Here is a 465,589-nt window from a genome sequence, read left to right on the forward strand (position 1 = left end):
GTTGGTTACTAAAATTGATTAAAAGATTTTCACGTGATTTGATTGGATTTCAGATATTTGTGTGTTTATGAGAAATTTGAAGAAGTAATAACGATATATGATATAAGTAAATTAATTAAAATCACCATATCCTGGCAAAACTATTTCTATACGACGAACTAATAATACCTATATCAGAATCAGTTTCAAAATTCCCCTCCGATATTCGTACGAGGATCCAGCGAGCAATAATAGCACAAACGCTTATTACAATTCTATTACACAACGGGAATTTCATGAGTGGGAGGGGAATACGACGAATCCTCGTGTACAAAATGTTAGAACGTTTCCACCTCGGATAGAGAGGAAGGAAGTTTCCGTTTGAAGCATCATCCAGATGGAGAAGGTCTGTCGTTTAATTAATACCTGAACGTTTACATTCCGTAATTAATATCAAGACGCTCTAGAAGGTGCACGGTCAATTCTCTATTCACCGATATTCCTCAAAGGGCCGGATGGAAACCAAACGATGGCGTGTTAATTAAATGAATAGGGCGGCACGATTCGAAAGGGATGAGAGCTGACGATCCAATTGTAGGCATTGACCGGTCTCTGGTATCGTAATACTATGATTAGGAATGGATCTGGCCAACTTGTGAATCCCAGTCGCGTTTGTGCGGGATTCAATTGATAAGGAACAGAATTCTAGCCGAGTTGTGAGTGTCCTGGTTACGCTTGTGAGATGCGAGCGACGAATGATTAATCAGTTGTTGGAACGAGAAGAATAGGGTCAGTTGAATACTATTGTACTTTTTTTTTTTTTTTTTTTATCTCGATATAATATTGATTGAGAGAAATGAGTTAAAGAGAAATATTAAATTTTATTAGTTAAAAGCGCCTTTTTAAATATATCGAGAAATGGATATGAAAGTTATTCGTTCGTGGATGTATTCATTATGTATTGCAATAAACACGTGACAGTTCAGAAAAGGAAACGTATGGAATAATCGATTATCGATAGATTGTGACACGTATGAAATTACTTCCACGAGTTGTAGAGACATCATAACTTGATATAACATTTATGGAGATTGGCCCGAATTCAACTTATAGAGGTAAAATTATAACACTTGAGCTGCAAATAAATCGAAGTAAGTTTATATTTATAGATGTTTTTAATAACTGTTTTTAAATTATAGAAGATCAAATTACAAAGTTCTCTGACCCCTCTCTTATTTTATCCCAACAATTACAATTTTGGATAAAACAAATCTACGTAATAATAAAAGTTTATTCCAAAATACAAGTTGAATTCAAATAAAACTGTTACATAAATTATTATTCTCAAATTGAAAGGAAGATAAGAATAACGATCGAAGGACAAGTTTTGAAAAATAGCGAGACGAAGATTGCCAATTTAGGAAAGCACCTTTGTCGATGAACTTTAGTTGCCACAAACGCTCTCGTCTGAAACGTTTCGATGAATTAATTCGTCAACGGGCAAAGATCCAAATGATTTTCGAGGTGTTGCTCGTGGACACGTATACTCGAATCGAAATAATTAACTGACCGTATGGCATTGTATCAAATAAGTGGTTTGGGCGGGTCCAAAAGGGAGCCAGCTCGGCATTAACCGCAAAATTTATGCTATGTCGATAACGACCGGTTAGAATTTTAAACAGGCCATTGTGCACCATTGAATTTTACATTGTCTTTTGAACGATCAAATTACGTATTTCATGGTTATAGATGTATAAATAGAAGTTAATAATAGATTTTTAAATTTTACATTATTATATTTGAAAATATAAAAATCTGGTGTTATCAAGGTTTTCAATGTGAATTTAAAAATGGATGAAGAGATATAATTTTCTAAATAAAAATATTTTTTTTAAAATATTCATGTACATGTAATATCTATACTTTTAATTTAACATAAAGTCATATTCACAAGTTTTAATTGAAATTAACGTAATATTTTCATTATAAATATTGTATTTGTTTTAAAACAAATTAAAGCCAAAAAAAATTTAGAATAATCGAGAGTACAATTAAATATTTTTTCCAAAGAGGATTTATAAATATTTTGGAAAATTTTGGAACAATGCTTTTCTTATAATTATCCTATATATATATACTGCATAGCAAAAGTAAAGTATCTCTGAAGCTAAATGTAAAGTATCTCCACGAATAACAAGGTAAAATTAGGAACGCTGCACGTCCATTCTAATTAACAAAATGCACTAACGAGATGCTTCAAAACGTAGAAATAATAGACGTAATTTTGTTAATTTTTAAGGTGAGCTCTGGAAAAAGAACTCGGTAGAAAATTTTCCATCCCTGTATCTCGGTGGAAAGTTAAACGTTGAAAACTACTTATAAATTGTGGAATTATGGCTCTGTGTCTATAATATTCAAGAAGATTTCCCATTTTCAAGGAAGAGATTTTTCCTTTCAAAAAAAAAAAAACGTGATACAGTGATGATGCAACGAACTTACAACTCAGCCTAGCCTAATCATATTACGTGAATTTTTTCCTCTTCTCGAGAATAATTGTTTATTTAAATGAATTTCTAGAATTTCTCTCTTTATTTGCATTTGACGCAACAATGATTGAAATTTTCAACCACCACAAAATATCATTTCGCAGTTTCATTAATCTTAAAAAAAATCCAACTTTCATACTCGTTCATATAAAAAACACGATGTGAAAAACACAAAACACGATGTGATGTACTTGTTTATTAAAAAAAAAAATTGGAAATTTCGAAGAATTTACATTCTTCTTCATAATGAACATTTCGAAAGAGCCATAGAAAACGGTCCAAACGTTTTTCAATGGATAAAAATCCTCGTGCACGCAATACTTTCGTGATTAATAAGTTAATTAAAACAGATTTTTCGAACGGATGAACGGAGAAATATAAATATTTTCAAACGAATTTTACAAACAAATTTTCTCCTGCCAAATCTACATCGAAATTAAACGACACATACCGCTCATACTACTCAAACATAACAACGTACGTATCCCCCCCGTTACGCAAAATTACTTCAATTTTCGCTCTCGAATTCCCCCAGATAATAGAGAATAAAAAATAAATAAAATAAAATCCATTCATAGTTCGAAAGAGAAATGCCCGACTACAAAAGATTGGTGACGCGAGCAGTAAAAGCCTATTCGATTCTTTGATCGTTTCCACGCGGACACGTGTTGTCGCGAGACCGTGGCAAAATTGCTCGTTCAAAAAAATCAACCAGAATCGAAAGGAAGGTTGACAGGCGGGGCCTTGAAAGAGAGAAAAAAAAAAAAAAAAAAAGAAAGAAAGAAAGAAAGGGAAACACGTGGGAGGAAGGGCGGCGTTTAGCGTTAATTTGTTCACCCCCGCAAATTCTCGCGGCCAAACACCGTGCACAACGCGGCTTGGAAAACAAACAAACGATCGCGAGCCTTTTATGGAAGCAATCTGCGCGAACCCGAGACCCATTTACTTAATGCAGCCTGCCCGCCCCGTGGTGACTCTCTAATTAATGTCATCCGAGATCTCCCTTCCAAAAGGCGGTGTTGGCCGGCTTTATATATCAGATCCAGAGGAATGTTGCCTCGTTTTCTGCAATTGGAATGCGAAAACGATAAGCGTTACGTGAAGTAGAAATTCATTGTACCTATCTGAGATAGTTTCTGGTCGAGTGCTCTCTGTCACGATTCGTGGTATTTTTAACGAAGTAAAGAATAACGTGGTTTCGTTATTCTTCCTCCCCTCCCTCCCTTTCTTCGCGTTTCGTCTCGATAGATGGCAAGGTTGACAAGAGAGGAGGGGATTCAAAAGGAGAGGGTGGTTTTTTAACTCGCCATATTTTATAGGATATGGCAATTTTGTAAAAGAATTATTAAGAAGAGATCAAGAAAAGCTCGATCTTTTATTTTTTTCTTCTTCTTCGAATCGTTCGTGCGAAAGTTGACACTTTATCCCTTATATCTTGAAGCAAACTCAAATTGCTCGTAACTTGAATGAATATAGCCTCGATATTTTTGATATTATTTTTCCCTTAGAATCGATCCTGAATGAAAAGGTATTCCACGAATATTTTATATCCAATTTAATTATTTAAGAATTTTTTTTCACTTCCCAATTTCATCTTAACTTCCAGATAAATTCGTTTGCCTTGAAATTTCTCACATCGCATATCGATCTTCTCGAGCTGTTTCCCTTCTCGATCGATAGGTACGTCGCTCTAAATAGGCGCAAACAACGCGTTATTAAGTCTCGCCTCGTTTTAACGACAGCCATTTCGCTCCACTCCTATGTTTCTCCCGCTGGAATATTTTACGATCGAAGGGAGGAGGAGCTAACCGTTGTCACAGTTTCTAAGATTTACGTATTGTTACGCATGTAGCCTGTTTCTGCTCGCTTCCAACCATAAGCTCGCCATTGGATCCATTGAACGAGGAGGAATCGTAGAGGGGGATGCTCTTTTTTATTAATTTCTATTCTTTTACCCTAAAAAATTGTCGATGATAAAGGAACGTTGTTTTTTTTTTTTTTCATCGTTTTATATGATGGAGTAATTTGAAATTTTACAACGATTATTAAGATAACGATTGCAGGAGACGTGTTAATTAATAGTAAGAAAGTTTCTTAATCTTTGGTTTTCGAGGATGAATTTATATCTTGTTTGAAATTTTATTATCGTAGGGATTTTTTGAAGAAAAAAAATTAATTGAATTTAGATCAGAGTTGTTCAAAGTTGAGGATAAGTCTATACGCTTTAACTTTTCCCTAATTAATATTCTGGGGATATGTTAATTTTGTTGAGTTGAAAGTTTTAATTTTCAATTTGAGAAGATTAAAAAAAAGAGAATTAATTTTTAAAATTATTCCTTTCCAGAGGAAAAAAGATACAATGTTTCTAAATATCTTCTTAACTATGTAAAGTTGAATTTAATGGGAAACTTAAGATGCTATACAGTTGCCTATAAAGTACACAAAGATTCTTCGTTACAACAAAGTTAACGTAATACTTATAATTCTATTATCCGGAGGAAATAAATAATTAATTATATCGTGTTACCGATATAATATATCAATAAATTGTTGAAAAAGCATATTAGAACAAAATTACAAAATTTTTGTATATTATCTTAAAAAATTCAGACTTTACAGACGAATTGCACGAGATAAATATTCAATTTAATCAGATCTCGTTTCGCGCAATTGGTAAAACTAGTGAATTTAAATGCGATAGATTTAATAAATTTTTCCAAAAGGAAGGAATGTTCAACGAAACGGACAATCCTGTTTGTATTAACGCAAATCGGATAAATTCGTGCAGACACCGAAATAATACGGCATTCTGTTAATATTGGCGCAAATATCAGAGAGACTAGGCTCACTTCTGACACTTGTGGTTTCCATTCGTTGCAAGGGTTATCTCTCATACGTGTAACTTTGAAAATTTCTAAAAGAATCGTTCCTGGAAAGAAAAATTCGTAAGAGATTCGTAATGTTTCGTGCAAGAAGAGTAATAGAAGTAAATAAATGTCACGATAAATTAGAAAAATTTGTTGGATATATGATATAATACAAATCTTTTTCTTGTATCTTACATCTCTTTTCAAGAGAAAAATTTAAATAATTTCGAAGAGATTTTTCAATTACTTCGTATATTTATTACTTATTATCAATTTGTAGCATAGATTTAAAATTGTATCACCAAGAAATCTCACTTATTGACATTAAGGGTTAACGAGGCACAACTGAATCTCCAATAACTTTAATGGAACAAATCAAAGCAGTTAATCGTACATTTGTACACATATAAAGTTAGCCTCTTGTCCAACTTAAATCATCGAATACTAAAAAACACGATGTTACAGATGAAATGAAAATCGTAATATTTATAATACGATTAAAAAAATATAAACACGTTGCAGAAATTTAATAAAAATTTCTTTGACGATCGAATAAAGTATAACTTATATATAAATACTTTCATCCTTTCCATGTATGTTATCGCAGTAAAAAAAAAAAAAAAAAAAAAAAAAAAGAATCAGCCATTATATCGATTTAAACTCGCGTTTAAAATTACTGGAAACGACTCGAGGGGGTGGAAACACGCACGCAAGACGTCCAAACGTCGTAACACGCGCACACTTGTACGAAACTTTGCTCGTTCCATTTCTGACACCGATCGATCCCCTTGAATACGCGATACGACACGGGCTTTTCGCGAGATTAACGCCGAGATAAATCCCATCGAAGCATTAGAATCTCTCCTCTAGGAGAAAGCGGCGTTAAACACGGTGGCGTTGAAACGCGCGAGTGGTTGTTGCACGCGTTGGAAAAGCGATTGGTGGTAAAGTGAGTCATCTCCCCGAAGGCGTTCCAAGATGCGTTACATAAAGATTACATGGGATACAGTTCGGTTCGACTGACACCGCCGCAATTTGCATAGATCGATAAGTTGAGATTACTCACGCTGGATGCGTTGCACCGACCCACTGACGTCTACGCTTTATAGTTCGTCGTCCCCGCTTTCGAGTTAACTCGATAAACTCGTCGAAGAAGTCGCGGAGCGTTATTAATTCAAATTTAAACAGAAACAAATCGGTTAATTTGGAGTTAATTTGGGTAAAAATTACGATTGCGATTGCGCGAATAACAGAGGATTTAATCAAGTCGAGGTAAAAATGTTAAGTAAGATGGAGATGATAAATTGAGAAAAGGGGTAGAGAAATGAAACAAAATTAATTTCGAAAGATCGATTCTGGACAAATGTGCAAAAGTATCGATCGATTAACTTATCAAGTTATTTAATATTATAAGTTATAATATTTATTATTATAATTATTATAATTATTATAATAGTTATTAAATATTATAAGTTATTAAATATTATAAAATTAATTTCGAAAGATCGATTCTGGACAAATGTGCAAAAATATCGATCGATTAACTTATCAAGTTATTTAATATAATAAGTTATAATATTTATTGTAATTATTATAATTATTATAATAGTTATTAAATATTATAAGTTATATAATATTTTACTAAATTATAAGCAATTGAAGTNCGAAAGATCGATTCTGGACAAACGTGCAAAAATATCGATCGATTAACTTATCAAGTTATTTAATATGATAAGTTATAATATTTATTGTAATTATTATAATTATTATAATAGTTATTAAATATTATAACTTATATAATATTTTACTAAATTATAAGCAATTGAAGTTAGAGATTTCTCTTAAGTCTATGACTTATAATATTTATTATAATTATTATAATTATTATAATAGTTATTAAATATTATAAGTTATATAATATTTTACTAAATTATAAGCAATTGAAGTTAGAGATTTCTCTTAAGTCTATGACTCAATGATTAATTGCATCTATTTATTGTTTGAATAATATTTAATTATTATAGTTAAGCAGATAAGAGTGAAGCAAAATAAGACGTGTTTAAAAATGTTTACAAGTATTTTTTTATAAAAAAAAAAACAATATTCCAATGGATAATCTTATTATAGAGCATTATAGAGCATTAGCCTTTATAACGTCCATTTCCATGAAACTTTCCCTGTTAAAACTTTATCGTCTCATTCGGCATCGACGCGGAGATCGCATTTCTCATTCCGTCATGCTAAAACTGGTTCCCTCTCCATCCAACTCGAACCACTTTAACATCGGTGCGGTCCATTTTCCCTGTGGCTGTGCCGCTACTTTTCTTTTCCTCCCAAAGATGTTTAAACGATCTTTCACGATTCGGGGAAATGAACAATTTAAAAACGTTTCGTCATCACTCGCGAAATATGGAATAACGTTTAACAACGTTTATTGTATTTCTGTAAAAATATAAGCCGCATAATATTCGTGTAATATGGAAAAGAGACGTGTTATCGACGTTATATCATAAAATATTAAAATATTCTCCTCGTTATTTTAATGAAATTGAAGTATATATTTTTTCTTTTGCATTATTCGCAAAAAAATTGTCTATATTTTCCAAAACCAAATATCATTATTAAGAATAATGGTGATGTATCAACCAGAGAGACTCTGATCATAAGTCGGATGATTGGATTGATAAAAAAATTCCAAAGTAAAATTAAAATTCGAAACATTCTTGGAGAGTTCTTACAAAGAGATTCTAATATCACTTCTACAATTTATGTATAACTATCTTCCTCTGATCTGTCATCCACGTCCAGTTATTTAAAACTATATAATGGATCTGCTAATTGACGTTACTAATGGATTTGCTAATAGACTCAGAATGGAACACTTTCTTCCTTTCCTTTCCTTTCGCATTAATAACATGATTCTTATTATTAATAATAAATAGATAGAATTATTTACAAGGATTCTCGATCAAGATTCCCTCAAAATTGAATATTTCAGGATAATTTTCTTCTCATGCCGATCAAATTATTTAAACTCCTCCAATATCGAAAAAAAATTATCCAATATCGAAAATTTAAAAAAACTTATTGATTGCAAGACTCTCTGCTTCACGCTCTATAAAATTTCCCAGACCCTCCTCAAGAACCACCCTAGAAAGAAAATTCACCTCCAAACGGAATAAACTCTCTCTCAAATGATAATCTCGAACAACAAGTTTATTGCGATTAATAAATCGTTTCCAGGAATAATATTCCAACCGTAACAAACATACACACGCAACAATTACGACGATATATACGTTTTACAAGCAAGCGATAAGCCAGCCTGCTTTGACAGAGTCAGGGAAAATTTACGATGCAAGTACGGGATTATGAGCGTCTCGTTTCAAGGTTGCTCTGAAGAAATATCTCAAAGCGTATTGTGCGATACGCTGGAGGAACTCTCTCCACTTTCTTGTCGAGTGCTGCACATTTTTTTTTTTTTTTTTCCTCTTTTGATGCGCATCACGAATTGCCGAATACAGGATAGGAGGGTGAAACTGGTAACCCCTTGCTCAGACGACAGATGCGCGAAACGACCATCGGCTATCGAGGAGGTCTTTCGAAAATGCTGTTGCAAACTGTTGCCTTGAATTACTGCCAATTACTTGACACGTTTGGTGGGGATGAATATTGTTGTGGATACTAATTAAGATATTAATTGCTTACTAATTAAGATATTAATTGAGAGGGAAGAGCGATCAGGGTTTGAAATTGAAATATCGAGGAAAAGTGTTTTGGAGAATTTGTTAAGATAAATGGAGTTTATTGAATTATTCTTCGCTCTGGGATTACATACATGGAATTTTGGAAATTTTTTTCTGTAACGTGAACCAAAGGATTCTTTCTTATTTTTCATATGAAAAAAAGAAAAATATGAGATGCTGTATCTTGTACAGAATGCACGGATAAATTATTCTCGACGTTTAAAGACGCGGAAATAACGAGGGAAACGTTATTTATTGATGAAGGCTACGCTGGAACATTGTGTATTTACCGAAAGTATCGTCGGATCGTGCGATAAATGAAATGCGAAATTTCAATTGGATAAAACGTATTAAATTTCTGTAGCATTAAAGCTTGGCGAAATTAATCAATTCCGCCGACACGGCCAGAAAAGTGTCCTGGTAACATCCGTGGATCCTCCAGAGAGAGAGAAATAAATTCCAAACAAATCCTTTTTAGCAAAATAGAAGGCGCACGGTTTTTAAAAATCACTTAAAAAAAAAAAAAAATTCCCTCTTGATCGAAGAATTAAAACGATCGAATATGAAATATAATGAAAATAATAATGAAAAATAAAATAATTTTCAAATCCTCGAAATATCCTTCGATTCGATTAATTTTTAATCGCAGTCGAATTTCGAATCGAATTGCTTTTCCAACCAATTATTAGACATCCGTGTATCGTTCCCGTGTATGCGTTTCACGTTTGGATCTAATCAACAGTTTTTATTCGAACAACAAAAAAAAAAAAAAAAAAAAAAGAAAAAAAGAAAAATATCAATAGAAAAAAAAACGTGAACGGATTGAAAAATTTTCTTTTCCAACGCGCTGTTACATCTCGCAGAAACGATATCCTCATATCACCATTCCGCGAATAAAATGTTTATATTTTCGACTCGTAGAATCGGCTATTTCGTTTCCATCTTTTTTCCGCCATCCGATATATCCATTTTCGTTGGACGCGCATCTCGCCGCTTTTTATTACGATTCGATTCGATCAACAGATTTTTAAACGTTCTCGAAATCGTAAAATTATATATCGCCGCTGTGAAATTATAATATTCGCCTGTGATATATCCACGACGGGCACAATTTGCATACATTATTTAACGGGATATTCTCTGTGCCGCCAATCAGGAGTTGATTGGCTCGTGCAATTTGTCCTTTATATATCCGGAACACGATCTCTCCCCTTTCCTTCCATTTTTTTTTTTTTTCCCCAGAACCGCGCGATTACACGGTTATTCGTCGACGTAAAATCGGTATTTCTCGTCTATATACAGGGTGTCTTGTTATCGAGGGATTAATGAGTTGAGGATTCATTTAGACGGATTGAATAACAAAATAATGTAACCAAAGATTTCATCATTTTTCTATGAACGTGTATATATTGTAAACGAGAGAACAGTTTAAATTTTGTGGATTTGGAACGATCAATTTTTTATTTTATAACTGTTTTCAAATTATTTCATTATTTCTTCGTTAATTATACGAGATAAATTAAAATAAAAGTAAATAATAATTATTAGAATTTATATAGAATTTATTCGTTTAACGTGTTTTATTATCAAGTACCTCGATTAAATATCATTTCTTTTTCACATCGTATATATGATTGAGAATTTTTAAATGGACATTTTTTAAACATTTTTTAAAAATAAATATATCTGTAGTTACAAGTGTCGAAGGATTTATACGCGGAAACGGTTTTTTTTCCCCTTTAGAACAGGGGATTTAGCAAGAAAGATTATACAGATAACCCGAATAGATGAATTACTGGGGCGATCTGAAAGATCCGAGTTTCAATTCCGGTCCAGCAATTCCGTTTATCAGCTCTATCTCTTCCTAGAATTCAACACATCATAGTTTCTGAACTGCGACAAATCGGAATACAATCTCATTTGATTTCGGCGAAAAGTAACGAATTATTTATTCCTTTTCTCTCGACACGTGATCATCATTAATACATGGATATTGTCCTAATTTTCTTCAACACGAAAATATTACACTAATCTTTAAATAATAATAATAATAATAATTTAATAATAATAATCTTTAAATAGTGAAACTAAATTGTATAATTTATTGCGTGAGATTTTTTTTTTTTTTTAATAAGAAATCTGTTTTAATTTTTGCTTGACGGATGCAAAGATATAAAGTCACACTGCTTAGTCGGCATATCACTTAGATCGCACGCGTAAAATCCCTTACGAAGCTTTTTTCCCTTTCATATTAGAAAATCGACAAAATCTAATATCGCGTCGCTTCCATCTTGAATAACTCTTGTAATTTTTAATAATGTGCAATTTAAAAACAAAAAATTATCGAAATATGGAATATCGACGCCAGAACACAACCAAATATTATATTATCAAAGCCAAAAATAAATATTAATATTAAACGTGATGTATAAACAATATAATTAAACATAATAATTAAATAATTAACACATGTCGATACTTTTTTACACCACATCCTTATACCGAATTCAAAATTTATATAACGTCACACTTGAAACTTATAAAATTATATATACAAAAACAAACTCAAAAATCGAAATCAACCTTCGTTAAAAATAACACCCCTATTTAATTAAATAATTAACACATGTCGATACTTTTTTACAGCACATTCTTATACCGAATTCGAAATTTATATAACACTTGAAACTTATAAAATTACATATACACATGAAAACTCAAAAATCGAAATCAACCTTCGTTAAAAATATCCTATATAACACCCCTGTTTAATTAAATAATTAACACATGTCGATACTTCTTTATAGATCCTTATATCGAATTCAATCGAAATTTATATAACATATCACACTTGAAACTTATAAAATTACATATACACATGAAAACTCAAAAATCGAAATCAACCTTTGTTAAAAATATCCCATATAACCTGTTTAACGTGTGTATATATATATATATATATATATATTTGCCAATCAAATCACTCGGTGATCTTTTACAACACCCTATATACACACACAAAACGAGCAATCGTTCGTTCATCCAGCATTCATTATCGTCGATTGAGCCTATCCAACCCGTCGTGTATCAGACAGAGATGGTCGAGATTATCTTTAAAAGCTGTTTCGTTCCATCCTCGCTCGTCCATCGTGTCGTTGGACAAAATCTGTGTGCCGTTTCGTCGTACGAAAACTCGAGTGCTTGTGCATACGTTTGCACAAGGGGAGAAACACGCGGGAAAAGGGCAGCCGCCAGGATTTTTCTCTTTCTTTTCCTTCCCCCCTTCCCCCTCCACCTTCCACATTACCTTTTATATTCCTCGGCACGTTTTATACTTTTGTATCCTCCTTGACGCTACTTCTCTCTCATTCTTCTAAATAGTTTTGTTTCTCCCCTGCGTTGTCATAATAGCCACTCGTGTATTCCGAATCTTCCCTCTCGACCATTTTACATTCTGCTCGCTTTCTTCTGTTTCAACTACGTATACTTAATAGATCTCTCTCTCTCTCTCTCTCTCTCTCTCTCTCTCTCTCTCTCTCTCTCTCTCTCTTTCCTTACGTTTTACGACTCTTTTTACCACCGAGATTATATGCGAGAGATTATATTCGTTATATTTTATCGAGGATATATCGTGTCTTGGATTTATTAGTCGATCGTTTCCTCGATGATAGATGGATTGTTCGTTGGAACGAAGGAGCGAGTTAGTTTTTAGAAATCATCTTTCTGTCTGTATCGAATTTCAAATTAAAACGAAACTTTGCTTTGTGACTTCCATATGTATTAGTCTAATCGTTTGAAAAAGAGTGAATCTTAAATCTGTTCAATTTGAGAAGAAATTTAAAAATAAAAAGAGTTATTCATTCATAGTCAAAAAACTATTTTCTACTATTTTAAATCGCGTAGGAAGGAAAACAATCGTAAGTTCGCTTTAAAACCGCGTTTCCTCAAATCTTTCTTCTATCCCTTTGTGCTTCTTCTGCTCTCGAAAAGCTGTAAGCGCCGCATAACTTTCCTCCCTCCTCGGGTATTTGCCCAACCTTTGTACTTACACCCTTCTTTAAACCTCGGCTCACCTTCTTTCAGCTAACTTGGACGCCCTTCCCCTCCGTTATTATTCACCTCCCTTCCTTTCTTCCGCGAAAATCACCACTTCCCCTCTTCCCCTCCCCTCCCTTTTCATCCAATTCGTTTCCTTCGAATATCGAGGATATTGTTCCTTCCTAACTAGGATCGAGCCTCGCGTTCAAATATTTGCCGGCCCTCGATGAACAGAATCGTGAAATTACCCTCTCATATTCGACATTTGCACGATGACCATACAATCGTGTTTCCCGATATTCCCATGATAAGATGGATCCAAGCAATCCAAAATTGCAATTCTTTAACAAAAAAAAAAAAAAAAAATAATAAACGAAATTCTATCTATCTCGAGTCAAGGAATAACGTTCAAAAATAGATCGAGCCCAACGTAATCTCATCAACATATTCAACATAATCTCATTAATTTTAATTTTAAGAGAATTGACTTGACGATTCTGTAAAACTTTAAGAAAAAAAAAAAAAATAGTAAATTTGTAATTAGAAAATAAAAACTTGTATTCCAATCTTATTTACCATCTTATCGTCTCATGGTGAAAATAAATTCATATATGTATGTGTGTACATCGATATATATATATGGGATAGGTATTGGAAATACTCGGGGAAAGTGGCAGCAAATCGAAAACGGGCGGAAGTATTTGCATACGGTGGAAAATTCGAAAGAAGCTCGGGGAATTCCGGGCGTCGCAACGGGACGGTTTAAAGTTTCGAAATTGGAAATTGGAAACTTTACATCGTCGGCCAATGGCGTGTGTATGTAGGTCGGTTAAAGGGACCGCTTTTCATTCGTCACCTCCTATCGTTCTTCCGCCCGACACGATCACCGTTGCCTTGAAATTTACGCGGGAAACCCTTTCCATTCCGTCCTTTTCCGATTCAATTGTCCGAATCTGGGTTGAAGAGTTGAGATTCGTTCCCAAACTCCCTCCCTCGGTCGTCGAACCATCGAATTCTCTTCCAGAGAAAAGGAAACAGATTCGACAGAGGTAAATACGTTTCATTGTTTTTCCCTTTTTTTTTTTTTTTTTTTTAAGTTTAATAATAATAATTCGTTGGTAAGATTCCATTTAATTATCTCCTAGTTCAAATTTTACGATTGATGATGCAATATTATAGTATTAAAGTATGCAATATATTAACGTTTCTTTATTTCGTAGATGTAAAGGAAGAATATATGATATAAAATTCAAGATCAAGAGAATCACGCATTCACAAATCCTTCCTATAACTATACATTTTATCCAAAAAAAAATCGTACAAATTTTAAAGCCGAATGAGAAAACTATCCCTCTGCAACAGGGTGCAGTTCGATGGAAAAAAGGTATTAATTTTTGAATTTCGCGCGATTATTTCTCCCCTCCCTCTTTCTTCCGTTTCTCTTCGTTTTTTCACTAATGCATCGCGATTATTAGAGTTCCTTTGTGCGGGATCGGCGAATTATCGTGGTAGCCGCATAGCGAAACGCTTTTCCGGTTCATTATCACGGGGATCTATTATTACGAAGCGGAACGAGGCCGCCGGGTGAAGCATTGCGCCCATACCGATAACAATCGATTCGCGAGAAATATTAGAATTGATTTGGACGTCGATTTACCCGACAACAATAGCCAGAACGTGCGCCACCGCCGGCACGGCTCGTTAAGCCTTCCTCTTTGCGCGCGGATCCCAAGCCTCTGTAACACGCGCCGTATATATATATATATACACGGAGCCTTTTAGGATTGTTGCAGATGTTGTATAATGAACCGAGAGCTCGGGTGTCTCTTCTCTTTCTTTATCGTTATTCATCTTCGAGTGTGTGTGTGTTTCGTCGAGAGAAGAACACCGAGTTTAGTTTATGGCACGGACACATAAGGGGAATGCTATTTTTGACGAAGTAATGAGAAATGTTATGTCAGGTCAAAACTGTCGGATTGATTAGTCGTTCATTTCTTGAATCGTGGAATGGTGCTTATTTATTGTTATCTCTGTATATAAATGTACTGTTTAATTTCTATTTGGAAAGATCACGTGATTATCGGTGACCCAGTCTACGGTATAAATGTAATCACGTTTCATTGCTCTTTGATAATATTGGAAAACGTTTGGTATTACGTAAATGATAATAATTTTATTCTCCCTTAGAAAATATAATGGTTACGTTAAAGAGAAGAAAATTTTCGAAATATCCACGAATAATTGTAATAGGAAGAAGAAACTTTTTCTATGGAGAAGATTATATTCGGTAAAATTAAGAATTTAGGGAGGAAATTGATTTTATTTTATTTTGTTCGATTATAAAAATTGGGAAAGAAAAGAAAGAAGGTAAGAAAGAAGATAATCCAAGTTTTATATTCTTATAACGTGTTTAAGAATGATTTTCTAAAAGTATCTATATGCGTTCAAGAATCCATTAACTTTTGACAAAAGATTGTCGTAAAAATTATCACAAATCAGGGAACTTAATAAGACATGTTCGTTTGAAATGATGTAAGATTCATTCTTTTAAATTAAAAGGCGAATCATTATAGACATTGTTCGTGGAAAAAAATAAATTTTCTGCGAGCCATTGTAAGCACACCTGACACTTGTATCCTCGGTAGCGAGAGGCATGTCGTAAACATTGGACACGGTAGTAAAATGTGAATACCGCTACTTTTCGTAGCCATGTTTAATCAAACTTCGTTAAAACAACTTGTCGAAAAGCCACGAGCCTCGCCAATTTTAAAGGAGAGCTTGAAACATGTTTCTTAAGAGTATTATTTTAAGTAAATGCCTCGTCTTCAAAACGAGTAGCGTGTAAACGACGTCTGCGGGACGATATACGAGATCTGACAATGAAATTACTATGTAATTTATTAATGAACGTTATTGTATTTACTCTCAAAAATATCCCCCTTAGAAAGCTGTAACACCATTCTTCCCTATCTATATTCGAAACAATTTTGAAAATAATTTTCTTTTTTTATTTAAATAGATTTTTATCAGATCTATTTCACATTTCCACGATTTTTCAAAACACTTTCAAATAAAAACTAGAAAGAAAGAAAAAAATATTTTATAGAAGAAAAATCAATCGGATTAATTCAAAATTAAAAATTATTGTATTGTAAAAATACTCAAAATTCATAGATTCACAAGTATCTAATAATCAGATAATAATAATAACTTTTCTGAATCAATTTTCTAATATCAATTTTCTTCGTTGGAACTTGAAATAAAATTAATTTATCACGATATCAAAATACTTATGTCTCTGAAAGTAAAGTATATTTTATTTTATATCGATATTTTCTACAAGGATCTGTACTTGGTAAGTGGTGGAAGCCAACATACAATGCAACCTGTTCTAGTCAACTTGATGCTCCTTTGTAGCTTATGCAGGCATTGTATACGTGCCTGGTCAATGGTCGTTCCGATTAATTAGCGCTCTAATTTACACGACGCGCGATATCGTACGGTACACGAATCGAATTCGTGTTTCCTTGTATTACGAACGTTGCAGGGGGTCGATTCAATTTAATTCAAAATTAGGAAAAAGAGAAGGAAGAAAAGTTAAGAAATAACGAGATTATCTATTTTTTCCTTGTTCATCTCGTTCGTCTTTTTCTTTTTTTCTTTTTTTTAATTTTTTAATTGAGAAATAAAACATTGAAATTTGTTAAAAATTCTATGAAAACGCGCACGTATGCTTTCGAGAACGATAGATTTTTGTTAAATATTAATTCAATGGTTAAATAATTGGAATAATTTAGAATTCTTAGATTTTACAACATTGGTTTGGAATTTAGAACGATCTTTATTTGTATTCTTATATTGTGTTGAAAAAAGAAAGAGAAAAGTCGCTCGATTAAGTGAATTGTTAATTTAGAAATTTTTCATCTTAGACTTGATGCTGATTTATATTTGTATATGTATATACTTATATAAATATTTCAAATTCTATTTCAATGAAAAATAGAATTGTGATGATCCTTTGATAATAATAAAAATAAGAAGAGGAAACTTTAAAATTGAGTTAGAATAGAAAAAAAAATTAAACGATTATATTACAAAATAATTGTATTCTTTTATTATTCCACGTATTCTATTATTGCTTGCCAAAATGAAATAATTGTAAAAATAATGAAATTTCGTAATGAAAACTCGGGAACAAATGTGCAAAAAATATAAAAATCAAATTTCTCGTACATTGTTCGACGTATATTTATATCTGTCACACAGATTCTGCGAAGAAAACAATCGTGCTAGTTTACATCTGAAAAATGTCGTCCTGCTTGTTGACGTGAATATTTCTACGCGGAATTCAAGCGAAACATTTAGAATCAAAGCAATATGTTGCTTTTTCCTGTTTCGCACATCTCATGTAACAATTTTACAGTCCGGCGTTCAACGTGAAATTTCTCCAAAAGGAGAAAAGGTAAATACCTACAGTAAAAGACAAATATGGATGGAGAATACGAAATAAGAAAAAGACTTCGAAAGAAAGTCTTTTTTACCGCGTTTAATTCTATTAAAATTTATTTAAATTCGTAAAAATTGCTTACATTTTATCAAGCAAATTCGAAGATATACTTTTTCAATCTTTTTTGATTCACAATCCATTAATGTAAGGAATATAATGTAAGGAAAATTTAAAAGATTGGTAGTTTTATTACTGCCTTTGAATTAAATAACGAGAGGATAATCTTTGTGGAATATGATGGAAAATTAATTATTATTAAAATAAATGAATGCCAAAAGTCATCGATTAAAAATGACAGTAAAGATCTCTTTGCGGATCATGATCCAAGGATTAAAAACCATTCAGTCCAGATAATTTGGAAGCATCTGAAACGTGAAACAAATGTCTTGTCTTAAAACTTTTTCAAATTTTCAATCAAAAAAAAAGAAAAATCTACTAACACATCCGCTTCGATAAAATCGACTGCTCGTTCGCGACGTTTGCAAAGGCTTCACGAATTTCTTTTCCATCGAATTTCGATAGAATTTCCAAGATCACTTGGCAATATTTCTTTAACATGTAAGAACTGTGCTTCTCGCTGCATTACAATTTGTAAATTTTTGGGATTCCTTCGAAAATTCTGTCTACTTGTTTTCTATCTTGAAATAATTTTAGAGAAACAGAATGGATGGACGCTTATAAAAATGCAAAACGGGGGAAACTGCACAACGTGATGAACGTTATATGATAAAAGTATTGTTGTAAACGATTTATAAAATAATATTGAATTAATTTTTTCATTAATAGGCAACATGTGTAATTTACAAAGAATAATCCTGTGATTTGAAAGTTATGAACATTTATTATTTAAAATTAAAATAAACAATAAGCAAAGAAAATTTAAATATAGAATTATTAATTATTAAGTTAATTATTTTCTGACTCGTTTGGAAAACTATTAAAACTCTAAAACTATGTAAACAAATGTAATATACATCGGTTAAAAGACTAAAAGAATTCTATATATATATATATTCTATTATATTAAAAAATAATATAATTCAATTACGATTTTCTATTTCATCCTAAAAAAAAAAAAAAAAAAAATATAATACAATAATTGAGCTAAAAATTAAAATTCAAATAAAATATAATATCCTATAATTATTCATCTTGCAAATCAAATGGAATCACAGAGGATTAACCATTGGGATTGGTTCAGGATCTTCGTCGTCTCTATCACGCTGCATTAATTCTGAAAAAGAAAAAGAAGTACGATAAAACGTACTTGAAGCGAAGTGAAAGAAGAAAAATAATAATTAAATCCTGATTTGTTTGTTTGAATAATTAATTCCTCGTACACCTGATAAATCTATCTCACGAAAGGGGCTGCTGAAACGTACCGGTGTTGAAAATAAAACGATACAGTATTTATTGGCTTTCGGAGAAGGGGATTTCGTGACAAATTACGAGCCATAATAAATCTACTCCAGACTGTTACTTATTATCGTTCGGGACGCGTTCCTGGTTGGAGTTACAGAACGAGAGCGAAGGAACTACTACTACTATCCAATAGTTACATTAAAATAGGAAGAAGAAGATACTCTGTCGCGTTTTTATATACAAGCAAGTAACTTCAAGCTTAAATTAACGCTTCACGTTTTTGCACGATGATCGAATTTGATATTTATGCGAGTATGAATTTTCTTAAAAAAAATATTTTGATTTATGAAAGAATAAATATTATTATACGATTTCTTTATTTGAATGATTAAATCATATTTGAACACTGCTTTATCTGTAAATAGAATTATTTATTAGATGTCTTATTATTATTACATATTGTGACAGTGTTTTTTTGAACGACAATTCAAATCAAAGGTATTTCAGTAGAAAAAATTATGATTTTAGAAAATGATTAAAAAAGTAGTTCCATTGAAGGAACATTAGTTGACTTATTAGTTGGACTAAGACATGGATTTAATATTCCATATGATTATATAAATCTAGTGTATAAAATCATAGATGAAAGTAAAAGTATTATAAAGAAGATCAATTTAAATATGAGATACCTAAATTAATTGAAAATAATAATAATAATAATTTTTACATTCCTTTATTCTTTTACTACAATAATTTATACAATGCTCCCATTATTTATCAATCAAAATATCATAGAAAATTATTCTACTATAATTTGATGACTAATAATTGCAAATTGAACGATATTAAACGAATTCTAAGCGATATTTAAAAAAAGAAAAAAAAAGAATGCTGTAAAAATACATAAACTTTCGATCCTTTCTTTTACACGATTCACGTTAACTTCAATTCGAAGGGTGGTGGAAACAAGATTTCTGCGAAAAGTCGAAACGAAAAGGCAAATCCATCTCGTTCTGTCCCAAAATGTTCATATACACGTTTCGACCGTGGATGAAACGGAACTCGAACTCTCCATTCCAACGAAACGAGATTGACTGTAAAAGTTGGCATTGTTGAGGGAAAGAAGAGAAGAACGAGAGCTCGAGTTCTGGAAAAGAGTCACGGGCCAACCGTGTGTGTGTGTGTACATACATAAGTGCTCACGTACAGGGTGTTTCATTTTGAACGTGAACATTGGATATTTGAACGATCAAAAATTTCCACACACACATACAGACATCCAATGTAAGATTCGAATAATAGAAAATGAAACGATGCTATCTATAATTCCACGTTTTGTTACAAATATTCGTTTTAAGTTACAAATATCAAGGTTTTTCCATCGATATCAGATGAAATTTAAAGCCGGTGCAATATTAAAAATACGCGGAAGAAATTTTATCTATATTTTAAAATGCTTTTTAACTTACTTAATTCAATTCATCGTATATTCCTTCCAGTATTTATAATCACATTATATTCGATTCACCATCGTTCTATATAATTTAGTAGCTGATTTATATTTCAATCTGTCCCTCCATGTAGAATTGCTTTCCGTAGGACAAATACTTCTTGCATCGCAGGATGAGGTCTCCTATTCTTCTTGCAAAATTCAGAAGATGGTGGACATTCTCTGTCCAAAAGAGAGGTCAAGATGGTCCTATTCTAATTCTAGAAATTTAATTTTAATGCATAAAATTAAAAAATCTTTCTCCGTAGAAATTATTGGAGTACGTAGATTTGATTTTATTTAGAAAAAAAATATAATAAATAATTTTATTCGACGTAATTCTTGGTTCGTTTAAATTTTACGTTTCTCTAGTATTAAATATTGATCTTTATTCGAGGTATAATGCATTCTATTCGTTTTCATTTAACTTTCAAGAACGTAATGTAATTTAAAAGGAGCTTTTTTTTAAATGGAATTTTATCGTTATGTAAGAAGAAGGTTTTAGTATTCAATTGTTCTATGCGTTGAATCACTTTATCGAATAATATGAAAGCAAACCAGGTTAAACGTCTAACGTGTTACAAAAGATAAAATGCACATATATTCTCAATTTTCAAAAATGGAGATAAGGATAAGTCGATTTATATTATCTTAGAATACGTCACACAAATTTAACACGTGAATTTCGAAACTGACACACTTTTATCGTAAAACGTATCGTAATTTTTCTAAATAATTTTGTAAATAATATTCTCAAAGTAGCCAATTAATAAGAAATTTATCCCATTCTTTATATTCTAAGATTGAAAGCATTAAAAAAAGAAAGTAAAATATTCAAAACAATCGTATCCACTAATAAATACCTTAAATATCCAACATGATTTAATCATAAATTCTACAAGTGTAAGCAAATTCCTCTCCAACGTCAAATTCGTCTTCGAAACAAGCCAATGGAACAAGCCTATACATAGATGCACGCATGCATGTACGTGCAAAGGTACAATTGCCTAGAGAGACCTTATCGAGCGAAACAAGTCGAGTTGGCAAAATTGCTTTCGTGGCGCGGGCGATTAACTCCCGAATGCTCATCGTCGAATCAGCGAACTATGGTTCATTAACGCTAGGCTGCCACCATCATCGAACTCCAACGAAACGAACTTTGCCCGTTAATCGTGTTTCACGAATTGCCCATAAAGAAGGCCGACGAATTTCTTCATCCTTCGCCCCACACTCGGCCAATACCCCATTGAAAACGATCTTGATTAAGAGGGATCGTTCCTTTTGGAGAAATAGCGTCGTAGATGGCGCGAGTGACTTATGATCGTAAGTTTTGTCCCTACAATTTTTTGGATGCGATCAAGTTGCATTTAGAATTTTTTTGAAGAGGTAGTGGAAGTTTGTTTTGAATAATTATTTAATAAAAGTAATTATTTTAAATTATGGAAGGAGAAAATACGGGTAAAATTGATTATTTGAGGGAATAAAGTTTGTTTTATAATTGAAAGTTTGTCTCTGAAATAGAATATTTTATCTACGTTCAATGTTACTTTCATAAATCGTTAAAAGAAATTTGTTATAGGAAATTTTATACAACAATGTGAAAAATGTATTGTACTTTTTTTTAAAATTTTTTTTAAAATAGAACGTGTCACAACATAAAAGTTGAATACATATCAAATATATATAAATAGGTACGTTTTTATTGCAAACAAATCTCGCGTTAATTGAATTAAACGAATTTTATTAAAATATATTCGAAATATTTATTAAACTTTATAATTAAGAGAAGTAATGGGGGCAAAATTAAAGTTAAAATTTTTAATTGAAAGAGATTAAAAAGTAATATGTTTATTTATCGAAAGCATAAAATTTCAACTCAAAAAAAGATGAAAGAATTTATTTTTTATTCCATGTTCAAATATAGATCTTTTACTCATATTCGCAATAATGTCTTGGAACACTATATAAAGGAATATGTTCTGCCTTTTACCTTGAAACTAAATCTGTCACAAAGTTTATGTCCGCTCTTTCCGTACTTTCAATACGTTTCTTTTAAAAAGAAAGGAAGAAACAATATCGATTTTGTGCTCATTGCAAAACTTCTTTCTTTTCTTTTCTTTTCTTTTTCTTTTTTTTCGATTTCAAATCCTTTTAAAGAAATTTCTCCCATTTCCCTTCTTCGTTTTGAAGAAATTTCATTCATCAAAAATATTTAAAACAAATGTTGAACGTATCCTCCCTCGTGTAAAGAACGTTTCCCTTTGTTAATTCTTGCGTAAAATTAATCCTTTGTTGCATTATAATGAGTAACGCAAATTATAATTAAATTACACAAATTATATACATCCCCTTTATTAGGATATTAGACAAATTTGTGAAGTGGACAAAGTGAATTATATTTTAATAAAGTGCCATATTTTAATAGTTACTAAAAAACCAACATCCTTAATTTCCAAAATTTTCCATCCTTATATCCACATAAAATAACAATAATCCTTCGTTGCAACGCCTCAAAATCTTCGATAAATTAAGCTCAAGCTTATGCTCGAAACTGTGAAGAATCCATCTTCCCCCTCTCTCCAAAAAGAAATCCAGAATTCTCGATATCTCGAACGTTACTTACGTTCAAAGAACACCGTTTCTCATTTTAACATAATACCTTTTCCATTTCAGGTGGGCTTACGTAACGCGGACGTAATAAATTATTATTCAACCCCCTTCGTTGCAAAACAACCCTCCGATCGGCCGCGTAAACTGGAAAACGAATCGAGGCCGAAGCGTTTCGGTAAGTAGTGGCCAGGGAGAAGAGGCAAACGAGATGCACATCCATCAGAGCCAGGGAGGAAATGGCGAGGGTGTAGGCGATCCTTTAGAAGCAACAGCTTTCGTTGCTTTGCAAGCTCGGAGGTCTTCCACGGTGAGTGCACTTTTTCGTCGCGGCGACCCTTCGTTTCCGAGACTAATGGTTTGCATTAACCCGTGACCCTCGACGTTCAACTAGAATCGCCGGATAATTCTCTCGGGGAGATTGAGGAGAGGCGTGGAAAAGAAGGCATTCCGATTGCCGCTGACCAAACGATTCTTTCTTTCTTTCTTTCCTTTTTTACGTCCCTTTATTGCGATGCCATGTTGATCTGGATTTGAATGGGGATTTTGGTGCATTTTTATTTGAAGAAATGAAAGGTGAAGGGTTATTGCATAAGATCTTAGATCTGAAAATTGGAAAATTGGAAATTTGGAAATTTGTTTCTAGTGTTTTGTGTTATTATAATATTTTTTTTTTAACTTTGAGATTAATAGGATATTGCAGTAATAAAAGTAATTTTTATAGGGATTTTGGAGGATTGTTACGGGTTTTTTTTTCTTTTGATGTTATTGAGAAGGAAGTTACAGTATTGGAGATATAATATTGGAAACGAGGTTAATTCCATTTTGAGAATTAGATTCAATCTACTTTTAATTAATTTATCATTCAAGAAATTCGTGCTATTAGTATGGCATAGTAAATTCACCTGGGAAGATTTGAATTTCGCGCCACTCTATCTAGATGGTAATATAATTATACATATATATATTGAATTGAATTAATGTGTAACAGTTTCTAAATATAATTTAAAAAGGAAAAATTATACATTAAAAATTGTTCAGTGACGGGGATAAAATAGATTCGATAATGAGAATTCTAGAAATCTAGAAAATATAGAGTCTCCTGGGACCAATCTTTCCATTCAATGAAAATTTACATATATTGAATCCCATTGGAACAATGCATTGATATATTTAAAAATAATAATTAGATTTTGTTGTGTGAAGTTTAATAACGATGCGATCTGGCAAATATTTGGCCATAATAAGATCTCATAACAATTCGATACATAATTTGAAATTTTAATTAGATAAAATACAAAAAAAAAAGGAAGATGAAGAATTATCTTACATAACTATTACAACAAATTCCATTTTTCCTCTATCTTTGATTTATTCATTGAAAAATTGACAGAAAAAACAATCTCATTGTTGAAAGACAATTTAATTAATTATTTTATAAATATTTTATAAATATTATAAATATTTAATTTTATATGTTTACAAAATTAAATATATAAATATATAAATATTCAATTTTATAAATATATAAATATTTAATTTTATAAATATAAAAAATTATAAATATTCAATATAAATATTCAATTTTATAAATATATAAAATTAAATATATAAATATATAAATATTTAATTTCATAAATATTTTTCAAATAAATTTTTGAATAAATTATATTAATAAAAAAAGTAATTTTTAATAAAGAATATTCGAAAATCATTATTTTATAATATCATATGTTATAAAACTTTTCACAATTTCGATTATTATTATTCTACGTTTATATTCTGTTACTTGTTCGAATGACATATACACTTCCTTCTTATCTCCAGAAAAACAAAGCCGCGTTAATCCACGAAAGTAAACACGATCGGGGAACGCCGAGAATTAAACGTCATTTGGTTATAAGAAACCAAACCGTGCAGACGTCGAAACAATCTTGGGATAATTCGATTTTCAACGCGCAAGTCTGCCGTATCGGAGGCTTTCCAGCTTCGTTCATCGACTTCCGGCACGCTGGACGCCGCGAACCGGACCCTCCTGCACGCCTGGATAACCTTTTCGTGGCTTTCGTGAGAGAAATTACGATCCCCAGCAACCGGGTGATCGTGATTTAATTACGGATGCCCTGGATGGGCGTTAAAAGAGACCTTCCCTCTTTTACGAGACGCCTCGTCCACGTGAGAAGTTGGGAAGATTGGCATCGCCGAGAAATCTCGCTTCACCCTTTCACGTAGCCGGTATTCAAGAACGCGGATAACTGTGGAAGGTAGGTGAGATTAAGGTGGAACGTTTGGAACGAGGTAAGTGGTTTTTGATTTTTACTTCGCAGTTGCGTGCGTGATGTAATGATTTCACGCGATGCCTGAAACGTTTTTTCTTTTTTTTTTTTTTTTTTTTTTTTTTTTTAAGAGTAGAGTAGAGAGAAGGTTAAAAATGATACGTTTGAAAGATAAAATTCGCTATTCGTTTTATCCAGCTTCGAGAAATATTCATATTGATTATTAAAAGTGAGAGGTGCTTTAAGATTTTGCACGTTAATTTCTTTCCATGTTTTGTGAGAAAGTGAACTAATAAAAAACTTGCTCGGTGACTTTTTATTTAAATTCGAAAGAAAAATCCCTCGAAATTGAAAAAAAGATGCGCGTGTCTAAATGTTAATATATCACAAACGATTGCATCGTATATCTTAGTTAATTATATTATAACAAGTTGATAGATTAATCTAAAAATTTAATATGACTTTCATATTTTACGGGAATCGGAATAAATTTGCGGTTAATTAATCTCTTCTTCGTGTGAACTTAACATTTTTTTTTTTTTTTTTTTTTTTTCAGGATAGAACTTTTCCCCCATTTTTATGACGAAAGTCACTTCTTCTAATACCTTAACCAGAACATAGAATTTTCTTCGGTTTAATTACGGGGTTTTGGTCGTTTTATGGAGGAATTGCAGAGTCGGCGAATCACCATCGTTAGGATTTCCTTTACGAGCTACTGTAACCTTTCATAAAACGTGAGGCAGGCATGATGGAACGGATGCTATCGGCTCGTTTTATTTTATCTCTTCTGAGGATCCTTCATGTTGGCATTAACGCTTTTATAATGATTTTTTACGTGTCTGCTCTTGAGCAGAAATTGAGATGAGGATTAATGGTTCAAATTAATTACTTTTTTATTTTTAACGTTTATTTATTTACGTATTTATTAGCTTTTTTTTTTTCATAATTTTAATTTTAACTTTTAGAACGATCATCTTAACGTAATTACATTTTCCAAATAGTGAAATCGATTAAAATTTTGAATTTTTATTTCAAAACCATAATATAATAAGAATAAGAATAAGAATAAGAATAAGAATAATAACAATAATAATAATAATAACTCTGCAAGTCATTTGGTCGTAAAATCTCTCTCGTAAATAAAAAAAACAAATGAATGATAAATAAAAATCTAATAAACAAAGATTAAAAAACGAGTAATAAATAAAAGATTTTTACTTAACACAGTGAAAAATTGAAATTGTTAAATATTTCACAAGCAAGCTCGTAGATTTTCACATTAATGAGAGAGAGAGAGAGAGAGAGAGAGAGAGAGAGAGAGAGAGAGANAAGAAAAGAATTTAAAAAGAAAGAGAAAGCGTTTCGATCGGTCAGAATTATTTATCATTTATTTGTAACCAGAATGTAAAGACACATTTTTCTCGCTTTTCGAGATAAAATTTTCTTCGGTTCATGTACTCTAGCGCGAAATATCTCCCGGAATGTGTTATATGGACCTTAAATACGGACAATTTATTTCTTCCGTTCTCGAGCAAAATAAAATACGTATCGTACGATGAATATACGCTTTTATAACATTTCGCCATGTTGGCAAGCGTAACAAGAGCTTTAAAACAGAAGACATTAAGGAACGAATTGCCGTCAAAGTTAATATTGCAACAAACGGTCAAGATTCTGAATGGAACATAACCTAATATAACGTAAACCTAACCTATTTATACTCGTAAAGAACGTTTCAATTATTTTATTTCCTTTCAAAAATAGAATTTCGTTCGAGTTTAAAGGAGAAAAACAAAAAATGTTATAAGTAAATCTATATAAATTCGAGAAAATTTTTAATTCGAAATGATGCACACGAAAAAATTGAGTAATTGTTTATCTCGTTTTCACGCTATTTTTGAGATAATAAAAAGCCGTTATAAAGAAAATATTAACAAAAGGGAAGACGCAATAAATAATATATTGGGGAATTCGTCTTTGTCCAAAGTTCAACTAACTTTGCTCAACGATCTATCTATAATTATCACGAAACGGGACACGTGTAACCTCATGCGCGTCAATTTGGATTTGCAAGGATCGATGTGGATACCGAAATGCATATGGTACGATGTTACATTACCTCGAAGTTGTAGAGTTTGAAGTTTACGTGGGATTTACGGCGTAGATCATCCAAGTTTTGAACACGATACGAAATTTCGAATTTGTAAAATTGTCCGTAAATCATTCTCGTTTTATCATACTAGTCGATTTAGAAAAAAAAAAACAAAAAAACAAAAATAGCGATACTACTTCAAAATTTTAGTTTAGTCGTTGGTTTTAAAAATACTTGATCCTTTTATTGGAATTATCCCAATAAAAATTTTTCCTTTTATTAGAAATTACTATTTTACAATTTTTGTAAATAATATATATATATATATTTAAAAAGTGGTACTTGTACGACTCTGCAATTCTCGAAACTCTTTCAACTGCTGAATTCGAAAGATCCATAATTCCTTGAAGACCCTTAAAACCCTTATTGTGATTCTTAGAAATCTAGAAGCTATTATATTGGAGATTTCTCAGAGACTCGGTTCAAATATTCTCAAACCTCGAAGACTTCGAAATTTCTTAAGATATTCAAGATTATATATATATATATATATATATATATCCTCTCAACATTTAATTCTTTGCTAATATCTAATTCCTCGATCTCATTCTCCCAATAAATTTTCATCTACGATTCAATTTCACATTTATAAATAATTACACGTGAAACGAGAATTATTCCTCTCCACGATTCTCGTTTATGTCGTAATTCAAATCTTACCTTTACCTTTTTTCTGACTCAAAAAAAAAAAAAAAAAAAAAAGTCTTCCATTTTACTCTGACAATTCGATCGATTTTACACGATTTTGAACTCGATCCCATCCCCCTGAATATGAATCGATAACAAGCTCGAGTACAACGTAAAGTAAACACGGTTTCGAAACAGAGGCCGAGTGTCGTGAACATTGATCCCGAAAACCGATTCGGCCGGCTTCGTGCCATCGTATCCGTGCGCGATACATCTTGTTAACGTTCTATTCATACCGTGTACCCACGATAACCACATTGCATCGGCCCTTTCGCGTACCGGAACACCGATAAAGGATTTTTATCCCGGTATCGACATCCCCCACGATTGTGTTCAAGAGGCATGACGAGCATGGACACTGGGTGGGATCTATATATATATATATACACATACGTGTAGTATCGTTAAAGGTAGACACACGTCGAATCCTCCGATTTCGATCTCGAGCCAGGCCCTAATGGACGCGCGTGACTAACCGTTTCCTAATGCGGCACGATGTCAAAGCGGTTGACGTGAATCGAAACCACGCGGATTCCTCCCCCATCCGTTTGTTACGGATTACACGATTCTGCGCTCTCGACTTGTTGCTGTCGATCTTCGATCGCCTTTCCACGAGTTCTTGAAAACTCGGGCGAATAAAATCGGGAAAAATTGGAATAAAGGGAAGAAAGAAAATGAATCTGCGTTTTCGATTTGTTGCTGTTGATCTTCGATCGAGTTCTTGAAAACTCGGGTGAATAAGATCGGGAAAAATAAAGGAAGGCAAGAAAATGAATCTGCGTTTTCGACTTGTTACTGATCTTCGATCGAGTTCTTGAAAATTTGAGCGAAAAAAATTGGGAAAAATTGGAATAAAGGGAAAAAAAATGAATCTGCGTTTTCGACTTGTTGCTGTTGATCTTCGATCGAGTTTTTGAAAACTAGTGTGAATAAGATTGGAATAAAGAGGAGGGAAGAAGACGACGAAATGAAAATAGCAGTTTTTGCGACGCGTAAATTATAATCGATTATTCGAAATCGTTTGAAGGAAACTGATTATCTATGGACGAAGAGGAGAATATATTTATAATTTAAAAGTTAATGATATTTCGCGTGTCGTATCACGATTTCGTATAATTGTGCAGGAAAGTAATTATGCGGCTGAAGACAAACTTAAGTTTGATTAGAAAATGGTGCTTGTATAAGTCGAATTGATTAAATGCCTCTTGGGATCGCGGTGTACACGGGTAAACAGGTGTTCACTAAATTCTGAGATTCAGCGTAGGATGGAAGGCTGTAGTTTGAGGAGCTTTGCTCGATACTGAAGTAGCGTGGGCCACTTCAAATAGCAAAACCTTCGATATTCATGATCACCGGATCGTGGAATCCACCTTGGATCCTTTCAAAGCAAGGATCAATAGTAAACTAAATTCAACAAAATTGTTAAAGCAAATTAAATCCGAATATTGTTGTAATCGATCATTGCCTCTTTTAGAAAAAAAGCTTCTTCTTCTTCTTACTTATATCCAATTAAACTTGATTCAATATAGAATTATATTAACGTAGATACATTTATTATTAGATACATTTATTACGAGTATAAGAAAACATTTACTGAAAACCTTGCAATAACTCATCCCCCACGTAACTTACTATTACACAAAATTCCCATAATAATAATAATTAATCAATTCTTAACAAACCCTAATCCATTTCCAATATAACAATCCCTAAAACGTGTATCCATCGTGAACGAAACGTATATGATAACTCCTCCATTGAAAGACTCCAACCCTTACGTTGAACCGTTAATGAATCTACGAGCTGGAAAGCTCTTCCCTGCAACCCAATTTCTCTCTCTCTCTCTCTCTCTCTCTCTCTCTCTCTCTCTCTCTCTCTTTTTCTCTCTCTCTCCATGACATCTAGATCGTTCTCGACTATCGTTTTCGGCCGAAAACGGAGTGAGGATCGAGTTGGGGCGAAAAGGTTGCAGTGTTCGAAAACGCATACGCGAAAAAAGGGGGAGAAGAGGGGGAGAAAACATGTGAAAGAGAGAAAAATCGCGCTAATGAGTTCATTACAATCGGCTCGTGATCGTACACACACGCGTGCCCCTCCGTTCGTGGCGAGCCGATCGATAACCAAGGCGCCAATCAAATGATAACGAGCAGGCAAAAGCGCCTGCTGGCTCCTCTCTACCACCACGGTATCATCGAGCAACGTGGGGGAAAAAAAAAAAAAAAAGCTGGTATACGCGGGCTTAATTGGGAGTGTGGAATTTCAGAGGCGTTAGCTAATTGCGAGACTCGCCCCCCTTCCCTCTTCCTCTCCCCCCCGGATTTCGATCGGATCGCCTCGCGCTTCGTGGTTAGATCGCGTTGTAGGGGGTGGATTTCGGTTTGTGGTTTATGTCTCTCTAAATGATTTTGCTTTCCTCCTCTCTTTTTTTTTTAATTTTAATTTTAATTTTAATTTTTTATTGTCTTCGAGGAAAAATTCGTCTGTTTTGGATTTTATTTATTTTTTTTTTTTTTGAAAAATTAGATCACCAGAGTGAAACGATGTAATGGAGTTTTTATCGGAGTATTCGTTCTTTTAATTGAATTTTCAGAAGTTATCTGTTTGGACGAGCGTGATTAATTGATATTCGTTGTAACAAGTAAAAAAAATATTCGGTGAACATGTATGTGGGAGCGTGAATTAAACGGATAATATAGGTGAAGATGAAATGTGCTGACAAAGATTTGGGATAAAAAATGTTTGATTATGGTAGGGAAGCTGACACAGCTTCAGAAATATATATACATATATTTCTCGATCGTGTAATTAATTTCTAATAAATTTAATTTTCCAAAAATTATGTTAATCATATTAAGAATTGTGCATATTAAAATAATCACGGGGAAATAAATCAATAGCGTTGAAAATTATAAATTCACAAGAAGAAATAATATATTTCGCTCATTATTTATCCGCCGAAAAGGTTTTCCAGTTTAAATTAACCATTATCGACGCGTTAACGCGCATTTACGCGATTTAATTGTGAACGAGGATTAATTAACGACCATTTCGTGAATTGATATTAAATCTGTGTGAATTGTTGATTCATAAACCCGTCATCCACCTATGCAATAACCATAAGGAAAATGATAAAAGATTAATTTCCTCATCAATACTTCGTAAAACGCGTAAACCGTGGACGATGGATTAATCGTAGAACGAATCAATGTTGTTTTATCGCGGTTTATAACGCGTATCGTTAATTGCATACTCGGATGAAGTTTCTCTTCAATTTGCATCGCTATAATTGGTCTGCTATAAACGAACCATCGAAGAAACTCGGGAATCTTCACGCATCATTTGCATCCATGAATGTCAAGCTCGATTGGTTCGTAACCGTGGACAATCGTGGCGCCAATCGAATCATTGTAAGAAGGCAAAACGACCATGTCAACATCTGCGAAGTTTATTAAGCGGTTGAAAAAAAAAAAAAGAAGAAGAAGAAGAAAAGAAAGAGAAGAAAAGGGAAGAAAGGAGCAAAGTAAATAAGTTGAGTCAGCTTCTATTAACGAACGATTCGTTAACATCTCGAAAGCAGCCTCTTGAAATGGAAATTTTCGTAGACAAAGACGTAGATGGATGAAAAAGAAAATAAAGAAAATCTTTATATAAAATCTCAGCCAAATTTCCATCGTACGAAATTACGTTATTCGATCTTTTTTTCTTTATATTTTTAATATTGTTTTCTTATTAACAATATCTTAATTATTATCGATGAATTACAAAATTGGTTGAATTACAAAATTAATAAAATATTATGTATTAATACTTTATTTAATTAACACGCGAAATATGCGAAAAGAGCAGACCAATCCTTAATAAGCTCTTTGATTTGATCGCGCAACGTCGAACTAAGACGTCGATGGAACGATAACGAAGAGTCAGAGCCGTCAACGCGAGCCGCCAATAAACGTCGACAACGTACCAACCATCGATCCGAAAGAAGAGAAAAAGCTGTGTAACGGGCAAATGAATAATCCTAACTATAGGAAACTCTGTGTGAATTCCAGTCATAGCAATTAGCGGGGCTGGCCACCATACGAAGCACTCATTAAGCACACGGTTCGAACCTTGGAATTAATCACGATAAACCAAATAAACCATCGCATAATTCCGCGTTTTCAATTAACCGCGAGATGATAAATTTGAGGCAGCAACTTTTGCCAATATTTGAAATATCTCGAGAGCGAGAAATAGTTCAATTATGCGCAATGACAATTTAGAATAGAATATAATTATCAAATTTATAATAATTGTCGATGTAACATTGTCGAGATTAAATATTACAAAAATTTCAATAATTCTCCGCAAAAAACAATATTAAAAATATAAAGAAAAAAGATCGAATAACGTAATTTCGTACGATGGAAATTTGGCTGAGATTCTTTAAAAATCTAAACTTTACAATAACAATACAATCGATATCTAATCCTTTGAATACATTACAAATTTAAGATATCCGATATCATAAAAATTCCAAACTCATTTTCCTGCGTAAAAAGCCCAAGATCCTCCTTTTAGACATCCTTTTTTCAAAAGCCAAAAATCTCCCCTCTTAAAGGGATATTGTTCGCGCGCGTTCGAGTTCGAGAAGGAAGAAAGAAATCTCCATCGAAAGCCATCGTTCAACTATGAAAGTTTGATCCGGCTATAGGGGGATGGATGATAGCTGGCGTTTCATTATCCGTCCAGGATTCGAGAGGGCGCGCGCCCTCTTCCTCCTCCCTTAATGAAACCGTAAAACGACACCTCTGGAAGATTAGTCACCGACCGAAACGTGCAACTAGTGCAGTTTCCTGCCGCTATTTATTCACGTGCCAGCCGTTGCGCGTATCCTACCATAGCGGGTAGTTGATGGCCGACTGAATCCTCTGCTACGCGAACAACGGTTTCCCATTTGGCAGCGTGAAACTGATCCACCGTGGCTGACCTTTTCTCTCTCTCTCTCTCTCATTCTCTTCCTCTCTTTCTCTCCGTCTCTTTCGTTCGTTCGCTGAATTTTTCACCCGATAAATTGGTCGTGGTGGCGCCACGTTTCGCGGAAGAACGGCGAATAAGTAATGGCGTTCGGGAGAAAAAGGGCGAAGGTGAAAGTGAAAGGGAGAAAGAAAAGGGAAGAGAGATTCCTCCCGTGTCGTTCTCTCTATCGGGGATGCCTTGCTTTTTACCAAATTAAAAGTTTAATCGCATTAACGTTGAAACGGGTGGAGGATGATGGAATTTTATTCGAACGAATCGAACTTAATTTTCGTCGAATTAAAGCCTCGAGTTAATCCTTGGAAGATTGATATATATATGTAAGAGAGATAGGTAAATTTGGTTTTAGAAATATCTGCATATGCATGTCTGCATAGTGCATGTAATAATTTAATTATCATAAATGAAGAGACAATATATACATTTGTATATTAATAGATTTTATACTTGAGAGTTGTATTTTATTATTACAATTGGATATTTCCTGTGTATTTTCCATATGATTTTATGGTTTAAGTTTGTGTAAATGAGTATATTTTGTTTTATCTATCGAAATGAAATTATCTAATATACTGGATTTCTAAAAAAATTGGAAGATTTGGAAATAAGAAGTCAAATTGTTAAATTAAAATAAATTTTTAAACAGTGTAAATAAGTTCATTTATCGAGGATAATGTAACAATGTAATAATTTATGCGTTTGGTGATGAGTGATAACAAGTATTCATCGAACAATTTATTAAAAATTTAATTGAAAGATGTAATCATTTAATGAATGATGTAACGATATTGATAACAATGCTCAATTATCTCAAATTTGAAAATTAATTCTACTAATAAAATATAACACGGTGCAATCAAAATTATAAATCTCTGTTAGAAGAATTATATAGTAAAAATATTACATAATTTTTTTTTTTTAAATCGCTCAACCATCTCCACAATTAATATCCATCAAATTAAAAGTAATAATTATAGCAAACTTTCATAAATTTCATCGCGCTATTTTCAAATTCTCGATTTAAACACAATGAAATGATGGTCTATCAAAATTCCAATTAAAGCAAATCATTTTTGAGAGAAAGAAATTAAATTTATACGTTGAAACAAAAATCGAGAAAACAGGGGATGAAAATCTTATCGTTTAGCCGCAATTTTCTTTCACATACCTCTTTGCGGTACACTTGTGTGCTGTACAAATAAATATATACATATACTACGAGAAACGTTTAAGAAACGCGCTTGAATCAAGTCTGTCACGGAGAATTGAATCTGTTTAAACAGCGATTCGTGGATTCCAATTTCCTGTGAAATTAAACTCCCAGATGGAATTTTCCAAATGAAGTAGCCGTTCGCCGCAACATCCTCAAACTTATCTAATAAGGAAGAAATTGTACGGATAAACTGATCGACTCTTTTTAAAAAAAAAAAAAAAAAAAAAAAAAAAAGAAGAAAAAGAAAAAAGAATTCATAATTTTTCCGCCAAAAAACAATTATTTATTTCCAATACAATCTCACGTTTCGATATCAATATCGATATCGATCGAAAGAAAAATTGGATATTATTTTTTTTTTTTTATTTCAGAAATTTAAATCGAACTGTATAAAATTTTGCAAAATTGTGCAATTTCAACGCTAATCAAATTGAAATGTTCTCGAGTTGCGAATACTGGTCAATGGTGGTGAGAACGTCTCTAAGAGGATAAGCAATTCGAGCTGTTGCTTTCCTGTTGTCTTTTTACGATAGAACGAAATGGACGGCTCGTAATACAAGACAAGCCGATTGGTACACTCTTTCTCTGTCCTGGTTGCTCGATGCACGGGAGAAACCATTTTGATCCGGCCATCGGTGATCCGTTCCGTTGAAATTTCTCCCCTTTTTTTCGAATTTTCATTGTCCAATTCGTTATTCTTTACCTCGATCCTCGATAACGCTGGATAACGTTGGAAGATCATCGAATAAATAAAAAAAAAAAAAAGAATTTGTTTTGACGTTTCAACCGTTGGTTGTAAAATTGACAGTAAGATAATAATAGAAGAAGGCATGTTTTGAAATAAAGAAAAAGAAAAAAAAATGAATAGCAAAAGATGAAGATGGATACTAATTTAGAAAATAATATCCAGTCACGAATAAAAATGCAATAAAATATACTTGTTTCTGCCTTTTGTAAAAGTGTATAATTTACATTAAAATATTTATACAAGAGACAAGTGCATAGGTTATGGATGATCTTTTATAGAAGTTGAATCATTAAGTTGGCCTAATTGCATAGTGATTAACACAGTGATCAACAAGCAATTCTATTCAATCTTTTTCCATAACTTCATAATGTAGGTCATATATATCATTATATACGTGACATGTACTTATAAATAATAAAAGAATCATTAATTTAATACGTATATTCCATTCTTTATAAGAATTTAATATTTGGTAATGAACGAGTAGTTTAATAAAACGTATATTGAATTAAAAGTTAGTATGTTATTGGTATCTATTCGTGATTATCAATCTTCTTTCAATTTTCGATATTTCCTATAATTCTTCGAACAGGAATACACGCAATTTTTACTTTTAAAATATTCAAGAATTTTCATGTTATATATTTTCTTTTTATATTAAAAATGATTATATTTTAAAAGTTATATGTCAAAAGTTTCATTAAAATGACGAAAGAAACAATTCTCAAAATTGAAGTTTCAAGTTTTGCAAGAATTCAAAAACCTAAAAGTTCTCTACGATGTCTGTAACTTCTCCACGAGATGAAAATAATAATTTCCAAACCTGTATCCCCAAACCAATTTCTCGATCAAATTCAGATTCAGCAGGAAAAAAAAGAGCATAAATAAGAATATCAAAATTAATGGGATAATAAAATTTTAACGAGTAACTATTAAAGACAACCGTTCGTGAATAGAGAAAGAAAAGAAATTATTGCCCATTATATCGCACATACGGAGCCGCCATCGCTTTACTGGAACACGTGACCCAGAAGGCGCGTAATTCAAAATCCAAAGGAATAAAAAGCGAATCGAACCGTTCGAATCGATTTTTCCAAGTTCAATTCGGTAATACGAATCCACGGATCGATGGCTGAGCATCAAGACTCATTCGACGTGACGAAGCAAGGTTTTCCAAAGCCGCACGAACTTTTGCACCGAGCGATACACGCCATTGGCACAATTCTATCGTATTACCGCGCGACCACGAAAGAGCACTCGGCCCACGCTCCCCCGTTTGAACGACGAGGATCTACCGGCTTAGAAAACCGACTACGTATTACATTGCACCGCTTATTATAACGGATATCTGCGGCTGGAGGAAACGGTGTGTGTGGTGTGTCCTCAGTCCTCGACCTTTGTTTGCCGATACGAATCGATGCGAGTCGTCTCCTCTCCATAACGACAGCTTTGCAAAACGTTTCGTCACGGTGGATTGTTAAACAACAAGGGGTCTAGAACGTATAAAGGAAAGTGTTTAAGCCTAAGGTATATATTGGACGACCACTGCTTTCGAGTATTATATGCCTTGTAACGTGTTACGTAAACTGTATGCACCAAGAGAATCGAAAACGAGAAAATAATAAGGTTGAAGTATGTGCATGCATAACGAAAGCTTTGTTGTTCGTATATTGGTATCTGGTTTCAGATATTCATGATTTGAAGATATGAAATAAAAAAAAAAAAAAAAAAAGAAGAAAGTTCTTGAATTTCTGCGTAATTATTAGAGTTTATATGTCAGGATATATCAATAATCGTATCATTAGCTTTATGGTTTGTATTTGTTACATTGTTTCATTTTATTTTATTTATATAATGATATATTGTTCGAAATCTCGAAGCCATCTTTGTTTTATATCTTTTATCGTGAAATAACCTTGTACAAGAAATTGTAATATTTGAACACACGATTTTCGGTGGGAATGAAAAAATATAGCATTATATAGTTTAAAAATGAAGGTGGCTTTGAAATCTTATATGAAGAAGAAATTATTGTATGGATATTCTCAATACCGTTCAATTTTTATAAATAAAATTCTTCTGTATCTCTAGAAATAGTGAAAATATTTAAAATTATTGCATCATCTTACATAAGATTTTTGCTACTATCCACAATTTTAGATATCCACTAAATATCTTTAGGAATTTATTTTTAGAAATACATACGTTTACTATTTTTCTCGAATCGAGAAAAATGGTGAGAGAATTAATCGAAGAGGAAAGATCTTTTTCTTTTTTTTCCAATAAGAAATGGAGAAGTAGTAAATGGGGCATAGAAAAGGGCAAAAGAATGAGGAAATGAATAATGAAATTATCGAGAAGAAAATGGGGAAACGAAGATCGAGAAATAACAAATGAAAGAAATAATGGCAAGAGGAAATAGACAAAAATGAAAAGGTTGAGATTAAAGAAAATTGAACGAATGGAAGTAGGAGAATGGAAAAAAAGAAGATGGGGAAAAATGAAAATTGAATATCACGAGATAAAAGAAGAAATCGTTTTCATATTAAAGATTTTATACACGATTATTTTCAATTTTATAAGTGGTAAGACTTCAAAGTCTTCAAAATAAAAGTTACTGAAATCAATGCACGCTTTTTTCCCAACGATATGAACACGAAATAATCTCGTTTAATATTGTTAACGAAGCGATTCTATTGCTTAAACAGCAAAAAGGACGGAAAGTTGGTTAAAATGGTTAGGAAAATACCTTTATTTCAGAGCAAAACGGAGCGCACAATGCTCGCTGTTGACAATGGCGTATAGCAATTCCATTGGCGTCTTTATAATGGGAGAGAATATAGATTTTTTTTAAGAAATGGTTTCACAAATATAATAGAAAAGCGGAAAGCATTATTTTCACGAAAGCTTGCAATGCTTTGTGTTACTTGTTCTTTTATAATAAATTGACTTTCAACGATGAAAATTTATATTTTAATAAGAATTATCAGAAATCGAAAAATTCATATATATTTAGAAATCATTTTTTAATCCATTCCATCTTATTTCTTAAGTAATAATAAAAAACAAAGTCAGCAAACAATATCAAATAAATTATTTTATTTCAAGATCTAAATTAATTTACGTTTTTAAAATCTAAATGCCTTACAAAAGCATCTTAAAATTGGAAAAGTATATTACAAATTTTCATTTTTAATCAATATTTAAATACTTTTCGCAATTCAATTAATAACAAAATACTAGAAATGTTTAAAAAAAAAAGAAGAAATTATAACTATTCCATTTACAAAGAAAAGCAAACCCAAATATTTTCCCATTCTATGGAAATCATTCTACAATATTGTGCATAATCAAATAATAAAAAAAAAACTAATCGTCGAACGAAAATCCGAACCGTGAAATTCCATTTACGAAGACGTCCCGGCCAGAAGCATAAGAAAAACGACTTCAAAGAGCGAGCGAGATGTTGGCCTGCCGCGATTCCGCTCGTTCCACGCGCACCATTTTCGTTTATACTTAACTCCGAATTTTATATGATGGCGCACTTGTCCTCCGGGTATGCGAATCGCAGACAAAGAAACTCTGGTTAGTTCAAAGCCGCGTGGATAAGTTTCTTGCTTTCTGTGTAAAAACTTTGGATGAATGCGAAACGATGTGGCCATTTACGAAAATGCAACGAAATCGGGATAAAGTTGCAATCAAACCCCTCTCTCTCTCTCTCTCTTTTTCTCTCTCTCTCTCTTTCTTTCTCTCTCTCATCACACATCTCTAACAATAACGAGACGATTGGAGCGCTGCGATCGCATAAAGAGAGATCGTAAGTAACCCTAACGCGATTTACGACGAGACTTCTGTGCAAAACGCGGCCATTTTGCTCCTCCTAACCTCAACTTCTTCCCATTGTTTCTTGTCTGAGGAGAGTGAGAGAGAGAGAGAGAAAGGTTAAATCGTTAAAGAGCGATTGTTATTGCAGTGGTTGGTAATTGACGTTTGATTAAACCTGGTGTGGAGTAATTGAGGTTGTACGCGTTAAATGAAAGATCGATCGAGTTTCTGGTTTTTAGTTAGTCGGTGGTGGAGGAGGAGACGGTTTGGGATTAAATGTGTTTTTGTAGTACGCGTGGGATGAGGATGATGGATTGTTCGTTTTCATTCGTGGAATGTGCTCGTTTCGCGTTTCGGAAACGTGGTTTTTTTTGTTTTTTTATTTATGAGATTGTTAAGGGGATACACGTGATGCGTGATGACATGGTTGTTGAGGTGTAAGAGGATAGAGTAAATTAATGGCGGGAAGTTTTTGGAATGGGCAATTTTTGAAGACTTATTGCGAAACTGGGATGATTATCAGGGATGAAATTTTTCATTCCTTTGTAAATAGGATTTTCATGAAAATATATAATTAATTTTTAAAATATTTATTATAATATTCGCGATTACGAATTCTAAATCATTACTACAAGTTGTAACTTCATTTGGCAATTTTGATGTTTTCATATTTAAAATGTATCAAATTAAATAAATGCTCTCAGAAATTTGATTGAATGTTATTAAATAAAATGGATATTTTAGTTTCTGACATATATTTTAGAAAATTAGTTAAATTATTCGAAATATATTTATATAAAATCACCTCGTCGTAATATTAAATCCTATTATCGCGTATGGTAAAATTAAATTTGAAAAATAACTAAAAGAAAATAATTTATTATTATTATTATTATTATTATTATTATTATGTAAATTTAAAATATAAAATATCATAAATCTTTGTACGTAACGTGAATTAATATATTTTATAGAAGATACGAAAAATCGTAAATATATTTCGATTATCTCATAATTTTTTATATAACTTTAAACAATTTTATTTCGTGAAAATTTTAATTTAATTTTTAAATATACTCGTTTCACTCCAACAAGATAAGACGTACCAAAAATATATTGTATCCACAAGTTTAATAAATTATTTATATTAAATTCTTATGTATGTCATCATGATATATGATATCCTCTTGTTTGAACATAATTGACATCCATTATCATATAAGTGTCTTAATAAAAATTTGATTGTACAAGGAAGTAATATGAACAAGATTTTCAAAAAGATTTTCAATTTCAGCAAGTTACAGAATTATTACTCGTAGAATTTCAAGTCTAAAACTAATCTGAAACTAAAAACTTCGTTGAGAAGAGGTTAGAAACTGTGAAAACGACGTCAAGAAGTCGAAAAGTTTTTCCCTATCTTCTTGATATGTTTTTCCAAAGTTGCACGAATCGTGGAATTTCAACTGCAAACATTTCTTATCAAAAATGAAGCCACGATGAATCGAGGCGTGTTGTCACTCGTTAATCTCCTTGTTAACACGAAAGAAGCTATCTTGAAGGATCTTCTGTACGATGGAAACACAGTTTTGACGTAGTTTGTGCCATTTTTCGATGATTCATGACGATTCAGATGAGGAATCCAGAGTTGCGAGAAAAAATAATTCGTAACAACGAGATAACGTGGTCAAAAACACAGAGAAAATAGAGTTGTTTAAAATTGATTTCCAAAAAAAAAAAAAGAAGGAAAGAAATTTGTACAATAAATTGGTATTGTTGAAGAAAATAATGGAAATGAGTGTATATTTCTTTTGTAATGCATTGAAAACATATGTGGTAATTTTTAATCAAATTCTTATCTCGAATGTTTATTATCAATTATTAATAGTTATATTCTATAATATTGTGCAACATTCGATTCGTAATATTTAAAATATCAATATTTACGATGGAAAATCAACATGGATGTTATGCTTTTGATACATATTTGTAGTCAATCATAATCAATTATTAATTAAATTAATGTGATTGTATTTTATACACCATAATTTGGAACGTTAATTAGTAAATAATGAAGTAAAGTTTGTTATCAAATAAACGAATTTGTAATCTATTTATTGCATAAAGTACGTTATCATTTATCAAATAAATTCTTCAAAGATAGAAAGATCGATGTTGATTTTCTGAAAAGATATAAATAATAATATATGTATTTTATATTATAATACTATTCCAAATTTCCAACATTTATAGTATCTACTTCGTTGATACAATAAAGGATCTTGAAGAGTGCAAATCCATTTGCGATAATTTCAAAGAAATTAAAAAAAAAAAAGAACTACTTAGAAAAATTATTACTTTGTCTCAACATTAAAAAGGGAAGGAATAATTAATTACTAAAAAAAATTAATCGATTAATTTTAAACACAATAAAACACAATTCATCCTCATCATCATCATCGTCAAATTTTATTAATCAAGTCTGATAAAGATAAATCGAAGTTCGAAATCTTCTACAACGACCTCCTCCTCGATCAAAATCAAATTTAATCTAAAAAAAAAAAAAAAACGCAATAAGTATCAAAATTTTAATCCCTTGGAGAATATTTCAATCACGGAAAATGCTAACCGTCAAATCCAACCGGCTCCCAAACACGGAATCATCTTTCATTAATCGAGTCGGATAGGGGCAAAAGCATGGTGGAACAAAGAATTCCGGGGGAACTTCTTCGACTTAATTTCGCCCGGTGGCCCCGCCATGAATTCCCTGAAGCCCGGCAAAGTTTATTATTCCCGGCGGCAAAGACCTTTAAGCCTTTTACATCGGTACTCGAGAAGTCGGCGTAACAAACGAGCGCTAGAGATCGTCGGACAGTGGTGGAACAAAAAAAAAGAAAAAAAAAAGAGAAAAAAGAAAAGAAAGGAAAGGAAAGGGGAGGGGGGAAAAAAAAATAAAGAGAGAAAGGAGTACATTCGCGGGAGCGGAGGCTTTATTTTTGCCGGTTTCATACATCGTTCGGACTCTTTTCACCCGTCCCATGCGTCTGCCCGGACAAATAGTCCGACATTAATTTCCACCAAATGAGAAAACTTCACCGAATTAGTAACCGTCCGCCGGCCTCTCTCACGGTCTTTGTATATTTACGCGGTAGGTGCTTTTACAAACTGTGTGTGTGAGAAAGGACTTCTCACGCGTGTTTTTTTTTTTTTTTTTTTTTTAAACGACGTGACGACGTGTACGGAATACATCCGTGGACGGCTCTTAAATACGGGGGAATACGTTTAAAAGTTACGTTGGAAGAATTGGGAATTTATTTGTTGTTGTTTTGGAAGGGGTTGAGATGATGATGTAAGCGGCGCGGTTCAATTTGAACGTTGCTTCATTTAGAATTAAGAAATGGTATATGAAAATATAGATAGGGAAAAATGTGATAAAAAAAGAAATAATTGACTAAGGAATTTTAAGTATTTAGAGACATTCGAGAGATTGAGGAGATGATTGATGAATAATTTTATACATTGTACAACTATGTTGATGCGATAAAATATCTTGAAAGGATAATTACAATGACGGCGTGGTTAATTTACGTGAATTAAAGCGCGTATTAATCATCGTGACGTGTTAATTATCATTAATCATTGTTAATGTAATTTTAATGGCATCGAGTTAAGTATTAAAGAGGCTGTGTAAACTGCTTCACCGAATGGAATACGCAAAAACGACTTATCATAAAGTAGAATGAAGATGTGGTTATGTTTCTAAACTGATAATAATAAGAAGAGGAATTTAAACGTTATATGAAATAAATCCATACTTTTTTAAGGATTATTCTTTTACGAAATGTTATTGGTTCAAATCTAATATTATACCAAATTTTTTTCTTTAAATTAAATATATTTTCCTCTGCATCAAACATTGATGTTTCAAACTTCGGAAATTTATAATTAAAAACAAAATCATTAAAATCTTTCGTGAATTTTTTTAAATTGTATTCTAATTGTAACTACTTGTAACTAATTATAAAATATTTAAAATTTTATTAATATTGATATTTGACAATTTTGAAATACTTTTTAAAAATTATACCTAACCTCAAAATCTAACCTCTCTATTCAATATAATTGCTACAAAAATGCATAACAATTTAACAACAATAAGAATTTCACCAAAAAGAAAAAGATATTCAATTATTCAAAATTCAAATTACTTAGACCCTTAAGAGTTAAAGAGCACACCTAACCTCAAAATCTAATCTTCCAGCTCAATCAGAACGTGACTTGCAGGCAATGTAAAGACGATTGGGCGTCGATCATGTATAAAGTAATTAATATCCATCCCGGTTGACAGTCGACGAGCAACAAGAAGGCTGATAACCGTGTCAGAGGCAGTAATTACCGATTTCGGAATGCTCCATAACCGATCACGAACGGTCATAACGGCTAGGCCCTTCATCACCCAGCGAGACGGGCATAATTAAGAAGCAGGATCGCACGCCATACAAATTACATACCGATTCAATTAATTTGCGATCCCAGTGTCGAGGTCATCCCTTCCACGCCTATCATTCTCTTCACACTCTCTTCCATTTTCACCTTCTTTTCTTTTTTTTTTTTTTTACAGCATCGACTCCCGTTTTAATTTCGACCGACCGGTAACCGAAGAATTACGAGCTATACCGACACCGTTTGACCCTATCTTCATCGATCTTCCGATAGACTGGTTGATTGATCCGTTTGCCTTCGTCGATCGAAATGAAATAATGGCGTCGCGGAAGTGTTTATCTGACAGTGTTATCTTTCTTCCTTTTTGCAACAGCTTTTTGGCGAGTTTGAATGTTTTATAAACGCGTGATGGACGCGTTTAATTTTTTATATTTTTTTTGTTCTTGCTTTTGCTTTTTAATGACGATTTTGGAACGATAGTTGTATTTATTATGGATTAGATTTGTTGATAGAGTTGATAGAGAAGTCATTCTTTGATTGATCATATAATGGAAAAATTTGGAGAATTTGAAAATTTGAATTTGGTAAAATTTTGTATTGGAAAAGATGAAATATATAAATAATTGAAATAAGTATAGTAGGAAGTAATATTCATATTTATTTATTTCAATAAATTCAATTGTATAAATTATAAATTTTTGCAAAGGTGGATATCATAAATTTCAGCTTGAATTATTACTTTTTGTTTCTAAACTTGATTTGATGCCAGCGATTTAACTATAATATCATCAGTATGCGTTCAAAGGTTATTCGTTGCACCGAAACGTGATTAGACTATAAATCCTGATGAGCATTAATCCACATTCGATAGCTATTGAATAATACTATATAAATCAATTTATTCAATCAAACTATCTCATAATCCTTGTTTATTTTCTCTCTTTATATATATATTAATTCCACCCATAGGATATTCTATTTTTGAATTAATAATTTCAATATCATTATATTATTTACTATAAAGAGAACTACGGTATCAAACAAGGCATTAATTTCGATCGTGAAAATAATAATAGCAAAAATCTTGAAACAATATATTCATTTATTAATATTTAAAATATTTATTGTTTCAATTTATAAAAAGTATAAAAATATAATTTTCGATTTTAATCTCTCGTTTCAATCTCGTATCCAATTATCAATAATTAAAAAGCAAACCCAAGGCAAACTTCTTTATTCTTATTATCTCATCAAACTCGAAGAATCATCCCTTAGATTTTTGCACACCTCCTTTGTATATACGTGATCGAAATCATACTCTTCTCCTAACTCTCTAGCTCAGTGGCTATTTTTTTTAATTTAAAATTACGAGAATGTTCCCATTGTCAAATTCAGAAATCCAAATCTCCAAACTCCAGAGTGGATTCCATTGTGCCTGCGCATCGACGAGGGCATCGTGGAACGAGATTAAAAAAAAAAAAAAAGAAAGAAAGAAACGCAAGGTTGGTTTAATCGACGAGTTAAAAGCTTGATCGCATTGAATTAGTCAGCCGAATTTAATTGATCGAATGATTCGTTCCCTATGCCACTCTCCTGTATCCTCTCTCCCTCCCTCCCTCCCTCTCTCCCTCTTCCTGCAGCTCGAAACGACCTCGATTTATCGTCGCCATTCAATTGCTAACGTTTTAATACTTTTTCGCAGTACACGATCGGCAGAAAAGACGGCCGATAAAAATTGCATTTAAATCGATCTCGAGCACATCCCTCTGTCGTAAATCGAAGGGGTATCGAAGGGGCGCTCGAGCCTGTCCTTTATTAAAACTTAGCCGATTAGCGTTCCGCCAACTTTGATCGACATTGTGAGCGAAGGAGGGCTTGAGGAGGAATTAAATACAATGGAAGTATGTATTTATGGAAGGTAGTATTGGCGTGTGGAAAATTTACGGTGGAATAAATTTCTTTCTTCTCCTTTTTGATGTTTTATTTGGAAGATATTTTCTTTTTTTTTTTTTTTTTAGAAACAAGTTAATTGATTGGGATTGAGATTGGATTTAAATTGTATGCTTTATGAAAGAAATATATTTTTAAGTATAATTCATTAATCGATTATAATTGATATTTTATAAAAAAGTATAAAGGCCAAAGATTTATTTACCAGGATGGAGAATGTTCATATTAGTAAATGATTGAGTAATAATTTTTCTGAGTAGGTCTAGATATTCTGTCTATTTGTAATAATATTACTGTACTAAAATTATGTACTTAAATTATTTTTATTTAAAGAAGTACAAATTTTAAATATATATGTGCTGTTCACATAGAACAAAAATTATATTGCCATAAATTCTTAAGCGGTTTATGGCATTTGATCATTAAATTCATATATTAATAATTTAAAGATTTCTATTTAAATTCTTGTTCGTTATTAGAAGTGATGAATATATTCGTCATACTGTTTTTTTTACATCCTGTTGTACTACATATTTTTATATGAAAAAAAAATCTTTTTAGATTTCATTCTCTCCCAATCAACCACCCCAAATTTCGAGCTGTACATGATCGTTTTACTAATACTTGTACTAAATACTCTTTCTAATTTCCTCCACGAGCTTAGGATCGTTATGAGGCGTTATAAGATGGAGAAATACCAGAAAGCCATTCTTACATCTCCGATCTCCGATTTCATTAAATTTCTTTTAAATCACCCTCAAGAGGTTGAATTCCCTTCTAGAATTAGTTTTCCTCGATTCTTGAAATATTTCTCGAAACCAGCCCAAGTCTCTCACATACCATGGATTGAATAACGCTTGAAAGTAACGCTGGGCTCATGATTAAAAGTAAAATAAGTCCAATAAATTCCTTTCCTTTTCCTATTCAAAAGGAATTGCATAACTTCTCCTTTTAATCGCTTATTTTCAATTTCTTTCTTTTTCAGATTTTCCAAGTTTATTGTTTCAGACAAATGAAATAAAAGAAAATTCCATTTCATATAATTTATTTAAAATTAGAATCAAATTATCAAAAAATAAAAGAATTATTCTTCTTTTAATTTTTGTAAAATTAACAAAGCATCATATGCCAAAATAATTTTCATATGAATTCACAAAAAACTTGAACATAGTGTTCCATTAGAAATTAGATTATTAATCTCGATAGAAATTTATGGTTCATGTATTAACAATTGACTTTCGTATCTTGTAGGAACGATTCTCTTAGACTCTCTTGGAACAATTCTAATAATTTCGTACACACGATTTTTCTAATAACAATGTTTTCACGTCATATTTCACGACAACGAAAACGCAAAATATATTTTCTCTTTGATACAAATACTCGTCATTGTCAGAAAGAAACATTTCCTTCCGAGGAGGAAATTTAAATTCTTGATAACTCCAACTTGATTACTCGTTGAAATATTTATATATAAGTCTTTGAAACATAGATTACGTAGACCATTGCGCTTTGTAAGAGTATACACCATTGTGAAATATTCAAATGACAGCTTTTTTTTTTCATGGATGAAAAGAAAGACAGAGTTTCTGGTAAGACTGGATTAAAAAAGTGTATATTTTTATATTTGTAATAAGTGTACATCTTTATATTTTATAATATCTGAAGGATATTATAAAATATAAAGATGTTGATATGGTAATTATTAAATGATGTTTTAATTTTTGATAATAAGGAACTCGATTAAAACATATCAAGTTTTATAAATTAAATTATATACAAACCGATATTATACGTATTATATTTAAAAGATCGATTATATTTTAAAATATTTTTCAACAAATCATTTCACTTTTCACACACTCGCAAAAAGAATAACAGAAACAGAATAAAATTGGCTGAAACGCGCATTGAAAGCGCGCAATGGCTCTCCTCCAAAAATTGTTCAACGAAACAAATATTCAAAATATATGAAGGAAATTGTTCAGACGACATAATGGCACATTGATTCGATGAATGGGTGGAAAACCGGTACTCGCGCAATTTATGTCCAGCGAAGAAGGAATTTCCGAAAATTCCATTAACCATTTAATTCCATGCAAAGTGAACATTAAAACGCGGACTAAATTCCTTTCGGCAAACAGACGGGCAACCTCTTTTCCCGGCTAAAACCGTAATCACGTTTATACGGCCGTGATCGTTCGCCTCACGTCTAAAACGAATTCTCTTGCCAAGTTTTTCTTTTTTTCTGTCTCTCTCTCTCTCCCTCCCTCCCTTCTTTTTTCCTCTCTCTCTCTCTCATTTTTCCTTTCCTTTTTTCTTTCTCTTCTCCTTCTTCTTCTTCCTCTTCTTCTCGTTCTTTTTTTCATCTCCCCTCGAAACACATGCAAATTAATCGCATTATCGATGAATCGAATAAACGAGCACGTTGTTCTCTCACTCTTCCCCTCTGTTTTCCGGAAACACATCGAGAAATTGAAAATTTTGTTACAGGTAACAAAGAAAGGTTATAAACCGGGATCTAGGATAATTTATGGAAAAGGCATTCCGCCAAGATTTAAGGGTGAGTTTCGTGTTGCATTTGTAAATCTTTTTACGTGTTATATTGTTTTACTAAACTTGGATCGATTTATGGGAAAGCATTTTCTGAAAATATCGAAATTAAGAAGATTAATATTCAGAGATTCTTATTTTACGTGTATTGTGTAAATTTTTTTATTTGTGTCATCATTGTATCTATCACTATATAATGAAAATTGTTTCGATTAAAAATTAATGGTTTCGAGAAAAGTAATATGATTATTTTTCGAATAGAATTACACGATTTTATATATATTACTTTACTATTTTCGTCTCATATATACATGTGACATCGTATATGAACAATCATTGGAATTAAAATTTAATTTTACGTTAAAATTTATCGATAATAAGTATTAATTAACAATAATTGATACTAACTACTAAGATTGGTCATACAATATCGTACAAAGGGCAAGTAGTACATATCAATCATATTATCAATCAGAGAGTAGTATAGATCGACTATAATATATCTTTAAATCTTGTAATATTAAAAATTCAATATTACAAAAAGATGGCAGCTTTTATCGTAAAAAATAAGATACAAAAGATAAGTGTCTTGTAAAATCTAGAATATTGTTAAAAAAACGATTCAAAAAAGTGATGTATATAATATTTTACGAACAATTTGTTCAAATTGATCATTGCAAAACTTCCAGAATGCGAATACAGGTATTACGTTACTGCTAAAAAAGTTTTTGTTAAGATAATCGTTATTCCTTTGCAAAATTATTAAAATATAAATCCATTTTAAGATTTCTTCAATCAACAAATATCAAAGAGAAAAAATATCAAAGATGAAATTGGTTAAATCACGCGGTATTCGATAATTCAACGTCTGCAAACGTCTGAGCTCGAGGCAAAATTTCTACGATCCCAAAAAAAGCTGCTCTTTTGCCTTTTAACAATCGTTCTTTCCATCCCCCCTCCTCCATCTCCCTTGTCATAAGATTTAATTTCATCCTGTGTTGCTTTTTCTTTTCGTTTTTAACGACCAGACGATACTCATTAGAAAACATTTTAGTTTTTACCTCGGTGCACGCAAACTCTCTTTTACTTTTAATATCAAAATTTTTTTTATTCCTTTTCTATTTTCTTCTTTCTATCTTTCTTTTTCTCTCTCTCTTTCTCTTTTTTAACAGAAATTCTACTAACAAAAAAAACGAGTCTTATCATTGGTCTGATGGGATTAAATATACTGGAAGAGAATTCGAATGTTGACAAATTGTATTCGAATCTTCTGATTTAATTTAATTTTTTTCCTTTATTATTCAGAAATTATGTTTATTGCTAATAATTCTTTGCAATTTTCTTGAATTTATTATAAGAACAACAAATATATTTATCTCTTACAATTACTTCTTATAACAAATTCAATTCATTCTGGTATCAAGGTACTTATAACTAAATTTTCAAAACTGATGAATATTAGAACTCATTTTGAGTGTCAAGTTATATTTTGCAAATATTAAAACAAAACTTACTTCTTAGCAATGAATATCAAATAAATATTTCATATTTATTACTTGAATTTATATTTAACAATTAAACTCGATCCCATCTAGCTACCATTTGGTCCTCGAATAAGAACGAAAACTAAAAAAAGTTTGAAATTGAAAAAGAGTCTGGGTGAAGGAGAAAAATAGAGAATGGAGAACAGTTGACGAGTGGCGACGAAACGAAAAAAAAAAAAAAAAAAAAAAAAAGAAAGAAAAGAAAAAAAGACTGGAATCACAACTTGAACATCGAATGACTGGAACTTGAAAAAGGAGGACAAAAAGCTGTATAGCCCTTTCAACGTATCGTTCCACGATTCCGTCGTCGAAAGCCTTTGCACGATCGTTTTTCCCGCGTTTTTTTCCCGCTCTCTCATTCCTTCTACTTTCTTCGACCCCGTATTACTCTTGTTTCGAGCATTAATTTCTCTCTCGCTCGTTTCTACCTCTCGACTAACCTTTTTTTTCTGTCTAATAGATGCCATCTACGAATAAAAGCTATTATCGATACGGAAAATGTGTGAGTACAGATCAACGAGGCGAAAATCAAGTAGCAATAAAATCAATAATAACAAAATTGCATTGGAGGATTGTTGAGTATAAGTAGAATCATTATTGTTAACTTATACTTGTATAAAAGGTAAGTAAGAAATTTTTATATTAATAAATAAATTAATGCAATAAATTAAGACGAAAAATAAACAGAAGGATACCTCGATTTTCGATTACTTCGTGTTAACCGTAAAGAATAGACTTCGACGATCGAGAATCCTCGATTACGAAAATCTCAGATCACAGATTAATTATTGGTCGTGGTTATATACATCACGATATATCCGTACGAATCAGAGAAAAATCGACGCTTGAATTTTGAAAGGAAAAATCGTGCCCACGTGGACACGTCTCGACTCGATTTTCTCGACAGGGCACGGAGGCGTTTCCACCGAACGGGCCTGTTTTCACGAAGACGATAAAGATCTTCGATAGTTGGGCCCATTACCTGTACACTTTGTGAAAGAGTGACATAACATAAGGAAAAGGAAACCGGCTGAATCGAATGTGGGAGTAATCCTTGCGCCGTGTAGGCCGATCCCAATTTCGTTCTTCTAATCGAATCACGTGACATCGATGTCCGTACGTCAATTTTTATATATATATATGTATATATATATATATTTCTTTAATCCTCTAATGTGTCTTCTCTTTTAAAGAGGGATCGTTGAAGAATTTATCGTGTACTTACTCGTTGTGGGATGAAAGTAATTACATTGAGGAGGAAATTTCCAAGAACGTAATTACGTGCTTGTTAGGTTTGATATTGTGTTACTGGAGAAAAGGACAGACTTGAATCTTTCGGTTAGTTATTTTTGGTTACGGATTCTTTCCTTCGTAAAATATTCTTTTATACGAGAAATTTCGTAAAAAGTACGAAGAAGTAACATTATACACGTCTTACGATTCTTTCCCTTTGAAACTTGGATCTCAACTTTTTATTTTTTTTTGTATTATATTTTCCTTAAAAAAAAAAAAAAACAACTTCCTTATTTTTTCCTCAAAACGCTTCCAAATTAGAACAATGTCGATCGTACTATATAAGATTACATAAGCTTCGTTTATCCCGATATTAGATACGAGAAAACATTGTTTTCACAGATTCCCCGACGTACGACACGGTTTAAATAGAAATCGGCGATCCGGAATGGATATCCGGAAACCGAGGATCGACCGTGGTCAAACGGGTGTAATAACGTTTAAACAAATTCCGCGGTCCGGTCAATAATCAATTTGTCAGGCGCATCGATGAATCTGGCCAATCCTCTCCCTTTTTCCTTCGCGCGTGCATGTGTGTGTGTGTGTAAGAGGGGGGGGTTATCGACAACCGCAAAATCGCACGCGCATCGCCGCCAATCGGATTTCGCGGTGGCCGCCCGTATTATTTGCATATCGGTTCCAGCGTTGGAAACAACGAGGCCGCCGACGGTGTTGCCGCCGACGAGATTGTGACGCGGAGAGGGAAGGAAAGGAGCGATGAATAAAATGAATGTGGAGCACGGGGAAAATAAAGCAGTCGGGTGTGTGTAGAGGCGCAGGTTTGGGGGAGGGATTAGAAGGAGGGGGTGGGTATGGATGAATTTACGATACGTTGGAAATACGGTGACGTATTTTTTTTTTTTTTTTTTTTTTTTGCCGAGTCGAGTATCAATTTGCATAATGCGTGTGCACTTCGGCCGATTAATGCGAGACGTGGCTCGAATATTTTTTTCTTTTTCTTTTTTTTTTTTTTTCTTTTTTTCGAACGTTAATTCGAATGTTCGTGCTTTTATGCCGGTGCTCGATTAATTTCGGCTAGGATAGGAAAAATTTAAAAATATATTAAGGGTATAATTGTATGATTATTATTTTCTTGGGATTTGATTTTTCGATTTGATCGTGTTCTTTCAGGTTTAGTGGAGTAAGGCGAAAGATAATTTCTGTATTCCTTCTATTCTTTTGGAGTTTGTTACATTTATCAATTCAAATTATGAAGCACATGTTTAAAGAGATGAATTAAAGTAAGGAGTAAATTGGTGATATATTTATGGAGAAATCGAAGAAGATAATTTTATTAAAATTTTCAAAACAAAATTGGAACAAATTTATGTACGTTGTACATATTGTAAACTTGTCAACGATTATTTTACAATTTTCCTCGAAATAGTTCGTTGCGCCGTTTATCACCGTGAAATAAATAGAGTACGAAAAATAATACCAACGAATTTCACGGTTCATAAAAACTATTTTCTATCTACCCAAAAATGTATTACATCCGCCCACTTTCTCCCCACGTGCCAAAGAATATACTCCATAGAGTATAAATCGATTTTCCAGAACTTTCATCACATCAGCAGAAAAACAAGCCAGCCATCGATGAATTTCACTCGTAAAAAATTCTACGCCCACCCTGCAGAGAGCTGCAATTACTTCCACATACGTTTATTTTTTCATCTACTCTTTGAAATAAACGTTCAAAGAAAAGGTAACTGACTTTCAAAACTTTGCGATTCATTGTTACAACTGCATATAATGTTTTCCCCGATGTTTTTTGAGCTCTTTTATAATACTCGAATAAACTTATAATTATACAGGGGATGTTATATGTGTATTTTTGGATTTCTAAAGATTTTTATTTATTAAAATCTTTCCGTCTCGCTTAATCGACATTTATTTTCTCTAAATTCTTCCAACGGTGGAACAATTTATATTATAATTTAAAATTTATCTCGCCTTATTAAAAACTTATAATTAAACTTTAAGAATCAATTTCCTCCTCCTCCTCAAAATACAATTAAAATCTTTTTTTTTCCAACAATTTATTAATAAAGTCCACATAAGATGATTGTTAAAAATTATTCCATCGTCGAATAAAAATATATTTCTTCCACAGATCGAGAAACATATTAACAAATGGTTGTTCAAAATTATTACATTTCTCGTATCTCGGCCAGATTCGATGAAAATTGCCGATTTGATTCGATCGAAGACAGGACATTGCCCGTTGTAATTTTCCTTTCCTCTTTCTTTATTTGAATTATGAGATACCGATACCTGGAAAAATGTCGTCTCGTCACGACAGGAAGAAGTCACTTTGCCGACTTTCCGCTCCGTGTCTAATAGACCGTTTGACGCGTACACATCGTATAAAGCAATCGGCGGTATCACGTGAAAGTCGGTGGAGTTAGCGACGGTAATGTATAGGCCGGTGTTTGATTAATGAACGTGCCGTAAATTGATATCTCGACACGTACGAGCGGCTATTTTCGCTAAACATTTAGTTAAACATTTATTTCACTTTGTTATCGATGTAATTTTATCGTGATCGGTTTCTTAACGATTCGACGGTTGGTCTCGGTTTTTATTCTTTCTTTCTTTTTTTTTTTTTTTTTTCCTGTTATTAAGTATAACGACTTAAACATGAGTTAAGCATGATGTGTGTGATACCGTCTAACGGGTGAAAATCTAATTGTATATTATAAATTTCGTTTCGACGTATCGAGAAATTATTTTTTTATTAATCATAAAAATAGTATAATAATTTTGAATAACGTCTAGTTATTTTAAATTTCATTTTGATAAATTAATTTTTGTTTATTGATAATATGAGAATCGATATTTAGATATCTATCAAATTCTAACAAATGAAAAATTATTATTATTAGGAGAAATTATTTTAACATTATATCTATATGCATATTATAACAGAAACAATTTTCCTTTCTGTTACGTGAATTTTATTCTTTAATTTTTCATTTGATGTAAAAATACAAATTTAAATAGCAATCTTTATGTGTATACATATTTATTTCCAGTATTTATATTATACATTTTGTAATCTTATCTTAGAATAAAACGAGTTCAATTGCTTGACGTCGAGATTCAATATTATTCAGGATAATTATAATTACAGAACGAAAAGGTAATGCCACGTTTCGAGTTGCTAAGGTGTTCATACGGAGATTAAACTACCGATCTCTTTTTAATTAATACAGTTAACGATTTATTGGTTTTCCATATAATAAAATATCTAACTTTAAATACCCTGTAAACTGAAAATTTTATGAAATCGTTATAAAATTTGCATTATTTCAGAAACAAAAAAAAAAAAAAAAGAAGAAGAAGAATGACGTGTCGTAATTGCAAACATCAGACTACCATAACAGCGTATAAAAATCCTGAAAAGAAATATAAATTTGAGAGAACACTATATGAAGCTCTTAAAAATATAACCAAGTGAATGCATAATCGGGGTAAATGCACGATGGAGAAAATGGCGAAATATATTTTTGAGGCGCTTTATTTTATTAAATTTTATTAAAGCGTTCCAAAATATTTTATCATTTTTTCTTTTCTTCTTTTTTTTTTTCACGCATCTATTCGCGAAAAACATCGATTTTATCGAAATTTTTAGCCCACATGGCATATTTAAAGTGCGGTATACGCGCAAATATCGTTACGTTAAAAGTAACTTTTCCGATAGATCGAAATTTCCATTAAATATTCATGGGGCTTTATACGCGGCCCAGTAATTGAAACTTCACATAATCGGGAAATGTCGTCGTCGTTGTAGTTAAATAAATTTAGCACCAAATCGAATAACGAATCGAGGAAGAGGTAGATTTTCGTTGATAGGGAATTTAATTTTTGGCAAAATTTTATTTTAACGAATTCGTTGGAAAAAACAGAAGCGTTAAGTTATTTCTGATTTTTTTTTTTGACACTCGATATCCATTACAATTTTACAATTTAATTTTGATAATTTAGTGATTGAAAAAATACTGAATATTTTATAATATTTTATAATCCAGAATAATCTTGATATCCGTCTGTTCGAGATGAGAGAGAGGAAATCGACAATATTGATCTTAAAAATTTTATATCCATCAAGAAAAAAACATGTGAATATTTTAAAAATGATAAAGTTGCCTTGTATAAGGTACAACGATATAATAATTCATCAATCCAGCAAGAAAAATGTGTTAATTGGAACTTGTTTGAATTAAAGTTTCAAAGATTCGTAAACAATACCAAAAAATTTAAAAATCACTGAATTCACGAATATTCTATAAATCCATGATCTCTAAAAAGAAGATCATTTCAAGATATCGATGATATTTTAATCTGGTCATTAATCAGGTTCAAAAAATTGAACCTAACCTGAATTTTTCGCGACATACAAGTTTCAATAATAATTTCAAAATTTCTTTCGATTTTCAGAAATTTCGACCTCTTTATTAATTACAGGTTTCGAGACAAGTCTCTCTATATACAGAGCATACTTAAGATATAAACAAACTTTCACAAAAATCTCTCCCGTCAACACGGGATATACACGTATACCACCATCATATATACAGGGTGATAACATATGTATGGAGCTAGATTCTTTCGAAGATCTCGAAAAAACTACTATATAAAACTACTATATAAACTATAATCAAAAGCTTATTCATCAAGTTAATCCAATTTTTCGCGAGAGGAAGCAAGCTCCATCCGTTTCTCTCCCCCCTATTATTTATTTATCAACTTTCGTGTTCGTTTTCCCCTCTCAGAATCATTCCTCTGCCTCTCAGAATCGAAAAAAAAAATTACGCATCGAAGATCGTGCATCACGATCCCATTAAACTTGTCCCTCCTTAAAGATGCCATCCGACGCACAGAGTGCGTCCATCCTCCACGACGATTTGAAAAATAAAAGCGGATGAATCGGATCACGCTACGCTCGATAATCGCGGGCCAATAAAGCTGTAGAGCCGCGTCGCATGCCGCAAAGGAATGTCGTTTCCGTGGGCCGTGATCCGTGGGTTTCGTGGTCTGCTCCGGTTATCGGCACGTGCATCTGTGTATTTCCGTCTGCCGTTTCGTCGACTCGTTTCAGAAGTCGAGGGGAGAAAAAGTCTGAAAAACCTGCGAGGCGGCTTTTGACGAATTCGTGACGCCGATTCAACGCTCGATTCGGCAAACCATTTTTGACGTTCGTAATATACAGTCGAATTATCGTGTTTACGGTCATTCGAAAATTAATTTTAATCCATTTTCCCTTGAGGGGATTGGAAGGAAAGTTTGATTATATAGGGAGGATGTAAAAGTGATTGTTTGCCTTAGGAATAATTGAAGTTAAAAGGAATTCAATGTTTTTTTTTTTTTTAGTGTGAATCATCTTTCGTGAAAATCGTTTGGAAATCTTGATTCAGAAATCGTCATATCTTAAATAGCATCTACAGAAATAATATCGTTGAATTTTATTAAGAAATGAGAAATAGGATTTATACATATGCGAATGTGATTGAATATTTATTGATTTAAAAAAAAAAAAAAATGCAATCTTTTTATATATATCACTTTTATTAAATGCTATAATAATCTGATCTAATAAAATCGCACAAATTTATCGAATTTTGAAATTATTCCAATCTCGATCCGATTATTAATTACGAAACAAATGAATCCTTATCGTTTATTCTTCGAAAATGATCGTATTGTTGCAACATTATTTTAATCATTCTTTTCGTGCATTGATTAAATTAACAATGATGTAATAATCAAAATAATCGGATGAAGATTAGGGAATTGAATGAAATCTCGAAACAGATATATAGAACATTATATATATAAAGGCGTATGTGTTCACATGATACAATGTTTTATGGAGGCAGTGTAATGCCACGGTTCGTGATGATATATCGTGTAAATACGGTGCACGATAAAGTATTACCGGAGGTGGGATCAACCAGGCATGGAACCAACGATAAAATATTTGGCCGATACTTGGTCGGTGCTGAAATTTTTTCGTTGATGGTAATTGATTACGCTTAATCAAGCTATCGAGCCCGTGCAATTTGCAATTTGCAATTGTGCACCAACGTTATGTACGGTATGGTAAGTTGGTCGTTGGATTATAGTTATTAACTTTTTTTTCTTTTTTTTTTATACCGTCTAGTATGATTGAACCCGATGATGGATAAATTTATTTACCAGTGTCTAGTGATATTAATCACGGAATTTTTGATTTATGCGATGAACGCACGTTATTATTTTTACGTAATTTTATTGGTTGAAATTAACAGTAATAAAATTAAAAATTAAAATTAAAATAAAATTAAAACCGAATCTTTTATTTCGTTTTTCTTCGTATCGAATCATTTTTTCATATAGGGATAAATAAGATTCTTTCTAGATTTCTTATAGGGATAAATAAGATTCTTACTAGATTTCTTACTAAATTTAGGATATTTTTTAAAAATGATAAATACGCAATTAATAATTGATCTTTGAAATAAATACGTTTGAATATTTATTAAAAAGATTTGTTTTTAATATTTCGTATTGATTTTTATTATTGAATGTCCTTATTCAATAATATCAGATAATAATTTGTAATTAATATCCGATCATCATATATAATCTATTTCGATTTTAATCAACCTGTTGTTACAATACAACGGAATAAAATAAAATGAGAATTCGCGTGCATCATTTGTTTATTAACAATTTCGAAAAAAAAAAACGTTAAACTTAAATTTAATAACAAGTCGAAACGATAATATTATTTAACAACACGCGTAAATTATTTTTGCTCATTCCCATTAAGCTACGTATCCACGTATCCAGCCAACGTCTAATTATAGGCGTATAGGATTAAATTAGGCAAGTTTCTACAACTGGTCGTGCACGATATTACCGATCCTTAACATATATGCGATGAAATGATGATGATCAAAATATAATATCGCGATTTCTACGACGAGTTCGAGCTTAACACTTTTAAACGAGAGCATAAATTAGTCGTGTTATTAGTGTCATTAAGTTGTTTCGCGTTCCTGGAGTGGCGTTCCTGTGCCCCCTCTTCGATGCCACACAGCTACCATTTCTCTTCGCCTCCGGTGCCGTAAATAAAGGTGCTCGTCAGAAAAAGGGCCGGTTATGCTCTCGAAACCGAAAGTGGCAAGGGAAGTGTCGAATACAGAAGCCCCACGCGAAATCTTCGTATATCAGTGTTTTTTTCTTTTATAATAGAGTTTTTGTATACATATATATAATTCTGATAATTTTTCGATAATTTTTGTTTTAATTTTCAGAAGTGAAAGATTCGAAGTGTAAGATTATTGTACGATAATATTAAAGAAATGATTTGAGATGAAAGTTGCATGGTTTCAAGGAGATTATATTTTAAAGTAATTTATTTTATTATACACCCATCTATGGAAGAAATAAATTACATTACATTCTATTCCCCTCGAAATTCCATTCTATTTTTATTCTGAAATGATCTTTTAACGTGTGAAATAACAAATGGGATATTCCAGATGATAAAGTTGGAAGCAATAAAATTAATTAATAATATTGTTTTTTAAAAAATGTTTAACGAATTATTTATCAATCTTCTCTCGTCGCAAAGGAATAATTTTGAATTGATATTTATAATATATATGTAAAATTTTATTTAGCAGATACATCAAATCGCAAATAAATTTCAAATCGAATTTTCTCACATCGTAAACCTTTATTCATTCAATCTACCATTCTAATACTGTGTTATAACAACATATAGAAACAACATATAGAAACAACATATAACATAGAAAGATTGAATTGAATATTGCTATAAAAGGATTGAAACCTCATATTCATTCGTCTGATGTTTGAGACCACGCATAATTCTAATATCTTTGATGTGAACAAAATATCATAACTAACGACAGAATCAGCTACGACGATCGTTACGACACACATGCACACACGACGCGCACACACAGAGAAATATTCGCAGCATAATTACAGGATCTCATTCACAGTAACATTTTCATTCTCCGCGAGATAATAAGTGTTAACAAGCGCGTGGCTTCTATTTCTATTAAAAATTTGTTTGTGAAACAAATGTATTCTACGTGTCCTCACCGATCTCTCAAAAAGCTCAAAAAGCTCGTTCGTAAACCACTTGCCACCGCATTCGATCCTTTGCAAAGAGAAAAAAGAAAAAAAGGAAAATTGAAGAAGAAGAAGAAGAAAGAAAGATTCGCTCCAACTCAAAGGAAACCGTTTTCTTTTTTCTTTTTCGACTCTTCTCGATCCCTCCTCTTTTTTTCCCTTCCCTCCTCGTTTCTTTTCTTTTCACACCTCGAACCGTGACAAGGGGAAAATAAAAGGAGGAGAAAAAGAAACTGTGGAGGTTTCGATCGGTGGAGAAATCTTTGAACCGCGTTTCAAAGCGGTAAAACGGGCGGCGAAACGTCGGAGCGAGAATCGAATGTTAAAGGAGAATCCATAAAATGGAGTCCGATTGACGGCGACCGCCAAGAAAGAAATGTACCACGAAGATGTTACGTCTGCCCGTAAAAATGGGAGGAGAGGAAATGGGGAGGGGGAGGGAGAGGCGATATTTCGAATCATGGTTGAAACTTGACGAGCTGGAAGTCGCGGAACACGTCCCTCTTCTATTCAACCGGATTTATCCGTGATGGGATCTGAGGCGGGAGAGAGTTGAACAATAGGTGAGTGGGACATTAATTCTTCTAAATTGTAGGCAGAAATCTTTACGAGGGAATAAAAAAAAGTAATTGGGAATTGGGATGGGAATGGAAATAAATACAGTGGAAGATTCCGCAAAGAATTTTAACGGTGTTGAAGTGGCGAAATTAAAACGAGATACAGAGATTTGAGTTTAGTAATACTCAACCATCGATAATACAGATTAATTACAATAGATATATTAATTTTTTCCAAAAGTGAGACGAAAATTTTTTTCGACAAATGTATTTTATAATAATTTTTTGAAGTAAGTATATCTCTTTCCTCTCGCTTGAGAATGATGCGCTTCCTCGCTAATCTCTTTTTTCTTTTTAATTCCAGAATGAATTTTTCCGGAAAAAAAGAAAAGAAGGAGGGAGGGAAAAAAAGGAAGCAAATCCCTCGTCAACACCGCTTACTTGTTTATTCTTTCTCGTACGGAAGGTCGTTAAAAAATGGGTCTATTAATTCGAAGGATGATTTAACGAGACGACAGCAGTCGTTCACCACAATCCTGTACGTATGTATATGTGTGTCCCTCTCTTTTTTTCGAGCCTCTCTTAATCCCATGACGTTTGGATAACTTAAGGTTGCCTCTCGCCCAACTCCTCCTGCGCTTTTCGACCCTCGTCCGCTAATAGCAACAAGTTACTTGTGACCCGTCAGCGGGACAGACCCTTGCGACGCCTCTATATTTAGTCCGGGTCGAACCACTAGAGAACGGCGAGAAAACACAAAAGAAAGCTGGAGAGCGGCGGCGAAACGAGTGCAAAGGGGACATCGTGATATCTCGCCACGAAGATTCTGCGGCTTCTGGCTCGCAGCTGCTACCATGTCGCGGTAAAAACAATGTACATAGATATGGCAGACGAGCTGAAAGGGCCGGCCTCGCCCTGCTGACGCGGCCAGTTTCAGGATATCCGCGAGATCTTGGATAAATTCAACCGAATTCTTTTGCTCTTCCGCGCATTAGAAGAAGGGAAACTCTTCCTTCTTCTTGGATTTCTGCATTTTGAAAAAGAATTGTTGGAAGGGATTTTATTTGAACGACAATATGAAAATTAGGAATACAGGGGATAATAGATAAAATAAAGTTATTTGATTATAAGTGTATTGAAAGTATTTTGATGATCTTATTTATTGCAAAGTAACAAAATATTTACTGATATAAAATATTTGAAAAATATTTCAGATGTATTGATATTGATTATGATACGATTGAAAGTTATATAATTTTTGTTGTTATATTATATCATTGCCTTTGAAGGCTAAAATGTTATTTAAAAAGTTTAAAATTATATTGAAATAATTAATTTCATATATGATGAATTTCTATAAGCACGAAATGAAAGCTTTAATGATATTGTTGTAAGAATAACTTGGGGATCGCAAAAATAGCTCTAAGAGCGGCTCTCGTGTCGTTGCAGTGTATAACTGGCAATTTGATGTCGATCCAGAGCAGTACTATATACCGAGCTATATACCATTACCATAATATAGCAGCAATGACTGATACGACGTTATATATGAAAGAAATGAATATTAACACGCATGATTTTCTCATACAGAATTACAATAAACGTAAGATTGTGATAAATAAGACTGATATCAAATAAGAAAATAATTAAATTTAACTTCTGTTGTAAATATATTGCAAGAAATATTTCATGTTTTATGAGACAAAAGTCACACTTATCTTCTATTGATTAATATTCTATGATTAATATCCATTATATGGATAATTGATAATTTTTTTTAAACTCTATTACAACTTCAATTAATAAATTTTAATTTTTACATCGTATACACAAATTGCATGAAATATGAGTAAATAAATTATGATTTATTTTTAATTAATATTTGATTCTGTATAAGGTGGAGATTTAATTTTATCTTCATCTCTTGATTTAAAATATCTCTCTAAAATTAATTGTAAGACCTTTATGACTTCAATTGTATCATAAAATCGATCGAAGAGAAGAAATTAAACTTCAACTCACAACTTCTTGTCTTAACGCTCGAAGTATCGTGTGTTTCGACGTCGAAACTAGGTTTTCGTGGAAACGTGTAAGAAAAAGAAAAAAATTGCACGAAATGACGAGAGAGGAAGAATGTTTCTTGCGCAAGTGTCGAGAGACAGGTCCCTCGTTGTGCTGTTTTGAAACTCATCAACATCGGTGAAACAAGACAATGATAGATCGTGGTTAAAAGATTCTTACTTTCAATTACTTCAATTTTATTTTCCCAAAAGATGAAAGAAAAAAAAGACGAAAGAATCGTGCAGCAATTAATTAATTATTCAAATCACATCCTCTATCATTTTAAATACTAAAAAAAAAAAAAAAGAAATTCACTATGAATAATAATCGTATCCTGTTCACAACGACTTGCATTTGTTTTATTATCTTAAACGAAACACGAATATATTTTAAAAAAAAAATATCTACATTTCTTTCAATCTAATCTCTCTCCATATAAACTTGTACAAATTTACTTCACCGGTTTCTTTTCAGGTGTTAACAATGAGGACTAACTTGACAAAGTGATTCGCCACAATTGAATTGCGCAAAAGCACGAAACAAAAAGAAAGTTGGCCACGTTGTTAAGCGCAATACGGTTATCAAGCGGAAGAGTTCGCGAGAAAGCACAAAGCTCACCACTATAAGCTGGTAATGAAGTTGGCAAGTAGAGATACCGTTCGTAATACCGCGCCAAAAAGGCGAGATCAAACCGCGAAACTCCGCCTTTTCTGCGTTTTAGGTCGACGATGGAAAAATCTATCGACGATTGTTTTAAAAACGATGGAAATTCCCCGTGCAACGATACCGTTACGATATTCGATGAATTTTTCAAGGCTCGTCGCTCAAAGACGATCAGAACACTTAAGCTAGGTCAAAACCTAAAGCCGGATCCACGCTTAAGGAAATTCTTTTTATTTCTATTTTTTAATTTGAGTATTTATTCCATTTCTACGTTTAATGTAAGTATAAATAAATATCTTTAACGCGCAATTCTAAATTCAGGGATAAAGCGAACGTTTTTTATATATACGTATTATATTTTTATAAAGATTTTTCTGTGCCACAATCTCATATAATTTGGAAATATTACAATTTTCTTCAAACTAAATCTTTTTAAATTTATGCAATCTATCTCTAATATATTCTTCGATATGATAATACATATCAAAGAATATCCAACTACTCTATTTGTAGTAAATACTTAAACTTTAAATTTACATTAATATTATTGAAACACATCTTTTCCTTAATTTATTATTCGTATAACAATTGTAATATTAATCACGTTATAACTATTGTAATATTAATCACGTTATAATTATTACATTTATTTGTATTAATATTTATATTTATTTATACACTTATATTTACACTATATATTATACACTATATATTATACACTATATATTATACACTATATATTTGTATTTATTTATACATTTATTCCCAGTGTAAATCTGGCTTAAGACGTCTGTTTCAAGAAACAGGCAACGGGCTGAATTTCCAACAATTTTCCCGTTGGATAATTTGCACATCGGAGGTACCTAGTGGTGGAAAATCGTCCGCTATAGGCCATTCTCTTTTCGTTTCCCGTCTATAAGCAGTTGTAGAAGGGGAAGCACAGAAACCAGAACGAATTCCTCGTAGAACGGAATTTCCGCGAACGGAGAAAAGATGGCGTGAACAGGCGAGGGAGAGACGAAGGTCTGATAGAGAGGCAGTTGCGTGTTCTCCCTTGTCTCGTAATAAAGCTCACGCGAACACGTTGTTGACAGAAAAATAAAAGCCTGGCTGTGTGTTCGTGACAGCTGTGCCTGTCGGGAGGGAAATATCGCGTATCCTTTCTCGATTATGCGTTTACACGAAAATACGGGCTGGCAAATATTTCACGCGTGCAGGACGAAAATTCCCGAAATTGTTAGACACGTGGCGCTTTTGCCACGTGAAAATATTTTCTGGAAATTCTATCTGTTTCTTCGTCGGTACACACATCCAATAATTGAATTTTCTTTTTATTCATTTAGGGGACAAAAGGGGAGGGGAGGGAAATATTGCGATTAATTATAATTTATTTCGTTACTGAGCTGAAGAATAGGTAGATTGGTTTGATGTAATGATATTGATGAAAGAAATTGTAAAAGTTGTAGATTTTGATGAAATTGTATAATTTTTTTTAATTCTTATGTTATTTGTGTTATTTTTTTTTTTTTTTTATTGTGTTTACTCTTTGATATCATTGTATAATATCATCGTTCATATCTTTCAGAAATTTATTGTCCAGAATTTTTATAATTGTATAGACACATGAATAATTTTATTTTTTTTAATTTTTAATTTTATTTTTGTAGAAGAAAAAATATAACATTAATAATTGTACGGATGTACAAATATATATATTATACGTTATACTGTTGACGTAGAATAAACACAATAATAAAACTACACGTTTATATAAAATATAGAATTCGAAGATAATAAAACACGGAAAACAAATAAAAATAACAAAAAGCATCTGGTGAAAAAAAATTTCTCAATAAATGCCAATAACTTTTACAATTTCTTTCATCAATATCATTACATCAAGCCAATCTACCTATTCTTCAGCTCAGTAACGAAATAAATTATAATTTTATTTTACAATTAAACTTCGCGGATCAAAGTTAATTCACGCTTTCACACATATATCATTAACAATTTGGAATAAAAAAGTTTCAATCAATCAAATACACTTCCAAAAAAAACTTAATATTATTTTTAATTTAAAAATTAAAAATATCATTACGAAACAATAAAACCATCATTTTGAATGGTAATAATAGTTATTGTTAACAAATCGTGAATTGTTGGATCGTAATTAGATTATTAATATTCGTTCGAAATATCAAATTTCACCAATCCTCGAAATGTTCAATCAAAAACAGCATTTGAACATTTCGCAGAATAACTGCGCGTGGCTCGTTCCCATGCAAACCAGCTCGAAATAATGTATAGAGCCATTATCGATGCTTCTCGACCGGCGCGAAGAATAAATATTTTAATGCTCCCGAAGTTAATCACCCGGGATTGGTAGCAATTAAATTCATCGACAGTGAAATCATCGGATCGGCATTGGATAACGAGCAGTCATTGCATCCGGTCTACGTCTTCCGCGATGAAAAATTAATGGATTTAAACTGCGGATTTTTCTACAAATATATTTTTCATGCAACATATGTTTTAATCATAAAATGTCTTTAATATTACATTTTAATCGATCACTAAATTATTACAGAGTAAAAGTAATTTTGTTTCTGATAGGATTAGGTGTTAAATTGTATTGCATTATATGTAAAAATTATGTAAGTAAAAAGATATTTTTTCATTATTATTAATTGATAAAAATTAATGTTTTTTATCAATTAAAAAGCTTCTAAAAGATTTGATTCTGAAAAAGTTTCAACATAATCAACAGATTTTTTAATAAATATTATAGTTTATTTGGTATTTTATTGAAAATTTACGATATATGGTTGAAATAAGTAAGTATTATTTTTTTAAAATGTGATTAATAAGAACGAACATGTAAGAAGATTTCATTTTATTTTTCAGAAATATTTACACAAAATGTAATATAAATTTTCCGATTCCGTTTCGTCAAGTAGTCAAATGCTGTGCAATATAAATATACGATAATGTAAATATAAATGTGTGATGACACAGTAATGTAGTATACGATACTGGACTAAAAATATGTATGTATATTTTAAATACATCTTGTGACGTAAAACGATCTTTTCTAATTTACAAATAATTTTTTTCAGATGAATGATATGAATTTATGAATTAGAAGAACTTAAAAAAATATTGTTACATTGTACATTTATGTATTTAAACATATGAAAATTCATATTCTACTTATAATATTCGCAAAGGAGAAAAATAAAATAAATGATAAATAACGATAAATGAGAGATTAAAGTTACAGAAAAGAAGAAAAAGTTTAAATAACTTAAGCACATGGATACGTGTTCATATCCGGAAGACACCGGATATTCCGTTGAAAATCAAGAAAATTTACCGGTAGATTCTTCTCTAAGAATCTTTCCTTTCATCCTATTTAAATATTTGCCTTCTTCCACAGATTCCGATATTTTGCATCGCAAGTATTGTATCTCCGGATCGATATTCATAATCCAACAATGTAGATGTAAAATGTATTCTTGTATAAGAATCTTACCTGATATAAAGGAAAGCAATCCGATCAAGAGAAGAAGATCCATAATCTTGCCTTCTTTTTCCTAGCTCTACTTTTGTGTCATCCTCCGTGTCGAAGACTCGTTTCCGGTAAATCCACTTGTCGATGTCGATTGCGGCTCTAGCCGTTTCTTCCTCACCGGATGACAGGTGATCGAAAGATCCCGTTGATATCGATCGAGACTTGCAATATTTTCCTTTCTTCTCGAAAGAGAAATTGATCAAATGATAACTGTCAGAAATCCACCAAAAACTGAGACTGGACGAGAGTGATTTCACGAAAATTTCACGAAAAAGGAAATATGACGGGAGTTAAACGAAAGAGAAAGAGAGAGAGACGAGTTTCCGCGAGAATTCCACGCGATTTCCGGAAGCTACGAAATACGAAAATAAGTCTCGCGAAGTATGAAGAGTCAGTCGACTACGAGAAACCGGTGAACGACGAGACGGTGTACGAGCGCAAGAGGTCCAGTGGACGAGAGACTCGACGAAGATGCGGAGCAACACGCGGTGTTGTTAACTAAGCTGCCGCTGTTCACAGGGCTGTGTGACACGCTGCATAGAGCGCGGTACGAGACCAGTTCGAAGACTGAGTACGAGTCCATATCCCGGAGGCTGACTTCTCTCGGCCCTACCAGGGTACGCCGTACAGTAATGCCCGTCCATTGCCCGCCTCTGGATAACGTTTCCTTCCACCATTAGGCAACACACGCGATACACGGTTCGCCGTGAGACACGCCGTGCTCTCCGTGTCCTCATGCGGGGGAATCGTTGCGGGATTATCGCGGATCTTTCGGAGGAGTCTCTCTTTCTCTCTTTCTCTTGCTCGCTCTCTTTCTCTCTTTCTTTCTTGGTTCCTTTCTGGTATGGAGACCTGGTCGTTGGAAATGAAACGATAAGATTCGAAGTTGGAATAATTCAAGGGCGAGTTTCTGAAAATAGATTGGTTCTTTATGCATTCAGTGGTTGAGAGTGGTATGATGTAGAATGAGAGTTGAAAATGGGTGAGTGAGGATGATGTGAAAATAAGATAACAAGTTTGAATAAGTCGATATCATTGGAATAATTATAATTTGTTTCTTTAGAATAATTTTGAAATAGATTAGTTTCTTCGTATTGGAATTTGAGAATTATTAATCATTACTTAATATTTTTAATAATAATAATTTTCATTCATTGATTCATAATTAAACGGATAGAGTGATTCCTATTTACAAACGAATTTGCGTAATTTAATTTATATTCATATAATTTATATTTAATTATTTAGATTTATATATGATAATTATAGATTTATATATGATTTCGTCAAATCAAAATTTTAATTTGACTCGTGTAAAAAATAATTGCATATTTTATTATAAACTAAAATATTTTCTTCGTGACACTGTGTATCGAGAAATTGGATTGTCAAAAAATTTTATAACAAAAAATGATAGAATAAAAAACAAGGGAAATAATTTAAAAAAAAAAGAAAAAAGAATTCATATAATCTTAAAGTAAGTCTTAAAAATTTTAACCGCAATTTCTAATCGATATATTATGTATACATAACATGATCAGAAAAAAAATATATTCTTTGTAAAAAAATTATAATTATTTAAATAATTAACGAAAGTATCATTTTCAAGATCAGACTTGAAACGAATTAATTAGAAAATTAATTAGAACGGAGATCTGAGAAATGACTTAACACGATTAAAGTGAAAAATAGTGTTTCGAATAATAATTAATGCCAGAAGAGTAATAAAAAATTTATTTCGCTTTGTCGTTTATTATGGTTAAGTTTTAATTGCAAATTGTATCATTTATATGATATACCCTGTTTTATTTATATATCTATATAAATTAATCGTGATCTTTGATTAAACTTGATAAAAGTAAAAAAAAAAATATTAAAAATATTAAAAATAAAATAATAAAATATGTAAATAGTAATTTAACAATTACTATATTTGTTATTGATTAAATTTATTGATCAAATTTAAAATATCAAACAATCTAAATATTACTATCTTGTATGATTCTAATCAAACAAGTTTTATTATTCTCCTATTATACAATTTTTTGCATTAGGTTAATTAAAAATAATATAACATAGATTAATATTAATATTAATTTTATAAATTATATGAAACTTCGTGTAAAGAAATGCAATAATTATTCAATTCTATTTTATAATATAATTACACATATATATCTTAGATATAGATAGAATAGATAGATAGATAGATATAGATAGAATACAGAAATTATCGTAAAACAAAAATCATTTGTCAAATGCAAAAATTATGAAAATTCAACTTTGAAAAACTGTTCCAACATTGCATATAATGATTCACAAATAAATATCGATTAAATTTATAACACACGAAAGAAAAAAATTAAAAATAGGGAATCATAAATAAAAGTTATTGAAATTATATAAATTAAGTTTTTGTATATGTATTAATTCCATGTAAACTATAAAAGAAACATGAAAAAATTATAAATTCACAAAATATATTTTTAATAATACCATTTATTTATCAGGATGTATCATTCACAGAATTATATTACATAAGCAACTATTATGAATAAAAGTAAAAAAATTTATTTCTATTTTTTTATTTTATATATTATCCATATTAAAACGAAATTCAATGTATGAAATCATCGACCACCTCGGAGACGAAGTACAAGGTGAAGAGTCGATTCTTTTTGAATATTATAATCAGAAAGTGTACGTCCATCTTCTAATTGTTTTCCAGCAAAGATCAATCTCTGTTGATCAGGAGGAATACCTTCTTTGTCTTGAATTTTTGCTTTTACATTTTCAATTGTATCGGAAGCTTCAACTTCAAGAGTAATAGTTTTACCCGTGAGAGTTTTGACAAAAATTTGCATTCCACCTCTCAAACGCAATACTAAATGTAGTGTTGACTCTTTTTGAATATTATAATCGGATAATGTACGTCCATCTTCCAGCTGTTTACCAGCAAAAATCAATCTTTGTTGATCAGGGGGAATACCTTCTTTGTCTTGAATTTTAGCCTTAACATTTTCAATGGTATCAGAAGCTTCAACTTCTAAAGTAATAGTTTTTCCTGTAAGAGTCTTGACGAAAATTTGCATACCACCACGAAGTCGCAAAACAAGATGAAGTGTAGATTCTTTTTGAATATTGTAATCGGAAAGAGTACGGCCATCTTCCAACTGTTTACCGGCAAAGATCAGTCTCTGTTGGTCAGGCGGAATACCTTCTTTGTCTTGAATTTTTGCTTTTACATTTTCAATGGTATCAGAAGCTTCAACTTCAAGAGTAATAGTTTTTCCTGTAAGAGTCTTGACGAAAATTTGCATACCACCACGAAGTCGCAAAACAAGATGAAGCGTAGATTCTTTTTGAATATTGTAATCGGAAAGAGTACGGCCATCTTCCAATTGTTTACCGGCAAAAATTAATCTTTGTTGATCAGGAGGAATACCTTCTTTGTCTTGAATTTTGGCTTTCACATTTTCAATGGTATCGGAAGCTTCAACTTCTAAAGTAATAGTTTTTCCTGTAAGAGTTTTGACGAAAATTTGCATTCCACCTCTCAAACGCAATACTAAATGTAGTGTTGATTCTTTTTGAATATTATAATCCGAAAGTGTACGACCATCTTCCAGCTGTTTACCAGCAAAAATCAATCTCTGTTGATCCGGAGGAATACCTTCCTTATCTTGAATTTTAGTTTTAACATTTTCAATTGTATCAGAAGCTTCAACTTCTAAAGTAATTGTTTTTCCAGTAAGAGTTTTTACAAATATTTGCATACCACCACGAAGTCGCAAAACAAGATGAAGAGTTGATTCTTTTTGAATATTATAATCGGAAAGTGTACGACCATCTTCCAATTGTTTTCCAGCAAAAATCAATCTTTGTTGATCGGGAGGAATACCTTCTTTATCCTGAATTTTAGTCTTAACATTTTCAATAGTATCGGATGCTTCAACCTCCAAAGTGATGGTTTTTCCCGTAAGAGTCTTAACGAAAATTTGCATACCACCACGAAGTCGTAGAACGAGATGGAGGGTTGATTCTTTTTGAATATTATAATCGGAAAGTGTACGACCATCTTCTAATTGTTTTCCAGCAAAGATCAATCTCTGTTGGTCAGGAGGAATACCTTCTTTGTCTTGAATCTTGGCTTTTACATTTTCAATAGTATCAGAAGCTTCAACTTCAAGAGTAATAGTCTTTCCAGTAAGGGTTTTGACGAAAATTTGCATACCACCACGAAGTCGCAAAACAAGATGAAGCGTAGATTCTTTTTGAATATTATAATCGGAAAGTGTACGACCATCTTCCAATTGTTTTCCAGCAAAAATCAATCTCTGTTGATCGGGAGGAATACCTTCTTTATCCTGAATTTTAGCTTTAACATTTTCAATGGTATCTGAAGCTTCAACTTCTAAAGTAATAGTTTTTCCAGTAAGTGTTTTGACAAAAATTTGCATTCCACCTCTCAAACGCAATACTAAATGTAGTGTTGACTCTTTTTGAATATTATAATCAGATAATGTACGTCCATCTTCTAGTTGTTTACCAGCAAAGATCAATCTTTGCTGATCTGGTGGAATTCCTTCCTTGTCTTGAATTTTCGCTTTTACATTTTCAATGGTGTCTGAGGCCTCTACCTCCAGAGTTATTGTTTTACCTGTCAATGTTTTGACAAAGATCTGCATGATTATCTGTAAAAAAAAATTATTTAATATATTAATTAAGATAAATATATTTAATGGCAAAATTTATTTCAAAATATGAAAGTTTATTTGACTTATATATATTCTATAATATAAGAATAAGAATATTATTTTTATACTGAAAAGTTATGTTTCAAGAAATATGATAGATATATGATAAATATGTATGCATAATTTAGAAGAATATATATATTTTTAACTTGTAAAATAATATAAGTAGTTAAAATAATATAAATAATTTTATAATTCATAAGAGCAAAAAAATATAAAAAAAATATTTCTTTATTATAACTATTTTTATTATAAATATTATAAATATTATATTTATTATAATATTAGTATAATATATACATATAATATTATACTTATTAGTTTTAGATTAGATTAGTGTGACTTTTATTTTTAAAAAATAAAAAATTGTTATTCATTTTGTATTTTTTAATACTCTCAAATAAAATTTAAAAATATATATTTTAAAATCTCACTAAATCTCAAATATTTTAAAATTATATTCATATTATAATATTCAGAAAAATTCATATTATAATATAAGTGCATGCTTTAATATTCTATTAATTTTGTTCATACTTTATCTATCTATTGATGAATTGAATAATGAGTGTAAAATATGCAACAAAAATGTAAAATAAATGATTTTGCGGTAATAAATCGAAACTTTTATTATTTCTATAGATAATTTCCATTGAATAGCACAATATATATATATTAAAAAAATAAACTTGCTTAATTGTAATCATAATTATATGCATTGGATTTTTAATAGCAAATAATTTTATAGAGGTGATTCCTATGTTACCGATCATCTTACACAATCAAAAATCTAATTATTATATTTTAAAATAATCAATATGAATTTTCTACCGACCTAAGTGTTACATATAATATGTATATTTAGAGATATTTTTTTATAAAATAATTTTTGATAAAATGATTTTGTAAACTCAATATTTATATTTTTAGATCTTCAAAATGAAGTTATCTTTTTAGTGTATATCTTTTTATATATTGCATTCATATACTGATTTATATATATATGAGTTAAAATTTCCTCAATTTAAATAATAATAATAATAATAATAATAATAATAATTATATATTTAAATTATCGTTACTTTCATCGATGAAATTAACATGAAGTTATCGAGTTATCATATATTAAATAGTTTTGCAATTTTCAAATTTATATTTAATTTTTTAAAATTTATATTAAATTTTTTAAAATCAATTCTTGTATTTTTATTTTTTCTTATATTTTAATCGTCAAATAGTATCAAAAGATATCAGAATTTGTCAAAAATTTTTTATATTCCGAAACGAAATTTATCTTATATTTTTCTTAAAATAATTTATTAATAATTTATTAAATAAATATTTCACTAAATTCGTTTGTTTTATATTTTGTTCACATTTATGATAAAACGTAAGATGAATTTCAATATGTGCGTGCTAAATGTCATAGTCATAATGGCGTCATGTGATGAATCAATAACCGCCATTTTGAGTACAGTTATTACGCAGTAAAAATGTGAAACATTAAAATAAGATTTTATTTTCGTGAAATTAATTTCATAATCATTTTTCTATATTATAATTTTATTATTCAAATATTATTACTAATTTACTGATATATAAAAAATATATATTATGAAATTATTTCAGCAATAAATTTTAAATTCAATACTTATAATCGATGCTTTCAAAGACATTATTTTGTCTTAATTATTATTTTATTCTTTTACAAAAAATGATTTAAATGTGTACAATCAATTTTAGAATAAATAAATTATTTAAAATGAAAAAATATGTGAATATAAATAAAATCAATAAAATCTTTAATTATCAAAAAAATATTAAAATTTAAAATAAATAAAATCGTAAATACAATAAAAATGGAAATTCTTACCTTCCTTGGAAGTAGTTTATGATGCAGCAAAAATTTCTATAAAATTTAAGAAGTCTCACGAAGTTCTTCCTCTAAAAGCACTCTGAAATACCTTGTAGAACTGAATAGAGGAAACGACAAACGTTCCTTTTATGTCAATGAGAGAAAACTGTACTGATCATGCGCAAACATGTCAGGAGATCTCTACAAAGATGCCTATTGGATTATATCTTGTATCGTCATGGAATCTCTGACGTTGCCACGTTCTATTGGTTTCTGAGACAAAGAGTATTTTTTATGTAATAAAATTTTGTTAAATTAATGTCGTTTATAAAATTATTTATAGTAAATTATTATTTTTAGAATAATGTATTTTCTTCAACCAAAAATTTTATTTATATGCACGTTTCTTTGAACTGTCACATTTTGACAGTAATAAACAGCTAGAGGGCGCCTGGAAAAATTGTTGAATAAAGAAAAGTGATGATTCATTGTTTTTATTACTAGCATTGCTTTTTCTAATAAATTTTTTATACAATTTATATTTAGCATAAATAACATTAATTTTAAGAATAAAAAAATATTTAAAATTCTATATGAATAAGAATATAGTTGAATAGGTTATATTAAATATCAAATATATAGATTCGATATTAAATATATTGTTATTGTTTTCAAATTCGATATTAATTTGTAAGAATTATTATATACATAAAATAATCATATCTATATATCAAAACATAGAACTGATGCAATCTTAAAATAAAATTGATAAAAATTAATAAAAAATGAAAACGTGATGCAAGTTAATATGCAAGTTAATATATATATAATATATAAATAATATATATTTAAATTAAGTGCTAAAATAGATATAATATATAAATCATAAAAATTCCAAAAAAATATAAATTATTTTTATATTATATTATATTTATTTGATATAATTAAAATGTATCATTAAAAAAATTTAATATTTTTGTAATTATTTGCACGATCATTTCATTCATATTACTTACCAAATATTTTTAGTGACACAGTGAAAAACAATATTTTATCTTGCATAATTATTCACTTTCATTGAAATTGATATTTCATAAAAAAAAAAAAAAAAAAAAAAAAAAGATCAATCATGATCATCAGACTAGATTAAAATTTTGTTTATAGCATGATTGTTTTACATGAAATACATGATAATTTCGAAAACAAGTATTTACTTACGATAACTATTTACATTTTTAATTTAATATTTCATTAATAACATCGAAATAATAAATTTTAGTTAACTATGTACGTTACTACTTATATAATTTAGCAATAATTACAACCAGTTATTAATATAAAAAAAGGACAAAAACAAAAACTCGCAGATTTTAAGCTAAATTCTAAAAACAATATAAATATTTACCTTTATTATCGAAACATGTTTATAATAAAACATGCAATTGTTTTTCACATGAAATTAATAAATCGCATATTATTCTTAAAAATAAAATATAATTAGAATGGCACAGTGAACATTAGATATGATCTTTATATATGAACAGAATATAACGTAATCTTCATATTAGTTTCGAAAAATTATCAAATTTTCAAGAAATTAGTTTGCATTATTTCGTTTGAAACATCAAGACTCTACACACGTTTTTGCAGGTTTTAATCATTTAATAAAAAATTGTTTGAATGAAAAGTTTGTAAATTTTTTTTGCAAAATACCTGCATGTAGAGCAGGTTTATTACGTTATATTATAATATTTGGTTGAAAAAATAATAAACTAATAATACACATATTATGTAATTTAAATATATACAAATATATACTTTAATACTGTAGAATAGGAAATGAAAATTACTTAATGCTTAATCTTATATTGATTCAAAGCATACGTCAGTTCAGTTTGATTAAAAAATTGTATACATTTATGAGAAATAGAAAAAATTGAAATTATAAGAGTCGATCATTGTCCACATTCTTATTTGAAGACTAGTTGTACCAAACAAAATCAATTATACATATAAAATTATATTCATAACTTATACACAAATTATATCCTTAAATTAAACGTAAAATTAAATTTTTTTTAATTCTATCTTCTGCTAATTTTATTAAAAAATTAATACAATATCAGTCTCAGTTCTACTCGGTGCCATCCAAAAATAAATTAACTTTCTTTGTATGTTAAGTGTTTCTTCTTGTAGAAAATTAACTAATTAATAATTATAATAGTAAAATCGAAGTGCTATTGTGTGTGTGGCCTTCTTATTAAAGAGAATAATTCTTATTAACTTATCTTATTGATAAAAGCTCTTATACAATATGTACTGTAATATGCAAAGGAATATGGAAGTGAAGAAAACTTTATATTTATCTCATGCATGTTCGATTTATTCAAAGAGGATTTGCATGTGTACAACAGAAGATTCATACACTGTGTCAGAAACAAAATTTATTACGTATGAACATTTTGAAATTATATTCGATTTCCTGTGAAATTTTTAAACAAACTATAGTAAAATATTAGGAATTCTTGACACGTGCACTTAACCCTCATTGGACAGCAAAGCATCTATTTTAATAATTGATTTTCAACTCTGCTTTCTTGGAATCTTCTGCGTGAATCAGTACACGCGGTGAGAACATACGGTGTTAGTTGTTTTGTGCAGGGAAACATTCTGCACTTCTTTACGACTACACACACAACATACACACGAATTCTCAATACAAACTAACCTACTCTTAACTTCAAAACTTATAAATGTTCAGTTTCTTGCCACCCTTTCTATTAAACTTCTTCATCATACATTGTGACTTTCAAATATAGCTAAATAAGTAATTCAGAACTAATAACGCATTCATCATTTTCTTTGACAAAATCCTAGTGCTGGAACTAATCGTACCAATTGCCTGTTTAGGAAAGATTATAAGTCTTTTCTCAAAAACCTTTAGTAAAATAGTTGCAAAGGTTTTCTTATATATCTTAAGAATAACATTATCCATATTTTGTAATAACACTAAAATCTAGTGTTTATACGTAAAATGAATTTAACAAATGAAATCTGAAATAATGTATTCCTTACTTTAAAGATGTTCAGAACTTACTAAAAAATTAAATTGCTTATAACAATCGAAGCAGTACATCAGTTTTTTATCATTAAAACAGAAAACTTAGTACTAGTAGTAACGCGATAATTCGACGATGTTATACGTTCAAAAACGAAGTCAAGGTACAATGATATAATCTGACCTAATAATTTCTTTCGTCATTAAAATCATGATTGCAAATTAAAACGATGCGCCATTGGTTGTCCAAAGGGAGACTACATTCTAAATAATCATAACACTATATTAATAGATCGTTAGTCTTGTTTTAATCTTTGATATCTTTCCAGTATAGAAACACCTCATTGAACAAGCAATTGACACGAGAAAATTTTATTTCTTATACTATATAAGTTACGAGTAAATCGATAAAGCAAATATTTTGGTAGATCTACTTGGAGTCTGTCTCCATTTTGATCTCCTCTGCTTTTTTATCTTTTTTCGAAGCCTCGCTATCTGTTCCTTCTCCGTTACTATTGTCACGTCTTCGTTTCCTACCATATCGGCCCTTATATTTAGGTGGTGGAAGTTGTTCCATACCCAAAACTTTATGAATTTGACGAAATGCAACCAACCGCAGAGCATGTTGTGCCGAAGCAGTTATATCTTCTCTTTGTTGAGCTGTCATATTGCCTATCGCATCAACTGGTTCTTTTTCACATGGATCAGATAATCCTACAGAAATATATTATTTGTAACCATTTATTTTTCTTAGAAATCATTTGTAAAATTTTATATAAATATATAAAGTCAGATTGCCAATCATCTATATAATATTGTGAAGAATACCATTAAGATACAAAAATCGAAATACTCGATTTTTAGAATCTGGATGGATTTCACAATATACTCAGTCTCGTCATCTGAATCATCATTTTATTTCAAAATATTTAAAAAAATCAAATATTTTTATTACTTATATTAATTTCGTTGCAAATTAATTATACCTGGACTGCCTGGAAGCAATATTCCTCCAGCAACACATTCCAAAAGTCTTCTTAAAGCTTCACCTGGACTAAGAGGTCCTCCAGCAGTGCTAATTACTTTCTCAGTTAACAGTTCTAGCGCCTGAAAATTTAATAATCTCTTATTTTTATTTCTTTGCTTTTTGAAGTGTTAAATATTTATTTTATTTTATTTTATTTCAAATAAATTAAACTAAGATATTTGCATAATAGAAAGTTATTCCATACTAACCCATGGGTTTAATGGTCCCCAAGTGGGTACACGGTTACAAAGATCACGCATTATGCGAATAACCATTACACAGCTCTGCAGTGAAGTTGCTCTAGCCTGTTAAATACGATTAGTATTTCAATATGATAACAATAATAACCACATTAAAGTCTCAATATCTTCTGGAGATGTGACGCCCTAAACTACTTTTAATTTGCTTTGTGTGGGCTTTAGCTATCCTCCCAGCCTCGTGCCTATAGCTCCTAAATATTAGCCCATATCAAAATTATCGGGTGTTTATATTAAGTATTTCCTGAACAATTAATACCTAACATAATATTTAAAAAAAAGTGCAATATATTAGAAAAATTGTACACTTGTTAAACTGCCAAATATAACTATTAAACTTATAACTAAAAAACACCCGATATACTTATGACACCACTGTGTGTTTGTGCTTGTCTGTCTTTTAATATATTAATTAAGTGCTCACAATGCACATTCTATAGAAAATATGAAATAAAGTACATATTTTTAAAGAATTATATACTAACTTTAAAAACTTCTAAGACAGACCTAGAACAGACTCAGTCTAGGCTACAATGCATTAAGATTAATCCAGAATAATGAATAAGCTTTAATCATAAGCATCATAAAGTAGTTCAGTGCATTATAAACAAAAATAAAACTACATCCTTTGAAGAGAAATTACGCAATTTTATAAGATTGTCTGCAAATAGTTTCCTATTATTCTGGATGTTGATGATTTGAAGTAAAGCAAATGTAAATGCTTTTGATGTGCATCAATATTTAAATGCTACAATTCACACTTACATAATGCTTAAACTTCTTGCCTGAAACTATCTGATTGCACATTCGATGTTTTTTGTTTTTGAAAGTATGCTATATATATATATATGTATATACATATATGTATTTTTTGCTTTCTTTTTTTTATTCAAATTTTGTTGATAATTACATATTGCCACTACCATCCACTTATAGTAACTAATATACAGATTATAAATTATAAACAATTGCTTTATAAAGATTTTCAACACTTCTTATAAAATATTAAATGGATAAAGTGGATTGGCAAATCTATAAAGTTAAAACATCAAACGTAATCAAATAAACGTTTCAGACAAAATCATATCAACAAGAAGATAGATGGTAATAAAAATAAAATTGTCACAAGGCTGGAAGTTCTAAGACTGCTCTTTTTTGCGGACAGAGAGAGAGGACAACTTGCACGCGTTCACGTATTAGGAAAAAATAACAGAAAAAGTCATTAGTGCCAACAATTTGACACTGACAATTCGAGATCTTGAACTGAGAGTTGATTGATTCAAACCTGAAACCACTTGGCATGCCTGAGTGCAGCTAAAGCCTCCAAACACTTAGCCTTGGGAAGTACATCTGGTGGATCTGGTTTCGTCACAGCGGGCGTCGCGGGCGTTGTTTGCGGTTGAGCAGCTCCCTGTTGCTGCTGTCCAGCATTATCTGAGATTCCAACAAAGAAAGCACAACACGCTTAGACAACACTTAGAGTGTTTGATCATGCCCAACTTGGGTTTTCCCTCTATATATAACTATATTTTAACTCAAGTACATTAAACTTGAGGGCATAGCCTAAAACATTCTTATTAAAACAAAAATAAACCTAATCGAATGTAGTACACGACAATGATACATTACTCCTATTCATGAACGTCCTTTCTTCGCATTATAAAAGAACGACCGATAATTCTTATTCATATTGACAGCATTACTTAAAAGTAAATGTTAAAGTAACACTATCAAAAGAATCATCGGTTATGAATTGGAGTTAACTGCGCATTGTGTATTATGCGTACAGCATTCGACAATAGAGGGTTTTCTTCAAAATTATTAATGCATGATCAAAAAGTCCATAGTTTTAAGATTGCCTCAGCGTTGTTTCCTCATACCAAAAGCGTGTCCACGTTCGTACTAACACATATTCTCTTCTTTATGGAGACTCCAGCTTAACTATCAATTAAACTAAGAGTATACAACTACAATTAACTTAAAAGGAAGAAAAGTGACGTCTAATCGTATCAAGTTTACGCTCTCTCTTTTCCGTTAAAAAATGGCTGATATATTTCTATGTACGCTCTTACATTTTTTTATATTCATACTTTTAAAAGTTTAAATGATACACAGTCGTGGACACACTAAAATGCAGCTGTATCGAAAAGAAAAGGAAATTTTGTATGTTAGAGCGTATATACACTGGCAACCGTTGAAGTCCTTGGCTGCCCCTGCATCATCCTGGTGCTTAAAAAAATTTACAAAGAAGCTTTTGGGCCATGAAAAGAACAAACAAAATTCATAAACCACATATTCAAGAAAATAGCATGAAAATAAAAAGATATTTTTTATAAAATCTCTAAAATTATCAGTTATCCTTTTCTTGGCCACTATCAAAATATAAAACGATCAAATCACCTGCAGCTACAGCTGGTTTAGGCGTTTCGCGCATTAAAGGACTGGTAAGAGTTACGCTAACAGTCACGCTGCCTCCTGAAACAGTTAATGCAGCTGATTCTGGATGCTTTCCAACATTGTAAGTATCTTCTGGAGCTACGATTTTCAATTGTGCTGGAAGAATTTCAGCAACTTTGTTTAACAATGATCTGTAAAAAGAAAAATATTTATAAGTCATTTTATAAAAAATATTTAATATATTTAAGTATAAAGATATACATTTTTTCCAACTGACCGTGTTGGTTTTTCTGCACACAGAACAACAAGGCATACATGATTATCACCAGATAATAAAAGTCCTTTTGCCAAATTGCCGACACGCATTACACCTCTTAATATTCTTGAATCTTCTTTTTCTTTTTGGAATGAAAACAAATTACCATCACTACCATCTTCTTTTTGTGGTGTTGTTGTTTTCTTCTTATCAGAATCTTCTTTAATTTTTACTGGATCTGCATTTTGTTGTTGTTGTGGTTGCTGTTGTTGTGATTGTTGCTGTGAAGTTGTAGTTGATGTTGTTGCTGAGGCATTAGTAGTTGGTGGTGCTGTTTTTTTGCCTATAATTATAAAGATATATATAATATAAATATAAAAATAATTATAAACGCATAACAAAAGATAATAAGATAATAGAAAAGATAATTACCAGCTTCTGCTAACGTATCAGATACAAATTTCAATGCTTTTTCAGTATGAGAAACGATTTTTTGAACTGCCAGCAGTTCTTGTTCTTTAGGATAAATAGTTGTATGATGAGCTAATACATGCTTATCATCAGAAGAATCCGGCCTTCTTTGAGGTCCAGGAAACATCATCATCGGAGGTGGTCCTGGGAAAGGTCGCGGTATCGGTGGAGCTCCAGGCCCGCGTCCATAACGTCGATACCATTCATAATATTCACATTCTTCTTCATAACGTCGTCTTTCTTCCCAATACATCATTTCTTCATCCATCATTGGACCCATAGGTCCTAATTGATTAATTTCTTCTCTACGGCGTAGATACTCATCTCGCATTTGTTGCCTACGTAATTTTTCTTCTAGCATTTTTCTTTGTTTCAGACTTGGTTTCATATCAACAACTAAATCTGGATTAACTTTTTTCTTATAAGCAAATCTATGCCGCCTTCCTTTCATATGCATATCTTTGGCATTAGGATCATTAAATCTGCATTCACAAAGCTTACAATTAAAACTTATAATTTTTCCATCTTCTGATTTATTTTCCTCTATATATTCTTGACCAACTGGTTGAATATCTTTTTCATCAACAGCTGTTTCTTCTACAGTTTCCTCTGTTGCAGTTTCTTCAGATTTAATTTCCGCAGTTTGATTTTGATTTACAGTTCCCAAATTTCCAGCTTTAAATATACATAATATTATTAATAATAAATTTTCAATTTGTTATAATATTTATATACAATTTAATTTAAAACTTTGTATTTATAAAAAAAATTACTTACAAGCAACAAAGTTAATTTTAGGAGTAGCTGTTACTGTCGGTTTCTTAGCTCCTGCTGTTTTAGCTGCTGCTGCTGGTTTTGGATTTAAGACAGTTGGATCTGCACTTGGTATTGGTTTTCCAAGTTTAGTATGTAACTTAACGACCTTTTGATGTTTTGCTCCTCTAATATGAGCAGCATATGCATCATTTCCAGTACAAGTAACATCACAAAGTTCACAACGCAGACTGTTGCCTGCTCCACGTGCCGGTGGTTGTTGTGGTACTTTCAGAGAAGCTTCCTTCTTCTTATGCTTCTGACCCTCCAGATGTTCACGATATGTTTGAGGTCCAGCACAGCTGATCTTACAGACATCGCAATAGTGTAGTTGTTGAGGCTTAGGAGGCTGCTTGGGCCGCATTGCCTTCATTCCTCCCCCTCCAGTGCCAAATCCCTTCCGTCCGTAGCCCTGCCAACCTCCAGTCTTCTGGTTAGTTGAATTGCTGTTTGCACTCTGTTGGGCTACATACATAGTCGCAGCGCTATATAGCGCTGCGTCGTAGCCGGAATACGTTGTACTCGCCGTTTCTAAGGGAAATGAAATTGAAACCTCAAACTTTGGAGGAGTCAATCCTTTATATTCATGAAACAATTCTACTAACTTGTATCCATCAAAATGAATTCATTCTTTTGATGAAATTATCAAGTATATTGTATAATAATCAAAAAATCTTTATACGATATTAATTTTATAATTTCAAAAAAATTCAATTTTGCTAAACTTTTAAACCACATTATGATTTAAAATGTTAGCAAAATTTTATATATCATCCATATGTACAATTTGAACAGCCAGAGGATCAATTTCATGTTATTAGTGCCTACGTCACGGTTAGCAGGACATTTACATAGGATTTTCAATTTTGGCGAAAAATATTAACATATATATACATATAATGATTTAATGAAAACTTACTATTTGTCGCTGTTGATGGTGTAGCAGCGGGTGTAGCAGGTGCTGTATATCCAGAAGAATATGTAGCACTTTGAGTAGGATTAGATTGTTGATAAGCTGTACTTGAAGCTTGGTATGTTTTAGCTTGTCCAGTAGTAGTAGCTTGTCTTGCTGTACCCGTGTAAGCACTAGTTGTACTATATGCAGGTTTTGCAGCTTGATAATGTGTCTCTGTAGTAGTATAAGTGGCTGCAGCAGCAGCAGGTTGTTGGTAGTAAGTTTTAGCTGCGTCGTATGTAGCTGCAGGAGCAGCACGTCCGTAACCGTAATCGTATGTTTGAGCCACAGTACCAGGATTAGCAGCTATAAAGAAAAACAGAATTAGATAGATTTTAAAATCCTTAACACATGAGAGTTGTATACTTAATAGAAAGAGAAGAAAAAAGAAAATAAAATTAATCAAAATAAACTTACCAGCGTATGTTGTCCCAGTAGCAGCTGCAGCAGCGGCTGCTTGATAGGTTTCGTAACCTGTAGCTGCAGCGGCAGCAGGTCGTTGAGTGTACGTGGCGGCAGTTGCCGCTGGAGTTACTGCGTATCCCGCTTGACCAGTCTGATAAGCGGCTGCGCTGGTCGCTCTGTTCAAAAGAACAATAGGTTTTCTTATATACAAGGAATAAAATGAGAAATGGAAACGGGCAAAACGAAAAAGACCTCTATCGGATCCGTGCCCGGGAGAGACGCTCGATGGACGCTCTACTCTCAGCAAGAAATGGCGGCCAAGCCGGCTGGGCTCTCGCGTGCACCGATTTTAACGAACAGTTATTACTCCCGCCAACGTAGTTACCGTCACGATTTTTCGAAAAACTTAACACTAACTACTTAATAATTATGGTATGCAATCGATTTCGTACCCATATTGCGTTCCGCCGTGAGTAAACCCAAAATAATTGTTCTGAGCCATCCTTCCTCGCAGAGAATCCCGGAAAGAAGGACAATGGAGGAAGTTGTAGGGCGTGCCACGAACTCGATAGAATGGCGGCGCTGCCGCGGCTCCTATTGGTTATTCTGTTGGAGCCGGGCGCAACAATTGCAAGAATGCCGCGCCCTCAGTGGCCGCTTCCACGAGAACCCTGCGTCGTCCTCCGACAAACTACCTCCGCGCAAATCAACGCGCTACCGTACTAGCCAGAGAAACTACCGCGAGAAAGTATTCACGAAGCGGACAGATGTATACGGTTAATTGAAACTTAACTTACTGCGTATTTCTCGTTATCTCCGTTTTCCGGGGTAGTATGTAGTTTGCGTAATTTTCGCGGCTGGTGCGTGTTGCGGCGAACGTCCGGCGTGCGCAAGAAAGGGCTAGTTTGCCGGCGACGCGTGCGTTCAACGAATTATTTTTGTCGCCCCCTAGTAGTAACTACACCTATCGTTTAGAATTGAAGCGCTCTCTAGTAGGTTTTATTATAATTCTAATGGAATTCTTTTCCATTCGCACAATAAATTTAAACTCAATATTCTCCTTCATTATATCAGCATATATTTGAAGTATTATTTTATTTAATCATACAAAAACAGGATACAACATGCCATCGCAATTAGCAACGAAAAAGCATGCTAAATATTTCCAGAGGTTATTACAAATAATGCCCAATTGTTCAGCAGAATTTGACTGTTCTAGACTTGCAGTAGCATTTTTTGCTATATCAGGATTAGATATATTAAATTGCTTAAATGATCTTAGCGAAGAAACAAAATTAGAAGCAATTAACTGGATCTATAGGCTTCAAGTAACTGGAGCTGGACCACGTTCAGGTTTTCAACCTTCTACAACAATACCAAAGGATGCTCCAAAATATCAATGTGGTCATTTAGCAATGACATATATTGGATTAGTTACTCTTTTAATTCTTGGTGATGATTTAAGTCGTGTTGATAAAAAATCCATTATTGAAGGAATGCGAGCTTGTCAAAATCCAGATGGATCATTTACAGCTATTATAACAGGATGTGAAAGTGATATGAGATTTCTTTATTGTGCTTGTTGTATATCTATAATTTTAAATGATTGGTCAGGCATTGATAAAACAAAAGCAATTGATTATATTTTAAAAAGCATTGTAAGTTTTTATCTTTTTGTTTTTATATTTTTACATATAAAGAGTATTAACAAAAATTGGCTTTGTCTACTTAATTTTATCATAGCACAATATCTCAACAATGATTATAGTCATATGATGGAGCAATGGGCCAAGGACCTGGTCTTGAATCACATGGAGGATCTACATATTGTGCTGTAGCTAGTCTATTCCTCATGAATGAACTTCATAATGTATTGACAAATGATCAATTAAATAGACTAAAAAGATGGTGTCTTATGAGACAAGATAGTGGCTTTCATGGACGACCTGGAAAGCCTTCTGATACTTGCTATAGTTTTTGGGTGGGTGCAACTCTACAAATGCTTGATATTAATAAATTATCAGATCCTGATAAGAATAGAGCATTCCTTCTTGAAACTCAAGACAGTATTGTTGGAGGATTTGGAAAGTTTGCTGATTGTTTGCCAGATCCTCTTCATACATACTTAGGTATGTAAAAAATAGAATATTTAAAATTTTACAATAAAAATAATATGAATATTTGGTGATTTTTAGGTTTTAGGTTTTTATGGATTTTTATAATTTTTAGGTTTATGTGGTTTAAGCCTTTTAGGAGAAACTGATTTATGTATAATGAATGCTGCTCTTAATATCTCTGATCGAGCATACAAACATTTATTAAAAATTCAAGAGGTATGGTAATATATTTAACAATCTATAAAATATTTGCAGCAACCAAATCTCATATCAAACGCACAGAGTTAAAGCAGGAAGGAAAAATAACATTTTTACATTTTATCATGAATTCTATTTGTAAAGTTCTCACAGATTCTCTGTGCTTAGAACCATTATTCTAAGAATGTCAATTAATAAAAATATTATGATTTTAAAATATGTTATTAACTATTCTGTTTTAATGAAGACACTTGGTAGATATATATCTAAAATATGTCATATTAAAAATAACAAAAGAATTAGTAGCAATTCAAATACATCTTAAATTGTCATTATATATAAATTTTAAAAATTCTAATAAAAACAAAAAAATATATATATAAATAGTTCTAATCTAATGCCTGTCATCATAATAAAAATGTGCAAAAATTATATATATTTTCACTTTTTATAGAACTAAAATTAACATTTAATGAATGTAGTATTTATTTAAAAAAAACATTTTACTACCGTTAAATTGAGAAGTTTTGTAGTCATATTTCTTCTTTTTCTCGTTCACAACAACCCCATCAACGAATGAACGCGTACTACGAAGAAAACTCCTTGACACTACGAAGTTGCCCGAGTGTAGCTGCCACATGCGCCCCACCTCGCGGAATGATGATTCCATGGTAACCGGGGTGGGTTCGCAGATCACAACAGACGACGTTCGTTCGTTCATTCGAAGAGACTGTGTAGTTCGAGAAAAGCGTGTTTTATTATTGCCGGTGTTTCTCGTTTTTTTTTGTGTATTTGTATATTGTGTTCAATTATCTTTCATTTGATAAAATATTTTAAAAGCTATCAGTGAAATTTTTTATGTATATGCAAACGAAGTGGAACGCAAACAAAATAGTAGAATAATATCTATCCTACGGTCGTTGGAAAAGAGAAACTTCATTGTCAAGTGTTGGGGTCGCAGTCGCGACCCAGACATCAACCGAGGTTAGTGCGCGCTCAAAATTTAAATTAATTTATTATGAACAAAACTATTTCTTCATCAAGAATGAAATCGCTAAATAATCTAAATTTAAAACAAATAAATTTACCGTCGGATAGATACGCATGATCGAAAAGAACTTGTTCAATGTAAAATTCGTAAAATGTTAAATGCTATTTTTAAATATTTCATTTTAATATTTTTTAATATAAATTAATATTATATAATATAATATATAATATTATAATAATATAATATTTATTTTCAAAATTTTATATTTCATTAATTCATTATGATATACTTTGTGATGATATCATATCCATCTTATCGAAGTAAACTAAACAAAAAAATATTCATAATACAATAATATATATACATATGAAATTGTTGAAAATATAATTAATATAAAATTCACAGAAATGAAAAAAGTAATAGTTTTTGTAACATCGCATACATATTCTTGACGTAATATCGAATCTCATAAAAAGGAAAGTATGTAATATAATGGAAACTTGAATTTCGCAAAAGCGACGAGTTCGTTTAATTGCGTCACTTAGTCATGGCCGAACGGATGTATGTAACTTAATTCCTTATATGTACGGTTGACACAATAAAAATGGTAGATATCAAAAATGTAATAAAGTAATATAAAAACTCCTCAATATATATATATATATATATATATATATATATATTTAGAATATAACAGCCAAAGTTCCAAGATATTGTGAATTAATCGATTATCAGCATGAAATTTTCCACAATACATGATTTTCATCCACGCGGCCGCGTATATCCAAAAACAAATAGAAAAAGAGAACACAAATATAAAAGCAATATTTTTTTTTATTTAATGTAAATCATATTTTCGTCATTTTATGAATTATGAATCCATATATAAATAGGTAATTTTTTGTATGAGTTACCGTACAATGAATGAAGTTGTTGTACAACGGGCATTTTCATACTGTATATACTATACTGTTTCTAATTACCAGACCATGATTCACATTTTTATCGATCATTTTTAACTCCGTGAATTCATCTCATACGTTCACCAATAATCGCGGCAACTACATTTGCGATACATAACGAGCTGATTCGCGTTACATCAATCAATCAACTTACTTGAATTATATGCTACATATAAATTCTATAGTTTCATTTCGCCGAAGCAATTCGAACTATGTGTTTAATATAGTAAAATTTTTAAGACAATTGTAAATGTTAAGAATAAAATAATTGTTTATGATGTTTTACAATATTTTTGAGACATTGTTGATATAATTTAAAATTTTATTATTATATCATGCTTACGATCTTCGGCCTTGAATAAGCTATATATTTAAAACAGATAGTAGCGACGAAAATATGTCCCTCCTATTGTTTTGAAGAATCCAATATAAATTTACTTTTTCTGTTTATTTTTTTTTATTTTATTTTATTTTATTATATAATAAAATATTTAAAGATTAAATATTTTTATATATTTTATTATATTTTTATTACATTCCATACGAGATCTCATTTGTACAATCATAGTATGAGAAATTAATATTCAAAAACGACCACTGTAGACGACCAAACAGGAATATTTTTTAAAAGTTGTATTTAAGAGGAACGTGTGACCTTTGTGGATAGAGCATAATCCATCTCGTAACTGTCGTGTGAGCACGTGCGCATCTCGTATTCGACATGTGCGTTTATACACACATAAAACTGAACACATCGATCGAAGGGCAGGTGGTGGGTATATTCTCAGACAAGATGCTCAGTTTAACAAGAAGGTTCGTGCCAGTTGCACAGCTGTCGGTGTGACAGCTGCATCTTTTGAAGTAAAAAGAAAAACGTTAAGGAAATCGAAAAGTGAAAAAAAGAAGGGAGTTTTTGATTTGAAGTCGTTTTGACAATTCGTTATTTTTAAAATATTAAAAAATATATTAAAGAAAATAAGTTAAAATAAAATTTGATTGATTTAATATATATATTGAATTTGAATATATAATATTTTGTGAAAAAATAAATATTTTCGTAAATTTATTTTTATAAATACACACACACACATACACACACACACACACACACACACAACAATGAAATATATAATTTATTATAAAAAGATAGGTTAGTTTCATTTTTAAATTATTTTATAATAATGATAAAAATTTAATACTTCGAATTATTGAAACATGATTGGGACATATAAATCAACATAGAATAGTTTATTTTTGCATGGCATTAAGACGAAAATTTTTTAGTTTCGTAAATTTAATGATACGTAATAAACCGCTATGAAGAAAGAATTAATTCCACTCTGAAATCGTTTGATAAAGATAACAATAATTAATTTTTCTAAATTATTAAATGAGTTAAAAAAACACAAATAATAAGAATTTCAATTCCTTTAAACTTATTAAGTTTATAGGATATATAATTGAATAATAATAATCGAATATTTTCTCTGATCTGTAATCTGATCATCGATATCTTAAATTACGAATGAATTATCAAGGTATGAAAAATAAAATTTTCATATTTCCTATTTTATAATTATAAAATTTATTTTAATCAAACTATTAAAATATTTTCGATAACAATGATATTAAACACAACTATATTTAAATATTTATTCATTTAATGATAAAATATTAATGATAATAATGATAAAATATAACTCATTATATTTTATTCATTAAATAAATTAATATATTATGATAAATATTATAATAAATATGATCTAAATTATATCATTTTAAGCAGAAAAATATAATAACATTTTCATATTTATATTTCAGTATTGAATTTTTCTTTATTTCTTTATTTCATTCAATATTTCTTATTCTAATCTGCTATATATTTAAAAAACGAATGAACTGAAGAGAATTGATAATCAATCATTTCTAATATATTTTTGTTGATAATAAATGCATACCGGATTTAAACTATGACTAATAAGCGAGAAGTATTGGAAATATTGACTTAATTGTATTACTAAAGAGGTTAGAAATTGAAAAATAATAATAAAAAATAAAAAAAAATTTTATCAATAACATATAAATAAATTATTTTTTTCGAATAAATATTAAAAAATCTTTGATTAATTTTTTTTACATGATTATTTTTAATTAATAAAATTTTTTAATTTTGCAGATTTGATCAATGACAAAAATTTTTCTAAATTCAAATACAATACAATTGCCTGCATTTTAAATTTCATTTTCAAACAAACAAAAGATAAATGTGATATGCAAATATGATGCGTATACATTCTTAACATTAAAAAATTATATATGTTAGAAAATATAAATTATTAGTTATATCTTTCAAAGTATTGCGATAATATAAAGTAAATAACTAATTATAGCAATGACAAATTTCCAATCTACTTTGACTATCTCTATTTTACCTATATTTTATAATTTTTTCATAAAATAGTTGTCTTTATTCTATATTAATTTACTTAGAAATAAAAATGTGAAAAAATTAATATTAAAAAAAAATATTTAAAAAAATTGTAATAATTATAATTTTTAAAAAATAGAATATAAAAATAATATATCATAAAATAATAATTTTATAAGTTTAATTTTAATAATGTTAATTATTTTAATTATTATATATTTAATTAAATTTTTTTTTATTAAGAATTATATAGTATTTGTTATTCTAAATAATCTCGATTATATGTCATATCATTAAATTAACAGTTCATATATACATTAGTCATTCGTGACTCATCATGTTCGATAGACGTAAGTTTATCGTATGTTTAATATTTAAGCGAAGCAAGAAAACGGAATTATAGAAAATCCACGGAATCATTAATTTCGTATAAATAAAGATCAAAATAGAATCTTTTGATCTGTTTTATAAATCTATTAGCAAAAGCTCTTTATTAAATTTCATTCGATATATTATATGTATTATTTCTTATTTTGTTTTATCGAATTTTCTTAGATTAGAGTAAAATTCAGATAAAAATATACATATTAATCAAAAATAATTTATAACAATATTTTGTTTATATATGTGTGTAAAATAAATGGAACTTGAAATCTGGAAAATTATTGCGAAGAATGTAGTTTCCTTTCCTTTCCAGGGCAACATTTAAATAAAAGAAAGTAGATCATTTTAGAAAATATATTTCAATTATAGAAATCTTGTAATAAAAACAAAATTAGTAATTTGTTATTGAAAAAATTATAAAATGATAGTTTGATTTATGGAAGACTATTTTGATTTTTAAAGATTGGACTATGAATTTGACTTGTAGAGATAAAATAGTACACTTAAATAACTAACTAGTAAATAATTCAGAAAATAAATTTATATTTCGATTTGTAAATATTTTTAAGTTTATAAAAATTTGTATAAATACAAAAAATTATAACATAATTTTTAAATTATTTATATTTTTTTTATTATTCTAATTGTTTTTTTTGTAATATTTTATATATATTTATATAATATTATTATAATAACTTTTTAATTTTAAAATTTTAGTAGATAAAAAAAATTGATTTGCTATAATACCATTTATTTATTTTTATTTTTTATATAATATATGAACGATCTCTATGAGATTGATCTAAATCTTTTTAATGATAAATCGAAACATTAGATTGAATTACGTGTAGAGATAATGATTTCACTGTTTCGATAAATCGAATGCGTTTAAAAGCGATTTTGACATACTAGTATAAGTGAATACTCTTTTTATAAGTTAAAATCTTTAGAAGTTTGATTCAAGATTAAATGAAGACTTTTTTAAATATTCAAATATTTGACTGATATTGACTGATATTGATATCAAGATTATTCCATCACGTACATTTATTTCATTTACAATATTACATCGACAAACGAGAATGAGAGTCTCTGGCTTGCCTTGACGCTCCTTACAAATCGATCCAACTTCCATATGGCTATACCTTTTCGATGTGTATATATGTGCGTTTGTATACATATATACGATTATGTCTTGCGACAACAAACTACAACGCACTTTACGTTCCATTTCCAGTGTATCGAGTTTGACCTCAGTTACTGACATAAATTGCACGAATGAGGGAGTATATGTGCTTCAACCTATTTAATCCTTCACCCGCCAATTTTTCTTACTTTCTTTTTTACATATATTCATATCAATTTTGTAATAATATAATTTATTCTGTAGTAAAGAAGTAGAGCTTAATAATGAAATTTTTAAAAATAATTTAAAAAATCTGGATACTTTGTTTATTTGAATAATTTTTATAATTGTTGAATTAAATTTAAACATCTTCATTTAATAATGAATATGTTAAAGATATTTTCAATTAATTTAAAATATAATTAATTATATTATTATATTTTATATTATATTTATTAAATAAATTGTATTATATTCAATTTAAATTCAAATTTAAAAATACATAAATTTTGAAATTTTAAAAATTTTTTAAATCATATTGTACATATATATATAATATTTAATCAGAAATATATAATTGCATTTAGTTCGCATTTTATTTTTATATTTAAATAAATAATTGAATCAGAAATGATAATAATATTTTTATAAGTCTTCTAATTTATGAAGTTTCATTTTTATTATTACTAATTAAAATTTTGCAATAAAAATAAGAATAATTTTAGCATTTATTATAAATCATTTTATTTGTAAATATAATTTTATTAATTAATTTAATTTTATTATCTTTATAATTTAATAAAGAATAAAATAATTTTTATATCATATTTTCTATATACTAATATATTAAATATATTTTTTCAGGTGGCGTGGGGTACGGCAGTAATGGAATTGCAGAGCTGGCTGCTCTATCATCTTGTAGCCGTAACCGACTGCAATCAAGGTACACAAATGTTAACTGTATGATGCTCTGATTCGTTCCCACGAATAAGAACACAAGCACGAACGCATTTGCACAACACGCAACATCATTCTATGTTGCTCATTTAATTTCTGAATATAATATTGTTTTATACATGTATATTTTGCATCAAATTATATTGATTCGTTTTACATCCTTGCTTATTTTAGTTACTTTTGCCTGAGTTTCGACTGTGCTCACAGAACACTTCTTTATTTCATTCATAATCCCGTTATCGCCTAGAGGAAACAGCGGTCTACCAATGTTTGATGGTAAGTTCTGATCACACGCACATTATATATACTATTATTTTCACAATATGTTGATATATCAATAAAATAAATCTTATTTTATATTACTTTAATCAAAATAAATATATTAAATATTTTAAAAAAAATTCTAAAATAATAAAAAATCTATAAATTAAAGTTTGTATTATAGATACATATATATATATTGATATATATTGTATACTAATATGAATGTGAACATTAATATAATTTTGTATCCTTTATTTTTTATGCATAATATCATATATATCATATATGAGGAAGTTCTTCTTTGAATTCCATATTATTAATCCTTGTAGAATTTTTTACCAATTTTTCTACAAATTTCCAATATTTATTAATTGCAAATTTATAATCTTATTTTATGATAATTATGAATAAATAATTTTTGACAAATCCATATGTATATAAAATCTTACGACTTTTTAAATACTTACATATTATATTCACAATTTTAAATACTTACATTATACTATTATAATATACATACAGAGAAATTAGCTTTGTTAACTTTTTTAATAATGTAATTGTATAAAATTTATTCAACAAAAGAACCATTATTCAACCCCATCTTGCCAAGCAGATGGTACAACACTTGTAATTTTTTTTTCAGTAATGCAGTCGGCGACTACATTGAACGGGGGATCTTATCCCGCCGGAGGCACCGGAAGTCGTGCTCGTGATTTAGGTCTCCGAGCACAAAAAAAACTTCTCGGTAGAGTCGTATCTACAGGAGCCGGAAGATCACTGTTGATAGATGATGCTACTACATCACTTCTCGATAATCTTTATAAACTTATGGAAAGAGCTGCAAAAACTAATCCTAGTTTAGACAAGAAGCAGCCTGAAAAGGTTTTAAAGAATATTGTTAAATTATCCATTAAAGTACGTGTTCTTCTCTCTATACTTATTGATATAAGTGCAATTGTGATTTTTTCAACAAGATTTTATCAATATGTCTATTTCATTTAATACATCCATTCTAGGTGGGTCTTCTACAGCGTAATCAACAATTAAACGTTACCGATGATGCAAAACTCGCCGAAATAAGAACTGCCCTTAGAGCTGTAGCCATGTCTGTGGTTTCATTTTATGAATTAGAATTCAGTTTCGATAGGGCGTATTTAATAAAATCATTAGAACGATGCAGAACTGCAATACAAACATTTATAAAACCACATCTTACAGATAAATCTCAAGATCGATGTGATCAAGTGTTCGATTTCTTAACGCATTCCGATTTTTTGGATTCCGTTTTTAGGCAAGATTCGGAACATAGACCTATCCTTGGAATGCTAGTTAGTGATATAAATAAGGCCTTAGATGCTGGGCATCTTTGATTTTTTTTAAAACGCGACTGAATTTTTGCAATCAATGGGGAGCATGAACGAAAATTATACTTATATTTGCTAAAAGATAATTAAGGGAAGATAATAACTTTCCTCCCTAATTATTTTTTGAAAAAAAAAAAAAAAAAAAAAAGAAAGAAAAAAAAATCAAAAAAAGAAATCCAATGTATGTGTGATATCAATTATTTACAGTCGCCTGTATAATAAAAAATAATGATAAATATGTTTTTGATATGAAAGGATTTTGAAATATGATGTTTTCCGTGAAAATCGATCGATTTCACAGTAGTGCTCACCAATTTATGCAATAATTGTGAAATACTCTATTTATTTTCAGAATGTATATTGTTATGATCAGTATATTTATTTACAATACTTATACGTTAGAATACCAATTGTCAATCTATACCAAAAAAAAAAAAGAAATGAGCTTATTTATACCCAAAAATGGGTTTATAGTAATTATGGTAGATTATGTTAATCTTAACAAAATAGCGTATCAAAAAAGCAATTTGTCATTACTGAGAATGCACTAAAAAATATGTGCTCTAAAATATTCTTTTTATTCGTCAAGCTATACTCTGACATATCGACGAGTAATTTATGAAGATAAATTTTCTCCTGTTACTATACGCCTCAATACATTTTCGACACGACATATCTAATATAGTGGCTAAGCCTCGATAATTGAATTGAAAAATATTTACATCACATGTATTACAAGTATGTCGCAGTGTTGCGTGTTTTGTATAAATTATACACTCTTTACACATTATTTGTGATGATTCTAAATGAAATAAAAATCTTGTATTGATATATATTAATAAATTATTTGTAATAAGAGGAATTACTTTTTCCCTGAATATTTATTTCTAATTCTTTTAAAGAAAAACTGATAAACACAATTGTAATTAATGATTTGATATATTTATTTACATGAATTATTTAACGCACACACTCGCACGCACATACATAAAATTAATGTAGTTTATTCATCTATCAAATAGCACTGCCTGTATGAAATATTTAATATTTTAAATATCAAATAAAAGTAAAGAAATAACATACATTTTATAATTGATTCTAGCGAAATATATATTTGCTTAAAATTGTTATAATACTTTAATTAAAAAACAGAAACAACGAAAATAATCTAATTGTAATTTATAAGAAATTTCTACATATACATATAAATTGCACTGGATATTTTTCTAACATTAAAGGATGTAATTTTTAAAACAAAATTTTAAATAAGTTTATAATCAATTTACATATTATTCGTATTATTCTTACATAAGTTATAAATAATTTTTGTTTTACTACAGATATAATAAAACATACTGAATTATATTCAACAAATCTAAATATATTCTTGTGATACAGAAAAAGAAATATGTGATACATATAAAACATCTTAGAAAAGATTGAAGAAAATTAAAAAAAATTATTAAAAGATAATTATTTTTAAATTACTCTAATATATTATATTTTTTTCACAAAATTTTTTTCATATGCTAAGCATAATACACGAAAAATATTTTCTGATGCAGCAATGCAGTAATTGTACCTGTATAAATTTTTTTTTATAACTTATATTTATAATTTATGTATAAAAATTATTTATGTATATTTTTTCTATTGCATTATTTGAGTTAAATTACATGATACTTAGATTTGTTTTGTTTAAATGATATTAGTATGAAAATTAGGACGTATTAATATGGACAATATTTGAAGTCATTTGAAAATTTTATATGGAAAAGAATGATTTTTGCGAGTTAAAATTAATAATTACTTTGAAAATGTATACTCTGAAATATATAAAATTATTGCATACATCAAAAAATAAAATTATGGATAGTTTGTAACATTGTATTATAATAGTAATGTTTGAAGTATTTATAGTAAAAGTACATGTAATAATTGTATTAAAATGTATTCAATGTATTCATTCATTATGCATGATCATATACATCGTACAATCTAATCATGAATTTATAAATACAACACACATTTTTATTCATTATGTAATGCAATGATATTATGAATAAATGTTAACAATTTATAATCTGTTAATATAAACAGAATATAATTTGTTATCAGATATACATGTATTCACTGAGATATACTAATAATTCAATTGTTTATTGTTTATATATCAACGATTTCTTGATCCATTAAAATGTTTTATTCTAAGTATTGAAAATGCACTTGCATTTTTTTATTATATCAACAGATTTCATACATAAAACAAATTGGTGAACTTACTTGATCATTTAAGTACACCAAAATTTAAAAATATCATTTATCTCAAAAATTAGACATAAATCTATTTAATTAAATATAAAATGATTCTGGACAATTAACATTATTACAATTCATTCATTGAAGATACATTTGCTGAATTATATATAAAAAAATTAATTTATCGCAGATTGTGTATATATAATGTTTTCTAATTGCAAATGTGCACAGCTGATTTCTTTTGATATTTCAATATCATAAAATTATATCATATATCATAATTAATTTCAATGAATTTATAATTTCATCTATTTATACTTATCTTTATACGTATCAAATACGAATTATTACAATTAATAAATTTAACATTATATATGTACAATGATATTAACGAAAAAAATTATTAAAAAAAATAATTAATTTAAATTGATAAACTGAATATATTTTTTAAATCTTCGATTTAACAAAACATTAACAATTGCTATGCACATTTATAAAATATTGTTTTATAATTCATGCATTGACTAAAATTATATATGTTTGACATTCTATATGATATATAGAAATACATTATAAAGATTTTAATAGATATTGTTTTCTTAAAATAAATTTTTTATAACAAATATTCATTGTGTATTGTTCTCTTAAGGCCAGTATTAAAATTTCAACTTGATAGATTGCATCTAAGAAACTTAATGTTCATTGCAGTGTCATTCGTTGATTAATTTTAAAAATTTTTATTTCTATTGTACAGATGTAGAAATGTACAATAAGAATTATAAACACTACACTGTATGCAGATGACAAAAATTTAAATAAGTAATCATAACTTGTAATAATGTGCTTTTTTTTTAAAATGCATTGATTTTCTATAAGAGATCTTTATTCAATAATTTGTTAGATTTCAAATATAATAAATAATACTAGAGCAAAATTTTATATTAAAAGGAATAGCTTAATAATTTTACAATAAGCTGATAATAAAGTTATAACATAAATCATGTCAATCATAAAATTATCATTCACCACATTAATTTTAAATATACAATAATGTATTAATACGTCAAATTTGGTTCTTTTCACATTGCATACAAACATGTTGATATAATTGATTAGTAATATGAAATTGTTCAATGAAAATCACTTTCAGAGTCAATATACAATTGAAATAATAAAAAATTGGATATATTTATTTGTATCACTTATTTTATCAGGCAGTTGAGATATATACACCTCTAATTATAAAATCTTTTCATCATTCGTTCTTCTTCATTTATTCATAAAGTATAAAAATCTTTGAAAAGTGTATATTATTATCTTAAAATTTTAATGCCTAAATAAAATTGTTTACATCTCACTTTCATATAATAAAATCGAAAGAAAATGAAATTATACAAACATGAATATACAAGATGACAATGACCAGAAAACGTTTCTTAAGTCTATGGTGTATATACCTCTTGAGATAAAATTTTAATAATATTTAGTTAAATGTACAATTTATAGTTACTTACGTAAAAATCGATGCGGATCTTTTATTGATTAAAATTAACTTTATTGCCATAATCCTGCATAATTACCATAAAGATTTACGGGAAGAGGTCCACCAGCGGTGAATAATCGAGTTCCTGATCCATCATAACAATGAGTATATATAGCAGGTGTATATTTTACATTTTGAAATCCGTCTATGTACTCTTCATCAGGAAACTGATATTATTATGAAAAAATATTATGATTAATATTAATATTAACTCAATCATATATATATAAAAAGAAAAAAAATTCTTAAATAAATTTTTAAACAATTTGGATAGTTTACTACACTTTTAATTTAAAAAAAAAAGGAATTTTAAAACATACCACATATCCTTTTGATGCTTTTAATACAACAATTCTGTTAGAATTAATTGATGATTCAAGATACTTTTGAGCTCTAACATCATAAAAGAACATCATTCCTAAGCCTGTTCCAATAGTTAAAACAGAACCTTGAAAACTAACAGATCGAATTCCACAACCGCTATATCTATAAAAAAAATATTATGATTGAATAAAAAAAAAAAAATCATAAGTTATAATAAATTTGAAGAAATTGAAATAATATTATATACCGTGAAGGTATTCTTTTTATAGGTTGCACAGTTCTTGCATCTAAAAGTAAAGTATATGAACGGCATCCTACAGCATAAACACCATCATCTTGTACAGCAAGACAAACATTTTCTTGACAAACTGGTAATTTTCTAGATATCTTTTGTCTAAAAGTCTCAGCAGACCAAATGTGAATGAAATTATTCAGAGTAATAGCAGCAATTTCTTTATATGTTCTATTGAAGACAAGAGCTCGTACTTTTTGTGCAGATCTACATTCCTTAACACACACAGGTTGAATCAACCTAATATAAAAAAAAATAATATACTTATAAAATATATTTGTTAATATGTTTGTTTATATTTTATATATTTTTATAATATTTTATAATATATAATACAAATATAATTTTTATTTTATATACCTATGCGTTGGCACATCTGCTTTATCAGGAGCTTCAGCAAGATCATTATCTATACGCCATAAAGCCATTTTGGTATCTCTAGAACCAGAAACTAAAAATTCATCATCTAACCAACACATATCAAAAATCCAATCTCTATGACCACCTTCTCCTACGCAAACTGGATCTAAAGTTGGTAGCCTATATATTGCTATTTCATTACTATTTCTTGCTCCAGTTGATAGGAGAGTTCTGCAAAATTATAAATTTTAATAATGCAATAATGAATTTTAAATTTAAATGAGAATTATTTTTTATTTAAATACCTAGAAGGATTAATTTGAACAGAATGTATACCACATTGCTGCTCAGGAACAGCACCACCTCCTGAATTAATTTGTCTTCCATGTAGAGATGGTATTTGATCTAATTTTTGTGTTGCTACATCATAAACCATCAATTTGTTGCATTTTGTACCAAATACTACTTGCCTATCACTTAACCATTGAGAACAAAAGACTTTATTCATGTTGTTTAAGCTAACTGAATATTCTTTAAATAAATCATGAGTTAATATGTGTCGAAATCCATATTCTTGATTAATTTTTCTCACTTCTCTTGTATTTGTTTCTCTTGCACGTACATAATCCACAAAATTAAATGAAGTTCTTAAAAATTGTTTTCCTTCACTTACAGTCTCTGCTTCATCATCACTTGATTCATAACATATAAAATCATCTGGTTTGTCCGACTTTCTATTTCTTTCCAATCTCAAAGCTAATCTAGAATCAAAAAGACTACTTCCTTATAATGGAAATTGTTTAAAATAGTACTTTATAAGAAAAGTAATAAAAATTATAAATGGTCTCTAATTTAACATTTTTTATATGGTTTACCTTCTAGCACGACGTTCTTCTAAACGAGTTCCACTAGCACAGGGAGGATGTCTACCATAAACAGTCATTCGCTGTGTTTCAGCCATTATGTTTAAATTTTATTATTTATTAATTAATATATATTAGAATATTTAAATGTTGTCGCATATAAAATTTATTTGATAACTTGTTGTAATTATCCTTACTTATATAATATGAGACTATTTTTAACAATATAGTCTCAAAAATATTTTAAATGTCTTTGATTACAATATCCCAATTAAATTGTTCTACCTAAATGGAACATAAATACATGTTCCTATCATTATAAGCAAAGCCAAACTTTCTTTGTTTGACCTCCAAAAAAAGGAACTATTAATTTAAAAAACTTGCTTATATTCATGCATTAATATAATCATTGTAATGATCTCTCAAACATTGTAGAAAAATCAAAGTATCCAAAATAAATATCCAACACTAATAAAGGAAATTTCAATCTCCTCTGGTGTAATATATTTATAAACGTGGTATGCAATGAAATAACAAGAAACTATCTTGGCAGCAATTCTTCTTTGACTGAAACAAAATCAAGCTTCAAATTCTTTTCTGGCTTTTTAAAATAATCAAAGCTTTTCGATCTCAAAGATTATCGAATACTTTTATAAACATTCAAGTTTTTTTAATTATTTATAAAATATAACAAACCTTAGTAAAACGGCAATTGCCGAATCTATCGTGATATCTAACCGAAATTTTTCAGATGAAATCTTTTCTTTTATCAGATGTACATCATAATTATATAACTTGCATACACTTATAGATGATAATATGAACATCAAGGTTTCGTATTTAAATTATTCAAAGAAATAGAAAGAAAATCCACAAAATTCATGATAAGTAAAGAGACCTTTGAAGCACTAAGCAACTAACCATCGCCATATTGAAACGAACAGCAAAACCATAGAAAATTTAACAAAGCACACTGAAATCTTCTTAACATATCGTTCAAAATTCTTCCAAAATAATTTTCAGGAGTTTTTGTATTTAATAATTACAATTGGCAAATAAATTTTTGGACAATTACAAAAATCAAAGGGAGCAACTTCCATCAATTGTCAACAGGAGAAGTTCATCCCCTCTACTGAATTTTATTACAGAATTACAGCTGACATTTTGAAAGAAATGGCGTCCTTCAAGAAAATAAATACTAAAGTATTTGCAAGATCAGGTTCTGAATTAACTCCAGATATTATATACTGGAAAAAATATAGTGTAAGTATATTAAAATAATAAAAACAATTTAATTTTGTTGCTATAGTAATTGTATCATTTAATTTATAATACACACGTGTATAGAACTTAACCTAAATAAACAATATTTAAGATTATGTTATTAAATTTATAAAAATGTTTTTATATAATTTATTTAACAGGCTCCTGTTTTAGTTAAGGAATTTGGACCAATTGATTATATTGATTTTTCACCAGTAGAACCTCATTATTTTGCAGTCACTTGTTCAGTAAGAGTACAAGTGTATAATCCAATTACAAAATTAGTAACAAAAAATCTTAGTAAATTTAAAGAAGCTGCTTATGGTGGATCTTTTCGTAGTGATGGCAAACTACTTTGTGCTGGTGGTGAAGAAGCTGTAATTAGACTCTTTGATGTCAATGCGAAAAGTCTTCTTAGACTTTTTTCTGGACACAAAGCTGCTGTACATAGAACTTTCTTTACTGCGGATAATGTTCATATTGCTTCATTTTCTGATGACAAAAGTGTTATTATTTGGGATATACCTAGTGAAACACAAATAATATCTTTCAATGAACATTCAGATTATATCAGAGCTGGAGCAGTTAGTCCCATTTCTAGTGACATATTATTATCTGGTGGTTATGATAAACATATATATATGTATGATATAAGAACAAGTAAAAAAATTTTCAGTGTTAGCCATGAAGCTCCTGTTGAAAGTTTATTATTTTTACCTTCTGGTGGAATATTTTTATCTGCTGGTATGAATGATAATGATATGAAATATTTTAAATAATATTTTTTTTACAACAATATTTCACATATTTTATTATATTTTTTATAATTATAAATAGGAGGAACAGAAATTAGAGTATGGGATGCACTTGCTGGTGGCAGATTACTTGCTAAAATTACTCAACATCATAAAACTGTAACATGCTTGAAAATAGCTTCAAATGGACGTAGAATTTTATCTGGTTCTCTAGATAGACATGTAAAAATTTATGATTCTGGAACATATAAGACTGTTCATTCTTTGGATTATCCAAATTCTGTTCTTAGTATAGGAATTAGTGTAAGAAAATATATTTTACATTTTTAATTATATATTAGAAATTAAAATAAAATATTACTAAACATTAAATTATATTTTATAAATTATTATCACATTACAAGAAACTATTATCACATATAATTTCTTGCAGTCAAATGATGAAACCATAGTAGCTGGTATGGTTGATGGTTTAATTTCTGTGAGAAGAAGAGAAGAAGATGTAAAAACTGAGAAACCACAACGTAAAAAAGTATCATATAGATATTCTGGAAAAAATTTACACATACATCAAGTCGATGTTATTGTACATGAAGAACTTAAAGAAATTATGTCCAAACATGATACTTATTTAAGAAAATTCGAATATTCAAAAGCTTTAGATTCTGTAATGGCAAGTTATATAGTAAATAAAACGCCGCATGTTACAGTTGCGCTCATGCAAGAGCTTATCAGAAGGCAGGGTTTAAAACAAGCTTTTAGTGGTAGAGATGGCAAGTCACTTGTAAATATTCTTAAGTTTTTAAACAAATATATAGGAAATATTCGATTTGGAAGGATACTACTACATGTAGCTAATATATTAATGGGTAGGCTATAATTTTTTATATCTAATTTTTATATTTTTATTATATCTAATTTTTTTTCAAAGAATTTATTTTTATATATTTATTATATAATTTAGATAAATATTTCGATTTTTTAATATAGATGTCTATGAAGATCATTTAGATGAACTTGCAGCGGAACCACGGAAAATGTTCAGTATTTTAGCAGCAAAATTAGAAGAAGAAGAAAATTTAATATTAGCATTATCAGAATTACAAGGAAAATTGCATATGATATTATCTGCCGCGGAAATTATACCTCCTACACCAGTAAAAGATATTCAAACTTTAGAACCTTCAAATGCTGCACAAAAAAATTTAATTTTAAGTATAGCATGAATATAATTTAATATAAACTTATTTATGTATAAAAAATCTGTACATACTTTTCATAAATATTTTTATAAAATTGAATTATGTTACATATTTTTAATTCTAAAAATGTTTATTATGGATATAAATATTTAAAATACAATAGACCAGAGAATTTCATTCTTCTTAATTTACATTACTTAAATGCATATAATACGTATTTCTATAGCATAAATAATTAAAAAATGTATATCAAATTTTATCTATTTTTATACTAGAATCTACAGATGTACATAATTACTTTATTTCACGTAATTTTTTTGAGACATTTTTGCCAGGCAGCTGAGGATGGTTTATCAGGCATTATCCATCCAATTGGTATTGCAAATGCATCATTATCTGAACTTATATATTTATCCCAAGCAGTTCTAGAAATAAAATAATTATTTACAAATTTTTATAATGTAAGAAAATTTATAATAATAATAATATTGTAACTACTCACCTTATGGAAACAAAATTATTTAAGTCTGAATTAAATTGATCAAATGTGATTTTTCTTCCAAATAATACTTTTTCCCATTCATCAAAAAGATTTTTCTTTTGTTTTTCAATTCTCTTTTCATTATCATTCTTTAACATTAATTTTAGACCTTGTTCTTCTGTAGAATATTCATGATCAAGCATTGACCATTGTTCTGTTAATTTTGCTGAATATAAAAACATAATTATTAAATATAATTAATATTAATTATTAAAATATTTATTATAAACTAATATTGAAAAATAGTAATACCAATAATATTATTAAATGCTTCATCAGCTGCTGAAGATAAATGTTCTCCTCTTGCTCTGGCAATATTAGCTTTAACATTACGCAAATTTCGTAATTCTTGTAACAATCCAAGATATTTCCTAGCATCAATTTTTTTCCCTCTAACATCAAATAAAACCATATCAGCATCTTTACGTAAATTTTCTTCTTGCTTTTCTTTATCTATTACGGCTTGTTCTTTCCTAATCCACAAATCAATCTGTGCATGCATTCTTACTCTTCTTTCCATTTTTATTATTTTTTCATTTTTCCATTTCTCCTTTTTAATTTTTTCTCTTAATCTTTTTTTCTTTCGTTTCTCTAAATCTTTTTTTAATTGATTTAATAAATTTTGTCCTCTAATAGGTTCTAATAATTGAACAATTTCTTCCTTTGCTGCATTACAAATATTTATTTTCTGTTGCCACTCATCTTCCATCAAATGTTGGCTATTCTTAAATTCTGCACAAATTATCTTTAATTTCTCATTTAATTTATATGCAGATGCTATAATATTTTTAATTATTGCAATTTTTGATTTTCTGCATATATTTCTCTGGTCATTTATATTATTAAATTGATCAATTTCTAAGAGAAAATTTTCAATATTTTTTTCATCTGCTTGTCGAATTCCTAAATTAATTACTGATGTAGCATTTTCATTTTCAAATGTACCAACTGGATAAATATAATTTTGATATATATTCACATTATAATTTGTATTATAAATATATTGATTCATTAGATGAGACATATTATAATTTGGATCCATATAATTTTGTGTAGGATCCTCTAAATTTTGATCATTAAACATAATTATTAAAGACTATTTAATTTGAAAAAATATAAAATATCTTAATACTATCACTTTCTTTATGCATTAAATGATTACTTTAACTTGTTTATAAATCTTATGTTATTTTAGATGAAAATATAGTTTTCTCAACTTTCCACAATATTTTAATAAAATTAGTAGGCTTTGTTTTTTTAACACATTTCCATAATTTCTCCTTCTTTAGGAAGTTGAGCTTCTGCTTCTTGTAATATTTTTTCTGCTTCAATATAATCTTCAATCTCTTTCAAATCTTGCTCTGTATCCAAAATTTTTTTAAGTTCTTCAAAAGCTTTTGCAAGACGTCGTTGACAATCTGGTACCATCATAAGAGATTCTTGAAGTACTTCTTCTTGTTTTTTTATATCATAACCATCTTTATCTGTAATAAAATTAAAGTGATATAAAAATTATTATATTTGAAAGAAATTAAAATAAGATGAATATTTAATTGTGATATTTTATATAAATAAATGTATAAGCATTATAATATAGCATATCAACTATTGAATCAAATAAAAATTTTGAAATATTAAAAATGAAAAATATACGAAAATATTTGCTAAATAACACAGCTATTGAAAGGATAAAAATAACAAAAATAACTAGCTTTTGATGGCATTTTTCAAAATATTTTTCTCACCCTGTTCCTTTAATTTTTGTATCCTTTCACGTTGCTGTGCTGCTTCTTTTTCATACGTGATTTTTTCTTTCGCGAGACGTTTCACTACTCCAGTCTTAATTTTTAAAATTCTTATACGAGGATCAGACATTGTTTTAATTGAAATATTTTACTTCGGATGCAGAAAATGAAGCGTTTACTGATTAAACAAGGTTTTCCTTATAAGGTAAGATGAATAGCTATAAATGAAATCAAGAAAAATTCTATAACATAAAGGTTATACCGATTGATCGTAAACTCATATTCTATGAACTTATTAAGAATGACGATCATTTTAATCGATTATTTAATTTATGTTTAATATTTTATAAATTTTAAATAAAATAATTTTTACATTGAAATTAATATAAAATTTGATTCAAACAAAATACGTCTGTTTTTCATTTTTTTAAAAAATATTTTTATATGTATTGATATATTTACTTACTTATTTTTGTATACAGAAAAATTATTTGAATTAGGTTAGGTTAAAATCGTAACAGTTATCGTTATATATGGCACTACTAATAGAATTCTATGATATAAAGGTTATACTGATTGATAAGACTCATTCCATTAACTTATATTCTTATAACATGAACTTGTCGAACTTGAGAATGTCGATCATTTCAATCGATTATTTAATTTGTATTTAATATTTTATAAATTTTAAATAAAATAATTTTTATATTGAAATTAATATAAAATTTGATTTAAACAAAATATGTTTGCAATTTTCATTTTTTTAAACAAATACTTTTACATATATTGACTTACTTATTCTTATATTTTTATATAGAAAAATTTGAGTTAGGTTAGGTTAAAATATTAATGGCATCACATTTTATCTTTAATTTTATTTGTATCATTTAAATAATAACATATCATTATAATATATCATTATGATATAAATATTCATATATATATATATATATATATATATATATATATATTATAATTAAATTATATTCATAAAAAATAAAAATCAAATATATTTATTTCTATGAATAATATAGATTTTATTTCTAGTATTTTTTATAATATATATATATATTAATGTTTTATTATATATATTAATGTATATACATTATATATACATTATATTTTACTATATACATATATTAACATATACATAATATGTATACATATAATAGAATATTAATAAATATGATTTCATAAAAAATGTTAAATATAAAATCTATATCATTTACATTTATTTAAAATAAATATATATATTGAAATAAAATAAAACAAATAAATATATTTGATTTTTATTTTTTATCAATATAATTCAATTAATAATTTCGCGCCATTTTATTTCGAACGTTCGAGACTTGCAGAAAACTTCAAAGAGTATCGTAGTATATCCCCCCACACTTCCGCAGAAAAACGCTACATCGTGTCTGCATTGAAAGGTGCAGTGAGAGAAACAGAAGGGTTAATTGTGTATCAGTTTATCCCTGATTTCCCAAGACATGTAACAAATAAAAGTGACAAGACTAAAATGCAAGACGATATTTTTCCGGCTGCAGAGAAAATTCTTTCCGACATCGAAAATGTGGTGAAGAAGAATCCGTCACTGTGAGTGTTTTCTTAGATACATTACGAGGGCGGAGTCTTTAAAAATATCTGTGAAATATACTCTAAATTCTTAGATTTGATACATTAGCATATTTATTATATAGACAATATCATGTTTCATATAATGTTTTATAATAGAATTAAATCATTATCGAATCATAACATTATCGTCGTACGTTTTAATCAAGCATGAGCACATACGACGCTTTATAAAAAGTTTACATAGTAAATATAATATCAGCAATGTTGGTATCTAGTATTTACAATAGAAAACTGGCGCTTTCGTTTTTTATTATTAAATCTTAATAATTATTTTTGAACATATCTTTTTCTTAATTTCTCTTTCTTTTTTTCTCATATACATATGTACATTAAATATATATGTAATATATTATATATATATATACGCAAATATAACATTATAATTGCATGCATCATTGATATCAATAATCGATGATAATATATGTCAAATTAAATATATTAAAAATATAATTTTATATTAATATTATATATGTCTAAAAGTTAGTATTTTATAGCTTTTTATAAATATTTTTTATTTTTTATATTATTATATAATTTATAATATTTTATGACATGATTTAAATATTTTTCAAATATTTCATATTTAAAATTTATTATTATAATTACTAATTTACATCTAATATTTAAAAAAAATATATATTTTGTTAAATTATATAAATTAAATTAGGAATGTTTATATTAAAAAAATCCTGTTTATTACGCGTTGATTCATTTTTAATTTCAGAAAAAGTTTTGAAATAATCCCTGCTGAAGACAATGAGAACAAATCACCAGTATTTCATCAGGAAGATTGTCTCGGATTGGCATCGTGGTGCGTGCAACCACTTTACTGTTATGCTTATCGTCGGCTCTTTGAACTTCGACAAAATAAACACAGACGTGAGGAACCTAGTACAATAGCAAGATGGTTATTGGGCGCATTATTATTAAATCCAGATGTTACGACATTTTGGAACATGCGACGGGAATTAGTAAGAAATCATAAGTTAGAAGCATCCGAAGAATTCTTTTTTTCACGATTGGTGCTTTATCATAAGCCAAAAAGTTTCGAGGCGTTCGCCTATCGACGATGGTTATTATCATATATATTGAACAGTAAAGACGGACATTATGATCCAGAATCGGTGGAATCGCCGCTTTGTAGGGAATTGGACATAGCAACTACGTGCGCGGAAAGATACGCAAGTAACTATCACGCTTGGAGTCATAGGCGTCATGTATTGACCCTTCGTGAATCACGTGGATTTACATATCCGAGTCTGGAAACAGAATGGAAGAATTCGCTCGCTTGGTGTCAACGGCATGTGTCGGATTATAGCGGGCTTTCCTATCGACAGTTCCTACTGAAAAAATTCATGTTTGAATTCAAGGAACTACCGAAGGAACTGTCTATGAAATACTCGGATGTCAGGGAGCAATGGAAAGAGGAACTATTCGTTTACATTAAGTCAAACATCAGTGAAAAAGGGAACACCCATCAATTGCAGAGGCTATTTAATGCTACAAACGCGGAATCTGAAGCAACTACTTCATCGAAAATGAAACAATATGCATATTTCCATGCTTTGTCATATTGGCTAGAAGAATGCCATGCGAATGATAGTGCTATTTTCTTGTACAACGATCACGAGGCTCTTTGGTGCCATCGTAGATTCCTCGCGTATCTTCTTGTGCATTTTATGGCATTGAAGCATTCTTACCACGAAGATGAGTACGATGTTGATAGCCGATCCATTGACAAATCGATTGAAAAAAAAAATGTTCAAAAAACATTAGCTACGTTAACGAACGATGATGTGATTTTGTGCCACGATTTTCTCGTGCAAGCATTCCATGCATGCACTAACAAAATTGCTGATCTCGCTACCAAACGAGATCAACACGAGAAGATGCTAGTTGAGAGATTTTTTAAATTTCTCCAGAGCATTGGATTTGAAATTAGATCGTGATCTCGTTGCGTCCAGGTTTTACATTGAAACGAAAGATAAAATATACGCAATAAGACAATTTTAATTGGGCATGGATCATATGCCATTGTAAAAATCATGCAATAACTTTTATGTTCTGTATTTCATACAGACATTATTCTTAGGCGTATATTCTATGTATGAATTATATTTCAATAGTGCTCTCTCGTTTGATCTGTTGCGCAGTGAACTCTGTGCACATAAATCAGTGCTGTCCACGAGAGGGATCTCTTATGCGACTTTGTTCCCTTTTACATGTCATAAGAGTAAAAAGAACTCAGAAATAGATCTAATATTTTAGATTTTCTTCTCTTTCTATCTTAAAACGAATGAACGTGAAAAAAATGAGAATATGAAAGATATTCTGAAACTGGACAGCACTGTCATAAATGATGTAGCATCGTTTATGATACAAGATCTAATGTACAATGTAAATGAAAATGGAATGAGTATCGATACTTATTTTTGAGACATTTACCGTATATTGTTTAAGAAAATTTTCAATAATTGAAGACGATATATATTGTATCGTAATTAACAGAAAAAAAAGGAGAAACCGGAAGTTGGATAACGTTTGATTTTTTAAACGTTATCCGATATACGAAAAAAATAAGTATACTATGATTGCGTGGTAAAGAAGAAAAAAAGTGTCTTTTGAGGCTATGGGGAAGTATTATTATGGGGTAAATGTGTATAGTGGAACGTTGACAAAGTATAAAATGAAAAAAGAAAAAAATGTTAGTTTTGTAATCATGTGTTTTTAGTCACCTTATTAGAATAGCAAAGGCCCGCGAATGCCGGCCATTTACATCGTCAAGCCAAATGTTTTGACGCCACTAGTACATATACGATATTGGCCACGTTGTCCTCCTTTGGCACGACAATCTGACCAAAAATAAATCTCTAGACTTTTGTCTGAATTTCTCGTCAGTCTACCGGGAACGGTCGTTAAATGCGTACGATTGTCAGATTTCTCGTCATCAAGTCCTATAACTTCCGTTTCATTGTTACATGTTAATAAAGTTCAGTGAACCTTGTCGACAACAAATTTTTGTTTTTTTTTTTCTTATATTATTTTACTGATGAAAATCTACCCTTGATGTATGCGTACGCATTTCCTCATAAAAAAAATTTGATCCTAATGCGATCTCTCAATTGTTTTAACCTTAATCCTTCAATATTCTTTTCTAATTCTAAAAATTAATATAGGAAAAAGAGCACAAAATCGCGGGAAATTTTTTTCATTATTATAGTTGCAAATGTGAAAATTTTGATACTTAAAATCATTAAAAAAGAAAATATTTTATTTTATTTTGATTATGTTATTGGCTCATAAAAAATATTATTAAACAAAAATGTTAATTAAAAATATCTTTATTAAGTACTATAAGATATTTAAAATTTTAGAAAAAGATAAAAGATAACAAAATGATAGTATACATATTATAGCATATATTCATAATATTAATCGATATATGATTTTAGTTGATCGATATAAGATATTATTCATCGATCAAGAAATCAATCGATAGTTCTCATTGCAAATACTTCATCTAGAGTGACAAAAATCTATATCTGTTTTAAATGTATTATTATCAATGGATTACTTTTAATATATTATCGAAACTTGCACGTGACATTTATCTATTACGTTCATTGGTCGATTAGTTCGATTGCCACAAGGTACGAGAAGTCGGTCGATAGGCATCCTCAGAAATTCTACTAGTACGATTATTTCAAGAAAGCAACGTGATGAAGTGTGCAGTGGCGGGTCGGACGAGTCATTTTCTCTTAATTAGTTTATTCGAAATCGAATAATTCAAAAGAATTGATGGCATCTGAAACCAGATCTATGATTCAAAATAACCTCGATAATTTTTTGAAGCAAGATCGGATGCGAACTGTTCAAAACAAAGGTAAGACAAATATTTTTCTATATTTATCATACTATTTATAATAACTAATTATTTTTTTATTGATTTCTATTTTTTTCTAATTTTTTTTAAAGATAATTTATTTTAATATTTTTATTGTTTACTTGATGAATGTAGATGCAATTTTTAATTTTTTGTTGACATTAAACGTCAACATATTATATTATCAAATAAATATTTGATTACTATTATATATATTTATATATATTTATATGATTATTATATATATAATTTAATATATTAAAATTTATGTGTATTTTGATGGTCTAGATATTTTTATTCCAAATATTAAATCATTTATATTTTTATTCTATATATAAATATATATATTATAAATATAAGTATATTTTTTTAATGAATTAATCATTATATGTATATTGTATGTGTATTAATATGTGTTGTTTTATATCGGATACTTATAGCATTATGAGTATATTTTAATTAAAAGCATTAGATGTAAAAGAAAATTTTAATTTCATAAATTCATTATATTTTATACATTTAAATATATAAATATAGAGTGTTTAATTATTTTTTTTCAATAAATTATTTTTATTATTGTTAAGTGTTAATATGATATTTTCGAAAACATTGCTCCATGAAGTTTTTAAATAAAAATATCTATAAAAATGTTTTTTCTATTATAATGAAAATAAATTTATCTTATTTTCTTACAGATTATCCAATATTATTAATAATACGATGATATTAATGCAACAACGAATGTTTTTTTTTAAATTATATTTGCTTTTAATAATTATTAATTAAAAATAAATTGCTAAATTAAATTATCAATTCAGTCAAAATAAATTATCAAAATCACTCTTACAAAATAATCCTTTACATAATGAAAAATTTTCAAATAAAATAATATTATAATTCAATGCATTTGTGATAAAAATTAGAAATAAAGATAGAGAATTATCGAACCTTGACCTATTGCCCAATTAACCATATATAGATTCACCCCTTCCTTTCTTGATCCTTTATTCATAGACTTTGCGGTATTTATGAGAAAGTTCAAAGCGACATCATGTTTCACTTAACGTCAAGAATGTGAAAATTTTATAATAATTCATGTGGTGAATAAATACACGTTTTGTCAAATCAATAAAAATTTCTTAAGAGAATTGATACATCAACAAGCAAGAGATCTGTGTAATGTTCGTAAGAAATACTTTGTTTAAGTACGTAAAATAATAAAAGCTTTTCAATTATATTTCATATTTCTATAATATTTTCTTAGATTATAAATAATTATAAATATAAATCCAACAATTGAGAGGCTAAGAATTTAAATAAGTAAAATTTATTTATTCATGTACATTTTATTTATGTACATTCTTTAAATTAAATCATGTGAATCACACAATATAAATATTTTTCAAGAAAAAAATATCTTTGAAAAGTGCAGAAAAATTAGAAATAATTGTTAGAAATAAAGTTGATGATTTATTATAAAATTTAGAAATTATTTTTAAAGATTGAAAAACAATATTAAAGAAATTTGATATATATATATAGAGCTTTAAATATTTATTTATGTATTATGTAAAAAAATAACTGTATAATTATTCAGTTATTTATCTTATGTTTAAATGTAGAATGAAAAATTAATATATTTAATAATAAATTTTTATAATCATGATATGATGATGAATTTAAAAGAAAATAATAATAGGATAATTTTATAGATATTTTATTTATATTTATGTGTAGCAATTTTAGTTTCTGTAAAATGATTTCTTATTATCGTTTTCATTACAGAAATTCTCCAGATATTACATGTTATCTATAATATTTTAAAAATATACACATTATCTTATTATCATTTTACAGACATTGTACAATTAGACGCATTCTCTTGAAAGAGAAAAAATACAAATACGTTTTGCACTGTATGTGAATATAGTACAGATAAAAGTTTCATATAGTATAATATCATTATTGTTAAACGAACTTTAACCCCACGATGATTGGCATCTATGCAACTGTATATACATATATGTTACATATAACATTTTACAAACAGGAATCATTTGTTTACTTTATGCATCAAAGCTTATACTAAGCGAAATAAATTTTTTTACACGAAAAAATTTATATATAAATAGAAATTCTTTATGTTTAATATTATTCTTTTTTATATTTATGCATATATAACAATATTATATTTTTATATATGTCCATATAATGAGCTTACATTGCTTATATAATAAGATGACATCAATAAAATAATATTTAGATTTTATAAATTAATAAAAGAGGGATTAAATAATGAATAATATTAAATTTTAAAAAAATATAATACTTAACAATTAATTTATAATACTTACTATTTACTTAATATATACTTAATATAATTTATTAAATTAATATCTAATATTAAAAAAGTTCTTCTATTAATATTATTCATTTATTTATTTTTATATTTATATATTTGTTCATTTGTGCTTAAATACGATATGATGCGAAAGAAAAATATATTCTTTATAAAATAAAAATAATTTTTATAACGTTTTTGGAATTAAGCAGAGGAAATAATTTTCCAATACATAATTTTTTTGTATTCTAACACGCTCATGTGTTGTTGCATAAATTTATTTTCACGTTTATCCCTCCAAGAAAATTGATTTAAATGTTAAATTGAATATAACACCGAATGAAATTTTATTTTTAGATCTATTTAATCTTGGCATAGTCATCGCAAACAAAGTGTAGAGTCCTTCGTGCAATGCATTTCATTATGATTATTGCGAACTACATTACATTTTATAATTCAAATAAACAAATATCATCTTTGTCACGAGTTTCTTGGCAAAAGAATGCGTTATTCTATTATTCTATTCATTGTATAATGACGAACGCAGATTCATGTTCCCATACGAATGAAAAAAATTAATGAAAAAAATTTAATGAAAAAAATCATTTCCGTATAAAGTACATACGTTCTCCTTGTCACGAAATATGTAACTCTGAATTCACGACCTTCTCCATAAAGAACGGACGTGCACATATGCGCTCACTTAATACTAATTGAGACCGAATTAACTGGCACATGGATAAAATGAAACTTGAACGTACTATCGGGAGCACTAACAATATTACGGTTATCACGATTCTCATGAATCCGCCATCGGTATTTTTTGTACTGAGCTCTTTTCTATTGTTAAATCTGTTTAATTCGCAACCTGTTTGTCTCTTTATTACGGGGTTTGTAAAGTTTTTCTTTGTTAATATTGATATTTATATATTTAATTAACGGATACAAAAATTTACAGAATTCAGTAATATAAAAAAAAAATTTCTTAATATTTAATCATCCTATTTTGTTTTTAGAAGCTAAGTTCTATCTAATAATTATTGCGTAGATATCTTTTATTAAGAAATAAAAAATGAATGAATTATTTATTCACTTTCATTCATATTTTATTAAAAAATGTATTCACATGGATTAAAACAAACAAAAGGAAAACTATTTGATTGTAATAAAATTTAATAAAGAAAATCTACATTAAAAAAGATGAAAAAAAAACTTTCTATTAACATTTCTTTAATATTCATAAAAATATGAATTTGTACAAACATAGTTTAGTAATGACATTGATATATAAAATCAAAATTGAAAAATTACAAAAAAAAATAAAATAAATCTTTGAGCGATTGAGATTGATTAAGCTCTGAGATGATCAAATATTATTTAAACAATATAAAATACATATTATTTTAATTTAGTAATTAAAATATTCTGAGAAAAAATTAAAATATTATAATAATTAAAGTATTTTAAATATTTGTATTTATAGTATTTTATAAATATTTGATATTTATCATTACCAGTTTTTATAATATTTGCAATTTTCTAATCTTAAAATTGTTAATCGTTTGCTTATTTTATAATCAAGAAAACATGATTTTTATCATGCATTATTAAAACTTACAGTGAAGCTTTTCAAAACATTGGTTGATAATCTATTTCTATCATATATTCTATTTATTATGTTTCTTTTAATATTTTAAAAATATTAAAAATTGTAAAGAAAAAATAAAATTTCAAATTAATGAAAAAACTTTCACGGAATCTTTTAAAATTTTATATATATATACAAATAAGTGATGTGTTCATTTAAAAAATTATTATTTCTTAATTGTGAGAATTTCATATTGTTATATCATCATGGAACTCCCTGTGAGCAATTCCGGAAATAATTGTGAATCAACTAAGATTCACATATATTACAAATATTTTCAAAGAAATGTAGCATTCCTGAGAAGGATACGCGGCTTTTTACCAAAAAGTGAAATCGTCCTTGTATTGTACTTAAGTGAGAAAATTTTCTTAATATTTCGTTGAAAATGTTGTAATACAATTTTTTTTTTTTAGATTGAAATTTTTTTAAAATAATTTTTTTTTGGCCATGAAAAATGTTTATACGACAAATCGTTAAATTTTTTATATTATCTTTTTTGACTTTTAAGCAATTTATTTAAGAAATTTCAGCATTCATTGTCAAAATTCGTTCTAATAGTTCTACAAATTAATAGAATGCGAAGTAAGCCAACTCGAATATGCAAAAGCGGATGGCATTGATTTGATTACAGGAGCATATCTATAATACGCTCACGTAACTTATGAGAAACTGAAGACATAGTATATTAATGCTAAAGCTGACGTGATGCAAGAGGGTTTTAAACGAATTAAAGCTGTGTCGCCAAGAATAGGCAAGAATCGCGTCTTTGTTAACAACACTACATGTGTTTCTTAAATATCAGTCGCCGTTTATTCAACGAACCTTCCGTTCGTGAATTACTTCTTTATCATTTATTGAGCTATCTTTTCACGTTCGTCTTTCATTAATGTTTCTTGTAAATAGATATGTGTACATCATATAACAATGTCGACACGAGGCTTCTCAGGTGATAAACGTTTACAATTTTCTAAACACTGAATATATTTGTGAAAAAAAATGAAAAGGATATCACGTTGATGACATATTAAATGTGTTTATAAATATCGGTTATCATGTCGGCTGGATGTCATTTGGCAATGGATTATTCTTTGTAATTTTATGATCTTTATTTCTAATAGTAGTCAAATTTATTTTTAACTCTAAAGTTGGACAATTTTGTCTTTTTTACTTTGAGAAATAAATAATTATTTTCTAATAAATTTGTGTATATATATTTCTTATAACATTAGAGGTTATATTAACAAGTTATATATTTTTTATAGCTGTATATTATTATACTATTTTTTAATAATTATATAGTATACAGTATTTTTTATTTGTATTTATTATATATTATTATTGTTTCTTTTAACAAAAATGTTAGAAGATAAATTTTTTCTTTTAGACAAATGTTATATTAATGAGATTTTTCTTGTTTCATTTTTAATATTAAAATCACTTTTTATGTTTTCATATTTTTATCAAATATATACATTTTTTCTTAAAAATAGTTAATACGATATTTTTTTCAGTTTTAAAAATATATATTATGTAAAAAAAATATATGAGATCATTAAAAACAATATTAATAAAAAAACCTTACAAAAAATAATATTCACATATTTGGTATTATATCAAATAATTCAATTTAAACTATGAAATTTAATTTCTATAATTTTAAATTATTATATTTTTAATTTCAAATAATGACTGAATTTATTTTACAGTTAATCAAAATGTTACCTATATTCATGTAGCTGATTGTGAAACTAACCTAAAGCTTAACCTAATAACCTAAAGAAACATATATAGTGCTTTGTGTTACATTGGTAAATACATATAATTCACAAAATTATATATTTTTGATATTTTTCTTTATTTTCTATTTTATTTACTTATATGTATGTTTTATTATATTTTTGTATATTTATTTACATATTCAATTTATTTCGTTACATCTTTCAATTATACGTTCCTTATTTGATTTAATTATTCATATACTTATCTATTTATTTCCGTTTATGACTTTTAGGTTATTTTCTATTGTTTATCAATTTTTATTAATATAATGCAATAATAAGAAACTTTTATATAAACATCATATATACTATCAGTGATATTTAATGTGTATAATAATTGATAAATTTATAATTATAATTTATAATTATTATATATAATATATATATATATAAAACAAATAATAATATATAATTTTTTATAATAATATATTTGTTTATGCTTTTGTGTAAATCAAAAATTTTAATTAAAACAATTTTGAAACACAAAAAATATAACCTAAATTACTTCTTTAATTATGAATATGAATTTTAATAAGTTAAATATTTGATTTAAAAATATATTTAATATAGATCACAAGAATTTTTTTTCAGACAGCGAACTAGAGCCACCGTTTCGACGAGCTACTTCTCTTAAGCTACCCAAATCATCGAATTCAAATACTATTGATCGCAATCGATTATATGTATCGACATATCATGGAAAATCATCGATGTCCATGACATGGACACCAGACAAAACCATACCAGTTTGTCCCGCCAGGCATTCCACACCTACGATTGACGCACCTGCGCCGGAATATCTTGCCCGAAATCTTCTTCAACTTGGTTGTCCTGTTGTGTCAATGCTCACGTAAGTTTCTTTAATCCATTATGTATCTTTAATCCACATTCTTAACAATTCAGTGTATCGGTCCGGATACGTACATGTCAGCAATATCCGTAATCAAACGTAATCCGTTTCCGCGTTTCCTCTCTTAGGAATACTGCGCATTTTGTTTAGGGAGGCTGATCATCGAGTGATGCATAGGTTGTGTTATTATAGATTAACTTTTCATGTGAATTGCGTGGACGTAAATTTTTTTTGAAATCGATTATTGTTAGAATAAGATGTGAATATAGAATAATAGTAAATCATATCTTATTTTTATACAATTAAATATTGTTATTTTTATTTTTGTTTATATTTGATAAATTCGATATAAATATTCATTTATTTTGGCTTTTTTGAATCTATATATGATTTTGAATTATTGAAAGAAAAATACATGTGTATATATGTATATCTTAAAAATTATAAACATAAAGCAACGAAGGAATGGTAAAGTTTTGACATTTCCGGACATATTTGTGATAAATTAAAAAATTTTGATGATTTGATAGGAATTAAAAGTTCGCTACGTTATTGTTAGTTACTGTGATATAGTAATGTACCGATAGTTCCTTAATGAGGAAGTTATTTTTATTTCGTCAACCTATAAGACAATTAAATGTATCGTAAATATGTAACAGTACAAAATTGCGCACGTGAATCCTTCTGTTTCATCCCTACTATTCAATTATCGTGTGACAAAGAGATGAAAAGAAAAAGATGAAAATAGATTGAGTTAGTCCAAGAAATAACATTGGCGATCAGCTGACCGACGATCCCTCTGTCGGCCGTTTTTCCGAGATATCAGTGAGTGAAGTGATGCGATTCCAATGATTTTGTATGAGTTACATATATACTTATGTGTGCATGTGCAAAGCAAGTCAGCTATACAGCTATACACTAGGTAGCGTGGTATTCGGTCAATAGCTGGCGAGACTGGCGCAGACGCGCCGAAACAGCTGAGTGTGCGTTCACGTACATCTAATGGTGTTGTACCATTGGTATACGCTGCAAAAGTGTCGTCGAGAAGTCTACTAGCACGACCGCGGCCTGCAGCACGTTCAACACACCGCATTGCCGTATTTTGACTGCAAACCTCTGTGAAACATACTATCTATTTTTTTCTTCAATCAAGAACAGACTGAAGATATTTTGCTTTTTAAATATTCGAATTGTGTTGAGATAAAAGAAATCGGTACATCATACTAGAAGAGAAAATCTTTCAAAAGTGAATCAAATTTATTGATTATCGTTTCTTAAACACAAGAGAAAAATAATCGAGAATAAAGAATTTACGAAAAAATAAATATTCTAACATTTGATAAAAGTTTCATTGATCTTCCGAGCTTTTTAGAGTGAAATGATGCTGCGACCGTATTGACCGAGTGAGCTGTCAGGTTCAAATATTTCCATGGGAAATTCAAAGTTCTCAATATTGTGTACAATGAAGACCGGAAGGAACATAAAGGAAGTTTCGAATAATTAAAAGGACGATTCGTGGGAAAGAATTTAATTTCTAGTCAGTTTTTGCATGTGACAGTGTAGTCGTAACGTGGGACAGTGGCGCCCCTCTACTGGACTGCTAGCTACGATAATACTCATCGCAGGTGTGACTTTCAAAATTCGTTTATCCTGTCATTTATTAAATTTTGAATTGTATAATAATATTTCGATATAATTTATTTCTAAACTTTATGGATTTGTCAATATATTTTATTATTTTAAAATTCTTTTATATTAAAAGTAAGAAAAAGTTTTCTTTTTTTTTATTTCTTATTCTTTGTCTACTTTATTTTAAAAAAATAAACAAATAAAATATTTAAGGTTAAGTTTAATCATTGATGCATATAAATTATTCTTTCCTGTTTTGTTGTAATGTATCTAATATAAAATCATATTTTATTTCTAATATCGAAAACAAGATTATTGTATCATTACATATTTTTAAAATTTTAATAAAATTTTTAAAATTAATAATAAAATTTATCGAAATATTAATTTAAGAATTATTTTTTTAGTTATAGTTTAGTAAATAATAAAAATTATAATAATCATGTGAAAAGTCACTGCGAATTATCAATTATTAAATCAGATTAAAATTATCGATAAATTGGATTTGCGTGAGTTTATCATCAAATTCGTTATTGAATAAGACATGACTGGAGATATATACATATATAAGATGTACAATATAAAAATTATAATATTAATATTATATAGAATATTTAATATGGAATTCAAAGAAAAATCGACATTAATGTACAATGTTTAAGATGATAATGGATAATTCAATTTAATATTTTGGAGCTATTATTTCTTTTCAGACCTCGTGGAGGAGTAGGGTCTGAACCTCCGCAGAGTAGCGATAGCGATGAATACTCGACAACGAATACTCAACATAGTCATGGACATGGATATGGTCAAGGACAGGTGGATATCTACAACGTGCCCAAAGTCCAGGTGTCGGGACCATCGAACAATGATGAATCCTCTTCCGTCATCAATGGGTAAGTTCAATATTTTTCTTTTTTTCTTATTTTTGATAATCTTTTAATGTTTATAATCGTCAATATAAAGGTCTATATATTTTAATAATGCATTATTAATATTTATATAATGTTTATAAAATATATATTAAAAATATGATACAAATTAATTCAAACTTTGTGTATACCAAAACTTTTCAAATTATATTTCTTGTAATAGTTTATTATATTTCTTAAAAATATGAAATATATACATATAACACAAACTTATAATTGATAAATGATATAGATTATATAAATTATATAAATATATATAAATATAAATTATTTTTATTTGATAAATATAAATTATTTGATAAATATATAATTTGAAAAATATTCTATATGGATATATTTTTATAATTTTTTCCAAATGAGATTTTTAAAACAATTTTATTTTGAAAAATATAATATACATTAGCTCATATAATTTGTTTAAATATTTGTATTTCAGAAAAAAATTATTAACAAAAATCTATCTATATTTATTAAGTAACATTTTTTTTCTATAATAAAATTAAAAATTATAAATTATATTGAGTTTTCTAAATAAAATCATAAAATTTTTTTTTATAATATTACACAATATATATATATATATATATATATAAATACATAACGAATAAATACAAACTAAAAATAAATTTAGAATAAATTAAAAAGATATTTTAAAGCCAAAGATAAAATTATATACAATTTGATATAATTTTATCAATATTTTATAATACTTACAATGATATAAAATATCATATCAAAATTTTTTCGTGTTTTAAAAAAAGATTTAATAATAATTTTTTATGATAACATTTCAACAATTTACACGAAAATTTACCTTCGGTAAATTTAGTCAATAGATTGATATCATACACATGTTAATTACTACATATACATTACATATTGTATGAATCTTAATTACTACGAAGTAGTATTCGATATGCAATATCGTTGATAGTATTACAGAATAAATACAAAATTACTACTACTTATTTTCGATATATCTTATCGTTTAATTCGTTGATTTAATTTTTTTTCTGCAACACAAGGCGAGTATTTTTAACAACAATGCTCGTTTGATATCGCTCGTTTGACATAAATAATTTTCTAGATAAGGAAAATGTCAGAATTCTTTTCTGATATATATATTATTTAGTTACATAATCCTTACATTAGTATTGAATTTTATCGAAATGTTTGCATTTCTCATGTAATGATTTACTTCTGAACTTTTGAAAATAATTTCTTTAAAATTTTTATTAGGTAAATTATGATAAAGATTTATTTAAAAAAATTTGATTTTTAGAAAAATATCGCGATTGTTATGGAAATTTTCGATCTGAGTTGCATCAATGTTGAATATAAAGCTGTGTTTTCATTGAAACGATTATGAAAACTTCTTATGAATTTTATGCTGAAAAAATTTTATTCTTATTATTGATTTTTTTACATTTCTGTTGTTGTCATAATGATTAATTAAAATCTTGTAATAAGAAAGGATCAGATTTATTTTTATCAGTTTTTGGATTATTAATTCAAATATATCTAAAAAAAAACTTGTACAAATTAAATTTCAATACAGATATTAATAATAATAATAAAGTTAAATTGTGCAATAAAACTATAGAAAATTCTAATTAATAAAATAATTATGTTTTATAATTATGCTAACAAAATGTAATTTATATTTTTTTAATATTTTAATGCAAATTTAGGAAATTCTCTAAATTTAAGAAATTCGCAAAAAAATGGAGTAAAGATTACCAATTAATTATTCTATAAAAATATATTAATATTTTTTTTTATATTAAGAAATTATTAATTTTTTTTAAAAATTCCTCCAAAGTTATTACAAATAAAAATTTTGAATTTGTTCCTCCATTTGCTGTAAGATTAATCATTACTTGTTTTTTGATTTATTTTGGTTAGTTTAGTTTCCATTCAATTGTGCTTGAATTGAATAAAAATCGTATGCGTTTCATTATCACATTTAGCTATGCATGTGTGCTACGCTAAAATGTTAAAAAGCATTGAAATTACCCTAATATTTCTTCGAAAGAGAGCATCGAGAGTATTGAAAAATACGCTTATTATCATACCTCTAGGTAGAAAATAATAGAAAAAGAAGGAACATCATCATGATGGGCTTTTTTTTAAAACAGTATCTGCGTGTACACCGTTATACACGTCAATGAACCGATTTTCCATTAGTAAATAAGCCGCAATGATTGGTCAATTATTTTTAGATTAACTTTTATACATCCAAGGTTGTGGCATCTGTCGATCTAAAAATATCCTCTTCAAGAAATTCCTTTTTATTCGATCTATCGATTCTCGCTTAAGCGATTCTTGTATAAATCTTTTAATGTCTATTGGCTTTTAATGCAAATGAAACAGCAATCATGAAAGATTGATGTATCATCCTTAGAGATTTTGAATTCCTGAAATATTTACACATTGAAATCTTATACGTACTTTTACATAAATATTCGTTTTTGAAATATTCGAGAAAATATTTTTAATCTTTGTTATAAAATAAATAATTATTGAGAATGATAAATTAACAAGAATAATGGTTGTACAAATTTAATTCTTATATTTATTACTAGATATATATCTTAATTTTGACGAATTATCGTTTATTGTTGCAATATTCTTGATCCATTATTTATCAACAGCCATCAAATGAGGATAAATAATATTTTTTAAGAGCATTTTTTTTCAACTGTTATATCGTAAGATAAGAAAAATAGAATGAAAAATATCAAGTTTCGTTATCACATACTTATAGTTATATAATTATTTTCCAATTTTTTTTTATACCACACAGAAAAAATTTTAATTTCCTGTGATATCACTTAAATTTCCAAATTTCACTCGAATCTCTCATTTTTGGAATAAATATTCTTTAAATGAAAGATTTTTTCTTCTATCCTTGTAACTGAAAAAAAGATGTAAAATGGATGTTTCTTTTGTTTTGAAAAACAGTTTGCAAGAATTGGAATTATCTCTTATCGCTTTTTAATGAGCTTTTCATAAACGGGAAGAAAAAATTGGAAAAGCACGAGGGACAAGAGGCTGCTCGAGATTCTTTCATGCACGCGTTTTTCATGGCGCGATAGAGTGCAGAAAAAAACAGCAAAGGAGCAAGTCGACAAGATTTATTGTATTATTGTGTATAAAACAATGTTTCCCAATTGTTTTACGAGTTGCAACTCTCTTTTTATTTATTTTACTTATAGCTAAATATCTTTATTTTTTTAAAAAATGAATCAAAGACTATAGTGATAAAAATTTTAAAAATATTCTTATTGTAGCCAAAAGGCAAATATTTAATATTTGAAATAATAGGGAAGAATTATTCTTTAATTAACTATTCTTTAAAGATAATAATACAATTTTTCTATCTTTTTAAACCATGATATAGATGATAGTATCTGTCATGAAAAACTAATCAAATATAAGATGAAACTGTTAGAATTAAATGAAATTTGTCCGCATTTTTTTAGTTTTTATCCGTCTGGATATATTCATTTGGATAAGAATGACATCGTAAATGTACAGTTGAACAAAATTATTTAATGTTTCCATTTTATCAAAATTTTTCTCAAGATAATAAATCTTCATTATATAATATAAAATTCATTATATCATTACATGTTTAATAATATAGTTTCATTTTTAAAAAATTAGATCTTTAAAAAATAAATTTGTCTTTTATATTTTATTAAATATCAAATTATATTTACATTATTATCATTATTATCATATTTATCAGTTATGAGTTATATATTATCTATCACTATCAATTAAGCTATGTCTACATTACGTGCATTATACATATATTAACAATGAATATTATATAATATATTAATATAAATAATTTCATATTAGTAAAATTAAAGAAAGCTAAAAATAATAATTAAAATAGTATTTTTTTAATAAGTTATATCATTTTTTTTTTAATAAGTTATATTATTTTTTTTTTAATAAGTTATATTATTTTATTTTTATCATTAAGTGATATCACATTATTTTGTTATTCATTTTGATATTTTTGCTATATCTTTTTCAAACACGTGAATAATACTTGGGATATTTCCTTAATGAAAGAACGATAACATATAACGACTACTTATCATGATAATATTCAATCCTTGTCGAGCGTGCATCGACTCTGTAGCTGAAATTGTTCTCTTTATTGAAGATATTCATCGAGCAGTTTCATGTATGCATTTCGTTACACGTGCATGAAAAAAAATCTAGTCTGTTGAATAAAAAAATTTTTATGAATTCTTGGTCTATTGAAAATTATTTGTTTTTATTACAAATTCAATGTTCAATCAAAAAATTTTATCTGCGATTTTTTATATTGTGTAAAAAATAAGGAAAAAAGAAGACAAATATCCATAGAACAAAAATAAGGCAAATTTCTTCATTTTTGTAACAATGATCAGTTTTCTATCTCGAACAAAAGAACATTCTAAGGTTTCTTGATGGAAGCTTTTGATATTAAGGTTAATCTCTGATCCAGTTTTAACTAGCATGCTGGTTATTGCGATTTTAGCTTATATCTGATATTCTTATTAAAATCATTTAAGTTGAATAGATTTTAGAAATGAAAAACATTAAAAATTTATATTCAAATACAAAAGATTCAAATTTATCAATTTCCATTAATTATTTCGATGGTTTCAATTGTTTTAAGATTTTTTGTCGATTAGAATTCCTGAAATTTATAACAAAACTTTATGATATATTGTATTATATTGTATTATGTCTTATCGAAAATTTTTATAAAAATCGCGAATATTTTAGATAAGTTTTAACATTTTAGATAAGTAATCAAAATAAAAATATTTATCTCTTGTACATGATTCTTTGATAAATGTAAAACTTTGGCAAATATTGTTCTTATATACTTTCATTTTAATATTACTTTTCCTTTTTTTCCTTCTATCATATTTAAAAAATTTTTAAGGAAAACAACTTAGTCTCGATATATGTATGCATAAATTGATAAGATAATTTCTTATATCGTATCGCTAACGACACAATATGGAATAAATTTTTCAATTTTATATTTTTGGTTTGATTAAGTCGATATTCATTATATGTGTAAGATAAACGTGAAAAGTTATTAATTTATTAATAATTCTTCAAAGAGTTGATTATAGTATCTAAAAATATGTCTTCTATAGATATTTCTAGTCAAGTTTACAATATTGATATGATATTTTATTTTTATGAAATATCTAATTTATATAATATAATGAAATCTTTAAAATATAATATATTTCTTTTTAATTTTTGACATAATAATTTTGGTTTCATAATAACGCTTTTATTTTTCAAAATATTTATTTATAATAAAATCATCTTAGATTAAAATGTTTTTGATGTTCTTTATAAAAGTTTATTTTTATGATCATAATATCGACCAACTTTTATTAATTATTTTACTAGAAAATTAATCTAAATATGTCATTTTAAGTATTTCGCATAAATTTTCATGAATTATTTATTGAATTAAATAAATATTTTATCAGAGAATTTAAACTTATATGTATATTTTTACAGAAAATAAAATAATTTATTTTATAATCTAACGATAATTCAATAATAATAATTTTAAATATAATAGATATAAATTTAATCCCGATTTAATTCAAAAAATAGTTATGTAATGTAATGTTAGGCAATGCTTACCCGATCTTCCATTATCACATTTCAACTTTCTTTCTTTTCTAACCTATCACTTCACGTATTGAAAATATTATAAATATACGTATTATTTGATTAATACGTATTTTTCCATTAGATTAATTCGATCATTCAAAACAATTTCCATTTGTAGGTTTCTCCAAATGAATGCAAGTCGTCTTAGTTTAGATTCGATCGATGGAAATATGATAGGAAGCCAATTCTATGTGACGTAAATCTATGTCGGTTGTTATATGAGGCTTCACCATGAACACGCGTTGTCTATCGGATTAATTACAAACTTTTTGATTCGAAGTTAATCTTATCTTCGATGTCATTTCTAATTTCTTATAATCGATGCTTTTTCTCATGAAAACATGACGGTTAAACTTTTAGAACTTTAACGATGCTTTTCTTTATCGTCACACGTGCATACCGAAAAGCTGCATGCGCACCTGTTCTGTGCTTTCGCGCGCGCAATGACTTCATTTTTCGCACGACATGATGCCGGAAAGTCAATTAAAACGCTGTTCGATCAGGATTTCCGGAAATAGCCTTGTTATCCGTGGATTATCGACACGGATAACAAGATACTTTGTATTGTTCACTAATTCATACAGTGATATATTACATTTCATACTTAACAATTGTATTGGATATGGAAATTATTAGATTAAAACACGTTTTTTTTATTTAATATACGTAAATATATAATGAATATTTCATATTTAATTTCAAACATATGATCTTTCATTTCTTTTTTTATATTTCCTTTTCAAATAATTAAGATTTTTCATCTTTATCATTAGAAATTAAAGATCGTTTACTAAGAATATGTATCATCATAGTATTTAACGAAAAAGTTAAGCAATTAAATATGAATAATTACTTATTCTATATTAAATTTTAATTTATACGAATCATATTTTATTTTCTATCATTCTCGCTCATTCCATGATAGCATGTTATCTACAATATTATTAATTATTTCATAAGGATTTGTTATTTTAATAATTTTAAACAGATTACTCTTAATGCTACGAAGTTGAAACATTAACGTCAATGTTATCGGCATTTGCTTTCTTATTCACACGGTTTCTCTCCCATATTAGACGGAGAAACGACCCCAGAAAATTATCTCCGCTTGTATGAAACGGTTGATTTATGATGTTCGTACGTGAACGTACGACCTCCATTTCCTCTCTCATCGTTAGATATGACACGAGAATACAACGCAAATATTATCAGAATTTTTGCATGAAACATACTTATCTCTCAATGGTCAGTCTCTCGTTCGAGAGAGATAATTTATCGATTCAAGATTCGATATTTCAAAAGAATCGCTTCCTCGAACGGTAGCAAAACGATCTTTTACACGTAAGTGCACACGTTCTTCTTTCTTCTGTTGATGTTCTGTGAAAAATTCGATGTTCCAAACGTGTATTACATGGAAAAATTGTTTAATGGATTTGTATTGGCTTTATAGGGACAGGTAAACAGATATTTTTATCATATTTGTATTTATTCCTTTTTTGATGTGATTTATTATAACAATTTCATGTATTGACTTAAAATGTACTTCAAATATAAAATTGTATTTCTTAGATAATTGAGAATTAAATATCGAGAGCTATTAAAGCTTCTGAGCTATGGAGTATCCAATTACTGGTTTAACAAGTCATTTTAATTGATTTAATTAGTTGGTTTGAAAAAAATATTTCAGACATAAAATATTTCAGAATTAAAGCGATGATAAAAAAATTGAAATCAATCTTTAAAATATAAATTGAGTATAAAAATAAATAAAAGATTCGTATGAAAATATTAAAAATATGCAAAATTAAAATTTAAATCAGATTTTAAGAAGGTTTTAATATTTATTTTTATATTTAATAATCAATTTAAAGAATTTATTTTTTTTAACTGAGAAAGTTTAAAAATTAACAATAAAATTTTAACAGAATAACTTAAAAGAAATAATGCTTACTTTATTAGTTTTTAAATAAAAACGAATAAATATTTCTTGAATTAAACACGCAAATATAATTTTTACATTCTTATAAATAAAGATAATATTTTATAATAATATTTCTTATAAAAAAATTTAATTAAATACATTATAAATTCGAAAAAAAAATGAAACTTTATCATATAATTCAGACATATTACAATAATATATTAATCAGATTATATGTATAATTGAAAACAAGCATGCATAATATGTACTGATAAAATATTGCATATAAAATATAGCATGTTGTGAGTATGAAAGTGTTTTTATTATAAATATGTAATTTTTTTTCTTCATTAATATGTGGATACTAAAGTATCACAACAAAAATACTGATAAGTTATTAATATAATATCAAAGGAAATGAGATATTGTGCAAAAATGGTATAATTATAAACCAATGATAAACAATTGGTTATCATTATTTTTTCATTTAAGAAAATATGATAATAAAAAAGTATTTAAGCGGATCAAAATAAAAAATCAAATGCATATTTATTTAAATTCTTTGATGCGTTAGAAGTAAATTATCTCATGATAAGCATAAAATATGACAGACATAACATACTGACAAACATATAAGTACTATATTTAAAGTGGTATTTTAGTAAATAGCTTTTGTTTCCTTAGTTATTCCTCGCATATTTGCATCTTAAAAGAATTACAGTCATTGTTTCATTTGTCATTGACTGGCGTTAAATTTTATCTCTATATAAGTTATAAGCAATGAAGAAATAGTTGACATTTTATCTTTTATTTGCAATTTTATTCTTTATTAACGAAAAAAATTTTTTTTCGATTAAAGATAAAAGAGAATAAAATCTGGAATAAATATGTAAAAATAGAAAAAATTGGTTATCTAAGTTTGTTTAATGTTATCATAGTTTAATAATTGATAGGAATGGAAATCAAGTTTTGTAAAGAAAAAACTTTTCATTTTCTAACCATAAAATTTTAAATGCCGATAAAACACTCTTATCTGAACAATAATGATATATTGGAAATTGGGGCACAAACATAAAATTGCACACGAATTATATACAGTCGTAAATCGATATCGATATGTTATAAAAAAAAGATAGCAGTAAATATATATTTGTTTTTGATCAATATATAATTGACAACGAAAATGAAAGAGATAAAGATTTTAGCATGTAAAAGTCTATCAATTAGATGCGAATTAAATTATGATAGATACAAATTAAGTTATATTTATATAATATTATTTAGATATATTGATATCGATCACATAAATTCGAAGCTGTTCAACATTGTTTATTATAATAAATGATGCAATGCAATAAATTGATAAACATTTACTAATTGTGATATAAGAAAAACTATGACGAAATGATAAGGATAAAAACGTAATTCTTACACGCTGATCGATGAGATATCTAAAATAGTCCTACCACTCTTTCTTTTCCCCTTCTCATAGACCGTTTTGTTCTTCCTTTTCTGCTTTCTCTTTTTCTATCTCCGTTTTCTCTCTTTCTATCAGCGTTACCTCCTCCCTATTCCCTCTCCACACTCTTTCTGTTCTTTCTTCAGTTCGCCGCTCTCTATTTCTCAGCGTTGCGATCATTGCCTTTAGTTGTCGGTTCTATGCGCTCTTCCGTTTCTCGTATTCAAATCCGACTCGCATTAAAAACCGATTGTACGATTTGTCCTCAACCCCTCACAAGTAACGAACCTATGGCGAAGACATTCATGCAATATGCAGGAGAAGGGAGAGTTAAGACGAAGATAGTATAGGTGAGAAGGCAGGATACATATCGAGCGTGAACAACACGAGTGAGCGCTGCCGGCATAGAAAGAGGAACGCCGCGGATCGACAGTGCCAGTGTCGGACAGAGACACGTTTCGACTGTGTCGTGTCTTCTTTCGTATCACGCGAATGCGTTCTCTCCTTCATCGTTTCAAAACTACACATGCCATAGTTGCAAGAGATAGATAGGTTAGAATCGCGTGCGTGATCGCACAATGTTTAGCTATGCTGTATGTGTCAACGGTCACCTCGCATGCGCCATCTTGATCGTCGGAGTCAGTGCACCGTTCGAGTAGTCAGACGATCGTTTCGATTGATCGACGCGGCTGCGATATATCGTGTTTGCCAGTGAACGATCCCGCCACATTTTTTTCGCGCGCGTTTTTATGCGAAATATATTCCTGATCATGTTATGTTTCACGCACAGTGTGTGCACGGCAAGTTTTCAAAACGGGAAATCAGAATTGTGAAAGTTGTTCGATGAGATATATATGTGCAATTATTATACATTATAACGATTTATTTATGTGAATTATGATTTACAATCGATGATACGATATTCTCCCACTATTAAACACTCATGAAATTATCACTACTGTTCCAATTCTTTTGTTTACAAAGTGAGAAGGAAGGGAAGCTGTTGCAATTGAATGATATCGCAATGCTCATACGATTATTTTTCATCAATGGAGATTCAACAATTTGATTTGGAAACACAATCGTGGGTTGTTACTTATTATATATTAACAAATGTTATTGCATTAACAATTAAGATAAATTTATTTCATCTTAAAAGATTTTAAAATAAGAACTTATAAATCAATGTCAAAAAAAATTATTTTATCAAATCAATTTGCAATCAAATCAATATTTGCTATGTGAACATGTATTCATTATTAGATTTTATATTATTGTGCTATCGTTAATACAAATCAAAATACAGTTTGAAAGAATAACAACATGAGAAAAAGTGTAAGTGAACAATTAGTAGAAAAATCTGGAAAAAATCGATAAACAGCTAGTCTCATATTCTTCTTTCAGTGGTAAAAACACAACAGAGAGTTTTGTTTTCTCTTTATATCGTGTTTGTTGGCTTGGCAACCGTATGGGCGATACCTTAAGGGCTGTATCGCAACCCTTAACGACAATGCCTGGCAATGCAAGGCGATTTGAGCGTTTTTCACACGACTGTCGATGCAGTCGTTCAATTATGTGAAGAACGATTCTACTGATATTGCAATTAATAATGACGATAAGCATTTGTGAACTTGAAAGTTTTTAATAGTTAATATAAAATGCATAAAATGAGATTGGATTGACATCGCGATCATGCAGACCTATGCACAACGAATATTTAATTAGTGCCTTCAGTGACGTGCCATGGATAATAAAAATTACATATTAAATATAGAAAACTAAATACTTATTTACGTCGTTCGTGGCCTTATCTGTGGAATCAGTAAAAATTCATAGAAATTTTGTTGGAAAATAATATTACATACATCGAAAGTGCATGGGGGAAGTTGCAGCTCCCCTTAAAAAACCTATAATGCTTTGCTTCGTACAAGGATTTTATTCGCGGGAGGATTCAAAATTTCGTCGTCTAAAAAGGTAATAGAATATTTTTTTCAATCTTTATTTTTTATTTATTTCTGTAAAAGTCATTTCAAATTTTAGTAAAATTTCTAATCTAGTTCATTTTATTAATTAATAAATTATTATATTACAAGATATATTAATCAATTATATTGAATATTTTTTTACAATTACAAAATGAATAAATTTTTTACAAAATGAAAAATTAAATACTGAATTTAAAGAATTTTTTTTTAAAACATTGTATTTATTGAATGCCTCATTTTGATCGCTTTCGACAATAGCTTCCGATAAAATTAATAAAAAAGATTTGAAAGATAAAAAGTTCTTTATTCTCATAGATAGTATTTTGAAATTGAGATAAAATTTGTGAGGTTAGGATCTAAAGTTTTAAAATTCTTGATATGTTGTTAAATGGATTATTTATTTTTCTTTTTTTCTTCTTTTTTATATTAAGATGGTATCAATATTTTCTATTTTTCATTTGATCGTTATTCTTAATTGATCTAATTTTAGTACATCTTATTTTATTTCTTTTCTAGCTAAAAATTTAACAAAATTATATCTGCATATTTTTAAGAAATAATTATGTGATATAAAAAAAAAATTATAGTTAAACTTATAGTTAAAAGAAGAAATTACAATTTTGTGATTTAAAATTATTAATGTCTTTAGTTTAAAAAAAATAATAGAAAAATAAACATAGATTCAAAAATTGCATGAAACATTAAAGTTTCAAAATATAAAAAAAGTTTATATCGCGAAAGACAACATTCACGATTGAATGAAAACTATATAACGGAAGTATATGTATCTTTTTTAATATTTAAAAATATTTTTATCTCAGTGTCAGTTTTGCAAATCATTATTTGAAATTAAATACATCGTTAACAAAATTAACATAATACCAGAAACTATCTACCGATTCACTATATGTAAACGTTTTTAACCTCATCTTTATTTAAAACTTAATCACATTAAGGCCATATGTGACCAGAAAAATTTATCAAATCTATTTTACATTTTATAATTTTGATTTATTATATCTATTTTTATTATTTTCACAATTTTATACATTTTTATCACTAGCAGTTTAGTACTATTTAGAATAAAAAATATATATATATTAAGATATTTATATATAAGACAGAGATGGATAGATAATTATTTTTTTATTTATTTTTAAATTATAAATCAGTTTCTTTTAATAATTTTAAAACACTGAGCTTAGATTTTCTAAGACATTTAAAAATATAAATAAAAATACATTGAATTTTATAATTTCTTTTGAAATAAAATTAGAAATTGAAAACAAAAATTACTGAAATATATATGAATGTACATAGAAATGAGATCAAATGAAATATATATTCCTATCAATTTTTGTTATTTGTATATACGTATCAAAATTCATTCTTGTTATTTTCATTATATATCCAGTATATCCGGTTTAATCAAGTTCTCTCGAAATCGCAATTTTTCGTTGATAAAAAAATAAAAGCGTGACCAGTTTTTCCGCTTCTTTTTCGTTTTTACTTTTTTTTTTTTGGCGTTTAAATGGAGCTCACCGATAAGTTAGAAAAGAAAAGATCGAAAAGCGTGGCTTATCACACGTTTGAATAGAGTTCGACAAGCGGTTTTTTCTTTCGAGCTTTCGTTTCATCCAGCACAACGTTTCTCTTATTTAGGTCACCAAGCCGCATCATTACAGGGTACAAAACATATATGCATACACATACGCGATGTGTAGCTGATGAGTGGCTGTTGGAGGTCGCCAGCTACCGGTACAAACATCTTGTTCATTTTATATTTGCAACACTTTTTGTTTGCGGTGGATCTTGTCTTTCTTGATAAGTTGAAATTAATGACAAATTCTAGTCGAAGGACTTTCCTAAGAGCTTTTTGTATGTTACTGAATTTGATTCAATTTTTATTTTTTTAATCGTTTCGCGATTCAATGAATTTTGTCAAATGGAGAAAAATAAAGATTAGGTCATATTGAAATATATTTTAACATATAATTTTAATATAAGTATTATTTATATAACTTTTCATCAAGATATATAAATAAAATATTTTTGAAATTTTTTTACGATTTATTACTTTCTTAATTTTTATGAAAAATGAGATTATGATAAATTTGATTTATCATATGCGTAATATTTTGTATAATTATATGCAATGATTTGTTATTATTATTTTTATTTTTAATATAATTTTATTTGAAGAACTTAAAAGTTTAAAAATTTTATTAATTTTAATTATAACAATCTTTTTAATAAATGTATTATTTTTAATAACAATCATATTAATATATTCATAATCATTTATATATATTCATATTCATATATTCATATTCACTCATAATCATATTATTGAGAAAACATTTGTATATTGCAAATCTTGATTTAAAATCGCTTATTCATGGTATGTGCTTACATATCGTTAGAATATAAATTGCTATATATTGCATGTTTTAATTTTACATATAATTATATAATTAGTAGTGAATCTCTGATTTCTAGCATTAATTTTAAATGTTAATAACATTGAAATTTCATTTTTATTCATTCCTTTATTTCAAAACAAAGATAGAAATATAGATAATAAAGAAAAATACATTATTTTTAATGCAATTTAAAAAGATTATTTTCAAATATCATATTTTGGTATTGCTAATATCGTTTATTATTAATTTAATTAATAAAAATTTTTTTTTCTTAAAATTAGTATTACTAATAATTAGTCTTATGATCTTAAACATATTTTCATGAAAAAGCTTAATATTTTATCGACAGTCATTAATATAACGAGAATAATACGAATGAATTAAAAATGGATCAAAGAACATAATGGGATTATTTTATTATTCGTTATCTTAATAAAGATACATGGGTGGATGACATTATACGGTGCTCATATGTAGAATTAATCGAAAATAATGACGCAAAATAAAAGATCTGCAATTTGTTTTATTGGTTAGGGAGCAATTAAATTGTGATATGTCTGTACACGAGATTAATTTAATGGTTTTTCATTTCATGTTAGTTCAACAAGTATTTTTATGGAATTTCGCTCAACAATTTAATCAAAATAATCAAAAGGTGATTGATGCTATAAGTGCTTTCATTTTTTTTCCTTCTTATATTGTTTAACGTTTTTAATTAGTCAATTGATTTAAGCCCTTTGCATAAAACATTGTCTTTATTGAAAATTTTATCTCTATTTAGAAATCTTATTGAAAACTTACTTTTATAGTTTGAAAATTACTAATATTAAAAGTGTTTTATGATTGTTAAATTAAAAAATATATTGTTTACGTTAAATTAAATAGATATTATTTATGTCTAGAATTTTAATATTAATATAATTTTAATTTAGTATTAATTTAAAAATATCTAAATTTTTTGATGATGATTAAACTATAATGAGAGAAATTGAAAGTAATTCTTAATATAATAAATATTAATTGAAGTATTTGGATATTTGATGAGATACAGATATTTTTAAATTATTCGAATAATGTATAAGTATAATGTATAGTATAAATATAGTATAATGTAGGAATGCTCAACTATGTATGCTTGTTATCTATAAATTAAATTGATGATTTTTCGTGTGCGTTTATAATTTCTCGCAAAGGCATGTACTGAATACATAAACATGAATACGCATAAGTATCAATTGTTTCTATCCGTGAAATTTCTCCTGATACAATACGATTAATATTGTGAATAATTATTATTCTTGATTTATTAAAATAAATATTGAAAATCGAGTTTCAAGAAAATTACAATCATAGCATAGTTTTAATAATGTACTTATTTTATTAAATTTTATTTTATGGAATTCAAGTTGTAGATAAATTTTAAAAATTAAAATATTTATTAATGTTGAAGAATACTATTTAAATAAGTTCAATATGCAAATGAATATTCAAATTTTTATTTTATAAACTTAAATTTTTTAAATTTATAAAGATTAAAATTAAAAATTAAATTTGAAAATTGAAAATTTTTAATTTTTATAATTCTTATATTTTTAAATTTCGCAAAAAATTAGATATTCATTAAATAGAATTTTACATTTATTCGCAGATACTTTCTAAGGAAATAATAAAATTTCGTACGTACTTAACTACTATCAATTCCTCAAAATACTGCTTTCTGATTGGTCATATTGATCTTCGAGAATGTCTCTAGCCTAGTATTGATGAAAAGCTAAACTGTTAGTTAGGTTGCCGTGACACGTGCTTTAATGAGCATGCTGTTTCGAACAGAAGTACCGCTAAATTCGATGGTATAGGCTGCTTCTTAGAACGACGACCTCGTGAACGAGTCGCGATGTCGTGGTGGTACGCAGCTGCCACTGCCATGCCAGTTTGCTTTCATAGCTCGTATGTATGCTGTTATTTAGCACCGTGTATACCATCCTCGATATAACTTTTTCGATCTCTTCTGTTTTACCACCAACTATATATATCAATATAGATCATATTATTTATTTTATATATACGATTATTATCAAAATTATAGGAATTTTATTACGAGCAAATGATTAATTGTTATTTCAATTTAATGACATAACGAAATTGTTTATTTCGATTTGTTTGTAGGGATAAAATAATATTATCTTTATATAAATAATGCATTTTGGTAAATTTTGATATTAAATTTTGAAATTTAATCTTTTATGGCCAAATTTTTTTAGGTTTTTATATTTGATAAAATTAGTTCTTTTGTGGAATTAAAATTATTTTTGATAATGTGAATCAAGATTTATTCATAAAAAAAAATTTTATACACAATCATTGCTGATCATTTTTATTAAATAAACATTTTTTAAGAAGTAGTTGATACTGTAGTGGAAAACATCTGGAAAATTTTCAGATTTTAATGGATCAACTGATAATCAGTTAAGAACTGAGGCTAGCTTCAAGTTAGCATATTAAATGATTATGAGAATGATTATGATATGAGAAAGGAGATTTCATAATAATATGATAATTTATAATTTGATTTTTGAAATTGTACTTACTAAAAATTTTTACCGACTTTTTATTTTTTTCTAATTTTAATATTTTTACTTTTGAAATAATTTTTTAATGTCTTTAATAATGAAAATGTATATATGTGTGGCTTATTTTCAAATATAATTTTGCATTAAAATTGCATTAAAATTCTCTTTTATTATAAAAAAATGTAATTTATAATATAATTTTAATAACAAAATTATAATAATTTTTAAAGAACCTACTTGTTTAAGCAAATATCTAAAAAACTAATTGTTCAATGTAAAGAGAATTTATTAATGGATAAACAATAAATAAATTCACAAATAAAATCAATCAAATTGAATTTTAGTTAGTATTCATTCAATGATCTAACTAAATCTCAACAGAAACTTTAATAAAGTCGTCATCTATTGGAATATATCGAATTTCATACATCGAGATAAATCCTTTTAACATATAGATAACCTATAACACCTATAACCTATAACTTATAATGTAATCGAATAATAGAAATTTCTAAACGAAAAGCAGATCTATTGATTGAAATTGAATTTTCAATAGGACTAAATTTGTGAAATTGATTGAATTGAATTTTAATTGAATTTCATTCGATAACTTGAATCAATCTTATAGATACCAATAATAGAACCGTTATTCATTGAAACGTTCTTTCATTTCACAAACTTCGCTAGTAGTGTATATTTTTTTATCATATTTATATTTTTAAAATATGCATATCTTTTGTAATTTTTCATTTGCATTGATTGATTTATAAAATGATTTAGAAGTTCATGTACAATCGATATTCTTAATAATCATTTATTTAATTATAATTAAATTATTATTCTTAATTATCCTTTACTTTATTTATAATAAAAAATTTAAATTTTTGCTTCATGATAAAAATTCCCAATTAAAAGTTAATAATATTTTTTCAATATTTTTTTCATTTTACAAAAAATTAAAAAAAAGTATTAAAAGGCATTTCTTTACAAATATAAAATAACATGTGAATCCAATTTTTATGCAATAGAAATTGACGAAAATTAATTACTATAATAAAAAGATTAAATTATTAGTAATAACTAATTATATTGTAATATAATCTGCTAAGTGTATATGGTCTATTGTATTATAAAAATTTGTTACGCTTAGTTTTTGTTGAAAGTAAAAACTATGGATCTGATTTAACCGTGAACATCTGCGTTTTGTCTATACTTCTGCTGGCGATAGAATTAAATATGATGACACAAATCGATTTCGTTCAAACGCTGTTACATAACTGCTATGTCGCTCTAGGCTAGGCTGCGTGTCCTAATTTGGTGCTTTCAGGCGAAATAACTTTAACCAATTTGAAGCAATCTCGTAAAATGCTCAGAGCAATTTCCTCAATGTATAAAATGAATGATTTGATTAACACTTTGTTTTAATCAATGACTTGAAAAATTTTAAATAATTTAAAAAAGTATTTTAATTTCTTTTACATTAAGATTTATAAAAATTCATTTTTCGATTTTAAATAATAGAGAAATTAATATTCAAAATTTTTTACTAAATATTAATTAAATGATAATTAAGTATCTTGTTTTGTAATTCATTGATAATAATTATATCATTTAATTAAATAATAATTACTATATAAGAAGTTATATATAATTACGATCTGTAAATATCATTTACTTTACAAGTTTCGCTAACTTATAATTATATAAAATCATTCATCATCTTAGACACGAAACGAAGCGATTTCAAGGCTCATCTTATCGACAAGTTAAAAAGTGAAACTACATACGACCTTCCGAGATAAATCGTTAATCCTGCTTTAAAAATGGCTGCCGCCCTACATATTAACATTAAATATATAACGTTGAGCTTCAGAAAACAAATTAACCTTGAATACTCTTTAACGCTTTCAGTCATCATTTTTAAATCCCCTTGATATTTTACAATTTTTAATATATGCAATTTTTTTCATCCATCCCTTTATAAATTTCAAAATTATGTAATAATGACGATAATAGAAATAAGTTCAATGTTGCCAATGAGCGAAAAAAAGTAGAAGTTCAGATGTCTGAATTTAAATAAGAGTGAAGTATTTAGAAAAGATATGAGAAACAATTTTAAAATTGTTTGTAATTTTTAAATTAGATACAAATTATTTTTAAAAAAATAATGAAAAAATATTGCAATCTATCATTTAATAAGTGAAATGAATGTCATTCGTTATAGAGATATAGGTTAGATATAGGTTAACATAGTATCAAAGTCCGCTATTTTGAATATAAATGACTTATTTTTCATAAATTATTTTTTAATATTTCTTGTTATAAATATAAATAAGATAATTACAATAGAAAAAACTTGTAAATTATCATTCGATAAAATTCACATATTTCAAACTAATTTAAATTTCATATTGTGCTGTATACTATAATATTTGCATATTACAATAGCATATTATACTGTGCGAAAGATACGGTTTTAACACAAACTTGAAGAAAGATGTTTACTAATCTTCACGAGGATTATCTGTATATATTTTCCTAACATTACTGCAACTAATATTTAATCATACTATTTCTTTTCACAAAATTTACTAAAATCAGAAACTGAATCATCGTCAGAATATTACGCATTTCACTTCTCTTTCGTTGCAAGATGATATTTCATGGTTCTGGTGAAACGCAATAATCCACTCTGTTTCAGAAAGTAACGATATTTGATCTCTTAACCAACCTTGATCTGTAACGATCGATCTGTTTCATTCTATTTTTTTAAAATAAAAAAATTTAAATTATCAGATGTGAAACATGGATGAAAAGATCGTGATGAAGAGACGAAACGCTTTCACCATTGACGAACATCCGTTACGCCTCTAAAATCGAACACATTTACTTTTCATGCTCAAAAAAGAATCCAGTATCTCTTCCGGCCTTTTAAAGGTATTAATCATCAACAAGCGTGATTATCACGTATACCATGGATAGTGCATCGCACGCATAAAATACACTGACAACTTAAACAATCCCTCGGCATCGTGTAAACTAATTCAAATAAACCGTGCTGTGTTTTTCGAACACGTATACAGAATGTTTCATCATGATCAAACAAAAATTTGCATATTGATTCCAAAAATAATTTTAAATAGAAAATGTAAGAAAAATATATCTTTAAATTCTTCAAAGTTGAAAAGATATTTAAAAAAATATCATATTTTGTATTATGAAATTTAATCTAATCTAAATAATTTATTTAAATATTTTTAGATAAATTTAAATTTATTTAAATTTATTTAAATTTTAAAGTACCCAAGGTAAAAATCTTTGAAAATTAGTAACATCACAACAGTGTTTTCATAATTTTGAAATTTTAATAATACAATTGATTGCAAACAATATGTCTTTCATTCATTCTTTGTGAAATGTCCTGTATAACGCGCAATACGTATAATTTTTTCCGTTCATCTTATTGATCTTATTGTTTCTATTATTTAACTTACGTATGATTGTCAAGTGCTAAGAATGAATGATTCACAAATTGTATTCTTTACAACTCTTTACTTTTTTCTTGAATTTTGATTATTTGCAATAATAAAAATACTTGTATATTTTGTTATTCGTTTTGATTGATTTTAAGTTTGTAGATATTATGTAATTTTTCAATATTCCATTTATTTTTCTCCTGTACCATTTATTTCTCACATTTATTATTAGATAGTTTGTATTCAATAGTAAGAAAGAAATTGATGAGTTATAATTTAAATGATCGATATGTTTTAATAATAATTCTTTTGTAACACGGAAATCGAAAATAAATTCTTAATTTTAGGCAAATACAATTGATCTAAAATATTTTCATTGTGAAAATAATGACAATCAACTAACAAACAAGTTAAGATTTTCTTTAAGATAAAAAAATAAAATTATACATTTTATTTCTAAATTTACCATATTACTGATCTATTGTATAAATTAAGAAAAATAAGAATTTTATTATTACATTTGTTACATATTTTTTTATATATCTATATATATAATAATTTTATATACTTATTAAATTATATTTATGAACTAAATTTTTTAATTTCTCTTTCTTTCAAGAGAAAAAGATTTTCAACTAGATTTTAAACTATATGCAAAAATAAAAACGATAGAAAATTATGTGAATATTGTATAAGAATCAAGAGTGAAATGAAAATTTTCTCTTTTTCTTGAAAATACAATAATCATCATTGTTCATTTAAATTCATTAAAGTTCTTTCCAATCTCACACCTTTCCTCAGCATCTCCACAGTACAAGATTAACAATCTTGACTATTTGCTGACCTCCTTACTTAATCAGCTGCAAGGATTTCGTAGTCAATAGGTACATTTCTCTCGATTTCGATTGACCTGTTTATTTCTATCCGTTCTGCTAGATCGGTGTCCACGATTTCGTGATTACTAAATTTTTCTTGTTAGACAAACTAGTGGATTTAAAACACGATTGATCGATAAATAATCCTGTGAAATCTCGTAAAGTAATATATCACTTAAAAATTATATACATGCAAGTATCTATAGGATGATTTATAGATTTTAAATTGATTAAACTGTATGTTATATGATAAAATATTGCGAGTGAATTGTATATTCCTTTTTCTCTTACGTTTCATTTAAAATTATTCTATATATATATATATATATATATATTTTGTAACATTTAATCGAAGAGATCTTAGTTTTTAAGATATTTCCAAAACAATGTGTGAATCATTTTCAATATTTTGTAAAGAATTTGCAACGTTTCATTTAAAATATGATTAATCTTCATTGGCAGATTAGATTTAAAATTTTTGTATAATATTGCAGATTAAAATTGTTTCTGTTAATAAATTCCTCAAATTAATTCATCAAATTAGAATCGTTCAAAAAATTACTATTGAAAAATTGTCAAAATTGAAAGATTTATAATTTTGTTAGAAAACGTAGAAAATTGATGCAATAAAAAAGAATTAAGACAGATAATATATTTGTTCATCTTTGTCATCTTTCACTCATTCAAACAAAACACAAAAACAAACTGAATGAACTAATAAAAAAAAAAGCAATTTAAAAATTTTTTTAATAAAATAACTTGTGTATAACTGGAATCGTGTTATATCTACAGAATCAAATTATTCAAGATGATGTTGTTTAGAAATCAAAAGATATTCTCATTGATAAAGACAGGAAACCATTGTGTTATCTGGTTATCATCATCAATGTTGTGTCATTGTACAGGAAGTAGTCGATGATAACCTTTTTTGTGATATCTGATACTCGTGCGTAAGAGTAAATTACATACTATGGATGAACTTTATACGAATACTTGTTTCCATAGGTGTTGTAACAATTGCTTTTTTAGCGGCCATATTTCCTGTTGCGTTGTCAATTAAAATGAAATCTTATATGGATGTGACGTCAAAGTAGTCACATCTGTTGAATCATTTTCTGTGAGAAAAACAGTCATCTCTAAAATAGATCTTGTATCATTGATTTATTTCATTATTTGAAAATTAGATAAATGAATTCAATTGGCATATGTTGTTCAATTAATCATGCACTAGTTAAAATGAAATTCATAAATTAACTTCTTAAATTCATAATTTAACTTCTCCATGTCATCCATAAAAGTTTTACAATAGCCTTCATAAATAAAGGCATCTCATTGGCTTTATTTATGAGTAAAACTTTCCAAAGAACTTTCCCATCTTTCTGTTCAGATCGTTCAGTAGATAGAATATCGTTTCTGTGCCTATATTCATAAAAGATTTGAGGATTCAATAGATATTATTATGCTTTCAACTCTTGCGAATAATTAGGAAGATTCAATTTTTGGTATTTAATTTCAAGTGAAAGTAAATATAGGATTGCATGTTAAAAGCAAGTCATAAAAATCCATTGATTCTTCTTGTGAAAAAATGAAGTTCAAATAAATAAAATTCACATAAATGGAATAAAATATGTAGTTTATGAGTAACAAATTCAAGCTTTGAATAACGTTTTTCAAACGTCTTGTTTGCGAGTATAAAACTTGTAATAATACATATCTTGCAAACAATAATTTCATAAATTAAGCCAAATTCGCATTCTTTTGATACAATGCTATATTTGTTATTATTTTGAATCTCTTGGATATATATTGATATTAGTCTCCTTATATTCAAAAAAGCGAAGCTTATATCTTTAATGTATCTTAGCTGGATGATACGATGAAAACTCGACGATCTAGTTTATTCTATTCATCATATTTCCTTGATATTGTACAATTGAAATGGATCTGCATTGACGTTTCGAAAATAGCCTGAACTTTCTAGGATTAATACCAACAATTAATAATAATGATCAATGTGATATTAGAAGAATTAGCAACATGAGCTTGGTAATTCATGTCTATCATTGCAAAGTGACTATTTTATATTTTTATCGCTATTCCTTCTTATAAAAATTCAAAGCTTATCAAAGTTCACTAATTTTTAACATCTATCGCCAATTTTAATGGACTGTACCAATGGGTTCAACAAATTTCCGACCAATCCATGTTGATCGTGTCAATAAACTTTTCTCGTGAATCGACAAGATGTAAATAACGTTTAAAAGCTATAAGAGCGGCGGTGTACAGACATAGAAGTCGAGAGGGAACGGTTTGTTTAGATGATCATCGGGATCAAGAGCGGGTATGCAAGGCGTTAAATCTTTTAATCCGGCAGGATGTGTTAACTGACTGGCACACGATAGGCAGACGTGTTCGTGGCGTTGAACGAAGGGATCATTGACCAAGCTGATGAACGTTTTGCACGTTACATATAACAGATATCGATAATTTGTTAGCACGATCTATGCATGCGATAATCTCTATGCACGTGTATACACGCGTATCGACAAATACTTTTTAATGTTGCAATTATGGATTTGATATCGGATCGAAAAATGACTCATTTAATCGGTCGTTTATCGTATATTTTGTTTTTGCATATTTACATTCTTCAATAATGTTATTTTGAACAAAAGACAAAAAAAAAAAAAAATAGAGCGTTAGATTCTATAATTATAATGAACAAAGAAAAACTTTTTATGAAATTATATATCCATTGTTGCGATATTATACAATAATAATCTCATTTTTGCGTATAAATTATATTTTTATGCGTTTATATTTAAGTTACACAATAAAATAAGAAAAATTATAAAAGTGCGAAATATATTTGAGGAATAACTATTGATAGTGAAAAGAAAATTATATTTGTTTGGGTGATTTTATTTATGAAAATTTATTTATTTAAAATGTAATATAATTTGAAATTTTTATTTATTAGTAGGAATTAAATTAGAAATATGTATTTAAAGAGACGTTGGAAATCAACGAGAGACATCTAGTGGCGGTTCTTTGAACTAGATTTATTAATTCTTATTTTAAAAATTTTATATTTTTTGAAATTTATAGAAATACATCTTATGATTGAAATGCATATTTTTCAATCAGAAGTCAAATTGATAATCCAAGAGGATTTAAATATTAATCAAATTGATTAATTTTTATTGTTATTCTTTTAGTGAAAAACAAAGAGCGAGGAAAATAGGAGGCTTTGTAAACTAATGAATAATGTATGAATAATATATATATCCTTATATCGATTAACCATTTATTTATTTAAACAAGTTTTTTTCTATACTGTTACAATATTTTTTTTATTTGCAAATATCGCAGATTTATTTACGATTCATTTTCATTTGGAAATTGTGTTAATTGAAAGTTTTTAACAATTTTTGTTTAAGTATTTGTCTGAAAATATTTGCATATATTTTTTATATAAAATTTATATAAAGTTTCAATTAGAAAATTATATACATTCAATATTTTTAATAGAATTTATGAAAATGTAATTTTATCTTTATTTTGTTCCATATAATTGAAATTTCTTTAAATTATATAACTGATAAATTTCGATTCATTGGATTGCAATTACTCGTAATTAATAAGAATTTTAATCAACAAAAGTGCAAAATTAACAATAATAAATAAAAGTAAATAAAGAAAATAACCTTCTATCATGTGATGAGAAGCGTATATTCTATACAATATACAATACAATGCATAATTCATGAATTTATGACCTCGGCTGTCTATTGAATCTCGATTAACCCGGTTAATCAAGATACTTACTAGATAAGAATATAGACAATTTCAATACTTTCCCGATCAATAATTTTAATTCTTCCGAATAATTTAATTCTATATTTAAAAATCTAAATACATAAAAATGAATATTATTAATAATTAAATATAAAATTAAAATTTAATCATATATATAGTCGATTATAAACTCGATTATAATTTTCAATAATTTAATAATCAATTTTTAATTAGTAATTTAATATTTCAATATGGAACTTCGGATCAATAAGTATAGATATATGTAAGTAGGTAAACACCATTAAGAAAATTGTGTTCTTATAGTCATCATAAAATATATATCAATTTACGTGAGTAATTTTGCCTGAATAAACTTGATGGTATATAATCAATCGATATAGTTAATTGATTAAAATCATTAATTAAATATTGTATGATGTATTGAATAAAATATAAAGTACATATTAATTTTAAGGGTTACAATTATTAGAAAATTCTTGAAAAAAAGAACTAAATAATAATGATAAGAAGTATTTGTTGAAAATTCAGCTTGAAATATCGAACGATTCATAGAGGTCGAATACATGCACGTGTTTGATTTATGTACAGTAAGTGCAAAAAATATTTTCACATTCATCTTTTTCATCAAATTTTTTTCCTTTAATTATTACATTGTGTACTTCGTTTTCAAAAATATTAAATAATTAATAAATTCGCTTTATAAACTTGCTTTTTTATACAACAGAGGAGAGTATGACATTTCATTTGAAAAATTTTTATTTAAAATTTCAGTCTTTTTTGAAAATTTTATATATTTTATATATTGGAAAGAGGAAAAGAAAAAAAATTAATCCTTTTTTTAATGATCTTAAAAATCAATATCCTCATTTTAAAAAAATGATTGTAAATTTAAAAAAATTCTTATATTACAGATTTTATGCAATTTTTTTAGATGCGATATATAAAAATTATAATAATATATAAAATAAGAAATAATAATTTTATTTAAAAATAAGTAATATAAAAATTTTGTTTTTTAAATTTATTCGGTAAAAGTACGTTTTGAAATCAAAAAAGTTTTAGCTTCGAGAACTTATGAAAACTTATCGTATTGTTTATCAGAGAATATTTATCAGTATACGTTTAGTAAGTACTGAATGGATCATCGATTAAAGTAGTCTGATATAATTTCAGTTTGATGAATCATATTATGCATATTAACATAGGCGATTGTGCTATTATTGAAGTTTTGATAAATTTCAAGATGTCAAAGAAATAGAAATTGTGATTTATTTAAATTAAAAATGTATTTATTATAATTTATAAACTTAATCATTTTATTATTTATAGATAGAATGTTATATATCATTCATAGAATGGAAATTTTCTTAAAAAGACAATTCATAATTCCCTCTAATATCAGTAATATTTTTTTAATTTTTTTGTAAATCAAGAACATTTTTTAATTTCTTATTAAAGATTATTTTATGAATTTAAAAAAATTGCAAAGTATAAACATTTGATATTTTATAATTTTAAAAAAATTAAAATCTTTTTTAAAATTTATTAATAGAGAATGAAAAATATTAAATAAATATATATTGTATCATATCATAAAAAATTTTATATCACAAGTATTTCAGGTAAAACGTCTAGGATTAAGATATAGATAGTTATGTGGTAAACAACTAGTTTAAAATTAAATATTACGTTGTTAGTTAAAAATAAATGTTGTTAACAAGAGAAACATTATTAGCGTTAGTTAATTCTTAATAATCTCAATTATGCGAGAATATATTAGATATTAAAATAATTTTATTTAAAATCATACAATTATAAAATGTATTAATGAATATTAACGATATGGAAAAACATTTTCTAAAAAAATAATTTTTCTAAAGATAAGAGAATCTGTTATTGCTGTATAAATAAATGTATACGTTGTTTATTATATTTTAATCCTAAAAACATGCTAAATTAATGATAAAAATTTTTATAATATTATAATTTATATTAATATTAAAAATAAAGTTTAAGAAATACTACATTAAAAATCCAGATATTTCGAAAATTAATAAAGTTTTCAATTCAAAATTTGCATCTTTATAGTCATTAAAAAACGAAAGTTGTCAACTTTACTATTCGATTAGATATTTTATGAATAATATATTTAACATTCTTGATATAAGTTTTAACAGGACGAAATAATCAAAAAAAAAGATACATTTATATTAAAAAATTATAATTAACTGGGATGTATCATCTGAATAAAATCAAGATTAAAATTCATTATTGTTTTTTGAATGATAAAACAGATTTACCACTGAGTAATTTCATTAAAAACGATAATCAAGATTAAAAATATTTTCGAAATTTCAACATAATAATTTATTATTCATTCCAAGAAAAAACATTAATATTACAAAACTTGCGAAACAAAGAAATTTTCCGAAAATCGTTCTCAAAAAATAATAGGTAAAAGGAAAAAAATCAGTTCCAGGGGATCGCAGATAAGCAGCTAGAGATAACGTGTGTGCATAATCGAGTCGTTCGACAGTTTTCTTCAGGATGATCGACGAATCGATGTCGAATAAATTTTCGCTTCCCCCCCTCACGACGCTCGCGATTGATTCCTTGACCTCTGAATGCAAATGAGAAGCGAGCAGAAGAGGTGCTATACGCACACGCACGTCTACATGTGAAAAATCATCGGGGATTTTTATTCGTTCAACAGAAACGTCGTCAGCCGTGTAAAAACGACGAGTCGGCGAATAAATACAACTCGTAAGTCAGTTTTCACGATAAAGTTTCCTTTGTTTCGTGGTCCAACGACGTTGTTTTCTTATTATATTATATCTCGCGTATGGTATGCAGCAATGTTCATGCATCAACGTAGAAACATGCTAATTTCTCGTTCAAAGATAAGCCGAAATGTATTTTTTTCGTGCTGAGCTTCTGTTTCCGGATCGATTATTCGAAATTTATCTTTTTTATATGTAAATATTATTGTATTATATTTTAACCCTTTATAATATTCTATTTTTTTTTTATTATTGACGTGTAAATAGTATCCTTAGGCTCATTTTGTATGTGTATGTTTCAATAGGTTTTAAACAAAAAAAAATTTTTAAAAATTAGTATTTCATAAATCGATCTATATGTTATTCAATCTTACAAAAAGAACATTTTCTATGGAAATTTATAATCTTGGTATTGTTTTAAATATTTATCTCGTAATTATGAAGGGAAAAATTTTAATATCGAATTAATTCTTTTCAACTTTGAATTTTTTACCTATAATGTGATAGTGATATGACGAATTTAACAATCTTTCACATAATATTATTCCACGTAATAAAATGTTACAAATTAATTTTTCCTCGTATATAATTAATCGTCTCAATAGAGATATTTTAGCACAATTTATCGTAAAAATTTCGATATTTCACTTTTGCACGAAAAATCAGCTCTTCTACCATCGATAAAAACAGTCCCACTCGGTATATCCAAGATCCACGACCCTTTGCACGTGTTTGAAAAGTCAGTTAATTACGACTGATGAAAGACCTCACCAACCCCCTTCATATATACGCTTGTTTAACTCCATCAGGAAACGCATAAGGTATCGTGGCTCAGTCTGCGAATCTTCCATTGAACAGGGATGAATGCAAATGGTGCACGTCTCCTGTCACCAGTGTACACCCAGACGAACCTGTTTCCTCGCACGTGGTCGAGAATAATTAATTAGAGGAGAATTTCGTGTCCCCGAGGATCGTTTACGAGACGTGTTTTTCTGTATCATACAAAGAATTTGAATCTTTTTAAATGTATTGGTTGACAATATTATTGGCAAACAATTATTGAATTTTATGTTAACTGAAATTTTCAATTAATTTCATATAATTTCATTGATTTGATTACATAATTTTACAAAAAAAAAAATAATTATAAAATTCAATTCTGTATTATTAAAACTGATTTTTCATATTGTTTTTTTATTTTTATTTTTTTGAATTAAATGTAATGTATTATCCTCTTGAATATTTTAATAATATTAATAGATTATGGTTAATGCATAAAGTAACATCTACATCGAACAATTTTTACTTGACCAAATCGATTCGATCAGGTCATTTAAAATCATGTAATCTAAATTTTAAATCGCGTAAAATATTCGACTCGAAGTCGATTAAATCGGCCATTTGATCAAAAGTCATCGAAGGTTTGATTTTTAAAATTTCTGAGATCGAGACTTTACTGTATATTTTTATAACAAATAAAAATCAATGAGGACGTAATACCGTAGTAAATCAAAAATATAAAAAAAAATATGAAAGATACGAATACGAAAAGATCTTTTAGTCTTCGAACAAGTTAGAGTAACGAATCGAAAAAAAGTACGAATATAGAGATTTCTTTTTTTTTTCTTTTTTCGAGAATTTTTTTATAATGAATCGAGTTCATCGCTTAAATTTAAAGGAAGGTCGTCGAATCCAGATCGATTTGCCTATCATTCGTAGGCATCACTCTTTGAATTAAGGTAAAACACGATGTCGCAACATAGAGCACGATCCCGAACGATTCGAGAATAACAACGATCGAGTGAGTGCTTTTTTCAGATGATGTTGGTACAAGGCGACAACACGTTGTTTGAATAAAACACGACGAATCGCATATCAGACGTGCGCTCATTATCGAGGCCTGCGAGAAAATATGCACGTGCACATGCAAATGCATATACGGATATAGATGATTGTATTTTATATAACGTCTTGATATGTTTGTTTGTTTGGAAAATTCGTAGAAAATTTTCGAACAGCAATTCAAATTTGAAAGGAATTCGTATTTTTTTTGCAATTATTGTATTATTTACGCTATATATGATCTAGGATTCGAAATTTTATTTCTTTTGATGTTTTTTAATTGTAATTTATGATATTTTCTTTTGTGTTATAATTTGATTTGATAGAAATATATAAACGTAGACGTGTAATTAGTGAAAGTGAATTAGAATATTCATTCAAATTTATCTCTTTTTGAAAATATATGATGAATTGATATTTAAATAATTATTTATTTCATTATACATTATACATTATACATTAAATATTATCATAATTTTACTTTAGATATTTTATATATTTTTGTATCTTGATAAATATATTAATTAAAATTTATTATTATTTATTCTTATCATGTGATAAGAAACTGTACAATTTTTGGTTTGAAAAGCTTTATGATAATTTCTTTTTCAATTTTAATTTTTTTCATATCTTTTGTTTTTCATATCTATTGATGTTCATATTATTTAAAGCAAATTTACATAGAAATATTATTATCTATGAAAATATAAACTTATACATATATTTGAATTATAAATAGTTTTTAAAAATAGCTATAAATTATGATAGAAATAATGTGCATTTTAGTTTTCGTAAATTGTTTTCATGGTTTAATAACTATATTAATATTGTATTTACAAATGCATATTAAATATAGCACTATAATTCATAAATGTAATATAATATATTTCATTTCTGTAATGTTATATAAATTTCAAGTTCAAAAATCATAAATCATTTTATTCTTTTTAAATAACTTGATTATGTGACATAGTTCAAATAAATTTAACGCGTTTTTAAATAAAATATATTAAATACTTTATACTTTTTTATTGTATAAAATTTAGTTTTTTTTAGTTTTGAAACAAATATCTTAAGATCGTATCTTTTTGACCGTATAAATATAATTAAGTACATATATTCTTTATAAAAAAAAATTTATTTTTCCTTTTTATAAATCTTTGAATATTTTATTATATTAAAATATAATACTATATATGCTATTTATCTATCTTTTATTTATTATCTTTTTTTTAGAGTACAATTGAAATTATATTTTCTTATTGTAACCTCATATCTTACATCTTATATTTCAATCATAATTTGAACCAAAATTTTATTCAATTACAAATTATATTATTCTTAATAAAAATAACTTTTTGTTTTAAAGTAGTACTCAAAAATTTGAGAAATTACTCAAAAATACGATAATGTGCATTAACTTGACCAGATATTCGAAATCAATTAATATAAAGATAGATATTCAATGAAAATCAATGAATTCACATACACCAAGTAATTAACGAAATTAACTAAACATGATCGATGGACTCAGATATAATTATATTCAAAAGAAATACATTTTTATATAAATTATCAAATTTTTTTAAATACTTTTGTTATCACAATATTATAATATATTACAAAGTAAAATAATGTAAAAGATTGTTTCGTTTCAACGAAATGAAAAAAAGAATTTATTTAAATAAATTACATATATAATAAATATTTTGGATAAGCTCCAAATATAAAAGTTATACAAATAAGATAATGATCGAATAAGCGTTTATTTATTCATAGAAAATTGTTGAAGATTGAAAACGATTAATCTTATGATGAATCATTGGAGATAGGAAAAGTTGATGCACACGCGATATGACGATGTTTTCGTTTCCACGGATATTTCTTAGTGGGCGTTGAAACACATACGCGAATAGCTATCGTGCAACAGAATAATCTATCTGTGAATAATAAACCAGCAAAAACATGCAAAAATGGGCAAATACGAAGGAGATGGATATAATTATATTTACATAATTGCATATGTATACCATCAGTTTGCATCTGATTGCCTTTGAAAGTTGAATTTCGAAACCGAGATCTCCCAATCTATATCTTCTTTTCTTCCCTTCTTCCTCTATTTAAATTTCGTCTTTCGTCCGTAATTAAACGATTCTATTTTAAGAGTGGCGCGTACACGTGGCACCCTTTCACGAAGGAACGTCGGCCATGCGGATTATTTTGATATTTGCTACTGTGTTAACCATATATATTTTTTTTGGCCAATATTTTTTTGATAATATTTTTGATTTGCTTTCAAGTCAAGTGTCATAAAGTATAAGAAAAATTTGTACGCTTTATATTTGACTTGATTTGATTTTCGTGATCATGTTTCGTTTTTATGATTTCATTTTAATGGAAAATATATCGATCCAGATATATTATCGTTAACTGACAGAATAATTTATCGAATAAGTTTGTTAAACTTAAATTTTTATGCAATAGCGTGAAGTAGAAAAATTTAGAATTATTTATCAATATCTCTATTTTGTTATCCAACATAATATTTTTTATTAATTAATTAATTAATTAAAAGATTCTTTTAAAAGTAGTCGAAATAAGAATCAAAATTTTCAAAAGTGAAATTTTCCTTAAAACATTTTTCTTAAGACATTTATATCCAATAATTAATTGAATAATTGCTTTATATATCTTATCGCTTAAGGAAACATTTTTTTGAATTTATAATTTATTATTGTAGCCGTTCACGATAAATGTATTTCTATTATTCACTAACAACTTGCTTATTGTAAAAAAAAGAAAATAATTGTTCATTGTACTATATTGTTAGTTTATTATTTGTTGTTTAGCGTCCTTCGAAAAGAATTTACAATGATGTACACCTGCCATGTTTCAATAATGCATACTGAATATTTTACAATAGCGAAAGATTATTTTATTAACATTGTAAAGACACATCAAGAATATAATAGTTCTGGAAAAATCTATATATGACTTTCATTTGATGTATCATTATAGTTGAATCGCTATTCATTAGAAATATGTATATATTATTATCAATTAAATGCTACAAATCTATTTATTTCACGATGTTTATCCATTATAATGATTGACTGATTGTAAATTAGAATAAAATATAAATTTCTTCGATGAATTGAACAAAAATCTTTTATTCATATACTTTTATTTATTTCCATTATACTTCTACTTCGTTAAGAATTTCAATATTGAAAATAAAATTTGCTTAAGTTCGAAAACTTTTTTTATTAAAAGAAATAAAATTATATTTTAATATATTACAAATTTTGAAATATTTTCTATTTTCATTTTAAATCTGATTATTTTATTAAAAATTGCAAATGACATTCAATCAAATACGATTATTTTATGTCAAAATGTATGATAAGTTAAAATTTTATATTCGTAGAACATAATTTCCTTTTAAAAATAGATAAAAATCTAATTTATATCTACAATCATAACATATAAAATTCGACAAAGATTTAGCGAATTACACTACTAATTAAATTCTTAAAATATATTCTCCATTTGCAGTAAAAAAATATAAATAACTAAATCGCTTTAAATATTCATTCATCTTCCGAAAGTCGATTTCAAATTACTTTCAACTTTCTTTCAGATAATCGAATGTTTCGTCTTTATTGAATTTTATCGCCTGTCCGGAATATATTCTACTTCATTTCGAAATGGCCTGTATTTATGTCAAATCGAGTACAATGCAGATAAATGCGGTATTGTTCTTAAATGTCTTTTCTTTATCTCTCTTTTTAAGCAAACGTGAGGTTTGCAAAAAGACATGGTGCACAATTCATGCTCTCTTCAAATGTGGTTTTACCTCTTATTGATGCGCAGCACGATCGACCTTTTGGGTTCGTGCCAAGCAATCTGATTCAAAGCTTCGGCTACATATTTCCTGCAAAACGGCCAAATGGCTAATAAAAAAATGCTTTTCCGTTTCCTCAATGAGATAGCTAAATCACTGCGGAAAAATTTTCCTTGGAACAAAGTTGGGATAAAAGTTAGGTTATGTTTTGATTATGCTATACTTTTAATTTTTTGCACTTATTAATGAATTGCAAATTATTCTACAAAAAAAAAAAACTATCATTTAATATAAAAATTTGTAAAATATCAAATCACTATGTGATCATTGAGGATTTAAGATATTTGATATTTAAAATTTAAAATTTGTAATCATTTATAATTTATTGCAAGTAGTGAAATTAGAAATATTGAATGCTTTGTGAATATACAAATATTTTAAAAAGTTTTATAATAGTTGTAGTATAAGATATACTACAACTATAATAATATAAGATAATAGTATAAGATGTTGATTAATATAATTGATAATAAAAGAGATATGTATATTTTTTAGATTTAAGTATAGTTGCATAGTCATAGCTTGGAACTATAAATAAAATATTAAGTAAATCAGATTTATACAAATTTATGTGTTAATATATTTATTAAAGAATGTAGATTATAAAATGGCTAAGTTTAATATTTTGGACTTTTATTTTAAATATAAAAATATATAAAATATGAAAGTAAAAATGAAATGTAAAAATATCCGTTTTTTAAATTCCTGTTAGTTTATTTACCAAAAAAAAAAAATAAATAAATATAGCTTTTCCAAGTTACAACAAATTAATTTATATTTACTAAAGATTATTTATTTAAGGTTTTATTTTAAAAAAATATCTGTATTTCTCTTCTATGTATAAATTTATAAAAATTTATTGAAAATACGAATATAACAAATTTCTTTGGATATATTTTCTAGAAATTTCGATTACAGTGAATAGTAAAATGGAAAAGAAAAAAAAAAAAGATATAGTAATTCGATCCAACAACTTCCACTATAATTACCCAACATTTAACAGCTGTTCAGTTGCAGAACTTTCCATCAAACCCCTCCACTTCCGGTTTCATTGTTCTTTCTTTCCTTCTATGCCACGAAATCAATCAACACGTACGTTGTGATATATCCACCAGGAGGATATAGATCATTGTTGTCATGTGTTACATACTATGTTTTAGGATATAGTGCAATCATTAATTATTAAAAAGGTCGAAAGGTCATAATAATGGGGGTTACATCGTGGCTCTTTTTCAATTCTATTGTCAGTCTGATTTCCCGGCTGGCCCGTGGTTGACTCTTCGCGTTGCTCTTTAGAATATTCTTCTTCGACCTCAGCTGCCTTTATTTTATTCTATAATTCATCAAATTTTTACTAATTAATTATTATTTTCTGATATTTAAATCCATATAGGATTAATCGACGAAAGTCGTTAAAAAATTGCAAAAATAAGATAAATAATTGTAAAATTAGTAAAATTATTTAGTTTCTTGTGGAAGATATGAGCATCTTATTCATTGCTCGATTAGCTTTTAGCTCGTTAAGAGCAAATTTACGAAACTCAATCCGAGTAGTTTTTAAGAAACATCGGTTCCAACGTGGTTTCTACTAAAAATTACATCATTTATATTATAAAAAATTCTTTTACATGTATTATTAATCGTTTATTATTGTCGCGGGACGACAATATTTTCCTGTTAGCTGATTTCGAAGGACGTATTAATTCAAAATTCTTTTTCTTTTTTTTTTAAATTTATACTTTGAAGATTTTTGGATTTTTGGATAAATTATTTGGATATTTGGATATGATTAATTGTTTTTGGAATTTTTTCTTAAATTTTTTCTTCAACTTGGAAATCGTTTAAAATCATTTTTTAATCATTTTTTAATTAATCGTCGAAAATTCTTTTCGAAGTTTGGTATAAATTTTCTTTAAGAATTTCTTTTTATTTATAAAATTCAATCTTTTTTGTCCCATCAGTAAAGTTTTAAATTGGTATTAAAGTCTCGTAGAAATTTATTCTTTTTTCGCAAGGCAAAGTAAAGAGGAGCAACGAAGATCTAATTTTAATTTTTAATTAAAATATCACGTAATTATTTAATAATCACCGTGTCACTTCTTTTTGTCACACACAATTTATCGAAGAAAATTCAACGTGGCTGTCGCACTTGCTTTTCAATCTTCTCTTTATTGGTTCGTATCGGTGTTGTCTAAAAGGAAGAAAATTACGGCACGTTAAGCTATTTTTTGTCAAATTTATTTGTTATACATATATATATATATCCAGGAATCTGAGTTCATTACGATTTTTGAAATACGAAAAAATCGATATCGATACTGGATTCTTGTCAGATTGAAGAATTCGTTTTCAGAAGTAACTGTGTTTATAAAACTGAATATTAGAAAAAGAAGAATTGAACGATGGAATTCGAAACGCGTGCTTTGATCGATTTTTGCTTCTCTTCTGGCCCAGTCACCAGGGTTAGGTACGTTTATAGAAATTTTCGAATATAATATTATTATTATTCTTCATGTAACATTTCTTTCTTATTGTTTTTTCTTTTCTATTGATGTTTTAATACATTACTTATCGTCAATATGTATAATAATTTTCATATAAAATTTATTGTACGATTTTATATTCGTGTTTTGCATGGATCAATGTGTTTTTTTTTTAAATTTTTCATATTCATTAATATGAATTCTGTGTTTAAATTAATATGTAAATTTAAGTTTTATCTACAATCTAATTCATTATTTTTTTAAATTCAGTTTAAAGTATGATTTATGTAATATACGATACGTTAATTGTATTTACATATACAACTTTCCTTCATATTTTTTATTTAAATATTTCTCATTAATAATCAAATATCTTGATATATTAAAAATTAATTTGTAGTTTGGACTTTTTTTTAGAGATTAGAATCGAGTGAAATATATTATTCAAATGAAAAATTGTACTTTAATATAATATTATGGTGATGAGTACATTTTAAAAAAACAGAATGTTTTTAACATAATTATTATTTTACATATTAATGTATTGAATATCTTTTCTTTTTAATGTCGCGATTCAGATTTTTAAAATGAATACAGAATAAACTGATAAGAAATTTTTTATTATAAATTTTTATCCTATATAATTATTTTGGAGTCACAATATGGAAAAAGAAATAACACTATCTTTGTTTACGGTAGATTAATTTATTATGAAATCACTGCAAAAATTTGCAATGACCGATGAACTCTTAACTATTTGTACTTCAATTATTCACTGACAAACTAAATACGATAGGCAATATGATAATAAGAAACTGGTGACCAACGACCGTTTATCGGCAATAATTATTTTTAAATGTTAAATTTAGAAATGAATTTAGAATTTCAAATATATTTACAATTTAAAAAAAATTAGTTAAACATTACTAAAACCATTATTTTATAAATAAAACAAAATTTATTTGATATGAAATAATTTAAAAAAAAAAAAAACATGAACTTACGTCACCACGTTTGAAAAAAGATATCCAATTATTGTAATTTGGACAAATAGTCTTAAAAAAAATAATAGAAAAAACTTATTCTTTTATTTTTTTAAATATAATATAATTAATTGAAATATAAATATTCAAATAAATTTAAAAAATAAAAAAAAGAGCGGAGAGAGAGGAGTAATAAAAAAAAATTAATACTTAATTACAATTAATATCTGTATCGTCGATTTATCTTTCTCGCATAATTCCAACAAGATCGCTCGTAAAAATATTTCAGTGAACGAGGCATTGATTGGTTTATCTGTATTTTTCCAGGTCTGCGGGGTCCATAGGAGCACGATCCGCACCCAGCACGCCTGTTCAAGTATCTCCTGGTGCGCAACAAGCGGGCCAACAGTCGATTAGTGGCTCTCAGCTTACTGTAACCTCTGCCAATAATTCTCAGCCTCCAAGAAGCCCGAGCCACGCGACCTTGAGATGTAACGACAGGTGAGTCTACGATCTTTCTGCAATCAGCTTCTCGTTTTCACTTTCCACGTGTAAACAGGTCTTATTACAATTTATAACAGCATCTGTCTCAGCATCAGAAAATATTTTATTTTTGATGTTCACGTATAATTTTGCAGCAAATTGGAAATTTCAAATTTGGCTGTAAATTAGATTAATTGTCTTATGATCGATTTAATTAGATTTTTAATAAATTGTAGATTGTTATTGATAATGGATCAAAATATTATGCACTTACAGAATTAAGTATTTAAATAATGTATGCAGAAAATGGAATAATTGATTAATATTTGTGTGGTCATTTATAAATTTTTTTTTTTTTTTGATATTTTAGAAATTAATTTTTTATTATTCATTTTTTCTTCTAATTTTTCATGAGATTAAAATTTCACATTCTTTATACACTATTAATCATCTGTTAGAGTATGAATTTTAGATTAGTAAATAAAATTGATATACATCCCTAATAAATATACAATCCACGTGCATATAGGATGAGTCATATAAAATATGATAATTTGTTTTCTCTGAAGCTATTCACGTGCTTTTATATTTAAATTGAATGGTTCATAGAGGCTAATCATATAGAGTGTAACAAATCTTTGGTAAAATTCTCTTTGAAGTTTAACAAGTTGCTTTCATTTTTTTTTAAACAGAATAATATATTTTAAATATAATAAATTATCATTCATCAAATCTAGTCTTAATTTCACTTTAATTTCATTATATTAAGTTAAGTTAAGTTTCTTCAATTAATATTTATTAAAAATTTATAATGAAGCCATAGAACTATAAAATGTTTTAGTATATACATTGAAAATTTTCAATAAAAAAAAATAATTTTATATTATAAGCATGTTTGTACCAATTAGTTATGAAAAAAAATATATAACACATATTGCATTAAATATATTTCATGAATTATTTTCATTTTTATTACTTGATTCTTTATGTGATAAATTGTGTGAGAATGAATGAATTAAGAGAAAAGAAATTGACAACTTAGTTACTTTAATTAGGATTGAAATTAATGAGGATTCGATTTTTCATTCATTGAACAAATCACTCATTAAATATTTCCATTCATTTAATTCTTGCTTTTTCTAAAACTTTTAAAATTGCTTACAATTTTTTTTAGCTTAATATTTTTAGAACATGAATTATAATATATGTCTTGTTGCATAAAATGATAAATGAATAAATATATTTAAAATATATTTGTTTCTAAAAGTTATCAAGCACATTAATTAATCTTCTTTCCACAATAAAAATCTTTCCGTATTAAAAATTGAAACAATGAATTATCAATGATGAATTAACATTTACATATTATGATATGATAGCAGTTTTAATGAAGTTTATTGTGGTGTATAAAGTTCGATGATCTTTGTATCATAATGAAATATGTATGACTGAAAATATTCCAAGAAAATTTATATGGAAATTCGTTGTATTTTCAGATAATTAGATATTTATTATTTTTTAATAATTACAATATATTTATTATTCTTTATAAATTTTCTAAAATAACTATATTATTTAGACTTTTATTTAGATTATTTAAAACTAAAATGAACTAATATAATAGTTTTTTATCGTTTTACTCATCGTCGATGATTTTCTATCGAAATGAAATTTTCACTATAACATAACTAATCGTTACAGATTTAATATTTCAGGAAATTATTAGTTGTGCGAGATAACATATCACGAGATATCGAAACACCTGTTCATATAGAACGGTGAAAAGCAAATTACGTTGTTTCTGCGACATCTGCCTGATAAAGATTTTAAATAAATAACATCGATTTTTTGATCATTTATAATATAACTTCAAAGAAAATATTTATTCCACAATTTGAATAGGAATCGTTGTTACCATAAATCTTTTCCCTCCAGTCTAATATCTGTCTTCAAGTAAAATTTACCTCAAAAAGAATTATGAAAGCTAGTTTAATTGTACATTGACATGCGAAATGCATATTTCATTCGTAACATCACACGAACGATATTATATCATATAGCATAGAAAGAAATAATATTCAAGTTTCTTTTTTAATTCTTTTAATGAAAAATAATTAATTTTTTTTTCTTCTTTTTTTTTGGTAATATATAAATAATTTTTATATGATATAAAAAACATAATTTTTATTGTTGTTATAAAATAATACTTTGTTCAGCAGTGTTTTTTATGTAAAAAGAATCTAACTTAATGATAATAAAAAAATATAATAAATAATGATAATAAAAATAATAATAAAATAAATGAAACAAAGAGGTGAAAGGAAGAAATTATAAGAAAATAGATTACTAGTTGTTCATTCAAATAAAATTTCATATGTATTTCTTTTGAAATTTTTTATTCTGAATTATTATTATTATTTAAAAAAATTAAAGATTCAGTTCTATGTGACTTATTCTTTATTTACTAAAAAAGAAAATAATCATAAATATTCTATAATTGATGTAGAATTTTTATGATTAAAAAGATATTATTATTTTTATGATAAAAAGGATAATGAAAATAGAAGGTTATGAAAGGTTATGAAGTTATATAAATTTTAATTAACTGATCTAAAAAAATCTTTAGATAAAACTGTAGATATGTGATAAGTAACTATAGGAATAAATCTATAAAATCTATAAAATATAGTGATAAAATCTTTGATTTAATTTAATAATTAAAATTCAATTATATTGATATGAATATGAAATTAATACATAAACATATAAAGTCTTTGAAAAATATCTTTGAAAAATGAATATATTATTACTTTAATTGTTTCTTGTATATTTTAAGATCATCGATTTCGATTTGATATTATCTGTAAAAAATAGAAACTTAAAATAGATTAATGAAATCTAATTTAATTATATTATAATTTAATTCAGTAATATTTTCAATTTTGTTTGGAATGTTATTAAAATATTAGAATTTTTATTAAGATTCTAATAAATTTTTGTAAAAAGGAATACGTGATTAATTTTTTGTATCCAAAAAAAGAATATGTTATATCATTGTAATATAATATTACTTATCATAAATATCGTAAAATTAGGAATTGTTTTTCTTCTTCTTTTTATATTGATTATTCTAATTAACTTTGAAAATTAATATTAATATTAAATTTGATTACACATTAAATAAAAAAATTAATAATTAATAAAATTATGTAAAATTTAAATGAAATAAATAAATAAATATAATTTTTCTTATTTGTTAAAAAATAGAAAGTATATTTTTTTTTTCATTTTTATTTTTACTAAGAAATTATACAATAATTATAAGAAAAACGGATTGTATCGAAATGTAAGATAGAATCTAAGATATATATAAGATATATATAAGATATATCAAATCATTTTTTTTTCTCATGTTTTTTAGTATCAAATTATCGATTATTAATTAACGTTAATGAATTATTCTTATATTTAAAAACATTTTAAGAGACGTACATCGATTATTCTATCATAATTATTATTTTTTATATCAGTAATATGATAAAAAAAAAAATACATCGTTCTATATTCTTCAGATGCGGAATTGGTTTATCGCAAAATTTTTCTTCGACAACCCACGAATACGTTCTTCAGTCTGCAAAGAAGAAGGCAAAGAGATATTCTGTCAGGTATTATCAATATCAAACTGTTGAGTCGATAACATCACGATATATCCTGCATTTGTCAGTCTAATACCGTACGCGACGTTTGTTAAACGATCGATACTCCGCAACCGTGATCACTGTTGAAATTCTTACGTTGTTTCCTGCTCGTGATTGACGTGTAGCTTCTTGAAAATCGATCACGGAGAAAAAAGTGAAAAGAAATTTAAAAAGAGTTAAAAGAAATCGGAAATAAAGTGAAGAAGAACCGAAAAAGAAACTATAAGAGAACTGTAACTGAAGAAATTAGGAAAAAATTGAAGAGAAATCGAGGAGAATAAAAAAAAAAACGGAAAAAATACGAAGAAATGGATAGAAATATGGAGAAGAGACAGAAAAGAAATAGAGAAGAGAGAGAGAAGAAATATTTACACGTGCTTCGATTCATATTTTAAAAATCTACGATCATCCGAATCGTTGTTCCATCAGTGATCTTTATTTATAAAAGATCTTCTCCAATTTTAAAGCTTATTTTCCAACAATTTCCTTCTCCTCGACCATATTTTGTGAAAGAAAGGAATCATGTTCATATAATATATTAATATCATCGTTGGATAATAAAAAACTAACGACTTGAAATGTTCTCCAGCGGATTCAATTACCGGTATCGCATCCCTGATCGTCTTCGATCGTCGCTCGACCTTAATTTATATTAAGCCGATTGGTAGCAAGCTGCAATTAACGATCGAAATAATTCCTTCGAGCAGTTGCGGTCGATGAATTAATGTCAGTTCCTTAAAATGTAGTTGATCGTTAATTTCGTCAATCGTATGGTGTACTACGTAAATTGGAATTCTTTCGGTGATAACATTGGATACCAACAGATCTGTGGAGTCTTAGTATTTTTCTGTCTCTCTCTAAGATTTAATCTATCCATCAGATCTATCATCGCTTTTCAATAGGATTTCAACATGTCCATACAGGAATACGACGTATGGAGTAATGACATTTGGAGCCCGAGAATACGAAAAAGAAGGTGCAGAAATTGATTTAATGTGTAATCATTTAAAATAAGAGCGGTCGGTCATCCTGACGCTATTGATGACTAATTGAAGATCGAACGCAACTGAGAGATTAAAGTTTGTTTTTTTAATGTTAGAAAAGTAGTATACGTATAACCAGTCTTGAGTTCGTGGATCAAAAGCTTGTGATTATTCGAATATAATTTGTTTTTTATTTTTATAATATACTTATTTGATTAGTGGCAGATTGATGAATTGTATGTAGCAATATTTGTTGGATAAAATTATAAATAGAAAACTGAATAGTAAATTGAATTCATAAAAAAGAAATTATTTAAGAAATTTTATGTATATTTTTATTATTTGATTTTTTTCATTGAATATTTATATGTATTCTTCATATACCGTGAGTAATATAATAATTATTTATGTTATATTATATTATATATATAGTAAATTTATTAATTATTTGATACAAAATATTGTCTTACATTTCTGTTTTTAAATCTATCATAAAGAAATTTTGTACAAATATATTTATATATATCATCAATTATATCTAAAATTTTGATCTGTAATCTGATATTGTATCTAAAATCTTGAAACTTTTGCATTTATAATTGAATCTCAAACGATTTTTTTATTTATTATGATTATGATTATTATTCTTTTTGTTATAATTAATAAATTTTTGTTTTATAAATTTAAATTTATAAAAAAGTTTTGACACATATAAAAAATTTATAGTGATATTTATTAAATTCATAATTTTCATTACACATAATCATATTTTTTTTATAATTAATTCTTATATAATTTAAGTTTCTTATCAGAATGCATTTTCTCATATATATCAATTCAATATTAAATATATTATATTAATCAAATAAATTATCATAAATGATCGATCTTCTCTCAAAATATCGTTGAAAACATTTATTCATTATTTAAAAAATCTTTTAAATTAAAATAACTTTATCAACAATACTTGAAAGATACAAAAAAATTCACTTTTAATTTTTCATCAAAGATCGATTCTAATACAGAAAAAAGGAAAAAAAAAATAAAACAAAAAAGAGGCTTTGTTCATATTATAATATGCATATTGACATAGATTTATACGTCACGAGCATAGTCCACTGTGCTCTAATAACATATATATGATTTCATGGATTTTTTTTTTTTTCAAATAAAATTTGGATAGAAAATTTTTAAATAGAAAAATTCATCATTATCATTACAAATATATATTCAATTATTATCTATTCATATTATTTTTATCTAGATTTATTTATTCTTGATGAATATTTCTAAGATTTTTTTAAATATTTTTTTCCACCTCTATTATATAATTTAACTAATTTGAATTTTCATATTTCTATTCTTTTAGTCATCTTTCGAAACCGCTTAGCAGAAGTGCACCATCAATGGCAGCTGGTGGTGTCGTGCAAGCTCCAGGAAATGTTAACAGATCCTCGTCTACATCCTCACCAACAACTACCAGTAGTGCAAGACAGAAGAAATTCCATAGGCATTTCTCTCAGGTAAAATATATTAAGAGTTTCACTTGTTTATTTGAACGTTTCACTTTCACAATGTTACTTTCATGAATTAGAACGGAATTAAATGAAAATGTTGCTTCAACGTTGTTTAGTTTTTCAGTATTCTTTTATCCTCACGAATAGACAAGTACATCAATGCTCGTAATTGAAGTTTTATTATTCAATTTTTTATAAGCATTTAAAAATATTAAAGTTTATCTTAAATGTAAGTAATTAAAAAGATAATAAGAATCTAAATTTTATAATAATGTAATTAATATCTTTTATTTGTTTAACAATTTTTAATTTTGATAAGAAATATTAAAGCATGAAATATAATAATAATAATATAATATAATATAATAATAATAATATATATATAAAATTTATAAATATAAATATACATTAAAAAATTAATGTTAATTTTCAAATTCAAATCTATATATTTTCATTTTCAAAACATTTTCATAATACTTTTTATCTTTCACTCAAGTTATTTTTTCTCAAAATTTTAATTTTCAAAATTTATATATTGTTAAACAAATTATTTATTTATACACAATATATATGTGTATTTAATTATATCATTATAGTAATGACATCTAAATTAGAAAATGATATGAATGATATAGTGTAATTTAAGAAAAACTTGATCAATCTATAAAAGATAGTATTATATATTTTATATCTTTTTATTGTATATATAATTATTAATGTAATTATTAATGTTGATAACTATAAAAATCGAAAATATATATTTTATTATATAAAAATTACATAAAAATTATAATCCTTTACATATTATTTCTTTTCAAATGATAGTATTTCTAAATTCTAAATTCTGCATACTATTGATCTGCACCTCTTAGTAACTTTTAAAAACTAATCCTAATAATTAAATCACTTAATTCAAAATATTTTATTAGGTTGCTGCGGATGAACGCGTATTGAACTACTATAGCTGCGCACTGGTAGGCGACATCTTGTTGCAAGGACATCTGTACATTACACCAAACTACTTTGCATTCTACAGTAATGTGTTTGGCTATGTAACGAAGCTATTGATACCTACGATTTCTGTATTGAAAATTAGCAAAGAAAAGACCGCGCGAATCATTCCAAATGCAGTGGCGATCACTACAGAAGAGGAGAGACACGTTTTTTGCTCCCTTCTGTCCAGAGACTCGACTTTTAAGCTGATGAAACAGGTTTGGGATGCAGCTACGGAACCACAACCATCACCAACTATCCTACCGTTGGCAAACGAAGAAAAGCTTCTTGTTCCGTTAGTCGATGATTCTGAAGTGAATCCCGAAGAGGATGATTCCAGTATGTCCGAAAGCGGAACGGATCTGAATTCCAGACCGCCAACTATTTGTACCGATACCGATGGTGTTCCATTGGCAATTGCCAGGCCGAGTTTGCCACCACCTTCAAAGTAAATAATTATTTTATAGAAACTTCTTTTTTTTTAAAAATATAATTCAATCTCTTCACAATCAAACTGTGTATAATGCAACACTATACACGAGTCATCTAGCGTTTTAAAAAAAAATATTCAAGATATATATATTGTTTATAAACACAGAAGAATTCTTTTATTATTAATTTATTAATGAAAATTAAACAATTTTTTTATATATTCATTTTATATAATCATTAGTAGTCATATATAGTCATTCATTTAAAGCTTTTAGATTTATTAATATTAATGTTACAATACTTTATTTAACAAAGCATCTGAGAAAAAAATTCATCAGCATAAAGAGAAACATCAGCATATGAGAAAAAAATTGTATAATTGTACTAAAATCATTCAAATAGCTATAAAATGATTTAAAGATTTGGAGTTTTAAAATTTTGTATTATCATTTTAAAAATAATATTTACAAAATATATACAAAACTTTATTTAAAGTATATTAAAAAAATTCTATTTTACAAAAAATTTTAATTAAAACGTTAAACTATTAATATCATATATCATTGAAAATATTATTATTAAATAATTATCATTATCTTTATGATATTTAATTAAAATATAATTAATAATTTCAATAATTTAAATTTGTTTAGAGTGGAACCATCACCAACGGTGCCATTATTACCTACTACGTCCAAATCCACTGGTATCTTATCTTTATTCAAGAGTGGATTGAAAACTAGCACAGTGATCACTATCCTGATAGCTCTTTTGGCAGCTCTCTATGTGTCGGCGGCTCTGATGATGATTCGTATCGATAGGTTACACACAGCATATCTGAACCATCCTCTTGTTTCGCCAGAACGTTTCACTCAAGATCGACTTTTGCATTATCTTAATATAAATCTTGATCAAATAGTAAAGGTACGATATTTTTTATTACAGTAAATAAACATTTTATATAAATATTGCATTCTTAATATATATTATTTTCTAGATTTGAAAATTTTATCTATTTAACTTTTTTTAGATGTCCTATGTACAGTTTTTTAATGATATTTTCATTATTATATTTTATTTAAACAATTTTCTTTTCTTAAAAGATTTAAATTAGATTTTGCTTAGAATTATTTTACTAAAATATATATTACTTAAAGAACCATATCTTACCATTAATTGAATAAATTTTCAATCTTTATTTTTTTAAAAACTAATCTTCAATTTTTTTTTCTTATTTCTTCATAAGGAATATCTTCGTGTTTTTTTGTAAATATTATTTGATTGTATTCTATATGATAAAAAAGAATTAGATTATAAAAATATCTTTATTATTTTAGGTACGACAGAGTCTACAAACGTTGTCACAACAGTTTGTATCAATGAGCCAAAATGGTGAAACAGATCCAAGCGTATCTGGTGCCGTTGTGGAACCGGAAGATGCTCCGAGTTAGCCCCCGACGCTAAATAATTTAATGCAACCAAATAATACGAATCCCCATCGCTTCGCTAGCGTATGAAGCGAGATTACCTTTGTGATCTGCGTCGATTACTTTCGGCGTGTGAAAACGATTCCGAATTGAACAACTAATCGACAATGTTGTTTCTAGAATCCTCAATAGGCAAATATTATTGTTAGAATATCTAGAGTTACCTGAACAAATTCTGGAAATTATAGAATATTTAAAGTAAAGCGACAAAAAAAAAAAAAGAAGAAAGTAACATATACAAGTTTCAAAAAAGAAAAATTGTAACAATTCTTCATATATAGATTGAAAAGTACGTAACTCGATTTTAAATTTTCAAACATGCTTGCAGAATTTAATTAAGATGCTTCAAAAAATAAATAAAATAAACGTTAAAAATAGAGAAAACGCCGTATATTCGATGCACGAATGTAAGCAAGACAGTTTATATGTGATGTATTATAAAGAGATATAATGTGAATTGATCATAACATAAAGAAAAAGAAAATTTTTTTGCGCAAGGCGAGCGAAGGGATTTTCGTTTTTGAACTAGTCACATATTGTATATGCCCCACATACAACAAGAATATAATAAATAAAGTGAAATATATATATATATAAATATTATGAAAAAGCTATATATATATATATACACATAAAATAATGCATATTTCGCGATTACTTGTTAATTATTATATATTTGAGGGTAGTTGGGGCACTATCTTTTTAATCGATACAGCTGAAAATGAGAATTATATTATAGAATTAATAAGATTACACATTTGTGTCACACCGAAAATAAAGATTCTATGTCAGTATCATAAAGACACTGAAAACAAAAAATTTCTTAATAGACGAGCTTGTGCAATATTCCGATATAGTTTGGAATATATGCTATTTCATCGTCGAACATCGAATACTGCGCCTTTTAGATAAAAACAAATTAATGAAGAAAAAAAATCATTGCATTTCTTGCGCATACTGATGTTCCTACGAAAAAAAATTTTTCTAATCGTTCATTCAAAATAACGAAAGTTTTCTTTGTTTCTCTATCTTTTTTTATTTTTGTTTTTCTACTCAACTCTTTCAAAACGATTATTCTCAATATGCGAAAGTGCTCGCGAAATATTCTATTCACTTGTGAACATATTTCGATACTATTGCACATATGTTCTTCTATGTATGTGTGAAATACGACGAAACGTATGGATAAAGCGTTATAGTTGAAAATATGAGATACGAGAAACGGGAGACTTGACTGTGATAGTAGGATCAAGGATTGCATTTTGTTAAAACACGACCGCGTTTAGCAGAATCTTTGTGTTTGTCCCATTGAAAAAAAAAAAAAAAAAAGAATTAATAAATATATAGATAAGAGACTGGTTTATTACGATCGGACCAAAAATGGCATAAACGCGGTCGTCATTACGCGAAATCGCGTGAAATCTAAAGAGAAGTGCTGTTACATTATTTAGCTAATATTTATAAAAACAAAAAAAAAAAAAATGTACGTATGTCGAAGTGAAATTCACCATTATTTTTCAATATGATTATCATTTATTGCAATTAAATAATTCTGTATTTATGATAAACGATGTTAATTTTTAATAATTTTAATACAACACCTTTACTATTATACACTTTTTTATTGTCGTAACACGCGATGTGTACTCAAAATTTAAAAAAAAAAAAGAAAAAAAAATCGAAAAGATATAAATAATATGGGGGATATATTTATCTGGTGGCTATTTAGTAGACTATAATTTATTTCATAAATTTTATGAGTTTTTAATTATAGAGTTATATTTTGAACCCTTTTGTAAATTTTATTTTTATGTTGTGATTTAATTTGCTCGAATTTATAGTTTCGAGCTATACATATATGCCTTTTAGCGCGTGAATTATTCAAATGAAGATATACTTGTGCCTGGCGTGTGCCATAATAAAAGAAAATCGGTTGCATTTTAAAATGAAAAGAAATACAAGAGCATACATGTATATGAAAGCAAAATATTGGAACTTGTTCATTAGACAATTTACATCGAATCTTGTTTCGTCTTTTTCAAATAGATTGAATGTGTTCAAAATTGAACAATGCTACAAAATAGTGAAAACTGGACAACATATTCGCCATATAAAAAGGAAAAAAAAAACAAAATTATTTAAATTATTGAAATTTGTGCCAAATTTTGAAATGATTGTAATAAAAAATTATGTCTATTGTTCTAATATTTTAAAATCATGAAAATGATTTACAGAAATATTATAAATGGAGAAAATATCTTTCATAATGATTAATTGGCGATAATTATCCAGTTGATCTAAGTTCGGATCTATGTTTCGCAAAATTTTAAAAGAAAACGAGTCCGTAAAGGGATAATTTTCCCTTTCCGTACTCGTACAAATATCGTTCGCCTTAATTGTAATGTTTCTAGACATTTTTAGACGGATGCTCAACGTACAATCCATTATTCCTAGAAAATGTATCCATATATAGCAGCTCTTGATTTGTACTTGTTGAACGCGTGCGTACTGTCGTGACAATTTCGATAAAATTTGCTGTACTTTTGAATAGCTGTACTTTTTGGAATCTGATATCATTAAATTTCATCGAATTTTTAGAATCTATATTGAGTATTTAATGATTTGTATACAATATAATATCAATTTTATCATGATATATCAATTAATATATTAATTGTTTCATTTTATTTTTTTTGTACATTTTAAATTAATAAATAAAACAATTATTTGGAATAATAAATGAGATAAAATATTTTTTTGAAATTTCTCTTTTTTTACTTTGGTTAGTTTATCTTATATGAATCTTATATGGAAATTTTGTTATTATTGAAATTTGTCTGAATTTATTTTATTATTATTTCTGTTTTATTTGTAAATATAAATATATCTAACTATACAATTTATTATATATTATTCATTAATAAAAATTCACTATTATTTGTTAAAAGAATAGCAATGTTTTATGAAAAAATTTTAAATTTTAATTAAGTCTAATATATTTATTTTTTTATTACCTATGTACAAATCAATATTTTATTTCACATCTTGGATTAAAAAATAAACGAGTACATTCATCGAATATATTTAGATAACTACAGTGTTCTACTTAATCATGTTAATCAGATTTTGAAAACGTACAGTTTTGTTATCGAATTGTGTCCTCTGTATAAATGAGAAGAAAGAAAAATTTGTTACATTTAAAATAAACATCTTTAAAATGCATTTAAAACCATAAGTTGGTTCCTGGTGAAAAAAAATTTAGCGTACGATAAATGTAAGGAAAAAAAAAAGAATAAAAATTAAGAATGAAAGGAAAGAAAACGAACGAAAGATAGTAAAATTGAAAAATCACAGACAGACCAATAATTTACAACGTAATTTGTGTAATCCGATAAAACGGAGCGCAAATAAATTTATGGCAAATTGAAAAACTCATTTTTTTTCGTTTTTTCATTCCCTTAATCTTGATTTAATGATATCAATTATGCAGAAAACCGCAACATCCACTTACGCTTATATTAACGTAACAAGTCCAGCAAGCTAATTAATGATATAGGCCAAAAACGATAAGATAATATTTCCTTACTATTTCCTCTGTATAGATATTTATAAAGTAAAGATTTACAGCGGATATTTTATTTTTTTCCTTATTTTTATATGAAAATTATGTGAATACTTATTGTGTGAAAGTCTATCAATAAATTTTATATCAAATCATACAAATAGTATCTTAATAACTCATTATATAAAGAGAAATTATATAACATAATTATACATTTTGAAAATATGAGAATTTATATATAAAATATGTAACTATAATTTTTATGAAATTATTTTTTTATTTAGATAATGATGAAACTAGAATTATATATCATAACATAACATAGAATTATAATGTTATAGTATCTATTTTTAGTTTAGTATATTTAAGAAATATATTTCAATATTAATTTTTGATAAATTTTACTATAAGAGAATTGTAAATCGATAGCGCATGCCAAAAATTGAAAGCTGATGCACGTGCTATTTGCACGTGCTGTAGTGGGGATTGCAGTTGGTTTGAAGGAAGCTGCCTTGTATAAAAAGACAGCAACATACTGTGAGTCTCAGTATCGTGCAAGATTGTTAATCGTGATTTGAAATTTGTCGCTTCTGATATAAAAATAACAACTTTAATTTTTTGATCGAATTTGTAAGTTTGACATAATTACATTTTTTAATTACATTTTTTCCTATTCTATATCAATAATTATTCTTTGCTTTATAATTTTTGTAATTTCTTTATAAAATTATTATATTGATTTTTATAATTTTTGTTTATTTTATTTTTGTTTTATTCATTTTATTTTAATATGTTCTTAATACACTTAAGAACATATACATATATTACTAAAAAAAAAATTGTTTTCTAAGTATGGTATTATTTAAATATTGTTAAAAAATTAATATATATTAAGTGATAAAAATATTAAATAATGAAAATTGAGAAATAAAATAATTATGTTAAAAAACAAATATATAAAAAAATAAAATCAAAAATTAAATTTTTAATAAATAAAAAAAAAGAAAGTTTTTTTTTACATCTTTTTTACATCTTTAGATTTTAAATTTTCATAATTATTTTTAAAAAATAAGTAATATTAAAATGATATGAATTTTAAATTTACTCTAATTATCTAAAAATATTACTTATATAAAGATAATTTTATATCTACGAGATATTGTAAAGTTTGTATATAATGAAGTTTATCACATTTATTTTTTAATAATATTCGAGACAAGAAATTTTATTAAAAAGATCGGTGAATCATTTTTGAGAGTTACTGATTTTATTCAGGAATAAAACATTCGTTTACAAGGCAACTCACATTCTGGGATTGATTCCGGATATTTACAATTGGATGAATCAAAGGTAAATCTCGCTGCCTTGCAATCCAAAATGTGTCTGGTATTTAAGAGAACTGTTCATCATATTTAAAGTTTCGACATCGTTTTGTTCTTGGAAAACTGCAGTTAGTCTTTAGTTAAAGTGTCTGTCAGACTCTATTTTGATCTGAATAATGAATAAAATTATATTTAAATTTCGAATAAAATAAAATTTCGATGAATATCGAAATATTTAATAAAACCAATTTTAATTTTAATATTTTTCCTTCATTTAATTTATATATATTTATTAAATCATGTTTCATTGATCTTTCTTGTGAAAATAAAATCGATTTCATTTGTAAATAAAAAAAGAAATATTAATATAAAATTATATATATTTGTAAATGTAAATTCTTGAGGAATTAAACATTTATGGCATGTGTCATTTTTTTTAAATCAGAAGTGGCGTTAGTATATCAGTGAAATTTTTTCTTGTGCCTTTATAAAACCAATTGCCATTGTTGTTTTCTCACGTTCCAGTTATTAGACTTCAAAAAAATTTATCGTAAAGAATGATTCCTGTATTTACTATATACAATTTTAATAAAATTGTGACATAAATGAAAGTGATATTTGTCTTTCGTACTATATGTATGAATGAGAACATAGCTATTTCTAGTGACTATATTAATATACGATTATCCGCAACAATGAATAACTGTTTTTATCAATTATATATTTTTTCTTAAAACGAAATGAATCATTTTATTTTGTAAATTGTTGACTGTACGCAAGAATTTAAAATTCAAATAATCTAAGAAAAAGGAGATATTAAAATAAAATAAAAATTCACTGTTTTAAAACTATTGAAATTAATTATTGGCAAGGAAATTCAACAAAATATTAATATATGCAAATTAATGATGTAATCCATTTGGGAATTTTTATGTAGTAAATTAATATTTATACATATAGTGCTTTAAATCTTATATCTAGATTCATTTTTAAAATTATTTAAAATAAGAACATTCAAAATTATAAGAATTATCATACAATATTCATTTCTAATATATCATAAATAAAAAAATAAATTCTATTATCAATATTATCTACTTACATACTTCAACAATCTCTTTCACAGATACCAAAGTCAACAAAATGTCATGGGAAGAGCCATTGGTCGTCGAGATGGTGTATCTTTACGAAAAAGAAAATGCAAAATTACATCATACCATCAATTACGAATTAGTACATCTCGATCCTCCAGCCGCTGTCCTCAGACGAGGACAATCTTTCCACATCGCCTTGAGATTCAATCGAGAATATATAGATGAAATAGACATCGTTAGATTACTGTTCAGTTTTGGACCAAATCCGAACGTTCTTAGAGGAACTAGAGGAGTGAACACTATCACCAATAGAGACAGTTATCTGACAGATTTAGAGGCATGGGGTGTGCGTTTGATGGGTGTTAGTGGCGTGGATTTATCAGCGGAAGTAAGAAGTCCTGTAGACAGTCCCGTTGGCATGTGGCAGTTAAACATAGAGACCACTATCGTGGGGAGCAAGAGATCTCCAAATACCTATAATTATGACAAGGATATTTATTTGCTATTTAATCCCTGGTTGAAAGGTAGATATTGTATTTTAAACAGTTTATGGAATATTATTAATTGAAATGTTGTCGTGTAAGCATTGATTCAAATGATGAGTTTTAATTAATTCTTTTACGCGATATTAAAATACCATTGCAACATTATGTGAAAAAACATTGAACTTTTAAACCTCTGTCACTTGAATCAATGTTTGCATCGCAATGTGCTTCAATGTAATATTTAGCGAGAATAAATTTTATGCAATTTTTTTCATATGTGTTTGACTGGAAGAATCATCGAATTTTAGCATTTTTATAAAACATTGAAAACAAATATATTAATATATCTAAAACATAAAAAGATGAAGAAAAAAATATCTATTTATATTTAAAATGATATGAAGTTAATGAACAATTTACTATCAAAGTTATATCATTTCATTGAAATGAAATTTTACCTTTTTATGAACACAGTGTAATAAAATTTTATTCTATCTTTAACAAATTTAAACTTTTCTGATAGAAATATCAGTTATATCTTCTACATATAATAATTATGTATTATATATTTATTTGTTGCAATATTATATGTTCTTATTTTTAGAGGATTTAGTTTACATGGAGGATGAACAACTTCTGGATGAATATATTCTGAATGATGTTGGAAAAATTTGGGTCGGAGCGTGGGGAAGTGCACGCGGTAGAGAATGGATATTCGGTCAATTCGATGCATATGTGCTTAAAGCTTGTCAATTACTATTAGAAAGATCTGGCATCAAAGCTAATTCCAGAGGAGATCCGATTCAAATGTGTAGAGCTATTTCGAGAATCGTAAGTTTGATTGTTATTAAATCATTCCTAAAAAAAAAAAAAAAATGAAAATAATCGAAATAATAAAAAAAAATCGAATAATTTTTAATAAATTTGTAAACAAATTATAAGTTATTTTATCCATTATTTTTTATATTCAGTCATTATTTTCTATTATTTGACATTATTCACGAAAATTTTAATCTTTCTCGAGATTCGAATTATTTCTTGAATTTACTTTCCATTTCCTCTAATCTAATACAAAATCTAACATCCACAGGTAAACTCCAACGATGACAAAGGAGTGGTGACTGGTCGATGGGATGGCGATTATCAAGATGGTACTGCGCCGGCTGCTTGGACCGGAAGTGTACCAATTCTCGAGCAGTTCCTAGAAACAGGAGAATCCGTCAAATACGGTCAATGTTGGGTATTTGCCGGTGTCGTGACCACTGTTTGTCGTGCTCTAGGGATGCCATCGAGAGTGGTTTCAAACTTGGTATCGGCTCACGATGCGAACGCCTCGCTCTCTGTCGATCGTTATTACAGCAAGAACAACGAAGAACTCGAATACGATCCGAACAATCTTGAAGGCGAAGACTCCATTTGGAATTATCACGTTTGGAACGATGTCTGGATGGCTAGGCCTGATTTGCCTAAAGGATATGGTGGTTGGCAAGCGATCGATTCAACGCCCCAAGAACCTTCGGAGGGTGTTTACCAGTGTGGACCAGCTTCGGTTGAAGCAATTAAACAAGGGGTTGTCGGATATAATTACGATGTGACGTTTATGCTGGCTTCCGTAAATGCTGATCTTATGAGGTGGATAGAGGATCCTGACAGCGAAATGGGATTCAGGAAGATCGACTGTAATAAGTATCAGTGAGTTTTTTTAAATAATTTTAACATATAATTGAAAGAATAATATAAAATAATGAAAGAAGAATATTTCAAATGTTTTGAAAATAAAAAATGAAATTAATGATAAATTAGTAAAAAGAAAATACTAAAACATGGAATATTTTTATAATTAATTTGAGAAGTGCTTCTCATTCTATTAATCTCTACTAATCATTCTACTAATCTCATTCTACTAGTTTCGATTTCCTTTTTGAATCATCAATTCGTTTAAATTTGCAATCATGGTAATTTTAATCTTAATGACGTTAAGAATATGATCAAGAGAGATCAATTAAAGAGAGCACAAAGTATGCAAAATTGAATTGACACCTGGATTCACATTCTCAATATCTCTCAATTTAAAATTTGATTCTAAATTGAAGAAAATTTAAATGATTTTTTCTTTGTTTTATAGTATTGGTCGAATGATTTTGACAAAAGCTCCTTGGGTCTATGATCCCAATGGAGACAGAGATAGAGAAGATATAACATCTTTATATAAAGCAAAAGAAGGTAAATATAAATCGTATAAAGACAAATATTAAATGTACATCAATATTTAAATATTATAAATTGTGTACAAAATGTATTACAAACATTTCTTTTTATTTTTAAATTTATTCTTTGTTAGATTTTTTTCTAGATTCAATTTTTTTATTTTATTTATTTATTTTTGATCTATCAATAAATAAATATATATAATAAATAAATATTTTGATCTTTCTATTCATAGTAAATATAATATAATAATAGTTTCCTTTGTAAAAAAAATATATTGAATAAGTTGAAAATATAATCAGATAATATGAAATGTGATAAAAGGCAATAAATAATAGAAATAAATATACATACTTACATATACTTCTAAATGATTTTGATTTAAAAATTAATTATTATCATCAATTTTCAAGATTATTATTTCTATTTAAACTTACAAGCTCATTGAACTATTTTAACTCTTCTAATTAAACTTATTGAATTTTAGACTTAATAAAATTTCAAGATTGATTTAAGTATTGTTTTTTTCAGTATTATCAATGTTATTAACAATTTAATTAAAATTAGAAACATTAAGTATCTTTTCTTCATAAAGCTTTTTCTTTATTCGATTATATCTTCGAATCTTTCATTGTTTCTCGTTATTAATATTAATTTAATATTTGTTGTTTAGGAACGGAATTGGAGCGATTAACATTGTACAGAGCCGTACGCAGTACGGAACTGGCCAAAAGATTTTATTCCTTGCCCTCACCAGCTAAAGAAGATGTTGAATTTGATCTTGTGGATATTGAGCGAGTGAATATCGGCCAACCATTTGCAGTAATAGTGAATATAAAGAATAAATCGAACGAGAAACGTACTATTCAAGCTATTTTATCCGCCGGTAGCGTATATTATAAGGGAATCAAGGCACATCTGGTAAAGAGAGCATCCGGTGATTTCGTTCTTGAACCATATGCCAGTGAGTTTAACAATTTTTTTATTTTTACGAAATTTAAAGTCATTCTGTATATTGCATACGCAAAAAATTGTCTTTTCTTTTTAAATCTTTTTAAATCAAAGTATATGCAATTTTGGATAGGTCTTACTCAAATATACATTATTCCTGCATTTAGTGAATCATTAAATTATTTCTGACAGTATTCTATTAGAATCAAATGTCCAATAATAATTTATACTTCAAATATTATATATTATATATTAATACATATATATAATTCGAAGATATTGTTATGCATTTTATTTGAATTTATACTCCTTATGTGATTTCGATTCAAATATTCGATTCAAAACAGTTATAATTTATATTTCTAAATCAATATTATACATTTGCATGTAACTTTCTACGTATGATCCATATGTGATTCATTTTAATCACGTCTAATTTCTTCTTAGGCGAACAGTTAAGACTCACGATAACGGTTGATGATTATTTGGACAAACTAGTGGAATATTGTAATATGAAATTGTATTCCATTGCCACAGTGGTCGAAACCAAACAAACATGGGCTGATGAAGATGATTTTCAAGTCTTGAAACCAAATATTGTAGTCAAGGTAAACCATCCGTAAAATATAATTAATCGTATGAAGATAACGTACTTGTCAAACATTTTCAAATATTTCTTATTTTCTTCTTTTTACCATTGTAATGTTTTATCACACAATTATATGTAAATTATTTCTTTTTTTTCGTTTCTGAAAAAAACAATTTAAATTAAAATTCTAATTTATCGAGATTCTTAATTAATCAAGATCACTGATAATCACAATCTAATTAATCGAATTCTTCTTTTATATTTTTTGAAATTTATTTTACTCAGAATTAATATAGATATATTATTATATAATATATCTTATAAATTTTCATTTCTAATTTCTAATCGATCAATATTTTTCAGATCGATGGAGAACCTACAGTAGGAAAACCATCAATTATCAGTCTTAGATTCAAAAATCCTTTGCAAAGGGTATTAACAGATTGTAAATTCAATTATGCTGGTCCAGGATTAACAAGAAACAAGACACTAGCATTCAGAGATGTTGATCCTGAAGAGGACGTCTATGTAGAACATCAATTGATTCCTCAAAAATCTGGATCGCAAAAGATCATTGCCACTTTCACTTCGAAAGAGCTAGTAGATGTTACAGGATCCGCTGTCATTGATGTTCTTGATATGGATGAATAAAATTCTTCAAATTTGAATGATATCAATCTCATTTTCATCTTCGATTAATAAATATCTTATAAATTGATATCTTTAAGTATCACGCGTTCCATTAAATATTACTATGATTATAGAAATGCATAGTCCTTTTTTTGAGATAAATATAAGTTGATGGCTATAAAAATATTTTAAGATATCGAAGATACATTGCTGGAATGGATTACATAATCAAAATGTTAAGATCCTATATGAGGATATCAGATTATATAATGGAAGAAAATAGCATGGAATTAAATATATACAATATTCGTCATGTACATTAATTTTTTCAGTAAGTTTGTTCTTTAATGTTTAAATATTATAATATTTTTTTTAAAGAACAAGATTACGAAGGAAATTAATGTAAATATTTGTGTTTTTAATCGTGAGATGAGATTAAGTTTTATAATTTGTTATTTTATACACGTGATATATATTGTGCATTTAAAAAATGATTTATAATATATCATTTTGCATGTCTTATGATACATATCAATAAAAATAATATCTAGATATTAAATGTTTATGTATATTCCAATTTATGTAGTTATATTTAGATATCTTATTTAAATAAACATCATATAATATTGGTTAAATATTTTTAATTTAATTTTTTAATTAACAAAATCATTTTGGTTAAATCTTTAGACTTCAACAATAAACTAAATATACAAAATACAAATCTATCACAAAATTCATAAAATAACAGAATAAAGAAGGAATGACATGCATTCAAAAACAAATACAAAATAAAAAGAACATTAACAATACACAACAAATTCGATAATATGAAGGAAACAATGTAAACGTAAAATAATAAAATGCACAAAGACATTACACAAATCACAAGAAAATGTCACAAGTGATCGTAAAGTTTAAACACCAGAAAACGAAAATACATAGCATACTATAAATCAAAACTAATAAATTCTCACTCGAAAACATCCTGAATTCTTTTTTTCTTTTCAAAGATTCTGTTCTTATATCTTCATGCGATTTTGTTTTGCACATACTATTATTCGAAATTTTCTGAACACATTCGATTCTCTCGAATTCTATATCACCGGTTTTATTCACTAAAAACTCCATTAAAGATCTTATATCTTTCAATGCAATACTGTTGAATGATTTTTTCGGATTTTCTAAATCGTTTTTAAAATTTTCGTCGGAAAAAATATTTAATGATGATATTTTAACAGATTTAAAACTCGTGTTTTTAGTCACAAGATTGTTGGTCGATTCTTCCGAATTTCTCAAGTCGATGTTTTCAAAATTCATTTCATTGGAAAAAATATCTGATGACGATATTTTCACAGATCTAAAACTATTATTCTCGGATTCACTGTGACTATCGAAAGATGTTTCGCTTAATGGTGACGTAATTTCCGTTTGCTTGAGATTCTTAAATAATTCGATGATGCCATTTCTCTTATCGTTTTTCTTTTGCATAATGATGTTTGCCACACTGTTACTTCTTAATATGCTCTTCGATCCACTTTCACTCGATTTATAAATTTCATTAATTTTTTTCCTATGTTTTGATTCTTTTTTCAATTTTCTCGCATTCTCTCTTAACTTCCGTTTGTAGATACGTATAGATCGGTATATATTTCGTGCTCTAATGGCGGCAACTTGAAAAGCTACCACTATTCCACTTGAAATAACTTTAACAACAGATTGATTTTCATCTTCTTTTTCTTTTTTAATCTTATTATTATCAAAAATACAATTTTTAGAAGATCCAGCGGATGTTAATGACTCTTCTGATTCGTTGAAAAATAATTCATCTTTCTTATAATCTGATAAAGATTCGTCACACTCTTCGTGTATCTGATCCAATAATTGTTGAAACATTTGAGAACATTCTTTAGATGAATTTTTATCACTTTTAATCACTTTTATATTCTCAGTAGATTCTATATTGGTTGATTTTAACTCTTCAATTAGCTTTGTAGAAATATTTTTAAAGTTTTCTTTACAATCATTCTTCGAAAAATCATTATTATTTTCATGAAGTTCTATTTTTAAATCTTCTTTGTTAAGATCGTTTTCATTTTTAGAATTTACAAATTTGACAATATAAGAAAATTCTTCCGTCTCTGTTGAATTATCAATAACCGGAAATAAATCCATCATTGAAAACGCATTTTTTTGTTCGCGTTCCGTTTGCGTTTCCATTGCTTGTAATTTCATCATCGCTAAGTTATTTTCAAGAATAGTCTGTAAACTTTTAGATGTTTTACAAAAAACACTAGTCTGAGAATAAGCATTGTTGTTATCCTTAAGTGTATCTGTTGCAACATCTTTCATTGTTTTTAACAAAGATAGCAAAGAAATCTCATTTAAAATTTTTTTATCCTCGATAATATTGTCGTCCATCTTTTCGATATCTTTTGCTAATTTCTCCTCTAAATTGTTTTCTTTCTTCAAATTTGCTTTAAAATGGCAATTATGTTCGATATCTTTTGTTTCTATCGAAGATAACAAAGAAATCTCATTTAAAACTTTTTTATTCTGAACAATATTGTCGTCAATCTTTTCGATATTTTTTTCTAACATCTCTGAATTGTTTTCCTTTTTCAAACTTGTTTTAAAATGGTAATTATATTCGTTATCTTTTATTTCTAACGAAGGTAGAAAAGAAATCTCATTTAAAACTTTTTTATCTTCAACAATATTGTCGTTAATCTTTTTAATATCGTTTTCTAACATCTCCTGTGAATTATTTTCTTTTTTCAAATCTGTTTTAAAATGGCAATTATATTCAATGCTTGAAGGTACATCTGCAAAGCTGATAGACTTCTTTTTCAAACCTTTACACATTCTTTGCTTGTTTTTTAGATATTTTTCGGCTTTATTCACCAGATTAACATCGATACCCTGATTACAAAGAAATTCTTTTAACATAACCAATGACATTGTATGAGAACCCACTTTTGTTTTCTCTTTTACATTTGCTTTCTCTTTAACATAACTCGGTTTATTAATAAGAATATTCGTATCTGAAGTATCACATTTTTCTTGTTTTTCGTTACAATCGAGAATACAAATTTGAGAAACATTATTTTCCTTAAAATTTTCATTTTCCTTTATTTTGTCATGCGAAACAACTGGTGAAAGATTAGAAGTTGGGCATGTTTCATATAATTTCGAAACTTCTAATTTATCAATATCAACTGAAGATGAAGTAAAATTTACAACACAATTTGCATTATTTTCAGAGGCAAAATTCGATTTAATTTTTGGTTGAAAATTTCCATTTAGTTCAACATTTTCATTTAGTTCGACATCTTCAACATTGGTATTTGGAACTGAAATAAAATTTTTCGATATAATTGGTACCGAATAATTTTCTGGTATACTTTCTGGCATTTTAAGATTTTCTTGAAATCCTTCATTAACGTTTAATTTATTTTTTTTATATACTTCAGAATCGATATCCCTCGTAGGCTCTTCTTCATTAATTTTCATTTCCTCTTTGACTGCAATCAATTCACATGATTGTTTGAAAGAAACGGTATTCGTTTCATTATCGGAATTTTTATTTTCTTTCTTTTTCGCATCTTTAATAATCTCTTCCAAAACTTTAAGAACTTTTGAATCTTTCATGATCTTTTGATTTATCATGTCACATAAAGATTTATTTCCTTCGAGAGATTCATAAGTTTTTGATAGAGGTCTTGATATTTTTCCTCTTGTTTTCGTTCTGGGACTGATTTTCAAGCTAGTGGTACTTCTCCCTTTTATCATTTTGAAATTATCCATATTGGATACGATGTCTTTCGTTGAATGTATTTTGGAGGGCTTCTTCTTACAATCATTCGTTCCACGTTTCTGCTGCTTTTCTTCTCTAAATGAACAATTTTTGTTAATATCAAACAATTTTGTTATAATATTATACGCTCTTATTAAAAATTATAAATATAATTATATAATGTATAATATTATACAATATTATATAATATTTCATTTTTGTTTAACGAAACTTTAAAGTTTGAAGTTTAATTCAAAATATAATTCTTTAATTAGAAGAATAACATTTTTAAGATTTTTTTCATGTGATCTATTTTCTTGTTGTTTACTTGCCAATAGTCTAATTAGTTTTTTATATCTATTAAAATAATGAATTAAAATATAATAAATAGACAATAAAATATAAAAAAAAATAGACAATAAAAGATTCAAAAATTGTTAAAAGAAATAAAATAAATGGAATTTTTACAACCTTATTTAATCAGTTTAATTGATTTAAAATTCTATTCTTATTTTAATTAATTAAATTTCTTTTTTATTTTACTTAAAAATCTTAATAGTTAATTGTTTTACCAATAGTTGATAACAATTTATATTTCCTTCAATAGTATTTAAATTTTATAAAATTAAATTTCAAACTTATTTTATGGGCTATACTTATATTTTTTATAATATTCTTATTATATCTAAATTTTCATAATAACAAATTTATTGTATACTTTGCACTGTCCAAATTCGTTTTTTCTTTGATATGTAACATTGGACGAAATTTTAACATCGTCGCACTGTTGGAAGTATTAGGAAATTTTACTGCACCACCTGGTTTCCAAACAGGTTGCTGATTATTACGGTGTTTTTGGCGGGAAATCGATTGTTTGTACTGATTAGAACTTGAATTGAACATCTTTTTTGGTGGTTTTCGTTCTAAATGACGATTATCGATTATTTTTTTATCAATAATTGATTGTGTATCATCTAAATGTTTTTCTTTATCTAAACCTCGTGAATATAATGATTTTGTGAAGGTCTTAGATTTGGATTGTTTCAAAGGATTGATAGGATTTGTAACCATTGACATTTGGGTCTCGATATTACTTTCTTTTTTTACAAGCTCTAATTTCGTATTTTTTAATCGAGTCATTCCAACTTTGTATCTGAAATGTATATATTATATGTATATTTATTAAATAATAATATTTCAAGATCGATTTAATAAAAAATGTGAGCATAAGAAAAAATAAAATTATATAAAATTCAAAATTTAAAAAATAAAAAAAATTTTATCAATTTTAAATTATAATATTGTTAAAAATATATTATAAAATTACTTGGTATCATTAGAAATATTGTTTATATGACGTTTATGTCTTCCTAAATTTCTCAAGTTTTCTTTTTCCTCGTTTTCAGCCATTACTTGTTTCACCAAACATGAAATATTTTTGATTAGGTAAAATATTTCATTCGTCCAATAGTTCGAAGTTAAAATTATTTCATTCAAGAAAATTCTCTATATTCGTTACAAGTAATTATTGACGAGAAAAATATCAAGTATATATTAATAAAAATATCATCACATTTTACCATACTTTTTTATTAGTTTGATGACCTTGAAGCAATTCTAATTGCATTTGATCAATACGTTGTTCTGCAATAAAAAATATTTCATTTTTTTTTGTAAATGATTACTTTTTAAAAGTATAAATTTTAAAAAGAATAAAGTAAAAAATATCAAAGAAAATATATAAACCTTGATTTTCCAAAGTCGTTTTGTTAATTTGCATAATTTTCACCAATTCAATAACATGATGTAATAAAATATTAGTGATTTCTGTTTCAGCTTTATAACTATCGTTTGCACCATGAATATAACTCTTGCACCTATATATTATAATTTTTAAAATTGTCAAAAAATTAAAATTACCATTAAAAGTTTTCTGAGTTAATTTCCTCATGTTTTTTAATATGAATTATTTTTATATAAATAATGAAGATAAGCATATATATATATATGGTTTTTTTAAATTGTTTTTAAAAATCATATTATTTTAAAAATAAAATACATAAAATGATAAAAAAAATTGTAATACAACATTAGTTACTTTTAATATTTATAAAAAATATTTATAAAAAAAATATGTATGCTTAATATTTAAGAAAATTATAAAGATTATAAAGATAGATAAGATTATAAAAATTATAAAGATTAATTATTTTAATGTTTTAATAATTTATATTAGTGAAAAAGTAATAATTGATTGTTTTTTCTTTATTTTATACCTTGTTATAGTTTTATCCAATAATTGGAACATCATCATCGGATTTATCGATATCATTGAAACTGAAATTTGCAATTTCATTTGAAGTCGTTTTAATCGTTGCCAATCAGAAGTTAATCGTTCGTGAATCTTTATCAACATTTGACATATATTTACTTTATCGTTATTAATTTGATTTAATTGTTCTTTAGGTTTTTCTTGTTCGTTATTATTAATTTTAATTCGTGTGCTTTCTTTATGAAAATCTTGAGAATTTTCATCTTCTTTTTTATTTTTGTCAATTAATGGTTGTACATTTTCATCGCACAAATAAGTTTTATCGTCATCAATTATATTCTTATCATTATCATTTTTTTTATTTTCCCGTTTCTCAATCACTACTTTGATTTTGTTTTTTCCCGATAAATCTGTATTTGAATTTCTTCTTTTTAGTTTTAATTTTTTGTTTATTATTCTATTAATGGTTTCTCTGTCTGATGACAAGTTACTGCTTGAATCCTTAATATTATCAATTCTATTATTACGTTGCATCGATATTTTTGAAATTTCGTTTTCATTTAAGATAATAGAAGATTCACTAAACGTATTCGATTTATAAGAATCAATATTTAAATTATCTTCACCATGATTCATTTTACTATTTTCTTTATTCTTAAACATAGAATTCTCTTCTATCTTTGCAGAGTTAATATCATCAGTATACTTGTAATCGTTTGGAAAATTTATTCTTTCAATAGAATTAAGATTATCAGTTTTTATATATAATTTTTCCGTATTTTTATTATTTGGTTGTAGAAAAAAAATCCAATTATTGTCTTGATGGTTTTCTTTAGGAATTTCTTCCTTTTCAATCACTGAAATATTTTCTTTTTGCTTTTTCATTAATTCATTATCTGCTAATTCATTGGATTTTAAAAAATCAGAATCCAATAATCTTGAAGAATTTTCAATGAAAGAATCGTTGCTTTTCGTCGTTTTTGGCAATATAATTGAATCATTATTTTGGTGTTCCTCTTCTTCTATTGTAATTGTTGATATATCTTTTTTTTCCTTATTTACTATCATAATATTATTTATATATTTATTATGTTCTAAAGAATGTATGTTTTCAATAGTATTGGCACATAATTTTTGTGACTTCGAAATCTTGGTATTTTCGCAGATAGATAAATCATCTGTTCCTTTTGTGCTACATCTTTGCATATTTTCAGATGCTTCAGATTTTTTAAGACCATTTTTTCCATCCAATTTCTCCATTTTCTCGTTTGTGCACGTTTTTTCACTCACTTCGAAAATCGTAACCAAATTTACACGTGGATTAACTTCTTCCAAAGTAAGTAACGAATCTTCATTTAAATCATTTTGTTCCTTCCATTCTATTGTTTCATTTTCTATAGGATTCAATGTATGTACCATATTAATGATTCGATCTTCTTCATCTTGAGTCGATTTAATAGAAAAAGTAGTCTCTGATATATTTCGTTTAAAAGTATCAAAATTTTCGTTATTTTCATAATTTTCCTGTGTATATTTCTTCTGTAAATCTTCATTAATAAGATTATTTTTTGATGTGAAATTTTCCTGATGATGAAAACCTTCATTAAAATCATTTTCTTCTTGTATGTATTTTTTTTGTATATTTTCATCATTTTGATCATTTTCTTGTATATATTTTATTTGAAAATCTTCAATTTTGTCGATTTTGTCTATCTCTTCCATGTTCTTAACATTATAGCTTTCTTTTTTATGCTTCTTTGATTTTATTTTCGACGATGCAAACTCATTCTCCTCAACTTCACATTGCTCGTTATTTTCCTTCGAAAAAGTTCTTATCGAACTCGTTTCTCGATTTAAATCATTCTCACTGTTTATTTCCTTTTTGTAAATCTCTACCAATTCAACAGGATTATTAACAGTATTATCATCAACAATTCTATCTCCTATGTTTCGTATTCTCTTTGGGAAAATTTTATTTTTTTCTTTTTTAAGAGAAGAAGCGACACATTCTTCCTGTAGTAATGGATCAATAATATCTAATTTATCGTCAATATTCATGTTTACTTTAAAAGATTGTTTGTTACTATTACGTTTCGAAGATGTATCTTTCTTCGAAGAAGTGTCGGCTTCAGGATACTTATTATTTTTGGATTCTGTCTTCTTCAATGTAGTTTTTGAATGCACTTTGAACACAGTAGTGTTCGAAGAAACATTTTTTCCTTGCAGTGATGAAACACTTTTTGAAATCATTCGAAAATGTATTTCACGTGCCTCGTCGCTAAGTTTTTTCGCAGAAATATTATTCCGATTCATCGAATTTCTGGCATAATTTTTGTGTGAAACTTTATTATTACCACGAAATTCTTCATTGCTTTGGTAAGCCTGTTTCATCATCAATTCGTTTATTCTCAGAATTTCTTGGAGCATGTGTGCTTCGTAGGATAACGTTTCGTTATATGTGGGATTATTTTCACTTGGCATTGTGATGTTATCCATACGGGATTCATTGAGACGGTAATATTTCAAAATTGCAAAAGATGAATCAACGGCTGAAACGAAAAGAAATCAAAAAATATTTGGCACTGTAATGAACATAATTTCGAGATATGAGGGTTAATGTAAATTTTGGAATGTCAATATCACATGTACTTTCAAATGTTCTCTTTAATTAATCAAATTTCGAATTGGTAACATTTGCAGAGCGTATGTGAGCTTCATTTTCGTTCAATTTTGGATAAGTATTGATTTATATTGATAGAAAATATATATAAAATAAAAAAATAGAATAACAATTATATAAAATAGAATAACAAAACAAGAATACAACAGTATAATGATAAAAAAAGGCATTATATTCTTTAAATAAAAGTATATTCATATTTTAATCAATGAAACATATGTAGGATAAAATATGTTCTGATAATTAATTATTAATACGTAATAAAAGGAAAATCAAAGCTACGTAGTTTTTTTCTTTTCTAATCTCCGGAAGTATAGGTATTTATTATCGCAAAAAGCGGATGTAAATATCACATTATAACTATATACGATTAAAAAAAAAAAGAATAAATTATAAAATGAATTATTAAATATTATTAAAAATCAAAATTTCAGAATTTTAAAATTATTTTTAAAAAATATAAAATGCTACAGAGAAATGCTGAACATAAAAAATAAGAAAAAGAAAGTAAAGAAAAAGGAGAATTATAAATTCATTAAAAAAAATTATTCTTTACAATTATATATAGTAAATAATAAATATATTAATATAATTATATACATTGCAATATATATAATAAATATATTACAAATGTACATTATAATTCTTTATTTTATATTTTAATATTATTTTAGAAAAAGAAATGTTTTTGAAGAAAAATAAATCTATTCTCTTTATCATTAGTTTAACTTATTAATATTTAATATATCTTCTTCAATTTTTAATTAAAAAAATATTTATATACATAAGTTTTTCATCGCATTAGAAAATCTGGAGAATATTGAGAAATTTAATGGAATAATTCAGAAATTAGCAACACTAAAAAATATCGATACAAAACTAATTTTATTTTGTTTTTTATATATGCCATCTTTGATGCAATATTTTTTTACTAGGTTATGAATTAAACAAAGTTAAAGTCTTAAAATATAGAAAGAGTGCGACAACTATTTCTGGAACTGGCGAAAGCTTTCGAGGGATTTCCAAGTTGCTCCAGATTGCACTGTGCTCCAGCTTTTTTGCAATTGTATCCTGAATCAAAGGATCAGAATCGCGAAGTTAAACGTATCAATGGATTGTCTGTGTTTGTTAAAGAAATAGAACCGAAATTCGAGCACAAAGAAATTTCACAGAATAAAACTGATAAATCCAGGTATAAAAAGCTCAAATTAAATAAAAATAAAATACAAAACATAAATCTTTTGAATACATTTTGAGCAACAATTTGATTAATTTTAGAAGAAAAAAACATGTAATTAAATAATTGACAAAAAGATAGACAAATAATTCTAATATTAATAAGAAATTAAAGTATTTTAAAGAAAATAAATAAATAAATAAATAAAATAAAAATAATTATTAAAATGAAATTTATATTAATAATAAATATTAGTAATAAATAAGAAAAATATAGAATATCTTGTAACTGTACAGAATGTAATTTTTTTGAAAAAATAAATCGAAAATATAGAATAAAATTTTTTCATTTAAGACTTCATTTTCAAATAAAATAAGTTTGAAAAATTTTCAATTTATAAATTATAATTAAAATTAAATATTAATAATTAAAGTTAATTAGGTATGAATAAACTATCAATAGATGATTCCTATTCATATATAAACACAAAATGTAGAATAAAATCACTTAAATTCTTGTTTTTGATAAAATTAAATTGAATATATAAAGATTCTTATAATTGACGATATAATTTTCAAATTATTTTTTTTCGAAAACTAATTTTAAATGAAAAAATATTTTCAACTTATTTTTTTTACATAGAATCACTTTATATTATCAATTATAAAACATTCTATATATTTCAGTGAATACAAAAATTGGTGCAAATACATTTGGAGTTCCACCAAAAGGAAACGCGTTCGTTCAGGACCTATCTTCTCCAAGGAAGGAAATAAAGTTATATTTAATTTTCGACATTTCGTGAAACCCGAGAAAATCATCGACGAATACACTCGTGTCAACATTTACAACAAGTAAGATTCGATATTTTAACTGAAATATGTAAAAATTAGAAAAAGATAAAGAAAGAAAAATATTACGATAAGATTAATTCAAGCTTTTCTTTGTAATGCCGAACAAAAGCGAATGCATTAAGCGAAAAATACGTCTATGATGTTAGTACGAGAACAATGGAAATTGAAGTTTTGCAAAAATGAAGTGTTGCACGAAACGGTGATGGGTTTTTCGAAAAGACTGATTTATGGAATTTCACAGGCCGCGTTTTGTCAAAATTAACAAGAAAGAATCACCGAACTCTACGCCGAATGTTCATGAGAAACAAGTTTCATCGGATGTGAGTCTTCGTTACAAACCAAAAGAAAAGATACGAACCAAAACCGATGCTTCCGAAGAAAAGATATCTGGATGGAGGTTAAATAAAGTTAGATATGTTATATTGATTTCAGTATAATTGTTCCCAAGAATATTTTTCATTTTCAATTATATTTTTATACTGAATAAATACTGGCACCTGTCATTGTACTTTAAATAACTTACTTGGAATTATTAATACGTTGGAAAATATTGATAGCCTCTAGAAACTGTCTCAAAGAAAACAAAAAGAATCCCGAAGAGGGTTCCAGCAACACATAATTTCGTATACGAGTTCAATCCATTTGGAAATTCCATATCAATTTCTAATAATGCAACGACAACAAAAGGAGCACGAAATCCATCTAATATCGCACAAGGTGGTATACTATTTTCTATGAATATAAAATATGAATATCTTTTTAGTTTGATTAAAAATTTATATTTCACTATTGTGTTTTTAGATTTATCTATGAAACTTATAAATGATAAGCAAAGTTTCAATAATATTCAGACACAGGCAGTGTTACCAAAATTACATCCGCGTAGCGATACTATACTAGGAAATTCGGGAAAACACGAAAATGTAACTAATTATGGAAAAAATGCTAATTTACCTACTATAAAAAAACAAGAAATAAATGTTGAAGAACGATTGATTAAAAATCGTAGTGCAAGACGTAAGATCTTTACATAAATTCTTTTTGATAAACAATTTATTTTATATTTACCTTAAAATTCAATATAAAATATAATTAAAATTTAATATTTATCCTTTATTCATGATTGCATAGTATTTAAAATATTCATTATTATTATATTCATTATATTTAATATTAATTAATGACACTTAAAATTTTAAACATTTATCTTTCACTAATACATTTCATGTATTTCAATTATTTCAAAATGATTTATAAAAAATAAGATTAAAAGTATTAGATAAATCAAATATATATTTATTAACTATTTTATGAAATATATATGAAACATATTTATATATCGTTATAAAAATGTTTATAAAAATGTTTAAAAATTGATTTTTCAGACAAACATGTTAACGATATCGATCGAGAAGTTGAAAAAGTAAAATCAGATTGGCGAGCATTACGTACAGATGGCGGATGGACTCAAAATAAAAATTATAAAAATGTTCGAACGAGAAAATTATATGATACGTTAGAAAGAATGACACTTGAAATAGATAAAATTCAAAAACTCTATTTGAATCCGAAATCAAATCAATATTTGCAACGAGGCGAAATAAAATCAGAATTATCTTTTGATGAAAAAGCGGGAAAAATCAAACACATGCTCTTTTCTAAAGAAAATAAAAAAATAGTTGATGATAAAATAAACAATATACCGAATGATACTCTAAAAAATAGTTCATTAGAAGTAATTTCATCAAAAGATGTGTGCAATAAAAAAATTGAAAAAAAATCTCTTTTTTCCAATATACAAATTCAAAATACTAAAAGTGGTACAAAATTAAATAACAATTTGCGGTTGAATAAACGAAATATAGGCACAAATAGTTCAATAAATTTAAAAAAGATTAATTCTGATATTGAACAATATTTGGACAAATATATTAATGACGTAGAAAAGAATTCAGTTAGTAAAAAGGAATTGGAAATTAAAGACTTAGACGTTCCTACTGACGATATAGCAAATATGTTGAAAAAGCTAAATATAAATTCTTTCGATTTATACGATATTGACAATTCTGAAGATTTCCCACAACAGAGTTTCCTACAACAAGAAAAATTGAAAAGTATAAAGAAAGAAAATTCTATACAAACAACATTAGATCAAAAAATTGAAAGTACAAAAATAAAAGAAGTAACTACAAAAATGTTATCACCAAAAGAAGATAATAATCCTTCAACACAATATAATAATAAAATAAATAACGATAGTTCAATCCAAACTAAAAATATGTATAAAGACAATGCTTTCATAGAAATGGGTTTGCATGCATTGAATAATAACTATCCTCGAAATGCATTATGTCATGTACTTCAATCAGAATATTTGAAAAAAGACACATCCTTAAAACCTATGTAGAACTTTAAATATTGAAATATTAAAATTGAATTTATGCATACTCACATAAATTTAGAAACAAGAATGATATTATAAATAGTAAAATTATATGATAATAAATAAAAATAATAAATAAAATTAAATAGTAAAAAAGATATAGGAATAATATTTGAAAAATATTTTCAAACGATATAGAAAACATATTTTTTTCATTAAATGTAGTACAGTACATTGCTTATTTAATTATATCTTTTTATATGAAAGTGCTTCAAATACATATATAAATTTGAATATGTGAAAATTAATTTGTTTTTTCTTTTATATACAGTCTTGTGTTTTACAGAATATACATTTATTTTCTATATGAAAAAATGAGAATTTTCGTTTATTTATATATTAAAATTATCACAAAATATTTGTTGTTAGTATCATTAAAAAATATACAAACTAAAAATACAGCACATAGGCTAATGTATTTTACAATTCACTTAAAAAAGTTGTTTAACCAATTCCGCCATGAAAAAATTATGGCACTATTCTAATGAATGACCAGCATTATGCCGTGAACTGCAAACTGAACGCAAAAAATGTAAAACTTTCTTATTCTATATGTGTCTAATACATTGATATATTTTCAACTAACCAATGTGTCATAAATGTGCCATATTGGTATCTTATTATAAGTGATAAAATTTTCAATAAAATTCGTATTCAATGATCATGGTCGAAGAAAGTATGTTTATGCAACATATTTTTATCAATTATGTTTCTTCGATAATAAATATTTGTGAACACGATTTTGCTCATTACATATCACAATACTGGTAAAGCTGCACTGTGACTTTGGTATATGATGGCCCCTGTAAAATTGATTGCCGCAGCTAACACGAAAACAGGCATCCAACGACCATGCGATGCAGTCACTAATTCAGCTGTTAATGGACCACATAAAATACCCGGTATAGTTGCCTAAAATATATAGTTAAATTACTAATTTAACTATTATTTGTAAAATATTTGTAATGCTAATAGATAAAGACATACAATAGTATTGGAAACTGCAAATGTGATTCCCGCATGATTTGGAGCTATATCTGCGTGATTACTAAGATGACCAGCAGAATTACATGCACAAAGTCCCATAGATATTGATACAAAGCTATTGATAAATATGATTTTAAGTTATGTTATAAAATTAAAATAAAAAATTATTTTATAACTAATGACTAATTTAATTGTAAGACTAACATTACTGCAGCAAGTAAATTATCCACAGCACAAAATGCTAGTAAAAATGCACCAGGACCAATTAAACCTATATTTGTCATTAATCTTCTTACAGATAAGACTGGCCACCTTTTTTGTATGAGATTATCAGCACTATGTCCAGCAACTGTAATGAAATAATTGAAATATTTAATTTTTCATAATTTTTTTATAAAATAAAAATATTGTATAATACATACCAATACCAACAAGAGAGTTCACAATATATGGAAGTGCTGTTAAACTAATACTTTCTTTATTAGCAGAAAGATTTCTAGCCAAGTAAGTTGGTAACCATTGCATTATTATATAGTTACTCCAATTCATTGCAAAATGTGCTATATACAATGCCCATAAAGGCCAATGTGAAATAAATTCAGTCCAACGCAAACTTCTATTTTGTGTTGTCTTAAAATTGAAATATAATTAATTCTAAAATATTTATTTAAAATAAAACATAATTTAAACAAATTATCTGTTTTACCTTAGGTACAAATAATGGGATTTCATCTTGAGAATTAGTTTCATGATATAATAATAACCATAAAAGTGTCCATATAATACCAATTATACCAAATAAATAAAATCCTGTTTGCCATGACAAATGAGGACACAACTGTAAGTATTTTTTATCTTTTAAATGAAATAATTATCAATAAATATTTTTTAATAAAATATAGGAAATAATATTATAATATACAATTACATATAATATAATATACATTTTAAACATACAATAGATGCAACAACTTGTCCAACAGAGCCAGCTGCTACAAGATATCCAAATGCTCTAGATCGTTCCTCTACAGGTACATTATGTGCAAATAAGTGAAAAATAACTGGTAAACCTAATAACAATTTAGAGAAAAATATATAATTTACAAAATTAATGATGTTGTAAAATTATTTGTTTAATAATATTTTACCTAAACCTTCTCCAAGTCCTAGAACTACTCTACAAATAATGAGCAATAGGACTGATTGAGCCAAGATTGGAGTTATAACTGTACTAATAGACCATAATAAAACAGCCAACATTAATACCATTTTACATCCAAAACGACTTGCTGTATTTGCACCAATAATCTAATATAAAAATTAAATATAAATACAATGATTTTAAATAATTTCTTAAAATAAATAGGTCATAACTAACTTTTAATATTAAATATCCTAATATACCTGACTAGTAAAATAACCAAAGGCAAAGGCAGAAAGTATCCAACCTTGCCAGTATAAGCTCCATTTAAATTCGTCAGAAATGGGAACAATTGCTATGGGCATTATAACTCGATCTGCCGCATTTATAAAATTCGCGGCAGAGCATAATGCTACAATTCGCGAAGTACGTGGAAGCATTCGAAATTTCGGCATGTTTGGTTAATTTTTCAAATCAGTCATATCGTATATCTAGAGGATTTTTAACCTTAATTGACACGTTGATTAAAAAATGTACTAAAACATTGTATTATTTAAATTATGTTAATATTAATAAAGAACATCACTTGTGTAATTTTTACCTGATTAAACAATGCTACATTTAATAAACGTAACAAAAAAAACAACATAAAAAATATTCACATTGTAACACATAAAATCTACAAAATTCGAGACGTGTCAAATATTGTCATTTTGCAATTATGCGACAACGTGTACGACATGTTTTCAAATCTTTTCTGTAGATGGTGCTTGGATATAAGCAAAATTGCTAGAAGTATGAATATGATAATATATTTATATAAGCACAGACAAAAAATATAATAGATATATCTTATAAAACTTATAATATATTTCAAAAATACCAATCTTTTTTTACACCATCTAGTATACTATAACTTATATATAATTATAACTATAAATACATACACATAATTAAATTATTCAAAAAGAATAAAGAAAAAATTTGGATATATATATATTTCATGATTTTAGTAAGTAAAAAGAGAATCTTATTACCTTAATATTATTTATTAGCTTAATATAATTTAATTATAATTTATTAAATCTAATAATCTAATCTAAAATCTTATAACTAATTATATTATTTCTCATATTATTTCTAATAAAATTGAATTGTATTCACTGATATTAATTATACAGTGATATATATATAAAATCATGTATATTTGCTAAATGTTTAAATGTTTTAGTCATTGTGCAACACAATAAAATAAGTTAAGAAAATCAATGTGAAAGATAAACAAGACAATTATATTCCTATAGCAATTATATATATTAAAAATTAAAATCTTTAATAATTATTTATTAAACAATTTATTTAACAATTTATTCAACATAAACACGATATTTATTTAACATAATTATTTTACAAATTTATTTAATATAATTATTTTACAAAATAAAAAATAAAAAATAGAAGTTTATACTATTTTACAAATAATCAAGTAAGTGTGTATATATTCTATATATAATATTGATTTCAAAAACAAACAAGATTTAAAACAATCAAATTTTCAATCAATGGAAAATATTATATAGCAATTAATGAATATTCTATATCAAATATTTGAAAAATTTAAACTTATGGAAGATGTTCTCCTTGTGGATGGAAACCAGTGTCATCGGCAACATAATTTACAGTATATGCAACATTAGTTTGTGGATCAACAAAAGAGAAGGTACCTCGAACTCGTAAGAATTGACCATCAGTTCCTCCTTCGATCACTTCTGCAGATTCCTGTTTAATTTGACCGTCGGAAAGTTGGAAACCATAATTATAACCACCAAGTCCAACATTGTCAGAAGGAGTTTCTTTAACAAGGACTATTTCTTGAGGCGCAGCGGAAACAACGACAACCAGAACAAAAATAACAACAATCTAAAAGTAATTAAACATATTTATTATTTTTTAAAATGTCCATTATTTATTTATATTATATAAATAATAAAATTTAAACAATAATTAAATTGAATTCGAAAGTTAATAAATTAAGTATAATTAATTTATTTTTAATTCATTTTATAATAAATATGCATGATTATTATGATTTTTGTATACATACGGTTTTCATTTTGGAGATAGATCTGTAGATGACTAATCTCGATTGAAAGACTGATGTCTATACTAAGAATCGTTTCGAATTTTATAGTGGCTCTCCTTCTGCCAAAAATCGCATCGTTTCACGATAAATTCACCTTTCACCTTTTCTTATTATGTTAAAAGCACAAATATTACTAATTTGACCTTCGTTTTAAAAATGTGTAGATTTAGCGAAATTAAAGATTTCGATTTTTTAAAGTTTTTTGATAGAAAATTCCCTTATGAAAATTGTAGAATATATTATAATCCAATAATAAAAACAGCAAGTATATTATATGTATAAGATGATTCTAATATACAAATATAAACATTTAAATAATGTTTAAAAAAGTAGAAAAAAATTTTTTTGTAAATAGATTAATAAAAGAAATTGATTCCTTTAATTATAATAATAAATATAAATTAAAATTATTATAAATGCAACATAATAAGAAATATTCTTCTTTAAAAAGTTATAATTAAATAAAATAATAATAATAATAATAATAAAAATCATACAACATAGAAGATTTAAAAATTAAAAAGAAAGATTTTGAATTAAACTTAATTTATTATGATATGAGATATTAGATACTTAATTAGACATATTTAAAAATTTCAATTAATAAAATTAAAAATATATATCTTTCCAAAATCAAAATAAAATAATAAAAAATTAATAAAAAACGGTACATTAAAAATAAAATTATTAATATAGAATGCAATATGTATACATTATAAACGTATTGGATTTTCTTTTATGTTTTCTTTAATGTTATAATATGTATTATAACATTAAATTTTTTAAATAATATCAATTTCTTCATTAGTAGAATGAAAATTAAAATTTTAAATTATTTTTATTATTATTGTCTTTTTTTTTTTAAATGTTAAAGAAGTCTTTGATATTACAAACTAAGAATGCTTGATCAATTTCTAAATAATTTTTAAAAGAAAATCAAAGGAATCTATCGTATAATTTATTGGATTTTTATAACTTGTATCATTACGACACCATAATGCGCAGTTACTTCGCTATTTTTACAATACTATCAAATGTACGCAATCGTTTAATTATGAATATCTATAGACAAAATTGTCATTTAACACAGCTTCATAATATATTCATTGTTTTTTTTTTTTTTCATTTTTCTCGACAAATAATTTATTTCATTTAATTTCATTTGAATTCTTTTTTATTTTTGTTTCATCTATTTAATCATATTTATGATTCTATATTACATTCAATATTCATATATTGCTATAAAATATAGGAAAAAACAATATCTATTTAAACATATAAATAACTTAGATTACTTTTAAACAATTATTATGAAGATTACGAATTAGAACTAATTAAATATAAATTACTAAAGAACTAATTAAAAAATTAAACCATAATAAAAGTATTTGCTTTCATTAGGATACTTATATTTTCTTTTTACTTTATGATAATATATATTATATATAATTCTGAAATGGATATATCTTTAATAATTTTATATTCATTATATTTTTAATATAAATTTAGCAGTAATTATTTATTCATTAGTGAATCTTTAAATAATATTATAAATATCATAGTGTATAATTAGATATAAAATTTGTTTTTTCTGATATAACTGAACTAAACTGATTTAATTGATTTGATAAAACTTTTTAATATTATATCTGAATGAATATGTATTTTTTTAATATGAATATTTATTTTTGTAACGTTTTTTATTTTAAATGAAATTAGTTAATGAAATAGAAAAATACAAATATAGGAATGAAACTAATTATTATTGTACAAATATATGTGTATAGATATAATAATAAATTTTAATTGGAAGAATTTAGACAAGAAAATATAAAATTTATAAATTGTTTTAGTTCTGTAATTAGTAAAATATTATATTTTAAGAGAAGAGAAGTGTATTTAATAAAGCTTATTGTAAATAATTTATATAAAAAATTTTATATATTTTTTCTAAATAGATATTATTTTAAACTTAACTTATAATTAAGTTACACAAAATATTTTTAACGATATAATAAAATCTTCAAAACTTTAAATAATAATCAATCTTCAAATAATAAAAATTTCAATCATCTAGAAATTATAGGAAATTAAAGATTCGCAATAAGATTTTCAATATCATCAATTTATAAAAAAATTTTATTAATTTATTAATTTATTAATTTTCAAATCGATATTGATACTCAGAACATTAATTTAAATAGAATCATGTATCTTGCGGAAAATTAATTTAATATTATTAATGCATTATTTTTACAAATATAATCATTCGGGTATTGCACCTCGAAACGCTAATTTATTTATTATATGTGTTCAACAGTCTCAAAACTGGAACAAATAAAAATATTATGTATATTTAAATTTACAATTATTCACATTAATATTCGTTTATCATTCTATCTTTCAATTTATTTTTATAATATGAAAGTGAATTATTTTTTATGAACAAATATTTAAATATCAATAGAGAATGAAAATATAATATTATTTTGTTTATAATTTATTATAAATAATATATAATTATATAATATGAATAATATATAAATAAATATAATTGAGATATTGAAAATATTATTTTTGAAATAAATTTTCAATATGCATTACCTGGCTTTCTCTATTTTAATAGGAATAATGGTAATAGATAAGATTTATAACTAATGATAGAGTATTAATACATTTGAGAATAAAATTTTTAAGAATTACTCTCGAGAATTATTTTTCGCCAAAAATAAACTCTTCTTAATACACATTTCTTTGAACAAAGAAAAAAATAAATAAATAATCAAAGGAAAAGAAATATAAAACCAAAGAAACATTTAATTAAAGAAATTTATAAAATTTATTTAAAACTAAAAATAGTACAATCAAGCAGGGAGATGTTCACCCACAGGATGGAAACCATTCTCGTCAGCCACGTAGTTTACAGTATATACTGTATTACTTTGTGGTTCCACCCAACTATAACTGCCTCGAACAGTTAAAGCTTCATTTTCAGTTCCTTCGTTAACTAATTCCGCTACTTCCTGATGAGATTGACCGTTGGAAAGTTCGTAGGCATATCTATAGCCACCTAAGCCAATATTATCTGAGGGTGTTTCTTTGACGAGTACTACTTCTTCTTGACGTCCTTGAGGTGCTGCATAGACAACGACAACGACAAGAGCGAAAGCAATGAACTGTAACAAAAAAAAAAGTGAATCAATTAGCACTTGAACTTGAATAAAATTATGCAAACGAATGTTTTGTTGTATGTTTCATTCAATAAAATGAAGAAGTTCATTGATTCAAAAAATACGTAGGTATGCTGTAATGAAGCCTAATTCTAAAAATAGAATTGTTTTAATAATTGTTTCGTTAATAAATTCATTTGTGCAATGTAATATACATAATAAAATTTATATGCTAAATATTAATTTAATAATCAATATATAATATTATTAAATGATATGAAACACTAGAGTAACTCATTGCTTTATTTTAAATATGTCTTTAATTTTACATCATACAAGTCGCCACTGTTTTCCAGTCGCAAGTATGTGAGTTTTCGCGGTGTTTTACAAGATGGTTATGCAAGATCCATTACTAATGATTTATTTAAAATAGTTCTAAAAACATATTTGCATCTCGACAATAGACAAGGGAACGAACGATAATATGTGTAATTGCAGTATCGTTGTTAATAGTACATAACAATACTGTGAGCTTTAATTACACGTTTGTAAGCGTTTTATAATCGGCGATCTCTTACGAACAATTATTTTATTTTTTCCATTTCGAGGATGAAGATCCACCAATGGAAAGAAACGAAATTTCGATATCATCTTTTTCTTTTCTAAACCGTGGAAAAAAAGAGAAGAAGGAATAACGAATTTAAACAACGGTAAATACTTTTGATCCGATATGTCGAATTATTAATCGAAGAAAACACGCACCAGTTTCATGATGGGTTATTTTGGTATGGAACTTCTTTGGATTGTCGAAGATGATACAAGTGTTGTGAGATGAGCTAGATCACAATACTGATTCGATCTTGATCCACGGGACCGTTATATAGCCGGATTTTCAAACGAATTTTACCCCTTCCAGGGAGGCAGGCTTCCAAAATTCTTCAGTAAAGATGTCGAAATCATCGAGTGGCATTGGCCGGTTGGCGGTGGTAGAACGATGACCGACAAAGGAAGAGGCGGTGAATGTCAGGCAAGAATTCAAGGAAGAGCGGCTCAGGAGCGAAAATCGCACGTGATTTCACTGTGCTTGTAATCTCATACGAATCCCTGTCTTACCAAACTTGGATGGAACAATGGACGGAATCGTCGTCAGAAAATCCTTACAGAAAACGTATAGGATTTGATATCGCAATTTAAGGGAAGTTGAATAAAGAAGATGATTATTCAGGAAGGAGTATGAATTTATGAATGCAATCAATGATTATTCCAAATAAAATGTCGAGAAATAAATTAAAGTGTCATTTTGATAAGATAGATATTTTTAAAAAATATTTGCAAAGAAAAAAAAAATACTATATCCTAGAATTAATAGAATTAATAATATTAAAAAATATTGTAAATTTGCTTAATTGTTTTTAATTTTTTGAACCATTCAAAATATTATTTTCCTGCAATAAATTTTTCAAAAAGAATCTATGAAATAAAAGTGAATCTCATATAAAAATTGAGTGAATTTTTTTGAAATTTTAAATTTAATTAAAAAAAAAAGAAGAATCAGTATATTAATAATTGTAATAGAAACACAGTATATATTAGATATATAGTGATTAAAAATGACTTACTTATAAAAAAAATGCCACAGATCTATATAAGCCTATTTTCCAGAAAAATTCTCGATTATACTACGTAATTTAAAAATACGTAACCATAACTGCATAACCTTAAAAATAAGTACATAAAATGCGTAAAATTGGATATAATCATGGATTGGAAGAAATAGCGGGTTGTTACATCTTCGGCATCGATATTCCAAAAGTCTCGTTATGTGTTACACAATCGACCGAAGCTCTTCTTAATGGAAGTATTAGTAAAAAATGGTTGAGAGCTTCGATGTATTGGCATAATTCATTCGTAATTGGATTTAGCTTGTCATTACAACACATGGATCTTCACCGTCGTTTACATTTTTTATAAATTTATCGTCGATCGAAGCCATAATATTCGGAGGTCACGCAATTTCATTTCATCAAAAGGTGAATCTTGATCTTCAGCAAAAGTCACGTTCGGTTTCGCCTAACAAACGCTACCAATCAAAAGCAAAATAATTTTATTTTTATGATACAATTACATCACTGCAAGATGCATAGAATAACTTTATTTATTTCTATGTTGAAAATTTTGCGCATATTTTTATTGCAATATTTTTCTGTAATGTTGTTTATTCTTTTAATGATTTTACTTGAAAAATTATTTAAAGAGTGTATAAATTTAAAGTAATTTAAAGTAATTTAAAGTAAATATTATATTATATTAAATATTATTTTTTTATGTTAAATAGTTTATTATGCATATTTTTAAAAATAATATATATTTCTAAAAAATAAATTGTTATTAAATGAGAATTTATTATTTATATTTAATAACTTATATTCAATAACTTTTAATTTAATAATGAAAATATGAAAATTAATATAGCTTAGTACTCTTTATGACTAGTTAAACTATTTAGCTAAAAACAAATATTTTTATATTTTATATTACATTTTATAAATTAAAAAATATTTAATGTTATAAAAATATTTTATATTTTGATAATATTATATTAATATTCATAATATTATGAAAAATTGTTTATAAAAATAACAATTATCATATTCTTACGATTCTTATTTCGCTATTTTAAGTTATTATTTATTATCACATATTTTGCTTGATTTAGAAATCCAAAAAAAATTCGCATGGAACTTGAATTTCATAACAACAAATTGTTATTAGATAATTATCTTGTAAAATTATTATTTTTATTTTCAAGCGTAATCATGATGTTAATCGTTTTATGAGATTCTTCGTTTGTGACATCTATTTCGTTTTCACGAACGATACTAGTTTTTAAATCTTGCAAATATATTCAAACCCAAGAGGATAAAAAATAAAGAACGCAAAGAAACGTTTCTTCGAAAAGAATGATTGCGTCAAAACAACCTTGTTCTAAGATATCTATGTAGTCTTTTCATGTGGATTATGAGAAGAACAGAACAATAGCATTCTCTATTTTCTCTCTATAGAAAAAAAGAAACGAAAGGATGGAAGAAGAAAAAAAATATACGTAGAAGTTCGAAAAGAAAGTCAGTGGATATATTAACGATGAAGGCTGCTTATGCTAATGTCTGAAAGAGTAAGGCATCGGTGCAGAAAAAGAAGAATTGGTAGAAGAGAAAGAAGATGAGTCTTGGGCTCAAGAAGATCTATATTCTTTGTGTCGCGATTCTTTTTTTTTTCTTAATTTTTTTTTCCTGGAGTTTACTGCAAAAAATGATAAATAATAATTTTCAGAGTGAAATATTAATTTTAAAAATATTCAATTAATGTTTATCAAATTATCAAATGTTTATTAAATTATCAAATGTCTTTTTTAAGTCGTAAAATTATGGTAAGAATGTAAAAACAGGATTTATCAGTGGATAACATGTTTATCCCTAGATGAAATTACGTATAATTGATTTATGATTATACTATTTAGATATCTTATTCATTCTTTATAAAATTTTTGATGTCTTATTTGAAAGTTACATTTTCTAACTCCAAAAAATCATTAATTTTATATTTTCTAAAAATGTAATAAATTATATCAAGTGTTGTTACTTATATCATTACTATCTTACTTTGTTTATTATATTACCATTATATTAATAGATATTAATTTTTTTTTTTTATAATAAAAATACAAAAGCAAGAATGTATTCATATACAAATAGCATGATTTTTCGATTGTGATATAGAAGATTAAAAAAATGGCATCAAAATCAACTCCATCAACTTTTATTCTCAATTTTATTCTGAATATATACTTTCAGTGAAATTTCTGTTGATCAGGTTTCGTTAAGTTATTTCTCCATTCAGAAGATCCTCTTCATGGTGAATATATAGTTAGGTAGCACGATATTAGATAATCAGTTGAGTTCTTGCACGCTCGTGCATTGGCGCACGAGTCGTGACTTTTCCCTTTTTGTTGCGGCTCATCGTGAAGCGCGATGATATTGTATAATCGATTGTACATGACGAGAATCTTCTTCTTTGGATTAAGAGGCAAAAACTTCGATCGACTATTGGAGAATTTGCCTCATGGAACAAAAACATTCATAATTTTTACATTAACAAAATTTTAATTTTTGTCAAAATTAATGATATATTTAATTGTTATCTGAAAATAAAATGTAAAATTTTGTATTATAAAAAAAATCTGTAATTAAAAATATGAATTTTATTATTTAAACTTTTAGAAAAATATAGAATATATTCTATTTCAGAAAGAAATGTATTAAAATTAATTAAGTAAATCATAGTTAATAATAGTCATACTATCAATAAATAGAAATTGATTGCATAAGCTTTTTGGTCGAATCGATGATGTAAATTCAGTAGTACTTGACTTTTAGATACTACAAATGTGAAATATCACATTATACGATAAAATTCATCAGAAACAACTTTCTTTTAATGATTTCATCATATATTTTCTCATCTTCAATAAAAAGTATTTCCAAAAATCAATCACACAATTTTTTTTATTTTGGTTTTAATATTTTTGTAAATATTAAGAATTAAAGATATGTTACTCATATGAAGACTCAAATAAATCAACTGTAAAATTAAAATAAATAAATATATCTCTTCTTTAATCATTCATCATTTCTATTTTTTTAAGATCAAACAATCTTACAAATGTAATATATATTTTATCAAAGATTATTTCATAAAGATCATAATTAAAACTCATATAATTTCATAATTAAATTAAATATATATTAAAACTTTTCTAATTAAAATATCTTCATTTTTATTGACATATTTTGTATCCAAAAATCAAGGACTAATTATAATAATTAAATTAAAAATTATTTTTATATCAAAATTTTTCAAAAAAATTTTTAAATTAAAACTTTTTAATTAGTTTTTTATATTTTAAAAATTAAAATTCTTCTTTCACAGAAGTTGAAATTGTTAATTTTATAAAAACTTACTAATTTGTTACTTAACTTACTTAACTTTTCATCATTAAAAATCATGATTAAAAGTTAATTTTTATATATTTAAATTTGGAAAATCTTCTCTTTTTAAAATTATTCAATACATTCAGAAACACAGTGTCAGAAATCATTGAAACCAAAAATGAAGTCAATTATTTTGTTACAATCCGAAGGGGATACTGACTTGAATCCATCACCTATCTTGCCAAGTAATCTCTCGTTTCATGTAACAGATGTAAAGCGTTCAAATGTTACGTTTGCTTGTATAATTCTAACGAGATGATTGTCGCGATGAATATCAGTGTTGAGTTATGATGACTGAACTTATCGTCTTCCTATTTCTATTCTGTGTCTATTTGAGCGCTCGGATAAATGACAGAAAGGCATAAAGCTTCTGATGAACAGAATGATTTATTCCTAAACAAGAACATTCGATATTTGTAATAAAAATATTAGTAAAATGATATATTACTAAATCTTATTTTCGATTTATAATAATAATAATAATAATTAAGTAATTCTCAAGTTAATTTTAAATGTTTTAAATATTTAGAATTCTTCAGGCAATTATGAGTTGCAAGAAAAATAGTCTAAAAAATTTCATTAAAATCTATTAAAAAAAAAGTTATAATTATTCTTGTACAATAAAAGATAAAATACAAAAATATCAATATTATAATTTCATTTTAATATTAAACATATTGTTCGAACGATTTCAAAAAAAGCTTGGGAAGAAATTCTATGGACTTGCCATTCGAAAATTTCTTGAGAATCTGGCATTTTTTAGAAAGTCCAATCTAGAAAGTTTTTATTCTGTAATATAGAAATAATTACCTTATAAATTGAATCATATACTCAATAATATGATCAATAACTGATCATTGATCCTATTGAAAAAAAAAAAGATATTAAAATAAATTGATAAGTTAAAATAATATGAAGTACAACAAGAAATAACAATAGAATTAAATACCTTATTAAAATTGAATGGAATTTATAAATATATATTGAACTTAATTCCATCTGTAATAAGAAATCCACAGGAGAATTAAAAATTTCGCAAGAATCTAAGCTGAACCACATGAGGTCGATGTTGCTGTTGTCATCTTCGTTGTCGTCGACGTCGTCGTCACAATCGTTGCCGCCGGCTTAAAGGTATTAGTTGCGTAATAGAGCTGGCGAACACGATGGCATGGATCGGTTAAATGCCACGACACTGTCGGCAGACAAACCTCCACCGATATACAAGTACTATTGCATCTACATAGTGGATTTTTAATGGTGGCTACGGAATCGAGACACAGGTGAATTAATACTCCGTTAATAGTGGTGTTCGAGGTTGCAAGGGTGTTTCAAAAATGTCAGGGATTACTCTTTGTGGATGATAGACATTGGAATGATAAATTGGATAATGTGGTTTCTGTCCCTCTTATACAAGAGGTATGAATGTGCAAATCTTTTTGAATAAAGATATGAAATGAATTTTTATTTTTAATTTCAAACTTCAATAATAAAACAAATAATGTTAAACAAATAAAACTTTAAAGTACTGAACTTTAAAGTAAATATAAAATATAAGTAAATATAAAATATTTTTATAGAAACAAATATCTTTGGTATGAGAAGGATATTATCATATAATTTTGGATTATAGTCTTGTTGAAGTTTAAAAAAATATTTAAAAGAAAATAATTTATACAGTTCCTAATGATGCAATTTTGAATTAATTAAATGTGAAATACCAATAAAATAAGAATATGAAATATAAATATAAGAATCGAAATTTTTTAATTAAATATTTAATATCAAGTTTTTTATTATTATAAATAGTATTTGAAATTAATATATGAATAATACATTATAAACATTAGAATGGAGGAGTTAATAATTTATTGTTAGTTAAAGACCATTAATGTAAAAAAATTATTAAAATGAAATTTGGAGTAAACGAAAAATTATATATAAACGAAAAAAATATGTTAGGATTAATATCATTTATTATTGTGAGAATTTAAATATGAAATTTAATGCTCATAAATAAATCAAAAGCATCGATAATGCGTGTACTTCAAAACATTTAATAACATTAATGTATTTAATAGCATACATTAATCAAATTCATTAAATCATTTAGATGAGCCAATGGTTTCTGAGATCAAAAACTGCATCATCATCATAATATCATCGTTCAAATGCAACTTGATGTCTTTGATAGATATGTTTTCAATTCGCTTTACTTTGAAGTTTGAAAAGATCATCAATAATCATTCTTGTTTATTTTATATATGATAAATTATCGCAATAATCCATTTAGATTCTAAATCTTATAGTTTAATAATCGAAAAATAATAAACTACAAAATATACTAAATATATTAAATATAATAAACTAAAAATTTATATATTATATATATAATATGCATATTATAGACGGAGGTATATGAAATCTTTATTCGTAATCACGAAATACAGTAATATTTATAGCAATAAATTCTAAAATAATTATTTTTTCAAATCTTAAAATCTTATTAAATTCATTATATTCATATTAAATTCATCTTCCTTCTAATCTGAATTTCATCAATTCAAAGATATTTTATATCATAAGCACGAAATATATTATGCATTTGTGAGGCTTTAACAATATTCTGGATTAAATAGAAAAAGGAGCAAGACGGTTAACCAAGATACAAATCTACCCTTTTACCTCGAAAGTGTCGTCTAGTGTCGTCTAGCCTCGCAGTCGTGAATCATCCATTATATATAAAACTTGTATCGATCGATTTATTTCATTCGTACTAGATAAATTATCAATACCATCCAGAGAGAGAACAATCACGAGTTCAACTTCCTTTTCTTTCTTCAACTATGTGAACATTGTGGCCGTGAAAAAAAATTCAAATACGAAATTTCACCGTTATTCAATTAACGCTGAAATGCATTGGCTTTGTAATTAGCTATTTAATACACTTTCTCTCTTTCCTTCTTCCAGTTATTGTATTATGTAATTTCACAATAAGATTCAAATGCCAGCGGGCATTATCTTACTCAGTTTAATAAAATCTCCCTTGAATTATTTATTTCTATTTTTTCTTTTGATTATTGCAATTACTTAATTAAGAAGATTATTGCGATTAATGATTTACATAAATTATGAATCATCTATATCAACAATAAACTAAATTTTTAATTATTTATTTGAAAAAAATTTTTGCACTTCTGCCTAATTGAATTATTACTATTAATAAAATTAATATGTAAAATTAATAATAAAAATCATAAGTTACATGTTATCAATATTAATAAATTATCTTATATTAGCAATTAAATTTTGTAATAAAAATAAATGAAATTTTATAAATTCTAAATTATTTAATTAATCTATTTCTTTCATATGTAAAATTATAATAATATCTATATTTTTTCACTTATTAATTCACTATTATTAATTAAGAAGAGAAAAGAATTGTAGAAGAGAATTCAGATATTCTCTTTTAAGGGGGTAGGGGAATCTTCCTTTTAATTAAACTAAAAAAAAAAGATTGGTTATTTAAAAAAAATAAAACAAATAATTTTGAAAAAGATAAAATTGTGATCAATTTTATATTAGTATACTCACATTTTTTTTTAAGTGTGAAATATTTTCATACTATCTTTAAATTCATATTATATTATACAAGAAACGCATAACTTCTTTCGAAAAGTAAAGAGCCAATATTAGATATTGGTTCATCGAAATAGTTGGCTTAAATGATTTCAACAATATCTTGCTAATATCGTGATTCACAAGGCGGCATGAACTTTCCGTTTCAACGTTCTTCTCTAATCCTTCGAGCATCCTTCTTCTCGCGAACACGATTGATTTATTTAGCGGGTGTCAACGTTAGAACAGTCATGCGAGCTACGGCAAGGTGACGAGGTCGAATCACCTATGCGCCGCAAATGCGCACGTATCGTTGCATTATGATTCTCGTAATTCATTGGGAATCTTTTGAATGTTGTCGGTCGAACAACGTTTTACGATAAGATAATTACCAGTGAAGGATTCTACAGGTTTCTTGCGAAGTATTAACGAACGAAAAGTTCAAAGGAAACCGAAGAATACTATAAAATTGAGAATTGATTGAATATTTGTATTTAGTATCGACTTTTCGTATATTTAAAGAAATATGTAAGAAAAATATAAAAATAAATTAAATCAATTAATTAGTTATCAATATTTGTAACAATAAAATATTATGATATTAATATTATTTTAGAATCTTGTACATATTTCTTTACAATATATTTTTCAAACAAGAATTTAAATTAATTAAAAATATTATCAAGTAATTAACATATTGTATTATTTATATCATAAAATTCACTAGATGAATAAAATATTCTCTTATTAATATTTAGTTCATTAAATGCATATCTGTATAGAAATTATTATTAAATTGACTACTATAATCATTGTCATCGAAATAGTTTCCTTATTGGCAATTTATTCGAAGGTTATTAGATAAATTATATTCGAATCTGAAGCATATGATATCACCAAGAAAAACAATATGTAATTCGTTCCATTCACATAACATCATCATCCACAATGCTGATAGGCGTTTCGATTAAGCGCAAAAATTAATCGCTCCTCCTATTTCTCCACCTCTTGCTTACAACTTGTTTGTAGAATCGATTCAAGCTATAATTTTCTCCATAATCAGCCAATCAAATATTGCTGTAGATTATTAAAATTTATTGGAAATAATCAAATAATCATAAAATTATGTTAATTAATTATTTTTGCTATTAATGAATACGTTATAATTTTCCAATTAATATTATTTTAAAATTGTTTAATTTTTATTTTTAAAAAATATAATAATAATGAATATGAATTATTTTAAATATTTTATTTCTATAATATTAATTGATAAAAAATTATATGATGAGATCTCATGATATTATAATAAAACTGAAATTATTTGTAATTTGTATTTGTTTAATTATAATGATATATAACATAATTACATGTATATTATAAAATATATATATAAAATTATGCAAGTATTTTTCTTATAATATAATTAATTAATATTATTAATTTAATAATAATAATAAATTTCTTATTACTATTAATTATTAATTCTTAATTAATTCTTATTATACTATTATATTATAACAAATCTATAAAAATATTATTCATAATTATACTAACAATAATAAAAAATTAATTATACTTAGAAAAATACTTAGAAAAAATGGAATATTTATAATTATACTACAATATTATTTTACACAAAACAAAATTTTTAAAAAGGACATTATATTTAATTGGCCTTCTTCAAATCATTTAGTTTAACTTCAGTTAAACTAAAAAAGTTTTTTGTATCTTAAAGATGACTTTTAATGTATTATGCATTATTATTACATATTAAATAATTTACTTTTAACTTTAATTCAGCATTTAAAAATATGAAAATCTTTATTTTCAAAAAATTTTAAATATTTTTAAATATATATGTACATTTTATATACATATAATATATACATATATAATAAACATATAACAAATTTTAAATACATACATTTTACTTTCTCTAGTTCAAGTACAGAATCCTTCCTATTATTGCAAAGATAATAAAAACGTACAGAGAAAGCTATATCTTGGTCAAGGTAAAATAATCAAGAGTCACAAAAAATTATCATCACATATTTTTTTATCTTCTATTGACTTTTATTTCACATTCTTAGACCTCACCTGTTTCATTCAATATTTTTGATGAGTAAATATCTTATAGCTAATTTTTCTTATTGATGGAGATAAGCTATCGCGGTCAGAAAAAATGATAGTTGCGGAAATGCAATTTCATCTATCAACGGTATTTCAATAGGAAACCCTCTTGACCGATCGTGACTCGCGTTGTCTCCCTATTGCGTCAGAATGACTCCTCGTTACCTCTTAGATACTTGTAGATGTAGCTGTGCGACCTTTGCTGTAACGTTTGTTACGCGATTGAAAGATGAAAAAGAAGAGTGATAGAAGAATATAATACAAACCTGATGAAATTGGGAATTCCTTTTTTGCTATTGGATATTCTCTGCAAAATTTTATAAAATTATATATATAATATATATAAAAGCAGAAATTGTAAAAATTAGAATCGTTAGATAGAGCATTAAAATAAAATGTTTAATTTTTCAGAAATTATATTAAAATTTTATGTTAATTTAATTTTTGTTTCCAATAAACAATACAAAGAGATTAATGTTTTCTTATTCAAATTGTTATAGGAGTAATAAATAAAAAAAGAAATGATTTATATTATGATAATCTTTAATTTTATAAATAAAATCTTTAATTTTTTTTGTTTATTTAACATCTTTTATTATTATGTTTGCAATTATATATATATATATATATATATATATATATATAGAAAACTCTCTGTGAAACTTGTATATTCATTAAAATCATTACTCTTTTCATTGTTTCCCGATAAAATTTATAATCGTTTAAAAAATTTTACAAGAGTTACATCATGGAAAAGAAAGATTGGTTATTGCATCATTAAAGAGAAAGGATAAATGCACATTATTAAGTATAGTAACTTACAAGTCGATGAATGCATCATTTCCTTTTATGCGATTATGGAAAATTCTTCGCTCTTTCTTTTGTATGTCATTTATAAATTAAAAAATAATCGATTGAAAAATATGCAACATCAGATATTATTAATATTTATGATATCTTCAAACTGTTGACTGCGTAAAAAAATAAATAATTAAAAAATAAACATATTTTAACATATTAATATTACTAAATAATATTATTATTTTTAAATAATAAATATTTTTAAAAATTATTAATATTTCTTCTTATCTTGAATATCGATAAAAAAATATGAAAAAATAAAATATATGAAGAAAGAAATCGATGAACTTGTCTCCAGGTCTTTTAATAACAATATTTTATCGCACGAGGAAAAAATACAAAAGCTATAAATTATGCAATCCTGTCTTCATAAAAAAATTTACATTTTTCATTTATAAAAAAACTATTATCGATAAACTTAGGATGAGATTCTAAAAATATTCTTTATAGAACTTAAAATTATTATTTTTTATTTTGCGCATTTAATCATAATTTTTATTTTTATCACTTTGTAATTTAATGTATTAATGTTTTTTAATGTTAATTTAATGTATTTAATTTTATTCTTCTTTTTCGTTTTTTTATCCAAGTTCAATTGTCATATATATCATCCAATAAAATTATATTATTATTATAACAATTTTAAATTTTCAAAAATTTTTAATAATTTATCATTTTTATTATCAAATAAATACTATATTTTATTTATATACATATTTCAAAATTATTATATATAATATATATTTATAATATCAACCAATTTTCTCAATTTTCTTTAATAACTAACAAATATGAATAAATAAGTATACATAAATACGTAATACTAACCATTAATTTTTTATTTCTAGGTTAGAAAAAAAATTTTATTATATCCGTTAAACAAGACTTCTTCATCTGTTTTTTCTATTATACTAAACTTAACAAACTTAATAAACAAACCGATGAAAGCAGATGAAATATTCATTCTCAATATCTATTCACGTTATTCATGTAATTGTCGGTTTACAAAGATTATGGTGATGTAATTGCGCATCTGCACGACCATATTGTCGGCATGTACTGATATCGCAAAAGACAAACGAAACAACACTGGCTCATTGACATTTTTGCAATTTCACGCGATTTTTTACCATGATTCGCGGCTAAACAAATTAACTGTGTAATTATCACCACGTTCTCTTCAACTACTAGTAAAATTAAGTCCTCCAATTTTTCTATATATTTTATAAGTCGACAGAATGCTAATAATGTGTATGCGTGCATATGTGTAAAAAACGTAATGCGTAGAAAATAGTGTATATCTCGTACAAGTCTTATTAAAATACATATATACATAAAATGCAAATTACTTTGAATTTATCTACTTTGTTATAAACCGTTTTGCAATTTGAAATAATTTTCAGATAGAAAATAATTAAAAAGTTCGAATATATAAATGAAAATGATAGTTAACCTCATTAAATTTGTTATGTACTAGTTAATTAAATAAAACGTTTATTAATATTCATATAAATCAAATATATATATAATAATCATATTCGTTTTAAATTATATATTTTCAAATGTTTTATAAATTAAAGTGATTCTATAAATTAAATAGAATTTCAATTGACAATTAAATAAAAGAAATTTGTTTTAAAATTTAGCAAAAAACTATCTTGTTTTATAATAAATTTATCATAAAAATTATGAATAATATTTAAAAATATTCTTAAAAATATCAAATAAATTAAAATAAAATAAAATCAAAGACATTAATACATATATTTATTTATAAGCAAGATAATGAGCTCCATCATTTTGACAGTTTTATTTTTTTAATATCGCATAAAAATGTAAAAATAAAAATTACTTTTAAAAAAAATCAATAAAATGTAAAAGTTGCAAAATCTTAAAAATAAACTTAAAATAATTATTTATTCAGAAAATGAAATTGTAAATTATTTTTCATATTTTTCAAGAATATATTTTTCAAATATGTTGTACATTGTATTTATATTTAAAAAAAAAGATATTAATTTTATTAATTTATTATATGAAAATTCCCTTTGTGAATTACTTGTGAATTAAAAACATGTTAATGGTATTTTTATGTAGATATCAGTACAAGCAAATACATTGTGTTTAGCTAAAAAAAAATTCTTTAAACATTAATCATTTACAATGACGTGTACAGCAAAATTTCAAATCACTTGGAATCTTAATTCTATCTATTGGATTACATAATATTGATTGAAAAGTCTTCTTTCTTCCTCACTTAATTTTGATTGAAATAATGGAAAAATAAATGGAGTAAAATAAAAATAATTTCATTGAGAGAGATTGAATAAAATAAATTTACCATTTGCTCAAGTAAACTGCTTGAAAATTACTTGATTTTAAATAAATAAATTTAAAAATAATTATCAAATTAATGTATAATGTATAATGTATCTTTAAAAAAAAAGCACCATTATTATGTAATAATTTATATATATATAAATATGTAAGATAAGGAAAATCAAGTGTGAAAGAAAAATATAATCATATAAATTTTCATATTTATGATTTAAGATTTTAAAATTTACTTCAATAAACATTTTATTCACAAATGGCAAGTCTTCCAAATGAATTATGAATGGAACCATTATATTTTTATTTTTCGAATCCAACAGAAGATAGAATTCTAAATTTTGATATTGAAACAACCACGGAAGAAAAGGAAAGGGAAAAGAAGTGAAGGGAAGAAGAGAAGATGCCTCGAGACGCGATAGCCGGAGGCATCTTCTGTATCTTCTGAAATGGCAAGGTCACCGGTAGTTACGTCACTAACTTTCCTCAACTCTTCTTAACACCGAGAAAAGCAAATGTCACAATTAACAAGGACGCTCAGCCGCGTGTACTTATGACGCTTCGAGGCTTCGTTGACCAAACGAATAATGGGGGTAAAAATTGATCATTTTGCAGATTCGGCTTTCACATTTGGTTATTCGTAACTGATAGCCAGGTTTCTACGTTTTTGTACCAATGAGTTTCTGCGGATCATCCAAGTTACGAAATCGCTAACATCTTGTAAGTGGTTGTTCCACATTTCTTCTTCAGCAAAATAAAAAAAGAATTACAAAAGATTTATTTTTGGCAACACATAATACTTACGATTTTTTAAAATATTGATTGACAAATGAAATATTAGATTTTTTATCTTTTTTATCTTTTTTAATTATTGAAATTAATACTAAATTTGAAATAATTAAAAGATTTATCAATTTCATTATTCAATTTTTTTCTATGTATGAAATACATTGTAATTTATTTTGTAAAATTTTTTTTGATATTTTGATGGAAATTTATTTTTATTTTTGAGAAAAATAAATTTTTTTCTATGAATGTGATTTTTATTAATTTATATACATATATATTTATTATATTTAGAGACATAAAAAGATTCATATCTGTTGATGAATTAAAAAAATGAAATAGAATACATAATATATATATATAATATATAAAATAATTGATAAATAATTTTTAATGTCTTCCAGAATCTTTAAAATTATATTAATATTTTACTACTTTTTAAATAATTTTTTAAATTAATAATAATAAAGATAACAAAAATAATAATAGATAATAAAATAATAATAAATTTTGTTAATATTATTCTTATAATGAAAAATGCAATATAAATAATCATTAAAATAATTAGTTTATGAAAAATATTTTTATAATTAATTGATATATGTCAACAAAATACAAAATAATGTTCAAAATAACCTAACATAAAAAGGAACATTGTAGACAAATACAATACTTTGAGTATTTGAATGTATAGGATTATCTTCAAATAAATACATTTCACATATTACATCACAAAGTCTCTTACTTAATCCACGATTATGAACCATGCCAGGTGCGTTGCGAATATATTCAAAACTTGAAATCATGAATATAGTTTATCGAAATAATATAAAAATATAAATATAAAAATCAAATATTAATAAAAAAAATATTCAAATAATTTTAAAATTATGAATTTTTTAATTTATATTATAGAATTATATTAATAAATATTCTATATATTGAAAAATTATTAATTTTAATATTGTAAAACTTTTAATATAATAATATATTATATATAATATTAATAACTTTTAATTATAATTATAATTGTTTATTTTCTGATTATCTGTATTATAATTAATAATTCAATCTGTAAGACCTTATTATAAGGTAAGGTAAATGCACATAAATGAACTTGATGTAGATTCACATATTCTGTGAAAATAGAAACTATCATTTCTCTATACAAATATAAAAAATCCTTGGCATTGCTGACAAAGTTAAACTATAGTGAAATTCAACTGAAAGATTATTTTCATTATACTTAATACTTAATTATAATACTTAATGCAAATACTTAAATGCAGGTAGGTGCAAATGTCATTTCGATCGCGAATATTTATATACAAAATATATATATACTATATAATGATTATACAACTAATTGCATTAAATGGATATACCTTATTCAGAAATATATTTTACAATAAAAACTTAAAAATCTTTTAGTAAAATTTTTCATTAATTTATTATTTTCTAATCAAATTCATTTGAAAAAAACAATTTATGCCTGCAAAATTAAATTATTAAATAATTATTAAGTAATATTAAATGCAAACAATTTATTGTCCAAAATTAGTTGTAGTAAAATTGCAAATTAAAGAATATAATTCTTTATTAATTCTTTTATTATAATGCTATTCAATTACTTATGTGATAGAGTATCTTAGAAATATATATCTATGTATATTATGAATATTTTATTGGAAAAGTATATGCTAAACTTTTGTTTAGAAAAGCCTTTTTTATAAGAAATTTTTCACTTCAGAGAAATAATAAAATTTGAAATTAAAATTTGAAATTAAAAATAATTAAATAATTAAAATAATTAAAATCTATTAGATTTATATATATGATTATTATACCATCTAACAAGAATTAATTTTTTTCAAATTTTTATCAAATATATTTATAAAATATAAATCATTTCCACATATATAGTGCAAAAATTATATCTAATCTAAAAAAAGAAAAAAGGAAAAGAAAGAAAGAAAATGGAAGAATATTATTATTGTTATTGTTGTTGTTGTTGTTGTTGTTGTTGTTATTGTTGTTGTTGTTGTTATTATTATTATTATTGCTATCTATATCCATTTTTCCAATTCCTAAATTTTATTTGAAATTTTTATTAAAACTGTCAACTTTCTTAAGGTATAAATATATATCGACAGTATTAAAGAGAAATAGCATCAGGCAAAGAATGCAAACGTTCTTCCGAAGAAGAGATACTTGCATCGTTGCATCGCGGATGCGTTCTAGCACTGTTAGGGGAGAGACCGATCCGCGAATCTCCGACAAGTCTAATACCAGGTGGGGATGCAACACCCGCGATTTTCCGACTATATAAAGGCAGATGCACCGTGGATCCTTGGTGTCACGTATCACTCGTCGTTTAAGGACGAAGGGACAGAAGTCCAATTTGCACGAAGAAGTTTTTGCCATGAAGACGGTGGGTTTCACAGTCAAATCTAAAAAAAGAAGAAATCATAACATTAGGCGTCGCGTGAACGTTCCACATTTTCTCGCACAGATAGGAATCACCGATGATTTCAGCCGCAGACTCCGAAATTTTTTTTTACGTAACAGTGAAAGTGAAGAGGACTGTGACATTTGTGCGTGTACGATGTTTCACGCACTGATGATTAATCATAATTTCGCTGCGCGACGATATCGGTCCATTGCGAATCTTGTATAAAAAATGGAGATTCGAATTAAATCATTATATGTTTCGTCGTTAAAATTGATGAATTTTTATATTGTGACATATAATCTTATATTTTTTGACTGTATGTGTGCGTTAAGGTAATATGACCATAATAATTTATAATAATTTATAAATTACGTTGTAAATAGTAAGAACATCTTCGAACATTAAACTCTGAAGGATTTGTCTCTATATTTTGAATCGTTCGAATATCAAAGAATTCATTCGAAAAATCTGAATTCCAATATGAAATAAAAAATTCTAGTTATATAATAAAGTTAAGATGTCTTCAATAGTGATGATGAACCTGGAATTGAATAAATTTGCTGAGTTTTGAGATTTATATTTTAAAAATGTAAAATAATTGAATTGCAAGATATTTACAATATATATTTTTAAACGCGTAATTATATCAAAATAATATAATTATTTTCGACCTGAAAAAAATGGAATTTAAATTTTAAAACTATACTTAAAATAATATAAAGTTATAGAAATATAATAATACTAACAAAAATTTAATACTTCCCCAAAATAGAAATTAAAAACAGTTCAACAAATCATTATAAAATAATTAATCTTTCTTTATATACAGATCCTTATCTTCGTGACAGTAATAGTGGGAGCTTTTGCAGCCCCCCAAGTTAATCCAAATGAAATCACGATAATAAAGCAGGAAGAACAAAACAACATTGGAGTAGGTGGATATCACTTTAGTTATGAACAGAGCGATGGTCAAAAAAGGGAAGAAACTGCAGAATTAAAAAATGAGGGTACCGATGATGAATCCCTCGATGTTATTGGTAGTTTCTCCTTTACAGCACCCGATGGTCATACTTACAGGTAAAATATTGAAAATTAAAATATTAATTGAGGTTAAATTTACTCATTAAAAATATTAAATAAGAAGATATAGAAAATATTAAATATTTTCTTCTTATCATAAGAGCCAAATCACTAAAGACATATCAAAAATTGATTATTTGATTAAAGGGTTGATTACACCGCTGACAAGGATGGATTTCATCCCACCATCAATCTTGTTTCGAAATAAAAAAAATGTAAGATCTGAAATTATGCGCTAACCTTATATAGGACTTCCTAACTATCGATATACGCTAATATAAGTGTATCGTATATGTTTAAATTCTATGGCACGCTATTCACTTCACTTAATATGCATGATCATTTTCTATGATATTATTCTATGATATGCAATTAATTTCTTTTATTCATTTTTATATATTCAAACAATCATGTTTATTTCTATGAACGTTAAATTTGCAATGTGAAAATAATAATGTTAATAAATAAAAAGAATGTACAAAATAAAATAATCGATCGATAATCAAATTTACTAAATATTTAAACTAAACATTAAATTTAAAAAATAAATTATCAACAGATTTATACATTTTTTGACAAAAGATTCAATAGAATGAAGATATTATAGAAAAATTAAATGAAAAATATATAATTAAAATAAAAAAATATTTATTAAAATGTTTAATTTAAAATAAATAAAAAATAATCTTTAAAATCTTTAAAATAAAAAAAGATAATAAATGAAGAAATATTAATAAATATTTATTTATATGTAATATAAATAATTATGACACTATACTTCTAGTTGTGAAATGCGTGCCAGTGAATAAACAAATTATTTCACATATAGTTCTGAGAAACTACTGGTAAATATATTAAACGAAGCGCTAGAAGTTTCAATCACGATCCATTTTTAATGAAGCGACGACGAAGCACTCATTTACGCATTTTAGAATTTGCATAAAAATGAGTAATTAATAAAGTTTTTTTATAATTATATTGTATGTATGTAACAAGATATGAATTCAGCAAATAAATATATATACAAATTAGCATATGCATAATAATCTTCCTACATGAATATGGATATGTAACAAAAACAATTAATTTTATTCAGAACAATTTTTTTTTCATAAATAAATTTTGAGAATTGATAAATAAAAATATTGGAAAAATAATTTATTGATTTTTTTTTATTTTAAATGTTTAATGTTGACACTATAAAATAAAATTTTTATATAGAAAAGTAAAAAATATAAAAATTTGTTAGATATAAAATTTATGATTTTTAAGCAATACTAACTTTTACAGTAAAAAAATACTTGTATAAATGTATTTGTTGGCTATATATTTGTTAGTAACGATTTTAATATACTGTGATTTTGCTATTTACAATATAACAATTACATCATTTTAATACTATTATTAATAGTATTATTTAATATTTTAATTATAAAGCAAATAATTAAAATTTTCAAAATATTCAAATAACCTACAAAAATTCTGATCATATTCATATTATAATTACATTAATTCATTAGAATGCATTAAATTTATAAATATTTTAAATTTTACATAATTCATAATATTTTAAAATTGTAATAATTCAAACTTATATTTTTTTTTGTTTTGCATCTTAAAATTATATAAAATCTCTTATCGATTTTATATCGTAATCTCTTATCAATTATATCGTAATATTGAATCTTTTTCTCTCTTTCTCTCCAAAAAAAATGCTTCTTTTATAAATATTTATTTTTATTAGAAGCATTTTAATTCAATTAAAATCTAAAATATGATTATTCGTTAATAGTTACATATTGAAATTGTGTTATATTCACAATAAAAAATAACTATTACAAACAATTAATATTATTAATTTTTAGCAAAATATTTTTTTCCATGATTTATCATATTTATAATATATAAATTTTAAATATAGATAAACTATTTTCAATTAAAATTTAATTGCATTATTTAGTATACATAAGTATACATTATATTTAAATGCATACACGCATTAAATTAATAATAAGCGTACTTCAATACGCTAAGATTTCTTTTTTTTTTTTATTATGAAATAAAAATTAGAATTTTTATAGAAATTATTATGATAATGTTGATGGTCCACCCCAAGCATGTATCAAATTTAACGTTTTATTAAGTTTAGAACACCATTCTAATCTATCTTCTTTTGTATCAGCTGATAAAAGATGCCTAAAAGTAATTCAAGATCAATTAATTTTATAATGAAATAAAATTTTCAATAGAATACTTACCTAATTGTTGTAGTTGATCCATTTTTGACCATAATCAAACTATCAGTATCTTCAGATTCTGCAATTCTAATTGTTTCAAGTAAAAAGGTATTAGGACGCGCACAAATATCACGAGAAACTAATCCAACATTTGTTGTATTAACACCTATAAACGTAATAATAAGTTATATTTTAAATCATAACAAAATATCATATTAAAATTATAAATAATTACCTTGTAAATCTAAGCTTCCAATTGGAGTCTTTTTTCGCTCATCATCAGGATATTTCCAATATGATAAAGTAGAACCTTTGAGTAAACACCATCTACGATGCCAAGCACCAAAACCAGATATATCTTCAAACATTGTAAGAAATCCTCTATGTTCAACTGCTACCGAAAGTTCACATGAAACATGCATTTGTAATCGACCTTCCAGTGGGGATTGCGGTGGTACCTATAAATTTTTACATATAATCTTTTTAATCTATATCAATCAATTTATATTCATATTATTTTGTTTGCATATTTATAATATCATATTTACCTTATTAAGCGTGAATTGTTGTCGATGTATCTCTTTCAAACTAAAAATAACATAACCAGATAATTGAAAAGCTGGAGATCTAACAGCAGATGGTCCAGCTGGACTTTGCACACTAGGCATCACCAATCGACTTTCTTGTTTTAAAAATTTTTTTGGTGTTTTATTCGCCAACTGCAAAATATTTATAAATATTTAATAGAAATGTATAATTATATGATATAAATTATTATATGATTATTATGAACTTACCTTTTTATTACAATTATTGCTATTAATACTACTTCCATTACCATTATTAATATGATATTTGATTTCATGTGGTAACATTTCGGGTTGTGTTTGCAACGAATATATTTCAACAGTAATTTTAAAATCACTGTATAAATCATTTAATTTTAATGTTGATGGAAATCGAAGACATGAATCACCAGGTTCTACTATAACTACTGGTGTAGCAACTATTTCTTCTAAATGTCGCATCATACAAACAAAATGAAGACATGTATCTAGAATTTAAAATTAAAAAAAATAAATTTTAAATATTATTTTTAATATTATCTAGAAATATTTTACTTACTTGTGCTCATATTACGAAAATAACCTTTTTTAAAAGGTAAAGTAATAGCAGAAACTGTTAGAGAACCACTTTCTTGTACTTCTGGTGATCCTGGACTAACAGGTTTTAAGGTACCTTCTACCTTTAATCGTTGAACTTCATTTAATGCAGCTTGCCGTCTATGAGCTATTAGAAAACGTTTTTAATTATTATATAACTCGTGAATATTTTTAATATAAAAATATATATAAAATTACTGGCAACAAGTAATAATCTTTCTCCTTCAACTTGTTCCCTGGAACCATTAAATTCTACAGTAGAAGTACATAAATTTAGTGCTTGACTAGCTTGACCAATAATCGTTTGTTGTTTGCATACTTCATCTAACAATCGTTTTATTTTTTCTTCTACCAAAACTATTTCATTTTTAGCATTAAATTGTACATCAGTATAAGTATCAGTAGATTCTTGTGTTCTTGATATTATACGTACTGGTGTTTTTGGTGTCTAAAATCAATTTAATTTTAATTTTAAATTTCAAATTTAAAAAATTTAATTTTAATTTTAGAAATTAATACATATTTCTTAATACTACTTTTTTAATACTTAACTCACTTGAGATTGTTGTCGTCTATAAAAACTGACACTATGCATTAACGGTACACAATTTTCACCATCTACAATATATGGCTCATCTTTTTTAGGAGATGATGAAGAGATTTCTTTCATAGGTGAACGATATGATAATCTTAAAAAATAAAAAATAATTATTATAATTATTACAATTATCAAATTTATAAGCATTAAAATTATATTGATATTTAATTTTTATGTTTTTGTAACTTACCCTTCTCTATATTTGAAATTTGAAGTTGCTGATGGACTCTTACCACCTTTATTTAATTTTGGAGGAGTTGGTCCTTCTTCTGTATAAATATTTCCACTGTGTATTTCTTGTTGTGCAAGACATTCATCTAAATATTCATCCATTTCATCTAATACTGAAATATCGGAAGTTGTACTATCTGGATCTGGATCAATTGATCTCTATAATAATTAAAATATTACATATACACATTATATGTACAATATATATATTATTATAAAATATAAATTTTAATATATAATAATATATAATATATAATATAATTATAATATTAAGTAAAGTATATATTATTATAAATGACATAATTATAAGAAAGTAAGATATTTTATTGCGGTTGATACCGCTGCGTCAAAATTATATTTCCCGTATTTTTTATATTTTATATTTTATATTATATATTTTATATTTTATATTGACTATTTTTGATAATCATCTTTGATAATCAATTATTTTTTAAATGTTGTAAAAATCAAAAGTCTAAAATTCTTATATATAATTATTAAATTGAGATACATTATATATACTTTTTTGCTTAGAAAAGACTGTTCATTTACAGCACGTAAAATACTTCTACCAAGACTAGTATTCACATCTTCACTTTCTTCTTCACTTTCAGTCTCAATTCCATTATCCTGCAAATTCAATGTATACAGCTATAAAAATCATATAAAATATAATTTTTTAATATTATATCATTTATCTTTTATTATCAGTCATTCATACATGTACATAATATTCAGCCTCTGTTCCAGTTTCTGTATCAGTTTTTTCATCTAAAGTAGCAGTTTCTGCTTCTGTACTATTGACAGTATATTCTGTATCTGTTTCTGTTGTATTTTCAATTTCAGAAAGATTAGGATAAAGATGTCCAGGTTTAGGTGGAGCAACACGAATGCGTTTAATTTCAGATGCTACTTTTACCTGTTGTGTTTTTATTTGATTTCCTATAACTATTATATATAGAAAATTAAAATTAAATATAAACAAAAAATATCAAATTATATATTATTATATGTATATTTACTTTGTCTTTTACTTGATTCAAAATTTTTGTTTTCATTTGGAATTGTTTTTTCATTAGAAACCTGTGGAGGAGGTGGTGGAGGAGGTGGCACAGCATGATCCTACATATTTAATTATCTTTTTATTTTTTTCTATATAAAATTTTTTCTATAATAAATTTAATAAAATAAAAATAAAATATCTACATACAGGTGCAGGTGTTGGTTTTACTGGACAAACTGGAGAATTTTTAGGTGAATTTGATTTTCCTTCACTACTTTCACTAGTTCTAATATATGAACCAGCAGCTGCTTGTGCCATTTCTTTATTCCTATTAAAACGGGAACGTAACATATCCAATTCACGTTGTCGCTCTAAATAAGTATTACGTAAAATATTATTTTCTAATTCTTGTATATTTAATCCTTGTTCAAATTTTTCTCTTTGAATATTAACATTAACAGCACTATTGGGAATATCAGTTTTAACTCGTTCTTTTACTATAATAAAATTATCATATATAAGATAACAACAAACTATTATTTTTTAGTTACAATAATCCATATTTTTGTATTTATAACATAAAAAATACCTGTATTGTTTACATATGTTGATGAATTACTTTTGTCTTTCTCATGTAATTTTTTTGGTGGGATAGACATAGTAAGAGGTGCCTTAGGTAATAATGGTGCTTCTCCTTTATTTTTTTCAAAAAGTGCCATTCTTTCAGAAAGTGTCATTTGAATAGGATCTTTTACTTTTACTTCTGTATTTTTAGATTCAAATAATGAAGCTTTGCTCAATACAGAACCTGGGCTAGATTGAGTAGAATTTTTAGGAGAGTTACCAATTCTAGGTGTTAATAGAGCATTATTTGTATTCAATATTGCATTTTTTGATGTTTTTCCAGGAGTATTAGGACTTTTTATGTTGGTATGTTTTGAAAAGTCTTCCATTTTCTTATTACGTTTTTCTTCGCGAACTGTGGTAATAATTTCTTGACTTTGTGAAAGATATTTAGGTGATGAATTTGGAGAATCCACATCTTTTCCTTGAGAACAAACTTTATAATCATATATAAGACGATTATCGCTTTTTGTACGACTAAAGCCTTGTGCTTCCTGTAAATAATATTTTAATTTGACAAATTTACTTATTTAGAATATAATATTTTTATAATATTATTTTCTAATTTAATATATTATTATAATATAATTATTATATATAATTCAATATAATTATTATATATAAAAATTGATAAAAATTGATTTAGAAAAATTTTACATATATATAAAAAAATTATATTTAAAATAAAATACTTACTAATGTTTCCAATATAGTTTTATCCCATTTTAATTGTTTTGTAGAACAAAGTTCTTCTTTTTTAAAATAAATATCTTTACTGTTATTATTTTCTTTAATATATCCACTTGTGCTTGGTTGTGGTTCTAATATCTGTTGTGGTTCTAATATCTGTTGTGGTTCTGAGACAGATTTTAGTTGCATATTCAATTTTACTTGTCTTTTATCTGTTTTATTATCTGATGATTTAGTCTATAAATTATTTATATTACCAATAATCACTTAATAAATTTATTTATTAATATATATAAACTATTCATTATTATTAATATTGGAACGTACCAAAGTTGGATGTGAAAGATCATCTTCCCAGTTATTAATTGTTGAAGCAAGAGCTGCTAATCTATCAAGTCTAGCTCCTCTTTTAGATGGTTTCTGTTCAGTAACTTCTTCTTCTGCATTAAATTTTTCTTCTGTTCTATGAATTGGAGAACTCAATTCTCTGCTACTATCATCTAAAGAAAAAAATATATTATATTTCTCATGAATTAAACTTATAAACATTGTTTGATCTTATAAAAATCACAATATAAAATAATAATAAAATAATAAAGAAAGAAATAATATAAAAGTAAAACAATTATATTTTATGTTATATAATTATATTTTATATATTTTATATAAATAAATATTTTTATATATTTTATATATAAAATATATAAATATTTTATTTATTTTAAATATTTTTATATATTTTATATATTATATATTTTATATATTTTATATATTTTATATATAATATAATAATTACAATTTTAATTATAATTATAACAAAATTTTTATGTTTATCAATTATACAGAAATAATATAGAATAAGATATTAATACAAAGTAACAAATTAATTTAATACAATGAAACAAATTAATTTAAATCAAGCTATACTATAAAATGAAACTTACCAGAATACAGCTTACCAAGCCTTTGTAATTTTGTCTTTACATTATAAAGTCCGATCTCTCCATTCTCTTTATTTATATGCTCATTATTTTCATCAATAGAACATTTAGATGTAGATTTTCGTGGAGATTTTGAAGATGTAACATCTATTGATATTTTCATAGGCGATTTAATTGGAGATTTACTCTTAGCAACTAATAAAAAAATAATTATTTTAATATTTAAAAATATATTTTATAATATTTTATTTTATAAACATAAATAAATGTAATTTATTATTATTATATATATAATAATATATATAATAATATAGATAAAAAATTATTAATTTTATTACTTGTAGCTTGAGCTAAAATAGCATTTGCATCCTTTAAAGGACTACGCCTTTTTTTTATATCATGTCCAGCATTTGATAATTTAATATCTAATTTTTCTCTTCTTGACTTTGCTCGCTCCAACATTCGCTGTTTAGTTAAATCAATTTATTTTTATTTTAAAATTAATTAATTAAAAATATTAACAAATAAAAATAAATAATTCATATAGTTATTATATATGATATTAGTAGTTATTATATATTATAATATGAATATTATATTATAATATTATTTCAATAAGTTTATTAAAATTTATATAAAATTGATTCATATAAAAGTAAAAAAATAAAAGTAAAAAATTAAAAATTTTCTTTTAAAAAATAAAAATTAAAAATAACAATAAAATAATAATAAAAACAAAAAAAAGATGGTGAATAAATGTTAATTGAAATTTATTATTTTATTAACAAAAAAAATATTTTAAGTATTAACCATAGATATTTTTTTAAATTCTACAAATACTTATTAGCGTTAGTATTATCGTTATATTTGTGCGTTGCAATTAAAAGAAAGAGTTTTACCTGAGTGAATGCGTCCATGGTATGTTAAACGATATTATTTTTATTTCAACCAATCCTTTATAATTATTTGTGCTGACAAATACAATACAAATTCACACTGAATAGTTATCGTTTCAATGGTACAGTTTTAACTCAACGAAAATAATATAATACATGAAAAAACTTTCGAATAATTCAAACATGACAAGAAGCGTCACACAAAGATCAACCGAAAAATCTTCGTGGGATTGGAGCAACTGCAGAGCTATATATAAAACGTCATTAAACCTGTACTCAAAGAGGGGCAATATACGTTTGCATAGGTCAATTTGAAATGGAGTGTTTTTATTGGTTGATGGAATAAAAAGTATTTTTTACAATAAATAAATATAATTTAATATAAAAATTAGTATTTTAAATTTGAAAAAATTTTATATAAAACTAATTTATATTATTCTTTAGATATTATATATAATATTCTTTAGATATAAAAAATTTTAGATTTTTTAAATATCAAAAATTAATATTAAATAATACATAATTTTAAAAAAAATTTTTTTAAAATTATACATCATAATTCATTTAAAGTAAATATTTTTATATAAATTAAAATTTCTAATAAATTTAGAAATATAATAATTGATATCTTTATTATTATGTAAAATATTACTTAAAATTATAGATATATTTAATCTACACAGTTGGGAATGTATCAATTTTATGAATCTTTATTTTCAGACATGAGATGATTCATCACCAGTATCAGCTGCCATAGCTTCACGATTTTCATATGCCCAAAATCCATGAAACTCTATTAAGATACTGACCATTGTATCACCCTGTCCACTAAAAAATATAAAATAAAATATAAAATAGATATAAATTACAAATTTTTTGTATTTTTTTTAAAAATTATAATTTCAAAATTATAAATAAATTATTTATATACCATGATAATAAATCCTGTAATGTAATTTTACATGGATCTGCTGGTTTTACCATATCAAATATTTCATCTTTAACATCTTCAAAACTCACTGGTTCTTGACCATGCATTGTCATTTGTTCTTGTATAGCCTGAAAGATTTAAGTTTGAAAAACTTTATCAAAAAGAAAATTTTATATAAATAGATCTAGATTATATATATAATATTATACAAATTATCTAATATAAAATATGTACATACACGAAAAAAGTAATTAAGACAAAAAGTATCCAAATAACCACGATTATTAATATCAAGAATTCTAAATAAGTAATGTAAACTTTGAGGTTCATGTCGATTTTCTAATGCTAAAACAAAATCTAAATATGTTTTATAATCCATTTCTCCTTCATATGTTAAGCATTCTTGAAATACTCTTTCCAAAAATACTCCAGTTAATGTTCCTGTGCCATAACTGTTAAAAACAACTTATTGAAATTATTATAACTATAAATTAAATTTATAAGTTTTATCATTTCATTTAAATTACCCTGCAAGTTCTTCTTTGTTAAGCATTCCATTATGATCTCTATCAAGATTTAAATATTGTCCATAAACTTTGAGAGCTGATGGAGCTGAAAACCAGTTTGCTTCTTGCAAGTCTTTGGGTAAATCTTCATCTCTCAATTCTAAGAGATCATCAAGAAAACTACATGCTAAAATATCTTGTATTCTAACTCTACCAGTTCTAAGAGGATCAAGAAAAAATAAAAATTTTCTTACTGCTGTACAAACATAAAATGAATGGAATGATTTCTCAAGTCCTTCAAGTTGAGGTAATGTTGGTATTAATTCTAAAATATAGTTTTCTAAATCCTGTAAAAGACAAACAATAAAAATTAGATTTCATTATCAATTATAACAATTTATATTAACTTAATACATTAATTGTATAAATATTCATTTATAATAAATGAATATTTATTAATAAATATGTATAAATGAATATTTATTATAAATAATTATATTATATTTTTAATTAACAAATACTTTAAATAAAATTTATTTAATACAAATTACATGAATGCAAATGCATGGGTATGATAAAACAAATACTGAGTATTGTATAATGATTTATAGAATATGAAAAATTTAAGACAGTGAACATTTTAATTAAAATACAATATAAAATAATATTTACTGATTCTCTTAAATATCCTTGACCAGTAACATCATATAAAGAAAGTCCAATTCTTGTTTGGTGTAACCAAACCTTTCTCATAACATAGTTAAAGAGTGCCATTATACTAATTCTACCATGAGGATCACCTTGTTGTAATTTAGCAAATACAACTGCAGTAAAATATGGACTACATTTTGCACCAGCTAATTTACCAACTTTTTTAAAATCTTCATAATTAATTAATTGTTCTTCTCCTGATAAAGGTGGACTATGATGTTTATCTAATAATACCCATAATGCTTTAAGTTCATTATTATCTAGTAATTGTCGTGAACGTCTTTGTAAAAATAATGCTCGTGTTTCTTCTCGTAATTTTTGTGGTAAAATTTCATCTTCTTTTGGTAACTGAAATAATAAGAATTATGAAAAAAATTGTTTTAAAATCTCATTTTTTTGTATATATTACCTTAAAATAAAATTTAGGAATCACTTTATAAGTTAAATCTTTATCTTTAGCTTTAGCGCCCTTCCATTGTTCATATATTTTTTGAAAATATTCATCTTCCTTTTTTTCATTTTCTTCTGATATTGTTTTTACTACAATCGTTATAATAATAATATTAAAATCTCATTAAAAATAAATAATTATTAATATATAAATATATTTATTACCTGTTGTAGACTTTCGTAATATTGTCTCTAATTCCATTTGTTTTTTAAATCGTAACTTGTAACCTTAGATCATATAAAGATAAAATCATTTATATGATATACAAATGATGGACAAAATAATGATAAAAATTTTTACTTTCAAAGCAAAGTATAAATATTTATAAAATGCAATTTAATAATTTTTAAGTCTGATATATATATATATTTTTTTACTATCCGTTAATTTGATTCTTATAATTTTAATAATATAATTTAATGCTTATTACAATATATATTTTGGAAATTTGAAAAATTAAATTTTAAAATAAATTTAATAGCATTCAATTTGTAATTATTTCAAATTTTTATAATTTATTTTAATAAAATTTAATTTAAAAAAATAGTAAAAATATACAGATATCTAGAGAAAAATTTATTATATATATATTATATTATCAAAAATTTATAATATAATATTATAATATAATTATAATTTATAAAATAATATAATTTATAAAAAATTATTTATAATTATTATATAATTATAAAATATAATAGTTTTGGTAAATTTTTCATGTAAAGTATTCAAAGATATGAAATATATGCTTATATCATTCTTTTGTCGTTCTTTGTAATTCTTCGTATATCACGTTTACATCGTTATTTATAATTATTTAAAAATTCATAGTATATATATAAGTTCACTTGTACATAACTGCTTGTACGTATGATATATTGTGAATTATTTTTTATTCACAGAATATAATATTTTTTCTTTTTTTTCAATTTGATTCGTGAATCTTTATATACAAGTCGTGTCTATTATTATTTATATATTGTCTAAAATTGTATATTGTAAAATTATATAAAATTATATATTGTCCGAAAGTGCAAAATCTAATATCATAAATTTAATAAAAAAATAATTAACCAAATTTAACAAGAGTACGAGAGAGAAATATGGCAATACGATACAATCATAGATCGCCATTTATTTGATGATATAATGTAGATAAATATAGGTAAATAATATTAGGTTTCATTTATATGAATAATAATTTTTCCTTCTCACTCTTACCTAATCATTCTTATAGAATTAGAAGAAGAAAAGTAACAGTTATATACCGATTACAAAATTAATAAATATTTTAACAATTATTCTTAAACATACATCCTGTTATTTTGAGAATATAACTTCTTCAAATTCGAGCAGATAGCTTTTTTTTTATTTATTTCGCTTGTTGAATAAACTATTTTTCATACATTAGTTTGTTTCCCTTCTACTATTCCATAGCATAGAGTTTGTGTTTCTTTTAGTAACACTGTGTAATTATGTAATATAAATATATATATAAATTATAAATTGCAATAATAATTATATAGATGAACAAGTACGAGTCATTCGCAAAAATTAATTCATAAAATAAGTATGTATAAATATTATTGATTATTTTATATGTATATATTTATTATATATAAATTTATTCAAATAATTTATTTATATTTAAATTTTATATTTTTATAATTTATTAAAATTATTCTAAATAAATTTAATCAAGTAATAAAATTTATTTCTTTAAACTAAATTTTTTAAATTGTTGCATCTTTAATTCCAAAATCTTGAGAAATTATTTTATTTTCATTTATTTCATTACAAAAAGGATTTCCTTCAAACGTTATTTCTTCTAAATTTTTTAATAATAATAAATATTGTATTTCAATTTTATTCTGAAATATAATATTACTCATTATTAGATTCAATATTTATTCTATATATTTAATGAATTACTTACTGTTAAACAATTATAAGCAACATATAGTTTTTGTAATTTTTTTAATGATTTTGTAAATTCCAATGATTTTATTTTATTATATTCAAGAGATAAAAACTTCAGATTATTATTTTCAATGAAATCTTCTACATTTAATAATTCAATTGCATTATAATCTAAAGTTAGATATTCCAGTGTAGAGCAATGAGTTATTTCTGAATATTTCATATAAATTTATAAAAAATAATAAAATTAATATAATTATTAAATTATATTACATATATTAATATAAATATATATAAATATATATAATAATATAAAATATTACCATTGATATTCTGAAGATAATTATTGTTTAAAAATAAATGTTTTATTACTGGTAGTTTTTGTTTAGTAATACTCATTACTGATTTAATGCAATTATGATCTAAAAATAAAGTGTACAATTTTGGGAATATATAATTGTTTTTTTCATAATTATTTCCATTAAATGTTTCAAGACAATTATAACTTAAACATAATGTACGTAAATATTTAAAAGAATGGAGACCCCATAAATAAGTGATTCGATTTTTACTTAAATCTAAACTTTCTAACAGTGGTAGAAATTCTGCTGAAAGATCCACCTAATATATAGAAGAATTTAATAAATGAATATTATAAAATTGACAATATGCTTTAAGTAATAACATACTTTTGATAAAGAACAATCAACTAGACTCAGTTGTGTAATATTTGTTAAATGATCTGTTGCATATATTGCATTTAACATATGTTTATCAAATTTATTACCAAATATACATCTTGCTTCAGAAATATCAGAATTTCGTACATATTCTCCAGAAATATACTACTGGTAATATTATAATCATATGCATTCATATAATTTTTAATTATTTTTTATAAATAATTCAAAATAATTAAAGATTTTACTTACTTCAATGTTACTTAAATGAAATATGATAAATTTTTTATATAATTCATCTGTACTTATAGGATTATTACAAAAATCTATAACATGCAATGTTTGCCAAGTTTTAATATTTTCTATTTGTGTTATGTTCCTTATTTTATTATTCCCACAATAAAATTCTTGTAAGGTATAAAATGTTCCCATTGATTCCAAGTTTGTTATTAGATTATTAGTCAAATCTAAATATTTTAATGTTGGAAAATTGTCTTGAGTAAAATTATCTAACACTGAAATAAAATTATTTCCAAGATTCAGTTTGATTAGATGTTTTAAAGGTTTTATAGAAGGAAATGTAGACAATAAACAACAAGTAGCACAAAATTCTTGCACATTTCTTGCTCTTTTCAAAATGTTTAATGCTACAGTAAAATTATGTGATATATGAATGTATTTTGCTTGTTCTATATTTTTTTTTTCTAACAATTTTAATTCTTCTATATTTTTTAATATACTTTGTTTTAAATAAATTAATTTATTACGTCGTTTGTTATTTAATTTACACATACCAAATGCACAAGGAAAATAAATTTGAGGAAAATTAAGATTTTCACATTTATAATTATTAATAAACTGTAATTTTGGTAAATTTATATGTAATAAATGTTCAATTAATTGAGGATCAATAACATCATCAAAAGGATTATTATATATCTTTAGCTTATACATGTTAGGTATATAAGTTATAAAAATATTAATACATTCAAAACAATACATTAACATGTTCCATGATATGTCTAGTTCTTTTAGCATAGATAAAGTTTTTTTAATATGTAATAATTTTATGTTATTAAAACTTATATTTAATATTTGCACATTTTTTATAAAATCTGAGTTTGGAAATTCATTTAATTGATTGTAAGAAATATCAAATTCTTTTAAATTAGGCAAATTTAAATCTATATCTATTGCATTTATCTTCTGTCCAGAAATACATATTCTTACAAGATTGTATATTCCAATTTTTTTATCAATATTAATATATTGCATAATATTAGAATTAGATAAACATGTAAATGTAATGTCATCTGTTGTACATGCAGTTACAGGATTTTTATATTCTTCTTCCTATAAAGTATATATAAATTATTCTTTGTAAATGAAACTTTGAATGTCATCAAAAATAATAAAGATATTAAATTGTAATAATAAAAATTATTACTTTTTTTAATTCATAGAGTACGTATTCATACTCTATTACAAATATAGGATTTTTTATATTTGTATTCATCATCTTAAATATCTGACAAATTTCATTTGAATTGTTTTCATAATTTGTATGTTTTATATGTAAACAATCATATACATTATCTACTCTATATAAAAATATAAAAGTTTTTATATTTTTATAATATAAAAAATAATATTAAAATAATATTAAAATAAATAGTATTATAATTATTACTTTTCAATAGAATTAGAAATTGGTGTTTGTATGAGTACACAAACACGACTTCTTTCATAAATATTGTAAAGACTTAGAGCATTATTATTTTTCTTTTTAGGAAATACTTTATTTAACCAGTTACAATCTGCTGCTGCTAAACAATTAGTTACTGTTATTTCTTCCTAATAATTAAAATATTTATTACTTTATAATTTATTTTTTTAAAAGAAGTGAAATTTTGTTATTTAATTATAAATGAAGAAATATAAATACTTTACTAAATAAGTCATTTTGAAGAAAGCTAAAAGGCCATTTTTGAATGTCTGTTATTCCAGGTATAGCTAAAATTCTTAAAATCATATTGCATTCATCCGATTGTAAACTTTTATTTTTAGTAATATTTAACAAGTCAATTTCTTTACTACTTATTTTTGTTACCTTATGTAACCTTAAATCTGTTATACCTATGCCACTGTTTAAAATGGGAAAATTATTATAAATATTTTACTTTCAAAAATTTTCACTATTGTAATTGAAAACATATTTTACATACTTTTTTATAACTGAACACAATGATGCTTGTAAAAATTGTTTACATAATTGAATAACTGTGTTTTCTGAAGCAGTATTATATTCAACAAAATTTATATTCCCACAATAATTTATATTAATTAGCAATTGTTGTTGCAAAATCTGATATATAAATAGCATCGAATTACCAAAAGTAATTCACTTTAGATAATTTAAAAAAAAACAAATAATTAAGTCATGATTATACTTTAGATTGCAAGATTAGATTTTCTCCCATTTCCTTGATTTGTTTTTTGTTTAATTTCATTTGCAATATTATATTTTGTGATTCATCATATGCTCTATATTTTAAATACTTTTCATCATTCTTTATAATAAACAAAAAATAATTAATAACTTACTAATCATTAAAATAATTATACTATATATTATATAATATATACATTATAATTATATATTATATAATATATATTATATAATACCTTAAGTATCTTTTCTATTCCAATAGTATATAATTGATTTTTAAAATAATGCATATTTTTTTTATATTCTCTATATTTATATTTCAATAAACTCAAATTCATATTTAATTGCTTGTGAAAAAATACATTATAATATATTATTTGTTTTCTAAAAATAAAATTTTATTTCTTAAATCTCATTTAAAAATATTATTATATACTGTATAATGCTGATAAAAAATAATATAAATACTTGAAAAAATGATTGATCCAACGTCTTTCCTTTTCACATATTTTGTAATGATCTAATTTTTTAATATGTGGTAAATAATGAATAAGATATATACGATAATTGCAAGAAGTTACCAAAGGACAATTTCCATATAATGGATCCGCAAATACTAATGAATCTAATTTTTGCAATTGTGCTAAATATTTTATATCCTTAGTAGTTGAAAAGACATATTAATATATAAATATTATTAATTATATATATTATTAATATATACACAAATATTATTTATTTAAATATTTTATGTACCTTTATAATGCATAAAGGATTTCCTGATAAATTTAAACTATATAATTCAGATTTTCTCCAGGATATTTTATTTATTCTTTCCAATTTATTATTAGCTAAATTAAGCTCTTGTAACCATGTTAATGTATCTAAATTCTATATATATTATTACTATTATATTATTATTATATAAAATATATATATATTATTTATATATTAATGAAATATAATTTAATAATAGAAATAATTAAAATAAAAATATAAAAATAAAACTTTTAAAAACAACATAGATATACCTCAAGTTTTTGTATATTATTTCCTGATAGATGTAAAATATTCAAATGAGAACAAGTTTCTAAATTTGGTATATAAGATATTTCATTGGAATACAGATAAAGTTTTTTTAATAAACAATTTTCTTTAAAAGATGGTATTTCCTAAATAAATAAAATTTTAATTCATAATATTTCATTAATATTGAATTATGTTATTACCTTAATACCACATTCAACAATCCATAGTTCTTGCAATTCAGTTAATTGCGAAATTGCACTAAAAGAAGTAATATCTCGTTGACCGATTATAATTAATGTTCGAATATTTTGTTTTAAAAGTAATAGTTTTTCGAATGATATAATTGTAGAATAGAATAAACATAATTCACGTTTATTATTATTTCTCTTCTTACCTACAAATATAATTTATTAAAAATAATTTTATCTTTTTTCAAATATTTTTATTACCTTTATTATCCATAAAATCATCCATTATCTTATTTATCTTATATATTTTAACCTTTATTTATTAATGTAAATCTTTATTTACTAATAGCAATTGTTTCAAATTTCATCTTTTCATGTTAAAATATATTTAAAAATTTTCTTAAATTACTAAACTAAATAATTTAATACTAACTAAATTAAATAATAATTATTATAAATTAATAATTATTAATTCATATAGAATAAACTATTATTAATTATGAATTATAAATTATTATATATTTTAATATATTTTTTAATTTTTTTCATTTTTATTATAATTCAATTTTTATTGTACTTTTTATTTTTATTTACAATTATTATATTATTCAATATTTATTCAATTTAATTTTGAATATATTAAAAATTTTCATTTGATAAAAATCATGATAAACATTATGATATAAATGTATATTTAATTAATATGATAATTTATTATATTTTTTTTACTTTGTAAACAAAATAAAATTATTTTAAAGAAATTTAAATGGAAATTATAAATCATAATCAATTATTAGTAGAAATTGTTTTTAGTAGAAATTAATAGAAGTGTATGATATGATTTCATTTTTTTTTTTATTTAATAATTATATCGCGTAGTTACTACATATAGACAAGGAAGATTATTAGATTATTAGGAAAAACTCATATAAATATATATATATATCTATACATAGAATGTTTTATATATACCATATTGTACCATACAATACATAAAAATTATAAAATGTGCATCTTTCTATATTAAGTACAATTTAGTTATTATTTATTGAAATAGTATTTAATCTAGGAACTAAAGTGGAAATATATAGCATATAAAACAAATTCAATTCTTCTAATCTTATACATTATATAATCACATCAAATATGATGTATGCATTTATGTATTATTTATAATTACTGTGTAAAACTTAGGCATTTAAATTTAATATTTTTTAAATATTAAAGTTAAAAAATTAAATTAAATTAACAAAAACTAATACGTTCAAAATGCCTAAGCAATACATTAAAATTTTGTCTACGAATGCTAATATTTTAACATATAATCGATGAAATTTATATACATTATTTTTTTAATATTTAAGTTATAGCACCTCAAAGCCACTGGGTCATAAATATTCTTTCATCAAGTACATAAATAATATTCTATTGTAAATTATTTAAAACATTTTGATGATAGGAACTTGTTTCATCGTAATAAGTTTTTCTAATATTACATAAATGTTATTAATCCAATTTATAATTATTATGAAATATCTTATAGAATTTAAGTGTGCAAGAATTCGAAATTACATATTCCACATATAGATTGAATCGAATCTGTTGAATTTAAATTCCAGAAATACATATGTATCTCTAAATATATATTTAAAATTATAAGAGTATAATAATGTATTGTTTACACAGTGGATCTATTCTAATTGCATATTTTTAGAAAATTCTGAATATTCGTATATCTCTTTCCCATTGAATGCAAATGAAACAGAAACTAAATATATCTAGAGTTTTCATGCAATATTTTTTTTTCTTGTTATAAGAAATGTGATCTTTTTACCATTTTTGTATCATGTACAATGTTATTAAAAAATTTAAATTAATTTTTTGATTTCTATGCTAAATTTTTTAACTTTTAAAAATTTAAAATAGTCTTTAGAAAATTTGAGATTAATTTTATTTAAATATTTTTCTCTATTCAATAATTATAAATAACTTTTAAAAACTTTTACTAAAAAGACAGCGATTCATTTTTGAAAATAAGTTTATTAAATAAAGAGCAATAGATATAAAGCATAAAAAAAAATTACAAAAATATTTCATTAATAGGTATATTTTTATATTAAAACATTATAAAGCAGGATAAAGAGATTTCGTCAAATTATAAATTCCTGAAGATTTTTTAAAACTAACAAACTTAATAACATTTTTCAAAAAAGGAAATACTCAGTCGAATTATATTTTTAAAATAACGAAGTTATTTGTTTAAGTTTTATTTTAACGAAGTTTTTATATTATTATTTTTTTATTATCAACATAAGTATTATCACATTTTGACAATTCGTATAATTTAAGATATATTTTCAAAATTTCTAGCTTGAATTAACCTGGTTAGATTTAACAATCTCGAGTTATTGCACACATTTAAATTATTAATGAGAATAAGAACATAATTATTTTATTTTATATGATAATATAAAAGAAAAGATTTTATTTATGAATCATTAGCTCCGAAGTGCATATTATTTTAAAAAAGAAGAAAAAAGATGGAATGCATTACAAAAGTTACAATACATAAAAAATTATAATTCTTATAATATTTAAATATGTTTCATGTAACTACACATATTAAGCATATAATGAAATATATTTAAAATGTGTATACTATAATTTCAATTTTTAACGATTATAAAGTTTATATTGAATATTATATCTAATTCGTATGAATGTACAAAAAAACTCGAGACTCTGCAACTAATTATAAGCGTTTGTTAACAATATTTTTTATTATGACTTTAAAAAAGTTTTTAATTATATACCTACTTACTTTCTTATATAAAGTTGATCAAAGAGATCTGTGCAAAAATTTATCTCATTTTTAATCATCTCTACACACAATAGATTAAATAGATCATTTCGTATTGAGCGCTCAAGTTTATGTTAATGTCGTTTCAAATTTTTATGATAAAGTTACATGAAATGTAAGATTTTGTATGTAAAATTAGTTATTATGTAAGTGAGAAAAATTTGTTGCTTAACTCGATTTAAAAATCAGTTTTTATACTTTTAGGCCCATAAATACTGCGAATTATATTCTTTAATTTCAGTTATTTGTAGCATTATATTTAATGCATTTAATTATATTTACAAGAAGAAAGAAAAATAACATATATACATATAAAAAAAAAGTTAATTTAAGAATTTTAAATATATTTGTTTCATAAGAAAAGAAAATATATAAATATTTGAAATATAAATCTAACAAAAATAATATTTTAATCACAGTAGGAAAATAAAATTTTATATTTTATGAAATATGTTAAAAACAAATAACAAACATTAAATAATAGATTTATTTTTTCTATAAATATGTATTATTTAATTTTATCTGTTTTGTTAAAAAATTTTATCGAGGTATCTTATTTGAATTTCGGTCTGCTGAGCTGACAATTATTTATGTCTTTTTTCTTATTTTTTTTTTTTTTTTTTGATTAAAACAGTTTTGAAAATGTAAGATTTTAAATATTGTCCAAAATCTAATGTCGTACTGATTATATTTCGTACTAACACCCATTATATATATATATCCATCATAATTGGTGAAACTACAATAACTTATTTGCGTTTTTTTCCATTTGGTAGCAGTTTCTAAGCCATTAGAATACATATGTATAAATGTGACATGTAACAAACTTATCGGTTGACCCATTTCTTTGCCGGTTCCGTCCAGTTGGTTTCATTTTCATCTTCTTTCTCTCCATCTGCTTCTTCCCTTTCTCCTCTTTCTTGTTCTTGCTCACTGGATGGTGTGGCGGATGGTGTCTGCGAAATATTAACATTACGCGCACGCAATTCAGCCAAAAAATCATTTTCTTGTTGATAACGTCGTTGAAGTTCTTCTCTCCAAGAATTTCCGCCACCGCTACTATCATCGCCATCCTCGCCAGCCTCGAAATCTGAAGATGAATAAATTGTTTTAAGTTACACAGATTAATTTAGAAATCATAAATTCATTTCTTATATGCAAATAAATTTTTAACAGTTCATCTTTTGATTTTTCGTGTAAAAAAGAGTTCTAATAAAATCAGTATCAATACTATATGTCTACTTAAATGATAATGCTTATCTACATTTGTCATATTGATACTATTATTTACAATTGAAATGAAAAGAATTATTTGTTTACATATATATATATATATATATATATATATATGTATATATATAATTGCTTATGTATTTTACAAATGTACATATAAAACCATCGATCATCTATTTCTAAAGAAAATGGCAATGTAATTAATACAAAAATACTTGATATTTACTTGTAATTTAATCAATACTTTAACTTTCTGAAATAATAAATACATTTACTAACTTGTTTGCTTAATATAATAATTATAGTATCTTTATGCGAAAAAGCATGTGATATAATATTTAAAAAATGCTTGTGAGAATATATAAAAATATAGGAGAATATTTGAAATTTTAACAAACTCTTACCTAACGGCTTTCTGATGTTAATTCGGCCAGAGTTGTGAGAATGATCCTCCTGGTCTGAGTCTGCAAGGCACCAGGATACATTCACAGGGGGTGCATCACACACATTCCACAACACGTCTAAAGTGTCATTTGTATATGGAAATATCTATCTTTTTGCCAAAATTTGAATACAAATGGAATATTTTATATATGGCCTCCACATTTAAATTTTATATTTAAATTTTAATAAAATATTTTTTATAATAGTGATAATTATTTTAATAAATAATATTAATAATACTTTTATATTTTTTAATTTGAAACTCTTATAATATCTAAAACAAAAAGAATTTATGATATAATAAATTTCAAAATACCAATTAAGAAATTAAAAGTTATTTTTATTTTATAATAAATATAAAAATGAAATAATTTTTACCCAATTTCAAATTATTTTCAAATTATTTTTAAATTAATTAATATTAAAATGATGAATTATCTTAAAATGAACATTTACTGTTTTTCGTGTAGTGTAGTCTGTGCTAATTCTAGACTAAGTTTAGCTAAGTCTATACTAAGTAAGAGAAAATAAGAATTACAACAGGCAAATCGTGTAAAAAGAGGCAGAAATTAAGTATTTACATTTGTAAATATGTTATTAACATTAGGTAATTTATAAAATTATTATAAGATGTGTTTTGAATTTTTAAAATAAATTAAAAAAATTATTGTGAATATATTTAATAAATTTTTCTATTTTATTAAATTTGCCAATAAATATAAAATGGTTTTTTAAGAATATTTTCAATATACGATTCGTATTTAATACTTAAAAAGAGTTATATATTATCTTTTCCATTTTGTTAATATTAAATACGAATATGAAATTATTTATTTTTCTTGTAATATAAATATTAATGAAAATTTCATAAAGAATATAAAAAATTGAACATAGTTTAATTTATTATTTTGTTATTATTGTTATATATTATATATAAATAGTAATTTACCTTTTATTTGAGTTTTAATTCCATAATAAATTCATAAAATTTTTTCACTAAAAACAGGTAGGGAAATGCATTATTACATGCTATAAAATCTAACGATGTGATAGAAGAAAATACTGCCAAACATGCCTGTTTACACTAATATGAACAATAGTATGAGAAAATTTACGAAAAACATTTACTTGAAACAAATTATTCCATAATGTTTCAATCTTTTCTTATAATCAATCAAGTACATAAAATATTAATATTATTAAATATTAATATAAAATAAAAACATACATATTGGTAATAATTTTTTGATTACTTTACTTTTATTTAAACTACTCACAAACATCTGTCCATTGATAAATTTTCTTTTAAAATTATGAGATATTAATCATTACCTCTTCGCGTTGGTTATAACTTTTTAATTTTAGGGACTAATCATTTCTATACCTTACATTTCTATATCAAATATACAATTATTGAAGACCTATATTAAAAAGATAACTAGATACAAATTTTTGTGCCACTTCGAACTACCAAAGTATTTTGCATACATTTCTGATGCAAAGTATATTGAAATGTGTAATAATAACATACCCGAATTCAATTCCCTCACGAGTGTTGACATGGCATTAGTAACACTGTCAGCAGCTACCAATAAGTCATTTCGTAAGGATCGGCCCAAGCTATTATTCGCACTGCTGGAACCACTTCCTGGCAAGCTGTTTGTCCTGAACGCAGACCTGACATCGAAAATCTCTATTTTCTTTGCATAAAGCGACTTCCAAATAAAAACTAAATCAAAATCGTGACATGCCACGCTTATTGTGCAAGCATTTTGAATTGAATATTTTTTTTATATTTATTACATTGAAATTAAATCATTAAATGGAATATTTGCAAATTTTAAATTAACAATATACTAGCATAAACATGCAACACTAAAAAAAAGCAGTGATGATAATTTATTTTTTTTATTTTATTTATATTTAAAATTTGCATATAGAATGTTACTAATTTAGTATTTACTTTTAAAATTTTAATTTTCACGTATTATTTTTCAAAATTTCAATTTTATGTAGTTAAGATATATTATAATAAGATTATTATATATAAATAAATATATTTAAATAAATATATTTTTTTAAATTGTACAAATATATTATAAATTATAGGTAATATATACAATTGAAAATAAAAGATACTTAATACATGAAATTACTTTAATTTATTAAAAAAAATAATGTAGACAATAATTGTACAATTCTATATAAAGATAAAATATAACATTTTTCTAACATATAGTAAAATATCTCAATATATTCTATAAGGTACATTAATGCCAGTTATCTCATTCAATTTAAATACACATGCCTTTAATATTTCATCAGTTAAATGCATGAGAAAAAATTAAGATAACATAAAAGTGTAAAAATTCAATAGAGCCTAAAAGCGTCACAAAATAGCAAAAAGCAATGACTTATAAGTGTAATAATTTTAACAAAAAATGCAATTAGAATTTGCAATGCAATATAATCAATGTAAAAATATTTAAAAATGTGAAAATCTTGAATTACGCAACTAGTACCAAACTTATTCCTGTTACTAGTTGCTCAAAAATGCATTCTCATAATATTTGCATGCAACAATTAAAATTATAATTACTGTGCAAATTTTGTTATAAAATATAGCTACATATCTATCATAACTAGCATTGTGTATTTCGAAGAAATCAATTTTAAATAAATGTGTAATATACAAATAAAATTATTAATTAATAATGTTATTTTTTAAATTTTTTAAATTGATAAATATACTTATAAAATGACTGATTTCTTCATCTAGCTTATATAATTTTTTACTACATGTACAAGTTGTGACTCTTTAATATGGCTTAAAATACACAGTATATTGATAATGTATAAAATTTTGTTTCTTTATATAAAATTACTTTGTATAAAAGTAATTTTTTTTTATATCTAAGTACGTTACAAATCTTTGTACAAAGGATTCTTACGTACAGAATTCACAAATATATTGACAAGAAATAGTATTACAAAATATTAATAAAAACATTTTATCTTGTTTTTATAAATATTATATGTATTTAAAACTTGTCTATGTATTCCTGAATATTTCTTTAAATATAATTTTATTTAAATTCAAAAACTATTTCTAAATTATTTAATAGTGAAAAATAAAATAAAATTTTTTATACAAAGATTGTAATTTTTATTTTTCTGTTGTAATATTACTTTTTATCCTTGACTATTTTTTTTTATTGATTTCTAACAAATTTTTTATATGCGCGCCTACCTTACATCACCTCCAACACATGATAAGTTATCTGGAATAGGGTTTTGTATTGTTCCCAGCATGGTATTATTGGTTACACTCGCCACTGATGTTGTTGGAACAGGACTCTGATAGCTTTGAGACATTTGCTGTTGACTTTGTGATTGTTGTTGTTGTTGTTGTTGCTGTGGCGTTGTAGAAAGTGGACCACCTGGAGTTGGTGGGGCTGATCTACTACTTGGTACTGCACCAGGCGGTAGAGGTGGTGATTTTGTACTTCGTGGTGAACTATTCGGTGTTGATCTTGGAGACGCTTGGTGATTCTACAATAATAAAAATTATTATGATTTCATAATAATAAAAAATTATTAAACATTTTATTACGAATATATCATTTAAATATTTTTTAAAAAATAATAAATTGTTTTTAAATAATACCTTTAACATTTTCATTAAACCTTCTAACTGTACCATTAACTGCCTTCTAGAATCTTGTAATGTTGCTAAATGAGTTTCTAATTCATCCTTTCTTTGCCTCAAAGCTCTCAGTTCTGACATTAATGCAGGATTTTCCAAACCAGCTGCTTCTATTTCTTGTTGTCTCCTATAGTTAGATTCAATGTTAATTAATGATAAAGATTAAATTGAAAACAAAAGCTGAAATACCTTTGAATCAGATATTCCATTCTACTACTCCATTCTACTATTCAAAGCTGAAGCGAGAATATATTATTAATGTGGTGTCTGTGTGTGAATCTAATGAATCTCTTAGTTTCAAAAACAAAATTAATATTTAACTAAAATAATTTAAAAATAACTTTTATTGTATTGTATTCGAATAAGATAATTTATTTAATTACTTCAAGTTTATGAATAACATAATATCAATATTATATTATATCGAAAACTAAAAATGAAGTAAATACAAATAATACAATGAAAAGAAACAAAATGATAGGAAATTTTTAAACTAATGAAGAGAATATCGACATTACAAGCAGGAAATCACCAATGTTAGTAATTATTTTAGATTTATAACACTTCGATTCTAAGGAATTCATAGAGTTATGAATATAAATGAAATATAAATATAATTGAGTATAGGAAAATAAAGTTGTATTTATGTTAGTATTTGTTGTTGTGATGTCTTCAGCACTAATATACATATTCTATGCAACCAAAATGATTCAAGCAAAACAGAATGTTTTTTTTAACATGCATGATCCTAGGATGGTTCGACAGGATGATCTCGAGGTTTAGGCTTGATATAAAGGAAATAAACGACACAGGTATACCTTAACCTTGCAATCTCGCGCATTATTTCCTTGTTCTTTGCCTCTAACTGTGATATAAGTTCGCGTTGTGCTCTCGAGGCGTCTAATGATGCCAAATTAGCATCTGATGGTGTCCTACCCTGTAACACAGAAATCGTGTTTTTAAATTATTTGTAAAAAAATTTGAATTTTACATGGAAATTATATTAATGATAACTAAATTTCATATACTTACTGCTTGATCAGCTTGCGACATTCTAGATGCGGCACGAGGCTGTATAGTTATAAAATTAAAATTAGTCACACAAAGTTTCAGCTGAACGTTTAATTACGTTTGTTGCTCTAATCTGACAACCACAGATTTCGTGCAATATTTCATGCGTTTATCGTAAAACTACATCAATTTAAATATTCCTATAAATCTTATAGAATTATTATAAATTATATTTATTAAATTTGTATAAATTAATTATTTGAATAATTTTTAATATATTATGGTTTTTTTCTTATGCAAACAATATGAAATTACATAATTGTTATAATATTAAAACAAAATATTAATATTATATCCATATAGTTGTATAGAAAAGTAAACAACAAACATTAAACGTTAGTATTTTAGAATAAATAAAATATCTTACCATGGTTCTAGCTTCCTGAGCCAACCTTTGTGCGTATCGTGCTATTAATTTATGTTCATCATCCAGTCTTGAACTATCCATACTGTATATTGTATGAATAAAAAAAAAAATATAAAAAAAAATAAATACAATTGTGACGTGCACATTTAGTATAAGCTGCGGTAATTTTGATTTGTTTCATGCTCACCTTCTTAAAGTAGAACGGCTATCCATTGATCCAGAATCAAAAGGTGCCATAAAACCTGGGTCTGGAAAACCATTGTGAGATGGTAAAGGTGATGGTGGACTGCAATGCAAATAATTTATTTTTTATTGAAGAATCATATTCATATTGATATATGATGGTTATACATATTTATTGAATATGAATATAATCATAATACTCACACTATGTGAGATAAATCTAATGTTTTCTCAGGCTGTTCTGGAAATCTCGGTAAACTATTCTTTCCTTTTTCAGGTACACATCTAAAGCTTTTTCGTAAGGAATGACCAATTTGTTTACTCGGTGATTTCTATAAAACAAACAATAAAAATATGATGACATAATATATATATATATATATATATAAATATTCATTTATTAAAAATTTTGAAAATTCTGTTCAACACATACAAAACTACTGTACTCTCTTGTTTCATGATCGTTATTATGTGTTCCGGAGACTTTGCCGCGCCAAAAACAGTCTTGGCAAAGTTGATATGAATGACATTTCTGACATCTGTATCGGAAGCCGGTGAAGTTCTCTTTATGACATGCATCACACATGACAGGATGGGCCACTGAAAGACCGTATATAAAAAAACTCAATTATAATATACATCTTTAATAGTAATAATTAAAGAATATATTAAATATCGTAAAACTACATACAATATAATATATTAAAGAATTACTTCTTGACATTAAAAATCTTTTGATGTTATATGAAATATAAGAAACACATCCTTTATAATTTTTATTCTCTGTTAAAATATTTGCTGAAGGAAAATGAAATGTGATATACTTTGTCTAGAATTACTATAATCATAAAACAGATAAATTTGATTCCATGTTTTGAAAAAATTCAAAGTAGATACTCTAAAAATATTCTAAACTATTTTTTAATTTATATTAAATAATTACTTTTTAAATTAAAAATAATTATCTTTTTAAATTAAAAATAATTATCTTTTTAAATTAAATTTTTATAATTTCAAAATTTTCATAATTTTATTACTTACGAAACTACTTATGAAGAATAATTTTTTATGAAATAATTTTTATGTTAAATTATATCTTATAATTGATCGAATCAATACGATTTAAATTTTGAATATAAAATCTTTAATAATTATGAAATTTTTTAATTCGGAAATAATTTAATTAAAATTTGCAAAATTACCTGTTTCAACAGCAGCCATTCTATGATATAATGGAAGCCAAATTAAACAATGTGGTCCTGGATCAGACATAAGCGTATCCAAAAAATCATTAACTGTGACTTTCGAATTCTGAAACACGATGTGATATCCAACGATATTTATTTCCGAGTCGAATTAAATTTAAAAAAGTTTTCTAGTTATCGACAATATAGGAACAAAAATTTATTTTAATGAACTCACTTGGGGAAATATTGAATTAGCAAGACCTTCAGAATATCCAAATGATGGGGATTCATAAACTGCAGCCGTTAACGATAGAACTTCTTTTAAATACTCAGAGAATCTCCAGTGTATCATGTGACCATTGCTATCCGATATTTGCGAATATATATCTGCTCGAGATAAGTAAATCAAATTAATTAAATAATTTGCAACAATAGTAAGAGTTTGTTAATGTAATAATATAAAAATTAAGAACACTTACATCGAAATTTATCCATGAGTTTTCCAGCACATAACGTAGCCAATGCTACTTTCACCGAAAAAACGGATATTTTATTGTTTTCCCTATGAAAAGTGTTTTTTTTTTATTTTTTAATTTCTAATGATTTAAGCGATAATTAATAAATATAATTATTATCAATAAGTTAATTTACATGTTAATTTTTAATTTAATTTAAATTACTTTCATTTGAAAAATGGTTTAAAAATAACAATTGAGAGAGAAATACAAAATAAAATATTTATAATTTAATCTATGTATACCCTGTAGTATAGGCAGCGATTAACCAATTCATTAACAGTGCAGTTGTAGCATCGACTTTTGCTTGTTGCGAAACAGGCACTCGTTTATTAAGGGCATGAAATAAGGAAGACAATAAAGTTTCTAGTCTCGAAACTCCCAATGTGCTCGATGGTTCCAATGTATTTAAACCATTTTCCCGAAATGCTTCGATCACGTTCCATATGTCCACATTATGTACTGTATAGAACAGAAAATGTCTAATTTATCGAAAATGAATACTTTTTGACTCATAATATAAAATTAAGCACCGTCAAATGCTACTAAAAGTTTTGTAAACTCAAATAGTCGATAAAACTTTCTATTAAGTGGTCAATAAAACCTAGAAGTTACTAACCAAGTACATGATAAAACAAAGGATTCTTCGTCCATAGTACTGAAAGTTTTGTAACCTCAAGCAGTCTATAAAACTTCTCACCAAGTAATTAATGGAATCTAGGAGTTACTAGTCAAGTGGATGATGAGAACAAAAGATTCTTGGTATCAAATAAAATATTTAATAAGGGATTTCTTGTGCCTGGTTGAAACATAGTATTCTAAATATTTGATTAATAAGTGATTAAGAATTTAATAATATTTCAACGTTGAATTCTGTAGTAATTCAGTCTAATTAATATTATATATTAATAACAATCTAATAGCAATACTATAAATAATATGATAATTTCTGAAGATAACTAGTTTGGAGATTTTTGAAATTAAGAAAATATGTATAAAATTTAGTTCATTTATAAAATAGTTTGTATTATTGCTCTTATTTTCCTTATTAATTTTTTGATGCTTTCCTATTAATCTTTTATAATTTAATTTGCTTTATTTAATTTTTATTAAAATATTGATTCCAGTTTTTTATATTATTTCAATTTCTTAAATTAAAAATGATCTTATTACATATTATATAATATTCTAGAATTATATAATAATAGAAATCTGGTTACAAAAAGTTAATCAAAAAAATTTTAATCTGAATCTTATTAATTCTTTTTTTCGAATCTTGTTTATTATTTTTAATAATTATATACTATAAATTTCGTACTTACAATGAACTTTCTTTTGAATAAATCGCAACTTGCACGCAGTACGATATGATGCAAATCGAATGGTATCAAAATTTTGCTGTCGCATTTCTTGCAATAACTGCAACCGACTTGCCTCTCCGGTACTGCTATTTCCCGACCCTCCTGCGCCATCCTCCGCCATTTTATCTATAATATAATAATGTTAATTCAATTTTGTACTGATAATTATTGAATATTGAAAATACATTTTATTATAACTTGATTTACTGTTGATAATAAATAAACACGATTTTCTCTTGTAAGATCTTTGAAAGCACTGAGAGTTTAGTTACTTCTTGCATATACAAGTTACACGTAAAACGAAGGTCATTCGTCGATTAGTCATCAACACTCGTTAACTTGACTCATAATTATAAAAACTTGCTTGTTAAACTTCCTACAACCGGAATTTTCAGCTGCTTTCATGAAATTTCAAATGTTAATTACAATAAAATGTAGCAAAAAGAAAAATTTTGATAAATATGTAATTTCGTTACAAATTTGAAAAATTTGAATATTTTATTTAAGTTATATATATTTAGAAAATGAAAAATAATTATATATAAAAGATAGTAATAAAAATATTTTTTATTTAACAATATATTTTTTAACGATGCGTACATAAAAACTGAAGATATATAAAAATTTTTGAAAAAGAAAATAATGCAATATAATAATATAAATATAATATAAATCAAATAATAAAATATATTTTTTTAATTAATAATAATTCTAAGTTTTCTATTTCTTTCTTTCGTGAATTTCTAAGTTTTTCGTATAATTATTTTTTCTATTTAAAGAATTAATGATTGACAACTGATTGATACAATATAATTTGATTAATATAATCAATAATATATCGTTATTAAGTTATACATGAAAATATTTTTTGTTGCTAATTGCGATTAGAATAAATATAACATGAAGTTAAATTTAAAACAATAAGAATCAAAAATTTATTGGACTTTTAAATTCTAGAGTTCTCTAGATTCATTATATTTCACTAGATTTTGTATTTTAATTTATATAAAAAGATCACAAAAAAACCATCAATTTGCATATATAAAATGAAATTTATTTAGTAAGCAATTAATATCTACCTAATGAAAATGAAATTTACATGAATTTTAGTCAGTTATTTAAATGTCAGAACAATAAATAAAAGAGATTTCTTAGATTTCTTCATTCGTTATGTGCCTATGAATATTTCAAAGATTTCGACGATATTTGAGACCACTCAAGGATTATTTGCTAGTAGTAAGCTTCATTGTATTGATTAGTTTGAATCTATTCAAATGAATTAAGCATTGTGCAATTAATTTGATGTTATTAAGATCAGAAATCGCGTCGAATCCATAACGACTTACGAAGAACTTTTGATCTTCTAATAACAATAACTTTTAACATTTTAACAAATCAATTTAAAAAAAGTTATTTCTTTAATTTCTAAAATTAAAATACTTAATAAAATAAATGAATTAATAAAGATAAATTAATTTAATCATCATAAATCTATTATAAATTAATAGATTTCTTCTTATCCAATACTCATATCAAAATATGATTTTATTTTTTTTTTTTCGAAAAATAAAGTAAAAATAATATATTCGAACTATTACTCATTCTTCATCTTCCAATTGTCCACGATATAACCGTGTTTGTTGCAAATATTGCAAATTACCGCGCATTTTAATATCGATTCAATTATTTCACAAAACCAATATTTCAATTTAAAATTCCTAAATGTTTGTTCAAATCGTTGACTAGCTAACTATTGAATATGACCAAGTTTGCAAAGAAATCGTGAAAATCGTGAGGACGACAATTACTTCTATTTGCAATACATCCCGCGAAACATAACCCACTGGTTATTAATTTAAACCATTCAATAATTACTCATTTAATAAGAGATATCGTTTGAGACGATAAGAGAAATCAAATTATATTGCAGGAACAATTAGAATCGATTAGTGAATCAAAGCAATTAATATCTCACTATAAAATTATGAATGAATCTGCTGATTAATTCCATTCTATTTTAATGAAATATGTTTTAAAGGCGATTTTCTTTTTTTTTTCTTTTTTTTTTTTTTTTTTTTGATACATATAATCGATCGGGGTTTTTAATTTTTCAAATATTCGTATAAAATTTGTTAATATTAAGTGACCATTGAATTTTCTTTATATGTGTATATCCGTGATTTAGCGTATATTTAGTATGCGACCATTATTTATCAGTTATTTATATAAACACATCAAAGCGGCCGACAACGGCAAACAATATATATAACGGGTGAGCTCGTTATAAAATTATTTCCTTGAATAATAATAAAAAAATGAATAATAAAAAACGAAACAGTAACAGTATAAAAATCATTTTTGATTCATTTTTTTTTTTTTAAATAGAGAGAACTACGAAACGAATTCTTCAAAGTTGTTAGAACTTTATCAATTCTCTTTCAATTCTCTCTTCCAAAATCTCGCGTGATTGCCAATGAGTTTCACCGTATTACATTACTTCGAGAACTATTTCTTAGTGCAACGATGCGGGAAATCGATGGGAAAAATGATTCGTCGGTTGTTGTCTGACAAAATGGAACGGAGACAGGTGCATTTAAAATGAAAAGTGCCGGGAGGAAGGGAAATCGAGTGAAAGAAAAGGGAAGGGAAAAAAGGTTGGAGCATTACATCTGTACTCCGAGAGAGTGATGTCTCTGGCAGTTTTTGCTCTGCCGCCACGTATTTTTACTTTTATGGATTACTCTCTTGGTAAATTCACGATTCTGATGAAATATGATCCGGAAATATCTTTGAATACGTCTGTATCTTGCTAAAAAAATGAAACAGTGCAATTTGCATTAAAATATATTTAATTAAGGCAGTTATTGCGTTTGAAGAAAAGAAAAATAATTTTTGTATTTATTATATTTTGATTTCATTCTCAAGAAATATTATAATTATATTTTTTTATATTCTTTTCATTTGAAGAATATATGAAATACAAACTTTGTATTAAAACATAATTCAATGAATCATGTGGTAAATTAACATATTTATTATTATATATTATAAGATATTCTTTAATTCGTAGAATGTTAAATATCTCGACATATGAATTGAAGATGTTTAACAACGAATTAATACTACGTATAAAATAGGTTCTGTTAATTGTATAATTGCATAACACAATTGTCGTGCAAGAAAAATCATGTTAGTACAGATAAGTTCCAATTAACAGATTCATATTATTTCGTCACGACTATTCATCCCATATGATGATAATATTTATTTCAATTAATATGCATGCAATATCATTCTGAATATATATTCAAAACTACTTTATCTTTATATATTATTCAGTTAAGTTCGTCGCAATTCAATTCTTATCTTTGCTCATTAAAATTCTTTTCTTAGTCTGGAATGTGTTCTTGAGCATAATGACTACTATACTAAGCTTAAAATGTCGCATAACTGCAATCATATTATAAAAGTAAAAACACGTTTGACACATTATTTGATAAAAACAAAAATTTTTATCAAATAAATTTTTACTTTCATTGCAATGTCTAATAAATATTTAAAATACATATTAAATTATATGATAATAGATGTATTGTTGATCAGATTTTAAATAATGAATAAAATTATTTTTTCCTTCTAAAAGTATCACTATCTGCTCACTATCGTCTCAATTATCATAATGAAATATGTTTCATTAAATCTAAAATTTTATAATAATCTTTTTTTAATCTATGATATTATTCATTAAATATATCATTTAAATAAAAAATATATATTTCTTTAATTTAATTAAAAAATATGTTAAAATAGTATTTTGTTTTTTTTTTTCTTCTTTTCTTTTCTTTTCTTTTTTTTTTTTTTTTTTAAGAATATCATTCATATTACTTTGAAACTTGAAAAAGCAACGTAAAAACAAGTTTATTCAAGTGTTTCAAATCTCATCCGAAGAGGTGGTGTACTAAATCCGAACGAAACGGGAATTCGGTATTTTCTCTACCGGTTCGTCGTGGATCGTGAATATACTTGAATACACTCGAGTATACATGGCCGTGCTTTAGAGGACCAACAAAACAAACGGCATTTCTCGTCGAGCTACGAAAATAGCTTCTCGATGATTCCTCGAAAACGTGAGTATCGCTTCGAGTACAACTACTCGTTCATATTAGGTTTTTACCTTTAATAATTGAAATGAATAGGTTATGAACACAATGTGCTGAAGATTCAATATTTTCTTCAACAAGTCGCTTCAAATTGTCAATTCTTGAACAAGCTTCATTTTTTTTTCATTATTTAAACAGTATTGATTACTGTAATTATTGTTCTAATTTATCTTTTATTTTCTTATGTTTTGAGATGTATTTACATCTCATTTGTTTTAAATATACATAGAATTAATAAATATTTTCAATTAAAAATAATGGAGCAGATTAAATATAATAAGCAAAATTTTGAAAGAGGAGAAAAATTTTTTGTAATAAATCATTTCAAAAAAAATAATATTAATCATAAAATAATGCTTTAAGATTAACGATAAATTATCTATATTTTAAAACAAGAAAGGAAAATTTTATATTTACAATTATAATCGACATTGCAATTAACATTCGTATAGATAATCACTTCTTTCAATATTGTTTCCATCAAGTATCCACTTTGATTCACTTCAAGTGAATCGAATTCAAATAAGTTGATTAATATTTCTCAAATGTACATAATAAAATAGCTATTCTTCAAGAATTATTATATTAAATTATATTATATTAAAAATTATACCCCCTTCTCGAGGACCAGCTTCCATTCTTCATTAGCTTTTTTCTGAACATTTTTCTGAAATGAATGAAGATATGATTCCTTCGATGAGGTTCGTTCATAGTCATTAAAGGTTGTTACACAAACGGCGCGAATGTGAAGAGGTTTTGTTCGAAGGGCGGACCAGCATCGACATTCTCGTATTGTTCACCACTTCGCGCTTTAATTACGCGGCGCAATGAACTTCGTAACTGCTTTCCGGACTTCGACCATCCCCTATACTCCAATAATCGACATACACACGCACAAATTTTCCTCTTTTTTTTCTTTTTCATTTTTTTCTTCTTCTCTCTCTTTTTTTCGAACATTTTTCTTATGCACATGTATATGTATAATGTAAATCGATTCTTCGTTGTGCTCGATTGACTATAGCATCGGGTTACTGCAACGTTGCGATAATAATACCTTCACCAGTTCTAAAAACCGGAGCGCATCGATTTTTTTCAACATGTACGTTGGTCATGATTACACATTTTATTTTCGAATACATATTTTTAGGACATATTGATCTATATTTATGTATTACAATTGAACAATTATAGTTTTAAAATCAATGTGATATCCGAGGAAGATTAAGATTAGGTTATGAGAAAATTAATAGTTAGGTTATGAGAAAATAGATTGAAAATATAATAATTTTATTTTATATCATGATTTTACTATCTATTATTAACAATAGAAAGTTATTTTTTAATTATTTTTAGTTCATTATTCAAATATCAAATCATTTACATATCAAATATCAAACAATAAAAAGTAAGTATTCTGATGAAAACATCATGTTCAATCATAGTATTTAATCAATTTCACGAATCGGCTTTGTGTAATACAATTTGATTCAATTGGCGTGCCCAATAACGATTAATGCTTAACAATGTCTTAAATACATGAAAGTGGAAAACTATTTAGTAAATAGAATAGAATGTAATGTTAAATCGACGGGGAACAAAAGAGGGAAAGGGAAACCTCAACAGGATAACTTATGTAATCCCATTGAGCTTCGTTTCGCAAAGCTTTGTACCGAAAGCTAGTTTGTATACCACGAACAAAGCTTTTTTAGCTGATCTAGTTAATATCACCAACAACATGCAGAAAGCACATAAAACAAAAGAAAGTAGATTGCCACGTGGAATGCATGGTAAATATAGAGACGGTCGGGATAAATGCAATAAAAACTATGTAGGTTTCTGAACTGACTAATCGATATTTTACGATAGCCCTTAGTCGCCATGAATATATTCGCGTGCGCCTAACAAATTTTATTTATTAAAAAAAAGAGAAAAAGAAAAGATTTTATTCCTAATTTTTCCGCGAAATAATCAATGTGCATAACGCACGAAAATTCGAAGCATTTTTGTGAATTAAATTTTATTCCATAAAAACATAAATTGAGCGCAAATAATATCGATTATTATTTTCCAATTTCTTTATTTTCCGATTGTTTATTTAATAATTTTGATAAATAATAAAAAATAATATGTGATTTATTAAGTTATTAATAAATCATTTATTTTATTAAATTTGTTTGTCATATACGTCAATAATTTATAATTAAATATATAAATATTTATGAAATTGATGTACTGAATACTGAATATTGATATATTAAATATAAATTTTACAAATTGAAATAAATATCTGTTAATCTTGCAAAAAATACTATATTGTAAATATTTGAATTTGAATTGAGAATTTGAGAAGAGAGAATGTATTTTATTTAAAAAAAAAAAAAATTCATTCAAATTTATTCAAATAATTCATTACAATACTTTAACTTAAAATTATATTAAAAATGAAAGCTATTCATTTCATATTTAAATATATAGAAAATTATGTAAAAAGAAATATATATATAATTTTCGTAAATTTTTTACCATATATTCATTGCAAATTGAAATGTATTTGATCCAAAAATATAACATTATTATATATACATGTAGTAATATATATATACATGTAGTAATATATATATATAGTAATTTATATAATTGAGAAATATTGATATCAAAAAGAAATATCGATATCACAATAAAAAAAAATATTTCATAAATGAAAAAAATTTTTTGTAACGAAACTTTCATTATGAAAAACATATTTTTATTTCATTTTTATTTATAACTAAACTAAAAAATATGTTGATCGTTAATCGCGAGAGAATATGTTATACGAATAAAGAGAAAACATTTCAACGAAAGTTGTTAATGACAAAAGCTTTCGATCCCAAATATATACTATTATAAACAGCAATACGTACGATCAATAATATCAGTCATAAATCTTGAACATACAGAATTCTAACATTAAAACGATATCAAAAATATGTTGTGAGTAAAAAAAAAATTAAATAACTTATTGAATAAAACAGAGAAACAGAGAAATTGAAACAATATAAAAAAAAAATTTCACCAGATAAATATAACCAAAAAGTTTCCAAGTATATCGATTTTGTCTAGTTCATTTCCCGTAATAAAATTATTGTAAAATAATGTGAAATATAAATTATCGGAAGGATCAAACAGGAAGTTAAAGGTAGATCATCAAGCAGGAAGTTGGAAAGGAATGAGGAACGTGCAGATGCTTAAGTTTGAATCAATACAATAAGTGGGCCAGGTAGGGGTGTATAAGATCGCCCGAGGAAACAGAGGAACGGCCGGGAATGTGGGACAGTTTCAATGCGTACAGAGGAACATGCGAAACGGAGTGATCAAAAGGCGCGGTTAATTTCGGATTTCTCATAATTTAGATTCTTGTCAAAATAATGTCAATCTTGATATATAGATGAAGAAAATCAAACAAATAATCTTTAACAATATCATACAATCTGGAATATAATATTGAAATCTATATTATAAAGTTAATATTATAAAACTTTATAGTATGAATAATTGATAATAAAATATTAACATTTATATTTTCAAAGTAATCCAAATATAAATCTTCAAATATATATCATAAAATTAAGGATAAATATTAATTATTGAAAGTATTATATAATTTCTAACAATATATAATTGGATTATAAATCAATTTTAATGATTATATAGTGATATTCCATGCTCTAAAAAACTGTTATTAATGGTATCTGACAATGTGAATCAACTGAGAATAATGTTTTGGACCAGTGCCGAGTAGAGGAAGTAACGTGTGTCAGTGGAACATTGTTTAGAAGGGGAACAAACACTTCCTTTGCTAGATAGGATATATTTGTTGGGACAATGTCCGTTATATTACATTAGACGCATATAAAGTTAATCTTATTTGTCGAGGTTTATCGTTGCCGTTATAATATACCATAACGGTATTTTATAAATAAGATAATATTCTTTTTGCAGGTGCAACAAAATTAAAGCTTTAAAATCCGTGAAACCGTATTAGTATTTTCAATGCATCGATTTTAATAACAAAATTGAAAAATAATCATTTTTTTCAAATATTATTCTATTCTAATACAATTTAATATTTATATTTTTTAATTAATCACAAATAATCATAATTATCATTCATTTAAATCATTTTCCATGTATATTTCAGAATAAAATTCATTATCTGCAGCTAATAAAGTAATAAACATTGATAATTTGATAATGATATATGAATATAAAATAGAAAAATATTAAAAATTGTTACGAATTTTCTATTTTTTATGAAATTATATATAATCTATTCATTAATCATAATACAAAAAACATACGAAATCATGCATGTGTAATCAATCAACATAGTTCGGAACGCCGTCACGAGACACAGTGATGTACCTAACCTGGCCTGCCGGTGTACATACCTTGGACGCTTTTGATACGCGTGTCTCCAGGAAGGGTGAGAAGAAAAAAGTGCCGACGGTGTGGGGTCGTCGTCCCCAACAAAGATTCTTTTCGTATCGTTATATCACATATGTCATTAGAACAACTGCTGTTCTGAGAAAGTCGCCTGAGTGGCGATGCAACGACACTTCTCGTGGCACTCGAGTACTATTCTGAACACGGGACAGAACTGTCAAGAAAACTAAAAGCGTCGATTCTATGAACTGTTACAACGAATACAATTTATCCGAATGTAATTTTCACACGAATATGTAATAATATTGAACCTGCTTCGAATGAAAGTTACTAAATTTTACCCAACACAAAAATCTTGCAGTAAACAAACTCAATGCAATCTCGACGTATTGTGCATCACGAGCCTCGCGGCCATCACTAATTTCAACTGGCACTGTTAGTGGCGCCATCGCCTCTTTAGACGGAAGAACAAGGAACTGGACCATTGCGCGCGCGATAGTCGTGAATAATGGCGAAATATGTGAGTACTTATATATCATATAAAATTAATACAAAAGATTTTTTTTATTTACTTTATTTTTATTTAAAAAATATTCACTTATAACGATATTTAAAAATATCTGATTTGATATACTAATTGAATTACAATATATAATTAAATAATAGTTTAATTAGATTATTCATGAATTCTTATTTCATGAATTCTTATTTTACGTAAATATACAAAGAAGAAATACATTTCATACGGTAATGATTTAAAAGATATTTTTAGTATTATTAAGCAAAAAATTTGATATTTTAGCTATTAATTATTTTTTTTACAGTTAAAAATTTTATTTTTTTTAAAATTGATAAAAATAAATTACTAACTCATAAATTAGGGTCCTTTCTCATTGCCGCGAGTATATTGTAAATAATTAGCACTTGAATAATTGCATAACTCGCAAAAACCAGGTAATCCTTGAGGTCCAGGTGGTCCCCTCATCCCAGGAATACCTGTCGATAAACGAAACTAAAAATATCTGAAAAAGAATTTAAAAACGTATTTTTAATTTTTTTTATACCTGGTCTGCCTGATTCTCCACGTTCTCCTTGTCTTCCAGGTAATCCAACGCCATCATTGCCAGGTGGCCCTATTAATATGAAATGCATAAAAAAAAAGAATACTAAATTTATCAAGATAATGAAAGAAAAGAGTTCATGTATTACCAGACGGTCCTCTTGGACCCATAGGACCTTCTACACCGACACCTTCCGGACCTCTATCACCCTTTTCTCCCCGTTCACCAGGTGGACCTTGAGGTCCTATATGGCCTTGTGGTCCTGGTAAACCAATAAAACCACGTTCCCCAGGTAAACCTGGAAGACCTGGATCACCTAAAAAATAATTTTCCATTATAAATTAATTCTAATTTTAAGGTTTAAAAAATAAGTAAGGTTTAAAAAATATATTATTAAGATATTTAATATTATGAGCATGCATTGCTAATTACTTATAACTATATATAAAAATTAAATATATTATTTCCTTTTTCTAAAGTTAATTTTAATACAAGGAATAATGGATTAAATTTAATTAATTAGATTAGACTAAATCGCTATAAAAAGCATAAGAAAATAATAGAATTAGGATATTTCATCTCAAGTAGATACCTGGGATGCCTTGGGTTCCGGCTCGACCGGGACGGCCCTGTCGGGCCAACCCCGGCAACCCGGGTGGTCCTCGTAGACCTTCTGTTAGTTCTTTCAGCTTCTCTGTGACACATGCAAGATTCCATCGCCTTTATCGATGTACACAACCATATGAGTTATTAATTTCCGATCGATTGATTGTTAATCGAGCGGACGTGCGTGTAGGTAAATAAATCATACACTGATGAATACTGACTGAATACTAACTACGGATGAAGGTGGAACTTCAAGCAATTTATGACAGAATAATGACGACGAATATCATTGTGATATTTCAGGAACGCTAAGGATATTATTGTGCAATAACTATTCACCATTTACTATGGATTTTTAGGATTATTTTAAAAATGAAAAAAATAACAAAAATCCATAGCAATATCACCATCATGTTCTATTGTGGTTTTAGGATTGAATGCAGGTAAATTAAATTGGTAATCCTTTTTTCAGGGGTATACCTGGACGACCTTGTGGACCAGGTGATCCAGGACGACCTGGACGGCCTCGGCCAGGTGGACCAGGTGGACCTTGTATCTGTGCTGCCATCTCAGTCATCTGCTCTATATATATACAGCCGCAATAAAAGGAATAGTTATCTTTCTACTTCTTTTTTTTTACATAAACATTATACAAAGAACAGCTCACATTATGTAAAAATATTTTTACTATTCCAACATTTTTATATTTTATGCTTTTGTCATTATTTTGACATTTCTTAGACAGACAATCAGATTCTTTACGAATTGTCTACAATTATTCAATTTTATTATTTTAGATAATATAATAATAATTTCCACCTTTTATTCTATTTCAATAAAATATCATTAATAAAATAAGTAAATAGAGTAAGTATATGAAATAATATTTAAATATTCACCTCGTAACACACTGGCACATATATCTCGAATTTCTGAATCAGTAATACTTCGGCCTGGTGGTCCTTGAACTCCTGGTATTCCAGTTTGTCCCCTAATTCCTGGTGGTCCTTGAAGTCCTGGAGCTCCATCTTTTCCTGGTATTCCAGGTAATCCTATTTTACCTTCTGGACCTCTTTCTCCAGAAGGTCCTCTCTCACCTGGCTAATTTTTTATAAAAATATGCACTTCGGAATTTTAGAATAATATTCAAATTTAAAAAAATAATAAAATATTTAAAAATAAGCGAAATCTCTTATTCTAATTTAATAATTAGAATACTTACTAATCCTGGTGTACCTGGTAGACCTCTGGGTCCACTAACTCCTGGACTACCAATAGTTTCTAATACATTATTTGTACTTAACATGTCTATAGTTCCAGGTAAACCCGGTGGTCCAGGAGGTCCTGGAGGACCTGGTAAACCTGATCGTCCTTCTAAGCCTGGAATACCAGCAACTCCAGGTAAACCTGGCGCACCCTAAAAAACCGAAAAATCTTTTTTCTTTCTATTTTTTAAATTTTAAAAATTAGATTATGAATGAAACATAAATATGATTTGTTTAACAACAATAAAAAGTTAAACTTACAATACTTCCAGGTAAACCACGTGGCCCGACAGATCCTTGTTCTCCTTGCTGACCTTTATCACCTTTATTTCCAGGTTGTCCATCGAGTCCTGGTAATCCTGGTTTTCCAATAGGACCATCTATTCCTTGAGGACCTGGAGAACCTGGTTCTCCAGATAAACCCTAATTTATAATTCAACCAAATTTGCCTTATTATTTGTACAATAAAAATTGAAACGAATCTCAATTAATTATTAATTATTAAAAAAGTAAATTCGATATTCAATTTAATATAGATTTACTTGTAATCCCGGTGGTCCTGGAGAACCAGGAGGACCGTTTTTTCCTTGTAATCCTGGAAGACCCGGTGGACCAATAGGACCAGGTTCTCCTTTTATTCCTGGAAGACCGTCTTCTCCAGGTATTCCAGGAGAACCTTGAGGACCAGGCTGTCCTGGTACTATTGAACCAACTATTGAACCTGGTAAACCTAAATAAGTAAATTTAATATATTAATAATTTATATAGAAAATATTAATTTTCAATTTAATTTACAAACCATCACGACCGGGTTCTCCAACTTCTCCTTTTGCTCCTTGAATTCCAGGAGCTCCAATTTTACCTGGAGGACCTGGTAATCCCTGCGGACCCGGTATTCCAGGAAATCCTATTTCTCCTTTAAGACCTGGAAAACCAGGAAGTCCTGATTTTCCCTCTATTCCAGGAAATCCGTTTTGACCTGGATAACCTTTTTCTCCTATTTCACCTTAAATTAATACATATAATGATTATGTATGTAATTATTGATTTAGCCTTTGAAAATATAATTATAGTTTTTATTTAAAAAATTTACTTTACAATTTAATTTAAAAACAAGTATAAACGTTTTTTATAATTTTGCTCTTTTTAAAATTTTTTTCATAATTTGCTTTCAATTTATTATATATTTATTATATATTTTAAACTAGATCATTTAATAGTAAAAATTCTGCAATTAGATATATGTTAAGAACTACTAGTCTCTTCTATTTTGAGAACGAATATACATTTAGTGATTAATAAAAGCAATGGGTTTACGAGTATTGCAGCAGATTGCAACAAATTGATTTACAATCACTTTGAATAACTGTATTTAGGTCGATGTCGATATAGATGACAATATATCGTTTTTGTGTCACTCGTAAGAAAATACTAGAATTATAGCTTTTGATATTTACTTTTATATACCAGTGATCAAATCAAAAGAAAGAAAAATAATATAAAAGAAAGTAATATAAAATCAAATCCTTAATATATTTTTAACCTTTAGATGATTTCCTTTTTTACGATTGAAAAGATAATATTTATCTATATTAAAATTATTGTTTGATTAAAATTTATCTTTTAACTGTTGTGCTATTAATTAATTTTTTAATAGCTTTTAAAAATAATTTTTTTATTTAATTTAAATTTAAAATTCATGTAACGTGAATAAATATGTATAATATCAAATTTATAATTTATATATTTTGTACAGATTTATAAGAACCAAAAAAAGAAGAAGAAAGAGAGAAAATAGAATAAATGGAAATATGCTAGTTAGATAGTTGAAGCTATTACTCGATTGCGCTCGACCTTTAAATATGAGACTATTGACATAGTTTATTGGAAGGAATCATTTCTTCAAAAGTGTCAATGATCTTTTGTAACATTGTAATTAATGCATTAATTAATTCGAAGAAAATTCATTTATTATTCATTAGCAACACTTTAAATCAAAAGATAACATCATATAATATCATAACAAAATTTGTATTTATATAAGAAATTCATTTTCATGACAAACAAAATTTTAAACAAAAATATGAATAATTATTATCAAATTTTCTTATTATTAAATTTATTATTAAATTTTTTGGATACTAAAAAATAAGCATTCCATGTTCATTGGCAGAATAATATATATAACGATGAATCACTATCGCGCACGTGGACAATGGACACCCACAATTCCATGCGATTTTCTAACAAGATTAAATTAGTTTACGCTACAGTTTAAGGATTACTTATCTGATAAATCCATGTAATCGTATTTAACACGAACAATTAACATTCGATACAATTACACTAATCTAAGAAAGAAACTTTTAAAAATATATATTAAGCCACAACCTTTTTGGCCTTGTTCTCCTTTACCGCCACGATCCCCTTTCTCTCCTTTTGAACCATTTTGTCCTGATAATCCTGTAAATCGTGATAGAAAATCGCGATAGTTGCTAATATTTCCTGGAGGTCCTGGATAACCTCGTGGCCCTGGAAGACCTTGATCTCCTTTCAATCCTGGAAATCCCATGTCACCCTGCAAAAAACAAACTAAGCAAAATGTAACTATCTTAACCAATTATATTAGTTAAGAGTAAATTCAAAAAAATAATTAATCAAAAGTGACATAATATATAAATGTAATGTATAAGCCCACTCTTTCTCCACGTTCTCCTTTTGGACCAGGTGGTCCAATAGGTCCAGAAGACCCCTTAGGACCTGGACCGCCAATAAATCCTCGTGCACCAATAAACCCTTGCGGCCCCTAATAATCGCATAATAATTTACAATAAAACACATCAATATATATCATATATTTATATGATATATATTTTAATATATATCATATTTTAAAAATATCTAATATTATTTATTATTAAAAAACTCACTATTTTGCCTTGCTCGCCAGGCGGTCCTTGTAAACCCGGATGTCCAGGTAAACCGGGTTTTCCGATTGGTCCAGGTGGCCCAGGTAATCCGGGTAAACCAGGTAAACCCTAAATAAATATATTTATATAATTATTTATATTAATTACATAATTATACAATTTAAAATATAAATTTTAACTCCTACATAACTTTAAAAAATATATTCATTTTGATGCAACTTTATATATTATTGAAGTAAGATTCTGTTAGACTTAGAGTTCTTACTATTGCTCAGATCTATTATTTGATACAGATATTTGAAGTTGAATACATAAATAATTATTTAATGAATTTATTTGAATACTCAAATATTCAATACTTGGATTCAAAGATCCAAATATCCATAAATACTGGGATTATTATTATTCTTTTTAACCAGATATCCGTGATATTCGATATAACTCTTTATGAAATCTGAATATCCCGATTTGTGTCATTGTATTATAAAAAAGTTAATTAGAAAATATTTAATATTAAAAAATACGTTTTATATTAGTTAAGGGGAAATTATTTTATTAATGTGCTATTTTGAAAGGATTAAATGTTGAATGGAAATCGAATGAAAATGTTTAGCAATAAAAAGAAGAATTAACTTACATTAGTGCCATTAATTCCAGGAGATCCCTGTGGACAGATAATTTCACAGCTAACTCTTCTCTGAGGTAATAAAGGGCTGCTAAGGCTCTTCTGCAATTACGTTAATTACAACCATGGGATCTTAATGGATTGCGAGGTTGTCTAAAATATATGTATAGACTTGCCAGTAATTCCTCACAGGTCTCTCTCTCAGGTCTCGTAGGATCGCAATTTAAGACCATCCATTGTATATCGATCTAGAAATATATTTTCAAAAGGAAGCAAATATTATATTAAGAATAAAAAGAAAAAGCATTTGAATATTTAAAATACTTTTTATATTCTGTATTTTAAAATAATAGCTTATAAAAGAAATTTACAAATTTTTTTTCTTTAAAAAGAAAAAAGGTCTTAAAAAAGAAAAAGAAGATAGATATAATTTCCGCGCGAATATCTATTACATATTTAAATTTATTGTTTTCAAATAGATATATATCTTCATATTTACATACAATGCTTATTTTTTTCATTCGACTTAATTATGATAATATTCTCATGATTATAATATTGTATAGAAGCAACAATATCCGATATAATAATGAAAAAAGAAAAATATATAATTCTATTTAAATAAGATTACAAATAAAATTAATTATTAGATATAAAATAATTAAGAAAAATGATAAAGATACAACAAAATTCTATTAATCGAATAAATATTAACTTTAAAAATTTTATTATTTTCTCCACTGACTTCTTTTTTAATATTAATAATATTAACATCATATTTTGAATATTTATAATCTTATAAAAAAGTTCAGTTATATTTTCGATCTATTTCAAAAATTAATTTATCAAATTTCATAAGCACATTTAAATTTTGTATTTCTTTAATTTTCATAAATAAAGAGTATATCATTATTCTATGTTTATTAATTGACTAGAAACATGTTTAAAAATCGATAATTTTAAAAACAAACTATTTACAATACCGTTGTTTTGTACAATTTTTTTTTTCTTTCTTTGTGAAACTGTAATAATCATATTATAAGTTCGTTAAATTTTTCCATACACATTACACACTTTAACAATAATACTAAATCTAGCTTGCCCCAGTTATGTAGTCAGTCTCGTTCATTATAAAGTGTTTATTAATTAAGTGCTCCTTAATTGCTGCATATAACAGATGTACATGTATCTCATATGAACAAATGCAGCAACCCCTATGGATGTGTTACACAGTATTCTGTGAAATTTACGCGTATTTCATATTAATTTCAATTATGTATGTCTTCTAATTTTCATTAATAATTTATCAGAATTAAAAAATCTAAAAAATGTTGCAACATTCTAGAAACATTTATTGCGTTTTATGAAACATCTGATTACATAAGAAAATATAATTATGAATGATATCGTGTCATTTGTCATTAATTGGCAAAAAAAAATTGGTGATACAATGACATATGATGATGATATATTGACAAAATGGCCAATAATTATATATTACAAATTATATAATCGATTGAAATTGACTAATGAGCTATCAATAACGCTAGTGATCTTATCTTCTATGTGTATAATGTGTATGCAATGTCAAAAATAAATGATCGAACTTACCGGTATAGTGAGCTTACTGTGCGACATCTTTGATATCGAGATCTCACCATCCACTTTGATCGGACCCCATGGCTTCACGTCTTGTGTGCCAACATATTCGCAATCGATATATATCACCAGCCTATCCTTGAAGGCTCCAATATCAATTTTATGCCAATTCTTATCGAATATCTGTTCCAATCAAAATTTATGCACCAAGAAAAATATAAAACTTACAATAACAATATATGTTAATTTAGAGATTCAATCTAATCTAATTTAATTATTTTCTTAAGAATGAAAGATTTAATAAATTTTTAAAATATTCTGCAACGCATCTTTGAAAACATATTTAAATATTTACACATGTAATCAATATTCTTTAAATTATTTATATTTTATTAATAAATATATTGTTGTTTCCTAATGTGTTTTCATTTGTTTAAAAATTATAATTGAAATATAAATGAGAATCATTCTATGTTTCAAAATAGAAAAAATTCGATCAAACTTTATCCTAGGATTGGAAAATAGTTAATCAGTTTCATTTAAAACATTTCTCAGACAAGGAAATGCAGCAATTCTCTTCTGTTATTTGTTTGTAATTAATTATTAATTTTCGCGATTCATTAATAATGTTATGTCGCAAAGATTAATGCTTCTTTGATAATTTAACAAATGTCACGAACGGTATTCTCATCAATTTTTTTCGATTTGCGACGTTCTTTCACATCTCGTCGCTTTACCAAAAAACGTCCAAACTATTTTGCAAGATGCTTATTCAATGATCCATGACACGATTTCCACGCATCCCGATGAAGAGGGTTTAATTTCTACGCCAACGCGTGATCTACCGATTGATATTTGACAGGAAGCTCGAGTTTTCATGCCGCAATGACGAAATCACGTTTTGAAATATCCGCAATCGCTCGAGGCTTGCTTTAATCATTTCACAATCCGCCATGACATTTTTAAGAGACAGCCAGCATTAAATATGACATGATCTGATGAATCTGACAGTCCTCGAACTGATTAGTGGAAATGTATTTGGTTTATCATATTATAGAATATTTTATCTTACTTCAAATTGTTTAAACTTATACAAGGTATCTCTTTTTCTTACTAAATTGGCTAATACAATTTTGAAATTTATACAAATATGTACGTATATATTGTCTCGATGCCACATGCCAAAGATATGCAAATTTTTCAATAAGAATGTGAAATGATTTTTTAATTTTCAAGTTTGATGATAAAACAACAAAACTATGTTTTATATATTATAATAAAAATTAAATTGAAGTAAATATTCTTTTTAAAAATATTTTAATAATTGAAATAATAATATAATTAATTAATATTTTAAAACATATATCGAAAGATAATGGATACAAACGAAATATTAAAAAATAAATAAAAAGATAAACGTAGTATAAGAAAATCTGATGAATAAATTGAAATTAAAATTTAAAAAACATTTCCAATATTTTATAATATAAATTATCGATGAAATTTTCAACAAGACTTAAAAAAATTTACATTTTACTCACATGATCGGCTGAGAACGATACTATTTGCATTTCACCAGTTTGGCTTTTCACGAACAAATCCAAAGTTTGACCTTTTGGGTTCATTGCGATTAAAAATTGGGGCTCGTTTTCCATGTCGACGATTTTGATAATGTGCCAAGTATATTTCGATAGTTTTCTGGCTCTGAATGTGCAAACTACACTAAATTCTTCTGGCAATCCATTTGGAAATATATTCCTGACAAACAATATAAAAAAGAATTTTATACAATAAATCATTAACCATCGAATTGATTATTTTTAGATCGTTAAAAAATAGATATGTAAATCGTACTTGATTGGCAGAGTAATGTCAGTGTCTTTTTCCAATCTGTAGGCTGTTTGCATACGATTACTACCTCTTACTCGTGTCACACCAGTATAATGTGTCTCCAAAAGATCCAATTTCAATTTACTGATAAAGTCAATTGTTTGAAGATCATCTTCACCCTGTTTGTAACCTTCGCATGGTCCATGTACGAAATCTGGGATAGTTTCCTCGCCGAAAATATATTCTACGAAAATTTTGTTAAATTATAAACAATTTCAATTCGCATTAAATGAACCAAGGCGGAAACAGACTGTAACGGAGACAAAGCGGTTTCACTCTATTTCCGTTTCAATCTGTCTACGTAAATTGCTTAATAAATAAGCCTTAACCGATATCTCTACGTTTGTTTGGTTTCTCGAATCGATATTCCAAAGATTCCCCATAAATTAAAACTCTATATAAAAGGAATTATTCAAAATTCATTATTAGAAATTATTTTTAAGATAAAAATTTTTAAAAATAAATAATTCATTTATAATTTCTTTTATGTTTATTAAAAACGTTTATGTTCTTAAAAAAAAATTATTAATAACAAAATATTACATAAGATATTCTTGTTTTAGATCATACAATGTGATATAATGTAAATGATATTAATATGTTTCTATGCACTTATATATATTATCTGAATCATTATGTGTGAAACTTCTAAACGACTATCTTTTATCTCTATTATATCTAATATATTGTGAAGACAATAATTATTTAATCAGAATAAAACAATATAATTTATATTTTGTAAAATATTAAGAATGCAATTCTTAATATTGATAAAGTAAGTTTCTTTTAAGAAAAATAATCAAATAAAAAATAGAAAAATAGAAAGATAAAATATTACAAAAAACAAATAAATTGGAAAAATAACAAATTTAAAAACTTACGTGTGAATTGCACAAATAAGAATATCCATACTGAGAAGTACATTCGCAGATCCAAATTGATTCTGTAATAAAAGACATTATTTTTAATATCATATTTCATATAAATATTTTATTTTTATTTTTAATTATTATTCATACATAAAAATATGAAATTTGTTTCTCTATATCTCTATTTCTCTATAAAAGTATTAATAATTTTATTTATAAAACTCGAATTGTTTCTATGATATTTTAAAGATAATTGAAGAAATAATATAATTAAATAAAGTTAAATTAATGAAGATCAAAACTATATTAATGTTACATAAAAGATATTTAAAATATTGTGATGATTATATATATAGATTATAAAGAATTATTATAATATATGAAACTGATATTAAAATTGAATAAAAAACATTAAGAAACATTAGTAATTATATTAATTAATTTTTTAAATAAAAAATTAATCGATCCTGCCAGGATTCGAACCTGGAATCTTCTGATCCGTAGTCAGACGCGTTATCCGTTGCGCCACAGGACCATCTTGCTTACGAATTTTAGTTTTTTTATTATAAATAAAAAATAAATTATATTTTTAAAAACATTTATATATTTTATATTTCATATTATCATTTCTTTTTAATAAAATATATTAAAAACAATTTTACTTAAAAGTAAAATAATCGATAAAATTTTATTTTTTTATTAATATTATTAATTAATTTTAATATTATTAATTAATTTAATATTAAATGCACTATATTGATTTTTTACAAATAATTACAATAATTATAAGTATTATTATATATAATTAATAAATAAATATAAAGATAAATTAAAAGAATAATTATTTTATATTAATTTACATAATGTAAATTTATTATATTTCATATTAATTTTTTATCATTTATTTTGTAAAATAATCTAAACGAACTTCTGTATGTAACTATTATCCTGAATAATAAACATATGTTTAGTAAAGCATGTTTAATCTGACATAATATATTCCTAGTGATTATCAACAATGTAAATTGATATAACATAATTCCTAATGATAAAATCTCGTAGAATTTACATATGTACACATATATTCTTTTAGAATACAATATAAATAAGTTCAATTGAATTAGAATAATTATAATTTTCATTATATAGATTTATTCATTATAATATAAAGTTATGTTATAAAATAATCATATATATATCATATATACATATGTATAATAAATATATATTATAATGATTATGATTTTTTTATTAAAATTTCTTTAAGTTCTCTACATACATATGTATTTATTACCAAATTTACTAAGTGACAAAAATAAATATATAATATAAATATACTTCAATAAAAATTATTTTTTTTTGTATAAATAGAACTTTAATTGATAAACATATTCTTGATAGATTTATAAAAATATAAAAATAGGTAATGAATATTAAAGTATTTCTTGTAATTTTTTTTTTTATTTTTATACAACAATAATATATTATATCAAGCTGATATATCTATTTCGTTGGTAGTCAGTCAGTAACAATACTGCGTCAGAAATTCTTTTCCGTTACCGGCAAGATAAATACACTGTAGCCGGCTGCGATATGGTGTTAGTGAGGGCCACATGGAATAAAATGCAGACACGCATTGGTTGTGTTTTATATAACCTTGCTTCCTATTGGTTGAACCTCGTGGGTCTTATCGGATTACTTGACTATGACTACGTGGCGTTGCCATACTGCGATGTTGGGTCTACCAAAGTTTCAGTTTTCTGTGTTACGTTGAATTGAATTGAAGAGAAAAAGTAATAGCATGCGTTTTTATTTTCTTATCTATTAGCTAGAAACGATTATTTTTGTAATTATTATACTTAAAAAGTCAATTTATAATCATAATAGTGGGGATAGAATATGTATTTGGCAACATTGGGATTACGTCATCTGATGCAACTTTGTTTACTTATGTTGTTCACATATTTTGCAAATTTAATATTATTTCTTTATGTTGTTTAATAAAAGTTTTGTTCTTTTTCAATAATTTTATGTAATTTGGAAAAAAATCTCTATATTTGAAGTTTGAAGATTTATAATTTTTTCTTAAGTAAGTATTGAATTTTTTTGAAATATTTATTTAACATTTTGAAATATTTATTATGTAATAAGATAAAATAAAAGAAAAGAGATTTATTTAAAGAGCATTAAATATTTATATGAACAAAAAATAGTATAAAAAATATTTTAAATCACTTAACATCAAAAAAGATAAAACAATTTTAATCATAATAATACATTTGTTATTTTATATTAATTTGAACAAATATTTGTAAAATATGTACTTTTAATAAAAAAAAAATATATAAAAAAATCATAATGTATTTTTTGATTACTTATTTCTTTTTTTTTTTTGTAAAACATCAACCTTATTTACATGATTATTCAACAATAAATTATAAAGAATTTGATTTATATTTCTGTAAATCTTTCTATTAATGTAATAATGTAATAAAAATATAATATTAAAAGTATAAATTTAAAATAAAATTTAATATATTTATTATATATATTTATTATATTTAAAATAAATTTAATATTAATATAATATATTAATTAATTTGATATATAGATTTAAATTAAACTATATATCTTTTTTGCTTATTATTTTAAATAAATAATATTTTTGTTCGATTTATTTATTTTGTACATAATAAACTATTTTTATTATCTTATATTTTTTATCTTTATTTTTCAAATTAATAATTATAATAATAAAATTATAATTAGGTTATAAATAAGTATTTTAAATTGATAAATATAAAACTTATATTAATTATATTAAAATATTAAAATATAAAATATAAAATATTATTATAATAAACACTTATAATTCATGTATTTATTAGCTTGAAAAATTTTGAAATATTATTATTCACAAATATTATGAAAAATTAATTAACTTTATATTATTTATATTTATATAAACTTTATATAAACTTATTTGACACACTATATATGATGAACGTATATTACAAGTAGCTATTATAGCTATTAAAATTATTATTTATAATGATATTCTATATATTTTTCAATTACTAGTAAAATAATATTATAAAATTTTTATAAATATATCATTGTATCATATTATTTATATCATTATTAATTTATAATATTTAAAAAAAAATCTCAATCTAGCATTTTCTATCAACAGGGATCCATGAATTTAGAAGATGGCGCCACATATACAGCGGGACTACCACAGCATTGGAGATCCAAGTAGATACTCATTGAGGACATTCAGGCATGGTGAAAAACATTGTCTACAATCTCACAATTTTGACGTATCGAAAGTAAATGGAAAAGAAGATTTTTTTCGTTGTATGGGTCTTCAAATGAAAAGATATCAGTACAAATACAAAATGCCAAATAGTGATCATAAGATTAAAAAAATTAATATTCCCACTGGTGTAACATTACGTGATTGTCGTGTTATTATCCTGGGGGTGACATGTGAACTATGCGGGAAGTGTTTTAAATGTAAAACAGATTTGAATATACATAACTCGTTAAAACATCAAACACGTGAAAAAATTCATATAGCTATAAAAGGAACACAATGTACTGAAAACGATATTGATGTGTGGGAAGAAATTCCAAAATCTTTAAATTATACAATTGAATCTAGTAAAAATTTTATAACAAAACTTCATAAAAAATTACATTTAACTTTAAAAATAGGAAAGGAAGTTATCTCTAAGATATCGGTAAAACGGAAACATTTAAAAAGAAAGAAAATTGACATACATACACAAACTGAGCTACATTGTGAAAGTGAATTAATTACAGGTGAGAATGAGTATGAAAGTGTCGTTTCTCGTATCGATCCTTCTGTGTTCTGTAATAGTCCTTGTCTACGTTGCAACTCCTGTATACACGTGGTAGAAAGTTCGAATCGATATGTGGCTGGCAACATTGTAGCAGATGAGCAAGTAGTTTACGGAAACAATATAATGCAAGAAGAAAATCATATTTCGAATAGACTATCATGTATAACATGCGCAAACGAAAAGTGTAACGTTGTTCATGAAAGCATATCTTCGTCACATGTGAAATATGCTCATAATAAAACAAAAGATGAGCTACAAAATGATAATTTATCAGAAAGTACAGATATTTCGTCAAAAACAATAAGACAAACTTGTCTGCAAAATAAAAACGAAAATAAGAAAGAAACAGACATTAATGCAAATCAGATACAAAAAGATTTTATTATAAATGAGATAGAAAAATACGCGTCTGAAAACTTACAGGATATTTCTAATAAAATACAAGTAATAGTGCCATTAATTATGCCAATAATCGTGCCAAATACAAATGTTTCAAGTTCACCTATTAAATTAACAATACAATCAATGTCAATAGAACAAAAAGAACAACAGCAATCATTGCAACCAGAAGAAGGACAACAATACTATCTTCAAGAACAGTTGCAAGAAAAACAAAAACAATCGCAACAATATTCACAGCAGCAACATTTACAACAAGATCAACAAATGAAACAAAAACAAAAACAATATTTGCAAGAACAATTGCAAAGACAGCAAAAACAATCACAACAATGTTCACAACAACAACAAAATCAGCAAATGAAGCAAGAATCACAGCAATATTTGCAACAAGATCAACAAATGAAGCAAGAACAACAGCAACATCTTCAGAAACAATTGCAAGAACAACAAAATCAGCATCAACAACTAATACAAGAAGAACAAATGAAGCAAGAACAACAGCAACATCTGCAACAAAACCAACAAATGAAACAAGAACAACAGCAACATCTCCAGGAACAATTGCAAGAACAACAACATCTCCAGGAACAATTGCAAGAACAACAAAGTCAGCACAAACAACTACTACAAGAAGAGCAAATGAAACAAGATCAGCAGCAATATCTACAGGAAAAACAACACCAACTTAAGAAAATTTCTATTCTTACCATCAAAGACGATGTTAATAACGAAATAGAAGAAGTATTACGAATTGTTAGAGGACGTATCACTAATACAGAGATCAATCATGAATCACCAACTCGATTCGAACAAGAGATGTTAGTACAAGACGCCATTAGAGATATGAAGAGAATGGAAGCGCAAGGCTGGCACTTGCTAGAAAAGAAAATAAGCGGATCCATAATGAAAAGAAAACGGAATATAAAATCTAATATCAAATGTAACAATGCAAATGATGAATGTGCCAAAAGGAAGAAAAATATCGTAACTGAATCAAATACCGAATATAGAAATTTAAATAAAGAAAAATATATTTCAAATGTAAAGGAACATACGAAAATACAAAGTAACAATAATATAGTATCATTGTGTGCGTCGGATAATATAAAAGAAAATTTAATGACATGTAATGAAAATATCAATACAACATCTGAAATATTACGACAATATAATATTAATTATTGTAATGATATATTCGAGATAAAGAACAATACAGAAAATATTCGAGAATCTATTAGCCGATTTCTTGCCCCATGTTCCGGTGGAATGGAAAATAGAAGTAACGTACCGGTAGTAATAGATCTAGTCAACGGTACCGATGAATAGCAATGGAAACGGAAATGATGCGTCCGGTGAATAATGATAGCTTTATAAAAATGATATTGAACTCTGAAAAATAATGATGGATTCGTTTATGAAACGAAAATGTTAAAATATATTTGTTATGAATAATTTTCTAATTTTTAATGTTGATTTTGAAATTAATTTTTTGTTATACTTTTTTTCTGATGTGTCTGATTGAATGGAAATTGGTTAAATTATTAAATACAAAAGATATTAGTGATTAATTTTTATCGCGTAATAATATTGAAAAATTCTGAAAAATTTTTGATGACGAGATTGTTAAATGGAAATTTGATATTGATATAAATTGAATTTGAATTTTATAATAGTATACAAATATAAATAGTATATTTTTTGTACAAATCATTTCCAAAACATGAATTTACAAAGAACAATATATCGTCAGTATTATTTCATCATAAAATATGAAATATATGAGATCTCATTATTTATGAATAATAATGCCAATAGGATTTCAATTTTTAAAAAATTGAATACTTTAAAATAAAAATTTAAAAATACTTTAAATTAAAAATAATTCAAAGAACTGCTGTTTTAATTGATAATATTTTAATTGATCTTTCCAAAATTTTTTTCAATCATTGCAGTCATAATATAAATTATTATTAGTACAAATAATGATAATTTTTTTTTTAATAGTTGAATTTATCATTTTTATTTTTTATTTCCGTTTAGATCAGACGTATTTATATATGTATTGATGTTGAATAAGTATGAGTGATATTTCTTAATAAGTATATAATTATACAGTTTAGCTAAATTATACAGTTATTTAGTTTTGATTATTTCATTATATAGCTTTATTTTATCACTAAAAATGAAAAGTCAGACGAAGGAGTAATATCAAAAAAGTAATACATTTTTTATGTTAAAAAAAAAGGAGAATATACATAAAAATGCATCCATAATAATGAATATACCGTCACTTATCTTTTGTTGATGTAAATATATCGCAACGATAGGCAATTAACATAAGTGAACTGGTTAAAAAACTACTTTCTTATGAATAGGTAACAGATCTAAAATATTTCAACTATATCGAAACATTTCGCAGAAATCATTACATTATTTGTTATCTATTCGTAAAAAGTTTGAACAATTCGAAGGAATTAAAATATAATGATATTGATAATATCAAATTATATTAACTGTTATTGTAATATGTTTATATTAATTTTATATATATATATATTAATAAAAAATAAATAATGGTCACATGTTTGTTAGGGACGCATCTATATAAATGAAATTCTATTTAATAACAATTTTGTTGTTTTTTTTTTTTAAATAATTTACGTTACTTTTTCAATCTCCCCCGATCGATTTTTTGTTTTAATGATAAAATAAAACTATAGTAAAATTGAAACTGAGAAAACTGCATAATTATATTATAATGTTTAATTATTGTGTTCTATTCTATTGTACACGAATCACAACAATAATTACATCATTAAGTAAGTAATTATTATTGCCAAATATTATAATACTGTAAAATGATATTACTTTTATATATTTATTACATTCTCTTGGAAAAAAGGAAATGAGATATGCTTTTTTCTGTACAAATAATATCGTAAATAAGTGTAATAACCACGCTAAATCATTTTATATTATGTTACTGTTTAATGTGCGATATATATATATTAATAATTTTGTATTTTTTGTAATAAATGTTCTTAAAAAAAAATTATTACACAAATTATTTAATAGAATAAATACTTTTCAGAAATTTATGAAAAATATTTTTAAAAAATATTCGTATTTCGACATTCCAATTACATGTGGAGTTAACATTGCGTGACTTAAAGTGCCGAAGAGGATTCATTCTAAGATTTAAAAAAAAAAGTTTCTATAATCTAATATATATTATAGATTATACATTAATTATTAATATATTATAGATTGCAATCTACATAACATTACTAAAAAAATGTTAAAAAACAAAAACGATTTTTGAATCATACAATTCTTATTTCATATTTTATCGATGATCTTATCGAAGAAATTTGCAATTTATTTATACTTAACTCTTACTTTTAATAATCATTATATTTTCACGACATTTTAATACCATAGGAATTTTGTTTATCTTTACACGAGATCGATGCATTCGTAAAGTATTGAGAACAAAATGATTGATGATGACAATTGAAATCAGCAATGCAAAGAATGTTAATTCAGGCCAATAGAAAAATTTCATTATCATAATAATAACTAAAAAAAAAGTTATTATATAAAATAACAATTGAAGTTTTCTAAACTGATTAAACAAGTTAATAATCTTCCTATTTTTCGAAATTCTTTCACGTACATCACATACATTGAAACAATTATAACGAAAGATATACTACTTTTAGCCATGATATAGAAAACATGTAAAATATATTATCGATTATTAAATACGATATTATTGAAATTAATATGCATATTGTGCAACTTGTTTTTCGAAATAAACGTATGATTGAAAAATTAGCAAGTGAAATTTTATTTATTTATCGACATTGTCATGTAATAAAGAAAGAATAATATATCATAGTATATCTTTATAGAACAATGGAGATAGTGATTTAAGATTTAGAAGCTAGAAATATTTCACTGTGACAATATAAGAGAAATATAAATCAAACAACAGCACATAATCAAAAGACTAACAAGAATATTGAATCGCAATAATAGAAGATTGTTAAAAAATTTATATTTGTTGCAAGATCTCTTCTTCAAATTTTTTAAATTGTTTAATTAGTTTAACACATAAGAGAAGAAAATAACAGATATATTTAAAGGTCAGTTATAATTGAAAATGATTAAACATAAAAATATTGAAAATCTAATATCCTTACTTTAAAATCAAACCATTCATGATAAAAAGAGATTTTTTTTTTATTGATTTTATAATTTCCTTCTCATCAATTTTAATAATTTTTAAATATATTGTAAAAGACATTATTTTGCAATTTTTTCCGGTCTGCTACAGGATATTAATTTCCCCCTCAAAAAATCTTAATGAGCTTGAAATATATTGTATAGAATTTCATTTTTAGTTATTTATTCTTTCTATTATAGAATCAATAATCGGTTTTAATTTTCGAATTATTCGCAAAAAACTTTTATATATCATTGAATTCTACCTATAGGTATGCATCTGTGACAGAGTACGCGTTACTATGCGATCGTCGCTTAAAGATGGCAACCATATGTATGTATAACGGGTGAGTTTATCTATTTTTTTATGAATTTAAACAAGATCTTCTTTAAAATTTTTTTTGTGATGTATATATATATATATATATATACAATAGAAAAATTAACTTCAATTATTGCAATTTCGATCACTATTATTTTATATTTTATTATGATATTCGAAATATCCAAAGGATCCATGCACCCGTTATATATAAATAGTTGAGAAGTAGTATACTGTTGCACGTGTTTCTACGAATGCATACATCATGAATGCATATAGATAGAATTCAAAATAATAGTATCGAAAATTTTTTGCAAATGATTCGAAAACTAAGATAGATCGTCAATTGATGAAAGAAAAAAAATTGTTCAAAACGATGTCCTTTACCATATATGTTAACATCATTAAAATCGATGAAGGAAAAATCAGATTTATCTTGAATATATATAATATATATAAATTACTTATTGATTTAATAATAAAAATTACATGTAAAACGTTTGTGATTGTTATTGTAATAATTTAAAAATGAAAGGATCAAAGAAAGACTTTCACAAAAAAAATTAAGAAAAAAAAAAGAAAGAATAAAAGAATGTTATAAAATAGAGAATATTTTTAGAGAATAGATCGTGTCAGCAAAATGATTGAATTTCTCACGATCGTTAAACCTCTCGATACAAATAAGTTCGTCAAAGTTTTAACATATGCGAGAAAGCCCACGTGTTACCGGCTTTTTCTGAAGAAGCTTCTTCCGGTCATGTTGAAGCGCGACATAGCTGAAAATCTTCGGTTGGAGAACGTGTGCTTTCGATAATTGCTGCTCGATCAGCGGAAGTCAATGAATTGGCACATATAAATATATATATATATATATATATATATATATATCCGTTTAATTTATGTCACACATAATATTTAAGACACAATTAAAATTGTAAGACGAGACAACGCATTGCACGACTGCCTGGCATGAACTGATAAGCCCTGGAGAACCGCATGGCTTGCCTCTCTCCATCTCCCTTCAAGGAGATTCGATCTTGCTTTCCATCTTCCGTCATCGAGGAGAAGAGACAATTACTGTTGATCGTGAATTAGCATATGTATGCAGAGAAAGGAGTTTGTGCGTTTTATTGGAATTTCGATCTTGTTCTTTTCGTTTGTTTATAACAGAAACTTCTGCACTATTATTTTATCAAAATCCTAATAATAGTAAAATTTATAAAATTTTGAAAAACAATTTTACCGAAAAAATATAATTTTTTTGAGACAAAAAATATAATTGTATTGGAAAATGCCTGATTTCAGAGAATAAATATGACGATTTAAAATTTATTTAGAACAATATTTATTATTAGCGTTATTATTTTAATTTTATTATATATGCTACGTTTTGTTTTATATATAACATTACTGGAGAAAGTAATTCTATGTCAAACCGCACAAACTTGAACACTTTCTTTGTGCAACAGAATCGTTGTAATACATCCAAATGATCTTTTCATTATCGTCTTTCATTATCGTTGTGAAAAACTAAATAGTAATTAAACTTATACGTGCTTATAATCAGGAAGTTTCGATATCGAAGCGATATTAAGTTACCACTCTATGTGTAATCTTCTAATAAAAGTTATATTTACAAACATGTTTTAAAAATTATATTTTTTATAAATCACTCTTAATTTACTTATTTTATTAAATATAAAAAATAATTATTTCATTATATAGAAAATTTTCTATGAATTCATATAATTGAATATAAATTGAATTATTGCCAAATAAATAATTATTAGGAAATAAATTTTCAAAAAATTATCCTTTTTATTCCAAATATAAGAGCTTTAAGATAATTGTAATTAAAAAACTTTTTTAAATTATTCTATTTATTTTATACTTTCTTTTTTTTTCATAATTTTTTATAAATATATAAAGAAAATAAAAATATATATCTTAATATTGAATATTTTCTTCTTTAAAGTTTTAATTTTTAAAGATTAAAGATTAATTTTTAAAGATACTTTTTATAGTATAAAAAAATTTGTTTTAATTGATTCTATCTTTATACACGTTACATGCGTTTGATATAATGAGACATTACATATTACAAGATATTTAAGCAAAAAGAGACAATAAATATATTATTATAGTATTATTACATACATAATGTACGTATACATACGATTATGAACAATCATAATGATTGAGTTAAAACAAATATACCATAGATTGTTAACGAAACATTAGACAGACCTAAAACATCACATATCTATTAATTTTTTTTGATAAAGATTTTGATAAAGATTTAAACAAGTGCTCGTTAGAGGACAATTTATAATGATGAAACGACTAAAAATTAAAGATCAGGCGATGAAAGAAATTCTTTCAAAGAATACATTGCTTATAGCATGCTATAATATAACATAATTATATCAAAAATAAAAATTTAATCATTTTTTTCTTTCTTCACGTGTACTTTTACATTTCTTAATTTACTAAATTGACTAAGGCATTCCTCAATCGTTAAACATAAATTTTCCTCATTCTTCTCCATATTAATTGTTAATTCGAGAAAAGAGAATAAACTTTCCAACTCATGGCATGGCCATGATTCTGTCACTTGAACAATTTTTCGAAGCAATTGTTCCATTTGAAAATCAGTCAATTTCTCATTGCTCGATGTCGATAAATTGAGTGGAGAATTTCTTATACGTTTCGACGATGGACCTTCACCTGATGCACTATTCTTTCTCTTAAGATTAATTTCTGAAAAGAATCAGATTTCTTAAAAAATCAGATTTTTGTTTCTTTAGTTAAGAATAACTTTGTTTCTTAGTTAAGAAAATTGAAAATATTAGATTAATCGTGAAAGTCGTATCACTATTATATTAGATAATATTAAAAAAAGTTTCGTAGCGGGAAAGAAAGATGCAAGAAATTATATTATATACAAAAAATGAAAATAATATAATTTTCGATCAATTTGTATAATAAAAAACAATATTAAAATATAGATATTAAATAATAATAATTTTATACTTGTCTTGGAATTGATCATCACATGAGCTGATCGTACACTGCAAGGTTTGTTTCGAGCTCTGAGTTTACTTCTTCGAAAAGATACCATCTCTTCTATCATTATGGCAATGTTATTAATATTTTATGAGATTTTTTTAAATTTTAAATAAAGATATTGAAAATTTCAATTTACTCACGTGCTAAAGGATTTTCCATGATATCGGTTCGACCAGTTAATTTCCGTTTTCTTCCTACTTCTTTCGTTTTTCTTGAATTCATAATTTGTTCAAAATCAACTAGATAAATAATAAATTTATAATTAAATATTTTCATTATATTTATAAAAAAATAATAGTAATAAAATAATAATAATATTTAATTTTTTAATATTTAAAATTATTGATTTGTAACGTATATTTAAATATGTATATCATAAAATAGTATTAAAATGGTATAATAATAAAAATAATTAGCTATTTTAATAAAAGGCAATATTAATTTTTCTAAAAGTATACATTTTAATAATTATAAAAATAAAAAATATTATACCTTGTGAAGAACTATTAGATTCGAAATCACACGCCGAATGAACAAACAATTGCTTGAAAAATAGTTCACGATGTTGCTCACGAGGAGATATAACTTCAAATATTTCACCTTGATATTCATCGAACAAAGATACAATCTAAATTTAGATAACATGAAAATGAAAAAAAAACATTTAATTTAAATATGTTTATAATCGCTATTATATTTTGCATTAATAATTGTTAAATTAATATCGATATCATTTAGAAATGTAAATATATTTAAATTTATAATAAATTTAATATATAATTTTTCTTACATCTGCAGGTAAATCTTTTCGTGAACAATTAGCCGTAACCATGATTAACATATTGACCGATCGATCTAAACTCTGCATCAAAGATGTAAAAACAATACGTGCCGCTTCATCTACTAAGTCCCACCAGGTTAAAATATCAGGAATATAAATCAATGATGGTAAATTGCGTCGAGCCATCTTCATTTTCTATTATTTAATTGATTAAAATATGATTCAATAATAAAACTATAAATATAAATATTCAAATATTATAAAAAACAAATATTAACACAAAAAATAATCATGTAAGACATTGAAACAAAAAAAAAATTTAAATAAAAATTTTTTTATTCTTATTTTTTATGTAAATAGTAAAAAATATAAAATTTCTATAATTCTATTTTAATATTAATAATTTTTCTATGATAATATAATATATATAATATATAATTTTATGTGATAATTACTTGAATCAAAGCTTCTTCTGCAGCTTTTCCTGTTTCTTCAAACAAAGTCGTAATATCTAATAAATGACAAGGTAAATGCTCTAAAGAATGAAGTAATGCTGGTCCCAGATGACGAGTGTGAGAGTCATCGTCACCACACAATAAAATCCTAGGACAGCTGTTTGATCTCGATGCAGCTTTACCAGTGCTACAAAAAAAGAACTTTTAAAATTTTTTTATACTTTAAAAGCCATTATGACTTATTATTAACTCTAACTTCATAATAGCTAAAAACTTGGCTTTAATTTTGTCAAAGCATTTTAATAAAAATCATAATTATATATCAATTTTTTACTTACATTGTAGCAAAAAAATTTAAATTTATAATTTTATTAAATTTATATATAAAAAATTTAAACTAAACCTTTATTACTTTCATAAACTTGAACTTTTTGCGATTTCTAAATAGAAGTTATAAATTTTTTTTGTTTAAATTTAAATTTAAATGAATATTTCATAAGAAATAATGATTATAGAAAATATGTAAAAATTTCTGCTTTATTACTTATTAAGTTAGACAATACTCACATGACGTTGCAAGTCAACATTCCTATTGGACAAAGAATTTCAAGCTGTGACAAAATGTATGACAAATTGTCTTGGAGTAATGGTTGAATTTTATACGATAAAGATTTAATTGGGGCGATTGAAACACGATGGGACGCTGGTAGAATATTTTGTTGTGCTTTCAAAAAATCTTGTTTCTCGACCTATTACAATATTAATTGTATTCAATATCATTTCATTAATATTTATTTAAAAATAATGTATTTCAATTAAAATAACTTAAGAAATGAAATAATTATAATTTAGATTAATTTTACATTATAAATAATTCTATGAAGATATAATTTTTTTTAAAAATAGAATTATATCTAGATAGAAATATCTTAAATATTATCAAAATCATATATTCTATAAAATATTTTATAATTTCTACAATTTTTCAAATATTTTTACAATAACCACATTTCTTTGATTAAATATTACAAGTAGTAATCATTTTATCGCTATTGATAAATAAATTAGTTATTTTATGACACATAGTATAGTATGCTAATAAGAATGTTTTAATCAATAAAAGATTGATTTAATCTGCAATAAGTATGTATCTTTTGCTAATGATTATACTTCTTCGTAAAAAATTTTTATGAAATATTACAATTATGATTAGAATACTAGAAGTATTATTAAAATATATCATATATAGATGATTAAAATTAAAATAATATAATAAATATGATTACATTTCAATAAAGATTGAAATAAAAATCAACGTTAACTTTACCGAAGCTTTTTATAGAAGCATGTTTTTAATAATTACAAAAATAAAAAAACAATTCGAAATTTCAGCTTCTAATATTAAACTTTACTATATAAAAATATCGATCAATTAATATCTTTGAATTTTGTATTAATAAATACAAAACTTAACATTAACATTCTATAAATGGTTTTGCAAAAATTATTTTAAATAATTATTTAAATTATTTAATGAAATCTTGTTCTTATTACTTTAAGATGCCGCTCGTTAATTTGATATTTCGCTTTGGATGTATATATTTCCGGATAATTTCTTCGAACGCAGCACATTACTGCTTCGGCGCAAAGAGCTTGTAAATCACTTCCGCAAAATCCAACAGTTTTCGATGCAAGATATGCCAAAAATTTCTGTGGTGGTTTCTGTTTCCAACTTTTTATGTGAACCTATTATCGTATTATCATTTTTTATTTTTAAAATATTTTATTTTCAAAAATAAAAGTTTAAAAAAAAAGTTTTTTGCAGTTAATACCGAGAGTATTTCTTTTCTCGCGGTATAACACGGCAATGGAAAATACAATTCTCTATCGAAACGGCCAGGTCTTCTTAAAGCTGGATCTATAGCGTCGATTCTATTCGTTGCTCCAATTACTATGATCTCTGAATTGTTCTCTAAGCCATCCATCAAGGCCAAGAGAGTGGAGACAATGCTGGCGTGTACAAAGTCTTGACGACTGGATCTTACTGGTGCTAGACCATCAACTTCGTCAAAAAAGATTATACAAGGTTTCGATTGCTGAGCCTGTAACATTGATGTAATAATGAATTTTATCTTTTTAAAATATATATAAATATAAAATTTTTATAAATATTAATTTTTTATTTTATATAATTTACAAATATTTAAAATTTAAAATAAAATAGAAAATTCTTATAATGGAATGAACAATGTATATCGAACAGTAAAGGAAGTAAATCGATAATAGCTCTTCAAACAAAGATAAATATATTTATTCATAATTTCCATTTTTAAAATTTTTAAAAAAATTTTTTAAAAATTTTTTATCATTATAATTTTATAATCTATGCATTTTTAAATTTTCTATTTTAAATTTCTAAATAAATTTCAAATAAAACGAGAATATTCTGATATTCATTTGACTTTTCTCTCATTATTATTTCATATAACATGCAAGTTGAAAATCTTCCTTATTCGATTAATTATTATAAATAATTGTAAATTAATAAATTACCTTTGTTAATAATTTTTAATTAATATCTTAAACTAAGAAAATAAAATAATTGTATTATTAACCAGGAAAAAAATCTTCTGAAGCTTTTTCTCGCTTTCGCCAACCCATTTGCTAAGACAATCGGAACCCTTACGAGATATAAAAGAAACCTTCCGTTCAGCGTTACTGCATTCCACAGCTAAAGCACTAGCAACCAGAGTCTTTCCTGTGCCTACGAAACAGAGAATGTCAATCGGGAATCTTGTTTCGAAAAATGTTTCGTTTTATTACGAACCGTAGAACGCTTTATTTTACCAGGAGGCCCATAAAAGAGCAAACCCCTCGGTGGTTTCAAGTTGAACTTCGCATAAATGTCACCGTATATAAGCGGAAATAGAACCGTTTCTTTCACTATGCGGATATGCTTCTCCAATCCTCCGATACAAGAGAAATCCTTTGTGCAGGACATTTTTCGTAACGAAAATTACACTCAAACTTTTATTTCGCATACCCGACAAACGTATTCTCATTTAGATATCACGATTTCGTATTTTTATAATTGATCCTTGAATTTTTATCCAGTAAAATCCAGTTCGACAACTTAAATCGTTAACCATATATATGCATCGTGTTTTTCTAGATATTTTACTGGAATAATTTTATGTTGCATTGATGATTGATTTAAATCGATTCACAATGTAATTTTATTGTATTTTAAATGTTTCATTGATGCGATTATAGCGAAACATGCGAATCGTGTTCCTTTTTGGAGCAATGTTCGCGTAAATAATATATATAATAAATTATAAGATTCTCTTTAATAAAATAGATATTACTTTTTATGAAATTTAATATCGTTTAAGAAAAAAGTCAATATAAAATATAAAAAAATATTTATTTTAAAGTGAATTATTTTTTATTATTTTATTATAAAGATATATATTTAATAAAATATATAATTTATAATATGTCGTATTTAATTATTGTGATATTATTTAATTATAAAATACATGAAAGCAACATAAATAATTATAAAATTATATTTCTTTCATATTGTTATATAGTATGAATTAAAATGTTTAAAAAGAACGAATTAAATTTACTAAAGAATTACATGATTTTATTAAAATTACTTATAAATTTTTATAAATTTTAAAAAATAATTTTTATTGTTTTTATTGTTGAATTTTTATTATATAAAAATATTATATAAAATATTTATTATATAAAATAGGATGTTAAAAAGTAAGACAAATAGTTATATTATAAATTTCAATTTATTATGCTACAATGAATGACAATAAAACGTATTACCTGTATGGTAAAATAAATAAGGCAGTGTATGCTCTCTTGTTTTGTTCCTATATCTTCTACATATCTGCTCCATATACTGTCTGTCAAAGATCATATTGTATGAACAATTCAACAAAAATTTTATTGAATTCGTAGGTCAATATGTTCTTTTACAAAAAACAGTATTACAATCTTTATTATTTGAATACTTTAGCAAAGTAATTATAGTAGTTTAAACGGCAGTGGTTACGAGAACCTCTCGATTAATACAATGTACATATAATTACATAGTTTTTTTTATCTTTTGCAATATTATTGGTAATACAGAGATGATAGTACATTAGAAAATAGCACCAGAAATTATTCTTGGAATAATTACATGTTTTGGATTTCTCTCATAAAATGGAATGTAAAATACATATATTAACAGGAAAGTCACAATAATTCAATTAATGTTTTTTCTTTTATATAATCAGTATTAATTGTATATGTGATTTTTCTGTATCATTTACTATTTATTGAAGTTTACATTTGAATTTTTATCGTTGAAATATTATACAACTTCTTTGGCAAATATCAGCGATATTTATTTGATGGATATATTTGAATTAAATAAAAACTTATTTATGAATGCTACATATTATCAAATTATATAAAATTGATAAAAAAAATATCTGCATATAGACTATATCATTAAATAACAGAAATTTTAAACAAATTTTCATATCGCTGAAATTTTTATTATTAATATTTTGAAAACTAGAAGCAATATTACAGCCTGTTTTTAGTATTAATTAAATTCCTTGCATTTTTAAGATAAATATTATAAATTATATTATGTAATGGTAACAACATTTTTGTTAACTTAATATTTTTTATCTATTTTAATATGAATACCAATATTTATTTAGTTTTCATAATGTGGCACTAATTTACATAATGTTAATTTTTCTTATCATAAATGGTGATATACCTGAGCAAGAGAAAGTTTATTATTTTAATTACCATTTTTACTAAGTTTTGAAATATCTTGGTATAAAATTAAATATAACAATTTGACTAAAAGTATTTTCTAATCATTAAAATTTAAATTAATTTTAAATTATGCAGAAACTTAAACTAAAATTTATTAATTTGTATCTTAATTCTTATAACATTATATTCATTTCATTTAGTTACCATGTTGTCAAAAAGTATTTCAAAATTTCAAAATTATTAACAAATATTTCTAAATTTTTTTATATAAAAGATTTTCAAGCAGTTTTTTGCTCAATATATCTCAATTTTATACAAAATAATATATATATATATATATATATGGAATATTTTTATTATAATAAAACATAGAAATATATCTTCATATACAATATTAAATTAAATTATGAAAATTATCTGAATTTTTTGAAAATTATCATTAATAAAAATAAAATGAATTTCTTTAGCATGACATATCTTTAATATAAATTATATTCTCTATAATTATGTTCTCTACAAATTAATTATTTTAATCTTAATATATCATTCTAAAACATCAAGCATATATTAAAAAATTAAACATACAAATAATTATTTTCATAATATTACATACATAAAATTATTTTATCTCAAAATTTGATATTTACATTATAAAAGATTATTTAATATTTAATAGAATATTGAAAATTATTTTCCTAATTTAATTTGAATATAAAAAATAATACACAAAAAAATAAATACTATGCAATGAGCATTTCTACAGTTCAGTCTTTTGATTTTTATATTCTAACAAATTTTAAGTATTTCAATTATAATTTCGTCAAACTTAATTATAATTTTCATCATAAATGAAAAATAATTTTTTTATATTTATTATTTATAATTTATATTTGAATATTTTGACTAATATAAAAATAATAAAATGCAAATTACCAATCTAATAATAACATAATTCTATTAATAACATTTTTTTAAGGATTTTATATTATTTATTATATTATATGCTTGATTATAAGAATTATTATTAAATTCTTATAGTCCATCTTAACTTATAATATTTATTTAATAATTTCTATTCCTAAATAATTGAAAGTAAATAAAGAAATTCATTTTTTTCTAACATATTATTCTTTTATATTTTAATAAAAAAAATATTATTTATATGACCAATATAAATAATCAATAGGCAGAAACTTATTACTTGAACTCTAGAATACATCAAAATTTCTTTCCCATGTATAGCATTTGGTAACTATTCTTTCACAGTTATATAATTAATCACAACCACTGTATGAATCTAGAATATAAATTTTGTTAAATATTTTCTATTTATACAGATACAATATTCTTTGCATATACTTATGATTTTTACCGAGGTATTCAACATTTATTGAACAATTTTCAATTATATTCATTTTTATATTCATAAAGGAGAGAAATAAAATTTATTTCTTCATTATTTCACTTATGGTTTAACTTTGGTCAAAATAAACTGACAAATATGTACTATATTTCAATTATAAATCATTCATAATACGAAATTAATTTATTTGTATATTGTAATTTTAATATTTGTTTGAACATAATTATGGGTTACTTATAATTGCATTCAATTATATCATACTAATTAAAGCAATAGTTTTAAATTTGAATAATGCTATATATAACATTAATAGCTATCAATGTATATAGAAATTATATTCATATTAGATATCATTAATTTTTACATATATATATTGATAAAAAATTATTATATCAAATATTATTTTAAATAATTTACTACCAATCATTGTATTTATGCAAATATATTTCAATTAAAAATTATAAATTGAAATCTAGTACAAATTACTCCTAAAAATAAATTATGTACAAAGCCAAAAATAGTTATTTATGCAATATATAACATTGCTCATAAAAGGAATGTATTTACATATTTTTCACTTTATGAAATATTTTCATCGTTTTAATGATTAATTGAAACTAATACACAAAGTTGTTGATATTATACGAATTTAAAACTTATATATTTTTATGTTGTGTGTGAGTATTATTTCATTAAATGATTTCTTTTTTAAAAATAGGGCACATGTGATTTCATATGCATAATGGAACCATGTGTATCAAGATATGTCTATTTTTAAAGTACTTTATAAAAATTACCTAAAGAACTGTAAAAATCCAAAGTAATAACTGGCGCATATAATGAATCTATAATATATTTTATCAAGGTTTATCATGATCTTAGTATATTCATATACAATAAAATAACTTGATATAATATACTGCCAAGTACCACATGTAAAAAACTATAGTTAAGTACATATTGTATTAAATTACCATCATCTTTGTATAACCATTATTTGCAAAATTTTGTTATTATGAATACCTTTTTGAGGCATAAAGTGCTATACACAAAAACGCAAAAATTATTTCACAAGTACCCCATTAAAATTATATTTATAAATTTTTTATATAATTTATAAAGAAAACAAATTGTTTGTCATCTTCTAACCAATTTCTTATCTCTGACTTTTTAAATCAATTTTTTTGAAAATGGTAATAACAGCAAATAATTAATTGCAACTCACATATAATTATTGAAATATCTAAATTTGATATCAAAATTTGTTACTAAGAGATATTTCATCTCAGCTACTAATAATTAGATAATGAAAGCCAATATAGTTATAATAATTTATCATTTTATATTTAGATACTGAGATAAATGTTTTAAATCGTTTTCTCTTAGTTTCACATACAACAATAATTTTTTTTCTTGTTATATGAACGTACAATTATATTTCACCATATCTTTAAAAACCGAAATTTAAATGTATTATTATTTCGGTTTTCCTTCATATCTTTCATTTATATTTGTAGAATAATAATTACCCGTTCTTTAAACTTTATGCAATAAAACAAAAAAAAACATACTATTTTAAATCATCATGTGATTTAACACTAATTAATAATCTTTGTTTAGTGTAAATGTACAAAAAATTTTTTATAATGATACTAAAAATAGTATGACTTATAACATGTCGGTCTGATTAGCGACATGATGAACTTTTTCATATGTTGTCTTGAATTCTTCAAATCTTTTCACTTCCTTGAGCAAGTCCTATACATATATTATAAAATATAAGATATTTTATACTACAAAAAAATTATATTATCTATATCATATAACTCAATTAAAATATTATGAGCAATAACATGATAAATAATATAACAAATAATAATTTGTGTGACTAAGAAATAATATTATAATAAATAATTTGTATTTTATGTATTTTACATTACAAAAAAATTATATTATCTATATAATTCAATTAAAAAACGAACAGAAGCAACAATTCAACAAAAAGCAAATAATATAAAAAATAATAATTTATATGATTATTTAAAAATTTAATGTTTAATAAATATGTGTGTAAAAAAAATAAATAAAAAATAAGCAATAAATTGTAAATTTAGTTGAGTAAAATTTATTTACCTTTGGCAGTGATTTTCTATCATAATTCTGAGCATATTTTCCTACACATCGACTCAGTTGTACATAAATGTCACATAATACTTCAACAGGAAAATCTTTCGTAACTTCAACAGTGATTTGCCATGCATTTTCTAATTCATTTTTATCTACTACAAGTTTCTCATTTTCTTCAAATCTGGCTGGACTAGAATCACTCTCAATAGCAAATGATAATTCATCTATACTTTCTCGTCTGGATGATGAATTAGATGCACTATTTTCTGCATTCTTTTCTTCTTCCATAAAACATATTTCCATATTTTCAATTTCATCAATATGCTGATCAGTAATATTATTGCTTTGAATACCTTGCATATCTTTCGAACTTTCATTTTGTGAATCATTCTCAGAATCAGAATTATCAAACAAAGGTACATGACCATTTAAAACACTGTTTGCTTCGGTTTCAAATTCTTGGAATTTTTCTAAATCTATACTTGTTGTTTCATTAGTTAAACAAATCTTGTTATCAGATACAGTTACATTTTCTTCAAATGCGATTTTCTTCTTCTTATGAACTTTTTTCACATAGCCTCTTGCCCAAGCTGGTATTCGACGTTTTCTAGAATTATTATATCTTCTTCCATTTACAATCAGGGAATGACTAGGACTCGCATTGTCTTTTTTTACATCTATTCGTTCAGAAGCAGATGTAGATTCTATTTTAGATTGGCTTTTATCTTCCACCTCATTGCTAGCCGCATTTTCAATAATTCTACGATTCTTTGAAATCTCACGACATTTATCCTCAAAATCAGAATCCAATTCTGCTTTTATTAACGCATATGCATTATCACGAAGGGAACATGCACGATGCCTTATTAATTTGTCAGCTGGGTCTCTGTGAATACAATATTTATAATATATAATATATATAATATATGTAATATACAATATATACGTATATATTCATAAAATATATTACTATCAATAAGCAAAATTAACTATAATATGAGTGGCCTTCAATAATAATTAATATAATAATGTAATATTTATTTAACCAATAATGTATGTGCCATACAAATTGAAGGTCACTTTAACTACAGAGCAACAACAGCAATGGATAAACAGGAATATCTCAACTACCTCTTTAATATTCCAAGGGAAGGCCTATCACGTAAGCTGACATGAAAACACACAACATGAATGTCAGTATGAACTTTAACTTTGTTATTTATATTTATACTTTTAATATACAACAATAATAAAAAATATGTAAACTAATAAATATAAACAATAATATAAAAAATATATATTAAATATTTTTGTGAATTTTAAAAAATTTATGGAGAAGGGAAAGAAAGAGAGAAATAGAGATAGATAAATAAATAGATCAGACAGAGACAAAGATAGAGATAGAGACAGACAGACAGACAGACAGACAAATAGAGAGACAGACAGACACACAAACAGAGAGACAGATAGACAGACAGAGAAAGAGTAAATAGATAGATAGATAGATAGATAGAGACAGAGACAGAGACAGAGCAGACACACACACACACACACACACACACACACACACACACACACACACACACACACACACACACACACACACACACACACACACACACACACACACACACACACACACACACACACACACACACACACACAGAGAGAGAGAGACAGAGAGAGAGAGAGAGAGAGAGAGAGAGAGAGAGAGAGAGAGAGAGAGAGCGAGAGCAAATAAAGAAAGCAAAGTAATAAAAAACTTATTAAAAATGTTTAGTAATTAAATTAAAATATTTAAATACATAGGTTTATATATATATAAAATCTAAAGTTAAAGATTTAAAACATTAAATAATATATTATCTACTAACCTGTCAGGATTATATTCTAAAGCATTTTTACAAATGAGATCGATATCATCAAGAAAATCTCGAGCACAAAGATAACAGTGCATATCAATCTTTGTCATCATGGTTTCTAAATCCATAGGTTGTTTTATTATCATATTATAATCTGGTACTTCTTCTGTATCCACTGGTTTTGTAAACATGAAAAATCTATAATGCATTAATATCAATTATTATTTTTATAAATAAAAATTTTTAATATTGAAAATACTTACTGTCTATTCCTTGCAAGTTTTGCACAAATTTCTCTCAAGAAAATTCTCAATTCTCTTAATGAAATTTCTTCTTTTTCGTATATTATTTTTTTTTCTTCTTCTGTTAATTTCTTTGGTAAAGGATCTGGTGCTAAAGGAAGCTCTTCTAAAACTTCTATTTTATCATCTTTTATTTTTGGTAGTTTTAGGCTTTGAATCATGAAAATAGGTCGGAAGAATTTAGATCTTTGATCTTTTGTTGGCGTTTTCATAGAATAAACTTCATTTCGTAATTCACTAAATAGACTTTGAAGTTGAATAGGAAGATCTTGATATGTTCTATCACTTGTAGCTAAAATTAAAATAGGCAATGAAGGATCAAGTGCTGCAATACGACACAAAAAAACTGCTTTTACAGTTTCAGGTACAAGTGGCCACCATTGATCAATTGACCGAATATAAATTATGGACGGTACATTTCTGGCAGCTTCATTAAATACCTACATTATTTAAAATTATATGAGATATTTTAAATTATAATTTATTAATAATATATGTTTTTTTTTTTTTTAATTAACTGACCTGTACACAGGTTTCTTCGGGAGATCGTCCACTTTCTGCAAAAAGAGTACTAACATCTAATGTTTGAACTGGCAGATGTTCCATATGATATAATAATGCTTGTGCTAAATGTGGCCCTTGTCCTTCAGATAAATTTCCACCAGAAATTAATAGTCTTGGACGATGTATTCCTTTGGTAATTTTCACTCTAAATCATTTAACAAAATAATATTAAATGAAAAAATAAATATACATAAATATACATTATATAAACAATTATAAAATGATTTTCTTAAAATTTTATTACTTTGCCATGGCAGGATTAATTCCTTGAGGAAATATTCCTTTTATTGAATTGAGTAATTCTTCCAACAAAGGTCCTAATAATGGTTCCATGAAAGGTTTTAATTTTCTTCGAGCACAAGGAGATACTCTTTGTGATGATGGTACAAGAATAGAACTAGCTTGCAAAAAATCTCGTTTTTTCACCTATATAAAAATATATTTAATTTTAGATTATAATTATTAAATTTATTATTAGATAAATATTTATAAATAATAATAATTTACTTCAACTCGTTCAGGATCTAAAAGTAATCTATTATTTGTCATATATATTTGAGGATAAGTTCTTCGCAATCCTTGCAAAACTGCTTCTGTGCACAATGCTCTTAAGTCTGAACCACAATAACCTGTTGCTTTTTCAGCTAATATCTCTAATAATTGATCAGATGGAGGATTTTTCCATTTGCTGACGTGAATTTTTAATATTTCTAATCTTTCTTTCATAGCAGGTAATGGAAAAAACAATTCTCGATCAAAACGACCTGGTCTACGTAATGCTGGATCAATAGCATCTATTCTGTTTGTAGCTCCAATAACTATTACCTATTATTAAATAAACAAAATAAAAATTAATTAAAAGTATTTAAGAATTTATAAAAAGTCACTTCAAAATATTGTTAGAAAGATAAAAAATAAAATATTTAACCTCTCCTCTATCACTGAGTCCATCCATAAGCGCTAAAAGGGTAGATACGATACTAGCATGGATTTGGTCCTGTTTCGTACTTCGAACAGGTGCAAGGCCATCTATTTCATCAAAAAATATTATGGACGGTTTCATTTGTTGAGCCTGCTCAAACAATAATCGCAACTGACGTTCAGATTCTCCGACCCATTTGGATAGACAATCTGCACCCTTTCTCATAAAGAATGACATTTTCTTACTGCCTTGACTACATTCATTTGCCAATGCTCTAGCTATTAATGTTTTACCAGTTCCTAATTTAAATAAATAAATAAATATTACAATATTATGTTATTTTATAAAATAAATATAATTAATAAATATATAAAATAATAATAAAGTAATAAATATATATAATATACCTGGTGGACCATGAAATAATACTCCTTTTGGTGGGATAACGTGAAAACGTTCAAAAATATCTGGATACATCATAGGAAAAACTACCATTTCTTTAAGGCAGTGAATATGCGATTCTAAACCTCCAACATCATTGAATCTAATATTGGTATCTAAAGTAATTGGATTTATATCTGCTTTGCGATCAGGTGGTCCACCTTGAGGTATTGCTGATTGCCTAACAATAACACGAATAATAATTTGCATGGTTACTTTCAATAGAAACAAATTTTCTTTTACCTTGCTTTTTTACTTTTTTTCTTATCATAACGTTGAGGTTCTGAATCACTGGAATCACTAGAACTTGTACTTTTGCTTCTATGTTTACGCCTCCTCATGGAATTACTAAGAACACTTCTAAGTGCTTTTATAGATCGGCGAACCGGTTCTACATTAGCTTGAAATCTATCTACAGCTGGTTTTTTCTGACGTAAACTGTACTTTCTAGGACCAGGAGAGTCGGAAGATTCACTTAAATCACTATCAACTATAGTAACAATAAATTATAAATAATACATAAGATATATTTAATTACGTAAAATATATGTTTATACTATAAATAAATTTCAAACCTGTAAGCTTCTTACCCCTTGGTAATTGCCGTTGTGCTGTTCTCCTAGTCCGTTTAATACGAGTATACATATCTTCGTAACCCTATGAGCAATATATTTATATATAATATTTATATATATATTTTAATAATATTTATACGATTTAACATTATTTTATAAAAATTTATGTATCTTATTATTTCATATTAATATTCTTTATTAAAAATAAAAATAACTTTAAAACTTTTAAAAATAACTTTAAATTATTACATCTTCATTTTCAGAATTATTTTCTGCCTTTTCACTTTCTTGTGAACTGTCTTCATCAGCTTCCACACGTTCTACTTTAGATTTTACATCTTTTTCACTTAAATTTCCACCAAGTCTTGTAGCAGGTCCTTCTCTAAGCCTATTTGGGCTATCAGATTTTCTTGTTCTGCATATAAATTTTTTATAAAGATATATTTAATCAGATTTTAATTTTATAAATTATAAATTATATTAATAAATATTTACCTTGCATCTTTTTCTTCATTAGACTTACTTCTGGTTTCTATTTTATCTTTATGTTCTCTCTCTGTTCTTTCTTTAAGATCTCTAATATCTTTCTCTTGTTCTGTTTTTTCTCTAAGATCACGATCACCTCTTCCCCTAAGTTCTCTATTATTTTGTCTGTCATGTTCTGTTCTTTCTCTAATATGTCTAGATGAATTTTTGTTTGGAGGATGATTTTCACGTGACCTAAGAGGCATACGTTCCCTAACATCACGTTTTCTTTCAGGAACTTCATCCACCATTTCTTTATCAGATGAAGAACCATGTTGTTGAAACATAGGATAACCTTTCAATGTTTGTGTACCTAAAAATTATTATATTGATTTAATATATTGATTTAATATAATAATTTATTTAATATAATTTAAAATAATCTAAATTAATGAATATAAATTAAACATAAATTAAAATATCTTAAGATATATTTTACCTAAAATCCAACTAGTATTAAGATTATCATATGTTTGCATTCTATGACGTGTACTACGACGCACACTTAAGTTATTCATAGATATATGAGAAGTAGAATTTGAATGTGATCGTAAAGTACGTAAACTTTTAACCCTTCTGGCATTAGAGCCCAAACTACTGCAGGCTTTTCTTGGAGAAAAAATATCCTCTTCTGTATCCATTGAATCCAATGCAGCATCATCATCTGACATTATCTATAATTATTAAAAATTATTATATTAATTATTATATATTAATACAATATTAATTATCACATTATTAATAATTATTAATTACATTAATATATATATTAATATAAATAAAATTTTACATAATAAAATAAAATTGTATCTTTAAATTTTAATTGATTCAATCATATTATATATTAAATATGATATTAATAATATGAAATTACTAAAAAAATATATTATATATAAATATAATATATATTAAAATTTATTTAATTAAAAAAATTTATAAAAATAATAAAGCATATAGAGATCAAATATAAACATTATATCTGTAATAGGATATAATTTTATATATATTTGATTTACAACATGAAAAAGAGGTTAAATCAAAAAATCATTTGACAATTAACACGTGTTTTTTTCGTATTTTTTATTGCTCTTTTTATGAAATGATGCACCATCCATTTAAATATTTTTTCAAAAAATCAAGAAATATAAAGTCATTAAATATACAAATATGTAAAATGTTTTTTATAAATAAATTACAATAATTAACAATTAATTATACAAAATTTAAAATAAAAATATATTGTCTACAATAATAATAAACAAAGCACCATGGGAGCAATTAGATTCGCCTTGAAATATATGAATTTTAACTTTTGCAAATATATATTACTTAAAGTGCAATATTGTTTAATATTTCATAAAATAGATTACCTTCATCTGGCCAGTTCTTGCTGACAATTTGTACTTAATTTAAAAAGAAAATTTCTAATATCCGTCATATGCCTTAGGTAAAGCAACACCACTTTCTTGATCAAGTGCACGTAGCGCATGCACACTGAGCCTTCACAAAGGTCGTTTTATGATCGACTATCACTTAAAATTGTTACACTAAAAATATGAATAATATGCATGATATACACTAAAACTCATAAATTCGTTGTTACAATACAAAAGTTTTTGCCGGATTGATGGTTACAAAATTCGTATCGTAAACTATCATTGCATATGTGAACTCATACTGAAATTAGCTGTAAATGTATCCTATAGACCTAACCTAACCCACAATTTGCCAATTGTGATCACCTTTAAGTATATAATTCAAGAATACGATATTAGCGCACTCCTACATAAAAAGATGTAACTACGTAATAAATTACGAAATACAGTACTTTACTTAATTAATTTTTTAATTGTTATATTTGAATATTATATATTATCAGTATAATTTCGAAATTTATAAATCAAATGTTATATATATTTTCAATTTTACATATATTTTATTTGTATATGTATATATGTGTACATATGTATATAATTTTTGAAACGATTATATTATTATTTCATAAAAACATTTTAAAATTAATATTCATTTTAATCATTTTATAATAAATATTATATAAAATTGTTAATAAAATTTTATATAAAATAATATAAGATATTTATTTAAAAATATATTTTAATTTTATTCATACATAATGGCAAATTTTATTATCATTTTCGTATCACTTACAACATTAGCAATTTGACGATTTGAGAATAAGTATAGACGTAACAAATACAGAATAAAAAATAAACATGATATGCAATTTCGCGTGTTACGTATTCTGAAATACCGATTGTGCAAAAGAACTAGAAGTTAGAGCATAAAATAAGCATAGAATAAATCTAATCACAGACTTCGTCTATGATTTAATATATTTTTATATCACATAATTTCTATTACCATTCGTATCGAATGCAATATTATCGATTAAAAATGGAATAAAACAACAGCGCTATTTGGAATAAAAAAAATTAATGTTATTCTCGCTGTTCATAAAATGATGACCGCACAATGAAATAGTTATTAGTAAGAGTTAAATCATAAATGCATATTTATATATTATTCACTAAACAATTACTATTCGATGCAGAAGACGATTTTTTCACGTAAGCATTATCGAGAGAACACAATTGTAAATTTCCGATTGCGAATTTGTGAAAATTACTTAGTAGAATTTTTAATATTAGAATTAGAATTTTAGAATTAATAATATTAGAATTTTTTTAACATTATTTTTGTATTAATAAGTTTTGTATTAATAATTTTAACGTTATTTTTGTATTAATAAGTAAATAAATAAAGAAAATAATAAAAAAATATTTATTTTAATTTTTGAAAATCATATACATATATGTATAATATTAATATTCAATTCAATTAGATAAATTTAATAAGATAATAAGCAGAAAATATTTTAAATAATTCCTCTGAGATTAACTACTATACTTTAATTTTTAATTATTATTTAATTAACTAATTATACTTTAATTTTTGAATTGAATGGTAATCTAAAGAAAAAGTCAAGCATTTAATAATATATGCTTGGTGTATTTAATAATATTTTTAGAGAATCATTTATTAAACATAATTTGAATAAAGTAAAATTGAATAAATTATGTAAGAAAAATTTTATTAATAATCTTTAGTTATTAAAAATTGAAAATGAATTTTTGGATGAAGAAATATTATTTATAAAATATATTATACAAATATAATAATGTTTTTTCTGTTTATCTATCAGTATCCATCACTTGAGAATTTAATCCATTCTTTATATTTTTTGTTTATGATATTCTTTTTATAAATAAATAATTTAGTTTAATAAATTCGATCCATAATAAACATCGACAAATTATTTATTTTATAATTTATTGTAATTTATTAATCAAATTAAATTAATATAACATAATGTTAATTATTTAAATAAAAAAGTTAATATAGAACATTAAATTTTATAGAATACATGTATTAAATATATTTTATATTTTTATATATATTATATTTTATATATATATTTTTAATATTATATATTAAATTATAATATATTTTATATATATATATATTTTTAATATTTTTTAATAATTTGAATTTCGTATAATATTTATAGAGAATTTCATATTCATACAATAAAACGAAATGATAATAAAAAGCGATAGAGCGGGATAATACTTTATTTAATATAAACTTAAATTGTTTAAAACTTAATAATTAATCAATATTTGTATATTAATATTTGTATTTGTTTCAAAACCAACTAAAAGTACTAGAATATATTAACATCTTATTATATTACATTATATTTATATTGTTATATATTTTTTTGTATATACTTATTATATTTTGTTATTATATAGATTATATAAACTATATTTTATATAATCTATATTTTTATATATTTTACATATTTATATAATACAAAAAATAATAAATTTATAAGTTAAAATTATAAAATTTATAAGTTAAATTTATAAGTTAAAAATATAAGTTATAATTTTATAATCTTATACAATTTATTTTATCAAAATTAAAAAAAATGTTATTTAAAAAATATTTTACACAATTTTTCTTAAATCATTTAGAATATTGTACAATTTATATTTTTTTTTCTATTATTCTATTATTAATAATATAATATAATACTATAATATAATAATATATAATATAATATAACAAAAAATAAATAATAATCTATTAATATAAAAGATACAATATATTATCATAAGAGCATAATTTTTTAGAAACTTCATTAATATATACATGTTCAGAGGTAAATAAATAATATTTTAATTTCAATGAAAATATTATTGTAATATATTTTATTAAAATTAACACTTTATTAATATATTTTGTATTATGTATATCTTTTGGCACATGAAGGCATTGTTTTATGTGTTTCTAATTTTACAATGATGTCTTGAATCCATGACATATGATTAGAAATTCGAGTAAATAAAGAATAAGAATAGCTATCACAAATCCTACTTCCTCCCATTATTTTTGTACCAACACTAAGACTAACAATGCCTTTTAAATACCACTGACCACGTTTTTCAAAGATTAATCCGCCACCACTATCACCATCACAAACAGAAGAACCTATAATTTAAATATTATTTTATAAATTTTAATATAAAATTAATAAAATATTATAATTTTATTATATACATATATATAATAATTATATAGTTAATAAATATATATATAATTAATTCTAAAAAAAATTTTTTTAGAAAATAATTTTTTTCTAACCATTTGCATAACCTGCGCAAAATTTATCATATGCTATAACATATTTTTTTGAATCGTTAGTACTTGATGATATGCATTGATTAAAAGGAACATATGGCAATCTAATTGTCTGTAAAATTTGACTAGATGGACTTAAAGCAGTTCTTCCAAATCCTGCAACTTTTCCTAAAATTCCTGTTTCTAATAAAATCTGATCATTCAAAATATCTAAACATATAGGAACTAAGAAAAATGAAAATGTAAATGGTTCTGTAATTTCCAATATAGCTATGTCTCCAGCATAATTTCCATCAAATCCAAGATAAGTGCAAACATTGTATATGTTTTTCACCTAAAATATACATATATATAGATATAAGAATCAAAATATATTAACTGTTAAAATACTAAATATAAATACCTTTGCTTTTTTTACTATTCTTATATCATGAAAAGGATAATCATATTCTCTAAAAATGTTGCCTGTAATTATATCATATTTTGAAGCATCATAAAATTTTTTATTATCATCATCATAAACACAATGTGCTGCTGTAATTAGAAGACTTTCATGTATAATAGTTGCACCACATATAAATTCTTTTGATGCAGTAGAATTCTTTGTTACATAGAGTGAAGCATGCCACGGAAATTCGGTAATTTGTGGTTGAGTTCCATTTACAATAAGTGTTTTAGATGGTGGAGTCAAAATACCACATGCTAAAACATACTTTCAAATTATTATATCATTAAAGATAATTTATTATTATTATTATTATTATTATTATTATTATATAAGTCACAGTAACAAATAATATTCAAAATATTAACAAATTTTTAATTTTATTATAATATAATATACGTAATATATATTTTATTATATATATATAAAATTTATTATTATATTATATATATATATTAAAATTTATTTAATATACTGTATATATATATATATATATATGTATACATATATATATATGTATACATATATAATATTAAATATTAAAAAATGGATAATTTATTATAAAATATCAATTATTCATAAAAAAATTTCAGTAACAAATACATAAATATAATATATATAATTATATATAAACTTGCAATTTATAATTGTAATACATCTTTTGTTTAAATTAAGACAAAATAATTTTGGATACATATATCAATTCAATTCATAAAATTATTTTTTATTATTTTTAATATTGTATTCGCAAAAATTATTTAATGATTTACTTTTATATTTTTTTATTTTTTATTTTCTATATCAAATCTAATATCGATATCTGGATCAGTTTTGTTTTTATAAATATGAATAACAATTTTATCATTCAGAACTTCTATAAATGTAGAATTATTTTTTGTTACATCAGTTTGCAGTAAGACAGAAGAGTCATTACTATAAATAATTATTGTTAGCGGACCTGGAATGCATTGTATTGGTTCTGGTTCCCATTGACCATTATTATTACATCTAACCCTTGAAGATGATGTCAACCTTGTATCTTCACGATAACCAGGAGAACATTTTAATTGTGCTACTGTTCGAGGTAAAACAGAATCAAAACATGATACTGATATACCATCATATGTACAATCAGCAAATATAGAAGGTGATTGCAATTTTGTACAACGTACTTCTGTAATATACACAATATATAATATATATTCAATATTTTATTATTATTTAATATAATATAATTTTACAATATTTTTTCATACCTACACAAGTTGGAATAGTTAACCATTCACCTCGACTACAAAATGCAATAGCAGAATTGTTTAATTTATAACCAGAATTGCATGTATATACTAAATATGCACCTGATTCTAACCATGTACCTTGTTTAACATCACAATTCTCACATTGATGACCATTTTGTTCAGTACAACATTGTGACTTGTGTAATTTCCAATAACCATTTATTGGTTGTGGTGGTACAAGACAAGATTTAGATTTAATTGTGACAGGAGATTGGGAAGTTATTGAATTAATAGGAATTAATCCAGGTGTAGTTGTTTCTATTTCTTTGCATTGTCTAGGATATTCATCTGAACCATCTGCACAATTTTTAATTCCATTGCACTTTAAATCACCATCAATGCAGGCACCATAATCACAACGAAAAAAGAATTTGGGACAGCTATAAATATTTAAACCAGATATGTACATTACATTAATTAATTGATAAATTAATTTTTTCAATATAAATGTAAATATTTTTAATCATTATATAAATAAATAAATAAATATAAATAAATAAATTAAATTAAAATTGTAATAATAAATAGTTAAATATTTATTATAGTTAAATATTAAAATTGTAATAGTTAAATATTTATATAAAAATAAACTTTAGATTTTTTCTTTTCACTATATACTACTTACTTGATTGAACTGCATTGAATAATTGTTTCATCTGAATTATCTGTACAATCTGCTATGCCATCACATAAATTACTTTCAGCAATACATTGTCGATTATTACATTTAAATTGATTTTTTGCACATGATGTAGATACATTGAATGAACTATTTATACAGTTAGGTAATGTTTCATCACTATTGTCAATACAGTTTTTTATTCCATTACAAATTGCATCTCCATCTATACATGCACCATATGAACAACGAAATGTATAATCTGGACATGTAGCCATTTCAGGTTTATTACATTCTATATATGTTTCATCAGATTCATCTTTACAATTGGCCTGTCCATCACATAATAATTCACTTGCTATACATTCTCCATCTTTACATTTGAATTTGTCTATTCTGTAAGGAATTAACTTATCATTTTGTTATAAATTTCTTACTGAATATTAATAATTAAATAAATTTGTGAATAATATTTTATTGATAAAATAAATATGTAGAAAAATATTAACTTACCCACATTGTGCATATCCATACTTTATCAAACCTATAAAATAAATTATTTTATTTTATTATTTAAATTTTTTTATCTTATTTTATAAGAATTTTATTATTTTATTTATTATTTTAAATCTATAATTTTCACATTTTTACATTTTTATTATAAACTATTTATATTGTATATTTTTTTAAAAGATTTGTTTAAAATAAAATAATACAAATTTGTTTTACGACTCTATATTTTTTATTATTTTCTTTACATATATATTTATCTTTTCTTATTACATATATATTTATAATTTACAATTAAGATATATTAAAATTTATCAGATTTCAAGATCATTAATATATATAGATTTTTAAAATTATAAAAATTAAATATTTCTTTAATTTTTTTTTAATGTCATAACAATTCTTAAATGAAAAATATAAATGTAGATTAAATTAAATGTATATATATAATTTAATATAAAAAGAAATAGAAAAAAAATATAACGTAAAATTATCATTTTATCTATAAAAATTAATTTTATATTCAAAATAATTTTTAAATATATATTTATAGATATATGTATAATGATTTTAACATTATGTATGAACATGCATCCATATATACACATGCATACACCATATACACAAAATAGATATAAACGTATTTATTTTGATTTAACGCAAATATAAATAATAAATATATTATTAAAAATTTATATGTAAAATATTATATGTTAATATAAAAACTAATTAATATAAAAAAATTTTATTATTAAATTATTAATTATATATTAGATTCTTCTAATTTAATATTAAATAAAATGTTATAAGATTTTAGAAAATTACTTACTATATTTAGTTATTAAAATGATTGTAATTATTGTATTTTTCATAGTATTAAAAAAAATTGCAAAAAAAAAGTAAGAACTTTTTTAACTCTAATAACGATTAATGATCTTGAATCACTTTGGAATTACCAGATTGAAGCAACAAGTATTTATATCTGTCTACGTGCATGTTCGTGAAGGAAAATACGAAATATGAATATATATTATCTGAAGCTAATACATAAAAGCGAGACAGAAATAATGTATACTTTATACTATTTGATAAATAGTACAAAAAATAACAAAATGTTTTATAAACATAAAAATGAAAAATGAATATCTTATATTAATTTTAAATTTTTTAAGGATATAGTATCAAATTTTAAAACATAATTGAATGAATTAAGGTACTTATTAATAAATATATTTAATATACTTTTGATAAAGAAATACAATGATCTTAATATATATGATAATATATATATATATATTACATTATGCTATAGGTTCTTTAAATATAAATCTTTTTGGTGTCAGAAATGATGCCAACCAATATAATATTCTATATTACACTGATTAAGGTAAATATTTTTTAATAAAGTATTCTGTATTAAAATAAATTAAAATAGATTATATATAATAAATTATGTGATAAATAATTATATATCATATATTATATATATATGAAAAGGATACACTTTATCTGATATTTCTGTATCTATTATATATTTTAGAATATATTCTTTATAAAATTTTTCAATTTCTTCATTACATCCATTCCAATCTAACATTTCATGAAATCCATCTTTTCCAAATCTTTCATTATAATATGTATAATGTACCTAAAAAATTCTAATTTAACAACTTTGAAAATATACAAGATATTCCAAAAATGTTGAAACATTCTTCTGGAGATTTCTGAGGTAATTTCAAGCAACATTTTTTTTTGCAAAAACTTTTGTTATCACTTTATTATTAATCAAAAATATTGGCTCATAGAGTACATAGTCTAGTCGAACCAGTAGGCTGCATTGCCGACCGAGTATAAACAAGTTTAAATAATATTCAATATTTTGAATAAAAAATATTGAATATAACAAAAATTTTTTATCGATAAAAAATTATATAGAATTATATCACAAAGAATGAATAAATAAATAAATATAATATTTAACATATTTCGAAATATATTGCTTGTTCGTCTTCGGCTGACAGTATACTATATAGTACATAATTAATATTACAATTACTGCAGTTCATCTAAGCGCTTCCTGATTGGCCAGTATTTTTTTATTAATAATTAGTTAATAAACGAAAGTTTTTATAAAGGAAACTATTGCTTAAAATTATCTTAAGAATCAATTTATGGATATTCCAATATTTTTGAGATATATATATGCATATATATATGTGCACATATTAAAATATTAAAATATAAAAATATCTTACAAAATGTAAACTCAATCCTAAACCTGGCGCAATAGGAATGTCAACTTTTTCTAATGAAAATGCATCTTTGATAAAATCAATTGTTATAATATTTCTAGAAATTCCTATTATTAAAGATATCATTTTTCTAATTTGATGTAACATAAAACTTTGTCCTTGCACTTCTAATACTGCAAATTCCATATTATTTGCAATAAATGTTTCAATACAGCGAAAATATACTATATAACGTTTAGCTCTTGGATCCATTGGTCTTCTAAAAGTATTAAATAATACATATAAAGAAGTAATAAAGAAATAACATATTAAAGTTATACATATAAAATAACTTACATTTTTGATGTAAAATTGTGAAAATTATGTGTACCCTCTAATAATTTTAAAATTTCATTTAACTTATCAAGCATATCTGAAGTTAATCGAAATTCATTATATGGTTTTCCATCTATCATAGAAAGTTTTTCAAGTCGTTTCTCTTCATCTATTTCTTCTTCTTTATCCATTTGTAAGAAACTTAAATCTTCTGAAGCCAAAGCAAATGTAGGAAGAACATATCTATATGTTCTAGCATCACATTTATTTTTACTATTAAAATTTTTTGTTACTCTCTTTATATCAAATACTTTGATATCCTTTGGAAGATGTTTATTTATGTCTTCTTTATTTACATGATTAGCTACAAATGATTATTATGAAATTATTATTTAAATTTTTTCAAAATTAATTTAATTATTAAGAAACATGAAATAAATAATATAATACTTACGCAACTGTAAAGAAACAATTTGTCTAACTGCTGATACACCTTTATCTGTACGGGCAGCTCTTTGAAATTTAATTTCTTTTAAGTCTTCAAATTGATCCTTTGTAATAAAATCTGCTTTTAACAAAGCAGATAATAAACTTCCTTCAATAGTTTTTGTACCACGATTAATTTGCATACCAGAATAATTTCTACCAAGATAACCTAAAACTATCACAAACTTTTTCCTTTTAATATTATTTTTCTTTTGTACTATATCTAACTTTGGTGCTTTTGCTACAATTTCAGAACTTTCATCAATAATTTGTCTTTTATTTGTTTCTTCAATAACATTCTCAAATTGTTTATTAGATTCTATTGACATATTTTTATAAAAAATATTATCTAAAATTAATTACATATAATTAATATAATGACAGATTAAATTAATTAATAATTAATTAAATAAATAGATTTATAAATTAATAATTAATTACAAAAATAGATTTTTATTTATTATTAATATTAAACTTAATATTTATTATTTATAACTTATTGTATTAATTCTTATCTATTTTTTTCATTATTTATTTAATATATATATTTTTTTAATTTTTTTTATAGATATATATTATATTAAACACGTTATATGATATATTAAACTTACCGTATTGAAATTTTATAAAACGGAAAAAAATTAAATTATATTTATTATATTTTATAATATAAAACATTTAAAAAATTTTATAAATTTTATAATATATAAAATCCTTTTAATTGTTGAATGTTTTATAAGTATTATATATATTTTTGAAATATATATTTATATAATTATAACCTATAAGTAAAATATTTATTTATATAATTATTTGTACTGTGTACTATACAAATATATGATGTTCACAAGTATTATAAATATAATATAATAAAGATATAGGCATTATTATTATTATTAATATTAATTATTGTTTAATTATTATTATTAATAATGTAAAAATAATATATTTACAATTCTTATTTTAATCATATATCACATATGATTAGAGAAAGCAGCGTTGCTAAGAAAAATATTAATGATTGTATTTAATAAAATTTCTATGCTCACCATTCTAAATTATAGATAATATATCAAACACAGATTTTTTTGCATAATTTCAGAATATAACACAAAAAATCCCAATGTTATGTCTATTTTATAAATTTTCATTTATTTCGCCTGATGCCTTGTTTTTCTTTCACTTGTTATCCTTTTTTACAAAATATAAAAAAGAATTTCAAATTCTGATCAAATCATATATGGATCAAAAATATACTTTTCAATGTTTCTTGAACTAGAACCATTTTGTAATTATAATACAATTATAATACAAAAATTCTGTTCTGATGAAATAATAAAATTATTTTCTCTAAGGCATTTTGAGTTACATTTTGCAAGCTATGCTATAATCATTAATTGAATATGCATTATTTTTCTAAAACAAAAAATACTCAAATCGATTATTTATCATAAAATGTGATAAAAGATAAATTATGAATAATATGCATATTTTTTAAAAAAAGTTTTTCAATTTAAATAAATATAAATAATGATGTAGAACCATTATTTCAATTATTTTTCAAAATTAATTTATATAAATATAATTATTTATAAAATACAACATTTTAAATATGTTTATAAGATATTCTACAGATATTTATTCATTTTTTCTAAAGATATTTGTTTTATTTTTTATAATTTTATATTGAAATCTCAATTCCATTTATTATTAATATTGCAATGTTATTTTGAATTATTATCAAATATTGAGAATGATATTAAAATGATAAGGAAATTTTAAATTAGGATGAAATGAAACTAGAATAAGTTACTATACTGGCCTTTTAACTATATGAAAATTTGTCAAATACTTTTATTCATAAATTTGAAATAATTCGTTATATGTAAATAAAATAGAATATAAAAATTAAATATTTTTAATCTTTTAATTCTTTATAGATTATCAAGATTAATGACTCTTGTATATATAAGTACATAGTTATTTTTTAAAGAATAATACATATAGTAAATAAATAAATAATGTAAAAAAATTAATTATTTCAAAATATAAAATATAAAATTTTATATTGTGATAGATTTATATTATATTTGTAATTGCAACATATATGTATAAACTGTCAAATAACCGTAATATATATTAAGTATTAAACATCATAAAATTTGGATTTAACTATACGCTTCGTTTGAAATTATTATAAATGAAACATATTTATTTGTACATTAATAAATAATATATTTGTTTTTTTATTATAAAATATTTTTTAATAAATTAAATATATAATAAATTTTCTAAAAAAGAATAAAGATAATAAATAAAATATGACGGAAAAATTACGAAGATATGAAAAAATTGATTTTTTAGGAGAAGGACAGGTTAGTGAAAATTTAATTAAATTCCTTTTTAATATATAATAATAAAAATATTTATATTAAATTTCATTTTAGTTTGCAACTGTTTATAAAGCTAAAGATGTCGAAACGTCTAAAATTGTTGCTGTGAAAAAGGTTCTTTACTTTGAAATATATTTATATATAAATTAAACATTAAATTTTGGAATATTTTTAATAACAATTTCAGATTAAAGTTGGAAGTCGTGCAGAAGCTAGAGATGGTATAAATAGGACTGCATTACGAGAAATTAAATTATTACAAGAATTAAAACATGATAATGTGATAGGTTTATTAGGTAGAATCATATACATATGATATCATATATAAGAATTTATATTATATAATCAATATACTGATATTTATATTATATAATCATATATAATATATAATATTTATATTATATAATCATAATATTGATATTTTAGATGTTTTTGGTCACAAGTCAAATGTTTCTTTAGTATTTGATTTTATGGATACAGATTTGGAAATAATAATAAAAGATAGCAACATAGTATTAACAGCTGCAAATATTAAAGCATATATGATTCAAACTTTACAAGGTTTAGATTATTTACATTATAATTGGATACTTCACAGAGATTTAAAACCAAACAATTTACTTGTTAATGCTGAGGGTGTTTTAAAAATTGGTGATTTCGGTTTGGCTAAATTTTTTGGTTCACCTAATCGAATAAATACCCATCAAGTAGTAACAAGATGGTATAGAGCACCTGAATTATTATATGGTGCAAGATTATATGGAACTGGAATTGATATGTGGGCAGTTGGTTGTATATTAGCAGAACTTTTATTACGTGTACCATTTTTACCTGGAGAGTCAGATTTGGATCAGCTTACTAGAATATTTCAAGTATCATCTTTATTATTTAAATGAAATTATTATTATATTGTTTTGATATATCTATATGTATGATTTTCAGACATTAGGAACTCCCACTGAAGAAACATGGCCAGGAATGACTGAATTACCAGATTTTATTCAATTTAAACCTTTTCCTGGTACACCATTAAAACATATATTTACTGCAGCTGGTGATGATCTCTTAGATTTAATTGCTAGTTTGTTAAATGTAAATCCTTTGGAAAGATGTACATGTGATCAAGCTCTCCAAATGCCATACTTTAGCAATAAGCCAGCACCAACTCCTGGACCTAGATTACCTCTTCCTACTTCTGTAAAACGTCAACCTGAAGAAAAACCTAGTCTAAAAAGAAAACTATTGGAATCAATGGATGGTGCTTCGCTTGCAAAAAGATTACAATTTTAACTATAAATTTAACTAGAATTAATAGTATAAATTTTTATAAAAGATAATTTGTTGTTATTGTTTTCCTTATTAATTTTAGAATGAATTATCAATATTATATGATAATTTAACATTAAATGAAACAAAGAAATATAGATTAATTTAATTTGTGTAAATGTATATATAAGTAAACTTAAATCATAAGATATATTAGGTAGATATTTACAGTGTATTATTGTTATAATATGCGATATATAATTAATAACAAAATTTTGTTACAAAATCATATAATTAAAATCAAATAAACATTAATTTTATATATTAAAAATATTATATGTACCGAAATATATTGCTTGTATGTATAAAAAATTAAAATAAAATGGAAATGTTATAGGTTAAAATAATAATACATATATTTGAAAAATACAACATTATGCTGCATTATTTTTATTAACTTAAAAACTAGTAAGAAATGTTTGATACGTGAACAATTTCGTAACTTGTGAGTCAATTTCAATAGTATAAAGAAATAACTTGTTGATAAATAAAACTAATCGTATTTCGCAGCGTTCTCTATAGCAAGATTAATTATTTCTGTTTCATAAGTACAAACATTAGATTTTACCAGATCTTTTTCTATTTGTTTATATTCGACGATGTTCTATTATTTTCTTTCTCAAGAAAAGTATAAATAATGTTTTTTCAATATTTCCTCTTTATAAATAAAAAGGATATATTTATAATTTTTTCTAAATTTTTTTATAATTTCGCATTGTTCATCTGTGATGAACTTGCAAATAGTTTTTTACGAGTACCGCTCACGACTGTTTTTATTCTTTTAATTAATTTCTAATTATCCGTGCATGATTTTAATATACATGTATCTATTACATATATACAATCTATTCAATACTGATGGGTAACAAAACATAATACAATTTTGTAAAGATGCAAATTGTACATATCTTATATTAATGCACATATTAACATAAGTTGGTTATTTCTGAAATTGATGAGAAAGTGTTTCACATTAAAATTATATTATAAAAATAAAATGAATTTCGTTATTTTAATGTATTACATAAAGCTGTAACAAAATTTGTTGTACATATAATTACATTGAAAGCATAAATTAAGACGACGTGTATTTAAATACTGAAGCAACATTTAATATTTTTTTTTTTTTTTATATATTTTTGTTAGATTTTGATATATAAGTGAATAATTCTATACATATAAATAAAATGTGATCATTTTTTAAGATGTATTAGAGGATTACTACGTTCAATATACAATTAAAAATATATATGATATATAAATAATAGAATTAAATATTAATATTATAATAGAATTTTACATAATATATCAGATTTTCAATTTAATTTTTGAAATATTAAAAAAATTATAAATGCATAGATTAAATAAATTGATGTTTTCAAACATAAGTAATCTTCTAAAACATCTTAGAATATATAAATGATAAATTCATTTTAACATGTGGTACTGTGGTCCCTCTTACTCAGACTGAACTATAATAATTATATAACATTCTTTATAATACATAATAAGTGAATAATTTTGTTTATGAATATATATTAATATTTGCCAGATTCATAATAAGAAAAAACAAAAAATCATTTTCAGTATTATTTTCAATTTAATTGATAACATAAAAATGTAGAAATAATTTTGAAAATAAATAAAAATTGAAATATTATCATAATATATATTTTATAAGAAATAAAATTTTTAAATAATTAATTTTTAGTAAATTTAATTGTTTAAATGATATATGATACTGAGACTTTACTTATTTTTAGAACACAAACTTCTCTCTTTATGCAAATTATTTACACATAAAAATAATATACTTGGCAAGTATAAGATCTTACTGTACATAATGTATATACTTAAAACAATATTTAAATTTACAAAATTCACATTACACAGAGTGTAGTATAAAAACAGAGAATTTGTTTAATTTTTAAAAAATAAATTTTTAGTGAAATAATACATTTGTCAAAAATACAAATTAAAATTTTTCTTCATTATTTATGACAAAGCATTAATGTAACATATGAATATAATTGAGCGTAACAATTTTAGGAATTGCAAAAAAATAAATTTTAATCATTCAATGTTTTGTTCAATAACTTAATTCATTTAAAGTCACCACCGCTTTCAATGTTATATAATAATGCAATAGACACATACATACTAATTTTCTATCCTGCGTGCATTTTGTAAGGAACATTGTATTCGATAATATTAGTTTTTTTTCATATGTTCTTCTGCATGGCCCTACACAATAATGTGCTGTTATAACTTTTTTATTTTGGTAGGGCTTAAATTTTTTGTAAGATACATGATTTGATAAAAATAGAATATATCAGAAATATGTAGGACATAGTATCAAAATATTAAATTAATAATTAATAATAATTAATAATAAAATTTTTTCATTTTTTAAACAAATAAAAACATTATTAAATTAATTTTAACTATTGAAAATCCAAAAAAATAAAATATATTTTACATGTAATATTTTTATATTTTTTATTTTGCTGTTATGTGTATGCATGTTAAATATATTATTGTCTTATGTTAGCATTCCACAGAGAACACGTATTTGAAGAATTGTAGTAAAAGATTTATTAAATATGAACTATAAACAAGATTTAACAATTGCACATAGCTATAAGTACAATTGCTTTTTCTTTAAATTATACTATGTCCTAAGCAAATAGTTTTAAGCAATAATTGATGCACAGTCTATAGAGCACATGCAGCAGACAATTGCTCTTGCATTTTGTTTCTAGATGTTTGATTCAATTTTAAAGTAACATGTAACAACTTATGTAATCAACATGTGTTACAACTACTTTATTATAATGCTTACTTCTTTTCTTAATTCCTTACTTTTTTATATTAAGTTAATGTATACCAGAATTTTTAAATAATATTACATATTTTTTAAGTTCAATACATTTTTCATTACATTAAACTGAAAATAATTAATTAATTAATTAATAGAGTAACATATAAATTTTAAAAAAGCTGCATTCAATTATACATGTACTATACACATAGTACATTACATTTTCTTAAAGATAATATTAATCACAAAATTATTTTATATTATTTAAAAATTGTGATATTTAAATTTTAGGATAAAGATGTTATTTGCAAATGAAAATAAAATTATATCCAGTCAGGGATCTAAAATAAGTAATACATACATTGCAATATAGCTGTCCGTAATAATAATATCACATCTCCAAATACTATTTAACATGAAATATTACAAAATAAATGTATATACAAACGAATCTAGAGAAAAAATATATACGGTATATTATCTAGATAACTGATATGATTTTTCCTTGGGTATGAAGAATATATTAATATACTTTAATATAACATGAATAGTTTAGCGTAGTATGCCTTGCTTCCAATGTTGAAAATAATTTCATAATTTTATTTAATAAATATTTGTAAAATTATTTTTCAGTTCATTCGTGTTATTATTGAAAAGTTTGAAAATGTTATAATAGAAAAATTCAATATATTAAATTCTTGATACTTGTTAGTTTAAAAATGTATAATTTTCATCTTCTCAAAGTAAGTTAAAATATTATTAAAGTGAAGTATATATGTTACATTCAAAATTATGTATTGAATTTCTGACATTAACATACACCAATTGAAACTTCTTATTTTTCTGTTTTATGACATTTCTGCGTTATATATATATATATATATATATATATATATTATTTATTTCTAAAAGTAAAAAATAAAAACGCAGCAGTCTCATTAGGCAAATTTTATCTTTCAATTTATAACTTTGGATCGGTTCATAGTATGATATAAGTGGAATTTATATATCAATATTTCTATTTATAAAAAACAAACAAAGAAATTTATATAAAGACGATAATTAAATAATTTCATATTATTAATCTATAATTCACAAAGAGAAAAATTTAATTATGTGTATATTATACGCCGTCGTGCTTAAACATAAGTGAACAAAATATCATTGCAATGTGAAACACTCTGTGTAGTTTCTTGATTAGGCACAATGTTTGAAAGTAATAAATTTCTATCTTTCCATTTAAATAAAAAAATTCTTTGTGGAACACACTTTCCCAGTACAGACTATATCTCCCTAGAATTCATATTAATATTAAAAGTAGAAATACATATTTCATTGCTACTACTGTTTATTTTATTATATCATATATGTATATATATATATATAAATGATATATATCATGTATATATATATATATATATATTCAGTAGTCAGTCCAAGGCAAACATTATCCGCAATAATATAATATAATATAATATAGCTACTATTTTCATATTTTTTTAAATTGATCTACCTATATATTACTTTCTTTTAAAAAATGTATACTTAACATTTAATATTGTATATATATATACATTTTATATATTATATATATATATATATATATATATATATATATATATATAATGTATACATATAATATATATATCTCTTTAAAATATTTACAGTCAATGTTATGATACAGTAATTTTAATTGTTTTTTGTATTCATATTTTATAAAGGCAATTATTATCATAACTATAATTCTTATTTAATACATGTATTGTGTAAACATGTTTTATGTTTCTTTTTTTCATACTAGGATAGTATTATAATACAAGTAAGGATATTACATGATTTTTGACACTTTTACATATGTACATATTGAGTGTCATGATCATATAAATCATAATTTATTTTATTATTGCGTTGTATTCTGATGTCAATTTTTAAATAAAATGTTTTTGTTTAAAAGAATATCTCAACGCATTCTAAGAAATAATTCTTATAAACATGTTATATTTAGAAATATGTGCTTAAAAATATTCCAAATATAACGTGTAAAATGACACCAATCATAGACCTCCTTAAATTAATTAAATTTTTACTATTAACATACTAACATATTATGAAATAACAGTAAATTGACTAATTTCAATGACCAAATAATTAATATAGACAGTAAGTGAATAATAACAATTCTTATATTATAATAATTTTTCAAATGTTTAACTATTTTTTACCAAAAATAAAAAAAATCATAAATCAATCTGTGCATTTTTCTTAATATAAACTAATTAAGAATTTTTCAGAGGTCATTATTAATAGCTCCATGAATTTTTTGAATTTTAGATCTTTTTTTATTTCAGACTCTTTATGATATAAACTTAGGCAAATTATAATAAATTATTTGATATACAATTTTTAAACAAGATATGTAAAGATTGGCAAACTTATGAAAATATTATATAGATTTCGTTAATTGAATATGATTGAATATTTTATTTGAAATCAAAATTATCAAAAAAGTTTTTTAATAATTTGAAAAGACATCATATATACAATGATTTTTCGACATAAATAAATTAATAGTTTTTTTATAGAGAATGATTAAATAAATTGATTAATATATTCAAAATTATATGATTCTGTTTAAAATTGAAATTGATGCTGACATCTTCACTACTAATCACAAAAAAATTGTTTGTACAACATAACATTTTTTGAATCAAATAACTTTTATTAAAAAAATTTTTTTTGATAGTTTTAATTTTTCATAAAAATCACTTAAACGAAATACTCTATATAATCTTATTTCTATTTAAGAAAAGGTCAATCATAATCTGCCATTAAAAAAATATTAAACAAAGAAATATATAAATTTTAAAAATAACAAAAAAAAGTATATATATATATACATATAAATATAGAAATTATACCATTTCAAGCATAAAAATTTTAATATGAGTCTGGAATAATTGATCATATAAAATAATACATCACATTAAAATGATTTTTAATGAAAAAAGAAATAGTACTTTTATAAACACTAATATGTAAAATTTTTCTTATGCAAACAATTAATACTTTATTGTCATTTGAACTTCGATTACTTAATTTAAGCATTGATACAAAAAATTGAATCTAATAAGCCAGAAGATATTTTTTAACTATTGCAATGTATACAGATACACATAATTTCTGTTTATGTTTCTTTCTTTTTGTAACAAGAACAGAAATAATATGAAGCTTTATGGTCTAATATCGTATTTAAAAAATATGTTGAAATGAACAATTCATTTGAAAAAAATGTTAATAATATTTTTATGTTAATGTTACAAAATAATTATTCGAAATTTAGTGATGGAAAGACTTACAATAAAATATCCAAATTATAGATTAATAGTATCCAATGTGTGCGAATTTTTGGATGCATTATCCTTTGGTGATGTAGTGGCAACATTAACTTGTTTGCTAGTATTGTTCGTAAATGGCATAGCGAATTTAAAATCTGCACCATTTGGTAATTTTCGCATAATTTTGCCTGATGTAATGAGTTTTCCAAAACCTTCTTGATGCGCAAAAGCGTATCCTGAACGAAGAGATCGTCGTGTTCGTCTTGTCGATGGTGTACGAAGTATATCTTGACTTTGGCGAGAGCGAAGTTGTGCCAATCTTTGTTTAAGTCTAACTCTATCAGACAGTGTTGGTCTAACATCGATGAAGAAGAACCTCCACGATAATACAGGTATTACTAATATAATACACGAAATGACTGCCGTGAACCAAAACGTTGCTTCAGACATTGCCTAAAATTGTATACATATATTAATATTATATCTAATTTTTCCATTCATTTTTATTACTACATTATTAAAAGAAAAACATACCATTGTAAGACTGCCAACATAACTACCACCTATGACAAAATTATAGAAATAATCTAAAACGAAATACCAAATGAGTGAGCCCCAAACCATAATATGATTAACAATTGTCCAATATGATGTATCAAGGGCTATTTGAACAGTGACAACTATGACTAATATAGTAGCTACAACACTTCCCAATAACATATGATCAGAAAGTACATAGCCCTTTGGCGATACTCCATCTTTATATGTTCCTGAAGACATATTTATATATTCATAATTTATAATATAGTTTAATTTTTAAATATAATATAATGAAAAATAAATTATTTAAACTTACCATATGGAACTAAAAATAATACGCAACTAGCAAAAAAACCATGTATGGCACTCCAGCAAAATTCTTTTTTATTAAAGAGTAAATTTTGTAATCCGGGTGCATAAAGTTTTGGATAAAGTAAACTATTTTTATCATTAACATCTTGATCAAATATACCAACTGCCATTACAGGTAATGATGTATAAAAGAGATTGTAAACAGAAATATACATAGGATCAAATACAGTCTGTAAATAGATATATATAATTTTTCATAAGAATAAAGTTTATTTTTAAAAATAGAGATTTTATTATAAATACTGAAAAATCAGAATTATTTAAAAATTAGTTCATTTTTCCAATATTCGACTTTGGAACTAATTGCTCAACAAAGGAATTTCGTAAATTACATTCGCCTTAAGTTCATCATTTTATTATTATTATATTACAGAATTATATAATTTCATATAAATATATAATAGAATATAAATAATATAAATTCATACCTGTGCACTAAATCCACAAAAAAAGGCAAACCAAATGTGGCACAATGTAAACGCAAAATTCTTATAAAAAAAATATCTAAGAAATTTGCTCATTCTATAATATGACCATCTGCCATGAACAAGGAGTAATCGTTCCAAAAACCTAAATTGTCCTATTGAATAATCGGATGCTAATACAGCTTGTAATCCTTCTTGTCCACTAATACCAACACCTATATGAGCTGTTTTTATCATTGAAACATCATTAGCCCCATCACCAATTGCTAAAGTCACAGCATTTTTATTTTTCTTTATTAATTCGACTACCATTGCTTTTTGTAAAGGTGTCACGCGACAACATATCACAGCTTTACCTAAAAATTTATAATGTAATGTTGAAATAATTATGTGCATAATATAAGAATATAAGAATAATAATTTTTTTTTTTATATAAATATTAAAAAATTTTGTAAACTTACATTGGCTTGATACCTCAAGAAAAAGTTGCTCAAGTTGTGGATGTAATGCATGAACTAAAGAATGCCCATTAATAACTACTGCAAATCCTGTTGCTTGTTCCATTTCATGTTCATCTTGTTCATCTCTACTAGGATTGTATTCAGTATCACTGCTATATATGAAAAATATAAAATTTAATTAAAATAGATTAATCTTAAAATAAAATATAACTTAATATATTATTAACAATATATTTTCTTAGAATCAAAAAATTTTTTTAAGTTATTTAATCAATTGAACTGATAAATTAGAACTTAGTGAGAAAATGTATATTCAATTATTTATTGAATAAAAAAAAACGTAAAGAAGAAATTTAAAATTTGCTCTATTAAATATAAAAATGATGCGCATTAATCATAAACAATACACACAGTGCACTGTATCATGGATTACTAATATAATAACATAACATAAGCAACATACTTTTGTGTTGTTGTTATTATTATTACTATTATTATTATTATTATTATTATTATTATTATTATCTTATTATTATTATTTATTATAATCATTATTACTAAGATTAATTTTAAGCATACAGAAAGAGAAGGAGTGAGTTTCAAGCACATGATAATTATCATTATTCATTTTGACTTGACATTAATGTTAATACATAATCATAAATGTCGAGAAAATATGAAACAAAAATTTAAGAAGAATTTAAGAAGAAAATATTGGTACTTAGTCTACTATATGATTAAATCTACGTCATAAATCTAATTGATTGACAAGCATGAAATAAATGTTTCCAACATGTTTTTAATAATAATAAAATAAATGAAAATAAGAATTAACAAAATATAGAACTTAAATATTTATATATGTATATATATTTTTTAAAATTTGCATGCAAATATTGTGTAGAGTTAAATACTTTATAAAAAAATAATTTATTTTAAATATGATAAAATTGATATTGTTATATATATATATATAACAAACTAAATTAAAATAACATAGTGCAGTTCCACTTATCAATTCTTTTGTAATATTATAATTATTACATGCTAAAAAATATTTAATATTTATATTTAATAATAAAAATATTATTGATAATACAATATTTTATAACATTTTGAATTCTAAACTTTGAATTTTATTGTTTTAATTTAATGATGAAAATAAAGAATTTGAATTTGAAGTAATGTAATTTATAAATTCTTAAGCATAACCAGACGAAGAAAGCATTACACAAAACATGATGCCACATTCAAAATATAAAAGAGAAATTTTTAAAATAAATGCATCAATTAGTTATTGAAATATGGAAAAGATTAATGATTGGTACTCCGTCTCTTTCATGTGCCTGACCTTTCCTTGTCCCACCTGAATGTGACAACGGAGAGAGTTGGCCGATTTTGATGACCTGAAGTTGTTTTGATAGTTTCCAAATATCGCGATAATTGATTTTCAACACCATCATAAGTAGTGGAATCTACTATAAAAACATCTGTCAGATCGTCTGTTAACAATTGACAGGAATAGCCAATATTGATAGCTGTTTCTGTATAAAAAATAAAAAAATATAAATATCTATTCACATTATAACATTATTTCTATATATATATATATATATATATATATATAAGTTACTTATATTATATACAATATTTATTTAAATGTATTAATGTATTAATAATAATTATTAATTAATAATTAATAAAATTAATTTATTAATGTATAAATTATAATAATATAAATTAATAATATTAATTTATTAATGTATAAATAAATATATTTTTACCTTGTTTATCACCAGTTAATACCCAGATCTTAATACCGGCCAAACCTAAATTAGCGATGGTTTGAGGTACTCCATCTTGCAACTTATCTTCAATAGCAGTAGCACCTAGTAATGTCATATCTTTTTCTATTTCTTCATAAATTGCATCTAGTTTATCATCTCTATTTTCTTGACTCATGGCAGCTTCTTGATGACGTTGTTTCCAATCATTGAAAAATTGCTCATCTAGATCTCTAACTGAAAGACACAGTGTTCTTAAGCCTTCACCAGCAAATTTATTAAGATGTTCCAATGTTTTTGCCATGATATCTTCACTGCCTTTTTTTAATCGTTCATAAATAACATTATCTGCTCCTTTACAATATAGCCTAAGATGTCCATCCTTCCTCAAAATTACAGACATTCTTTTTCTAACATTATTAAAGTCCAAAATACAAAGTAATTCGTATATTTCACGTTTTCCCATAACTTCAATTGTTATACTATTTGGAGATCTTTCTTTAAATACAAAACCAAAGTTCCTAGCAGCAGATACAAGAGCAGATTCATCTGGTGACTGTGCTTGATATTCTAGCTTGCCATTTTTTTCTTCTGGCATAACTGTATGACAAAGTGCCAACAATCGAAAGAAACTATGAACATCTTCATTATTCCTTTTTACAGCTTCAAGTAATGCAGAATCGTAGAATTTGAATTCCGGTTCAAAATCCTTGTTAAATGAGAAATCCAATGACGGCATTGTCTGTAAATGTATATTAAATTACATTTAGAAACAATTTTTTGTACTTTGATTATATGTTAGTATGATACACAAGAGATAGTATGTGGAAATGAAAGTACTAGAAATTAAAGTAAATACCTTGCCTCCATATAAATAGATTTGTTGCAAGTCAGCAGGCACATATGAGATGTTATAATTTTATAATACCTTTAAAGCATTGTGAGAAAATTAGTGTTTTAAGCAGTTTAGGAATAATTGAATCTATTTATAAACAGAAGTAAAATATTATGCAACATGCATTTAATGTACTGAAAAATACTAGAAAACAATTGAAAAGCAACAATTACAAATTTCTATGTAATGATGTACTCAAAATATTTGTTAATTATTATACATTTGATAATTCTTTATACCATATAGGATCTAAATATTTTTAAATAGCATAGCATACAAATAGGACAACAACAGAAAAAGATAAGCTGAGTAATACACAAAACTTTCTTTGATTATTGAAGAATGTGTTAATTATTAACATGCGTACAGAAAGTTTATGTGGAACCATCGGACTGCCATTGGTGCCTGGCTCTCCAATTATATTGGATATCCTGTCCACTTGTTCCAGTAGACGTACGTTTGGACCAGTTATAGATGTATAAACTTGAACAAATTCTTGTCCATTTTTCCATCGCATCGTAGGTGTTCGGGCAGCTTTGTTCGTCTACATGCAGCACACACATGCTAAGTGATGTACATGAAAACTTATGCAAAATATGGCCAAACTGTGAAATGATTTTATTGTTTGTGTATTTTGTTATCAAGAAGACATGACTAAATATAATATTTATTTAGTATTTATCTATTATTTATATAACAATTACATTAATAGACAAAATAAATACAAATTTTATTTTTAATAAAACTTTAAATATTATTTTATTTCATAATTTAAAAATTTTAAATAATTATATTCTTTCTTGATAACAAGTATGAGATGAAACTGATATGAAGATATTTCAATGTCAGATGATTTAAATTTATTAAATATAATTTATGATTCAAAAATACAAAACAAAAAATTTGTATTTAAACAATTTTTTTTTAAAAAATAAACTTGTCGTTCTAAAACAATAAATTATTTATATTTCTTGATATATAAAATATATACATCATAAAAAAACTCAAATAACATTAATGCAATTAAAATTATAAATCACAATATGTGTTATTAAAACGATAATAGAAATTAACTTAAAACTTTACATTTACAAGCTAGAAAAAAGACGACTGTTATACAGTTATACAAGAAACTGGTAATAACATACCCCATCATCCGCATCGAGTCTGGTTATGGATAAAAAGGTAAACAGACTCACCTCACTTGAATCGACGACTTCCCCAGTAACTTCGTCGATAACATCCCCATAACATTTTCCTGCCACAGAACACTTGTTAAAAGTCATGATATTCTGTGTCAGTGTTCCGGTTTTATCGGAAAATATATATTCTATTTGTCCCAATTCTTCGTTTAATGTAGTAGTTCTTGCTTTAGCATGTGTATTTGTAGGTGCATGGTACATTTCTTCATCCCAATTGATCAAAAATGATTGAACAAATCTGATAACTTCGACACTCACATATAAACTGATTGGCACTACTGTGTTCAATACGATAGCATAAGAAAAGAACACAAGTAAAGCGATCACTGTGGCTCCTCCCATAGGCTCGCTAGGCACTAACGAGTCCCAAGGTAGATACACTTGAAAATAACGACCCACGAGACTCTCCCAAATACCACAGCCGATCATACAAAACAAACACATAGAAAGTAAAAAGAACACTATTCCGATGATGAGAAGATTCAGCAATCTATCTATAGAAGTCCTCTTAAATTTGGTCTTCCCTGAGTTTTGCATTAATTTGGTATCCTTGCCTGCAAAGATGACCACACCATAGCACCATTGCGTGTTTCGGAGCACGCAACCTCGCAATATAATTTTGTCGTTGTCCAATGGGTATCTATAATATATTGTATATAAAACAGTTTTAAATATATAATTTTATTATATATGAAATAGTATTAGATTTTATTTTTACATTATATGTAAAAATAATATAAATAATATTTTTAAAATAAATAAATTAATAAAAATAAATTAAAAAAATAATATTTTTACATTATATGTTACATATAAAGAAAATAATAAAAAAAAAAAACTCACTTTCGTCCTTTCCACGTAAGAGTTCCATCAAATTTATTTAATAAATTATTAGGAGTTTCGCAAACAATTTCTCCATCAAATTGACCAATCAATTCGTGATTATCCATCATTTCGGCAGTTTCAGCTAAACATTGCCGACACTTTAAATTCGTTTCTCTATAATAAGCGAATATATGTTATTGTTTTTTTAATTTTTTTGTTACATTATTGAACTATAATTTTAATGAATAATTTATTGTATAAAATATGTTTTATAAAAACATATTGTAAAAATTTTATAAATGATAAAAATAGAAATGTTAAAAAAAAAAAAATACTAACCCATCTAATTCTGCAGTTTCAATATAACAAAGACCGTTTGGCTCACTAGTAGATAAAAGAAGCACATCGGCTGCAACAAATTGATCATTTTCCATTCTAATTACATCGCCTACTTGCACTTGTGACCATTTCTCTTCACGGAGATTAGTGCCTCGCAATGTTTGAGATTTTCGATTGTTCACTTGCGAGTCGCTGTTGTGCCGTTGCTAATAAAAAATAATCAGGCTTTTTCAAAATCTATTCATAATGAATCACATGATATTAATAAAATATATTTTATTTGTTAACAAAAATAATTATTGATAAAATAATATTAAATACTATGTATAATACTTATAATATACTTACAAAATCATCGTAGGCATCTTTAACGGCAGTGAGCATGAGTACCCCTATAAGGGGTATAGCTGTAGTGATGGGGGTCAAGGAGGAGATAGCAGGGATCATCTGAAGCACCAGCAGGCATAGGAAGTAAAAGTTAGCGAGCCGCTGAAATTGCTCGAACAAATTTAATGGTAGGAACGTCAGAACCGAATACTTGGACGTCTTGATGTAGTTGTTCTGAAAAAAAAAAAATAAAACGCGTCTCGTCATTATCATTTTTCTAATTTTAATTATTGCGTAGAATTGTTTGATTGTGACTTACCGCATAATTAAACTGTGAGTTGAACTCGCGATTATTGGCACGAATTCTCCTCTCCGTTTCTGGAAAAAAAAAAAAAAAAAAAAAGAAAATGACGATATTAAATTATAATAATTATAAGATCATCAAATTACAAGTAAATTTTTATATCAAGAAAATCAATGATTCTCATTAAACGGTATTCTTCATTTTTTTTTTATTATAACAATGATTTTAAAATTTTTTTTGCTTTTGTTAAAAATTTACTTAATTAAATTATATTATTCGTTAGTATAATAATAATATTCTATGTAAAATTTATTATTGAAATGTAAGTACAATATACTTACAAAAAATACCGGAATTACCACTTAAGCATTAGAATATTACACAAGAAAACACTTATTTACTATAATTGATTTATGAATGATATAATTGATGAATGATATAATTTATTTCTAAATTAATTTAAAAAAAAACAGTATATTGTATACATTATATAAATGATTTTCATTAAATTCATAATTTAGATTTATATCTCATTATTAAATACAACATAAATTCAATAAGAGAAGATAAAATTATGAATATTAAACATAACAGAATTAAATAAACAAAAAGTAAAATATAGTTTTCAATTTCTTATGAATTCTTCAATAATGTAATAATACATTAAAGAGAAAAGTAAAATTAAAGTAATGGAATAAATGGAAATTATGTAAATATTGTAACATTTTTATTGTGTAACTTTCAAGGAACTGAATATTTAACAAAGTAAAAATTCCGTCGTATATACATGATTAAAATTAAATAAATAAACTGCTAAATCAAAACTATTAAAGCCTATATATTTATTTTACATATTCAGGATGTGATCAAATATCGCTAATTGCATTTTGCAAACAAAATGAATTACAAAATTACATTGGAATAACCGAATTGAGTAATGTGTATAATATCCATATAATTATAAATAATGTGTATAATTCCCTGATATCCATATAATAACAATTTCATTCAAAGTTATTAAAGTGTACAAAAGTATTACTTCTTTGTTCTGCAACTTACGTCATCTGATCATAATAGAACTATAAACTTGATGATTTTGTAGGATATTTTTTAATATTATTTTTAATTAAATATTTATTTTCTTTCTTATCATATAGTTTATATAAAATATTATTTATGATTTAGATCATAGAGATTCATAATTAAAAGCTTTTTGGGAATAAACTGTGTCTTTCTTAGAAAAATAATTTCAATGTTTTATTATTTTTAAATTTTTTTAAATTTCAATCTGAAAGATTAAAAATAAGATTAAAAATAAATAGAAATATTACTTTTTAGATACAGAATGAGAAAAGAATGTATATGCGTATTTTATTTAATTTTTTATTATAGTTATTTTTATATATATATATTATTATATATTATATTATAATATTATTATATTATAATATTTTATAGCTCTACTAATTATGTAATATATAAATTTCACTTTATGATAAAAAAATAGTAAAAAATTCAATTCTCCATTTTTTAATACTTTTATACTTGACATTGAATTAATGGATATAATCCAAAAAGTGATGTTTTGAATAAAAAATTAAAATGAAAATATAAAATTTCTGAATATATCAGTCTTGAAAAATTTATTTAAATAATTTTTATAAAAATGTAATATGTATATAAAATATATTAAATATATTAATAAAAGAAACGGGCTATTTTTGATAATTTATTGTTTATTTTTATTATTTTTTAATATTATAAACAAAAGACAATACAAGTAGTGTGTAATAATGTACATTAGATTGAAGCATTAGTGAGGTCACGTTTAAGTGCACGCGTACTTGAATAAATCTTCAATATCGATTTACTCGAATTCAGAACTATACTAAGAAAATATCAGAGGCAATTTTAAATTATAATTTATTGATTTGATACTATATAAAATATAAAATTTTACAGATATTAATTTTCGAGATATTCAAATTATTATCTTAAAAGATAAAAACTTATCAAGTTTCAAATTTATTATATATAAAAAGAATTATCAGTTGTAATGATACTTTTACAAAATAATTTCCTTTGTAAGAATTATTCAAGTTTTTTATATAAATATATGTGTAATGCAATTATAAAATTCACTTTCAAAATATCATTTTCCAAAACGACACAGTTTAATTATCTGGAAAGAATTCTAATAAAATGTATTACAAAAAGAAATTTATATAAACTATTTTTCATCATTTATTTAATGCTTTTTTATTAATGTTATCCATGGATAGCGCCTTTATGCAGTTCTTTCGCTCTCTTATGTGTCATAGCTTAGAAAGAAAACAATACAATAAATGAAGCACAATTCCTTCCTTTTTCTATTTTAATCTTACAACAGAATACATGAGAATGCGAGAAGCTCATTTATATATTCATGTAAAATTAGAATACTATTAATTTGAATCAATTGTATTACATATATTTTAGATACCATTCTTTATATTTTTCTTTATATCATTCGAAAACTTTGTATATTCAAATATACAATAATGAAAATTCACGAGGATAAACTCACCGCTGCAGAAAAAGGAAGTGCTACGGCCTATGCACTCTGTCGCGGGAGGCGAATTTGGTGGCGCCGAGGATGAAGACGACGCAGTAGTATTTGAACGATATCTAGTGCCTTTCCATATCACCAATTTGCCTAGCACAGTAAGCAATGATTCTCGTAAAGTATTGTGCCTGCTTGCGCCACCCAGACTGCTGGATGAGTCTCTTTTCGAGCATTCGCCAACTGCCTCAACCTCATCCGAAGATGATGGCAGATTCAACACTGAGTGCACTTGCTGGCTATCAGTATCCTGCGGCAATTGTTGTAGCTGTAACTGCTGTTTCTTCCTAGTTTTTCGACGTTTTTTCTTCTTCTTTCTGCTCGAACCAGAATTATCATCGTCGTTGTATATCGACGCAGCAGTCGTCGATCCTTTCCGGCTATCTTCTGCATCCGATTTTGTCGCCGTGCATGCTACCGAGACTTTGTCCGCCTCGTCGCAGTCCTTCACCTTGGTTATCATATGATAGTATTATAAGTTTCGCGATAAAAAACGTATAACGTATTGGTCGAGGACACGCCGTTCGATATGATTGATGCGCTTTTTTTTTCATGGTTCCCTATGTACTTCTTATTTCATTTTTTTCTTTTCTTTTCATTGTTCATTTGAATATATATTTATTACGATTATTTTTTTTTTTTCAAATTTTTGTTATTAATTTACATTTAATCTTATATTTATAGAATATTTGATTATATTTATTACGAATAGTTTTAGTTAATATATGTTTTTTTTATTATTAGTTTAGAAAATGAATGTTGGTGAATTAAAAATGAGATAAATGTTGACAAAAATTTTTTTAAATAATTTTTTTCTTTCAATTGAAAAATATAGAAGAATACTTGAATATAGAAAAAATTGTTAAAATGGCAATAAATTTTAATATATTTCGAAAATAAATTGTCATATTTGTTCAATAAAAAGGAACGATTATGCCATTGAATAAGAGTGCACTAGGTATAATTATAGATCATGAATATTCATCGTTCAATCTTAAATTTATATCTTCGAGCGATTAAAAGAATTGAAATTTTCCGTCTAATCAGTACAAAATATTTATTTCCAACGAAAGAATCGAATTAATACGAAAAAGAATAGACAATAAAGATTTAAATAGATTTAAACAAGAGTAATCGGATAGGATTCGAGGTGAATCATTAATGGTAGCGATTTCTATTTTTCCCTGATGTTTACGCAGCTCCAAAGAGAAAGGAAAATAAGCTGACGATGCAGAGACTACTGGAAACATCTATTCTATCGAAAGAAAAGAAAGATAAAAATGCAGAATGCGTAGAGCATTCTAAACGCATCTTTTCGAATTCGTGTTCTAAATTTTAAAAAAGACGAATAATCGATATAAATCCACATTATTGCATCGCAAGTAATCTTGGAAATTTAATAAAATTTCTATGAATAAAAAAAAGGGGAAAGTACATATTAAATTTTATTAAAGTCATAATTGAAAATATCTAATGAAGATATATAAAAATTTATGTGTATATGAAATATTAAAAATTATTATGAAAAACGAATTAAAATTTTAAATTTTAAAGATTAAAATGGAAGTGTTAATTATGTTAGAATATTTAAGTAAAATAATTAATAAAAGAATATAAATTTTGATATTTTTATATCTATTTCTGGAAGATAATTTTACTTTTTTATTTTTTTAAATAAAAAATTTTTTTCATATTATCAAGAAAAAATTATATATTAAGCGTCTCGTTCTCATAATAAAATGACAATATATAATATAATACATAATACATATAATATAATATAATATATAATATAATATATACGTAATGAATGCATACTAATATATAATATAATGAGATAGAATATTTTTCATCAGAAGTTAATTATATAGTTACGTAAATAAGTTTTATTTCATTTATGAATAATCCTTACACAATTCAATATAATTGATTTTCCTAACTGAATACTTTAATGCAATTTTCTTATTCAAATTTTCAAGAATTCTATAAAAAATAAATTTTTATATACCATATACCATAATTGCATGATGATAAAATAACAAATACTTTTTCATAAAAAAAAAAACAATTTAGAAGAAAATCTGATTTAAATAAATCTTTTTATTCACAGAATACATGTTAGTCTACGTGAAAAAAATTGCTTTACGTATACTACATTATCTGTGACCAATTTCTGATATTATTATAAGTTTATTATAATTAATTATAATGTTTATAAAACGGGCATAGAAAAATGATTAAAGACTGTTGTCGATGCTCCAGAAAATTGTATTTGAAAACTAGTTCAAAAGTGCGGGATGGTAGAATAGCTTGGACGCGTGTGAAAATGTGTCATGGACAGCATACGATACAAGTCGTCAGACTTTTCCGGCGTCTACAATAAAACCACGATATGTAGATTACCATAAAATTAAATAAGAGATCTTTATTGTGTTACAAAGATTAATTCACTTAACGCTATTTATCAAGAATTATTACATTTATTAGCATAATATATTTCATTATTATTTAATTAAAAAATATTTTTTTTTTATAAATAATTTTAGCCGAACGAATTTGGTAACGAAGTAAAAGTAATAAATAAATTTTTATTGATTTATATTATCTTGCATATAAATTAATATACTTGTATATTAGAAAAAAAAAAGATTGTTTGAGGTATGCTTGACCACTTTGAGAAATATTATTCTCAAAACTGGCTCATAGAAACACCTCAATAATCATTATTCTTGCAAGTATTTCATGTTACAAATAATAATGATATTTACTTATAACAAGACCTGTAAACTTGCATGAAAAAACATATGAAAAGAATTTTAAAAAAACCCGAACACGACTTGAACTGATGACTTTTGGATTACCAAACACGTCTCTTATCCATTCCTCTATTTCTTACCTTCCTATGTTCTTTTTCCATTTACAAATATATCATAAAAAATCTAAATCATTTTTAAATCAATTTTTCCAATTATTTTCTTTTACAGTTTTTTCTCATTACAACTTATTTAATTTAATTGATCTCATAATAAAGGCTCAATTCTTCTTATTTAAATTACTCTTAAATTTAGAAAATTAATTCTCGAAACCATGTAAGGATTCCACTGACACAGTAATTTGTATCTTCGTTAATCGGATTCTAACGATTACCCTTGAACGCTATTCAATGTATGATTGAAGTGTGGTTATATTGATCATCATATAATATTTATTAATTTATTAGAAATGAAATAAATGTAACTATTGTGTCAGCAAATATATCATCAATTATTTTTTAAAGATAATAAAAAAAATCAATGAAAATGTAAGTTAATTTAACACAAAAAAATTATTATATTAATATTTTTTATATTCTTATCATAAATATAGTTTATATATTTATTACAATTTATTTCTTTGAGAAATAATTTTATTTTCTATTAAAATATTTATATAACATAATTTTTAGAAAATTATTACTCTTTTTATTAAAAAGTTATCGATTTATTTTAAAAATTATGTTTGTTATATAAAAACATAGAAAAAAATGAATAATTGCACAATAATTAGTTTAATAATAAATAATGAAATAAAATGAAAAAATCCCTTTTCAAAGAATTATTCTATGTGCTAAAAAAAAAGTAGGCTTATATTATAATCTATTTATAGTATGCTTGTATTAATCAAAGTAATTCATCCATCAAATATAATCTTTATACAATTGGCGTATTCATATATAGTTATATCTCATTTTAATTATATTCTGATTTTAATAAATAATGAATATGTTAATATTTTGAGAATTTGAAGTATATATTTTAATTCTAAAGCAACAATTATCTTTAATATATAATAAAAAATGATATATTAAATAAAAAAGTCAATAAAATTACACAAAATAATTTTAAATGGTGCAAAAGAATGCTACTACTTTTATTCATTTGTCATTAATAATAAAATTTATACTAAACTTACAAGTTACTTTTTTTTCTATATTTTTGTATATTTTAATTTTAAAAATATAAAAAATATTTTAGTACATATAGGGAATCACAAAAGTTAGTGCAGTGATCATTAAACGGCACACGAGAGTCATCGAACGGAAATCCCATGAAAATATTTAAAAAAATACATCAATATTTAACAATTAAAATAGCTGAAATTTTAAAATTACTTTTTAAGAACTACATTTTTAAATATTTATTAACTGATAGCAACATATATTTTAATTTAAAAAATTTTTTAATTTACAGCACAATATATATACCAAACAAAGCATATGATAAAATTACAAAATTATTACTACAATCATTAGGTTGACCATATATCGTAACGAAAAAAATATCTTTTTATCATCTAGTATTCTATGTAATATGTAAGTTGTAATTATATATATATTATATATATATTCTGATTTTATAAATATATATTACAAAATATATATTCCCAATTTATTGTCTCTATTATTTTTATTTTTATTCCTAAAAGAGAAAAATTTTTATATGAATTTATTTATATTTAATATTTATATGATAAAATAGATTTTTTCAAATTCAATTTCATATTGATATATTCTATAATCCTACATTCTGTTTTCTAATCTATGGAATTATGGTCAATCTTATGATTATAAATAATTAATTTAGATACATCATTATACTCAAATGATTTATTTTTAATATTTAATTGATAAAAGCAAATATCTAAAATAGAAATCTCAATGAAAGAAATACTACAATCAAATATTTGTAAAATGTTATAAACCAATTATTATTTCCTTTATCAAGGATTATCAAGGATTAATATATGCTTTACTAGCATCCTCACACTAATATGTTTCGACTTCAAACAAGTTCCTGCATCCTTGCCGATCACCACGCGACTTCCGTTCATCGTGTCCTCGAGAGGATTGGAGGACTCACCTCGAAGACCTCGAGTTCCAGCGTGTCAACCTCGACGCTCATCGTCTATCCTACGCAAACTATAAACCTTGTATAAGGCCAACCTCTTCTTCCTCGTGGCACTTTAGTCGTGCCGACGAGACGATGTCCGCCTCGTCTCTTACATATTTCCACCTGAGTCCCTCCTCTTCTTCGTCCTCGCGAATCATTGCAAGTGCAGGACGGCATTAGCCCGTAAATTTTATGTTCGTTGATTCACGATACCTATTTATATTCACGTTTCTACTAATCATTTGATAGTTGTATTCTTTAATTGGCATTTTTCTTCTAGTGATACATGTACTTATTTATTATAAAAATTTCACTGTTTCCTGCGAATTACTTTCAGACAAGTATAATAATACAATACGATTATCTTGTTTCATATATTTTTGACTTTTTCTTGATGTCCTTGATTAATTCACAAAAAATCAATTAAATTCGTCACGAATTCATTTATAAAATATCGCAATAAGATTTCACAATTCTATATTCCTGAAGTGAAGTATAGAAAATATATCGTGTCACGTGATAATATCGATATTGTTTTCGAGACGAAAACTCGAAACACTTCATATCGTTGAAAAAAGCACCGTAAGGCGCGACTTGATAGCTATTTGTGGTTAACTTCTTATGCGTAGTTCAGGAAGTTTCTGCAAAGAAATCAATCGTTCCTTGAGTCATTACTTGATCCTGCATGCATATGTAAGGATTCGTTTCCTATTTCGTTTATTCGCAAAGTGTCATTATTGTCGAAATATAAGTGAAAATTAGGAAACAATTTTGAAATGCTAAAATTGAAGTCTGAATGTTTGCAATATGTTGATGAAACATTGGTCATAAATACTTTGTTATTCTTGTTAGATTGATCTGTTGAATAATTTTACTTTCATTTGAATTTAAAAATAAATTGAAAAATAAAAGTGTTCACATTATGTTATTTTACATTTTATAAGAAATTTTTGATAAATTTAGGTTAGAATAGAAGTATTCATGTTATGTTGCAAGTATTTAAAATATATTTTAATATATTTCAAAATATAATATTAATCATCAAGAAATAAACATTATAATTATTTGTAGAGATTATTTCTTGATTAAATCATTAATGTTATATACAATTATATAAAATAAATGAGAACACAAATAGTACACATATACGGAGATATTGTGTCGCCTGTATGCGGTTATGTATATATTTTGTACTTGTTGCATGACATGTGAGGAGAACAGAAGGATTGTACATGTATATAATTTATTATTGATGAATTTCAAAGATTGGCACTATATAGAGAAATTTCAACAAAACACATTCTCCTTTTCTATATTGTAACTGATAAATATTCATTTTTAAATTTTTAAACTTCAACAATATTTTAAAATTTTTAATTATAAAATTAATAAAATCCAAAAATTAATTTAAAATTCAATGTTCATATGTTTATGAAAAATGAATTTTCTATTTTAAATAATTTTATATATAAATTTGAATTATATAGTTATTTACAATAATATAAAAGATAAAATAATATGTATCTGTTTGATAATTAAAACTTTGCTCATAGAAAAAAATATAGAATATAATTTCAATCTAATAATATTCCCTATTGATAAAAATAGAATATACGAGTTCGAATCCTTTAACAGTGATCTTTTCTTCACTTGTCCTTGATTCCATATACACGAATGATGTCAGAGTTTGCGAAATTGTTTTGAGCGTCTATGAACGAAAATATCCGATGTGTGTACTTTCTTAAAATATTAGCGATTCTTAGTACGATCTATAATTCGGTTAAAGATTTCCAGAAAATCCATGACGAAGAAGAGTAAGACAGTCTGCTAGCCGATCTTCTAAGACGCGAGAGCCACGATAATGGTTCTTACGTAAGGTGCCAGTGGTTCTCAATCGGTTAGAATTGTATTGATGTTTTTGCGGAAATTGCTTTTGTAGAACGAATACAATTTCTCATATATTGAAGTAGATACTTCATATATTGAAGTATCTACACTTAGTGTGTAGATACTTCAAGAAGAACTGTTCTGGTATAGGTGCACGATGTTATGAACTTTACTGAATGATAAATCGAAAGTGCGTGCATATATATAGATACTTAATCATATTCAATTGTATCTCGTATCTTTCGAAAATTCTTTTCATGGATTATAAAAATTATAAGATTTCTTAATATGATTTTATATTATATCATCTCTTTATAGAAACGATCACTAATTGGCATCGAAATTCTTTTCTAATGTTGAAGGTACTAGATAATTTCATTTATAATAATTAAAAAAACATTAACAACAATATTGATAATGTAATAATATAAAAAATAAATAAATAATATATATATATATATATATATATGGAATTTCTTTGTTAAAACAAACTGATTGTTTCACAGACTTTTATTTTTTTTCCTCTTTTTTTATCCAAACTTACAAAACAATAAAAATTATTATTTTTGTTCTAGTTGTTGCTTGTACGTATGCTAAGCTAATAAACATTTTAAAATTTCTATTCTAATAATTAATATTATATAATATAAAATATTAATTTTAATTTAATTTATAATATATTAATATATATCTACAGTACGTAAATATGATAATTTAGAGAAGTATTAAAATTATCGAACTCGAATCTCTAATATGTCTTGTATAATAACCTATCACAATATATAAATTTGTAATAAAATTTTTTATAATTCGTTTTAGCAAGATTCATTTTGCTTGAAAATATTCGTCATTTCAATGATAATGGAAAAGCTAGAAGAGATCTCGTTTCCACGCCCTTCTTCTACTACGTTATTTCATTTCAGAAATAAACTGAAATTCGAGAAGCCTCTCGCCAAATTGGTTTTTGACAAATTAAAAATCGTATCGATATACGTGCAAATATATTATATTAAAAAGCAAGAAAAAAATAGATAATAATAAAATTTCCATAGCTCTTTTTATTATCAAATATAAATATGTATATATATAATAAAGCAAGAATTTTAATTTATTTTCATTTTTCTATTCTTTTCATTAAAAAAAATTAATAATGCATCTTATTATCAATTAAATATAATAATATCCAAAATTATCTTGGCAATATAAAAATTTTTTAACGCATAATCATTATATAATTTATGCCATATAAAATAACGCGGTTAAAATTGCAGTGAGAAATCATTTTGCAAACTTTTTACACAGCTCTTATGAATAATTGATCTTAAATTCAACAATTGGCACTGATCCATAATTTTAGTTATTGATATCAATTAAATTATCTGTTTAATTGCATCTTTGCAGTTGCTGAAGTATTTAGATTACAAATCATAAATAATCATTTCTTTCTTTGTGAATGATAAAAAAAAAAGAAAAATAAAAAAATTTTTTTATTCTTTGAAAAAAAAAAAGGAACAGTAAACGTTAATGAGAATGAGAATGCAGACATTGCGTAGTGTTTGGAAAGTCTCAAAGAGTAACGGAAAATAAAAGGGGACACAATTCCAATGATAAATGTAAGGAGTTTCATGAGAAATTTTTACGGAATTTAATATGTAAGCTCTTACAAGCATTGACACAGTATATAACAAGTTCAGCAAGTCTCGAACTAAAAAATTGGAAGAAGATATAGAAATTCGAGTTCTATTATATTGCAATTCTTCAAAATTATTATTACACATTGAAAATATTAAAATACTTTGTAATGATTCAATTTTTTTTTTAAATTTGCACAAAAAAACGAAATACTATATTATTAAATAAATAATAACAAATAATAATTCATAATATTAAAAAGGAAAATTACCATTCAATTTATATCATTACTAATGATTATAATATAATTTGTTAATAAGATATTTACTTTATCAAACATTTCTATTATATTTTATAAACATTATGCATATATATATGTATATGAAATATAAATAGTATAAAAATATAATATTCGATATTCTATCATATTTGAATGCAAGATATTTTTTTAATTTATTTTTTTTAATCTACATTATGAAATATTTAAAAAAATAAAATGATTTTATATTCTAATATTTTTATCAAGGTCATAGTTTCAACACATTGTAGAAAATAATTATAAAATAAAACTATCATCCATAATCATCGACACCAATCTCAAGCATATCATTTACTGCTAGATTTACATTTGCTTATTATATAGGAAATTGCTAAATGGGCGCCGTCTCTAAAAGTATTCATGCAATTCCAACTATTAACTACACCTATTTCATTTTTTTTATATAAACCATCAATGAAATTTTAAAATAAGTAAATAATTAGCATTATTTAAAAAAAAATTAATAAATATATCATTTAACATTATGTTTTAAATACATTATAGACTATAAATAATCATTTAAATAATATCTTTATCTATTAAAAAATAAATTTTTTTATTAAGACATACATGAGAAAAAGCGATATAAATATATAATATAAAATTATATCTATCGACATTTAACAATCCTAACATTATGTATGTAGATAATATTCTATAAGCATTTAAATGCTATTGACTAATGTTTCAACAACGTGTGTTCATATAAATGCACACACACACACACACACGCGCGCGCGCGCGCGCACACACACACATTATATATATATTTATCAGATGTCTCCTATCGTTGATCATTCTGACCGATTACCGGTACTATATCTGATAAAATGTCATCGACATATAGCGTTTGATCATATCGATTCCTGATTGTTTCGTTGATTTCGTAATATAATTGACGAAAATGAAACATATAGCAATAGTTTCCTAATTTTCCTTTTCAACATTAATAGACAGACATATAATCGTTTCTGCAGTAATATATGACCTTCGTTTTCTTTCTAAGAGAATCAGGTTACCTCGTTGTTTTCGCAGTCAGTGCAAGGGTACAAGCGGTCGAAGCGCCCGCGTCGACGAGGGCGACGTCGTTATAACGATCGTCGTTGATGAGAGAACATATCGAGGCCGTTCAAAATAAATTTTATAACAAAAAAACTTTCATTTTCACGCACCGAAAAATATTCAAAACATATGCATGATAATGAATAATTCGTTTAAGATATTTTCTTCAAAATACGAGAACCAACCACATAGAAATTCACATCAGAATGTCGCACAATGTCGACGGTGACAGCGACGATTCGATTGAAGTACGACACTGATATTATGATTTTTTTATAATTTCCGGTAAACCGATCAACCGGTGCGTATTGGGCGAATATCGTCTATTATTTCGACGATTATCGAATATCGGCACCGGCATTCTATGTTTTTTAGCACTGTGAGCACTGTCGTCACTATTATAACCATCATTTCTGACACCTTTGAACGTGAATTATATGTACCAATTATGGATTATTGATCACGGAATACGAATATCGAAATTTACATGTCACACACCGTACATATATCACGTTTTTCACGCACTGCACGAGGGTGTCGTTGCACGGTGGCGTGCTTTGCACTTTGAAAGGTATAACGAAGAGCCGAGTCGTCGAACGAAGTATTGTTCGATGATTGTCTAGAGACTTCAAGGCGTCGTCCCTTGACGGCGCCACAAGTCATCTCGCTGGTGGTGCCATGAAATTTCAAGGCAACAACCACTGCATATTATCGAGAAACATCCACCATTTGGGGGTAAAGAGGATTGCTACGTTAACGATTGTCAAACAAGTGAATCTTTAGCATTAGAGTTTTAAACGTAAAACAGCAAATATTTATATCATAATATTTTCATTTGCCGCAATATGATTTAAATATCGAATATATTTTACAGAGGGAGTTATTAATCATTTGACAAACCTTAAATAATCATAAAACAATATTATTCGAAATTTCATGATAACAATGTGTTGCATCATTTCAGTTACATCCAAGATACATTTCTCAATAATACATCAAAATAAAACAAAATATTTATCAAAATACCGTTTAAAATGAAAATCATTGAATAAATATGTATGAACTGATCATAATAATGAATTTAAAAATTATATCAGTAAATGACATTATGAAAGTATTAACACAGTTATATACAGTTATAATTTAATAATTACTTACCTTGCATAGGACGCGTGACAGCGCTGCGCGACATTGTTTGCGTGATCTATTAGGCTGCAGCTCAGAGTTAGGCGCTTTTGGACGGAGTCTATAGATATGTTTCACGTAAAAAGTGACGCCTGTTAAAAGTACTTTTTCGACTTGAAAACGCTTCGCGATTTGTGTTGTAAAAAATGCATCAAATTTACGGCACGATCGTCGTGGTGTAAAAACGAGAGTAAAAAATGATTTCCTGTCTCTATTCCACAAATTTAATATTGTTGAGAACGATTCTACGTTATTTCTTGTCCTTAAAGCCGTCTTTGTCGAACTGGCATTCGTTTTTGGAAACCAGTAGCGACTTTGACTTTTTGATGTTGCAATTCTTCTGTTTTTGGTCCGGATGTTTAACTTCCGCGAGTGTACAGGTTGATTATTATTATCGAGGACGTGGAGATAGAGAATCGGCAATTGTTTCAATTTACAGCAAAAAAGACGAGAGAAATCGAGGCACGTATAAGATAAAGATGACACGTAGGCGGTCGTTTTCGTCGTACGGCGAGCATCAAGTGATGGATGTCTCGATATTCGACGAGAACGTTGAGGACGATATAGGGCAGAGTACGGTGCCCTTACGTTCAGGTCGGATATTCTGCAGCTAGGTAATGATGACAGGATATCCGATGTGGGGGATACGGAGGGTCCTTTGGGGGTGGCGTCCATGTGGGGTGGATGGTCACCTCCTTTCTTTCCTCTCTCCTACGACCCACCTCCTCCTCCAGGACCTCCTCGTCAGGGTGCCCCAGCTTTTGGTGTCCGAAAACACCCTTTTTGTTCGTCGCCAAGTCTCACTTATCCCCTCCAACACTAAACTTTGCGAACACACACTGTAAAAAAAAATCAATTGTTAATTGATCACATATTTTGAAATATAATTTTTCTATTAAATAAAGATAATATGGAAAAAATTATAAGTTTATTTTAATTTTATTATCTATTTATTGATTTTATATTATTTGATGGTTAAAAAGAAAGTGATTTAATATGTAATATAGATTAAAAAGGAATTACATAATTTGTTAACTTAAAAAAATATAAGTTTTATAGAAATAGTTAAGAATAGTTTTATATAAGAATTATATAAGAATATAATAAGAATAACATAGCTAACATTATAATAAAATATTGATTAATATATATTTTATATTTTTAACAAGAAAAATATAGTAAAATACGTATATAATGATAAATCATAATTTACAACAACAATTTTATATGATGGACTTTGGATAATTAATTCGTTTTTGACAAAAGACTATGATTTGCAATCAGATAATATTGTTGTGCACCAATTGTCGTGTTTTCTTTGTTATTAAACGTGGCATTGGAAATGTTTGAATAAATTGATCTAAAAATAGTATGCGTTAAACGTTCTTATCATGGAATCTTTCTTCTATCATATGCTACGCTATTCATATAAATATTCTTATAAATACTCATTGATAAACGTTGTTTTAAAATTATTTTACAATCTTCTTGTGCAATAATTCTGTTCTTATTTAATTTTATGTCATTTTGATTAAAGTAATTTATGTCATAATTATATGAATAATATGAATAATATGAAGAAAATATGAGAAAAATAAAAATTTTTAAAAAATATATTATTCATTTTTGTGAAATTATTATTATTATTATTATTATTATTATTATTATTATTATTATTATTATTATTAAATATATCAAATAAAGATTACCACATTGTCATTGTACTTATATCCAATAACACACAAACGAAAAAAACAGTTCAACTATTAAGACACTATAATATATGCATATAATGTACATAGATATATAATAGATACATAAATGTACATAAATATGATGAAATAATGATAGTGATACTGACGAATTTTAAATAAAAAACAAAATTAATGACGTCAATAAAATTCTTATTAATCATATCTTAACACAAAAATACACTTATGTTCAAAGTACATAAACTTATATCATTCTTATCATCAATAGACTTTTAATTTTAAGTTTGTGGTGTACATATAACATAAAAGAGGAAAGGCAATGGGTCAAAAGTACACACAGCTGATCCATAAGAAGTTGGAACCAACGAGTTAAATCGAAGAAAAGTCGCAATTCTTATTTCGTATGCATGTATCCTTGGATTTCAATAGTAAAGTTTTTCATATCTGACGTGTCCCTATATAAAGTGGAATTATAATTAAAAATGTAAGGAAATTTTTTTTTATGTACAAGTTTATTAGGAATTATTAGAAATAGACAATGAAACATGTCTATAATATATATATTTTTTAAAACATTTTATACTAAATTATAAATCATAAGATAATAAATTAAAATGAAATATTTTATAATAACTTCGCTTAAAATTATTGTCAATTATCAAGATTCAATATGGTTTGTATTCAAAAAAGTTATTTCGAAAAAGTTAGTTTTTTCATACGAAAAAAATTAAACCGTAATATTCAACAATCTAATTCCGACTAAATATTAAATTCTTTATAATTCGATTCTTGTTTTACCTGATTCTTTTGCACGATATCGAACCGAACGACGCGTGGATAGCTTGAAAATCATTCTGTTATATCAGTCATTAGTGATTAGATATCAGAAATCCGATTGATTGGAATCAACATGTTGATAAGATATAATAATCAGCCGAATTACAATAATTTTGAATATAAATTTTAAAATATTCGAATTCGTATCAAAGAGCTATAAGTAATAAATATATAACATCATGTATAACATCGTAATATAGGCAAGTAAAAAAAAATTTGATAAATAAATCAACTATTAGATTGTTCTAAATGCGTTATACTACAATATTTTTATTATAAATCATTTTTTTTTAAAATTTGGATAATATATTTTGTTTTCATAATATCGCGATAAAAGAAAATATTAAATACAATAACAAAAAGATAATTTTCCTTTTTGAAAATTCAAAGATGAAAGGTTTAAAAATCAATTCATTGAATGTCAAGACACGAAATTTCATAGAATATTCATTAGGATTATATTTTATATATATTGCAATTTTTACAATTTGATCAAAGAAGATAATTTACGTATAATTATTTAAATTATTTCATTGAGACAATATCATCGAAATTACATATCTTAAAATGTCATTTGAATATCGATTTAAGGTGTAATTTTGATATTAGAAACTTTACGCGTTGACAGGGATATAACATCAGTGAATTGCACTTTTTGCTATTAGCAAAAGCAAAATTGTGCCTTTAACAGCAATGACTGTCGACCTATAGGAGAGTTCGTCATTGCCGGACATTTTTCATTTCTGGTGTATTCGTGATCCTGATAAATGATACGAACAATTCTACAGGGCTTGCAACCCTATCGACGTACTGAAAGCAATGTTAATCGATCTTTAACTGCATCGATCTTAGTTCAAGGAAATTTCAAGATACAAAATATTTATTATACATATAGGTTTCATAATGTCTTTTATGATTTGATGAAGTTTCGCAAACTTCACTTAAATTTAATGATTTTTTTGACATAAATATTTTTTTGAAGGAAATAATGAACTGCATCGATTGATATATTAAAAATTATATAATCCCATTATGAAAAAACTATTAATATTACATAATCTCTTTGCAATTTTTGTAAAAATATTTTTTGAACAACAAATCTCTCGAATATTCCATATCATTTCCAATTAAATGAATCATCTTATATATGCAGTTCGAAATTGAAGTTTACAAAGGTGGTTCACAAAAGAAGCTTCTTTCGAAAAATATCAAATCTATTCATTATTTTGGGTGATTTGTTTGATCTTTGTGTCACAGGTTGTTTGCGATGACGTTCAAAGGTTTTAGCTATCGGTATGAATGAGAGTTTAATGTATGCTTTATCCTCCCTGAGATGTTAATTGAGTTAACGCCGTATACACTGTGTGCGGAATATAATCTACAACTTGAAGCTTTACGAGCATTGCAACAGATTTTAACTCAAATTTAATTCTAAACACAAGAAATTTACTTTTATGCGACTATTTATTTTACATATAATATATATTTAATATATTTTTTAAACAAGATTTATATATTTCTTTAAGACATACTTATGAATATTAATTCTATTAATGATTAATGAAAGAATATAAATTTTATTTTATACTTATGTGCATATTTCATCACATAGGATTATTTTAAAAGAAATATTCATAATATGTTATATAATATGTTTTGTGCATTTACAAGAATTTATTTGATATTTATATGATATAATATTATTGTACATGTATATTTAATTATAATTTTAATAAGTAAAAAAAATTACTTTGTTAATATTATTATAAATATATAGGCAACTATATAAATTTCTCAAATATTGTAATTTAAACTATTAATATGAATAATTATTTGAATGGTAAAGTTTATTAATATTGTAAAAAAAGAAAAAAGAAGAAAATTCTTCAATTAAATGCATCAAGTTTCGAGAAAATTACGTATATCTGTATAAAACTATTCTAATTTTGCTTTTAAATTCGTTGTATTAAAACAAAACAAGTTTGCAGTTATATAAGGTGACCACATATAAATTAATAACGATCGTAAGAAATAAAGTTGGATCAATACCGAGACTCTTTTCTTGAATATTTAAAATTGCATATGATTTGATATTTTTGAGAAAATAATGAGAAATCAACAAAGATACATATTTATATGTCAATTGGATGATCAAAGAATGACTCTTATGAAAATTGATATAATTTGATGAACGAATGTGAAAACAAGGCAAAATAACATTGAAGAAAATGTAAATAATTTAAAATTACAAAAGATTAATTATTCAATTCCAAACGAATTAATAATATTCAACATTTAAGAGATTTTAAAATCGATTAATCAATTATTTTATAATTTATATTCAAATATATATAATTATATGCAGTATTCAATAAGAAGAGTATTAATTATTTTAATAAAAATTCATCTACTGATTATTTTTAACTCAATGTAATAATTTGTTTATGTAATAATATTGAATAGTAATAATATAAAAAAATATTTTACTTTATTTCATAGCTACAAGCGATTTAAAAAAAAACAAAAAAAAATAAAAAATAAAATATCTGTATGAACAATTAATGTTGTTTATTTCTTCTTTGATAAAACGGAATATAAAAATTTATCATAAAAATAATGAACAATCAAGAAAATATTCTGATGGCGTACAGAATGTTTGAATAATTGAGCATTCGAATAGCAGAATATTTCAAGATAATAGAGATTTTTCTGAAACATGTATTTTAAAGATAATACATCGCAATTATATAACGTAAATTTTTCTGATTGAATGCAATATCCGACATTAATATATGATAAAAAGCAAAGATAAAATCGAATGACTTATGCGTATATAAATATATAATATATTTATATATATTATTATATTTATTAATACATTATATAAATAAATATAAATGATCATAAGTCATAGTAATAACAATAATAATATTAATCGAAATCACAATTATATTAAAGTGAAACAAATAGAAATCTCAGATATAATATCAAATAATAAAGATATGTAATCGAGTATTGTACGATAAATTATTACGTGATAAACTATATCGAGATTGGAATGAATAAAAAGTGACATAAAAATGATTCGTATTTTTTTTCTCATAGTATCGATAATGTAAATAATACCATTTGCACAAGATATGAAGTTCACTAAGAGGTTAATTCAGATATAGCGTACGACATTGTTTTAATTTATGCCAACACTCAAAAAATAAATTTAATTCTATTTCAATGTTTTTTACTAATACGAATTCGAATTCTATACTATAATAATCTAATACTATATTCTACTATATTCAGATCGTTATAACGTAAAAGACAAAAATATAATGCTAATGGTATTTTACGTGTTGCATATGAAATTAACATTTTCTTTATGAATTATGAAATAATGAAAAATTTTTATCAATGAATTATAATAATAGTTTCGTTAAAATAACAAGAATAAATTAAAGTTAATAACAAAAGAATCGTAAAAATAATAAAAGGATAAATTAAAATTAATAAGACTAAATTTAAAATAGAGATCCTTAGTTATTTATGTGCATTTAAACGCATGACTATTATCGTATTAATATTTTAGTTCATGTAATTTTTAATCCTCATATATTAAACTATATTTAGCGAAACAAAACAAGTACAACAATCTATGTTATATAGTTTATCTATATATTATACATATGTACATTATGTATAACAAAGCTTTTCTATTAATTATTACAGAATTTTCTTGCATAATTGAACTAATATTATTAATAAAGTATTATAAGTTACATATTATAAATATGTACCTATAAACTTATAATAATAAGTATTTTAATTATGTATTTATTTAAAATTAAGTTTTTAACAGCAAAAAGTTTTTTAATTATTTATTTAAAAATCTATTTTGCCAAGATTCATATAAAAGATTACAATGAAAGTTTGTGGCAATTATATATTTAGAAATATATTGTCTTTTAATATTGTCTCATATATTGTCTCATAACAAATATACTATATAGATTGCTATTTCTATTTATAAATTAAAAGTGAAAAACGAATGCCTATCAATTTAAAAATTAAATTATATTAAAGAAAAAATATGATATAAGATAATTTCGCAAATCACAAATATGAAATATGAATTATTTGCTAATATTGAATAAAAAATAAATGAACAAGATTCCATTATTTCATGACATTATTCTGAAATATAAGATGTTCAACTTTGATCACTTTTTCCATATTTTAACTAACAAAGATAGTATATATATGGCAAGCTAGGCTAAATTGAATTTCTAATCTCATCAAATAGATCAGAAATTGATGCTCTACTTCTTGTTCACTAATAGATATATCTCAACCAAACCTATTCACTTTCACAATTCAACTGTGGAAATAGTATTAGCCATTTCTTTGTGATCAGAAGAATCCTCTATTGGATCTTTTTAATTAAATAATTTTCTATATCAAATGACAAAATGAAATTCATTCTATTAGCTATTCTCTAATACAGACATTAGTATAGCTGGTTGTAGATACATTAATCTATCACTAGTGTATTTAATTTTGATATAGATAGAAATAGCATAATATTAATTGTATATACAGAATGTATATCATAAAAATACTGGAGATTCTTGAAGAAATTTCATGGAGAAAAAAGAACATAAAGAGGCAGAAAAAGCAGGACGATAAAAATGAATAGAATCTTATATGAATAATAGTTAATTATTTTATTTATTGTTCCTGAATAAGATTCGATATAATTTTTTTTCGAAAAAAAATTTAACAAACTATATTGTTACATTTGTTATATTTAACAAACTTTCTTCGATATATTTGTTTGGATTTGTTCATGTTCGATCGGCAATACATACCCAACACTATTCTTACAAGTTAACTAATCTACGCGTTCCGTGATTTGATGTTTTTTGTTTAAAACTTGTCAATAAACGAAAATTTTTGCAAAGAAAAATGTTGTTTGAAATTACTTTAGGAATCTCCAATTAACCAATTTCACATTTTTGACGACACCTTGTATATATAGATATATTGTATAGTGTAATGGATCTAGTTAAGTAAGTAATATTAGTCTATTCGATAATAAAACTCCTTGTGGAATTGAGTCTTTGTATTCGGAAGTGAACGATATGACGAAAAGTTGACACCACATTTTATCATGCTTGTCACCCCTCTTATATCATTATTTATGGAACTAAAGATGGATCTGCGCTGATTTTTGAAGAATGAATAAAAAGCTCCTAAGATGCTTTGGCACATAGCAATACATAACTTTTTTATCATCTAATATAATTATCCTCAATTATATTAAATCCATTTCTAATGATCAAATGATATTTTTAATTCTTAATATATGTAAATTTTGTGAAAAATAAATAATGATTTTATATATATATAAAAAAAAATTAAAGAAAAATAATAATAATAATATAAAACAATATTAAATTTGAGTAAAAATTTATAAAATTTATATTACAAAAATATTTTTTAACTAAACTAAATCTAATAAACAATATTTATCAATTTTTAAACTTTGAAGAAATAACTATCACATCTTAAAACAAACTACAATATTAAAAAATAAATAAAAAAATGAATAAAATGAAATAATTCTACTATTTTCTTTCTATATATTATATCATATAAATATATATTATATCATATCAATACCAACTAATATTAATCATAAAAGGAAATAAGAAAATATAGCGAAAGTTTCTTCAAATTTCCAGTCATAATAGATGAGAAATCTCAATATTTGTCGTGCACGAGTCGTTAAAACAAATAAGTCGAAAAAAAAAAATAGTATTATTCCTGTACGACACATCGCCACGACAAATGTTTGACGACGATAAGGAGCAAAGGTATCTCTCACGTCGCTGCAAATATCATAACGCGAAACATTTCATGTTATAAAACAGTCGAGATAACGAAATTCACGCTGTAATACTTGGTAAATGCTCTGTCATCGTTTATCGTTTCAAATGGTCACCAATAATTTGTATCCTTCTCGCATTAACTCGTTCTCCGCAATCCCCAATTCCAATCACTTCACTCTTTTTGTGTCCGCAATAGAAGCAATATTACATTATGAATTTTTTATTATGTGTTATATCTTTTATATCTTTTCAATTTCTTTTTTCTTATGTGTGTTTTCTTTTTTTATTGTTGCTTTCATGATCGTATTGTTAACTTTGAATCTCGATGATATCGCGTGAGGTTTTACGTTATCTTTCTTCGAGAGATTTCGAATATGCCTGTACAAATATCTTTTAACTGATCTTCTTATAAACGATATTATATTTAGAATTGACGTAGTTATAATAATCTTTCGTTTAAAAAAGGGATTTTTTATAGGAAGAAAAAAAAATTATATCGAATTATATTTTATTTAGGAATAATTAAACTAATTAATTGTTATTCATATAGAATGAATAAAGTTCGTTATTCAAAATATAATATCAAATTGTGATATACAAATATAAAATTTTCTAACAATTTTCTTTTCTAATAAATGAATGATAATACTTATTCGAAAGAATAAAAAGAAAAGGAATTGATAAACAAGGGAAAAGATTAAAAATCCTCCTTTTCTCCTTTATCAATTCCTCTTCTTCTTTTACATTTATTATATTCACTAGACTTTAATATAGACTTGTTTGTGCTCAACTGGTGGTATATATCCAACACTACCATCACGGCTTAACTAGCCTACGTGCTCTGTGATTGATCAATATTAATAACTCATTAACAAAGCTGTAACGAAAATTTTTTTCAAAGGAAAATGTTGTTTAAAATTATTTCAGAAATCTCCAGTTAACCATTCCACATTTCCACATTTTTTGATACTTTATACCACATAGTAGTTAAGAAATATACATATTTATATAATTAAAATTTTTTAATTATTTTATATTATCATAAAAACATAATATATTGAAATTTATCATTCTATTATTTACATACTATAATATATAAGAAATTCAATCTACTTCAATCTTTCAATGTATAAGAAATAAAAAATAAAAAATAGAACATAATCATTTATTTATTGCGCTTCAAGTAACTTATTTTTTTTCTAATTTTATGAACCATATTAATAAATTCATAACATAATAAATATCTGATAAATCAGTATGTTTTGCCAATCTAATTAATTGCAAAATCGTCTTCTAATAATTATATAAACGATTAATATAATCACGACCATAATCTCGAGTTAATATTGCCCGACTACTTATTGTGTAAACTATTGACTGTTATGTACAATTGTTGATTGAAAAACGAATGATCTCAGGCCAAATTGAATATGGATCACGGATTTTAAATTTGTGATAATATATATATATCGAATATACAAAGATAATAAAGAATAGTGAACGAAGAAAACGAGATTCTGGAAGATGTTTTTTGATGTTAGAATTTAATGATTCATTCTTTCTTGCATGATAGATGAATAACCATTCTAAATTTATCGTTTAATAAAACATTATTATTATGACTATTACTTGATATGAACAATGCATTTCGTTTGAAACGATAGAAAGATTAAGCTTATATTCATTGGAATGTAATTTGATATTTCTTTAAGTTCTAATGATTAGACACGTAAATAGATAAAGCTTTCATATTTCTTTCATTCTTGATATCGTTTGAAAATTCAGAATGGATAGTTGAAATTGGTATAGTAGCCTGAATTTATATGAATCAAATTTTAATTTTGATCTTTTTATTATGGATTCAAAATTATAAAAATTGACTTCAGATAATTTTAGATTCTAATTAATCCAAATATTATTATATTCATTTACTAAACGTATTTAATAGAAAGAATTTAATTTAATAAAAAAATATAATTAGTTGAAATTTTATTTTTAAAACACAATGCAGAAAATAATAATAATAATCATGTTTATAAAGAAAATGATACAAGAGTTTAATAACAATAATAAAGTATTTATTAATGTCTGGGAAAATATAAAGATTTTTTTCATATCGTGAAAGTTACAAAAGAAGTAATTTTTAATCTTTGTTGAAAGAACTATTCTTGATAAATTCTCCAGATTTGGTAGATATATGAATTATGTATCTTCTACGAATTATAGATTTTTTTTTTATAATTTTACGATTTTATATGAAGTAAATAAATTGCAAAGGAAATAAATTCATTTGAAAAATTGACTTGTAAAATTTTTCATGTAGTTATACAAACTATTATGCAAGACAATTTATTAGCTATACTGATTATTTATAACTTGTAGCATTGTAAAATGTCACTAGTAATATTAATTTATTGTTTGAACACTGGAATGTTAGTGATAATAATGAAGATTATTTTCCAATTGTTTTGAGAATTCTAAATTTAATTTAGAAAGTGAAATTTGTAGTTAAATATATTTTATGAATAAAGATAATTATAATTAAATCTAATGAAAATAATAAATATATATAATATCTAAAAATATGTATAAATCATAATTTTATTTATATTTGATAAAAAAAGCAATTATATAAAAATTTAGAAAATTAACTTAGATAATTTATATTTTGTAAAATGAATTAATTTTTTAATTTTAATGTGATCGTTTTTATAAAAATAAATAAAAATATGATTCTAATTCTATTTGAATTAGATTTATTAAATTTTATGGATATTTTTAAATAATATTATATTTCAATTATTATTTGAATAAAATCTCTTCATTTATAAATTTACTATAAAATTACTATAAATAATCTTATCATTTTTTAGATAGAATTCTGAAGTATATCTATATTTTTATTATATAGTAAGTTTCATTCTTCATACCATTGCAAATCAAGTATTTATTTAAATATATTAATTTTATATTAAATAATAATGAAATTATACTAATTTTACTATTGTGCTTAGATAGTAGCACATTGAAAGCAAATAGAATATTAACAGAATATTTGAATAATAAAGAAATTTCAATTAAATCAAAAAAATTTAATTCAGTATATTTAATAAATGTTTAAAGTTAAAAAGGTGTAAAACAAAAATACGCTTTGCCTTAACGCCCAATGTTTTACGGATTTCATTGCGAAATGAAAGTATTCCCTCCTATGACGGAAGCTCATTTGGAAAACACAGACTATACGCATGATGCATACATTCATGATATCACGATTGGCCGACTGCCAATCGTATCTATACACCGTCTACTTTTACTCGAGTTTATCGTATCTCTCTATCATGATCCACGATTCTGGTTTTATCGTTTTTTTCGAATTTTTTCATTCCACTTCTCTTTCATAGTATTTAAAATAACTTAAATTTCTACCGTAGGATCTTTATAGATCTATAAAAATATTTTTAAAAATACCTATAAATTACCTATAAACCTTTAAATTTTTCTCGAATTTTATTTTGGATACAAATAACCTATCAAATGATCTGATATTTTTAAAAAAAAATTATCCGTACATTATCAAAGTTATAAATCGAAACATATATACATCTATTTTTATTTATTTATTTTTTTTGTTTAAACTTTGATCGTATTTAGACTACATAATTTATAATGCAATGTTAGAATGTCGAATGCTTACTTTATCAATTATAACAATTATGATACAAGAAGAATGAAAATAAATGTTCTGTATTTAATCAGCCAGGTATCGTATAGCTCAATACGAAACCAAGAAGAGCGATGTATTAACGTTTCTCTCATCGATCGTACGTTACAATGAACTCTTTTTTAGTACCTCTCAACCCCTCTGAAATATTGATCCTGACAAATTGTTAAGATTATCATATGATTCGCGAATGTTGTAAATTTATTTAATCGTTGGACAAGTAGTAAGAGAAACTAGGGCATTAAGAATAATTAATCGTTGGAAATATTATATGTGCGTGCGTGTTTTTTATAATTGGATTATTTATATGTTATTCTGTATAATCTCATACATTATGCTTCGTTCTATTTTTTTCATTTGGAACATAAAATATACTCCTCCATATAGAAATTTAATTCAGTAGAAATTTATCAACGCAAACTTCTTATTATATTCTTGTTGTGTATGTGGGTTACTAAAATATGAAACTATAAGAAAATTATGAACACTTTTGAAGCTTATCTACAAGTATGTAACTTATAATCTCAAACGTGATTCGAACCGCAAATAGTTAAGATAGCACGCAAATAAAATTATGGACATCAAGTAACTATTGTGAGTAAATTTGGTAAATATTACAAACTTTATCGACTTGGATGTATATATATTTTTTATACTATTTGATGAGAGAATTAAGAATATCAGTTTTGAATTTAGAAAATATTTCAATCAAAAAAATTCACGCTATTTCTTAAAAAAATACAAATTAATATTTATAAATTATAAATATAAATATATAAAAACGATCATTATAATTACATAGAATATAATTAAAATGTTAAAAAATAAAAATAATACAATTAAATGTAGAATATCCTAAAGAAAACAATGCAAATAATGTTTTATATTTAAATTGAATTTAAATCAAATTTTAGTTAGGTTAAGTTACGTTACGTTAAGAGTTTAGATTAGATTATTTAGATTAAGATTTTTGAATTCGTGTTAAATCATAATTAAAATTTAAATTTTTAAAGTGAAATGTAATTTTGTCAAGAATATAAAAAAATATAAGAAAGATTCAGTAATTAATATTTGACAATAAATAAATAAAAGTCTTAGATGAAAAGCGAAACAAGTGACAAAATATTTAATTTAAGAAAATAATAAAATTATATTATAACAAATAATGTACTTTATATGAAACTGCTTTAGATAAATATTAAAATACAATTATACAAATTCATTAATATCTAAAAGTTTAAAGAAAATTTTTCTAAATAAATATACGTTAATTCTTCTAATGCTATATTCTTATATGTACAGCTAACCTCAAATATGTAATACGAATCTTGTAAAATCGAAATTTTTATACGAATAGATAATTTGTTCATAATTTAAAAAAAATATAAATTTGAATTATTATAACAATAAATAAAATCAAAATTATTAATCATAATGTAAATTAATATAACAAAATGTATAAAATATCATTCATAAAATAAATCTCAAAATAAATCTAAAATTATTACAGAAAAGATTTAAGGATTATTTTTTTTATATTCATTCCATATATTTACGTACAATGTAAAAATTATATATTTGTAATCATTACTACTAAATTTCTGAATTATTCATATAAATAAAGAATAATAAAATACCTTGAAGAGCACCAAAAATCATGTCTTCGCATAGTAGAAATCTCATTAGACAATCTCACGTTTTATCACCAAAAATAAAAATGTATGTATATTTATGATTTTCAATTTATTCCACAATGATTATAAAAATCGTTTTCTTTCGATGTTTCGACACAGAAACATTGTTCGAACAAAATCATTTGAGAATTATGCATTTTTTGATCATTCACTGTTCAGCTAAGAAAACCATCTTTGTTCATTGATCAAAGATATCTATAAGGCTTCGATTCGAAGCATTGTTCGTGTCTTATAATCGTAACAACGAATTGATCCCAGTGGGTCAAGGTTGTGAGAAATCCTTCGCAGCGATCGACCACCTTCGTTCAGATGAATTCAAGGTGTCGAGCGGCAATGAAATCACTATGTACTTTCGAAACCACGTTGTCGCAAAGAAACTTTCTTAAACCAATTCTATTGACAATTCTTAACAATGTTCGCCATAAAGAATTTCGTTGATTTTTATCAAATAGATTTGTTTGCGTAGAAATGATCGAAAACACTCAAATTCGATGACCATCGAAAAAAACAACTTTCGAGGTTAGGTCGATCTTACGTTCAATTTCAACTAGTTCACGATCACTTAATTTATCATATAATTTATAATTAATTATATGTTTATCTTAATTAAAAAGAAACGAGTTATTTTGCATTGGTTATATTCAACTCGTTTGTTTCACTGATAGATATAATCACGAAGTTCGTTGAATATTCCCGCGAATTCATGAAAGTTCAAACTTGAAATTGCAGAAATCCGTTAGTCACAAACACTCGATATCACGATATGAATTTTATTATTTTTTTTCCTTTTGTTTAATAAGTATATTATTAGTATATTAACGTAACAAAAAGAGAGGCACTTATTAAAATCGAGTAGGATTATTGGCCAACAGTCGTATGTTGTTAAGAAGAGAAAAAAATAAAACAAATATAGAAGAGAAATCTGAGGACATAAACTTGCGCGTCACAATTTCGATTCTCGCGTGTTTCGTGTTTCACGAAAGAAGAGAAACGTTTTTAGCGTGTTCACCGATCGGAAAAACCGTCCGGTCGAAAGCTTACGCCATTCTCGACTGACGAGCAAAACGGCAAGGCGGCATTTCTCCATCGGTGTGCGCCTCGATCGAGGAAAAAGCTCCTTTGAGTGGGGGGAACCACGCCGGTTTACCGACAAGAAAACGCAAAAGTTCACGCGACACACAACATTTTTAATTGCAACCATTAGTTTTTTTCTTATTTTTTTTTATTTTATTTTAACTATAATTAATAATATTGTTTATTATATTATTGTAGTAAAAAAATATTATGAAATTTTTTAAATACTATGTCGTACTTATCTGTTTTATCATTTTTTGGAAAAAGAAAAAAAAATTTGAAAAATTTGTTTTAAGAATAAAACTTATTAATGGATCTTCAGAACTTCCTTTTAAAAATATTATCTTTAGTCTTCACTTTTGTATACAATTTAAAAGTATAAGCAAATATGTAATCAATAAATGCTTATTTACAGAACTACTTCTGGCACTTTTTAAATATTATGTTTTACTTAATTTTAAAATATTTACATTTATACTATATATTTACATATATATAATATATGTATATATTATACTATATATTTATATATATATTTACATTTTACTTAATTTTAAAATTTTACTTCATAATTTAAATTATAGATAAATTTATAAACTAAACAATGTTAAATGCAAAAAGAAAAGTAAATTTTTCGAATTTCAATTAATTTCATAATTAAAACTATGGAACAAACAGAATACTATTAAAATGGTATTACCAAGTCATTGGTTAATTATCATTTGAATTTAAAATAACTCGCGTGAAAAAAAGCAAAAAGAATGAATAATCACGAATGACCTCGATAATCCAAGAACAAAGGCGTTTCGATTACGTTCTCCATGGGACTCCAAAAGCGTAATCGCAGCTACTTTCAGTCATGCTCAGTCAGCGACCTAATGAGGATGTGCTTCCGCGAAGAACTTGTGTTATTCTCGTACATAACGCATATTATGTTAAGTAGATTATATTTTGCAAATATCTGATCTTTAGAATTCTACGATCTATCCATTATCTTCTGTCGATATAAATTTAATTTTAAAATTTTTCTCACTTATCATTTCTCGTTAAGATTATTAAAATTAAAAAATATTGTTAAAATTTGAAAAAAAATTTCTAAATATATAATAGAATAAATGTGCATGTACATGAAATTATTTTAATAAGTAATTTCATAGAAGTGAGAATATAATATTTATTACTCACAATAATATCATCATTAAAAATATTTCTATTATATCATATAAAAGATGTGATATTTATATGATTTTATTTATATAATATTTATTATATATTATATATATTATTTATTATATATATAATATATATATATTATTATAAAAAAATGAGATAATAATAAATAGATTTTTATTTAATATAGCATGCAAAACTGATAGTATATATGAATAATATAAAATTATATAAAATATTATATAAAAATATTATATCATGTATAAATATTATATAAAAATAAAAAATATTATATCATATAATAGGAAATATTTTTAAAAAGTAATAAATAAAAATATTATAAGAATAAATATTATATAATTTTATTATGTTAATATATTTGTATCAAAAAAAAATGAAATTAGAACATGCATGAAGCTCAAGATACTTCGGGTAACAATAGTTTGCAATTGCTTGTAGGGCCCTTTCTAAACAAGGTTGTTAATCGTACTAGTGACATTTTACAAATGCCATGTTACGACATTTTCGAATACTTTTGTCCTAAATTGTTACGATATGTCAGCATTGTGTCGATAAATATATTCATCGTCGAAAATCTCTTATGGTTGAAGGTAATAATCGTATCATGTAACGGCGAGAAGAGGAAATAAGAAATGTCACATCACTCTGTGTGTGACGATGTTTTTAAAACTGGACATTAAATGTGTGTCTCAAAATTATAAATATCATTTTGAATGATTCAACGTAAAAAAGAATGGGGCAATATATGCGGATATTTAAATGTATTATAAATATTTTATTTCATTTTTTTTTCATAGACAATTTAAAGAATTTTTATATTATTATTATTATTATTATTATTATATATATATATATATATATATATATATATATATATATATATAATTCTAATAAAATATAAAAATTAACCATATAAAAGTTATAATATCAGAAAATAGAAAAAAATTAAGTTTTTCATTTTTTATTTTACATATTTTATTTTTAAGTGAGAAAAACAAAAATTCAAAAATAATTCTTATTGTTTTTTATTTATATATATTTTTATTTATATCAAACGTATTTTTATTTATATCAAACGTTTCAGTAAAACAATTGCAAGTCGCTGAATATTAATTGTATTGAGAATAAAAAATGGTATAAAACAAAGTTATATATATTTTATATAATTGTTTATATTCTACCATTCTAAATGATTAAAGTCTTAAAAAGATATACATGTTTATAGAAGGACATAGAATATAGAATAATTGATGAGTTACAATGGACAGATTTTTTCTATGTCTTATCGGTATCACGTTTCAAACAAGACTGTGATTAATCAATACTTCCGGTTGACAAGAATGGAGCAGTCTTCGTATTTCCGCTGTAAACCATATATTTCATAAAATTTATTCATTAAATATTTATACAAATAGTTTATAGTTTATCGTATAAAATCATATGCAATTTGTTAATTTAAAATAAACTAAAAGTGTTTTACTAGTCGTGTAGTTTAAAATTCCATATTTATTTTTCAGAAAATAAATATATTCGTGATATTATTGTTTTAATATCAATAATTTGTTTAAATTCAATATCAATTATTTGTGAAAAACACAAGTGAAGATGGAATATTCTATATATATATATATATACAATTATATATAATTATATATAAAAATTATTATATTTATGTAATTAATTATTATTACATAAATATATAGATAAGAAGAAATTTTATTTCATTATATTTCATATAAGTGTAAAATTATAAAATATTATAAAATATTATAAAATAAATTTTGAATATTCGTGTGAATTTATATTTTTATCACATTTTTATGATTATAGCCAGAGAAAAGAAATTTAAATAAAAATTTGTTACACCTATATAAATATTATAACAATATACAAATAATATTCATTATTTAGATTTTTTACATTTTTTAATTTTATTATACATTCAATATCTTTTTAAATCTTTAAATTTTTCATAAATATTCATAATATAATTATAATATATGAATAATATAATATATATTATTATATAATTATAATATAATTAATTATATATCATAATATAATTATAATATATACTTAACATATACTTTAAAATTCTAAAAGAATTATTGATAAAATTTTTATGATATATATTTTCTTTATGATTTTTTTTTTCAAGTTCATCCCCTTCTTAGATGTATTAATATGTACTCATAAAATTAAGAAGCATATATGCCAATATTATTATCTAAATAATAACGTTATTGCGTGATTTAGCGACAAAGTAGCTGAGTAAGCCTACCATTTTGGTTATCGGTCTAACACGTGTGTTTTCACAGAAGATTTTATTGTCGTAAATTATCACGAAATAGAATCTTCCAGAAAAAAAAAACAATCAGAAACATAAGAATGATTACATGATTTTTTTTTTTTTTTTTTTACATAATATTGACGCAGTGAATCTATTTGACGTCAAACGGTTCTTTTATATACTTTGCGACAAAATTTATGAGAAGAAACTGTTTCAAAAGCCTTATGAATTTTATCTTTCTTATCATTATTTTCTCGAGTTTCGAATCACGTTGAATACGTTAATTAATAATTAAAATAAAATAAAATAAAAGATAAAATATTTTATATTATATTTTATAATAGTTATTCATAAATATTAATTAAATTAATTTTCAAATAATAAAATTGAATAATAATGTTAGATTAGATACAAATTAGACTAGAATATATAATTTTTTTAATTTGCAACCTATATCTTTTGCTGCAATGCTTTTTTTTCTAAATAAAACATAGAATATGCATTAAAATAAAATAGTATTTTGAAATTACATAACTTCTAAATGAGATCAATTCAGACCTAATTCCATTTATCTTTTCTTAATTATTAATCGTTGATTAATTAAATAGATTAATGCTATTCGAAAAATAAGTCTTAGAATTTTTTCCCCATAAATTCATCATCAAAACAGAATAAATCACACATGATGAACAAACAAAATAACATTTAGTTTAATTAAAAATAAAAACTTTTCCTAATGATCAAGAAACAATTTTCACACTTTTAAAATGAAAGCGTTAACGTCGATTATTATCTTCTGACATTTATATCATCGAATAAATATTTCGAATGACTTGGCCAATTACATCAAAAACTAGTCGTGATGACCGAAATTAAAAATAATATTTATGAATAACAGGAGGAATCGGACCAAGAAGATCGCGTGACGAAGTAATGAAAAGACGAAATGTGCTATCGTTCTGTATGGCCCTCACTTCTGACTTTACGCCTAAGTTTACGTCAAGAATAGACACGCCAATAATATATCATCACGAGACGACACGATTCTATTTTATTCGTTTCTCACTGTAAAATTATTTCATTCAATCAAACAATGAAAATATACATGATGATTTATCGAGTTACTACGACAAACGATACATTGAGAAACTATTATTAAAATAACTTGGTGACATACGATGAAGAATTGAAGAAATTTCCGATAATTTTTTTAAAACGCGATACACTTGAAGAAATTCATTAATAAAGAAATGTTTGACAATTTGTTTTATGATACTTAATTTTTTGAGGAATTTTAAAATATAAGAATGAAAAAAATAATATCGGAAAACTTAATAATAACAAATGCTTGATATATGTAACAATAAAGATTCAACCTAACCTTAAATTTTATTGAACGCCGTCCATTTGCGTAATAATGACGAAGCTGTTCATTTTGGCTAGTTTGCAATAAAGATGTTCTAGAAAAATTTGATAATGCTATTTGGTAATATTGTTGGTAGTATTGTTATTTTTTTTTCCCCGTTTTTAGAATATTTTTCTTTTCATACTTTTTCTTTTCATTTTCACGCTTAATATTTTCACATCAAATTGTATATTATAATAAGATAATTCTTTTATAATGTATGTAGAGTGAAAAAATAGATAATCCATTGTTTAAAGATAGATTTAAGTTAAACACGATTATATAATGAACAAAGCAATTCTTATTACGTTTCACTTCTTAGTTGCGGTTGCTAATTAATGCAAATACAGAAATTCATTTCCAAGTAGTTATACATATGTAACAAATATATAATAGTATGATTGCTGCATAAGATTAAACAACATTCGAGAAATAACGAGTAACTACGATATATAAGATAACATACAATACTATAAACTTCTAGGTTATTAAACCTAACCTAACTTATTCTGCAAACAAGATCAAACTTCATAAGTATTATGAATATAAAATATGGATTCGAAATATCAAATCTCATGAAATCCTAATAATATCACATTCTTAGAAAATCGTCTCGATAACAAAAAAGTGTCAATCGTTGTTCAAAGTCGTTTTGCTATCTAAATTGTTCCGATAAATAACAATGATTAAATAGATAATTAGATAATACGTGAGACGTGCTTTCACTTAAATATCTTCTAAATTTCGAAAATTGAAATTCTATATTTTGAATCCATCATTCGTTTTGAATTTTATATCGATCAACCACCAAATTCATTTCTTTAACATTTCAGATTGTACATATATAATACAACGAGTTTAAGTAAAAATTTACAACTTCGCAATCAATATTAGTTTTGCTACGATTTGCTACGATGTAAGATTTCCGGAATAGATAATTCCGTAGATTTTTCGAAATCGAAGCTTTTTCCCTGTGTATCAACAGCTGGCGTCTCTCTATTTACGTCATTTTTACACGATAATACATCCCGGGCTGTCAAACGGTTAATAAAACCGGTGGCAGGCCTAGATACGTATCCATTGTGCAAGCATGCATAATGGACGGCCTGTCTCTACCCCTTTTAGACGTTTATAATACACACCATGGCCTTGCGATGTGTGACATAGTCTCACTTTGACGCGCCTCTTTGCGAGATCGGAACGGACGCTCCTCTAACGCGATTCACTAGTAAATTGTCCCTTAATTCCTGATAATTGTTCGAGGAAACGACACAGTATCGATTGGTCGATCAATCGACGATACAGCCTGAACTAATCTCGCTTAGGATCTCGTAGAAATGCTATCTTGGGAACGTTATCGAAACGATGATTGCCTGTTTTAAACTTGATCGAGAAACGAACGAATTTGGCCGATATTCATGATTCTCCGTTTATAAACACCGATTAAAACACTTTCATCCCTGTATGCTCGAACGTAGAGAGAAATTGAGGTACAACGAGGGACAAAAATATTCGTACAGCAGGAAATGGATTGATGCAGAAAATTATGATGATAGTTAAATTAGAAGTAAAGCAGGAGTATCATTAAGAATTGGAGAATTAGTATAATTATTTAATGAATAATGGATAAAGACCATTATTTAAGTTTTCTAAAAAAAAAAAAAAAATTGATTAAAAAATAATAACAAAGGGAATCGAAAATATATTTTAATTCTTACGCGATTCGAATCACATTGTTTATATCATTTATCAATATATATATTTTATTTTAATACATGATATATATTATCTTTGTGCAATTATCAATTTTAAATAAATTTGATTGGAAATTTAATTGAAATTAATAGTAAATTTATATTCACCGTAACTTTTAGCTTTCTAAGATATTCAAAAAATAAATATTTTTTAAAGACTAATAATTAAATCTCAATTTTAGCCTTTTTATCATGCTCACCTCTTATCTTTTCACATTTATGAATATCAACAATATCGATAATTTTATTGGCATGTTTATCATGGCTGGAATAAAAAAAGTGGATGAGCAAACGAATCCAATTCGAAAATTGCAAGAAGGATTGAATGACAAGAAGGATTAAAGACGTAGGACAACGAGTATCGTTGTAACCGGAGCAATTCCCTATGGTGACCAAAAGGGTTGGGCCGGAGATAGAAAAGGGTGCGGTAAGCAATCATAGATACCGTTCCATTTAACTTAGGCAGTGTTTATTCCATTTAAGCGTGACCTAATCCCATGTTTCTCTATTAGTCCTCCACTCGTAAAAGATTATCAATGTGACGATAAGAAAATTGGAAATATGTATTGTCAAATTTTCTAGAAATTTTTAAATATTAATTTATTGTATAAAATGAAAAAATTTTTTAAAGTAAATTCTAATTAATTGTTATTTATTATGCGATGAAAAATAAAATATCGATCCAAGAAAAATTTTATTATATTAATAAGGAAAAAATTAATGATTAATAATTACGTTGAAACGATATTTTTTTCTCAATTATTAATTTTTAAAAAATATAATATTAAATTTTGTAATCAAAAAATATATACATTAAAATATTATAACAAAATATAAAATTGTATAAAAAGAAAATGTATTTAAATTCATTCTCTTCTTATTTTTCTAGTTGAAATTGTTCATTTTCTAAATAAAATCACGTTACTATATAACCATAAATATTTTTTAAATCGATGCAAATAAAAAAAATTAATGAGATGCATAAATTTTGAAATGGACGCATGTTTGATTTAAATGAACATTTACTACTGCACGAAATTGAAGGACGTCGTTCTGATCAAATCACAGCAATGCACGCAAAGTTTTCAAATCTCGCGCCACTTATAAATCTTTATATTTTCCGTCGATTATTTTACCTATTACACACAATTATCGTCTGCGTAAAATCTCTATTAATAACGAAAAAAAAAAAAAAAGAAAAAAAATGTTCTGTTCGATCGAAACGAATCACGAATGAAATTTATGGAATCGAAATACATATTTAAAGAGAATGATAAAATGAGTTGTGTAAATATAAATAGGGAAATATAAAATCACCAAAAGATTGATAACCAAATCAATGTGATGCTATCACATTTATAATATGATGGGATTTTACATGATTTGTTGATATTGAACACGTGTAACAATAATGTAATTGACTTGAAAATGAAAATGTATAATATCTATAAAAATTTATCTATAGTTAGATATCTATTTATATAGAATATTTATATAGAATAGTTATCTTTAAATAAGTTATCTTTAAAAAATACTTTATCGTATTTGAAATTGATTAGAAATTTAATTAAATTTCCTATAACCTATAATTTAGTTAGAAATATTTTATTCAAACGATTAGATTATCCTTATAAATCAATATAAATGATTAAAATAATAATTGGAATTAGAATTTTAAATAAATATCTTCTTTATTTTCCAATAAAGTCATTTTTTATCCTGTTTCACATTTCATTTTCATAATTATGTAATAAGTACCAATGGGAAATTATAACATTCTTGAATACAATAAAAATGGAATGTAAATACAATTACTGTATGTATATAAATTAACGATTACGTTAAAAAAAAAATTGTATTGTATCAAAACAAAACACTGCACTCTACAATTTGCTCAATAAACATACATTTTTCAAAGTAAAAAAGTTAAGTGGCAACTGCTTATTGAATAAATTTTTAATTAACAGCTATGTAACAACTTAATTATTATTTATATTTGCGATAAATACAAGGGAAAAAAAAAGATATTATTTTAATTGAAAATGACTAGACGAAATCTATTTGCAGCCACGGAGGTTATTCATTTAATACGTAAAAAAACGAATATTTAATTATACAGAATATTTTCATTTGATCAAAGATATTTCTTCGCGATATTTACGAAGAATCGTTGAAAACGCGACGCCTATTGATAAGATAAGTCTGAAAGGAGAATAGAATGATGAAGAATTCCAAGAGTATTCTATATCGAACAATTTTATAAGTGTAACAACAATGACAGTGCATGTGAATGTAAGCACTTAATGCATACGAAATGAGGCAATGCTTTTTATAGATAGTTTACAGTTATTAAAGCGTATGTTATGATAATTATATTTTACTAAAAAATTCATCGACAAGATTTCAACAAGATTTTTACAACTTAAAAGTGAAATTTTCGATCACATATACGCTTATATTACGAAATTTTCATAAAAATGATTTAGATAGTTGCAGAATAAATACATGAAATCAATTTTATAATAGATGTATTCTACATATAATATATAATCATTGGAATAATAAAAAATTCATTGACAATTTTTTAATGAAATTTCTGTCGTGCAGAAATTAAATTTTCGATCGTATTGATACTTTTTTAATAAAAATTTGATTCAAGTAATTAAATAAATCTTATAAATACTCATCAAAAAATCAACGAAATATTAAATACATAAAAAAGAAAAGATTTATCAAATCTTCTTTCCGTTTTTTATAAGTTCTGCTTTCTCTTTAGCATATGCATTAATATTAAAAAAATATATATATATAAATACTTAAAAAAAAAAATTGATAAATTTTAATGCTCGTCATGTAAATGTCGACAACATGGATCAGAGTTCTTTAGATTCATTAAGTTTTTCTTTTCTATGAATGCACTTGCAAGATGAAAAATTTCTAAAGAAACATCTTAGTATCATACTACGACTCGTCTTTGCTTTTTTTTTATTCTTCCTGTCAGCATTCATCGAAACGACATTCTGCAACCGACGCATATTTCACATCGCGTAATTCACATTCAAATTAAAAATTGACTCCGCGAAGAAGGAATGTTACGTTTCGTGCTGAAATAATTTCTCGCCATTATGAAAAAATGTAAATGAATCGTCAAGAATATATATTTATATTTAATATAATTTTACTTCATGTACTTGTGAATTTTATGTATTAATTGTAGATGATAGTAAGTATAAACTTAAAAAAATTATTTGTAACATTATTTTGTTCTAAATATTTGTACAAATTTTATTAAATACTGAATAAAGAACTATATTTAACAGAAATATATTTTTCAACTGGCCTTTTGTAGAAGGTTACAGATAGCATATTTTACTTGTATATGTAAGTATATAGCGGAAGTTTCTCAGAAGCGATAAGAGTTTTTACTTCTTATCCAACGAAATATCTGCTGATCAATCTTATATAACGTCTTAATTAATAAGTATAGTTCGAAAAAAATTAGTACTTTCAATCGACAATCTGAAAATTAACTCGAATTTATATTAAATATTTATATTAAATACTTAAATATTATATATAAATAAATAAAAGAATGTAAAAAAATTGATACGAGTATCCAATCGTTCCTTCATACAAACAGCTGTTCATATAACTGTTTATGCAATTATTTATGCAACAATTGTGAATGAAAGAAAAAAATAACTGTTGGATAATGTTTATATAAAATATTTTTTCTTTTAACTTTAAGTTCTTTCTGAAGTTAAAATTTAAACATATTTGGCTATCAACAATTTGAATATATAATCATATTAATTTATTAAAAAAAAAAAAAAATATCAAAAATTATATTTACCACAAATTAGTCAGAATTTTCAGTTGTTGAATATATAAAACTGGAAAAATCCATCAAAAATAATATGATCACGCTCAAAACAAAAATATTTTTCAGAAGATTTTAAAATATCAGGACAAAAATATTTTAAAAGATATATATTTTTTTTTCGTTCTGGATGCATATCGTATCGAACATTTTCTTTTTTTTTTTTTGCTCGTTCAGAGACATAAGTCTTTGTTTGACTTTGAAAGATGAATACATATAGATTTACCGCATATATCGGCTTACTCTTTGTCGGTAAACTTTATGCATCTGTTCGCAAATATAGAGGTATTCATAAAAAGATTGTGAATGTATCAATTTCATTCGTCATTACCATCAAAGAATTGAAATATAATACATTTGTATATCCAAGTAATTAATTAATTTTTTTTACAACTATTTAATTTCTTTGAATATTAATTTTAATATTAATTTTTTTACTTCATTGTGAACTTTATGTATTAATTGTAGATGATAATAAGTATAAGCTTAAAATAATAAAAGTATGTAATAAAATTCTAATCCATTTTTTTTTTGTTTAATAAAATGATTATATTTTATCTTATTTTATACATGTTATTTTAATCCTTAAGATGTCAAAATAATTTGAATTTTTTTTGAATATTTCACAATATTGGCTAAGAATTTTTTGTTTCATGTTATATTGTTTGTATAAATATTGAAAGTATTTAAGAAAATTGTTAAATATCAATCTTTCTATAATTTTTAATATTTTGAATATGTCTAGAATGTTAAAAATTTTAGAAAAATCAGTAGAGGAATCTCGTTTGGAATCTTACATAGATTTTCACAGCTTGGGATCCTAAAGATTATAATTAGTTTCCCAACATATTTTGAGATGGGACTCTCTTTTATAATAGTTAAATGCTGCAATCCCTTTTTCTGTTTTATTTTTAGAGATGAATCACACACAACATCCGTTAAAAATCTGTGTGTCATAATAAATTTAATATTTCAATATTATCAAGTGTCAAATAATTGTAAGCTTAACTGATTACTTAATTTAAATAAATGGCTTTATTTTATTTAAAATTCTGTTACTTTAGATGATCTATTTAAAATATTGTAGATAGATTTTTCTTTTAATTTAATTTCTAATAAAGAATCATTGCTCTTCAGTTCTACAAATCAATATTGAACTATATATAAGCATAAATTTATATTTTTAGAAAATATAATGTATTTCGAATTCACATTCATAAAAGATTAGACGAATACACACAATAATTTTAAAATTCAACAAATGCATGCAACAAGTTTTTTCTTCTTCGACATGATTCATAATAAATCAAATATTGATTTATATAATATATAATATTAATATATAATTATATAATATATAATATATAATATTGAACAAAATTTAAAATAAACTTTTCATCTTGATTAATTTTAAATATTAAAAACAACGCTTTATATGCTATTTATTACTAATAATATATCAAATTAAATAGATTTTCAATAATAGCATCTAATTTCATGTTACTACATTCCCAAAGTTTTGATTATCAATAGGCTAATCAATATTTGACGTACCTACACACCGACTGTCACCTGTCTTGCATTCTATGATTCACACTCATGTTCTAAGGTGCTAAAAATATAGTCTGATAATTATTGGTATTCGAAGTATGTATATTGTTCCAGCATATGCACCTGTGAATCAAAGGTCTGATCATCGGTGTATCATCAACATTCATTTATGCTACAAACAAATTATTATTATAATTGACGAGAAAAACTTCATGAAAGTTGACAAAATTAAAACTTGATAACATTTTTTTAATTTTTACAACACGATACTTAAAAAAAAAATTATTATATGGATAATTAAGTCATTTTTACTTGATCAAAAGTTAATTAAATACATATGTATTCGATGAATTTTAAAATTTGATTTTATTGAAAATAATATTTTAAATGAAAATATATTATACTATATTCGATTTTTTACTTTTATGATATTATAATATAAATTTTTGTATGATATAATAATCTGTCTAATTATTTTATTCTTATCGTCAAAATTGGTTAAATAAGTACATATATATTAAAGGAAAATTTTAAATTTGATTTTTCCAAAAACGAAGCTTCGAGCGAAAAAATTTTATTCTTCCTTTTCCATTTATTTTTGCATGTAGAATCATCTTTTTCTTAATTATCATTCTTTATATAATCTTGCATGTAGCTTTCGATTAGTGCACGAGCACTGAAAGTTAACAAGATGGAATAACTGAGGGAAATAATGTCGCAAAGACTACTTAGGCACGCGATTATGCAACATCCTATCTGTATTTGTGAGAAGTTATCGTAAGTCACAGCTCCGGCTCATTAATTAATTTCCCAAGCTAATGATGCCAGTTAGATTTCTGCAAACAAACCACGAAGAACGAGGCAGAATATGGTACATATTTTCCCACATATTTATACATATGCATGGATATATTCTACGTTCAAAAATTCAGTATAGTTTTTAATATTCATTGATTACGAAAAAAGAATAAAATAAAGCATAATGCAGAAATATAGATAATTTTTATCTTGAATAATTTTTAGAGACTTTTTCTATCATATTGCCTGTTTTATATTTTTATAAGTAATATGTATTTTTATTCAATTAATATTATATAGTTTAAATTATTTTACAAGTTATATATAAAAAAATTTGTCATTTGATATTATTTTAATATACATAATATACATAATATACATAATATACATAATAATATAAATTTCGATTATTAAAATCGAAAATTAAATCGTAAAATTTCAAATAAATATGAAATTAATAATTATAATAATAATGAAATTTTATAATTTCAAATTATACGTAAGTATTATACGTAATTATACGTAATTATACTTAAATGCATTACTTAGCAAACTTTCATTTGTATTTTTCTAAAAATAGATATACAATAAACCATTGAAATATTCATTCGTATTTTCCTTATTAAAAAATCCAAGTTTCCTTCTCATCGAATAAATCCCAAACTTTTAAATGATGGTATATACAATTTGTGTGCATAATCTGCTATGATACAGATGGGAAAAAAAAGGAGAACAAACGGATATATGTGTAAGAGAGACGGATATAGAAAGTTCTGCAATCCGTTATTACTAATGGATTCTGCATTGATCCTCATTATCATAAACAGAACGTTCATCGATAGGCATGTTGTGCAATTTAATGAATCTGTCGTTTTGAGAGCGTAACACTAGTTAAACATCGATGTTTTCCTTGTCGATTTTCGCGGGGGCGGTGGTTGCTTAATAGAGGAGGAAGTGAACCTGATCGATCCGCAGGTAGGTATACATTTTCCTGGATTCGAAAGCGTAAAAATATACGGAGAAGAATAATAGTAGCGTCCTCCTTCTTCACAGACTTGCGAATGACGTGAATCAACCAGTTTTGCGTCAAACCGCAAAACTATTCTTTATTTTTTTTTTCTCCTTTCTTTTCTTTTTACCTTAACTTTCTTTTTTTTCATAATTATGATGAGAATGAAATGTTATAAATAATTAAAAAAGTTTTTGATAAATCTTTTCTATGATATTGATGTTTGAAAAATACATAAAAGAAATTGTCATCTATCTACTTTTAAAAAATTCACGAATATTCGTGGAATTCAAGTTAAATCGAATGTTTATTTCCCCAGTGATTTGTCTGTCACTATTTATAAGTATTTTAAAAAAGGCGCCAAACAGCGCAGTAGCCGGCGCGTAGTTGGCGCGTTTCAGAGGGCAATAAGAAGGTCGGACGTTCAACCGATTTCACGAGACGAGAGGCGTGAATTAATACAGTGTCAACTCTTCTTCCCTCGAATCAATTGTCGGCGTACTATCTCGAAGGTTTACAAATGATGATACCTAACATTTCATTTAGTTGGCGAGCGTACATAATACGAGCGAACCGAACAAACAATCGTATCGAATAAATTGATTGCATTTGTTCGAAACGTTCTTGGAAACATTTAACCACAAGAAGAGATTGAAAATTCGACGTCAAATTTCGCGAATTCTTCTTATAAAAGGAAACGAAGTAGATAAATAAACGGGAAAATAAAGATTTCGAGAAATTTTTTGCTTATTATGAATCGTAATTTAATTTTAAATTTAGAATTGATATGATCGGATCGTAAATGATCCACAATTGTTAGGTTAAGTTAGTTAACCCTTTATAACATCGTGTGATTTTGAGATTTTAACATCTATATTGCATCTATATTAGTAATACATGACGTAAGTACATGAGAAAAGTTTTAATAATTGTATTTAACTAATCAATATTTGTATTATACATAATAATTATTATTTACATCGAAATACTTATATTTGTAATACTTATGTCTTTGTAATATTTTTATAATATCTATATTTAAAACAGTTTTATTTGATTTTTAAATATTTAAAACTTTATTATACGTTAGTGAATTTTAGTACGTATTTTATTATGGTACTATCATACAGAAATCAAATATTTTAATTTTACATTAAAATGTAATATAATAAATTGTAATGTATTATTTTTAATAAATAGAATTTTAATTATACACGAAAGATTAATCCATATTTTATTTTTTACACGATAATAAACAACAATATAAAATCTAAAATATAAATTATTTAGAAAATATAAACATAAAATAAAATGAAAAAAAAAACTTAATTCAAATTATGTGATTACTCATAATCCAATATTAAGAATTGAGGGTTAAGATTTAATAACTACTAATAATAACTTACTTGAGGATTCAGATAAAATTTTAATCAGAAAAATTTAACTTCGTTGAAAATTGAGAAGAAAAATTTTATTCGTTTCTAAGCATATAAGAAGAATTCGATTTAATTTAATATGAAAATTGAATTCGATCTGAAATTTAAAAGAAAAATCTAACATTTATAAATGAGATTCGATTGGTAACAAAGCTGAATATTATAAAATGTATAATCGTTTATAAATTTCACATTTTTTCCTTAGAAGTGTCCTTGCAGGTCTGTCTATTCATATTTTACGCCATGTGAGACGTCACAATATCTCGTTATTCTATTCAACCTTGCTTTATGCGATTACGTCGCACCTGTAAAGTTCCGATTCCAATAAGTAAAAAATGTTAAATAGATCAATGCCTATCTTTTAAAATTGCGACATCGTTTAAATATCAATTCTTTGTCCTCTCTTCTTTCGTTCTCTGATTCTCACGATAAGAAGAAAACTACCCATGGACAATTTAATAAAAATCGCATTCTCAATTGTGCCTTGTTCCTGCTATTTCTCGAATGTTATAAGATGGCCAATCAACGCTTCGTATTCGTTAAAGAAAACTATTTTGCCCTTTGTACCTCTGTTATGAAACATTTTGTTTATATGCAGTTGATATTCAATGAATCGTCAAATAAAATTATTATCACTCTGATGTTTCATCGAATAAAGATTAATATCGCGATATTATGATAATAAATTCATTAAAATTGTATACAATACAGTTTCATTGTTAGATAAATGGATTCAATTAATAAAAATTCAGCCAATCAAATATTATATCAAAAATTTTCATTCTTATAAAATGGAATTCAATGAAAATATAAAAAGATATAAGATATAAGAAATAGATATACATACAGATTAGAAATATTAGATTATTGTAATAATTCCATCATCATATATGATAAAACTATGTGCATATAATGTTTCTTAAGAAGTCCAGACACATGTAAAAATATAAGAATCTTTGTAAAAGTTCAAAGGTTACATACTTATATTATAATATTCGAATATAGGAGAATATCGATTATGCGAATTGTTCATTTCATTATTTTTTCAATTTAAAATAAAAGAAATGTAAATGTATACTTAATTAATATAAATGTATAAGAATAGACATCCATATATCTATATTTTTAATCATTATATCGATATCAAACAATTTATTTTTATAGTAATTATTGTTTCAAAGTATTACAATTATGATACTTTTTCTCAGAAATAGAATCCAATTATTTATGCATGAAATGAATTTATTAATTTCTTTATACTATTTTTTAAATTTTCTAAATTAAAAATTCATAAAATAAAATTTTCAAGTTTGCTTATGTTTATGTTTTAAAAATATTAGAATAAAAATGAAAAAAATTCTTTATTTATAAGTATCGCTTCGCTTTAATATTGAACTAAAAAAAAAAAAAAAAAACAGGATTTTAAAAAAACATTTTAAAAAGGCATTTTAAAAAGCATTAATTACAGTAATTATAAACATTTATGCAAATATTGGTTATTTAAAGCATCATTAAAAATAGAGTATGAAATTAATTAAAAGCATGAAGTATAATTATTTTTTTCCAAATACAGTACAAAAATAATTTAATTTAATTGACTTAAATATATTGATCATTGCATAATGAATGAATACGCAATGAAATGCCTATTAATTTTGATTTAATATAAAACCAAAGACATTTATTAAACTACATATAATATTTCAAGGTGAAAATAGAAGCTAATATTTCATGCCATTAGAAATCGTGGCCAAATAAAAAATGCAGGGACTTAACTATGGAGGATATAAGCGTTTCTTCTTTGGTTGGCCTTTTGACAATGGTCAAGGCTAACTGGTTAATCATAAGAAACTGAATAAACCCACGTCAACGATGCATTGTCTTGTTGATACAATAATTGAGTAAAACGAAAGAGAATTGTGCGATGATGATATCGACGATCGTTTCGCATATATCCTGACGGTTTAAGTACTTTTGAATTATTAAATTGATTTTTTTTTTTAAGGATTTTTTCAGAAAAAAAGATACGTCTATGGATCTTTTTTATGGTAAATGACATTTAATTAAGATTAATGTATAAAATATAGAATATTTTCATCATAATTATATTATTTCTTTCAAATTATATAATACTATATTTTAAAAATTGCAATTAAAAATTAATTATATGATATATGATATAAAAATTTAAAATTTCAACAAATTTTTTACCAATTATGATTTGTTTATACCCTGTTAAAATGTAATTTGATTTTTATAATTTTTTTATTTATGATTCTTTAAATGTCTTATGATATTTTTAACTATTTATAAATTTTTCAATTATCAAATGTTATTAAAATCAAATGATATTAGAAAATTATGCTTAATATTTGATATTTTAAAAAAATTAGTTAAATGAGAAAACATGATCATATATTGAGTCAACAATTTACTTAATGTCAAACATAGAGACATTTAACAAAAAATTTGCTTATGTTTCTTAGTGATTATGTCAAGGCGACTTTTTGTGATTTCACTTTAAGAGACTTCAACATCTTTATTTCAATGAAAAAAAAAAAAAAAAAAAAAAAGAAGAAAAAGAGAGAAAGAAATAGAAGAAAACAAATGGAATTCTTCAAATTCACTTACTGCGACCTTCAAACTTTGCAGAAAAAAGTTATTTAAATAAACTCGTACTGTTGCTATTTTAAAGCATGTACAAAATTTATATCTTTTCTTGTTTGCAAAGCATGTACAAAATTTATAACTTTTCTTGAATATAATTCAATGCCTTTTTGAAATAATCATATATCTGAATTTTCTTGTGATTTTGAATCATTGTAAGATCATCATATATGAGTTATCGAATTTTCCAATTTTAATAATATTATGTAAAATATTATATATATATATATTAAATCTAAAACTTGACAAGATTTATATTTAATTCTATTATAATTTTTTTAATTATCCAATTTTGTCAACAAATAAATCTTGTTATCTTTCAAGAAAAATTGAAAAATATTAATTATGATTTCAATGCAACATTTAATCCGACATTTTTTATTCAGTCAATTTACATTATTAAATTCTACATTTTAGCATTGAGATTATGAAGAAAAATTCCAAGGATATTTTCAATATTCTTTTCATCATTATTATTCCTTCTATCTAGATCTTACAATCTCAAGAAATTTAATATACATAGTATTATAATAAATTGTAATAATTTTTAAAATTGTTTATTCTTATATGAAAAATTTTAATTATTTCAGTATATTTTTTTTATTTATATGTTACTTCACAATTTCGTCTTTAATAACTTTTCATTCATATTCTTCTCAAACTTAAAAACCATTTAATAACGGAGAATTACAATTAGGCTGAAAATAATCCAAGGACGTAGCAAGGTTAAGCAAACATGAAAATAAAAAAATAAAAACTACTATATTATCTCGAAATATTCCTCATACATTGTCAAAAAATACAACTTTTTGTTGAGGTAGTAAATCACGTGTAATCAGTATGATTATTCAACTGTGCGGATAAGCCATGTGCTTATCTATTCCAATTACCAATGATTTCATATATGCGTTACATCGACTCTTTTAATCTATTTTCTCTCTTTTTCCCACCTTTTTATATTTCCTGTCTTCGATAAAAAAAAAAAATAAACCCAGTTTGATTTCATTGGACAAGGTCATGGTGGCACTTTCTCTCTCGATTCGAATATCTAGATCTAATTATTTAAAATCTTCTTGTGCTGCGAGATCATAATTTTTTCTTTTCTTTCTCTCTTTTTTTTTTTTTTTTTTTTTTTTACCGTAAAATGAAAAAAGAAATCGCGTTTGATAATTGATGGAGAAGTAACACAGTGACATTTTGATGTAATTTGTTTCGGAAGATTGATTGCTAATTTCGAGTAGAAAATTTACGTTTTGCGTAAATAAAACGTTTCGTAATGTGGATTGTCATAATTATAGCTGTGTGTCCTTTTAAACTTGAATTACTGGTACCAAGAGAATAATGTGAGTTTCGTTTGAGAGGAATTACGATTGACTAATTTCTAGGGAACTTATCGTGGATACCGTAATTGCAAATCTTTAGCAAGATTTTATGGCTCATTAATTTTGTACAAATAGCATATAGTACGAATTATAAGTTATTTATATGAAAATATACATGAGTTACGAGAATATCTCTTTAATGAACTTTATACATGTATGTATTAATTTTACATTGTTTAGTTATTAGATATTGTAATATGTAAATCAAGTATTAAACTTTTGTCTAAACGATCCAAGAATATAGTAATCAATTGATAACAATAATAACTGATAAGTGATAAAATTTGTTATTATATTCTGTTAAACAACTTTACAATTTTATGATTTTTTTTAAATTTTAAAATATTGATTTGCATTCTTATTGTAAAAATAATGTATAATTTTTCAATTATTTATTTTAGGAAAAAAATTTTGATGCAATTCAAAATATATAGTTTCTATCTTGTAATAAAGAAAAAAGGATTTTAATTAAATGTTAAATTATATTGGGAATTACTTTCAGTTAGAAGAAAAAAACTATACAATAAAATCACGTGGAAAAGATGAAATTTCACTGGAACTAACTTTGCTAATTATTTAAAAATTACTCTAATATAGAAAAATTAATAAAAAATTAATAAAATTCTTAAATTTCTATCCATGGTTTCCTCTTCACGATTTCCTTTATAATAGAAATTTCGTAATTCGATAAAAATTCTAAACTAACGCTAAAACTTCTCAAAATAAGAATAGAATTTTTGTCTGAAAGTTATCCATCAGCATCTAGTATGAAGTAATATAAACTTATAATAGATAAACAGATCAACAGTGAATCTGTTAATACACGCTAGACTAACAATCATAACTTCGACTTTACTTCGTTTTAACTTAAAATATTCGTAGTTGAAGAGCTTCTCAGAAAATTAGAATTTTCATTTTCTTATAATAATAAAACAAATTTTTTTCAATAACTTTGTAACAAATTGTTGAACATCCATATTTCGTTGTCTTAATCTTTATTCTTTTGTAATTTATATATAAAATTCATTGAACGATAAAGTATTACAGTATGAGAAGGATCATGCGCTGATTATCAATTACCATCGACTATCATTGAATATCAATCACAAAATTAAGAGACCATTAATCATCGATCATCAATTGCAATTTTCATTTTCATTCAATTCATTGAATGTTGTTGCATCCATTCTGATATTGTTACTTGAATTTCAATTTTGTTTTAAGTAATTTTTGATATTTAACAATTTCAACAAGTTTAGTTAAAGAATTATAAATAAATAATTTGAAATAAATTAAAAGAAAAAAATATCATTTCTTAATTCATTAATTTATATTGTAAATATCATCTTATATATTCATTTAAGGATATAAAATTAAAATATAATTAATTAATAATGTGATAAAAATAAAAATTAAAAAATATATTTAAAAAAGGTATGCAAAAAAACTTAATTAAAACTTTAAATCATAGAAATAATTTTACATATTTTTGCATATGAAGAAAAGATGATTCTATGAATAACTGACGATTTGCAGATTCAATCCTATCTAAGTTATTGTTAAATAAAAATTAATGGACAATGTCGAACATAGTTGAAATTTGAATATCAGTCGATTTCGTCACTTGAAATCGACGACGAAGTATGTAAATCGACTGCAAAGTGTACATTGGTATACTATGTGAATAAGTCACGTGAATGTCTCCATTATTTACAAGCTCTGCGTAGGAGGATCGATGAGTGTGACCTGAGGTTACCATACGATCGTTAACGCAAAGCTTTATTATTTTCATGCGATCGAGATTAGATAAAAGACGAACTAATAATTAGTTTATATATAAAACATTAATATATCTTTTTTTCTTCTTCTTTCTTTTTTCTTTGCATATTTTATTTTTTTAAATTGACTCGTAAATCGTTCAGAAATAATATTATTAATTTTTTTAATATAATTATTCTCTTGCTCAGTTATTGATTTACATAAGGAAGCAAATATATCTTTTTTATATAACTTTTGTATAAAAAATAATAAAAAAAATCAAGAATTGGTATTCAACTATGTATTACATCTATGTTTAATTTTATGGAAAAATTTATGAAATAAATAAATTAATTAAACTATATAATCCAAGAAAAGAAAAGAGAAATTTCTGAAAAAAAGTTTACCTACATTTCTATATATTTACTCATATTATAGTTATATCTATATCCTATTATTAATTATTTTATATATCTTCTCAAAATATTAGAAGCACGTATTAAGTTGATTCATCATTTTTATTACAGAAATCAGAAATAATAATATAATTATTTTAAAATATTTTAAGTATTTTTAGTTATCAATCAGTATTTTTATCAAGTAATCAAATACAAATATCACTATTTTAGCATGAACGATCAAAGAGAAATTTAACTATAAATTCTTGAGACTGTTTATCGATTATAATCAATCTGTATCGAGATCATAACATTAACTATAAATTATTCATAACGATATAACCAATACTGTGAAATTAGTAGGTGGCATACTTGTAGATGATTCAGAAGAAATATAATAGTAATAGTTATAAGTATATATTCCGATGCATCGAAAAATATGACAAGATTTACATAACATGCAGGGATATATGAACGCTCAAACAAGTGAAAATACACGTGACGTTCTGAATCCAAGGTCGATTGACACAGACCGGACTTCATAGGAGAAAGGATCACCTTGCAAGTTCTACAAGTAAATGTGAATTAAATTAAAACTTAAATTTTAAACAATCATATAATAAATTTGATTGAATTTATTGTATATTTGATTGAATAAATTTGTATATTTATATTATATTATATTATTTTATTTTTTGTTTTCTATCAAAATTATATGAATTTGAATGATGAAAATATTCATTACTGATTCTCACTTGGTATCATTAAATAATATGTAAGATTGAACTTTCAATTGAATGCACTTATTTGAATGTGAATTCCCATTATTTGAAAGAAGAATCATAGAACATGGAAAAAATTGATAAAATCCTGTTATAATTGTTTGCCTCTTATAACGGGTTCAGATAATTGAAATTTTACTACCTATAATTTGAAAAATTCTTTGGTTTTTATAATATTTTATTTAATTTTTACTTATTATTATGTTCACTGTTATAACTGTTTGAGTCTGAATTCTAATTCCGCTAAGTCTGTTCCAATGGATGAGTGTCATTAATCCATATCAAGAAAAAACAAAATTTTCTTAAATCTAAAAAAATTAATAATTTGAGTTCTGATCAGGCTAATAATAATAAAATAATATTTATATAACGTTATTTAAAAAAATATATTTGGAAAAATAATTATATCAATATGATATAATGTAAACATGCTGGATAATTTTAATTTATCTCCAATATTGTTGTTAAAAAAATATCATCTATACTATAAGCTTTAGAATATATCAGAAAAGTTTAAGAACTTATGGAAAGTTTAATTACGATTAAATTAGACTTTAAACATATATTTGCATTTCGATGCTATGAGAATGTTAAATAAAAGTATTATTCGATGAGAAAAACAACGTGATCTGTATTCAATATTGAAGTATAATGATCAAAGTTGAAAATGTAAATTCAAAAAAAGCAATGTATTATATAGTATTAATGCATCGTTCATGAATTATTTAATAATAGAAATTATTCTAATTTAAATGTGAAAATTATTGTTTTTAAATTTTCTTCTAACCATTTAATATTGAAAAATTATTGGTAAATTGTGAATTTATGTAAATTTATGCTTTTAAAAATATAATTAAAAAAATGAAAATTAAAATTCATCCTTTATAAACATAATACATTTTAAATATTAGATTATATATTTAAATTTCATACAAATATTTAACTATTAACTCTCACAGTATTAATGCATTAGTATTAATGAAATATAAATATTTCATACAAATATGTAAATAAGAATTTGTTCTTATTTATTATTTAATATTAAAACTTACAAATAAATATTTCAAAATTATTAGTATGTATTTTATACATCTATTTTAAAAGTAATATATATAAAAATCACGAAAATATCGAATAAAATTAAAAAAAAGAAGAAAGTTGACTAAATCTTTCGAAAGATCAATTTTAAAGCAAAAATGATCAAAAACAGATAAATTTTCTTTGTCGAATTATCTGCTGCTTAAAATGCAATTCAAACAGTATCAATATCAGAACAGTATCGATTCAACAATGAAAGAAATCTAGATACATATTCATTCTCTTTTTCTTTGTCGATTAATCGAACCAATTGAATTGCAATGAGGCGCGACCACCATGGACGAAACATCATGAAACATAGCATATAGGTGGTCAATTAGAAATACATGCGTGCGCTCAATCCAATTAGATCGTTCGTTCGCGTATCAGTTTGTTTGATCCGATGTTTATTTTACCGACGACGATTGTTGGACGGCCGAGTACTTTGCCGCGCCACCTTTTCAAGCTCCAATCAATGAGAATCTTTAGCGTTTGCCCGAGCATTAACTAGTAGACAAGCGCAACGAGCAGATACGATGTTAACTTACGTAATTTCTGAATGAACGACAACGAACGTGGCCTCCGAGTCTCGAACAACAAACATACGAACTTTCCCTAAAATAATTCGGATGCCTTCTTTGTCTTTTTTTCTCTATCCTTTATCTACATTAATTTGTTTTTCTTATTTAGTTTTGTTTTTTGTTATTACTGCATTTTCATTCACGATATTTAAATAATTGGCATAAATTTTTAAAGAATTTATGTATTTTAAAGGTTATAAAACAAACATAACATCCACAATAAATAAATTAACATAATGATATTATATAAATATGATTATGATCACTGATTATAATCATTATTATTATTTATTTATTATATACGTTATGTTGACATGCACATTAATAAATATTTTATATACCCGCTGTGCTTTTCAACGAACCTTAAATTTGGATCTTGACTATATTTTGTACGCATGCGCAAATAGTATACATGAATATTCGAGCAATTTGATTATATATTTTTTTTGACATTATAGATTTATTATGATTTTTATTATGTTATACTTTGAATATATTTTCATATTATAATTTCATAATTGATATAATGATGATTAACGATATTTAATATTATAAATAATAAAACAATATTTTATAATTTTTGATATATTATATATATATATCATACATATTTTATTTTATTAATTTTCTAATTTTTACAAATTTTTATTGATAATAGCTTGATATTTAATATTTGAATGTATTATTTATTTTTAGATATATGATATACTATTTTCTTAGTCATAATAATATATTCATGATATTCATATTCATTCCATTTCATATACTAAATCATATATTATTTTAGTTCTATTAAGAAGACAACAAACATTTACTTTTAAATAATGTATTAAATCTTAATTTTTTAAATATTAGTTATTATAAAATTTATTAATTATATAGCACATTGAAAAAAATATATTATTAATGAATAATAACTATGGTTATTATTCATTAATAATAATAACTTCAGTATATTGAGAAATTATATATAATCAAAAAATTTAATAATTACATATCGATATGAAAAGAACGAAATCTGACAGTTCAATTGTTTATTTAAAATTTAGAGTTTCTTTAAATTTTTTGAATAATTAATTTTATATACTGATTTTATATAATTTGAAAGATCTGCATATATAAATTAATAAAAACGACGTAAATATACAACTAAAATATTTAAGTGAGTACTAAAATGGGAGGTCATCGGCAGTTCTCAGCAAAAAACCTGTTGCTTCGCTTACGTTGTCAGGAAGTTTAATCTTTATCGTTAAACTTATAGAAAAAGTAGCAATAGAAAATCGAAACTTTAGTCAAATTTATGAATAACGTAAGAAACAAATAATAGATTGACTTGCTTAATATAATTCACGTAAATACGGAGATGAAAAAGTTTGACGATTTCGTTCACATCGCAAATTTTAAAATCTCAACTGTCGTTCATATTCATGTAGAAATTTTTTAAAATATATATTTTACTTATTATTACCTAATTTTTATTATTTAAAATTGCAAACGATATGCAAGCACATATGAATTTACAAGATATAGATCAAAAATCTTTACAAGATTTTACCGATATTTTTAACAGTCAGACAGTAATTGATGGAAAGGCATACTCTTAATCGTCAATCATCATGTACAAAATCTGTTGCCGTAAATCTTAAACATTTGACTTTTCTACATTAGATTATGTTTCTTAGAAAATATAAACTTACCGAAAACCACTAATCCTTGATGAAGCACAATAAACACTTGGAAAATACGATACAGACGACATAACCCGCGCACCAAACTAAACCGGCCATATTGTTTACTGGAACAGTATTTAACCGTGTGCCTGCTTTCACTGTTTTGCGGATCTTTTCTGAAAAACGATTATAACGCACTCTATTGTTCAAATAGATTAACTTTGTTGATATTTCGTTCACATGGGTACATTGAAGTATGATTCGACCGTGAAACTAGTAGAATATGGTTTATATCGATACAAGCTATTCTAAGTAATTTTATACATTCAAGTAGAGGGAGTATTTCTCATAATCAAAAAGGACGTAAATATTATTTGCTGTGTTTATTACAGGTCATCATTCAGATATGGCGTGTTTTTATTAAAAATAATTTTCAGAAATTTCTACGAATATTATAATATACATATGTAGTTATAAATTTAATATTTCAAGATAAATAGCTATTACTTTAATAACTAACTATTTAAACATCATATATTAATACAATTCATGTACATTTACAGGATCATCGAAATTATGTGAGTTAAACAAAATATATAAATATAAAATTACATGCATTTTTTTCGAATCTTATTTAGATCTTATTTAATGCAGTTAAAATAATATTATAATTACACTTATGTTTAATTTCAATTATGTAATAATTATAATAATATTTGTTTATTAAATTATATAATTGTTATTTTATTTTATTTTATTATTATATATGTATATGATATATTAAAATCATATAAAATTTAGTTTGTTTAAATGAAAATTATTTTCTATTTCAAAATAAAAACAAAACAAAAATACAAAATAAACTTTAAGGAAATTTTAAAATATTTATATTTTAAAATTATATTTTTTTAAGAAAAATTTAAGAAAAGTTTAAAAAAAATTTGTGTAAAAAATTTACTGTTTGTTTTTTAGATATACTTATTAGATATACAATGCCACGTAGAAATCGTCATAAGAAAACTCCTCTTATTGGGGAAGATACTAGAATTGCAGTAAATTTAACATTAAAAAAGTTATTAGAAACTCCTGATCAAAAAGAATTAGAATTTCCATCTTCATATACTGCAGAGGAAAGAGCTTACATTCATAAATTAGCATATGAACTTGGATTAAAATCTAAAAGTAGAGGGTAAGTTTGAAAATAATACAAATATTTTATTAAAACAGAAAATAAATATAAATTTTTTTTTTTTAATAGTAAAGGTACAAATCGTTTTTTAACTGTGTACAAAAGAGAAGGTTCAACTATAGTTCAAGCTGATGCTGTAATAAAATTACAGAAATCATCAAGACAAAGTATATATAATTTATTACAAGCTTTTCCATTAAATCATAAAGAATGTCAAGATTTATTACCACCAATTGAAAGAGAACGACCTCCTAATACAGATGGTACTAATATTATAAATATTAAATTAGATTTTTAATATATTATATTATAGATATATTTTACAAACATATATATATATATATACTTATAATTTATAATTTTTAGTTTCAGTAAATACAAATACAAAAGCAATGGGACGATTAAATAATAGTGTGCCTCAAATACCACAATTGAAAACTAATTTTGATGTATTGAATTATCGCAAAGCTCTCCCAATTTTTAACTTTAGAGAAGATATTCTTGATGCATTAAATAATAATCAAGTAGTTATAATAGGAGGTGAAACAGGTAGTGGTAAAACTACTCAAGTCCCTCAATTTATTCTTGAACATTGCCAACAAAGACAACAACCTTGCAGAATTATTTGTACTCAACCAAGAAGACTGTCAGCTGTTTCAGTAGCTGAAAGAGTAGCATTTGAAAGAGATGAAAAAATTGGTCAAACATTTGGATATCAAATAAGACTTGAAAGTAGAGTTGCTCCAAAAACTCTTTTAACATATTGCACAAATGGTGTACTTCTTAGAACACTTATGGCAGGTGATTCTGCTCTGAGTACTGTCACACATGTCATTGTAGATGAAGTTCATGAACGTGATAGATTTTGTGATTTTCTTCTAATAGCTTTAAAAGATGCATTACAAAAACATAAATCTCTTAAACTTGTACTTATGAGCGCCACATTAGACGTTAACATTTTTGTAAAATATTTTAACAAATGCGCAGTTATAAATGTCTTGGGTAGATCATATGATGTTGACACATATTTTCTTGAAGATGTCTTAAAAATGACAGGTTATATGACAAAAGAAATGCTTTCAAAGAGAAAAGAGTTTATAAATAAGAAAGATCAACATAAAATTTTAGAAACCTGGACTCAATATAAACCTCAACAATCAGGATCAAATGCTATGAATGAAAGATGCATATTACCTGCACCAATATTAGCACAGCAAAATGAACCAGTTCCAGAAAAAGTAAAATTAGAACCATGGTTAGCAGAAGAAATGGATAAAAGCATTTCGGACGCATGGTTACGTGGAGGCGAAGATAATTTTGCACAACTTTTATATTTCATACTTTCTGAAAATGTCTCGGTAGATTATCAACATTCCACAACACTTGTAACTCCACTTATGGTAGCTGCGGGTAAAGGATGTATAAATACTACCGAACAGCTTTTAAATTTAGGTGCAAATTTAAATCTACGAGCAGCCAATGAATGGACTGCATTAGATTGGGCAAAAAATATGAATCAAACTGAATGTGCTGAGTTAATAGAAGCATATATGAAAACTTATGATTGTACAGTACAGGATGAAACAAAAGCACATGCTAAAGATATTTCACTTCCAGAAGAAGATAAATTTTTATTAGATGTATATCAACATACATTTAATGATGATAAAATCAATTATGATCTTCTTTTACATTTAATTTTGCACATTCATTTAAAGATGCCTCCTGGTTCTCTTTTAGTATTTTTGCCAGGATATGATGATATTGTAACTATGAGGGAAAAAATAAATAATGAAGAAAAAGAAATGAATAAGGGTTTACGGTATAATTTATATGTACTTCATTCAAATATGCAAACATGTGATCAGAAAAAAGTGTTTAAACCAAGTCCTGTAGGAACCCGTAAAATTATTCTTTCAACAAATATAGCTGAAACAAGTATTACAATTGATGATGTAGTATATGTTATTGATTCGGGAAAAGTCAAAGAAAAATCATTTGATGCATTATCAGGAGTATGTACACTTAAATCTAATTGGATTTCTCAAGCTTGTGCAAAACAACGTAAAGGTAGAGCTGGAAGATGTAGAAAAGGCATTTGTTATCGTTTATTTTCGTCAGTTCGATATAATAGCATGGAGCCTTATCAAACTCCTGAAATTTTAAGATCACCATTACAAGAATTATGTTTGTACACAAAACATTTAGCTGCAGGAAATACACCTATTGCAGAATTTTTAGATCGAGCATTAGAACCACCTTCTAATGTAGTAACAAGAAATGCAGTTCAATTATTAAAAACTATTGATGCATTAGATCCGTGGGAAGATCTTACTGAATTAGGAAGTCATTTACTTGATTTACCAATTGAACCACGACTTGGAAAAATGTTATTATATGCTGTTGTTTTGAAATGTTTAGACCCAGTCTTAACAATTGTATGTAGTTTAGCATACAAGTAAGTAAAAGTTTATAATTTTTTGCATGTATGTAATAAAAAAAAAATATTATTTTGAAAAATAATTTCCAGAGATCCATTTGTATTACCGTTTCAACCATCACAAAAACGAGCTGCAACTGCTGCTCGTAAAAGATTTGCAACCAATACATATTCTGATCATATGGCAGTTTTACGTGCTTTTCAAGGTTGGCAAAATGCACGTGCAGGTGGAAAAGAACGTATATTTTGTGAACAAAATTTTATTTCTGCTGCTGTTATGGAAATGGTAGTTGGAATGCGTACCCAACTTCTTGGTCAGCTTCGCGCATCTGGATTTGTTAGAGCAAGGGGTCCAGGAGATATTAGAGATTTAAATTCTAATTCTGAAAATTGGGCAGTTGTGAAGGCAGCTTTAACTGCTGGTTTATATCCAAATTTAATAAGAGTAGACAGAGAACACTTGCAATTAAGAACACAGTGTGTTGCTTTTTAAATTTTTTTATATAAGATTTTGATATAATATAATACTTATTCATATATTTAATTATCATTTGATTAATTTTATAGGAAAGAAGTGAAAGTATTTTTTCATCCATCATCCACCTTAAGAGATTATCCTAAATCACCAAGAATGACATCTACTCAAACATATGCAGCTAATGTAGAAGCTTTACCTTGTGATTGGTTACTTTATGAAGAAATGAGTCGTACAGGACGATTTTGTCATGTTAAAATGGTTACTTTGGTAAATCCATTAACAGTAGCTTTGTTTTGTGGACCAGCAAGATTATCAGTAGATGTAATCTATGAAGCTGAATGTGAGTGTTTAGCTCTTTAATATATTATAACATTATTTTAATATTTTAATGTTATAATTTTTTATTTATAGCTGTACCAGAAAGTGAATCAGATTCTGAAGTTGATGAAAGTAATGAAGGAACGATTTTTAAACTTGATGATTGGGTAGTATTTAAACTTGATCCAGAAACTGCCAGATTTTTTTTACATCTAAGGCAAAAATGGAATGCTTTATTTTTGAGACGTATGAAAACGCCGAATAAAGCTATGTCGCAACTCGATGAAAAAGTAGTGAGTACCTTAGTGAGTGTAATTACAAATGAGGAACAGGCATGTGGATTACAACAGCCATCTGGTATTGGTCAAAGACCGCGCCCTTTAATTGTTGATTATTATCCTGCCAATGTTAGGAGAACAGATGATTTTGTTGAGGTAATTTTTAAAATTTTTTAATTTTAATGAGTATTATTGATTATAATATTTTTTTTGCAATTTTTTGTATTTTAATGTAAAATTTTCTTTTTTAGAGAAATTTTTAAAATTGGATGGAAGAAACATTTTATTAAATGTAAATTATAAGAGATATTTTATTCTCTTGGTTCCTATATGTGATCACAAAACTCAAATGATATTCCAATATTTAAATAAATTTCACATCAATAGGTTGCTTTTGAATTAGACAGGGTAAAAGAAATGATATAGAAGATGATATAGAATAATTGTTGTTTCATTAAAATGTTTTTTCGATATCAATAAATTTAACAAATTTTTCCTTTAGTTGCAAAGTTTTAAAAATATTTCATTTAATCGCGTTATATGTATATCTCTTATATATATCTTATATTTATTTATTAATTAATAACATATTTATATATTATATTATATATAAATATATTATATATTAATATTATTTAAAATTAATATTATTCATATAAATTTTTTTTTAAATGTATAAAAAGTTTTAATTATATAAATTATATATTATACAGCATTGCAAAATAACATCAAGTAATGTTAGGTAATCATATACATATATAAAATTTCATGACACAACAAAAAAAATTTAATTTATTATGAAGGTGCTCTTTTTCTGAAATTGCTTTACATTTCCATTTTACTGCCTAAATAGTATAGAAGAATAACATGTAGGAATCAAAGTAGATTTTTGTATCTTTCAATGTGATATACTGTATAGATTTTAATCTTAAGTAATTTATTTACATTTTATACTGTGCATAAAGTACTTAATGTTATGATTTACTATACAGAACAATCGCACTAAAAAAAAATATTAATTTGCAAGCAAATAAATAACAAATTTAAGCAAAAAAAAAAAAAAATGAAGTGCAATTTAATTCTTTTGATTCTTTTGTTATTATAATTATAATAAAATTTTAACCAAATTTTCTAAAATATGATAATCATTTATAATTATTTTGATTATTTTAATAATCTTATGATTCTAATGTATAAATGTTTTATAAACATTTTTACTTGGAATCAATTGTTTGCAAATATTTATTATCAAATACAAAATTTATTTATATTTAAAAAGTCTGGGAGTTATAAACTACAGAAAGACTATTTATTTTATATATAATCTTCTAATTTGTGAGGCTAATCATAAAACATTTAGGCAGCAATAAATATATGATGATAACATAATCTTTAGAATTATTGTAATACTTTTTAGTGTGATAATAAAAAACGTTATGTCATAATATAAAAACGTTTCTTGATTTTTTATTTACCATATATATAAATATAATTATTATTTTTTGCAAATATAGAATAATCTAATTATTTATAGTGAAAAATCAACTCATATTTGATTTATTTAATAATTTAAAAAAATTAAAGATTGTTTATTAATTAGCTTTGCGCAATGTTTCTCGATTTTATGACGAAATTTAGTCATAGAATTATTAGAATAATACATATTAGAATAAGTGGATAATTACTATTATTTTTAGTTATTGAATGTGTAATATATATGTAATATGTTTAACATGTTGTGAAACTTCAAAGTCCAATATATTTTACTAAAATAAATGTAATGGAATAACGTGTTGAAATAATTATTAACGGATTTTTTTTGAGTATTTGAATTATTAAAAATTTATAAAACAACCTTATATACAACTATACGTATACATAACAATATATGAAGATATATAAATTATTTTTTAAATTATTTTAATAATAAATAAAAATATTGATGATATAATATTATGAAATACTTTATCCGTGTTTTCCCGTTTTAAATTTTGAACGTATAATTAGTGTATTTTAATCAATCTATAATCTATTTTGTTAAAGTATATTATATATATATATATATGTATTTTTCAAAGAAAAAGCATTTTTTTTGTAATTTTTTATAATGTTATATGTTTTTTATCACTTTTATCGCATTTCAACATATAAAGTTTTAACGAAATCTAAAGTGTTTCGTTCTAACCTTTCGTTACTTACATGTAAAAAATCAGGTAAAACAAATGAAGAGAGATTAAGAGATTGTTTATAAACATTGTGATATCATAGCTTAATTATTATATCCTAATTTTAGATGGCATGATTATTACAATTGGTGATGTTTCAAAACCAGTGAAATCGCCACAGAAACCTGAATATGTGCCTAAGAAATATTGTAAGTTAATCATGCTATTTTTAATATCATTTCTCTTGAAATAAAATAATATAACAATAATTTTTATTGAAATAGTATTAAATACATCTACTCAAGAAGGAGATGCATCTATATTAAAACATTTAAAATGGATGCTTCAAAAGGATGTTTTATCTCAAGATATTTTTTTAATTGGTGGACCAGGAACTAGACGTAGAAAATTAGCTCTTGCTTTTCTTGAAATCACAGATCGTGAGGTAGAATTTATTGCACTTTCAAGGGATACAACAGAAGCAGATTTAAAACAACGAAGAGAAATTAAAAATGGTACTGCTTATTATCATGATCAAAGTGCTGTAAGGGCTGCAAAAAATGGAAGAATTCTCATTATTGAAGGTGTAGAAAAAGCTGAAAGAAATGTTCTTCCTGTTTTAAATAATTTATTAGAAAATCGTGAAATGCATTTAGAAGATGGAAGATTTCTTGTTCCTGCATTGCGTTATGATAAATTATTAGAGGTATTAATGTTTTTATATTGATTTTTTATTATTATTTAATTTTATATTTTTTATTATTTATGAATTGATTTTATAAATTTACATAAAATATACATTAGACATACAGTCAAGAGGAATTAGATAATTGGAAACTTGTTAGAGTCAGTGAAGATTTTAGAGTTATTGCATTAGGTATGCCAGCACCAAGATATCCTGGACATCCACTTGATCCTCCTTTAAGATCTAGATTTCAAGCTAGACATATTCCACCTCCAAGTTTTAAAGTAAGTAATCAATTAAATATTATAAAATATTACATTTATATTTAATCAATTATAATACTATGTATTTTTGATCTAAAATTTTAATTCCCTTTTTAAAAAGGGAAAAATACATTTTAAAAATTAATAATAAAATATAAAATAATAACTTAATAGGAAAAAATCACATATTTTGTATATATTTATTTTTACAAAATTGCAAAATAATTTTTAAATAATATTTTAAATAATAATATAAATAAATATTCTAAATAATTATAAAAATAATTTCATGTTTCATTAATTTTTTCATTAAATTACATTGGAATAATATTCATCATTATATTAAAAAAAGAAAATAAAATAATATGTTATATAATATAAAATATATAACTTTTACAGAAAATCATTTACTTAATAAAAACATTGAAAATTATTAATGAAATTCAATGAAATTCTTTCTGAATATATATTTATATATTATGTATCACTTACTAGCAATATGGAAATTTCCAAATTCATAAGTTCTAAGTTTCATGTGACAACGTTCAGTAATTACTGGCGCGGCTCGTAGAAGATCATGGCGTGTGTAATTTGCTAAAGTTTTACCTGATTTATGTGACGACGTATCGTTAGACATAGGAGGTCGCACAAACCCCTCCAGTCGTTCATCCCTTCCGGTGCCGGTTTCCTTCCTATATAAACTGTTCGTAGCTGCGCTATGGTCACAGTCATCGCAGTTTAGATCGCGTGTCGCGAAAACAGTGGAATCCTATTTGTCCTTTTGTTCAACTTAGAGTCAATATGTCGGAATTCGGTCGAATGACAGACGTATTCGACACATGGTGTTACTGAAGCTACGAAGAATTATAAACGATCAAGATTTATATATAAAAAACGTGAAAATACAAAACATTTTTTTTTATAATTAAATAATATGAAAATAAAGAACATAAGAGATCATTTATTTGTTAAAAAAATAAATAATATTATATTATTTACATATAAATTACTAGTGTTATATACTTTTGAAGATAATTAATATTTTATATACATTTCTATCTATATTATTAATAATTTAACGAATTAATAAATAATTGATAATTGAGAAATGCCAGCTATTTGGTCATCATCAGAAAGACCAATATCTGTTCGTACAATTTGGGTGGATGGTATTCGACACGCGATCTTATCACCCGATGATCCATTGATCCATTCTGAATCACGTCGACGTTCTCATGTATCGAGAAATAAAACTTATTCAACGGAGTATCAACAGTTGGAATCGAGGCTGGATCGATTGAATAGTTGTTTCACAAACTTGCAGATGGTAGTTAAGAAGAATCTTTCAGAGACCAAAACAACGTCTTCTCAGATGTATCGAAAACTATCCGCACCTCCTTGTTCTAGGATGTCAACTAGTATATCTGATACTAATATTTTAGAGTCTCTTTTAAATGATAATAAAAAAATTAAAAAAAAATATAGTCATAAAGCAGTAAAAGAAAATTCAAACTTTATCATTGATAATCATCTTTTTAAAAATAATATCGATAGAGGAAAAACATCAGAGTCTGAGGCAGATTTTAAATTAAATATAACGGAATGTAAAAATGTCGAAGGAACATCCGATGTTTTTTGGAATCCATTATTTGAAAGAGTTCTTCAGTGGTTGGATTTCTCTGGAAGAACGCAAAACTTCAAGAATGATTTTAAAGATCATTTTACGGAAAAAATAATAGATGAAGAGGAACAAAAATGGAGCCTTACTAAGAAGAGAATACCTCATTTGAAATGTGATTATTTCGAGGAGAAAGAAAGAATAACGATGAGAAACTATAAATTACATAAAGAACCTAATTTGGAAAATTTTAAAAGAGAAGAAAATAAAATAACACAAAGTCGATTTCTTAAGATAAAGAATACAAAGGAAGAGATTCAAGAATTTAATAAGATTTTAAACAGTGGAGAAACATTTATAAAGTCTAATGAAGAAGAATTGGAAAATAAAATGAAAGAAAAAGCATCATCGACGATAATATCTTCTCCTGGCCGATTAAAGTTGCACATAGTAATACCGAATCTAGCTTACAAAGAAAATATGTCTTCGCAAGAATCGTTAATAGATGATCAAAAATAATATTTAATCAATCACATCATTATATATTAATTGTTGTGTAATTTACATCAGATCTTTTTAATATCTCTTATTATAATGCCTTTTAAAATGCTGATGAAAATTATTTTCTGCTGTAAAATTATTTTAACAAGAATCTTATATAATATGTGTTTTAATCACTATTTGAATATTAATCACAAGTGATAAAATTTAATATTTTTAGAGATAAAAATTTATCAAAATTCAATATTCTTAATATTTTTAATATTCACATCACTTAAAGGTAATCATCTTTATCATCTACTATTATTTATTTTTTATTAAAGAATCTAAGTTTAATTTATGAATTTTTTTTATTTTTTTTTTAAAAATATTTTAATATTATTTTATACATTTGAACCATAGTGTGCAAATATTAATGCAAATTTATATACAAGCTCGACTATTCACGCAAATATATTTTTTCATTTTTCATACATATATTCAGATATATACACACTAGATTTATCTTGGTTTTCTTGATATTTCTCTGAAATTCAATAAGTTGCAATAAATATCGTTTTATCGAGAGTCAATTCAACACCCATTATTCTGCGCGTGAAGAAGCAATGAAAATGGTGTCGGTGCGAGACATCGCGGTGATGAACCTTACACGGTTTAACATTGTTTGCATCGTTAGTAAAATACAAAGTAAATAATATATGGTAAGGATTATTTAAAAAGTTAAATAAAATTACGAGGTATTTAAATTAACTTAGAATACTTCGCGATGAAACGACAGAGTTTCTAATAATGCTTTGGAAAATTTTGCATCACGAATCTTATTTTACATGTATGAGTTTTATTTTTTTTGTGTTATAAAGTATATATAACATGTTTGAAAACAGATTTATTTATTAGTTAGAAGTTGCTTCTATTATTTATGAGTTTAACATTTTTCTTAACTTCTTTATTGTGAATCTAATATATAAAAACTTATTAATTTTTATTCTAAAGTATTTGTATATTATTTTATCTATTTGCTAAATATAATTTATTTATATTTATTTATGAAATTAAAATATATTTTATTTTAAATTTTTAATACATAATAGTAAAATATGTTGTTGAGATCATAAAATATAAGGTCCAAATCATCTGATTTATTATAATGAAATAGATATATTATTGTGTGGTATATAATGAAAGTATTAAACTTTTCATATTTACAATGTGTAATACTTTCTTTTTTAAATTAAATATATATGTTTAAATTATATATTTCATACACTTTTAATACAATTTATTTTTTTGTCTCATTTTTTCCAGAAATTTCTTTAATTTATGATTTCAATTATTGCACAATCATACAATTGCAATATTTTTACAATGGAACTGAATATTTTACATAGTTAGAACAGAGAACCGTTTGCTATTGTAGCAACTACTTGATTCATGAACTCAAAGTGCATTGAACTTCAATGATTTATTAGAGACTATAAATCGCATGTTAACAATTTCAAAGGAGATATCGATGTAATTATTCGGTATATTTAACAAGTTTGCGAAGATTTGTCATCCAGAGACGTATATCATTATATAAAGAAAGACCAGTGTCGATCTCACAATCTAACTTTTGTAAGAAAGTTTCCAATTATTCAACATTACAGTTCTGTTAAATTGCATTCGTTTAACGGGTTATTAGATGTGACATCAAAGCCAAGTCATAATGTGACTTAACATGCGATACAACTATGTGCTCATGTTGTAATACAAATTTCAACTTTTTATTGAAAGAGACGAAAAGGTTTTAATTATCGAATATTTTTAATAATCATTAGTAATCGTTCCTATTACAAAAGCATTCAATTTTTTCGCTTACAAGAAAATTGCTTTTTATACATAATTACAGAAATTATAAATGTGATAATTGTGATTATAGAATGTCTGCTTTATCACAGATATTTCTACTTATATTTAGTATTACAGACAAAATTATCATATCACTATTTATATCACTTTTAATATTATATAATTATCAATATTTTAAAATAAGAATATTTCAAGGAACGATCATACAAATTTTCATATATTTTTATCTTTTATTTAATAAATATTATTAATTCAAAAAATTTGTATGATATATTTATATTTCATGATACAAATGTATGTATGTTTCTGGATAAATTTTAAATCTTTTTTTCATTTTGTATTAATATAGATACTTAGAATTTGAGAAAGATTCAATTATTAAATTGATATTCATGAAAGTTTCTCCTTTTTTATCCCGGAATCTATTCCTGGAGTCGTTGAAGGAATCGTATTTTCCGGGGAATCACGATAATCGCGTCGATAGGTCTGAGAATGTAGCTCAATTGAAACTTTTCGATGGAAATCTGTAAGCTATCTAGAGGGTTTCGTGCCGACTGGTAGTTATTATCGTACTTGGCGCGCATTGAAGAGCTCTTTTGGTGTTAATCACTCGCGTGGACTGTTTCAAACAAATTGTGGTGTAACATTCCGTACGCTGAGTTGTTCACAATTATGCGGGATATGCGGTTCCTGGGTAAAAGGAAACAATGCGGATATCTCACGGAGATAATGCAACTATAACTTTGCTCGTTTTCGTTCGAAGGAGCGTGAATTTGTTAACTTTTCTTTGCAGATTAAAAGTATCGTTAAATATGAGTTTCGTGCACTCAACGATAAAACAGAGAAAATCTGGAAAAATTTCGTTGTCCAAGTAGAAACTTTATATAACGTCACAGAAGAAGCATCAACATTCACGTACTGTCCTGTAAATGAAATAGTAATATTCAATGATTTTTAATCAATGATTTTATTACAGATAAATTATAATTTTTATTATTATTATTACTATACTGGATATTACATATTTATAAGAATTTTTTGTAAATATATATCCATTCAAATGAGAATTTAACTTTTTAAATGGATAATCAATCTTTAATTCTACTTAAGCTTAACAATTAATTCTTTGACAGAAATTTTTCATTTAAAAATGAATACAAAAGCATGATAATATAAACTATAATATGTTTAAATTAAAAAATAAAATTAAATATAATATTAAATAAGTCTTATTAAGTCTTACTTATACTATAATATTTAATACATCTCCTAATAAATTTTAATAATATTAAAAAAAAATTACAAATGAGTGGTCTTTATAAAAGTTATCATAAAAATATATATTATAATTTTAAAATATTTTTTAAAACAATTCAATCGTTTGAAAATCTTGTTGATTTTTACGAAAATTCTTTTTGGAAAAATTTAATATTTTTTCTTTTACGATTTTTTTTTTTTTTTTTTAGGAACAATTGAACACATTAAAAAATTTAGCTACGCACACTGATACTATGAAATTAAGGCAATTATTATCGTGCTCGCACGCTTTCGTTACACAAGAGTCTGTGTCCTTAGGTCTTCCGGATTTCCCCTTGGATAATTTGTCGTCAGTTACTATTATAATGGTATATACTTCCTTTTTTTTTGAACTTTGATCTACTTAACGAATTATAATACGATTAATACGGTTAATACGAATGTAACCGCAGGATAAATGTCCAAACCTGTCGGTGTTTGACATATTTTACAGATGTTATCCGTATAAATTGTTTTTGGCGAAAGATGGTCAAAATGCTGTTGAAACCATACTCGAAACCTTTGATGTCTCAAAAATAACAACGAACGACAGTAAGATTTCAAATATTGATAAGAAAAATGAAGAGCAAAATTCGGTAAATATTAGCATAAAGTATGCTGATGATGAAATAGACTTGAATGTGAGTAAGTTGATGAAATGAAAAAGAAAAATAAAATATGATAAATTCAAAGATTATAATATTTCATTTGTACATTTTATTGAATTTAGGTTTCTTGCGGAAACAAAAATATAAATGAAAAAGGAAATAAATATGTAGAAACGAATTATCAAAATAATTTATTGATAAGTATGTTGGAATCGCATCTTGTTTCTGATTTTTGTTTAATTGGCCCAAAAGGATGTGGAAAATCTATTACTGTACAAACTTTAGCTAATTTATTAGGATACGAAGTAGAGCCTGTAGTACTCTATCAGGCAAGTATTATTATACACTTTTTCTATTTCAATTCAGTCAAATTGATCAATAGCATTTTTTCAAAAATTTTTTATTATAGCATCAAAATATATTAGTTAGTCCAATTTTTTCAGAAATTAAATGATTATGTATTTCGATGTAGTTTTGCTTAATTTGAAATATAGAATATTGATAAAGACAACAATTGATTTGAAATAATCGAAATATCTTTTTAGGATATGACTTCCAGAGATTTAATACAACAACGGACAACGTTATCTAATGGTGATACAGTTTGGAAAAATTCACCTCTCGTTGATGCAGCATTGCACGGTAAATTGGCTATATTGGATGGAATTAATAGAATCGATCCTAGCACTTTGGCTATATTGCATAGGTACACAGTTCTAAAAAATTTTTCAAAAAACTTTGTAATTGAATACAAACGATATGTTATATTTATTTTTAGATTGGTTCACGATCGAGAATTACAATTGCACGATGGTAAAAGGCTCATCAGGGCAGATCGTTACGACGAGATAAAGGAGAAACACGATAAATCTGATGCAGAATTGTACGAATCAGGTGTATTGCGTATTCACCCATCTTTTAGAATCGTAGCTTTGGCAGAATCGCCTATCGTTAACGCGTCCTCGAGGCAATGGTTGAATTCAGAGTTACTTAGTTTGTTCCTTTTCCACGAAATGAGACCACTCACCAAATCAGAGGAGATCCACATTATTCGAACGAAGGTGTTTAACCTAATTTCTAAGCCTTACATTTAAAATTTTAATGGAATCCCTCTTTTGCATACTGATTACAAGTGGTATGTTACACTGTTTTAGTACGGGGAACCTTCCACAGCTTTGTTAAACATTCTAAAACTGGCGCATGTACTACGATCCTCCAATGACCCCACTTTACAATCATTGGCCAGTTCTTTGAGCACGAGACAACTTTTAAGGATAGCGGAGAGAATGCACAAGTTTCAAAACGATGATGCTTACAACGCGGTGCATCGCGCTTGTCTGGCTCGTTTCTTACCGGCAATAGCGAAACAAGCGTTGGAAGACTGCTGTAATCGTATGGGAATTGTTCCAACGAAAAGCATGGTGGACGAAAACATCAAGTGTCAAATTATTGGAAATACCGTGCAAATTGGTAACACGGTTGTCGAACGATACAACACGACAGCTTTAACGAAAGTACCTGACATTTTATTTTACGATGTGCCCCAACACATCGCACTTTTAGAAAATTTGTTGCAAGACTTTAGTTTGGGACAACACTTGTTGTTAGTTGGAAACCAGGGTGTGGGCAAAAATAAAATTGTCGATCGATTGTTACAACTTTTAAATAGGCCACGAGAATACATACAGCTACACAGAGACACTACTGTTCAAACTTTGACCCTTCAACCGATGGTTAGGGATGGAAAAGTGGTGTACGAAGACTCGCCGCTCGTGCAAGCTGTTAAATTGGGACACGTGCTTGTCGTTGATGAGGCGGACAAAGCTCCGACCCATGTTACTTGTATTTTAAAGGTATGTTCGTGTAAATTATGTTGTATTGGATTTAATCATTGAAGAGATTATATTGACAAGGCACTTAAAAAGATATATAATCAATTAATAAATCTATTTTCAGATAGAGCTAATTTGATATCTATATAATTTTCGAATTTAATATTTTTAAATTTCTATATCAAAATTTTGTTGAAAATTATATTAATTTCTATACTTTGTAAAAAATTTATTCAATTCCATGCGATTATATATTTATTTAGAAATTTTATTCATTCATTCTAGAATGGTTTTTACTGATTTCAGACTTTAGTTGAATCTGGTGAAATGATTTTGTCAGATGGCAGACGTATAGTATCTTCTTTAACTTCTAATATAGACAATTCGAATAAAATATTGCTTCATCCAGATTTTAAGATGATAATATTAGCAAATAGACCTGGTTTCCCATTTTTGGGAAATGATTTCTTTGGAGCATTGGGTGATCTATTCAGTACGCATACTGTTGATAATCCAAGCATTGAAAATGAGATTCAACTTTTAAAACAATATGGTCCGAATGTAGATGAAAAGATAATATTTAAATTAGTAAAAGCTTTTGGTAAATTACGAAATATGGCTGATCAAGGACTGGTTTCGTATCCATATTCAACTCGAGAGGTTGTCAATATTGTAAAGCATTTAGAGGTGAGTTTTTATATTTTATTTTTTAATCACTAATATTTATTTATCATCAAATTGTTTTATTTATTTTTTTAGAAATTTCCTCAAGAATCTTTAGCTAATGTGGTACGAAATGTATTCGATTTCGATCGATATAGTGAAGAAACTTTTAATACTTTAGTATCCGTATTACATGAATATGGGATTCCTATTGGAACAAATCCTGCTAATATTGCATTAGCAAAAGAGTAAGATATTTATTAAAAAAGAATAATTAGATTAGAAAAAATTTAATAAAATAGAACAATTAATTAAAATAATTTTTATCTAATGTAAATACAATAGATAATAATTTCAATGTATATTTTTATTTTTGAATAATATATTTACAAAAATAAAATTTATTTAAAAAAAAATAAAAAACTAGAAAGAATATTATGTTTAATATTTTTTTTCCTTTTCCTTTACAGAATATCTCTACCAGAAAATCAAGTTAGTACTATTTGGAATTTTTCAAATAAACAAGAAGTACTACGCGTACAGGAAAAGTACATTAAACTAAAATCACCGAAAAATTTAATGCAAAAGTTTTTACCTTTAGACCGTATTGAAGCTAGATCAACTTTATTTACTGAATTACAAAGTTATTGGACTGTACCACTTAATAATATTAGTGTAGTCGCAGGATTAGCAATTACTAAAGGTATAAAAAATGACGGGACAGATGATATAATTAATGTACTTGCTACAAATCCATTAAAAATATTTAGTATAAATCAAGAATCAGATAAAATTCAGGAAACTTTATTATATGGATTAATAAATTACGAGGAAAGTAATAGTCTTCAATTTACAATGGCGACTGATAATAATCAAAATATTTTAGTGCATGAAGAAATAGTAAGTATTTTTAATCAAAATTAAATCAATTTTTTCTTATTATAGTCATTATAAAATATATTTGTTTTTAGAATAATGTTTTATTATTATTGAATTTAAACGAAGGAACTGTACGGAAAATAGAAATGTTATCTTTATTTGATGTAGCATCAAATAAAATAACAAATGCTTTGAAAAATATGAATATTCGTCGAAAAATGAAATCTGATTTGTTGAAGTCTCATAATCAAATCGTTTTTCATACCTATAATTCTAACAAGATAGAAATGATCGATTTAAATCTTATGTGCTTTTATACGATTAATTTGCCATTTAAGGTACGATCAATTTTACTTCCATCAGAAAAGAAATGGTTAATTGATGACACACAGAGAAACAAATATATTCTTAAAAAGTCCACATATTCGTCTCCGTGTCCAAATATTTTGCTAAAAATAGAAGAATCTAGTAAACATAATTTCAAAATTGATTCATTCCTTAACTGTACTAATAGCAGTTTGAATAGTAATTTACTTAGTGCAGCACTGAAACAGAAAATAGATTCTCCAAATCGATTGCTTGTGAGTGACAATACCTATGCCAATATTGCTGTTGGATTTCCTGATTTAGATAGTTTTAATGAACTTTATTCTTGGCCGAGAGCAAAATCTAGTAATAATTTTACCCCTACTATTTCTATGGATAATGGACAAATTATTAAGGTAGTTACACCTCAAGAAGTTCCTGATGATGTTTTTCCAAAGACAGAACAAAATTACGAAATTGCTCGTTATTTGGAAATTGTTGATATTGTAAATCATAAATTACGTTATATACCTGTACCAAAGTAAGTATTTATGATTGAATTGAATAATTATCTTTTATTTTATTTATATTTATCAAATTTATTATTTATATTTTTAGACCAGTTAATATATCGCAAATGAGTCAATTCATATATCCAAATAAGTATTTTTTACATATTTCATCTAAATCAAATCAGGATCTTGTAACAGTAGATGCAGGTGGTTGCGTTCGCCTTTGGGAAACGTCATTAACAAATATTGAAAAATCTCTTGGAGCTTGGCGAAGAATGGTAGGAGATGATAATGAAAATTTGCAAATTACAAAAGAAAGATATTCTGGCTTAGATGTTAGTAGTCCTAAACATGGTAAAATCGATGAGAAAAATGAACCACATGTTGGAGGCAATACATGGGCAGGAGGAACCGGAGGTATAATAAATAATACATAAAATATGAGTATGAAATCAAGACTGAAATGTATAATGAAAATTTTAGGAAGAGACACAGCGGGTCTTGGCGGAAAGGGTGGACCTTATCGTTTAGATGCTGGTCATACAGTACATCAACTTAGTGATGAAGAAAAGAATGCAGTACCTGAACATATTAAAAAGGCAGCGAGAGAAATGGGCCTCAAAGTATTTCAGCAACGTTTAAGAGAAATTAATATGAGTGAATATGATCATCAACTTTATTCGCAATTTAGTAATGCTGTTCAAAAGGAAGTTCAAGCATTAAGAACTATAATAGGTTAATATTTGATCATCTCATAATATTTTTTTGTAAAATAATCAAAAATATATAAAATTTTATAGGCTTTAATATGTTATTATTAAATATATATGTTATTATTTAATATGTTTAATGAATTAAATAATTTTATTTTGAGGAATAATTGAATTATACTTAGAATTATTTTAGTTTAAAAGACTCAAAATATTTCAATTGTATTTTATAGATAGTTTACAAGCCAAAAGTAAAGAACGCCAATGGTGCAGGCATCAAACTTCTGGTGAGTTAGACGATACTAAATTAATTGAAGGACTAACTGGGGAAAGAACAATTTATCGAAGAAGGGCAGAAAAAGAACCCGAGCTCGGTACTCCACCATCAAAATCGAAGCGTTTAAAATTAGTGGTGGATGTTTCTGGTAGTATGTATAGATTTAATGGATACGACGGGCGTCTTGATCGAGAGATGGAAGCTTGCATTATGGTAATGGAGGCATTTAATGGATATGAAGGAAAATTTCAGTACGATATTGTTGGTCATTCTGGTGATGACTATGGTATCGTTTTCGTAAATCACACTCACCCGCCAGTGAATAATAAACGTAGATTAGAAATAATAAAGGTAATAGTAGTTAAGAAATACTTTAATTAAACGAAAGACGCATTATTACGAAGGGAGTAATTTTTTCAGACGATGCACGCACATTCACAATTTTGCATGTCTGGTGATAATACTTTAGAAGCGACACAACATGCAATTGTAAATTTAGCAAAAGAAGACGCTGATGAATGTATTGTTGTTGTACTTTCGGACGCTAATTTTGAACGTTATGGTATTCGACCCGAGATATTTGCAAAAATTCTTACATCAAACCCGAATGTTAATGCTTTTGCTATATTTATTGGGTCCTTAGGAAATCAAGCCTTTAAGTAAGCATATATTTTTTAATATTCAAATAAAAATAATAATATTTAAAAAAAAAAATAAAAAATAAATGTTCCTGTGTTTGATTTTAAGTTTAACCAAAAAGATAACTGCGGGACGTGCATTTGTTTGTATGGATCTCAAGGATATACCTCGAATTTTGCAACAAATATTTGCTGCTTCATTGTTAAGTACCACACAATCAAATTAATGTATTATTAATGTACTATAACTTGTACCATTTTATAAATATTTATAATTGTGAATAATTAAGAAATATATTATAGTTTAATTTAAATGTACATTTATGATGTTATCATTATTATTAAATTAATCTAATCTATTTTTTTATATTTTTTAGTTAATTTCAAAATATATGTCAATAAATATCTACTAATGTAAAAGATATAAAATATTATCAAATATTGATATTGCATTTGTTACATTTGAATATTTACATAAAAAAACACGAATCTTGCCGAAATTAACCGAAAGTATACGAAGTTCATTTAAAACGATATATATCGAGATATTCAATTATGGTATTATAAATATCATTATTATAAAAGAGTTTAATTAAAATGCATCATAATACATGAAATTTGTATCAATATAATCAAATATATATAAAAATAATATAATATATAAAAAGAGAATAAAAAATACCTTTCTAAAGAACAGCATATTTCGTCAAACAGTTCACAAAATGATTCAAAAAGATTTTCAAAATCATCAGGAAATATTGCACATTTAAAAATAATATATATAATTCACACTTGAATTGAAATACACATATTTTCACGTGTTTTCACTGAAAAATTAGAATATATTGTGTAAAAAGGATTGCAGTGTGCGCGCATCCCTAGAAGTCAGGACTCCATGCGTGACAGAGTTGCCAAAAAACTGGGGGTTACGGAACAAACCGAAGTTAGCCGAAGGTTGTCGAGATAAATCGAGAGAATCGAGTGGTGTGGGGCGTATATTTGTTAGTCGCACGCCGGTCGTTGAATGGAGCGGGTGTGGAGACGTGTACAAGGTGCCGGGCGTCGCAGTGCCACAGCTCGCTGTGGTTGCCCTGTACAGCCTTGTCAGCTGCACGTGGACCAACGCGCGAAACGAGGAGGTGGACGGAAATCTCGTGGTGGACCGCAGACAATTGTGTGTGGTTGTCAAGTGCAGCCATGTCCGGTACATCCTGTACTAATAAGGGTTCGTCGTACTCGACCCGGGGTTGGCAACTGTGACTGTCCACCGGAATCACAACCTTGTCCGCATGTAGCACGTACATCGGCTGTACGACGGATTCGAAGGTAAATAGACAATTATAAATTGTTTTAATATCTCTTGTTTTTTTCTTGTTATTATTCCCTATTGCTTTTTTGCTTGACAATGTATATACTCGTTATGATCCATTATAATTTAAGGGGTGGAAGGAACGAAGGTCAAAGTAACTATGTATTAATCGTATTTGCAAAGCTCGTAATGGCGCGAATATAGTTAACCTGAAACCTTTTTCTAGAATGATTGGTAGAGAATATAATATGCGTGTAGTTAATTATATAAAAGCGAATAAGGAAATTAGGCATTATATTATATATTATTGATGAATAAAAGAGAAAGAAAGAAAGGAAATTGATAAATCGAAATACTTTTGTGATTTTATTATACCAGATAAATGTAAGGTTATCGATTGATCGAATAGATATCTCGAAAGCGATTGGTCGAAATAAATCGAATCTTGTTGCATTCATAGCTTCATATTCTACAGGTAGCTTACTGGGAAAGTGCTTCGATCTTGTGTTTCTTTTTGTGTTTATTTTAAAATATTACGTTGAAAAGAATTTCTGTTAGTAATTTTTTATTCTAAGAAACTTATTTCAAGTGTTGAAATAGTTTTACGATATTATTGAATAGTATATGTGTAATCTATCGAATAATATATGTAAAATTTGAAATCGTAAAATTTGACATATTGTGTTATATATATAATATATAATATATATTTATAAATATATAATATATATTCACTAATAAATGTGAGTATGTATCTATTTGTCACAAATTAGTATGAATCAATTATTAATATAAATATTTTATTTTATAAAGTACATAATATCACTATGTTATAATATATATATCGTATTTGCGAAGCTCGTAATGGCGCGAATATAGTTAACCTGAAACCTTTTTCTAGAATGATTGGTAAAGAATGTAATATGCGTGTAGTTAACAATATAAAAGCGAATAAGGAAATTAGGCATTATATTATATATTATTGATGAAAAGAGAAACAAAGAAAGGAGATCGATAAATCGAAATATTTTCGTGATTTTATTATATATATATATATATATATAATATATTATATATATATATTATATATATTTATATATATTTATATATAAATTGATATATATATCTCATATTTATTATTATTAATTATTATTTATTTATCAAGAAAGGATTAGATTACTACATATATTATTATTATTATATATATTATTTTTAATAATCTTTTTTTTTTATTCTTCAAATAGAATAGAATTTTAAAATGATTTAGAAATAGATTTTTAATTTATTAAGAATAATATTTTTTAATATTATTACACATATGATTATTATATGAATCATTATTTTTCATTATTTCAGATATTCATATATTTGTTACTGCAAAATAATTATGCCATATAAAATTTATACTTACATATGGTTGTCTCAAAGTATATCTTATTGAATTTCTTCAAAATTTTTTTATATGATTTAAAATTGTGCTTAAAGATAAAGTATTATTGTAAGTATATTAGATTTTTATATAATATGATTTCTTTATTAATAATTAAATGATTTCTTTATAAATAATTAAATTTAATATCTTATGATTTTTATTTATTAAAATTATATTGAATATAATTTTTCTTTTAGGACTATTTAAAAATATAATATGCAATAATGTATGTAATAATAATATATGTAGTAATATACATTAATTAAGCAAGTTATAACGAGATACGAATATAGACTCCAACATAAGATCAACTATATATTTGATTCATCTAAAATTAATAATTCTATCGAGACTTTTAATTCTTGTCATGCTTGAAAATTTATGAATATAAATTATAAATCAGTAAATATCGTTTTTTTTGTACTTTTATTATGAAAATTTAACGTTAGATTTAATCGTACATTATAGACATAATTATAAATAGAATAAAGTATTCCAAATCAAGTTTATATTCGGCAGGACGAAATAAAATTCGGTCAAGTCCATTTAGGCTACAATAGATATCTGACAGATCATATTTCTGATTACGTGAAAAGCCAATAGCATTTGGTGGATTTATCTAGGCTAGTATGAACCGAGTTAGAGACTGGATATGACAGAAACCATTGAAGCTCAACATGATTCAGTACGGTTATAATATATCCTGGTACAATATGATTCGAATGAGCCAAAGTTTGGTAGGATTCAAAGTCGGATAAGAAAAATTAGTAGTCATTAAATTCAAAGAAATTTATATCGTGTTATATGGAAATATTTAAGATTTAGATGGATAATATATAAACTTAGTTATTAATGTTTGAATAGGATTCATGAATTATTGATGTTATAAGTCAAAGTATCAATAGTACATACCTTCGTGGAATGGAAATGAAGCATAAATTATATATATATTTAAATTATAATTACCATTGAATTTAATTGTATCGAAAATTGTATAGAAAATTTCGTTTTTTAGATTCAAAATTTCAGAATTTTTCATTTCAAATTCTTTTTTTTTTTAGAATTATTCTATGGAATTAATCTCTTTAGCAGTAAATTAATATGTTATTATTTGAACTTGAGAAATTTATTCACTATATATATATATATATATTTTTTATTAGTAATAATAAGGATTATATTGAAGATATGAAAACTTTTTATTCAATTCAACTTTAAATTTCTTCAACAAAAAGCAATGATACTTACTTTGTACATATATATATATAGTATTAAGAACATAGCAAAATAAGCCTACGTTTATATTATGCATTAATTCATTAAAATCTCTATATGACACGATGAAAAATAATCAAACATTTAATCACTTTTACAAATTAAGATCTCATAATCATCTGTGACTAATTTGTGAATAATTTGTTACGTGTCATAAGATTCAAATCCAATTTAAATCCAATCAATTTCTCGTCACATGTATTAATGATGGAACAATTTCCATCATTCACCTTTCGATATACCGAAAATGAAATAAAATATTTTTCTACGAATAATCATAGCTTGAACTCTAACAGTTTCATTTATACTATCCTATAATTTAAAAACATTCAATCTTTTTTGAGATTCACGTCATAAGTGGCCGGATCCAATTCAAATCCAATCCAATCGAATTTAGTTCGTCTCCGCATGGCAAAACCAAACAACTTGCATCGTTCACCACTGAATATTCAATAAACCGTCCATTCTATCTTTCCACAGATGTGACTGTCCGGAGCGGCCTTGTCGACACTCGGCGGCAGGCGGTGGTACGCGGCATCGAGTGTCGGTGCAACCCTCTTCACCTACTTTCTCTCAAGCGAGCCAGTCGAATCAACAGCAACAGCAGCAGCAGCAGCCGTGCGAGTGCGCCGAAAGAATAAACTGCACCCACACAGGCGGCGGCGGCGGCGAGTGCGAGTGCGGCGAGGAAGCAAAGCCGTGCTCGCACACGGTCAGGCAACGCCGGTCCCGTCGCACGTGCGATTGCAGTGGAAGCGGATCGCAACCGTGCAGCCATAAACCGCAGCACGAGGGTAGAATAAAGCGTGTTAAGTGTCGCGTGAGGCGCGCCGGTTGCGCTATGGCCAGGTGCACAGCGGAACTCGCAATGCTGCACCTCCACTGGGGTCTCGCCACCGAATGTGCCCCCTGCAGACCGCGTGCACTCACGCGACGGCTGTGCAGGAGGCAGCAGAGCGACAACGAGCTCTACAGGAGCAACAGTTTCAAATTTGAACGGTTCGAGAGGAGCAAGGAGGAATGCGCGACCCCTCTACGGAAACAGGTGAGTACCTGTTTGCCTTATGGTCATCGATTATGGTCACCCTATATATTGGCTTGCAGATATAATTTATCGTATTTTCTATCTCTCTCGAGATAAATATATGTTATTTATTCATTGGAATTTTAAGCTTTGGATACGCAAAGATCCAAACGGTACTAAGGTCTCTTGGGTTTTTCTAAAATTTAATCTACTAATATATGTAGCCAGAATATTTAAAACTGTGCTAACAAGTAATGTTGACTTTTTAATGGGCTTTTGCATGATGCGATAGGTCTTAAATAAGTGAAGCTAGCACAGTATCCAATTTTGAGGACAAATGATTAATAGTTTATCAGGTATTTAATATAGAAGTTGATGGTTATAGATCTAATGGGGATACTTTTTGTTTCAAATCCATTTATAGTATTTTTCAAACTATAAACTTGTTTCTTTTCAGTTCAGTTTTAGTTAATTCGTTTATTTTAAATCGAACATTTTAATTTCAATTATTAAAATAATAATTCAGATATTAGGAAGGTTGAATATTGTTTAAAGAATTAGAAAATTCATTGCACATCATCGTTGAGAAAACGCTGATAGGGAAAATTTCGCGTTTTCTTATAATATAACTTACCTTCGAATGACCACTTCATTTGGAATATTTTTTAATCGAGAAGAAGTGACATTAATTCACATCAATTACTCGTATACTTTATTCATGTACACGGAAATGCTTTCTTTCATTTATAATGAACGTAACAGGCCGAGCTTTTCGCTTCACTTCTTTGAAACATACGGAATAATGGCATTGTAATACGTATAATGGAAATCCTCTGTTATTCGTTAGGTATAAGCCACTCATAATATTAAAAAAAAAACATGTTTCATATCCACGTCCTTTGTTCCTTCTCTTTCGACATTTTATTAATTAAATCGTTAAAACAATTACGCCCTGTTGTCTGATCAACAGATTTCACAATATGCGAAACTTTATTTTCAAGTCTCATTATCCATTGAATGAGTTTCGCGTACACGCGTTTCGACCTATTACTTTAATTATCGTAAAAATTCAACCAATTCCAATTTACAAGTATCGTTCCCCGTTTGTTTGTACAAAATGATACTAGGACCGGTCAAGCAGTTTGAAATCTTTCTTAACCGAAAGTAGCTTTGTTAAACGAAATCTTAGTTCACCTAAGAGCCCTATAGTGGAGCTACAACTTTGAGAACAGCTTTAAGTTTGAGCTCTCTTTGAGAGCGGTGATATATGGTATCCCACTTTGAGGGTAGACGAGTATTTGCGGTATACGCTTCACTGCCAATACCGGTACATCGTTTTTCATTTGTGCATTGCTGTTTGTTCGTATTAACTAGAAAAAAAAGAAAATTGGCGAAATTTATGTACATTATTAGGAGCATGAAAATATCACCTGATTGAGAAAACTTGAGGTTCCACCAATTGTGTAATGTAATGTGTAAAACGTAGATTCTCGTTTATTCCAATAATCGAAGTACCTGAAAAGAGAGTAAAGTCAATAAAATGGTACGAAGAGATAAAAAAGTATTGGAAGTCATTGGTGTTTGTTTGTATTAACTAGAAACTAAAAAAAAAGGAAACTGACGAAAATTATGTATTTATGTTATTAGGAGTATAAAAATATCACGTGATTGGAAAACTTGAGGTTCCACCAATTGTGTAATGTAATGTATAAAATGTAGATTCTCGTTTATTCCAATAATCGAAGTACCTGAAAAGAGAGTAAAGTCAATAAAATGGTACGAAGAGATAAAAAGGTATTGGAAGTCATTGCTGTTTGTTTGTATTAACTAGAAACTAGAAAAAAAGGAAACTGACGAAAATTATGTATTTATGTTATTAGGAGTATAAAAATATCACGTGATTGGAAAACTTGAGATTCCACCAATTGTGTAATGTAATGTGTAAAACGTAGATTCTCGTTTATTCCAATAATCGAAGTACCTGAAAAGAGAGTAAAATCAATAAAATGGTACGAAAAGATAAAAAGGTATTGGAAGTCATTGCTGTTTGTTCGTATTAACTAGAAAAAAAAAAGGAAACTGGCGAAATTTATGTATTTATGTTATTAGGAGTATAAAAATATCACGTGATTGGAAAACTTGAGATTCCACCAATTGTGTAATGTAATGTGTAAAACGTAGATTCTCGTTTATTCCAATAATCAAAGTACCTGAAAAAAGAGTAAAGTCAATAAAATGGTACGAAAAGATAAAAAGGTATTGGAAGTCATTGCTGTTTGTTCGTATTAACTAGAAAAAAAAAAGGAAACTGGCGAAATTTATGTATTTATGTTATTAGGAGTATAAAAATATCACGTGATTGGAAAACTTGAGATTCCACCAATTGTGTAATGTAATGTGTAAAACGTAGATTCTCGTTTATTCCAATAATCAAAGTACCTGAAAAAAGAGTAAAGTCAATAAAATGGTACGAAAAGATAAAAAGGTATTGGAAGTCATTGGTGTTTGTTTGTATTAACTAGAAACTAGAAAAAAAGGAAACTGGCGAAATTTATGTATTTATGTTATTAGGAGTATAAAAATATCACGTGATTGGAAAACTTGAGGTTCCACTAATTGTGTAATGTAATGTAGATTCTCGTTTATTCCAATAACCGAAGTACCTGAAAAGAGAATAAAGTTAATAAAATGGTACGAAAAGATATTGGTGATAAAAATAATGGTTTAAATGTTGTTACATCATTAATATTTATTCATATATACGAATACAACTTATTGACAGTATTGGTTGGATATCGATCACTTTTTATTACAAATTGAACAGCAATATTTCCTTTACGAGATACGCAATCACGATCCATATCTTTGCTCGTCTTTTCTTTGAATTCTTCTATCTTTTACCCTTTTTTTTTTTTGAAATGGATATGAAGGGATATTTGAACATCATAGCGAATCTATTAATATTCCATTTGAAGATATCTTCAAACATTGCTTATGTAACGTCTTAATCCAACAATGGTATATTAATTCATACGAATAAATGATAATATTCAGAGATTATTTTTATTTATTAATATTCTTTGTACGCGAGAAGCTTTATACGTGAATATGATCATGGTATCATTCTTAAATTAAACAAAAATTAAATATACATACGTTATAGGCGTTTTCTATATATATTCTTCAAAAGATTAAATCAAATATTAGATTAGTTATTGCACGATTTTTGTATCATTTCGATTATTTTCTAATAACAAATACCTTTTCGATGACTAATCGAAAGATAAAGATGAACATGCTCGAAAGTTTTCTTTTATGTTTCTTATAAATCGAATTTTTATCAATACAACTTTTCAAAACAGTGGTCGAAGATATCGTACATTAAAGAAACTAGTATTTTAAACTTTTATTGTGCAAAACGTGTCCTCAGGCGAGAGGAAGATGAAGATTGCACCTGTGATGGTATATCGGATAAGACGCTTCCAGGGATTCTATCCCTGAAAAGAGAATTTAAATTGAAGCAAGATGGAGTTACACCAAGTTCGTGAATACGAAACAGTCGAAGCATGCTGCTTTTATGATATTCACCGACTAGAAGAGGGGGTTTCTTAAATGGATTTCACAGACGTGGTGATACCACGCCGTTGAAATTTCCTGCAAGCGATGGATGCAGGTTACACGGTTACACGGGCGGAAAACTTTTGCAACGTTATACTCGATATCGAATAACGAACAACGTTGAATATTTGTGACGTAGATTCTCGTTTATTCCAAGAATCGAGGTACCTGAAAAAAAAGTAAAGTTAATAAAACGAAAAGATAAAAAGATATTGGAAGTGATAAAAATAATGGTGTAAATGTTGTTACATCATTAATATTTATTCGTATATACGGTTTAATACGAAATACGAGAAAATTTCCTTTTAGATGTTAGCTTGCATGCGTGTCGAAACTATGGCAGTAGTATAATCGAATTTAGTCAGACACTTTGGTAACACTCAAATAAGGAATAGTTGCATAAATATACTAGTTATATAATTTTCAATTAAGATTGTTTATACGATCCTTCATTCTAAAATTTATTTCTAAAAATTTCTAAAATTTATTCTTTTGAATTTTTTTATTTATCTTTCATTTTTCAATTTACGTAAGTTGAAGACGTTACGTGTAAATAAATTTTTGAAAACATTTTTGATTTTGATATCGCGATAGATTAATGTAAATAAAAGAGATTTTATTTTAGAACACGTTACACGTGAAATGCTCGGTGACAAAGACATTAAAACGCTCGTTTTCAGATGAAGGCATCCATGTTTGAAAAATTGCTTAACAGCTATGGAATATAGAGTATGGTAATACGATTGACGTTTGCGATACCAGAGAATCGGTAAAAAAAAAAAAGAAAAAAATGACAGAACAGTTATTGGAGAATCTTTTTGTCTTCCATGTATTATATGTGCCTCGTTTCACTATTTGGCTCGAATATATGTTTCATCCTATCTTTGCAACGACTATCATCAAACTTGATATCATTTTATTGAGTTATTTGGATTATCATTAATCAAAATCTTCTTCAACAGAGAATAATTTCTATTAATATTTTTAAACAATAAGTAATAAAATATACAAATAATTTATTTAATAGATTCGTGGAATATTTTTGAAGGTTTTTTAATTAAAACAAATTCAAAAATTGGTACACAAAAATATTTGTTGAGCCTTATTTATCAAGTTATAAATATTTGAAAATTGCGTTAGATGAAGCGAGATGGAAAGAGACTGAAACTATTCTGTCTTTGTCTCTATTAAATTGTTATCACACTCTATTTTTGTCTCGTTTCATTCAATCCAATCTCGATAACGTAAATCTTAAAAGAAAAGGTAAAATCTTTGAATAGGAGTTTTGTTTCATCGGATTTTTTTATAATAATAGAGAGTTTAACAAATAAAAATTCGACTCACAGAGGTTTTATTCGGAGATTAATATTTTTCAACTTGTAGAGAATCAAAAAAAAGAAAAAGAAAAGAATATATTCAGTTGTTAGATATCACTTCAAAAACAATTAGAGATCAATTTGATTTACATGTATATGTATTTCAATTTGCACAGTTTAAAACTAAAAATTTAAATTGATATTTTGAAATATTTTCACGTTGAAATAGAAGGAAATTAATAAAATTATTATTCTTTCCAGTTATATTCAATAAGATTTGATAAGACTCTGGATTAAACCTATAAAGGTTCTTGGAAATATTTTATTTATTTGGATATCTTACTGAGAGTTCCATAAAATGAAAAGATTTTTTTTTGAATTAATCGTCTCTTAATTAATCTCATCTCAAAGCAGAGAAAAGTGTGTCTTTTTTTGCTGAGGATTTGCATTTAACTTGGATTCTTTGATGATAGTACTTCTTGCTCTATATGTATGTTACATATATAAAGCTTTTCAACCGATCTCAGTTTACTGTTAACCTGTTTGTGTGTGTTAATATATTTGCAATAGAATTTTTATCCCTTCTGGATGACTTCTTGAAACATGAAACACGTATAACGAGAGAATGCGGCGCCTACTTATGCTGCTAATTATCCGTGTGCTCTTTATTTCTGGGTGCCAAAGTGCTCTTCTCAAATATCATTTAACTTCTTGTTTCAGAAAGAGTAAGAATGTTCTGAAATGATCCATTCAACCGCATTCGTGTCGTGAAAAGAGAACTGAATTTTCATTGATTTTGTGAATAAAACTTTAGAAAATTCAGTTGAGTCTATACAAGTATATTTATATTAATGGATTTTCTGAATCGAATAATTATTTTCTTCGTGTTAAAAATCGTCTACTGAAATCGATATATAAGAAAATTACTTTTTTAAATTCATTTTACGAAATATAGATAAAAAAATCCCTCCTTTGATATCAAAGATCATTTTTTAACGATTATATATTTTTAGAGTTACCAAATTTAACAATAAATATGCAAGCTTTATGTGGCGTATTTAACATCAATTGTACAGCTACATCAAGACTTGACTGATATATTTCTGAAATTTTTCCCTATTCAATTGTAACTATTATAAAAAAAATAGATTTATATATATATTCAGACAATAACTTTTGCAGATCGTAATTTGTATCTTCAATAAATTATTAAAAGATTGATTATCTCGTATCTGTTATCATAGAAGAAGAAAAATAGTTTAAAATCAATATTTTTTTTATATAAAATAATTTATTTTTCGATAAAATAAAATACTTAACAAAAATTTAATACCGATTTGCCAAGAATTTAATTATTTCAACTGGTACGACAAACGGTATTAATGAGCACATCTCAAATGTGTATTTGAATTGTCTTCGCGTTTTCTTCTCTTAAAAACTCTGTTTCATAAATCGGCGAATACTTTCAATATTTAGCATTGTAATGAAGGCATGACGGATGAAAAGAAAGGAATAAAACCAAATAAATCAGTTGTAGTAAATTGTCTACGCGTTTCCTCGTTTATGAAATTTAATTATTCTTGGTACACTGGTACGGATGCGGAACTATTGTGGTTGAGGGAATATCTCTGGGTGTTTTGTATTATTATAACATTGAATTTATCCCTTCCTGTATAGAGATTTATTATTATTAAATTAATATTAATACTAACTAAATTAATTATATTAAATAAGAATAATTTTTTAATTATAGTTTAAAATAGAAATTAGTATACATACATTCAAATTTAGTTTCATTACAATTATTATTACGATTAAAGAAAATTAAATACGAATATTGAAGATTTTATTGCGATATTTAAGAATCGTGTTAAATATTCTCTTAATAATAAATATAATTGTACTTTTTTTCGTTTTTTTCTAATAAATCTCAACTGGAGCAATCCTTTTTTCGTATTGAAACTTTGCTCCTAAAGCTTAACAACGAATTTTCCCGCCAATTAAGCCGCATGCAAGCGTACACTTTAATGATCGCAGTGCACCGACCATTTGCACTTTGGAAAAAAAATATTAGCAAGGATTTTTCTCTCAAAATTCTCTTCTCTCAAAATTTCTCTCAAAATTTGTCTAATAATTAACGTAGAATTTCTTCATTTTCACGGACAGTTTCTCAGGAATATGTATACAAGTCGTACGATATGTATTTACATAGGAAATGATTCAAATATGACGCCATTTTGAATTTACGCGTTCTCAATTATTCCGAGAAGGGAATATGCACGCTGGAAGAAAATAATTAAAAATTTAAACAGGAAAATTTTATATACTTCACTTCATTCAAATTCTAAGAAAGTTGTAATCGCAATTAATCAAAATTTAAAGATTAAAGATTAAATAATTAACGATGTGGCGTACCATTCCTGTTAATTATTCACCTCATTAAACGTAATTTTTCAACGCTGAGCACAATTCACGTGCGCGCTTCGTTACCGTGACACAGCATTGTACAAAATTCATTAAGTTCTTCCTTACTGCACGCAGTAATTAATTAAGATAGGGCATCCATGTCGCTAGTTGAACTGACAGAAAGTACTCTGCCATGGCGCTGTAAGTGTGAAAATAATCTAGTTACATAGTTGCGATGAAATTACCGTCGTTGCTTGGTAAATAAAATTAAACTGGCGTCATTTATTTGCAGCGATATACACGTTGCACCTTTTTGATGAAGGTTCAATCGGGTTGCACGTCGATTGATTGCTATATTTTGAATGGGAGACGGCCCATCGTGCATCCTGCAACGATTTATTCTTTGTAAAATTGAACGGTAACGATAAAATCGATTTATTATAAAATTGTATAACAAGAAAGTTAGAAAGAATATTAGAAATATAAACGTGAATGTAACGTGCAATAATAGTGTTCGTATATTTTACGAAAGTTTAATTGATAAGTTTTGATTTTTATTATAAAAATCAAGGAAAAAATTCTGTTTTTAAACTTTATGAAGGATTTCATTTCGAAGGAATGTTATCATCCCTTAAAATTTCCCCTTTTTGAGAGATTTTTTTACCTAAAAAGAAATTGTCCAACTTATTATGCTGTAAATATTCGTTAATATCAGATTTTAAATTAGGAGGAAATTATAAAATAATGTTTTGAATCTCGATATTATTCCCCATACGAAAATTAATTCAAAGTACATGCATGCCAGATTAATTATGAAGCTTTACACGATCTTACATAGATAAGATAAGTTAAGATTAACTTAACTTTAATAGTTAATTTGCATATTGGACCTCTATTTATCCAATATGTCTATTACCTAATTAAATTCCTTTTTTCTATTGCATACATATTCATTGTTTCGAAATTTCTTTTTTCAAAATTAAACTTGTTTGCAAATATTTGAGGCAAAATGGGAGAAAAATTAAGTAACAGAGAACAGGTCAATGACTGAGCTAATAGAATTTCGTTACATTACCAAGTATGATGGAAACGATACAAGAAGATGGTGAGTGTAAATTTTGCATATAATAAGAAATGGTAGAAAGACTTGTTCATTTTCGCGAGGAAATCGATTACATAGCACTGGCCCAGTTTCAGGCAATTATCGTCTTGTTCCTTTCTTTTCTCATCGCCAAGCAACTTTCTATGTGTTAAATAAGTGGTTTGAGAATACGTTGAACGAAATGAGAAGTGCCATGCCAACGAACTCTTCTGCATCGCCACTTCGAGAAATAGAAGGCGGAAATGAAATTTCATTAGCAATGTAAATAGAATTGGAATGCGCATTCTGGAGTAGAATTTTCAAGAATTACCAACAGACTTGTTGTCCTTTACTTTTTCTTTTTAAACGATACTTTTATTTTTTGCCATTTGCAAATCTTCCATCTTCTATTTGCATGGCTTTTGTGCAAATGGAAAAAAATGAAAATTACTGTTTCCACTATTAATTAATATTTTGATTAGCTGCTATTATATTTTGTCAAAATAGACAGAAAGAAAAATTTCTGTTTCTTTAAGTAAAAAAAAATTATTTTCCCATAACGCTCGATGTTGATAAAACTTTAGACCAGTAGTACGTATATTTTTATCTTCTTCTTCATATAGATAATCGCACAAAAGGATCTATCGCGAAAGGAACGATATTCTTTCTTTAGAACGTAGCTCGATTGTTTCGTTTGTGAGATTAAAGCGTCCATTTTCAAACAACAGCGTTTAATGCGCCCGTCTTGTAAAAGCTATTTTCTGAAAATTGTCGACATTTCAGTGTTTCTGCCTGTGTCTCGAAAGAGGCAAGCCTTGTTATAAATTCTATTCCCAAATTTAATTTTATAGTTTTCCTTGTTCTGTGCCCTTTGAGCTTTTTATAATAATAGAGGAAAGCTGCTGCTACGCGTTCTGCTTTTCCTCTATTCAACAGAGTGTCCCGTTATTCGCGATACAATCGGTTAAAAAATGATTTCTCAGGAAAAAGTGAATGGAAAAGAAAGAATAACATAATTTTTTCTCTTTCGAATTTCTTTTCGAAGTTCGACGTTTGAAATTTTTTAAGTGCAAACGAAATTACCTAATTTTCGATTAGATGTATATCGAATATATCGATAATAATAACAAGATAACGCAGAAAATAATAGAATAAATTTCGTTTGTTTAATTAGAGAGAAGAGAAGATTTAGAGAGAGAAATCATTTCCTCCTTTCTTCTTATCAATCACACAATCAATAATTCTCTTTTACAATTTCATCACATCGGTTGATAAACGTTTATTAACTTTTGCCTAATAATTTTCAACGTTTCCTTTTTCGTTCACCTTCAAAGTATACACCAATGGGAGTAAAAAAGGGACTTCTTTTTGCGGCGAGAGAAAATGTTTACTTTCACACGTCTCTTGTCCCATTATTTCTTAATTCGCGCTTCGTGTTTTCAGAATACAAATATTTGTGAAGCTTTGCCATCGCGTAACATCCTGTCACGAAGTTAGTGTTGCTCGCAATAGAATTTCCCGCGAGAATTTCCCTTTGTACAATAATATTTCCTCTCGTTCTTCTTCTTTCGTCACTGCAAAAAATTTTTCATTCCATCCCAAAGACCATATGCGCATTTATTTTTTTTTTTTTTTTATCACGAATGGAAATTCTACGTTACTAAAAAGTAGAAAATATTTGATGATGGTTAAAATATATGGTGATAAATCAATCCAGCAGCATCTCGAAGTTTGTTACCATTGTTAAATGGTCTTGAATAAAATTTCCTCTTTCTCTCGTTTAAGATTTTAATTGAAAAAAAAAAAAAAAATTCTTCGTTACGCCGCTGGAGTAATAATACCGGCTATTAAGAATGAAATTATGACCGAGATATCTGAGAATTTATATTCGTCGTCAAACTTATTCAGAATCTATTAAGGGATTCGGAAGTAAAGAAATTTTAAGGGAAATTTAAATCGTGGATTTTTGATCCAAGTTCTTAAACGAAGGAATCTCTTCAATAAAAAGTATTCATCTTTCTCAAGAAATTTTTGCAAAATTTAATCCTTAAGATGTTCAAGGAAGAGTAAATTAAATTAATTTGTTTAATTCTATTTTAAAAATTATGTACATATATTCATCAATTGCATCGAAGCAATATTAGAAATGAAAGCAATATGTCATGGTGTTATTGATTTTGCTTTATCAATTAATTTATTTGGAATTTTGTTATTTTTCTCACGAAATTTAAAATCAAAATTTGAAGGATTATTTACTCGTAAAAAAAATTAGTAGAACAAAGAAAAATTAGCAAAAGATATCTGTGTAAATATTTATATTATTTATAACAAATTTCTTCTTCTTTAATATAGTTTTTTAATAACAATTAATAAAAATACAAAATTTAACAGATGATATCAATTCATTAAATTCTATCTCCGAATAAATATAGCATCATAACATTTGAAAACAAATAATTTAATATATTGGTTTTAATCAGAAAAAAAGATTTTTCATATAATATTTTTCACAAGTGGTATTTATTTTGAAATACTATTAGTAAAAATATTAAAAAATTTCACGAAAACGTAGATTATTTAATAAATTCTATTTTAAATCGACGACATAAATGCAATTATGCAAATATATATGTATGAATTTATTTTATGAATATATATTTTTATCGATATTATTTTTTGTCATTTATTTATTTACACAGATATATGTCAATAATATGATATAAAAGTTTTCATTGAATATCGTCATAAAATAAAATTATATACCACGAAAAATGAAAATTTTTCTTTGTTCGAACATTTTATTGACCGTTGCCACCAAAATGAAGTCCCGAGTAAACGAAAGAGGAAAAGGAAACGAATTCGTTTCTCAGATGAGTTTTCCCTTTTCACGAAGAGCCATTCCTTCAAGTAGCCTCAAGCAATTTCGCGTTATACAACACTATCATGATAGTGATGATAAGTATAATGTCGTTTATTAATCCTTTGCAGTCCTATATCGAGTTGGAGTCAACATTTTATTTTTTATTTCATTCTTTTTTAATCTTACAACGTGAGATTAAATTCATAATTAATTTTGTATAATTTAAAATATATATTATTTACGCTTAATATGATTATTTAAAATTAGAATCAACGCTTTCTGTTAGATCCTTATGTTAATAATAATAATTTTTGCAAATAAATATCTTTTTATAATTTATTTATCATAGTGCGTTGATCTATTCTTCGATCAAACAATAGTACTTGAAGTTACCACTAGATAGCGCAGAATCATGATCAGTTCTTGTTGCTAATTATAACGTTCTTTGAATTTAATATTGTCGATTGTTACTCTTCTAACTAGTAGTAATATATACAAGACAATATATTATCACTAAATAAAATTTTTTTAAATTATCAGTGTGATATAGTTTTTTTTTATTGAGATGCATGTATTATAACTCAAAATTGAATTTTAAGTAGCTAATAGTTATTAACTTAGTAGCTTAGTAGCTTATTAGTAGTTATTAATATCTTAGTTTTTACTTAGTATAGTTTTAATTTTTTTTTCTAGTTAAAATTAGACTATTTAGTTTAGTCCATATTTAAGTTTTTGTTTTCTAATTTTAATTTAAGTTATAATAATATTTAAGTTCTTTTAAGTAATATTTAAACTTAAATTAAAGTATTGTTTGATTTAGTATTAAGTAAATTAATAATAATAATATTTAAATTTTATTTGATGTAGTTTAAATCTTTAGTTTGACAATTTTCTAGAATTAACTTTTATAATTAGTTCTAAAGAAGTAGTATATTCGTATTAAGTTCTCTCTTTCAATCTCCATGAAACTTTCACGTGTTGTAAGATTAAAATTATTAATTAAATTCAGCAAACCAATTCGCACAGACTCGGCACAGTCTAAAACATAGATATATTATGAATATCCGGATATCGCGAACAACTATGGAAGCATGTTAATATTATAATCCTATGAAAATATAATTATAAATCTTAAATAGTTTAAAGCGATATGATATATTAAATATGATATGTTATTTAATTTGTAAATAAATTCAATCCGCTTACTTGATATTACATTAATTTATCATTAATAACTTAGTTCAATTTGTGACAGTCTCGTAGTTATATGTTATATTCATAACATTTATGATAGAGGGATACATGAGATGACTGGTTTCTTGCGACATGAAGATTTTTGCGTGAATAATCTGAACGTATTACAAATACGTGAATTATGGTACTATTGGATTTCAGCGTTCTTGCATAAACACAAATCTGGAATTAAAATACAACTGATATTAGTTGCCAATTCGATGAAAATATTTGAACGCAATTGTAATCGTGTATGCCAGTGTGTGTGAAACAAGAAAAACAATATGAGTTATTTTAAAACTATCTAGTAAACAATGATTTTATAAATGATTAGATTAAATTACGTATATTTATAGTAACAGAAATTATTTTAGCATTATTGGAGAAACATGCAGATATATACAATCATATAATTCCAGAAACATTAAACTGGAATGATATGTGTATAATTTAATAACAATTTAATAACTATTTAAAAATAAATGTCATATGACATAAGTATGACATTTTGAAATAGTATATAGCAGTTGTAGCTTCTCAAAATTGTTATCCAATGAAACATCAAATATATCACACTAGTAACAGACCAAATTCATAACATAGCATTCATACCATCAATGCTAAAACAGAAGATTGATTACATACTCAGCAAACCTAGGAAATTTAGCATATTCTTGAGATCAGTGACACAATAGAGATTCTTAAGGTTCAGGAGAATGTCTTAGAATTCATGATCTTTTCGAAGATTTTTCTCTTCTTGATGATTCTGGATGATTTTTTTTTTAATTTAAGTATTTTCTCCAATTGTTTGTTCATATATGGTATATTTTGAAAATCTTATAAGTCCTGTATTTTCCATCATGAATTTATTCAGTGATTTTTTATTCTCTATAAAAGTTTATACTTTTTCTTGTATCTTTAGATTAGATATGATATATTCTGTGATATGAAGTTTATATTATATCTATTTTAGGTCAGTTAGATTTGATAACAATCTTATCTAGTTTGCATGATTTGTCTATTATTGCGTATATAGTATATTGGTATCTTGGACCTGTTAACACGTTGTATCTGATTGATTTAACATTGCTTGTATACAATTTGATTGATTTAATATTGTCTATATTGGGTCTATAATGAATCAAATAGGTTTAATAATGTGTATGATGCATGTATTATTTATTTTATGAGTATTATATGAGTCAGTTTATTTTAAAAGTTTCAAGTGTATTTTCTATGATAAAATGGGATTATTGGATTGTGAATTTAATTTAATTTATATAATCGATGGTGATATATTTATAAAATAAAGATAATGGAAAAATTTTACAGAAAAACATCTTGTGTTACATTATATCTCTCATAATTTCTTTTGATTATTAATGCGTTTTCTGTTTTTCTGTTTCAAATTGTTAAATTGTAAGAAAAACTTTTTGCTTTGAAAGAAATGAACTAAACAGGATATTAAAATTTATAGAAAGAAATATAAACAAAAGTTTGGTGTAGTTAATTATATAATATATATAATATTTAATAATATATATAATCATAATTTAATAATAATAATTATTTGTAATATTTTTAAATAATTATTTGAAACATTTTGATTAATATAATGATAATTATATATATTTATTACTTACTAAGGGATTACATTATTTTTTATCAATTTTTTATAACTTTTATCAATATTTTTTATAATTTTTTTTTATGGAATAGTTGATAGATATATATTTAATCTAATTTGATTTTTTACAATCAATATTAAGATTAATTTATTTATTTTAAGATATTATATCAATAATAATAGTAATAGTAATAAGATATTAGATATTATATATTAGTAATCCATAATCCATAATGCATAATCCATAATCCATAATCCATAATCCATAATATTAACCCTTTGCTCTCCAACGGTAATTCTCGGTCATCACTTGAGTTAATGCCGTAACTCCAGTGATCTTCGGCACCACTGACACCATTGTTCCGGCAATTTGAACGGCGACAGTATTTATTTATGTTTGATTTTTTTAGAATATCGCTTCATAAATAGATTCCTAAACTCTTTACTCTTATATAATCTTATGAGGTGTAATTTTATCTTATGAGTAATTATCTTATGGTAATCTTATGAGGTCACCGAACGCATCTAACGTGCTGGTCTGGAGTTGCTAGTTCGACCGACCGAAACAGGTCTGGAGTGCAAAATTAATAATCATGTTAATTTTATAAGTTAACTGTAAAATTTATACAGCATTTGCTTTTATCCAATCAAGATATGATACAACGCGGGTATAGACAGTTGGATAATCAGTGAGGGCACAGCCCATTGCCCATGAAACGAGACCAGTGAGTTTTCCATTGACGATTAAGGGGCCACCAGAATCACCCTACATAAAAAGAAAAATATAAATTCAATTCTTAAGTAAAATTCTAGTGATTCTATGATATTCTATTCTAGTGATATTGCAAAACTTTTCAAATTGGAGAAAAGCATTTTATCTTTAATTCCATTTATTTTATATATATTTCAATAATAATGATAAATAAGTAAAAAGAAATTATAACAAGTAAAAGAAATGAATTAAATAACAAAATTGTTAAGTAAGACAGATTAATAATAAAGGATTGAATAGAATTGCAATCCAAGCAACATTGAAAATTCATTTTATGAAAACTCAATAAAAAAAAAGTAATTATTTCTTTTTTCTTCTCTCTCTCTCTCTCTCTCTCTCTCTCTCTCTCTCTCTCTCTCTCTCTCTCTCTTTTCATGATTAGAATTATAAGAATGAAATAGTTAGAATTAATTAGAGTAAAAAGCCTCAAAAAGCATTGGAAAGTAAAATTATTAAAATTATATTAAATATAACTTTGATTATATTAAATATAACTTACATTACATGATCCTTTTTCACTAGTTGGATTGTATGCGCAAATTTGAGTTTCGTAAATATTGTAATTCACTTTTTTATACATTAATTCACAATATTCTTGATTTGCAATCAGGATGTCTACTCGTTGCAAGTAAATAGTTGATGGTCCTTCTTGCTGCAATTACATTCATAGAAAAAATTCAAAAATATCCTGTAATATTATGTATAATATTACAAAAGTTCAATATTACATTTATATTGTTACATTTCAATTATAAAAATAAAAATAGAATTGAAATGTAATGTGTATGAAATGTAAAAATAGAACAATAATATTTTATAATTTCGTTATAAAATAATTTTAATAAGTAAATTTTATTTACACTAAGTTTGCCCCAGCCAGAAACAATTGCCAAATCATTTGTCTTAATGGTATCGTTTGGTGATGGAAGAGGGACGAAGGAAATTAAGTTCGATTGCACAAATGGTGTCTTAACCTGTAACAAATAAAGCATAATAATAGAATTTGTCTCGTGGTGTCAATTATTAATCATTAACTTGAAAAAAATCTGTGTTTAAGTACCTTGAGCAATGCTATGTCGTTCTTCCACGAATCCAAAGAATTATATTTTTCATGAATAAAGATTTTATGGACATCATTCTCGTATCTTGGAATGGCTAAATTGATCGTGCCAGATACGACCTTGACATCTTCTGCAGATTTACTATATATATAAAAATAAATAAATAAAAGGAAAAAAAATATGAGAAAGAAATTAAAATTTTCAAAATATTAAAATAGTGTTGATATTTTCTATTTTCTCAATTCTTTATGAGATTCTGATAATTTTGATAATTGCAAACTTGATAATTTATAAAAAAATCTCCTTGCATCTTTTGATAAAGATGATCATCTGGAGCAAACAATGAAAAATGATAATCAAAAGAAAAGTGCATACCTTAAATTTTATATTGTAAAAAAATTAGGATTTCAGGGAAAATTGAATTTTAAATTGTTTAAATCGTTATAAGAATACTTAACAACAATACATTGAAATTCCAAGTTGAAAGTTGACAAATTTTATCAATAAAAAATGTAAGCAATTATAGTTTTTTCTATATCAATTATTCAGAAAGCATATTTGATTTATATCGTTGTTGTGACAAATATGCTATATGATCGATTCATTATCTATTATTGGACGAAGTATAAAAAAGTATTGATCAATATATACTTATTTTTAACTTCGTTTTCGTGAAATCACACTATCTTTCAGAAATTTTAAAATATTTCTGTATTTTCAATTTTCAGAACTTTAATATATAATATCAATCATAAATTTATAATATCAATCATAATCTATAAATTGTGTTTTTTAATAAAATCATTAATAATGAATTATTACACGTCAAGTTAAATTTCTCTACATTTTTAAACTTTTGAGGATAAATAAATAAATAAAAAATTGTTCTTTTAGAATAAGGTGTGATATATCGATTTCTAGAGAATAGTTTTGAAGAAAATATCTTTTATTGACTTACCCCTGCATGCAATGAGCAGCCGTAATCACATAATTTTCATTAAGAATAGATCCACCGCAAAAATGGAAAGAGCTAAATTTCTTCTGAAGTGATACCTAAAAATGAAAAAAAGTATTCTAGTAATTCAAGAAGATAGATGATAGATTCGTGCTTTTTTTTTTGATAAATATCATTTGCAATCTTTCTCTTCTTGATTCCAAGTTTACTTTTCTTTTTTTGTAACATCTATTATGAAATAACTTACTTGATAGGGTATCTCTCCTTCTTTGGCATCCTCCCCATTTATAATTTTTGGATTATAATTCCAAGCTAAAAAAAAAAAGTTGTTATACAAATAATAATAGCACACAATAATTAGTTTCTAGTAATTGAGAATGAAACATTGTTCGTCATGGAACTTGATTGCTCTGCTTATTGGCTACATTAATAAATCGCGAATATATACAAAAAGTACTCTTCAATTTTCGATTTTGGAAAATTTCGTATTGTTTCCACTTTATGACTCTTGACAAAGTTTAAATGCTAATTAAGTAAATTACAAAAATAAAATAAAATGAAATAATATAAAACTTTGTTGTTTTATTATGGAGAAAGTAAGAAATAAATTTTAACCATAATTCAATTCAATTTAAAAATCAATAATTTAATTTAAATCATTAACACGAATCTAATTATGCAGGATGTATATATATATAGAGTGCTAATACTAGATTTTGTATGTTTACGAGATTTGGAATGTTTAAGAAATTTAGTATAATTTTTTATATTTAAATCGAATTTTATCAATTTTTAACAACTGATTAATCTCTAACAATGTTGAAAAATGAAAAAAGAAAGTCGATAATTAATAACGAATTGATAGAAGAATAATAAAAAAATTGATCGATATTATACGATTAAGTCTTATCATTAATCTTTCTTTTTAACCTTTCTTTTTTTTTTTAAAATTCTTACCGTTAATTAATGTAATTAATGTACAAATAATCAAAATTTTTCCGATCATGTTTGATTCTTGTACATTAACCAACTGAATCGAAATATCAGGGAAGATAGATTTATAGTCTTGCTCATAATACAATATATAACATTTATTTTAAGTTAAGATTAGATATCACACAACATTCTGTTAAATATCAATATTGCGTAATTAATTATTTTCAAATAATATAGATATTTGTTGATAACATTCACAGGTTCATTTCATGTTTGTTTCAATCAAGATTAATAGGAATTATTTGAAATATCACAATTATTATTAATTTCTCATTTTTTATTATACGCGATTATTATATATTACGAATTATAATTAATAATTTCACTTGTTTGTGAAGCTATTTGTTTCTTAAAGTAAAGGGAGCTGATGATTAATGTTGAATCACTCAAATTTATTATGATTTGTTATAATTTCTCATTCCCGGTTAAAAGAAATTTTTAGTTAATTAGTTAGGCAACTAAATGATAGTTATATTAACATAAAATAATTTATTATTTGCATTCAATAATATTTTTCGAATAGATATCGGGGAATGAAATTTAATATTCAATAATTAAATAAATTAAATAATATACATTTGCATGATTTGTGCTATATACACATTCTAAAAGAATATGTGATTTCAAATAACGTACTTTGGACTTTTCTTAAATTAATCTTTGGGAAAGATTAATGTTGATAAGTATCGACGATTTTGATAAATAAATATTGACACGATGAAAGATAATTTTTTGAAATAGTAGTTACTATATCGTGTTTAATTGATATATTTTAATAAGGAATTAATTTATTTTATAATATATAAAGCTATGTATAAAACAATATTGCTTAAATTAATATTGCAATATAGATTTGTATTATCATGATTGTCTGGTCATCCTAATATAAAAATATTATTAAAATTTAATTCTTGTTTTATGCTTTTTAGAAATCTTTTTTTTTTTTTTTTTTTAATTTTTTGTACTATCTATATTTTATATAATATCTTATATAATACATTTTTAAATGTATATATTATAAGATATTAAAAATATACATTATGTTACATTATGTACATGCAAAAAAAAAAAAAGAATTTTATTTGCATGTAACATATTAGAATCATTATTATCTAAAAATTTAATTTAAATTAAATTTGAATTAAAATATTTATCTTATTAATTGAAAATAATAACATTCGGATATTTACAAAAGTTCTTAAAGTTTAAAATTAAAAAAAGAATAGAAACTTAAATAGAAATTAGATTTTAAAGAACATACGTTTAAATAAAATTCCTAAATATCAGTGGAAAGGTATGAAACGATTCCATACAGAAATGTTATGATATTTAAACAAATCTCAAATATTTTACAACAAAATTTAATTTCTATAATATCATCACATATTATATTATTCATATTTATATTACTTATCGGTAAACATCATTTTTAACTTGTTTTCAAGCACAAAGATTTAAAAAAAGATAATTTCCACGTGCACAAATAGAAATTCTGCATGAAAAACACGTAAATACGTACTGTTTTTTCCTGATCTTTTAAATATATAATCTTTATTTTAATAAAAATAAAGATTATATACGATCAATATACGATCATACTATCTATATATATACTATTTATCTTATGGATATTTTGTAATTTATAATTTAAACTTATAATGAGAATGACTATCGATATTTATATAATATATCGTGAGTAATTCTCTTAATAATCTTATCTATCATTATAATGATTTATAATCTTATTTCTGGAATAAAGTTATATCTTTATTAATGTATTTATGCTAGGATTATTATTGTCGTTATGATTTTTGCTTTCGATGATTGATTTATGATTTTTATTCGAAATTTTTTCTAATACGAAAAATTTTCCAATACAGAAACATCTTACGTAACATTTTCGACTCCTTTTCGATCCAACAAATATTATCTATCCCAAAAGTTATGATCCTTTTTATTTATCCAATTTTCTTATTTTCGAGCTCCATGAATTTCCTGTGTCAAGACATCACAATGATACACGGGAAAAGAAAAATATAATTATTTCAAGTATTTCAGGATTTATATATTTTCCCTTTTCTTCCATGTCCAATGCCTTATTAAAATCTCTAATTACATCACTCGTTATCATTCCTTTTCTATATTCGAATCGTCCTCTCTACTTTTCCTCCATCTCTTTTTCACTCTGCTCTCTGAATTATTCGAAGTATCCGCTCTTAAAATATCGATTTCTACAAAAGCGCAGACGGAATGAACGATTCAAAGGTTATCCGAGGAAAACGAGGACTCTTGAGGCGGGGTGTTCGTGTGAATTATTCGAGAGTGCAGTTTTCTTTCCCTTGGCCGGAAGGATTGGATTTCGGATGAAAAAACCGGGACGAAAAGTCTCATTTTAAGGAGACGTGGTTTCTTAAAAGTAAGCACCGCTAAATTTCCTCCTTGTCGTGTATAACACGGCCATCGTTTTAACGAAAGGAACGTCTAATCTAATTTTCTTAATCGACAGTTGGCCGAATAAATTACTCTTCTTAAACGTCTTGTAACGAGTCTTTGGCTTTATAGATAAAAGAAGATCTTTATTGTAGAAACGTGAAAGCATTATTTTTTCATAAAACTTATCTCTTTTTTAATTATAATGTTATACGTGAAATTTTGGATCTAAGAAGTTTCATGGTTTTGTTCTTCTTGGTAATAAGTAATTTCTACGGTTATTCACGTTTTCTAATATCACTGAAAAAAAAAAAAAAACAAGAAAAGATCTACGAAATTTGGAATATTATAAAATATATTAGAATGAAAAAATATTAGATAAGATATATACTTTTTTTTTATGTTATATTCCTTAAGATAAATAATTTTTTTTAGATTTATTGATCTATGAAATATAAGTGTGAAAAAGATGTATAAAAGTATTTCCAATAATTTGAAGTATTTTGAAAAATGAACATAATATCAGATAAAATGTTTGAACTTGACGTGAAGTGGAGTGATATAATGATTTATAAATGCCTGTTATTATTCATCTGATAATGGCCGTGTAGATTGGTAATTACCAGTGGTCGCAGGAAATGCACATCGATCCTTTTTAGTTCGCCAGGTGGCACCGGAAACGGGAGCAACACGTGAACCTCTCTCTCTCTGGAGAGAGGATGGCGTATTGATCCTTACAGCACCACCTCACCTACTATCCTTTTTCAACCGGTGGCATTATCCTTTCTAAATCTGGCGTCAGTGGGGGACATAATTGCATTTAGATTGATCGCGTTAAGCGTTCGTTTACCTTCGTAATTTAAGAAACGGATATGCAGATAAATTTTTGACGGGCGAGATGACAAGAATCGTGAACGTGATCTTTGTATCTTTGTGGGAAATAATGCGATTGTTTTCATGTGAATAAAATATTATTTTATTATTCGAAATATTATATAATCTTGTTTATTTAACGTCATTATTTTTCGGCTAATTTGAAATATTATTTCAAATAATGCCATTATTGATTTAGTATTATGATTCCAGAAGAGAATAGAATATAGAATAGTTCTTCTGTATAGAAACAAAGCTATCATAGCTTATTTATTTATAAGCTATCATAGCTACTTTTCTTCTTTTATTATTTATAAGATAAAATATATAACGATTTTTACTTGAAATTATTTTTTTCTTTCGTCAGATTTAAAATGAGAAAATAATAATTCAGTATTTGAAATTCCTGTTATTTCGAATGAATTGATGTTATTTCCGTTTCCAAATGATGTACTATTTTATCCTTGATCGTACAATTTTTCTTTACATGTTTTCTTGAATAGATTAAATATTCTGATTAAAGAAAGTATCCAATCATCTACACGTGTCATTTTTTTCCAAATCAATTTTTGAGTAAGTATAATAAATATCGAGCAAAAGAAATTTTGTATATCGAAAATTATATTGAAAAATCGATGTATGATCCATTGAACTCGAACATTATCAGACAGATGTTACATTTCTTTCTCTGATAACGATCTTATCAATCGGATAAATTAAGCGATGATGGTTTACACGAATATCATCGAATATCACTCAACTCTTTCTCAATGGTTATATATATATATAAAACATATAAAGTTCACGAAAGTAATCTTCTTACATTATTAACGTCGAGGCCACGATTTATAATCATTTAACGTAGATATATGTCTTACGTTCTTTACGGATCAATAATTCACATTGGACGCAGGATCCTCTCTGTTCTTCTTGCGAATGTCACGAACACGAAGCTGAGACACCTGACAAATACTATTTTTAAAATTTAAATTTTTACATGAATAAATATTAAATTGGAAACAAAATGTTAGTATTGGATGTTAAAGCTTGATTTCCAGATTAATTAATCGTTGCGTATTTGATGATGATTCTTTTCACGAGAATCGATTTCTTTTAAGTTTTTCGTGTAGAGGATTAAAAAAATTCACGTTGATATCTAAAACTTTCGATCACTTATCTTTTGATTTCAAATAAATTTTTTGATAAAATTTTTATCTTGGAATATAACTGAAATATAAAATAGATAGATATAAAACAATTATATCACAATTTAGATTTTGATTAGGTAATAAAAAAATTTAAGTTTAAACTTAACTGAAAAAGAAATCAAGAATTATCTGTTTATTTCTATAAATACAGAAAATAAAGTTACATTGTTAAATTATCATTCGTTGTATAAATTGAACAAAATTAATATTTCAAAATTAATGATTTCAGGACGAGATAATTTCATTATATCTATAAATATTTGATATTAAATTCAATGTAATGAGCTTTAGATACAAAATTAATATTATTTAAATGAGATATGCATTATTAGTTCATTTCTAGAACGAAAAAAGGGATTCTCGTATTTTCTTCACTCTAATTTTCTTTTTATGCATAACAGAGAAGATCCATGAAAAATAAAAAAAAATAAAAAAGATTCCATCGCACTTTTGAAAATAATATAATATTCTGCATCTTTAAAATATTCATGTTTTTCCCTCTTATGGAATTTCTTCCAACATTTATTTTTCATTAATTTCAAATTATAATTGCACGAACCATCTCTGACAACGATAATTCGAATTATCGAATATCCTTTAATCCTAGAAATCGTTTTAAAATCATTTGTAATAACTGATGAATAGTTACGATTATATAGGTGGCGATAAATAGAATTAATTTAATCGATGGAATTTAGGGGTGCGTTGAACTCCAGCATCGGATTCCAGCATCCCCCTTTACATTCTTACGACATTCTCGTTATTCTCGAGGCCAAACATCTATTATGACTCGGATGGCATCATTGATTATTCAGATTCGGAGTGGAGAAAGAAATATAAACGCACGTATTGATCGAACAACGTTTGCAAACGTTGTTTAACAATGTATGTTGTTTCGTTGAAACTTGTTATATCTCTCTATGGTTATGCGAGATGATATAAAGCCACTATTTCTTCTTATTTGCCAAAACTGGTGGAGCTGAATCGTAAAGCTGAATAATCCACTTTGTAGGATAGAAATTTTTAATTTATTTTTCTTTGTGTTAAAAACAAGTTTTCAACTTATATCCAATAATAGCTCGAACTATTTGGATATTAATTTTATGATGAAAACTGGTTATATAATGTTATAGAATATAATAGGTTTTTGTCGAGGCAAAATTTTTTTAAAGAGATGAAATGAACGAAACAATATCTTTTCATTTGTTTTGAATGAACAAAGATGAAGCATCGAATTCTAAATATTTCGTAATTTTGCTTTATCTCGCAACATCCAAAAAATTGATTTGAGCGTTGATTTTTAAAAATGATATTTCGCTTAAAAAAAGAAAAAATTGCTTCGTATGCAATCATCAAAATTAAAGAATTGTATGTAACATTTTATGAAAAAGTATTTAATAAATGCCAAATAATTATTCAAAAAAAAAAACCACTACTTCTAACGATTATTTGAAATTGTGAACAAAATGTTTATTGTATTATTCTAATTGGAAGAAATGTTTGAATAGCCTCGTTATTCAAACTACCAGTATTACTATATATGAATATACATACATATGGAAACTCCAGTTATATCTTGGCTCGTTTACGAAAGTTTCTTGGATGCAGAGTAAATAACGTTTGCCCTCATCTCTTTGATGCAGCTCTCTCTAAATGAAATATACTTTCGTCAATTATCGAAACAGTTATTATACTTATCATTTGATCCAAATTTACAATGGCCTGCTCTAAAAATACTCGACAATCATTATTTTACGTTGCAGTCCACAACTCTTGATACTTTTCCCATGTGTATTTAAACACGTAATTAATATCAATTTTCAATAGGAATCTTTATTTTTTCACGTTTCATTCCGCATCGATGGTTCGCGCGGAAACCAAACGAAACAAATCCGAAGTGGCAATGTCATTACGGATTCAATCTTCCAGTACATGGGAGAACAAACACGCAGACGAAGGGAGGGTGTATCGAGCCTTTGTCAAAAGAGCTGTCACAGATGTATATTCGAAAGTGGTTAACCGATTGTGCAAAGCAGTTTGCGGATTATTCTCTGTAACAATGAATTTCACTCGTATAAATAAGAGCAGAATCAAAGGACGATTGATGATGCCCGCTCGAATCCGATCCTCTATGATATGCAAATTACTATCGACCGATTGCGAGTTCGATGAAATCCAATCGAAATGGAATCGAAAAGATTATTTATAATTTATTAGATTATTTGTAATTTAAAAATTTAGAAAGAATTAGATAAGAATAATGCGATAATTTTACAATCGCGTGAGGCGAATTTGAAACGTAATTTCAATAAAAAAATAAAAGTTGATGGTTAAGATAAACGAAGATAAGAGATTCGAGGATTAGTAATTCGATGAAAAGTTATTCTCGTGGTAAGTGATTTTTTTTTATTATACATATTAAATGCACATAGGAAAGAATTCAAAGTATATTTCTTCTCAAGTAATTAATTGTAATAAAAATTTTAAAAAATCTTCAAATATATCAACTACTTTTTCTTCATTTTCTTTCATCATTTCATTTCATAACACTGTACTATTTTATTTCTTATGCTCATATTTGATTTATTTAACAAATGTAACAAATATAACATAAATCGTGCAAAAGTTAAATAATACGAAACAGAATATTTCTCGTGTCACAGAAAATTGTTCCAGTTCCACGTACAATGATATATTATTTTTATACATAGTTGGATCAACACAGTATTTCATCTCTCTGGCTGCAACTATTAAACGTTGCAGATAAAATGTTAATGTTCGAAATTTAACAGTAATTAATCGCTTTGAAAGAAGATATCGTACAATCCTTTGTGATAAATACATTTATTATTTATATACGTACGAATTTTTTTTAAGGAACATTAATATCTGTAAATATATATATATATATATATTACTTAGTATTTAATCACGAGTAATTAGTCATGTAGTAAAATAAAAATTTCCAACAGTTTGAAGACTCGTATTATAGATTTCTTTCAACGATATCGAAGATACGATCGTCCAGATGGAGTAATCTACAAGATACGGTATCGAAATATTTATACTCGATAGAAATGATGAGATTCAAGAAACTGGTAACAAATAATATTCCATAAGATGGAGATAGAGATTCTTCACTCGATAGAGATGTTACCAAAACTAATTTCATTGAATGGACTCGATACAAAATCGATTTCGTTTCGATAGGGATGATATGAAATCAACTTTCTCAATTCGATACAGATGCTACAAAACCAATCGAAGTATTGGTATATGGACGATATCAAAATGTATATATCGATTTCGTACAAATTCTGAACCAGTTTTACTAGATAAGTTACTAGATATCCCAACAGATTTACAGTGTTTCTTAGAGTCTTTTTACGACTCTAGTTGTTATAATCTACATAAGGGAGGAAAATATTTCGATAAATTTTTTTTATATAGCATAATTTACAAAATATTCGATAAAATAGAAAAATTTAATCTCTATAGTATGTTTTTATCTCAAAAGATAAAAAAAGGTACTTATCTCAATAATTTTAAAAACGGAAAATCCAAAGTTGTTGAAATTATTTCTATGGAAAATTTCTTGAATCTTCGTTTCTTGCGTGTAATTAAATTAATTATTAAAATAGTTTTATAAATTTCAAACACATTTCTGTCTTACACATTAAATCATAGAAATTTTTATGCTTTTGTTACATCGAGGAGAATTCGAATATCGCGTTCAATTTACATTAATAATAGTAAATCCCTGCGTTGTTCGTATCGGTTTCTCTGCACTTTGTGGAATACATGAACGTCAATATATATTAGTGGTTATTTGCATCGGTTCCGACGTATTCAGAATTGCTTGTATCAATTCCTCTGCTCTTTGTGCGGTTTCTTTGATCCTAATTACCCTTTACATTATGCCTTATAAATTCTTCTTAATTTCTGATACAATTGGAGTAGGTAATCGTATTTTAAATTAAATTACATTTTCTAAAAATTAAATGAAGATTAAAAATATGTAGGTATATTTATGTTATATTAATATAACTTGTTCTTATATTTGTAAATAAATATAGATTTGCATTTTATTCTCTAGAAATTGAAAAGAATTTCTATATTATATTTTTTTATAAATTTGACAAATGTGATTTCCATTTTTTTCTCGGATGTTTATTATATATATATTCAAAATGAATAAACATCGTTCTTTGATAAATTTATTGATAATACAAATAAAGTTTTAAATTTTATTTTATATATAATTTAGAGAATTTTGATAAATATCAAGGTATATATATATTTCTTTTTAATTTTTAATTATTGAATTTAATTATTCAAATTGTCAATTGTCACAAATTTTTGATTAATAACCATTAAAAAATATATTCTTCCATAAGTTAGTTCTATTTCTTTTCTTCTTTCTATAATCCATGCAAGAATCAATTAACATCTTTTCGAAATGAAAATGATGTTTCTTTAACGAATCAACTTATGGTAATTTTATAAAAAATTTAAGTATCTTTTAGAAATAAATCTATCCGCTCCAAACAAAGTTTTCCGCCTCATCCTCATTTCTAGCCATCTGAAATTTCAAATTGAGAAATATTTGCTCACGTTATAAATACAATGCTACGTAATCTAGCGTAAATTTACGACTAACTCCATTTCCCATGTTGTAAATAGTTATGAGAAGGCAATTTCGAAACGGATGTTACTTTTGTTAAAGTTGTCAGAAAGAAATCAGGGAAATATATTCCACAACTTTCAACTTCCTCCAAGTTTATGTACCTGTATTCTGACAAGAGCAGAGAGGTTGGAAGTTTCATAAATGCTTCGCACTACGTGCAAAAATCGCGAGAAATATATTTTTCAATTTATCGAGATTTCTAAAAGCGATTTCTCGATTCCTCTTTTAAAGGAAATTTTTCATTTTCCTTTCGAATTTTTTTTTTTTAAATCCTGTATAGTTAATTTTTATTTTTCTCCACCTTCTTTTTCTCTGTTTTTGATTAAATAATAAATAATCCTTTTCTATAAAATTTGTCGTGCTATCAATTATTCATTACTTCAAATTTAATTTCTGAATTTTCTATAAAGATAAAAAAAGAAATTGAAATTTTTAAGAATAACACGACGAACCAGAAAGGCAGAAAAATGTTAAAATTGAAAGGGTCAAAGATAGGTAAGGCAATTTCTGTAATACGCGAGTGTAATGGATTGGATTGGATTCGAGTGATAGGATGACAAATTGCAAAGGATAGTTCGGGAAGAGCATTTGCGGTAGAATTGGCCATGATCCAGATACTTTGAAAACCTCATACGCGCTGATAATGGCGTGGCCATCCGTTTCTCTTATGGTGCAAGCCAACCAATGAATTGTTCCTCACGTTTTCTACCCCTTTTTCTACCCTTTTACCCGCGAATCATTTGGCGAGAATGTTGCTCCAATATATAGAACTCGAACAAGATTCACTCGTCAACTTTAATTTTTCATTGAACTCTCCACTAGAATTGACTAGATCCTCTGAAAAAAAAAAATTTAATAGAGATTTCTATTATGATTCTATTTCTATTTCTATTACGCGATATGATCAATAAGAAATGGAGGAATTGGATTTAATTATTTTATTATTTCAAAATATATATCCCGTTCTCTTTTTTTATCTTTATAGAAAATTCAGAAATTAAATTTGAAGTAATGAATAATTGATAGCACGACAAATTTTATAGAAAAGAATTATTTATTATTTAATCAAAAACAGAGAAAAAGAAGGTGGAGAAAAATAAAAATAACTTTAATTAACATTAACCATCAGTTAATTACTTCAATTAATTTTAACACGAAATAAATATCACTCGTGTATTGATTGAACTTGTAATAATCGTTCTGTCTCAAGTGTCAAATAAAATAATAATATCTTCATGATAGATAATTAGATGATCAATGAAAACAAAAAGTAAAAGGGATACGTGTTTCTTCCCAACACCAATCATTCTCACTGCAATGAATTATGAATAGCTTCTATTCGCTCGAATTAATCGAAAATAAAAAGTTTAAAACTTTTCCCTCCTCCCTTCCCCTTTCTCCCCTCCGCCTTGTAAAATTCTTGCCCGGAAGTTTAAGCGATGCGCGGCAAGTACGAGATACAAAACATCTTTCGCCACTTTCGGATACATCGGATACAAAGCTTTCATAAGTCCAGAAAGTAGCTTCGGGCTTTTTGTAAAGTTACAGAGATATTTAAAGGCGTGGACGTTTTGGAACAAGGGGCAGACATCAAGAGTTGAAAGTATGCGTATAAATCGGATATGGATTCTCGTTTTTTTCTTTTTTTAATAAAAGGGAAGGAGCCACAATTAAATAGAAATGCGAAACACCAAGATTTTAATCTGTAAACACAATTGTTAAATATGATTATCAAAACATTCTCAGATCTTTTTCCATTACTTATAGATTTTTTTTTTTTATCTATTCAATAATTCTTCCAGTTCGTTCGAGAGGATTCGATTCAATTTACAATAATATTTCAAAGCTTAGGAGTTTGAATTCGTGTGCGGGATATTGATTGGATTTTAGGTAATGCGTTGACGAAGCGTATCGTCTAATATTTAGAATATAATTATAAGTAAAGAGGGAATGGAAGTTGAACCAGTTAGGCGAGTATTAGAGCATTAGCATTACGTTGAAGGGTACACCTGATGGGATGACCAACATCGATCGATGCTGGAACAGATGCTGGAAAGTGCATCGTCCCTGAATGTTGGCATAAGTCCAACAAAACTTCTAAACTCTCTTCTAGACGACGGTACAAAGATCTTTTTTTCCTCGAGCTTCTTGTTTGTCATAAATACTGAAAATCCTTGAACGAAGATGAGAGTCTCTTAACTCTGATAAGTTTTATAACCGTTCCACTTTCCCAATAATGAGAAAACTTTGATATGCTAAATTTCTACGATTCTTTTCACTATCTTTCGTGTATATTACGTATATATATATATACTGGTAACTGTACACTCTCCAAAACTGAAAGTAAAAAAAAAGAAAATAATAAAGCTAGGATTTGTTTTGTTGTTAAGAAAATTGATTTTGAAAAAGATATATTAATTTATTATAGAAGATTTAAAAAAAACGTTGCTTTATAAGAAAAATTCTGACCAATATTCGTANAAAGTAAAAAAAAGAAAATAATAAAGCTAGGGTTTGTTTTGTTGTTAAGAAAATTGATTTTGAAAAAGATATATTAATTTATTATAGAAGATTTAAAAAAAACGTTGCTTTATAAGAAAAATTCTGACCAATATTCGTAATGGAGAGTTTCTTTGGAAAAATTGAGACAAAAAGGGAGGAAATATATTTATACACAAGAACCATTACGACTTTGAAATCGTTTGAAACTTTATGTATATATAAATCCACCAATTATAAATATATAAATCCAATATATTAAAAAAACTTATAAATCTCGCGATAAACACGTGTATTTCTTGCTAATTTTATGAAAGTGGAGTGCTTCAGTCGATTGATTTAATCGACTGAAACAGTTCAATTTACTCGTAACATGATGCGCGTTTAATGAAAAATATGTCGAGAGAATCAGCTGGCTGGATATCTCGTTCGCGAAGGCCTCAAGGATTGAGGAAAGTAGCATAGAAATTCACCACGAATACTCCTTGCCCCTTAAATATCGTGATGTAATCCTTTCGCAAAGTCTTGCTAAAACGCTTCTTTTTCTCCGGAACACGGCGTTAAACCCGTCTGTAAATTGAAAGTTACCGCCTCCCACGACACTTAGATACCCTCCAGTTGCCAGAATAAACACGGTTAAAATATTCTAAATAGTTAAAATATTCTAAAATATTAATTACCCCTTGAGGGTAATATAATTTTCTGTTGAAGAAGAAAGAATTTCTCGTGCGTTAATCACGTGTCGATCGAATCACGATCAGTAAGGCAGTTCGTGGAGAAATCGTAAAGAAGGAATCCAAGGAGGACGAAGGTTGAGAAATCGATTCGAGATTAATTTCGAGATTAATTTCGAGATACGTTTGAGAAGAATGAATTTGTTTGAATTTAAAGAGGGGAGAATTTTTGGTGGAGGGAAGCGCGATCGGTTGCCTGTTGCATCCTCCCTTCCTCTCCTTTTTCCTTTTCCTTTTTTTCTTGGCAAACAAATGGTTCTCAGCCTCGCCATTTTATCACAGAAGTTTCTTAATTATTATATCGAAGACGTAACTCATCTCGTTTACGAGATAAAGTTCCAGATATTATTGTTTTTCCTCCTGTATTTCGTGTATTCAAGTAAGTTGGATTTATCGGGTTTCTGGTAATAGAGAATAAGCGGAGAAATTTTTTTCAAGAAGAAAAATAAAGTTATTTTTTTAAGGGAACGTAGTTCCAGTTTGTACGAATTAAAATAAAAAAGGATTTCTTCGAGAAGATTAAGAATAACCTCTTTCTTGGGAAAATTAATATTCCCAAAGGGGGGAAATCGTTCAACATTTTTCTCCAATTTTCATTATGCAACTCGTAAGATGATTAACTATTCAATAGTCACCACACACAGATGTGAATGAACTTTCGAAGGAGCTTTTTAGATGGTATTCCTTTGATTTAAATTCAGATCACTCGAAATATTTAAATATTATATTGTTACTTTCCAGCAGTGAAACTTTTAGTTTAAATAATTTAATTAATTAATTATTAAATTTCTTTTTAATTTAGATTTATTATCCATAGAAATAGTTTATGATTAATATTACTTACATAAAGATCACAAGAGAAAGATTTTACAATTCAGATTTTCCAATTTTAGAAGAGTAGTTTTAAAGTTGAACTTGTGTTGTGATTTTTCCTGTATCATAAAAATATATAGTATCTTGCAGCTTTTTTTTTTATCTTTAATATATCAAAGCATTTTTTTTCATATGACGATAAAAATGAACTTAGCGAAATTTCTATTTTTTCCTTTTATATTTAAAAAGTTGAACGAAAGAAGAAATGTATAGAGGAATAAATCAATTTCTTCTTTTTACTAATGTTATACATCGAAATAAATTTTTCCAGATGAATTCCACGTACGAATTGTCTTTGAAATTCGATAATCTGAGAATCGTAGACGAATATTTGCTCCAATGTCTTCGAACAATGATTTTCGGTTGGATGACTATGTTGCATCACTAGGCTGAGTCGTATTTCGATTTTCCAACGAAATACAATCAACCAGCCCAGTTTGTCTATGATTCCAATCGGCCACAGTGCTTTCCCATTGATAGTTTTCGAATAAAACGGAGAATCCTATTTCTAAACTTTTCTATCCTCGGGAAATAGAAATTTCTATCTTTTTTAAACGATGAATTTTCAATTTTTTTCTATGTTTAAAAAGAATTCTATTTCCATTGGAGAAATAGAAATTTTTGAAACTATGAGTTTCTAACTTTTTTAAAAGTTTTTTTTTTTTTAAGGAAAATTATATTTTTAAATTTTTCTGTTGAAAAATAGAAATTTCCATCTTTCTTAATTTGATAAGTGAAAAATAACATTCTACATCTTGCATGGTATATTTTATTATTCGTGCGTTTTAAGAGAGCCTTTAATTCTTTCAATGTAATTAAGCATAATTAGATTTTATAAATTGAAAAATTTAAATTAAAATTTTTTTTTATACGAAATGAATTTCCCAAGGATATTCTAAATCACATAGAATCGCATGAAATTACATGAAATCACTTGAAATTGCATTTTTTTTTCATTTTCACTTGTGGATTATTAAATTCATTCTGTATGTAGGATTTACCATATACAGAAATATAAGGATTTTTCTATTACACTGTATGTTCCTTAATCCAATCGAGATACGAGATAATAGTGTGTATACAGATGGATATCGGCACAATCCATCGACCACCATGGAGTTCCATTTACCATTAAAGGGCCGCCAGAGCCTAAAAAAAATATGTATAATTAGAATAATATACAGAATAATATACAATATATCAATAATAATATACAATATAATTAGAATAATATCGCTTTTTTAATAATTACATGACACAAACAATCACGATTTTAGAGAAAAAAGGATTTAAAAGAATTTGAACTCCTAAAAAAAGAAAAAAAGAATACAAATAATAATAACGATATAACAAATTATAAGTCAAATAGTCAACTTACATTCTTCTCATGAACACGATTAAAAATTTAATTATCAAATTATCAACATGAAAACTTGCCACTTAACAGCAATAGGATCATGTGTGCAAAGTTGTATATCATGTATAGCGTTCTTATACATTTTTTTATACAATATTTGCTGCAGATTGCAGTAAGCTTGGTCAACAACTTTGATATTCAGAGATTCCTTGTGTAAGAAATTCGTTTCTTTCTCTTCGTACTAGAAACATTAATATCTCATGTATGAATTGTTGATATTTATATTTATATTTTATTAATTAAATACTCACCTCGATACAGAAAATATACCATTAAAACGCGTTCAGATAATAAAGGAAACCATATTGTTGAAACTCCTTTTTGTTTTATCCCGATATCTCGATCCGTTCCCGAGATATAAGGATTCAAAGTGTCCATTGCGTAGAGATTACGAATGGGTTCGCGACCCAGTGACCTACATTTCTTTTCTGGAAATGCGTGCTACTTCCAGGAATCGCGTCTGTCGCTTGTCTGCAATTTGGGATAAGTCAGTGAGACGAGGCCCGAGTAAACAAGGACGGAGATGATAAACGATTAAAAATTACCTTTTTCTTTACACGATGATATCTCGGCAACCGGAAGTCGTATCGGGATGAATGAAAAAGCGTTTTAAAGGGCAAGGTTCCGCGCTTCCAACGGTCTTTCATTCGTTGACCGGAAGTAAGTATCTTCGAAGTTATAACGAAGTTAAAGTTTTCCTAATTTCAATACGCTTTAATCGAGTTTTAAGGTAAATTAAGCGACGATTTCTCGTATTCGGATTTATTTTTACTCGATTTTTAATCAACGTAATCAACTAAAAAACAATGTCAAAAATATCTTATTTTTGATTTGAATAATTATCTTTATAAATAAATATCCCGGTTTTTATATAATATCATGATTATTGTTAACAAGTTTATTTTGACAAAATTAAAGATGATACGAATATTTTGAAAATAATAAAAATTTAGTAGTTACTGTGAGAGTTGCAAATCTAGGTAGCTGAATCGTTTTGGCATTTTTCCGGAAAAAGATAGAGGAACAAAAGATATTAAAGCAGACTTTACAAAAGGTTTTTTCATCTATATAAAATTTTTTATTTGATTATTCATCGTGAATAATAAAATATTTCGCATATTATTTTAAATTAGGAGAAACTTTTTTTACAATTTTATAATTTTAAATAGAATAGTCAAATAGCTTGGAACTATAAAAATAAATTTTACAAATATCAAAATATTATTGTTTTTTTTACATGTAAAATTGTAAAATTACGAGAATTATAAATAAATCATTGTATAAGAGGATTCCAGTTAAAATTTAAAACATTTATATCACATCGTAATAAAATTACATACCTTGATCAGAGCGAAGTCATTTGCGTACAAATCTCTACTATTATATTTTTTTGTGAATATAAATTGTTTCGATAGAATGTTCCGAAATTGGTATTTGTAAAATAATTGTGCCAGCCACATTTGCCATATATTCCAGCGGTATTCTACGAAAAATAAAAAAACGTTAATTTTCTTTTAAAAGAAAATCTTCAATCATATATACGAAAGTCAATCAATAATTAATTCAGATAAAGTTATCATTTTTTTCTGATATTCAATGATCTTCACATAAATATTTTTAATTTTCCCCCACTTATATCGTATTATTCCTATTACTTTCCTTGGAAATTTTAAAATAATCTGTTAAATCATAAAAAATATTTATATAATTTTAAAAATAATCTGTTAAAACATAATAAATCCAAGAAGAATAGCGAATCGTCATTTAATTTTTATACCGTAAAATTATCGGCAGTTGAATTTTATTGAAGACTTGCACAATATAACACGCTACGTAAAGAATGTTTATGAATGGATCGACAAGTTCCAATGGACATTTTTCCACTCGTGAGCAGCTAAAAATAGCAATATAGTACACTTGATTGATCTCTCGACCAAGAATATTTTATTTACAGAGTATGGTAAAAACTTCCAAGGTGAAAAAATATTGAAAGTGAAGGCGACTATGTTGAAAAATAATGTAAAAATATATACTCTAACAGTTTAATACTTTTTCATTATATTAAATACATTTCAAACAATTATTGAGTTGCTCTCTTATAATAATATTACAGAGATGTATAAATAATAAACAAGGATTATCTCAATTGATAATCTTTATTTAATAAGGAATAAGAATAAATTTTTTGATTTCATTTATTCTATAATGGAATAAGCAACAGTAATAACGTAAAAACTTTAATATTTGGAGAGAGATCTAATTAAGATAAAATTAGACATTTTGTTCTAACTTGTAACTTGTAATAATTTAATGAAATTTTTTTTTACGAAACAGAAATGGTTTAATTATACCTGATAAGGAATTTCTCCTGGTTTTGCAATCGTGCCACTTGATACTTGGCGCAAGTCCAGCTGTGATAATAATCACCAATAATAATAATAAAATCACAGATTCGTTTGAAATAAAAATAAAAATGGCAATTTAATGAATTTATAAAAAAAAATTACAATTATACAAAAGAAGTGTAAAGAATTATGAATATAAAAAAAGATATTAAAAAGATAATTGAACGAACATACGTATTCGCCATTGATAAAACTATAAATTAAATTATTCTATGAAAATATATGTTCTTAACGAAATTATGAAACAAATAATCACTAATCAAATTGTTTTTAAAGATTAAATAAATTAACATCTCGATTAGATAAAATTATTTAATTTTTTTGAAAAATACAAAATTTTATTTCTAGACAAATTACATTATGACGAATTAAAATTCTCTTTGTCATTATTTTCGAAATATCATATCGAATATATCTTCCGGAAGATAATGAAAGAATGAATGTGTATCGATACGTTTTCTGATCGACAACAAGTTTGTTTCGTAAATGTGAAATTGCAAAAATTTTATCATACCAACTATACAGAGATTTCTCTGTATAAACATCGCGTTATCGGATCGGCAATATTTTTTTCCTGGTTTGTCTTCTGGAAGACGCGTTGAGTCGCAATGTGTATTCAAGAGAAAAGTCGAAAAGGTAGTAAAACAGGATCGTGACATGGCAATCGTTTCCTCTTCCGCAGAGACGACCAAGAAGATATGCTTATCGTTGATTTTTCGTTGAATTGCTTACAAAAGCAGCACAACACATTTCTCCCCGTGAAACGTATCTTTTGGAAAAGTGTCTTCTCGTTTCCAGTCGAGAATTTTGCGCCTCATCGATCAGCTTCTGTAACAAATTTGAGAAATTCTTAGTAATAATTCAAATTAAAAATAAAGGAGATAGATACAAATTTGAATGAAAATAATAAATAAATCGAAAGAAGGATTTTATCAAAATGGTGGAATTATAAAAGTCAAACAAGTAGTAGAAATATTTTTATCTAAATTTAAACATCAAAATGTACATATACTTGCGATAGATTGAAAGAAGAATAATATTGAAATAAGAAATTCTACGTGTCTATAGAATAGAAAAATATTTTTATTTTCAAATTTCTTAATAAAACGAAAAATAAAAATTCATCGAAGAGATTTAAATAAATTTAAATGGAAACATGATTTCTCTTTATTTCTTGAAAAATATAAATATATTCCTTCTAATTATTCCAATTGATTTGATAAGATAAAACTTCCAAAGGAAAAGAAGAAGAAGGAGAAAAAAGAGATCAAATAATAAAAAATAATAAAAAATTGAGAAAAGACGTATTATCTCGTATTAATCGAAGAAAAATTTTAACACACGAGTATACAATGTTCTCAAATTCTCGATGAAATTACACTTGTATCGTTTATAAAGCACTTTTCCCAAAGTTTAACTCGAACCCACCACGAGACACCGACAAAGGGTATTATTCTCTAAATCCTTCGTGAAACTAGTTACGATATTCACGAAGCGTCGAAACACTTTTACAGAAGGATACGGATTACGTCTGAAACTTTAACACTGCCACCAACTGAGACACGATGTACATTATTATGTTAAGGCAATTTTAACAAAGCTAACTATTGAATTCACCATGTCAAAACATTTTTTTTTTTTCCATTCAGAGACAATAGAAATTATCTCTGAAAGCCATTAAGCCATTCGCAATCAAAATTCTTATTAACCTTGCCCGTTCAGTCTTCTTTTTTCTCCTTTATCGAAGCAATTTAATCTTCGTGAAGGGATTATTCTGCAATACATTCTATTACACGATGTAATAAAAGCTGCAGGAATGGAAGAAAAGAATAAACAAAGGATATGTTAAAAACATGTTATTACGAATAAATGAAATTTATTAGGAAATGTTGAAAAATTTTTATAGTTTAATATTTAATATATGTCATTCGTGGTGTTATACATTTAAATATATATTTTTTTAACGTTGTATCGAGAATGAGAAAGATTTGAAATATTATTACTTGTTCATTATCATTGGAAAAATATCAATTTATATAACGAATTAAATTAAATCAAGCAACATTTATTATAATAAATATATAGCTATATATATTAATGAATAGTTTCTCTGATATTTTCAGAATATCATATTATTTCGAAATATCGAAATAACATCAAAATATATATTTAAGCATTCTTTACGAGTAAGTAGTTTTCGCACGTCGAAGCACGTTCCTTCGCCTCCTTCCTTCATTTTTCCTCGAGGCTTGCAGTGGTTAATAAAAAATAAGGGAAGGAAATAAATTACTCGAACGAGCGCGACACCATCGGCTTCGTTTAATCGATTACGTGCTCCGTTGGAAAATTATTATATCATCGGTTACGCTATTTGATTGTACAAAAAAATAAATAAAAGAGAAAACGAAGAGAGAAACGTAGAAGAAATAATATATACATACATTTTAATAATATAATTGATTTGTAATAATGTAATTGAGTAGCTTGCAGCAAGAGGAAGATAGATTTATTATTTTTATAATATCGAATACTTATAAAAGAAATTTCTATATTACATAGTTACATACCTATCCAACAAAAGGAACAATAAAATCTCAAAGATTGAAATAAATTCTCAAAGATTGAAGAAATAGAAGACTTATCACTCTCAAAAAAATATATTCTTCCAATTACTTTTTTTAATATCAAGCCAACGAAATCATTTTACCACTCCTTTCGGATGATTCTTCCTTCGTTTTCGCGCAACGTCTTCAATTATCCTCGCACAGAAGATTTTCATTATTGTAAAAAGGAACGCGAAATTTCGGAATGTTCATTTGAATAATTCACTTTTCGACGGACGCGCATCATCATGGGAAAAAGGAATTAGGGGAGAGATATCGAGCGAGATATCGAATTAAATTATACGAGGCGTTATCGAAAGACACAAAGAGGGGGAAGGGGGGGAACATTTTACAAAGGTAACGCGAAAGTTCCTACGAAGTTGAAGATAAAAGGTAGATAAAGGGAGTAGAGCCACGGAACGCTTTAAAATTGCGTGCGCCGGATCGAAATCGAACGAGCAATGTCTGGAGGGTTCGATAACGATTGGACGAGTTGGAACGCCCGAGGCGGTCTGGCGTTAGGCGAGCCGTCTGGAAGGATTGAAATCGATCTTCTTGGAAAACTTGTTTTCCCTCTATTCCCGATTTTTTTTGAGAAGAAAATTCGCGCGGGAAGATTAATTTTAAAAGAAGATTAAATAGGGGAATGGCGAGGGATATATTTCTCCCGATTCGATCCTTTCGAATTGATGGAAACGAGATTTTTAGATGTTGGATATTATCGAAGGAGTATCAAAGATTTTTGTCAAGAAGACAAAGAAGTTTCGAAGAATTTGTAAGGAATTTGAATAGAATGAAAAATTGCTTTACGATAATAATTTTCAAGTTTCGAAATAAAATTTCATTTCTCCTCCAATTTTAGTTTTCATAACTTATTACCAACTTTCTTTGGCTTTATTATACGATAACTTAAAAGTTCATCAAGTGGAGGACTTTATTATATTTGTCATAACTCGTAACCAACCTTTCTTCTTTCAACTTTTACTGAATGTTAAAAATAATTTTCCTAATTATTTACCTCTCGAATTATCTAATAAACTTTACAATTTAATTGTAAAAAATAAAAAGTTTTAACAATATATAAAATAACATGCATAATTTTCTCAATAATTATTTCGTTATGAATTGAGATAATTCAACATCCTATCTATTTTAAAATTTCATATGGATATACAATTTCATTTCATACTCGTCATCGATTTTCTACGATTGTTTCCGATTAAGCGTTGTAAATTCATCATCGAATTCATATATTCGCTCGTTTTTTAATTTTAAAGGGAAACATTTTACACGGACATGAAATAAACGAAGGAACACACGCTTTGGCAACGAAACGATTCCATTTGTCTACGGCGCTGCAGAAAAATCCAGTTGCTCTGTTCCTTCATCACGCGTTGACTGACAGTTTGATATCTCACGTGAACTGGATGCTTAGATGCACAGTCGCACGGGTTATTGATTTCGCATTTTCTTTTTTTTTTGCCGCTTGAGCCCTCGCTTTTTCAAAGATTGATAGATAAAATGCGTCACGAGGCCTCGAGAACATTTTTATTTCTTTCCTTTTCCAAAAAAACAAAGTAACAATGTGCGGTTAATCTTAAGAATTAGATTACCCGAGAAGAAAACAGGTGTTTGATTTAATTTCCACGATTGTGTGGATTTGTTGTACAAGTGTGACCTGTTATCATTTTTCTCCAATGTTTCTCCAATCTTTGAATTTCAACAGTACCTTCAAATCAAGAAAAAAACATCGATAATCTTTTTAAGTAACAATTTTTAAGTAAAAAAATACGAATTTGACAAAGAGAATTACCAGGAATCGAAGAAGAAGGGAGGAAGAGAAAAGAGGAAGAGAAAAGGGAAATGAGGAAATGGCGGAAAAAGTCGAAGAATGATCAGCCCACACACGGAACGACATAGTTTTCCAGCTTTGGTTGGAGGGGTGGATCGCCAAGTTTGCATCAATTATCCCCATCCCCCCTTGAACGTAAGTTAGCGAAGTCATTAAACCTGTACATTCCACGCCGCTAGATCTTCCTTATCGCGTCCTTCTATTCTGTGCACCGACTAAATGAGATATTTCAACGTGGCCGAGTGAATTTCATCTTGGATCCACCATTCCCCGCCCTTTCCTTCGGCTATCAGACTTGTAATAACGTAAATACTTTCAAACTCGAATATTTTAGAATTCGTAACTTTCTAACTTCTTCCTCGCGAATTTAAAAGGAAAGTTGGTCAATTGGTTTTCTTTCTGGTCGACCATTTTACAAAATTTTCTGTCTTTTTTTGCAATATTTAATTATATTTCAAGTCTAAAGATATATTGGACGTATGCTGGAAACGAGATTAAAATGTATTCGTTGTGATTAATAACTAGAATATTAAATATCATTTTTTTTAAAAAAGAAATAGATTAAATATATTTCCTTGGGCACACAGGATTAGAGATAATATGTCACGTGTATTCGTTTAAAAAATTCTTTTCTTGTTTCTTGAGTTTAAAGTTTCATTCGAAAACAATTCTCATTTCCTTCCAACTATTTTTATTCAACTTGAAGTTCAAATATAGATCAATTATTTCAAACTCGATACGATACGATTTCCCTTGAAACAAAAAGAAAACAATATTAATAATAATATAAATGATTTCATCGATCAACGAAATGAAGAACAATCTCTCAAAAGAAATAAATAAACATTATAAATTTGTAATATTTCGCCGCGAAAAGTAACCGTACGTACAAATAATTGAAGAGACGAATATTGGAAAAATGGTAATCTGTCGTCTGTCCACTTGTGCCATCGTATTATAAACTTTTTCTTCCATTTTAATTCCACTCCTCTCCTCTTCCACTGCCTCTTGCTTTTAATCTTTCGACTCACGTCCTCCTCGAAATTCCGATCGGAAGATTGAATCAGCCAACATGCTCCGTTTTTCCAACCTCGCTTCTTAATTCGCCCCCCTTCCCCTTCTTTTCTCTGTCAACCAACGTGGATGACGATAACAGCACTTTTATTATTTCATCCACGAAAATTTACATTTCGCGAAATTAGCGCGAAGAACCTCTTTCGATTATAAATTCATTTCTTCCTTTTCTCTTTCCCCCTCTTACAAGGGGGTGGGTGGAAAAATGGTTCGAAAAATTCTCTCGTGAACCGCGTTTTTCATGCGCAAATATCCAGGTTGACATTTTGATTACACGGGAAACACGTTGCATATTCGAGAGATTAATCGGGAAGCAATGTCCAGCGATCCAAACGTTTCCAGATATTTAAATTAACTATCGTTTAATCGTTTAATCCCTTCGACTTGACGTTTCCTCCATTCAACTTTTTTTTTCTTTTCTTTAGAAATCCTTCTTTTTTTTAGAAATCCAAATGGTATTATTAAAAGGATAGAGATGCATCATCGATCAAATTCGTATGGTAATCTTTAAAGAATTGAGATGAATGCGTTTCTGGAACAAATAATAAGGGTGGATATCTCGATCTTTTTGTGTATTTTTATTACATGTATATTTATACGCTTAATGATAAGTTAATGCTACATTTATTGACGAGTTAAGAAATCAATTGTTTGCAAATTTTATTTATATTTCTTATTATCTAAGGTTAATAGGTTAAAAGTAAAAATAAGAGAGGATAATAAGAGTTTATATATATATATATCAATAAGCAGTAAATTCTTTTTTTAGTATATTTGCATAAAGCAAAGAAAATAATATTTTGTTGTAAAAAGTTTTTGCTTGTAATATAAGATGTCTTTAAGATTATTTGTCTTCGATACATTTTCAAGATGTCTCCATCCTGTCTGGGTTAGAAAGGTTACGTAATAAGTAAACTGTTATTTAGATACGTTAGAATAAAAATTAATTAACGAAATAATATTCCATTTTTCTTTTTTATAGCAATATTTATAGTAATTTATAAATCAGTAATTTATAAATCAATTACCTTCCAATTTGCATTTTAAATATATAATAATTCAACAAGAGAATGTAAAATTCTAAGTTACGAAATGAAAATACGAAAATAATAAAGTTTATCACTATATTTAACAAACATCAAATATCACCCTCTTATTTTCAATTATCTCGTTATTTGTTTCAACAGAGAGTTATATACCTCTGCTAATTTCAGATATTATATTTCCCCTCCTTGCTAGATTATTCCACCCTTTCTTAAACCGCTATTTCAAATCCATTAATATCTTCCAGTCCTTTAAACAATTTAATCTTCTCTCAAATATTAATAATTACAATTCAAATGAACGTACGATCCATATCACGTTGAATACAAATACCTATATATATATATACATAAATCATATTAAAATCCAGATATTAATCAAATATATCGTAATTTAATTATTACAAATCAATTCGAATATTGATAATTACGATTAATAATGGTCCTGAAATTCATGAAATTTCCGAAATTAGGAAAATGCATCGGGTGGTGTATCGGTTTAGATATTCCAGTGGAAATCGTCTTGAGGTCACGAAACGTGACCACGAGCTTGTTTCTAGGGAAAATCTCCCTCTCTCTCTCTCTCTCTCTCTCTCTCTCTCTCTCTCTCTCTCTCTCTCCCCCATTATCGCGAATTTCTAACAGACAACCGTGTGGGAGAGATGTTTATTCGTGTTGGTAAAAGGCCGATCGATCGGTGCGCGACAACAAGGACCCGGTTTGAGAACCGCTGGCACAGGATTCACCTGCGATCGACGACCCCGTGTCCTGACCCTATCAATGATCCCACGTAGCCCGCAATATTACCGTGAAATCGTGGCTTTTCCACAACCACGTATCCAGCCCCGTGCCCCTGGCAAACCCGCAACAATTATCTCGAAAATTACGAAAACATCCGCCCTCTTACGAACTGATTTAACCGAGTCGAATCCCCGATTTCTTGAATTACACACGTCGTATTATTCATTATTTTATTGTGGACAATAAACAATTTGGCGGGTCGGGTTATTTCTTTAAAATATTTCTGATGAAGATGAAGATTAATTTCTTTGCTCTGGAACAGAGTTAAAATTTAAGTTAATTGGGTAGAGGAAAAAGAACGTTTCTCTCTCTTTTTCTTTATTTTATTCAAAATTTATTTTATTCGATATTTATCACCTTCGTCCTGAATAAAATCGAGCAGATAATAGTTTCTGTCTATCGATAATTGTCTATCGCACCTCCAACTTTATGTATCGCGAAAGTTAGGTTAGGTTTTATATACATGTATATACCAGTCACACATAGAAACCAAACTAATCAACTCCATCGATCATGCGGTTTCAAAGTTACATATACACACACACACACATACCAATCGTACATTTTACCGTGAACGATTTATTCAAAAAGTGAAATTGATCGATTTTATGCCTAATGAAATTGGCTCGAAAATGTATTTTATATGAAAAATTCGCGTAGTTTCGTTATTTTCCAAAACTCGTCGATTTCTTTTATTTCCTGCTCGCGTTGATACAGTTTTTCTTAAACGGTTCTGCTGCAATTGTTTTCAAAGATGCAACTACAATGTAGCGACATATTCATTAATATTCCGGTTGTAGGATAAGCCAGACAGAGTCAACTCTCGACGGTTGCCCGAGAAGAATGAGCGCTCTCGACAAAAGTGTACAAGCGAATTATGAGACAGAGAATGGGGGGGAAGGAAGAAGAAAAAGGGGAGGGGATGAAAGAGACACTCCTCCTCGTTTGGCCGACTGCACGGAAGGATTCTTTTGTGTGTTTCGCGTTATGTGTGTACTTTGTAATTTCAGCGAGAGGTGCTAATAGGTTGTGACAGATTAATTAAGCGACAATGAGCTCAGAAGTTCTGATTGTTCTTGAGTGTCTGCCGGAATCTTGACGCGGTATTAACTCGGTGATGGAGTGAAATATAACGAATAATCGGGGAAGGATATCAGATTGGATTGTTTGGCAGCGGGTGAAAGGATAATGACGATTAAACGGATAATAATGGCGGGGGTGGAATTTGTTTGATCGGTCGTGCGATAAATATTTCGGTTTTTTAACGAGGTTTCTCTTTCTTTTCTTAATGTCTTGATTTTTCACTTTGATGTTCAAGTGGTTTTCGAATGATCTTGATCTTGAAAGTTTTTTAAATATTCAATTTTAATTATTATCATAAAAATTGTAGTCTATTATTATTTCTTTTTTGGTTGGATAATATTCTTGAATTATCTAGAAATAAGTTTCACTTCTCTGTTATTGTATAGTGTTTTTATTAAGAAATTTATTTATACTCTTTTATAATGTATCGATTCAAATGATTTTTCTTTTAATTAGAAATTTTAAAAGTTTTAAAATAAAATTGATCATTTATCAATGCAATTCATCTCGAAAGTACTATGATGTATAAAATGCATATATTTATGAAAATAAGCGAAATTTGGATATAGATACATCTATTAAAAATTTAATATTCGTTTTCATTAAGTATTTTTGAAATATTATGTTTTATTAAATTCTCGTCTCATATGTTTGATCGGTAGACGTATATGCATATAAGGCAGAAAATAAAAATTCATAGAATATTTTATTGAACAATGAATATATGAGTAGATCATGAAATCAAATATGAATTTGTTTGATTCTTTTTTTTATCAGTGGTAAAGTAGACGTGAATTTTTTGCTAGAAAAATTAACATATGAAAGTTTGCTTTTAATTAAAAGTTTTATTAATAATAATTTCTTCTATAGAATTATTTAATGCCTCCATGGAATTTAACCAACTTCAGTTAATATTACCTGAAAAAAAAGAAAAAATATTTGAGAATTGAAAGAATGCATATGATATTGTTTAAATTTGAAAAAGAAACGTATTATTCTGATACTAATTTTTAGTTGATAATATTAAAGATATAATAGAGAATTAAGTACACGATATCAATCGAATAGTGATATCAATAGAGCGCGATTATGACTTCAACATTAAAAAGAAATATAAAAGAAATAATTCTTTTTAACAAAATAATAATTCAATTTCATATTCATTGAAGTAAAAGAATATTTATTAAAATTTATCGAAATATTCCAGCATATTATATCCTAAAAAATATTATCATTAATTTGTTGATTTTAATTTAATTATCTTCCATTAGTATTAGCTTTCAATTACTTTTCAATTATTATTCACATATCTAAATCATTAATCCAATTTATCTCTACTTATTCAATGATAAAATAAATCCTTATAGCAATCATAAAAATACATCACAAAAAAAGTTTTTCCTTTCTAATCACCCAATACTCAAAAAATTAAAAAAGAAAAAGAAGGAATCCATCTCGTCCACAAAAATACTCTCTCTCTCTCTCTCTCTCTCTCTTTCGTAAAAAGACGATTCTCCGAAAAGCAAAATAAAATCTGGCGGTTTGGAGTAGGCGCACTTCAGTAGAGGAGCTCCCTTTGTCGTCCCTTTTCGTATATCGGCGATGGTTGTATTTCCTGTGAAAACCGTGGAACTACTGAGATTGCTCTCAGTAGTTGGCGCCACGCTCGAGTGTTTCGAATCCATGGGGGGGTCTCCATTGGTCGTCTTTTAACACTTTGATTCGCGCCACTTTGTGTTCCGCATAAAGGGTAAACGAGTGGTCGAACACATGCACGAACCAATTTTATTATCACGAATCGTGGTCGTGTCCGTTTTTCATTATATATCGCGAAGAGGATTTTTCAAATTTGCATTCCGGATATAATAGTAGAAGAATTCAATCAAGTAGAAGAATCCGTTTCACGAATGTTTTGTTTGTTTCGTTTGGACAATTGGTGAAAATTTTCGTGGAAAATTGTATGGAAACTCACACAATTTGTCGACGATGTATGTAAATTGAAAGGATTTGAAGATTCACTTTGAGAATTTATCAATTCGTTGGTTGGTTGATTGAATACTTTTTGCTTTCGACGATGCTTCGTTTTGTTTCAAAGTGGTTGTTTTGTTTGGAATAGATTAACTGTGGGATGAGCTTGGTATTTTAAATAAGTAGTAGGTACTTTTGACAGTGTGTGATCGTTAAATTGTTCCCTCTTTGTGAATAAAAGTTATTCTTTACAATAATATTTAAATTGTTAAAGTCGAATTGAATAATTTTATGAAGGATCGTATATTAAAAATTTATTATTTTCATTGATTTCGAAAGATAATCGATTGATTTTCTTCCACTCTTTCATCATCCAATAAATTTATTAAATAATCGTTTTATTTGCAAAGATAATTCAAAACTGGATCGTTGTAAGCAAAATTTTTGTAAACAAGAAAATAAATTTATTGCAATTTACAATCGGAATTTTTGTAACTTTATTCTTTCTATTATAAATTTATACTTTATTGTTTTACAATGTATGCTGTCTTGAATTTATTAGTCCTGTTAGAAACTGGAATGTTAAATATTCATGATAGTACACAGCTTCCCTGAAATGCCAAGCTTCACGAATTTCATTGCTATGCCGAATATGTTAATAATTAAATCTTAAATTGTTTTCGTTTAATAACAAATAAAAAATTTATCTGAAATTATTTTAACATTTTAACAAAGACGCCATATCTGGATTTTGAAAATCTACGAGCTAATGTTTAACAACTTTTATAAATATGATTCTTGTGAATCTTACGTGAATATGAATAATAATAAAAAATATTCAATGGATATTACAAAAAATCAAGCACACCGAATTTAAACAATTAATCTTCTAAATATCAAGCTTAAATTTTCAACGAATTCCTTTCATACGAACGAAGTTTCTACGCTGTATATATTTTACAACATGGACGTACTTTACATATGCACGTGATCATGAAATATGCAATCTTATGCTTCCACTCTTTCGACCACACTTGAAACTGATACGTTTACGCGAGAATTCATAACGGTGGTCAAAGAGGAAGCGGAAGTGAAAACGTTCACCAAAAATAGACGAAGCAATCGCGTTTCAAATTTTCGACGATTTCGCATAGTTCGCCTAAATCGGCTGGAGCCATAACGCGTTCGTTTCTTCCGAGTGGTTGGTATCAGGATGAAAAATGAGGAAATTCGTTTCGTCCGTGAAAGAGGTAACGAGATCTTGACAGGCATTCTGCATGATTGAATCTTCGACGAGCGTGGAAGGAAAAGGAAGACTCGTCATATCCGCGAGCGATATTTAAGGGTTGCGCACCCCCTTTTATACGTCAACGATTTTCTCGTTCTTTGGCGCGTTGTTAACGTTTTCCTTTTTCTGAAATTGCAAAGATATTTTCTATTAACATTAATAACAATCAATAATATATTATTATTCATATATTCATTATTTTACGTGTTTAAAATCTCTCTGAACTCTCGTTTATTCACGTAAATTTGAATGTACAAAAATGACATAAATATCCAAATTTGAAGAACAAAGCAAATGTTCATTTAATCTCCATCCTTCTATTCTTATTAAATTTAATTTTGCATAGATTAATAACTCTGTTGGTTATTAATATATATATATTATAAAATTAACTCGAACTTTGAGCACAGCAGAACGATTAAAATAAATAAACGATCGTTATATTTTTCCAGCAAAGAATATTATACACGTTTTCATATTTAATCAAGCAAAATTTTCCTCGTACAAATTTTTAATTCGTACAATCTTATCATCCTTCAAAATAAAATTTACTTCAAACGAATCGAGCTTTCATTCCGTTTAAATTTGCGTTTCTGAATCCTCTGTGATTCATTGGTCCAACTTCACGATGGCTTTTCGTTTTAGACGGCCCACACAGTTCCAATGCATTCCATTCTTTTTACATTCTCGTAGATCGAACGCGCGACAGTGTACACACACGTGGATCCCGTTTACACGTTTAGATTATACACCGATAGGAAACGAGTACTGGATCAATTGGATATACGTCTGCACGATAAAGATTCTCTTACGAAAGTGATCGTGTTGGAATATACAACGAATTAATCACAAAGTTCTTGTGTTTATTTTTGTTCGTCGAAACATATTGTCTGATTCATCGATACAATTTTTTTTCGTTGCTCTTTATCGAATCTCGAATAATTTTACTTATCGATCGTTTAATCCATCTGAAATTGAAGGAAAATTGATTAAAATAATAGAGAAAAAAAAAAATCATTAATAGAATAATTGAACAAATTTTTTTATTAAAAGTAAATTTTCTTTGGAATGATTTTTATCATATTTTTTTTTTTAAGTTTAATTTGTCAAGTTAAAATAGATATTAGAAATCTTTTCAATGTAATTTTTTCATAAAAATAATTCCAATCAAAGGAGATCACATTGAAAATCTGAGAAAAATCAGTCAATAATAGAATATGTTTATATTATGAAATCAGATAATAATTGAAATAGATGAATATGAAAAATTAATACAATTTAACATAATTTTAAAAATAATTTCCATTAATAATGATAGCGATATCTTCGAATAATTTATAATGGAATGATATAGAAATTAAAAACATTTTGATAATAACTGTTGTTATAAGCATTGATAAAAATGTTGAAAATAATTCTGAAATCTTAATTAAAAAAATGATATGAAAAACCATATAATCTCAAAGGATTTTCTATTATTATCTATAAAAAACAAAATTAAATAATCCACTAACGAGATAAATTGAGATGATCACGTTATAATTAAACACTCTGTTTACACAATTAAATTAAAGTAATATGAGAGTATTATAAGAGTATTATAAGATGATTAATAAACTCATGAAATTGAAACTCATGAACTATTGAAAAATGAATTGAAAAAAAAAAAAACAGAATGAAAGAATTGAAAGAAAATTGAAAGAGTAATGAAACGATTCTTCGCCAACGTGATCAAAGGTAATTAAAAAGGGATAATCAGCGAGAAGGTTGTTAGAGAAGATATGCCGTTTTATCGACCTGTTCGACGTTGGATTGCTCTTTTGATGTTCTCTGGTCTATTAACCGAGGAGTGTATAGCTCTCGAGTTAAGATTTCCTTTAACCGAAGTCGTTCGTACTCACAGATCCGTTTTCTTTTCTCTGCCATTGTGTCATCGATTATAGAATCATCGATAAACTGATGACACTTGACATGATTTCTCATTCATGAGTGTACCATTTAATGCGTTTAAACACAATGAGTCGAATAATACTCGTTAAATATTCTTGATAAATTCAAGATCATATTTTTCCAAACACACAAAAATATATGATTTGATTTTTAGTTTGAAAAATTACAGAGACTGGACAGTATATTATTATTATTATTATAGTATTGGATCATTAATAATTAATTAATTGAATTAAACCTTCATTAACGATAATATCATTATTTATCCAAGTTATTCCATATTCTCTACAATGTCTACAACGTCAAACAGTAAAATGGGAAATGAATGGCTTCAGTTTACAGAAGGGTGAGTTATCGTAAATTAATTTCAACCCACTTAGATATTTCATCTTGCTGTATCTTCTAATAATAATAATAATAATTAAAATGGACAATTATTTTTTTCATTAGAAACTTTTAATTAATATCACGTTAAACCATGCTTAATCCACAAATAATAAGATTAAAGATAGATTAGATTAGATTAGATTAAATAAACAATTAGATTTATGTTTTTCATTTTAAATGAAAGACTATTTAAACTACAATTTAAATTACGAAATCGAATGTCCTGAAAAATGAAAAGATCTGAAACACAATTATAGCTCAACGATTCCAGTCGAGTGTTAAGCAATTAAAATGAAATAAATTTTTTTTTTGTAACAATTTCATTCACGATGTTATTACATTCATCTATATGCATTCGTTTCGATTCATTACAGTTCGTTTCCATGAATTCCGTTAAATTAATACATTCAACTATAATTACGATTTAATAAATGGATTTATATAATGGATTTATATAACGAATGTATGATTTATTGTTTGAATGATAAACGTGTGATAATTTATTATATTTTCGAGTCGAATGAAGCGTGGAATAAGTTTCTTTCCCTGGAAATCAATAATCTTCAACATGTTATAATCTAGATAGAACTCTATATAGAATAATTTTCACCACGAGGAACAATGATCTTTATAAATTTTAAAATGTAAATCAACACTGATGATACATATATCGATTTTTACCTTGGTAATATTTCTTCTATAGATAGTACAATAATCTTACAAATGATCTTTGCTCTTTGATTTTTAAACGAAACGAAGATTTTTCTTTTTGGATTCTCCAAGAGGGTGCAATATAATTATTTTCAAATCAACTTTATTTTTAAATAGAATCATATGGTAACGTAACAAATGCCAAAAGAGATGCCAGTATAATACAACAATTTAAGAGCAAAGATACGATCCAATTTCAGCCTTCAACTTTTAACAGGATTAATCTGTATCAAGTTATAATCTAAGAACTCTCTCGACTTTATATTATTCTCCATCTTCAACGAGATCTTTTCACGAGATCTTTCGACTCTTGTCCTCATTAATTCAATTCCTTCCCTCTCACTTTTTATCTACCACTTTTTTTTCCCCTCCCTTCCATTTTTCTTCCTTGCTCGTCGATTTTCCAATTTAAAATTATCGATCCTCGATCTCGATCATCCTCTCAACCGCATAGTTTTTTATACAGACAATCTTCTCCCGTTTAAAATTGCCATTTCCAGAATTCATCTCGGTTGTGTTCGCGTTTCGTGCTTGAAACCGAAGCCGAACTCCAAACGAACCCACTCGATCTCTTCCACCCCATTCCAAACGCTTGTCTTTCACACCCAACCCCCTTTCATTCACGCCTTTCGTTCACATGTTGGCGCCATAGAAACTTGAAATTTGTTATATTGGGGCCAATTGAATTTAAAAGATTAAAAGCCATCAATTGCACGTTTTTGAAATATCTGTTATGATGACAGTGATTCGTTACGCGTGTCAATCTCCCTGAAATTCTACTGCTTTTTTTTTTTGTTTCGATACTACGTCACTGATCGTTGAAACAAAAATTTACCAATATTTACCATTTGATCTGATTTTAATCGATATATGGCGAAACATGCTCTGCAAATTATACGTATTTTGTTATTTTTTGAAAGATTCTTTCAACTTTTCTATTCAATTTTGCATACGTGATTAGAAATATTGTTGTCAACAATCATTATGAATTTCTTTGCATTTTTGTACGATTATTTCTTGTACTTATCAAAAAAGGAATTAATATCCATCATTTGGGGATCCAATTTTGTATTTGAATATTTTAAAAAAATTATTTATCGTATATGCACGATTGAGATTTCTTTTTATGGAAAGAAGCATAACGTAAATTACCTTCATCAGATTTTTATTTATATAAAAGTGTAACAATTACCATGCTTCTCAATCTTTGTAAAATTTCACTGGTTCACCAGCGATTGAGAATCACGAATCGAAATCCTATATTCTATATGGGAATCGCGTATTATCGCAACAGTTGCAACGTTTCAAAGTGGTTATAATGAAGGTCTGAGAGATCCAATATTACAGCGCAATAACTAGGGCGCAATGGGTATATTCTATGAGACTAAACGTGAAGGGAAGACGGAAACGAGCCGCCGGAAATTCACCATCGGATCGTTTCCTTCCCACCAAGAGATGCAGAATAATCCAATCCGGGTACGAGGAATCGTTTAAGCAACTCATCTTTTCCACAATGAATTCAATTTCGAGATACGCATACGCAAATTGTCTTAATATAAACGGTGTAATAATTGTTTCGATGAGGGGTATAGTTTCGATCAAAAGTTTAGAGTTGCCATTCTCATCAAATTTTCAAATCGATTTTATTTGATTATCGATTTGAAATTAATAGTAGAAATGTGAATAATTATTTTAATAAATTTTACTCGAAAAGATTTTCTGTTTTAATTTCAACTTTTTTTGTTTAAGTTCTTGAATTACCTGAAATAAAATTCGGGTAAAATTTCTGGCAATATTATCACGTAAAGATTTGATATAGCTTTACTCACCTGTATAAAGTTGTTTGTAATTGTTTCGGGAACGTTACTTGAAAAATAAAATAAATAAAAAACAATGGCTGTAGGGCTTTAAAGTATAGAAATGTTTTTGTGTAATTTTAATTGGATTGTAAACAGCCGTTTCGACAAACTCTCGAGGCTAAAAACACTATATTGTACGTGTACATATCGTATATATAACTCAACAATATTTGATTATCGATTCGATTTGTATTTTCAATATTTTTTTTTCACTTTCCTCCGAATTCATCTCTTGCTTCAAAATTTTCAACTTTTCCTTAAAAACGTAAGCCCAAAAATAAAATGAATCTCTTGTGCTTTAAGACTCTGTACTCTCTTTTATTTTCAAGAGTAACATATGAAATTTTCAAAAAAGCGAAAAAGAAAAGAGAGAAAAAGTGATATCTTTATTCTTTTCTTATTTGATTATTTTCTCAAAGCTTAAATATTGACCACACTATGATATTTCGTTTCGTACAAACACATAACTTGTACAATTGTAAATGTCAATTGAGGCAATTTAATTTTTAATTAACAAAGTTAATATAATGTTTGCATAGAAGAAACTTGCTTTGATCTTTGGCATCTTGACTTTTATCGATTTTGATCATTAATAGAAATAATCATTGGGAAGAGTGGTATATTTAAAGTCATCTTGACATCATTGTAGTGTTATTTAATTAATATTTTTTTTATAATTTATTTACAATTCCTTTATAGTAAGTACAATTAATTTTTTCTTTGATACATGTTTGTAATACAGATAAAAGAGATTAGAATTAAAAAAAAATTCTTGAATACTTCTATTTGAATCGATGATAATATTAATGAGTAATGAAATAATCTGTCATTGAAAAAAGCAATAATAATAAAATAATATTATCGAGATATTTTTTAATTTCGTATTTAATTGGAATGAAATTGCAATCTTCGCAATTGAAATCCAATGAAATTTCGTGAATGAGAAATAATGAAAGGTGAAATTAAGTGCTGTACAAATGATTCAACGATATTACGATTATTCGATACTGCTTAATTAACAACTACTTTTTAGTCTGGTTTCATTCCGCTTGATTAAACGCATGTTTTATCGAAGGTAGTCCTTCATTAAAATTTCTCGCCTCGAAACGAGAAAATTATACAATGTGAATTGATATTTAAAAATCGTGTAATTATAATTAGTTAATTGAATTTCGTTATTGTACATTATATATTTAAAATATATATCTGTTTTCTTATGTGCATCATTTTTATCTAACTTTTATTTGATTTTAAAAATTTTAATCAATGAAACTGTAAATTTATTTATATTATCTTATTTATTTCTTCATTTATACAATTAAACATATAATTTATGCACTTTTTTAGATGAATGCAACATTTTTTTTTTAAGTATCCTATAATAATATTTTGTGGCACTCTGGAAACATTATTAGCGAGCAATTCTTAGGAACAAAAGAATAATGTATATCATTTGGAAGTCATTATCGAGTTTTCGCTTTAATTTTTCAAGCATTCATTACTTGTTGGAGTATTGTTCTGTTATTCGAATGCTTCACAATGCTTCACGAAGTTTCCCCTTAATTTCCATCATTCTTCGAATTCTTAATTCAATATTTGCTTCTTCTCTTTTGTATATGGCAGTAAGATCGATATTTTTTCGTAGGTATTAAGAAAAACTCTTGATTTATATATTTAGATAGTCGGTTAAGTAGGTTCAACTGTCGGTAAATAATACAGAGCTTGCGCAAGCTTTTCACGCTTTACTATTTTATCGACTGATACTCTGCCTTATCTACTTACAGTCAAAAGCTCGTGTTTTTACCAACTGTAAGAAAACTAAACGCTAGGGACCCTAAAGAAATGCAAAGTTTCTATATAAATGAATAAACGTTTGATTAGAATTCTTATCAGAAACTAGTACCTGTTAATTTTCAATTTCATGCCTTTTTTGATGAATATTTTATCATATTGTTTGAACACTTTCACGTTCAATTTAATTTATTCAAAAGATAATAAATTTTAAAGTTTAATTAATTAAAATATTTCTTTTTGTTTGGCAAATAAAAATTAGATTTATCCTAAATAAAATTGATCTAAATTGTTGAAAATATTATATCAAATTATTATATTTTTTGACATTGATATGTTAATTTCTAGAATATCTTATAAAATAATAGACCATTATAGATTATCATTAACAATTTCTATATATTTCTTTAGGATTTAATCTTCAAAAGAAAAATCTTTGTGCAATTGATAATTCAAACGTGTTTCTTATTTATGAGTAACTTCTACTTGTATCCAAAGAGCAAACTTAATTCTGGAGCTTTTTTAGAGAGGACGCTACATCATCCTTTTTTATTTTCATGCATCTTGCTTTGAACTTTCTTCTAATATAATGATTTGGGAATTGAGTATATAGTGTACTTTAATTAATTTAATTATATATTAACTTAATTCATAAAATTTTCTTTTCTCTTCTTGTCCAGGAATAGTTTCACAAAGATATAATCTAAAAAAAAAACAGTAATAATTAAATATAATATAAAAAACAATTATTTATTGATCCAATTACTATAATCTAAGCATTTAACATTCTTCTCAATCAATTTAAATGAATTATTCTTAAAACTTGGATGCATTTTCATATTTTCATAAATAAATTAATACACAGAAAGAACTGCATAAACCTAAAAATAATTCAAATGAAACAAATTCTCTAATTCTTATATATATTAAAAGATATCTCAAATTTACAATATAAATATCACTTTCACAATACTATACCTCCAACTCCGTTTCACCTCGAATGCTAATGTCAAGGCCGATCGACCGTTTCCTCTTCGCCACGCCGAAGGACACCGCTATCCAATCATCTCCGCTCGTTTTTCTCGCCGCAAAGGAAAGAAAAAAGAAGAAGAAGAAGAAGAAGAAGAAGAAGAAAAAGAAATTTATCCATTCTCTCGCCACGAAATTCACGCGCGCAGCAAAAGGAGGCGCCTCGCGGTGAATCGCGGTGAGTTCGAACGAAAAGTTCTCCCGCGCGGAAATTGGATTGCGAACAGCCGCAAAGGGACGATGGACACGAAGGTCCATCGCGTTCCAGTCTCCTCCTCCTCCTCCCGACCCCTTCTTCCTCCCCAGATGCGGGGAGAAACGATTCGATATTCGAACGAGAACGGTTAAATTGAGTCTAGCCCGAGTTCTGGCCTTCTGGAGTGGCACTTGCCAACGCACGGAGGCCCTAACTGAGCGTGGATCGCCGCCGAGTCAAGTTGCCGTGCAATTCTATCAAGGGGCCTACAGAAGCTAATTGGCCGGTCAGCCCTTCACCGGGGTGTACCCGGTTAGGTAGCCGGCATTGCGACAATGCAATTTACGTATACGCCCGTCGTCCATTCACCGGCGAAACCTCAATTCCTCTCGGAGGAAACGGAAGAAGGATCCCCTTTCAAGGGGGGAGGCGCGTGGATCGAGCCGCGAGTGTTTGGAGAGGGGGAGGGTTGATTCGAGGGAAATTCATCGGGAAGATTCCGTAAAAATTCAACTTCTATTGGCCACGGATGAAAGCAGATACTGGAACAATGAAAGGATGAGATATGGTGAATATTTCTGATATATATGGAGATTCTGGAAGTCTCCTATATATTCTATATATTCTTTTGGTGGTTAAAGTGTTCCTCGATTCGTGTCATTATCGGTTTGTTATTATATTATGAGTAATTATGTATTGAATAAGATTCTTTATGTTTTATAATGGATATTTTATATCCATAATCTAATGTTCCTTTTGGAAATAATAGAAGTAGGGGAGTTTTGTGAAGATGATTATTGGAATTTAAACTTGATTCATTCGTTGCAGTAAAGATATATAACTATAATACTATATTTTATGTTGAATCGAGTTAATTGAGTCTTAAGCGGGTCATAATGAAGAGGAAGATTTTCATTTGATAATGGACTTACAGCTTTAATCTTTTGGATCGCGATAGAGAATTGAGACGAATTCCGTGGATTGCTTGTTGAGGAAGAATGTATTGTTTTCTAAAACAAAGGATAATTTTCGTCGATGTTATTAATCTTATTCTCTGTGCGTATTTAATTTTAATTTCTAAGTTAAAACTTACTTTAATTAAAAAAAAAAAAAAATATCATCATCCAAATATCCTTCAACAACTTTAACAAACTCGAAGCTCTTCTTTTATCTTCTTTTACTAAGTACCACTTGCTCTTACGTACATGCTCAATTTCACTTTATCATTTTCCATCTCGAGCACCGATACATCATCAACTTGGCCAAGAATCGTACCAACAACAAGCGTTCCAACAAATATCCCAGGGAGGGTGTGGTACGAGTAAACGAGAACTGGACCAGAAAAAAAAAAGGAAAAAAAAAAAAAAAAGAAAAAAGATCCAAGAGGCGGGGAGCAAAACGCGAAATCAAGCTGAATTATTGTTTCAGTGAGCCGGCGGACCACATAAAACATACTCTGACACGGTGAGACGAGCACCCGAAGGAACGGTTTGATATATTTCCAGCCAACAGTTCCTCTTTACCTCTCGGCCGCCCTCTCTTTAGGGGATGTTATTTATTTTCCCGGGAAAAATTCCGCTCTCCTTTCCTTCTTCTCGAGCCTTTCTTTCGAGGCAGGATACTTTGTAAAACCAACGACGATTACTTCCCGACTATTTCGTCTTCGTCTTCGTCTCGGTATAAGTGTATCGGGCTAATGTCTGCCTCCTCGATCCGAATCGAGAAGGGTGACTCGCGTCTCGTGACGCTTTTGTGAATTCTTTAACGTCGTTAAGCAGCGTACTTTTCATACCACTCGAGAATCGGAAGAAGAAGAAGTCTTCTCGTCGATTTCTGAAACGAGCAAGCATTTGTAATTTGTTCCTCCTGTTCGAACGTAAATTCCTCCCCGAAAAAGGGGGAGGAGGGAAGAAGTTTTATTTGATGTATACGATAATATACGGCCACTTCTTTGCAAATTTTGAACTCTGAATTTATTATAATTCGTTTTTTTTATGATTACGAGGCTCATTAAGTGTGTCGTGAATGATTTGAGCTGGATTTCTTTTATTATGTATGATTTTCTGAAAGGGAATGAATTTTATTTGAAAATGAAAGATTTTGAATTATTTGAAAATAAATATTTTAAGAAATGATAGTCTGTGTGTTCTTAAATATGAGATATTAATATCGTTTATATACTGGTACTTTTCAATGAATATCATTATCAATTTTTTTTTTGAACGAAAACGAAAGAAAAAGGAAGAGAGATATTTGTAAGAATCGAGAAAAAAGAAGTTTCATTAAATTTCTTGGCCGAGTGAACTTGGCGGTTCGTGCGCATTGAAGAATAAAAGAAGCTTCAATCTCATTCTGTAGAGGGTCGAAACGGTTATTGCTGTGGTTATCCCGAATATTCTACCTGGAAGATCTCTCTTCCTTCATTCGCGATTGCAAGGGAAAGAAGAATGAGTCTCTCGGGACTGAGGTTCTCGTGTCTCTCTGTTTTGATATCGTTACACCCCATCAGTTATTAAAGAAGTCTGTGCATACTCGCAGTTTCGTCTCTACGAAACTTCGAGATGCATTATTGAAAGGTTTTCAGATAGTAGAAAAATACGAGCATTAGTCACCGAAAATACACTCGTATATTGCTTCAGAAATTACGTGAGAAAAGTTAGAAAGTTAAAGTTAAAGTACAAGAAAAAAAGTTAAAGTTAAAAAACTGTAACGTTAAATTTGTTAAGTAAAATGAATTGTTACTTGTTGAGAAACGTTTCGATCCATTCATATTATAATGATAAAACAAAAAAAAACAAAAATTATTCAATCTTTTGATGTCCAATTGTCACATTGTCACAAAAATACAATGCAATAAAAAATTGTAATATTCATTTATCATTAATCATTATCACTTTGATCAATATTGAATTGCAATTTTTCTATACACCAATATATTTTATAACAAGTTCAAATTTCTAAAAAATTTACAAATTTTCTTGCGATAAATCGCACAACAACCCAACTAAAAACCCAATCTCAACCCTTAATCGCCATTCTCTTATGATATTCTCCTAAAATATTTAAAATAATTGCAATTTCCATATTACAATTTTTTTATACCAATATATTTTACAATTTATTTTATTTATTATACCAATATATTCTATAACAAGTTCAAATTTCTAAAAAATTTACAAATTTTCTTGCGATAAATCGCACAACAACCCAACTAAAAACCCAATCTCAACCCTTAATCGCCATTCTCTTTATTCTCTTAAATTATTCTTCTCCCCCTCCCCCTCCCTAATCGACTACAAAAATCATTAATCCAAGTTCTCCTTGTAACGCTGCAATTCGGAACGTCCTTGTTCCCAGGTTGACAAGGTGTCGCTATAATTTAGAGGGGCAGCCTCAAAGCGCGGCCGCACCTCACCTTTCAGCTATGCAAGCGTGTTACACGTTATCCATATTTTAAAAAACCACTTTTGCGCCCGTATTCGAGATGCTCGCTCCCCCTCGCTCCTCGCCACCCTCATTCCCTTGGGAATCTGCGGTATAATAACGTTGACATAGTCGACGTGCAAGCACTAAATAGAAACCGGCCCCACTTTGCTCCTGTACTTTCGCTTCCTATTTCGCATCTTTCTTTCTGCTACGTGCCTACCTGCTACGAGACTCCTATACCCGAATCCATCTGGCCCAGAGAAGGAGGGGGACATCCGCGTTGCGTAAGGTGCATTATTACAATTCACCGCACACCGGAACATCCCTTGTAACCGTGGCATACTGGCCGAGGCCACTCGATCAAAAGGAGTAACCACCCTCCCGGAAGCCGTATATATATATATATATATATATCTCACCCCGTGAAATATTTTTAACCGTAGGTTGCTTCGAGTTCTCGTAAGATTTTTTCAAGATTTTACGACGAATTTCGCGAAATATGGCGTGCAATCTTTCATCTTACTTTTGAAAATATTTCATTTTTTGAAAGAAAAGAAAAGGAAAAGAAATATTCGAGCTGGTTTTTGTGTAACAATTTTTCCACGAATCCTTTTAGCCTCGTTTCATTTCTACAAAATGATGAAAACATTATACTTTATAATATTATTATATGTATATATTATATTATTCGTACATATATATATATATAAATTCGTTGGATACGTACACATGTTCACTTAATTATGCGAAACCACGTTGAAGAAATGCATTGAAATCACGTGGTTCGTCTAACGACGAAACAATGGCCCTTCACCGTGCCGCTAAATCGCGCAACCCCTTCCCAACCCCGCATAAATATTTAACACGAGATTATACGTAGATGGTGTACGCATAGCATGGGCAATAAGAACAGAGCGTGCAATTTCAAAGACGTGTCTTCTGCACGCGTTGGAAACGTTCGGGAAGGCAGAAGAAGGGATCAATCTTAGGAGAGGAGAGATACAATGGAGGCGTCGTGTGCATTGATGAAAGTGTTCTCTCAACCCTTTGTGGATCCAATGTGATTCCTGTAACGCCACCGATGACAACGATGAAAGAGGGAGGAGAGTCGAGGGTGGAGGGCCGAGAGTGGCCCAGGTTCTTCTGCTTTCGAAACAGGAGGAGGGGCAGGGGTGATTTCTTAATGGAAGAAACTCGGAGGGCGCCATCCTGTAGACAGGATGTACAATTTGCGACCATTTATTTAATTGGTTCGTCAAAGTCACGGCGAGTAAATGCTCCATGAAAAGGCATAGGACGCCTTCGAGTGTTGTTCGATGAACAAGATTGAAAGATTGGACATTGATAAGAATTGTCGAGCGATGTGTCGAAATTCGTGGTCGTGCGAGGGTGGGTTGGTGAACTTTTGAGAGTATTATTTACAAGTTATGAGAAAGGGGAGGGTGTTGCAGGAACGTGTAGTTTAATAGATGTAAAATTAAGATTAAAGAATTTGAAGTTTAAATGTTATTATGTGTTAATAAAGGGGGATGATTCGAGAGTGACGTTAAAATGAAACTTATGGAACTATAATTTATTAAGTTATTAGTAAGAATTTTAAGGGTTAAGGAAGATTGTGAGAACTTTTTAAGACAAACTCAATGATCTTAGAAGATCACGAAATATCAGTAAAACAATTATTGAAATCTGTTAATATGTTTGAAACATATTATCAGAAATTGAAATTCAAAAAGATTTCCAAGATCTTTACTTCCTTTTGGAATTTCCTAGTTTGCTTCCTTAGTCTTATACTTAATCTTCAAAATCTAGAAAGGAAGAGATTTGAAGGGATCTCATAATTCCTCTGATTGTTAGATTCTTAAAAAATATTCGCTGTTTCCACAATTTTAAAAAGTACTCATAGTATTGTCTATTAATTAACCTTAATATTTCCATATTTGGAATAATTGAAATCTCAACATCTCTCCATGTCATTCTACGATACGATGTTAATAAAATACTATTTTTCATTATCCTTACTCGAATCTAAATTTCTCCAACACTTGTCACAAGTTTCGTGAAATTCCCTCTTCCGTTCATAATGATCCACGACAATTAGGATTCGAGGGCGAACAACGAATATTAATTCCGGAAAATTGCGATGGTATCAATCAGGCGAGTAAATACGTCCCATTTAAATTTTTTATTGGCACAGGGAATCGTTGCCCACATCGATTATATTAGTACTGATAAATTTGCATCGAAATCGCAATGTACACGTGACTCGATGCCGTATTTATTTAACGATGAAAATGGCCGTTGAAGCAAGGCACTCGCGGCGGTTGTTAAAAGGCACTATTAATACGAGGCTCACGCATCGGCCATTGGTCATCTACACACAGCCGGTGGTGACGTTCGCCTCTTTAATTACCATCGATAAATCACTCGAAGAACACACGACGCCCTTTCGTTATCGCCCATTTCCTCCTCGATCTCGAAATCGTTAAACTATTTCTGGATCCCCATAAATATTGATTTTATATCGATCCTGTAAAAAGTACGACAAGAATCATTGATACATCGTTGAATGATTTATTAAATTGAATTATCATATATGTTATTATATATTCGACGTTTCTCGAATTAAATCGTAAGTCAAAGATTAAAAAAACGAAATCCCAAAATCGTCATCACTTTCAATTATTCCTTCGAGATCGACATCATCTCGATGCTCGATAAAAAGGTCGGGAAAGAACGTGGGTTTATCGTCCGATGGGTAGGGTGTTCGTACGCGTATATACAGAGAGATTGCGTGTATTTATTCGCGCGTAGGTCGGACGTCGAGCAGACGAGCATTGTTACGAAATCATTCGACGATTGTACGAGGGACTCGATTTATTTTGTCTATTCGGCGGAAAAGTGCTTTCATTTGCGAGGCAACTGTCAAAGCGATTCTCGCCGAGGGAGTATATATGCGGATGGAGGGAGGAAAATCTGTGTACGCGTGGGAGGGAAGAAAAATTGGAAGGGGCGAAAGAGAGACAGGGGATAGAGCATTGTTGCGCCTTCATCGTTCGTCCATCGCACAAAAGCCCTTAATTCGACAATGCATCCGTCGAAGAGGACAATAGCCAGCTCTCTCTCTCTCTCTCTCTCTCTCTCTCGGTAAATAATCATTCCTTCGATTCTCGACACTCGTCGTATAACTTTTCCGCCTCTTGCCTCCACTTCTTAACCTCTTCTCGATAATATATTTGTACACTTGCTTCGTCTCGATCGCTTTTATCTCAGCACGTTTTACTTAGAGTCCTTAACCCTCTTGCAGTTTTAAATACATACTTGCAATTTGTACTTTTTTTTTTCTTTCAAAGAGATCCTCGTGGACAGATTATCTGAAACAAAATTTAATAAATAGTTAGAAGAGAATGATTTATAATTGTTTAATTATACAACTAAATTATGAAGTTTTCAATATTATATCTCTTAATGTATTAGATATCTATTTATTGAACGTGTATGAAGAACAATGTTAATTAATATAGTAGTATAATTCCAATAAAAATGAGCAACGTTGAAATGAAGGAAAGAAAAGATGGTTTGAAAGTTAAGTAAAACACGGTCCATTCGATCTCTTTCCCTCGCTTTTCGCAACAGTTTCCTCCCTTAAAGCGCGAATCAGAGTACCAAGACAGGGTTCAATTCTAATACTGGCCGAGGATTCGGATTTAATAAGGATTCCAGGCGTGCGCTCGGTTTGACGATCGACGGTGGTCCCCGAGGTAATTAAAAGAAAGGAATCAGGATTTTTTTAAGCAAGATTGCAGGGCGCGGGGCGAGGAGAGCGGGGAGAGGCCTCTCGAAGGAGACGTCGAAGAATTTGAAATCGGATTAAGCGAGAGTGATGGCTCGATTTCGTACCCAGCTGTTTCCTGGCCTTTTCATTTTTCGCCCCTCCAGCACTCGTCCAACCCGCGAATTTGCATTACAAATACAAATTTTATTCCAGGGTTTCTCGCGTTTCATTAAATTTCGTTTCTTCCCATTGCATCCCGCTACTCCTTCGCCCCTTTCTCACGTTTTCTACCCTTTCTCGTCCACCTTTCAACTACAAAACATTGATATTTGTTGAATAATTATCACTCCGTTATAATCCAAGGATTGTTTTAAAATTGTTCCTTATTTTTGTTTTAATGATAGAATTTATGGCTCAATTTTTTTTATAGCAACTGGATTCCATGGTTTACACGTATTAATTGGATCAATTTTTTTATTTGTATCCTTATATCGAATAATAAAAATTCAATTTTCAAATATACATAATATTAATTTTGAATTAGCAATTTGATATTGACATTTTGTAGATGTAATTTGATTATTTCTTTATACATTTATTTATATATTAATTTAATTACTATAAAATATAATATTTAATATTTTTTTATTATTACTTATCTTTATATATATATATATATATATATAGTATAACTACTATTACATTTAATTTCCAATTAAAAAATTTAATTATTATTTAATATATATAATTATTTATATCATAATATATTTTATTATAGTAATACTAATTTCAGCAATTTTATTAATCTTAAACAAATTAATCTCAAAATATAATAAATATAAAATAATAAATAAAAATAATAAATAAAAAAAAAATAGATTATGAAAAAAGATCACCATTTGAATGTGGATTTAATCCAATTACTAAAGCTAATCTTCCATTTTCGAAATCGGTTCAATATTCAAAAATAATAAAAACTTTAAACGTTAGATTATTCTCTATTTAAATATCTGTTGTGTAAACTACCTTGAATATTAATTTTTTCTTTCCATAAACGTTTCATTCAACGTTTTTTCTTCTTCTTATCGAAATGAGACTCCACTCCTCTTCCAAACAGTTGTATTAAAAATTTTAATCGAGGGATTTTCCCTCTTTATAAAGTTCGAACGCAGAAGTCGTTTATCAGGGACGTGCGTGGAAACGAGTATCAGAGATGTTAAAGTAACCGGCGGAAAACCAGTTGAAACATCGTGTCAGGATTCGTTGGGGAGGATTGGTACTATTGCAAACAAACCAATTCATCGTCGAGCATCGTTGAATTAGATTACACCGGATCTTGCAAGGTTAATTTCATCTCTTCCTTCTCGATGATATCTTGAAGGAACTCGATACGAGATGTCGAGAAAATTGTTTGCATTGCGGTCGTGAATTCGGATCAGAGTGAGTGGGAACGAAAAAGGCTGAAAATAATATTATTGTTAAACATCGTAGGAACTTATCGTCATAAAATTTTTTCTATAATTGTGTAAATTGTCACAATTTTGTAGGATGATGATAGAAGCTATTATAGATTTCTAAGACTTCTAAGACTTTTTTTTTAAATTATCCAAAATTTCTTCGTTCCCTTTTTCCCCTTGAAAAATATATTCCATTAAAAAATTCCATTTCCCGTTTCCTGAAATTCTATTTCCTTGCTTCGACAACATATATGTATTATAAAAAAAAAAAAAAAAACATTTTTCACAAATCCAATGCAAAACGAAATTCATTCATATCATTCTCCTGAATCGAATTAAAAAATTCTTGACTTGTATAAATTTTTCCTTTATTCGAATTTCAATTGTTACTGGATATTACCAAAAATATTTATGAATAATGAATTTAAACTATGACAAGGTAAAAGTTCTTGGAAAAGAGATATCTTCTATTTGCTAAAATCTTTTTTAAAATCTTTTAAAACGCGATAAATCTTGAATCGCGTTCGACAATCATCCTGTTCGATCCATAAATCTCGATCCATGGAAAAAAACTCGGGCGTAGTCGCGATCTATGAACGATAATCGCGCACGTGCCGTGGAAAAATCGGATGTTTCGACCTGTATCCAATCATCGAGGCCCATCCCCATCTCAATGGGATCTCGAGCGGCGTGGATTTTCTCGTTACCGAAACGCTGATAGTTATATCCTGACAAAATTGAGATACGATCAGATACCTTCCCCCTTGGAGGGAATAAACTCCATCCAGTGAATTATTGAGTTCGCGTGCGTCAAGGTCTTCGCGAGTGACCCCGAAGCTTTTACCTTTAGGCGAGAAAGATGTATTTATGCGGGGGAAATTATGAGTGTGGAATTCGCCTGGTGGCCGGCCAACATTCGAGTTTGTTGCCGAGCGTGTTACTTTGATACTGCACAGGGTGTATTAGAAAGTTTGGTACCGGAAACTTTATGACTATGTATGCGTATTTATCAAAACGGAGCAAAAAGGAGTTAATAAACATATGGTCGTTAATAAACATGGGTTAAAACAAGAGTATAACTGGAAACTATGAAAGTTCACTATGATTATGGGTATACATGTATATTTATCAAAATGAGTAAAAAAAGATAAATTGTAAATGTGGCTATTAATAAAGATGGTTTTGAATAGTACTTGTTTAGGAGTTGCATTTTCAATTTTAGGATTTTTTAGTTGCTTGTTTGTAGCTGGATTTTATGGAAGGAGAGTGAATGTCTGCAATTTTTTTCTTCAATTTTGATTGTTTTATTATTATTAAATTGTATATTTCAAATATGTAATTGTTGAAAGAAATCTATCATTTAATTGCATTTTGTATCTTGAAAAATATATTTGTTTTATAGATATATACTCACAAAATACTCTTAAGAAATATTTATATTAATTTGGGATCCAATTTGCAAGATATAGAATTTCAAAATTCTAATTTCTTAACTTTTTTAAATATATCTTTAAAAATATTCTGATTCTTATTTCTTAATTCTTATTTTTATTATATTATCTATTATAATATAAGAACATAAAATATTTTAAATGTTTATTAAAACTTGGAAAGAATTCTAAATATATTAATAATAATGATTACAAATTTTTGTGCTTTTTTATTTTATACAATTTATTATTTTCTTTTGAAATTTTGCATCGAATTCTTGAGACACCCTATAGATATCCATGATGATGGACTTTTCTTGATCAACGACTGGTCATAGAGACATAGATAACGATAATATTCGCAACGGAATCATGGAGGAGGATTCAGATATATTATGGTCGAATGGTATTACGCAACAGGCAGATAATTCACGCGAGAATCAAGTGGTTATTAATATCAATTGTGTTACACGAGGGCAATACAATACTTGAATGTCTCGATGTAGAGACAGAAATTAGTTGGAGAATATCGTAAATTCAGATTCTTAAGTGGGTTTAGATCGCGTTTATCTGGGACCATTTGGAATGATTGGTGGGAAGGGAAAGTGAAATATGTTGGGTAATTGGATATATTTTAATTGATATTATGTTGGATCATAAATAAGCCTTAGAGACTCAACTCTAAATGCATAAGGTAAATTAAAAGGGAAAAGGAATTCTTTTTAACGTTATCAAAATTATTTTTTTCTTTGATTTTTCTCTACGTTTTAAAATTATATTCTTGACTTCTTTTTTTTACAAAATATTGTGAATTTATCTAAATATAATTTAATAAATTCTTCTTCTATGGCTACAGTTTATATTAAATTCCATTCAATCATATTAATTTCATATTCCAAATTCAATAGATTAATTGTAGATTTGATTTTTCTTTTCTAATATATTAGAAAATATTTATTCATAATATAATCTAATGTCAAATATCGTTTAAAAAATTAAATTGCAATAAGTAGATTGCTGATATTTATATTGATAAAGTTTTTATGAATACAATTAAAGAAATATATCATAAATTTATTTTATTCTTTAAATATCATGATGTATATTTTGTTACTATCATATTCATTCTGTAAATTTTTGTATAATACATAGTTTTATGAGTTTATAAACATTGTACATAAAATTTTAACCTACATTGATCTCGTAAAACGTCAATATCGATAAAGAGTCTGTTGATACGATTTTCATAAAGATTGAAAACGGGGATATCGTGTTTTTGCAGCAAGGATTTGACTGTTTGGACAGTATTTAAAGGAAATAACTGTAAGATATCCGGGGAGTCGCTTTGTCAAGAAGGGTTCCATCCGTGTCAAAATCCCCATAACACCTATTCCACCTACCCTTCTGATTTGGAGTGGAAGCTTACGGTATGAATACATGCATTAAGGTGATTCTTGGGTCAGGCGCCAGTCCACATTTCGGTTGAGATATTGTGTCTGGATTTCCGGTGAGAAGTCCCTGTTCTCCATTAAATTCGCTTTAGACCAGAAATCGTTAGCATTTTCAAGGAAAACATATTCCTTCCACGTTAGACGTCGAATTTTATTTATACGTGATATTTATAAGAGTTTGTTTTTAATACATTTTGTGTTATTTGTTTTTCTATTATGTTTCACTATGAAAGAATTCCTTTGTCTGAAACTCAAAATTGGAGAAAATTAAAGATTTTTGTGTAGAAGTGTTATTAATAACTTTACACTAAAGAATAAAAGTTTTTTAAGTATTTCAAGACTTTTCAATGGAAGATATTAAGAAAAGAAAATATCAATAATAATTGTAGGGACTATATCATATATATTTTTTTCTATAACAAACACTTTTCAACCTTCCATTCTAATTTCTTTGGAAATGAATCTAACCATAATCAAAACACACCTGTGTCTTAATTAAAATCGGTTGACTTCTGGCTTATCGTGGCCCTTCGTGCCACTCGTCAGATCTGTTCCCCAGGGGTGCAATTTACTCCCCTTCGTTACCCCTTCGCCATTCTGCTAAGGCCATGCTGCAGCTTACATCCACCTTCTTCGTTCCAAACTCTTGAATACGGTTACTGATTTCCTTTGCCTTTCATCAACTTTGATGTATTCATGCTTTCAATAAAGTCGTTATAAATTTCAATATTGATGAGAAGAATCACGGCGCGTTTCACGCAATGATTTTTAATATGATATCCTTAAAATAGAAATTAACAGAAAACTATTGGTCTCTTTTTTTTTTTTTTTTTCTTTATTGAAACTCGATGGAAAACTTTTTTTGTTTTTTCCATTAATTTTCTTTTTTTGGAACCACTGAAAAAATAATTACTTTTAATTTTTGCAATTTGCAATATTTCATTATTGAGCAATTTAAGAAAAAATTCGGTATTTACAATAATAATATTTAAATCAACGAAATTTAGATATTTCTTGTTCAATTATAAATGTATCGAAATAAGTTCGATCAATTTCGATTATAATAATTTAAAAGTTTCGAAGGAAGGATAAGGAAAATAATGCGAGAAACTGGAACATCTTGTCCGCATTTCACGAAATAACCTCCTCCTCACTTTAGAAGTGAATATCCTCTTTAAGAATCCGGTTGGATCGCGGCGATGGCAGTCTTCCTTGGTCTTTACTATGTAAAACAGCCTCTATTCCCTTTTGTCCATCGCTCGGGTCAGCCTCGATCGTTAAAGTTCTGGCCGGGATGATGACGGGTTCTGTGAACTGTGAACGGACAAGAATTTACCTTTTTCCTGTCCGTTCGATATTTATATAGTATCCAGAAAGCTGTATATTCGTATCTGAGGATTCTTTTCAGATTTTCATGCAGCCAGTCCTCGAATCTCTTCCAGAATTCGCTTACTTCTTCACATTAGAATAGTTTACGTAAGTAGATGCAAGTGGTACATCTAGTTTCTTCTTATGAGAGGGAAGGAGGAAAATGTATTAAATTATATTTTTGTGTTTATGAAATTATAATATTCATGAGGAATTTGTAATTTTTTTTTTATAAATGGTTAATTTTTTTATAATTTTTGTATAACACATTAAGAATTGAATATTAATTTGACAAAAAATAAGAAAAATTATAATACATTTCAATTCTATCGACGCAGTCTTTAATTTAAATTTATTATTACAAAAATAATATAATTCCAAAAGTACAAAAAGAAATTGAATATTTTGGTTCAATTATTTATTTATTATAAAATATGGAAATAATTAATTAGCAAGAAGTAAATAAACAAGTATTTATCGATAATAAAAACATTATTGTAACCTTTGTTTTATTAATACAAAGATAATCAATTATCTTTGTATTACTTTCTTCACTTCAAACAAGCTATTCCAAGAAAAATCAATTAATTCTCCAAACAATCTAGCGTAAGAAAAACAAACCTGAATATACATCTCATCTTCGACGATTCTTCTTTCATTATCATCTTAAAGAAAAAAAAAAAAAAAAAAAAAAAAAAAAA

General features: G+C 26.2%; 34 protein-coding genes, 4 long non-coding RNA genes and 1 other non-coding gene across 69 annotated transcripts; 15 read left to right on the forward strand and 24 right to left on the reverse strand.

Annotated features, from left to right (window-relative positions):
• Positions 1-68,325: 68,325 nt before the first annotated feature.
• LOC122710501 (polyubiquitin-A) lies at positions 68,326-72,611 on the reverse strand. Its single transcript, XM_043928400.1, has 2 exons — positions 72,475-72,611; positions 68,326-70,538 (listed from the first exon to the last, which is right to left on the reverse strand). Exon 2 carries the CDS (start codon positions 70,530-70,532, stop codon positions 68,475-68,477), a length of 2,058 nt encoding a protein of 685 aa, XP_043784335.1. The 5' UTR covers positions 70,533-70,538; positions 72,475-72,611; the 3' UTR covers positions 68,326-68,474.
• A 2,206-nt stretch (positions 72,612-74,817) lies between these two features.
• On the reverse strand, positions 74,818-82,776 carry LOC122710496 (zinc finger RNA-binding protein). Of its 2 annotated transcripts, none has more exons than XM_043928391.1 (11): positions 82,548-82,776; positions 82,108-82,271; positions 81,655-81,996; positions 80,700-81,155; positions 79,884-80,597; positions 79,473-79,794; positions 79,199-79,386; positions 78,084-78,232; positions 76,751-76,846; positions 76,501-76,621; positions 74,818-76,228 (listed from the first exon to the last, which is right to left on the reverse strand). In XM_043928391.1, exons 1-11 carry the CDS (start codon positions 82,595-82,597, stop codon positions 75,945-75,947), a joined length of 2,886 nt encoding a protein of 961 aa, XP_043784326.1. In that variant the 5' UTR covers positions 82,598-82,776; the 3' UTR covers positions 74,818-75,944. The 2 variants fall into 2 exon arrangements, with proteins under 2 accessions (XP_043784326.1, XP_043784325.1); XM_043928390.1 differs by having other exon boundaries at positions 80,700-81,266; positions 82,548-82,775.
• Positions 82,777-82,899: 123 nt separating this feature from the next.
• LOC122710512 (geranylgeranyl transferase type-1 subunit beta) lies at positions 82,900-84,806 on the forward strand. Its single transcript, XM_043928417.1, has 3 exons — positions 82,900-83,753; positions 83,864-84,224; positions 84,325-84,806. The coding sequence occupies exons 1-3, from the start codon at positions 83,220-83,222 to the stop codon at positions 84,435-84,437; spliced, it is 1,008 nt and encodes a 335-aa protein (XP_043784352.1). The 5' UTR covers positions 82,900-83,219; the 3' UTR covers positions 84,438-84,806.
• Positions 84,807-85,002: 196 nt separating this feature from the next.
• LOC122710513 (tumor necrosis factor alpha-induced protein 8-like protein) lies at positions 85,003-93,717 on the forward strand. 3 transcript variants are annotated; one of them, XM_043928418.1, is made up of 5 exons: positions 85,003-85,394; positions 91,166-91,244; positions 91,433-91,534; positions 92,166-92,437; positions 92,539-93,717. In XM_043928418.1, exons 3-5 carry the CDS (start codon positions 91,525-91,527, stop codon positions 92,890-92,892), a joined length of 636 nt encoding a protein of 211 aa, XP_043784353.1. In that variant the 5' UTR covers positions 85,003-85,394; positions 91,166-91,244; positions 91,433-91,524; the 3' UTR covers positions 92,893-93,717. The 3 variants fall into 3 exon arrangements, with proteins under 3 accessions (XP_043784353.1, XP_043784355.1, XP_043784354.1); XM_043928419.1 differs by lacking the exon at positions 85,003-85,394 and adding an exon at positions 87,520-87,901; XM_043928420.1 differs by lacking the exon at positions 91,433-91,534 and having other exon boundaries at positions 85,049-85,162.
• A 2,393-nt stretch (positions 93,718-96,110) lies between these two features.
• Positions 96,111-99,364, reverse strand: LOC122710506 (DDB1- and CUL4-associated factor 12). 2 transcript variants are annotated; one of them, XM_043928408.1, is made up of 7 exons: positions 99,224-99,364; positions 98,540-99,094; positions 97,970-98,440; positions 97,665-97,895; positions 97,260-97,544; positions 97,009-97,174; positions 96,111-96,855 (listed from the first exon to the last, which is right to left on the reverse strand). In XM_043928408.1, the coding sequence occupies exons 2-7, from the start codon at positions 98,623-98,625 to the stop codon at positions 96,700-96,702; spliced, it is 1,395 nt and encodes a 464-aa protein (XP_043784343.1). In that variant the 5' UTR covers positions 98,626-99,094; positions 99,224-99,364; the 3' UTR covers positions 96,111-96,699. The 2 variants fall into 2 exon arrangements, with proteins under 2 accessions (XP_043784343.1, XP_043784344.1); XM_043928409.1 differs by having other exon boundaries at positions 96,112-96,855; positions 97,970-98,425.
• A 316-nt stretch (positions 99,365-99,680) lies between these two features.
• LOC122710505 (U3 small nucleolar RNA-associated protein 15 homolog) lies at positions 99,681-101,863 on the forward strand. The gene is made up of 5 exons (XM_043928407.1): positions 99,681-99,790; positions 99,952-100,534; positions 100,628-100,848; positions 100,979-101,414; positions 101,536-101,863. Exons 1-5 carry the CDS (start codon positions 99,701-99,703, stop codon positions 101,769-101,771), a joined length of 1,566 nt encoding a protein of 521 aa, XP_043784342.1. The 5' UTR covers positions 99,681-99,700; the 3' UTR covers positions 101,772-101,863.
• Positions 101,864-101,940: 77 nt separating this feature from the next.
• LOC122710511 (programmed cell death protein 7) lies at positions 101,941-103,518 on the reverse strand. Its single transcript, XM_043928416.1, has 3 exons — positions 102,541-103,518; positions 102,250-102,454; positions 101,941-102,172 (listed from the first exon to the last, which is right to left on the reverse strand). Exons 1-3 carry the CDS (start codon positions 103,370-103,372, stop codon positions 102,052-102,054), a joined length of 1,158 nt encoding a protein of 385 aa, XP_043784351.1. The 5' UTR covers positions 103,373-103,518; the 3' UTR covers positions 101,941-102,051.
• Positions 103,404-116,120, reverse strand: LOC122710517 (tubulin-specific chaperone A). Of its 2 annotated transcripts, none has more exons than XM_043928425.1 (3): positions 116,069-116,120; positions 104,034-104,251; positions 103,404-103,772 (listed from the first exon to the last, which is right to left on the reverse strand). In XM_043928425.1, exons 2-3 carry the CDS (start codon positions 104,161-104,163, stop codon positions 103,546-103,548), a joined length of 357 nt encoding a protein of 118 aa, XP_043784360.1. In that variant the 5' UTR covers positions 104,164-104,251; positions 116,069-116,120; the 3' UTR covers positions 103,404-103,545. The 2 variants fall into 2 exon arrangements, with proteins under 2 accessions (XP_043784360.1, XP_043784359.1); XM_043928424.1 differs by lacking the exon at positions 116,069-116,120 and adding an exon at positions 104,500-104,637.
• Positions 104,131-107,627, forward strand: LOC122710508 (protein prenyltransferase alpha subunit repeat-containing protein 1). 2 transcript variants are annotated; one of them, XM_043928412.1, is made up of 3 exons: positions 104,131-104,238; positions 105,392-105,632; positions 106,399-107,627. In XM_043928412.1, the coding sequence occupies exons 2-3, from the start codon at positions 105,556-105,558 to the stop codon at positions 107,621-107,623; spliced, it is 1,302 nt and encodes a 433-aa protein (XP_043784347.1). In that variant the 5' UTR covers positions 104,131-104,238; positions 105,392-105,555; the 3' UTR covers positions 107,624-107,627. The 2 variants fall into 2 exon arrangements, with proteins under 2 accessions (XP_043784347.1, XP_043784348.1); XM_043928413.1 differs by having other exon boundaries at positions 104,161-104,238; positions 105,437-105,632.
• LOC122710503 (GRAM domain-containing protein 2B-like) lies at positions 108,608-166,131 on the forward strand. Of its 5 annotated transcripts, none has more exons than XM_043928402.1 (10): positions 108,608-108,663; positions 109,127-109,557; positions 115,916-116,174; positions 118,517-118,699; positions 155,298-155,471; positions 159,026-159,118; positions 161,504-161,657; positions 162,581-163,092; positions 163,730-164,000; positions 164,414-166,131. In XM_043928402.1, exons 2-10 carry the CDS (start codon positions 109,473-109,475, stop codon positions 164,525-164,527), a joined length of 1,845 nt encoding a protein of 614 aa, XP_043784337.1. In that variant the 5' UTR covers positions 108,608-108,663; positions 109,127-109,472; the 3' UTR covers positions 164,528-166,131. The 5 variants fall into 5 exon arrangements, with proteins under 5 accessions (XP_043784337.1, XP_043784339.1, XP_043784338.1 ...); XM_043928404.1 differs by having other exon boundaries at positions 108,612-108,748; positions 109,310-109,557; XM_043928403.1 differs by having other exon boundaries at positions 108,615-108,742; positions 109,310-109,557.
• Positions 166,132-168,538: 2,407 nt separating this feature from the next.
• LOC122710500 (hemocyte protein-glutamine gamma-glutamyltransferase-like) lies at positions 168,539-175,930 on the forward strand. Of its 2 annotated transcripts, XM_043928399.1 has the most exons (9): positions 168,539-168,755; positions 169,401-169,475; positions 170,574-171,065; positions 171,631-171,857; positions 172,117-172,718; positions 173,152-173,249; positions 173,908-174,198; positions 174,633-174,793; positions 175,138-175,930. In XM_043928399.1, the coding sequence occupies exons 3-9, from the start codon at positions 170,591-170,593 to the stop codon at positions 175,423-175,425; spliced, it is 2,142 nt and encodes a 713-aa protein (XP_043784334.1). In that variant the 5' UTR covers positions 168,539-168,755; positions 169,401-169,475; positions 170,574-170,590; the 3' UTR covers positions 175,426-175,930. The 2 variants fall into 2 exon arrangements, with proteins under 2 accessions (XP_043784334.1, XP_043784333.1); XM_043928398.1 differs by lacking the exon at positions 169,401-169,475 and having other exon boundaries at positions 168,540-168,755; positions 175,138-175,929.
• On the reverse strand, positions 174,783-186,842 carry LOC122710493 (protein PF14_0175-like). Of its 3 annotated transcripts, XM_043928383.1 has the most exons (8): positions 186,704-186,842; positions 181,474-184,018; positions 180,944-181,074; positions 180,783-180,841; positions 180,525-180,703; positions 179,916-180,350; positions 176,379-179,293; positions 174,783-174,934 (listed from the first exon to the last, which is right to left on the reverse strand). In XM_043928383.1, the coding sequence occupies exons 2-8, from the start codon at positions 183,963-183,965 to the stop codon at positions 174,915-174,917; spliced, it is 6,231 nt and encodes a 2,076-aa protein (XP_043784318.1). In that variant the 5' UTR covers positions 183,966-184,018; positions 186,704-186,842; the 3' UTR covers positions 174,783-174,914. The 3 variants fall into 3 exon arrangements, with proteins under 3 accessions (XP_043784318.1, XP_043784316.1, XP_043784317.1); XM_043928381.1 differs by lacking the exon at positions 174,783-174,934 and having other exon boundaries at positions 176,050-179,293; XM_043928382.1 differs by lacking the exons at positions 174,783-174,934; positions 186,704-186,842 and adding an exon at positions 186,038-186,162 and having other exon boundaries at positions 176,050-179,293.
• Positions 186,762-188,700, forward strand: LOC122710509. Its single transcript, XM_043928414.1, has 3 exons — positions 186,762-186,897; positions 186,982-187,197; positions 187,566-188,700. The coding sequence occupies exons 2-3, from the start codon at positions 186,990-186,992 to the stop codon at positions 188,585-188,587; spliced, it is 1,230 nt and encodes a 409-aa protein (XP_043784349.1). The 5' UTR covers positions 186,762-186,897; positions 186,982-186,989; the 3' UTR covers positions 188,588-188,700.
• Positions 188,701-188,887: 187 nt separating this feature from the next.
• LOC122710510 (sialin-like) lies at positions 188,888-191,456 on the reverse strand. Its single transcript, XM_043928415.1, has 8 exons — positions 191,015-191,456; positions 190,759-190,918; positions 190,568-190,680; positions 190,317-190,448; positions 190,033-190,240; positions 189,815-189,959; positions 189,611-189,725; positions 188,888-189,535 (listed from the first exon to the last, which is right to left on the reverse strand). The coding sequence occupies exons 1-8, from the start codon at positions 191,204-191,206 to the stop codon at positions 189,380-189,382; spliced, it is 1,221 nt and encodes a 406-aa protein (XP_043784350.1). The 5' UTR covers positions 191,207-191,456; the 3' UTR covers positions 188,888-189,379.
• On the forward strand, positions 189,392-190,707 carry LOC122710521. Its single transcript, XR_006345941.1, has 5 exons — positions 189,392-189,525; positions 189,599-189,803; positions 189,909-190,114; positions 190,322-190,450; positions 190,573-190,707. It is a non-coding gene; the product is annotated as an uncharacterized LOC122710521 (long non-coding RNA).
• Positions 191,457-192,282: 826 nt separating the features above from the next.
• On the reverse strand, positions 192,283-192,897 carry LOC122710518 (endocuticle structural protein SgAbd-6-like). The gene is made up of 2 exons (XM_043928426.1): positions 192,856-192,897; positions 192,283-192,671 (listed from the first exon to the last, which is right to left on the reverse strand). Exons 1-2 carry the CDS (start codon positions 192,862-192,864, stop codon positions 192,375-192,377), a joined length of 306 nt encoding a protein of 101 aa, XP_043784361.1. The 5' UTR covers positions 192,865-192,897; the 3' UTR covers positions 192,283-192,374.
• A 2,861-nt stretch (positions 192,898-195,758) lies between these two features.
• Positions 195,759-196,835, reverse strand: LOC122710519 (flexible cuticle protein 12-like). Its single transcript, XM_043928427.1, has 2 exons — positions 196,827-196,835; positions 195,759-196,070 (listed from the first exon to the last, which is right to left on the reverse strand). The coding sequence occupies exons 1-2, from the start codon at positions 196,833-196,835 to the stop codon at positions 195,759-195,761; spliced, it is 321 nt and encodes a 106-aa protein (XP_043784362.1).
• An 8,732-nt stretch (positions 196,836-205,567) lies between these two features.
• LOC122710520 lies at positions 205,568-209,056 on the reverse strand. Of its 2 annotated transcripts, XR_006345940.1 has the most exons (5): positions 208,553-209,056; positions 207,686-207,834; positions 207,130-207,170; positions 206,831-207,065; positions 205,568-205,807 (listed from the first exon to the last, which is right to left on the reverse strand). It is a non-coding gene; the product is annotated as an uncharacterized LOC122710520 (long non-coding RNA). The 2 variants fall into 2 exon arrangements; XR_006345939.1 differs by lacking the exon at positions 205,568-205,807 and having other exon boundaries at positions 206,772-207,065.
• A 3,889-nt stretch (positions 209,057-212,945) lies between these two features.
• On the forward strand, positions 212,946-214,913 carry LOC122710516 (flexible cuticle protein 12-like). The gene is made up of 3 exons (XM_043928423.1): positions 212,946-213,272; positions 214,123-214,370; positions 214,521-214,913. The coding sequence occupies exons 1-3, from the start codon at positions 213,177-213,179 to the stop codon at positions 214,579-214,581; spliced, it is 405 nt and encodes a 134-aa protein (XP_043784358.1). The 5' UTR covers positions 212,946-213,176; the 3' UTR covers positions 214,582-214,913.
• A 1,527-nt stretch (positions 214,914-216,440) lies between these two features.
• On the reverse strand, positions 216,441-222,944 carry LOC122710495 (anillin). 3 transcript variants are annotated; one of them, XM_043928387.1, is made up of 19 exons: positions 222,760-222,944; positions 222,199-222,325; positions 221,864-222,055; positions 221,247-221,419; positions 220,926-221,156; positions 220,195-220,723; positions 219,813-220,102; positions 219,625-219,724; positions 219,330-219,550; positions 219,125-219,232; positions 218,562-218,761; positions 218,330-218,462; positions 217,972-218,221; positions 217,736-217,900; positions 217,408-217,664; positions 217,159-217,329; positions 216,846-217,068; positions 216,632-216,776; positions 216,441-216,569 (listed from the first exon to the last, which is right to left on the reverse strand). In XM_043928387.1, the coding sequence occupies exons 1-19, from the start codon at positions 222,775-222,777 to the stop codon at positions 216,461-216,463; spliced, it is 3,642 nt and encodes a 1,213-aa protein (XP_043784322.1). In that variant the 5' UTR covers positions 222,778-222,944; the 3' UTR covers positions 216,441-216,460. The 3 variants fall into 3 exon arrangements, with proteins under 3 accessions (XP_043784322.1, XP_043784321.1, XP_043784323.1); XM_043928386.1 differs by having other exon boundaries at positions 219,324-219,550; XM_043928388.1 differs by lacking the exon at positions 222,199-222,325 and having other exon boundaries at positions 219,324-219,550.
• A 454-nt stretch (positions 222,945-223,398) lies between these two features.
• LOC122710507 (serine/threonine-protein phosphatase 2A regulatory subunit B'' subunit gamma-like) lies at positions 223,399-225,658 on the reverse strand. Its single transcript, XM_043928411.1, has 7 exons — positions 225,520-225,658; positions 225,314-225,444; positions 224,866-225,252; positions 224,215-224,540; positions 223,926-224,139; positions 223,688-223,815; positions 223,399-223,584 (listed from the first exon to the last, which is right to left on the reverse strand). The coding sequence occupies exons 1-7, from the start codon at positions 225,554-225,556 to the stop codon at positions 223,473-223,475; spliced, it is 1,335 nt and encodes a 444-aa protein (XP_043784346.1). The 5' UTR covers positions 225,557-225,658; the 3' UTR covers positions 223,399-223,472.
• Positions 225,659-226,755: 1,097 nt separating this feature from the next.
• Positions 226,756-230,427, reverse strand: LOC122710529 (leucine-rich repeat-containing protein 9-like). The gene is made up of 9 exons (XM_043928436.1): positions 230,406-230,427; positions 230,181-230,320; positions 229,901-230,099; positions 229,646-229,809; positions 229,403-229,556; positions 228,187-229,308; positions 227,965-228,120; positions 227,599-227,896; positions 226,756-226,820 (listed from the first exon to the last, which is right to left on the reverse strand). The coding sequence occupies exons 3-9, from the start codon at positions 229,985-229,987 to the stop codon at positions 226,756-226,758; spliced, it is 2,046 nt and encodes a 681-aa protein (XP_043784371.1). The 5' UTR covers positions 229,988-230,099; positions 230,181-230,320; positions 230,406-230,427.
• A 712-nt stretch (positions 230,428-231,139) lies between these two features.
• Positions 231,140-231,907, reverse strand: LOC122710515 (leucine-rich repeat-containing protein 9-like). The gene is made up of 4 exons (XM_043928421.1): positions 231,883-231,907; positions 231,634-231,827; positions 231,436-231,576; positions 231,140-231,295 (listed from the first exon to the last, which is right to left on the reverse strand). The coding sequence occupies exons 1-4, from the start codon at positions 231,905-231,907 to the stop codon at positions 231,140-231,142; spliced, it is 516 nt and encodes a 171-aa protein (XP_043784356.1).
• Positions 231,908-234,932: 3,025 nt separating this feature from the next.
• LOC122710498 (dystrobrevin beta-like) lies at positions 234,933-244,844 on the reverse strand. The gene is given in 18 exon segments (XM_043928395.1): positions 234,933-235,571; positions 236,119-236,178; positions 237,690-237,835; positions 239,409-239,710; positions 239,826-239,991; positions 240,683-240,801; positions 240,897-240,935; positions 241,303-241,384; positions 241,490-241,588; positions 241,690-241,817; positions 241,919-242,085; positions 242,688-242,796; positions 242,908-243,059; positions 243,152-243,234; positions 243,433-243,649; positions 244,510-244,674; positions 244,734-244,769; positions 244,772-244,844. Coding segments are annotated over 18 exon segments (2,391 nt in total). The 5' UTR covers positions 244,830-244,844; the 3' UTR covers positions 234,933-235,308.
• An 8,297-nt stretch (positions 244,845-253,141) lies between these two features.
• Positions 253,142-255,425, forward strand: LOC122710522. Its single transcript, XR_006345942.1, has 2 exons — positions 253,142-253,653; positions 255,273-255,425. It is a non-coding gene; the product is annotated as an uncharacterized LOC122710522 (long non-coding RNA).
• LOC122710497 (collagen alpha-3(IX) chain-like) lies at positions 253,961-273,869 on the reverse strand. 3 transcript variants are annotated; one of them, XM_043928392.1, is made up of 20 exons: positions 273,526-273,869; positions 263,991-264,052; positions 263,074-263,293; positions 262,761-262,977; positions 261,232-261,402; positions 259,797-259,868; positions 259,633-259,722; positions 258,996-259,103; positions 258,764-258,871; positions 258,457-258,643; positions 256,865-257,071; positions 256,608-256,795; positions 256,327-256,488; positions 256,023-256,217; positions 255,700-255,901; positions 255,281-255,382; positions 254,787-254,888; positions 254,343-254,510; positions 254,198-254,266; positions 253,961-254,129 (listed from the first exon to the last, which is right to left on the reverse strand). In XM_043928392.1, the coding sequence occupies exons 1-20, from the start codon at positions 273,570-273,572 to the stop codon at positions 254,011-254,013; spliced, it is 2,796 nt and encodes a 931-aa protein (XP_043784327.1). In that variant the 5' UTR covers positions 273,573-273,869; the 3' UTR covers positions 253,961-254,010. The 3 variants fall into 3 exon arrangements, with proteins under 3 accessions (XP_043784327.1, XP_043784328.1, XP_043784329.1); XM_043928393.1 differs by lacking the exon at positions 273,526-273,869 and adding an exon at positions 265,539-265,557; XM_043928394.1 differs by lacking the exon at positions 255,281-255,382.
• Trnar-acg lies at positions 264,441-264,513 on the reverse strand. The gene has a single exon. It is a non-coding gene; the product is annotated as a tRNA-Arg (tRNA).
• LOC122710499 (putative uncharacterized protein DDB_G0271606) lies at positions 265,767-269,973 on the forward strand. Its single transcript, XM_043928396.1, has 2 exons — positions 265,767-266,067; positions 267,172-269,973. The coding sequence occupies exon 2, from the start codon at positions 267,191-267,193 to the stop codon at positions 269,573-269,575; it is 2,385 nt and encodes a 794-aa protein (XP_043784331.1). The 5' UTR covers positions 265,767-266,067; positions 267,172-267,190; the 3' UTR covers positions 269,576-269,973.
• Positions 273,870-275,238: 1,369 nt separating the features above from the next.
• LOC122710530 (ATPase family AAA domain-containing protein 2-like) lies at positions 275,239-280,104 on the reverse strand. Its single transcript, XM_043928437.1, has 11 exons — positions 279,951-280,104; positions 279,719-279,867; positions 278,936-279,205; positions 278,658-278,849; positions 277,671-277,852; positions 277,104-277,290; positions 276,658-276,843; positions 276,360-276,495; positions 276,008-276,106; positions 275,832-275,924; positions 275,239-275,558 (listed from the first exon to the last, which is right to left on the reverse strand). Exons 1-11 carry the CDS (start codon positions 280,102-280,104, stop codon positions 275,239-275,241), a joined length of 1,968 nt encoding a protein of 655 aa, XP_043784372.1.
• A 3,785-nt stretch (positions 280,105-283,889) lies between these two features.
• LOC122710494 (ATPase family AAA domain-containing protein 2-like) lies at positions 283,890-292,284 on the reverse strand. 2 transcript variants are annotated; one of them, XM_043928385.1, is made up of 15 exons: positions 291,955-292,284; positions 291,024-291,258; positions 290,555-290,897; positions 290,309-290,474; positions 290,075-290,141; positions 289,728-289,974; positions 289,451-289,665; positions 289,050-289,342; positions 288,629-288,946; positions 288,366-288,547; positions 288,080-288,266; positions 287,519-287,997; positions 287,268-287,453; positions 285,400-286,279; positions 283,890-285,024 (listed from the first exon to the last, which is right to left on the reverse strand). In XM_043928385.1, exons 1-15 carry the CDS (start codon positions 291,958-291,960, stop codon positions 284,935-284,937), a joined length of 3,894 nt encoding a protein of 1,297 aa, XP_043784320.1. In that variant the 5' UTR covers positions 291,961-292,284; the 3' UTR covers positions 283,890-284,934. The 2 variants fall into 2 exon arrangements, with proteins under 2 accessions (XP_043784320.1, XP_043784319.1); XM_043928384.1 differs by having other exon boundaries at positions 290,060-290,141.
• A 2,581-nt stretch (positions 292,285-294,865) lies between these two features.
• On the reverse strand, positions 294,866-299,195 carry LOC122710502 (modular serine protease-like). The gene is made up of 8 exons (XM_043928401.1): positions 299,014-299,195; positions 298,188-298,218; positions 297,681-298,070; positions 297,014-297,435; positions 296,716-296,931; positions 295,716-296,014; positions 295,316-295,646; positions 294,866-295,162 (listed from the first exon to the last, which is right to left on the reverse strand). The coding sequence occupies exons 1-8, from the start codon at positions 299,054-299,056 to the stop codon at positions 294,918-294,920; spliced, it is 1,977 nt and encodes a 658-aa protein (XP_043784336.1). The 5' UTR covers positions 299,057-299,195; the 3' UTR covers positions 294,866-294,917.
• A 203-nt stretch (positions 299,196-299,398) lies between these two features.
• Positions 299,399-301,915, reverse strand: LOC122710526 (tRNA pseudouridine synthase A). 2 transcript variants are annotated; one of them, XM_043928432.1, is made up of 6 exons: positions 301,849-301,915; positions 301,206-301,586; positions 300,773-301,115; positions 300,440-300,695; positions 299,687-299,832; positions 299,399-299,552 (listed from the first exon to the last, which is right to left on the reverse strand). In XM_043928432.1, exons 1-6 carry the CDS (start codon positions 301,913-301,915, stop codon positions 299,486-299,488), a joined length of 1,260 nt encoding a protein of 419 aa, XP_043784367.1. In that variant the 3' UTR covers positions 299,399-299,485. The 2 variants fall into 2 exon arrangements, with proteins under 2 accessions (XP_043784367.1, XP_043784368.1); XM_043928433.1 differs by lacking the exon at positions 301,849-301,915 and adding an exon at positions 301,679-301,712.
• Positions 301,916-303,557: 1,642 nt separating this feature from the next.
• Positions 303,558-305,186, forward strand: LOC122710525 (cyclin-dependent kinase 7). The gene is made up of 5 exons (XM_043928431.1): positions 303,558-303,612; positions 303,685-303,744; positions 303,818-303,926; positions 304,057-304,502; positions 304,573-305,186. Exons 1-5 carry the CDS (start codon positions 303,559-303,561, stop codon positions 304,918-304,920), a joined length of 1,017 nt encoding a protein of 338 aa, XP_043784366.1. The 5' UTR covers position 303,558; the 3' UTR covers positions 304,921-305,186.
• A 5,889-nt stretch (positions 305,187-311,075) lies between these two features.
• On the reverse strand, positions 311,076-372,880 carry LOC122710491 (phospholipid-transporting ATPase ID). 10 transcript variants are annotated; one of them, XM_043928375.1, is made up of 17 exons: positions 330,975-331,802; positions 326,231-326,758; positions 326,088-326,146; positions 321,154-321,640; positions 318,603-318,661; positions 318,305-318,517; positions 317,957-318,162; positions 317,636-317,791; positions 316,790-317,432; positions 315,958-316,134; positions 314,696-315,437; positions 314,263-314,455; positions 312,912-313,063; positions 312,453-312,805; positions 311,969-312,194; positions 311,647-311,882; positions 311,076-311,565 (listed from the first exon to the last, which is right to left on the reverse strand). In XM_043928375.1, exons 3-17 carry the CDS (start codon positions 326,127-326,129, stop codon positions 311,149-311,151), a joined length of 4,302 nt encoding a protein of 1,433 aa, XP_043784310.1. In that variant the 5' UTR covers positions 326,130-326,146; positions 326,231-326,758; positions 330,975-331,802; the 3' UTR covers positions 311,076-311,148. The 10 variants fall into 10 exon arrangements, with proteins under 10 accessions (XP_043784310.1, XP_043784305.1, XP_043784309.1 ...); XM_043928370.1 differs by having other exon boundaries at positions 325,993-326,146; XM_043928374.1 differs by having other exon boundaries at positions 326,088-326,758.
• A 258-nt stretch (positions 372,881-373,138) lies between these two features.
• On the forward strand, positions 373,139-377,975 carry LOC122710492 (3'-5' RNA helicase YTHDC2-like). Its single transcript, XM_043928380.1, has 8 exons — positions 373,139-373,332; positions 373,727-373,943; positions 374,013-374,206; positions 374,310-376,401; positions 376,474-376,860; positions 376,951-377,201; positions 377,273-377,613; positions 377,709-377,975. The coding sequence occupies exons 2-8, from the start codon at positions 373,747-373,749 to the stop codon at positions 377,718-377,720; spliced, it is 3,474 nt and encodes a 1,157-aa protein (XP_043784315.1). The 5' UTR covers positions 373,139-373,332; positions 373,727-373,746; the 3' UTR covers positions 377,721-377,975.
• Positions 377,976-379,495: 1,520 nt separating this feature from the next.
• LOC122710527 (von Willebrand factor A domain-containing protein 8) lies at positions 379,496-392,570 on the forward strand. The gene is made up of 19 exons (XM_043928434.1): positions 379,496-379,670; positions 379,751-379,831; positions 379,907-380,328; positions 380,427-380,591; positions 386,004-386,162; positions 386,247-386,474; positions 386,564-386,770; positions 386,987-387,147; positions 387,220-387,502; positions 387,596-388,294; positions 388,580-388,960; positions 389,033-389,184; positions 389,407-389,836; positions 389,908-390,662; positions 390,740-391,050; positions 391,117-391,368; positions 391,577-391,971; positions 392,041-392,279; positions 392,368-392,570. The coding sequence occupies exons 1-19, from the start codon at positions 379,565-379,567 to the stop codon at positions 392,483-392,485; spliced, it is 5,544 nt and encodes a 1,847-aa protein (XP_043784369.1). The 5' UTR covers positions 379,496-379,564; the 3' UTR covers positions 392,486-392,570.
• Positions 392,571-393,282: 712 nt separating this feature from the next.
• On the forward strand, positions 393,283-400,846 carry LOC122710531. The gene is made up of 3 exons (XM_043928439.1): positions 393,283-393,584; positions 396,755-397,319; positions 400,661-400,846. The coding sequence occupies exons 1-3, from the start codon at positions 393,283-393,285 to the stop codon at positions 400,844-400,846; spliced, it is 1,053 nt and encodes a 350-aa protein (XP_043784374.1).
• Positions 400,847-411,851: 11,005 nt separating this feature from the next.
• On the reverse strand, positions 411,852-415,279 carry LOC122710534 (chymotrypsin-2-like). Its single transcript, XM_043928442.1, has 7 exons — positions 415,185-415,279; positions 414,475-414,539; positions 414,231-414,325; positions 413,272-413,413; positions 413,072-413,185; positions 412,711-412,863; positions 411,852-412,205 (listed from the first exon to the last, which is right to left on the reverse strand). The coding sequence occupies exons 1-7, from the start codon at positions 415,231-415,233 to the stop codon at positions 412,062-412,064; spliced, it is 762 nt and encodes a 253-aa protein (XP_043784377.1). The 5' UTR covers positions 415,234-415,279; the 3' UTR covers positions 411,852-412,061.
• A 27,967-nt stretch (positions 415,280-443,246) lies between these two features.
• LOC122710536 lies at positions 443,247-444,847 on the reverse strand. Of its 2 annotated transcripts, none has more exons than XR_006345948.1 (2): positions 444,584-444,847; positions 443,247-444,187 (listed from the first exon to the last, which is right to left on the reverse strand). It is a non-coding gene; the product is annotated as an uncharacterized LOC122710536 (long non-coding RNA). The 2 variants fall into 2 exon arrangements; XR_006345947.1 differs by having other exon boundaries at positions 444,567-444,847.
• Between the last annotated feature and the right edge of the window lie 20,742 nt (positions 444,848-465,589).

This window comes from Apis laboriosa, unplaced genomic scaffold (genome assembly GCF_014066325.1).
Source record: "Apis laboriosa isolate Shangri-la unplaced genomic scaffold, ASM1406632v1 scaffold149_cov153, whole genome shotgun sequence".
NCBI lineage: Eukaryota > Metazoa > Arthropoda > Insecta > Hymenoptera > Apidae > Apis > Apis laboriosa.

Excerpts from the sequence above, each read along its gene's own strand:
- LOC122710501 (XM_043928400.1), bottom strand. The coding sequence starts at position 70,532 with ATGCAGATCTTTGTCAAAACATTGACAGGTAAAACAATAACTCTGGAG.
- LOC122710496 (XM_043928390.1), bottom strand. The coding sequence starts at position 82,597 with ATGGCTCAGAACAATTATTTTGGGTTTACTCACGGCGGAACGCAATAT. Across the intron at positions 82,272-82,547 it reads CACGGCGGAACGCAATATGG|AGCGACCAGCGCAGCCGCTT; the intron begins GTACGAAATCGA and ends TCTTTTGAACAG. Across the intron at positions 79,387-79,472 it reads TGTGCAGAAAAACCAACACG|ATCATTGTTAAACAAAGTTG; the intron begins GTCAGTTGGAAA and ends TTCTTTTTACAG.
- LOC122710512 (XM_043928417.1), top strand. The coding sequence starts at position 83,220 with ATGCCATCGCAATTAGCAACGAAAAAGCATGCTAAATATTTCCAGAGG. Across the intron at positions 83,754-83,863 it reads ATTATATTTTAAAAAGCATT|TCATATGATGGAGCAATGGG; the intron begins GTAAGTTTTTAT and ends CAATGATTATAG. Across the intron at positions 84,225-84,324 it reads TCCTCTTCATACATACTTAG|GTTTATGTGGTTTAAGCCTT; the intron begins GTATGTAAAAAA and ends TATAATTTTTAG.
- LOC122710513 (XM_043928420.1), top strand. The coding sequence starts at position 85,049 with ATGCGCCCCACCTCGCGGAATGATGATTCCATGGTAACCGGGGTGGGT. Across the intron at positions 85,163-91,165 it reads GTGTAGTTCGAGAAAAGCGT|GTGGCGTGGGGTACGGCAGT; the intron begins GTTTTATTATTG and ends ATATTTTTTCAG. Across the intron at positions 92,438-92,538 it reads TTGTTAAATTATCCATTAAA|GTGGGTCTTCTACAGCGTAA; the intron begins GTACGTGTTCTT and ends CATCCATTCTAG.
- LOC122710506 (XM_043928408.1), bottom strand. The coding sequence starts at position 98,625 with ATGGCTGAAACACAGCGAATGACTGTTTATGGTAGACATCCTCCCTGT. Across the intron at positions 97,896-97,969 it reads GTTCAAATTAATCCTTCTAG|AACTCTCCTATCAACTGGAG; the intron begins GTATTTAAATAA and ends ATAATTTTGCAG. Across the intron at positions 96,856-97,008 it reads AAGCATCAAAAGGATATGTG|TTTCCTGATGAAGAGTACAT; the intron begins GTATGTTTTAAA and ends TAATAATATCAG.
- LOC122710505 (XM_043928407.1), top strand. The coding sequence starts at position 99,701 with ATGGCGTCCTTCAAGAAAATAAATACTAAAGTATTTGCAAGATCAGGT. Across the intron at positions 100,535-100,627 it reads TGGAATATTTTTATCTGCTG|GAGGAACAGAAATTAGAGTA; the intron begins GTATGAATGATA and ends AATTATAAATAG. Across the intron at positions 100,849-100,978 it reads TTCTTAGTATAGGAATTAGT|TCAAATGATGAAACCATAGT; the intron begins GTAAGAAAATAT and ends AATTTCTTGCAG.
- LOC122710511 (XM_043928416.1), bottom strand. The coding sequence starts at position 103,372 with ATGTTTAATGATCAAAATTTAGAGGATCCTACACAAAATTATATGGAT. Across the intron at positions 102,455-102,540 it reads AGCATTTAATAATATTATTG|CAAAATTAACAGAACAATGG; the intron begins GTATTACTATTT and ends TTTTATATTCAG. Across the intron at positions 102,173-102,249 it reads AATAATTTTGTTTCCATAAG|AACTGCTTGGGATAAATATA; the intron begins GTGAGTAGTTAC and ends TTTTATTTCTAG.
- LOC122710517 (XM_043928425.1), bottom strand. The coding sequence starts at position 104,163 with ATGTCTGATCCTCGTATAAGAATTTTAAAAATTAAGACTGGAGTAGTG. Across the intron at positions 103,773-104,033 it reads ACAAAAATTAAAGGAACAGG|ATAAAGATGGTTATGATATA; the intron begins GTGAGAAAAATA and ends ATTTTATTACAG.
- LOC122710508 (XM_043928412.1), top strand. The coding sequence starts at position 105,556 with ATGCAAGACGATATTTTTCCGGCTGCAGAGAAAATTCTTTCCGACATC. Across the intron at positions 105,633-106,398 it reads GTGAAGAAGAATCCGTCACT|AAAAAGTTTTGAAATAATCC; the intron begins GTGAGTGTTTTC and ends TTTTAATTTCAG.
- LOC122710503 (XM_043928402.1), top strand. The coding sequence starts at position 109,473 with ATGGCATCTGAAACCAGATCTATGATTCAAAATAACCTCGATAATTTT. Across the intron at positions 109,558-115,915 it reads GCGAACTGTTCAAAACAAAG|ACAGCGAACTAGAGCCACCG; the intron begins GTAAGACAAATA and ends ATTTTTTTTCAG. Across the intron at positions 116,175-118,516 it reads CCTGTTGTGTCAATGCTCAC|ACCTCGTGGAGGAGTAGGGT; the intron begins GTAAGTTTCTTT and ends ATTTCTTTTCAG.
- LOC122710500 (XM_043928399.1), top strand. The coding sequence starts at position 170,591 with ATGTCATGGGAAGAGCCATTGGTCGTCGAGATGGTGTATCTTTACGAA. Across the intron at positions 171,066-171,630 it reads ATTTAATCCCTGGTTGAAAG|AGGATTTAGTTTACATGGAG; the intron begins GTAGATATTGTA and ends TCTTATTTTTAG. Across the intron at positions 171,858-172,116 it reads GTAGAGCTATTTCGAGAATC|GTAAACTCCAACGATGACAA; the intron begins GTAAGTTTGATT and ends TAACATCCACAG.
- LOC122710493 (XM_043928381.1), bottom strand. The coding sequence starts at position 183,965 with ATGGATAACATCACAATGCCAAGTGAAAATAATCCCACATATAACGAA. Across the intron at positions 180,704-180,782 it reads GTCATCAAACTAATAAAAAA|AGAATTTTCTTGAATGAAAT; the intron begins GTATGGTAAAAT and ends TAACGAATATAG. Across the intron at positions 179,294-179,915 it reads ACGAATTTGGACAGTGCAAA|AGAAGAAAAGCAGCAGAAAC; the intron begins GTATACAATAAA and ends TTGTTCATTTAG.
- LOC122710509 (XM_043928414.1), top strand. The coding sequence starts at position 186,990 with ATGAAACTTATAAATGATAAGCAAAGTTTCAATAATATTCAGACACAG. Across the intron at positions 187,198-187,565 it reads TAAAAATCGTAGTGCAAGAC|ACAAACATGTTAACGATATC; the intron begins GTAAGATCTTTA and ends TTGATTTTTCAG.
- LOC122710510 (XM_043928415.1), bottom strand. The coding sequence starts at position 191,206 with ATGCCGAAATTTCGAATGCTTCCACGTACTTCGCGAATTGTAGCATTA. Across the intron at positions 190,919-191,014 it reads TTGGTTATTTTACTAGTCAG|ATTATTGGTGCAAATACAGC; the intron begins GTATATTAGGAT and ends TTTTTATATTAG. Across the intron at positions 190,449-190,567 it reads GACAAGTTGTTGCATCTATT|TTGTGTCCTCATTTGTCATG; the intron begins GTATGTTTAAAA and ends AAATACTTACAG.
- LOC122710516 (XM_043928423.1), top strand. The coding sequence starts at position 213,177 with ATGCACCGTGGATCCTTGGTGTCACGTATCACTCGTCGTTTAAGGACG. Across the intron at positions 213,273-214,122 it reads AAGTTTTTGCCATGAAGACG|ATCCTTATCTTCGTGACAGT; the intron begins GTGGGTTTCACA and ends CTTTATATACAG. Across the intron at positions 214,371-214,520 it reads CCCGATGGTCATACTTACAG|GGTTGATTACACCGCTGACA; the intron begins GTAAAATATTGA and ends ATTTGATTAAAG.
- LOC122710495 (XM_043928386.1), bottom strand. Across the intron at positions 219,233-219,323 it reads AGGCTGAATATTATGTACAT|GATAATGGAATTGAGACTGA; the intron begins GTATGAATGACT and ends TTGAATTTGCAG. Across the intron at positions 216,777-216,845 it reads TGGAAGCTTAGATTTACAAG|GTGTTAATACAACAAATGTT; the intron begins GTAATTATTTAT and ends TTACGTTTATAG.
- LOC122710507 (XM_043928411.1), bottom strand. The coding sequence starts at position 225,556 with ATGGAATTAGAGACAATATTACGAAAGTCTACAACAG. Across the intron at positions 225,253-225,313 it reads TTCCTAAATTTTATTTTAAG|TTACCAAAAGAAGATGAAAT; the intron begins GTAATATATACA and ends TTATTATTTCAG. Across the intron at positions 223,816-223,925 it reads GTCTTAATTACTTTTTTCGT|GCTATACAAGAACAAATGAC; the intron begins GTATGTACATAT and ends TAAATCTTTCAG.
- LOC122710529 (XM_043928436.1), bottom strand. The coding sequence starts at position 229,987 with ATGATTTTAAGAATTTTAGCTATACCTGGAATAACAGACATTCAAAAA. Across the intron at positions 229,557-229,645 it reads ATTTCTAATTCTATTGAAAA|AGTAGATAATGTATATGATT; the intron begins GTAATAATTATA and ends ATTTTTATATAG. Across the intron at positions 226,821-227,598 it reads TTATCTTCAGAATATCAATG|TGTTACTAAAAGAAACACAA; the intron begins GTAATATTTTAT and ends ATAATTACACAG.
- LOC122710515 (XM_043928421.1), bottom strand. The coding sequence starts at position 231,907 with ATGGATGATTTTATGGATAATAAAG. Across the intron at positions 231,828-231,882 it reads TGATTTTATGGATAATAAAG|GTAAGAAGAGAAATAATAAT; the intron begins GTAATAAAAATA and ends TTATATTTGTAG. Across the intron at positions 231,577-231,633 it reads TTGTTGAATGTGGTATTAAG|GAAATACCATCTTTTAAAGA; the intron begins GTAATAACATAA and ends TTATTTATTTAG.
- LOC122710499 (XM_043928396.1), top strand. The coding sequence starts at position 267,191 with ATGGCGCCACATATACAGCGGGACTACCACAGCATTGGAGATCCAAGT.
- LOC122710497 (XM_043928392.1), bottom strand. The coding sequence starts at position 273,572 with ATGTCGCGCTTCAACATGACCGGAAGAAGCTTCTTCAGAAAAAGCCG. Across the intron at positions 258,872-258,995 it reads CTGGCGAGCAAGGCAAAATA|GGGCCGCAAGGGTTTATTGG; the intron begins GTGAGTTTTTTA and ends TGCGATTATTAG. Across the intron at positions 258,644-258,763 it reads AAGGAGAACGTGGAGAAAGA|GGTGACATGGGATTTCCAGG; the intron begins GTGGGCTTATAC and ends TGTTTTTTGCAG.
- LOC122710530 (XM_043928437.1), bottom strand. The coding sequence starts at position 280,104 with ATGTCCTGCACAAAGGATTTCTCTTGTATCGGAGGATTGGAGAAGCAT. Across the intron at positions 279,868-279,950 it reads GCTCTTTTATGGGCCTCCTG|GCACAGGAAAGACTCTGGTT; the intron begins GTAAAATAAAGC and ends TCTGTTTCGTAG. Across the intron at positions 276,844-277,103 it reads CAGAAGAAGCTTTGATTCAA|AAAATGAAGATGGCTCGACG; the intron begins GTAATTATCACA and ends ATTAAATAATAG.
- LOC122710494 (XM_043928384.1), bottom strand. Across the intron at positions 290,475-290,554 it reads AATGAAGAAAAAGATGCAAG|AACAAGAAAATCTGATAGCC; the intron begins GTAAATATTTAT and ends ATTTATATGCAG. Across the intron at positions 289,666-289,727 it reads AAAAAAAGTAAAAAAGCAAG|GCAATCAGCAATACCTCAAG; the intron begins GTAAAAGAAAAT and ends TGTTATTGTTAG.
- LOC122710502 (XM_043928401.1), bottom strand. The coding sequence starts at position 299,056 with ATGAAAAATACAATAATTACAATCATTTTAATAACTAAATATA. Across the intron at positions 295,647-295,715 it reads GAATAGTAAAAAAAGCAAAG|GTGAAAAACATATACAATGT; the intron begins GTATTTATATTT and ends TGTATATTTTAG. Across the intron at positions 295,163-295,315 it reads TTGCGCAGGTTATGCAAATG|GTTCTTCTGTTTGTGATGGT; the intron begins GTTAGAAAAAAA and ends TTTAAATTATAG.
- LOC122710526 (XM_043928432.1), bottom strand. The coding sequence starts at position 301,915 with ATGTTTTATATTATAAAATATAATAAATATAATTTAATTTTTTTCCGT. Across the intron at positions 300,696-300,772 it reads CACAATTTTACATCAAAAAT|AAGACCAATGGATCCAAGAG; the intron begins GTAAGTTATTTT and ends TAATACTTTTAG. Across the intron at positions 299,833-300,439 it reads TAGGATTGAGTTTACATTTT|GTACATTATACATATTATAA; the intron begins GTAAGATATTTT and ends AGAATTTTTTAG.
- LOC122710525 (XM_043928431.1), top strand. The coding sequence starts at position 303,559 with ATGACGGAAAAATTACGAAGATATGAAAAAATTGATTTTTTAGGAGAA. Across the intron at positions 303,613-303,684 it reads ATTTTTTAGGAGAAGGACAG|TTTGCAACTGTTTATAAAGC; the intron begins GTTAGTGAAAAT and ends ATTTCATTTTAG. Across the intron at positions 304,503-304,572 it reads AGCTTACTAGAATATTTCAA|ACATTAGGAACTCCCACTGA; the intron begins GTATCATCTTTA and ends TATGATTTTCAG.
- LOC122710491 (XM_043928370.1), bottom strand. The coding sequence starts at position 326,058 with ATGAACGGAAGTCGCGTGGTGATCGGCAAGGATGCAGGAACTTGTTTG. Across the intron at positions 321,641-325,992 it reads TGAAGTCGAAACATATTAGT|GTGAAGGACTGCGACGAGGC; the intron begins GTGAGGATGCTA and ends ATGATAACCAAG. Across the intron at positions 313,064-314,262 it reads TTCAGGTGGGACAAGGAAAG|CAGTGATACTGAATACAATC; the intron begins GTCAGGCACATG and ends TTTCATATATAG.
- LOC122710492 (XM_043928380.1), top strand. The coding sequence starts at position 373,747 with ATGCCACGTAGAAATCGTCATAAGAAAACTCCTCTTATTGGGGAAGAT. Across the intron at positions 374,207-374,309 it reads ACGACCTCCTAATACAGATG|TTTCAGTAAATACAAATACA; the intron begins GTACTAATATTA and ends TATAATTTTTAG. Across the intron at positions 377,202-377,272 it reads TGTAATCTATGAAGCTGAAT|CTGTACCAGAAAGTGAATCA; the intron begins GTGAGTGTTTAG and ends TTTTATTTATAG.
- LOC122710527 (XM_043928434.1), top strand. The coding sequence starts at position 379,565 with ATGTTATATGTTTTTTATCACTTTTATCGCATTTCAACATATAAAGTT. Across the intron at positions 380,329-380,426 it reads GTTATGATAAATTATTAGAG|ACATACAGTCAAGAGGAATT; the intron begins GTATTAATGTTT and ends AATATACATTAG. Across the intron at positions 389,185-389,406 it reads AATATTGCATTAGCAAAAGA|AATATCTCTACCAGAAAATC; the intron begins GTAAGATATTTA and ends TTTCCTTTACAG.
- LOC122710531 (XM_043928439.1), top strand. The coding sequence starts at position 393,283 with ATGGAGCGGGTGTGGAGACGTGTACAAGGTGCCGGGCGTCGCAGTGCC. Across the intron at positions 393,585-396,754 it reads GCTGTACGACGGATTCGAAG|ATGTGACTGTCCGGAGCGGC; the intron begins GTAAATAGACAA and ends ATCTTTCCACAG. Across the intron at positions 397,320-400,660 it reads CGACCCCTCTACGGAAACAG|TGGTCGAAGATATCGTACAT; the intron begins GTGAGTACCTGT and ends TTTTCAAAACAG.
- LOC122710534 (XM_043928442.1), bottom strand. The coding sequence starts at position 415,233 with ATGATCGGAAAAATTTTGATTATTTGTACATTAATTACATTAATTAAC. Across the intron at positions 414,326-414,474 it reads AAGGAGAGATACCCTATCAA|GTATCACTTCAGAAGAAATT; the intron begins GTAAGTTATTTC and ends TTTCATTTTTAG. Across the intron at positions 412,206-412,710 it reads GTGAAAAAGGATCATGTAAT|GGTGATTCTGGTGGCCCCTT; the intron begins GTAAGTTATATT and ends CTTTTTATGTAG.